General features: G+C 61.5%; 47 protein-coding genes, 2 long non-coding RNA genes, 2 other non-coding genes and 2 pseudogenes across 98 annotated transcripts; 28 read left to right on the forward strand and 25 right to left on the reverse strand.

The window, feature by feature from the left end:
• Positions 1-10,725: 10,725 nt before the first annotated feature.
• Positions 10,726-12,537, reverse strand: LCN9 (lipocalin 9). The gene is made up of 6 exons (XM_069472179.1): positions 12,433-12,537; positions 12,157-12,293; positions 11,799-11,872; positions 11,221-11,331; positions 10,891-10,992; positions 10,726-10,745 (listed from the first exon to the last, which is right to left on the reverse strand). Exons 1-6 carry the CDS (start codon positions 12,535-12,537, stop codon positions 10,726-10,728), a joined length of 549 nt encoding a protein of 182 aa, XP_069328280.1.
• Positions 12,538-15,756: 3,219 nt separating this feature from the next.
• Positions 15,757-25,374, forward strand: GLT6D1 (glycosyltransferase 6 domain containing 1). The gene is made up of 4 exons (XM_069472180.1): positions 15,757-15,830; positions 20,367-20,408; positions 24,121-24,258; positions 24,681-25,374. Exons 1-4 carry the CDS (start codon positions 15,757-15,759, stop codon positions 25,372-25,374), a joined length of 948 nt encoding a protein of 315 aa, XP_069328281.1.
• A 2,582-nt stretch (positions 25,375-27,956) lies between these two features.
• On the reverse strand, positions 27,957-30,600 carry LOC138386030 (lipocalin 1-like). The gene is made up of 5 exons (XM_069472181.1): positions 30,490-30,600; positions 29,809-29,945; positions 28,845-28,918; positions 28,570-28,677; positions 27,957-28,138 (listed from the first exon to the last, which is right to left on the reverse strand). Exons 1-5 carry the CDS (start codon positions 30,598-30,600, stop codon positions 27,957-27,959), a joined length of 612 nt encoding a protein of 203 aa, XP_069328282.1.
• A 1,894-nt stretch (positions 30,601-32,494) lies between these two features.
• On the reverse strand, positions 32,495-35,409 carry LCN10 (lipocalin 10). Its single transcript, XM_069472182.1, has 6 exons — positions 35,305-35,409; positions 34,713-34,852; positions 34,148-34,218; positions 33,809-33,916; positions 33,172-33,270; positions 32,495-32,523 (listed from the first exon to the last, which is right to left on the reverse strand). The coding sequence occupies exons 1-6, from the start codon at positions 35,407-35,409 to the stop codon at positions 32,495-32,497; spliced, it is 552 nt and encodes a 183-aa protein (XP_069328283.1).
• Positions 35,410-35,925: 516 nt separating this feature from the next.
• LCN6 (lipocalin 6) lies at positions 35,926-39,642 on the reverse strand. Its single transcript, XM_069472183.1, has 8 exons — positions 39,553-39,642; positions 39,192-39,331; positions 38,000-38,070; positions 37,369-37,479; positions 37,102-37,203; positions 36,820-36,845; positions 36,305-36,460; positions 35,926-36,087 (listed from the first exon to the last, which is right to left on the reverse strand). Exons 1-8 carry the CDS (start codon positions 39,640-39,642, stop codon positions 35,926-35,928), a joined length of 858 nt encoding a protein of 285 aa, XP_069328284.1.
• An 11,515-nt stretch (positions 39,643-51,157) lies between these two features.
• LCN15 (lipocalin 15) lies at positions 51,158-53,278 on the reverse strand. Its single transcript, XM_069474821.1, has 6 exons — positions 53,155-53,278; positions 52,650-52,789; positions 52,496-52,566; positions 52,196-52,306; positions 51,436-51,537; positions 51,158-51,226 (listed from the first exon to the last, which is right to left on the reverse strand). Exons 1-6 carry the CDS (start codon positions 53,248-53,250, stop codon positions 51,192-51,194), a joined length of 555 nt encoding a protein of 184 aa, XP_069330922.1. The 5' UTR covers positions 53,251-53,278; the 3' UTR covers positions 51,158-51,191.
• An 8,204-nt stretch (positions 53,279-61,482) lies between these two features.
• On the forward strand, positions 61,483-63,257 carry TMEM141 (transmembrane protein 141). 3 transcript variants are annotated; one of them, XM_069474822.1, is made up of 5 exons: positions 61,485-61,594; positions 61,848-61,914; positions 62,104-62,187; positions 62,391-62,498; positions 62,918-63,257. In XM_069474822.1, exons 1-5 carry the CDS (start codon positions 61,541-61,543, stop codon positions 62,929-62,931), a joined length of 327 nt encoding a protein of 108 aa, XP_069330923.1. In that variant the 5' UTR covers positions 61,485-61,540; the 3' UTR covers positions 62,932-63,257. The 3 variants fall into 3 exon arrangements, with proteins under 3 accessions (XP_069330924.1, XP_069330925.1, XP_069330923.1); XM_069474823.1 differs by lacking the exon at positions 61,848-61,914 and having other exon boundaries at positions 61,483-61,594; positions 62,104-62,200; positions 62,376-62,498; XM_069474824.1 differs by lacking the exon at positions 61,848-61,914 and having other exon boundaries at positions 61,483-61,594; positions 62,104-62,200.
• A 1,974-nt stretch (positions 63,258-65,231) lies between these two features.
• CCDC183 (coiled-coil domain containing 183) lies at positions 65,232-73,354 on the forward strand. Its single transcript, XM_069477117.1, has 14 exons — positions 65,232-65,339; positions 65,836-65,957; positions 66,310-66,387; positions 66,604-66,771; positions 67,230-67,334; positions 69,046-69,168; positions 70,322-70,447; positions 70,553-70,607; positions 71,100-71,200; positions 72,021-72,181; positions 72,398-72,566; positions 72,646-72,756; positions 72,834-72,930; positions 73,191-73,354. The coding sequence occupies exons 1-14, from the start codon at positions 65,258-65,260 to the stop codon at positions 73,307-73,309; spliced, it is 1,617 nt and encodes a 538-aa protein (XP_069333218.1). The 5' UTR covers positions 65,232-65,257; the 3' UTR covers positions 73,310-73,354.
• A 189-nt stretch (positions 73,355-73,543) lies between these two features.
• On the forward strand, positions 73,544-102,822 carry RABL6 (RAB, member RAS oncogene family like 6). 2 transcript variants are annotated; one of them, XM_069477115.1, is made up of 15 exons: positions 73,544-73,912; positions 86,231-86,365; positions 88,229-88,276; positions 91,481-91,533; positions 92,379-92,470; positions 95,373-95,513; positions 95,983-96,088; positions 97,127-97,230; positions 98,830-99,128; positions 99,378-99,531; positions 100,054-100,266; positions 100,340-100,619; positions 100,856-101,021; positions 101,874-101,938; positions 102,020-102,822. In XM_069477115.1, the coding sequence occupies exons 1-15, from the start codon at positions 73,783-73,785 to the stop codon at positions 102,206-102,208; spliced, it is 2,175 nt and encodes a 724-aa protein (XP_069333216.1). In that variant the 5' UTR covers positions 73,544-73,782; the 3' UTR covers positions 102,209-102,822. The 2 variants fall into 2 exon arrangements, with proteins under 2 accessions (XP_069333216.1, XP_069333217.1); XM_069477116.1 differs by lacking the exons at positions 73,544-73,912; positions 86,231-86,365 and adding an exon at positions 87,425-87,852.
• A 3,311-nt stretch (positions 102,823-106,133) lies between these two features.
• AJM1 (apical junction component 1 homolog) lies at positions 106,134-109,076 on the forward strand. The gene has a single exon (XM_069474825.1). The coding sequence runs from the start codon at positions 106,134-106,136 to the stop codon at positions 109,074-109,076; it is 2,943 nt and encodes a 980-aa protein (XP_069330926.1).
• A 2,336-nt stretch (positions 109,077-111,412) lies between these two features.
• On the forward strand, positions 111,413-113,177 carry PHPT1 (phosphohistidine phosphatase 1). Of its 2 annotated transcripts, none has more exons than XM_069474827.1 (3): positions 111,413-111,825; positions 112,312-112,436; positions 112,895-113,177. In XM_069474827.1, the coding sequence occupies exons 1-3, from the start codon at positions 111,657-111,659 to the stop codon at positions 112,985-112,987; spliced, it is 387 nt and encodes a 128-aa protein (XP_069330928.1). In that variant the 5' UTR covers positions 111,413-111,656; the 3' UTR covers positions 112,988-113,177. The 2 variants fall into 2 exon arrangements, with proteins under 2 accessions (XP_069330928.1, XP_069330927.1); XM_069474826.1 differs by having other exon boundaries at positions 111,418-111,819.
• A 155-nt stretch (positions 113,178-113,332) lies between these two features.
• On the forward strand, positions 113,333-122,095 carry MAMDC4 (MAM domain containing 4). Its single transcript, XM_069477118.1, has 28 exons — positions 113,333-113,772; positions 114,461-114,514; positions 115,177-115,284; positions 115,357-115,530; positions 115,616-115,741; positions 115,840-115,970; positions 116,054-116,138; positions 116,284-116,409; positions 116,563-116,700; positions 116,782-116,870; positions 116,952-117,125; positions 117,280-117,364; positions 117,443-117,631; positions 117,702-117,797; positions 117,943-118,074; positions 118,613-118,729; positions 118,818-118,952; positions 119,050-119,186; positions 119,258-119,477; positions 119,548-119,685; positions 119,845-119,963; positions 120,054-120,144; positions 120,244-120,390; positions 120,543-120,677; positions 120,827-120,954; positions 121,046-121,154; positions 121,616-121,788; positions 121,902-122,095. The coding sequence occupies exons 1-28, from the start codon at positions 113,628-113,630 to the stop codon at positions 121,953-121,955; spliced, it is 3,555 nt and encodes a 1,184-aa protein (XP_069333219.1). The 5' UTR covers positions 113,333-113,627; the 3' UTR covers positions 121,956-122,095.
• A 1,246-nt stretch (positions 122,096-123,341) lies between these two features.
• On the reverse strand, positions 123,342-127,124 carry EDF1 (endothelial differentiation related factor 1). Of its 3 annotated transcripts, none has more exons than XM_069474830.1 (5): positions 126,940-127,124; positions 125,206-125,257; positions 124,761-124,858; positions 124,241-124,334; positions 123,342-123,573 (listed from the first exon to the last, which is right to left on the reverse strand). In XM_069474830.1, the coding sequence occupies exons 1-5, from the start codon at positions 127,015-127,017 to the stop codon at positions 123,512-123,514; spliced, it is 384 nt and encodes a 127-aa protein (XP_069330931.1). In that variant the 5' UTR covers positions 127,018-127,124; the 3' UTR covers positions 123,342-123,511. The 3 variants fall into 3 exon arrangements, with proteins under 3 accessions (XP_069330931.1, XP_069330930.1, XP_069330929.1); XM_069474829.1 differs by having other exon boundaries at positions 124,752-124,858; XM_069474828.1 differs by having other exon boundaries at positions 124,698-124,858; positions 126,940-127,120.
• Positions 127,125-132,748: 5,624 nt separating this feature from the next.
• On the reverse strand, positions 132,749-132,852 carry LOC138388801 (U6 spliceosomal RNA). The gene has a single exon (XR_011234288.1). It is a non-coding gene; the product is annotated as a U6 spliceosomal RNA (small nuclear RNA).
• A 5,885-nt stretch (positions 132,853-138,737) lies between these two features.
• On the forward strand, positions 138,738-161,727 carry TRAF2 (TNF receptor associated factor 2). Of its 4 annotated transcripts, none has more exons than XM_069477123.1 (11): positions 138,738-138,767; positions 144,838-145,056; positions 145,772-145,850; positions 146,144-146,242; positions 152,077-152,238; positions 153,338-153,412; positions 154,854-154,928; positions 157,157-157,438; positions 157,923-158,100; positions 159,880-160,028; positions 160,861-161,727. In XM_069477123.1, exons 2-11 carry the CDS (start codon positions 144,869-144,871, stop codon positions 161,077-161,079), a joined length of 1,506 nt encoding a protein of 501 aa, XP_069333224.1. In that variant the 5' UTR covers positions 138,738-138,767; positions 144,838-144,868; the 3' UTR covers positions 161,080-161,727. The 4 variants fall into 4 exon arrangements, with proteins under 4 accessions (XP_069333224.1, XP_069333222.1, XP_069333223.1 ...); XM_069477121.1 differs by lacking the exon at positions 138,738-138,767 and adding an exon at positions 138,892-143,023; XM_069477122.1 differs by lacking the exon at positions 138,738-138,767 and adding an exon at positions 138,892-139,250.
• A 13,266-nt stretch (positions 161,728-174,993) lies between these two features.
• FBXW5 (F-box and WD repeat domain containing 5) lies at positions 174,994-179,303 on the reverse strand. Of its 5 annotated transcripts, none has more exons than XM_069477128.1 (9): positions 179,255-179,303; positions 178,495-178,710; positions 177,915-178,072; positions 177,390-177,564; positions 177,168-177,316; positions 176,641-177,064; positions 176,114-176,261; positions 175,829-176,041; positions 174,994-175,745 (listed from the first exon to the last, which is right to left on the reverse strand). In XM_069477128.1, the coding sequence occupies exons 2-9, from the start codon at positions 178,685-178,687 to the stop codon at positions 175,502-175,504; spliced, it is 1,704 nt and encodes a 567-aa protein (XP_069333229.1). In that variant the 5' UTR covers positions 178,688-178,710; positions 179,255-179,303; the 3' UTR covers positions 174,994-175,501. The 5 variants fall into 5 exon arrangements, with proteins under 5 accessions (XP_069333229.1, XP_069333228.1, XP_069333227.1 ...); XM_069477127.1 differs by lacking the exon at positions 179,255-179,303 and adding an exon at positions 178,974-179,248; XM_069477126.1 differs by lacking the exon at positions 179,255-179,303 and adding an exon at positions 178,970-179,248.
• A 326-nt stretch (positions 179,304-179,629) lies between these two features.
• On the forward strand, positions 179,630-181,557 carry C8G (complement C8 gamma chain). Of its 2 annotated transcripts, none has more exons than XM_069477130.1 (7): positions 179,630-180,059; positions 180,167-180,303; positions 180,438-180,508; positions 180,591-180,698; positions 181,000-181,101; positions 181,172-181,234; positions 181,310-181,557. In XM_069477130.1, exons 1-7 carry the CDS (start codon positions 179,697-179,699, stop codon positions 181,321-181,323), a joined length of 858 nt encoding a protein of 285 aa, XP_069333231.1. In that variant the 5' UTR covers positions 179,630-179,696; the 3' UTR covers positions 181,324-181,557. The 2 variants fall into 2 exon arrangements, with proteins under 2 accessions (XP_069333231.1, XP_069333232.1); XM_069477131.1 differs by having other exon boundaries at positions 181,196-181,234.
• A 3,211-nt stretch (positions 181,558-184,768) lies between these two features.
• LCN12 (lipocalin 12) lies at positions 184,769-189,510 on the forward strand. 5 transcript variants are annotated; one of them, XM_069474832.1, is made up of 5 exons: positions 184,769-185,502; positions 187,084-187,163; positions 187,232-187,348; positions 187,502-187,603; positions 188,749-188,831. In XM_069474832.1, exons 1-5 carry the CDS (start codon positions 184,889-184,891, stop codon positions 188,775-188,777), a joined length of 942 nt encoding a protein of 313 aa, XP_069330933.1. In that variant the 5' UTR covers positions 184,769-184,888; the 3' UTR covers positions 188,778-188,831. The 5 variants fall into 5 exon arrangements, with proteins under 5 accessions (XP_069330933.1, XP_069330935.1, XP_069330936.1 ...); XM_069474834.1 differs by lacking the exon at positions 188,749-188,831 and having other exon boundaries at positions 184,769-185,002; positions 185,366-185,502; positions 187,502-187,852; XM_069474835.1 differs by lacking the exon at positions 188,749-188,831 and having other exon boundaries at positions 184,769-185,002; positions 185,372-185,502; positions 187,502-187,852.
• Positions 189,511-192,123: 2,613 nt separating this feature from the next.
• Positions 192,124-203,333, forward strand: PTGDS (prostaglandin D2 synthase). Its single transcript, XM_069474836.1, has 8 exons — positions 192,124-192,367; positions 199,949-200,146; positions 200,873-201,012; positions 201,127-201,203; positions 201,861-201,977; positions 202,075-202,176; positions 202,616-202,641; positions 203,223-203,333. The coding sequence occupies exons 2-7, from the start codon at positions 200,033-200,035 to the stop codon at positions 202,639-202,641; spliced, it is 576 nt and encodes a 191-aa protein (XP_069330937.1). The 5' UTR covers positions 192,124-192,367; positions 199,949-200,032; the 3' UTR covers positions 203,223-203,333.
• Positions 203,334-212,776: 9,443 nt separating this feature from the next.
• PAXX (PAXX non-homologous end joining factor) lies at positions 212,777-214,379 on the forward strand. Of its 2 annotated transcripts, none has more exons than XM_069474837.1 (7): positions 212,777-212,953; positions 213,034-213,094; positions 213,343-213,392; positions 213,472-213,662; positions 213,749-213,817; positions 213,991-214,075; positions 214,162-214,379. In XM_069474837.1, the coding sequence occupies exons 1-7, from the start codon at positions 212,826-212,828 to the stop codon at positions 214,199-214,201; spliced, it is 624 nt and encodes a 207-aa protein (XP_069330938.1). In that variant the 5' UTR covers positions 212,777-212,825; the 3' UTR covers positions 214,202-214,379. The 2 variants fall into 2 exon arrangements, with proteins under 2 accessions (XP_069330938.1, XP_069330939.1); XM_069474838.1 differs by having other exon boundaries at positions 214,166-214,379.
• Positions 214,380-215,035: 656 nt separating this feature from the next.
• CLIC3 (chloride intracellular channel 3) lies at positions 215,036-217,002 on the reverse strand. The gene is made up of 6 exons (XM_069474839.1): positions 216,967-217,002; positions 216,146-216,255; positions 215,940-216,065; positions 215,661-215,767; positions 215,413-215,588; positions 215,036-215,336 (listed from the first exon to the last, which is right to left on the reverse strand). The coding sequence occupies exons 1-6, from the start codon at positions 217,000-217,002 to the stop codon at positions 215,154-215,156; spliced, it is 738 nt and encodes a 245-aa protein (XP_069330940.1). The 3' UTR covers positions 215,036-215,153.
• Positions 217,003-223,923: 6,921 nt separating this feature from the next.
• Positions 223,924-243,004, reverse strand: ABCA2 (ATP binding cassette subfamily A member 2). 2 transcript variants are annotated; one of them, XM_069477132.1, is made up of 49 exons: positions 242,890-243,004; positions 239,345-239,438; positions 239,004-239,006; positions 238,134-238,245; positions 237,891-238,054; positions 237,594-237,721; positions 237,300-237,410; positions 236,773-236,991; positions 236,158-236,525; positions 235,841-236,000; positions 235,028-235,156; positions 234,759-234,926; positions 234,590-234,686; positions 234,152-234,325; positions 233,798-233,900; positions 233,614-233,728; positions 233,321-233,511; positions 232,950-233,100; positions 232,664-232,868; positions 232,345-232,509; positions 232,060-232,240; positions 231,744-231,956; positions 231,467-231,663; positions 231,184-231,366; positions 230,830-231,014; positions 230,590-230,710; positions 230,130-230,366; positions 229,843-230,049; positions 229,612-229,714; positions 229,205-229,524; positions 228,914-229,127; positions 228,727-228,832; positions 228,511-228,622; positions 228,383-228,443; positions 228,115-228,289; positions 227,886-228,001; positions 227,651-227,798; positions 227,437-227,560; positions 227,201-227,333; positions 226,935-227,052; positions 226,644-226,822; positions 226,432-226,573; positions 226,215-226,349; positions 226,032-226,135; positions 225,871-225,963; positions 225,669-225,771; positions 225,461-225,598; positions 225,132-225,338; positions 223,924-224,690 (listed from the first exon to the last, which is right to left on the reverse strand). In XM_069477132.1, the coding sequence occupies exons 1-49, from the start codon at positions 242,953-242,955 to the stop codon at positions 224,655-224,657; spliced, it is 7,314 nt and encodes a 2,437-aa protein (XP_069333233.1). In that variant the 5' UTR covers positions 242,956-243,004; the 3' UTR covers positions 223,924-224,654. The 2 variants fall into 2 exon arrangements, with proteins under 2 accessions (XP_069333233.1, XP_069333234.1); XM_069477133.1 differs by lacking the exon at positions 239,004-239,006.
• A 2,199-nt stretch (positions 243,005-245,203) lies between these two features.
• FUT7 (fucosyltransferase 7) lies at positions 245,204-246,355 on the reverse strand. The gene is made up of 2 exons (XM_069474840.1): positions 246,343-246,355; positions 245,204-246,219 (listed from the first exon to the last, which is right to left on the reverse strand). Exons 1-2 carry the CDS (start codon positions 246,353-246,355, stop codon positions 245,204-245,206), a joined length of 1,029 nt encoding a protein of 342 aa, XP_069330941.1.
• Positions 246,356-250,979: 4,624 nt separating this feature from the next.
• On the reverse strand, positions 250,980-257,361 carry NPDC1 (neural proliferation, differentiation and control 1). 2 transcript variants are annotated; one of them, XM_069474842.1, is made up of 9 exons: positions 257,134-257,361; positions 254,160-254,306; positions 252,847-252,981; positions 252,601-252,771; positions 252,460-252,526; positions 251,856-251,946; positions 251,701-251,780; positions 251,468-251,561; positions 250,980-251,355 (listed from the first exon to the last, which is right to left on the reverse strand). In XM_069474842.1, the coding sequence occupies exons 1-9, from the start codon at positions 257,249-257,251 to the stop codon at positions 251,263-251,265; spliced, it is 996 nt and encodes a 331-aa protein (XP_069330943.1). In that variant the 5' UTR covers positions 257,252-257,361; the 3' UTR covers positions 250,980-251,262. The 2 variants fall into 2 exon arrangements, with proteins under 2 accessions (XP_069330943.1, XP_069330942.1); XM_069474841.1 differs by having other exon boundaries at positions 252,601-252,774.
• A 2,233-nt stretch (positions 257,362-259,594) lies between these two features.
• On the reverse strand, positions 259,595-264,694 carry ENTPD2 (ectonucleoside triphosphate diphosphohydrolase 2). 2 transcript variants are annotated; one of them, XM_069474844.1, is made up of 9 exons: positions 264,578-264,694; positions 263,033-263,150; positions 262,317-262,467; positions 261,972-262,131; positions 261,666-261,893; positions 261,022-261,276; positions 260,825-260,944; positions 259,881-259,946; positions 259,595-259,798 (listed from the first exon to the last, which is right to left on the reverse strand). In XM_069474844.1, the coding sequence occupies exons 1-9, from the start codon at positions 264,692-264,694 to the stop codon at positions 259,595-259,597; spliced, it is 1,419 nt and encodes a 472-aa protein (XP_069330945.1). The 2 variants fall into 2 exon arrangements, with proteins under 2 accessions (XP_069330945.1, XP_069330944.1); XM_069474843.1 differs by having other exon boundaries at positions 259,881-260,015.
• A 270-nt stretch (positions 264,695-264,964) lies between these two features.
• On the forward strand, positions 264,965-276,761 carry LOC138387696 (uncharacterized). Of its 2 annotated transcripts, XR_011233950.1 has the most exons (4): positions 264,965-265,210; positions 267,779-267,920; positions 275,960-276,146; positions 276,396-276,761. It is a non-coding gene; the product is annotated as an uncharacterized lncRNA (long non-coding RNA). The 2 variants fall into 2 exon arrangements; XR_011233949.1 differs by having other exon boundaries at positions 275,960-276,761.
• LOC138387694 (ATP synthase subunit d, mitochondrial-like) lies at positions 269,047-269,544 on the reverse strand (annotated as a pseudogene).
• A 1,162-nt stretch (positions 276,762-277,923) lies between the features above and the next one.
• On the reverse strand, positions 277,924-284,739 carry SAPCD2 (suppressor APC domain containing 2). The gene is made up of 6 exons (XM_069477135.1): positions 284,111-284,739; positions 281,891-282,003; positions 281,174-281,320; positions 280,795-280,902; positions 280,576-280,698; positions 277,924-280,508 (listed from the first exon to the last, which is right to left on the reverse strand). Exons 1-6 carry the CDS (start codon positions 284,679-284,681, stop codon positions 280,380-280,382), a joined length of 1,191 nt encoding a protein of 396 aa, XP_069333236.1. The 5' UTR covers positions 284,682-284,739; the 3' UTR covers positions 277,924-280,379.
• A 3,639-nt stretch (positions 284,740-288,378) lies between these two features.
• On the forward strand, positions 288,379-294,687 carry UAP1L1 (UDP-N-acetylglucosamine pyrophosphorylase 1 like 1). Its single transcript, XM_069477134.1, has 9 exons — positions 288,379-288,667; positions 288,850-289,054; positions 289,244-289,419; positions 289,687-289,859; positions 289,995-290,188; positions 290,703-290,843; positions 291,395-291,580; positions 292,154-292,220; positions 292,752-294,687. Exons 1-9 carry the CDS (start codon positions 288,379-288,381, stop codon positions 292,842-292,844), a joined length of 1,524 nt encoding a protein of 507 aa, XP_069333235.1. The 3' UTR covers positions 292,845-294,687.
• Positions 294,688-296,266: 1,579 nt separating this feature from the next.
• On the forward strand, positions 296,267-300,543 carry LOC138387697 (uncharacterized). Its single transcript, XR_011233951.1, has 3 exons — positions 296,267-296,328; positions 297,027-297,887; positions 298,092-300,543. It is a non-coding gene; the product is annotated as an uncharacterized lncRNA (long non-coding RNA).
• Positions 300,544-302,343: 1,800 nt separating this feature from the next.
• DPP7 (dipeptidyl peptidase 7) lies at positions 302,344-308,381 on the forward strand. The gene is made up of 14 exons (XM_069477138.1): positions 302,344-302,474; positions 302,779-304,793; positions 304,874-304,987; positions 305,068-305,207; positions 305,297-305,460; positions 305,895-306,030; positions 306,102-306,183; positions 306,261-306,427; positions 306,595-306,655; positions 307,084-307,202; positions 307,287-307,443; positions 307,532-307,596; positions 307,925-307,995; positions 308,088-308,381. The coding sequence occupies exons 2-14, from the start codon at positions 304,697-304,699 to the stop codon at positions 308,215-308,217; spliced, it is 1,503 nt and encodes a 500-aa protein (XP_069333239.1). The 5' UTR covers positions 302,344-302,474; positions 302,779-304,696; the 3' UTR covers positions 308,218-308,381.
• Positions 308,382-309,510: 1,129 nt separating this feature from the next.
• MAN1B1 (mannosidase alpha class 1B member 1) lies at positions 309,511-330,288 on the reverse strand. Its single transcript, XM_069477136.1, is given in 14 exon segments — positions 309,511-310,308; positions 310,981-311,112; positions 311,197-311,394; positions 311,896-312,016; positions 312,325-312,515; positions 318,365-318,553; positions 318,906-319,054; positions 319,725-319,910; positions 321,266-321,375; positions 322,626-322,777; positions 328,454-328,590; positions 329,205-329,313; positions 330,033-330,188; positions 330,191-330,288. Coding segments are annotated over 14 exon segments (2,082 nt in total). The 5' UTR covers positions 330,239-330,288; the 3' UTR covers positions 309,511-310,104.
• On the forward strand, positions 317,353-317,414 carry LOC138388913 (U7 small nuclear RNA). Its single transcript, XR_011234368.1, has one exon. It is a non-coding gene; the product is annotated as a U7 small nuclear RNA (small nuclear RNA).
• A 4,700-nt stretch (positions 330,289-334,988) lies between the features above and the next one.
• Positions 334,989-335,344, reverse strand: LOC138387698 (ATP synthase subunit ATP5MJ, mitochondrial pseudogene; annotated as a pseudogene).
• Positions 335,345-338,306: 2,962 nt separating this feature from the next.
• GRIN1 (glutamate ionotropic receptor NMDA type subunit 1) lies at positions 338,307-361,771 on the forward strand. 5 transcript variants are annotated; one of them, XM_069474847.1, is made up of 21 exons: positions 338,307-338,564; positions 340,805-340,939; positions 343,158-343,334; positions 345,160-345,222; positions 345,984-346,084; positions 350,138-350,259; positions 350,333-350,507; positions 352,931-353,075; positions 353,173-353,256; positions 355,162-355,303; positions 355,381-355,508; positions 356,069-356,233; positions 356,302-356,420; positions 356,524-356,636; positions 356,706-356,854; positions 356,958-357,115; positions 357,335-357,496; positions 357,703-357,812; positions 357,895-358,040; positions 359,317-359,427; positions 361,703-361,771. In XM_069474847.1, exons 1-21 carry the CDS (start codon positions 338,307-338,309, stop codon positions 361,769-361,771), a joined length of 2,832 nt encoding a protein of 943 aa, XP_069330948.1. The 5 variants fall into 5 exon arrangements, with proteins under 5 accessions (XP_069330948.1, XP_069330950.1, XP_069330947.1 ...); XM_069474849.1 differs by lacking the exon at positions 359,317-359,427; XM_069474846.1 differs by lacking the exons at positions 345,160-345,222; positions 361,703-361,771 and adding an exon at positions 361,355-361,471.
• A 918-nt stretch (positions 361,772-362,689) lies between these two features.
• LRRC26 (leucine rich repeat containing 26) lies at positions 362,690-363,796 on the reverse strand. The gene is made up of 2 exons (XM_069474851.1): positions 363,110-363,796; positions 362,690-363,024 (listed from the first exon to the last, which is right to left on the reverse strand). The coding sequence occupies exons 1-2, from the start codon at positions 363,786-363,788 to the stop codon at positions 362,690-362,692; spliced, it is 1,014 nt and encodes a 337-aa protein (XP_069330952.1). The 5' UTR covers positions 363,789-363,796.
• Positions 363,797-364,807: 1,011 nt separating this feature from the next.
• TMEM210 (transmembrane protein 210) lies at positions 364,808-365,767 on the reverse strand. Its single transcript, XM_069472184.1, has 4 exons — positions 365,680-365,767; positions 365,377-365,512; positions 365,146-365,175; positions 364,808-364,985 (listed from the first exon to the last, which is right to left on the reverse strand). Exons 1-4 carry the CDS (start codon positions 365,765-365,767, stop codon positions 364,808-364,810), a joined length of 432 nt encoding a protein of 143 aa, XP_069328285.1.
• A 3,153-nt stretch (positions 365,768-368,920) lies between these two features.
• On the reverse strand, positions 368,921-382,437 carry ANAPC2 (anaphase promoting complex subunit 2). 2 transcript variants are annotated; one of them, XM_069477140.1, is made up of 13 exons: positions 382,269-382,437; positions 381,011-381,633; positions 379,843-379,975; positions 378,541-378,715; positions 377,987-378,106; positions 377,395-377,512; positions 376,609-376,790; positions 375,856-375,997; positions 375,545-375,620; positions 375,061-375,264; positions 369,848-369,977; positions 369,382-369,617; positions 368,921-369,279 (listed from the first exon to the last, which is right to left on the reverse strand). In XM_069477140.1, exons 1-13 carry the CDS (start codon positions 382,383-382,385, stop codon positions 369,067-369,069), a joined length of 2,469 nt encoding a protein of 822 aa, XP_069333241.1. In that variant the 5' UTR covers positions 382,386-382,437; the 3' UTR covers positions 368,921-369,066. The 2 variants fall into 2 exon arrangements, with proteins under 2 accessions (XP_069333241.1, XP_069333240.1); XM_069477139.1 differs by having other exon boundaries at positions 375,545-375,635.
• Positions 382,438-382,570: 133 nt separating this feature from the next.
• On the forward strand, positions 382,571-384,106 carry SSNA1 (SS nuclear autoantigen 1). The gene is made up of 3 exons (XM_069474852.1): positions 382,571-382,647; positions 382,967-383,166; positions 383,635-384,106. Exons 1-3 carry the CDS (start codon positions 382,596-382,598, stop codon positions 383,740-383,742), a joined length of 360 nt encoding a protein of 119 aa, XP_069330953.1. The 5' UTR covers positions 382,571-382,595; the 3' UTR covers positions 383,743-384,106.
• Positions 384,107-385,404: 1,298 nt separating this feature from the next.
• Positions 385,405-393,788, reverse strand: TPRN (taperin). The gene is made up of 4 exons (XM_069474853.1): positions 392,010-393,788; positions 386,241-386,469; positions 386,048-386,154; positions 385,405-385,940 (listed from the first exon to the last, which is right to left on the reverse strand). Exons 1-4 carry the CDS (start codon positions 393,786-393,788, stop codon positions 385,878-385,880), a joined length of 2,178 nt encoding a protein of 725 aa, XP_069330954.1. The 3' UTR covers positions 385,405-385,877.
• A 2,829-nt stretch (positions 393,789-396,617) lies between these two features.
• TMEM203 (transmembrane protein 203) lies at positions 396,618-397,922 on the reverse strand. Its single transcript, XM_069477153.1, has one exon. The coding sequence runs from the start codon at positions 397,920-397,922 to the stop codon at positions 397,512-397,514; it is 411 nt and encodes a 136-aa protein (XP_069333254.1). The 3' UTR covers positions 396,618-397,511.
• Positions 397,923-398,139: 217 nt separating this feature from the next.
• NDOR1 (NADPH dependent diflavin oxidoreductase 1) lies at positions 398,140-407,962 on the forward strand. Of its 10 annotated transcripts, none has more exons than XM_069477148.1 (14): positions 398,140-398,422; positions 398,760-398,837; positions 403,580-403,677; positions 404,576-404,674; positions 404,761-404,862; positions 405,008-405,217; positions 405,523-405,644; positions 405,749-405,969; positions 406,046-406,153; positions 406,365-406,479; positions 406,584-406,730; positions 406,831-406,949; positions 406,998-407,116; positions 407,201-407,962. In XM_069477148.1, exons 1-14 carry the CDS (start codon positions 398,147-398,149, stop codon positions 407,343-407,345), a joined length of 1,959 nt encoding a protein of 652 aa, XP_069333249.1. In that variant the 5' UTR covers positions 398,140-398,146; the 3' UTR covers positions 407,346-407,962. The 10 variants fall into 10 exon arrangements, with proteins under 10 accessions (XP_069333249.1, XP_069333250.1, XP_069333251.1 ...); XM_069477149.1 differs by having other exon boundaries at positions 407,022-407,116; positions 407,201-407,961; XM_069477150.1 differs by having other exon boundaries at positions 406,386-406,479; positions 407,022-407,116; positions 407,201-407,961.
• Positions 407,963-408,469: 507 nt separating this feature from the next.
• LOC138388586 (ring finger protein-like) lies at positions 408,470-410,219 on the forward strand. The gene has a single exon (XM_069477152.1). It carries the CDS (start codon positions 408,850-408,852, stop codon positions 409,507-409,509), a length of 660 nt encoding a protein of 219 aa, XP_069333253.1. The 5' UTR covers positions 408,470-408,849; the 3' UTR covers positions 409,510-410,219.
• Positions 410,220-410,834: 615 nt separating this feature from the next.
• Positions 410,835-412,956, reverse strand: RNF208 (ring finger protein 208). Of its 2 annotated transcripts, none has more exons than XM_069474854.1 (2): positions 412,501-412,956; positions 410,835-412,318 (listed from the first exon to the last, which is right to left on the reverse strand). In XM_069474854.1, exon 2 carries the CDS (start codon positions 411,790-411,792, stop codon positions 410,998-411,000), a length of 795 nt encoding a protein of 264 aa, XP_069330955.1. In that variant the 5' UTR covers positions 411,793-412,318; positions 412,501-412,956; the 3' UTR covers positions 410,835-410,997. The 2 variants fall into 2 exon arrangements, with proteins under 2 accessions (XP_069330955.1, XP_069330956.1); XM_069474855.1 differs by having other exon boundaries at positions 412,572-412,827.
• Positions 412,957-415,501: 2,545 nt separating this feature from the next.
• CYSRT1 (cysteine rich tail 1) lies at positions 415,502-415,924 on the forward strand. Its single transcript, XM_069474856.1, has one exon. The coding sequence runs from the start codon at positions 415,502-415,504 to the stop codon at positions 415,922-415,924; it is 423 nt and encodes a 140-aa protein (XP_069330957.1).
• Positions 415,925-417,101: 1,177 nt separating this feature from the next.
• RNF224 (ring finger protein 224) lies at positions 417,102-418,738 on the forward strand. The gene is given in 5 exon segments (XM_069472185.1): positions 417,102-417,227; positions 417,349-417,432; positions 417,864-417,972; positions 418,169-418,325; positions 418,327-418,738. Coding segments are annotated over 5 exon segments (888 nt in total).
• Positions 418,739-420,036: 1,298 nt separating this feature from the next.
• On the forward strand, positions 420,037-426,384 carry SLC34A3 (solute carrier family 34 member 3). Its single transcript, XM_069477155.1, has 14 exons — positions 420,037-420,159; positions 420,294-420,383; positions 421,144-421,262; positions 421,548-421,637; positions 422,054-422,182; positions 422,266-422,409; positions 422,480-422,591; positions 422,686-422,881; positions 423,089-423,178; positions 423,325-423,406; positions 423,661-423,828; positions 423,910-424,026; positions 424,108-424,232; positions 425,817-426,384. The coding sequence occupies exons 3-14, from the start codon at positions 421,178-421,180 to the stop codon at positions 426,279-426,281; spliced, it is 1,803 nt and encodes a 600-aa protein (XP_069333256.1). The 5' UTR covers positions 420,037-420,159; positions 420,294-420,383; positions 421,144-421,177; the 3' UTR covers positions 426,282-426,384.
• Positions 426,385-431,398: 5,014 nt separating this feature from the next.
• Positions 431,399-433,806, forward strand: TUBB4B (tubulin beta 4B class IVb). 10 transcript variants are annotated; one of them, XM_069477157.1, is made up of 5 exons: positions 431,399-431,515; positions 431,827-431,935; positions 432,019-432,129; positions 432,588-432,741; positions 432,814-433,806. In XM_069477157.1, the coding sequence occupies exons 1-5, from the start codon at positions 431,459-431,461 to the stop codon at positions 433,646-433,648; spliced, it is 1,266 nt and encodes a 421-aa protein (XP_069333258.1). In that variant the 5' UTR covers positions 431,399-431,458; the 3' UTR covers positions 433,649-433,806. The 10 variants fall into 10 exon arrangements, with proteins under 10 accessions (XP_069333258.1, XP_069333263.1, XP_069333265.1 ...); XM_069477162.1 differs by having other exon boundaries at positions 432,588-432,711; positions 432,949-433,806; XM_069477164.1 differs by having other exon boundaries at positions 432,588-432,699; positions 433,042-433,806.
• On the reverse strand, positions 433,799-437,122 carry CIMIP2A (ciliary microtubule inner protein 2A). Its single transcript, XM_069477167.1, has 7 exons — positions 437,067-437,122; positions 435,770-435,984; positions 435,419-435,681; positions 435,207-435,333; positions 434,836-434,930; positions 434,354-434,471; positions 433,799-433,887 (listed from the first exon to the last, which is right to left on the reverse strand). Exons 1-7 carry the CDS (start codon positions 437,120-437,122, stop codon positions 433,799-433,801), a joined length of 963 nt encoding a protein of 320 aa, XP_069333268.1.
• A 1,939-nt stretch (positions 437,123-439,061) lies between these two features.
• On the forward strand, positions 439,062-440,765 carry STPG3 (sperm-tail PG-rich repeat containing 3). Its single transcript, XM_069474857.1, has 6 exons — positions 439,062-439,168; positions 439,260-439,414; positions 439,519-439,653; positions 439,799-439,887; positions 440,182-440,476; positions 440,632-440,765. The coding sequence occupies exons 1-6, from the start codon at positions 439,062-439,064 to the stop codon at positions 440,763-440,765; spliced, it is 915 nt and encodes a 304-aa protein (XP_069330958.1).
• Positions 440,766-443,099: 2,334 nt separating this feature from the next.
• On the forward strand, positions 443,100-456,397 carry NELFB (negative elongation factor complex member B). The gene is made up of 13 exons (XM_069477154.1): positions 443,100-443,404; positions 443,723-443,886; positions 443,985-444,084; positions 444,450-444,680; positions 448,005-448,190; positions 448,723-448,835; positions 449,344-449,446; positions 449,642-449,737; positions 450,138-450,280; positions 450,394-450,500; positions 454,893-455,034; positions 455,282-455,390; positions 455,566-456,397. The coding sequence occupies exons 1-13, from the start codon at positions 443,303-443,305 to the stop codon at positions 455,710-455,712; spliced, it is 1,743 nt and encodes a 580-aa protein (XP_069333255.1). The 5' UTR covers positions 443,100-443,302; the 3' UTR covers positions 455,713-456,397.
• A 3,790-nt stretch (positions 456,398-460,187) lies between these two features.
• Positions 460,188-462,501, forward strand: TOR4A (torsin family 4 member A). Its single transcript, XM_069474858.1, has one exon. It carries the CDS (start codon positions 460,188-460,190, stop codon positions 461,457-461,459), a length of 1,272 nt encoding a protein of 423 aa, XP_069330959.1. The 3' UTR covers positions 461,460-462,501.
• Positions 462,502-486,319: 23,818 nt separating this feature from the next.
• On the reverse strand, positions 486,320-486,664 carry NRARP (NOTCH regulated ankyrin repeat protein). The gene has a single exon (XM_069474859.1). The coding sequence runs from the start codon at positions 486,662-486,664 to the stop codon at positions 486,320-486,322; it is 345 nt and encodes a 114-aa protein (XP_069330960.1).
• Between the last annotated feature and the right edge of the window lie 39,608 nt (positions 486,665-526,272).

Here is a 526,272-nt window from a genome sequence, read left to right on the forward strand (position 1 = left end):
TCCCCCTCCAAGCCCCAAGTGACCCAGACCCGGCTCCTTGGCTCACTGTCCCTGGGGTTGGGATTGTGGGAGGGGTGCACAGGGAGGGGACAGGAGGGTGTGGGGCCCTCTTCCCACTCGGGGGGGCACGGGCTCCTCAGGGTGGCGAGGGGCCTGGAGTATGGGCCTCAGACCCCAGTGTGCATGGCGTGTGCCCGGTGTGTGCTGGCAGGAGCACAGCCCTGGGGTGCCACCCACCTGTTGCAGGTGCCGACGGCCCTAGGCTCGGAACTCCTGGCAGCGATCTGAGGGGCAGAGTGGCCATCAGCCTCGGGCCCGGCCCCCGCCCCGGCCTGCCCCGGACCCCCGGGCAGACACCAGAGCAGAGAGAAACTGAGCAAGGACGGGACAGCGGAGGACTGACCGGTGTCCTCCAGGAACACGATCTGCTCCTTGCGCAGTCCCAGGTCCTCACAGACGCTCTCAAACCTGTCCAGGAAGTCCTGCTCCGCCACGGGCTTCCGCACTGGGGGCAGAACACGGGGGCTTTGGGTCTCCCTGCTGCCACAGGACGGCCGTGGCAGGGCAGCGGGCCGGGTGGGGGGGGGGGCAGTTCTCTTCCCAGGACACACCTCAGACAGGGCCTCAGACAGAGGCTGGGGTGGTGGGGTACAGGGGTTGGGTGCTGGGGGATGGGGTGCTATGGGATGGGGTGCTGGGGTGGGGTATGGAGGTGTGGGGTGCCGGGGGGTGGGGGCTCTGTGCTCTCCGGGACCGGGAGGGGACCAGGACTGCCCACACCAGGCCCCACGGTGGGTGGCCGGCAGGGCCCTGCTTCCTCCTGGAGGGCTGTGGTCATGGGCTGGGGTCTGCACTCACCGAACAGACCGGCCACCAGGCTGGTCACATCCTCCTGCTCATTGATCATGTAGAGAACCAGGAATTTGTCAGCCACCGCATCCGCTATGTAGAGCTTGTTTTGTCCCCAGACTGTGGAGAACATCAGGGCTGACACGGGGCTTGGGGTCCCACGGGCCCCGGCCACGGCTGAGCCCCCGCTGTCCTCTGCACGAGCACAGAGCTGGGCCCCAGGGGACCACAGCAGGGGTGAGAAAAAACAGCTCTACCCTGAGAGTGGCTGCTAGCGCCCGGGGGGCCTGAGCCACTGATGGGGACTCGCAGGTGTGCGGTTGGCTCTACAGCCAAGACCCCGGGGGATGGCGCCGCGCTGGGGCCGCACGGGACAGCTCGCGCTGCCCATGTGAGCACTCACACTCCAAGGAGAACCACTGGGCATCGGTCTTGACTGCGAAGAGGGAGGTCCTGTAGCACTGGCTGTCTGACCTGGGGGCACAGGGGGGACACTCGTCCTCTGTCGTCCCGTTTTAAATCAGAGGCACCAGGCGCTCCCTCTGGAGCCTGGGTGGCGAATGTCGCAGTCCCTCAGCTTCCCGGGTTCCCCTTGCTCCGGCCTCCCCTGGTAGCCGGGCACCACGCTGCCAGCAGCAGCCGAGGGAGCGGCAGGGAGGTGGCAGGGACGCCCCTGCCCCCTGCACACGCAGAGCCCTTAGGCTCCCCACACAATGCCGGGGAGCCCTGGGGCAGGCGTGGCGGTGTGCGTGGACGTGTGCGTGCACAGGCGTGGTTGGGGAGGTCGGCAGTCGCACGGCAGGTGAGAAGGTTGGATCAGACTGGGCACAGCACAGCAGTGTCCCTGTCCTTGCCCCCGGGCCAGCCAAGCCCACCCAGTTCCTGCACCCACCCGAGCGTCCACCTTGCCCTGGACTCACGGCACCAGGATGTCCCCGATCAGGTTGCCGTCCTTCACATCCAGGGTGTTGATGAAAACCCTGAAGGGCCCGCCGGGTGCAACCAGGGCAGAGTTGTTGCAGGCCAAGGAGGAGGTGTACCAGTTCCCCGAGAGCTGCCGGCCATGAGACGGGCCAGGTGAGGGGGTCGGATCCCTGGTCCCCCCCAGCCCAGCAGCCTGCTCAGATCACACCCCGGAGAGCCCCGAGGTGCTGGCTGAGCTGGTAGGTTCCTGGGCTAAGGCACATGCTGTGCCCCGAGATCCCTTTCGGTCTGAACTGAGGGTGACTTCCACAGCAGGCCCCCAAGCCCCAGAGCTGCCCTTGGAATCCCCCGACGGCCCGTTCACAAGTTGTGTTAAGGTGACTCTGGTCTGATGGTGCCCGTGGCCTGGTGTGTGCGGTGGTGCTGTCGGCACCTGGCGGGGCTGACCAGGGGTCCGCAGGGACCGCCCGGGCCTGCCTCCTGAGCACCAACGTGTGCGGGTTCCCTGCCAGGGTTCCTGCTCCAGGGAGGCAGGAGGTGCAGTCTCACTGGGACTCGGCGATGCCTCCACTTGGGCTGGGGGCCTGGCCCACCCTCCGTCCACCACGAAGCTGCCTGGAGTCAGGTTCCTTCCAGTCCCATCCCTGGGGGCACCCAGGGCCCTGGTCCGGGCCCTTCCCCATCTCACCTCCGACAGGTCTGGCTGCTGCTCCTCTTGAGCGTGGAGCCTGTGGACAAGCACCACGGCCAGCAGTAGCAGGCGCATCCTCACGGCACGGTCTATCTGGGTTTGGTGACGGTGGGGACTATGGCTCCAGTGACACTGGCCCCATGGCGTTTATATAGCTTAGGCCACACGGAAGGGCTCTGCCATGTCCCTGGCAGAGTGTAGGGTGTAGGGCTCTTAATCCTCAGAGACGATCGCCAGCCCTGTCTATGCTTCTCTGGGCACTGGAACTGTTTCCACGGAGCCAATTTCCAAAGTCAATAGCCAGCGTGGGCCAGGCCAGCTTCCTGGGCTGTGCTGTGTCACAGTCACCTTGAGCTGCCCTCGCGTCCGCACGGTTCCCGGCACGTGGCTGGGCGGACACAGGCCGTACACACGGGACCGGGTGGGCCCAGGGTTCCTGACAGCCACGCCAAGCACACCCCACCCAGTTAGACGAGCTGCGGCCCCCAGCTGAGCAGTGGAACAACGACAGTGACTGGGGTCTCCTACGGGTTGAACTGTGTCCCCCAAAATGCACATGTTGAAGTTCTGGCCCTGGCACTTCAGAATGTGACTGTTTGAGAGCAGGGTCATTGTGGATGCAGTCGGTGCCAACTGTGCTTCAGTTTCTGCCCTTGTGGCCACTGGTGCCTGCAGGGGGTTGGTTACTACATTTTATTCAGACTTCCAGGCCATTATGGGGGGCGCGGTGGGCCCACCGGGATCTTCCCCACATGGCCGGAAGCGGAGCACTGACTTCCCACGGCCCAGGGACAGTGGCTTTGGGGCCACAGGAAGCAGAGACCACCTGAGGGAGGGGCAGAGTCTGATCCGTCCTGAGCAGAGTGGACTTGCCGCAGCGTTGGCGAGAGCCAGGAGGGCGTTCAGGCGGATCCCCGATTGCCAGCCGCATGGCCGGACACCGGGGCGGCCGCTGGCCAGACAGGAAGAAGGGGGAGGTGCAGCAAAGCTGGGTGGGGAGACGGGGGCTCTGCCTTCCACGTGCTGAGAGAAGATGCCGGGGCACACGTGCGGCATCGCGGGTGAAGTGCTGGCGAGTCCCTGCCCGGCTCTGTGTCTTTGAGCCCTGAGACATGGCGGTCCCCGCGGGCAGGTGCACAGAGGGGAGACGACATGGTAACCTTCGGTATTGCACACGGCGTCGATGAGGACGTTAACTTTCGAGTGGGGTGCTCAGAGGCACATGGTGCTTCCAGGAAGCCCGAGGGACGCACACAGCCCGCCTGGGTCCCGGCACCAGGTGGCACGAGGGAGAGCGAGGGGCCCGGAGATGCTGCCGCCTGGCCGGGAGGCCCTGGACCCCTGGAAAGAACCTGGACTGAAAATGTCCATGTCAGGGCCCTTGGGAGGAAGAGTGGGGTGGGGTGATGTGACAAGTCTTCGCTGCAAAGACTTAGCGGACCCGAGTTCCAGGGCACCTGGTGCTAGACCACACCGAGTCCCCAGGACCCCGGCCCCTGCCGCTCAGCCTCCCCGTGGACATGGGGCTCGGGGTCCTGCTCAGCCCCGGGCAGCTGAACCCGCCCCCCTCCCCCACCTGCCCCTCAGCACTTGTTGTGTTGACAGAAGGGTCCGAAGCCCCCAAGTTCGCTGCATTTGGGGATGGTCAGACTTGGCACTGCCCACCTCCGGGAAGGCTGTGCACCTGAGAACCAGCCGGGGGTCCCTGGGAGACCCTGAGGACAGCCCGGGGATCCCCCAGCCTCATTCCAGGCCAAGCTGGTCTGCACCGCGTGGCCAGGGACTGGCCGTGCTGTGCGTCCGAGGAGCCCTCTGTCCCTGCGTGGTCTCCTGACAGCAGCCGGGGGTGCTGACGGAGGGCAGCTGCACAGCGCTGACCTCGAAAGTGCCCAGGTGTGGGGACGCCCGGCTGCAGGATAGAGGGTGCCACCCAGCCCTGGGTGCAGGGAGGGCCGGGCGGCTGCCCTGGCCCGGGTGCCCGGCCGGCTCAGGGCGCTCGCGGGCGTTTATTCTGGCCGTTTACGGGACACTGAGCCCCACTTCCTCCTGGGAGGTCTCGGTTGCTTGAGCTAAATGAGGGGCTGTGGCTGCTCGCTGAGGAGGTCACTTGTTCACTGCGGCCCCCGGGGAGAGAGCAGGACAGGCCACAGGCATGGGCGGGAGGGGGGCACCGAGCCCCCGCCTCCCCTCCGCAGTGTGCCCGGGTGCAGTGCCAGGTGCGGTGGGGCGTCCAGCTGGCCCTGGGCTGCACACAGTGCGTAATTGTACAGGTGAGACAGGTGCAGATCTGCACTTATCTGCTGAGCTGGCGCTCCTGCCCATCTCTCCTCCTTGCCCAGGTGCCAGCCATGCCACGTCCCACCACACCGGCTGTCTGTCCCTGCCCTTCCCTCGACCTTCAGCCCCAGGGACCAGCTTCTCGGGTGACGTGGCTGGCAGGTGAAGGGGTGAGGCAGGCCCAAGACAATGCTTCCGCCACGCCGCCCGTCCCCAGTCACCTCTCCCTGCCCCCATGGGGTCACCCGCCAGGGCTGTCCCTGCTCTGGAGCCCTGGGAGCCTGGCTCCCTCCCCGCTCTCCTCCCCAGGGCTCCACTCCAGACTCCGCGCCCCCCGGGAACCTGAGCTCGGTGGGTGCAGCTCGAGCTCAGAGCTCCTGTCTTGGCACCGTGGGGTTCTCAGAGGCCACTTGCCCCGGGCAGGTCCCTCAGGCCTCCTGGGAGATGGTGTGCGCCCTGCACAGCTCTGCCCACGGAGGGGCCACTGAGTCTCATCCCGGCCAGGGCAGACCTCCCCAGAGTGGGTAGTGGGCTCCCATCCTCGGCCTCCCCCACTGCAGGGGGGACATTCGGGCCGGGCCGGGCCGGGCTTCCCAGCTCAGAGCTCCTCCTGGAGCTCCTCCTGGAGCCCACCCGCCGCCCAGCACCCGTCCCTCCCTCTCCTTGCAGGGCCCTGAGCTCCGCCTGACGTGTGTGTCCTTCCCCAGGGGCCAGGCCAAGGTCACCCTCCCTCCCACTGTTCACACACGGCCCTGTCAGGTACTTTCTGAGAAAAAAACCGCTGCAGGATGCCATGCCGGCTTCCAAATGTCAATCCCCAGAACAGAGCGTTCTGACGGGCAGCTCCTCGCACGCGGCCTGGACTCCAGCCGCATCCCGGAGCCGCAGCATCCGCCTGTCCCCCGAGCTCACTCCTGGCTGGGCTCCTGGCGGTTATTTAACAGAGAACGCTGTGTGCAGACTCTTCCTGGGCGCCAAGAACTTACCCAGGCGCACGGCCCCAGCCCCTGCCCTGGGACTGGCGGTCGGGACAGTGCCCAGTGCTCATTAGGTTCCAAGTACCTCACACGTCTTCGCTGACTGAACCCTCTTGACAGCAACCGTATGACGCAGACGCTGTCACCGCCCGGGCTCTGCAGGTGCGGGGCTGAGGCACAGAGAGGGGCAGGGGCTGGCCAGGGCGGCACAGCCAGTGGACGGCAGACTCTGGGTCCCGCCTGCGGACCTGGCCTGGTAATGCGCACCAGTGTGACGGCCACAGCCACAGTCACTTGCGAGTGACAGGCTGGGGTGGGGCAGAGGCGTCTGCCACTCAGTGAGCAGAAATGGGTTGATGTCCAACATAGAGAACCAAAGTTCAACAAGGACAAGGGAAAACTGGAAACGGGGCAAGGGGTCCGAACAGGCCACGCCCAGCGGAGGAACCGCACGGGAACAACGCACCCTCCGCCGCCGGGGGCCGCCGCTGCGACGCGGAGGCCGCAAAGGGAAACGAGGGCCGCGCACACCTGGCTGGCAGGAGACGGGCGGCAAGTCCGCGGGCTGGCGTGGGGCACAGCCGCCTGGGGGGCACCACACCCTCACCCCAGTGTCTGCCGCGGGGTGTTGCTGCCGGTGCAGGGTCAGGGACACCCCCGTGCTCACCACTGGCAGAACGGAGAACCGAAGGGGTGAGCGCAGCAAGGACGCCACGGAGCCGCGTGCGGGATGCACCAGGGCTGCGTGTGGCAGCGCGAGTCTGAGAAACCTCGGCCGCCAGGGGCTGGGAACAGAATGCTGGAGCATGCGCCGTGCCCGGCGACGCGGAAGTGTACGGGAGCACGCGCTGTGTGTGCCCGCAATGCTAGTCGGGAACCCTCGGCCGCCAGTGGTTGGGTGAACAATGCCGGAGCATGCGCTGTGCCCCAGCGACGCGGAAGCGTACGGGAGCACGCGCTGTGTGCCGCAATGCTAGTCGGGGGACCGCCAGTGGTTGGGTGAACAACGCCGGAGCATGCGCCGTGCCCCGGCGACGCGGAAGCGTACGGGAGCACGCGCTGTGTGCCGCAATGCTAGTCGGGGGACCGCCAGTGGTTGGGTGAACAACGCCGGAGCATGCGCCGTGCCCCGGCGACGCGGAAGTGTGCGGGAGCACGCGCTGTGTGTGCCGCAATGCTAGTCGGGAAACCTCGACCGCCAGTGGTTGGGTGAACAATGCCGGAGCATGCGCTGTGCCCCAGCGACGCGGAAGCGTAGCGGAGCACGCGCTGCCTGTGGATTTGCTCACGTCCCAGTCCTGGGCCGGGACACTCCCCAACTCCGGAAAGCCGGGAGGGAGGCGAGGAGCAAGAGGGCGTCCAGCCACTGTCGCGAGTGGGACGAGAACGCACGTACCAGGCTGGGTCTCAGGACCAAACAGAGAAAAGAAACGGGAAGGGACACCGGAGCCGCGGGCTCCCGGAGGGCTCAGCGTGGCCGGGGTCTTGGCAGCTGGCTGCACCCTCCGGCACCTGTGCTGTCTCTCGGGGTGTCCGTCCTGTTTTCCGTTTCAGGTTGTGTCCTGGCGGGCGCTACCAGGAGGAGCCCATGTACCGCGGGGCAGGTGACAAGGACCCTCTCCATGGCCAAACTCCACCAATTTCTAGCCGGGCCCCCTGTGCCGCCTTCTTGGCTTGGCCTCAACCTTGGCCATGGAGACTTGGACACCCACTAACTCGGCTTCTCCAGGTCGCACCCCAGGACACCCCCGCTCCCCCTGAAGCTGCCTGAGAAACCCAAGCCTGCGGTGGCCTGGCCCCCACCCCGGCAGGAACCTGGCTCCTGGAAGCACCCGTGCGACACCCTGGGGGCTCCCATGGACCAGCCCTTTCTGCTTTTGTAATTTTTCACTCTCCTGACTCCACGGAGCCCCAGGCCTCCTCCCCACTTCCTCCTTCTCCCAAACAACCGGTCACCTCTGTACGCAGGTGGAGTCCAGTCCCCCCACGGTGATGGTGGTTACTGATCACAGCCCTCCCTCTCTGCCTAGCGTCGGGCTTTACCTTAGACACGGTCCTCCGCCCTGTGCCTGTGCAGAGGGGCAGAGCATGGCGAGAGAGGGTCGGACCCTCGCTGCCACTGGGAGGGCAGGTCTCCTGCCCTGGACCCAGCCAGGCTGCTCCCCAAGGACTCAGGACACCCATGAAGGGCCCCGAGAGATGCCACAGACGGCAGCTCTGAGCCAAGGGCTGCACCCAGAGCCTCTGCCGGACAGGTTCACGTCCCTGTGTCTGGCCCCAAGGACCCCCTGCAGGTGGCCTGGCCTGGCGCCTGCTCAGCCCTCAGACCTGCCCAGGCCCCCTGCTCAGCGCCCGCTGCCCGGGGTCTGGCTGCTCCCGGGTCACCTCCCGGGAAGAGGGCGGCTGTCCTGCTCACCAAGGGAGGCAGTGGCCCCCGTTACGTCGGGAGTTGGTTATCGACATGCTTTTCCACTGAAAATAAAATCGATCTCAATCGCGGCAGGCAGGCGAGTGAGATGTGAGCAGCGCTCTCCTGTGCCGGCCCACGCTGGCATCGGGCGGTGGGGTGTGTCTCCCACTGACTCGGCTCTGACGGTGCCAGACTCACTTCTGACTTGTCTGAGCCGCTCTCTGGCTCTGCTTTGACTGAGGCTGCCGCAGCTGCCCACAGCGACGTCGTCTCTCGGTGGTTCTTTCGTCCCCACCCCTCGACCCTGGAGCTGCCCCCACCTGGAGGACCCTGGGTTTGGGCTGCTGTGCACCGGACGGGAGCGCTGGGGACACCCGGCTCTGGGCTCAGCTCCTCTCTGTGCCTCCTTCCAGGGGGCAGGCGGGGCTCTGCCCACATCCCCGGCCAGGGCATCTCCTGTGATGAGGGTCATCCCCCCCCAGCACCCCTCCGCTGTGCTCCCCAAATGCTGCCTTTCCGCACCGGCAGCCCCGCGCCAAGGGCAGCTTCCTGCGTGTTCCCTGCCTCGGCTCAGCAGGCTGCACCAGGAGCTGGACGGGGAACAGGAAGCCGTGGGCCATGGGGTGCCGGGTGCCTCCCGCCCCGCCTGTGCCAACGGAGCTGCCCCACTCAGCGCTGGGCACCCTTGGAAGGGGCACTGCGGCTCTGCCAGGCCTGCGTCCCCACAGCCTGGAGTGCCCGTGGGAGGGGCCGGCACCTGAGCTCTCACCCCCAGGCAGCTCAGCTCAGCTCCTCGGCGGGCAGGCCCTGGGGGGTGGATGACCCTGTCCAGACAGCACACAGAGCTGGGCTTGGGGCTGCCCCGCGACCCCAGCCAGGCCACCCAGTGTGCGTCCCCTTTGCAGAGATCCCGGGGCGGTCTCGGCTGCAGGAGGTGCCGCCTGAGCCGTGGGGGTGCTGAGGGACCGGGAGCCTCAGCCGCACTTGCAGGAAGCGTGGTCTCTGTCCCCAGGACACGGGAGGGCGGAGGTTCTCTGGGCTCCTGGGGAATCGCTCGGCCACGGGTGGCGGGATGGGCCCGGCTCAGTGGTGGCCTGGGAGCTGCGGGCGGCGACGGGGAAGGGGCAGCGACGGGGTGGCAACTGCCAGCATCTCATCGGGCCACAAGGAGGGACACAGTTTTTCTCCTAACTGTTTATTCTGAGAGATTTGTAGATTCATGTGCAGATGTGAGAAATGACAGTGACCCTGGCCCTGCCTCCCCCTGCCTTGGCACATCCCCCCGAGTGTGTAAGTGTGTCTGTGTGTTCAGCTCCTTGCGCTACCCGGCAGGGCTGTGTGTTCATCACCACAGTTGGGGTCCGGAACATTCCATCCCCACAAGGACCCGGCAGCTGTGCCCACTTCATTCCTGGCTTCCAGAAACCGCACTCTGTTCCCCGCCTCTGCAGCCCTGTCCCTGCGAGCTCGCTGAGAAACGTACCACGAAGGCGGACCCCGCAGGGACGGGGGTTCACCCACAGCAGCCCCCGAGACCCACCCGAGTCCTCTGCCGAGTCCCGCCTGTGTGTGGCGTTTGCGGTTGGGGGGCGCTGGGCCGTGTGGGGTCTGGTGGTCTCGAACAGGGCCGTCGTGCGCGCTTCTGGGGAGGTTTGCGGGTGGACGTTGACTTTCCCGTGTCTCTGATAAATGCCTAACAAGCACTTTTAACACACAAAATAACCACAGATCGGCGGCACGTCCCTTATGGTCACCAGACCCCGAGGGGGAGGGGTGAGTCCCGGCCGTGACACTGTTGCTTATCTCCCCGGGGGCAGGAGGAGGGGCCTCTGTGGATCTGGTGGCCGCCACGTCACCTCCTTTAAACCTCGGGGCCTCGTGCAGTGGGGGATTTGGGGGCCCTGCTTCTCAGACAGGAGGCTTAGTCTTGGGAGGGGAGGGGGCTCGAAGGGGACTGAACAGCGTCCCCAAAAAGACACGTTCACGTCCTAATGCCTGGGGCTGTGAGTGCGACCTTATCTGGAAGGGGTCTCTGCACGGGTGGTGAAGTTGCGGGTCTCAAGAGGAGGAGCTGTGGGGCCTGGGTGGCCCCCAATCCGATGGCAACTGTCCTTACAGGAGGAGACAGAGACAGGGAGGGAAGAAGGTGGCATGAGGCGGAAGTTGGGGTGATGCAGCCACGAGCCAAGGGACCTCTGGAGCCACCAGCAGCTGGCAGAGGCAGGAAGGAGCCTCCGGAGGGGGGCGGCCCTGCAGCCCCTGCTCTCAGGCTTGTGGGCTCCGGAGCTGTGGGACAGCTCACCTCGCTGTCCCCGGCCACCACCTCAGTAGTTTGTCATGGCGCCTGGAGGCTCAGGCCACCCCGTAGGGCCCCATTTCAACCCATCTCCCATGATATTTTGTGCATCATCTTTCACCAAACGCTTTGTGCTCTGTTCCCTCTGCAGGAAAACCCAGCAGACGGTGAGGGAGGGGTGCCAGCGTCCACCCTGGGCTGGGACCCGCGGCCTCTGGCACTGACCCCAAGCTGGCCCCGTCCAGCCCCCGCCCCGTCCCATGTGGACACTCACGCACTGGAGGCCCGGGCCGCTCCTCTGCTACTTGGAGAAGCAGTCGTCTGGAAGACAGAACGGGGCTCTCAGACGGGGCCTCCTGGGGGCCCCCTGAGCCCCCAGGCCCTCGGGCTTTGTGGACAGGGCAGGACCAGGCCGGAGCTTGTCCCTCTCACAGCTGCTGTCGTGGCCCAAGACCGCGGGACCCACCTTGGTTGGTCATGTCGATGATGTTTCCTGAACTAAGTCCATATTTTTTGCAGATTTTTTTGAATCTGTCCAGGAAGGAGGGGTCCAGCTGTGGGATCCGTCCTGCGAACAGGTTGGGGACCGGGTGCGGGAACAGCCTCAGGGAGGTGACTCAGGCAGGATGAGGACCCCCATCCTGACTGTCTGTGGGTGGAGCCAGCGGGTGGGGACACCTCCCCACATCCCAGGGCGTGGTGCGACTCTCCACCCAGGGTGGGGCCTGGCTCCGGAGGAGGAGGGTCCCCGAGGGGCCCGATACTCTCTCCCGGCGGATGGCGGCCGGGGCGGTACCATAGAGCGCCAGCACTTGGGTCTCCGTCCCGTTCCTGAGGTTCTGCAGGCGGAAGGTGACGTACAGCTGGTAGTCAGTCTCGGGGATGGTGACCTTGTTCTCCCCCTTGTCTGCATGGAGACGCGTCTCAGCGAGGCCCCACCCTGCCCACCCCCCGGGTTTGGTGACAGGTGCACCTCGTGCCTCAGGTGAGGACGTTGGGTCAGTAGCCTTTTGGGGGGAGGGGCGGTTGAGCCCGAGGTGCCCGCTCAGGCGTGGACTCCTGCGTGGCGCAGTCGGCAGCGGCATCTGGGCCCCTTGCGTGGTGAGCCTATAGACCCCACTGTCCCTGCCATGGTCGGCCTATAGACCCCACCGTCCCTTGGGGTGCGTGTCTCTGAGAGCCCAGCACGGCACCTGCCTCCCCATGGGCCTGGGCCAGGAGCCACCCTGGGACTGGTGCTAGGCCAGGTCCTCCATCCGGGGTCAAGCTGTCGGGGGTCCCATAAAATCCCCTAAGTTGGCGCCCACTAGAAAGTGGCCAAGGCCTGGAGAAAGGGAGCTGCTGGCTGTCGGGGAAGGTCTGTCTCCCACTCACAGGCAATGGAGTATTCCCCGTCCTTCTCTGTCTTCTTGCAGACCACGTCCACGGGCACACACTCCCCCTGCACCCTGCAGGCCAGCTCGGGGTGAGGCCCGGAGTGGAGCTGCCGCCCCAGGACGTCAGGCGGCACGAAGCGTCTGGGGCTTGGCTTCCCCATCCCGCACCCGGCCCCGCTCCACACCCACAGCCCCCCACCCCTGCCACCTACCCCGCAGTCCTCGGTCCCTTGTCTCCAGGGGGTCACGTGCTCGGCCCGGGCACTCACGGAGCCTGAGCAGTGAGTCCAGGGTGGGGGTGGCGGTGGGGGTGGGAGGGGGCCTCCCCCAGTTCTAGCCACGCGGGAGACACTTACTTGAAGAGGAAACTGAATCTCAGGCTGCCGTTTCTCAAGTGCTGGATGGTCTGTATGAAGACCCTCAGGTCCCCGTCCTCCTCAATCCGCTTCAGGTCGTCCGAGGCCATGGAGATGGAGTGCCAGACCCCCGAGACCTGAGGGCGACGGCGCCAGTGGGTGGGCCCGGGATGGCCCAGGGACGCGCGGTGCTCACGGCCCCCCTGGGCCCGGCCCCGCCCAGGAGGACAGGTGCCCCCGCCCGGCCCTGCCCCTCAGGGGCCCAGCGCAGCCCACCTTGGCCATGTTGTAGTCTCCCCGCACCACCACCCGGGGGTCGAACTCCAGGGCCGAGGCGAGGCTCGGCCACAGGCTCAGCAGGAGCAGCAGGGTCGTCCCCATCCTCCCTGGCAGACACTGGCCCGGCCGGGCCTTTATACCCCGCTGGGCTCTGCGGTCTCCGGCCCATCCACACACTTCCTGTGACCACAGGGAATGCAGCCAGAGGCCCCCGCTCACAACCGGTTCTAGAGCCAGCCGGAGGGTCAGAAAGCCAGACGGAAGTCGGGACAAGCAGGGGAGGACCCCCATCCCTCCCCCTAGAGTCTTCCGTGTCTGTGGGCACAGGGCACTCACTGCACCTCACGGGAGGCCACATCCTGTCCCAGCCTCCGGGCAGTGGCTCCCAGTGTCAAGGCAGCAGGGGGCCCACCTGGGACCCAGCATCCCAGAGGGGAGGCTGAAGCCTGGGTCACAGGAGGGGCCCAAAGGATGGACGTTCATGGCCCGGGCAGGGGTCTGTTCCACCGCTGCCCTGGGGCTGTTCCACACACAGTGCCCTGGGGGGGCTCCCACCAGGACCCCCACTGCCCCTGAGCTTAGAGAGAGACCGCGCCCTGCCCAGCTCAGGGTCAGATTCCGGAATCCTGCCAGGCGTGGCGCAGCAGCTCCCTCCACCAGCCCTGGCTCCGCGCTCTGAGGCTGGGGACAGGGGGGCGCTGGGGACAGGGAGGCGCTTGGGGCGGCTCAGAGCGTGGAGGGCAGGACAGCCTCCTCGTGACGGCGGGGGGAGGGTGCTCTGGGCAGTGACAGGGGGTCTCCCCTTCCGCGGGGCGCACCCGTGTCGCTGGGCTGTAGTGCCTGGCAGGAAGGACAGGCCTCAAACGTCCTAGTTTGGGGAAGGCATTTTGGGGTCCGACTGGCTGAAGCTCTCTGGGAAGATGTGGGAGCTTCCAGGAGGTGAGCCGGGGGGTCCTGTCCGGCCAGCGTCTCTAAAGTGCCGGGGGTGCAGCTGGCCACGCCCACGGGGTGTCCACGGCTGGAGGGAGCGAGACTCGCGGCCCCACCCATAGGGCGGAGCCCGCCCTACACCAGGAGGAGCCCCCAGAAGCCTTGCAGACGCCCGGGCCTGGGGGCTTGGGGCCCTGCCTGCCCCTCTGTCGTGGGGGAGGTAGAAGCCAAGGCCGAAAGTGCACGTGCGCCGCGCTGGCAGGCGCCCCTCGCCCAGTCACGACATGGGGTTTTCCGTCGCCCCAGGAAGGTCTTCCAGGCGGGCACAGTGCCATTTCTATCATCAGAAAACTTAGAGAAGTTGCCAGAACTTCGAGGCCCCAGGTGGCCTGTCTGAGGGTGCCCAGGTCTCCGTGGTCAGTGGAGAGACCACGTCATGGCCACGTGGAATCTACTCCCGTGGAGAGATTCGACCTGGGGAAACATTTCCGTGCAGCCCCTCACCTCAGCAGTGGAGACAGGGCGCTGCCGTGTTCCAGATTCCCGAGGGGCTGGGCAGGGCCGGTCTCTCTCTAAGCTCAGGGGCAGTGGGGGTCCTGGTGGGAGCCCCCAGGGCGCTGTGTGTGGAACAGCCCCAGGGCAGTGGTGGGACAAACCCCTGCCCGGCCGTGAACGTCCGTCCTTTGGGCCCCTGCTGTGACCCAAGCTTCATAATCATTTCTGAGAAACCAAAATCATTTTAACAATATTCAGCCACCCACAATTCTGTTCTCAGCTGGATAAAGGTGCCACTGAAGGCCGGCGGTGAGCCCCGGACGCAGGGGGGTCCCAGCAGCCCCTCCCAGGACTAGAGCGAAACAGGAGCTCGGCCATCAGGCCTCTTTATTGTGTCCAGGAGGTCCTGCCAAAGAGAGGAGAGAAAAGCAAGCGAGAGAGTCGTGATCCAGACAGTGAGCAGAACCTGCAGGGAGGTGTGTCATTATGACGCTTGCATCGTCCGCGGAGCCCGGTGATGTCACCACCAACAGAAGCCTCAAGCACCAGAGTCTTTGATCAAGACCCAAGGACACGATGCTTGGGGGGCACCTGTCCTCCTGGGCCGGCACTGGCTGTCCCCTGTCACCTCCCTAACCCCAGGTACAGGGACGTTTGCTGAGGGATGGAGCACAGCTCGGGGGCCGTGGCAAATCGGGTGGGATCGTCCCTGACCTTGACCTCAGAAAGCCTCTGGCAGGCGGGCGGTGCTCCGATGTGCCACCGAGAGGGACTGGCGGACGGGCCCGTCTTCACCCCTCGCGTGGCATTTCGGATGATCTTAAATTTAAAAGGTGGTCGATTTCCAATTGCGGGAGCACAAAAACTGTGCCCAGCTGCAGCTCGCCCAGGACGCCTCATGCAGAGAACTGCCCGGTAGGACTGTGACGTGGGCCACGTGTGTAATGTCCACCCTCCCAGTGGCCACGTTATAAAAGGTGAAGAGAAACCAGTGAACAGATTCTCATGGTTTATTTTTATTTAACACGGTTTATCCAGACTACACTACCCAGACTATTAGCATTTCAACATATAGTCAAGGTAAAATTATGAGCGAGCTAAATTCTTTTCTTTCACACTGTCTGTCCGCGGGACCCAGTGTGCTTTGCACACATGCAGCCCCAGTCCCGGGCTCGTGGGCCACGTGAGGCCGGTGGCTGCCATGCCAGCCAGCGCAGAGCTAGCGCCTCTTGCTTGTGACAGGAGCATTCAGACCTGAGCTACCAGAGAGCCCAGTTCCCATCACCTGTCACTGGGACGCGGCCCGCAGGCTTGTGCAGTCAACCACGTGAGCTCCCGCGCCATCAGGGCACTGGCTCGACCCAGAAAGTCCACTTTACAGCTTAAAGCTTTGGCCGAGACCTCACTCCCTGTGCCCAAGCACCTGTCTTTAGGGACACTCACACGCTTTAGACTAGCGCGATCTCGGAACAAACTGTCTGTCCTACTATCTCTGTGAAGAGAAAGGCATGAAAAGTCAACCTGTGGGCCAAAACGCAGTCTCTCCCCGTCCAGGACGGCGTCCTCATCAAGGCCCCGTGCTGTGGTCACAGCCCTACAGCAGAGACACCCCGTGCATCTCTTCCCCCGGCCAAGGGCGGCTTCGGGGGCACAGGGGGGTGACAGCGTGCGTGCCCGGCCTCCAGGAGCAGCCGGCCCCGTGGAGGGTCTGCAGGCACTTGAGGCAGAGCAGAGGCTCCCCTCGCACACGCTGGCCGTCTCCTGAAGGCTGAACGTTCTGGAAGCACACCTGTAGGCCGGTGTCCACACGTCTCTTCTTTAATCTGTCGGAAGGTCACAAAGATGTAGTTTTTACTGCTTAAAATCCACTGTTTTCTCCCTTTTCCCCAGGAGAGAATGAGTCCTAAAATAAGAATCCTGTTATTGATTTCCTCTGTTTTATCACTGATCTTGGTGGACCGTTATTTCAGGTAAGTATGAAATATTGATGAATCATGGCCCTTAGCAGTTGGCAGAGATGACCTAGACTGCCGAGTTTTGTCCAGAGATCCTAATAACAGTCTCTAAAGTCATCGGAAGTTACCTGCTCTTTGTGGGACAAAGCGTACGCATTTTAATTCTTTTGGTTTTAAACATTCGACAGTTATGAATCTTCTCCGTGCCAGTGTCTGAGCTGCGCGTGGGGTGTGGAGTGGCCGCAGCCCCTGCCCTCGGGAGCCCGCGTGCCAGCGGGCAGCTGAGAGCAAACAGTCGTGAACTGCAACGTCCGGGGTATCGAACTTTACAGAACAAACGCCATAGAAAACCAAGCAAGGGGAGAGTGCTGTTTTAGATAAATTATCAACTTTCTCGAAATTCCATCTCTGTGGCTAATGTAAACAAGACTGAAATCAGCCTGCCAGACACACACACGTGTTCTGGAGGGTAAATCTTGCCCCCACCTCACGGTCGCCTTCGTAAGCAATGCCGTGTGTCCGGCGCTATTTGAAAAGTAGTCGTGTTGTGAGGGATAATGTCTTTAAAATTTAAGCCTTTGCACAGCACGTATCTGATAGACGACTTACATTGGAAATACGCAGACAGCTCTTAAAACTCAACAATAAGGAAACAAACGACTCAATTACAAAAATGGGTGAAAGAACCGGACAGACATCTCAGCAGAGAAGACAGGCGAAAAATAAGATATAAAAAGATGCTCCGCATCATCCGTCATTGGGGAATTGCAAATTAAAACTACTGGATGACGCTACACCCTCCGTAGAATGGCTCACGTCTGGAAATCCAAAGTCTGAAGACCCATTGCTGGTGGGGACGCAGCCGGCACGGCCACCGCGGGAGACGGTGCCGTGGTGGCGTCCCTTCGACGTTCTCCTCCACACGACCCAGCGCTGCGCTCTGCGCTCCGGCGTCTGTCCAGCCGACTGGAAAACTGTCCACACAGAACCACGGACGAGGTGTTTATTGCAGCTTTGTTCTTAAGTGCCCCAACTGGCGGCTCAAAGCTGTCCCCCAGGAGTGACCGAAAGCAAACTGCGCGTGTCCGCACACGGAATACTCCTCAGCGGCAAAGAGAAATGCGCCGTCGAGCCCTTGGAGGACACGGAGGAGCCCTAAGCACATCTTGCTGAGCGAGAGAAGCCAGTCTGGAAGTCCCCGCCTGCGTGCTTCCGATCGTTGGTGTTCTGGAAAATCCGAAACTGCAGGGGTGGCTGCCGGAGGGAGGGGTGGGGTGGGGGAGGGGCCGGGGGTGAAACACACGGTTTCTTTCTGTGGTGAAACTATTCTGTCTGATGCTGCCACAGCGACACAGGACACTGCCTTCTTCAAAACCCACAGGACTTCACAGCAGAAAGTGTGAAACAGCATATGCAAATTAGGAAGATTACCCCAGGAAGGTATGCAGGTGGCGAGAAAATAACCCAAATAGACCACAAAGGTGTGGGCCGCGCTCACCGGGGACGGCTGCTGACCAGAGTCGCTTTGGGAGCAGAACTGCCCTTGGCCACAGCAGTGGGGGGGTGCGGCTTCCCCACGGCCCAGCCCCTCCCCCTCCCCTCCTCCTCCTCCTCCTCCTCCCCCTCCTCCTCCTCCTCCTCCTCCTCCTCCTCCTCCGCCTGCAGGTGGAACTGGACCATTAAGTGGGCGGGGCCGCAGGGGCACTGTTGGAGCAGGAGGCTACTGACAAGCGGAGGGTGGGGAATGCTTCCGGGGCCATGATGGACGTGTACACGGAGATGCCACGCACAGGTGTGTTTGTGGCCACACGTGCAGGTCGGCGCACCTTTCCCTGCTCTGTCTGCTGGGAGCGCCTGGGAGCGAGGACACCTGCGGTAGCGAGCAGCCCGGTGCCCAGACCGTGGTTTCTAGCACCCTCTCTCTCCACGAAGGGGACCGAGGCCCCTTGAGAGAAGGCTGATTCTGGCCGGGGAGGAGACGCACCAGACGAGCCTGGAGCAACTGTGCCAGGAAGTGTGGAAGGGATTTTTTTTTAAAATCCCGTATTGGAGGAGTACGTCAAAGGGATATGTGTCAAAGGGACACAGAAGCCAACCGAAAGAGCCCAAAGCCACAGCTGGAAAACATTGAGCAAGAAAATACACACAGCACCATCGAATTAAAACACAAAGCATGAGACAGATGTCCATGAGCCACGCTGGTGTACATGAAGGGCGGGGGAGGGAGGGCGGAGAAGAAATCTCTGCGAGCTCCGAGCACCTCACGCAGACGCTGGCTCTGCTGTGCCGGATCCCGGAAAAGGAGGGACATTGGGTGAAAACTGAGGGAATCCATCTAAAGCAAGGACTCTGGCGAGTAATAACGTATCGACATTGTAACCAGTGCGGCGCTAGTAGCTGGGAAGCTGGGTGCGGGCGCTCTGGATGCTGTCTTTAGAATCTTGTAAATCTGAATCTGCTCTAAAAATAACATTTCCTAAAACAGAAAAAGGGGAAATAAAGAAAAATAAGTAATACAAAAGGGCAAACGAGCCCCACTGCTTTGGCCCCATGTGTCACGTCTCTCCCGGGGACAGCAGCTAATGGAACGGCGTTGCCACCGGTTGCGAAGGTATCACGAGCTTCTATTCTGTTCGGTGGTAATTATGGGCTGTCTTCGGCAGGGTACAGTGAGCCACCCATGAATCCACGGCATGGATTCACCGTCTGCCCCGGAACGGTGGCATCACACCTGCCAAGTGGTCAGTTCTCAGTAACTATTTGGTGAAGAATCGAGTCAATAAATAGATCTTAATTCTAGAAATTTTGTTATTCAAATTGCAAAAGATCTTTATACAAATTCAAAACTTAAATGAATTTTTTCATTTATTTAAAGAATAAGGAATCATTTACTAGTAGGGTTGATAAGTTTAGGAAATAAATATACCAGGTGTCCAGTTACATTTGAATTTCCGATAAACAGTGAATTGTTTTTAGCAGAAGTATGTCCCGTGCAAGACCTGAGACATAGGCTAAAAAATTGTTCACTGCGTATCTTAAATCCAAACTGAATGGGCGCCCGTGTGCTGCCTGGCAAACCTCCCTGCAGAAAAGGCAGCTCTGCTGTCAGGAATCTCGTTGGATAAATATTCTACAAACTGGGGAGCAAAGCTGGGGGACAGGAAAGCAGAGTGGGGTCCCCCGTCTGTGTATGTGCAGGTTAGTGTGCAAGCAGTGTGCGTGTGCACTGCGTGCTCCCGTGCGTGTGTGGGCGGGAGGACTGGGGAGTGAGCTACGGAGAGGACAGGACGGGAGGCGGAGGGTTGGCACCGAGGGAGGCCGTCTGCAGACAGTGTGCACGGCCAGCCCCGCAGGGGAGCGGCAGGGGCCTGGGCAGGGTCGGGGAGAGAGGCTCGCCCGCCTAGGAGGGATCGCCCAGCAGCATGGGTGTCCCTGGGTCAGGGTGCCCACACGGTTAGGGGAATCGGGTGGGGTTTGGGTGGATATGACAGGTAGGATGAGCAGTAGGCGTGTCTGGCCGATATTTAAAGCAACAGGATGTGCAAGAATTTGGTGGGGTACCTGCCGGTGTGGGGTTCGTATCCCAGCCTGCTCCGCACCCTCCCCCGCTCCCACGGGACCTGCGTTTGCCTTCTCTGTCTCCTCGTGTCTCTCTCAAGGATGGTGTTTCTCTTTAGGTGACAATAATCCTCTTTGGCCGACATGTTCTCTGCACTGGTCACTCTGTAGGGCCCCAGAAATTCATGAGCCCAGAGCGCTAAATGAACGGTGACTTTCCAGTAAGTTCCTCGTTTGTCACGCCACGTTTGTGATGAAGTTTGGCCTGGGCAGTTTGGATTTGGACAGAGTCCAGCCCTGGGGAATCCAATAAGGAAGTATCCATGGCCAAGGACACTTCTGAGAATGTCAGAAAGGGACTCAGTCTTAAAGTCATTTGTTTTACTTGCAAAATATCCGGGAGTTATGAGAGAGAAATGCCTCATAACCTTGTTAATTGACTAACGGAGTATTTACATGCAAAGAGAATCAGAGATGAACATCTGGGCTTCTCCCAGCCTCTTCGACATGTAATCAATCCACTCATGTGTGATAAATAAAGTAATTAAATCTACATTTTTGTCTATATATATGTTCACTTATCTGATCTATTATTTTTTTTTTTTTAAATCTTCCTCCCAACAACCGTACTCTTTCCTGCGATTCTGCCTTGGTCCTGACCTCCGCACCCTATGGCTCTTTCCTGGACCAACTTGGACCTTCCAGATCTGGGTGAGATCCCTGTTCTCCTAGTGGCTTCCCGGACTCCAAATTTGGGGTGACATTCCTGTTCTAGGCTCTCCCGAGCTCGGCCGCCCCCTGCCGCACCTGCCACTGGGTCTGGGGTTTCCTGTTCGAGGCTCCTTCCCACCCTGAGCTTCCTGAGACAGCAGCCAGCTCTGTGTGTTTCTGGGTACAGAGCCAGCACCAGCCAGCACCTGCACCGCACACACTCAGTGCGTGTGTGGTGAGCAAAAGTGCCTTGTAATAACCTGATTTTCCCTTTGTACCCAGGGACCAACTAGAACCTCAGCTCTCAGACTGGTTTACACCTAGGTAAGAATAAAGATCCGTTGACATGCACACAAAAATGATATATCTCAGTTTGAAGTGATAAGTTCCCCCTGCTCACCAAGTTACAGCTGTCCTGGGAGGTTCCAGAATTGGAGTTTTTATTTTCAAGGCTCCTATATTCAAACCTAGGGTCTATTTATCAAGAATCGAGCAATTGCAATGGTTATCCAGCAGCCGACATACACCCTGCCTGGCTTACCTTTCCGGGTGTGTTCAGTGAAAGAGAAGCTCTTTGGAAATAGCCCGAAAATGCCACAGTCATGCTGTTCGAGACCAGCCTGAGCAAGAGCGAGACCCCGTCTCTACTAAAAAATAGAAAGAAATTAGCTGGACAACTAAAAATATATAGAAAAAATTAGCCAGGCATGGTGGCGCACGCCTGTAGTCCCAGCTACTTGGGAGGCTGAGGCAGGAGGATTGCTTGAGGCCAGGAGTTTGAGGTTCTGTGAGCTAGGCTGACGCCACGGCACTCACTCTAGCCAGGGCGACAGAGCAAAACTCTGTCTCCAAAAAAAAAAAAAAAAAAATTCCCCCAGGGCATTTGTTGAAAGCAAGTACAGGCAATTGTTTAACTTCATAATTACCTGAGGCAGGTGATAATGGAGCAAATTATTTAAACAAAAAGCTTAAGAGGAAAAGCTGGGAAATATTGATTGGGGTTTGAAGAGCTCTGACACACTTGGAATACCTGGGAATTTGTAGTGTTGTGCATCTGTTCAGAAAAGACCTGAGAAGGCTGCAAGCTCTTACCTCTGCCCAAGCTGGGGGCTCTGTGCACGCAGGAAGTGAGGCTGAGGTAGAGTGAGCTGGGTGGTGGGGGCTGGGACGGAGTGAGCTGGGTGGTAGAGGCTGGGGCGGAGTGAGCTGGGTGGCGGGGGCTGGGGCGGAGTGAGCTGCGTGGTGGGGGGGGGCTGGGGCGGACTGAGCTGGGTGGTGGGGACTGGGGTGGAGTGAGCTGGGTAGTGGGGGCTGGGGCGGACTGAGCTGGGTGCTGAAGACATGCCTCAACACACGCACACCGGCTGGGAAGACTGGGAGACTTACCAGTTCCAGGCATTTAAGGAAATCCGGGCAGAGACTTATGTTGGAAAAATTGCAAAAGTTTTTAACTCGTAATGCCATAAATCACAGAAAATGCAGACTTTACAAAATTAGTTCAGAAAAGTCATAAAACAAACAAGCATAACAACAAAAAGCTAAAACAACAAGCCCTGGGGAGGGAGGGAGAATCTGATTTTCAGAGTTATCACATATTATTTAAAATATCCAATTTTCAACAAAAAATTGTAGAATATGCAAAGAAACAAGAGAGGATGGCCTTTACACAGGAAAAGAAAAAACAATCAATAGAAACTATCCCTGAGGAAGACCAGATGTTGGACTTACTAGACAAAGAGTTTAAATCAGCTGTTGTAACTATGTGCAAAGCACTAAAGAAACCTATAGATAAAGAACTAAAGGAAAGTATGAGAACAATGTCTTACCAACTAGAGAATATCAATAAAGACATAGACATTATTTTTTTACAAAACAAATATAAATTCTGGAGTTTAAAAGTATAATAGAATTTTAAAATTTTAAATCTGCTGGGTTTCAACAGCAGATTTAAACAGTAATCTAAGAAGTGCAATGAACTTCAGATAGGATAAACTCAAAAGAGATCCACTAATAGATACATTGTAATCAAACTATCAAAAATCAAAGGGAAAGAATCTTAAAAGCAGCAAAACAGAGTGACTAATTATTCACAAGGGATCCTCAATAAGATTAATAGCTGATTTTTCATCAGACATAATAGAGGCTAGAAGTGAGAATGAAATATTCAAAGTACTGAAAAACAGGCCGGGCGCGGTGGCTCACGCCTGTAATCCTAGCACTCTGGGAGGCCGAGGCGGGTGGATCGCTCAAGGTCAGGAGTTCGAGACCAGCCTGAGCAAGAGTGAGACCCCGTCTCTACTAAAAATAGAAAGAAATTATCTGGCCAACTAAAATATATATAGAAAAAATTAGCCGGGCATGGTGGCGCATGCCTGTAGTCCCAGCTACTCGGGAGGCTGAGGCAGTAGGATCGCTTGAGCCCAGGAGTTTGAGGTTGCTGTGAGCTAGGCTGACGCCACGGCACTCACTCTAGCCCGGGCAACAAAGTGAGACTCTGTCTCAAAAAAAAAAAAAACAAAAAAAAAAACACAAAACAAAAAACAAAGTACTGAAAAACAAAACAAAACAAAACAAAAAAAAAAACCTATCAGCCAGGAATTTTATATCCAGCAAAACTATCCTTCCAAATATGAAGAAAATATACAGACATTCCCAGAGAAACAAACACTGACAAAAATCATCACCAGCAGACCCACTCTACAAGATACACTAAAGAGAGTTCTTTCAGGCTGAGATGAAAGGACAGTAGACAGTAACTCCAATCTACATAAAGAAACACAGCATACCAATAAAGGCAACTTCATACATAAATACAAAAGACAGATTAATTGTATTTTTGCTTGTAACTCTTTTCTTCTTCTATCTTATTTACTTATTTATTTATTTTTTGAGACAGGGTCTCACCCTGTCACCCAGGCTGGAGTGCAGCGGTGTGATCATAGCTCACTGCAGCCTCAAACTCCTGGGCTCAAGCAATCCTCCTGCCTCAGCCTCCCGAGTAGCTGGGACTACAGGTTAATACAAGAGGTGCTAGATCACCATTGTTTTTTGTGGCTGAGTAGAAGTCCATGGTATACATATACCGCATTTTATTAATTCACTCATGGATTGGTGGGCACTTGGGTTGTTTCCATATCTTTGCAATTGGGAATTGTGCTGTGGATTTTTCTTTTTTAGATCCTGTAGTATTTTCTATGTAGACAATCCAGTAATCTGCCAGTAGGGACAGTATTATTTTTTCCTTTCCAATCTGATGTCATTTATTTCATTTTCTTGCCTTATTGCAGTGGCTAGAGCTTGCATTGCTGTGTTAGAGTTTGTCATCTTCCTGATTGTAGGGAGAAACCTCTCGCTCTTGCACCATTTAGTATGTTGGTATTTTTGAAGATGTTCTTTACCAAGTTGAAGCGACTCCCCTCTACTCCTGTTTGTTCCAGAGAGATTTTACCATGAGTTGGGTGTTGGACTCCGTATAATGCTTTTTCTGCATCAGTGGCCGGGGACACGCGATTGTTCTCTAGCTTTTGATGTGGTGGTTTGCACAGATTGATTTTCACGTGTGGAACTGGTCTTACATAATTTGAATCCCGTTGTTGTTTTATTATTATTGAAAGTAACTGTCTCTCTTTTGGCCTCATCTTCTCATTTCTGCTGTGTTGCACTGATGAGCTTAAGGCGTGAGGGAGAAGGTGAAAGAGGCGCCCCTAGAAATGTCTAAGAAACGGGGAGAGAAAGAAAGAGGGAAAACAACGGTATCGTGAGGGAGGCGGCGTCTGCTCCCAGCCCTGGCTCTGGGCGACGCCCAGGGCACTGCTGACTCGGGCTGCCCAGTTCTGAGCCGCAGTTAAAGCTCAGAAGACGCAGCTCCTGGGGTCGAGTGGACGTGGCAAGGAAGGAGCCAGGGATCCACCCGCCCAGACACGGGGCCTGGCCCGCGGCAGCTGCTCTCCACGCGGTAGCAGTGGCCACTGGTGCCCCCGCTGTTGCTGCCTTAGCAACATCACACCCGTCTAACTGGTATCTTGCTTTTCCACAGAAATCGCCCTGATGTCATAACCACAACGGACTGGCTCGCTCCGGTCATGTGGGACGGGACTTTCGACAGACAGGCCCTGGAAAAGTATTACAGACGGCGGAACATCACCGTGGGCTTGGCTGTCTTTGCTACCGGCAGGTGGGTGCCGCTAACCTTTGCCCCTTTTAGGATAAACACCAGTGGCCCTTCTACCTCTGCGGACGTACCGTAACTAACGGCAACCACTGCCGCGCTCTCCCGTAGACAGAGTTTGCTGCGATTATTTTCTCCGCGGGCGGCCGGGTCCTGCCACCACTTGGGAACCTCTCGACTGGCATCCCATTGGCTGTCGCTCCCCTTCCTCACGTCAGCCGTCCCCAGCTGCCGTGGCCTCCCCCAGGCCTGCGGTCGCCAGGTTCTCACTCACTCGCCCACTCGGGTGAAGGCACGGGCGACTTCTCCCGCTTCCTGCCGGGACTCGCTCAGCCTCAGCAGGCCTGTGCCGGGCAGCACGTCCGGCGGCGTCTCTCCTCCCGGGAGAGCGCAGGGAAGTAAGCTCTTCCTCTGTGTGTGTTTCCCAGGTTCGCAGACGAGCACCTGAGGTCGTTCCTGCAGACGGCGAACAAGCACTTCATGGCCGGCCACAGAGTCATCTTCTACATCATCGCGGACGTCCTCTTCCACCTGCCGGACGTGGAGCTGGGCCCGCTGCGCACGCTCAAGGTGCTTCCGGTCGGCAGGGAGAGCCGGTGGCGCGACCCCAACCTCGTGCACATGAGGAGCCTGGGGGAGTACGTGGTCGGACGCATCCGGGCCGAGGTGGACTTCCTCTTCAGCATGACGGTCGACCAGGTGTTCCAGAACGAGTTTGGGGTGGAGGCGCTGGGCGCGTCCGTGGCTCAGCTCCACCCGTGGTGGTATTTCAGAAACACCAGGAACTTCCCCTACGAGAGGAGGCCGGACTCGGCAGCGTACATCCCCTTCGGACAGGGAGACTTCTACTACGTGGGCTCCATCGTCGGCGGCACGCCACACAACATCCTGAACTTCATCGAGAAATACCTGGGCGGTGTCATTCACGACCTCGAGAGGGGGCTCAACAGCACCTACGAAAGGCACCTCAACAAGTACTTCTTCCTCAATAAGCCCACCAAGCTGCTGTCGCCGGAATACAGCTGGGACGCTGCCTTCTACCCGCCGGGCGAGATCCGCTACGTGCGGGTCGTGCGTTACTCTGAAAGCAGATTTGACTCTCCCCTCGGGTTTGCCGACTGACGAACGACCCCCGGCGATTCCTCCTCAACACAGGACGCCTGACAGCCGCCCGTCTCAGAGGCATAAACATCCCCACCCTCCCCAGACAGACTTTTCGTGCGGTCGTGAGCCGTGCAGTCTGGCGAGAGCTGGGTGAAGCCGTGCTCGTGCATGGACGCCATTGTTTATACGTCGTAGGTAACATGGAAATACTTTTGGCATAGAAGGGATTTTTTTACATTCACAAAATGGAAAAGTAGTATATGCAAAGGGGAAAAATAAATCCTGGCTCCCTCTTCAAATGTGCAGCCTGCTTCTCAGTGTTGGGGGGCTTGCGGTCCCACCCCCGTGTTCCCGCACCGCCCGGTAAGTGAGTCCACGTGGACGAACCGGAGGGATCGACCCAACGCTCTTCTTATTCCTGTTGTTACAAAGACAGATAATCGGTTCCTGTCTTAAAGCCATAGGCATTTTATCTTATTTAAAGCAAAGATATTTACCATCCTCCGTGGTAAAGGCCCTCTACCAGCACTGCTTAGGGACAGAATGTCAAGAACGTGGCTGTGTCCTTAGCAGCCCGTGGGCCAGCAGGGGCTGAGACTGTGGCACTTTCCTTGCGTGTCTAAACGTGCTGACGCTGACAAGGAAGACGCCGGGCCTGGAGCTTGGTGGTGGTCAGGGGTCTCCCTCCGTGACAGGCATGGTGTGGTCGCGGAGGGAGAGTGTCTGGGACCCCTCGAGGTGCGTGGAGCAACTCAAACAGTACCAGCGTGAGTCATGGGCTGAGCCGCGCCGAGTCCCGCAGCCCAGAGCGGGACCGTGTTTGGAGACAGGCCTTACAGAGGTTACACGGGGGCCTTATCCAGTGTGACTGGCGTCCTCATCAGAAGGGCAGGTCAGGACACTGACGCCCACACAGGGACGCCCACGGGGGTGCCTGGGGAGCAGGAGCAGGAGGCCCCCCCCACGCCCTGATCGCAGCCGTCCAGCCTCCAGGACCGTCAGAAATTCCTGCTGTTCAAGCCACGCAGTGTGTGGCTGTTCATTCTGGCAGCCCCGGGGAACAAACGCAGAAGTATCCCAAAAATAAGGGCCCCCGAGACACCAGGTTGGTGGCATGGGCCACTGTTTCGTCCTCTACGTGGCCCCCTGAGCGCAGGCCAGACCTGCAGCCACATCCGTGTCCTCCCTGGCGTGTCGCCGGCCTCCCTCGCACACCCGGGTCATGGAGAGGACATGCGTGTCACAGGTGGCTCTCCCTGCCCTTCTCTGCACTCGTCTTCTTTGGCTAAAATAAGGTGACGTTTCAGAGTAGCTCGCAGTTCAAAAGAATCTGTGCATGTTTCAAAAGAGAAAAACTAGATATTGTATCAGCCACAAACCGAAATTGGCTTTTCCTGCCAATTTACAGACGAGGCTAGAAAACTTACCGAGAGGGTTTCTGAAATTTTACCATTAAAAGAACCACAGGCTCAATATTAAAACATTATAAAATCCTTGATGTCTTTGGGAGGACGGCAGGTCACCGTATCAATGCTCAGAGTTTCCGGGCCGACAGCGAGCCCAGGGGGGAGGCTCAGGAAACCGTGGCCGCCGGCCTTCCCGCCCCACTGCCCCCCGGCCCCCCGACACCGAGAGCGCCCTGCCCGCACAGCGGACGGAATTCACGCCTACACTTTAATCTGCCAATTTGATAAGCAAGAAAAGCATCTCTTTTTTATTACGTATGAAGCCAAACCTCCTTTTAAATTATATTTCCCGGCCTTTAGATCTGTGTATGCAAATGGCCTTTTTCTGTCTCCTGCTCATTTTCCTGAAGCTGCTTTTGTCCTTGGAGGAGTTCTGACGTGTGGGCTCTCGCCGTGACCAGGAGCCTCTGTCAGGTTTGCTGCAAAAATTACCTCCAGTCGCCGACTCCGTTTAATTTTGTCGGTGACGGGGCCAGGCGGGAGGGCCCAGGGGGCGGCCGGACCCAGGCCTGGGGAGGGGGCAGTGGCCTGTGGGGAGGAAGAGGACACCGTGGTGATTCTTCATTCATTCATTTTGGAATAAATCGATCATCAGTCACGCAGGACAGAGCAGACCGTGGCTCGGGCCACCTGGCCTCTGCTGCCCGGCCCCCCACGGGCTGCGTCCTGCCAGTCCTCACAGGGCCCCCAGGCCCCACCTGCCCTTGGACCTGGCCCCCACCCTCCCTCTGCTCCGGCCACCATTCCAGCCGCACAGTCCCGGCAGCCGTGGGCTTCCTCCCCCATCCTCTCCCGGGGACGTCCACCCTGGCCGCCTGGCACACACAGCCTGGCCACGCGTAATCACTATGGTCCCCGCAGTGCAACCGGCTCAAGGCTGCAGAAGCTGCCTGTCTTGTTCTAGCTGCATCCCACACTCCCAGAACAGGCCTGGCCTGCATGTGTGTTGATCGACTGAATGACGCACGGAGAGGTGGCACAGGGGACAGGCCGCAGGGCACTGGGCTCAGGAGGCAGGAGCTGTGGGCCACTGCCAGCTCCTCCTCCTCCTGGCTGTGTGACCTCGGCCTTGTTACCGAACGTCTCTGCGTCACATCCATGCAAGGGACACAGCATTGTGCCCACATTACTGGGTCACTCGGTGCTATGCGAGGTCCCAAGGGAAGCGCCTGGCGCGGGCCGGACGCACGGAGTGGAGCTTGGCTGCAGCTGGCGCTTACCATCTACGTTGGAGACCGGAGCTTCCTGCAGGTGGAATTTTTCCACGTACCCAAGGTACTTCCCCAGCCACTGGGGGTCCTCGAGCTTCCTTCTGGCTGAGAGCAGAGGGTGGTGGTGAGGGGCCGAGCCCAGAGCCTCTGTCTCTCCTGCCCCCGCCCCGCCACAGCGCCCCCAGCCCCAGTGGCTCCTGTTGCAACGGCCCCGCCCTGTCTCCCAAACAGGCTGCTCTGGGCACAGCAGGCAAAGTGCTCCTTGAAGGGGCGAGTGGGGCCAAGCCCGTCTCCGTGGAGACCCCAGAGGGTCTCCCCTGCAGCCTGGGGCCACCCCTTCGCCGCTGCTCTGGGCCCCCCGCCTGGGCTCTGGCCGACACCCCGTCACCTGACGCTGCCCGGACCCTTCGGTGTCTGTCTGGCGTTCAGGCCGCGGCAGCCCCCAGTGCCCACCCCTGCCGGCGAGCGTGGAGCCCCCTCCCCAGACAGCGAGTCCAGCGGCCCCTCCCTCCCGTCTGGGGAGAGCCGCCACCCACCCAGCAGCACCCACAGGCTGGTGACCTCCTCGTCCTCGAAGCGCACATGCAGGATGAGGTTGCTGTAGTCCGTGCTGACGAAGCGGACGTGCATGCTGCCCCCGCCAACTGTGGGGACCCCAGCTGGGTGACGTGGGACACCTCCCCTCCATCCCCCGGGCCCGGACCCCCACCCTGTGGCCAGCACCGAGAGGACGTGTGGGCTCCCCCGGGTGTCACGGCAAGGACAGGTGTCCGTGTGTCCCATCAGGGGGACGCCCATGCTGGGTACTCACAGGAGCCGCGGTACTGGCCTGGCAGCTGGGTGGGGTGGACAGTGACGTTTTCTCCTCCACACACCCCCGCTCCTCTGGGAGAAGGGAAAGGGACTCAGGCCCCCTGTTGTCCCTGTTGCCCTACCCAGGACGTGATGGCCGGCCCAGGGCCCTGCACCAGGGGACACGAGAGCTGCCCAGCAGGTGCCCTGGAGCCTCCCGAGGCTCTCGGCACCCCGGGCTCAGCTGGCCTCGCGCTGGCACAGGTGCCACGGTCGTGCAGCGCGAGGAGGGGTGGCCACAGGGTGCTGGGGACGCTTCTGCCATGAGGCCAGCCCTCCCTGCAGGGTTGGACCCAGTCTGTCCTTGGCTCTGAGCCTCGGGTCTCGGGGCGGGGCCTAGAGCTGGCTGTCCCCCGGCTGCAGCTCTGTGCACGGACAAGGCCCAGCCCCACGCCCCTTGCCCGCGTCCTCAGCCTCTCATCTGGGTCGGGGGGCCCTGTGCCCACGACCCCTGGGACCCCACGGGGCTGCCGTGAGGTGTCTGTGGCTGAGCGTCTGCCAGGATGTGGGTGGTCCGTGTCACAGCTCAGAGGAGTTTGTCCCCTCCATGTTTTCTGTTGCTGAAGACACTGCCCTCCGCGGGACCCTCGGGCGGAAAGGGGTTTGTGCCGAGCGGCTGGTGGGAGCCGTGGGCCACTCTGACAGCTGAGCCGGCACAGTGAAAACGCCAGACTGCGGCTCTCTCTGCGGCTGGAAGCTGTGGCCACACGGCCCGCGTCCGCAATGGGCACGTCCGCCGGAACTGGCAGCAGCCCCGTGGCCAGGCTGCGTGTCCTTCCTGTCGGCCCGGCCCTCGGAAGCCTCGGAGCTTCCAGCTCTCAGCCGGAGGGGGGGGCAGTGCCATGTGTCACTGTCTCTGACAGGTGCCACCAACCTCTGGGTCTGAGAACCAGCGCCCGGGGAGTGGCAGGGCCCACGCTTACCTCCAGAGCAGCAGGAACTCCACGTCCCCACCGGCCCCGGTGCGGATGGAGTGGAGAGAGAGCCTCAGGGGGTCCGCCGGGGACACCAGGTTTCCGCGGCTGGAGGCCAGCCGAAGGGTGAGCCAGCGTCCCTCCACCTGCAGGGGCCACAAGGCCAGCTAGTCCCCGCCATGGGGCACCCCGAGGCTCCGCCGGCCCCCACACTGTGCCTGCCCAGGGCTGCACGGGCAAACGTCCCCACCACACTGCCCAGCCCGTCCGCGGGGCCAGGTGGGAACCAGCTTGTTCCTTCCTTCCTGGGAGTATTTGCCTCCGCCCCGCCCTCAGGGCCCCCCCACTTCCCTCAGCTCCTCCCCTTCCCAGTCCTGGGGGGCCCAGGGGGCCGCCCTATCCTGGAGCTGAGTCCTGAGCGGGACCCCAGGGGAGGACAGGAGGGACCCTCCCTGCCCCCAGGGCTGGCCCCTTCGTGCTACCTGGGTGGACCCCTCTCCTTGCCAGCGTCCCTCAGGGACGGCTCTGGGCCACAGAAGAGCCGGAAGGGCCGGAGGTAACCAGCGGCCTGTGCCGCTGAGCAGGACAGAGCCGGGTCCCACCTGGGGTGGCCAAGGCCCAGGTGCGCTCCCTCTCCAGTCCCAGGGCCAGGCCGGGCCTGAGTCCCCTCTGCCCCCCCACCGGACTCACCTTCCGTGCCTCGAAGTCCGGCTGTACCGGCACTTCTTCTAGCGTCTTCTGGGCGCCGGCCAGGCCTAGGCCCAGCACCAGCAGCAGGAGAGGTGCTCTGGCCAGGGCCATGGCCAGGACGGGTGGCTCCCCGCCGGCTCCCTGTCCCCGTTCAACTCCAGCAGCCCCAAGCAGCTGCCAGCCCTGCTGTCCCACCCGGTCCCCCAAAATGCCACGCTCCTTCCCCAGGAATGAGGTCGCCTCCCTGCCACCCGCCCTGTCTGGATGCAAGGATGTCATTTGGAGCAGGGTGTGGGGTGGCTGTTGGGGCGGTTTAACCGCATCCCGAGTGTGTCCTGGGTGTCAGGGCGAGGCCCGCAGCTGGGGCGCGGGCAGAGGAGGCTGCGGAAGGCTTCAGAGGGCGCAGGCCCTTCGTGCCCGCCTGCCCGCCCCTTAGCCGCCCCTGCCAGGCTGCCAGGCCCACCCCCGGTCCTCTCGAGCCCCTAAGTGGGCAGGACTGCCTACCCCGCAGACCAGCCCTCGGCCACACGGACGGGGCCTCTCGTGTGTGACTTTCATTCGCTCTGTGTGATGCTTTGAGAACACACCTGCTGTGTCCGCGGTTATTTCCTCGCGGCCGCTCCCCGGTTGCCTCCGGGATTGGCGACAGTCAGCAGAGCTATGACGGACACTCACGTCTGCGTGAGGACACGCAGGAGCCGGGCCGCGGGTAGGGTGCTGAGAGTGGGAGTCGGGAAGAGAAGAAGCCGCCAGTGCGTCCAAAGTGGCCGCACCTCTCTGCATTTCGGGGCGCGGTCTGTGAGAGCTCCCCCTGCCCCACAGCCCGCCAGCGTTCGGCCTTGTGATCTTGTGACATTTGTAAACTGTTAACTGTGCTGATACCTGGATGTGTTCAGTGTTTTCAGCCGTCGTGGGTGCGCACCTCGCGGTGGGATCGCCGGGCCAGTCGCACGAGGTGAGCCATCCCGGCAACGCCCAGGTGGCTTCCACGGCGGCTGCACCGCTCACGCCCACCGGCGGCGCCAGGGCCCTCTCTCCACATCTCGGCAACACCTGCTGTTGTCCGTTCCTGTGACTGACGCCGTCCTCGTGGGTGTAAAATGCTGTCTCACTGCGGATTGGATTTCCGTTTCCCTGATGACTAATGATGTTGAGCAACGTAAGGGTCTCGCCACGCCCGGCCCTTTGATCAGCAAGCACAGATCAGGGCCCCAAAATTCTTATCCCCCCAGCTGCCTCCGCAATCTCCATCCGGGCGTCTTGGGGACGCAGCAAAGCCAAGCCCCCCGCCGGGCCCCCACTGGCGCCAGCTGGCACTGCCCCAGCAGCTGCCCCCACACCACCATCCTTGGCCTCTAATGTCTTCTCAAAGGTTATTTCCTTGTGGGAGTGCCGCCTGCTCCCCTAGCACCACCACCACCCCCGATCTTGACACAAATGCCGCTTCCTCCAAGAAGCCCACCTGAGCCCAAGAAGGAACAAGTCAGACCCGCTGTCTTGGGCCCCGCTGTCCCCAGACGCACTTCTCAGGGCTGAGACTTGTGTGGGGTGATCACTGCCATCTGGCTCCTCTGGCTAGAGCCGCGGTGGCCTGTCTGGCTCCCTGCCCTGCCCCCTAGCTAGCGCCACCGCCACACAGAACGGTGCGTGCGGACGCTCGGCTTCCTGCGAAAGTGTTGACATCAAGGACACGGAGGCAGAGGGAGGCACACAGCAAGGACCGTGTTGTGTGCTCTATTTCACAGCAGGTGAGGAACAGCAGCCTGCGGGGCAGGGGGCACTCGGGAGGGCACAGGGGGGGACCTGGCTTGGTGCACCCTCCCCCCCATCACTCTGTGACCCAAAGGATCCCCCCGGGGTCAGAGCCCCTCGAGTTTCACACCATCAGTGGCCTGGGGTCACCACTTCTCAACAGCCATTGAACTGAAGACTTGTCATCTGGAACAATGCTCCTGGGGTCTGAGAGGACCACAAGTCGAAAGGAAAGAGCAGGGGATGCTGGATCTCATGGCAGGATGGTGTGTGCACAGGACACTGTGGGGAGGAAAGGGGCTATGAGTGGGCTGGCTGCTCGGGGTCGGGGGGGCCACATTTGCCACAAGCATGTCCGTGGGCCACTGTCCGTGGGCCACAGGATCGCCTGGTCCAACAGCACTCGTGCCACCTTCCGCCGTCTGTGCGAGGCCCCAGCACAGGCCAGGAAGTGCCCTCAGGTGGCCGGCATGGCCGGCTCCAGGTCTTTAAAAATGCATCCGGGAGGCCGGATGGCTCAGGCCTGTAATCCTAGCACTCTGGGAGGCCGAGGCGGGAGGATCGTTTGAGCTCAGGAATTCGAGATCAGGCTGAGCAAGAGCGAGACCCATCTCTACTAAAAATAGGAAGAAATTAACTGGACAACAAAAAATATATAGAAGAAGTTAGCCGGGCATGGTGGCGCATGCCTGTAGTCCCAGCTACTCAGGAGGCTGAGGCAGGAGGATCACTTGGGCCCAGGAGTTTGAGGTTGCTGTGAGCTAGACTGATGCCACGGCACTCTAGGCTGAGCAACAGAGTGAGACTCTGTCTCAAAAAAAAAAAAAAAAAAAAATGCATGCGGGAAAGATGGACCCTTTGTCTCCCCTCCCCCTGTTAATCAGCTGCCTCTCGGGCCCAGGCAGGGCAAAGCCTGGAGTCAGAATTTACCGTCTTTTGGGAGAACCACAGCGGCCTCACTGAGCGCCAAGATGTCACACTTGTCCATGAATTCTTTCAGACTCTGGAAGCTCGATACATTCTGTCTGTCTGCAGTTGGGGGTCAAACCCATGCATCAGAGACTCCACCCGGCCATCGGGGGTCTCACGCTGACCCCCACCCTAGGAGAAGCAGCCGCCCAGCGAGGGAGGGGGCAGCTGGCCCGCCACGGCTAGCAGCAACCTGCCCCCTCGTTTCCAAGGCAGCCACTCAGGGAGCCCCTTCCTGCACAGTGCCCCAGCCAGCTGCGTCCTGAGCATGCCCACGCCTCGACTGAGACCCAGGACCCCCCTCCAGCCCCAACAGGCTGCTCCCACCCCCGCACCCCGAGTGCTTGATGCGGACGTGGGTCCCACCCAGCCACTTCCACTTGTCCCCGCCATCCGGGACAGGCCCTGCCCAGACCCCTCCCATACCCCCTCCTCCTCCCTGGCACGTCCAGCCCCCTACCCAGGACTTTGGAACCTGGACCCGCCACCAGCTGCCCCCTGTGCCCTCTCCGGCCCCCCAGACCCCTCCTCCTCCCCCTCCATCCTTCCTCCCCACCCACCCACCTCCATTTTCCTCTCCCCCACCACACCCACTCACGGAAGAGCAGCAGGGTCCTGTGGGTGCGGTCTGCCCGGCCCAGCTGGAGGTAGACCAGGCCGTAGCTGTAGTCGGTGGACAGCACGTGGAAGGCCTTCACCCCTCTCACTGGAAGAGACCCCCGTGGGTGGGAGGCCGTGCGGCCTGCAGCCCTGAGCCCTGGGGCGCCCGAGGCCTGGGATTCCGGCCAGGGCAGGTGTGGGGAGGAAACAGGTGCCACCCCCCCTCCCCTGCCTCACCTCCCAGGCGGGGCAGCCCAGAGCCAGCCTGACCTCCCGCCGGCCACTGCTCTGGGGCAAGGACCCCCACCCCCACCTTTCTCTCAGCCCCCATACGCACAGGTGTTCCTGAACACGGCCTTCTTCCTGTCCTTCCTCAGGGTCACCTCCTGGGACTGGCACCCCTGCGGCCTGGGGGGAGGCAGGGGCTGTAGCCTCCCACATGGGAACTCCTCCTCCTGCCCTCAGGCCACTGAGCCCCCCAGGGGGACGTCTGGGTCTCTCTCCTGCTCCCTGGGGACCTGGAGGAGGCAGGGGCCTGGGGGATCTTGGGGGGCTGGGGGCTGTCTGGGCCTAGTGGGGGTCTGGGGGTGGCTGGGGCCTGGGGGCGGCAGGGACCTGGGGGCTGGGGGGCCTGGGGCTGGGGGGGGGGCAAGCTCCCCAGTGTTTTCTCTGCCCCGCCGACGGCTGGCTCGAGGCTCTGGGTGGGGCCTTCTCCATGTGGCCGGGCCTGGGCACGGCTCAGGGACACAGCAAACACCACTCTCTGCACCCCATGCCCGCTCTGCAGCTCCTGCCAACATCTGTCCTGTGTGTTGTTGGGAGAGGAGTGGGGGACAGTCCTCCTGCCTCCGGGAAGGGAGGTGCCCCTTGCCTCGTGGGGAGGGCGTGCTGGGCCCACTCACCGGTTAAAGGCGACGACCACCTTGAGCTGGCCCCTCGTGTGCACCCGCAGCACAGCCGCCCCCAGCTTCCTTTTGTCTCTGGCCGGCAAGAAGCCCCGTGCGTCCGTGGCGACAGCCAGAATGTACCAGAAGCCTGAAAGCTGCCGCGGGGTGTCAGGGGGGCTGGTGTGGAGCTGCCACACACAGAGACCCCGGCCAAGAATCCAGCAGACGAGGGACTCGCCCTGCGCCCGGCCCCGCCACGGCACACTCACAGGCAAGCTGGCAAGGGCTGCCCCCGGGGTCCGCCCGGCATGGTGCCAGAAACTTCTACTGGCCAGCAGTCTCCCACCCCAGGACATGCCCCCCGTTCTGCATCCCGCTGCCCCTCGATGTCTCCTGGCTGCCTCAGGCCTCGGCTCTTGGGGCGTCTCCTCCCGGCCCCCACTTGGGGCACTGGCCCCTGTGCTCCTCACAGCGGCGTCTGCGGTGGGAGAGACTGGCGCCGGCTCGGTCCGGCTCGGTCCCGGCTGGCTGCCCGCAGGCCCTGCAGGGCGCGTGTCCCGGCTGCCCAGCCGCTGGTCCCAGCCTCGCAGCCTGGCGCCTGGCTCACCTTGTTCAAGTTGAGGGTGTGGGCCTCCTTGGGGGACCACTCCTGCAGGGGGGGGCCCGCAGCCAGCGCCAGCACCAGCAGCAGGACGGGCGGCCCCGGCCTCATCCTCACCCTCCCTCCTCGGCCAGCCAGGCTGGACGTCGCCTTTACATCTCCCTGTGCCCGCCCCGTGGTGGGCGTCTGGCCTGGGCTGGGCCGGGGCGGGGGAGGGTCTGGGCTCGGCAGGGGCTGCCACGTGCGCAGAGGCCACACCAAGGCTGCCAGACACTCACTCTTCACGGCCCTGACCCCGGGTCCCCACGTGTGCACCTGTTACAGCCCCAGGCCCTCTCACCTGGGCACCAGGGCGGCTCATCCTGGACCACCCAGGCAGAGGCAAAAGGCTGGGGCCTTTCCCGGGCAGGGTGCGCGTGCGGACTGCCCCCACCGCGACCCCGGCTCAGACCTGGCCACCTCTGCAAGGCCTCAGTGGCAGTGCCGGAGCAGGAGCTGGCAGGTGGGCTGGGGCTGGATGAGCGTGTGCGTTGTGTGTGCACATGGGTGGGTGCTCGAGGGTGCACATGTGCGCCTGCCCAGCCTGGAGGCCGAGGCACCTCGCGGGCACCTTGTGGGCACCTCGCCTCAGTGGGGGCAACTGGGAGCCTCCACCTTGCTTCCAGGCTCCAGGGCCTGCGCCTCTCCCAGGACTTCCAGCAGCGCGGCCTCCAGAACGCAGGGGGGCCTGGGGGTGCAGGCCCCCCGGGACCCCTGGCCCCCTGGCCCGGCAGCAGCCAAAGCCCCAGCCTGAGAGACAACAGAGCTTGGAGGATCCACACCTCCCCCAAGGCCCCCAGCAGGGGCCAGCACCTGCTGCAGCCCCCTTGCCCTCGGCGATCCGAGGACACCGTGGCACCCCAGCCAGGGGTCCTCGTGGACACCAGTGCCAGCTTCCTCGAGGGCCATGTTGGATCCAGGTGGGAGAAGTGGCTGTGGCCTCCCACGTCCCCAGACCAGTCCCCACCTCTGACCGGGGCCTGAGTGTGGTGCCCCAGACCCAGAGGAGCGCCGGTGAGGGGTCAGGTGCAGGCCTCTCATCCAGGATGGCTCCGGGTCCTGTGGTTGGGCCCTTGGTGACGTCCACTGGCCCCATGTCCCTCTCCCTGGGCGGGTCAGAGCCCTGAGAGGGCAGAGTCCCCCTGGGCCCCTTCCTGCCGGCAGGGCCCCGCCTGGCTCACACTCGAGACGTTGGCGGGTTTGGTTGCAGAATCACTTTATTCTGATCTGGAGCCGGGGCGGCCCCAACCGGCCTCCACCAGGACCTGGTGGGTGCTGTCCCCACGCGCCGCAGCCTTCACTGAAAACCAAGACAAGCGTGTGGGGACCCCGGCTCACCAGAGGGGCCCCCTAGGCCCTCAGCACCTTCAGGGCAGTGGAGCCACTGGCCCTGCGGGCTTGGGTGAGGGTCCTCCGCCCTCTGGGGTGTGGGCGGCCCCTCCTGCCTGCAGGGGCCGGGCCATGCTGGAGACGGTGACTCACCTGCAGGATCCTGTGCGCGCAGGTGACTAGAAGGGAGGCGAGATGGGCTGTGAGGTCCGGCCGTGCCACACCCAGGGCCCCGTCCCCGCCACAACCCTCACCTGCTATGGGGGCTGGCCCTGCAGCCCCAGCCCTGCCCAGCGCCCTGCGGCCTCCACGGTGGCCCGGCGGCCGAGACTGGCAGAGGCTGGGAACTAGCCCTAGGTCTGTGCCACCTGTCACACCCCCCGGGCACCAGCCCTGGCCCTGAGCCACCCCTGCGGCCACTCCAGGGACACTCACGGTCCTTGCGCAGCTGGGCCTGCTGCTGAGACAGGAAGCCCAGGCCCTCGCTCCACTTGGAGAAGAGCCCCAAGGCCTCCTGGCTGGCCGTCTCGCTGCGACCTGCGGGTGGTGGGGGCGGGGGGTGGTTGGCTCTGAGGGCCGGGGAGGGCAGGGGAGGGGGTTGGGGAGGGCCAGGGAGGGGGGTGGGGAGGGCAGGGAGGGGTCAGGGAGGGTTGGGGATGGGTCCAGGGTGAGGCCTGCGGAGAGGCCCCTGCGGCCACTCACTGTACAGCTCCACGGTGTTGAAGGCCTCGTCCCCAAACTCGAGCTGGGTGAAGATGATGGCGTAATCTCTGAAGTTAGTGCCCAGCACGCGGTACTCCAGCACGCCCAGGGCTAGAAGACAGCCGCCCCCGCCCCCCGCACGGTAGGGCAGCTGCCATGCCTGTCTGCGGCCCCGAGCCAGTTTGGCCACGGGGGAACCAGCACAGGGCGAGAGCCGTCAGACCCCAGGAGACCCCTCCCAGCGGCCCAGAACCCCCGGGTCCTGTCTCCCCCACACCCCACCCGGCGCCGGCGTGGAGCAGCTTGGTGACTGACGGACAGACGTACGGACAAGCCCTGGCCCAGCCCTGTCCCTGCAGGGGGGACAGCCGCCAGCCAGGTGCCCAGGCCCGGGCAGCCGTGTGGGGCGGGGACCGGGCTGGGCAGCGAGGCGAGGTCCGAGCTGTCTGCACAGGGGCCTCTCTCTGCCCGCAGCACCTGCCCGAGCCCCTGACAAAACCAGGTGTCTAGCTGCCTGGAGAAGAGCCACACGGAAATCTCCGGAGTGGAGCCGGGCCCTCCCCGCCAGCGCCAGCCCCGGAGGCACCCCAGGGAGACGCGACCCAGGGCAGGCACCTGTGGCCACACTTACCGGGGTTCTCAAACACCCATCCGGAGTTTCGTTTCAGCAACTCCACAACATTCTGGTTGCACCCCTCCAGCCTGCAAAAGAAAAGGCCCCCACCAGCTCAAGGTCAAGACCCTGCGACCCCAAGGGAGGAGACGGCAGCTTGGTGGAGGCCAGCAAGGCTGCTGGGGGAATCCTGTCTTCTTGACAGCCCCAGCTACCCGGAAACCTGCCCTGGGCCAGTCTGACCCATCTGGGGGGGCAGTGGGTGGGGGGGCAGCGGGGGCAGTGGACTCCTCGTTCACCTGCCGAGAGCCCTGTGGCTCCAGCTGTCCGCACAGAACACGGGACACAGAAGGAGCCCCGGACAGGCGGGAGGTGAGTGTGATTCCGGGGAGCGGGGCCGATGCCCAAGTGCATGTGGGAAACAGGAACCAGGGAAGGCCAGTGGGAGCTGCCACCTCGGCACAGACCCGTCCCTGCCTGTGCTGCGGCCAGTCTGCCTGGGTGGCCCCTCAGGCGCAGGAGGGAGGCCACCTCCGGGAGGAGGGAAGGGCCTCGTGCCTGGCGTGGTGGCTCAGGCCATGCTGTGGAACAGCCTGCCGGAGGTGATGCCGCCGCGCCACCCGCCAGGCCCTCTGCCCGGTGAAGGGAGGTGAGTGCGGACACCTGCCCCAGCGTGGCCCCCGCAGCCTGGCTTCCCCCAGGCCATGCACGTGGTCTGCTGTGGTGAACACGTGCCTTTGGCTCTGTGGGTCAAAGCCTGCTTGGCAAATGGCCTCAAGGCCCCGTCCTGTGGGGTTCATTCTGTGGAAGAATCAGGGGCTCTTGGGCCCCGGGGCGTGAGCCCACCTTGAGGACCATGTTCAGGAGGATTTGCACAAAGAGGAGGCTTCACCTGCTCTCCAGGAGCCCACAGGGCGACCAGGGACAAGGAGGCACCGGCTGTGACGCTGAGGGCATGCATCCTACCCGGATGCCAGCCAGGCCCAGAGTCCAGGGACACAGACGAGAGTGGCGGGGCAGAGGCCTGGCAGCTCACAGCAGAGCCAGGGCTGGAGGGAGGCTCAGGGCCACGGTGCCAGGGGCAGGTGTGCAGAGTCCACACGGCTCTTGCCTGAGCCCGCCGGGCCTGGCCTGTGGCACCTGTGGCCACAGGCACCTGCCGGGGAAGCCCGGGCAGGACCCGGCGCACAGCGGACCCCGCCTCACTCACCCGCGCCGGGAGGACAGCACCTTCAGGCTGTTTTCTGGAGTGAGCGTCACCACGACCCCTTCAATGTCCCTCACGTCCTTCTCCACAGCAAAGCCCCTTTCGCGGGAGGCCACAGCAAGGACATACCAGGGCCCGAGAAGCTGCATTGAGGGTGTTCGGTGAGAGAGCCGCCCGCAGAGGCCCCCGTGGCTGTCCGGGAGCCCCAGGGCCCCTCCCGCAGGCCCAGCCCACCCCTGCAGTCTGCCGATCGGGGCTGGCATCAGGGGACCCAGGAGCCGGGTGGCCTCAGAGGCGGGGCCTAGCCAGACCCACTGCGGGGCCCAGGCTGAGCAAACTGTGCTGTGCCCCCCACAGGTGCCACCTGCTTGGGGTCCAGCCTGCCCAGCCACACCGCCTGGGCCCTGGGCACGGAGGCCGAAGCCAGAAGAAGGGCCAGCAGCAGGCGCCCCATCCGCCCAGAGGCCCACACGCCCCAGCACACCACGGGGCCAGGACACACGGTCCCTCCAGGCCCTGGAAACCGTTTATATGGCCCTGAACGCCTCCATGTGGGCGGCAGTAACCACGGGGACACTGTCGCGGCCTCTCACAAAGTGGCAAAATTACCCACGGGGGGGATTATGCCGGGGTGGCCTCTGTCCCTGGCCAGACCCCCTGCAGAGCTGAGACAGGTGCCCGGAGTGATCCAGAAGGAGCACCCTAAACCCGGCGGCACGCCTCCCCCTCCCTGGGGATCCGACCCCCTCCCGGGCGGAGTCTGGGGAGACAGGAGACCCTGCCGTCCACCGCCAGGCCCGTGGGGAAGCCAATGCCACGTCCAGGGAGAGGTACAAGCTGGGCAAGGACAAGTGGTTCTTCCAAAAACTGCGGTTGTGGGATCTTTTGTTTCATGGTTAGAAGTACAAAAAGTTCCAAAAGTGTTTTTTAAAAGGCTCCCACCCCTTCCTGGCGTGCCCACCTCCTGCTCTGCGGGCCGGCCTCCCGCCCCCAGCCAGCACCCGCCAGGCCCAGCCGTCCTCCCGCCCCCGCAGCGCCATCCGGGCTGCCCGCTCTGCGGCCTGGGCTTCCGCCCCGGGCCTTCCTGGCAGCAGAGGACAGAGGTGCTCTGCAGGGTCTGTCTGAGCCCTCGAACCCCTGGGGGTGGCCAGGAGGGTCCGAGGATCCCTTAGCCCCGTGCCGAGGCCACAGCTGCGCCTTCTGGGATTCGCTCCTTCGCCGGCTCACCGCTCACAGCGCCCCCGCCCAACGCACTGAGGCTCCTGCGCAGCCGCGGGCTCGGACACCCAGGTCCTTCTCGGCGCAAGCGCAAGCCAGACCCAGCCCCTTAACGCCAGCCGGCTGCTGGCCCCGAGGGCTGTGGCCGCAAAACAGCCACTGCCAGCCTGGCAGGGTAGAAACCAAGACCCCCTGGGTGACAGAAGCAAAGGCTGTTTCCTCAGAGCCCCAGGTCGTGAGGCAGCGGCGGGACCCCCAGGCGGGCGGGCGCGGGAAGCTCCCCAGGGGTGCCGGGAGCCGCGTGCCAGAGCAGGCGTCGTGGGATCAGGCGGGGCCTTTGCACTTTCTGCGCATGATCCTAAGTCGGAATTGGGGACGAAACGTAGGGGAGCAGCCAGTGAAGGCTCACGTCCTGGCCCTTTGGGGCCGATGGCCGGGGACACTGGTGCCCGAGGAGTGGCGACGCCGCACGCAGGCTTGTGCCGCAGACGCTCCAGGACGCATGCGTGGGGCCTGCGTTTCCCAGACGCCTTTGCGCCTTTTGTGGCCCCAGGGTCCTGTCAGCAGCAGGACAGGCGGGATTTGGGGGGCGGGGGGAAGGGGAGGCCACCGTCCCTCCAGGGCTCCCGAAGGAAGGAACCCTCATAAGCCCCAGCCCTGCTTGGACGACCCGCCCAGCAGGGGAAGGTGGGCAGAAGCCCCCAGCCCTGCGCAAACGCCAGCTGCGCCCCCCGCACCGCGGGGCCAGAGCAACCCCACCGTGACCTGGGCTCAGGGGGGTCCCCGACCGCTACCCTCGAGCTGGCCGGCAGAGAGACAAATTTCCGCGGGAGACAATCTTCCCCAAATTCCCATCCTGCTCTTCACATTAATTCGGTCGATTGTTTCAAGTACGTTTCCCAGCGAGGAGACTCGGACCGCGTCCGTGAGCGGCAGCCTCGCGCGCACCTGCCGCCTCGGAGTTCCGGGACGCGGCGGGAAACGGCTGTGCCCGCTCCGCTCGCGGGCGGGAGCCGCCGGGGAAGACCTGCGGGGGACGAGCGAGCGCGGCCTGGACACGACCGCCGGTCGCCCGCGCCGGGGGCCGAGTGCCCAAACGGATCTCTGCACCATCTCCCAAAAAGTATGACGCTCTTGAAAAAAGAAAGTCATTTAAGAAATTAGAAATTTCACATTATCTAGAAGTAAAAAATAAAAGCAAATAGGCAGCAGAACTCTCCCTGCAGACGCTGTCTCGAGACTTCACGGAGAGCCGTGGCGGTTTCCAAAACTTGCACAGCAGCGAGAAGGTGGGACAAGACTAGGACTGACCAGACACTGCCGAGGAAAGAAACGCCGGTGGCCGCAAAGCGTCCGCGCAGAGCCGGGAGCCAGCACGGGAAATCCACAGCTCCTGTAAAATTTGCTGCAAACCACAGTTTGCAGTACTTTGACTACAGTGTCCCTGGCTGTGGCTTTGTGAGGCTTTTTTCTTTATTTTTATCTTGCTTAGGTTTCTCTGAACTTATGGGTCTCTAAGATGATGTTTTCCATCAAGTTTGGGGAATTTGGGCCACCATTTCTTCAAATAATTTTTCTGCCCAGTTCTCGTTCCCTTCTCTTTCTGGGACTGTGTTACGTGCTTGATTTTGCCCCCAGATCTTAAGGTGCTGTCGGTCACTCCCTTCTCTGTTCCTCCGATTGGGTAACTTACATTGCTTTGTGCTCAGATTCGTGGACACTTTCTTTTGCCATCTCCAATCTACTGTTAAATCCACCCAGTAAATTTTTTTCTTTCACTTATTTTACTTTCCACTTCTATGATTTTCTTTTTTGTTGTTGTTGTTTCATGTGTTTTGTTTGTTTTCTTCTGAGACGGGGTCCTGCTCTGTCATGCAGGCTGGAGTGCAGTATTGTAGTCACAGCTCACTGTAACCTCGAACTCCTGGGCTCAAGCGATCCTCCTGCCTCGGCCTCCCAGAGTGCTGGGATTACAGGCCCATTTTGTTCTTTTTTTATAGTTTCCATTTGTCTGCTGAATTTTCCTATCTGATTTCTCTATCTGTTCACTCATTTATAGTTTCTCCATTAATTGATTAATCTTTTAATTCTATCATGTCACTAATTGATTCTTAGGTTTTTTTCCTTTTACCTTTTCCTTGTAATGGCTGCTTTAGACCTTTGTCTTCGAAATCCAACTTTAGGTGTTCTCAGAATCCATTTTTAGTAACTTTTTTTTAAACCGTAGGTCGTATTTTTCTGTTTCTTTGGGTGCCCAGTAACTTTGCAGGACATTGTTGATGCTGCGTTGTGGAGACCTGCGTGCCGCTATCGCCCTGAGTCCCGTGGGCTTTTGTTAGAGACTGAACTGTGTCCTCCCAAAATTCACATGTCGAAGCCCCAACTCCCAGTGTCACCATTTTGGGAGACAGAGCCCCGAGGCGGTAACGAAGGTTAAGTGAGGTCAAAGGGTGTGGCCCTAATTCCTTGTAAGAAGAGGAAGCGACACCAGGGATGACTCTCTCAGCCTGTGAGGACACAACAGGAAGGCTGCTGCTCACAAGCCAGGCAGGGAGTTCAGAAACTGAATTTTCCAGCACCTTAATCTCGGACCCCTAATCTCCGGAAATGTGAGAAAATAAATTTCTGTCGTCTAAGCCACCCAGTCTGTGGCATTTCACTCAGGCAGCCCCAGCAGCCTAGGACATTCTAGCAGGAGATCCCGTCACAGGCCAAGCTCCTTGAACTGGCCGCAGCTTTGGCCGGGCAGGTCTGGGGACAGTCACGGTGGCCCCAAGCACCCCTCACCTGCTCTGAAATGTCTCCCCTGTGGGCCTTTGGGGGCTCAGTGCAGGATTCAGGGTGAGTCCAGGCTGTGGTCTTTGCCCTCGCAGGGACCTTGTGGTCCCAGCCAATGCCTGAAGGTCCTGCTCACTGTCCACGTCCTGCCGTGCGAGCACCACCCACCCTCCTGCCCTGACTGCTCAGCGCGGCCCTCCTGGCAGGGCCTCGTCCCCGCACCGGGAGCAGCAGCGCCCAGCCCAGCGGGCCCAAACACCTCATTACGTTCTGGGACTGGAGGGTCCAGGCTCCAGCGCGGTCCCAGCCATGAGCCATGCGGTGACGGACAGGGAAGGTGGGGGCAGGGCTGTCCTGCGTGTGAGCCCCAGCTTTGGAGAGTCGTCACGGAGATCCCACCGCTCGTTGCTGCAACGGGGCAGACGAGCCCCCACCTGTGAGCCCTCAGCTCCCCCCGGCAAAGACTCACGGGCCTCGGGTTCGGCAGTGGGTCAGGCCAGCACCCGCTCTGCTGGGACACCGTGCCTGGGGTGATGGGCACACCGACTCTGGTCACAGCCCTCGTGTGGGGGCTGCCACCAGCCAACTACTTCTTCTCGGGCCAGACACTGTCCCCCAAACCCGCCCTGTCCCAGGGACATCCCCACCGAGCCCCCACAGTGAAGTCCACCCACAAAATGCCCCACCCACTCTTGGGGCTCCCAGGGAGCCAGATGGGAAAGGCAGGGACACCCCCTGCCCAGGGGGGACACCCCAAACCTAACACTGAGAAGCCAGACCCAGGTGGGGCCCAGGGAAGCCCACCCACCTGCCTCCCACCAGAGCCCCTCGCTGGGCTTGGCTGGGCACCCGGCCGGGCTCCGACACAGGGTGCACACAGGGACACCCAGCAAGAGCGACCTCTCTCCTGTGACCAGGGAGGCTGTGCCAGGCCGTCGCCGCGGTCTTGGGTGGGCGCCCACATCCCTAAGCCTCACTTTTGTGAACAGCCCCCCACCTCCCTGCCACCCACCCATCCCCCAGGAAGGACACACGGGCATTGGCTTTGGCGGCACAGTTTATTCGGAGCAGGTGCAGGAGCCCCTCAGGCGGGGCCCGGGAGAGGCCAGGCGGCGGGGCTCGGGCACCGGCCCGTGGCAGAAGCTCCGCTAAATCAGCTCCTGTGACCGAGAGGGCAGGCTCAGGGCCCGCTCAGCCCCTGGAGGCCCTGTGGGGCGGTGGCGAGGCCGCGTGACGGGGCCGGTGTCCAGCCGCCTGGCTTGGGGCAGAGTGCCCAGCTCCCTGAGCCACGGCTCCTCTGTCTGCACAGCGGGGTGACAGCCCCAACCTCTGGGGCCAGCACAGCGCCGGACTCGGGCCCCGAGACAGCACCCACAGGGCCGGTGCCCCACCTGCCCTCAGGCAGACCCCGCGGGGGCAGAGCCAGCCGCCGCCCAGTGTGGCTCTGCTGGACAGAAAGTTGGGGACAAGGGGCCACCCCTTCCCCCGCCCACCACCCAGCATCCCCGCCTGCGACCACCACCATGGAGGCTCCTGCTCCATCTCTGGAGTCGCCCACCAGTGCCGTGGGGCGTCCTGTTCAGAGCAAGGGACAGACGGGCCCTCCCACCCCAGCCGGGGGCTCCTGCCAGGCCCCGGAACCCGGGTGTCAGTGCGGCCGAGGGGCGCAGTCTTACCTGCTTCAGGAGCCTGGCGCACTCCCCTGTGGGACAGGGCGGGTGAGGGGCTGGCGGGACCCACCCCCGAACCCCCGCCCAGCGCAGCATCCACCCCAGCGGCCCCTGGTCTCACCGTGCCGGGCTGCCAGGTAGAGCCCGGTGTCCGCTGTCAACTCTCGGAACCTCCAGAATCCCAGCGGGTCGTCGTCCTCCAGGCTCCGAGCTGTGGGGCACAGGGGCTGGGTGGGCGGTCCCCGGGAGGACAGCGGCAGGGCAGACCCCCGCGAGGAGCTTACTGAAGTACTTGAACACGTGGAAGTCCCTGCCCTGCCAGCGCAGGGACACCCTCAGGATCGCGTAGCCCGAGTAGTCCGTGTCCAGCACGTGGATCTCCCTGTGGCCTTCGGGAGCCAGCGCGGGGTTGGCGGGGAGACCTTCTGCAGATCCAGGCGCCCGAGGGGGTGGACCTCGGAGGCCAGGGTCTGCAGGGCCCAGCTCCATCCTGTCCCCACCCCGTGCCCAGGCCCTGCCACGGCGCCCTGGTAGGGGACACCAGAGCAGCCCTTGACGGATGACCCAGCATGTTGTAAAGAGAATAGGAGGGTGTGGGGCACAATGTACAGGGAACAGCACAGGGAACAGCATGGGGAACAGCAAAGGCAATAGCACTGGGAACACCAAGGGGAACAGCACAGGGAACAGCATGGGGAACAGCAAAGGCAATAGCATCAGGAATAGCATGGGGAACAGCAAGGGGAACAGAATGGGGAACAGTGCAGGGAACAGCAGGGGTAATGGCAAGGGAACAGCAAGGCCTAGTGAAGCTTTTGAGTGTGACTGGAGTTGGAACTGTAGCAACAGGGCAACAGTACTTACCAGGAAAAGCAAATTTCCCCGAAATGTCTATTTCTGAGCCCACTATTTTTTCTGTCTCACAGCTTCCTGAGCTGAAAGGCAGCAAAGTGCTCACTGGGAAAATGCCAGTCTGTGTCCCCTCTGTTGGGCACATTCCCAGAGCGGGGCGAGTCTTCAGGAAGGGCTCAGGTGGCCCCTGGAGCACCCCGGAGTCTGGAGCAGGACCAGGCGGGGAGAGTGCAGGGCCGGGGCTGCACCAGCCTCTCCCCCTCGGGCTCTGTCACCTCCAGCGAGCCACCTGCCTCGTGCCCATTTTCCTTCCTTATAAATTATGTTTGAAAATATAGATCTGGGAGCCTGGGGTTCTGGCTTTCCCTGGGGTCGAGGTCCCAGGCAGGTGGGCACGGGGAGGGCTGGTCCACCCAGGTGACACCTACAGCCCAGGTCCCACAGCGGCGTCTGGGCTGCAGCCGCACATGCCTTTGCCTCCCCGCGGGGCCTCTTACTTGTTATACGCGGCCTTCACGGTCAGGTCACTCCCGCTCACGGTGAGGAACAAGCCCTCCACCCTCTTCGGGCCCTTCAGTGCCAGGTTTTGGTCCGAGGCCAGACCGACTTCCCGCCAGAACCCAACAAGCTGGAGACAAAGCCAGAGCGTGCCCAGCTCTGAACGGCTGGAGTGAGCCCCCCAGGGGGCATTTCTCAGACCCCAGGAAGGGAGCTGGGGGCTCTGAGAGGTCAGCGGATGACAGCAGGACGCCTCTGAGCCCACTTGTCCCCGCAAGCCGTCCTTCTGAGGGTCCCCCTGCAGCTGCTGCCGGGCTCACAGGCCGGGGCAGACCCCAGCGGCCATGCTGGTTGGGGCCGGGAGGGGCCCGGAGAGCAGAGCAGAGTGAGCGGCTGTCAGAGCCTCAACCCCGTGGGAGTGGCACGTGCTGCACTCAGCAATCCTCCCGAGCCCAGAACTTCCTCTGAAATGTTTGGAAACTGGTTATTTTTACCAGAGAAAAGAATCTGCGTCTCCAGCATGGGTTATCCCTGGGCCTGCTCAGGTGTGCCCGGCCGGCAGCCTGCACGGACGCAGTGAGGAAGGAAACGCCAGCAGAAAGCATCAGATGGACCTCAGCGCCCCCGCCAAGCCCTCCGCACCGGGAGGGGCCTCTGGCTCCCAGAGGGTGCAGAGCCAGGGGTGCAGGAGGAGCCCCACACCCTGAAAAACCCCAGGACTGCCCGGCCTGGCTGGGTACAGCCCTGTCTGCAGAGGACCCCCAGAGACGCCCTCACACCCCGGGAGAGGAGGGACCAGGCCAGCCGAGCCGAGCGTGGAGCCCACGACCAGGACCCTCAGCTGCCTGGCTTCATGGGCGTCCAAGACAGGGCGGCAGGGGTGGGGACAGGTGGCCTGCAGCAGCTGGACACTCTCTGGGGCCCTCCCTGCCAGCCAGCCCCTCTCCAGCCCCGGCGTTTGCCTTCATGCTGAGAAGGAAAGGCCACCTTCTGCAGGTCTAGGTCCACCATGGCCGCCTCCACCTGTGCCCGGAACACCAGGAAGATGCCCAGGACGGCGCGCAGCAGCCGGGCCTCCATGGCAGGGTCTGGGCTCGTGGGCAGCTCTGCTCCCGCAGCACCTGGGCTTTTATTTGGAGAGCGAGTGCGAGCGTGTGAGCATGTGCAATTGCCAGGGACTGTCGTCAGGCAAACGTGGCTGCCTGCTGCTCCGAGACTCCCGGTGTCTCTGCATAAGTGCCATCCGGTTGGCGGCACCACACCCACGCCGACAGCAGCGGCCGCCGCCTTCCTGGCGTGTGGACGTGGGTGGACGCGGTGGCGGGGCTGTCGGGGGGCCTGGGAACAGGAGTAGCCCACCCACGCCAGGCGGGGTGGCCCTCCTGCTCTCGGGACACCTGTTGGTTCTGTGGGTTCTTTCTGGTCGTCTGGGCACAACAGCACGAACGCTCTGGGGCCTCCCAGGGCCTGGCGGCCGCGTCACACCCACAATCTGCAACCACTGAGCACAAAGTGGGATTTGAACCCAGGCCCCATCCCTTAGGCGCCTGGCCTGAGACCCCCATCTGTGCCTCAGACCCCCCACCAGCAACGTGTTCTGCGCCGCGCCAGGGACGGCTGTGCTGCGTGACTTGGGGGCCCCGCGGGAAACAGAAATCGGGGGGTGGGGGTGGCACCACCACAGGCTCAGCTCGTGCTCCTCTCCCCGGGGCCCTGAGCCTCTTCCTCCTCCCGACACACCGCATAGGGAACCCCGGCTTCCAGACCCACCCCCGCTCCTGCCTCCGGCCACGTGGCCCAAGACAGCGCTCCGCCTCAGTTTCCCCATCTGCAATGGCTGCCGCAGACATTGAACAAGCACGGGCCCTGCGTGACATCCCAGGCGCACGCCTGGCCCAGACCTCCCCCCTCGACCCCCTGCACCCCCAGGGCCGGCCCCTGCCGGCCTCGAGCCCTGTGTCCCGCTTCTCTCAGGCCACAGAGATGATTTTGAGTGACAATTTTTATTTTCAAAAACAACTTTATTTGTGACACATACTTAAAAAAAAAACAAAATCAAAAAAACTCCCAACCTCCATAAATGCGCTAAAAAATAAACAAAATCTACCCTCCACCTCCCGTTCCCACTCCCACCTTCCCAGCCCTCGAACAAAGGGGAGAGAGGCCAAGCGTGGTGGCAGAACTGCCTGTCCGGGACGCCCTCCTGCGGCGGGGCCGGGGGGACGTGGCAGGCTCTGGTGCTGGCGCCACCGGGGCCACGGTCACCGGGGGTCTGAGCTCCAGCTCCCAGCAGAGGGGCAGGTGCCACGTGGCCAAGGGGGTCGGAGGGTACCTGAGGCAGCTCCTCCCGGACCAGCATCCAGGCCCGGCGGGGCAGCCTTCCCACCTCCGGGGCTGGAAAAGCCCACCTGGAATGGCGTGAGGCCTGGCCAGCTGAAGGGTCGGTCCCAGTCACAGACCCCACTCCCCAGGCGGCCCGGGCAGCTTGGATCCCAGGCGGGCCATCAGGCAGTGTAGGGACAAGTCAGGGCAGAGCGGCCCAGAGCTGGCTGGCACTCCGGAGGCCCAGAGGGACACCAAAGGGCAGGAGCAGCGCAGGGACTGCGGGAGGCTGAGGAGCCGGCCCCAGGGTGGCTCCCGGCAACAGAGGGGGGCAGAGGCCACACATCCCCCCCCCCGCCCCCCCGCGACGGGGGCAGGGTAAGGGCAGACGGCCCCAGGGACAATTGCTTCCGCCCCTGCCCTGCGCGGGCCGCAGGCACTCATGAGCTTCGGACCAGAACCTCCAGCACCTTCCTGCCTCCACCCCCAGCCGCCCTGTGAAGCGTGTGCCAGACAGGCAGGGCCTCCGAGTTCCCATCAGGACCCCGTGGCACAGCGCCAGGGACGAGAAGGACAGCGGGGACAGGCCCCGGGTAGGGCCTCACCATGCCCCAGTCTCGGGGGCAGCGCAGAGCCCCGGCCCTGCAGCCCGAGCCGCAGCTCGCTGGCCACGTCAACTGGGGTGAGTCCCTCCCCGTGCCTCACTCTCCTGACCTCTGAGACAGTGAGCTCGGCGGGGGCGCTACGTGTGCCCAGCCTGTCTACTAGGGAGCCCCAGGCCGAGGCGCAGGGGCCAGGAGTCCACTTCTGGGGCGCGAATGAAGTGCCACGATCACACCAGTGGTGGGGGGCAAAGCCCACGCAAGCCGGACTCCAGGCCTCCTGCGGCCGGGCCTGTGCTGCCCAGCGGAGCCGCAGGGCCTGTCTCCACTGGGAACCTGTGGGGCCGGGCCAGGGTGCCAGGTTCTCCCTGGGGGTGCAGCCCCCACACTGCCTCAGTCTCCAGGAGCGCTGGGGTCAGCACGGGGCCCACTCGCCCTCCCCGAGGGCGTCTCCGAAGAAGCAAGAAGCCGTGAAGCTGCGGAATCTGTTTATTGAGAGGGAGGAGGAGGGGTCCGTGGGGGCGGGGCTGGCAGGTGGAGGCAGCGGCCACGGCGGTCCCCCTAGAGCGGTGGGTCTGGACTCCTGGGGCGGCGAGGCCTGCGGCCCGGGCTCACCTGCACAGGGAAGGCCTGGCTGCTCGGCCAGCTGCTCCCCGACAGATGCCCTGGCTGCCCCCCAAGGGCAGGGAGAGCTGATTCCGTCTGCTGACATGGACACACCCACCCGCCACTGCCCCCACCTGCCCTCGGGGGCCCTCACTCACTCCGTGGCAAGGAACGCCAGCCTCTGCCCTGGGTGAAGAGGGCAGTGTGGCAAGGAAGCCCCGGAATGGCCACTAAACCACGACGAAACCCACAGCCGCTATGAAATTGGCGGGGGGTGGGGGCAGGAAGATGGGGCTCACACCTTCTGCCAAGAGAACCTTCTGGGGGTGATTTGGCAGTGACCCCCCATGTGTCCCAAACCGCCAGGTGTGTGATGGGAAACTCAGCAGCCCCGATATCCCCGCGTGCCACAGCAAACCCCAGAGAGAAGAATGCCGGGCGCTGACCCAAAGCTCATGGAAAAGCGCACAGATGCAGGAAATGCAGGTGCCGGGACAGGAACGGGCTGCAAAACTGAGGAAACGCCCACCCCCAAGGGGACCCTGGAAACATCTCTCCTCGCAGGGTCCCTCTGGAGGCTGGAGGACCTTGCAGTCTCAGCTCTTATCCACGGTTTTACGTAGGTGCCCACGTTCCTGGCAATGGGCCCCGGTGAGCCTCCCAGCGTTTTCCTGGTGCCTGCTCTGGGGGACAGTCTCCCGAGGACCTGTGTCTGGGGCCCTGCGACGGGCACTGAACGAGGCTGTGGGTCTGCCTCACACGGCCCTCGGGGAGAGAACGAGGACCAGGCAACTCCAAAGTAGGGTCTGTGCCCTGGGAGGTGGGCCCAGGCTCTGGGGACACAGGTGTAGTGGATCAAATAGTGCCCCCAAAACTTCACATCCACCTGGAATCTCCAGATAGGACCGTATTTAACACACGGGTTTTGCAGATACCCTTAGCTAAATATCTAGAGATGGGATCATCTTGGGTCTACGGTGAGCCTAAATCCAAAGACTGGTGCCCTCACAACAGGAAGGAGACTTGGACACAGGCCACAGAGGGAAGGTGGCTGTGGGACGACAGCAGCAGAGATTGGGGTGATGCCTCTACATGCCGAGAAGCACCAGGACTGCGGCACCCCCAGAAACTGGAGGGGCCTGGGGCGGACTCTCCCGGAGAGCCTCCAGAGGACACCACCCTGTGGACACCTGGACTTCCGTCCTCCAGGGCGGAGAGGACAGTTCCTGTTCTAAGCCACCCAGTCTGCGGTACTCTGTTGTGGCAGCCCTAGGAAACTCGGGGGACTTCCCGGGAGAGGTGACGTCTCAGCTGAGGCAGAACTGGGGGCAGGGGGGTCTACACACGCAGAACTCGAGCTGCAGGGGAGGCAGAGAGGCGGGCAGCCCTGCAGGGCCCAGAGAACCCGGGGAGTCGCCCTGGCCCACCTGGGGAGGGTGAGGTGGTGTCCAGAGGTGTCAGGGTGCCTCCTTGTCCCTGGGGGAGCACGCGTCTGCGGGAAGGAGGACGTCAGGGAGGTGCCAGGCTGGCCGGGGCAGCCTTCCGTTCCCTCCGACCACCGTGCCGCCGAAACCTCTCCCTTAGTCTGTGTTGGGGGACTGTGGGGCTGGAGGGGCTGGAGGGGCAGCCAGCCCACCCCTAGAAGAGAGGACCACCTGCTGTCCCCTCACTCCGGGCTGGGGCAGGGCTTGACCGGTGTACCTGACTTGGGCAGCAGGACCATCATGTCGTCAGGGAGCCCCACGGTCGGGTAGAAGTCCCGCAAGGCCTTCACCGCCTGGGGACTTGCGTCCGGGGTCCGGCCTGGGGCAGAGCAGGGGTCACTGTGAACCCAGCAGCTCACAGGGACTGTGGCAGGGGCAAGAGGCAGGGGGAGGAGTCTCGGGCCTCACTCCACTTCCCTGAGGGCTGACAGCAAGGCCTCCAGGTGAGGGCAGGCAGTTGTCACTGCACGAAAATGCCTGCCTGGCTGAAGTCACACAACTAATTCACTCAAGGGCACCTGGAGGTTGGAGTGCCCTGGCAGCTCTGGGCCATGTTCTGCTGGGCCCCACACCCCCTTAGGCATCTTTCCCAGCCCCTGGCCTCACCTGGCCCTCGCCACCTTGGGGGGCCCCAGGAATTAAAGTAGAGCCTCAATCCCAGTTCAGGGACTCAGGCAGCGAGACCAAGCAGGGCAGGGTGGGTCACCACTCCCAGGAGGCCAGCATCTGGCCCTCAGGGACCCCTCCAGCCGACCCCCTTCCCGTCCAAAGCACGGTGAGGTCCAACCCCCACCCCTAGGCCCAGACTCTGGAGTGAAGAGGTGGGGGCAGGGGGGATGGGGCGTGCCCAGAAGGGGAGGGACGGGTCGGGAGAGAGTGGGGCCCGGGCAGAGTGCTGCCCAAACACCGGGCGGGGTCCAGAGGGTGGGGGTGGGGCCGAAGGGGCCTGGTGGGGGCGGGGCCAGTGGGGGCCTCACTGTAGAGCTGCACCATGGTGCTGAGGGCCCCCTCCAGCTCCTTGTAGATGTAGACGACCGCGAAGGAGCTGTAGTCCGTGTCCACCACGCGCACGTCCAGGTAGCCCAAGGCTGCAGAGGAGGTGGGGTCGTGGAGAACTGGACAGAGCCGGGCACCCACCCCACCCATGCCTGCCCCTGCGGGGCTGTGAGCCAGGCGGGGCAGAGGGAGGCGAGGGCCGGCGAGAGGCTGGAGACAGCAACGCTCACCCTTGGAGAAGTGGGTCCAGGGCCCCCGAAGGTGCGCAGGGCAGGACCTACCTGGGACTCTGAAGTGCCCCGCAGAGCCCACCTTCAGGTACTCAGCATCCACCTGCTTACAGCCGTCTGCCCTGGGGGTGCATGGCCCGTGTCACTCCCAAGCCCGGCTGCCCCGGTACGTCCCTAGCCCCGCCGGCCGGCCCAGGCCGCTCACCCGGGAAGCTCCATGTGGACGCTGAGGTCGCCCCCCGCGGTGGCCCTGATGGCCCTGGTGGACATCAGCAGGTGGTCCTTCTTGCCCAGGAAGACTTTGCAGTCGGACACCATGGAGACCACGTACCAGAGGCCTGAGAACTGCGGGCGACTCAGTGACCCACAGGAAGGGCAGCCAGGGCAAGAGCCCTCCTTCCCCTGAGGCCCAGAGAAACAGGGCCCTGCCTCAAGTCACACAGAGCAAGGTCTCAGGGTCCATCTCTGGTCCACGGTGGGCAGGATCTCGGCTCGGGCAGGTCACAGCCCTGCTGTGAGCCTCAGTTCCCCCAACTGTGAAATGGGCCCAGTCATTATCCCACATGCAGCGTTAAACAGAGAGCAGCTCTACAGCCTCTGCAGGGCAAGCACTCCAGGAAAGGGGCCGTTTCTATCATCACCTGTTGCTGTTGCTTGCGGCAAGAGCTCAGCCCCACCCAACCGCGGCACAGCGCAGAGGCCCCTGGTACCTTTCCGGCATCAAAGTCGGGCTGCACCAGGACCTCAGCCTGGGCTGTGCACACCCAGAGCAGGGCCAGGACCAGGCTCAGCAGGAGCGACTTCATGCCCACGCTGCCCTCCAGCCCCTGGTGCCCTGAGCCCCCAAGCCCCAGTGGGCCAGCTTTATAGCCCAGCCCGCCCCCAGGGCCCACCCGCAGAGCAGGCTGGGGAGCAGGAGGCGCTGTGGTCCTGGGAGCTCCAGCCCTTGTCCATTGTTTGGCACAATCGCTCGAGTGTCTCCACCAGCTCCAGAGGTCACTTCCTGGAGGGCTCCCGACAGCCAGGCTCTCGCCTGACGCACACAGGCTGAGGATTTGTCTCCCAGACCTGCCAGGCACGTGTCACCAGTCTCGGGGCCCACTCGACCAGCGCCCCGCCAAGGCTCGCCCAGATTCACACCCCAAGCACCTCTGTTCACCCTCCGGCCTGGCTGGGGCCTGGGGCCCAGGGTAGTTGGGGTCTGCTCTGGCCAGCGGGCCCCCACCTGGGATTCGGTCACCCAGCAGTCCTCCCTCCCTCTCATCCCCAACACAGGGGTGGGCTCACCATCGGCCAGACCTCTGGACAGAGCCTGTGCTAGCACAGCGGTGAGAAAGGCCTGGGCACCCCTCACTCCCAGCACCCCACTGTTCCCGACACAGCCACCAGCTGGGCCTCTAGCAAACACACCTGGGACAGCATGGGGCTGGGCTGGCACTCAGGGCGGATTATGGTATCAGACGCTGCCTTATCACCGGTTGTGTAAGTGCGCAGGTGGGAGTGACAGTGAAGCGGGAGGCGCCGTGGGCTGGCGGAAGCTGGAGCCTGGGAAGGTCTCTCCAGGTGACCTCTCTGTCCGCACAGAGCACACAGGGAGACTGGACAGGGCGCAGCACATGGCCTCAGGGCACACCGCCCGGGGAGGGGAGCACCGCCGGCCCTCCAGAGGGGAAGGAGGAACAGGGTCAGAGAGAGAACTGCAGCACCCAGCGGGGAGGGAGGGGAAGGAACTGAGGGCTTCCCCTGGCCACCCCCACTGGGCTTCAGGAGGTGCCAACTCTCAGGCAGGTCCCTGCCAAGGCCATAGAGAGTCACCAGGTGGAATGCAGTCCAAAATGCCTGCAGAAGTCTCGAGACTCAACAATAAGAAAATAAGCATGTCAATTTAAAAAACAAAAATGGGCCAAAGATTTGAAAAGACATTTCACCAAAGAAGACATCTGGATGGAGAATAAGCAGAAGAAAAGGTGCGCAGCATCATGAGTCATTAGGGAGATGTAAACCGGCCATTTCAGGACACGGCGACTGCACCTATCAGAACGTCGGTCCCAAGGGCCGATGGCTGAGACGCAGCCGGGCCTGCTCCGGGGAGAACGGGATGGTACTGCTCCCTGGAAGGCACGCTGGCAGATTCCCGTAAGGCGAAACATTCGGTGCTCCCGGGCGTTCCCCAAGAGAAATGAAACTATGTTTCCACCAAACCTGCCCCTGGCAGTGACTTCATTCACAATCACTAAAATCTGACGACAACCAGATGCCCTGGATGGGCGGGTGGATGAGCAGGCGGTGGCCCAGCGTGCCCTGGAACATCACTCGGAATAGAGGAACCAGCCACTGACCCACGCGGCGCACAGCTGCGCTCAGATGCGCGGTGCTGCGTGAAAGAAGCCAGTCTGAAAAGTCTACAACCTGTGACTCCTTTGGTATGACATTCAGGACTAGGCAAGACCACAGGGACAGAAACCTGCTCGGTGGTTACCAGGGGCTGGGGGTTTGGAAGTGATTAACGGCAAAGGGTAATGAGGAAGATTTGGGGTGATGGAGCTGTCCTGTGCTGTTCCTGCAGGGGTTCCGTGACTGTTTGCAACTGTCGAAACGTATAACACTGTACCTTGGGAGCTAAAAATAAATCCTAAGCCTCCCTGCTGACTGAAAAGACCCCTCGGCCAAGGGGACACCTGCTAAACCTCAGAACTGAGTTCCCAGCCATGATGGGAGGGGAGGTCGAGCGCCTCACTAACGGCCATCCAGACGTTATTCCCTAAGGACCAGACCAGCATTCCTTCCTGAAAAAAGACCACCAACCACAGAGTGGTTTTCACAGTCTATGGAACGTGTGCAGAGAGGGTGTTCGTGTCCTTGTTTCACCTTTTTGACATAGCGGGGGCCATTTTTAACACGGACCTCAAAAGGACAGAAAGCCCCATTGTGCAGGCCTATTGTTCTCCTTCCACAAATATTCATGACGCCACCTTGTTGACTATGAGTATTTAGCCACCCTGCTCAGTATAAAGTCCTATTCCCGTTGTCCCTGCCTTGAAGCACCCGTTCCTGGCTTGTGGCTGGGAGCCTTGTTTCCCAGCTTGCCGGAATGGCCACCGCGGGCTGATAACCTTTGTAAGAAACAAAGATCTCCTTTGCCAAATTATAAACCTCATTTTTTTCCCAGTTAACAACACCAAAAAGGATGAATTCTACTATATATAAATCATACCTCAATTTTTAAAACCAGGTATATAAGCGTGCTGTCTCTCTCTCTCTCTGTGTGTATGAAAAATCTTCCCCCAAAATGCCACTGCCTGGATTTAGGAGCAGGGAGGCCTGAAGGAGCATTAGCCCAAAGGTGCACCCCAAGGATGCACCTAGATGACAAGGTGCACCCCAAGGATGACCGTAGATGACTCAGGTGAGCTCGTGGAGCTGAGCTCAGGGCCAAGCCCAGGACCACGTCATGGGTCCTGCAGCCCCTGCAACGCCCAGAGACGCAGACCTGGGGGAGGGGGAGTGGGACAAAAGCCACGACCTACAATGACAGGACTATTAGACAGAGAACGAAGCTTCTGGAGAGAGAGCTCTGGGTCAGCAAGGACAGAGGGACGGACTGGCCCGAGGACCCCTCAGCATGTTCTGGCGATGAGAGGTGCAGGGCGGCTCCCGACCAGGGGAATCTGCACCCACCTCCTCGACCATCATCTCCTTGCTGGCCTCCCTGCTCCCCCCGGGGCACCAAAGGCCATTCTCCACTCAGTGGCCCAAGCAAATCTTATGAAGCATAAATCTGATGCATCCTGCTTAAAATCTTCCTGGGTCTGCCCCAGCCACAGCCCTGCCCTCTCCTGCCCACCAGCCCCGCCCCTCCTGGCCCCTTCCTGCTCTCCTGGCTCCTCCCCTCCCTCGGGACTCCTTGCTGGCACTGGGCACAATGCGTGTGGCCTCCTGTGTTTGGGCAGTGCCTGCTCCCCACACGCGCACACTGTAAACTGCCTGGAACAGCATCCTCGCGTGGCGTGTTCACTCTGGTATCCCCAGCGCCTACTGGGGCCCGGCGTGTAGGAAGAAGGTGCTCAGTGAACCTGTGACAGTGAGTGAGGCTGGGTTGGCCTGCAGGTCACTAAGGCCTGGGATCTGCAGCTCACGGCAGCATTCGCAGCCAGATGGCCCAGCAGGAGGCCGCCTCAGTCCCCACCCCCGCCCCAGGTCCAGCACAGGCTAGGCTGCCAGGGCCTGGCGTCCTGCCCGCCGCAGCTCCCTGTGCACGCTGGCACGCGCACAACCCCACCACACACTCGGGAGGCTCCGTGGGCAGCACCCAGGAGGTGCATGCGGGGCGGGGTGGACAAGGGTCCTTAGGGCGGGAGTCAGACCTGCCACCGTGGAGCCCCTGGACCTGCTAGAGGAACTGGCAGGTGCGGTGCCCGCCATGGCCACAGGGACGGGTCGGAGCAGAGGGCGCCGGCGGGCCCCGCAGGCGGGCAGGCGGCGTGCGGTCTAGCCTTGCGCTGGAAAGGGACGAGCCTGGTTCACGCAACGCGTGGGGGAACCCTAAAGACTTTATGCTCAGCGGAAGAAGCCAGACCCATATCTTATGATTCCCTTTTCAGGAAACGTCAGGAACAGGCAAATCCGGAGGCCCGAGTGGATCGCTGGTTACTGGGCTGGGAGAGGCACGGGCAGTGATTGTTAGTGGATAGGGGGTCTCTCTTTGGGGTCATGACAATGTCCTAGAGTTGACGATATGGTTGCAAAACTCTGCTGATGTACTAAAAACCACTGAGTTGTAATTGTGTGGTCCGCGAAAGAAATCTCAGTAAAGCTGTTAGAAATAAAATCTGCTGCCAACCACCGTCCACCTTTCAGAGGACAGAAGCTGAAGTACTCTGAGAATGGCAGAGACAATCTCAAGGGAAAAGGGGTGCCCCTGCGCCCCAGGGTGCCCTCGGAGCCCCTGGGTACCCCCTGCACCCTCAAAGCCCCTGCGCCTCCTAGTACCCCCTGCGCCCTCTGGTAACCCCTGGGCCCCCTGGCAACCCCTGCGCCTTTGATTCCCCCCCACTTCCCCCGCGCCCCCGGTTCCACCTGCGCCCTCTGGTAACCCCTGTACCCGGCGCTGCACCGGGCCCACGCCTGCCAGCTTCTTGCTCCAGCTCAGACCAGCTGAGCCTCCAGAGAGGGCTGGACACTCACCCTGCACTGATTGGCTGAGAAGAGCTGTCTGTGCTTTGCTCTAATTGGCTGGAAGCAGCTATGGTCCAAGACTCAAGCTGATTGGCTGAGAGAGCTAGGTAGGCTCATGCTGTGTGCTGATTGGCCTGGACAGTCTGGGTCCATATCTTGCGCTCAGCAGGTGTTGCGAGCCAGGTGTGACCTGATCTGTCCCCCCACGCGGGGGGACATTCTTCCGGGGACATTCTGGCTCCCAGGCTGAGCGGGACTCTTTCTGACCTTCAGAGACGCAGGACCCACCGCCAGTTGGTGGGCACCGGGCAGACGTCATTGCTGGGCAGCAGCTGACTTTGTTTCCCTCTCAGTTCCCTTGGGGACAAAGGAGCAGGTGGACCTCAGTCAGGGACAGCACCCTCCCTGCCCAGCCTCCACCCGGCTGCAGACACACCCTCCGAGCAGGGCGCCTCCGGCAGGGGCTGGGCCAGCCTCCTAAGGTGCTCCGCTTTGGGGCTGCCCCAGGAGCATGAGCTTTGGCTGGAGGCCCAGGCCCAGGTGAGCGAGGCCTCGTTGCCCTGCTGAGCCTGCGGGACCACGTGGTAACACTCCAGGTTGGCCAGGCTGGGATGTGGAAAAAGCAGGGAAGGGGGGTCTCTCCAAGACTGAGACCACACCCTGGACTTTCCTGCCCCTCCCGCACTCACTGGACACCTCCTGGGGACACAGATTCTCCATGGGGGGAGCTCCCACTCGGGGCGGAGGAAGAGGGACTCCGTATCAGGAAGTCCAGGGCGGCTGCAGAGGACCCTTTTCCCGTCTTAGAGAGAGGAAGACACCCGGGGCCTCAGAATATGATTGTATTAATATTTGGAGACAGGGCCTTTAAAGAAGTCGTTAAGGTAAAAGAGGGCCAGGCATGGTGGCTCACACCGTAATCCCAGCACTTTGGAAGGCTGATGGGGGAGGATCACTTGAGGCCAGGAATTCAAGACCAGCTTAGGCAACATAGCAAGACTCGATTTCTACAAAAAAATTTTTTTTTTTTTTTTTTTTGAGACAGAGTCTCACTTTGTTGCCCAGGCTAGAGTGAGTGCCGTGGCGTCTGCCTAGCTCACAGCAACCTCAAACTCCTGAGCTCAAGCGATCCTGTCTCAGCCTCCCGAGTAGTTGGGACTATAGGCATGCACCACCATGCCCGGCTAATTTTTTCTATATATATATTTTTAGCTGTCCATATCATTTCTTTCTATTTTTAGTAGAGATGGGGTCTCGCTCTTGCTCAGGCTGGTCTCGAACTCCTGAGCTCAAACGATCCGCCCACCTCAGCCTCCCAGAGTGCTAGGATTACAGGCGTGAGCCACCGCGCCCGGCCTCAAAAAATTTAAAAAACTAGTTGGACGTGGTAGCATGTGCCTGGAGTCCCAGCTACATGGGAGGCTGAGGCGGGAGGATCGCTTGAGCCCAGAAGTTCCAGGCTGCAGTGAGCTATGATTGCGCCACTGCATTCCAGCCTGGGCAACAGAGCAAGAACCCATCTCGGGGGGGGAAAAAAAAAAGAAAGTAAGATAAATTTTAGGGTGGGCTGTAATTCGATTTGACTGGTGTCCTTATAAGAAGAGATTAGGAGACAGGTGGTATAGAGTCAGACCCCAGTTCCCTCCAATTTCTTTCTTGTCCTGACCAAGAAACACAGTGCCTTGACCACTCTGTGACCCAGCTATCTGCAGGTTGTTCCCAGCAGGCTTGAACCCAAGCTGGGCTGTGAACATGCCCAGGCACTGATAAAGGTGTTCAGGTTGTTGCCCAAAACACTGACAACCAAACCTGATGCTAAACAGAGAAACTGGCTCCCACCCTGAGTCAAATTCCTTGAACCTCATAGAGACTCCATACCTGACGCCCTCGGGGTGGACATACCTGGATAAAACACTCCTTTTCTTTCTATATCCACCTGAGGATACCCTGCAACCCACTCTACGTAGGTTTCCCCAATAGATGCTGTGGACTGGTCACCCGGCATCCAGTGCTTCTTTCTTCATAATCCCAATCAGCCCCATCTTGGGACAGTTTGGGGCTCTCTCTTATGGGCACTGCTCTGCTGCTGCTTTTGGGGTGACTCCAGCTGCAGGTTTGGCTGGACAGAACAGATGGGCACAGAGAGGAGACCATGTGAGGACAGAGGGAGAAGACAGCGTCTGCAAGCCAAGGAAAGAGGCCTCAGGAAGAACCAGCCCTGCTGATACCTTGACCTTGGACTTCCAGCCTCCAGGACTGTCGTCTGAGCTGCCCAGTCTGTGGTGCTGTGTTCTGGCCCTACAGCGCTGGGCCCAGCTCTCCCTTCACCCTCTCGCTGGGCCCCTCGAGGCCTCGTCTGGTCTCCAAAGCCCTCCCAGGGGAGTTGTCTGCTCCTCCCACCCCATCCTGCTCAGGCCTGGTTTCTGCATGGCTGCTTCTGAATCCCACCCCCAACCCTGCAAAGACCTCAGTTTCTGAGCAGGCCACCATCAGACTAACCTAACCCTAACCCTAACCCTCTTGCTTTGGCACTGCCCTGTCCCTCCTGAGACTTCACCCCCAGCTCATGACTCCTCCCCACCACTGCTGCCTTGGCAATTTCAACATCCACGCTGACCATCCCGTCAAACCCCAGCCTGCTGAGCACTCCCACCTTCGCAGCCCCACAGGCTGTTCCTCTGCCGCCTCACCCACTCTCAAAGTCAGAGATCACCCCTACGTGCTGTGTCCACCTCAGAAGTGCCAGCATCAGGGCTCCCACCTGGCCCCCTTGCCATCTGTCCTCCTACTTACTTCTCTACCATTCCCACACCAACAACAATTCACCCCATGGGGCTCCAAGCTGCTGACCCTTGACCTCGGCATTGCCCCTCCTGTCTCCCCTCCCCTCCTTGGCTGGCTGCATCGCATCAGGGCCAGGCGTCTGCCCTCTCCCTCAAGCACACTCTCCTGGCAAACCCCAGCCCTGGTTAAACCTGCCCACCCGCTGTCTCTGAGCCTGGGCCTGTAGGTGAGCATTGCGGGAGAAAATCACCCAGCTGCCCTACCTGCCCTGCCTTCTAACTTAGGGAGAGATATCTCGGGGGGTTCATGGCAAGGCCAGAGAAACCTACATTTCCCCCAAAACTCACTTCTGTCTCCTCAATGCCCTCATCTTCTGGGACGTCTCTGCCTCATACTTCACTGGCAAAGGGATGTTAGACCCCACCCCAAATCTGTGCCCTTGCATTCTGCCCACCAGAAGAAACGTCCCTGCTCCCAGCCAAGGCCACCCCTCTGGCCTCCAAAAGTCCCTGCGGTTTCTCTCGCTCACACCGTCCGTTCTCCCGACTGCGGGTTCACACCGAGGGTTCTCTGCCCGGCCGCCCCTCTGAGAGGCCCTGGAGTGCCCCGCCCCGCCCCCCGTGGCTCTCCGCTCATGTCTGACCCGAGAGTGGGCTTAATTAGCATTTTGGGAATTACTTCGCTAAATGATAATTCTATACGCAACTACAGGTCGCTTTCGAGTAGTCCTTAAGCAAAGCCCCATCCCAACAAATGACAGTATCATCACTACGCCGCTGCGAGTGTGTACACGACCCCGACCCGGCTGCGCAAGCGCCCGCCTTTGGGCAGCGCAGTCGGCGTCTAAGGACCCGCAGCCCCGGCTCGGAGAAGGCGCGGCCGGCGCAGGGCGGACAGCGTAAGCCCCGCCCCTGCCTCAGGCCCCGCCCCTAGACCCCGCCTGCTCCTGCGCAGGGCTGCCTCAAGCCCCGCCCCAGTTCCCGCCCCGCCCCTGCCTCAGGCCCGCCCTCTGCGCAGGCCCCGCCCCTAGACCCCGCGGTCTCCGCCTGCTCCTGCGCAGGGCTGCCTCAGGCCCCGCCCCAGGCCCCAAGCTCTCCGCCTGCGGCTGCGCAGGCCCGTCCGCAAGCCGGGCCAGCCATGGTGAACTTGGGCCTGTCCCGAGTGGACGACGCTGTGGCCGCCAAGCACCCGGTGAGAAGGCCGGGCTGGGCCGTGGGCCCAAGACCCCAGAGCTACCCCTAGCGGGGCGGGGGACCGGCAAGGGCCGCGGGGCGCAGGGCGAGGGACGCTTGCTGTGGGGTTCTGGGCGTCCCGGGCGGCCTGGGGGCGGCGCGCTGTGCCCAGGCCGCGGTCTCCGCGCAGCCGGGCTGTGCCCAGAAGAGGGCCAGGAGGGGCGGCGAGGGAGGAGAAGTGGAGCGGAGCCTTCTTCCTCCGCCCCCTGCAGGGACTCGGGGAGTATGCCGCATGCCAGTCGAGCGCCTTCATGAAGGGCGTCTGCACCTTCGTCATAGGTAGGCTGTGTCCAGGTGACCCGGGCGTGGGGAGAGCTCGCCTCCTGTCTCACCCCGACTCCCCAGCAGGTGGCGCCAAGTCACCTGCCCTGGGTGCTGGGGCCTGGCAGGTGCCTCTCAGGCCGCGCCAGGTGGGCCCCGGCCAGCCCCGCGTACAGGCTGACTGATGGGGACCTTGGCTCCTGGCAGGCACCGGTGCGACCCTCAGCCTGCAGATGTTCCTCCAGAAGAGGTGTCCGTACCCTTTCCAGTGGAGCCTGCTGGTGGCCGTGGGTGCGTACTCAGGGTCAGTGTCCCAGGGTTGGTACCCGGGCTTATCGGCGTGGGTGGGCTTCCACGGATAGTGGAGGCTGTGGTGCTGCCGCCGCCTCTGGCGAGGAGCCCTGCCAAGCACACCCAGCACCTCCGCTGGGGGCCTGCGCCAGTCCCCTCACGCCCAGGCCCGGCCCGCTGCCCTGCAGCTTCCTCATCTTCAGTCACAGGCTCCCTGGCCAGCTACGGGGTGACAAGGGTGGAGTCGCAGAAATGCAGCGACCTCTGGCTCTTCCTGGAGACAGGGAAGCTCCCCAAAGACATGAGCACAGGTGAGACGGCCTGGGGGACAGCCCGAAGTGGAAACCGAGGCTCTGCTGCCCAGAGTTTCAGGCAGGCCAACCCAGGGCCCCAAGTGGTAGACCGGACAGGGCCCCTCTGCCCGGCCTGTGCGTCCTGGACGGCTGACCCTGCGGGCGGGCCCAGTGCACCCTGGGAGGGCTCCCTTCTCAGGAGGAGTGAAGTGCCCCTGAGAGGGAGGGGAGGGGTGTGGGTGGCCACAGCAGCCGCATGGGCCCCACAGGGAGTGGCTGGACTGAGAGACCCCTCGTGGAACACCACCCCAGTTGATCTCAGACCTGGCCTCCACTGCCTGCTGACCTCCTTACCGGACTCAGTGTTTGCCATGATCAAATGGGTGCTCCGAGCAGCAGCGGATGTGGTTTTAGCTGTCTCCCCTTGCCTCCTACAGATCAACGCAGCTAGAAGAGCTCCAGCCGTGCATGGGGGACTTGGGCAGGGGGCATCCTGGAACACAGCCCTCAGTGCCCCCCAACCCCACACCCTGGGGTGCCCCAGCCGTGTCCTCTGCACGTGTGCATGGCCAGGCCGGACAAACCTGTGCACACTGCCCCTGCCCCAGCCTGGGACCTGCCCTGGAGCAGGGATCAGAAGGACTCTCACGGGGTGGTATAACAGCGCTGCTCGCCCTCTCTGGTGCTCTAGCGTCCCCATCCTGGCCCTGCATACTCACAAGTCCAGGGTGACAGGTGGTGCTGGGGTAGGGGGGCCAATAAACGACTTGTCCCTTCTCCCACTTGAGCTCTAAACTGAGAAACAAAAGGGTGAGAAAGGAGATGAAATGTCGCCTTCATGGCCACATACTAACTACACACCGAAGGAGTTCCTAATGCTGTGCCCAGTATTGGACACTCCTCCTGGCCCTGCAGGCCGTGTGAGACCACCAAGGCCTCTGGCCAAGGGTGGGAGGTGGGGGCAGGGGTCTGAGTCTGTCCCAGTTGTGCAGGCGCAGAGCAGAAGGGGCGTGGGCAGGGCCGGCTGCCCATGGTTCTGCGCCCACGGGTCAGGTGGAGCCACCCCCAGGCGCTCCCCGCCAAGCTGGTGGTTGGGGTGCTGTCCACCGAGGCATGCTCCCCAGCGGGCACGCCACCCTCGGCACCCAGCCAGGCAGGAGGTGGAGAGGCTTAAAGCCTCGGCGAGTCCGTCTTGGGACGCTGGCCTCCCAGTGACACACAAGGCCGCGCAGTGCCGTGCGCTCCATCCCCGCTTAGCCTCATCTTGGCCTGACTCGTCGCTGGAAAGAATGTTATGGAGTACCTGGTACACCCTGCAAGTAGGCAGGAGGACAAAGTGACAGAAAGCCCAAGAACGGGGCTTAAGCAAGTTAGAGCTTTTATTTTTTGGTACATGTAAAAGTCCCAGTGGGTGGCCCAGGCTTGGCAGGGAGCCGGGCCCCCACCCCTGTCCCTTGAGTCTGTCCCTGCTGTGATGATCTCGTTTCCCAGATTGCCTCCCTTGCCCTCCTCGGGTCTCAGGTGGCTGCACCAGCCTCAGCCATCATGTCTTTATCCCATGTAGCAGGAAGGTGGTGGGGGGGACGAGGGTGCTCACCTGCCACTTCTGCTCACACACTTTGCCAGAACCAAGTCATGTGGTCCATCGAGTGCCAGGGCGCCCAGCAAGGTGACTGTCTCATTGAGACTTGGACTTCTTGATCTGAGGAAGAAGGGAGAACCCAAACTGGGGGACAGCGGGTGGGCTCTGCCTCAGCAGGACACCAAGCTGGGCCCCCTAGAACCAGGAGGAAGTGAGCAGACCACACCTTTGGGAGGTGCTGCCAGCCCCTGAGGGCAAGGCCTGGGCTGGGAGGGAGGGCAGGAGTGAACGTGGAGTTTTAGACTGAACTGGCCCTCTAAAAGCTGACCGTGACAGAGAAGACAGCCATCTGCAGACTGAGGTGGAGGAACCAGCCCTGCCCACACCCTGATCTCTGACTTCCAGCCTCCAGAACTGTGAGAAAATAAATATCTGTTGTTTTAAGAGTCCAATCCATGGTGCTTTGTTAAGGTGGCCCTAGCAAACCAATACAGCAAGGCTGGGGGAAAGTAGCCCAACTCGTGTGTATGCCACGGAGTCCCAGGCTGTTGGCTCCAGGCACACCACTCACTGGAAGGGAAGGTGCGGGGGTGCAGAGAATGACAGGGACCTCACCCCTCCTGGAGTGAATGACACCCGAACCAAGACCCAGGAATTCCCAGAGGGAAGTGGGGGTGGAGCAGGGTGGGCTCCAGGCAGGGCAGCAAAGGTAAGGAAGAGAAGTGGGAAGAAGTGAGGTGGTGAGGGATTCGGCTTGGGGTCTGGTGAGCCAGGTCACCCAGGGCATGGAGTTTGAACTTGGGGAACTGGTGGGGAGCAGAGACTCTGTAAAGCAGTAGCAGTTGTAGGAGGTGCAATCCAGCTTTGTGCAGGGCAGCCTGGGGGCACGGGAGGGGACTCGGAAGGCACGGGTGTGGCATGGGGTACTGTGCCAACCCATCACACATCACCTCCCCAAGGAGAGAGACACCTCAGCCCCAACACAGCTCCAGAGCCACGGGCAGCCTCCACAAGACTCATTTAAATGAGGACAAGAGTGGGGCAGGGAGGGCCTGTAATTCCAGGGTTACCTGGGCATCGAGAACCCTGGCCCCCATCACAATGGGCTGAGATTCTGGGGACAACCTGGACCTTGACTCTGTTGAGCAGGCCAAGGCCGAGGAGCGTGGGAGGTGCACAGGGCCCCTGGGGGACCATGAGGGCCACCATAAAGAGACACAGCGAGGCAGACGCGGAGGAGCAGACGCAGGAGCTGAAGACCATCACTCGACTCCAGGGTGGGCCAACACGGGCGTGACCAGCCGCCCTGGCCCACCTGTGGTTGGGGTTCTGGGTGCAAAACTTTCAGTTTTAACACCAGGACGTGGAGGGACAAGTGGACGCTCTATTGCCCACTCCCAACGAGACTTCGGGGAGGGATCAAAGGGACCTCCCATGGGGTGGGGATGGGGGGGCTTCAAGGATATTTGTGAGCATAAAAGCCAATGGGCCCCAAAGCCAGAAGAGACAGGAAGGGACCCGCCTGCTTCTGCGGGCAGCAGATCTGGAAGGACCACAGGACACCAACACCTCACCCCCATCCTTGGCCTCACCCTCCCCACTGCCAGCACCCTGTCCACTGAGAGCCTCTCAGATGACCACCGCTGCGCAGTGGAGCCGAGTCCCCGGGGCCAGGATGGGAGGAGAGAGCCCTGATGCGAGCCCCTCCTTGAGGGATTCTGGCCGGGCCCTAGCCCACATCCCGGCCACCCTGTCCCCTCCGCCCACCCGCAGAGCAATGTCGGGCGCTCCAGATCCAGGGGGTGAAAGAGAAGTCAGCCGAGAACAAGGCTACGCTGGCCCTCCTGCGCAGCAACATCCGCCGCGGGGCCCAGGACTGGGCTTTGGCCAAGAAGGTGCACGAGCCCCACCCCTCCCAGCTGCCTGGGGGTGAGAAGGCCCCTCCCAATCTTTCTGGAGCTGGGGGCATCCGGAAAGGGCTCCAGTCACCCCAGCAGACTGGCCGCAGGTTCCCCGCCACGCACTCCGTAAGGCGTGGCATCTCCGGGTCCACGTCCTGCAGCGGGGGCCCCTCTGGCTCTCTGGCCAGCTAGGGAGTCCCGGGCCCTCCTCACCTGCCCCACCACGTCCAAGCTGGGATGCCGGGAGGGCCCGCGGCAGGGGTATGGGGCCCTGAGGAGGACGCCTGCGGGGCCACGGCTGGGGGTTCGCGCAAGGGCGCCCCAGCTCAGCCGCCGACCTCCGCAGTGCGACCAGTGGACCGTGTCCAGGGCCTGCGGGAAGGACGCGCCCCTGAGGCTGGCGCACTGCCGCAGCACCGTGGAGGTAACCGGGCAGGGGCAGGGGCGGCCCTCGGAACGCCCCCCCCACCCAGCCAGCGCGCCCCGCTAAGCCGGCGAGGGCAAAGCAAGCGCCCAACCCCACCCCCGGTCCTGCGTCCCTGCGGGGTGTCCACGGACGCGTCCCTCCCCTGCCCGCTCCTGGCACGCTGTGGCGCCCCCCCCCCCCGCACCCACGCGCGGACGGTGCCCTCCCGAGCAGGTGGCGCGGGAGAAGCTGCGCAAGTACGTCTTTGACCGCGTGAACGTGCACAACGTGCTGATCCACCTGGTGCGGCGGCGCGGGCAGAAGCTGGAGAACATGCAGCTGGAGCTGGCCGGCCTGTGCCGCCAGCCCGACGCCAGCAAGGAGGAGCAGCGGCTGCTGCAGGTGGCCGGGATTCCGAGCCAGGGCCGGGGAGGGCGGGGCCTCTGGAGGGCGGGGCTAGCGAGAGGGGAGGGCAGGGCCCAGCGATGGGCGGAGTCTCCGGAGGGGCGGGGCGGGCAGCGGGGGCGGGGCTAGCGGGAGAGCATGGTTTCTTGGGGCGGGGCCTCTGGAGGGCGGGGCTAGCGAGAGGGGAGGGCAGGGCCCAGCGATGGGCGGAGTCTCCGGAGGGGCGGGGCGGGCAGCGGGGGCGGGGCTAGCGGGAGAGCATGGTTTCTGGGAGCGGGGCCTCTGGTGGGCGGGGCTAGCGGGAAAGGAGGGGAGGGAGGGCGGATCCAGCGGGTGCCGCGAGGCGAGCACGACCCTCTCGGAAAAAGCCGAGCCCGACGCCCTACGGGGCGGGCCCCTAGGCCCCGGGGGGCGGGTCCCCGCGCGCTCTCGACGTGCCCGCGGTCCGCCGCCAGGTCATCCGCCAGCTGGAGAACAACATCGAAAAGACAGTGGTTAAGATCACCACGAGCCAGCAAGTGCAGCTGCTGTACGTGGACCTGCTGGACTACCTGAAGCAAGTGAGCCCCCCACGTCCGGCGGCCGGGAGGGGCGGGGCCAGGGTTGGCACCTGCCGCTCCCCCAGGCTGGCAGGAAGACCGAGTCCTGCTTTGGGTACCAGCTAAACAGGACACTCCTTTACAAACTTGATCTTTTGCTAGTCCAGAAAAGCACGTCGTGGGCGCATCAGAACCCCTTGGACTTTGTTGTACGTTTTAAATGATTTAGGATCGTTTGTATTTTTTCATTGCCTGGGCCTCTGAGAGTCGGGCACAGAAGGTCCCCTAATACATTACAAGGCAGGCGCCTCCTACACGTTGAAGGGTCCACCCCCCACCCGAGCCAGCACCCTGCTCCCTGCGGAGCACAGTCCCACCGTCCTGCCCCTTGGCCTCCCACGAAGCAGAGCACAGGCCAGTGGACAGTAGATGAGGAGGAGGAAGACAAGAGGGGCTGGGGGACGGTGCTGAGAAGAGAGGCAGGGAGAGAGGGGGGCCGCAGGAGCCGAGAGCCTGGGAAGGGGTAGGGGAGTCCCCCAGACACCCTCACCCTAGAACTGGGAGCCTGGAGGGTGGTGTGTGGCACAGTGACATGGTGGAAATGCAATTTGGCGGGGGTGATGGATGGGTGGGGCACTGCAGCTGTTTCCTGCTGCCGTCCTGCCCCTCCAATCCTGCCCATGACCCCAGGCCATCCTATTGCCTGTCCCTCTTGCCTCAGCCCCTGGTCCTGGGGGCTCACCTGGAGGCCTTCCCCACCTTTCCTTCCTGGCCTATCCCTCCCGCACCCCTCCTACACCTGGGTGCTTTATGTCTCCCTGGTAGCACCTTCTTCTTACTTTTTTAGATTTATTTTTTAGAGATAGGGTCTCACTCTGTTACCCAGGCTGGAGTGCAATGGCGTCAATCATAGCCCACTGCAGCTCGGAACCCCTGGGGTCAAGTAATCTTCCTGCCTCTGCTTCCCCAGTAGCTGGACTACAGGCTACACCACCACCCCTGGCTAATTTCTTTTAGTTTTGTAGAGACAGGGTCTAGCTGTGTTGCTCAAATTGGTCTCAAACTCCTGCCTCATTCAAGCAATCCTCTTGCCTCAGCCTCCCAAAATGCTGGGATTACAGGGGTGAGCCACTGTGCCCAGCCTCCTCTTCTTTTTAGAATATACACACTTAAAAAAAAATTTCCCATAGTCATCCATGTTTTTTAAAAACTCACAAAAATTCTACATTTATAATCATTAAAAACAAAATACTAATAGCAAAGCTATCTTGGACATTTCTGCAGCAGGTCTGGGCTAAATACTTAATTTTACATTCTCAAGTGATCTTGACAGCAGCCTTCGGAAAGAGCCATTATCACCTTTTACAGATGGGGACACTCAGAGAGGTTAAGTAACTTTCTCAAGGTCACACAGCTTTCCAGTCTGAAGCAGCCTTGGCCTGACCCCCGACTCTGACCCTCGGCGTCACTTCAGACCAAAGCTGTTCCCAAGCAGAGGGTCTCCCTGGGTTTCAGTCAGCCTTTCCTGGGCAGCACATCTCACTACCTTTGTCACAGTGTCTCTGGGCTGCGGGAGAGTCCACCAGGCCGCACCGCCTGCCACTCCCGAAACCCTTCCTTTCACCTGCTCTGTGCCTGTCTGGGCGCTGGGGCCATAGACCAGAACTCAGCGTGGAGGGGAAGCACTCGAGCTGCCTGTGGCCCCTGTGCCCACCTGCCCTTGCCCTCACAGGTGCTGGTGGGGTACCCCACAGAGCTGGACAAGCTGCAGAATCTTGTGGCCAACTACTGCTCTGAGCTGTCGGATATGACGGTCATGTCCCAAGATGCCATGATGATCACAGATGAGGTCAAGGTGAGCTGGGGTCCCGGGGTTGAGGGCCTCCACGGCTGGCTCTCCTAGGCCCATCTGGCCCCCAGTCCATCAGGAGACCCCCCCACGCCCACACTGCCTACAACCCCTAGAGGGACCCAGCAGCCAGCCCCCAGCCTCTGCTCACCCACAGGACAGAGAAGGTCCCCCTGGGCACAGAAGCCGTGAGGTAGGTGGGAGGGGGAGAATCAGCCTGGCCAGGGCGGGGTCACCCATTCACCCCATCTGTGCGAGGCCCCCACAGGGCCCTGGGGATGCAGCCCCTCCTCCTGGAGCAGGCAGCACGAGGAGGCAGCTGCTTGTCCAACAGTACACGAGAAAATGTTGTGCAGCCGCCTGGCCAGCATGGCAGCAAGGTGTGGGGTACTGTGGGCGCCCATCCTGGGATGGCTTTCCAAGGAGGCAGGGCTTGAGCTGGGCTCTGAAGGAATGAAGGAGCAGGGACAGGGGTGGCCAGAACTTGGGAGGAGGAGAGACAACAAAGGCAGAGGTGTGGGGCTGGGAGGGGCATGATGAGCAGGTGATGTGCCTGGGGGCAGAGAAAGTCCCAGAGGTTCTGTTCCCGTGAGTCAGTGGAGACAGTGGGGCCAGCGGGGCCAAACTCCTCACCTGGAGCCCTGGGAGGAGATAGAAGGGACATGACCAGATTTGTGCTTCAAAAAGGGTGCGCTCTGGCTGCAAGGACTGGACAGTGCCAGGGCAGAAATGCTGGTCACTTGGGCAGGCCAGAGGTGGAGTGGGGTGGCCAGAAGTACACGGAGCGGAGAAGCCTCTAAGAGGTAACCCAGGGAGCTGTGACGACGGGAATGGTGAGGGAAGCAGTGCCCAGGACGTGGAGGAGGGGCAGACGGATGGTGGCTTTAGCTACCAAAGAAGGATGCATTGGGTGAGACCAGGTTTGGGGGGACAATTAGTGTTTAGGGCTGGAGAGGGAACACTGGGCACGTGTGAGCCAGGGGTCCCAGAAGATGCTGGGAAGCAGGTGGTGGTGGAGCCAGCGGCACTGTTTGGTTTGGGAAGAAGGCACAGCCCACAGCCCCGGGCGCTGTTCCAAAGTCTAGTAAGATGAGGGCTGACGCCCCCTGGCTTTAGTGCCATGGGGGGCCTTGGTGAGACAGCCCCACCTTGTCCCCAGAGGTACATGAGGCAAGGGGAGGCGTCCTTCATTGAGGAGCGCAGGGCGAGGGAGAATCGGCTCAACCAGCAGAAGAAGCTGATCGACAAGATCCGCACCAAGGAGACCAGTGAAAAGTACCGCAGGGTGAGCCCCAGGCCCTGCCCGGCCCCTCCACCACCCCTGCTGAGTGGACGCTCCGCTCCCTGCAGAGGACACGGCTCACCCTCCACCTCCTCCCTCTCCCATCAGGGCCAGACGGACTTGGGCTACCCTTCCAACCGGATGAGTATGGAAACCCTGAGAGGCAAGTGCTCGGCTCCCTGCCTGCCCTCAGCCAGGGTCTCTAGAGGCCAGCACTGGCTTGGGCCACCCAGTCAGGCCACCATGAGGCAGCTGTACTGTGCAGTCACTAGGGTGAGGGACACAGATGAGCCCCTGCCTGTCCCCAGCGACCCCTGCAGAGGCTGACAGCCTGTGGGCGATTGTGGCCACAGTGATGCTCTCCTGGCACCTCAGGACCCCATCACTCAGTGACTTCTCAAAGGGGACGAGTCCCCTGGACCCCAAGCTGCCTCTGAGGAGCATCACTGAGCCCCACAATGCTACACCCTCCTCATCCTCCTCTGCACTGCGGCTGCCTGGGGCATCCCCACCAGGGAGGGGGCAGGTAAAGGTGCAGGCTCCCAGCTGGAGGGCATCAGCTGCTTGGGTGGCCTTCTAGACACTGGGTGTCTGATGGCCTCGCACAGAGCCCCTGGTCGTCCTTGCACGCTGACAGCCCCTTCCTCTCTGCCAGTGAGGAGAAAAGAGGCCTCTGAGGCTGACATTGAATACCAGACGGATGTGACTGCTTTGGTGGAGAAAGTCAAGACTGCTGTGCGGTGCTCCCACCTCTGGGTAACATTCCCTGCGCTCCCAGGGCACAGCAGGAAGGGGCTGAGCTGGGCTGGGGTCCGCAGGCCCCCTGGAATGGACACAGAAAGCTGTAGCTCTCCCAGAGGACCCCAACCTGCAGGGCCAGCCCTGCTGCTCCCAGGCCTGGAAGGAGACTTGGGACCCGCAGAGCAGGTTCAGGGCAGAGGGCCCTCTCAGGACTAGGCTGCGTATCCCAGCCCTGCTCCAGGCGCAGCGGGGCACCTGGCAGAATTGGACGTGGCCTCTGCTTCCAACCCCCGGCCTCTTCCCAATCTGACAGTCACACCAAGCAGCTGCCTCCACCTCCCCCCTTTCATTTTAATTCCATCTGGGTTTATTATTAGGCCCTGACATAAGCTTGTTCACCGTCAGATAAGTGACTCAAAGTGACACAACGTACCTCAGCAGTGGTCTCCTAGTCTCTCACAGGGTTATCCACCCTCTCTCCCACACAAGTGCTTCACCCCTGCCGGGCACACCTGTAGTCCCAGCTACTCTGGCAGCTGAGGCAGGAGGATCACTTGAGTCCAGGAGTTTGAGGTTGCAGTGAGCTATGATGATGACGCCACTGGGCTCTAGCCCAGGTGACAGAGTGAGACTCTGTCCCTAAAATTTAAAAAAAGCGCATCACCCCCTGGCTGGCCCCTCACAAGCCCACAGTGCCAGCAGTGGTTCACATTATCACCGAGCCCTGAGTGCAGAGAATCCGTGCTGGCCACTGGGAGGGACCCAGAGGAAGCCAGTTCCGTGGAGCCCCCACCTGGCCACCCTCACCTGCCTCTCTCTCTTCTGGACCGGCCAGGACATCGCTGGCCGGTTCCTGGCCCAGAGGAACACGGAGGAGAACCTGGAACTGCAGATGGAGGACTGTGAGGAGAGGCGGAGGCAGCTGGAGGCCCTGGCCAAGAAACTGCAGCTGGAGGAGGCCGTGCTCAAGTTCCGCCAGACGCCCGGCTCCATCAGGTGGTGGTGGTGGGGGCTTCTGGGGCTGCTGGGCCACCCCGGGGGGCCTCACAAACAGCCCCTATGGGCTGGGGCTGGGAGCGTGCTCACCCCTGCAGATGAGCAGGGGACCCACAGCCAACATTTGAGCCCCTGACCCTGACCCGAGGACAGCACCCATGTCAGGACCTGGCCTCCTGAGGGGCCCTCATTGCCGTGCTCCCATCGACCCCACAGCTTTAAGTCCATTGAGAAGAAGATGAAGGACATGCTGAAAGAGGAAGAGGAGAGGCTCCAGATGGCCCACGCCAACCTGACCAAGAGCCAGAAACTGCTGCTGACCATCCAGATGGGCATCGACAACCTCTACATCCGGCTGGTCGGGGTGGTCCTGCCTCCTGCCCAGGTATGAGGTAGGGGAGCTGCCTGTACACAGGTCCCCGGTGGGGCCAGAGGGGAGATGAGACCCTCCTCCCGGCCTGCAGAGAGAACTGGTGGTCCCCGACACCCTCGATTTGTACGGCAAGCTGGCGTACTGCGAAGGGAGGCTCACGTGGCTGGCCGACCGAGTGCAGGCTATGGCCAGGACGGAGGAGGTAGGCTGGGCCCGGAGCAGCCCCCGTGGCCTGTCCCCTCAGGGTGGGCCGCAGCTGAACGGGGCTGTGCCCTGCAGGTCAACACGAAGGTGAGGGACGCCCTCGAGTCCTCCACGCTGAAGGAGAAGCACAACACCAGGATCAGCTTTGAGGACCTGGAGGAAGATATGATCGGTACAGGCCCAGGCGGCGGTGGCGGGGTGGTGCCGGCTCCCCTCCGCCCAGGAGGGCAGTGGGGGCTGCGGGGTGTGTTGTGCCCGCGGAACTTTCATGAAGGAGGGGCTTAGTGATGTGAGGGGCGCTGAAGCCATGGCAAGAACCCACTTAGTGTTCCCGAGAGGAGGGGCGCCAGTGCCTGGCGGGGCGGCGGGCTGGGGACAGCGCGAGGGGCACGCCGCGGCCACTCGGGACCCCGCCCGCCCGCCCGCCCGCAGAGACCTTCCAGTTCGCCGACGTGGACCACAGCTACGTGCCCTCGCGCGCCGAGATCAAGAGGCAGGCCCAGCGGCTGATCGAGGGAAAGCTCAAAGTGGCCAAGAAGAAGAAGAAGTAGCCCCGCCCGCCCCGCTTTGTTATACAAATAAACATTTTTCCAGGACTGCAGGGCTCGCTGGGCGGCAGGGGCTCGGAGGAAGCGGGCCGCGCGCAGGGAGGCCGGCGGGAGCGGGAGCGCGGGGAGAGCCAAAGCCGGCGGGGCTGGCGCAGGGCCTGGGTCTGCGCGTGCGTGCCCCCGCCGTGACCCTCGCGCCGCCCCGTAGCCGCGCGCCCCGCGCAGCCGGCGCCAAGATGGCGGCGCGGACCGGGGGCGAGCGGCTGCGCCGGGGGCCGCGGGGCCCGGAGCGGAGTTGCCGCGGCTGAAGTACCCCAGCTGCCGCTGGAGGCCGCGTCCCGCCGCCGGGACCCCGGCCTGTGGCCGCGCCGGCTCCGGCCGCGGGGAGGCCCGGGCCGCCGAGACATGGTGCGAGGCACGCCGCGCCGCCGCTGAGCTCGCCGGCCGCGCCGGGGCTCGGACGTCTGAGCAGGAAGATGTTTTCCGCCCTGAAGAAACTGGTGGGGTCGGAGCAGGCCCCGGGCCGGGACAAGAACATCCCCGCGGGGCTGCAGTCCATGAACCAGGCGCTGCAGAGGCGCTTCGCCAAGGGAGTGCAGTACAACAGTGAGTGCGGGCGGCCGCCCTCCGCGCCCGCGGGTCCCGGCGCGTTTGGCAGGGCGCCCGGCGCCGGAGAAAAGTGAGACGTGTCGTCGGGGAGGGGCGCGGCGCGGCGTGTGCCGGGGGCCCTGGCTGGCTTCGCGGTCGGGCGCGGGCCCGGTGGGCTGTCGTCGGTGCGCGAGCCCCGCAGGCACCGGGCACGGGGCAGGTGCTCCGGGGGCAGGTGCTCCGGGGGCAGGTCCGTAGGCACGGGAGGTGCTGCCGGGCGGGCCGGGCCCTAGCCGACCCGAGGGCGGGTTCCTCCGAGCGTGGTCGGTTCTGAGGAGCGCTTGCCTGGGGTAAATCCGTTTGCGCAGCCTCGTACGGTATACTGGTCCGAGCAGTTGCGGTGCGTCATGCGGGGCCCCGCCAGCCCAGGCGACCTGGCCCGGGAGGAATTGTTACATAACGCGAGGGAAGAGCCTTTGGGTCGGTGGCACTGCTCGAGGGCTGTCTCGCGACGGCGGGCGGGGGGCCTCTGGCAGGGAGCGCTGCGCCCACCTGGATGAGGGGCGCTGAGATCCAGCGGCTCCAGGAGTATGTGCCTTGGGATTTTTCTTTGTTGACTTCTACCGAGTTTGAAGACAGAATATCACCTACGCCACGCATTCTCGCCTTTTTTCTTTTTTAAAGAAGAGTTTGTAAGAGACATATTTAGAAAAGCTCCAGAAGGCACAGCCTCTTGTGATTGTAGGAGATATCCTTTTCCCTGTGGGAAGAAGGAGTTATTTACAGACACGGGAGCGCCTAGAACGGCTCCGTTCCCTTGTTATAAGTTATGTAAATTGTTCTCTTGACCTCTTTTGAGTTTTTCCATTTTGAGGGTTCTTTCTCAGCAGTATTTAAAGGCTTTTATGTTGTCCCCTGCTTTCCCCCACCCCCACCCCGAGACAGAGTCTTACTCTGTCACCGGGGCTAGAGTGCAGTGGTGTCATCACAGCTCACAGCAACCTCAAACTCCTGGGCTCAAGTGATCCTCCTGCCTCAGCCTCCTAAAGTGCTAGGATTACAGGCTTGAGCCACTGCACTGGGCCATGCCTTGACTTGTTTCCCTTTCAGCTGTATGCGTACATTGCTACCAGATTTTAGACACACACACGCCCCTTTGGTCACTTTAAGGGGAGCCTTACAGGCTCGTATTTTGATGATAATGTGAGATATTAGGAGCTATTGATTAGGAAGACTTTTCTGCAGGTTTTAAAGTGAGCTTGATTTTAGATATGTCATACTTGAAATTTTGTATGTATTTCTCTCACATTTGCAGAAGAGAACATTAAGTCAAAATACTCATTCATTCAAGTCTTTAGAATCTGCATTTGGATCCCTTATTTAATTTGATTGCTTACAGTACTATTTTAAACTTAATTCTAGTCCCTTGGAAATTAGGCCAGAAACTGGAAACTGTTCCCCTTCTGAAAAGGCTCCCTAGTCACCCACCCCTGGGTGTGACCAAAAAGACGTCCCTCCAGAGGAGGAAACCCAGTCTCCAGTAGTTGGAGACCAGGGTTTTTATCTCCTAGACCTAGTGAAAGGGGGTGAGATTGAGAGAAATTTGGATCAGTTCCTAAAATACATTTGAGAGGGATTTTGTCTCTCTAGTTGAATAATACGTGTTAGGTCCGTAGCTGGGAGGGAGGGAGAGAGAGCGCGTGCGTGTGTGTGTGTGTGTGTGTGTGTGTGTAGCAAAATGCTGTTTATTTTGGGCATCTGGGTGCAGATGGGTGAAGACCAAAGAGCATCCACACTGAGGGAGGGGAAAGCCTTGGGATTTATAGAGCGTTTCTCAGTGGGGAATGAGTACCTGGGCCAGAACAGCCACTGCAATAAAAAAAATTTTTTTTCTCAAACAACCAATTTCTGGGACCCCTGCCTGGGTCAGTCTCATCCTATAGAGATAAGGGAGGAGGGTGGGTCCATCCTTATCAGGGGGGATAGGAATGCCAGGCATCTGCAGCTGTCTATTTTACAACCTTCAGGGATCTCCAGACCCCTGCGGCTATTTCACAAACCTCCTTTTTCCACTCTGAAATAAACCTAACAATGTGCACTTAAGACACTTTGTGAGTTTCTGTATTAGCAGATAGAAAGTTTCTGGTATTTATTTTTCCAGGTATCTTACTTAGGGGAACAAACCAGGAATATGATAATTACAGATTCAGGATTTTTGTAACTGTTGCTGTTAATTATTGATGTTTTCCCGGTGTCTGAGTTATCTCTTACAGAAAGTTATTATCTTGGGCCAGATAAGTTGTTTTCTTTTAGATTTGCTAGGATAATGGGAAGTGACTCATGCCATATGTGCATAGAGTCCCAGGACACCCATCAAAACTTGAATGAGACATTGGACAATATTCCCAATTTGGAAGTCATTTGCATATAAACTCAAAGAAAAAACATTACCTGTGTTGGTCTCTTTCTACTGGGACTGGACACAGTGTGTTAGCTGTGTTTGGTGGACAAGTTTCAATATGGCGCAGCCTCCAGAATGAGGAAACCGTTATGGAACTCTTATGATTGGCCTCACTCGAGACATTGGGACAGCCAGAGTCCTTTCCAAATAGGTCTCAGAGAATTTAAAAATGGGAAACACCTCTTCACTAAGAAACTTTTTGGAAGATTGATTTCAGGGTAAAACAGCTTTTCCTTTGGGAAATAAATAGCTTTGTTTAGCAAATTATATGACCTGCCGATTTGCAAATTCCAAAACCTTTGCTGGCAGTGGTATGCCATGTATTTTTTATAGGTTTTTCTTGTCTAGCATTCATTCCTTTAGCAAATATTTATTAAGTGTACACCAGCGGGGGAAAAAACAGACAAAAATCTCTGCCTTTGTGAAGCTTACATTCTGGTGTGAGGTAGAAGATGGGACAGTAAGCACTAAGCATAATAAAGACGTAAATTTATAATCTGTTCCAGTATTAAGTGCTAGGAAAGCAAATAGATAGCGCCAGGTAAACTGGTCGGACGTGCCCCCAGGTAGGGATGGGCCTGCGACTTCAGAGGATCAGAGAGGAAGGTGAGGTACCTCTGGGCAGAGGGCGTCCTGCGGTGAAGACCTTCAGGTGAGGTGCTCGGTGGAAAGGGCTGGGTGGGAGGGGAGTGAAGCCTCCAGGCCATGGCATGGGCTTTGGCTTTTGCTTTTAAGGGATGGGAAGCTTGGAAGGCCTGGGAGTAGAAGAACAGGAGGACTTGACCAGCACTGACTGCCGGACGGGGATGCTAGCTCGTGTCTTGCAGGGTGCGGGCAGAGGGGGTGCTGGCAGAGGGGGTGCGGGCAGAGGGGGTGCTGGCAGAGGGGGAGCGGGCAGAGGGGGTGCTGGCAGAGGGGGTGCGGGCAGAGGGAGCGGGCATAGTCGGGATTTAAACATTGTGCGTCTGAGATGTTCATAAATCGTATGCTCTTTGGTATGAAAACACAAGAAAATAATTCCATATCTTGCAGGAAACGTGTGGGAATGGGAGTGAATTAAAAGTGAATCAGGGTAAGAGAAGTTCAGGGTCCTGTAATAGAGCCTTGTGTTTTCTGCGTCGTGTCTTCCAAAAGAAAAAGCTTGGAACAGTGACACTTCACAGCCTGCTCGGTGAAACAGCTGGTTTACTGCGTGCTTCTTAAGTGAAGGGTTACTTTTGTCCCTTCTTGGATGGATCTTAGAGGTTTTCCAGGTGAATCGCTCATTCAGCTTATTCCAGCCAACATCTAAGGTTCTGCAATTGATACGACTTTTTAACTCAAAAGCAGAGGCTAATTACTTTTAAAATGATGGAACCAGATTATTTTACTTATTTTATTTCTGACAATAGCTATTTTGTTTTAAGATACTTTATTTCTTCTAATTAACTCTTTAAAAGGAGGTAAATTTCAGTTCAAGGGAGAGAAAATAAGACTTTTCATCCCCAAAATCTGAAAGAAAATAGAAAACAAATGTATGTTAAAATTGATAAAGATGTAAAAGAAGGAAGCAGCCCTAAGACCTATATGTCAGGACTGTGCCCATAAGTATGTATAATTATTATGTCAGTTACAAATTAAAAACTAACACAAAAAAGACTATGAATGGACAAGTCATGTTTGAAAAGAACCCAAGAGAATTAAAATGTCTAGACTTGAAAAATACGGTCATTAAAATTGAAACAGTCCACAGACATGTGAAGCGGTGTAGTGACTCACTGAGGGGAGAGTTAGGGTCTGGAGGAGACTTGTGGCCCGAGATTAAGCCGATCCCAGCACGTCTGGTACAGCTTTCGAAGGAAGGGCAGCAAGAATGGCAAAGAGGCCGTATTTGAAGAAGTGAAGACTGAGGATTTTCCAGAATTCATGAAATACATGAAACTCCAAGAAGTCCAAGTCCAGAGTTAAAAAAAGTTCACCACTAGACCCATCGCTGGAAATTTTCAGAACATCACAAAGAAAAAAAATCTCAGATGCAACCGGAGCAGAAAGGCTGCCCTCAAAGAAACAAGCAGCAAACTGGCGGCAGAGCTTTCGGCAGCATCCGTGGCTGCGGGAAGCGGTCGCCAGCCTGGAAATCTCTGTCTCGCTGAGCAGTTATGCAAGAGCCAGCGTGATTAAACTTAATTTTTGTCTAGGATTGACGGTTCACTGTGCAAAGATTCTTGCAGAAATAAATGCAGAAGGATATACTTTAGACAGGTAGAAACTGAGTTCAAAAGATAAGAGTAGGATTCAAAAAGCAAAAGTAGGCAAAGAAACTGGTAAGTATGTGGTGAAATCTAAATAAGCATTGGTTATATGAATCACTGTTGATAAGTAGAGAGGGAATATAAAGGAAGAAACTAGAATGCTGGGAATAACACGCAACCCAGGCCGGAGCTGGCCGGAGCGAAGGCGTTCGGAATTCTGAGGTCACGGAGAGGAAGGTAAATGTATTAACCTTGGGCTTTACTGCAGCAAACGTGAATGTGAAAAACGGAAGGGTTACCATTCAAAGCCTAAAAATAGATTGCATCGCAGGACAGGTGCGTGTGGGGGGAAAAAGAAAGAGATTGCAAATCTTCCAAATTAATACCAAACGAAAAGAACAGTTTTAAAGAAAACCCTTGTTCAACTTCATAGAAGGCAGAAAAGGCTGGGGGTGGGGGGAAGAAACCAGGGTAGAAACTAAAAATTATAAAATGAAGTGGTATCCATAATTGTACTTGCATCAGCAATCACAGTAAATGTAAACAGGCAAAACTCACCAGCTCAAAGAATGTGAGATTTGATTTTTTTTTCTTTAATTTGGTTATTTGGTATATAAGAGACATATCACATACTGACATAGAAAGGTTGAAAGTAAAGGATTGGAAACAAGACACAGGTAAACACTGACATAAGAAAGCTGCTCCAGCTGTAGTCATAGCTGCTGTAGCTATGGTAACTCACCCAAAGTGCACTTTAAGATGAAAAAGAATGGGTAGGAACAAGAAGGGTTACTGCAGACTCAAAAGAAAGAAACAGGCCGGGCGCGGTGGCTCACGCCTGTAACCCTAGCTCTCTGGGAGGCCGAGACGGGTGGATCGTTTGAGCTCAGGAGTTCGAGGCCAGCCTGAGCAAGAGTGAGACCCCCGTCTCTACTAAAAATAGAAAGAAATTAGCTGGACAACCAAAAATATATATGAAAAATTAGCCGGGCATGGTGGCACATGCCTGTAGTCCCAGCTACTCGGGAGGCTGAGGCAGGAGGATCGCTTGAGCCCAGGAGTTTGAAGTTGCTGTGAGCGAGGCTGATGCCACGGCACTCACTCTAGCCCGGGCAACAGAGTGAGACTCTGTCTCAAAAAAAAAAAAAAAAAGGAAGAAAGAAAAAGAAAAAAAAGAAAGAAACCGTCTATACCTAACACCTCTCAAAGCAGGAAACATTCATAAAAATTGACAATCTCAGCAAACACCCAAGAATATATATCAAAAAGACCACAGTCTGTGACTGTAATGAATAAAATTGGATTTATTTTATTTTATTTTTTCTTTTTAAGAAACCTTGTTTTGTTACCCAGGCTGAAGTAGAGTGGCTTTTCACAGGGGTGATCATAGCTCACTGCAACCTTGATCTCCTGGCCTCAAGTGATCCTCCTGCCTCAGCCTCCCAAATAGCTGGGACTACAGGTGCACCTCCACATTTGCCTGATTTTTTTTTTTTTTTTTAAATGGGTCTCACTATGGTGCCCAGCCTGGTCTTCAACTCTTGGCTTCAAGCAATCCTCCTGCTTTGGCCTCCCAAAGTGCTGGGATTGCAGGCATGAGCCAGTGCCTCCAAGCAAAAGGAATTTCTTTTACCTGCCAAAGGGTATCTACCAAAACCCATATGGAATAATGACACATAAGCATTCCTTTTAAAACCTGGACCAAAACAAGGACTCCCCGCTTGTACCACGTTTTTCACTGGTATACTGAAGCTTGGCACAAGATAAGGAAAATAAACGTATGTGGGGACAGGAGAGGTTATCCCTTTTTCAGGAATAAAATTAACATAAAATCAGAAATATGAGTTTTCTCACGTGTAAGAAACTAGACTAAAAATAGCTTTTACATAGCACCCAGTTTGGTTTTGGCAGGGTAAAGTTGATAACCTGAACAGCCTTGCTCCTGAAAACAGCCCAAATGGTTTAAATAAAACATTCAGAAAAATATTAATACATCATATAGTTCTTGAATTTGGATGCAGGGTACCCAGCTGTCCAGTCGTCTATTCTCAGAAACAAGGTGGGAGTCGGATGCTGGGAGGGAATCGGAGCTGGAGCTGCCTCTTTCCCAAACCCCGAGGGCGCGTGCTTCTGTTCTGGTGGCCGTGGGCGGGAGGGAGAGGGGCACTCCAGAAGGGGCATCTGGTATGAGAGCCTGGCGTAAAACCCGGTGCTGAATGTAGGGGCAGTGTCTCCTAGTAGTTGTAAGCACACGTTGGCCTCCAAGTGGGTTTGCCCTCAAAGTCATCTGTGTGGTCCCAAAAATCCCAAATGGAAAATTAAGGTGTTCCCTTGTTGGTAATAATCTAGGCAGCCGGCAGCCATATCATAGATACTTTCTGATGAATTCAACTTCCACCCATATGTCAGAGAGGTCCCGTGGATAAAGTTCCGGGAAACGGGCTGCCCGTAGAAGATGAGAAAGTGCAGGGGGCAGGACACGGGGAGCGGGAGCCTGCAGGTGCAGCAAGTATCAGGCTCTGGCCTGTAAAAGACTTCAGATTTTGGAAAAGAACTCCCTCCCAAAGCTAAGAAACTACAACTATGAAATAGAATATGATTCTTAATTTTTTTTTTTTGAAACAGTCTCACTTGCTCTGTCACCCTGGCTAGAGTACAGTGGCATCATCGTAGCTCACTGCCTCACTGCAACCTCCAACTCCTGGGCTCGAGCAGTCCTCCTGCCTCAGCCTCCCACAGTGCTGGGATTACGGGCGTGCGCCACCACGCCTGGCCCAGACAATGGAGTATTAATTTGGTGCTGAGAAAAGAGCTGTCAAGCCATGAAAGGGCAAGAAGGAACCTTACGTGGATATTGCTATGTGAAAGACACCAGTCTGAAAAGGACCTCATGATTCCAACGTTATGACATTCTGGAAAAGGCAAACCTGTAGAGATGGGAGAAGGTTGAATAGATGGATCATGGGGATTTCAGGGCACTGAAGCTATTCTGTGTGGTACTGCAGTGGATACGAGTCCTTGTGCGTTTGCCCAAACCCCTGGGCTGTGTATGGAGAGGAGCCCCTAGTGCAGACTGTGGCCCCTGGGTGACTGTGACATGCCAGTGTAGGATCATCGGTTGTAACCGGCCACTCTGGGGTGGGGTGGGGTGGTAAAGTCTGTTAAATAATTTAACTCAGGAGCACAACTTGAGAACTGGAGCATGTGCGTTTTTAGGTTGCAGGCGCCCCTGCACAGTGGCCGGAGACGCTCCCACCAAGGGACGTCGTGGTGGTATTTCAGAGCATCACAGGAGGGCGTGAGAGACGGACGGGCACACTCAGGGCCAGGAGGGCGGCGGGGCAGTGCCCGCACAGTTCTGAAGGGACGTGATTTCCAGCCCGGAACCCACGTCCACCCAGGTTCTCACTCAGGTGTGAGCGTCACATAAAGACATTCTCAGGCATACAAGCTTTCAAAAATTTACCTCAGTTCTCTTTTCGGGAAGATACTGGCAGATTTGCTTAACTGAAGCTATGGGACAAAATTAAGAAAGAGAAACATGGTGTAGACCCAGCATTGGAGACAGGCACAGAGACACCGGGGCTGGGGGCTGGGGGCCGAGGGAGCTCCCAGGGTCACGGCAAGGACTGACCCCCCGGACGGTCCTGGGGCCCGAGAGCTGGGGAGAGACCGGTCCAGGGAGACGGACAGACAGGACACACACTTCTCACCTCAGGAGATCCAGACACTGGCACGGAGTGTGGTACACACAGAACTGAGTAAGGCAAAGCGTAAATGAAAAGCTACAGGAAATACGTGCGCTGGGGGAGCAGGGAGCAGGGAGGAGGGCACGTGTGGACGGGCGCTCGCCGCTCTTCCTCGTCAACGGGTAACGCCTGAAATGGAGAAGTGACGATAGAATTTTATTCAGAGACGTGGAAACAAGTACCAAAGGGATTAATAAAAGACATGACCAGCCTGAGTAACATAGCGAGACCCTGTCTCTACAAAAAAAAATTTTTTTTAATTAGCAAGGCATGTTGGTACACTCCATAGTCCCAGCTACTTGGGAGGCTGAGGCAGGAGGATCACTTGAGCCCAGAAGTTTGAGGCCACAGTGAGCTATGATCATGTCACTGCACTCCAGCCTCAGTGACAGAGCGAGACTCCATCTCTTAAAAAAAAAAAAAAAAAAAAATGAAATGACAGTATTGGTCTCTGGGAAGAGTAAGGGAGGGGTGGGAAGGAGTATTTTCCCAACAAACCTTGTAGATCCATTGGAGTAAAGTCATGTAGAGCTCTGAAAAACTGTTCGTCTAGAATCAGGGCTTTTGAGGGCAGGCATCAAATGCAAGAAGGAAGAGCGAGCAGATGTAGCGGTAAGTTAAACAGATGTGATGTAGACAGGTTAGGATAAAGTCCTAATTCGTGTGAATAAAAATAAAAGCAAAACAGAGCTAAAATGCTCACAGAATTGAAAACATTCTGAAGGGTTTGTATTATCTGGGAGGAAGATATTAAGCATGCCTGTTATCCTATCAGACAAATGTTAATAGTAGAAGGAAAAAACAGAGCAGACAAGAAGGGAGTATGGGCAGAAACAAGTGAGACAGACACAAAGCCAGGTGGCAGAAATGCGTGCAGTGGCACGTGTTGGGAATCACAGTAAACATAAACGGATTCACTACTTCATTTAAGACAGATTGTCAGGCTGTTTCCAAGAGACATACCTAAAACACAAGAAGGTAGAAAGGTTAAAAACAAAATAATTAACAAATATATGCCAGAAATGCTAACTGAAAGTTGATTTCATTATATTAAATGCAGATAAAATAGACTGTGAGGCAGAAAGCATTATGAGAAATTGAAGATCACCAAAAATGACTTTAAATGTTCAGCTTACTAGGCAGATAATTATAAACTTATTGCACCTAGTAATATATTCTGCTATATGCATAGGAAAAATAACAGGTCTGCAAAAAGAAACTGACTGTACCACTACAGCAAAAAATTTCAACTCGTTTCTTGCAGTAAGTGAAGGTAAAGCAGCCAGAGGATCGGTGTGGAAGAGAATCTGACTAGCACAATAACAACCTGATATAATCTATGAGAAAAGCTTGTATTAGTTCAAACACACACATTCTTTTCAACCCATGTGAAAAATTAAGAATGACCATAAAGCATGTTTCAATACATTTCAAAGAATTAGTATCCTACCAATTTCTCTAAAAGTCAATAACAAATGATAATCAAAACTTTAAATCTTGCATTTGGAAGTTTAATGACAGGCACAAAAGTACTTAGACGTGACTAACAGAAAAGCCGCCTAGCAGAGCTGGTGGGACATGGCCCGTGCAGTGCTGGGAAGAAAGTCACAGCGTTCCACATGCTGAGTGACAGAGAAGAGCTGGGAAGCAGTGAGACCACTTCAGACGTTTTTTTAAAAGAACAGTGGAACAGACCCAAAGAAAGCAGATAGGAGGATCGTGAAGACCAGAGCAGAAACAGCTCAAGTACACAGTGAGGGGGGCTGATAAAGTTCAGAGGTGATTTTTTGAAAAGACTAATAGATTTGTCATACCTGGCAGGAGAGATCAATAAAAGATAATATGTACAAATAAACTTAATTTGTTAATGGACATACGTGTGCATATGTCACCCCTCGGTGTGTTGGGGGACCGGTTCCAGGACGCCCTCCCCCGCCAACTTACACCGCGGTCCACACATGCTAAAGTCCCGCAGTCGGCCCTGCAGGACCCGGGTGTCCAAAGAGTCAGCCCTCCGTATACACCGATTTTGCAGCCCTCAAAAACTGTATTTTCAATCCATGTTTAGTTGAAAAAAATACGAAGGTAAGTGAACCCTCACGGGTGAACCGGTGTTGTTTAGGGGTCAACTGTAGTTGCTCCAGAAATCGAAAATAGGAGAGGAAGTTTAAACAGTGTCACGTCACTAAGTTTGGGAAAATTGGATGTAATTGATAAATTCTTGGAAGAATGAAACTTGCCAAAACTGGCTCAGGAAAACCTGAAGTCCTATAACTTTGAAGTAAACGGAATCAGTAGGTGAAAAAGCCCCGAGAAAACACCAGATGGCTTCTCTGGAGGTTCCAACAAACACTCAGGGAACAAAAAAGCCTCGACAAACTCTTATGGAAAATAAAAAAGCACAGAAGGAATACTCACCATCTCATCCATCTCACGTGTCTAGTGTCACCCTGACGCTCACCCACGCAGGGATAGTTGTAGAAAGGACAGCCACACACCAGCGTCACCCACAGGTCAGGAGGCAAAGCAACAAACCCGCAGACTGAACCCGCAGTGTCCCCGGCCCACCTCCCAGGAATGCGAGAGTGACTTAACTTAGACGATCTGTTCATGCAATTCACTTCAAGAGACTGAAGGGGGAATCATGATTTTTAATATCCATCTGAGAAAACAGCAGCAACAGACTTTTGGCTACTGAGGAGCAGGCAGGACTCCATGCAGTAAAAGACTGAGAGGACTGGAACGTTCACACCGTGGAGCGCACAGACGGGGACGTTCACACCGTGGAGGTTATGAGGGCGAGTGTTTGCCTTTAGTATGTGGAAGTTTCTACGTTAATTTTTGTCCTGCTCTACCTTGTTTAAATCCCTTACAAAGACGTGTTCTTTTTGCAAAATCAAAGTGAATTTTCCTTAAAAATACAAAGACCGGGAACAGATACGTCAGGATGTTAGTGGTTAATCCTGTGCCGGGGAGGGGGCGGGGGGGGGCGGGGGGGACAGACACCTGCTGTCACATCTTTTATCTGCAGCATTGTTAAAGCCCAGCCCCGAAAAGAAGAAATGGAAAGACTAGGTAATTGCACAGTATATAACAAAACAAAATAAAAATTATATGAAAGTCAGAGAAAATGGAAGAATCATGTGAGGGTGTCTTCCTTCGAGCCCCCGCCAAGGGCTGTCACCAGGGGCCAGGCCCTCGCCCTGCACCTGTTGCGGGCCCTTCCCATCCTTGCCAGGTCCTGCGCTTCCCCTAACTGCTCCCCAAGTCACCTGTCCGAAGTAAACCGAGTCACCATTCCGAGGTAAACCATGTGGTGCCTCTGACCCCAGCCCCGCCCAGTCGCGGGGTGTGCCCGTCCCTGCCCCCAGCGAGCTGACCCTGAGACAGACACAGGCAGCTCAGGCTGTTCACAGGGGCCTGCGGGGCGAGTGAGGGAGGACACAGGCCTTCTCTGGTAGCCCCGCCTATGTGGTCTTGCAAAGCCTGGTGTTCCAAAAAACTGCGCTGAAGACACCAGGGCCGCAGGAAGTCGGCCAAGAGCACTTGGTGGAAACGGCCCCGCGTCGGGAGAGCACCGCCCCCTCCCCCCAGCAGGCTGGCCCTGGCCCTGAGGGTCCAGGGGTCCCGGCCTCAGGCTCTGGGAAAGACTCATGTCCTCCAGGTAAAATCCTGACCCAGGTGTGGCCTCTGTCAGCCTCTGAGCGGGACACCACCTGCCAGGCATGCTCGTGCCCTGCGCGCTGTCCCCGCCTGTGCAGATCGTCCCCGCACGGCAGTCACCTGAGAAACAAAAATGCTGTTGCAGCAGAACAGACTCGATACGTATCTGAAGTTACTTTCAAAGTTATGGCTTTGGTTGGCTTGTCTTACGTGACTGTCTTTGTCCCCGCAGTGAAGATAGTGATCCGGGGGGACAGGAACACGGGCAAGACGGCTCTGTGGCAGCGGCTGCAGGGCAGGAGGTTCGTGGAGGAGTACATCCCCACGCAGGAGATCCAGGTCACCAGCATCCACTGGAACTACAAGAGTGAGTGCCCGCCCCCCCCGGGGTTTGGGCCTGGGTTTCCTTCCCTCTGCGCCGCGGTTCCTGGGAGACGCTGTCCTGGGTTTGGTGTCTGTCCGAGGCGCTGGCTGAGCGGACACTGCGTGTGGGAGCCCCTGTGTTTGGGGTCTCCTGCTGTCTGGACGCTGAGCTCTCACGCTGGAGACTCAGGCCGAGGGGCAGTAGCTGCACGTGAGCCGTTCCCAGCCCACGGGGAGGGGCTGAGGAAACTCCCCCGACACCACACAGCAGAAGGAGCCCCCCACTCCTCTGTGCCCGACTCCTCACGCCACGGCTCGCAGTGACGTGGAGCTTGTACCACTGAACGATTCGTGGCGCTGGCTGGCTGGGTGCGACGGGCCCCTCGTCCCTGGTCTCAGCTGAGGGGGGCTGGGCGCTGGGGCCACAGTGGCTGGGGGAGGCACGTGTGGGGAGCGCCAAGGACAGTGTGCACCTGGGCCCCTCGGGAAAAGGGGACGGCGGTGGACAGACCGCAGCTGCCACAGGATGCCGAGCAGCTGCTTGGCTTGTCCGGGAGTCCTGACAGCAAAGGCCTCTGAGCCATTTTAAACATTTCTTCTTTTTATTTTATTTTATTTTATTTTTTAATTTTTAAATTTTTTATTTTCTTTTTATGTTGTCTTGCTACAACAGAATACCTGAGACATTTCTTCTTTTTATTTTATTTTATTTTTTTTTTGAGACAGAGTCTCACTCTTGCTCAGGCTAGCGTGAGTGCTGTGGCGTCAGCCTAGCTCACAGCAACCTCAAACTCCTGGGCTCAAGCGATCCTCCTGCCTCAGCCTCCCGAGTAGCTGGGACTACAGGCATGCGCCACCATGCCCGGCTAATTTTTTCTATATATATATTTAGCTGTCTATATAATTTCTTTCTATTTTTAGTAGAGATGGAGTCTTGCTCTTGCTCAGGCTGGTCTCGAACTCCTGAGCTCAAACGATCCGCCCACCTTGGCCTCCCAGAGTGCTAGGATTACAGGCGTGAGCCACCGCGCCCGGCCCATTTCTTCTTTTTATTAGAAAAAAATCTAGTGGGTTAACAGTGGGTGGGACACGCGGGAGCCTTTCAGGAGATGAGTTCCAACCCCCGAGAAGTGACGGTTGACGTCCCGGACGGCCAAGGGTACTGCCTGGAGTCACCTTAGCTGCTGCCCAGGACCCAGAGCCCTCCCAGTTTGGGGTGAGGCTGGCATGAGTCCCCACCACGACCGTTGGCACCTGGCCGAGCATGCCCCAGAGTGTGAGGTCGCTGCTGGGCTGGGGCGCGTGGGAGCGCCGGAACAGGGGCTCCTGCCTCACGGGGTGCGAAGAGGGGAGGACCCGCAGCTCCCAGGAGGCCTGTGGAGTGGACCTGGCTGGACAGGGCCTGGGGACCGCGGAGCTCCAGCCTCCACACTGAGTGGTGGTCACTGCCCTCATACTGAGCTGGAGCCGGTCACCGGATGAAGAAACAGGGTGGGCAGGAGGTGACCCAGGACCTTCCGACCTGTCCTGCAGGACGGCACCTGCTGGGGGCCGGAGGAGTCTTGTGCAGGCCCCGGGTCTGAGGGGGAGAGGCCGGGCGCGGACCCTGCCTCGTGCCTCCTACAGGTGGGAAATAGCCCCGGGAGGCGGTCGCCGCCACAGGGCAGGGCTCTGCGTCCAGCTCGCGGCCGGCCCTCCCGAGAGGCAGCACTGGACGAAGGCCTAGGGGACACCGTGCTGACGTCGGCATCCGCCTCCATGCGGAAGCGCCAGTGGGAGCTGGTGCCCCACAGGGACAAGCGGCAGCCACCTCTGTGGAACTAGAAGTCCGTCCTGGGTTCTAATCTTGGATTTCTCCTCATTGCAGCCACAGATGACATCGTGAAAGTTGAAGTCTGGGACGTGGTTGACAAAGGTGAGGTGCATCTGCCCATCTCAGGTGTTCTTTGTTAGTGTTTTACTCTCTCTTCCCCTCCTGACACCTCCTGTCACGCATATGGCCTCGTGGCTGTTGCACTGACCGCGGCTGCTCATCGGGCCCTGGCCAGACGTGGCTGCTGCTCCACTCCGCTCTGACGCACACCCAGGGTGTGCCCCGGGGACGTGTCACCACTGTGTCCTGGGGTCGGAGATTTGGGTTTGTTGCCAACTGCTTTCGTTTAGGTCCGGGTCCTGGTCAGCTGCTGCCTGCATCTGGTGGCAGGGACAGACGCACGGCGGGTCTGTCAGAATGCTCTGCGCTTTGCCACCGTGAGCATGTGTTCAGTCGCTGAGCCCCGGAGCCCGCAGCGGTGCAGGGCAGGCACAGGCCGGGCGTCGCAGGAGCCCCCCTGCACGGCTGCTGCCAAAGCACCCAGGGGCCAGGCAGTGCCCGGGGCCGGGCACGGCTGTGCCCACAGCTGAGGACCCAGCTCCTTCGCTTATGAAGCCGCTGTCCCCCTAGGTGGATGTGTCCCACTGGCTGTCGCCTCACCAAGCTTGGTCCCCGTCAGGGTCCCAGCCCACGCACAGACCCCCAGCCAAACTTCTGGGAGTCCTGGGAGGGCTGTGGCAGGGCCCACGGCGCCCGCATGGCAGCCTCGGCCCCATGTTCCTATCTGGTCCTCTGAGTGGGAGCACATGTCCCTCCCTGGTGCCAGCCGTGTGTGTGTGTGTGTGTGTGTGTGTGTGAGAGAGAGCAAGAAAGAGAGAGAGCACGTGAGGGAGAGTGGGGGGGGGAGAGAGAGAGATGAGCAAGGCCTGAGCTCTCGCCCTGGGCCCTGGGCTCACGGTGTCTTTGCTGGAAAGGACGTGTCTTCCGCGGGCTACCCTGGCTCAGAGCAGCTCCTCTCTCCTTGGCCCGTGTCACTGGGGTGGGTTCGGGTTGAGGGGGACGATCCGGCTGGCAAAGGGTGGAGAGTGGCGCTCAGTGGCTCGCGCGGCAGCTGTGCTGACCTGGCGCTCCCAGACGCTGCCTCTGCAGTGTGTGTGTACTGGGACACCAGGTGGCCCAGGCGGAGTGGCCCTCAGCCCTCTCCATGCCTGGTTGGGTCCTGGGCCACTTGAGAAGGAGGACCCTTGTGCCTCCCGTGTTGGGATCGCAGGGATTTCCTGAGCCCCTGCTTCCACTGTGCCCCCAGGTCCGCGCTGGGTGGGGGGTGTGGGTTTCCTGTGGACAGGTTGCCAGAGTGGGGTCAGTCCTGGGGCGGGATGCCGTGGCAGCTGTGACGTGGTGTGGTCTCAGCCTTTCGGGACAGGCCCCTCCTGGCAGCCACTGTGCCCTCTGCTGGGGTGAAGGTCCTGTGGGTGCAGAGGCCCAGGGAGCCCCGGCATGCGCTTCTTCCTGCCTGTGTTAGGCCTGTGCATCCCACGCCCTGGCCAGTGATGGGCTGGGGGGCTTCCCAGGGGCTGGGATCGGGGCGTGCCCCTCACTCCCACCTGTTAGCTGCCACCCGGAGAGCCTCACTGGTCAAAAACGAGGCCAGCACCGGGAGAGAGAGATCCGGCTCCACTCGCATGCCCAGCGTCCTCATAGCCTCTTGTTCCCCTGTTTAAGGTCTTTTTGTGGGGGGGAGGAAAGGCACCTTCCGCTTCCCACCCTCACTGTTGCTCGGGACGATGCCTGAGCTCACAGGTGTGAGCCACTGTGGTCTCGTGGACCACGGAGGAGTTCTCAAGAGTGACAAGGCCAGGCCGGCAGGTCAGAGCTGTCCTACTGATTGTGAAGGCAGAGCTCATGACCTGTGTGTTGAGAAGCTTCTGGAAGGGAGGATGGCTTCGGAAGCAGCCTTAGGAGTTTCTGGCTTCCTCCCTGGTGTCCTGGAGCCAGGCCCTGCCCACCTACCTGGCGCTGGGCCTGCGACCTGGGCCGAGGCAGCCCGTCCAGAGGTTTAGCTGCGCAGCAGGCGTCCCTCCTGGGCTCCGGGCTGTGTAGCAGTGCCCCGGGGGGCCGTGTGGCCCCGTCTGCCGAGCCCCACGTGGGTTAGGCCAAGCTGGGCCGGCTCCTACTGAGCTGTGATCGTCCCCGGCACCTTTGAAGGAAGGCCCCTGCCCACGACGGGTCGCTCAGAGACGAGCCATGGGAAGAGGTGGGTGGATTCTAACTTCCTGGTTTGTGCTCAGTTCCGTTTGCGCCAGTCCGTTACGTAGACCGGGGAGGCCCAGCTGGCAGCAGTCTCTTTTTGGTGGAACATTCTGGAGGTGAAGGGAGGGGAGGTTAATGGTGCCGAGAGTCTTTTTTTTTTTTTTTTTTTTTTAAATTAAGATTTAGAGCCTTGTGCTTTTTTTGTTGTTGTTGAGACAGGGTCTCACTCTGTTGCCCTGGGTAGAGTGCAGTGGCATCATCACAGCTCACTGCAGCCTCCAACTCCTGGGCCCAGGTGATCCTCCTGCCTCAGCCTCCCGAGTAGCTGGGACTACAGGCACCACCACTACGCCTGGCTAATTTTTTTTCTTTTTGGTAGAGACGGGGTCTCGCTCTTGCTCAGGCTGGTTTCAAACTCCTAAGCTCAAGTGATCCTCCCACCTCAGCCTTTCAGAGTGCCGGGATCACAGGTGTGAGCACCGCGCCCGGCCAAGGTGAAATCTGAAGCTCTTTATTACTTAGGAGCCACCAGAGCCCTGCATAAGCTCCACGGTTGGGCCAGCAGCGTCACCCAGGGCTGCAGGTCCCGCGTGGCTGTGGCACTGCCCTCCCGGTGTTGGCTGTTCTAAGTAAAGGGATGTCAAAAAGCCATCTCAGAAGCTCTATCCAGGGGGAAGCCCCCTACCCTGGCCTCCGTGTGGGGGCTGGCAGGGCTGCCCCGACACCCCTGTCCAGTCGCCCGCTGACCCTGCGGGCCCCGCCTCGCACCTTCCAGTGCAGGCCCTGCCACCGGCTCCTCTGTGGGCCCGGCTGGCTGTCGGGCCGCTGGCCTCCGCCTTTCTTCCCTAGCTGAGGGAGCCGGCTGGGGCTGCCCAGGAAGCCTCCCTTGGGTCCGGGCTGCTCCAGTGGTGGCACTCCGGGGTCAGCCGGCCGAGCGGGGACAGGGAGTGGCCGCTGCCCGAGCTGGGCAGAGTGGGCACAGGGGAGGAGTCCTCACCCACGGCAGCCTTGAGCCCGGCGATTCCACCCCATGATTTTTTTTTGTCTTTTAACAAGGAAAATGCAAAAAGCGAGGCGACGGCTTGAAGATGGAGAATGACCCCCAGGAGGTGAGCCACAACCCCGTGCTGCCCACAGTTGCGTTTTGGGGTGGCCAGCTCACCCGAGCCACCTGCCACAAGTTAGTGCCACTGCCTTTGCTTCCCTCAGCAGACGTCACCTTGGACTGACCCCCAGTTTGAGTTTGAATGACCTGAGAGGCATTTAAGTGAACTGGCCAAATGTGATACCCACGTCACAGCGGCCTCAAGCCCTCAAAGCACAGGACGTGTCTCAGAGCGATGGCCCTGCTGCCTGTGGGCACGAGCGTCTCCCTCCTCAGAGCTGCTGACGCCCCTTCAGTCAGGAAAGGGCCCGCATGTCCCAGAGTGTCGGCTGTGTCTTCCCCTCCCGTGGGCAGGTGCCACTTCCTGTCCCTGTAGGACAGCGGGGCTAAGCAACTCCCTCCCGCCCCTCTGCCAGCGCAGGTCTCCTGACGCGGCTTGCAGCACGACAGCCACCCGGGTTCTGGCTCTGGGAAGTTCTGGAAGGCCCGTCTGACCGAGGGTGGCTGGCCGCCTGTGCCGCTTCTCTGTTTCTGAGTGATGGTTTGGCAGGTCGTGAGCCCTGGGGACGGTGCTGCCCGTGGTCAGTGGCTCCCAGGGCAGGCGGCTTGTCCAGGGCCAGCAGCAGGGTTGGTGTTTCCTGTCAGGCAAACTTCGACCCCTGTGCTCAGCAGTCTTGGGTTTATTTAGCAGTGATGTCTCCCCAGCATGTTTTTTCCCAAATGAAAACAGCTCTGTTACCTTTTTAGATTAGAACAGTCCTGTTGGGCTGTGTCCAGGTGACCGTGGTCCACATGGGTGGAACCTGGCCCAGAATAGCCTCACACCTGTTCCCTCCCTCCTGTCCCCAGGCAGAGTCCGAGCTGGCCCTGGATGCCGAGTTCCTGGACGTGTATAAGAACTGTAACGGGGTGGTCATGATGTTCGACATCACCAAGCAGTGGTAAGGCTGGGGGCTGGCTGCCAGCAGCTGCCCACGACGCTCGGCCCCACGTGACCTCTCGGCCACCCTCTTTGTCCACCAGTTAACAGACCAGCGTCACTCTGTTTGTGCCGAGTGCCTCTTGACACGTGCGAGTGCCACCTGGCCTAGGTGTCCCTGGGTGTTTGGCCTGTGGGGCGAGGGCGCGTTGTCACGTCTGTGTGAGGAGGGCGAGGTGGGCTGGACAGGCCCAGGCCAGTCGCAAAGGGCGGTCTGGGGTGGGGCACACACCTCTGCGGTCCTCCCTGAAACACAGCCCGGGACCTGGCCGCCCAGTGGCCACTTGTGCAGGTGGCTTCCCAGGAGCCCCCACCTTCAGGGACTCGCCAGGAGGAAGCACAGCTCAGGTTCACCACAGCAAAACAGCACAGGGAAGAGGTGCGCCAGAGGACGTCTGGGGAGACTGGGCATGAGCCCCCTGCGTCCTCGTCACGTGGAGTCACACATGAGACGTCGGCAGGAAACACCCGAGCCTCAGCACCAGCATGCTGCCGACACGCGTGAGCTCCGGGCTCCAGGAAGGAGGTCCCCAGGAGACCAGCAGTTGACACGCGTGAGCTCCGGGCTCCAGGAAGGAGGTCCCCATGGAGACCAGCAGTTGACACGCGTGAGCTCCGGGCTCCAGGAAGGAGGTCCCCAGGAGACCAGCAGTTGACACGCGTGAGCTCCGGGCTCCAGGAAGGAGGTCCCCAGGAGACCAGCATGCTGCCGACACGCGTGAGCTCCAGGCTCCAGGAAGGAGGTCCCCATGGAGACCAGCAGTTGACACGCGTGAGCTCCGGGCTCCAGGAAGGAGGTCCCCAGGAGACCAGCATGCTGCCGACACGCGTGAGCTCCGGGCTCCAGGAAGGAGGTCCCCATGGAGACCAGCAGTTGACACGCGTGAGCTCCGGGCTCCAGGAAGGAGGTCCCCAGGAGACCAGCAGTTGACACGCGTGAGCTCCGGGCTCCAGGAAGGAGGTCCCCAGGAGACCAGCAGTTGACACGCGTGAGCTCCGGGCTCCAGGAAGGAGGTCCCCAGGAGACCAGCAGTTGACACGCGTGAGCTCCGGGCTCCAGGAAGGAGGTCCCCAGGAGACCAGCAGTTGACACGCGTGAGCTCCGGACTCCAGGAAGGAGGTCCCCAGGAGACCAGCAGTTGACACGCTTGAGCTCCGGGCTCCAGGAAGGAGGTCCCCAGGAGACCAGCAGTTGACACGCGTGAGCTCCGGGCTCCAGGAAGGAGGTCCCCAGGAGACCAGCAGTGTGGGAGCAGGGCCCCTCCTAGCAGGGGTCCTGGGAACAGCGGGAGCAGCAAGTTCCCTGCTGTGCGGGCATCCATCTTTCGCAGCGTCGGGATCTTGCTACACAGGCCTACAATCCAGAGCACACCCACACCACGGTTAGGCACAGCAGCCTGCCATGAGTCCACGCACTATCGTGGGGCCAGAGCTCACACTTGGCACACGTCAGCCACTCGGGCCTGAGGGACGTAGGCCTCCCGCTCGCTGCTGGCCATGGCCCAGCCAGCACCCTGTCTGCCATCCTCTGCCCCCGTGCCTCGACCCCCCCTCCCGGCCTGCAATGCCAAGTCTGACCACTGGCACACGCGGAAGAGGCCTCCGGGTAGCTGTGAGCGTATGCGCCAGAGAACCGCGCGCAGGGCAGGCAGCTTCCCCTGGCCGTGAGCTCCAGCTCGGCAGGGCACCAGGAGCCACGTGCCAGGTGGGGGACGTGCTCCACCCCCTCTGGTGCAGGACCCGGAGGACATTTTCTCCCGTCCTGGTGGTGGTCCACTGCCCTGCTAAGTGGAAAGTGGCTTTTCCCACGTCTAGTCAAGTCTGGACATTGAGTGGCCACGTGGGCTCCACCCAAGCGTCCTGTATGTAGCCTTTGCCAGGCGAGCCCCGTGGTACCTCCCACAGCCACCAAGGGAGCAGAGCGCTGGGGGACAGCTACCGTGTGGGCACTTGAGACAGTTGGCTGTCACCTGGGCTGAGCCATGAGTAGTGGACAGGAAGGACAGGCGGACACGAGCCAGCCTGGGGAAGAAGTGGTGCAGACCCTCCTGCTGGGGCCGGGAGACCCCGTTGGCAGGGAGAGCTCAGCGAGCATGTGGCAGAGACTGCTGGGCCCCCGAAACCGCACGTTCAGTTCAGCTGGCGCCTGGGCCGATGTGCAGGGCGGAACACAGCCAGCCGGGACAGTGGCTCTCGGCGCCTTGTGGGTTGGCGCGTTGACTCCCCAGCTCGCCTCAAGGCACGTTCTCAGCCACCAGAGGCAGGACAAGCCCAAGGACAGGCTGCAGGTGGCCACGGGCCTGGCCTTTGTTAGTGGTTAGTTTAAGTTACTATGTGCAAAGTAAACTCAGGAACATTAGTACATGTATTTTCCACTCATTTGTATTGGTTTTTTCTCATGTTACATTTGTGTCATCGGTTATTCCTCTGCAAACCATTTGGAAAACGATTTGGGATAACTCACGAGGCCACACAACTGGCAACTCCACAAGTCCTAGAGAGGCCGCTGAGCCTTCCTGGCGGTGACCGCGGAAGAGCAAAGCCCTGAAGACGACTCGGCCTTCAGGAGCCACGTGCCACGAGCGGGGCCGAGTGCCGGATGAGGGCAGACACGGGCAGACCAGGGCTGGTTGTGGGGACGTGTCCGGGACGGGGCGGGCAGGGCCTGCAGGCCGGGAGAGGGCTCAGCACCCACTGCACTTTGTTCTGTCAACTCTGCACACATGTGACGCGGGCTCTGGCAAGCAGGATCTTGGAAATGACAGGCAGCCACGGTCCTCGGCCCAGGCGCACACCGGCTTCCCCGGGAGGGCCTGGTGTCCCCGGGCCGAAACTCAGGCGGGTCTCTTCCCCGCTCTCCAAAGGACCTTCAACTACATCCTCCGGGAGCTGCCAAAAGTGCCGACACACGTGCCGGTGTGCGTGCTGGGGAACTACCGGGACATGGGCGAGCACCGGGTCATCCTGCCGGACGACGTGCGCGACTTCATCGACAGTCTGGACAGGTGGGTGCTGGCGGCCCTGCGGCCCTCGGTGCACTCAGGCAGTGCCAGGGAGGGACAGGAGGCAGCCACGGTGCTCGCTCCCTCTCTGAGGCCAGTCCCGGCCTGGGGGGTGGGGCTGGGCCAGGATGGGGGTGGGGAGGGCTGAGGTGAGCAGGCCCCGGGCCATGGGGGACTCACTGGGCTTACAACAGTCACATCAAAGCAGGAGGCTGGTGCGTGGGAGGCATGAGCGAGGGCACTGTGGGGCCACTGCGTTCTGTCCGGTTCCTCAGACCTCTCTAGAAGGGTCCCCTGCAGGCGACTCGAGCTCAGCCACTCAGCAGGGCTCAGCAGGGTCCTGTGCCCTCAGGAGCCTCCTGGAGGTGGGAGGCCAGCGAGGACAGGGGGCCTCGGGCCCACGTATGTCTTGGGCACAGGAGGGGCCAAGCCACACCTCCCACCAAGGGTCCGTCTGCTTTTTTGAAAACAGACCTCCAGGTGCCTCCTATTTCCGCTATGCTGAGTCTTCCATGAAGAACAGCTTCGGCCTGAAGTACCTTCATAAGTTCTTCAATATTCCATTTTTGCAGCTTCAGGTAAGTCCTCGCCGCACAGGGCGGAGTGGGCAGCACTCCTGTCTCACCTGTTTCTGCAGGTGCCTCTTATGTGGGGACGTGGCCCCCATCCACGGCCCTGAGAAAGCCGGGTGTGGGCTTGGAGGCTGGGGCCAGCCAGAGCAGACGGACAGTTGGGAGGTGGCACCTTTTCCACTCATGGACCCTGAGCTCCAGGCGGCTGCTGGGATGCTGGCGGGTTGCCGGCCACCACCCTCACCTGCCCCGAGTGCACCTGTGTTCCTTGGCATCCCCAGTGTGGCCCCCCAGCGACTCACACAGCCTTTTGACTATTTATCACCATGCACCACAAACGTCCCGTCTCTCCTAGTCCATAGGCGCTCCTGCCTTCTTCCCGGGGTTCATTCGCCGTGTCCTGTGAAGTCCCCAGTGTGGGTGCAGGGCGGCAGCCCGTGGCTGCGTCCAGCCGGCAGAGCTGCTGTGGCGGCGGAAAGGCATAGCCCTGCTGTCCCATGAATGCCGCTCCTGCCACTGTGGCTGAGGGTCTGGCGTTGGTATCTCATTTGACCGGGGTCTGAGTGTGAGTGGCCACACGGCCCCGAGGCCCCATCAGATCAGTTCTCGTGTTCAGGCCGCGCGTTCCTGCCCGTGAGGGTGTCCTGGCGGCCAGTGTGAGGGCCAGCCCTGCCCAGGAGGCCTGCACTTGAGGGGCAAGGCAGGCCTTGTTCTGCGGAGGCGAATGTTGGGGCTACTGAGCCTGGGGGGGACAGATCGTGTGGATAAGAGGGGTGCTTCCTATCCTGGTCTGCTGCTGTGACTGGCACCTGTCCCCCACGCCACACTGGCAGCTGGGGCGTCGTACTGAACACCGGGATGAGATCGTACAGGCCTCCCAGGTCTGTCCGTAGTGCTGCATTTGGCAGCTGGCCCTGCTGCGCCCGAGTCCTGATGACCACACGTCACCACCACACTGAGCTGTGCGGGGCACTCAGAGGGCAGAGAGGAGGCACTTGTCATACGAGGGCACCTGCTCAGGGCCGGCTACTCCCCTTCCTGCAGAGGGAGACGCTGCTGCGGCAGCTGGAGACCAACCAGCTGGACATGGACGCCACGCTGGAGGAGCTGTCGGTGCAGCAGGAAACCGAGGACCAGAACTACGGCATGTACGTGGCCCTCAGGGCCAGAGTCCCGCCCCCCTTGCCTAACCAGAGGCTGCCTGCCGGGACCCCAGCCCAAGTGGAGGGTGGCGCCACACTGTGCTGCAGACGACCATGGTGTGCACTGGGGACCGGCCAAGGGAGCGCCACACGTCTGGGGTACATGGGGTGTCTCCAGAGGGTCGCGGCACGAACGTGGCAGTGCTTCGAGAAGGGAGGGCAGTCCCAGTCCCAGGGCCCGACTCTGCACCCTGTCAGCCCACAGCCTTTCCTATTCCTGTATTTTGGGGTTTTATCATAAATACGCAATAGTAAGCTATTCAGAGTAAAATAAGTATTATCTAGATCAAATATATTAAAGTTTTAATTGGAGCTAGGCCTACCTTGGGAGGCAGGACTCTGGCTGCCCCAGTGGCTGCTGGTTCCTGGGGACATGGAGGCAGACGCTACCTGGGGCTGGGCCGTCAGGGCCCAGCATGTGGGGTACTGCCCCACACCCCAGCACTTTGGGGTTCCTTGGTTGGCCTGGCAGGACTCCCCCGGTGCTCCAGCGCTGGCTGGCACGACAGCGTGGCCAGGCCACTGTTTGCATGGACTCTCTGACTCAACTTGCCTTGTGCAGAATGAGCCACGCCTGCTGGTCCCTAGGTGTGTGGCACACGGCACTGCTGACAGCGTGGCCAGACGGGCTGGCCCTGACGCATTCTGGCTGTGGCCACCGTCCCTGTTAGGGGGCTCAGTTTTGCAGATTGGTACCAGTGTGGAGTCAGGCTTTTGAGAGCTCCTTGACTCTCAGAGGGCCCTTGTGCTGAAGAGGCACCCAGGGCAGGACGTGGACCCTCCCTGTGGTCCGCAGCGGGCAGCTCAGCGTCTTCCTGAGTGTGCGCGGGCAGCCCTGGGGACTGTGGGCCGGGCGCCTGTCCTCTCGCCCTCCGGCTCCTCAGGGGCACTTGCTTTCCAGGGAAGCTGCAGCCCTGAACCGACTGGGGGCCTTGGGGAGGAGCCAGAGAGGCCGTGTGCCCATGAGCTGGGGCGGCACCTCCCCCGGGACCCAGACAGGACTGTCGTACCAGTGGCCCTCCCAACATCCCCAGCAGGCTTGTCCCCAGGGGACACAGGAGTGGCATCCAGGAAGGCAGCTAGGTGCTGAGGGCGGCGGTGGCCTTCGCCAAAGGGAGCCGGTGCCCAGGTGCTTCTCTGTGAACCAACCTGGCGTTTCCTCTGACAGCTGCGCAAGCAGCCCGCGCCAGGGCAGGGGCAGCAGCACGGTGACCTGGGCAGGTGTCCACCAAGCCCCACCCTCTCTCCTCCTCCAGAAGCCTCCCTTTGCTTGGGCAGCGAGGCCCACCCGTTACCATGCGGCAGCATTCTGCGTGGAGTCCCTGAGGGCTGTGCCTCAGGACAAGGCAACCTAGGAAATAAATCTGAAGCGACTGCAGGGAGCCAGATGCCCCTGTCTCTGTGACACTTGTTGTTTCCTGCCCTAAGGACCCTCGTTCAGTGTTGGCAACAGCCAGGAATTACTTTGTGTCCCACCAGGGTGTGCTGGGGAACGCCCGGGGAGAGGTGGGGGCCCCACTTCTCACTCCCTGCCTTCCCCTCCAGCTTCCTCGAGATGATGGAGGCTCGAAGCCGTGGCCACACATCCCCGCTGGCAGCCAACGGGCAGAGCCCGTCCTCAGGCTCCCAGTCACCGGTCGTGCCTCTGAGCGCCGTGTCCACAGGGAGCTCCAGCCCCAGCACACCCCAGCCCCCTCCACAGCTGCCCGCCAGTGCCCCCGCAGCCTGCCCCGCCCCACCAGCCCCTGCAGCCCCCTTGGAGGCCCCCGCCCCACCCCCGAGGCGCAGCATCATCTCCCGGCTGTTTGGGGCCTCGCCTGCTGCTCCGGCACCTTCCCCTCCAGGTAGGCCCCAGGGCAGCCCCTCAAGGTGGGTTTCTGCAGTGGCTCCCTGGCCATGGCTCCGCACCGTGGGCCCCTGTGCCCTCAGACTGCGGTGTGGCCCCCGAGTCTCTGGAAAGCTCCCCTCTCCCACCTCCTGGGGGGAGCCCATGCCCCCCAGGGTCCCAATCCTGCCGGCACAGCCCTAGGGTGGCCCTGGCCTAGGGTTGGGAGCACCCTGAGGGGTCAGGTGCCAGTGTCTGCTGTTCACAGAGCCAGCCCCTGTGGCAGAGGCCCCCACAGAAGTCCAGAATGTGGAGGACTTTGTTCCTGACGACCGCCTCGACCGCAGCTTCCTGGAGGACACAGCCCCCTTGGAGGATGAGAAGGGAGCTGGAGCCAAGGCCCCGCGGCAGGACAGTGACAGGTCCAGCATGGGGCTGGTGGACCTCCTAGCACAGGGCCTGGGCCCTTACAAGTACCCTGGGAGTGGCGTTGGGCCAACTCCACATGGGGGGTGTTGTCAGGGCTGCTCGGGCCCCCAGGAGGCCCAGGTGCAGAGCGCCAAGCCACGAGACACTGTCTCCCGGTGGGCCAGGCTGGGCTGCACGGAGGAAGAGTCCCCAGTCCTCGATTCCTGCCCCAGGTGCCAGGGCTGGGCCCTTCCCTTGGGCTGCCGACCCCTCCCAGCGCACTGTCCGCACGCCCTCCCTCCCCCGCCCCCCGTGGGCCAGCAGAGGCACCACTGTCTGTCCAGCCTCACATTGCCCCTGCCCTGCTCAGAAGCCCCGTGAGAGCAGAAGTAGGTCTCCCACCAGAACGCAGCCCCCAGGCAGAGCTGCCCCAAGGCCAGGGCGTGTTGGACACCACAGGTGCCCAGAGATGGGGTAGGGGCCCAGCCGCCAGCCCCCACCTCGTGACCTCTGACTGCCCTGCCCCGCCTTTGCAGTGACGGGGAGGCCATGGGAGGGAACCCCATGGTGGCAGGTTTCCAGGACGACGTGGACTTCGAAGACCAGCCACATGGCAGACCCGTGCTGGCCTCAGGCCCTGTCCCCAGTAAAAACGTCACTCTGTCCAGCGAGGAGGAAGCAGAGGCGCGAGACCTCCCCTGCGTTGCTGCCCCGGCCCCCCAGCAGTGCTCAGAGCCAGAGACGCAACGGTACGGGTGGGGTCCTCAAGGGTGTGGCCAGCAGACGGCCTCGGGCACCTCACCCTTCTGCTTCTTCCCCAAGGTCCTCTGCGAAGGCCTCGAGGCCACAGAAGGGGGCAGCACCCCCAAAGGCCGAGGCGCCCCCCTGGCCGGGAGGTCCCCCTGTGCGCACAGGTCCCGAGAAGCGCAGCAGCACCAGGCCCCCCGCTGAGGGCTGTTCCCGCAGGCCAGAGGAGGGCAAGGCCCAGCAGGCGTCCTCGTCAGAGAGTGACCCCGAGGGGCCCATCGCAGCACAGATGCTGTCCTTTGTCCTGGATGACCCCGACTTCGAGAGTGAAGAGTCGGACACACAGCGGAGGGGGGTGAGCAAGCCACTGACCAGGAGGGTGAGGGGCTCCAGGGCGGGGTCTGCGGGTAGGCTGGGGACAGCCCTGAGCCAGGCTGGGGGGTGGACAGGAAGCTGGTGGGAGCAGTGTCCCGTGTCACCACACCCAGGCCTCACTGGACGATGACTCTGGGTTGGGTTTGGGGGTCCCGCAGCCTCAGGGCCCCATAGGGGTTGGAGTGACAGTGGCCTGACCAGCCACTCCCTCTCCAGGATGAGTTCCCAGTGCGAGACGACCTCTCCGACACGACTGAGGATGAGGGCCCTGCCCAGCCACCGCCGCCCCCCAAGCCCCCTGCCCTCACCTTCAGGCTGAAGAACGAGGCGGATCTCTTCGGGCTGGCGCTGGAGGCCGTCCCCAAGGACAGCAGTGAAGAGGGTGGGTGGGACTTTGGCCCTTGGTCCTTGTCCTGTGGCAGCCCAGGGACCTGCCTTCAGAAAAGAAAGCCCATCCCATCTGCTGACCGTGGGCGTCTGGAGGCAGAGAGGCCGTGTGTGCTTCCTGGCTTTGCCCGGGGTCGAGGTGGCCCCATGTCTAGCTCTGCTTGATGTCTGCCGCGTGCTCAAGGCCCCTCCTGGAGGGCCAGGGCTGACTGGTCCGTGAGTTTCTGGACAAGTCCTATCACTATTTGGGGTCCCCTGTGCACCCAAGAGTTTGAGCTACCGAATCCCAGGTGCCTGTGTCAACTGTACAGCAGACCCCAGGCTGGGGGACAGGGCTGACCTAGTGTCCACACAGCAGGCGTCTCGTGGCCCGGGCAGTGCTCTGTGGCTGACCGGGAGCTCACTGTACTCTTAAGTCCAGCCCTCCTGTACGCGAGGCTGGCCTGGCCTGGCCTGCAGCCGCGCTCTGCAGTGGCTCCACACTCCAGCCAGCCTAGCTCTGCCCAGCAGCTTAACCAGAGACTCATCCTGGAAGTCTCCCGTCCTCAAACAGAGAGGCATGTCGAGGTGGAAGTGTGTTTGTACACAGTGCATCGTCACCAGCATTTGGGGTGCCTCAGCCACCTGTGCAGGGCAGAGCTGTGGCCAGGGCCAGCTGAGCCCACCCTGGCTCCTGCCCAACGCTAGGCAGGTGGGAGGGGACAGTGGCCTGGAGGTAGGGCCCCTGCCCTGAGACCGGGTGACATGCTAGCCAGCTTCACACCGCGTTCTGCCTCCCGTGCCGGGGGGCAGGCAGGCCCCGAGCTTCAGGCTGCCCAGGGCACTGAAGCACATGTCACCTGTGCAGGTAAGGAAGGCAGACCGCCCTCCAAGGAGAAGGAGAAGAAGAAGAAAAAGAAGAAAGGCAAGGAGGTATGTGTCCCCCTCAGGCTGGTGGGGCCTGGGTGAGGGCCCTGGTCCCCACCTCCAGGTGACACCCCTCTCCTGCCCCAGGAGGAAGAAAAGGCTGGGAGGAAGAAGAGCAGACACAAGAGGAGCAAGGACAAGGATGAGGACAAGGACAAGGAGGAACGGCGGCGGAGGCGGAAGCCCCCCCGCAGCAGGGAGAAGAAGGCTGAGGATGAGCTGGAGGCCTTCCTGGGCGGCCACCACCCTGGGGGTGGGGACTATGAGGCACTCTAGGCCTTCGGCCACCCTGTGCTCACTGCCGCCTACGGGAGGCCTGTGCCCTGTGGCCTTTGTGGTCAGCGGCCCCTGGACTGGGCGCTGCAGGTGCTGGGCCTCCAGGCCCAGCGTGAGCCTGCCCTGCAGGGAGGGAGGGGACAGCTGAGCTCAGCCGGGCTCAGAGGATGACTGGCCCTCTTGGGGCAGAGCCACAGCCAGTCCCCAGCATTTCTCAGGGAATTGACTGAGGCGGAGGAGGGACCCACCAGGGTCTGTTTACAGAGGCAGGGCCCAGGCCACTTGGCTTCTTGGACACCCACCACCTAGCGCCCGCTGCTGCTTGCCCTCCCGAGCTCACCCAGGCCTCAGCATGCCGGCAGCCCACTCCCAGCCACGAGGCTTGGCTGCGGACAGCCCCACGGCTGGCCCTGAGCACAGGTGTGCAGCCTTGCAGGAGGGTGAGGCGGGCAAGACAGTATCCCTGGAAGTCTCTCCTGGGGGGAGTGCCTCCAGGGACGGTCTTCCTGCCGTGGCCCCAGTGCGCCCTGTTCAGGTGAGCCCGCAGGCAGGAGCTGGGAGGCTGCTCAGACCCTCCACCCGGACCATAAAGCGCTCCTGTTTTACTGCTGTGTGTGTGTGTCCATCTCCCTGCGCCTGCTCCAGAGCCACTTGCAGGGCACGAGCCCACAGTCCCCTTTGCCCAGGTGCAGTGGTTTGGCAGGAAAGCCCTGAGCGCCCTCCCTTCAGGCCAAAGCCATTTTCCCCAAGGGACAGTTGCCTCTGCAACAGGAGGTGGCCCGGCGGCGCTGGCCCAGGTGGTGTGAGAAGGATGCTACCCCAGGTTCCTCAGCTCAGCCAACAGCCAGTCTGCTGCGCCCATGTCAGGTGCTGTCCAGGGTGGAGCAGCACGGCCACACCCTGGGGGCACCCGGGCCAGGGCCAGGCAGCTGCACCCAGAACACCTGGGGCCCCCAGCCCTTCCACGCACTGGTCTGCACCCTATGGGGCCTCCCAGCCTCCTGGGCAGCCGCTTGCAGCCCTGCACCTCTCAGGCCCCTCCCTGCCCCCTCCAGCTACCAGCAGCGCCCAGCTCCACCACCCCCACAGCCACTGTTGCCATGAGAATGGGGGGGGGCGGTGCTGCTGGGCCCTCCGCCCTGGGTGGTGGCCAAGGGTTGGACGCCCCTCCCACCTAGGTCTCCCCCTGGGTTCCTGTGTTGGGGGAGCTCCGTGCCCCTGGGCTGGCACAGCTCTGAGCAGGTGCTGGGGGCCAAACCCTTCAATCCACAGCCAGTGCACCCAGTGTCTTTTGGGGTCCCCTGATGTGGGGTGGGGCAACATTAAGTGAACTTGCCCAGGACCACACAGGGAGCAGCAGCGTTAGGGTCTCAATGGACCCTGCGCTGAACGGGATGCAGAACCGGGCAGGTCTCACCCTTCAGAGCAAGGGCATGTGTGACAGCCTGCCCCTCTGCCAAGCTTGGAGCCCTGGCGGATCCAAGGTGCCAAGGCTCAGCACTTTGGGGAGGGGGCTGGCAGGGTTGGAGCGAGGATGTCTCTGCGCAGGTTATGAGTGGGCCATGTGACAGCCCATGCTGGCTTCACCCAGGAGGGGCTGGTTTCCTGGGGACACAGGAGTCTGCAGGCCCCACTCAGGCCATCTGGCCCCAAGCACCTGACGCGATTTTGGCATCTCTGGCACTGAAGTGGACAGGGCCTGGGGAGAGGCCAGTGGGGCAGGGGGTAGCCCATCTGCTCCTGCCTGAGCCTAGCGGGAGAGGTGAATTCCGAGAGCTCCCCGCCCCCCCCCCCCCCCCAGGCCAGGGCCCGGGCTCCTTCAGGGCCCTGCTCTGAGGCCCTGCCAGGCTGCTCCTGGGGCACGAGTCCCCTGTTTCCACCCAGAGATCAGTGCCGGGGATGCCGCAGGGACCCCGCACTCTGCACAGCACCAAATCAGAGCCAGTGCGGACCACGATATCCCGGCCCCACTACAGCCCCCATAGGGCGCGGCCCCTTTAAATGTGGCTCCCCTGGCTGCCACTGGGGGCAGCACTGAGCGGCCAGGCCAGCGCAGCTGCCTCGAAGCTTCTGCCGGTGCCGGTGCCGGTGCCGGGGACGCAGCGGCGCCAGGGACACAAGAGCAGGCGTGGGGGTGGCACAGCCCACCCTGGCACAGTCGGCAGAGCAGCACCCAGGTAAGGGGTGGGGGGAGAGCTGCCCAGCGTGTCGCTCTCATGGGCGGGGGCTGCCTTAGGGTCGTCCGAGAGGATGGGGAGTCCCCGCCCCCAGGCGGCACGGCGGATCCCTGGAAGAGCCGCTCCGGGCCGGGCTGGGGGAGGGGGGGCGCCCCCCGGCCATCCACGTGGGTTCCGGAAGGCCTAGGACCCCGGAGGAGACCGACCTCACCCCCACCCCCAAGGGGAGGGGATGTCACTGACAGCAAGGCCGCTGTCACCTTCCTGGGGTGGAGCCTCACACCCTGCCATCCGGGCCGGCTCTGGCCTGGCCTTGAGCTTAGGATGGAAGGAGCAGAAGGGTGGATGGTCCTGCCATCAGGGTAGAGACTTGGGTGGGGCTGAGCCAGGGGTGGGGACAAGGACCAGGACTTAGTGGCCTGACCCAGAAAAGCAACCCTGCAGGAAGCCCGTTGTACACCTGGGACATAGAGGGTTGACCCATCCAGACCCGGAGGGGCCCATCCACTAGGGGTCCTGCCAGGTGAGGGGCCTGGCCAGCCCCTTTCTTGCCCCCAGCTCACCTTGGGGCAGACTCCCCCAGACCAGGTGCTGGGTGCAACAAGGCTGGGGCCCGTTGCCACCACCCACCTCCCCAACCAGCAGGACCCAGGCTCTGGGGACCACAGAGGTGCCAGTGGTCCACATCTGAACCCTGGCCCATCTTGCAGTGTGGGGGCTGCAGAACCATGGGTTTCCAAGGAGCCTTGCAGAGCCACAGCGGGGAGGGCCCTCGCTGTGAAGCAGAGGGGGGGAGCTGCTTCCTGGCCTGGTTGACGCCTCCGGGAAGAGAGGCCGCCATGAGCTCATGGCTCACAGAGCCTGGCTCCCAGGCTGCATGCACATCCAGAGGGTGTCCTGGGCACTTGTGCAAAGCTGGGGAAAAGTGTTCTCTGGGCCTTGTCTTAAGCACCCCAAGATAACTGGGGTAGGAGGAGGTATCTGGAAAGGAAAGGGAGCTTTAGGGCCCAGGTGTGCGTCTGGGGGCATTTCCCTGGCCTGGGCCACACTACGAGTTGACACTTGGGCTGAGTGCAGTGGACTCTCCAGAGTGCAAGGTCTGGGGGAGGGGCTCTGTGCTCAGCCTGGCCAGTAAGTGGGATAGTTGTGACAAACACTTTGTGCAGAGGGACTAGGGCCCAGGGACTCGCCCTCGGGCTATGCACTCAGCGTGGTCACCCTGCTGTGGGCACCGGGGCGGGGGGCCGCAGTCTGCGGCGACTGGTGGAGCCGGCCCGGCAGGCAGGTCTGTGGATGTGGCCCGAAAGCGCCCCGCCACTCCAGCCGCGGACGGCAGAGGGCGCGGTGCTAGGACCCTTCTCCCTCCCCAGAGCCGGCCCTGCCGTGACTAGTGGGGAAGGGAGACCCGGGACCTCCCCGCAGGGCTCAAGGGGACAGGAACGCGGGAACCCCCGTCGCCGCCGCCGCCACCCGGGAGAGGGCGGGGGAGGGGAAGGCCCGGCGGCTGCACAGCTGGGTTCCTCCCGCAGGTGCTCCCGACGCCGGCATGGAGCGAGCGCCCGAGGCCGTGGCCAAGGCTGGCAGCAGGAGCTGCTCCGCCCGCTGCGCCCCAGGTAAGGCGGGCCAGCGCGCGGGAGTAGCGGGGCCTGGGCTGCGGAGGGGGCCGCCCTGACCCACGTCTCCCTCCAGGGCAAAAGCCCCGCAAGGCCGAGTGAGCTGGAGCCGCCAGCCTGGGGACCTCTTTTAAGATGACCCGCACGGACCCGCCGGACCTGCTGGTGTCGACCGTGTACCAGGACATCAAGGTGGCGGCCCCGGGGCCCGCGTCCAGGCGCCCGCCATGTGAGCGGCCCGTGGCCCGGCCCGCCGCGCCCGCGCCTTTCAACAAGCGCCACTGCCGAAGCTTCGACTTCCTGGAGGCGCTGGACGGGCCGGCCATGGAGGCGCGCTCGGAGCCGCCGCCTGCGGAGCCCGCCGCGCCGCGTGCCCGGCCCCGCGACGGCGAGCCCCGGCGCCGCGCCCGCTCCAAGAGCGCGCCCCGCGCGCCCCCGTGCCTGGCGCCCGCGCCCGCCTCGCCACCGGTGCTGCCGCGCCGAGGCCGAGAAGCCCAGCGCGAGAAGCGGGCCGAGGCATCGCCGCGCCGGGAGCCCGCGTACCCCGCGCTGCGCGCGCTCGCCAACGAGCTGCACCCCATCAAGCTGCAGCCGCAGCGGGGCGGCACCGGCCGCATCGCGCCCCTGTGCGCCGCCACCGGCCGCTGCGCGCCGCCTGAACCACCACCCCCTGGGCCCGCCCCCCACGTCCGCTGCCGCCTGGACATCAAGCCGGACGACGCGGTGCTGCAGCACGCCGCTCGGGGCTCGCGGCCCTGCGGGCCCACCGAGGCGGTGCCCTGGGCCCGCGCTGCCCCGCAGCTACACGGCCTCACGGTGCCCGGGCCCCGCCACGTGGCGCTGTCCCGCACCCCCACCCCTAGCGACTCGTACTGTGTGGACCCCCGAGCGCTGTACTGCGACGGGCCTCTGCCAGGGCCTCGGGACTACTCGGAGCGCCGCCCTCTGCACTTCACCGCCCCGCCGGGCCCCACCCAATTCTTCTACACCGAGGATGCTGACGGCTACTCAGGCGGCTTTACAGCCAGTCCCGGCCCTCCCTTCGACGGCTACTGTCCCAGGCCCTACCGGTCCGAGGAGCCCCTGGGGCCCAGCCCAAGACGTGTGGGCGGCTATTATGCAGAAGAAGTTCGCACCTTCCCGATCCAGGAACCGCCCTCCCGCTCCTACTATGGGGAGGCACCCCAAGCCTATGGCCTGCCTTGCGGGCCCCGCTTTGTCCCCTTTGCCCACGAGAAGCCGCGGGCCCACCCCACCAACCGCCCCTTTTATACAGAGGACTTCGGGCGGTACCACGAGCGCGCCTCCCTGGCTCGGACTTACCCGTACCCGCGCAGCAGCCCGTCCTGGGCTGACTGGGGCCCACGGCCTTACCGCACCCTGCAGTTCGCCCCTCCCCACGACCCTGGCCCATTGCTCTCCTCCTGGCACGGCGGGACCGGTACCAGCCCTCCCCGACTGGCCAGCGACAGCCGCCACTACTCGCGCTCTTGGGACAACATTCTGGCCCCCGGGCCGCGCCGGGAAGACCCCCTGGGCCGCGGCCGCAGCTACGAGAACTTGCTGGGGCGCGAGGTGCGGGAGCCAAGGGGCGCGTCCCCCGAAGGCCGGCGCGCGCCCGTCATCGTGAACCTGTCCACCTCGCCCAGGCGTTACGCCGCGCTGTCCCTGTCCGAGACGTCGCTGTCAGAAAAGGGCCGCGGAGGCGAGGGCCTGAGCCGCAACTGGTACGTCACGCCCGAAATCACCATCACCGACAACGACCTGCGCGCCGCTGAGCGACCCACCACCAGGGGCTGGGAGCTGCCGGGGGGCCGCCCGCGGCCACATCCACCAGCGGCCCCCGCCGGCCCCACCTCTGGCCGCCAGCGTAGCCTGGAGCAGCTGGACGAACTCATCACAGACCTGGTCATCGACTCTCGGCCCCCGGCCGGCCAGGCCCCAGAGCCCGTGACCGACGGCCTGGGCCACCAGCTTCGCCGCCTGCTGGACTCGCGGCCCGCGGGGCCCGGGGCCCCCTCGCTGGCGCCGCCGCGCTCGCCCCCCGCCTCGGCTGGCAGCGCCGAGGAGCCCGCGGGCGCGGGGGAGACGGCCGACGCTTCTCCGGAGCCCAGCGCAGACGAGGACGACCTGATGACGTGCTCCAACGCGCGCTGCCGGCGCACCGAGACCATGTTCAACGCCTGCCTCTACTTCAAGTCGTGCCACAGCTGCTACACCTACTACTGCTCGCGCCTGTGCCGCCGCGAGGACTGGGACGCGCACAAGGCGCGCTGCGTGTACGGCCGCGTGGGCAGCGTGTGCCGCCATGTGCTGCAGTTCTGCCGCGACAGCGGCCCGGTGCACCGCGCCTTCTCGCGCATCGCGCGCGTCGGCTTCCTGTCGCGTGGCCGCGGGGTGCTCTTCCTGGGCTTCCCGAGCCCGGGCTCGGCCGACAACTTCCTGCGCTTCGGCCTCGAGGGGCTGCTGCTGTCGCCCACCTACCTGTCACTGCGTGAGCTGGCCACACACGCGGCGCCCCTGGGCAGCTACGCGCGCGAACTGGCGGCCGCTGGGCGCCTCTATGAGCCGGCCGAGTGCTTCCTGCTCAGCGTGTCGGTCGCCGTGGGTCCCAGCGCCGCGCCCCCAGGGGCCCCTGCCCGGCCTGCGCCCGCGCCGCGCAGCCCCGGGCCCACGGTGCGCAAGTTCGCCAAGGTGGCACTGGCGGCCGGCAGCCCGGCGCATCCGCCCCCGGCGCGGGGCCGTGAGCCAGACATGGAGACGCTGATCCTGACGCCACCGCCTGGCACGGCCGGCCTGGACCAGGAAGGCGAGGCGGGCCGGCGCGCTCGCGAGGTGGCTTTCATCCACATCCAGCGCGAGCTGCGGCTGCGCGGCGTCTTCCTGCGCCACGAGTTCCCGCGCGTCTACGAGCAGCTCTGCGAGTTCGTCGAGGCCAACAGGCGCTTCACGCCCACCACCATCTACCCCACGGACCGGCGCACCGGCCGCCCCTTCATGTGCATGATCATGGCTGCCTCCGAGCCGCGCGCGCTCGACTGGGTGGCCAGCGCCAACCTGCTAGACGACATCATGTGAGCCGCGGGTCCGACCAGGCTCAGTCCGGGCCCCGCCCAGCCCGCTCAGGGCCCCGCCCCGTTCCTCCTAAGCCCCGCCTCAAATTCCTCCAGCCGCCGCCCCCCCAAGCTCCGCCCGGTCCCCAACTTCAGCTCCGTCCAGGTCCCCTCCAGGCACTCGGTCCCTCTCTCGCACCCCAGGGTGTTCCCTACAGGCTCCTCCTCTGTCCTTCCCCACCTCCTCCTCCAGCTCCCCCTCGAGGACCCCCAGGCCGGTCCTTGCCCTCGGTGCTCCCCGCTGGGAGGCGGGGTGGGCCTGAGGACCGCCCAGCTCTGCCTTCGCGCGGAGGGGTCACTACTGCACAGACCCCACCCGCACAGATCGGGTCCCGCGAAGCTCTCGCTTGAGCCTCCTCAACCTGGTTCCGCTGCGTCCAGGAGCCAGTGTTAACCAAAGCCTAGTCTCGTCACTTTAAACACGCCCGCCCCCGCCTCCTGTCGTCTGGGGCGCCAGCTGCTCAGAGGCCTGTCCTCTCTGAGGGGCACCCTGGTCGGCCTCCGTGCATGTGTCCTGAGCGAGAAAGCCGCGGTGCGTCCCAGAGAGGCGGTGGGCAGGGCGGGCGGTGCGCGGTCCAGTCCGCACACTGACAGTGCCACCCGCCCTGCCGTCCCCTCCTCCAGCCTCCCTGGTTTGGGCCCTGCAGGGACAGTTGGGGAAAGCAGCCAGAGGATACTAGGAGGTCTTCAGGCCAAGGTGCAAGCCACCGAGCCAGAGGTGCGGGAGACCTGGGCAGACGAAGCAGAGCATATGAATGGGGGTGCTGGCTAGGCCTGGCTGCGCGACAAGTGGGGTGCCCGCCCACGCCCCACAGGATGGCCCTAGGCGGCTGCCAGGGCGGAGAGGGGATGCAAACAGCCCCGCAGGCTCTAACGTCACAGGGAGGCGGGAAACCCGTGCAGAGGGCGGGCCAGCTGGGAGGGGACCGCGGAGACCTTAGCGGAAGGGGCTCCTGCCCGCTGGAGTAGGAAGGGCCAAGGGATAGCCCCCAGCTGGGAGCCGGCGGGGAAAGCGTGCTGGCAGCAGGTGCGGGGCGAGCTAGTGCGTCAGCGCGAAAGCCCACCCGAGGGGGTCGGGATCTGTCCCAAGACTCAGATTCTTTAACTGCACCGAAGTTCCACACGCCGGCTCTGGCCGCGCCCTGGGGCCTAGAGGTGCGCCCCGGTCCGCGCCCGGGGCTCCCTGGAGGGGCGAGTGACGGGGGGAGGCCAGGCGATGCGAAAGGCCCTCCCGGGGTCCCCAGCCCTGCTCCAGAGCTGAGACGGGGCGCCAAGTCAGAGAAATTGTGAACCCCGCCTCCCCCCCCCCCTTTCGCCCCAGACACGCCTGCGCACCTGCCCAGGGCCGTGCGTCCGCACCGGCCCAGTATCCCGCTTGTCCCACCCGCCTTCGCGGCCCTCCGAGTCTGGCCGCCGCGCCCCCCCGCCCCGGGGCCTCCGCATTCGGTCCCACGCCTAAAGGCCAGCCTGGAAAGCCCCTGGACAGGAATATTTCCAGTGGGCGAGCGCTTCCGAACCAAGTAAAATAGAACTTGAATGTAGCTGCTGCCTTCTTGTGTTGGAGGAGCGGGGTGGGAAGGAGGGTTTCGGACTGCGGAGGAGAAGTGGGGAGGGGAGTAGTCTTCGGACGGCGGGGATAGGGGAGGGGTGGAGGGGGCCTTCGGACGGCGGGGATAGGGGAGGGGTGGGGGGGCCTTCGGACGGCGGGGATAGGGGAGGGGTGGGGTGGGCCTTCGGACGACGGGGATAGGGGAGGGGTGGGGTGGGGGGGCCTTCGGACGGCGGGGATAGGGGAGGGGTGGGGTGGGGGGGCCTTCGGACGGCGGGGATAGGGGAGGGGTGGGGTGGGGGGGCCTTCGGACGGCGGGGATAGGGGAGGGGAGCGGTGGGGTGGGGTGGGCCTTCGGACGGCGGGGATAGGGGAGGGGAGGGGTGGGCCTTCGGACGGCGGGGATAGGGGAGGGGTGGGGTGGGCCTTCGGACGGCGAGGATAGGGGAGGGGTGGGGTGGGCCTTCGGACGGCGGGGATAGGGGAGGGGTGGGGTGGGGGGGCCTTCGGACGGTGGGGGGCCGAGGGGAGGAGGACTTCGGACGGCGGGGATACGGGAGGGGTGGGGGGGGCCTTCGGACAGCAGCGGGGCCGAGGGGAGGGGACCTTCTGACTGAGCGTACGGGAGGAAGTTGGGGCCCGCGCGCGTCAATGGGCCTCCCGGGCCACCTAACTGCTCCGCTCCCAAGGCGCCTGCCACCCGACCCCACTGGAGAGGAACTTTTCCGTCGGCTGGATTTAATCATCGCCCATTCCCGGGTCCACCTTCCCTTTAAGCGAGGCCCGTGTGTCCAAGGCTGCAAGGAACCGGGTTGCGATTGGCCAGTCCGTGCCTCGGGCGGCGGCACGATTGGCTGGAGCTGCGGGCCTCGGGCAGCATGTCCCCGCGGGATTGGCCGCGGCTCTCCTGAGCCGCCTCTCGCACTGTCCCAGCAGCCCCGGTCGGGCGAGGGAAGGGGCTGCCGGGACCGCGGGGCCTGGCGCGCTCCAAGGAACATGGCGGCGGCGAGCCTCGCTCAGATTCCTGATGTAGACATCGACTCCGATGGTGTCTTCAAGTACGTGCTGATTCGGGTCCAGTCGGCCCCGCCCTCCGCCGGTACCCCGGCTGCGGAAAGCAAGGAGATCGTGCGCGGGTACAAGTGGGCCGAGTACCACGGTGAGGGCGGGGCCTGCCGGCCAGGGGGCGGGACCTGCCTGCCAGGGACAGGTGGGGACGCGGCCTGCCTGCCAGGGGGCGGGGCCTGCCGGCCAGGAGCGGGCGGGGACGGGGCCTGCCTGCCAGGGACGCTTGGGGACGCGGCCTGCCTGCCAGGGGCCGGGGTGGGGCGGGGAGCCTGCCTGCCAGGGGCGGGGCCACGGGCACAACGGCCGTGTCCTGTGCCTGAGCCCGAGCGCGCCCAGTGGTCCGGTCTGGCTCGCCTAGAGAAATCGAGGTCCTGGTGGGAGGCTCGTGCCCCCGCCCGACCGCTCTCTCCCAGTCCCTGCGCCGGCACAGCGTGTCGTTCTCTCCTTTATCCCTGCCCTAGCCTGGGAGCTTCGTCTCCACTGGGGAAGGGGCTGCCCAGACCTGGGCTGGCAGACGGATGGGAGTCCCTGGGCCTTCTAGGGGCGGCCAGGGCACGTCCTGAGGCCGCCCTCCCCACTCCAGCGGACATCTACGACAAAGTGTCGGGCGAGATGCAGAAGCAGGGCTATGACTGTGAGTGCCTGGGCGGCGGGCGCATCTCCCACCAGAGCCAGGACAAGAAGATCCACGTGTACGGATACTCCATGGTGAGCCTGCAGCCGCTGCCGGGCCTTGCCGAAGGTGCCAGTCCAGAGTCTGGGCAGCCGAACCTTCCCTCAAGGGCCTGATGGTATCCCACATACCACGTGCCACCAGGGGTCAGGGGGAGGCCCCCAGACCCTGCAGCCAAGTCTTCTGCCCACCCCAGAGACCTGGCCAGGCTCTCCTGTCCTCAGGGGGGTTCAGAGTCCCTGCTCTGTCTTCACAGAAGCCACCAGCAGATACACACTGGCCCTCACACAGCCCCCACCTTTGGTCTGCTCACCTGTGCGGGCCACCACTCCCCAGGAGAGCTCCCCCAGGGTGGTCAGGGCAGTGGGTTTGGGTCTGCCCTGGGGCACCCAGGCTCTGCCTGTCCCCTCCCACACCTCTCCTGGTGTCACTGCTGACCATTCATGCCCAGTGCCAGGGCCAGGCGATGCTAGAGACCATCTTCTCTCTCCAGGGCTACGGCCGTGCCCAGCACTCTGTCTCGACTGAGAAGATCAAAGCCAAGTACCCTGACTATGAGGTCACCTGGGCCGATGATGGCTACTGAGGCCCCCCAGCCCAAGGCCTGCCACCTCCAGCAGCCAAGTCGGAACTCTGCCCTTGCCAGGTCCTTCCTGAGGGGCTGGCCTTGCCCTTTCCTTCTTCACCCGCTGGTGATGTGCCATCCTGCCAGGCCTTTGAGACAGACCAGCCTGCCCCATGGGAATTAAAAACATTGCTGTGGCTGCCAGTCTTCAGACTCTGTGTCTTGGTGTCCCTGCCCCGGATCCCCAGCTGGGCAGGGCTGTCCTGCACCCTGACTGAAGCAGGGGGGTGGGAGAGCACAGAGCAGCAGGGCCCCCCCCCAGCTCCACCCCGGAGGCCCCCAGGAATGGCAGTGCACACTCAGCCCTTTGGGGTCTGATAAAGGGGTCACTGCCCCATTTATGGCCTGATGGCCCCTGAGCTTGGCTGCTGTTCCCAGGGACATCTGGGTGGAGGCCCAACAAGCCCTTGCGCAAGGAGTCAGTGCCTGGTCCCTTGGGCTGCCAAGGCCTGGGGCGTCCACGAGTGCCCCCTTCCTTGAGCCCATCCCAGGGTTCCCTGCAGAGTGGGGCATCAGTGACCTGTCCAGGCTGGGCTGTGGGTAGGGTGTGGGCTTGGCCCCTACCCTGGGGAGCTCCCCACACAGTGACACTTGGACGGTGATGGCAGGGTGGGGCACATTTGTCCCCATGGGTGCCCGTCACCGGCAGTTGTGCAGGCCTTTTTCAGCCCGCTGGGTCCTCCAGTTGGCCACTCCTGGCAGGTGCTGTTGTGACCACGTCTACAGACCAGGCAACTGGGGCTCAGGTGAGACAAGCTGCTCAGGGCAAGGGGCAAGTCACAAGCAGAGCCTGGCTCCAAATGCCACGCTCTTTGCAACCTTGAAGTGCCCAGCCCCAACTCTGGGTTGGTTTTGTGATGACTGGAAGTTTCTGGGTTCACAGGGACTCTGTGCCTGGCACCACTCAGCACCTGGCTGCTCAGGACAGGTGTGGGAGGGGATGATGTCCCCAGACTGTGTGACCGGCAGGGCAGGCTCGTGGCCCCCACTGGATGGCCGCTTGCTGCTGCTGGGATGCGTTGAGTCTCCATCTCCTGGGCCAGCATGGGGGTGGGGCCCGCGGCACAGTGAGAGAGGCCCTGGCGGCCCCTGCCACCCCTATGCCACCACACAGAGTCCTCTTAGGGTGCCTGGGCCCCTCCCTGTTCCAGTGGGAGCCTCCACCGGGCAGGGCATGGCAGGTGGGCGTGACGGCCGGGGTCTGCCCTTCGGTCTGCAGGAGCCGGGCAGGAGGGAGCTGAGCCTGGGCCAGGGGCCCCCTCCTGGGGTGCGTTCACAGCCAGGCACAGCACCGTCAGCACTGGGTGGGGCTGGCCGAGGGGCGAAACCCTCCAGTTAAAGCAGAGTCAGCCTGTGGGGCCCCCGCGGGCTGATAACTGGACAAAGTCCCCACCAGGCTGCCCAGCCTGGCAACCCCTGGCCTCACTCCCTCAGGCCTGACCATGAGTCTGCCCGGCCACCTCCTGCCCAGCCTGGTCCTGCTTGTGGGTGAGTTGTCTGGTCCCACTGCTGTGGCAGGATGGGGCTCTGGGTTCTGAGCGGGCTGTCTGGGTGGTGGTGACGGACACTGGGCTGATGCCTGAGCCCCCCAGGGAAGGAGGGGTGCAAGGTACTGCCCTGAGAGGCCTGTAAAGGGGGCATGGGGTACCCAGGACAAGCCATGTGGTCCTGGGGATGGCCTAGCTAGGGAGGGGGCCAGAATTCTCTCCCTGGCCCAAGACGAGGGCGCCCAGCTCCCCGGGGCCTGTCTGCCACCCTTGGACGGGGTGGAGTGGCAGAGGCCTGGGCCCCCCTTCGACGCATCCCTTTGGGGGCACTGTCCTGGCAGCCCCTCCGGCTCCTTGCTGGCACCGTGGGCTCCTGTTCCCTTCCCTGGGGTGCCCACACCCTTCCCCCGTCCTGACTCGCAGCCTCTGTGGGGTGGAGACCTGGGGGTGCACCTGCCCTGTCCTGACACGGAGCCTGGATGGTGGCTCTCTGTGTGTCCCCAGGCCCTCCCTGTCCCATCTCCTGGGCCTGAGTCCCAAAGTAGGGTGCCAAGTGTCCTGGATTGGACATGGAACTTCCAGGGCTAAAACTGGACAGTTCTGGGCCAAGGGGGATGGCTGGTCACCTGCCTGCAGGCCACCTGGCTGTCGCTCTGCCAGCAGCAGGGTTCCCGGGCTGGGCCTGGGTCCCCAACCTCTGCAGGAGCCCGAGCGAGGCCGTGTGCAACTTCGTGTGTGACTGCGGCGACTGCTCAGACGAGACCCAGTGCGGTGAGCTGGAGCCAGTCAGGGGCGGGCAGGGCCAGCGCTCAGGGCAGCACCCCTGACCACCCGCTCTCCCAGGCCACGACGGGGCCTTGCCCGCCCTAGGCACACCCTTCACCTGCGACTTTGAGCGCGACCCCTGCGGCTGGCTGGACATCAGCACCTCAGGCTACCGCTGGCTCCGAGACCGGGCAGGGGCTGCCTTGGAAGGTCCTGGGCCTCGCTCAGACCACACGCTGGGCACCGACCTGGGTGAGGCTGGGGCGAGTCTCCACGCGCACCCACTTCCTGCCACCCCCGCTTCCTGCCCCACCGCTGACCTCTCACCCCGGGCCAGGCTGGTATCTGGCTGTCGGGACACACCAAGGGAAGGAGGCGTCCACCGCGGTCCTGCGCTCGCCTGTCCTGCGCGAGGCAGCCCCCACCTGTGAGCTGCGGCTCTGGTACCACTCGGCCTCTGGAGGTGTGGCCGGCCCCGCGGGTGGGGTACCCGGGGGGAGGGAGCGGGCAGGCATGGCAGGGAGGGGCGGGGCTGCAGCTGCCCAGGGCCCCCCATGACAGATGTGGCTGAGCTGCGGCTGCAGCTGACTCACGGCGCTGAGACGCTGACCCTGTGGCGGAGCTCAGGGCCCTGGGGCCCCGGCTGGCAGGAGCTGGCAGTGGCCACCGGCCGCATCCGAGGCGACTTCCGAGTGAGCCGGGGGTCTTGGTGGGGTAGGGAGGGGAGTGGGGGCTGGGCCCTGACACAGGTCCTAGGGACCCCTGCTCTCTTCAGGTGACCTTCTCTGCCACCCGGAATGCCACCCACAGGGGTGCTGTGGGCTTGGACGACCTGGAGTTCTGCGGCTGTGGGCTGCCCAGTAAGGCCCCGGGCCACCGACCCACCCAGGAGGGCCACGGGCTCACGGGCCCCCCCTGCCCACCCTCGCCCAGACCCGCTTAGGCCTCTCCCCCAGTGCCAGAGGTCTTGGGCCAGGCTGAAAGGCTAACCCTCCCGCACCCTAGCCCCCCAAGCCAGCTGCCCCCCGGGGTACCACCACTGCCAGAATAAGGCCTGCATAGAGCCCCACCAGCTGTGCGACGGAGAAGACAACTGTGGGGACCTGTCTGACGAGGACCCACTCACCTGCGGTGAGACGGGGAGACCTGGCCTCTGGGCAAGGGCTCGTCCCATAGGGTGTACCGCACGTGGTCCTTCTGGGGTGTGGCAGCCATGTCCCCCTTGCTGGGCCATCAGCCATCAGCTGCGGAGGCCCTGCTGAACAGCCTTGCCTCCCACCCTAGGCCACCACACGGCCACTGACTTTGAGACAGGCCTGGGCCCGTGGCACCACTCGGAGGGCTGGGCCAGGAACCGCAGCGCCGGCAGTCCCGAGCACCCTGCCTGGCCGCGACGAGACCACAGCCGCAACAGTGCAAAGGGTGAGGCCAGGGAGGACCCGGCCCCGCCCATCCGTCTGGCCACCGCCTGGCGGCCCTGGCCCACGCCTGCCCTCTCCCCAGGCTCCTTTCTGGTCTCCCTGGCTGAGCCCGGCACCCCCGCTGTCCTCTCCAGCCCCAAGTTCCAGGCCTCCAGCCCCCACAACTGCTCGGTGAGACAGGTGGGGCACACCCGGCCTCCCATCCTGGCTGCCCGGCGCGTGGCCCCCTGACCAGCAACTGCCCCTCCCCAGCTGGTCTTCTACCGTTACCTGCACGGGTCTGAGGCCAGCTGCCTCCAGCTGTTCCTGCAGACGCTCCAGCCCGGCGCCCCCCCAGCCCCTGTCCTGCTGCGGAGACACTGCGGGGACCTGGGGGCTGCCTGGGTCCGAGACCGGGTTGACATCCAGAGCGCCCACCCCTTCCAGGTGAGGCTGACCGGGCGCACTGGGGACAGGAGGACGGTGGGGTCCAGGGAGCCCACAAAACACCAGCTGTGTGTGGACGGAAGAGGGTACGGGGCAGAGGCCCCGGGGGGACAGACGGGTGCTGGGGTACCCCCTGAGCCCCCTCTGCCCTCAGATCCTCCTGGCTGGGCAGACAGGCCCAGGAGGCGTCGTGGCCCTGGACGACCTCATCCTGTCTGACCGCTGCAACCCCGTCCCGGGTGAGCCTGCCTGAGCCCTGGCCCATTCTGCCCGGAGGGCTCAGTCGCCGCGCTCGCTGACCTGGTGCTGCCCTGCAGAGCCAGCCGCCCTGCAGACGCTGCCTCCTGCTCCCTGGGCCCCAGCCCCTGAGACCCCGCCATCCAGCCTGGGGCCCCAGAGTTTCTGCAATCCGGGGCATCTCTCCTGTGGAGACCTGTGCGTGCCCCCAGAGCAGCTGTGCGACTTCCAGCAGCAATGTGCAGGCGCCGAGGACGAGCAGGACTGTGGTAAGGGCCACTGCGGGCTGGGAGGGCGGGTGCTGGGGTCCTGGCCATTGAGCACCAGCTGCCGTTCCAGGAACTACAGACTTCGAGTCCCCCACGGCTGGGGGCTGGGAGGATGCCAGCGTGGGGCGGCTGCAGTGGCAGCTCTCTGCCCCAGAGGCTACTGTAGGTGAGGCTGAAGCCCTGGACAGGGCAGCCAGAGCCCACCCGCCGGGCACACCTGGAGGGAGGGATCTGGGCTCTGCTGCTCCACTAGGGAGGACAGAGGATCGCCCCGCAAGAATGGGGCTCTGAGCGGCCTGTGCTGCCCCTAGGGCGCTTCCTGTCTCTGCAGAGGGCCTGGGGGCAGCTGAGGCCTGAGGCTCGGGTCCTCAGTCCCGCCCTGGGCCCCTCTGGTCCCGGCTGTGAACTCCACCTGGCCTACTACTTGCAGAGCCAGCCCCGAGGTACGGCAGCCCCCGGTCCCCACCCGGCCCCCTGGGGCTCCCTGAGCGGGAGGGTCCAAGGCTGGCCGACCCACGGTGACCCCCTCGGCCAGGCTTCCTAGCGCTGGTCGTGGTGGATGGCAGCTCCCGGGAGCTTGTGTGGCAGGCCCCAGGCAGCAGCGCCGGGGGCTGGAAGGTGGCCAAGATCCTTCTCGGGGCACGCCGCCGGCCTTTCCGGGTAAGGAGGGCAGCCCGGGTGGGGGCTCTGCCGGAGCCAGCCCTGGCTTAACGGTCCTGTCCCTCATCCCCCTGCACAGCTGGCGTTGGTGGGTCTGGTGGACTTGGATGGCCCTGGCCAGGAGGAGGCTGGGGTGGACAACGTGACCTTGAGGAACTGCAGCCCCACGGCCACCACTGGGAGAGACAGAGGTCCCTCCTGCCCCACTAGGGGGGCTCCTGGACCACCTCGAGGGACCCCTTGAGCCCGCACCTTCTCAGGGCTCAGGAGGGTGGGCGGCGGGCAGCGGGGCTGGGCTTGCTGACACCCCTGCCCCCACAGAGGTCTCCTGCAACTTTGAGCGGGACACGTGCAGCTGGTACACGGGCCACCTCACGGACGCGCACTGGCAGCGGGTCCGGAGCCCTGGCCCTGGGTACGACCACACCACTGGCCAAGGTAGGGGGGGGCCCAGGCCAAGGGCCACTCAGACCCAGGAGTGCTCTTGGACCTGGGGCGTCTCTGCAGTCACCCCATGTTCCTACAGGCCACTTCATGCTCCTGGACCCCACAGACCCCCCAGCTCGGGGCCGTGGCGCCCACCTGCTCTCCAGGCCCCAGGTGCCAGCAGCCCCTGTGGAATGCCTCAGCTTCTGGTACCAACTCCACGGGCCCCAGATTGGTGAGTGGGGGGCCTGGGGCCCCCTGCCTGGTGCCCATCGAGGCCTGGGGAGGGTCAGGAGTTGGGGCTGGTCCCCTCAAACCCTGCCTCCCTTTAGGGACGCTGCGTCTGGCTGTGAGACGGGAAGGGGAGGAGGACACGCTCCTGTGGTCGCGGTCGGGCACCCACGGCAACCGCTGGCAGGAGGCCTGGGCCACCCTCTACCACCAGCCTAGCTCCCACACCCACTACCAAGTGAGGCCTGGAGCCCCGGGGCGGGGGCCGGGGGGCAGGGCCCCTTGCTAGCTGACACCTTCTGCCCCCAGCTGCTGTTCGAGGGCCTCCGGGATGGATACCACGGTTCCATGGGCCTGGACGACGTGGCCGTGCGGCCTGGCCCCTGCTGGGCCCCCAAGCGTTGCTCCTTCGAGGACTCGGCCTGTGGCTTCTCCGCCGGAGGCCAGGGCCCATGGAAGCGCCAGACCAACGCCTCGGGCCAGGTCGCCTGGGGCCCCCGGACAGACCACACCACGGAAACGGCCCAAGGTACTGGGGCCCAGCAGGGCCAGGGGGTGGGGGCCAGCCAGGGGTGGCAGGCTGACGCTGGCGTCTCCAGGACACTACATGGTGGTGGACTTGAGCCCGGACGCACTGCCCCAGGGCCGCGTGGCCTCGCTGACCTCAGAGGAGTACAGGCCCCTGGCCCAGCCCGCCTGCCTGACCTTCTGGTACCACCTGAGCCTGCGCAGCCCAGGTGAGGCTGTCTACAGTCCCGGGGCTCAGGGAGGCTCGGCCTGGTGTCCCCACAGGCCCCGTGCCCGGTGTCAGGCTGGGGAGCCGCGGGGACCGGGCTGAGGCCGTGGGGGCATTGCTGCCCCACTGCTGCTGACCTGGGCTGGCCCCGGCACGGCAGGCACCCTGCGGGTCCACGTGGAGGAGGGTGGGAGGCACCCAGTGCTCAGCATCAGTGCCCACGGAGGGACCGCCTGGCGCCTGGGCAGCGCGGATGTGCAGGCCAGGCGGGCCTGGAGGGTGAGTGCCTGGGCCCTGGGGCAGCCCTTCCTCCTCACCCGCTGAAGGTTGCCCAGCCCAGGCTGAGAATGCCCTGCCTTAACCCACCAGGTGGTGTTTGAGGCCGTGGCTGCAGGTGTGGAGGCCTCTTACGTGGCCCTGGATGACCTGTTTCTCCAGGACGGGCCCTGCCCCCAGCCAGGTGGGAGCCCTGCCGTGGCCTGAGGGCCGCAGCAGATCTCGCCCAGGGCAGGGGGGCCCAGGGCTTGGGCAGCACAAGTCACCGGCTGGTTCCTTGCAGGTTCCTGTGACTTTGAGTCTGGCCTGTGTGGCTGGAGCCACCTGGCCTGGCCCGGCCTAGGGGGGTACAGCTGGGACTGGAGCGGTGGTGCCACACCTTCCCGCTACCCCCACCCCGCCGTGGACCACACCCTGGGCACGGAGGCAGGTACGCACCTGCTGGACCCGGGGACTGAGCTGGGGAAGGTGGGCCCACTCTGCCTCCCACTGCCCACCCTGGGGCACCCCAACCTGGGTGGGCCCCCTCAGGGCAACTGGCCTCACCCCGCCCACTGGGCACTCACTGTCTCCTGTTCCCAGGCCACTTTGCCTTCTTTGAGACCGGTGTGCTGGGCCCAGGCGGCCAGGCGGCCTGGCTGCGCAGTGAGCCTCTGCCGGCCACCCAGGCTTCCTGCCTCCGCTTCTGGTACCACATGGGCTTCCCCGAGCACTTCTGTGAGTCCGGCTGGCCGGTGGGTGCCTGGGCAGTGGGCGGAGCCGGGGTCTGGGGCAGTGGGCGGGGGTAGCCCCCTCGTACCTGGTCAGGCATGCAGGTGCCTCCCAGGCACACAAGGCCTGACCCGTCCGTCCGGTCCTGCTCTCAGACAAGGGGGAACTGAGGGTGCTGCTGGCCGGCACACAGGGCCAGCTGGCCGTGTGGCGTCAGGGCGGGCACCGGCGGCACCAGTGGCTGGAGGCCCAGGTCGAGGTGGCCAGCGCAGAGGAGTTCCAGGTGAGGCCGGCTGCCCTGGCCAGGGGACCTCTGGGCCGGCAGGCGGGGCCTCCATCTCCCCTGGGCCCTCACGGCCGTTCCTCCCCTGCAGATTGTGTTTGAGGCCACTCTGAGTGGCCAGCCTGCCCTGGGGCCCATCGCCCTGGACGACATTGAGTACTGGGCTGGGCGGCATTGCCAGCAGCCTGCGCCCGGCCAGGGTGAGCACAGGGCTGCCACTGGGGTGCTCGGGAGGGCACAGGCCGGACAGGCCTGTGCCGGGTCGGCTGGGCTCATGGCCCTCGCAGCTGCCCAGGAAGCCAGGGGGGCCACCAAGACCAGGCCCTGGGCCTCCCCGCCCTGCCCCTCTGCCCCCGGGGCACCCCCTTCGGGCCTACCGTGCCTGGCTGCAGCCGGGGCTCTCCCTGTGCCCACACCCAGCGCAGTTGGTGGCTGCCGTCGCTGTGAGGAAAGGGGCGTCTTGTCTTGCCTGGGGCCGGGACCCCAGTCTGCTGACAGCCTGTCCTGCAGCCTGGTGCGGGCACAGCCCACGCGCTCCCTTTTAAAGGGCTGAACCCTGGGAACCAGCAGGCGCCGAGGGGACCAGGCAGCCCCAGCCCAGGATGGGGGGGCCGCTGTGGAGGGCTCAAGTCTCAGGGTTCATGTGTCCCACCACCCACAGGGCACATGCCCGTGTCCGTGCCGGCCGCAGTTGGCGGCGCCCTCCTTCTCCTCATGCTCTTGGTGCTGCTGGGACTCGGGGGCTGGCGCTGGCTCCGGAAGAGGGGAGGCTGCCCCTTCTGGAGCGACAGGGAGGCTGCGACACCCAGCTTTGACAACGTCCTCTTCAATGCAGTAGGAGCCCCTTGGGTGGGGACAGGTGGCAGGAGCCCACGGGGAGGAACCCAGCACTGCTGCGGCCCAGCCCCCACCTCCCACAGAGTCACAGCATGAGTTCTCTCTCCTAGGATTGTGTCACCCTCCCGGAGTCTGTCACCAGTGACCCACAGACCACCAGATGAGGCCCTGGCTCCTCACGAGCACCCACCCCTCAGTCAGACCCCGGCAGACCCCCTGCTGGCCAGGCTGCGGGCCTCAGGACACGCTGAGCCTCTGCACCCCGCCCTGTCCCTTGACCCTGCTGCCCCCTGAATAAACTCCGTGGCCCGAGAGGGCAGCCTGAGCGTTCAGGACAAGGTCAGTGCACCCACCCGTCGCGGGATGGTGGGCCGCCAAGGATTCCAGACCTGACACAGGCCCAGGAGACCTTGTGTGGGCACCTCCTTGCTTGAGGCAGCTCAGGAAGCAGCCAAGGGACACTCTGCCACAGGACAAGGCACAGGCTGGACGGGCCCCACCCTGCTGGGCCTGCACTGATGGGAACCACCACCATGGTGCAGGGACACGTGGGAGGCAAAACCTGAGTGTGGCAACACGGAGCCGGCCTGGGGGGAGGAGAAACGTCCTACTGCGTCCCCAGTAAAGGACCCCGTGTCCACCCTCCCCCATCCCTGGTAAGGACCCCACACCCATTGTCTACCCTCGTGGCGCTGCCCCCACTGCCCGCCGTCCCTGCGAAGGTCTTAGCAATCCTGCTGCAGGTCCCTGTGCTGAGGTCCCTTTGTGCCCACGGCCCCTGAGCGAGTCACAGCCATGCAGGCCGAGCCCTGGCCTCTCTGGCCTCCAGACCGGGGAGAGAAGGTGACTCTGAAGTGCGTGAACTCGCCTGGGGCCTGACGGAGGTACAGTGGGCCAGTGTCTCCGGCCCCAGGGCTAGTGCCTGAAGGTTCACCTGACAGGCCTTGCTTTGAGTGGCTGTCCTCAGGGAGGGTGGTGACACATCTGCACAGCCAGGTGCTCCCTTCCTGCCCACAGGAAGGCTCTGCCCAGCCTCACAGACACCCATCTGTCCCAAGGAGCCATTGCTGTCCTGGTGGGCACAGCACCCTCACCAGCCGCTGGGCTCTTGCCTGTCCCGGGGACCCAGCCTCAGGGGAGGGCGGCAGTCGGTGCGCCCGGCCGATGTCCCGCGTGTTCGGGAAACATGAGGCTGACTGATGTCCTGGCAGATGGGTGCAGAGGTGACGACCCTGCAGAAAAAGAACGACCCGCAGAGCCCCCGGGGGACCCTACAGAGCCCGTCACGAGACGCCCCCTCTTTCCCCACAGCTGTGGCCAGTGTGCCAGGCACAAACTTTACCAGCTTCTCTTTAAAAGCCACATTAGAGAAGCAGCTTCCAGTGACATCCTCAGTCCCATCCTGCGTGCGAGGTGGTCCCCACCCCCCACCCCCAGGCTTATGCCAATGGCTCCCAGGCAGACAGATGCCCTGGGAGAGGAAGGCCACGCTCTGCGCCTCCATCGGAGGGATGGGAAGCAAGGAGGAAAAAAAAGTCAGGAAAAGCAAGCACTTTGCAAGGTTTTCTTAGTTTGACAGCAGGTGTAGGTTGGGGAGGGGCCCGCAAGCCTGACCCCGCGTTCCGCTCAGCCACGGGAGGAGACGCACGTTGGTGCTGCTGGTCGAGGGGAACCAGCCAGACGAGATCAGCCGGAACACGCTGATTTCGAGGCTTTGTGCTCACTTCGCCCGGGGCCCCTTCTCGATGGGCTTTCCAATGTCCTTGCCCCGGAGCTTGAGGCCTGAAACGAGCCGTCGGCCCACTGACCACCGCTGCTCCCCGCTGCAGTGTCGAGGGACAGGGCAGCGCCAGGGTATCCCTGCCCAGCTGCCTCGAGGGGCAGAAGGAGCCCATCTACCCTGAGCACAAGCTCCCTCCGGGTGTCGAGCTGCCCCCACATCTGCCCAGGGAGGGAGTCGGGGGGGAGGGCACCACTGTCACCCCCCACCCCGGGCTTTCAGCACCCAACATGCCCAGTTTCACATCTAATTTTGAGAAGAGGGTGAGTCTGACAATCTCAGGTGGTAGGGAACGAACACCTCTTCCCAGGGGCACTAGTCCCCTGTGAGGACCCCCTTCCGCCCACGCTGACACCAGGGGCAGTGAGACAGCAGGATGTGGCATGTGGGCAGAGCAGTCAGTGGGGGCCACTGACGCGCGCTGTTCCCAGGCTAGGCTGGCCAGCAGCAGGGGGCGGAGGGAATCTGCACCCGGGAGGGACAGAGACACCACTCCGGAGTCCCCGCCATTGTCCCAACAGCCCGCACTGCCTGGAGCGGCACAGCTCTCGGGGAAAGTCCCAGTGGCTTCAGAGAACAGGGCGCCCCCGGGGTCACGTCAGCCCTCCTGAGCCCTGTTCTCACCGGCCCCACCCAGGAGAGGGGCGGCCACCCTGCCAAGACACTCACCAATGGCTCTCTCGATTTTGCCCAGAACCTGGTTATTAGGAATAGCCCGTCCACTCTCATAGTCTGCGATCACTTGTGGCTTTTCGTTGATTTTCTAAAGAGAAGATGTGCTTTATACACATCAGTTCAGTAAGGACACGTTGGAAAACTGAAGTGAGACACACACGGGGCAGCCACCTTCCAGGAGAGCAGGTCTGGGCCACTGTCCCCCCAGCCCGGACAGAGAGCAGCGCTCAGAGGCTGTGGGGCCTGCACCCGCGTGTGGCCGTCTCTCCTCTGAGGACGGTACAGCTGGTCTGACCTGGCTGCCCCAGGCTTTGGGGCCCCTGGGGGCAAGGGCAAACTGAAGCCCCCAAAGTCACAGGTGGTGGCGCCCACCCTCCAGGTGCTGGCTACACGCCAGCCACCGCCTGCCTATGCCACAGTCCCGGGAGAAGGGAGAGCTGTCGCGCCTCACCGTGGCCAGGTCCTTCTGTGTGAGCCCCTTGCTCTGCCGACCCTGTTGGATGACTTTGCCCACTTCGAGGGTCACCCTGTCATGGTGCAGCTCCTCTGTCTCCCGGTCCAGCTTGGCTGTGTTCTTGGTGATCGAGTGCTGTTTGTTCTGGCCGGCAGCCCCTGGAGTGAGGCGAGAGCAGAGGAGAGGGTCCAGAACTAACCCAAGCAAGAACGATTTCACAATGGAAACCAGACCCAGAGAGTGGGCTCCACTACCTGGCGACTTTGAGGCCTTCAGTTTGCCCTTGCCCCCAGGGACCCCAATTCTGCCCCAAATTCAGCCCTACAAACCTGGAATTCCAGAGTTTTCTCTCAGTTATGGGAAGTGGGCAGAAGGCAACAGTCCCTGCTGCCCTCACACCAACCAGAGCTGCTCTGAGAAAACCCCAGACACTTCCTAGCTGGCGCCAGCGGTACACAGTCCCTGAGTCCTGACACGTATCCCCGGTGGAAACATGGGTACCTACATTTCTTGGAAGTCTCCACATCTTCTCCTCGTCTCTGGGCCGCTAAGATGGCCTAGAAAATTGGAAAATGTTTTTTTGATCAAAAGTAGCTTTGCCAGTGTCTAGCACACACAAATTTAGGCTGCCGTTAGCCAATTAGCATGTTGCTAATGACCAGTGGTTTTGAAGGACTGAATACAATGCTGAGTTTAATAATCCAAGCTCATTCTACAAAACCCTCTAAATCGAATATCCTGGAAACTCACAATAAACTGCTGCTAAAAAAACAAAAACAGATCACTTCGTTTGCTGTTGAGAAAAACAATCTACTGGATTCTTCTTCTTCTTCTTTTTTTTTTTTTTTTTAGAGACAGGACCTCACTATGTTGGCCTGGCTGGTCTTTAACTCCTGGCCCCAAGCTATCTTCCCAAGTAACCCAGATTACTGGCAAGCTCTAACGGATTCTTTCTAGAAATCATATTTGAAACACATTGACTTCTCTGCTAGACTCTCCTGCAGAAGCAGAAAGGAACACCAAGTGTTGGCCTAGTGTGGCCTTCCTCCCCGAATCTGGCTCCTAATAAAACAGAGATGACACATCTCATGGAAACCTGCATTCCCGCTGGAAACACTGCCAATAACAATCATGCTGTTTGATCTATAGTCACTGATTATTAATCTAATGTATTTGTTGATGCTTCTAACAGCCCATGGGAGCGACTTGCAGGACATTCTAAGTGTGATATGTTCCAAGATGCTTTCTACAAAACTGTTCACGACTCCTAACTTGTGGCTACTAAATTTCCTTTAAAAGAAAAGGGCAAGTGAATTTGGTCTTGACCATGCAACTGGTAAGCCCAGAACAGGTCAATACATGTCCGACACCAGGACTGCCAGGACCCCAGCTTGTCCTGGCCTGACTGGCACTCGGTGCCATCCTGAGGGTACAAACCAGGCAGGGGCAGTGACTGAACAGCACTCCCCACATTACATCTGAGGCACAGCTGCCCTGAGGGTGGGTCAGCCACACTAGCAACTCCCTGCACCTGAACAGTGCTCAGAGCATGCCCTTCTACCCTTGCAACTGGGGGGAAGCAGGATCCATCCGCACGGAGTCTCTAGGCCACGCCAGACCAGGGACAGGCACTCCCTGTCCCCAACCCCCCTCTGGTCACCCAGCTCTGTGCCCTCCCCGTCTCCCACCCTGCCTCTTAACTGCTGTCCACCCACTGGCCCCTCCGGCCCAGTCCCGCCCCTGTCCCTGTCCCTGTCCCCGCCTCTGGGTCCCACCTCCTGCCCCATCCTGCCACCTGACTCCACCAACAATCCCCGCCCCGTCCCAGTCCCTTCCCTGACCCCATCTTCCCTGGTTCCAGCCCAGTCCCAGGTCCAGCCTCGCCCTGTCCCCTGCCCCATCACCCCTCCCATCCACTGGCCTTCGCCCTCACACTGGCCCCCAACCCCTAAGCCCGCCCCAGTCTCCTGACCCTTGTCGCTGTCCGTCACCCCGTCCCCCGACCCCGCCCGTTCCCTGCCCCCTCTTCCTCCTGAACTCCCGCCCCCGGCCCACTTCGGCCCCCCGCACCCTAACCCCAGTCCCCGGCCCTGTCTCTGTCCCCTGACGGGACTCCACCCCCGCTCCGAGCCGCAACCCCCTGCCCCGCCCCAGCCTTCGACCACCGTCCTCCCGCCAGCCCCCAGCCTTGCCCTGGCCCCGGCCCAGCGACCAGCCCGGCCGCCCCGCGGCGAGGCACCTGCTTGGATTTGGCCTGGGCAGCTGTGGGGCCCTTCTTGCGCAGCACCGTCACGGTGTCCCAGTCGCTCTCGGCCATGGCGCGGCGGGCGGGGGCGGCGGTCCGTCCGGCGGCTCCGCAGCAGCTGCTCGAGACCCGGCGCAGTGACGCGACGTCCCCTCGTCGCCTCCCCGCTTCCGGCGCTTGCGCCGCGGCCCCGCCTCCGGCTCCCATTGGCCAGCGACTCGGGGGGCGGGCACTTCCCGCAGCCCGGGACCAATCCGTGTCCGGCTCGTCTGAGGAAACGACGGGGCCGCGCGCGGGCGTCGTGCGGCGGGAGACGTTGGGGCCCGGGCCGCCGGGAGAGTCACCGCCGCTGGAGGGCGCATGTCGGGGGCAAAGCTGGCGGGGAGGGCCGCCCTGGTGGGAGGGCGGTCTGGGGTCCGCGGGGAAGGGAGCCCAGGCAGCGGGGGCGCACTGGGGGCCACGGGAGGAAAGTGGGCACGGGGAGCCTGGGTCCGGCGTCCCGGCCCCGCGGGCCCCTGTGGTCTCCGGGCGCGCCGAGGGGGCCGCAGCCGCACCTGACTCGCGGCTGCCCCACGCCTGCCTTTCCCGGGTGGCGGCCCGGCCACGTGGGCGAAGCGATCCGGAGCGGCAGCTGGAGGCCGCCTGTTCGGTTTCCCTGCGCTTCGACTTAGGTTCTGTTTCCTGCCCTTTTGCCGCCCTGCGTAAAATTTGAAAAGTTCTGTTTCTCAGGAGCTGTGCTCGTATGATGCAAGAATGTTGGGGACAGAGGCAAGTGCAGGTTTTGTGGGGCCTGAAACATAGACAATTCGGAGGGGGGCTCTCTTTAAGAAAAATGCTGCAAAATTATGAAAACAATTAGTTACAAAAATGAATGTTTTGCATAATATATTTTGTATAATGTATAAGACATATTATTTTACAATAATTCTGTAATGTAGTTTACAGTTATTTTACAATAATTTTTATAAAGGGAAAAGTAATCGATGTTATAATTTTTTATTTAAAACTTTTTTTTAGTTTTTTTTCCTCTGTTTTTTTTTTGAGACAGAGTCTCGCTTTGTTGCCCAGGCTAGAGTGAGTGCCGTGGCGTCAGCCTAGCTCACAGCAACCTCAAACATCTGAGCTTAAGCGATCCTACTGCCTCAGTCTCCCGAGTAGCTGGCACTACAGGCATGCGCCACCATGCCCGGCTAATTTTTTCTATATATATTTTAGTTAGCCAGATAATTTCTTTCTATTTTTAGTAGAGACGGGGTCTCGCTCTTGCTCAGGCTGGTCTCGAACTCCTGACCTTGAGCGATCCACCCGCCTCGGCCTCCCAGAGTGCTAGGATTACAGGTGTGAGCCACCGCGCCCAGCCTAGTTTTTTTTTCTCTTTAGAGACAGGGTCTCACTATGTTACTCAGGCTGGACTCCCTCCTGGGCTCAAGGGAGCCTCCCACCTCAGCCCCCGAGTAGCTGTAACTACGGGCGTGCGCCTGGCTTAGTTGCAAGTTTTTAAAAAACATAGTCTCTGGCAGACTTAGCATGAAACATAAACTAAAAAGAGAAAAAAAAATTAAACATCAATGCCACAAGCATCACAATATTCAGAAAAATAACAATTATATGAATTAACTGATGCAGCTGGTTAATGTTTTTGCTTACCATTTCTGGCTGCATTCTCTTTGATCGCCTCATCACAATTTTGCAGAATTGTTTTACAGAAAAAAGAGAAAGATGATTCAGACATTTCTCTGGTGTGCTTGAACAAATCTGTATCTAATGGTATTGACATTGGTTTGGGGAAAACAAGGTTTCCAGGCTTCAAATGGATGAGCTCGCTGTAGCGCTGCTGCAAGTCTGTGCAGTGTGTAGGTAAGTACTCGCAGCCTTGGAAGACATTCCTGTCCCCGGACAGCCGGCAGGCACATGACTGGAGTGCCTGAAGGTATCCCATGAACCCTGACTAAGTGCACCTCAACTTAAGTTCCCCTTAGTCACGTGCCAAAAATGCCTGCAGCCACTCCAGTGGCACTGGACGCCAGGGAGCGTGTGGGGAAGGCGGATCTGCCTGGAAAGGGGCAGCGGTCGTAGCAGATTGCAGGTGAAGTGTCCTACTTGGCCGCTGTAACAGCACCAACCTCGGGAACCCATTGGAGGCCCCTCCCAGAGCTGTGGCGGGAACACCCTGCACATGAAGCTGAGCCAGCTTCGCAGTGTAACTGCTCTAGTTGGCATCCACTGGGAGAAGGGACGTCTAGACCTAACTGTCCTCTGTAGGTGTCCACCACCGGGACAGCCATCATCCTGTCTGGCCTTCAGGAGTCCACGCCTGATGACACAAAGATGCCCGCTGCCCTGTCCTTCGCACTCCTTGCCGCCAAGGTGTGGATGGATACAAGTGTCTCTGTGAGGCTGCCTTCACCACCCGCTCATTCCCTCTCTAGTGTCATCTGTGCACACCCCTTCCTGGCTCTGGGATTCTTCCCATTTATCCAGGGCCCAGAGGAGAGCAGCCTTGGAGGTGAAGCCACAGCAGCTGGTGTAGACAACCGGCTTTGGAAGGAGCAGTGGGCAGTTCGTATCACTGGAGATGCCACACCACTGTTATAGTGAGGACTCCTCTATCTACATTGTTTAAGATAAGATGTCTTCCAGAGTTACTCATTTACCTTCATAGATGGAGAAAAGAAAATTCCAAAGCTGGCCAGGCGTGGTGGCTCACGCCTGTCATCCTAGCACTCTGGGAGGCTGAGGCGGGCAGATTGTTTGAGCTCAGGAGTTTGAGACCAGCCTGAGCAAGAGCGAGGCCCCGTCTCTACTAAAAAAATAGAAAGAAACTAGCTGGACAACTAAAAAAAAAAAAATATATATATATATATATATATATATAAAATTAGCCAGGCATAGTGCCACATGCCTGTAGTCCCAGCTACTCAGGAGGCTGAAGCAGTAGGATTGCTTGAGCCCAGGAGTTTGAGGTTGCTGTGAGGTAGGCTGATGCCATGGCACTCTAGCCTGGGCAACAGAGTGAGACTCTGTCTCAAAAAAAAAAAAAAAAAAGAAAATTCTAAAGCTTTCTGGAAAACAACAACAACAAAAATGTCTATTCACTTCCATCTGTAAATCTGAGTTCCTCTGGTGTCATTTCCTTTCAGCCTTAATTAACAATTTTCCTTAGTGTTTTATAGTACCGTCTGCTGTAAATAAATGGTTTCATCTTTCATTTAACTGCAAGTGTCTCTATTTTACCCTGCTCTTGAAGGACATAGTATTTATACATGTTGTCCAGTTGCCTTCTGACTTCCATCGTTCCCAGTGAGAAGTCAGCGAGTATCTCCCTGGTCCCCTGCAGGTGGTGTGACATGTCCCCTGGCTACTTCCAAGATTTCCCCATGATCTTCAGTGTTCCTGTTGTGTGCCCAAGTGTACTTTCCTCTGTGTCTGTCCTGCTTGGGTTCACTGATCTTAGATCTTGTACATCGGCAAAGTTTCACTGGTATTTAAATACTTTTATTTTTCTGTCCCCCTCTTTTTTTCCTTCTGGGACTCCAATTAATATACATAATTCCACTTGGTATGTCCCGTAGTTCTTTTTCTCAATCTTTATTCTCTTCATCTTCAGACTGTATACTTTCTGTGGTTCTTTCTTCAGGATTACTGATCTTTTTATCCACCATCTCCAATATGTTAAGCCCAAACAAAGAAGTTTTCATTTTAGATATTGTACTTTTTATACTTTTCAGTAATATGATTTCCATTTGATTCTTTTCAGTGGTTTCCACTTCTCTGTTGAGATTCCCCATTTGTTTGTAAGTTAAGCTATATTTTAAGGAACATATTTATAACCAGTGCGTTAAAGTCTTCATCTTCTAAATCCAACATCTGGGTTAGCACAGGGTCTTTTCTATTGATTGCTGTGCTCCTTGGTTACAGGACTTGGTTCCTGCTTCTCTGCATGTCCAGTAAATTTGTGCCGGACACCATGGAAGTCACGTTGTATGGAGTCTGGATTACAGTGTCTGTCTTTGTGGAGTTTTGCGTTTATTCTGGCAGGCAGTGCGTACACTGATGGCTCTCCTTGATCCTGCCGAGACTTGGTTTGAGCCTTGTTTGGGCAGCTCCAGAGTAGGTCTTAATCTAGGTCTTGGCCCTTGTTCTCAACTTTTCTGGAGACTCAGCTGAATACCTGGGTGTGAACGAGACTCTGATATGGGTAAGGAAGACTTCCAGCGTCTCAGTGCTGTCAGCCTCTGGTGTCTTCAGCCCCTCAGTTCTGCAGCAGCTGCTCTACGCCAGACTGCGCGGGGTCTTGCCCTCTTCTGCGCAGTCACTCACTCAGCTGAGGACCCGTAAGAGATTTCTGGACCCTGCTGTGCAGCTCCCTCCTCTCTGCTGTTCCATTCTGCCAATTCCAGCTGCTCATGCTGCCCTGAACTCTGACTTCCATCTGCTCACTCCAGCAGGACTGCCACGTTTGCCTGGTGTCCACCTCTCTGTGACGAGGTTAAGAAATTGTTCCCAAGCAGAAAGCCAGAGAGAATGTGGGTCAACCTCATGTGTTTCCCTTCTCTCGGATTCTCAGTCTTACGCTGCCTGTTTCCCACCGGCTGAAAACAGTCACTTCCTGTATTTTGTCCAATTTTATGGTTGTTTATGGTGAATGGTAACACCAATTTTATGGTTGTTTATGGTGAGTGGTACTTTGTCATGAGTAAAAGTGGATTTTCCAGAATTTCATCTTGTCAAATGTTTCTTGGTCTGCAACTTCATCTAAAATGCTTCTTACAGAGGACTTACTATTTAGAATTCTTTTCTTTTCTTTTCTTTTTTTTTTCTTTTTTTTTTTTTAGACAGAGTCTCACTGTGTTGCCTGGGCTACAGTGCCGTGGCGTCAGCCTAGCTCACAGCAACCTCAAACTCCTGGGCTCAAGCGATCCTCCTGCCTCAGCCTCCCGAGTAGCTGGGACTACAGGCATGCCCACCATGCCCGGCTAATTTTTTCTATATATGTTTTTAGCTGTCCATATAATTTCTTTCTATTTTTAGTAGAGACGGGGTCTCGCTCTTGCTCAGGCTGGTCTCGAACTCCAGAGCTCAAACGATCCACCCGCCTCAGCCTCCCAGAGTGCTAGGATTACAAGCGTGAGCCACCGCGCCCGGCCCCCACTAATTTTTTAATTTCTTACAGAGATGGGGTTTTGCTATTGCTCAGGCTGGTCTCGTGGTTCAAGGGATCCTCCCACTTTGCTAAGATTACAGGTGTGAGCCACCACACCCAGCCTGCTTAGATTAAAATTTTAGTGAACACCCTTACCCTGGTCTCTTTTGATTTGGTTTAACTCTTGTCTCTTGCCTTTTTTCTGAACATTTTCCAAGAGCAAAAATGAACATTCTAAATGGTGGGTACAGGATGGCCAATTAAAAGCCACTAGGGTAGGTTGGTCACCACCATCTTAAACAGTGGTTTAAACTGACATTCCCTGACAGGATTTATAGGATTTTCTTTGCTCTTGGAAGATCAATAAGGAACAGAATGGAATTCTCAAACGTTAAGGCATGCCAGGTTTTCTGGGATTCCAGCTGGCTAACGTGGCCCATTCTTATGTACATTTTTAAACTGATGAGCAAAATTTTATCAAGGAAAATTGACACACCCAATGGGCTCAGGTGGTCATTATTTGAGAAAGCTGCAGCTACAGAGTTAAGATGTAGAGTCTTCTAAGTTCTCTGTTCATATATTTTTTTCCTGCTTACTTTGTTTTTTAATTTTTTCAAATTTCAGCATATTACCGGGGTACAAATGTTTAGGTTATGTATATAAAATATGGAACGCTTCATGAATTTGCGTGTCATCCTTGCACAGGGGCCATGCTAATCTTTGTATCGTTCCAATTTTAGTATATGTGCTGCAGAAGCGAGCACCCTGCCTACTTTGAATCTTCTGACTTTCCTACTAGTGTTGAGACAGACCTCACTGCTTATGGCATTCCATCCAAGACTTTAAAAACAGAAGTCTTAGTCCATCGTGGTGGCTCATGTCTGTAATCCCAGCACTTTGGGAGGCCAAGACGGGAGGGTCACTTGAGGCCAGGAGTTAGAGACCAGCCTGGCCAATGCATAAAAACCCTGTCTCTACAAAAGATAAAAATTAGCCAGGCATGGTAGTGACAACTGTAGTCCAGCTACTTGGGCGACTGAAGCAGGATTGTTTGAGCCCAGGAGTTTGAGGCTGCAGTGAGCTATGATGACACCACTGCACTTTACCTGGGGTGACAGAGTGAGACTCTTGTGTCCAAAAAAAAAAAAAAACAATGGTGGTCTAGCACCTCTTGTATTATCCTGGATAGAGCTGGAGCCCATTCTACTAAGTGAAGTGTCACCAGAATGGAGAAACAAGCACCACATGTACTCACCATCACATTGGTTTAACTGACTGACACGTAGGTGCACGTGTAGTAGTGACGTTCACTGAGTGTGGGGCAGGTGGGAGAGGTAGGCGGGGATGGGTATATTCACACCTAATGGGTGTGGTGTGCACTGTCTGGGGGATGGACATGCTTGAAGCTCTGACTTGGGTGGGGCAAAGGCAACATATGTAACCTAAACATTTGTACCCCCATAATGTGCTGAAATAAAAAAAAATTTAAAAATATAAACAAATGAAAAAATAATACAAATAAAATGTATTTACTAATAAAAAAAGTTTAACCCTAAACTCATTTGAGACCAAAAAAAGTGGGGGCAGGGGAGACTTTTAATCAAAAAAATAACAAAGCACAAGGCCTGGGTGTGGTAGTTCACACCTGAAGTCCCAACGCTTTGGGAGGCTGAGGCAGGAGGATCACTTGAGGCCAGGAGTTTGAGCTGACCCTGAGCTGTGACTGCACAGCAGTCTGGGCAACAGAGTGAGACCCTATCTCTGGGAAAAAAAAAAAAAAAAAAAGAATACTCATAAGTCATTTCTGATTCTGGAGGAATCAGGAAGGGAGTAAAAGCAAATGCTTCCATCTCTGTTCACAAAGTATACTTCACCAAATTGTTGAAACTATAGATAGCTTATGAGAGAAATTTTTCTTAAATCTAGAACACAAAGCATTTAAGGGCCAATGTTTTAAATAAAAGTCATAAAACATTATCTTCATCATCAATTACTTAATTTCATGTAATTAATTTTGTCTGATTAGCAATTTCATGAAATTGAAGTTTATTAGATTTCTGGAAATTTTTAGTCCATTGATCTTAAAGTTATCAGGACTCTGTGCTCAAGAGTACTTGTAGGTTGGAAATGGTTTTCTCTTATAACTTCAAGGGCACATCCCATTGTGTTCTGGTTGCTATTATCACTGTGGATTGTCTCATGTCTTTGTGGTCGGCCATCCTTTATATGTGACCTTTGTGGGACCTTGTGGCCACCCCATCTGGACACTTTCAGGACCTTTTATTTATGGTCATCGTTCTTTAATTTCATGGCGAGAGACTGGTGTTGCTTAGTCCCGTCCACTGCTTAGCATTCTCAGCCCTCTAAATTTGGAAAATAATGCCATTTAGGGGATATTTCCTTGTGCTAGTTACTTCTTTCCCCTTTGCTATGGTTGGAAGGTGTCCTCCCAAAAGCGTGTGTGGGAAACTTAATCCCCAAAGCAGCAGTGCTGAGGTGGTGCCCGGTGAGAAGCAGTCAGGTCCTGAGGACAGAATGGATGGATGCCATTATCTCGGGAGTGGGCTGGTTGGCAGACAGGGAGTTTGGCCTCCTTTCTCTCCCTCCCTTCCCACCCCGCCCCGTCTTGGCTCTCCCGCCCTTCTGCCTGTGTGAGAATGACGCTCCTCCTCCAGAGGATGCCACATCTAAGGCGCCATATCGGAAACAAAGATCAGGCCCTCATCAGACTCCAAACCTGCTGGCACCTAATTGTCAAACGTCTCAGCCTACAGAACTGTGAGAAATAGAGCTCTGTTCTTTATTAATTACCCAGTCCCAGGTATTCTGTGGTAGCAGCACGAAACAAAGACACCCATTAGCATTTATTCCCACTTTCTAGAATTCCTCTTACTAAGATTTTAGGATTCCTGGATGAAACTCTAATGTTTTCTTTTCTTTTCTTCTTTTTTTTTTTTTTTTTGAGACAGGGTCTTGCTTTGTTGCCCTGGTACCATCATGGCTCACAGCAACCTCAAACTCCTGGGCTCAAGCGATCCTCCCGCCTCAGCCTCCCATTGTGCTGGCACTACAGGTGTGAGCCAACACGCCCGGCCTCTTTTCTATTTTTAAACTCCTTTTCTTTCTGTTCTAATTTTGGGAGTTTCCTCAATGTATAACCCTTTTATCTACGTTTTAATATCACATTTTTAATTTCTAAGTGCTCTCTCTTAGTTTACGTATTCCTTTTATAGTACTGAATTTTACAGCATTCTGTTTCACGAATGCTTTTTCCTCTGAGATGACTAATTTAGTTCTTTTCACATGTTCTTCTGGTCTCTGTGCCCGCCGCCCTCCTCCCTCAGTATGGGGCTCTGTCTTTTCTCCGAGTGTCTGAGGGTGCTTGGCTGTCTGTCCCTTGCAGCTGGCAGCCTTCTGGGCCTGGCAGGATTTTCCAATGTTAGTTCCCCAGTGGGGCGATTGGGTGGGACGGGGCTGTTTCTTCTGGTGTCCCAAAGAGCAACATGCGGGCTCCCCACCGTGTCCTGCTTAGCCTGGCTGCTGGCCTCATGGGAGCCACTGGGGAAGGACTAAGCCTGGTGTCCCTTAGGCCAGAGAGCCCCAAGGTTTGTCACCTCCGGCCTGCTGTAGGAGAATGGGAAAGTCACATTGCTGTGCTAGCTGGGGAGGGGCTCTGGGGGCCCAGCTGCTCCTCACACAGAGTCCTGGACAGTCCTGGACAGTCCTGGAGTGTTCAGCCCCTCTGGGCAGCCCAGCCGGCACAGGTGCCCAGGCCTCTCCACGTGCACAGCGCCAACGCAGCGCATCTCTCTCCAACCTCACCTCCTCCCGCAAATTGGAGGGAAAACCCAAAGAGCAGATGTTAAGTAACAAAATTCACTAAAAGTTCATTTGTTTTCTAACATTATTCCTGTGTGCCAGGAATCCTACATAATTTTGTTGGATTAAGTGCTACACAGTTGCTGCAGTGACTGCTGAGTTTTGACGTAGAGCTAAGCTCTGCATGACACAACTTCGTATTCTACATGGAAACCAGCTGCGTGCTGTGTTTCTAGAGGAAGTCCCTGGAATTTGGGTGCAGTGTGTACTTCCAGCCCTGGGGGGACTTTGTGCTCCTCCATTTCAACAGCAAAGTGCGACGTTAGCCACAGCTGAGTGATTTCCATCGTCAGTCCACATGGCCACGTGGAGTTTTCATTTGAATTTACAATTTTTTCGACTGCAGAGACCTCTGAAGGCCAGTAGGATCAGCTTCAAAGAAACAAAGACAGAATCAGTTTCTGGAATGTACCATGAAACAGGTTATAAGTCTCTGATGTTGCATCTTCTGTTGAAGGTTCCTCATAACTGTGTGTCTGTGGTTTTAAGTGAAAGAAAATTTTCAAAATTCAGGTTAATAAAAAGTGCTCTTTGAGCACTTTTTCTTCAACAATGAAGAAAAACAGATGAGCAAACATGGCTAGAGTTTCTATTAAAACAGTACAAGAAAAAGACCAACTTGACAAAGCTGTCAAATTGCAGACATGAAAACTCAAAACCAGAAACTGGACTATGATATTGTTATTCATTAATGTCAAAATCTGATATATTGGTATAAGTACCCCTCCCGTCTTGTTTTTGGAAAAGCACATTAATGTAATGGCAGTTTTATTTAATTTTTTTTTTCCAGATCTCGTTCTGTCACCGAGGCTGGAGTGCAGTGGCGTCATTATAGCTCAGTGCAGCCTCCAACTCCTGGGCTCAGGCAATCCTCTTGCCTCAGCCTCCCAGCCTCTCAGTATCTAGGATTACAGGCACATACCACCATGCCTGACTAGTTTTTTCTTATTTTTTATAGAGACAGAGTCTTGCTATATTGCCCAGGCTGGTCTCAAACTCCTGGCCTTGAGGGATCCTTCTGCCTCAGCTTCCCAATGTGCTGGGATTATAGGTGTAAGCCCCTGCACCTATCCTAATGTAATGTAATTTTAATCCATGAGTATTTCCCCTTTTTTGTAAAGTTTATTCAATGCCCTGCCCTGGCCAAGTGGGTGAGCCGCTGCTGCCCACAGCAGCACCTACTCTGATCCAGGCTCAGGCTGTACTGCCCCCCAGGGGCACCCACTCCCTCAGGTCAGGGCACCAAGGCTGCCTCTGTCCCCATCGCCAGGCTTGAACCGTGGTGCTCTTTGCTGTTCCTGAGACCCCAGCCCCCAGGGAGTGGGAAGATGCTGCAGCCCTTGCTGACTCTGCTCAGGGACATCCCCCCACCCACCTTGCCCTCGGTGAGGCGACTTTCGCTTTCTTTTTGGCAGGAAGAAACCCCTGTGGGAATCCCCGGAGCAGTCCAACGACCAGAGTGAGTCACCCCTTTCTGAGCCAGCAAGAGGCGAGTTTTCAGGACGTTAATGTCACCCGCTTCCAAGCTGGTGGGTGGGGTGGGCTGGCCACTTCCCCATCAGGGCATGCCTCTGAGCCCCTTTGCCCCGAAGGCTTGTCATCCGAATCTTTGTTTTAAAGTGTGTGTGTTGAGAAAGAAAGAGAGAAAATATTCTGAAAACAGTAAAGTGTAAATAAACAAAGGCATTTTCGTGGTAGAATCACTGAGGCAAGTATTGAGATTGACCCGCACGGTGCTGTCCATCCCCGGCCGTCCCTGCCATCAAAGGCGGCAGGTGTCTGACGCGCTCGGGAAATCCCGTGTGGACGGAGGGCGGGCTGCGGTGGCCTGAGGCCGGTGGAGCGAGGGCTCCTTCCCCCGAAGGAGGCAGGGCGCTCACTGCAGCCGGAGCCCCTCGCCACGCCGCGCGGCCTCCGCGGTGCAGCCGGGAGGGGCCGCTCCCTACACCCAGCGCTCTCGGTCAGCGCCTGGGCCTCAGTGACACGCCCTCGACCCTGCCGGGCTCGCGGCGACTCGGTCTCAAGGAAGGCCACGGAGCCCGGCGCCTCTGAGCTCCACCGGCCTGAGCTGCCCCCGCACGCGGGCCCAGGCAGGGCACGCCGACCCCAAGCCGAGTGTGACGCGAGCGGCGCGACGCCCGCGCTTCTGGGGACAGCGCACCCACGCCCGCGGAGCCCGCTACGCAGCCCCCGCCCGTCCCGCCACCGCCCCGGGGCCGCGGCTGCGCCGGGCAGCGACGCCCCCATGACACGAACTCACCGCGCCGCCGTCGGAAGCGCGCAACCCCGACGCACTTAGCCTACGCCCAGGGCATCCCACCTCCTGGGAAATGCGCTCCCCTTGGCCCCTACGGTGTGGGCCCCCCGCACGGAGGCCCTGCTCTGCACGGCTCGGGAGGCGTCCGAGGGACCCGGTCCCGGGCAGGGCTCCGCTGGCGATCGCGCAGGTAGGTCTGGCCGTCGCGCGGACCCCTCAGGGCACGCTCTGCTCGCGAGAGGCGGGAGGGCATTTTAGGCACACACGCCGCGGCAGCGCCGACCAATCGGCGCCCGCTGCGGCTCTTTGCGCGCTCCTGGTAGGCTTTCGCGTCAGGCCGTCAGGGGGCCGGGCCAGCAGCGGGGCAGACCTGGCCAATCGGCGCCCGCTGAGGTCCCCTGTGGGCTCGCCGGTAGGCTCCCGCGTCAGTCCGTCAGGCGTGCTCGGAGCGGGCTGGCGGCGGGCGGGTGGCGGCGGCGGCGGCGGCGGCGGCGGCGGCGGCGGCGGGGCGGGCACTCGGTTCCCGGCGTGAGCGACCGTTGGGTGAGGCAGGCGCGGGCTGTGCCCCGGGCCGGGGGCGGATTGCGGGGTCGGTGTCGGGCTCCGGCGGGGTCGGGGCCGGGGCTGGGGAGGGGTTTGGCCGGGGGCGGGGCCGGGCCGCGGCCAGACTGAGGGGATTTCTCGGAGCGGCCTGGCCGGAAACGAAGTCGGAGCGCGGCCGGCGCCGGAAAGTTCGTGAACGCGGGCGGCCTTCCACCGGGCGGCTCGCGCCTGGGCTGTCGCCCGGGGGTCTCGCCGTGGACCCCGCTCCCAGCATCCGCTCGGCCCGGGCAGCCTTTCTGATCGCTCTCCGCCCCTCGGGGGATCGCTGTCCCCACGCAGCGCTTCCGGTCCAGGGGTCAGGGTCGGGGGGCGCCGCCGACCCCAGGGGCCGCGGCTCCAGGACCCCTTTGGCATCTGGAAGCCCGCTCGGGGGGCTGGGGCGTCCCGTGCGTGCGTGTGTCTGAGCCCGGTTCTCAGCCGTAGGTAGGTGGTGAGGACTGGAAATGGGCCGAAACCCACGGCGACCCCCGGGGCTGCAGAGCTGGGGACCGGGAAAGGAGACAGCTGCCGGGGGAGCCTGGAGCCGGGGCCGCCGGGCACAGAGCTGGCGGCGTTGGCTGGACCGCGCGGCTCCCTGGCTGGACGTGTGGCCGGGCGGCAGAGGCCACACCTGGCCCTGCCACGTTGCTCCTGTCAGCCTCTGGCAGGGGCTGCGTCTCACCTGCGAGGAAGGTGGTGTTTAGTGACTCAAAGTTACTGTTTTTAGGTGGAGGCCCCAACCAACCCAAAATTGGTGTTTGAATTTTGCCCTTTAAAAATACCTTTATCGGAGTATAATTTGCATATCGCAAAATTCACTCTTGGTTCAATTTTAAACAAAAGCCTAAGGGTTGCTTTTCTGAAGGCCTTGTCTGAGCAGTAGAAAGACTGAGTGGCTTTCGGCAGTAGCATCCGGGAGGGACCGCAGGGGCCTAGCCCTCTTGGAGCTGTGCCTGGCCCTGGCCTAGACTCTGGCCCAGGGCCGGGACTCCCAGCCTGGGACAGGTGGGCTGTCCAGAGTAATGGAGCAGATCATGTAGCATGCTAGGTGGCAAGGAGTGCCGGGTGTGGGCTGGGGCTCAGGAAAGGCCTTGATGAGGAGAGCAGTGCCCCCGCCAACTGTGGGCAGGGGGAGATTGTGCCGGCTGCCGTGAGACTGGCAAGCTGGGAGGCCACTGGGGGCTCTGAGGGGAGGAGAGACCCGGTCTTAGTCCTGTGTTCAAGGCCCCTGTGGCTGCTGGAGGACAGTGGGGGACCGGGATGGCCAGGGTGGCAGCAGGGAGGCCAATGCAGTGACTTGGGCCACAGTGGATGGTGGCCTGGGCTTGGCAGCAGCAGTGTGGTCAGACTTTGGATGTTTGGAGAAGGTAGAGCCACCGGGATTTCCTAATGCATTGGAGGTGGGTGTGTGAGAGGAAGAGGAGTCGAAATGTCTGCAGGAATCTGGCCTGAGCTACTAAAGGGGGTGGCACTTCGTGGGCTGAGATGGGGGAGGCGCAGCTCCCGTGGAGCTCTCAGGGGCAGCTGGGGATGCAAGTCTGGGGTCAGGCGAACAGTCAGGTCTAAAGTCGTCCATTTGCAGTTGCCACGTTGAGGGGCTAAGGGATGTTGGGGAAGAGCACGGGGCCCACGGTTGGAGTAGTGGAGACGGGGCTGGTGGTGTGGTCATCTGGGTCCTGGGAGAGAAGGACTGGGAGCAGACCCTGCTGTGTGGCCACACGATCTTGAAAGGGACAGAATTACTGCATCATTATTTGTCAGTAGCCCTGGTTTTTAATAAAGGAAGGTAAATATATTGATTGTATGAATAATTATCAACCAACATTTGTAAGATCGGAGAGGTACTCTCCTGCAACATTTGCTTTTGATAATTTTGTATAAACATTTGTTAGGAGTTCAAGTTGTTACCAGGCTTCTATTTGGTATTATGCTGAGTCTGAAAAAGGTGGGGTTCCATATAAAATTATAATTTTGAAATGGATTTCCAATACTTGGAGGAGAGGTCTCATACTCATGGCTGTGCACAGATTGAAGCTACCGGACATTATCTCAGTGGGCTTGTTAAATAAGTGGGTAAGAACTGGGCGCAACCACGCGAACTCTTATGTGGGTCCCAGTCTTGTGTAAAACAGTGGTGGGCTGTTGTTGGAGACAGGAATTTGAGAAGTTTGGGGTATCCTGGAGTCTGTTTGCCTGTGGGAGAAGTGAGACCACAGGTTGCATCCGAGCATTTGCTGGTAGCAAGGCCACCCCGACAGCAGCCATGTCACACCCGTATCTGATTTGGTGTCATGGTTTGGGCAGTGTTTGACTTTCGTCACAGCTCGCCCTTTTGAGAGTTACTGATGCTACTGAACCGTGTTCACACTCCAGAGTCCGGACGTTGGATCTCAGTTGCCAAGTGACTCCACCTCAGTCAGAGTCTCCGTGATGTCTTTCAGGAACGTCCTCTTCTCCCCTTGGTCCTGCTCTTTCCCCAGGGCGGAGGCACCCAGGCTGGAGCTGGGCACAGGGGGGCATGCAGGCCGGTCCGTCCGCAGCAGAGGGTGCCGCGTGCCTCTCGCTCTCCTATGGAGGGTGTTGGGGTTCTTTTATATTAAAACCTCATGTTGAGCTTGCTCTTTGCCATTGTTATCATGAGACTGGATTATATTTGAGAAATGCGCATGGGTACACCATAATCAGGATTTCACTATATTTTTTAGCTCTTTTGGAATAGAAACTCCATTTTTTTGTTTTGTGTGCAAGTGCTTCGTGTACATACAGGTGTATTCTTGTCTGTGCGCCTGGTTTCTAGTCCCCAGAGTGCCCCATCGTGCCCTTGTAGGCAACACTGGTCTTGCCCAAAGGTAACTGCTCTTCTGACTTTTATTGTCATAGATGCATCTTGCCTGTCCTTGAACTCTGTATAACTGGAATTATTCCTAAATGCTGTTTTGTATCTGGTACAATTGCCCTTTTAACAAAATGTAGCTCTGTTGTATAAAGTTAGTGCATTTACATCTGGAACACATTTTTGGGATTGAATTAAGTATGAAATCAGGGATTATGTCTGTAGGAGGTAACTACTCACACACTCAGATAAGTCACCGCAACTAGATATTCTTTCTGTTTTTAACCACCTAAGCTGATACAGTCGGGATTTTAGAGTAAAACTGATATGGAAGCCTGAAAGGACCAGCGGTGCATTCTATTTCCAGGTTTAATTGCCAATAAAATCTGACCTCTCACACCTCTTACGTGTACGAAAGGCAGGAGCAGCCCAAGCCGCCTGGCCCATGCACCAGGTCTCAGTGTGCGTGTTTGGTGCAGGCAGCCATAGTGGCTAGCTGCGGGAGTCCCCCTGCCTCCACTGTGCCATGGGTAATTAGATGCATAGCCTTGTGCAGGCCACCGAGGGCTCCCAAGCCTAAGCCAGAGGAGGTTGGGATAGATGCCAGATACCGCAGAAGTTTTTTCCCCAAGTTTGAGCAAATTGGGGTACTATGTTAGAGGGTTTAATGAGTTGGTAGGTTTCAGTGTGCTAAAAGTTTTGGCATAGCACTCTTGCATCTTCACGATGGTTTTCATTACGGTTCTTAAAATGTATTTTTGGTTGAGATTGAAATCAAACATGTAAGGAATCCCTTAAGCGCCAAGAACCCCAGTGTGCAGCATGGGCATGGATGGGACCTGGAGGCCTGTGACCGCTGCCTGCTGTGGGGCTGGGGGCGTGATGCCTGGTAAACTTCTCAGACTCACGGGGTTCCTTCACGTTTAGAACAGGAGTAACGATCCCTGTCGATCCCTGTCGTCCCAGCTGCGTCAGGACAGTGCGGTGGCCAGGTGAGGCCACGCCTCCAAGGAGTGGCAGAGGTCAAGGCCCTGCTGGGTTGTGGCCTCTTCCCTCTTTTATCACTGGAGGGAAAAAATACCATTTTTGCAGTTCTTTTATGTCTGACTGGAGTGAAACATTAACGGATTAATAAAATGGACTTATTCTACCACAGAAGCTGTGGCCATTCGGGCCAAAAGTGTTTCTCCAGCAGCCCCCTGCGGTGTTTAGGAGGAATGTCGACGTGAAGGGAATAAAGCCTCGTCTGAGATTTCACAGGACGCTCCTCAGCGGCATTTTGAACAAAGAGAACGATCACCCTAAAGCCCCCACCTCACAGGGATCTTCATTTCTTATTTTACCTTCTTGCCCCGTCTGTATACAGACATGAGCAGTCGCAGAGGTCTGTATGTTTTATGTTCTTTTTGATCTAACATCTTGTACCACATATAAAATAGGGTTCAGACCTAAAGGATGTGGCTTTTTTTTACCAGTGATATTTAAAAGCAGAAAATCCCTCTGTCCAAAGTGGCTTAGAGCAGTGCTTTTAAACTATTAATGGTTCATGAAATCAATTTAGTAGCTTCTGACCAGAGAAAAGAAATACAATAGAAATCTCAGAATGCCTCTCATGAAGAATAGACACAGTTTTATGAACCTTTTATGTACGTGTATGTAGCAAATCACCACATAAGATGAACAACATGGGTGAGGCAGTGAGGAAAACAGAGCGCCGCTGTGTGGCTGTGACAGTGGCATGGGTCGCCTGGTCCTCACAGTTTTGCTTGAAGGGGACAGCAAGGCCCCTGTCTTGGGGCTGTTGCCCAGGCATAGAGCAGTCAGCAGCCGTGCATTCCCTGCGAGACCAATCTCTGCCTCGTGCCTGCTGGTCCCCATCTCCCTGGACTCCCTCCAGGGAATGTCACCAGACACCAGGCCCCTCTGCTTCCTGCTCTGTGTTCTCAGAGCATGCTCCACCCTACTGCCTGGAGCCCACCTGGCAGGAACAAGCCCCCCTTGGGGGTGGGTGGCATGGGGAGTCCCTCCTCTCTGGGACAAACCTGATTTCCTGCTAGATGGCTCCAATTCCTCCTACCTCTTTGCAGGCAGGACCCCTGACTGGGGACAGGGTGTGCCTCAAGCTAGCTGTGGCCTTCAGGCTGCTTTTGGAGGGGGGAGTATGACAGGTGAGCATCAGGTGACAAGTGCCACTTGCAGGCACAGCAAGAAAGCACTGGGTGTTCCAGGTGTGCAGGCCACCCCAGTACCAGGCATGGGGCTGCTGAGAAGCACAGGTCTGCTTGTCTAATTCAAGGCTTTCTCCTGCACCTTGGGGAAGCCTAGGCACCCCCCCCACCCCGCTCGCTCCTTTGTGGGTGACCGTCCAGCCGTGTTTTGGGTCATGTCTGTTCCCATGGGCGTCTGTGACATGGGACATTCCCTGTGCCTGAGTGGAGCTAGCACACATGGACTAACTTCAGCCAGAAGCTTTAAGAGCTTTGTACTCAAGCTTTACTCACACCACTCTTGGAGTTTGGGGTACCAGAGTGTCCCCATTGTGGGCAGCAGAGGACAGGGTGGGACCGGCATGTGGTGGGGAGCTCTGAAGGCCGTGTGCTCAGTCTGAAGCCGTGGGAAATGTGATAGCAAACGGGAGGGATCGCCGTCACCAGGTGGGCCACACTCCCGGTCTAGGGGCTGCTCTGATGTGTGGCCGTCTCCTGGGTGCCGTGTAAGGCCTGAGTGCTAGCGGACGGGCATTTCCTGCCCAGCGGGTTTGTTCAGGTAGGTTTTTGAAGCTATGCACTGTTCTCAAACATACTCATTGTAGGAGGCTCAGGGTAGAAGGGCACAGGGGATTGAGGACCACCGACCCTTAGTGTTAGCGGGAAGGTGGCCTGTTCCCCGAGCTGGGGGTGTGCGCAGCAGGAAGCCGTTGGGTCTGTGCCTCTTGAGAGTGGTGGACCGTGTGTGTGTGGGTGCCAGCCGTGTGACCACCTTGCTGAGCCTTAGCTTCGTGTTAGGAGCAGGAGGTTGGACCAGGTTGTCTCCAGGGCTCCCCAGAGCTCTAGAGTTCTGCTTCCCAGACCCTTGTCCGCAGGTCAGTGGATGGCCTCTCACCGTTGCCTGCTGCACTGCACATCCCCGTGGACTTTGTTTTCTCTTGAGAGGATTGTTCTGGAATCGAAGCATGATGTGCTCTGTGTTCTTCCTTAGGGCTCGGCAGTTCGCGGGGGTCACAGTTCTCATGGCTGCAGCTAGCGTGAGCCCCCCCAGCTCCCTGGACTTGCTGCAGCCTGGCTTCTCCAAGAGCCTCCTGGGGACCAAGCTAGAGGCCAAGTACCTGTGTTCTGCCTGCAGGAACGTCCTGCGGAGGCCCTTCCAGGCCCAGTGTGGCCACCGGTACTGCTCCTTCTGCCTGACCACCATCCTCAGGTGCGTGTGGCCGGCAGGCCCCAGGGGACAGGGGATAGGCGGGTGGTGCTGGCTTTAGAGCCGTGCTGCCTAGCATGGATTTCCCCAGCAGCCTTGGCCCAGGTTAGATGTGCTCGAGGTTAGATAACTCCCTGGGGTTCGGAGGCTTAGCACAAAGAACATGAATTTAATAAAGTAGAAATACTAATTTGAAATACTATTTTGGATATATGGTATTTTAAATACATCATTAAAGTTAATTTCACCTCGTTTTTGGGGTACTAGAAAGTTTAAAGTTAGGCTATAGCTTGCTTTCTGGCTCCTATAGATAGTTAAAGAGGAGCCTGCCCTGTGAGGTGACTGGCCGGTAAGTGTGGTCTGAGAGGCGGGAGGCTCTGTGCCCGTCAGCAGCGGGCTGGTCCCGTAGGGAGAGCGAGCAGTCCCCGTCACTGTGTTTCGGCAGCATTTGTCACTAGGTGGTGAACCCTTCAGAGCGCCTTGTTCATAGGTGGAAGGGGTGACTCGGCTTCAGAGATTCAAACCCTAGATACCCCCTTGCAGGATCCAAATCTTCTCATCTCCTGTATCAATAAATCTTTAAACAGTTGTACAATTAGTATTTGCCTGTTCTAGTTAAAGATGAGAAAGCTTACAGACATGGTGGTGTGGAGCTGTGTTTTTGGTTCTCCGTAGTGGGTTTCACAGTGAGATTTCTTCTTCCTTTTCCCCCCACTAGCTCTGGGCCTCAGAATTGTGCCGCCTGTGTTCACGAGGGCATCTATGAAGAAGGCATTTCTATTTTAGAGAGCAGTTCGGTAAGTGAAATGTCTTGAAGCTGAAAATGTTGAAATGAACAGAAAATGTTTTGTAATTTCCTTTACCAACACTGGTGGGAGAATGAACCTTTAGAAGCTAGAGCTTGCTCCTTAGCAAACTGGATGGTGCTCAGGGTTTGGAAAGGCTGGCACCAAGAGGTGAGTTAGGCCTCAGGGGCCACCTCCGCGTGTAGCGCAGGCGTTGGTTTGGACGAGTGTGCTGCGCCCGTCCCTCCGCTGGACAAGCAGGTGGCTGGGAGGAGGCTTAACCTGAGGGCTGCTCCTCTCCGCAGGCTTTCCCGGACAATGCTGCCCGCAGGGAGGTGGAGAGCCTGCCGGCCGTCTGTCCCAGCGATGGGTGCACCTGGAAGGGGACCCTGAAAGAATATGAGGTAAAGACGGTGTCCTTGCGCTGGCACAGTGGCTGCTTGGGGCCTGAGTGTGGCCTGGCGGCTGAAGCCCAGCAGTCGGGATCGCTCTCCCGCGGCAGGTCTGGCCGTGGCCTGCGCTCTGCTTTCCTGAGAGAGCCTGTCTGAAGGCAGAGATGCAGCCGCCCCTGACAGTCTGTCCATTCAGAAACTCAAGTTGTGCAGAGCACAGCCCCACACTGTGTGCCTCAGTTTCCTTGTCTGTCGGTGGGGTGCAGTCCTCTGCCATCCTGGGGTGGAGGTGAGGGTCGCAGGTGTCCGTGCTGGCGCTGAGAGCGCCGTAGCTGTCTAAGCAGCAGGTTTCCTGGAAACGACGGAACGGCGAGCCCTGCGCTGGAGACTGCCGCTTTCGAGCGTGGTGGGATTTTCTGTTGTGTCTCTTGTGTCCTTTAAGGGATTCTTTCTTCAAATTGTGTTCACATTAGAATTGCACAAATAGTGGGCACATTTGTTCTGTGGTCACAGAAAGGCTTCTGGCCAGTGACAAAGGTAGTGGCCTTTGCGTGACATCGCTGTGGTTTCACTTGGTGTGCCAGGCAGGGTGGGCTGGCATGCCTGCGTCGGCATATTGGGGATTTCATTGTGATCCTCATGTCACCTGTTGGGCATTTGGCAACTAAACCTGCAGTGTAGGGGCGGCCACAGCTGTGCAGGTCACGCAGTCCTTGTCGTCCTCACACGTGCTCTTTGTCCAGGAATGCTCACGGCAGCGTTATTCACAGTGGCCAGGAGGTGGAAACAGCTCGCGTGTCCATTGACGCAGGAGTGGGAAAATAAAATGTGGTCTGTCCACACAGTGGAGTCTTTTTCTGCCCTAAAAAGGAAGGACATTGTGACACATGCTGCAACAGAGATGAACCTTGAAGGCACCATGCTCAGTGAAATAGCCAGTCACAAAAGGGCAAACCCTGCAGGTGTGAGGTCCCTGGAGTCGTCAGATCCACAGCAACAGGAAGGAGAATGGTGGGTGCCAGGTGCTGGGGGAGCAGTTGTTCAGCGGTACAGAGTAATAGGCTGGAGTCTCCAAGTGGGGAGGTGCCTCGACGCCATCCAGTCCGGCATGAGGCCGGTGAGGCTGTGAAGGCTGTTTGCTGGGAACCCCAGCTTTCTTGCGCTTAGGGGAGCTCCCAGCCCAGGGCTGCTGGGGCCCGAAGCCCACAGAGAAGCCTTGTGCCGGGCAGTGGGTTGGGGTTCTGCTGAACTGGACCCTGGGCACTGCCTGTCAGGTTTGGAATTGGGATCCTGAATTACTGGTGGGTTTCTTCTTTCCTGCTCCCTGCCTGTGTGCCTGACCATGCCTCCCTCGTTCTTTTGACCAACTCTCCTTTGTGGTCTTTGGGCCCTAAGTTTTGTTTTGCCAGAAGAGCCGCTTTGGCCACATATGGGGTGAGCAAGGAGACCGCTTTCCTTCCTAGCATGGTAGCCTGGGGCTAGACATGGAGCCACAGCTCTGGGCACTTCCCCAAGTGAAAGGCTTCTGCCTCCTTGGGCAGAGGTGCCGAATGGCCCGAATATTCTAGGCTCCCGAGACACCCGTGGGGCACATGCAGCTTTGGTGGGTAACGTTGTACCCCCTGTGCCCTGCTTAGCCAAAGAGGCCTGCAGCTTGGTTGTTGCTTGGTGCTGTCTGAAAGGGACATGGCCCTCTGGGGAGGTCGCTGGGGTCAGGGTCTCTCCTGGGAGGGTGCCGGGAGCGGGCATGATGTGTGCTGTGCTGCCTTTTGAGGGGACCAGTGAAATAGCGGTCCCCAGCTCTGGGCTGGGCTTCCGGTCTCTGGGGTCTCAGCTGCCTCTAGGCCCGTAATATACAAGGCTGGCGGCTGTGTGGGCCTCTGGCTGAGGGCCAGGGGCTGCAGCCAGCCTGTGGGCTTGGGCACCGTGCGGCCCTACAGGCATGCAGGGTGGAAAGTCCCGGCTGCGCCCTTTGAGAGCCTGGAAAGTCCCTGAGAGGAGTCGGGTTTGGTCATGTGGGGGGCGGGCCCTGCTCTGGGGTAGCTCTGCGGTTGCCTTTGATTTTATTGATAAAACCTCTCACTGGTTGTAAATGTCACGAGCTGGGCCTGAGATCCAGTCCCCTGTGTATGATTGGGGTCCCCCCTCTGCAGAGTGGCCCTGCCTGTCATCTGCCAGGCAGGCACATGCTGGGGGTTTCCTGTGAAAACTGGTACCAATACCAAAGTGTTTTTTTCCTTGATAGTCTGAATTGTTGGAAAAAAGAGGGAAAATCCTGTTAAGCTTTTTCACGTTTTTCCTTTGCAAGGATGCCTGTCTAAGAACGGAATGATTTTAAAACTAAACAATGTTTATGGCGTGTCTGTTAAATGTTAACAGTAAAGCTGAATTTCACGGCCAGCCCTGGAGCTGCAGGTGCTTAGAGGAGGGGCCCTGGGTGGGGGGCGGGATTCGGGAAAACTTTCCGGAGAGGATAAAGTTCAGCCCACATGAGCAGGTAACAGCCAGGTCACGTATGCTCGTCCTCATTGCATGTTCTGCTGAAATTCAAGGTACAGTTGACTGTATTTGCTTAAAACATTTGGTTTGAATTCTGGTTGAACAAATACTGATGTCTTTGAAAGTGTGCGCTGGGTGGGGGAGAAGGCAGCTTTGTTCTGATCACGAGAGGAAGGTTCTGGTACAGAGGCATCTGCTGCTGGGCGGCCTGGGTTCAACCGGGGATTTCAAGCAGAGTGCCAGGAGAGAGGGTATTACTGAAACTCCAGACACGCAGCACGTTTCAGAGCAGAGGCCGCCCGCTGCCCTGGGGCCCTCGCGTACTGCCCCGCAGCACGGACCCACCGGCCTCTCCAGGCTTTCAGCCACACCCCTGGATTTTTCCTTTTCTGGATGAGTTTAAAGCGGATGGAAAATGTCATGTCATTTCATCTGTGAGCATTTCATTGTGCATTACAGAACGGTCTTTTAATTCAGTCTGAGTACCTCAGCTATTTGTGCTTTAGCTCATGTTTGATAGACCATGTTAGTGCTCAAGGCTTCTGTTTGGTTCAGTTTGATCATTGCTGTTACCTGCTCAGGTGGCTGAGGGTGGAGGGGGTCCCCGCTGTCGTCGGGTTCGGGGAGTTGGTTCCTTCAGCAGGTGATGGTCGGGCCTGTGCTGCTGGAGGTCTTGGGGGCTGGGTCCATGTGCCCAGTGGGGTGCCCTTGAGGATTGTCGTGCCTGTGTGAAGGTTCACAAGGACTGTCCCCAGGGAGCTTGCACTGAAGCTGGCCCAGGGGTCCCTGCTGTCGCATACAGTGTGAAGGGGCTTCATGCAGCTCCTGCGTGTCCTGGTCCTGCCCCTGGGGCTGGTCTGGGATGCTGCCCTCTGGGGCCAAGAACGTGTGAGACGCTCCTGTGGGGTCCTACCTGTTGGGAGCCCCGGCGTTGGACCTGATGGGCACTACCAATTCGGCCACTCAGCAGGGTTCTCTTTGGGCTCAGGCATGAGGTCAGGTGACAGGCTGGGCCTGCTCTGGGAGGCATGTGGTGTGGGGTGCTCTGAGGCGGTGTGGGCACTACCTGGACACCACCTCTCCATGCAGGTGCTCTCTGTCGTTCCCAGAACGGACAGGCCCTGGGAGTGTGGGTGTGCCTCTGCGGAGCCGTTAGGGCCCACAGAGACACAGCGCCTTGTGCTGGCTGGGGCTTGAGAAGCCCTGAAGGCCCAGCCCCTTTGACCTGAGGCGGCTTTGGCGGTCTGTCATGGACCCCATGCTGTCTCAGCTTGGGGCCCTCAATGCTCAGGCCACAGCAACGTGACAGGGCCTGACCGAGCCCTTCAAGGACTTGGAGGGAAGGTGGGAAAGCCAGGGAAGCTGCTGCGTAACAGCAGGAAGAGGAGGGGCAGGTCCAGGGGAGGGGAGAGAGGGCTGGGCCTGGACCTGCTTGCAGGGCACTGTCCTGGGAAAGTGGCCTCTCCTGGGAGCCCCACAGCTGCTGCCCCGCAGACAAGAAACCCACCCGCTTCCCAGATCCTGAAAGGGGGTTCCTCACCCCCCATAGCAACTTTTCCTGAGTCGTCTGGGGGACCCTGAGCTGCAGCCCTGTGGGAAGGGCCCTGCAGGCGGGTCCGCTCCTGCTTGGGTGCCCTCGCATCTCCCAGGACCCTTCCTCTCTTAGCTTGTCTTCCTCTTTCCTTGTCATCCTCTCCTGTCGCTGGGTTGTGCCCTCGGCACAGAAAACACGCGCTAGTGTCTCCTGTCTCAAACTTAACGCTGTGCGCAGCGAGATAAGCCAGGCTAATGGGATTCCACTCACAGGAGGGCCCCAGAGTCCTCAGACCCGTGGAGACAGCGGGAGGGGTGGAGAGCGTTTCCTGGGGACAGAGCGGCGGGTCGGGAAGGTGGAAAGTTCTGTGGGTGGAGGGGGTGACGGCTGCACAGCAGTGGGAAAGTGCTCAGTGCTGCTGAGCTGTGCACTTCGAAGTGGTGAAGATGGTAAATTTTATGTATATTTTATCACAAAAGAAACTTAGCCAACAAATCTTGTTCAGCGCCTTTCTTTGTCCCCTTCGCAGCTCGCTTGTCTTGAAAGACTTGTTGCAGTTCAGTGTCTGCCTCATTGGCCTCCCGCAGAGGCTAGTCAGGACCCAGGGGCTGACCTCATCCCTCCTGTGGCCTGGGCCGGAGGCCTGGGGGTCATCCTCGACTTCTCTCTGTTCTTGTCGGCAGCACGCTCCGTCAGCAGACCCACCTGGCTCCCCGAACACATCCGGGATCCAGCCCTCTCTCCCCCTCCCCTGGGCCTGCCCCTCGTTCTTCCTGCTGTTACTGCAGCGGCTTAACGACCTTCCCTTGAGGTCCTTGAAGGGTTCAGTCAGGCCTTGTCACCTTGCTGTGGAGACCCTGCGCCGTTGGGCATTGTCTTCAAGGTGGTCTACGAGGCCATGCCCGGGGTGGCAGCAGGCCTGAGCGGTGGCTGGCTTCCGCTGCTGGGTCCTGGGCTCCTGACCCAGCGGGATGAGCAGGCAACAGCGCGCCTTTCCCTCCACGTTTCCGCGCCGCCCTTGCTCTCCCTGGGGTCCTCCACGGGCCCCTCCTTGCCGCGCCAGGTTCCTGCTTCCCTAGACCGTGCCTGTGGCGCCTCCCCTGGCCCTGCCTCCCCCACCATCTCTCGTCTCACTGGCTGAGGCGTTCCTGCGTCAGTGGCCACCGGGTCTTCAGTTCAGGGGGGCGGTGGCTCTCAGCATTGGGGCGAGTGGGCTGCCGAGGGGCCTAGCCCTGCAGCCACCTCCTCATGGCATAGGGCCTTTCCGACGGACGGCCTGTGCCCAGGCCAGGGTGGGCGGCCAGGCCCACAGGCCTCCCTCGCTGTCTCCTTGTCTCCCATCTGCACCTCTGCCCCTTCACACCCGCCCCCGTAATGACAGCAGGCCCAGGGCTGGCAAGATCATGCCCCAGCACGGACCACGTTTTGCTTTTGGTCTAAAGAGGTGCCTTCTCAATGAGGAGCTGGTGTGAGTGGTGGGGACATGCCATCACCGGGCAGGGGTCATGTACTTGGCTTTTTCAGCGGTGGTGGGAGCTGGGCGACCCTGGGGGTGGTGAGCCACCCCCTGAGAGACCAGTTGCAACTGCTCATCTCCTTGGCTCAGTCTGGAGCACGGAGGGGGAGAGAACACACCACCTTCCCCTCCTGCCGTCTGGCCTGTGGGAGCCCTGGCAGCTGTCTGCACAGGGCAGCCCCGGGGGGCTGGCTTGCTACCCACAGGCACCGGCAGGCGGACCCTGAGCCACCTCGACACAGGTGGTGCCCGTATAGTTCCGCAAGCTCTGTTGATCCCTTCCCCTTTTGTTGCCAGAGCTGCCACGAAGGCCGCTGCCCGCTCATGCTGACCGAGTGCCCCGCGTGCAAAGGCCTGGTCCGCCTTGGTGACAAGGAGCGCCACTCAGAGCACGAGTGTCCAGAGAGGAGCCTGAGCTGCCGGCACTGCCGCGCACCCTGCCTTGGGGCAGACGCGAAGGTGTGTGGGGCGCGGAATGGCCTGTGCGGCTGTGGCTGCACCGGGACGGGCTGGCTTGGCTTCTTCGCGATTGTCTCTGCGGGCCTCGGCCCTCTCCCCTCTCCCCGAAGCCGAGAGAGGAACTAGGCATGGGTGTGAAGTCAACACCAAGTACTTTCCCAAGTGTGTTTGTTGTAGAAAAGCTGGAACACGCCCAGGTAGAGAGTGGCAGCAGGCACTGCGTCACCTCGCTCCGTGTGGGCCTCACAGCTGGAGAGGCCTGGGCACCGCAGCCCCGACTGCCATTCGACAAGCCCGCCCTTGTGGCGTTTCCTCCCAGATGGCTCAGAGCTCGTCTCTACGGCTCACAGAGCTGCGCTGCGCTGTTCCTGCTGTAACTGCTCTCTGTCACTCGCTCGCTCGCTGTGTCCACGGTCCCGTGTCTGTGTCTTTCCTGTTTATTGAGTCACGATCCAGACAAGGTCCCTCTCTGTGTTTTGTCGAAATGTCCCTGGGGTCTCTTCGTCTTTACTAGTTCTCCGTGGGCGTCTTTTCTTCCTGGGACGTTCGTCCTTCAGGGTTCCCGCCGCTGCGTTTTGCTGACGTGTCCCGGCGTCAGGGAGGTGCCCCTCTGCCCCTGCTTCCCGTGGGCTGTCAGCCGCACGGGCCTGGCCAGCGCTGTCTGGGGCGGGCGGGCAGCCCACAGCAGCATGCCAGGCCCCTCTTGGAGGTGCCCTGTGCTCGGCCAGCCCAGTCCGTCTGTCAGAAAGTGCCGCTAGCGTCGCACCTCTGGCCAGAGCAGCCATTCTCCATCCTCGTGCAGGCCCGTCATTTCAGTTGGGGTTGCAGAATGCTGATGCTCTCCTTTCAGACCATCTCTAGTGACTTTGTCTTCCTCCTGTTGCCCTGGAGGCCAGCAGGACACAGAAGAAAGTTTTAAAATCTCTTGACACTCCTGGGTGGTGCCTGCAGGATCCCGCACAGGGTGGAGGGTGACCCGAGCATTCCCGTGGCCACTTGGGCGCTGGCCACAGCCTGAGCGTTGTGCACATCCGCTCTCTGCCCCACTCACCACTCTGGCTGTCGCCCATACTGACGCTTCTGACCGCTTTTCTCTAAGGCTCACCAGGAAGTCTGCCCCAAGTTCCCCCTGACCTGTGACGGCTGCGGCAAGAAGAAGATCTCTCGGGAGAAGGTAAGTTGTTCCTCACGCCTTCTGAGGGCTACAAGGTCAGGGCCCGAGTGTTGGCAGTGAGGGTCCCTCACTGCATGGTGTGGGGGAGGATTAGGACCTGTGTGCAAAGGCTCAGGGTGCTGTGAAGTGTCAGGGTGGCAAACGCGCTCCCGTGTGACGGCCACTCTCCTGAGTGTGCCAGTGGCTAAGTCTAGAACCCCTTTCTTTATCCTCAAGTATATGTTGTTACTTACTTTTGGGCAAGCCACTTTCTAATTATTCTGCAAATAAAACATTAAAGTTGTCATTACCCTCCATGTGCTGTTTATGAGAAATGTTGGTATTGACCTCGAAGCTTGGTATTTGCAGCAGGTGCTTTGGGTGTGGAGGTGGGGACCTCAGGCATCACAATACAAGCGACCTGGCAACGCGGCCCAGCTTGTGAGGGCGTGTGCCGCACGGGTTACATGCAGACGCTGTGCCATTTCATGGGGGCCAGCGTCCCTTCCAGGAGGATTTTGGTACCTGCAGGAGGTCCTGGACCCAATCCCCAGCGATGCTGAGAGCAGTTGTGATTCGTGTCTCAGACTGTGGACTTGATTGAACACATTTGCTTCAGGTTCACCTGCATTCCTCTTGCAGGGAAGCCTCAGGCCATGACTCGCCCTGGTGGTGGCTTTGGGCTTTTGATGGTCTGGAGGGGCACTGTTCAAGGTTTTTCTGTTATTGTTTCTGGAAACAGATTGGTAGTTAAGCCCTTGTCCCCGTTCCCAGGTGTAGAGGAAATCATGGGCTTCATTCTGGTATTTGTAGGTTTGATTTTCTCACGTTTAAAGCTCTGATAGACTCGCCACGCCGCCTGGGAGAGGGAGGAGAGACTTGCGTTTAGTTCTGTCCCTCTGGCTGTTTCCTCGTCCTTACAGGGGCTGTTAAAATGTTAGTCTTTTTCCCCTTCACTGATCTGAGATGCTGCCTCCATCATGTACCAACACCTGTGTGCGGCCGGCCCGTCTGGATGTTGTGTTCTGATTCGCAGTCTGTGTCCCGCACCGCCACACGCTAAGCGAGTGGTGGGCGTTTGACTGTGGGGGAGGCCAGCCTCTCCTCGTGTGAGGTGACACCAAGGCCCTGGGGCCTCCACCCTGCACATCCTAGAGACGGTGGTAGAGACGGGTGCTGCTTTCGGGGACATTGCAGGCACCCGAGACACTCGCCCACCCCAGTTACAGGCAAGCGCGTGTGCACTCGTGTATTTGTGTGTGTGTGCGCGCGTGTGTGTGTGTGTGTGCGCGCGTGCGTGTGAGCATGCAGCTTTGGAAATGGGCTTCAGGTTTATTCAGCGTGATGATGAGGAGGCCAACAGCACGGGTCTAACAGCCCTCTGTGTAAAGTCTGGCTTGGTCAGTGCAGAGGTGGTGAGTGTGCCAGAACAAACGTGACTTGTGTCATTGTCCTCTTGCAGTTCCAGGACCACGTCAAGACCTGTGGCAAGTGTCGAGTCCCCTGCAGGTTCCACACCGTCGGCTGCCTGGAGATGGTGAGTTGAGGGCTGGCAGTGAGGTCTTGGAGCTGGCAGGCCACCCCTATCCCAAACATGGTCTCCACTCAGCATCCAGCCCAGCTCTGCGAGGTTTCCTTCCCAACATCCCTGGCAGCGCCTCCTCCTGCCCCGGGTGTCTGAATGTCCTAGGCACAGTCCCAGGCCACCACCCACTGCCACCCACTCCCATCCACTCCCATCCTTTCAGTGGTTTCATAGTGCCCCTGGCTTTGACCAGCACCGTCCCTGAGAAGGCCCAGACGTGAGTATCCACCTGTGGCCTTGAGCCTCCCCAGATGTCAGGTAGACATCTCAGACTTACCGCAGCCTTGACCACCCCACAGCTGCTGTCCCTGTGCCCCCCGCCTTGTCCTCCCAGCTCACCAAAAAGAGAGCCATCCAATTCTGATTTGCAGTCCGTATCCTGCACCACCACACGCTAAGCAAGTGGTGGGCATTTGACTCTGGGGGAGGCCAGCCTCTTCTTGTGCAAGGTGACACCAAGGCCCTGGGGCCTCCACCCTGCACATCCTAGAGACGGTGGTAGAGCCGGGGGCTGCTAACCCTTGGCTCTAGCCAAAGCCCCTGGCACTGGGCAGTCATCCGTTCCCTCCCCCTGTCTCACACACTTGTCCAGTCTGACCGGGAGCCTTGACCGTCTTCAAGTGGCACCTAGCCCGCCCCCGCATCACTGCCCTGCCCTGGACACAGGACTCCAGGGCTCACCTGCCTCCCTGTCAGCTCCTGCTTGCTCTGTTTTGTTTACACGTGGAGATCAGACCACAGCACTTCCTGCAGGAGAACCTTTTTGTGGCTTCTGCCTTCACACCTCACCAGTGATTTAAGAATCTCATCCCCGCCCCCTCCCCCTCCCCCTGCAGCCTCTGACCTCACCTCTGCCGCCTCCTCTCTGCCCTGGTCGTTGGCCTGGCCGTCTTTGAGCAGCCCTGCTGTTCTAGCCCAGGCACGTCGCACACCAGTCAGGTGTGCAGGCCTCTGTCCTTGTGGACCTCATCCCAGCCATGCAGACCACCCCACCCCAAGTCAGCACTCGGTGTCCTTGTTCCTTGTCCATCTTGCCCCCTGCAGCCAGTGCCCCTTGAGGTCAGGACCCTGCTGTGTCCCCTTGAGGGTCACTGGGCCTGGAGACAGCCCCAGCCCAAGTGGTGGACCCTCCCCTGGCCGGCCGAGGGGCTGGGCACAGGGCAGCCCGCCAGGCAGGCACCTCCCCTGCTGTGAAGACAGGGACCCTTTACTGCGTCTGTAGTGAGGAGGCTCTGGTGGTGGTCTTACTTGGTGACTTCATTATATATAACTTTAGCTATTTTATTTTTGTTTTTTTCCTAATAACGGTAAAGGGGACCGTACCTGCCTCCATTTCCCTCGTCTGTGTTGGGTGGTCTCCTGCTTTGTGTGCTGTGGGTCGTCTGTTCCCTGCTCAGACCTGGCATCTGCCACCTTAGGCAGCCTAGGTCCCCTGAGCAAGATGAAGTTTTAGAGACCACCGCCTGGGCCAGTGGTGCTCACTGCTGCCGCCCTGGTCCTTGTGTCTGGGCCTTCTTAGTGGTCAGAAAGAAGATAAAATGCACCAGGAGTCTGTGCTGATACTCCCGTTCAAGCTGAAGACATTTGTGTTGACTTTGCTGATCTCCCCCCGCTGGGCAGACCCGGTCCCAGGCTCAGCCACAGTTTGCTCATTCCACGTCACACGTCACAGTCCCAGCAGCGTCCCTGCTTGGAAAGGACATTAGTGTTCTCCTGTCCAGCTCTTGTCTTTGCATGCCCTCTGCTCTCTAACTGGGTACACATGTGTTAATAGATCTGTTTCTTTTAACTTTAATTTTTCTAGTGTCTTTAATATTTTTAAATTTTGTTGCAGAAGTTTGAAAATTATTTAGTAGCAAATTGAGCTCTGTAGAGTATGGTATATCTAAGGAAGCCTGGCTTCTACCCCGTGCCTGATTTTCACCTTACCCCTGTGAGCAACTTATGAAAAATGGTGTTTTTTCCTTTTTGTTTTAAATAAAAGCAAGTGAGTTATACATGAAGGTTAATATTTTTTAAACATACTTGACTTTCAGACAGTGACAAATGCTGTCATGTAAACAAGAAGGGAAAATCCCTAAGGCCAAGCCATGGGCAGGTCCTGGGCATTCCTGTGCTCTGACCTCTGTCCCAGGTCGGAGCTGACTGGTGCCAGCGGCGTCCCTGCCCTGTGTCCGCAGGTGGAGAGAGAAAAGCAGCAGGAGCACGAGGCACAGTGGCTGCAGGGGCACCTGGCCATGCTGCTGAGCTCCGTCCTGGAGGCAAAGCCCCTCTCGGGAGACCAGAGCCAGGTGGGGTCGGAGCTCCTGCAGAGGTGTGAGGTGCTGGAGAGGAAGACGGCCACCTTTGAGAACATCGTCTGTGTCCTGAACCGGGAGGTGGAGAGGGTGGCCATGACGGCCGAGGCCTGCAGCAGGCAGCACCGGCTGGACCAAGACAAGATCGAAGCCCTGAGTAATAAGGTCTGCACGTCGGGGGAGGGCAGCGTTGTCTGTGCCCCGGCAGGTTCTAGCAGGTCAGGAGCTCCAGCCTGGACAGTAGGACTCCGTTTGCAAGCCCCTGTCCAGGATGGTTTCTCCCAGAGGCTTTGGCCTCCTTGGTTTCTGAGCCCCATTCTCTGAGGGACCCAACTGCAGGGTCATGAAGGCCACAGGCTGCAGCCTCTTCTCTCCAGCCGGGAGGGCAGAGTTAACGATGGCACGTGCCTGGCGCGGTTTGGCTCCTGAGTGTGTTTCTGGCCAGGAGCCTTCTGTGTGGACTTGGAGCTCCCACCTCACATCAGGCGGGGGTAGGGTCCCATGGGGAGGGACAGCCTTGACAGGAGCCTCCCCGGGGTACCCCAGGAGCCCTGGGGATGCCGTCCTGCTGGAGACCGGTGGCTGTGGGAGGCAGGGCGCAGTGCCCGCTCCCTTCCTGTGATGGGAAGGTGGTCTTGCTGCCTGGCAGGTGCAGCAGCTAGAGAGGAGCATCGGCCTCAAGGACTTGGCAATGGCTGACCTGGAGCAGAAGGTCCTGGAGATGGAGGCGTCCACCTATGACGGGGTCTTCATCTGGAAGATCTCAGACTTCGCCAGGAAGCGCCAAGAAGCTGTGGCTGGGCGCACACCGGCCATATTCTCCCCAGGTGTGGTTTTAGAACTCCTGCCCCTGACCACTGCTACTTTCCTGGGTACCCCGGGTCCCCTCACCTCAGCAGCCACGTGGAATGGCTCCCAAGGGCAGGGCTGGGACGTCCTCAGCCGACCCAGGAGCATCTGCACCTCCCTGAGGGGCGAGTCAGGCAGCTGAGATGTGGGTCAGGCGGTGTGTCCCCTTGGTCGGGAGCTGGGGGTGTCAGGCTGGCTGTCCTCCCCACGTCCCTGCCCTCTGGTTTGCTCCTTGTCACCACACACATGCGGCAGGAGGCAGAGGATGGCGCTCGGGTGTCAGGGCTGAGTAGTCCGACTCTCCTCCGCTTCCCCCACCAGTTCAGCTTCCAGCTTTTGCTGCAGGCAGCCCTGTGGGCGTGTCTTTCATGCTCCCTTTTCTTCACTCCCAATTGTGGGGTCTCCTGAGGGGCCTTCCTGGGGTCTCCTCTGGAAGGCAGTGCTGGAGGGGGCAGGGCAGGGCTGCTGAGCTGCAGGCTTCTGCCAGGACCTCTCAGCACGGCAGAGGCAGCCCCTCGAGGTCCTCTGGGACCTCCTGATGGCCGAGCCACTGTCTGTGTCCCTGCTCAGGTGCTTCATAGACTTGCGCCACGGGGGTCAGAACACGCCTCGTGTGTACACTGTTTCCTTCACGTTCACCTGCTGCTGAGGTGTGGGCTGCTCTGCTGTGTGAATTTAACCTGGCTCTGCCAGGTAAGTCCCTGAGTGCCAGGGACTGCCTTGCTGTGCTGCGTCATTCCAGGCGAGGGAGACCCAGGCGGCATCTGGACAGGGCACCTCCTGTGCAGAGGCCACCATCCTCTGTGGGGCATGTCCTGACTGTCTTCAGCAGGGGCCTGATACGAACAAAAATCACACATTCTTACTCGTTCTTCTTTCTTTCGTGAGTTGAGATGGAAAACACAAAAGTTTGTTGTAGGGAAAACTTGAGAGCACACTTTTTCTGGTGGCGTCACTCCTGTGCAGATGGGCTGGTCCAGCAGAATTGTCCCTGCTGTGATTCGGGTTCCTGGGAGCTCTGAGAGAGAGCGAGGTTAAGGGTCAGTGGCCAGAGGCCCAGCCATGGTGACATTCTTCGCAGGAGCCGTGCTTGGGCGAGAGGCCTGTTTGCGTTCAGTGTCTGCTTTAGGTGACGCTGGTGAGCCAGGCTTGCACGTTGGATGAGGAGAGTGGCCGGGAGGCTCCCCTGCTGGGGGCACCGGGCAGGACGGAGCTATCAGGATCACCGTCTGTAGATTTTCTTTGCACATACTATATCCAGTGCCTTAAAACACAGCCTCAACCATGTTACGGCTGTTGCTCATTTTCTGTCCTCGCTGGGGATGAGGGGCGTCCGTTGACTCTGCTGTTCTGGGTTTCACCCCAGCTTGTGCCTTTTCCAAGGCAGACGTGGCTCCAACCCACAGCCCCAGGCCAGCCTGGGCTCCCTCCGCGGCTTTGCCCGGCCACCGTTGGGTGGTTCTCACCTTGTGCACCACCTGCCCCAAACTCAGTTGTTTCATGCATTGCCAGTTTGGGGGCTACATTTGGGGTTCTTAAAAATGCTATTTCTAATTACTGTGCTTTTTGAGAGAGAAATTTGTTTTCATTAGCAACTAACGCTACACAGTTTGAGAAAAAAATGCTATCTTTGTATCGCCAGAACCTGACTATTTCCGTGTGTTTCTGTTCCCCGGGGAGGGCAGCCAGGTGGAGAGAGCCACTCCCTGCCCTGCCTTTGAGGGGGGTGGCTCACTGGCGCCTCTCCTGCTCCCCAGCCTTCTATACCAGCAGGTACGGCTACAAGATGTGTCTGCGCATCTACCTGAATGGAGATGGCACCGGGCGAGGGACACACCTGTCTCTCTTCTTCGTGGTGATGAAAGGCCCGAACGACGCCCTCCTGCGGTGGCCCTTTAACCAGAAGGTGCGAGGGGCCTGTGGGCTTCCCTGAGGGCAGCAGTTGGGCGGCCCGGGGCCGTGCAACTTCTGTGTGGCGAGGGTGTCTGGGACAGGGTCGCTCAGGCCTGCTGGACCCTGGTGTCTGCAACAGGCGCGGCCTGTGGCACTGCCACCGCCAGGACCAGCAGTTTGGAAACACTGCCTTGGAGAATGTGTTTCAAAGAAAGGGGTACAACTCCTGAGCCCTCTTTATCTGAAGTATAATTCAGTATTTTGAAAACCAGAATCTATTTTTGGTGGAGGACTGGAAGATCCAGAGACTAGGTTGGAACGCGGTCCCTTCCCTTCCGCACCCTGGGTCTTGGCCCTGCCACGGCCCGTCCCTCCGTCCCTGTAGCCAGGGGAGGAGGCAGAGCAGAGTGGGTGGCGTGGGCGGTGGGACCCGCGTCTGTCCTGGGCTCGGGGTTCCCAGGCCTGACAGAGGCAGTCTCAGGTTCTCCCCGAAAAGGGATTTTCCTCTAGGGTAGGCATTCGGTGCTTCATGATCTCTGGCAAGAAAATGTTTCTGTCAGGTTATCAGATGAATATTATGAAAAAGCGCAAGATAACACAAATTCAGAAGTGCCAAGCCTCGGCTAAGAGTCCAGATGTCAGTGACCAGAAAATGCCAGCACGGCAGGTTCTGCAGGCGAGACGCTCGGCGCACCATGGCTGATGTGCCGGGCACTCCCTCCCCGCAGTCTCGGCCTCTGCTCTGGGCCTGGGGTGGGCACGTGTGTGGCTGTGTGTGTCCAGACCCCTGGGAGCAGGGCTCGGGCACTCACGGACCATGTCCCTTCCTGGGGCTGTCCCTCCAGGTGACCTTAATGCTGCTGGACCAGAACAACCGGGAGCACGTCATTGACGCCTTCAGGCCGGACGTGACCTCGTCCTCTTTTCAGAGGCCAGTCAACGACATGAACATCGCCAGCGGCTGCCCCCTCTTCTGCCCCATCTCCAAGATGGAGGCCAAGAACCCCTACGTGCGGGACGATGCCATCTTCATCAAGGCCATCGTGGACCTGACGGGGCTCTAGCCGCCACCCACCAAAGGCCGGGGCAGCCAGGCACAGCCGGCTCAGTGAGGGGCTGCCACGCTGGGCCAGGGCCTCACCGCACAAGGGTGGGTGGGGGCCAGGCTTGGGCACCTGGGAGGGTGTCACCCTAAGCCCAGGTCAGCGTCACACAAGGAAGGCGTCGCTAGCCAGTCCTCAGGTCTCTGACTGCGTGGAGGGACCCGGGAGATGGGCACAGCCCAAGGCCCTGGTGGGATCGGCGAGGATCCTGAAGCGCTCCTGGCGGAAACCACCCTTGCTGTCTGTCCTGTACAGGAGGGAGGGGCCCTGGGGGGCTGCTCCGAGGGGAGTGCGTTCTAGCAAGGGCTTCGGAGCAGGGCACGCGGAGCAGGAGTGTGGCGGGCCCCCTCGTGTTCAGGAGGTGGGGCTGCCCCAGTCTGTCCACAGGGCAAGGAGCGCCAGGCTGCTCGGCTCTGCCCTCTGGCCCCTGAGGGAAGGGAGCGTTGTTAGACCTCTGGGTCCTTGTCTGGACAGAGCTCTCGCCTGTGCTGGCTTGGCCGGGCCAGCGGGCAGGACAGGGTGCTGGTCCCGCGCAGTCCAGCCCCGCCGGGCGATGTGTGTTAGCTGCACCATCTGGCTGAGAAGTCGCCATTAAACTGTTGAGATCTCTGTGGGGAGTGGCGTCCATTTGGCTCTAGGTTGCCTGCAGCTTCCAGCCTTGGCAGTGGTGACTCCCTGGGGGCCCTGTGGCTCCCTCCCCTCAGGGGGCCTGGCCCTTGCCCACTTCTCCAGCCAGCCACAGGCCTCCCAGGGGCTGCTGTGAGAGGAAGGCCACATGCGTGCCACCCCACCCTGCCCAAACTCCCAGCGGACCAGTGGGGTGAGCACGGTCCCCAGGCACGTGGCCTGCCACGGTGTGTGCTCTCGGGACGGCAGGTGGGGGGCCTGCTGCGCTGCCGGGCCTGTCGGGGCATCCTTATTAGGGGGTCTGTGAAAAGCCTGACTTTCCCCTGACGTCCTTACTCTCTTCTGTAATTTGAGAAGTTAGCACAATGGAAAACCACCGAAAGCAACAGCCCAAGCACCAGGACCACCGTGCACACGTTTGCCCTGCGCACATGTGCGCTGTCATGGAAACGGGAGCGTGGCGGGTCGGCCCCTCTGTTCCCTCTGCAGCCCGGCACCTTAGCTCTCCGGGGCAGCTTGCCACAAGTCATGTGCCTGTTCTACCTGGGGTTTAAAATTCTGTTTCTGTACCTTTGTGTGTCCACAGATAAGAGCACTGCACTTTAAAAACACAGAAACCAGGTACTGAATTGTCCTCAGGTAGCTGTTTTCTACTCCACCCTCAGGTCGTGCTGCTGTGTGGGGTCCCAGGGAGAATGCGCCCCAGTTCCGTGCTCCTCTGGAGCTCTGTTTTTGGTTGCCGGGGGGGGGGGGGGGGGGGGGGGCGGACAGTGGCACAGAGCTGCTCTCCGGCTTTGGCTGGCCTGGAGGAAGAGCTGAAGGGTCGAGAGTCCCTGCCTTGCTTAGCGGTTGCCAGCTTGCTCTGCAGAGCACTAGGGGAGGTTCCCATGGCCTCCCGTCCCTCCCGGCGCTTCACATTGTTGGGCTTTGCCTACTGTGTGTGGGAGATAGCGTGTCATTGTGACTCGTGTATCTCTGGTGACTCGGTGGGGTTGGTCATCTTTATCAGTTTTATTGCTCATTCAGAATCTCTAACGTGAATTGCCCATTTGTCTCTCTCTTTTTTTTTTTTTTTTTGGAGACGGGATCTCACTCTTGCCCAGGCTGGAGTGCAGTGGCACCATCGTAGCTCACTGCAGCCTCCAACTCCCGGGCCCCAGCGATCCTTCCACTTTGGCTTCCCAAGTGCCGGGATCAGAGGTGTGAGACTCCGCACTCAGCCCTGTTTATGTCTTTATCCACTTTCTGCTGGGTTCCTGGTCTTGTTTTCTGCCAGTTGGTAAGAGTTCCTAAGACTCGTGGATACTAGTCCTTGGTTGTATCTTTGAACTGTGTTTGTTGTTGATGTGCAGAAATTTAATATTTAGATATGATTAGTTGAATAATCTTATCCGTTATGAATGGTGCTGTTTCTGACTTAAAAATCCTAACCTTCTTGTTTTCTTGTAATGGTTTTAGTTTTCTTTTCAACATAGTAGGTTTCTACGTTTGGGAATTTGTTTATATAAGATATTTTTTATTAGGTCAACGCAGGTTGAAGAGATAGATCATTGAGGTCATTTCCTTTCCCTTAAAACTGAATAGAACCATGAAGTGAGAAGAGTGGAAGGGACCTCCCAGAGGGACAAAGGGAAGCAGGCAGCAGCAGGTGAAGGATTTGGGCCCACTGTGGATGGTGGGGCGTAGGTTGAGGTGTGCGGCATCTGAGCAGAAGGGGGCTGAGGGTGTGGAGCTGCCCACCATCTGAGCCCGTGGGGTGGGGGAGAGTCAGAGCAAAGGGGGTCTGCTCAGAGACTGGGCAGAACAGCCGCCTGGCAGGTCCTTTGCTGTCCCTTGCCTCCCGCAGGGAAGGAGGTCTCTGCCCCTCCCCACCCTGGAGCAGAGAGCGGGGCTGGGCTGGAGAGAAGAGGCTGCGGAAGGGCAGAGGTGTGCACGGAGCTGCTTCCTGAGCGCTGGCCTCCAGGTGAGGACGCTCCCAGGGGCACCGAGGCCTCTGGGGAGACCGACGCTCCAGGCAGGCCGCGGGCAGGCCTGGTCCCGCTGCCTGGGTGCCTCTGCGTTCCATTGTGGGGCATTTGTTACCCCAGAAAGAAACCTTCCATCGGCAGTTACTCCATCCCCTTCCCCAGCCCCTGACAACCATAATCCATCTCTGGATTTGCCTATTCTGGACATTCTTGTAAATAGAATCCTGTAACGTGGCCTTTTGTGTCTGGCTTTTACATGGCATATTTTCAGGTTCATCCATGTTGCAGCATGTGTCAGAATTTCATTCCTTTTTTATGGCCGAATACTATTCCATTGTGTGGACAGACCCCTTTTATTTATCTGTTTATCTGTCAATGGACGATTGGGTGGTTTCTACTTTTTGGCTGTTACAGACATGCTGCTATGAATACATGCACAGTTTTTGTGTGGACACGGTTCCATTCTGAGTATCCCCAGGGGAAGAAACTCCGGGCGGTGTGTTCGGCTCTTTGAGGAGCTGCCAAACTGCTTCCCACAGTGGCTGCACCATTTTGCGTATCCACCAAGAAGCAGTTTTTAGTTCATGCTTTTATTTGGCCACCTCCTCTTGTATCTTTCATGTTATCTAGAACTTTAATTTTATCATATTTTTTCAACACACTAATTTTTAACAGTCCCACAGTGACTGCCAGCATTTTGTGTATCTGTTTGCCCACAGCTGTTCTGTGTCCTGCCCCCTTTGTTTTCCATGACTTGAGAAAGAGCATCTCGTAGCACTCCTGAGCAGTCTGGGGTGCTGGCCTTGCAGGCTCCGTGTGTCTGCACATGGCTTTGTCTTACCCTCTTTTTTTTTTTTTTTTGAGGCAGAGTCTCGCTCTGTTGCCCAGGCTAGAGTGCCGTGGCGTCAGCCTAGCTCACAGCAACCTCAAACTCCTGGGCTCCAGCAATCCTCCTGCCTCAGCCTCCCGAGTAGCTGGGACTACAGGCATGCACCACCATGCCCGGCTAATTTTTTCTATATATATTTTAGGTGTCCATATAATTTCTTTCTATTTTTTAGTAGAGACAGGGTCTCGCTCTTGCTCAGGCTGGTCTTGAACTCCTGACCTCGAGTGATCCACCCACCCACCTCGGCCTCCCAGAGTGCTAGGATTACAGGTGTGAGCTACCGCGCCCGGCCCTTACCCTCATTTTTAGTGTTGATTATCTGGGTTAGAATTCTGGATAGATGGTCATTTTTTCTCAGCACTTTTCTCAGTGACTCCACTGTCACTTGGATACATTGCCAATGTAATGTCTGCTGCTCGTTTGTCTCAAAAAAGAAAAGAATGACAGAGTCTCACTCTGTCACTCGAGCTGGAGTGCAGTGACATCATCTCCCGGCTTCTTTCTACAGGTAAACTGCATTTTCTCCCTGATAACTTTTAAATTTTTTGCATAGTAAAATTGATTTTTTCTTTTGGTATGCAGTTCTGCGAATTTCCTAACCTGTGCAGGTTTATGTACGTTCCGCCGTAGTCAGGGCACAGGAGAGCTCTGTCACTTCAGAGACACCTGCACTCCCTGTGTGGCCACCCTCCCCATCCCATACCCCCAGGCAGCCACTTCTCTGTCACTGTAGTTTTGTCACATAGATGGAGTCATGCAATGTGTCACTTTCTGAGACTGGCCTTCACTCAGCAGAATGCCTTTGAGATTCATCAATATGTGTGTCAAGATTTGTTTCTTTTTTTTTCTTGCTGAGTAGTATCCCATTATATGGATGGATCACAGTTCGTTCACCTGTTGAAGGGTATCTGAGTTGTTTCCAGGGTTTTGCAATCATGAACAGAGCTGCTATAAACATCTGTGTCCGGGTGGTTAAATGAGTTTTCATTTCCCTGGGGTAGTCAGGAGTGGGGTTGCTGGGTGGCACAGTGGTGTATTTCAAATTCCAAATTCGTAAGAAAGTGCCCGACCGCTTTCTGGAGCACCTGTGCCTCTGCGGAATGCCAGCGCAGGTCTCAGTCCCTGCCGCTCCACATCCTCTGAGCACTTTGCATCGTCCATGCTTTTTATCGTGACTGTTGTAATAGGGGTGTAGTGGTATTTTGTCATGGTTGTAACTTGCATTTCTCTTATATCTGATGAATGATGTTCTTCTTTGGTGAAGTGTCTGTGTCTTACCTGTTTTTAAATTGGGTTGTATGTTTTCTTGTTGAGTTTCAGGGTTATTTATATAATCTAGATACAAGTCCTGAGCCAGAGAGATAATTTGCAAATATTTTCTCCCGGTCTGTAGCTTATCTGTTCATCTTCTTAACAGTGTCTTTTTCAGAACAAGTAAGTTTTAAATTTTGATGAATCCTGTTTATCAACTTTTTCTTCCATGGATTGTGCCTTTGGTGTCATGTCTAATTCTTTGAGTAACACCAGATCATGATGGTTTTCTCCTATAATTTATTCTAGAGTTCTAATTGTTGTACATTTTACATTTAGACCTGTGATCTATTTTCAGTTAGTTTTTGCATAAGGTGTGAGGTTTAGGTTGAGGGTTTTTTTTTTTTTTTTTTTGCATGTAGATGGCCAGTTGTTCCAGCATCATTTCTTGAGATGACTAACTCGTGACTCCACATAGAATTACAGCCTCTCCTTTCTCCATTAACTTGCTTTTTCACTTGAAGAAAGATCCTTTCTCCGTTCGATTATTTTTTTTACTTTTATAAACGCTGATTTGTCTCATTTATGAGACCTGTTGTGTTCCTTTGATCTGTGTACCTGCGTCTTCCCCCACACTGATTGTTCTTAACTTGTTATGCTTTAATAGTAATTCCTCTAACTTTATTCTTGTTTTTCAAAATTGTTTTAGCTATTTTTGTTCCTTTGCTGGTACATAAAAATTTTAGAATCAGTTTATCTGTATCTACCAAAAATCCTGCTGGGATTTTGATTGGAATTTCATTAAATCTATAGATGAGTTTGGGGAGAATCGACATCTATGTGGAGTCCCTATTTGGATCTTCGGTTTCTTTCTCAGTATTTTATAGCATTCAGGGTACATACCTTGTGCGTGTTCTGATAGGCTTATGTCTCAGCGTTTCTTTTTGTTTTGAGCTGTTGTAAGAGGTGCTGTTTTTTAAATTTTGATCTGATTGTATGTTTCTGGTATTTGGAAACATGGTTGATTTTTGTGTCTTGCCCTTATATCCCGTAACCATGGTAAATTCAGTTACTGGTTCTAGGAGGTGGGGATTTTTTTGTTTTTGTAGATTTGGGGGGATTTGATGCATAAACAATCATGTCATCTATTCACAGGGACAGTTTATTTCTTCACTTGCAGTCTCCACGCCTTTCATTTCTTCTCACCTTGTTCTCCTGGCCGAGACTTCCAGCCTGAGGCGGAATGGTGGAGAGACCGTGTCCTCACCTGTGCCCCATCTTGGGGGAGGCCTTGTCACGTGTGGTGTCACCTGTAGGGTTTTTGGTTGATGTCCTTTCTCATGTTGAGCAGGTTTCCCTCTACTTCCAGTTTGCCGAGAGTTTTTGTCATGACATTTTATCAGAATGCTTTTTCTATACAAGTGATGTGTCCTCACAGTGTTCTCTGTGCAGTTAACGTGGCTTGAAGTGACCGCTCTCTAAACCCTGGCCAGCCTCGCACTCCTGGAGCAAACCCACTTGGGCACAGTGTGCTGTTCTTTTTATATATTGCTAGATTTGATTAATAATATTTTACAAGGACGAGGGGTTTATAGTTGTCTTTTTGTATTATTAATATAGTTCTTTGGTTTTGGTATCAAGGTACTACAGACAAAAAATTGGTACCAGAAGTGGGGTTGTCGTTACAACAAATGCCTGAAAATGTGGAAGCAGCTTTGGCACTGGGCAGTGGGCAAAGGCTGGAAGAGTTTGGAGGAACAGGCTGGAAAAAGCCTAGATTGCTGTCAATGGAGTATCGGGGCAAGACTGAGGAGGGCTCAGAAGAGAAGAACTGTAGGGAAAATCTGAAACTTCTTGGAAATGACTTAAGTGGTCATGATCAGAATCTTGGCAGAAATACTGTAAGGGCCATTCAGATCAGGCCTTAGAAGGCAGTGAGAGGCCCAGGCTGCCCTCAGGACCACGGGGCTTGCCACCCAGGGCCCTCACGTCCCCACTCCCTCCACTCCGGTGCAGCGCCCTGGGCAGCCGTGTCTCCAGTGGGCCTGGGGAGGGTGTAAGCCAGAAACCCTGGCGGAGCCCACGCAGGCGTGCAGAAGGCGAGAGCTGTGGGGTGTGGCTTTTTCCTCTCAGATTTCAAAGGAGGTTGCAGACCTGTCACAGGACAAGTCCCCACTAGGACAAAGCCCATGGAACCGTGGGGTCAGAGCCACTGCGGAGTCCCCACCAGGGCAGTGCTGTGTGGGGCCACCCCTGTGACCCCAGCACTAGAGACACCAGCAGTCAGCACCAGCCTGGAGAGCTGTGGGCTCGAGACCCCAGCCCGTACAGCTGCGCACGGTGGAGCCCAGCGAGCTTGAGGTGGGGCATCCCAGAGCCCTGGGGGCCCAGCGCCTGCCCCCGTGTGTCTAGAAGGCAGGATGCCTGGTCAGAGACTATTCTCAAGCCTTGGGATTTAGTATCGTTTGCCTTGTTGGGTTTTGGACTTGCTTGGGACCCGTTATTCCTTTCCTCTTTCCAATTTCTGTCTTTGGAATGGACATGTCGGTTCTATGCCTGCCTCACTATTGCATTTCGGATGCACCGAACTTGTTTAATTTCACAGGCTGACAGCTGGAGGGAAACTTGCCTCCCTGTGAGCCCGCGATGATCCTGCCTTGAGATTTAGCCGAGATTTGGGGCTTTGGGCTTTTGAGTTGATGCCGGAACAAGTTAAGACTTTGGGGATTATTGGGATGGAATGAATGTATTTTGTATGTGAGAAGAACATGGATTTGGGGGGTCAGGGCCAAAACACTAGGGTTTGAATGTTTGTCCCCTCCAAAACTCATGTTGATGTTTAACTGCCACTGTAACAGTATTAGGAGGTGATTAGGCCATGAGGGCTCCACCTCTTGGGTGGGATTGGCGCCTCTCTTGCCCTTCCACCTGCCACGATGATGTGGCAGGAAGGCCCTTCTCAGATGTCAGCACCTTGCTCTTGGACTTCCCAGCCTCCAGAACTGTGAGCCAATAAATTTCTGTTAACTACAAATTATCCAGTCTCAGATATTCTGTTATAGCAGCAAAAATAGACTATGACAAGGCTGAACATGTGTGTCTCCCCAGAATTCATATGTTGGGACATAATCCCCAATGTGACGGCATTTGGAGGTGGAGCCTTCGGGAGGTGATTGGGTCATGTGGGTGTGTCCCTCATGAGTGGGATTGTCCACGGAGAAGAACCGAACTCTGTGAAATAATGTGTAGGTTTATTCGGAGCCCAGTAGGTGCGACCATGGCCCAGAGCCACGCCCAGGAATCCTGGAGCAAGTGGGCCTGCCCTGGCTGGGTTACAGTGTGGTTTATACATTTCAGGGAGACAGGAATTACACGTAAAGTCATAAATCAATACATGGAAGGCGTACATTAATTTGGCCCCAAAAGGCAGGACATCTCAACGCAGGGGATTACAGGTTATGGGTGGGTTTAAAGATTCCTTGATTGGTAATTGGTTAAAGGAATGAAGTTTTGTCTAAAGGCTTTTTTTTTGAGACAGAGTCTTGCTCTGTTGCCCGGGCTAGAGTGCCGTGGCATCAGCCTATCTCACAGCAACCTCAAACTCCGGGGCTCAAGCGATCCTCCTGCCTCAGCCTCCCGAGTAGCTGGGACTACAGGCATGTGCCACCGTGCCCGGCTAATTTTTTTCTGTATATATTTTTAGTTGGCCAGATAATTTCTTTCTATTTTTAGTAGAGATGGGGTCTCGCTCTTGCTCAGGCTGGTCTCAAACTCCTGACCTCGAGTGATCCACCCACGCACCTTGGCCTCCCAGAGTGCTAGGATACCACCGGCTTGGAATGTTTTAAGTTAAGATAAGGAAGTCAGTTAATCAGACGAGCCACTGGCCATATAATCCAAGTGATTTGTTATGTAATTGAGGCCCTGCGGGTGTGGGTTTTTTTTTTTTTTTTTTTTTTTTTTTTGTTGAGACAGAGTCTCACTTTGTTGCCCAGGCTAGAGTGAGTGCCGTGGCGTCAGCTTAGCTCACAGCAACCTCAGACTCCTCGGCTTAAGCGATCCTACTGCCTCAGCCTCCCGAGTAGCTGGGACTACAGGCATGCGCCACTATGCCCGGCTAATTTTTTCTATATAGATTTTTAGTTGTCCATATAATGTCTTTCCATTTTTAGTAGAGACGGGGTCTCGCTCAGGCTGGTCTCGAACTCCTGACCTTGAGCGATCCACCCGCCTCGGCCTCCCAGAGTGCTAGGATTACAGGCGTGAGCCACCGCGCCCGGCCTTGCAGGTGTGGTTTAAGCTGTGTGTTGCGTGGCCTTGGGCCTGTTGATGAGTCACAAAGGACATCTCCAAGAAGGGAGGGGGGATGAGGAGGCTGTCTGACCTCCCTTCTCATGGCAGCAACTCAGCTGTAGAGTGTTTCTGGGGTCCCCTTGGCCAAGAGGGGAGGTCCATTCAGTCAGCTGGCGGGAAGGGGCTTAAGATTTCATTGTGGCTGACGGGATTAATGCTAGTGTAAGAGAGGCCCCGGAGTTCCCTTCCCCTTTCCAACCCGTGAGGTTACAGCAAAAAAAAAAAATGGCTACTTACGAACCCGGGTGGCCAGTGACACCAAATCTGCCGCACCTTGACAGTGGACCTCCCAGCTCCAGACTGTGAGAAGCACGTCTGCAGTTGACAAGCCACCGAGCCCTGGCATTCTGTTACAGCAGCCTGAGACGCAGAGTTACGTGGTCTCGCACAGGAGGAAACTGAAGGGGCGGAGGCTTGTTTCATGACTTGTGCCGTGCGCGGGCTGCCGTCACGGGACGGTCCACACACACCGAATTCTCAGTCAGGGTTGTTAGGGTTGAACTGTATCCCCCGAGAAAAGAGGTGTTGAAGTCTAACCTCCCTGTAACTCAGAATGTGGCCTTCTTGGAAATAGGGTCTTCACAAAGGTAATCAAGATAAAATGAGGTCATTAGGGTGGGCCCCAATCCAGGATCACTGCTGTTTTTATGAAAAGGGGACATTTGTACATGGCCATGCTGAGAGGGAAGGTGACGTGAGGGCCAGAGGAGACCACCAGGGTTGGGAAGGGGCCAGGGCCTGCCAGCACCTGGACCTGCGACTTCCGGCCTCCAGAGCTGTGGGACAACACGTTTCTGTTGCCACCTGGTTTGTGGTGCTTTGTGACAGCAGCTCAGGTGTCCAGTTCTCTGTCCTTGCTGACTCTGGTAGTTTTCTCTGTTACTGAGAGAGGAGCGCTGACGTCCGCCACGGCAGTCCCGGGCTTGTCTGTTTCCCCTCTGTCCGGTCACTTTTTGCTTCTTACATTTGGGGGCTCTGTTGTCAGGTGCGTACACACTTGGCGTTGTGACGTCTTCTTGATGAACTCGCCCTTTTGTCGTTGTGTAATGTCCCTTTACTGCTGCTGGGAATACTTTCTCTGAAGTGCACTTTGCTTTGTCTAGTGTTGACATAACCAACGCTGTTTCCTTTGATTGGTGCTTTGTGGTTTTCCATCCTTTTGCTTTTAACCTACACATATCACATTTGAAGTGAATTTCTTCCACATGGCATAGTTGTGTAATTTTTTTTAAGATTAATTTTGATATTATGTAGTTGTTGATAGATTTCAGTTTACCATTTGTTTCCTGTTCTGTTTTTATTCCTCGGTTTCTTTTTTCCTGCCCATAATGATACAGTTATTTGAAAATTTTTTAGTATTCTGTTTTAGTTTATTATTAGTGTTATTATTTGAGACAGGGTCTCGCTCTGTCACCCAGGCTGGAGTGCAGTGGTATGATCACAGCTCACTGCAGCCTCCAACTCCTGGGCCCAGGTGATCCTCCTGCCTCAGCCTCCCAGTTGCTGGGACCACAGGCGCCACCACCAAGCCCAGCTAATTTTTCTATTTTTTGTAGAGACGGGGTCTCACAAAGTTGCTCAGGCTGGTCTCAAACTCCTGGACTCAAGCGATCCTCCCCCGCCAGCTGCCCAAAGTGCTGGGATTACAGGCGTGAGCCACCAAGCCCAGCCCCGTCCCCCAACTTTAAAAATGTTCTACTTTCTGTGGCCTCTGTGGATTCGTCTGAGAAATGTGCGTTCATGCAAATCAGAGTTTCCCTGGAGGTAGTGTCAGTGTCCTTCCTACTTTCAAGAACTTTTTTTGTCCTTAGTTTTTAGCAGTTTTGTATGTCCTGGTGTAGATTTATTTCTCTGAGTTTATCCTGTTGTGAGTTTGCTTGGCTTCTTGAATCTGTAGGTTTATACTTTCACCATATTTGGGAAGTTTCTAGTCATTACTTTTGCAAATCACTCTGTCTCTTCTGAGCTTCCTGTGGCACAAATGTTGGACCGTTGGCTACTGTCCTGCAGGTCCTTTGAGGCTCTGGTTTGATTTTCTTTTTTCCCCGCGATTTTTCTCTTTCTGTTCAGGCTGGATCATCTCGGTGCATCCTTCCTCTCATCCGCTTCTGCTGCTGAGTCTGGATGGCTCCGCACAGTTTGGTTATTTTGCTTTTCACTTCAATATTTCCATTTGGTTCTTTTTATATCTGCTATTTTTTTTGCTGAGACTATTTTTACATCTGTTGCAAAATGTTTGTGATTGCTTGTTTTAAAGCATTTTTATAGTAGCTACTTTAAAGCCTTGGTCAGATCATTTCAGCATCTGTGTGTTCTCATCCTTGGCATCCGTCTTTTCTCTTGCAAGTTGAAGTTTTCAAGGTTCTTCATGTGTCAAGTAATTTTGGATTATGTTCTAAACATTTTGAATATCACTGTTTGAGACCTGGGTCTTGTTTCAGTCCTGTGGGAAGTGATGTCTTTGTTAGCGGGCACCCGGTCTCGTTGGGGCCGTCCCCACATGCCCACTGCCTGGTGTGGGCTCCAGTCTCCAAGGCCACTGCCCTTCAGGCTTGTCCCTCAGTCTGGGACATTCTCAAAGGCTTGGGTCTAACAACTGAATCCGATCCAGGTACCTGCCGTTGGAGTCGGGGGCTTTGCATTCACAAACTGCTTTATGGGGCAGCTTTCCCAAGCCCCCCCTCTGGTTTTGGTTGCTGGGCACCGCCCCCCCCCCCCCCCCCGTTGGTTATTCAGCCAGGCAATTTGGGCTCTGATCTCCCCGCTGTGACATGCCCTTCCTTGTCTGGGCCACATCAGGGTCCACGTGGCAGGAGGGCAGAGAGAAAAGTAACAGGGCTGCCCCACCCTCCTGGAAGCCCAGCAGCCCCGGTGTGGCTCTCGAGGTTCCTGGAACCACCACTTCCACTGACACCAGGGGCTGCCTGGGCACAAAAGAACAGGCAGGAGCGGAAACCCGGGGCACCCCACGCTCGGTCGAGCAGCAGGAGCTCCCGTCCCAGTCTTGGCTCCTGGGGTCTTTCTGCCTGGGCCCCGCACTCCCTTCCAGTGTCACGGCTGGGTTGAGTCCAGTCCACTGATACTGAGGGGACAGCAGACAGTCTGTGGGCCCCTGGGTCTCACTGCCGTGTGCTGTGCACTCAGGTCTTACAGCCACGGCCGTGGGCAGGGCCACCGGGCTCCATCTTCCCTGGAACCGGAGCCTCTCCCAGAGCTCCTGCGGTTCCTTCACCCTTGCCGAGCCCGGGCGCAGCTGCCTTGAGATGTGTGTGGTTATCTTTCTTGCTCAGACCTCAGCATGTCTTTTCTGCAGATTCTTGTGTTTTTGTAATTTTTTTCTTTAAACACTGAGTCTCTACCACAGCCCCTGCAACGGGGATGCGTCCACGCCACCTCCCGCCTCTCCACGGTGGGACTGGTCCTCTGTGGACGCTCCGTCTTCTGCCTCATCCTCATGCCCTGTCTGGCCCAGCAGTTTGTGTGTGTCAAAACCTGCAGTTTACGGTCGACTCCCCTTTCAGATTTCCTCACGTTCTTGATTTGTGTCCCTGCTTCTGCTTTGTAGCACTGTTTGGCTTTATTGTTACCACTGGTCTCCTTGACTTTAATCAGACACATATTAAGTCCTTTCCAGGAAGTTGCTCAGTGTTTTCCAACTTCTCAAAAGTGTATCTGCATTTGTTGAACCTGTCGGCCACTTTCTGTGGTAAGAGGTTTCCTTGTGGGCTTTGGATTTTTAGTTTCAGCTCATCTGCCGACGTGTGTTTGGGATTTCCTTGTTGCTGTGTTGTCATCGTTTCTTTTCCTTTCCTCATTCTCCCCGTCTGGTGGTTTTATGATTAACTCAACGGCCCTGGGGCTTCCCCGTTGAGAACGAGGAGTTAGAGGGACAGGGGCTCCTGTCCTTCTGGGTGGCGCAGCCCACACAGGTGGATGCTGGGCTGCCTGTGGCTCCTCCAGGCCCTCAGCCCTCTGGCGGCGTCTCCTCACAGGCCCCAGTTCCCTGCAGGCACAATGGCCCCAACCGCGTCTGCTGGGGGCCCTGCCCTAACCCTCCGCCTGCCCCGAGCCAGCCTGGCTCCGGCTGTGCAGGGACGTTTACCTTGTTACGCACTTAAGTCTCTCCTATGTCTGTTTTCTCAGTTGTGTTGATTGTTGCCATTGGTGGAGCCAGGACAGTTTGACACAAGCCCACTGCCCACATTGGTGTTGCCACTGGACAGCTGACACCCCACCCCAGAGCTCCAACCCCCGCATCTTGCTCATCACCACCACCACCCTGGGAACCCCTGAGCTGAAGCAGGTACCAGGCGAGCTCCCAGCACAGCCTGGGCAAAGCCTGTGAGGGCCCAGCCAGAGCCACCCCTCTGCTGCCGCTCTGGGCCCCGGGTCCTGTCCTCACCTGCCTGAGCCCCCCAGCGCCCTGCCCAGCCCCTGCCCCCACCCCCAGCAGCCAGGGAACTCCTGGAGGATGTGACTGACTGCTGAAAGCCCTCCAGAATCCCATGGCACCGGGAGCTGGGTGCAGCCCCACCCCTGGACTTCATCCTGGCAGAACCCAGACACTGCCACCCACTGCAGATGTGTCAGGCGTCTCCTCAAGGTTGCGGAGGGTGGACAGGGCAGTGTGACACAGTAGCTGGACATGTACACTTGTGCCAGCACCTCCATCTTGTTCTCCCCTCCTGGCACTTGTCAGGTGGTGGCCGTAAGGGCCACACCCCTGGGGCCATCACAGCCATCCGTGCTCTGGGCCCCCTCCCTGCAGACAGAGGCTAGACGACAGTATGCTGTGGCCAACTGTTTATTCGGGCCCCAGACAGGTGGCAAGGGGACATGCAGCACGCCCAGGCCCACGGCAGGCTGACCTGCACGCCCCGAGCACAGCAGGTGCACACACCAAGGTGCCAGAGACGGGAGTCCTCCGCCGGCCGGGGCCCTGCGGGACCGGCTGAGAGAGTGTCGCGCTGACTGTCCCAAGTGCCCTGGGCAGGGGCTGGCTCAGGGCTGAGTGAACCGACCTCCCGCCCAGGGGAGGGGCGGGTGACGAGGGGGCCTCCAGTGTCTGTGCACCGAGCAGACCGGGGGGCTGGTGAGAGGTCTTTGGCGCTGCCCACACCGGCCGCCCTAGTGCTAAGCATCACGGCTGCGTGGGTGGGTTCGCTTGCGAGAGCGTGTTGGGGTCCGGCCGTCCCCTTTCTAAGGCGTTACAGCTACAAGCTGAGCTTCTCTGCCCCCCACTCGAGACAGAACCACAGGGCCTTGCTGGTGTCCTCGGAGGGTCCCAGTGTGCCCCTCAGCGCCTCTGGCTGGCAAACCAGGAGAAGAAAGGGCGGGGGCGCGGGCGCGGGGCCTGGAGTATGCGCACAGTGCGCGGGGAGCGCCAGGCTTTGATGGTGGCGTCGTCGCTGGCCGTCAGCAGGAGCTCCTGCTCCTGGGGACTGAAGGCCACCGAGTTGACCACGTCCTCATGCCGCAGCTTGGCCAGGCAGATGTTGTAGTGGCGGTCCCAGATGTAGCCATGCCGGTCCTCAGCCCCGCTGCAGGACAGCGCCAAGTGAACCTGCTGCCCACCTGCCAGTGCCCACACCTGCCCTGAGCCCTGGCCCACTCAAGCCCGCACCTGGCCACAAAGTCCCTGCTGACGTCGAGGAAGATGAAGAAGCACTCATCGTTGGGCGTGTAGGCGCGGTGTGCTCGCAGGGCCCGCCTCACCTCCCGCATGGTCTTGAGGTCAAACACCAGCAGGTCAATCTCCTCTGCGATGGGGGGTGGCTGCATGGGGTCGGCTACCACCGCACCACTGGGCCAGGCGCGGCTATTCACGTACAGGTACCTGGGCAGAGGGCACACCGCTAGGTATAGGCCACCTGCCGGCACCCCACCCCGACACTGTCAGGAGGCCTACCTGTTGTCAGGCGACAGGCCCATGCCGATGATGTGGCCGTGCACGTCAATGACATGGTCCAGCGCATCAAAGAAGGCGTCAGAGCCCCGCCCCTCACCCAGCACAGGCCCAGCTGTGGTCATCTGGTGCGGCAGGATCTGCTTGATGCCTGGGCGGAAGGCCAGGGTGAGGGCCGCCACCCTGCCCTGGGGGGTATCACCGCTAGGACAGCCCCCACCCTGAGGGCATCTCAGCTCCTGAGCACCCCAGGCCCCCAGATCTGAAACAGGCCCACCCAATCATTCGCTTGCTGGGGCCCAGCCTGCGTCTGTCCTGCCATTCATCACTCGCCCCCACAGGACCAAGGCCAGGCCTGGGCCTGCACCCCCAGGAGCAGATGGAAGATCCAAACTGCCTGTGGACTCACGTGCTGTCTGGCCCCTGGGACCCCTGTCCAGCCTCCCCCCAAGCTCTTGGGCCTGAAGAGGGGTGTGGGAAGCACCCAGCAGTGGTCCCCCCAGGCCAGCCAGGTCTGCCCTGCCCGTTACCGATCTGATGTGGGGAGTAGGTGAGGCAGCCCGTGGTGAAGATGAGGTACTTGTTCTTGGTGCTGGCAGTGGTGCGCTCAGGGGGCTTGGTGTGGCCCTGGGCCAGCAGTCTAGCCACTCTGGTCTCCAGCACGCGCTCTGATAGCTGCGGCTGCGTGCGCCCGTCCAACATACGGTCCAGGAATCGCTGCAAGCCCGCCTTGGTGTGGGCAGGGGCCGGGCCAGCCACCTCGTCCTCACTGTCGCTGCCCAGGTCAAAGACACGGCAGCAGTGGGGAGCAGCAGGGTCCCCAGCGTCCAGCAGGAGGTCCGGGCTGTCGAACCTGCTGCAGTCGGCCACCATCACTGTGCGGATGGTGCTGGCGTTGAGGTTCTGGATCTTGAAGAGCCGCTTCACCACGTTGACGTTCTCCGACTCCACATCCTGCGGGCAGGCACAGCTGGGTGGGCGCCGGGCCTGGGGGAGGGCAGCCCTCTGCCTGGCGCAAGCCCTGCCTCGCCCCGCCCCAGCCCCACACTGCCCACACCTGGAAGGCATGGTTCAGCCACAGCACTGAGCAGGAGGTGATGTCCCCGATGCGGTGCAGGTTCCCGGAGATGAGGCTGGTTTCCGTGAGCCAGCAGCCAAACACGTCATAGGGCTTGTTGCGCACTCGGGACAGCAGCGCGAAGGAGTCTGGGGGGAGGCCATGGCTGGGCAAGCTGCCAGCAGGGAGCGGGAGGTGGCCCATCCCAGGGCCCCTGCTCACCTAGGCTGATGACGGCGATCTCACCAGATGAGGAGTTGTGCGGCCCCAGGAACACCCCAGAGGCCAGCAGCAGCGAGTCATCCTGGTTGAACTGGGAGAACTGGGTGTAGCTCCAGTTGTAGGGCCGCATGTCCGCGCTGTGTAGCAGCGAGATGGTCAGGTCATTGTTCCAGATCTGCACAGCAGGGGTAGCAGTGGGTGACATAGGTCAGGGACACCTTCCAGCCAGCTGTCACCTGCCCCAAGGCACATGGTTACAGAGAGCTGGGGGCCTGCCTCTGCCGCAGGAGTCTCCCTGGGGGCCCTCTCCTCTCAGCTGGCAGTTAGGGTCACCCTCTCCTGCTCCCAGTCCCGAGTGGTCCCGGCTGAGGCGGTTCTTCCAACCCGGTCCTTGCCACTGGACACAGGGAAATGGGCCCGTCTCTCACCTCTGGCCCGACCCTCCCTACCTGGTTGGGAGGCCTGGTCCCAGGCCCTCAGCACAGGGGCTGGGGAGGGGTGCACCGGACACCTGGGCATCCTCACCTTCACGGTGCAGTCCTTGGAGCAGGAAGCAAACTGGTATCCCGAGTGGGAGAAGCTAAGGTGCAGGACCTGGTCAGAATGCTCCCTCAGCGTCTGCACCTCCACACAGGGCACCATGTCATAGAGCCGCCGGAACTCCTCATACCAGGACGTGGCCGCTGCAGGAGGGGCAGTGTCACCCCCGGGCCTGAGCCTCCTTTCCTGCAGTCAGGGCCAAGTGCCCAGAGCGTGGCTGCAACACATCTGACAAGCTTGGTGGTGGCCTGGAGACCGGGGACTGCCATGTCCACTAGTTCTAGCTTAGTTCCTCAGCTGGAGGGCACACCTTGTAGCTCCCGGAGACCCCTGTGCTCCCCACCCCCAAGTGACCTGGTCTACCTGTTGGCTTTCACACCAGACCCTGTGCTCTGAGAGGTGACCTGTGCTGGGTCCAACAGTCCTGGGTCAGCCAGGTGGATGTTCAGGGCCATGCACAGCTGGGCACGGGCCTGGCACTGTGGCTACAGAACATACGGTGGGGCCGACCCCAGCCTCCCACCCAGCCCGCCCCCGGGGACTTTGGGGCCACGCAGTCACTGACCTGGGTGTCGGGGAACATCTCGGGCCACCTGGTAGTAGCGGTAGAACTGCTCTCTCCACAGGAACTCATCCCGGGACACAGCCTGCCATTGGCGGCACACCAGCCCGGCGGCCAGCAGGTCGGCGGGGCCCAAGTTCAGGAAGATCTGGTAGATGAGGCAGTCGGGGAGCAGGGGCGTGCCCCCCTCGTCCATCGTGACATTCTGCCCGGGCGGCCCTGCAAGCCAGGAATAGCTGCCCTTACCCGGCTGCCCTCGCGCGGAGCAGGGGCGCAGGGGCTGTTCCTCCAGCCCCACCAACTGCCCCTGCCGAGAACTCCACTGGCCTGAGCGTGTGGGGAGGGGCGCCGGCACTGCCCCGCAACGGGCAAGGGAGACACTGGGTGCCCCTCCGGCAGCGGAGAGCTGTGACCCCCCCCCCAGCTCTCCCGTCTCTGGCCCGGCCACCCCGAGGCTTCCCAGCTGTCAGCACCGCACAGACTTCCTTCCTAGGAGAGGCTCGGCGCGGCTGGCCCTTGGTCTCCGCTCTGTGGCCCTAGGCAAGTCCGGAAGGGCGGACAGCGAGTGTGGCCATTTCCCGGCGGGCTGGGGCGCGTCCATTCGCCCAGGGCGGGGGGCCGGACGAGCCCAGGTGATGGCCGGACAAGGCCAGACGGGGCCGGACCGGGTCGGGAACGACCGGACAAGGCCAGACAGGGCCAGACCGAGCCGGACAAGGCCGGACGGGGCCGGCGAGGCTCGGGAGAGCCCAGGCGCACTCACCACGGCCGCCCCCGCCCGCTGCGCGGCCCCCCGCTCCGGCCGCCGCGCCCGCGTCTCTACGGCGGAGCCCGCCAGGCCCGACGCCACGATCCCCGAAGCATCGATGGCCGCGGAAGGCCGAGTGCCCGGGCTGTCCGCGCCGGCCTCTCGTGCGCCTGCGCCTCGGGCCCTGAAGGCCCGCAGGCCCTTCTTGGTGCGCCTGCGCGGGCTCGGGCTCCCTGCGAGCAGCGCCCCTGGCGGCCAGGAGGAACGGTGGCCGCGCACTGGGTCGCGGCCGTGCGCGGGGGAGGTTGTGGGCCGGGGGTTCGAGACCCGCCTCTGGCGCTCGCGGCGGTTGGACCCTGAGGAAGAGGTTTCATGAACCCCGTGATGTTAACCGTGGGGATAAGACCAGCTGGTGGCGGTTTAAGGGAGATAGACGTGCGAAGGGGTGCCAGGGGACATGGACAAACAGCTGGAGGTCAACTCGGACTTTGCACACAGCACATGGTGCCAGGGACCTGCCGGGAAGAGCAGGGCAGGCTGGGCTTGTGCGGAGGCTGGGGACGCGGGGAAGGATGTGGACTTCCTGGGCTGGGCTCCTGGCGGCTCTGGACAGTGGACTCCGACCCAGGACCCAGCGCTCAGCCTCCCCCAGTCCTGTCACTGTTGCCACCACGCTGCCGCCATGCCGTCCTCGCGGACTGTGCTCCTCGTGGCTCTGCTCCTGGCGGCCGGCTCACTGGGCCAGGCGGCTCGGCGGCCACCCCGGCCCCCTTCCCTCGTCAGCACCATCCAGCCCCAGGCGGGTTTCGATGCTCGGCAGGTAGGAGCGCGGGGCGGTGGGGGTGGGGCGGAGCCTGCCCTGCTCCGCTCTGGGGGGCACCGGCCGCCTGCTCAGTGCCCTGCAGCCCCCGCCGTGGCGGTCGCCAGTTCGCAGGGACCTGGCTCCTGGTGGCCGTGGGCTCCGCCTGCCGCGTCCTGCAAGAGCAGGGCCACCGGGCTGAGGCCACCACACTGCACGTGGCTCCCCAGGGCACAGCCATGGCCGTGAGCACCTTCCGAAAGCTGTGAGTCCCCACACAGCCCCTGACCCCAGCCCCCGCTCACCCGGGCCCCCAACCCCACCCCAGCTGTGGCCTGGACCCTGTCCTGGGGTGGGGCCCCTGTGCCCGCCATGCCTCCTCCCTCCCCCGCCCTCCAGGGATGGGATCTGCTGGCAGGTGCGCCAGCTCTACAGAGACACAGGGGTCCCCGGCCGCTTCCTGCTCCAAGGTGAGGCGAGGGTGGCCGGGTGCGCGGGCGCAGGGCTGAAGGCGGCGGCAGGGGCTGACGTGGCTACTGTGGCTCTGCCCAGCCCGAGGCGCCCGCGGGGCCGTGCACGTGGTCGTCGCTGAGACCGACTACCAGGGTTTCGCCATCCTGTACCTGGAGCGGGCGGGGCGGCTGTCGGTGAAGCTGTACGGTGTGTGGCGCCCGGGGCTCTGCCATGGGGGCCGGCTGGGCGAGCCCAGATGGACACACGGACCCCCTGCCCCATCCCGACCCTCCTTCTGGGAGGCTCCCTGGAAGTCCTGGCCTGGCCGGGCCTGCCCACCTTGCCGCTGGCGCAGTCCAGACAAGGACATGGCCCAGTGTCGGGGCTGGACGGGGGAGGGGCAGGGGACAGCTGGGGGCTGAGTCCCAGACACCCCCCGCCCACAGACCTTGTCCCCGGGGCACCCCCTGCCTGTGCCGGGACCCCAGGAGCCCTGTCCTCCCCGCAGCCCGCTCCCTCCCTGTGAGCGACTCGGTCCTGAGTGGGTTTGAGCGGCGGGTCCAGGAGGCCAACCTGACCGAGGACCAGGTCTTATTCTTCCCCAAGTACGGTAAGTGTCTCCGGTGGGTTCAGGCGCCTGCTCAGCCTCCCGTCCCCCTCCGGGCCGAGGCCCCCATCAGCCCTGTCCCTGCCTGGGCCCCCAGGCTTCTGCGAGGCTGCGGACCAGTTCCACGTCCTGGACGGTGAGTGGGCAGCAGGGCCGGGCCGGCCGCCGCGCCAGGGCCGAGTGCTGTATGCTGAGTCCCTCTCTGCCGCAGAGGTGAGGAGGTGAGGCCGGTGCCCAAGAGAAGACCCTGCTGGAGGGGACCGCGCCGGAGGAGGGGCTGGCTGGAGGAGGCGCCTGCAGCCCCTCCTCACAGAGCCCCGGGCACCACCAAGAGGTCACGGCCACGGGTCAGGGCCTACCCCACCACGGGGTCTCCTGTCGCCTGTCCTGGGAGGCTGTCCCTGCACCCCAAGCTCACTGGTGTGGGGGCATGCGTTCTCATTAAACATCTCAGACGGGGCCCCTGACGCCTTCTGTCCACCCTGGACCTGCCCCGCACCGAAAGCTTTCTCCAGACCCTCCCTGCGCCCGCCCCGGGGCTCTGTTTGCTGGAGGTCACCATACCAGCTGCTCTGGTGGCCTGGGAGGGGTGATCCTCCCGGCACATGCCCACCCTGTGCCCTGATGGGGTCCTGGTGTCCAGCTTGTCTCCAGGGCTGTCCCTCCCTGGCCGCTGTCCTGCAAAGCCCAGGCTGCCTCCCCGAGGGGCCGGCCCTACCCACCGCTGTCCGTATCAGCCCCCTCCCAGCCAAGCTGTGGCTCCAGGTGGTCCACCAGGGTCAGGGGCTGGTGCTGCCCATCTGGGCCCTGCGGGCATTACCTTCAAGTCCTGTCCACCTTCACTGTCCCCTTGGGAACCTTTTGGGAGAACTGGGGGGAGGGTCTGTGCTGTCCTGAGGGCAAACTGTAGCCCTGGGCTGGGGCCGGGCGCCCGGGAGCTGGCTGTCGGCTCTCCACCCGGGCCAGGAACTGGCCTCGGGGTCGCTCCTGTCTCAGGCCCAGCCTGGCCCCGAGCATCCGTCCCATAAGCATTTCTGAAGCGCCTACGTGTACCAGGTCCTGGGGCCACAGGGAGGGCAGGTCCCTACCCTGGAGCTCAAAGTCCACCATGCAGCCACCCACGGACCAGGTGGGATGGAGGCATCTCAGGCCGCGGGAGGACCCAGGACACCCAGGCTGCAGCCACAGAGCAGGCAGGACCTCTGTCCCGTCCCCAGAGGTCCTGGCCCAGGCCTGCCCACCTTGCCGCTGGCCCAGTCCAGACAAGCACAGAGGGCATGCAGCTTGGGTGGGTGGTTGTGGGGGGAGCCCGCAGCTGCCTGAGGGGCACCGTGTCCTGTGGGGGGCTCGCCCTGCTGTGCCCACCCAGTGTCGCTCCGCAGCTGGGGTCCCGGGAGGGCAGGCAGACAGGGCTGGGGCAGGTGCGGGGCCGGCTGCCAGCACCTGGGAGGGAGAAGGCCCAGGAGGTCGTGTCCTCCTGAGGCTCCAGAGATCCCAAAACAGACGACGAGCCACCTGCGTCACATGGGCTTCCAGGCTCAGAGCTGGCAACTCCCAAAGACCCTCGGCCATGTGGCCAGAGCCCGGGGAGAGCCCCATGCCCTCCAGAGAGTGAGGGTCTCGTGCTGGGGCAGCTGGCCAGGTCTGTGGGCTCCTCCCTCTTCTCAGGGAAGGACGGAGCCACCCTCCCTCAGGGAGGGCCGAGTGTCCGCGGGGTGGCGCCAGAGACCCTTCCAGACAACCGTGGGTGCTGAGGTCGGCGGCAGCGTGGTCCGGGCCTAACCCTGCACATCTCGGTCTGGACGGGCCGCGTGAGCCCTGCAGCCACGGGGCTCTCCACACCCACGGAAGGGCGCCGAGAGCTGAGATGGCAGCATTTTATTTTCACACAATTACCTAATAAGCCCTAGTAAAATTTTCAAAAGTTAGCTGAAATTATGATAGCTCTATGTGAATCATTTTTATTTAAAATATCTTGGGTGGGCGCGGTGGCTCACGCCTGCAATCCTGGCACTTCTGGAGGCTGAGGCGGGAGGACCGTTTGTGCCCAGGAGCGGGGGCTGTGGTGACCCTGCTGCTGTCCACCCCGGAGACACGGCAAGACTCTGTCTCAAAGAAAATAAATAAACAGAAATAAAAAAAATTTAAAAGGTATTTCTTATAATTTGTATTTTGCCCTTTAATTCTAACAGGTGATTTTCAATACCTTAGACGAAAAATAGCTTTAAAAATCTATGGAAACTGACATTTAAATGTTAGCAATCTCGCCTGAGACCTGCAGGCATCAGGGGCCGGCGCGGCTGCCCCGCGGGGAAGGCAGGGAAGGCAGGGTGCTGCCGCAGCGGGGAGTTCCTGCAGGGCCTGGCAGGGCGAGCCCACATGCCCACCCCCACCATGGCATCTAACAGGAGCAGCTGCCAGCGTGGGGGAGGCACCCAACCCATTGTCCCGCCCAGGAGGCTCCGGAAGAGGGAGCGGGTGCAAAAAAGTTGACAGAGGCCGCCAGGGGCCACCCAGAGGCCCCCGACCCCTGGGCGGAAGGCGTGGGCCCGGGTGGGAGCCGGGGCCTGGCCCTGCACCAGGCCTAGGGACCTTCTATGTCAAGGACACAGCCCAGCAGCCCCTGCGGCTCAGACAGTGTGCAGCTCCAGCTGAGCTAGCCGGGAAGGCTGGGTCCCCTGCAGGGCCCTGCGTGGGTGGGGGTCCGTGAGGGGCGGTCCCCTACTCGGGACATGCTGTCGACTGTGATCCCAAATCTCCCCAGAGTGCCCTGCAGGTAGGACAGGTGCGGGTGGAGGAAGGTGAAGGCTCAGGAGAAGCTGGGGCGACTGTGTTACCTGCACCTTTCCTATTCCTGGGCCCGGCCCCGGAATAGCAGGGTGTGCTGGCCAGGGGGACACAGCAAACTGCCCCTCCGTAGGGACACTGAGGCCCAGGTGGGCCCACGTCCCCTGTGCGCAGGGCTGGGTGAGGGGAGGACATTGCCCAGGACGGGGACCTGGGGGTGGGGAGGAGGGGCCCACGCCAGCAACTCTCGGTGCACCATGAGCCCGAGGTGCCCGGCATGACCTTAGTGACCCCACAATACGGAGCCACCTCCAGGCCCAGCTAGCAGTGAGGAGGGGAGGGTCTGGGAGTGGCCGTTCCTCCCCAGCCTGTCGTCTATGGGGCTCAGGGTGACAAGACCCCCGGGTGGCCCTTGCTCTCCCCTCTGCACAGAGGGTCCTTGGAAGTGCCCTCAGTCATCCTCTTGGGGTGCCCGCATCTTCCTCAGGGCCCCACCTGTCCTTGTGCCCGTCTGACCGGCCTTCACCTCTGGGCGCATAGCTGCGGCCCGCCCTGTCCTTGTTCCCTGCATGGCTGGCCAGCCCACGCTGGGTCAGGGAGGCGGGAGCGCCCTGGGGCCGGCAGGCCAGGGCTCCGCATGGGGGCTCGCCCAGGCTTGGCCACTGGGGGCCCTGTCCTGTCAGGCTTTCCGCCTGGGAGGAGACGTTCTGTGGCTGGGGAGGCTGGGGGCAGGGAGCCAAGGGGGTGCAGAGCCGGGCACTCGGGGTCCACAGGTGAGGCCTGGGGCACACAGTGGGCCCTGCCCCTCCTGGTGGGGACCCAGGAGACCCCTGGGGACGCACAGATTCGGGGAGGCCCTGCCCTGCCCAGCCCCCTCTGCACCTGCCCCTCCTCCTGCCAGTGCTGGGGAGGGGCCCTTGCCAGGTGGCCCTAGGAGGTGAGTCTTGAGCCGCCTGCCAAAGGCCACTTCCTCCCCCGTTGCTCAGGCCAGGCAGTGGCCAGGATGGGGCCATGGTGCGCACCGTGGCTGCTGCTCACACTGCCGGACGTCCTGTGGGGCCAGACCCAGAGCTCCCAGCCAGCGCAGCCCGGGATGCAGAGCTTCCAAGGAGACCAGGTACGCGGCCTTCCAGGAAGGGAGGCAGCTGGCTGGGGTCGGAGTCTGGGGGGAGAGGAGGCCGTGCAAGCTGGGGTTGCTGCCCAGGGAGTGCAGCAGGTCAGCTCAGGCTGCCAGGGGCCCAGGCCCTGCTTGCAGGGCCCCGGGACGAGCGCCCAAGCCCGGACAGAAAGGGACCCTGGACGCACCTTCCTGGGTCTCCCGTTCCCTCCTGCACCTCTTGCACATGCGGCAGCTGAGGCTCAGGGAGGCCAGACCAGCGCCCCTGGCCCAGGCCCAGCCCCACTGCCGCGAGAGGGGTCCTGGCTCCGGCCGTGCAGGGCGGGAGGGAGGGGCTCCCGGCCCCACCAGCAGCCGCTGCAGTTCCAGGGGGAGTGGTTCGTCCTCGGGCTGGCCAGCAACACCTTCGGGAAGGAGCACAAGGCGCTGCTGGTCCCCTTCACCACGACTTTCGAGCTGACTGCCCAAGGCCACTTTACGGTGTCGAACGCCATGACCCGGTGAGTGGCTGTCCTTGCCGTTGCGAGCAGGTGAGGACCCCAGCCCTGTGTCCCAGGAGCCAACGGCTCCATGGCTCAGATGCCCCCTGGGCTGTGAGGCCACATCCTGAGGCCCCTCCTGATGCTCAGTCCAGCGTGGCGGCTTCATGCCTGGCTGCCAATGACCAGCCCCAGCTTGGAGGGTGCGTGCGAAGAAGGGAAGCATTTCCTGGGTCACAGGATGTTGCAGGCGGAGGGATTTCAGGGGGATTTCAGGAGGATCCAGGAGCTCCAGCACTGTGCTCAGGCCCCGCCCCCTCCTCAGCTCTGCCTGTCCCCGCCCGACCTCTGTGCACAGTGGCAGCGGCCCAAGCCGACAGCATCTCAGGGCTCCCATCCCAACAAAGCGGGGAGCATCCAGGCCAGCCTGGGAAGAGCCTCTGATTGGCTCTTCTCGAGTCATGTGCTCTTCCTGAGCCAATCATGGCACCCAGGGTGGCAGGTGCTCTGATTGGCCCGCCTGGATGCAGCACCCACACCCTGGCTGGGGAGAAGTAGGGCCTCAGTGGGCAGCCACCGTGGGGGACACGGATGCTGTTGCTGGCATCTTCACCCTCACCGCCACCCCCACAGGCCCAGCAACCTTCCTCAATCACCCGCCCAGCCTGCCAGGGGAGGGAAGGGCCAGGTGACCCCTTTGGTTGGAGCTTTTGGTTTCATGTAACATGAAGTGTCTGTGACACACTTAGGCAAGGAGCCTTGTCATACAGACCCGGGTAGCTCCTAGAAGCCAAGGGCAGGGGACAGTCCAGGCTCCAGGGGACTGGGAACTACACTCACCCGTGCAGACCCCCTCACCAAGGAGTCTCAGGTTCCTGGGGAATCTCTCTTGCTCGGCTTGGGGCCCGTGGCTGCTTAGCTGGGGGGCTCGGGGCGGGGAGGGAACCCAGCACAAATCCAGCTCCACCATGACGCCACCTGGGCAGCCTCCCCCTGCCCCCCCAGCCTCCCAGGCTGCACTGCACTTTGTCACTTCTCTGAAAAGCACGTTCACCGCGAGAGGCCCCTGTGACAGTGGAGGTTTTGCTGAGGACCGAGGGAGCTGCAGGGCCGAGTGACAGCCCAAGGCCCCAGACGGCCGCCCCCACCCTGCGCCCTCTCTTCTCCTGAGCTGTCGGCCTCGGCTCCTGCGCACTCAGCAAGTCCGGGGCTCGCCGCTGGGGCGCCAGGGCGATGCCTGCTGGACACACCGGCCCTCCCAGAGGGCTCTTTTCTTCCTCACTGCACATCCACGTGGATTCGGGGGCTGTTTCTGACTACAGAGGAGCCCCCAGCGTGAGGGTGGTCAGAGGCCGCTGAGAGGTCCGCTGTGCTCCTCGGAGGGAGAAATCACACCGTGCCCTCCAGGAGGGTCACAGGGACAAGACCCCCCAGGCTGGGGAGGAGAGACAGGTTCAGTCTTCTGTGTCCGCTGGGATGGGCAGGGCCCACTCACGGCTCCTGCCGCCGTCCCCTCCGAACGAACAGCTGAATTCTCCTCGGGTGGCACCTCTGGGTGAGCCTGGTCAGCTTCCGGAACCTTCTGCCTCTGCCCTCCCCCAGGGGCCCGCGCTGCGACACTTGGTCTTATGTGATGATACCGGAGGCCCAGCCGGGGCAGTTCGTCGTGGACCACAGCAGGGGTGAGACGGCCACAGGCGGGAGGGACGGGGGCTGGCCCGGGGGGACCTGACGTCTGTGTCCCCGCCAGGACCAGGGTCCGACAGAGAGGAGATCCGGGTGGTGGACAGCGACTACACCAGCTTCGCCCTGCTGCTCTCGCGCAGGCCCGCGGGCAGCCTGACGGTGGTCAGAGTCAGCCTGCTGGGTGAGCCGCCCGGCCCTGCACACACCCGGGGGGGCTGCTGCTTCCGGGACGTGGGGCCGGACCCTGCCTCCCCACCCGACCCGGAGTGGCTGGGCAGGTTGCGCACCCACTCCCCACGCTGAGAGCCACGCTGTGCTCACCCGCCCGCCACAGGCAGGAACTGGATGCTGCCGCCCGGGACCATCGACAAGTTCATCTGCCTGGGCCGGACCCAGGGCTTCTCGAAGAACAACGTCGTCTTCCCAGACCTGGCCGGTAACAGGGCCACCAGCCTGCATGGAGGGAAGCAGGGTGGAGCCTGGGGGACCTGACGCAGGACGGGGGTCCTGCCCTGGGCCTCGCAAGCCCCCGGGTCCCCGTGGGTTGGTGTGGGGTCTGGCTGGCCCCAAATGCCTGTTCTTAATGAGCCCAGCCTAGGCCAGGACTAAGGGTCTCATGGCTCCTTGGTCTCTGCCATCCTTGGCTCCGAGCCACCCCCTCCCCACGCCCCGGGTCCCTGTCTGGGGCCACCCCCTCCCCACACCCCGGGTCCCTGTCCGGGGCCACCCCCTCCCCACACCCCGGGTCCCTGTCCGGGGCCACCCCCTCCCCACACCCCGGGTCCCTGTCCGGGGCCACCCCCTCCCCACACCCCGGGTCCCTGTCCGGGGCCACCCCCTCCCCACACCCCGGGTCCCTGTCCGGGGCCACCCCCTCCCCCACACCCCAGGTCCCTGTCTGGGGCCACCCCCTCCCCACACCCCGGGTCCCTGTCCGGGGCCACCCCCTCCCCACACCCCGGGTCCCTGTCCGGGGCCACCCCCTCCCCACACCCCGGGTCCCTGTCTGGGGCCACCCCCTCCCCACACCCCGGGTCCCTGTCTGGGGCCACCCCCTCCCCACACCCCGGGTCCCTGTCCGGGGCCACCCCCTCCCCACACCCCAGGTCCCTGTCTGGGGCCCCTCCTTTCTGCACCCAGCCCTGCTCACAGGGAACCTGGGCTCACCCCAGGAGGTGGTGCCCTGGGCCTCGGGCAGCCTGTCCTGGGCGGCGGCCCCGGCCCCCAAGGCCTCGCTCTCATCCTGGAGCGTTTCCCATCGTGCCCCTGGTTCCTGGCTGTCATACCACAGGCACATTCAGGCGTGTGCACACAAACACGTACTGACACGCACATGCTTGCACACGCCCACTCACGTGCACACATACTGCACACTCATGCACAGGAGCACGTTCACGTTTGCACACACACCTTCGGGCTCGTTGCACGGGGTCTGCAGTGAGTCTGGGGCCCGTGGGGTGGGGATGAGGCAGGAGAGCGGCTGGCAGCGTCCTGGGGGCGCGTCCCCCAGCCCCGTCCCAGCCTCCCCTCCAGGTGCCGACCGGTCTCTCCCTCCCCCCGTCCCGTCTGTCTCCCCGCCAGGGTGGCTGCCCGAGGCGGGCACCTGTTGACGGGCAGAGCGGCCCTGCCCCGCCCGCTGGCCCCGCAGCCTGGAGCCCCACTGGCGGGCGAATAAACACTCGTCGCAGAGCCCACAGTGTGACCGGCCTGACCTTGGGGTGGGCGAGTCCCGGGAACAAGGACCACTGCCCCGCAGGGCTGTGGCGGCTGCCCCTGGGGACCCCCACGGGCCCGGCCCTCCGGTGGCATCTTGCGGGCTCTCTGTGGCCAGGTGTGTGTGTCAGGGAGACAGCGTGTGAGCACGCGTGTGTGTGTGTGTGTGTGTGTGTGTGCATGTGTGCGTCTTTGCACATCGTGTGGCCCCTCAGCTGTGTGAGTTCGAAGCCCCCTCCTGCGGCCAGCCGGAGCTCGGGCTGCAGGAGGGGCTGCAGCGGCCCCCGGCGGCCCCCGTGCAGGTGCCCCAGGCCTAGGGATGGGGTGTGGGAGAAGCAGCCCCAGGCCTGACCCCACTGGGTGTCAGGGGACGGTTCAGAAACAGCCACAGAGCCCCCGTCCCCGGCTGAGCACCCCCGCGAGCTGGCTGCCTGGCCAGCGGGGCAGCCGCTCCTGGGCCCCGCACACTCCGGGCAGGGGGGCAGCTTGCGGCCCAGGGCAGCCACGGAGCTGGCCTGGCAGTCTCTGGCCTCACTAGAGAGCAAAGACCCCTGCCCGAGAGGACGATGGAGGGGCTCACTGAAGCACAGTCCCTGGGGGAAGGGGCTGCGGCCGCGGCAGAGCGGTGGGGGCGTGGTCACTGCCCAGCGGCCAGGGGTCTGGATTGGGCCAAGAGACAGCGGGTCGGCACAGCAGGTGCCGGCCTGGTGTTGCCACAGCTGCCCGGCCTGCAGCGTTTCTCTGGACACCGGCCTGCGCACAGCCCTGCCCCTTGAAGACTGTGAGGCCACATGCCCTGAGCCACCAAGTCCCTTCCATCTGGCCAGCCACGCTGGCCCTGGGTCCCCCGCTCCCCACGCAGCCACACCTGAGCCTGCCAGGCACAAAGATGCCTGGAGACCCCTGCGAGGTGGCACCTGCTTGGGCCCCGACCGCACCAGAGCAGGCCCGGCCCCGTTTCCCTCAGCCAAGCCGTCCCTGCAGCTGGGGAGGGCGGCCGTCACGGAGCAGGCAAGGACAGACATGGGGGAGGGCCATGGGCTGGAGTCCAGGCATCTGAGAGCTGGCGCGGCCCCCGTCCTCATCCCAGGAAGGCATCCCGGGGGACACAGCTGCTGGGACCCCGAGGGCGCGGAGATGACAGGGCAGGACTGTGGAGCCACTGGGGACGCCCTCTGTGGCCCTGGGTGGACAGCTCAAGGCGAGCAGGGCCCCAGCCACAGGGTCTCGGACCCTCTGGGTCCCTGCATCTGTATCTGGGCCTGCCGGAGGCCAAGCACAGACAGCGGGCAGGAGCCGGGCAGCCGGGGCGGCAGCGCCAGCAGGGGCCAAAGCAGAGTCCTGGGCACCCACGGGGCTGCAGGCACAGGCGGCAGGGACAGGCACACGCCCGCGCCGGGCGCACCCGCAGCCTCCGTTCTGCAGGTGCACTTTTCTTTTTGACTTTGGAGTCTCTCTATTGTGCGTGTGTGGTCTGGGAGACTAGGACGTGTCCTCGGTGGCTTGTGGCCTCTGGGGGTCCCCAGCGTGGGAGGAAAAGTGGACACGCATTGCACACCGTGCTCACAGCAGCGTCAGCACGGCCGGAACATGGAGCCAGCACAAGTGTCGGTCAGCCGGGGGGGTGGTCGTCCTTCCGCCACAAGAGGAACATGCTGCCCACATGCTACAACGTCACTGCACGCAGAGAAGCCAGCCACCAGGGGCCACACACCGTGTGACCGCATCCACGCGGCGTCTCCTCCCAGAGACAGAAGCGGGTTCATGGTGGCCGGGGGCTGGGAGGCGGGTTGGAAGTGGCTGCGGATGGGGACGGGTTTCTTTCGGGGCTGAGGAAAATGTTCTTAGATGGATCGTGGCCATGGCCGCACACCCGTGTGGATCTACTAAAACCCAGTGACGTGTATGTTTTAAAATCATGACTTTTATAAAGTTTATCTCAATTAAATACAAGGTGGGGCAAGTCCCAGGAGTCCTGGTACGGCCGTGCCCCAAATGGGTGCCTCGTCCCCCTGGGCTGTGGGGACAGGGCATCTACCAGGGCTGCATTCCTGACCGGCTGAGCTGGGAACGCTGCCCTGGCCCGGGGCAAGCGGGAAGAGGGTGCCCACCCCCGAGAAAGGCTGAAGGAGTCACAGCAGGAAAATTCTCAGCCTTCACCAGGACCAGCAGGGCCCCCAGCACTGCCTGCGCCCCCAGACCCCAGCCCCCAACTGGGCCAAGCGGGGAGCCCCTCACCTTGTGGACGCCAGGGTGGCGACAACTGTTGGGAGAGGAGGTGGCCCAGGACGGGGGACCCGGGATGGGGACCAGGGTGGGCAGAGACAGTGGGTCTGTGAGGTCCAGTACTGGACCAGCAGGGGAACTGGGCCCCTCTGGGTGCTCAGGCCTGGAGCAGGGTCCTCTTGGGCCCAGAGCAGTTCCCAGGAGGATCCTGGGCCTTCACCCCAGAGCACCAGACCTGGAAACTGAGGCAGAGGCCAAAGGAAGACCCCCCACAGCCACCGAGCCGCCTGAGCCACTCGCGGACCAGGAAAACCCTTCTAGAGCTGAGGGTCCTTTCTGGACCCTGGGCGGCTCCGGTGCATCTGAGGCAGCAGCCTGGGCTGGGGACGCAGCTGTGCCTGGACCTCACAGCCGCGGACGCGGCCCGGCCCCACACAGGAAAACAGACACAGGCTGCGCTGTGGGATCCGCTGGCGGGCTCGGAGCGGGGAGAGGAGCCGAGGGCGGAGGTCGCTGACTGCTGGGGGTGGGGGGCCACCCGGGGGCCGCTGGGAGCCGGCAACTCGCCGTTTATTCCACCTCTCGTCACGTGCAACCCGCTAGAGCCCACGTTTTAGAAATGATGGAACCAGGACTGTCTCAGATAAATGAAACCTGAAGGAATTCGTGACCAACAGACTTGCCGCAAAAACTCCACTGAGGGATCTTCAGCCAGGAGGGGCGGCTGGGGGGGGTCCTGGAGTCCAGCTGGGGGGCGGCGTCACTGCTCTGCTGTGTGGGACGACGGCAGCAGGTCCCGTAGGAGGCGAAATGTGTTTAGAGTTAAAGACACGACAAAAATAGAATAGAAGGGGATATAAATGGAGCTCAAGTGTTATAAATAATTGCATTGCCCAGAAAATGACAAAAATGCTAGCGCATGTTGGACACTAGCGAGTCGGGGATGACACCCTCCAGGTCAGCTGCTGAGAGAACAGTGCAAAGGTTAACAAAGCTGGTCCCCAGGACACGTCTGCACACTGGTCACCACAGCGTCACCCACGCCCAGGACAGACGGAGGACAGACGACGGACACGCAGCGGGGTCTGTCCGCACAGTGGGGTCTTCCTCAGCCTGAAGAAGGAAGGACGTCCCGACCCGCTACCGTGCGGCTCAACGCCGAGGCCACCGTGCTCAGTGACATGCCCAGTCACAGCAGGACAAACCCCGAGGGAGCCTTGGTGTGAGGTCCCCAGAGTCCGCAGACCCACAGAGGCAGGAGGTGGGACCGGGCTGGGCTGGGGACGGGGAGTCGGTGTCTCCTGGGGACAGGGCAGCAGGCTGGGAGGGTGGAAAGTTCTGTGGGTGGCTTAGAAATGGTTAGAATGGTGAAAAAAGAAAAGCTAATTATTAACAGCAAGCTAAGAGGGAAAATGATTCAATAAAGAAATGACTTAATCCAAAAGGTAGAAAGCAGGGCGGGAGCAGCGAGAGCGGGACAGACGCCGGCTGTGCTGCCACCCCAGGGCGCCTCTGGCGAGCTCGGGATGAGCCGTGGGGGACGGGCCCGTGGCCACGGCCACGTCCGTGTTCTCGGAACACCCACACGTCTGCCACACAGGGCCCTCCTGCAGCCCCGTCTTCCGCTCCCCGCTGCAGGGGGGCCCCTGCTCCTGGGCCCCGAGCCCAGGGCCCGGCAGGGCGGCGGATCAGTGTCTTCTGCCTGCTCGTCCCTCCCGGTCACCATCTGGGCCTGCTGGGCCGGAACCAGCCGCCTGCGGGTTTGCAGAGCTGACTCTGCTGGTTTTCAGGAGGAGGAGGATGAGGAGGGACAGCTGGGCCTTGTCGTCGGGGTGGGGGACCGAGGGGCCGGCCTGGGAGCCTAACGATGGGTGCAGAGCCCACTGGAGACCCTTCTCAGACCCTGTCCCTGCCACCTGCCCCCAGGTCCTGAGGCCTCAAGGCCTGGGTCTGCCCCTCTCCGCCTCCGCCCCTGGGGCAGCTCTGTTCCCAGGAGCCCCCCAGGGGAAACCTGGGCCTGGTTCCCCGACTCCACCCCCAAACAGGAGGTCGTCCCATCCACTGGCAGGACCACGGTGCCCTGGGCCCTGATCCAGGTGTGACAAGTGGGGCAGGGAGTCCCTCTGTTCACCCTTGGGGCGGGGGAGGGACAGAAGGCCCCTCTTCCCAGGGCTCCCGGGGTCTGAGACCCCTCTGCTGGGGAAGCAGCTGCTGGAAGCTTCATCCCCAAGTTCATATGTTGACGGGAGGTGGGGCTTTCAGGGGGTGCTTAGGGCCAGAGGGGTCAGGGGACGGGGCCTTTGGCTTTGCAAGGAGGGAGCCCCGAGCGGCATGTGACGGTTCCCACGGCCCCTTGACCTTGGACATCCCGGCCTCCAGACTGTGAGGAATTCGTCTCTTTTCTTTACAAATCACCAGTCTCAGGTATTCTAAGGCAGGAGGGGGCTAAAGCTGTGGGGGCCCCACGGAGGAGCCCCCGGGAGGGGCCGTGGCACAGGCTGAGCCGGCCAGACCTGTGGGTACAGTGGCTGGTGAGGTGACCCCACCAGCTGCGACCTCTGGGACCCTCTGAGCAGGTGGGGCCTTCCCCATCCCCCGTCCCACTCAGCCCCCAGGCCCCTCACCACCTGCGGCTCCAGGGCAGGTGTGGCCACGGCTGGCACAAAGGCAAGGGTGTGGGCAGGGGCTCTCCCGAGGCGGGCATCCCGGGGACCCCCTCTCAGTGTCCTGAAAAACTGGAAATGGGGGTGGGCTGAGGCTGGGGGAGCTCAGAGCAGGAGGGTACGGAGCTCAGCCACGTGGGGGAGGGAGCTGCAGTTGCCAGGGCTTGGCTGAAGCGTTGTCTCCACGTCTGTGCGCGCGCACACACACACACAGACACACACACACGCACACACACACAGACACACACACAGACACACACACACAGACATGCGTGCACACACACACATGCACACACAGACACAGATATGCACGTGCACACACGCAGGGCCTTTGTTCCGTGATACGCTGTCTCTGTTGTTTCTTCTGAGAGCTCCCCTGAGTGCTGCATCCACAGGGAATGCAGCCGGAAAGCTATTTGTTTTGCAGGAAACTATCCCATGTCTTAGGTTTGTGCGGATTAACCAGGGTCGGGTGTTTCCAGCCCAGCAGCAACTGTGCACTGTGGTGATCGTGGCCCGGCTCTGTCCCCGGCTCTGTCCCCATCAGAGGGCTTTGCCCTGGGAGGTCTGCTGGCTGGTGTCTGCCGGGAGGGTGTCTAACGAGCGCCTGGGAGGCCCCCTCCTCTCAGAGCCTTCGGGAATAGCCTCGGGCCTCGGCCGGCGGGGTCTCTCCAGGCCACCTGTGCCTCCCTGAGAGCAGGACCCGGTCCCCGGACCAGCTCAGGCCTGAGGAGGGCTCGAGGATCCGAGGGGTGCTCACGGGGGACGCTGACGGCTCACTGGGGCAGCCACAGCCTGGTGCCACGTCTGAGCAGGAGGCTGGGGCTGAGGGCCAGGGCGGGTCTGGGTTGCTATGGGCTGAACGCTGGTGTCCCCCAGGCCCCCCCACCCCTCAGGGGGTGGCACTGGGAGGTGGGGCCTTGGGAGGTGGTCAGGGTTAGAGGTCACAGGGGTGGGCTGTGCCCTTAGAAGACAGACACCTGGGTCCCCCATGGGAGGCCACAGCGGGAAGGCGCCGCCTGCAAACAGGGCAGGGCTGTCACCACAACCCAAGACTGTGCCCGACCTTGGGCTTCTGCCCCCAGGACTGTGAGAAGCAAAAGTGTCTGCTGTCGAAGCCCCCGTCTGTGGAGCCCGGGGGGACAGCCCTCCCTCTGTCCCCAGGGCCGGTGCCCCATCCCTGGCAGGCTGCCCATTGCTGGGGAGGGGGCTCCGTGGAAGCAGGGAGCCCCTCCCAGTGGGGCAGGGCCACCACGTCCTTCAACAGGTCCCAGCCCGGGGCAGAGCCGAGCCCTGACTCCCCCAGCCGGGAGCCCAGCTGCAGCCCCCACACAGGCTGCCAAATCCTGAACCCGGAAACTTCCACGCACACCCAGACCCCTGAGAGCCGGGCTGCAGAGGGGCAGTGGTAAGGCCAAGGCCAAGGCCAAGGCCAAGGCCTCTCTGAGGAACGTCCCAGCCTGGGAGCAGCTCTCACAAAGGCTGGCCCCAGACCAGGCCAGGGGCCGGTGCCAGGGCCACCAACCATGCTGGGCACACGCTGGCCCCTCGAGCAGGTGCCTGGCGTCATCCCGCCCAGACCCAGGGCCGAGCCCTCAGTGTCCTCGGCCCTAGCCCAGCGTGGGTGCAGACAGCTCTGAAGGTGGACACGGTGGCAGGCAGAGCCGCGGCATGTGGGAGTCAGAGGCAAGACCACGGCCTGCCCAGGAGCTGGCGGTCTCCCGGGTGCCCGCCCCACCCCTGCATGCCCTGCGCAGGTGAGGGGAGGGCAGGCGGGAAGCCCACTCCCTGACCATGGCCGGGCCCCGCCCCCCATTCTGAGCCGGAGGCCAGGGAGGGCAGGGGGCTGGGGGAGGCCAGGCCCCATTAGGGACCCGGAAGCCGGCACGAGGATCCCGTCTCCGGAGACAGTGGAGCAGGTGGCGCACTGGGTGGGAAGGAACAAGCACGGACTCGGAATTGGCCGGGCCTTGGAGGGGCTGCTGCAGGACGGCCCCGCCCGGGGCCACATTCCAGCCGACCAGGATCTGGCGTGTGGGCGCCACAGGGCCCAGGCCAGGACACACCTGTGCCCAAAGGCCCCTTCCCAACCAACCGAGGGCCTCTGTGTCCCGGGCCACCTCCTCCCCACTCCCCTGGGGTCCCTGTCCTGGGCCACCTTCTCCCATCTGCAGCTACCGAACCAGCCCTGGGGGCAGGGCAGGGGCCTTGAGGGTCAGAGTTCGTGCAAACATGTCCTCGGGCCCTGGCCCCTCTGACCCGCTCTCTGTCCTCACCGAGGAGTGTGTCCTGGAGGCCTGAGTGAGCCGTGCGTGTGACTGCTGGACCCACTGAGGCAGGAGGCAGCTTCCCAGCCTCCCTCCATGCCCAGCACCCAGCTCCTCTCACCGCCCCCCTGCTGGGGTCTGCCTCTCCCCAGGCCTCTGGGTCTCCCCGCCTCTGGCTCCAGCCCCCCGTGGCTCTGCCCGGGCCTTCCTCCCCTCCCCTGTGTGCGGCGATGCCCGGCCTGGCCTCAGCACCCTCCCCACGGGGGTCTCAGCCACGGCTCTCCCCGCCCCCCATCGGAAACAAACCCTGGGTGCCAGGAGGAGCCGGGTCTGACCGTCCTTGACCACCGATGGCCTGTGGTGGGCAGGGGCTGCGGGCCAGGCTGGCGGTGGCTCCCACCCCAACACCATCCTAGGTCCTCCTTTAACCCTCTGGTGCCCTCCTCCCCGCCCAGGCAGGGTGCTCTCCCGGGCTGCCCCGGGCTCTCAAGGTGAGCTGAGCCGGACCTGTCCTCGAACACACCCGCTGCACAGCAGGTCCGGCAGAGCACGGCCCCGGGGCTGGGGCGCAGGAGCACGGGGTGACCAAGCACCCTGCCCAGCTACACGGGGCCGGGGCCCGCCTGCCCTCTTGGAGCTGTGGCTCCGTCTCCCCGGGGGTCACCTCGAGCCCCAGAGTGAGGCTGGAGGGCGCGCTGGGGACACGAACCAGGCCCCACGGGCTGCCCGGCTTCCCCAGGATCGGCCCGGCCTGAGGTGGGGTGTGGCGGCGGGAAAACTGCTTCCAGGATCGGGAGTCTCTGCCCACGGCCCCAAGATCAAGCCCCTCTCTTGAAACACAGCTCTGGCTTCGGGTCTCTGTGCGGGGGCCAAGGGGGGCGGTGCCCAACCTGCCCCTGCAGTGACCCAGCATGGCCCGTCCTTGGGCACCTCCTGGGACATTGTCCTGTAGGCCCCTCCCAGGCTTGGCCCCCGCCCAGCTCCCGCCAGCCCAGACCATCTGTGGCCGGCGGGACGCTTCCAGAAGCGAAGCCAAGCCTCAGAGGTCTGTGGCACTGTCCGCACCGTGACCTCAGCACCGAGCATCCCCAGGGCTGTGGCTGTGGGGTCAGGGTCAGGCCACCCTCTCCCTGCAGCCCTGCCGGCTTTGGGAAGCAGCACCCCCCACGCACCCCGTGCCCCCAGCCCCGAGCTCTGGTGCTGCGGCCGGGCTGTGACTGCTCTTAGACCCCCAGGGGTCTGGCTGGTGATGCGCAGACAGGGACAGGGACAGGCGGGCTGGGCACAGAGTGGCCACATGGCGGAGGCGGAAACTGCTTAGCTCCCTTCGTGTGGGGCCGGGGGAGGATGTCTTGCCCCTAAAGGAGCCCTGGGCTGGCTGCCACCCCCGCAACTACCCGCTCTCTCCTGCGGGTGCTCCAGGACCACTCTGCCCCCAGTGTGCAGAGTCTGGAATATTTCACCTGGCAGCTTCTCGATGACCCAGGGCCCTGTCCCTCCCACCTCCGGAGGGCGGAGGGCCACAAGGCAGGGCCTGAGAAGGTGGGTCCAGGGGGCGCCCCTGCCCACCCTCGACTCCCTCAAAGCCCCCCCAGGCCCGCCACTCAGAGCCCAGGCTGGGGAGGCCGGTTCCCAGGCAGCACGTGGGCTGGCGGAGTCCCTGTGAGTCCACCCTAGGCCAGCAGACATTCAGGATCAGGTCCCACCAGGCACTGGGACAGCCTTGGCCCCCGAGGGGCAGGGACCCACCACTGCTCCCTGAGGACACTGGCCGGGTGCCCGGGAGGAATCGGCTTCCCTCCAGGATAAGGCTGGGATCAGGTCTGGGCCGGGGGTGGGGGATGCTCCTTCGGCCCCCCTAGGACGAGGCCAAGTCTTTCCATTTCCTGTGCCCCAACACAGCTGTCGCCCAGAGCGGCTGCCTTCCCGCCCAGCCCTCCCAGGCGGATGTGCCGCACCCTCCGCTCCGGCTCCCCCGAGGGCCTGCCTGGCAGCTGAGCGGCCACACCTGTGGCTCACATGCCCACCTGGGGTCTCTCCCGCTGGACCCACGGAGGCCTGGGTGGGGCTGTGTGAGGGCTGCCTGGGGGGAGGGGCTGACCTAAGGCAGGGGGAGGATGGGGACCCAGGTTCCCGAGGGGAGTTCATGGGCTCCCCAGCTCTCAGGGCATCAGCAGAGGCCACACACCCACTGGGCGATGGCCCATCAGGGAGCAGGGGACCTGGGGACTGCTGTGCCTTCTGCTGCCCACCAGGGGAAGGGGGAGGGAGGGACTTGGGCCTGGCTCCAGGTACTGGGTCTGAGGGGTCCGCTGGGACCCTCCCTGGAGCCCCTTTGCCACAAGAGGACCTTGCCCCATAAGGCCCCGACTACCCCTCCCTGGCAGGTTAGCCCGGCCTGCCCTGACGAGGGCCATTCGGACCCAGAGCCACCCTCTCCCCATACCCCGGGTCCCCCGTCCTGGGCCACCTCCTCCCCATAGCCTGGGTCCCCGTCCTGGGCCACCTCCTCCCCATAGCCCGGGTCCCCGTCCTGGGCCACCTCCTCCCCATACCCGGGGTCCCGCGCCCTGGGCCGTCCCTTCCCCATCTCACCCTAGGGCCTGCTCCTCACAGGAGACAGATGCCCTTGTCGGGGGCAGCCTGGCCACTCAGAGTGCCACAGGCACCCCCAGAGCCAAAAATCTCCAGGACTCAGCTGGCAAACAGCCAGGGGCACCCAGGCCCACCTTCCTTTCCTGCCCAGCCCCCTCCTGAAGGGAAGCTCCAGGTCTGCTGCCAGCCCAGGCTGGGGCCCGGGGCAGCCCAGGGGCAGTGTAGGGGCCTGGGCCCCCCACCCCGCCTGTTCTGACAGACGCCCTCCCAGCCCCTGTTCTGGGCTGTGGCTGGCGGGAGGCCGGGGGTGGGGGTCTCAGGCCTGCCTCAGCCCCACCCTGCGCTGCTGCCCTCCTTGCCCACTGGCTGGCTCTCAGTGCCGCCTGACTCTCCAGACCCCACTCCCTCGCCCAGGAAGCCCACCACCCTGCTTTCCCCAACATTTCCGAGCTCCCAACCTAGGCCCACCCCGCCTTAGAGGACCCAGGCTGGACCACAGCTCCGCGCCTGCCTGGCCCCACAGCAGGGCCCAGCCAGGGCCAGGGAGCTGCAGGGCCCTGTGGGAGCCTGAGATGCAGGCTTGGCCTCAGCTCTCCAGGCAGCAGGACAGCCCCGACACCAGAGGCTGCCACCGCCGTCTCTGGGCCGGCCTCTGGATGGGGGGACCAGCTTGGAGCAGCCAGGGCCTCCAGCGAGGGATGGGGTTGTGCCCAAGCCCAGAGGGGCCCCAGGCTGAGACAGGCACCCAGGGGCCACCATCAGAGCCCCAACAGCTGGCCATGGGGAGCTGTGCCCAGCACACCTGGGCCTTGGGCCCTTTCGGGGCAGATCGAGTTCTTCACCTTGGCCCAGGTTTCTCATCCCTACCTGGCCTTTCCTTCCGGGACCAAACTCTCAGAGTGCAAATGGGGCTTGTGTCGCCTCCCAGGCTCAGGGGGTTTGGGAAGGGCATTAAAGCAGGGCTTGTGAGATGCGGTTCTGGACCAAGTGGGAAGTGACCAGAGGCCCGGGAGGCAGGGCACAGACACCCCTCCCCCATCCAGCTGGGTCGGTGGGCCTTGCCGGCCGGAGTGGTGTGACCCAGGGCTGGGCCAGCTCTGCTCTGCGACCGGCCTCCGCCTCACCCTCACTCAGCCTCGGGCAGCAGGGCCAGGCCTGTCTCAGTGGGAGCCTCTTGCATAAGCAGCCCGTGGGGCACGCGGCTGCAGCTGGGCCCGGCCCCCCACACCCCCCTGCCCAGCATCACGAGTTTCCAGTGGGCTGTCCCTGGGCCTGGGGTGGAGGCCAAGCCTGGCCCATAAATAGGGGTCTTCTCAGGGCCCTCCGCGCCTCCCGCTCGCCTCCGGTGCTCTGCTCGCACCACTGGCACCAGGCCCCGGACACCTGCTCCACTCCAGGAGAATGGCCACTCCACGCCTGCTGTGGATGGGGGTGGTCCTGTTGGGGATCCTGGGGGTCCTGCAGACCCAGGCCCAGGCCGCGGTCTCCGTGCAGCCTGACTTCCAACAGGACAAGGTGAGGGGCTTGCCCACCCCATCCGCAAGGCAGCATAGGGCCCTGCCAAGGGAGGGGGCCCTTTCGGGTGGGTCGTCTCCCTGGGAAGAGGGAGCCAAGTTCCGCAGCGCCAGGCACTGCCAGGCGGAGGCCTGAGCGGTCGGCCGGAAGGAGCGCACTGGCAGCTGCCCCAGGAGCTGACCGTGGGAGGCCCCCTGGCGCCGCGGCATTTCACCCACCCAGAGGGCAGAGCCCTGTCTGCACTGACAGGCACACGCAGACGCAGAGTGCGGGCCACATCCGCCAGCACCATCCAAACACGGTGGCTCCCTCCTGTGAGCACACGACGCCCAGAGGACACACACGCACACGTTCCACACCTGGGCCCCAGGACGGGGCTCTTGCTGAGCGCGCACGGAGAACGCGCACTGCAGCCAGCCAGCCAGCCACGCGCGCCCACGCCCGGGAGCTGCGCGCTCCCCTGCTTGCTGCCCCCGCCCCCAGCCGAGGAGACGCCGGCGGTTCAGCCCGGCCCGACCCCCGCGGGAAGGGGGCGCCCTGCGCCGCCGCTCCACCCACAGGCACCTCGCCAGGGGGCCGCGTCGGGGCGGGACGGCGGGGGCGGCGGGGCCCGGCCTGGGGAGGGGCGGGGCCGTGGGCGAGGGGCGGGGCGCCCTCGCGGGACGGCCCAGGAGGGTCGGAGGGTCCCGAGGGTCCTGGCCGACGCGGGCGGGGCGTTCGCCGCAGTTCCTGGGGCGCTGGTTCAGTGCGGGCCTCGCCTCCAACTCGAGCTGGTTCCGGGAGAAGAAGGCGGCGCTGTCCATGTGCAAGTCGGTGGTGGCCCCGACCGAGGACGGCGGCCTCAACCTCACCTCTACCTTCCTCAGGTGGGACAGCGGGCGGGGTGGGCTTCTGGCGCCGCCGGGAGGCCCCAGACCGTGGTCGCGGCCTGGGGGCACCCTGGGGCCTGACGCCTGACCTGGAGGGTGACCTGCCCACAGGAAAAACCAGTGTGAGACCCGGACTATGCTGCTGCAGCCCGCGGGGTCTCCCGGCTCCTACAGCTACCAGAGTCCCCGTGAGTGGGCCCGCCCCACCCCCTGGGTCCGGCCTGGGAGTGACATTTGCTGGCAGTGGCCCTGGGCGAGCCCCCTGCTGCCCTGGACACCGGGGTGGGGGGTGATGGCCCCTCCTCCAGGGACAGTGAGTCCAGGCCAGGCCTGGGCGTGACTCCACCTCACAAACAGATGTGGGGAACGGGGGACCCTTTCTCTAGGCGACTGGATCCCCCCAGTCACTGATGCCCTGCCAGGCCCCCTCCCTGCCCCATGGGATTTCCCCAGACCTGCTGCCCAGGTGGGGCCCACACAAGCAGCCCCCAAGTCCCTGGGCACACCTCCTTGCAGTTCTTGCCAGGACCGGGGGCTTCCTCACTCCCACCAGCGGGGATGGCGCCTCCCCTGGAGACCTTTTCCCGCTGGTCCCGGCCAAGAGTTCTGTGGCTGCGCCATGAACCCCTGATCTTGTTGGGCCTGTGTGTTTCTTGGCTCCCCAGGGCCTGGGGACGCGGAGCTCAGGGACTCTGCAGGCGGGAAGCAGGGAGCAGGCTGCTGGAAGTGGGGAGGGGACAAGGAGAGCAGCCGGTGGAGGGGGGGCATCCCGGCAGGTGGGTGCACCTCTTCCCTGAAGCAGGGGGGCCGAGTCCCTCAGGCAGGGCCATCTCTTGGGTTCCCAGACTGGGGCAGCACCTACTCCGTGTCGGTGGTGGAGACGGACTACGCAGAGTACGCCCTGCTGCACAGCGAGGGCAGCAAGGGCCCCGGCCAGGACTTCCGCATGGCCACGCTCTACAGTACGTGCCCAGCACAGGGCCGGACAGACGGGGGGGGGGCGGGGGGGGCAGAATGGGGACCTTCGCTACTAAGAACCCTCTCTCTCCACTGCCCCAGCCCGCACCCAGACCCCCAGGGCTGACTTAAAAGAGAAATTCACCACCTTTTGCAAGGCCCAGGGCTTCACAGAGGATACCATTGTCTTCTTGCCCCAAACCGGTGAGGGCCCTGATCCGATGGGTGGGGATTAGGCGAGATTAGAGTCCGACAGTCTCCTGATTGGGCTGGGGTGGGGTGCGGAGGGGAGGGGCTGTCCCCGAGCCAATGACCTCTGCCTGCAGCCCCCTCCACTAGGAAACCCCTCCCTGATGGATACCAAGTACCGCTTGGTGCCAGGCCCCAGGCCCCAGGCGGGTGGGGTGGGGGAAGGGTGCCCGTGGGGAACACAGGGCACCAGCCCGGCGGGGGGCTCGGGCTCCCTGCCTGCACAGTCTGCTCAGCTGAGGTGCAGAAAGGGGCAGGGTGGGAAGCAAGGGGCTCTGTGCAGCTTGGGGCTCACTCAGACCAGTTCTCCATTAGAGGAGGGACAGGAAGCCCAGATGGGGGAATTGGCCCCGCTGGGGTTCTGACCACAGCCCCTGGGCCTCTCTCTTGGCAGATAAATGCATGACGGAGCCAGAATAGGTGAGTCAGGTCGGGCTGTGGGCCAGCTTCACCCCAGCAGGAGCTGCCCACCCATGCCTTCCTGCGCGCGTTCATTCATTCCGCACACACCCACCACCCACCCTGGCATGGGTCGGGGTCCCCGGACAGCCTGGGCCTAAGACCGACCCCTCCCGGGGTTGGGCGGGAGACACAGGCACTCCCTGAGCCGAGCAGACATGCAGGTGTGCCGGTCAGAAAGGAGGCCTGGCCCCTGCTGCTGGGACAGGGCTGACTCTCAAAGGCTCAGGGGGGCCAAAGGCAGGCAAGGGTCCAGGGTCCAGGTCCCGGGCAGACAAGGGGGAGGGACTCCTCCTGCAGGGACCATCCTGCTGCAAGGGTCTCTGGCCCCTGAGGGCAGGAAGAAACCAGGGTGGGGCAGATGGGATGGGAGGGGGTGGGGGACGGAGAGCACAGGGATTGGACTCAGGGCACTGGACTCTGCCCCGGGGGCTTCACCCCTGCCCCTAGGAGGGAGCCCTGGGCTGGAAGTGCGGTCTGTGGTCTGGGGCAGGGAGAGGCAGAGAGGTGCCTGCACCGACGGGTCCTGCTCTCCCGGCCAGGTGACCCCAGCCCTCGGGACCGCTCTGCTGTGCCCTTTCCTCGGAGCCCGAGCCCTGGCTCTCCCCAAGTCGCCTCTGTTCCCCTGGCTCTGAGAAATAAACTCCTGCAGCAAGTCAGCAGCCTTGCTCCTGCCTGTCTGTCCCGTCCCCCCTGGCTCTGGCCACTGGACCTCCCCCCTGGCTCTGGCCACTGGACCACCCTCAGCAAGACGTCAGCAAAGGGGTGGGCTCTGCCCTCCACTAAGGGGGGAGCCCTCGCTGTCCCCAGCCACCCACACAGGGCTGTGACCTTGGCACAGCCTCACCCCCCAGCTGCCAGCATAGCCAGGCCTGTTTCGGGCTGGGGGGGGGGGCGGTGAGCCACTCAGCTCCTGATCCCTTAGGCAGGTGCCCCCTCTTGCGGGGGTGGGGAACTGTGGCCCTGGGGGCACGTGTGGCCTCTGGATCATTGAGTGCGGCCTTTTGACCGAATCCAAATTTTACAGGGGTTGGTTTTGTGCAGTTTGGATTTGGTTGAGGGCCACACTTGGGAATCTGGAGGGAGCTTTGGATCCGGTGGGTTTGTCAAGGTGCGGGATTATCTACTCAGAGTGGGCAGAGATAAGGGTTTCAGGGACTAAAAAAAAGATTTGTTTGGAAGATGCCAGAATGTCTATGCCCTGTGCCAGGACACACTGACACAGTGGGCTGGGGACAGGTCTCCCTAAGCACTCCAGCCCCCGGCCTCTGGCCCGGGCCTCCAGAGCACAGCCCTGCCCACTTGCTGAGCCCTGGCACCCAGGCCACAGGGGGAGAGCTTCTGGGTGGCCTTCTGGGGACCATGCCTGAGCTGAGGGCTGGGGGCCAGCATCCCAGACAGGCAGGGTGGGCAGGCTGTCAGAGGCCTGCCAGACTACGTGCCCCCAGCTGCTAGGCATCCCGCCCTGCCTGCAGGGGATGGGCGGGGATGGGTGCAGGCAGCTGGGCCAGGGTGCCGCAGGCTGCAACTCGATCGCAGCCTATCACAGTGGGCTCTGTCCCAGGCCAGCTGCCCCAGGGCGTCCCAGGGGCATAAATGCTGCATGAGGGGACCGCCTCAACACTGCCCTGCCCCAGCACCTGAGGAGTTGCCTTGCCTGCCGTCCTCCACGATGCTGCAGGCTCTGCTGACTGGCTCCTTCCTCATCCTGTTCGGACTGTCCCCAGGCCAGGCCCAGGTCCCCATCCAGGCCAACTTTGATGCCAGCCAGGTGCGCCCAGATCCATCCCCTCCTCCCAGGTCCCTGCCCACACCCCCTATGATCCAGGCTCAGAAAAGACCCCCGCCCACCTGCCCCATCGGGCTGGGACAGTCAGCAAGCCCCCAGCCCAGCCTTTAGATTGCACCCACCGCCACTCCCTGGGGCCTGAAATTGGGACGGGGAGCACTGAGACACCCCCCTCCCCCCCCCCGCCCCGTTCTGGGTCAGGGTTGTTGCGGGTGTGAGGTTGCTGGCACTGGCCCCAGCTGGGAAGCTGCTGTGGTGGACAGGCCGTGGCAGGCTCAGGCCAGGGTTCAGGCTGGGCCCAGGGGTGCCTCCCAGCCCTCCCTGCACCCACCCTGCAGTTCCAGGGCACCTGGTACGTGGTCGGGGTGGCATCAGATGACCAGGGCTTCCTGAACTCCAAAGACAACATGAAGATGCCTGTGGTTTTAGTGACCCCCTTGGCCAACGGTGACCTGGGCCTCAAGTTTGGGTACCCCACGTAAGTGACCCCACATACCCCACACCTCTGACCCAGCCTCAGACAAGGGCCAAGGTGAGCCCAGAGGACGGCCAGCAGAACCAGAGGTGTCCCTGACACGTCAGGGGGTCAGACCACGGGCTGCAGGGACCCAAACAGCAGCAGCAGCTGGCACGCTCCCCAGAGGGGCCCAGGCCATGGTGAAAGCCTCTGCCTGGGGCCTGGGTGTGGCACGTCTGTGTCTGTGTGTCGGTGTGTATATCGCTGTGTGTGCCGGTGTCTACGTGTGTGTCTGTGTCTCCAGAGGGGAGCCTGGAGACCCTGTACCGCCGGCTGTGTGCCCCAGAGCAAGTCCTTACCACCTGCCCCCACCCCAGCAGGAGTGTGCCCCCTGCAAGATGACCACACAGCACCTGTGTCCTCTGAGTTGTTGTCAGGGTGAATTAAGAGCCCTTACTCAGCGCTGTGGCTGCAGCGTCCGCAGGACCCCGGGCAGGGCTGGGCTGCAGAGAGAGCGACGCAGGCCTTGCCTGGGGGCTGGACAGCTGCTCAGAGGGCTGGGCTCCCGTCCCCAGGCCGGATGGCGGCTGCCAGAAGATGGACATGACCTTCACCAAGGGGGCCATGGAGGGGCAGTTCAGCAACCCAGGTGAAGCTGGAGGAGGCCTCGGCAGGACAGAGGGGGTGGGGGGTTTGGGGGCTCTGCAGGCTGTCTGTCCGCACCCTGCGCCAGGGCGTGTGGGGGAGGTACGCGTTCCCGGGCAGGGTGTCCAAGAGCAAGTGGGGGGGTCCTGGGCTGGGGGTCACCTGCTCTCTCTCCCTCAGCCATGGCCCAGACTGACATCCGCGTGGCCTTCACGGACTACGAGCACTTCGCCTTGTTATACTTCGAGACGCAGAAGGGGGGCGTGAGGAACGTCTGGCTGCAGCTCTACGGTGGGCGGGGCAGGGGGGTTCCTAGGTCCCCTCCCCAGGAGGTCTGGTCTGGAGTGTTGCCCATGTGCCCGTTCCAGCACGTTCTCAACGTGCAGGCGGACCCTGGGACCCGAGTTTGTGGCCCAGGGGTCCGGACTCCTCCTGCCCCTCCCCACCCACCCCGCCTCAGGCCTGCCCCTCCGGGCTCACTGGCCCTCTCTGCCCTCAGCCCGAGCCCCGGAGCTGTTTCCTGAAGGCGCCCAGAAGATGCAGCTTCTGGCCCCCCAAGTGGGCCTCAACCCCAGCCAGGGCGCCCTACTGCCCAAGTCCGGTGAGTGCAGTCCCCACCCCTGCTGGGAGGGCCAGGCCCCGAGGGTCACTCCACTGACCCCAGACATGGGACAGAAGTGCCAGGGGCAGCTCGGCCTGTCTGACCCAGGGGAGGATGAGACATTGCCCAGGCAGGTGCCCCCAGGAGGGGATCGCAGTTTGGGAGGCTCGGGGGCTCCGCCCCAGGGAAAGGGGGCACCGGGCGACTCCTCAGCCCGCTCTCTCCCGCAGACCAGTGCGCCAGCGCCCTCTCCCAGGTGAGTGGACCGGCGCCCTGGGACCAACGGAGGCCCCTCCCGGCGGGGGCGGGGCGCACTGCGGGGTCACCCGTCGTGGGGGCAGGGAGTGAGGCGGGGCAGGGGTGGCCGCAGCGTCAAGGCCAAGGAGCTGCAGGCTGCGGTGGGGTGGCGGGGCTGCGCGGGGGAGGGCGCAGGAGACGCCCCCACCCCCGGCCCTGTTTTGCAGTGAGGGATTCAGCCCGAGCGCCGCCGGGGCGAGTGGCCGCCGCGCAGCTCCGCGTACCGCGCCCTCCCCGCAGAGCCCCGTTTCTCTCCACGTCCCCGCCCAAGTCAATAAACGGTCTCTGAAAGCCGGTGCGCGGCTCACTACTGGGGAGGCGGGCGCCGCAGAGAGTGCGGGCGGGGGCGGCTGGGACCGCGCAGGGTGGTCCTTCCTCCGTCTGGCGCGGAGGCCGGATCCCCTCGCTGGGCGCGGCCTGGGCAGGCGTTGAGCCGGGACCGAGTGAGGCTCGGCTCTGCGGGAGGGAGGCTCATCCCGAGCGGCCCAGGGGGTCTAAGGACTTTCCTGGCTCCCCGCGGACCCCGGACGCCCAGACGAGGGGTGTGGCCCCAGCTCAGCCGCCGAGCGCGCCGTGCGTGCAGTGCACGGACCGACCCCACGCCACGTGCGCCCGGGGCTCGGGCGGACGGCACGGACGTGCCTGGCCTTCCCGAACCTCCCAAACGGCGGCCCCGAGCCTGTGTCTGGGCGGCTTCCATCCCGAGGCGCCCCTGCCCGGGGCCTAACTTCCCCGACTCCTGGCCCCAGGTGCCCACCCCCTTCCCGGCCCGCTACCTGCGCCGGCCTGACTGCTGCAGACGCCAAATGCCAGGCCGCCTCTGCCCTCCCTCCCCGCTCTCCCTGCCGAGGGTCGGGGAGAGGACGGGAGGAGCGTGTACGAAACTGTCCTGCCTTTGTGTTCACGCCGGACAACAGTGGTAAAAGACATCCTGAAGAATTCGAGGGTAAACGGCATACTGTCTGTAATGTACATGGTTTAGCAAAATAACTAATACTGGTTACCAATTTGTCAAAATGTTCATTGATTCATCGGGCGATGGCTCTGTGGAGCTATTATTTCTGCTTTTCAGTTGGTTAGAACGTTTTCATTAAAAACACAATCAGGCCGGCGCGGTGGCTCACGCTTGTAATCCCAGCACTCTGGGAGGCCGAGGTGGGAGGATCGCTTGAGGTCAGGAGTGTGAGACCTGCCTGAGCAAGAGCGAGACCGCATCTCTACTAAAAATAGAAAAATTAGCCAGCTGCAGTTGTGTGTGCCTGTAGTCTCAGCTACTCAGGAGGCTGAGGCAGGAGAATCCCTTGAGCCCAGGAGTTTGAGGTTGCTGTGAGCTATGATGTCACCACGGCACTCTAGCCTGGGTGAGAGTCTCAAAAAAATAAAATAAAATAAAATAAAAAATAAACACAACCCTATCTTGCCAGACTTGCTTTCTTTGCTTGGGGCCCCTAAGGCTAGGAGGTCAGAGATAAGGAGTCCCCCCAACCCAGGAACCCTAGACAGCCCCTCCACACCTGCACCAACACCTGGGTGCCCAGTGACCTTTGATGTCCTGGTACCTGCCGGCCCCTGGAAGATCTGTGAATAGTACAAAGCCAGGGTCCTGCCCAGGTCCTGCCCCTGCCCCCAGCCCGAAGGCCTGGGGAGGGGAGTGGTGTGGAAAGGCCCAGAGAGCCAACCACACCCCCACGTCTGTGGCCTGTGTAGCTCACCTTTGGGGCAGGCTACACAGGGCAACGCTTGGGCAGGGCACCAATACCCACCTTAGAGAGGCGCCTGCTGAGAGATACTGTCTGAGCTGCAACTATCACTAGATCGATCTGTTGGTCGTCATTCAGCTTCCGCATGGCCAAGAGAAGAAGAGGTGGGAGCTGCCGCCATGGCAGCAGCAGGGTTTAAGCAGAAAGGTGGGAGGCTCACCTTCCTGCAGACTGGTACAGGCGCCTCTGCATTCCCCTGGGAAGGGTCTGGAGTGAGGAGGTGTCCTCCATGGCCTCAGGGACACCCTTGCCTTCATTTTGGGGTGGGGCAGTCCCTGGGGACCTCTGTGGGTCCAATAGTGGTCACACCGCCACTCCCTGCAGTTCAGCCCTGGACTCTCCCGTCCTGCACCACCCTGCTGGGGCCACCCAGGCACAGCCCTCAGCCTGTTCTCCACCCAGAAGCCCAGGGGATGCATGTACGAGACACATCAGAGAAGGCCCTCACTGCTGCGAACTGCCCCCCGTGGGTCCCATCTCACTGAGAGTAAAGGCCAGAGTCCTTATGGTGGCACAGGCTCTCTGACCCCACCTTCTACTCCCTCCCCCAAGTCCTGCTGCCACCTTGTGTCTCTTGAATGTGCCAGCCCCATGCCTGCCCCAGGGCCTTTGCACAGGCTGCCCCTTCTTGGAGTGCCCTTCTCCAGCTATCCACTCAGCTCACTCACTCCCCCTTCTGATGTCTTTTGCTTGGTCCTTCCTTTGGCCTCTGGGACCCTGAGCCTTGGCTGTCCCCACCCCTCTGGAGCTCTTCTCTCTAACTTTCGCTCTGCACCCCGGGTGCTGGGCCAGCCCTTGCTCTTTCCTGCTCTCCCTTATGCGCTGCTTCAGGCCTGGGTGCCCGGGGCCTTCCTGAAGTGCCCCCTTCTCTGCTTTTGAGGCCCTACTCACCTTGCATCCATACACATCCACATGCCCCCGTACCCCACGTTACACAAAGTTGCTCACTAAGGAAGAGCTGAGTTGCTCTAGACTGGCTTGCAGGTTCCGTTTCTAGAAATTCATGTAATTATTTAAAGGAAGAGTTTGCAGTTTTCTTATCGTGTTTTGGAACTAATCTTTGTTTTGGGTCTTGTATAGTTTCCTATGGCTGCTGTAGCAAATTATCACAAACATGTAGCTTAAAACATTCATTTCTTCTCTTACAGCTTTTGAGGCTAGGTGTCCAAAATCAGTTTCACTGATCTGGGACCAGGCTGTGCTCCCCTGGGGGCTGCAGGGGAGAGTCCTCCCTGCCTCTGCTGGCTCCTGCTGGCAGCAGCAAGCCTTGGCTTGTGGCTGCATCACCCCGCCCTTCCATGTTGCCGTCTTCCTTCCTGCGTCAGAGCATCCCCTGCCTCTCTCTTATAAGGAAAACTGAGACTGGGTTTGGGGCCCACCCAGATAACCCAGGGTCATCTCCCCATCTCCAGATCCCATCTGCAGCCCGGGAGGCCGAGGAGGGAGGGTTGCTTGAGCCCAAGAATTTGAGGCGACAGTGAGCTATGATTGTGCCACTGCACTCCAGCAAAAAATGATTGCGTCTGTAAAGATCCCTATTCTGTGTTTCCATACAAGACAAAATTCACAGGCAGGTTCCAAGGATTAGGACATGATAACTTTGGGGTCCTTTGTTCAGCCTCCCACATTCTACCTGGAAACGTCTTCCTAGGCCCTGGCACTGCGTGGACGGACTAGGGTTTAAGGCAGCCCCGTGCCCTGGCAACTCCACATTCACGTCTCCAGCCCACACCTTCCCTAGACTAGAGCCTCATCCCTGTGGACGTCCAGCTGACATCTCAGAGCTCACATGACAAAGGAGGTGCCCCACATCCTCTCCAAACCTGTCCCACCCTGGTCATCTTGGGGACGACTCTCCCCATTTCCACCCTCCCCAGATACAGGGGTGTCCTTGCTCTGCCCCCAGCCCCTTACTCTCCACCTGCATCCTAACCCATGGCCCAGGCCCCCATCAGTTGTGCCCGGAGACCAGCAGCCCTCTGGTACCATCCCTGCCCCCCTACCCCACCCCTGCAGCCCCCTTCCGCTCCCCTCACAGCACAGAGCGTGGGCTTTACACACATAAATCAGACGTGCCACCCGCCATGCACCCTGCTGAAACCTCCACCAGCCCCCACCCCTTCATTCACCCGTTCATTCATTCACAACACCCACTGAGCACCTCTGTGTGCCAGGCACTGCTGAAGCACTGGAGACACAGACACGGTGGTGGTAAGACAGAAACTGCTGTCTCCACGGACCGTGAAGATGGACAATAAGCAGGATAAGTAACGTACCGGGCATCTACTGCTGAGGAACAAATTACCCCCAAATTTAGCAGCTTTAAACAAGTGTCTATTGTCTCCCAGTTTTTTTCCTTTTTCTTTTTTTTTAAGAGATGAGGTCTTGTTCTGTCACCCAGGCTAGAGTGCAGTGGTGTCAACATGCCGCCTGAAACTCCTGGGCTCAAGCGATCCTCCTGCCTCAGCCTCCCGAGTCACTGGGACCACAGGCATGCACCACACCTGGCTGATTTTTGAACTTTTTGTAGAGATGGGGTCTTGTTATTTTGCCCAGGCTGGTCTTGAACTCTTAGCTTCAAGTGACCCTCCTGCTTCGGTCTCCCAAAGTGCCAGGATTACACGCAAGCCACCACACCTGGCTTATCTCTGTTTCTGAGGGTCAGCAATGTTGTTCTCAGTTACAAGATCAAGCTGTTGGCTGGGGCTGTGGTCTCACAGGAAGGCTCGGTTGGGGGGGGTCTTCTTCCAAGCTCCCTCACTGGCTGTTGGCAGGCTTTGGTCCTTTGCCACACCGACATCTCCACAGGGCTGCCTCATGTCATGCTGGCCATTTCAGGAGGGAGGGACAAGTGACCACCCATCACTTCTGCCATACTCTAGCAGCCAGAAGAGAGTTATTAAGTCCGGTTCAAGGGGACGGGATTACACAAAGGTGTGATCTGCCAGGAGGCTAGAATAGTTGGGGCCATCTTACAGGCTACTACCACAATAAGTAAGCTAGAATGTCCTTTATATAGTGACAAGTATGAAAAACAAGTGAATGAAACAGGAGAGGGGGACATGAGAGCTGGGAAGGACGTTGAAATGTTATATACAGTGACCAGGGAAGGAGACTTTTGAGTAAAGACCTGAAAGAAAGTGTGTCAGGGAGAGGAAGTGTATGAGTCTGGGGAAAGGATGTGCTAGGCAGACACAGCAGCCTGTGCAAAGGCCCTGAGGCAGGAGCCTCGGCAGGACTGAAGGGGCGTGAACCAGAAAAAAGGAGCCCAGGCATGAAGGGCTGAGGGCAGCCTGGGATACCTAGCACAGCCTGCAAACTCACTGGGGCTCCCCACAGCCGCCCCACCGTCACCTCAGCCTTCTTGCAAAGCCTTGAGCGGAGCTGTTCTGCTCCCTCCCTGGGGCCTCTGCCTAGGACCCCCATTCTGGCACACTCCACCCTTATCTTACTCAAAGGCACAGTCAGACACCACCTGCTCCGTATCCAAGTTGCTCCTATCGGGCAGCACCAGCTGCAGGTCCTGCCTAGCACGGGCCCTGCCGGAGAGCTGCGCTTGTCTGTCACTTGTCTCCCCGCTCGCTCCTACAAGCCTCAGGGATCAGAGGCCATGACCCTTATCAAGATGTCCCCAAAACCTACAACAGCACGAGGCACGTAGGAGGCGCTGGAGTACGGGCAGGATGGACGGATGAGTGACGGACCTCCCGGGCCGGTCGCCATCCTTTACTCACTTTTGTCCTTGGACTTGTCACAGTGAGGCGTCAGCAAGCCCCGCGTGTGTATCTAAACACGACGTGACACATGCCGGGGGTGGGGAGCGAGCGCCTGGGCGGGGAGGGCTGGGGCTGGGCTGGCCCAGGAGGGAAGCTCCAGGACTCCGCGAGGTCCAAGGGGATCAGGAGGGGCGAGGTTGAGAGCCACCCGCCCAGGCAGGCTGGAGCTCAGGAGCACTGACAAAGCGCCCGGCCCCGCACTAAGCGCCGCTCCGCCCCGCACTATGCTCCGTCCCACCCTGGCCCGGCCGTCAGCTCTGCCCCGCCTTCCCACTAACGTCCTCTCCGCCCCGCACTAAGCTCCGCTCCGCTCCGCTCCGCCCTGGCCCCGCACTAAGCTCCTCCGCACCCGTACTATGCTCCGTCCCACCCCGGCCCGGCCGTCAGCTCTGCCCCGCCTTCCCACTAAGGTCCTCTCAGCCCCGGACTAAGCTCCGTCCTGGCCCCACAGTAAGCTCCGCTTCGTCTTTGCACTAAGCTCTGCCTCGACCCCCGCAATAAGCTCCGCTCCGCCCCGCCCTGGAACTAAGCCCCAGGGCAGGCCCACGGTCCCCCGAGCTAGGCCCGGGTCCTAAGCCCCGCCCCGCGCAGGCTCTGTAGTCCCCGCTCGGTCTTGCCCCGTCACGAAGCCCCGCCCCCAGCTCGAGAAGCCGCGCCCCCGGCCAGACTCCGGCGTGCGCAGGCTCCCTGGACGCCACGACCGGCCTGCGCCTGGCTCCGGAAGCCGTCATTCCGCGCAGGCGCACTAAGGCCGCCGTAGGCCCGCCCTTTCCGGTGTCCCAGGCTTGTTTCTGTCTGGGTCCCCTCGGGGGGAGCTGGTATGGTGCTGCCGCTGCCGCTGTCGACGCCGCTCTGCACGCTGCCGCCGGGCCCCGGGCCGCCTCGCTTCGTGTGCTACTGCGAGGGGGAGGGAAGCGGGGACGGGGATCTCGGCGCCTTCAACCTCTAGTGAGTGGGGTCCGCGGGAGGGAGGGGTTCAGGGAGCTCTGCGCGGCCCCTTTTGACAGCCGCTCCACCCTCCGCCCCAGTGTAACGGACGCGGTGGCGCTGTGGAGCACCTGCTTCACGCCGGACAGCCTGGCGGCCCTCGTGAGTAACGGGACACCTGGCCAAGTCATGGAGCCTGCAACCCCATAACTTGCAGGCCAGACCGCCTAGCGGGTAAAGGGGATCTGGGATTCCCCAGAACGGTCTGAGCACCCGCATTTCCCTGCCTGGTAGCTGTGGTCCTAAAATTTCCCTGGGATCCCAGGTGGCTCTGGGGCCTGGCACGTTTGGGTTGCCCCCAGTGGGTTTAGGGTCCCAAGCAGCTGGTGACAAGCTTCTGTGCCCTGTAGAAATCCCGTTTTGGTCTGAGTGCGGCTGAAGACATCACTTCCCGGTTCAGGTGAGACTCAAGCAGGGAAGAAGGGTGGGTGGGGAGCGGGTGGGTCTGGCCACAGCACTCAGCACCTCTCCTCTCCCAGGGCAGCCTGCGAGCAGCAAGCTGTGACTCTGACCCTGCTGGAGGACAAAGCATCCGTGACCCTTTCAGGGGGGCCCTTGGACCTGGCCTTTGACCTGTCCAAGGTGCCTGGCCCAGAGGCAGCCCCCAGGTTGCAGGCACTGACGCTGAGCCTGGCAAAGCGTGTGTGCAGCTTGGAGCGGCAGCTGACAGGTAAGGTGGGAGTGGGCATCCCATGCCCTTCACTAGGATCCCTTGCTCCTGGCACCAAGTGTGTGTCCACTGGCTTTCTTCCCCAGCTGCAGAAGAGACAGCTCCCAGCCCCAGGAAGAGCCGCCGGGCTGCAGGGCCTCAGCTCTTCTTACCAGGTAAAGTGTATCACTCTGACTTGGGTTGGGCTGTGCTCTTTCCTCTGGATCACCGTTTCTCTGGAACAAGCTTTAAGCTCCAGAGGGAGAATCTGTCTGTTCAGAGAGGGTTGTGGCCAGAGGTGCTGCCAGGTTCAGGAGCCCCTACATCCTAGCGTCCTATTTTCTCCCAGACCCAGATCCCCAGAGAAGTGGCCCTGGACCTGGGGTCAGGAGACGGTGTCCAGGAGAGTCCCTTATCAACCCTGGCTTTAAGAGGTACTTGCCCCTCCCTGTGCCCAGGGTCCATCCTGGACTCTGACCCTCCCTCCACACTCCATAGTGTCACCCCTCTTCTCTCCTAGTAAGAAACCAGCTGGCGGCGTAAACTTTGATGAAACCTGAAGGTACAGCAAAAAGTGTGGCCCTGCTGAGAGTCTGCCTGTGAGGGGAGGGTTGGCCCCCAAGGTCCCCCCACTGGAGACCTCCACCACCCGTTCCACTGGCCTGTCCTGCAGCCAGGCAGGAATAAGGCAGCTCCTCAAGTCCCTTCCCCACCAAATAAATACTCCCTCGGGGTGCAGGTGCTGGCCAGGCTCTGGCTTCCGGGCATTGGTCTGGGGAGGGGGTCAGGGAACCCCCTTGGGGTCTGTATTCTGGGCAGGGGGCCATAGGATGTAACAACTGCACCAGGCTCCCAGGTCTGGAGGAGGCTTTTCCTTGCTGGGTCTAGAGATGGCCAGGGAGCTCTCTCAGACCTGTCCAGCTATTCCTGTCTGGACAGCCCAGGCGCTGAGAGGGGCCCAACCAGGGCCAGGGCTCTCAGAGGCTTGGAACTTTGTTCTGACTCTTCCAGGCCCCACCCAGGCAGGGCATGGCCGCAAGTGCGCCACACCAGAGAAAGTCCTGTGCAGATCCATGTTTGGACGGCAGCCACCCTGAAGCCCCCTGGGGAGAGGAGGATGGCCTGCTGCCTGGGATGGGGTGCAGAATGTGGGCCAGCTCCCACCCACCTGGCCTGGAGCCCAGAGGTGGTGTTTTGTGGACTCCCCTCCCCACCCTCCTTGGCCATCCAGGGTGCCCTGCCCCACCCTGGCCTGACTGGTTTGGGAGCCCAATCCTGTCCCCAAGATCCCTGACGCCACCACTGCAGGAGGCCCCAGGTGGGTGGCCTGACTCAGTGTGGGGAGATGGACCACACCCTGACCATTGGGCCGTCCTACCCATGTCTTTCTGGGCTGTCATCTTAGGTTGAGCGTCCCACCCTGGAGGTTTGGGGATGAGAAGCACGTCCAGGTGGGGCAGTGCTGGTGGGCCCTCAGATGTCAGAACTCGTGCACTCAGGACAGAGAAACCTTTATGGGGCCGCAGATGCAGGGGCGGGGCGAGGGCGCACGGCGGGCCGGTAGGCCGCCAGGATCTCCGAGCTGTGCGGACACGTGTACTTGAACTCCTTCTCCAGCAGCGCGCAGTCCAGGTAGCGGCGGACGCCGCGCAGCTCCGCGGGGATGGGCGCCTGGCGAAAGTGCGCGCACACCGTCTGCGGTCGAGGGGCGTGGTCAGGACCCTCTCCCGGGTCCGCCCGTGCTCCCGCCTCCGCCCCGGCCCGCGCTCACGTCAACGATGTGCAGTTTGGGCAGCAGGCCACAGTCGGCCAGTGAGAGCTGGTCGCCATCCAGGAAGCGGCGGCGCGACTCGCGCAGCTGGGGCTCCCCCTCCAGTTCGTGCTCCAGGGGCGCGAGCAAGTAGCTGTCTAGCCTAGCGAGGGCGCGCAGCAGCTGCTGGTACAGGGCTGGGGGCGGGAGTGCGGTGAGCAGCGGGCCCAGAGCGCGCCCTCCCGCCCCGGCGCCCCACCTTGCCTCACCATGGTCCTGCGCGGGCACCGGGTTCTTGATGAACGCCGAGAACTTGTGGAAGATGTCGTTACCCGCTGTGTTGGACTCCCTATAACGGGGCGCCAGGCTGGGGAAGCTGCGGGGGTGGAGAGTGTGAGGCACCTGGGTCAGACCCTCCTGCTGCTGCCCTGCTCCCGCCCCACAGTACCCCAAAGCATCCTCTCAGAGCTCTGTCCCCGGGGGGGGGGGGGGGGGGACGTCCTCCCTGGGGCCCCATCTTTGTCCCTCCCACTGTCGCGGGCCCTCACTCGGGTGGCCCCAGGGTCTCCTCCAGAAACTCTTCGATCTGCAGCGTGTCTGTCTTGGCGTCACCATCACACAGCAAGATGGGCAGCTGTGAGCCAGGGGCAAAGTCCTTCAGCACGTCCGGGGACCTGTGGGCACCAGCAGGGAAGGAGGTGGCTGGCCCACCGGCATGCAGAGGCCAGGGAGGTGCCCCCGGGTGGGGTCTCACCTGCGCGTGTCCACCGTGGTGAGTGTGAAGGGCACGCCCTTGAGGAGCAGGACCATGAAGAGCCGCTGGCAGGAGGGGCAGTGCCCCACACTCTCCCCATCCTCGCTCGCCTGGAGTAGGTGGAGCAGAGTGTTGGGCTGGGAGCAGACCCAGGAACCTGCCACCAGGCTGGGTGGGACCCTGCCTCCTACTGCCAGTGAAACTGGAGCAGCGCCAGTTCTCTGGCTTGGTCAGCCCGGCCTCCAAGTGCCCAGTGAGGGCGCTTGACTCATTCCCCAGGAGATGGGGAGGGGCAGGACCCTGGCTGTGGGGCCCGGCGCCTGGCACTTTATCTTCAGAACCTGGGCAGAGGCCAGGCCCCTGGGCTTGGGCCCCAAAAGTGGTTGCAAGGGTGGGGTGAGCCCAGCAAGCTGTTTTCTGAGTAATCTACCTGCCAGACTGGGCACTGCCTGAACGCACAGGGCTCCCCCAAGCCCTGAGGGTGGGGAGGGGGCTGAGGCCTGGCAGGTCCCCCTCCCCATGGATCTCAGCACCAGCCTGAGAGATGATAGGACTGGATTGCCTGGCCCAGCCGCCCCCCCCTTCCTGGCACACTGATCGTTGCTCCAGGAGGGCTGGGAGTGGGACCAGGGCCACACTGACCCCCTTAAGGGGGTAACTCACTGGGTCCTTCTCCCCCAGGCTGTCCCCGCTTCACTCAGCCTCTGTAGGGCTGCCTGAGTCCCCTGAGCCCAGCACGGGGGAGGGGCTCACCTGGCCCCATAGAGCAGTCCCCAAAGCACCCTGCCCAAGCCCTTCCCTCCAGCCCCGCCTGCCCGCACCTTGACAAACAGCTGGAGCTTGGTGGTCTCGGCCATGGTGAGAGCTGAGGCGGTCGGTCAGGGCGCGGGCGGGAACCTGGGGCGCCCTTTAAGTCTCCCCATGTGCCCCGCCCTCCTGGCCTAGGGGCCCGCCCCGTGGAGCCACCTAAGCGGGTGGATGAAGCTGCCTGTGTAACTCGAGCCTAAACTGGGGAGTCTGAGCATGAGGTGTGAGCGGAGCAGGACAGCGTTGGGGGCTGCCCAGGGCGTGAGGCTGACTCACACCCAAAGACAGGCCCCGGTGCCGAGTGCGCGGCAGGGACCAGGAGGGTGCAGGACGGCAGTGTGGTGGGTGGAGACCAGTGGACCGGAAGGCAGGGAGCACCCATGGCCAGGGGCTGCAGGGGGTGTCAGCCTGGATCAGGAATACCCCACCATGAGCCCAGCTCAGGGCCTGCCCCAGGGCCCTCCCTGCAGGCCCCAGCCCAAAAAGCCAGGGGTGAGAGTGGGTAGGAGAAATGACCAGCCTGGCTTCAGTTTCCCCATCAGCAGTATCAGGGCATTACAGGGGTGATAAGGCCACCTGGAAGAGACGCCCCCTCCTGCCAGCTGAGCTCTGTCAGGCCGGGCCCCCCGGGGTGGGGCTCAGGTTCCAGACAGGACAGGCTGGGGGAACCAGTCTGGCTTTGGTGTTTGAACCCAGCTGTGCAGGATCTGACCCCATCTCCCATCCTTGCCACAGTGGTTTCAGAGCAGGTTTCCTGTCCCTCTCGGCCTTTAAAAAGCCGCACCGGGAGGGGGTTTAGAAGCCACAGCCTGCATGGTCCTCAGCTGGAAGGAGAAGGCCGGGGCAGCTGTGGTGGTCTGCGAGTGAGCCTGGGCGCCCTGCCCTTGCTGCCTGGCTGGACGTACCCACAGCTCAGTCTCCGCCTTTGAGGTCACCCGCTGTGCCTCCATCCTGCGTGGGTCCTGGTGTCTGGGGGTGGGCAGCCTGACAGCTCAGCTAACAGGAGGGGGCGTCTCTTTCTGGGGACCCAGGGCACCCACAGGATTGCCTGGCTGCCTTAGCCTCCCTGAAGCAGGGTGGTGCCGGTGCCTGACGGGCCTGGACAGGGCAGCCAAGGCGGCACTGCTCACTGAGGCCTCAAATGTGGCGGGGCCCCTGTGCTCCGAGCCAGGCCGCTTGACTGTCTCAGGTGGCCGCACCCCAGGGCCCTTCTTGCCGGCCCAGCCTGACCCCTTCCTGGAGCCTCCAGTCCGCGCTCCCGGTTCCGGGCCACCGTAGGAGCCTTGGCAACTTGCTGTGGGGCCCTGGCTTCCTCTGCAGTCCCGAGCTCTGGCTCCCAGCTCGAACCCGGTCCCCTCCGCCCTGCCGCGCCTCAGTTCCAAGCGCGCTCGTTGCGGCTGTTTCCTGCCAGTGTGGCCAGGGCGCCACCTGCCGGCGTCCTGCGTCCCCAGCAGACCAGCCGCCAGCCGCCCAGGAGCCCGGACCCCTCCGCACCTGCGCGTTTGAACCCGGGGATAAACGCGGCCTTACTCATCCACGAGAAAAACAGAACGGACAGAGGATATGAACTGGCGGCTCAGAGAAAAGGGAGCAGAAAACAACACAGTGTGTGGCAATGTTTCACCTCACGCTTAACCAAATGAAATATGGCTCATCTCTGCAACCGACAGGATGGGGTCACGCTGTCATTTGTCAACTGTGAGGTGTCCACTGGTCTGATGGCAGTGGTCGTCCGAACGCTGTCCCCCAGTGCCCTGCCCACCCGAGAGTTAGCCCGCTGTTCCTCTTAAAGCATGCCCGCTGCCCCACTTGGTGGCAAAACCCTGGGACGCAGCCGCCGTCCTGGTCTGCGGGGGAGTTCCACGGGTCCAGGGAAGAGGACAGAAGAGGTGGGCCCACACAGGCCTGCTGTGGGGAGAGTCTGAGATTAAGAGATATGATGGCCTGGGTCTTGTCCCCCAAAATTCACACGCTGGAGTCCTAACCGCAGTACCTCAGCAGGTCTGCACAGAAGTCATCGAGTTAAAATGAGGTCGTTAGAGCTGCTCCTAATTCAACGTGACTGGTGTCCATATAAAAGGGAGATTTGAGCGGGGTGTGGTGGCGGCGCACACCTGTGGTCCCAGCCACTCAGGAGGCTGAGGTGGGAGGATGCCGCTTGAGCCCAGGAGTGGAGGCTGCAGTGAGCTGTGATGGCGCCTGTGAATAGCCGCTGCACTCCAGCCTGGGCGACAGAGTAAGACCCCGTCTCCAAAATAAATAAATACATAAATATCTTTAAAAAGGTAGATTTAGACACACACGGAGGGAACTCCACGTGAAGTTGAAGACAGACAGCAGTGACGCGCCTACAAGCCGCAGAACGCCGAGCACCCTACACGCCAGGGGCTGTGGGGAGGCTGGGGCGGCTGCCCCACCCACACTCCATCTCAGACTCCCAGACAGGAAATACATGTCTGCTGTTTCAAGGCCCCCACTTTGTGGGACTTTGTATGGCAGCCCTTGAAAACCAATACAAGTGGGGAAAAACAGGAAATTGAGGAAAACCTTCATTAGTGTAGACCACCCTGGGCCTGTACGTGCACGTGTCAGGTTATGAAGTATGGAAGGCGCCGTTTCCTTAAGTACTAAGTGTGACAGTGGATATCGCTGACATTGCCCTTTGACACTTCTTGTTTTATGTTTATTGTGGAGGGACATCCTCAGTCTTTCAAACACATTTTGGCTTGTGATACACATTTTTTAGAGCAATTTTTGTGAAACCATAGATAAGTCAAGAACTTGTGTTATTTTTGAATATGAGTTCCATCGTGGAACCCGAGCACCACAGACAGCTTAAAATATCAATGAAGCGTTGGGAAGGATGTGGCTAACGAATGCACAGTACATCGATGGTTTGAGAAGTTCCATTCTGGTGATCTTTATCTTGAAAATGAGCCACGTGGGCGACGTGAGACCAGGGTGGATGATGAGCTGAAAACTGCAATGGAAGCGAATCCATATCAACCTACGCGTGAATTAGCAGCAAGGTTTTTTTGGTTGTGTTTTGGTTTTTATTTCAGAATATTATGGAGGTACAAACGTTTTGGTTACATAAATGGCTTTTGTACAGTTTGAGGCAAAGTTATAAGTGTGCCCATCACCCGGATAGTGCATTGTACCCATTAGGTGTGAATTTACCAATCCCGTCCTCCCCCCCACCTGCTCGATTGCCGATGAGTTTTATTTCCGTATATGCACATCAGTGCCGTTCAACTGGTTCCAATTTAATGGTGGGTACATGTGGTGTTTGTTTTTCCATTCTTGTGATACTTAGAAGAATGGTCTCCAGGTCCATCCAGGTTAATACAAGAGGTGTTCGTTCACCATTGTTTTTTTTAATGGCTGAGTAATACTCCATGGTGTACATACACCACATTTGATTAATCCACTCATGTATTCATGGGCACTTGGGTTGATTCCACATCTTTGCAATTGTGACGTATGCTAGCAACAAAGTTTGCGTTACTATTCCAACAGTACTGGACCATTTGAAACAAGTGGGCAAGGCAAAGAAGCTGGATAGATGGTTCCGCATGAAGGAAACGAGTGTCAGAAGAGAAATCGTCTCAAGGCTTGCCTTTCTCGGCTGTCACAACATAAAGGCTGAACTATTTCTACGCAGTATTGTTACGTGTGATGAAAAATGGATTCTTTTTGACAATCACAAGCCTTTGACACAATGATGGTTGGATAAAGATGAAGTCCAAAACCAAATATTTGTCAAAAAAGCTAACGGCGTGTGTTTGGTGGTCCAGGGCTGGTGCTATCCACTACGCTTCATGAAACCTGGTCAGTCCATTACAGCGATGTCTACTGCAACCCGCTGGGTGAAATGATGAGGATGCTTGTGATTAAGCAGCCAAGATAGGTCAACAGAGACAGGCCAATCCTCTTGCAAGACAACACTCAACCCCATGTCACCCAAACAATGCTGCTCAAACTACAGCAGCTGGACTTGGATGGAAACTCTCTGTCATCCACCGTTTTCACCAGACCTTGCACCAACTGACTACCACTTCTTCCAGGCTTTGGACCTCTTCTTGCAAAGAAAAGTATTCAATTCTCAACAAGCTGTGGAAATGCCTTTCGTGATTTCATCGCCACTCGCTCTCCAGGCTTCTTCACTGCTGGCATAAACAAGCTACTGTTAAGATGGCAAAACTGTCAACAGTGAGGGTGCATACTTTGATTGATTCTATTGCTTATTTGAGACATGATAAACTACAGTTTTGATTTGACATCAGACATTTCATATTTAGTGACCTAACATCTGGGAAAAGTCCCAGGAGCCACCTGCGGATGGGCTCTGATGAATACGCGGCCCCCACTTTTGCTTCCCAGTCTCTGTACTGTTTGAATTTTCTGCCATTTCTTCACAGCAAATGTTTTAGAGAAGTGAGAACAGACATTTATAGCCACCTGGACCCATACATATAGCAAACTGGGGTTGTCCCTAAAGTTCTGCCCCTGCAGGCAGTTCCTGGAGCAGCCCTGGGAGGAGTCCTGGGGCCTCAGGGGGTTCATCCTTCCTGCTGACCCCTGGCTGGGGTCCCAGGCACTGCTGGTCTGGGACATGCTGGTGTTGGTAGAAACTCTCTCTCTCCTGGGTGCCCCGTCCTGTAGGCTCCTTCCCAGGGGCGATTTTTCTTTTTTTTTTTTAGAGATGGGGTCTTGCTCTGTCGCCCAGGCTGGAATGCAGTAGCGCAGCGCAGTCACAGCTCACTGCAACCTCTACCTCCTGGGCTCAAGCATCCTCCTGCCTCAGCCTCCCGAGCTGGGACTACAGGTGTGCACCACTACACTCAGCTAATTTGTAAATTTTTTTCCTAGGGATGGAGGTCTCGATATATTGCTCAGGCTAGTCTCAAAATCCTGGCCTCACGTGAACCTGCCTCAGCCTCCCAGAGAGCTGGGATCACAGATACAAGCCACCGTGCCCAGCTACACCCCAGGGACATTTCAACAGCTCTGTTCCAAAGGGGGGTGCAAACGTGGGGGGAAGCCGGGGAACTAGGGGTGGCATTGGGGCACTGGCAGGACTTTTAGCTCTGTCCTCAGAGAGGCCTAGAATCGGCTACAGCCCAGGAGTGGTGAGCACGCCCAGCACCCAGACCCTGGTTTCCGAAGAGCCCTGGAAACTAGGCTGCAAGGAACCAGGGTTCTGCAATGGACCAATGTGTCCCCCAAAATTCAGGCTACAAGGAACCGGGGCTCTGCAATGGACCAGATTTGTCCTCCAAAATTCATGTGTTGAAATCCTAATCCCCAAGGTGATGTCATCAGGAGGTGGGGCCTACCCTGAGTGCCCACGGAAAAGAGACCCCGGAGGGCTGCCTCACTTTCTACCACCTGGGGGTACGAGAGCCAGTACCGAGAAGAGCCCTCTGCAGGGGCTGACCGCGCCGCACCCGGGTCTCAGACTCCCGGCCTCCAGGGCTGGGAGACACACCCACCAGGTGACTGCTTTCAGCAAGGACCAGACTGACACCACGAGCCTCCTGGCACGACAGCCATGGCATTGCCCGCCACCACTCTTGCCAAAAATGTCCAATCTGCGTCTGGCCAAGAGAAAATGATCAGACCTAAAGAGACCTGGACTTGTCAAACCTGTCCTTGTTGAAGACCCAGAGCGGAAGGGTGGGAGACAGCTCCAGAGGAGCCCCCCGCACGGGACAAGTAATCCCCCCCTGGATCCCAGATTTTTAAGAAAGCTACGAAGGACGTGCCTGGGACACTGGGAGCCTTGGATAACTGTTCCGTGTCCTTGTTAACTGCAGGGAGGTCCGTGTTCCTGGGAGAAGGAGACTGCAGGGCCGGGGCTGAAGGGTCGCAGCAGCGGCTCCTCGCTCTCCGATGTGTCAGCAAAAGAGGTCGGAGAAAGGCAAGATAGGGCAGGTGTGTCGAGACTGCAGCAGTGGGCAAGTCTGGGTGAACGGCATGCAGGTGTGCGTTGTGCTACTCTTGCATCTTTTCTGAAAGTTTAAAATGTTGTAAGGAAAATGGTGGCGGGGTCGGCATTTGTCTTCTACTGCTGCGTTACAGATCATCACAAATTCAGCAGCTTAAAATGACACACCCAGGAGTTGTCTCGGGGTCTCTGTGAACTGGAGTCTGGCACAGCCTACCTGGGTCCCGTGTTCAGGTCCCACCGGGCATCGGCCGGGCTGTGTTCCTATCTGGACCTCAGGGTCCTCTTCCTGGTAGGATTCAGCTCCTCACGGTTGCAGGACCGAGGCCCCAGCCCCTACAGGCCACTGCAGGGTCCTGCCACGTGCACCCCACCTCTCTCCTGTGGCCCCTCCAGTGGGCGGGGTTCCTCTCGGTCCCCACCAGGCTCCGCACCCTCCTGGGCTGCCCCAGGGCCTGGGAGACCTTACCCAGTGACCCCCAGCCTCTCGGGCAGCCAAGGCAAACAGCTCACAGGAACACAAACAGACGCATCGGCCCGACCCACCCCAAGCCTGTGGGCCACCCCCACCCTTCCTTCCCTCTGTCCCCTAGATGGCACCAGCCCTTACCTGTGTGCCTCCCCCACGCCGGGCCCTTGAGAGGGTCTGAGCTGGGAGTGTGGCTGTGGGGACCCTTCCTCCTGCTGCCCCGTCTCCTGCCCTGAGCACACCAGGCTCCCTCGCCGACGACCCTCCGGGGGCCTTGGCACAGGCTCTTCCCTAAGCACACCTGCCCGACGTCAGTCTCCCCTGGAGATCGTCTCCTCCTGGAAGCCCTCCCCACACCCTCCTGGGGTGGAGATGGCCGGGCACATGCCACACGCCGTGGCAGGCCGGGGTGGGTACCAGCCACCCGGCGCCCTCTCCCTACACCTGGGCAGGGCATTCTGGAAGTGCCTGGGGGCTGGCAACAGCGGTGGTGCCCTGCCGGTGGGCTCGTCTTCTACACCCGCCCCACACACGCAGGCTGCTGGGGCGTTTTTGTCTATTTATTTAAAACAAACATCTGTGCGCTTTATACAAGTCCAGCTCCCGGACGAGTGGGTGGGTGGGGCTGAGCTGGGGGGGAGAGAGAAGACAGCCGTGGGGGAGGTGTGGCCCCCACCTGGACAGCAGGGCCAGTGTCTCCCTTCCTGCCACCTGCCGGCCGGCCCGAGGCAGCCCCTCCCCAACCGAGCTGACGGCTTCCCACGGACACCTTCCCACACAGAAGCAGCAGGGTGAGGGAGCCTCTTCTCAAAGCAAAATAAATAGGAGGGACTAACCCAGACTGGGCGTGGGACAGACGCAGCCCGCCACCCCCACAGCCCCAGACCCTGGGGCAGGGCATCCGCATCGGGTGGGAGAAGAGCCGGCGGGGGGCGCCAGGCCGGCCAGGCTCAGGGGCTGCTGGGGGAGGGCCGGGCAGTGCCTGGTTCTGCCGCGTCACAGGGGGTGGGGCAGAGCTGGGCAGGGGCGGGGGCCAGGTGAGCCCCCAAGGCTTTAAGGCAAAGCAGGGTGAGGGTGTGCGCAGCCCAGGGCTGGGCCAGCCTTTGGCACGGTTGGGGGAGGGCGGCCGCAGTGACCGCAGGGCAGGGCCAAGGACAGTGGCGGGCTGCAGGAGGGCCGGAGCCCCTTGATCCTGAACCTCCCACACACCAGGGATGCAGTGAGGCCTTGGCCTCCGCCCGACGTGTGTCCCCACAGTCGAGTTCCTGACCCAGTCCTGGTGGTCAGCAGAGCGTGTCTGTGTTGAACGACAGCTGGGCCTGGCGGGCGGCAGACAGGCCAGGGTGAGGGGGGTCCCCTGGCACCCCCTGTTGCCAGCCGAGGGTGATCCTGCTGGACCCCACTGGGGCACCCCCCCCCCCCGCTGGACCAAGCTCTCCTGGTGTCTGGTGGCCACAGTGTCTGCATCACCCCTGTCCCCAGGCGCTGGTCCCTTCCGCCCCCATCTCTGCTCTGTAGCCCCTCAAAGGCCCCAGCAGGTCTGGGCTCTGTGGTTGGTCACTCCCGTGCCTGTCCCTGGTCCTCCCTGGTCCACTCTAGTCCTCAGCACCCAGCAGGTCCCTGTCCACCACGTGGCCTGTTCCTCCCCCCCCTCCAGGCCCTGGAGCCTGAGCCCCAGAGTGGCCGCGTCCAGTGGGCAGAGCCGCCCCTGCACTGGCCCTGTGGGGCCTCGAGTGGCCGTTACCCTGCAGCCTGCTCACCCGCTCCTCCTCGAAGCTGATGAGGCCCTCGTCTTCCGTGTCCAGGTCCTCGGGCTCATCTGCCACGAGTGCCCGGAGCTCCGTGGGGGTGGGCCGGGGCCGGAGCAGGCTGAGCAGGCGGCCGAGAGGGGACTGAAGCGCCGAAGGCGGCTCTGTCTCCTGCTGCTCCAGGTTGTCACTCTGCTTCTTGGCGAAGTTCACAAACACCTGGTGGGTGGAGGAGGTGAGTGGGCGTGGCAGGCCCGGGTGGGCGTGGCAGGCCCGGTGGGCGGGGCAGGGGAGTGGGCGGGGCAGGCCTGGTGGGCGCCGAGCCCTGGCCCGGTACTGACGTTGTCCAGCGTGGTCTGGCTGACCGAGTAGTCCTCGATGCCCAGCACACCTGCCACCTGCTCCATCTTGCTGAACACCTGGGCCAGTGAGATGTGCTCCGACTTGAGCTGGTACTGCACCTTCGTGTGGTGCCGCTCCTGGGGGGCGGGGAGGTCAGAGGCTGCTCGGGCAGTGCCGGCCACGCCCAGCCCCCCGGGTCACGCCCACCTTGAGCACGGCCTCGGGGAAGTTCCGGCTGAAGAACCGCACCACGTCCTTCACGCTCTGGCTGCTCTTGGTCCGCACCGTGATCATGTAGCCGTCTCCAAACCTGGCAGGACAGGCTGGTGGCCCGGAGCCCAGGGAGCCCGGGGCACCCCGCTGGAGCCCCGTCCCCGCCCACCGCAGACCCCAGACCCAGGCCGCTCACCGGTTCTTCAGGTGCTGGATGCTGCCCAGGCACCGCAGGCGCCCGTTCACCATGATGGCCAGCCGCGTGCACAGCGCCTCGCACTCCTCCATGCTGCGGGCAGAGCAGGGGCTGGCACCGGAGGGGTGGCGCCGGGAGGGGGCGGGGAGCACGTGTCCTACCTGTGCGACGTGAGCACCACCGAGCGCCCCGTCTTGATGAGGTCGAGGATGAGGTTCCAGAGGAAGCGCCGGGCCTTGGGGTCCATGCCTGTGGTGGGCTCGTCCTGGGGTGGATGGCAGGGTCAGCCGGCCGCACGCGCCCACCCACCCGGCCTGGCCGGCCCCCGCCCCGCCTGCGCTCACCAGGAAGATGAAGGCCGGGTACCCAATGAGGGCGATGGCCGTCGACAGCTTTCGCTTGTTGCCGCCGCTGTAGGTGCCAGCCGGCTTGTCCGCGTACTTGGTCAGCTCCAGCTTCTCCAGCGCCCACCGCACCACCTGGCCAGGGAGGGCAGAGGTCAGGGGCAGACGTCAGGCACCCCTCACACCGGCTCCCCCGCCCGTCCCCGCCAGCCCTCACCCGGGCTTCATCCTTCCAGGGGATGCCACGCAGACGCGTGTACAGCTGCAGATGCTCCCGGGCCGTGAGCTCATCGAACAGGGCGTCGAACTGCGGGCAGTAGCCGAGGCTCTGCTGCACCTGGAGCAGCTCCTTGAGCACGCTGGGGACGCAGCGGCCGTCAGCACCTGGGAGCGCAGCCCCCCACCCCGCCCGGGGCACGCCCGCAGCACCTGTGCCCGTTGACGAAGGCCTCGCCCCCCGTCGTGCTCTCATCCCCTGTCAGCATCTTGAAGGTGCTGGTCTTGCCCGCGCCATTCACGCCCAGGAGGCCAAAGCACTCGCCAGGACGAACACCCAGGCACAGGCGGTCCACGGCCAGAATGCGGCCGATTTTCCGGGACTTGTAGACCTGGCCGAGGGGAACTGCCCACTCAGTGGGGCGGCCAGGCGTGGGGGCGTCCCCCAATCTCCCTGCCCAGGCCCCAGCCCCACACCCTGAGCCCCGCCCCACCCAGGCCCACCTTGGTCAGATTCTCAATTTTGACCATGTCATTGTCAGCGTCCCCCCGGAGCACTCGCTGCCGCTCACTGGCCACGTCCACGTCATCCTCCACGGGCTTGGTAGACACAGGCATGCGCCTGGGAGGACACGGTGGGCAGTGCCTGGCCCGGCCACCCACCCCGTGTCCCTGCCAACACCCACCGGCCCCTCTCGCCATGGCCCCTGCAGGAAGGGTGGGCATCACCTGGCCCGGCCACCTGCCCCCGGCTGCCAGAGCCCACTCACTGTGGCTGTCGCAGGAAGTTGTACTGGCACATGAGGGTGAGGAGGAAGCCCACAAAGCCCTCGACTGTCATGGCCACCAGCCCGCGTGTGACAATGTCCCACTCGAACGGGGACTTCATTTTGTCAAACTGGCCTGTGGGGCAGCCGGCACAGGGCCTGAGCCTGGGGCCTCAGAGACTACCCACCTCTCCGGAGGTGCCGCTGCCCCCACCCCGCTAGCCCCAGGCACCCCTCACCGATCTTGGCGTAGTACTCGTTGATGTACTCGTTGTACGCCATCTCCATGAGCCCGTGGCCCAGGTTATAGTTGGGGAAGATGAGGAAGCAGCTCTTCAGGTAACTGTTGACAACCTTCAGGTCCTGAGGGCCACGGCACAGCCTGAGCACCACCGGCCTGCCGAGGCCCCGCTGCCCCATCCCCGCGGCCCCCGCCCCCACCCGCTGCTCCACCTTGTCGTGCTCGAAGAGCTGCAGCAGGAAGGTGGCCACGGTGGCCGTGATGCCAATGAAGAGGTTGATGACAATGAGGAACACGTAGGCCGAGCTGGGGACCTCAAACCAGAAGGAGGCCGGGTACATGATGGGGGTGATGGACCACCTGTGGGTGGGCAGGCAGGTGGCGGGTGGCAGTCACTGGGTGGGCCCCGACCCTGCCCGCGACCACTCCTGTACCCGTCCCCCTTACCCATAGAGCAGGAAGAGGGAGAGGACAGCGGGGAAGTTGGTGGGCGACGTGTAGGCCGGCAGGTCGAACACAAACAGGATGATGACGCAGCAGGTGGCCGGGACCAGGTAGTTGAGCTGCAGGACAGGGGTGGCTGGTGAGGAACCGGGGCAGAGTGGGGCGCGGCGGGCAGGGTAGGGTAGGGGAAGGGCCGGGGCTTCTGGGGCCCCTCTGGCCGTGTGGGGCGCACCATGTCCCACACGTAGTTGGCCAGCCAGTAGATGACCGGGTTGCAGCCGCTGACGAACTGCAGGTGCTTGGCCTTGGTGGATTTCTCGGCCACCAGGAAGACCACGAAGCTGGCTGGCACGAACGACATGGCCACGATGATGAAGATGGCGATGACCACGTCCGTGCCCTGCAGCCTGGAGGTGAGGCAGCCCTGAGCCCTGTGCAGCCGGGGGATACAGGGGGGCCCCCACCCAGCCCCCACCCCGCCCCCACCCCGCCCCACGTACAAGTAGTCCAGAGAGAGGCTGGCGCTGGTCTTGTTCATGGGGTGGTTGGTGACGGTGATGCCTGTGCACAGGGGGGCAGCTCAGACCCTGCTCCCCCCGCCCCTCCACCCCCACCCCACCCGACCTACCGTAGGCCGCCGGGTTGCCCTTGCTCTTGGGCAGGTTGGCGCGCAGGATGGCGTTGTTGAGGCTGTTCAGGTAGGTGGGCATGCTGTGGTAGCCCTTGTTGTTGTAGAAAACCTGGGGAAGGAGAGCAGGTCCAGAAAGGGCCCGGGAGCCCCCGTGGGTCCCTGCAGGCTGCAGGCGGCACCGGACCCTCAGAGCCTAGGGCCAGGCTCACCCACCTGGGCTGCCCTGCGCACGGCGATCTTCCGCACCATGGGCGGGGCCCTGGCGCCGAATGAGGCCGGGATGGACTTCTGGACGTTGCCAAAGGTGATGGCCCCATACCTGGGCACACAGGTGGGAGGCGCGGTGAGGCCGGCGGGCAGTGGCCAGCACCCCCACCCACAGCCCCTGCCCCCAGCTCACCGGTGCAGCCGGAAACGGTCCGAGGTGAAGAGCAGGTACTCGGAGACGTTGTGGCCGGTGACGTCGGTCAGGATGTCGCCCGTGACCACCCGCATCTGGGGCGGGTGCCCGCCCACACTGCTGGGGCAGGAGAAGCCGGTGCCCTGCGCGGAGCAGGTGCAGCGCACGGGCTCCCGCACCAGGCGCGGCAGGGCGGGTGCCGAGGGCCACGTCTCTGTGGGCACAGCGCAGCGCGGTGAGACACGTGCTCCGCCCCCCCGTGCCCCCCAGCAGGCCCCTGCGGGCCGCTACCTGGCCCCGTGGTGGGCGGCAGGGAGGAGTTCCAGGCCTGCGGCAGGTCCTCGTCTGGGGACATGGGGGAGTCGGACGGGGCGGGCGAGGGTGGGGGCGGCACGAAGTTGGACAGAGGCAGCCCCTGCGTGAAGGACTCCAGGCACATGCTGTCGAAGAACCGCGCGGCCAGCAGGCGGGACTCCCCACTGCTCAGGTTCAGCGTGGGCCCCAGCGAGCCGTTGGCAGGGGACTTGAGCACGCAGGTGGCGCCCACACCTGACGGCAGCCGGAACGTGCTCACGAGCTGCTGGGGGCTGGCATCAGGTGACAGCCACAGCCTGGGGGCACGACAGTGAGTCAGGGCCCAGCTCCCCTCCCTCACCAGCCCCCACCTGCTGCAGCCGCCCCAGCCCCAGCCGCCTCACCGGTCCTCCCGGCGCTCCTCGTTGGCGTAGGGGATGAAGTTGCCACGGGGCTGCGTGTAGTTGTGGTACTGGGAAGGCGACAGCACCAGCGGGGGCAGGTCACCTGGGGGCAAGCGGGGAACCCTGAGTGGGTCCCAGCGCCCAAAGGCCTGAGCCTGGTCCCAGGAGGCCCGAGGGCAGGGCGGGGCTGAGCCGGGCCGCTGGGGGCGTGTGGGGGCCCGGTGGCCGTACCAATCTCAGGGACAGACAGGGCCACAGTCATGGCCACGCAGACGAAGAAGGCCGGCAGCAGGATCTGGGAGAAGAGCGCTTTGGAGTTGCGGCGGGCGCAGTGGAAGCGCTTGACCAGCAGCCCGTGGAACTGTCGCGCCTTCAGCCACCAGCCCTCCAGCTTGCGGCTGCCCTGGCCGACCTGTGACAGGGCCTCCGCCTCGGCCTCTGCGCAGAGCGGGGAGCTGAGTGGGCGCCCCACGCCCCACCCCCACCCCCGCCACCCGGCCCCGCCCAGCGGCGCCCACCTTGCAAGCTGACGTTGTCTGGGTCCTGCGGGTTGTCAAAGAGGGGGCGGTAGTCGCCGTAGACGTCGGTGTAGCCGGCTCCCTCATCGCCGCGGGCAGAACCCACCGAGGACGCCGACTGCAGTGACGCCTGCGACTGAGCCAGCTCCGAGCACCGGGCCAGGTTGCCGGCCTGGGCCCCCCCAGGTGCCGGGCCCCCCACCCCAGGCAGCACGTCCTTCCTGGACTCCTTCACATCTGCCATGGGAGAGGCTGCTCACCCCGCAGGCCTGCCCAGGCCCAACTCCCAGGCCCATCCACTGTCCAAGACCTCCGGCCACCACGCCACCCCCCAAGGACCCCAGGCTGGCCCCTAGTCCCTGCCCCGACGGGTGCTCCCGAAGACCAGGGAGGGGCCCGTGCCAGGCCCCCGTCCAGGCCCTGGGGGTGGTGGGCGCTCGGCAGCACTGGGCCCTCTCACCGGCCTCGCTGTTCTCCAGCGACTGGTCCTCCTCGGACACCTTGAGGAACACCTCCTCCAGCGTCGTGTCCATCAGCCCGAAGCTGCTCAGGTGCAGGCTGTCCAGACTGCACTCCAGGTGCTGCGGAAGGGCTGGGTGAGGCAGCCTGTGCGGGCGTCCAGGGCCGGCCTCCTGCCTCCCCCACCCGCCTGCCCACCCCGGCCCTGCCCTGCCTGCACCCCTGCGCTAGGCCCTCGCACCTGGAAGAGGCGCTCAAAGGCCCCCTTTCTGGCGGCCTCGCTGGGCAGGATGTAGGAGAGCTCCGTGCTGGTGTCCGAGACCAGCAGGCAGGAGGCCACGTGCTTACGGATGAACTGTGACACCTGGGTCTCAGAGCAGCTGCTCAGCTGGGCCCGACCTGGGGGGCTGGAGGCCAGCCCGGGCTCTGGGGGGCAGGAGGATTCACTCAGGGGCTGGCAAGGGGAACCCTTGGCGAGACACCACCAGGCTAAGACAGGGCCATTGCCAGAGGGTGGGCCAGGCCCAGCCTCTCCAGCCTGGGGTCTCGGGTAGGGTGGCCCGGGGAAGCGCCCACTCAGGGGCCTGGCACAGACCTTGGGGGCCCCCGGGCCCAGCGGGCTGCTTGACCAGCGTGAGACGGTAGCCGTCACCGTAGGCGCCCTTCAGAAAGAGCGGGGAGCCGCAGCACTTGAGCTTCCCGTGGGAGATGATGGCGATGCGGTCGCCCAGCAGGTCGGCCTCATCCATGTGGTGGGTGGACAGGAGAATGGTGCGGCCTGGGCGAGGCCGGACCAGGGTCAGGGGCTGGCAGGGTCAGGGGCTGGCAGGGTCAGGCAGGGGCCGCCCGCGCCCACGCCGGCCTGGTGCCCCACTCACCGGGCTTATACTTCAGGATGAGGTCCCAGATGGCGCGGCGCGCATAGGGGTCCACGCCAGCAGTGGGCTCGTCTAGGATGATGGCGCGGGAGCCGCCCACAAAGGCGATAGCCACGGACAGCTTGCGCTTCATGCCGCCCGACAGGGTCTGCACCAGCGAGTGCCGCTTGTTGGAGAGCTCCAGGTCCTCGATCATCCTGGGCACGGGAAAGAGAGTGTGGGACGGGCACTACGAGACTCACCTGCGACGCGGCCCACCCCGCCCCACCCCGCGCACTTGTCCATCTCCTTGCGGATCTCCTCCTGGGCCATGCTCTTGAGCCGTGAGTAGAACCAGAGGTGCTCCTCCACCGTGAGCCGGTCGAAGAGCACATTGTGCTGGGGGCACATGCCCAGGTTCTTGCGGATCTCGTCCATCTCCGTGCGGATGTCGTGCCCGTAGATGGTGGCTGAACCCGATGTCGGAGGGAACAGGCCGGTCAGGATGGACCTGGGTAGGCAGGTGGGGTCACGACCCGACACCCCCTGCAGGGATCCCCCCACCCCGCTGGTTAAGGACTGCTGCTCTGGCCAGCAGCCACCGAGACACCCACATGGTGGTGGTCTTGCCGGCCCCATTGTGGCCCAGGAAGGAGACGACCTGGTTCTCGTAGAGGTTTAGGCTCAGCTTATTCAAGGCCAGCTTCTTGTCGTCCTTGTAGACCTTGGTGAGCTTGTCCACACAGACGACCAGGGGCAGGTGGGTGGGCTCCTCCTCCATGCCACGAGTCTCCTCTGCACCAGGGAGGGTGTTAGCGGGATGGGGGACAGCACTGACACTGCCCCAGGCCCCTCAAACCCGGCACCTGTCCCAGCCAACATTCTGGCGCCTGCCTCACCAAGGCGCCGGCTCTCCATGGCGCAGGCCTGGTCTTCCTCCATGACGCTGAGGCGGGGGGCCCGTGCCCACGGCCAGCTCCACTCCCACGCTTCCGTCCGCCCACTGCCCAGCCAGTAGGACTTCTGCAGTGGGAAGTACCAGGGCCGGGGCAGCCCGTACATGCCTGGGGGCCGGGGGGGGAGGGGAGGCTGACCTAGGGCCTGCGGGTGACCGTCCACCACATGGGCCACGTGCCCACCCAGGGAGCTGTCCGTGCTGGGTCCAGGAGGAAGCCCGGAGAGCCGGCCCTGCCCCCACCTCCCAGAGTTGGCCAGTACCTGGGTGCACAGCCTCGATGTACCACGTGAGCACACCGTAAACGACGGCGTCCACTATCAGCATAGTGACAGCGAGGAGGAGATTGAAGTCGTCCCCTTCCACGGGGGACTGGCTGAATGTGTGCCACTGGATGCCCACGCCTGCCACCTCGTACAGGGCGAAGTACTTGGAGCCCAGGCCAAAGGCTGTCGTGGACATCAGGGACTGGGGAGGCAGTGGTGTCAGCAGGTGGGCGGGAGCATAGACCCCCGCCCCGGCCTGGCCCCACCAGCCCAGGACCCTCACCGCGATGCACTTCTCGAAGGCAGTGATCTTATCGTGGGCCACCTCCTCGCGGATCGCCACGTACATGTAGGGCACGTAGCTCAGGAAGTAAATGATACCTCCGCAGGCCGAGGCCAGCTTGGCCTTGGAGTACAGCACGGACACCAGGAAGCTGGGCAGGGGCCAGGCGGGTCATCAGCCACCAGACCCCCGGCCCAGCACCAGGCCCTCCTCCGCAAGCCCCTGCTGGGGTCCAGGGGTGCTCCAAGGGGGTGTGCACACGTTTTGGAGTAAACGTAAGGGACCCCCTGCCACTGCCTTGAGACCGTGTGGTTAAGTGGGCTGACCCGGCCCGTGAGCGTGCCGGGCTCCCCCCACCAGCCAGTGCTCACCAGAACATGATGGTGGCCACGGCGTAGACAGCCAGGAAGAGCCAGATGATGAGCACGTGGCTATGCATGAGCACCTGGCCGTACTTGAGGATGGCGGTGAGCGCCGACACGGAGATGGAGAGCTGCACGAAGCCCGTGATGAACCAGGCCACCCAGTGCACCGCGTTGTTCAGGCCCATGGTCTTCATCACCTGCGGGCAGGGCGCACGCGGCCTTGGGCACGGCTGCAGCATGGGGCGCAGCCCACCCCGCCAGCCCCGCCCGGAGCGAGGGTGCCTGTCCCACCCGCCCACCTCCTTCAGCCGGTGCTCCTTCTCCGCCACGATGTGCTGGATGGTCATGGCCACGGAGTAGACCCAGGAGATCACCATGCAGAGCGGCATCATGTGCTCGATGACGAACAGGAAGCTGGGGTGGGGGCACAGGGTGAGGGAGGGCTGTGGCCTGAGCCCGCCCAGCCCGCAGGCCTGTACTCACTCGTCCCGCGTGTAGCAGGGGTAAGGGAACATCTGCACGTAGCTGCCTGGCTCCACCACGTCATGCCCCACGAAGGTGTTGATGATGGCACGCTCCATCATGTCTGCAGGGGTCCAGCGTCAGGGGCTGGCCTCCCCTCTCATCCCCTCCCCGCTTCGTACTCGTCCGACCCCTCCCCGTCCCCGTCCCCGTCCCCCTCCCTCTCCCTGTCCTGCCCCTCTCCCCTCCTCGCCCCCCACCCCCTTCATCCTCCCCCATCCCCTTCCCTGCCCCCCCATCCCATCCCCCCTCCCACCCCTCTTCCCCTTCCCACTCCCTCCCCACCCCCACCTCTGCCTCCAGCCCACCCCTTACCCTGAATCCAGACGAAGCCATAGAGGAAGTAGAAGCGGCCGCCAGTGTTGGGCCCCGGCCGCCAGTAGGCCCGGCGAATCTCGTTGGTCTTCTCAGTGAAGCTGGAGTTCTGTCGGATCTTGTAGTGCACGTGGGGCGGCAGGGAGCCGTCCTTCCGAGTCTGGAAGATCACACCTGGGGACCCAGGCAGGCCGGGTGGGGCGGGGCCAAGAGAACGGCGGGGAGGAGCCAAGGTGTAGAGGGTGGGGCCAAGAGGGGTGGGTGGGGCCAGGGCTCAGAGGGGCAGGGCCGAGAAAAGGGTGGGGTGGGGCTACAGGGGTGGGGCCAAGACAGAGGGGCGGGGCTCCAGGGCAGGGCGGGGCCGAAGAGTGGCGGGAATGGAAGGAGCTCCATGGGCCACACTGGAGCAGGGCGAGGCGGGAGTGACAGGTGGCTCACTGGCAAACACGGTGACGTTGTCCTGGTAGGCCTGATTGAGCGTGTAGTTGACAATGCTCTCCTCGTCGGGAAAGCCCTTGAAGATGTCCACGCTCACCTGGGGTGGGGGCATCGTTCGAGCCAGGCCTGGGCAGGTACAGGCGCCCCCTCCCAGGCCCACGCACCCCACCTTGGACATGAACTGGATCCAGCCACAGGCGGCGTTGTCAATGGTGTCCAGCTGCTGCAGGAGGGCGGAGCCGTTGGGCAGTGAGAAGTTGTCCTGGCGTAGGGCCGGTGGCAGCTCGTCCAGGGACAGGTTCAGTGCCTCCGGGTGCAGCCGCAGCTCTGCCACGTACTGGGGGTGGAGGACCGGCTCAGAGGGTGGCCTGTGCCTGTGCCCGGGCAGGGGGCTCCCGCACTGCCCTCGCTGCCTCCCACCCCAGGCGCCCACGGCACCTGCTGCAGCCAGTGCAGGTGCTGCTGCAGCCTGCCCTGCTCCAGGAAGCTGCGGATCTCTGCCGAGATGTTGAGCCAAACCTGGGCGTAGTGAGTCACGTTGCCCACGAAGGCAAAAGTCTCGTTGGCCTGCAGAGGGGGAGGGCGTTGGCTCCGGGAAGGACTCTGGCCAGCATGGGGCTCTCCTCCCTCAGCCCTCAGCTACTGGCCGTCCCCAACAACCACCAACTTTGCTCTGATCAAACGTTACCTGGAGGCTGCCAGCCCTCCCACTCCCCACCTCTGTCGGCACCCACGGGAAACCGGCTCTGCCCTCTGCTCCAGGGCAGCACGGCCTCCGGACCCCTAATCCACAGCTTCTTCCTGGGACCCCTCTCCACGCATCCTGTGAGTGCCCCGATACTCGGCCCTCATCTCCCTGACCCTTCTCCGAGGGACCCCTCTGCCCAGGACTGCGCTTCCTCCCCAGGCTCCGTCCCAGGCCGTGTCCCCCCTTGGCGTCTGCTGTTCCAGACCGAAGCCCACTGGATGCTGCTCTGGAAGGTCTCTGCACACAGCTCTCGTCCACCAGCACTGCCCTGGCCCTGGCCACACCCAGCTCGTGGGGGGCCTCCCCAGTGCATCCCACAGCAGCCCCGGGAGCTCCCCAGGGGAAAGCAGCCAAGTGCCCCGCACCTTGAACCCCGTAGGCTGCCCCACCGGCCTGCATCCCACCTGCGGCCGCACCGTCCCCACGCTAATTCTGCTGACCTCCCTCTGCCCGGGGCCCCTGGCCTGCAGAAGCCAGACACCTAGCGTGCCAGACCCGCGCACCTTGAGGATGACGCGGTCCGCCTCAGAGCCCGCCGGCGCGTACAGGATTTTGGGGTTGCTGGTCATGAGGTGCACGAGGAGGCCCAGGTTCCGCTGCTCCTTGCTCGTGAAGCCCAGGGAGCTCATGTTGCCCCGACGCAGCGCCTCGGGTTCTATGGTGCTGGGGTGCGGGAGGGGTCAGGAGGGTTAGAGTGCCAGGCTCGTGGGCAGTGGGGCAAGACTAGGGGCTAGGCATGGGGTGGGGCGCCGTGCATCAGGGCCAGGCTGTGCCACCAGCCTTCTCACCGTCCCCACCGGGCCCCCCGCCGCCCGCCTACCGGTTGTTGCCACACAGGATGGGCTGCAGGCCGGCCCAGAGCTGCACGAAGGCCGAGCACTGGCCCTGCAGCGTGTCGGGGGAGGTCGGGGCTGCGGCGGATGGTGCTCCCTCCTCGGTCGTGGCGTTCGAGCCCGTGCCTGCCCCGGCTCCGGTGCCATTGGCCACCCCACCCAGGCTGCTGGCTGGGGCCCCAGGGGCCCGGCCAGTGCAGGCACCCTGGGGCAGCAGCAGGGCCAGGGCCGACAGGACGTCCACGTCCTGCAAAACCTTCTGCGCATCCAGCAGGTCCTCCAGAAGCGCCTGCAGCCTCCGTGGGGGTGGCGCCTGCGGCTGGGCTTGCGAGCCGTTCGGGGCGTCCAGGCCCAGCTGAAGGGACACAGGCGTGTCATGGGGGTGACAGCAGGTGGGGGACTGAGGGAGGACCTGCAGCCAGAGGTGAGCAGGGCCCTGGCCAGGGCCTGGGAGAGACAGATGGGGCCGAGGAGTGGGCAGGGCCCAGGGGCAGGAGTCGGGGCACCCTCCCACGCACAGCCTGGGCCCAGGAGCCCCTGGGACACCAAGTAGCCGCAGCACCTCCTCCAGCGCAGGCAGCAGCCGGCGGGCAGGGCCTCACCTGCTGGGCAATCTTGGCCGTGTCCAGCTGGTTCTGGAGCTCAGCAGCCAGCCCAGAGAAGCGCCGGGCGCGAGCTGCAGCCTGTCCACTGCACACGGCGTCCCGGTAGCCCTGCAGGGCCGTCTCCTGACCCTCAGGTACTGTGAGGATCTGGCCCAGCTCCCTGGAGCCCGGTGCACAGGTGAGCTGCTCCAGGAGGGCAGGGGCCAGCAGCAGCTCCTGGGGTAGGACACAGGGGTCAGCTGGGGCCACACAGCCAAGGGTGACTGAGGGCCTGGCCCTAGACAGCCTCAGGCCTCACTCTGCCAACCCACTGTGCCAGTGCTGGGGCTGTCTGGGCTCTACAACGGGGGCATTCACACTGTCGCCCTGCCTGCGCCCTCCCCACACCAGTGACAAACTCCCCGGGACCCTCCCTTGCTCCCCGGAGCAGTTCTGTATTATCAAGGGGGCCCTTTCCTCACACACTGGGCAGAAGCCCCCCCAGAAGCAGGCAGCACACCTCCCACCCACCGACAGGCCCTCACCTCCATCCGGAATAGGGGATGGCCACCCGGGCGGCCCCAGGGCTCCCGGCCCCTGGGGAGGCCGCCCTCAGAATCCAGGGTTTGAGAAGGGCCAAAGAGCAGGCTGTAGACCTGGGGGTGTGAGGGACGGGGCTCAGGCGGGGGCCTGAGAGCCCTGAGGACACCTCAGCTGCCCCAAACACCCTCCTGCAACCAGGGGGTGTGGGGAGGGCAGGGAGGGAGGGGGCGGGGCAGCCAGGGTGGGGGGCCCCACCTACGAGCAGACGCACTGTCTGGGACACAGCCCTGCCTCACCTCGGGTGGGTCCACACGGGCAGCCAGGAGGGCCTGGGCGGTGCTGTTGGGCAGTGACAGGTTCTGCATCAAGAAGCGCCGGAGCTCCTGCGGGTCCCTGGCCACCGAGTCCAGGGAGAAGGAGGACACTGGATGGGCAGGAGAGCGAGGATGAGGGGCCGGCTCCACCCGGGCCACGGCACCCGGCAGGCTCAGCGCCGAGCCCCAGCACCACCGTGCGGGACTCACACCGGTGCAGGGGGAGGGGACCAGGCCAGGGTGGGCAGAGGCAGCCCGGCCCTCCCCGCCAGGGCGCACCTGCAGGTCTGTCCGAGTGGCTCCCCCAGGTGTGCGGGCCTGTGCTGAGAGCCTCCAGGTGCTGGCGCAGGGCCTCGAGCTCCGAGCCCAGGCTGGGCCGCCCTGGGTCGAACAGGTTGCCCTCCTCCACCACGCGGTCCAGGCGCTCCAGCAGCTGAGTGACCCTGCACCACACCGGATGTCACCGCTGGGATGGGCGGGACCGGGGTGGCGGCTCCAAGGGACGGGCGGGTGGGCACTCACGTGGAGTTGGCATACTGGAGGAAGCCGAACTCATCCCGCTGGCCATCCGGGCACAGGGACTGCATGACGGGCAGGATGCCGGCGGACGTCAAGGGCGCTGCCGTGTAGAAGGCTGGGGGGACGGGCGGGTGAGAGGGCGGGGTGGGGGATACAAGGGGGCGAGGAATTGAGAAGGAGGAGGGGGCAGAGGCCGAGACGAGAGGAGACACTTAGAGAAGGCCAGGAAGGAGGAGCAACGTTACGGAGAGGACTGGGACAGAGCCTCGGCCCTCAGCTGTGCTGCAGGCCAAGGGTCTGGTGCAAATGACTCCAGCAGGTCAGAGGTCAAAGGGCCACTTGCCACCCCTTCCCCCATAACTCCCTCTCCCCTCAGCCACTGCGGTGCCAAAATGCCAGGGCATCCCCCCCAGAAAATTCAGGCGTGACACTGCCCACAGAGCCCGGCAGGACTCGGAGGGGCCCCACTGGGCAGTGACCTCTGACCTCTCTGGCCAGCTGGTTAGCAGAGTGAGTGCAGGAGCCCACAGGAGCATGAAGGGAGAGTAGCTAGGCTGACGCCGACCCAGCCCCAGCCCGGCCAGCCCAGCCACCCCACCCCCAGAAGGCACAGCCAGGCCGGGAGATGACTCAGCCACTTGACCTGGCCACCAACTGTGGCCCAGGTGGCCCGGCCCTGCACTACCTACCGCCACCCACTGCACTGCCCAACCCCAGTTGTGGGCCAGCTGTTCCTGACAGCGGCAGGGTCTGCAGGACTGAGGGCTGGGGGGTGTTCAATGCAAGCGGGGAGGGCGCTAAGCTGAGCCGGGAGGACCCTTGGGCCGTCCCGTGGCTGCGCCCGGGCCAGCAAGGAGGTGGCCGCTCACTTACAGACTGCATGCGGGCCGCGGCCGAGGACAAGAGACCATGCAGGATAGGGGACAGGTCAAAACAGAACAGAGGAGACCAGTGAGTGCCTGAGTCCCCTGGAACCGGCACTATTGTCACTCGCGGCCACATGGCCAACCACAACCTCCACAGCCCGGCCAGCAGACGCGGCCCAGGACTGTTCCTCCGGGAGTTGTGGGAACAGGGGCGTACGCATGCAGACGGGGACACACGCTTGCAGATGGGGACATGCGTGCAGACGCACACACAGAGCAGACATGCGTGATGCCGTGAGGGCTGCCGACCCCTCCCCGGCCCCCACCTGGGCCGCGCCTGCCCCTCACCTTCCTTCACAGAGATGGTCGGCTTCTTCTGCCGCAGCCCCAGCAGGATGAAGAAGAGCACCAGGGGGATGAAGATCTCGAAGGCCAAGACCCACTGGAAACGGCAGCACATGAGGCATAGGCCAACGGGGCAGACGTGCCAGCCGAGCCCTCCCCAGCCCCACCGCAGGGGAGCCCAGGCCAGCCGGGGTTGGCATGGGCCCGTTAGGGTTAGCAAAGGTTTCCGCCCCTTCCAGGGCACCAAGAGGGTGGGTGCTGTCTGCCCAAGCAAATCAGGTGTCCCAGCCCCAGCCGAGGCTCTGCTGGCCACACTGGGGGCTACCTGCTCTCTGAGGAGCCTCAGGGTCAACGGAGACAAATCAGCCAGCTTGTGGTCCACTCTGACCCATGTATCTCCCAGCTTATCTTCTCCCTCCCTACCTCCAGGGCTGCCTGGGCAGGATCTTGGAGGCCATCTGAGCCACTGCCTCTGCCTGCAACTCCTACACTCCCCCGGGGTCACCCTCATTCCCGCTGCTGCAGCACCCTTGCACCCCCATGCCAGGGCCTGAGGAGATGAGGCCTGGCGTCAGGGAGGCCCAAACTTAGCCCATGGCCCTGAGTCTCTGGGAAGACGTGATCAGGGAACTAACAGCCCCCAGTCCCCAAGGTGAAAGCACCTCTTTCTGTCCTGTTCCCTCCCCCTGACCCCAGGCAGCCCAGCCTGTCCTGGGCCTCGGGGCTTGGTTTTCCCGGGACAGCTTCTGCTACCCAGGGTAGGCACCAAGGCAGCCCTGCTGGGACCTGCTCAGAATGGGAGAGAAATGCCAGAGGCCTCTGGGGCCCAGGCGTTCCTCTCACTGTCACCTGGAAAACGAAGGACCTCACCAGTTCCCGCTCCACACACCCCGGCTCAGGGAGGAGGGACAGCGGCTTGGGCCAGCTGCTCTCTGGTAGACCCCCTGCAGCCCAGCCCTCTCCCCCAGGGCGGCCCCCTCGCCCAGCTCAGACCACGTGGATCTTCTTGGGGGCACCAGGTCTCCTTCATCCTCACCCCCCACCCCAAAACAGACCTCAGAGCCCTCACCCCAGCGTGCTCTGGGTGGCCCAGGGCCTGCGCCCCCGTGGGGGGTGGCTGCTTCTGTGTTTACTGTGTTCTGACAATAGCGCTCTGTGGTCTGGAACACGATGCTGTGTGTCCGCACCCCACGCCCGCCCAGCCCGTGCCAGCCTCCACCCCCTCCCCAAGCTGGGACGGAGCCCAGGGCTAGCTGAGGAGGCACGTAGGCACCTACAGGGCGGCAGGACAGGCGCGTGCCATGTGCTGACAGGGTGGGGGGGGTGGCTGCACACCAGAGCAGCAGTGCTGGAGGCAGGGTCGCCCTCCAGGCCCCAGCCCTGCCCACACCCACCCGCCACCAAGCACCTCTGCCACTGCCTCTGCAGCAACAGGCCACGGCTGCCTCCCCCATTGCTATAGCAACGGCCTTGCTCGAGCTGCTGGGAGGAGGAGGAGAGTCCTGGCTGGCGGGCGGGCAGCAGGAGGCTACGGGGGCATCTGGTGACAGGCAGCAGCACAAGTCCAGCACCAGCAGGGTGCCCCGCATGGGTGCCCGCAGGTGGCCATACCTTTGTCCCTCAAGACCAGCACACAGCCTTCATGTTGTCCCAGGACCTGGATGACCACTGTGGGCTAGACACCCCCACCCCCTCCCCGCCTGCTGTGTCAAGGAGGAGAACACGTGAGACCAAAGGGTGGCACTGCCACCTCCCACCCCAGTGGCTCAGTGACAATGATCCTGACCCTCCACCAAGAGCAGCCTGTGGCCCAGGGTAGACCCACCTCCAGCTAACTAAGAGGGGACAGGCCACGATCCCTGACAAGGAAACAGGTGAGGAATTTCTGAGCAGGAAACAAGCAGGGCAAAGTCCGTGGCTCCTACGCCCCAACCCCGAGCTGGGCGCAGCTGCACCCTGCCCCAGCAAGGCACCCAGCAGGCAGGGTGAAACCTCCACACATCCAAGCCTGGCCACACAAGTCCAGTTCTGAAGCCCACAGCCCTCCCCGGGAAAGTGGGGTCCACAGGAGTGTGCCCAGCATCTAACCAGCCCCTGCCCCAGCCTCAGGTTACGAGCCTGGCAAGGACTCGGCCTCCCTAGAGGGAGAATTTTCTACTGCTGGGGCCGCAGGCTAAGGACCTCCACTGTGGCCCAACCAGCCGACTGAGCCCTGTTGGGTGGGGCCGCTCCTCCAGGTGGGACAGTGGGCACCTCCCACTTGCTTGCCAGGTGTTCTTGCAAGCCCCTGCTCCCTTCTCTGAGCCTTGGTGTCCCCCCTGGCCGTAGGATCCACCATTCCAGCCTCTGCTCCCAGGCCCTGGGGCCAATACTAACACATGCCCACATTCCAACCCTGCCCTGCCCTTGCCCTGCTCTGTTGTCCCCAGTGAGCCAACACCCAGGGCTGCAGGGCTGCAGGCCCGATCCACAGGACCCCACACCAGCCAGCCCCAGGCGCCCTGGGCCAGGAGCGTACCTAACCCTGGCTCCCTGCCAGGGCCAGGTGCCCAGGGGAACCCTGCCAGGCTGTGATGGTGATGGCTACCCCACCCTGCCTGCAAGCCCACTTCCCTGTGGTGCATTTGAAGCCCTCCACAAGAGGAGCACGGGCAGTGGCCAGTGTGGCCCATTGGGGTCCCAGGGCCCACGCTGAGCAGGAGGATACCCCATCTCAGGCCCTCACCCACTCCGGGCCCTGTCCTGGATAATCCCGACAGCCCTTTCAAAAACCCAAGCTGGCCCAGGCCGCTGCCTGTGCACTCCCCTTCCCTTGTGGGGCCAGCACGCCCCCTCCCCACCAGGACTCCTGTGTCTGACAGCTGCTGTGTCCTGCACCCTCAGCCCTCCTGGCTGCCCAGGCAGTGCTGGGGAACCTGGTGGTCACAGCTCCAAACAGTGGGACCCAGCCCCCAGAGGAGGCTGGGGACCAGGAAGGAATCAGAGGGTGGGTCAGCCTCCAGAACTGGCCCCAAAGGACAAAGGGATGCTGAGACGCAGGCTGGCTGAGCCTAGCACAACAAGGACGTTCCCGGTGCTGAGAAAGCTGGAGCAAGGGCCGGTGCACCCGCCAGGAGGGACGGGGGAGGTGCCTGGGACCAACCTCCTCACCGGGCGGCTGCCCAAGGGCAGGGACAGGTGGAGGGAGCGGAGGGGCAGGGTCCCCAAGGGGCCCCGGCGGAGCTGGGCCCAGGAACACGGAGTCCCCGGCCGGACGGCGTCCCCCAGGCCTGCCCTTGGTCCCGGGAGCGGGCCTGCGCCAGCCAGAGGCCTGGGCCTCCTGCCCGCGCCCCGCAGAGGCCCGAGCGCTGCGGAGGGCGCCCGCCGTGACTCAGCCGAGTGCCGCGGCCGCCGGCCGTGGGCACGCGCGCCCTGCCCAGAGGCCGAGGCCGGGCTGGCAGGGGGCTTCGGCCCGGCCGACCCCGCGCCCGCCCGGGTCCGCGCGCGCCCGGCCGCCCCCCGTGCACGCAGGAGCGCGCCGCCGGCCCCGTGCGCGCGGCTGGGCTCACCGGGCTCCGGCGCTTGAGCGTCACGTTCTTCCAGAGCAGCAGCTGCAGCTGGTGCAGGAAGCCCATGGCGGGCCGCGCTCCGGCCGCTCAGCGCCGCGGCCCGCTGCTCTGCGCCCCGCCGGGCCAGCTCGGCATCGCCGCGGGGGCGGGTCTCGGCGTCCGGGACCGGCCGCGCTGGCTCCGCCCCGGCGGCCGGCGACAGCCACTCGGCCCCGCCACGCCCCCGCTTAAAGGCGCCGCGCGCGCGCCCTGCGCCCGCCAGGAGGCGCCCGCTCCCGCTCCCCGTCCCGCTCCCCGCCCCCTTGCTCCTCATCCCGCGCCCGTCCAGCCCCCGGTCCCGCTCCCCACCACGTTTCCTGTCCCGCTCCCCATCCCGCTCCTCGCCCCGCTCCCCACCCCACCCCCCGTTCTCCCCCTCCCGGTCCCGCTCCCCACCCCGTTCCCCGTCCTGCTCCGCCCCCTCCCCGTCCCGCGCCCCATCCCGCTGCCCGTCCCGCACGGGGCGCCACTCCTTCCCCCAGGGCCGCAGGGCTGGAAGACTCCCGCAGGGCTCTGGTGGGCTCGGTCCCGGGACGCCCTGAGGGCAAGCTGGGAAGACGCGGCCCCCACCAGGTCTCCCCGCCCTGCCGACACTCCCAAGTGGCCGAAATCTCCTTTGGATGTGAGAGCTGGTCCCCGCTCCAGTGGCACTGTCCTGCCCAGAGAGCCCTGTGCAGGGCGGGCACTACCCCCAGACCCCAAGAGTCAGCTTCCCGAGCCCCTTAGCGGGGACTGGAGCCAGCTGTGCGAAGGCCGGCCCGCCCCCTGAGAGTGTTCTGAGCCACTGGAGACCGAGTGACATCCACTGTGGGCGGGCAGGATGGCCAGGCTGGCTCCACTGGACTGGCTCCGAGTGCCAGGGCAAGGAAGGGACCGGGGCCTCGGGGGCTGCTTCCTGCTGGGCAGGCAGGCTGCTTGGGAGCCTGAGGCCACCCTTCTGCCTGTGGTTCGCTCTCCTCCCCTGTGGGAGAGCCGGGCCTCTGCACAGGGAGTGCGGGGTCCAGTGGATCCCAGATGTGGCCTGGCCTGCGGGGTGGGAGGCCCCTGGATGTCTCTAATGGCTCCTCCCCAACCTCAGTTACCCCACCTGGAAACAGGAGGGGGTGGGGCTGTGGGCTGGGGGTGTCCAGTGTATGGGACACACATAGGACACCCTAACATGAATGTAAGACCTTGAGGGCCGCAGCTCCCCTCCCCCAACCCTCCCAGCTCCCTTTGTGCCACAGGGGACCACCCAGGCAGGAGGGTGAGGGCACGAGCCCCTCCCCAACCTGCAGCCTCAGGACACTTCCTCCTCCCCAGCCAGCCCAAGGGACTAGGTCAGGGCAGGAAGCCACCAGCAGGGCTTTCCCACAAGCCTCTGCCATGGGGGAGGAGGCCCCTGTCCCTGTCCCAGGGCTGGCCGGTCAGGGCCTTGGCCAGCTCCCCCAGTGGGCTCCCCACCTGCCTCCCTCCCCCAGCCCCCTGGCTGCAGCAGCCTCAATGTCCCCCTCGCAGCCCAGCACCCTCACCCGTGTAGCCACCAGAAGTCACTAGTCAGACCCTGTCACAGCCCGGACGACCCCGGCCTGAGGGCTCACGAATGGGGCCCCTAATTCCGGGCTCCCGACCCGCCTTGGCCTTTGGGGTTCACGGAGGGCTCTCTGTCTGACGAGGGTGCCACTTAGCTGAGGCTGTACTGAGTGGGGGGAGCTGGCGGGGGTGGGCAGGGGGAGGACAGGGGCCCTGGGCTGGGCAGGCAGGGGTGAGGTCAGGAACGGGAGGGCCGACAGGGCCGCTGTTGCCTGGCACAGACGGGACTGTGAGATCCTGGTTGGGTTCTTTATTGTGCGCCCTCCTGCCCGGAGCAGCCGGTCCCTCCACCAGGGTCTCCCCGCCCAGCGCGCTGCTCACGGGGCTCCACCCCTGCGGGAGCAGCAGGGCCCTGTGCCTGCATCGCAGAGACCAGGGCGCCTCAGTTACAGAGGAGGCTCAGGGGCCCACATTTGGGCCCCACACACTGCAGCCTGGGGCATCTTGACCCACCCAAGACTTGCCCAAGATGAGGAGGTTCCCCAGCAGCCTGTCCTCTTTGGTGCACCCAGACACCCCATCAGAGCCCACCAGCCTCCTCCTCCAGGCAGCCTCCCCGGCTCAGCCTGCCCCTCCCTCGCCCTTACTTCCTGGCCTCTGACCCCAGCCTCCTGATGGCTGCTGCTGAGGGCCGGATGCTCCGTGGTTTGATTGCGACACTCAGCCCTTCCACCCACACCCACCTCCCCTGGCCAGCGGGAGCTCAGGCCTGGAACCAGCCCTCCAGGTCCTCATAGACCTGGCCTCGGGGCAGGTGGGGGTAGTGGGCACAGATGGCACAGAAGCGTTCCTGCCAGTCGGCCAGCTGCCGTACGCGGAGCCTGTCACGCCAGGCGAAGAAGTGTCGATAGCGGCTCTCGTTCATGCCAGTGAGGAAAGCGGCCAGCTCTCGGGCCGAACCAAAGTCGTCTACGTGCACGAAGGCGTCAGGAGGCACGAAGGCCTCGTAGGTGGCCCTCGGCGGCCCCAGCACCACAGGCACGGCGCCGGCCGCCAGCGCATTGCGCCAGAACTTCTCGGTGATGTAGTCGCGGTGCTGCGAGTTCTCGAAGGACAGGTAGAAGCGGTACCGGGCCACAGTGGGCAGCAGGCAGTTGGCGCACAGTGGCCGCCCACTGGCACGGCCGAACACGTCCACCCGAAGGTGGGGCGCCAGCTGCCGGTACAGCCGCGCTCGCTGCTGCCGCTCCTGGAAATTGCTGATCACCCAGGCGGCCACCCCACTCTTAGCGGGCAGCGGCGGCGAGGGCCCCGAGTGGGCCTCCAGGCGGCCATAGGGCACGAAGATGTCCGAGTCGCGCCGGTAGCTCAGCACCCAGTTGAAGACGCCACGGAGGCGGCTGAGGCCATGCGTGTGGCTGGGGGACTCCATGGAGGCCCACACCCACGGCTGCCCACGTGGCCGCTGGGCCAGGGGCAGGCGGGACCGCCGCGTCTCCAGCTCACGATGGTGGAAGACCACGGCATCCGCGCTGGCCAGCAGGCTCCGGTTGGTGCTCAGACGGCAGTGGGTCATGCCATAGTGGGCGCAGGTGTCGCCAGGCAGCTCTGGGGGCCTGTCAGTGAAGGGCCAGTGCCAGACAAGGATGGTGATTGTGGGCTGGGGGGCTGGGGCACCCCTGGGGGCCGACCCCAGCAGCCACAGGAGCCAGAAGACTGCAAGCAGGGCCCCCCCGGCCAGGCACCCCCAGCTCCGTAGCCTCCGGGTGGGGCTGCACCCTGTAGCAGAACAAACGAGCAAAGAGAGGCTCTGTCACCTGGGGCTCAGGGACACCCACAGGCCCCCTCCCCTCGCCCGGCCTGTGCCTCCCCAGGCTGGGCCTCCCCAGGGCGGCCACTCACCAGCATTGCTCATTCAGGGGCTCCCAGCGTCAGTCACCCGAGATGTCTGAGGCTTTCAAATCACAGCAGCCACCAAACGGAGGTGCCCTGAAATCACGGCTGCACCCGACTCAGCCCCGCCTGGAACTACACCCCTTTCATCTGCCCAAGGTGAGGGAAGCAAGGGGACCTTCCCGCCACCGCCCCGCCCCTGCCCCCACGACCTTTGGCATCAACCACCATCCCCACCCCCGCCTCCCTCTAGTCCTTGGGCTGCGGGGAGCGGGGTGGCTACAAGAGGGGCGACAAACCGGGGCCCAGTATGACGTCTCCACCTGGCCCACACCCACTGTCTCTGGAGAGGCCTGGAGATGACCAGCTGGGCACGCAGAGGAGGACAGGGGTCTAGGAAGGGCCAAGTAGGGGCGCCCTAGGCAGAGGTGCCCCCCAGGCAAGTGCGCTTCCCCCAGAGGCGGCACAGCCCCTCCCAGCCTGGCATCACCCACTTCCCCCAGCTCACCGCCAGCTGGGGCCTGTTCCCCGGGGAGACCCTGGTGCATCACAGATGTGTGTGCTCAGCTCTTTGCAGGAGACCGAGGTTTCTGACTGGACCACCCCACCCGTCCCGCCTCCTGCAACCCAGATGCCCAGAGAGGGGGTCTGTCCTGGGGTGCTAGGCGTGTCTGTCCACAGGGGGCCTCAGCGGATGCCACAGGGTGCGGGCGCCAGGCTGGTCTGGCCCCAGGACAAACTGTGGGGGCTGCGGCGGCGTAGTCTTCCTGTCCAAGGACATGCCTGAGGAAACCCCAGGCTGAGCCCAGGGTCCTGGATGCTGGACGGGCTGCAGCTCACTCCCCCAGGGCTGCGGCAGGAGGGGGCTTTCCAGGCTGGAAAGGGAAGCCGTCCTCATGTCCCTGACGCAAGCAAGCGGGCAGGGGGCTGGCGCCTGCTCCAGGAAGGAGGCTGGACCCAGCCTGAAGTCCAGGCTCCCCCACCCGCTCCAGCCAGGGCCTGGAGCCTGGAGGTCGAGTTCCGAGTTCCTTTTCCTTTCACTCTGGCTCTTCTCAGTTGGGGAGGCGCCATGCCAATGTGGGCAGACTGGGCTGGCCCTGCAGGGTCCCCCCAAACTCCAGCCTACACCCCACTCTTAGTTTCTTTTACCCCAACCAGATGGCACACTCTGCTGTGCAGGGCCCGCGGGCCCAGACATGGCCTGGCAAGGCCTGGCTCTCATGCCCCGTGTCCCAGCAGTCTCAGGCCTGCTCAGGTTCTTTCAGGCCCCAGACGGGGTGTCCTGGGAGGAACAGCTGGCCAGGTCTGCTGGCCCAGCACCATACCCGGGGTCCGCCTCCCACCACCCCTCTCCTCCTTGTCCTGCCCCCCAAGCCCAGACCCCACAGTGAGGACACAGCTGCCACTGGGAGGAGAACCTGGCAGCTGGCAGCAGCCCCACGGTGGCAACAGAGGCAGGCCCAGGAGAGGATGGCAGTTTGGCCCCTCGGAGGCTTCCCACCCCTTGCCCACAGGGCAACCTCTCAGCTGCAGCAGGAACTTGTGCAACGTCCCAAGAGGGAAGGGAGGGCCGCGGGAGCCAACGGAAACCCTCCAGCCACCCGAGGGCTGTGCGCAGGGGCTGGCACCAGAGCGGCAGCAGTGCCACGGCCTGCACTTCCAGTCACCTTGTGTTTAGGTGATGACCCTGGGGGCCTTTGACCCCGGCCCAGCATCTCCTGCCTAGTAGGGGGACGCCAGGCAGCCACACCAGGCCTCGCTTCACCCCCCCTTCCCCCTGTGGCGGGCACCTAGCGGGTGCTGGGTGTGCAGGAAGGAGGCGACCTGGCTGCCAGCTGCCGGGGCTGCTGTCCTTCCTGTTTGCGCGGCAGGCTGGCAGGGGCCTGCCACGGGCCTCACCCACACCACAGCCGCTCCCCTGCCCGCGGATCTTCGGGAGCCTCCCCCAGCCTCCACCCCGGGCTGCTCCCGCTCCTGTTGGCTGCGGGGGGCCCAGTTGTGGGAACCTGCAATCTGGCAGGTGGGGCTCAGAGGTTTGCCCAGAAATGGGTCAGAACGAAAGGCTCTCAGAGGAAAGAAAGGGGCTGAGTCAAAAGGAAAGTCGGGGTGGCGTCATCCTGCCCCTCACCCCACCCACCCGCGACTCGCTGGGTCTGCTGGGACACAGGCGGGCACCAGCCCCGCTCGGCCGCCTGTGAGCACCGCGGATCAGGAACTGCGCGCTTTCCCTGCGACCCTTCCTGGTGGGCCGACCTCTCGGTGGGTGCCATGGGAAGAGGCCTCCCTCCATGGGTGGCAAAAGAGGGGCACCCAGCCCCAGCCCAAGGGGTGCCTCGGGGAGCGGGCTGAGCCTGGCTGCCCTCCTGACCACCCGCCTGCCCGAGGGTTGGCCTGAGCGGGTGGTCTGGACACGTGCCTTGAGGGCCCCCTGGTGGTGAACCCCAAACCCACCTGGCTCCTGAAGGAAGGAGCCTGCCCGCTTTATTCTCAATGATGGGGTGGGGGGGAACCCCTCTGCGCTCACCTCTGGAAAGGTGGGTGCACAGAGGGAGGGGGGCCTTGGGGGCTGGCATGTGGCCAAGCAGGCCCGCAGGCGGGGGCCTGGCAGAGGGGCTGCACACGGGCAGTGCCAGGGCCAGTGGCTGCAGGCACAGGTTACTGCAGCTGTCCCCGCCCTCCCCTCCCAGTCTGTGCCCGCCAAGCTGAGGGTGAGGTGGCGCGTCCAGATCCTTGTCCTTGTCCAGGTGGACCTCCTGGGCCAGCTGCAGGGGCTGCAGGGTGCTGGTCCTCCAGGGACCGCACCGCACCCCCCGGTGCTGCACATCCTCTCTGCTCTGCGCCAAGACCTGCTCCTCCGAGCTGCCGGCGGTGCTGAGGGCTGCAGCCAGGGGGCTGGGGATCCAGGGTCCAGCCGCCCAGCCCCAGCCTGGCAGGGGGTGGGTCTCCCAGGGCCCAAAACTGGGGAGGCTCCCACTTCCTAGGGTCGTGGCTAGGGGATTACACACCCCACATTCTGTGCCAAGTGTGGCCTTGCCCAGAGTCTCCACGTGGATGTGTCACACTAGGGTCTTTGCTGGGGTGTGGGACTGGCACCCCCAGGCTCCTGTGCTGGGAAGGTTGCTAAGGCTGGAAGTACTGTGCTGAGCTTCCTTTCCTGAGAACCAGTGAGGTGGGCTGAGCTGCCGAGGCCACTCCTGTAGACGGCTCAGGGGCTCAGGGTCAGGTCTGGCCAGAGGGCCAAGGCGAGACCTGCCCGCGCTGCTGCCAGGGAAGGTGCCCCTCAGCAGAAGCCCCGGGGCAGGCACAGGAAAGTGGAGGGGAAGAGGGTGGTGGGCCTGTGGGCAAGGCAGGGCAGGCCCCAGGGCAGCCCACCCATCCTGGGGCTGATGGGAGCAAGGGTGGCTCGTGAGGGCTGGGGGCAGGAGTTTGGACAAACCACAGGGCTGTCTTTGAACTGGAAGGTGAGGGCTCTGTGCCAGGTACATGGGCTGAGGGCATCCCCTGCCCAGAGGACCTCAGCCCAGGCCCACCGCTCCCATCTCATTGCAGCTGCCGCAGGGAGGGGGACCCTCCTGCCAGACCTCAGAGTGGGCAGCATAGACCCTGGGGATAGATTGGGGACCCTCAAAAGGCCAAGAAGATGGGACACACCCAGTGGCTGCTTTCACCCCTGGGTCGGGCCAGCAGGGGTAGGACAGGCGGATGCCATGCAGGGCCCAGCAGAGAAACAGTGCCAGGGTGCTCTCGCCCTCAAGTGAAGCTTCGGTCTCTCTGCACCTGCTCTGAGGCTGTCTCCCCTAATGGCTCCGACTGGGTCAGTGAGCACGGAGGTGCCAGGCTGGGTGCCCAGCATCCACCCGGCCCACCTGCACGGGCCCCCCCTCACACCAGAGCCCACGGGAAACAGGCTCCTAGCCACGGGCCGGCCCAAGGTCACAGATGGGGCGGGGGGGAAGGGAGTTTCCTGTCCTGGGTGGGCTCTGACCCCCACCACATGCCGCTGTGGACAAACCAGCAGCTCCAAGCACAGGTGACCCGATTTCCAGCAGCCTCTCTGGCCCACTCTTTCCTCAGGGACCTGGCTGTCCCACACCAGCCTTACCTTTCCCATATCGGGACTGGCGAGGAACCTGGACTTCTGGCCCCATCCTCCCCACTCCCTGGCCTCAGGGGGACACACAGCCCGATCTGCGCCCGGCCTGGGGCCTTTGACCACACAGTCCTCTCCCTGACTCTGGCCTCCTGCCTCCTCAGTTTGCGGGAGTGGCGGCCAATCCAGCCCCAGGCATGCGAGGGCCCTGGCATCTTACTCCCGCACCGGGCCCACCTGGGTCTGCCCGCCTGGCGTGCCCCCTTCCCGCATGTGCTGCAGGGGCCCAGGGGTCTGTGTCGTCCCTGTATGAAACCCACAGTCCCTGCCTGCGGTCCTGCTCCTCCCACCTTCTGCTCAGCTGAGCAGGGGGATAGGGACCATCCTCTCTCTGCCTCTCTCCCAGCCTCCACGGCAGGGTCTTCCTAAGTAGGGGACAGAGAGCCCCCTCTCTCTGGGAGTGTAGAAGGCCCCAGACCTCCCCCTCAAAGGTCCATCCACCAGGGCTGAGGATTATTAACCCATGACTCCAACACACCCAGAAGGCACAGGTTTGAAATGTACTTTAATTGGCTTTTGTCTCCCAAATTCCCCGTCCATGCCTGGGCTCTAGGGTTATCCCTTCCCCCTCCAGTTTGGGGTCCAAACCAAACAGCAGAGACACAAGGGGAACAGAAGTCTCCCGGCACGAAGGAGGGGTCTCCCTGCCAAGGGGTTCTAGGCCCAGCACCCCATGGCCCAGCCACAAGCGGGCAACATCAGAACATGTTCTTCTCAGAGGGAAATGCCGCCTGCCCCTTCCCCCGTGGTGGGAGCACGTGGGCACCACCGGCCTCCAGTCACTGCGGTGCGGACGGTGAGCCTGGGCCCGGCGGGGGCACGGACAGAGAGGCGTGGTCGAACAGGGGGTTGCGGACCTCCATCTCCCCGGTCTGCGAAGGCGGGCATTAGGCGGGCAGCACCGTGGGAGTGGGGGACACCCTGCTGGGGAGGGACCCGCCCCCACCCATGAGCTGGCACACCCCTCCCCCATGCCACACTCACCGGGGCCAGGCCCGGGCACTCGTACACCGTGAAGTCGCCGTCTTCATTCTCCTCCTCCGAGGAGACCGAGTCCAGCTCCTTGGGTTCTTTATGCCTGAGTGGGAGGCGAGATGGCTGGGTCCTCGCTACACCCTCCAGGTGCCAGTGGCCCAAATGGGAAGTGGGGACTGGGACGGGGGCAGGGGGACTGGCAAGGGGGCGGCCGGGTGCAGGGCTGGGGTGGGGGCGCTCACCGCTCCAGGCACAGCATCTGCTGCCTCTGGTGCTGGTAGTGGTACATCTCGGCGCTGTGCGCCAGCCGCTGGTCCCCAGGCTGTGGGGCAGAGGGCAAGGGTCAGGCCACAGCAGGAGGGGGCGGGAGCCGTGGGGCTGGGGGGCGGCCACGCACCGAAATGGAAATGCGGGGCTCCGCGGGCGAGCCGGGGGCCTTGGCGGCCGCGTAGTCTGCCTTCTGGGTCAGGCGGATCTCGTGCTGCAGCCTGCGGGGAGGGGGCCTGAGACCTCGCACGCGCGCGCGGCGCCCCGCCCCCGCGCCCGCCGCCGCGCCCCGCCCCCCCGCCGCCCCGCCGCCCCGCCGCCCCGCCGCCCCGCCCCGCCCGCCGCGCCGCCCCGCCCCGCCCGCCGCGCCGCCGCGCCCCGCCCGCCCGCCGCCGCGCCCCGCGCCGCCGCCCCGCCGCCCCGCGCCGCCCCGCCCCGCCCGCCGCCCCGCGCCGCCCCGCCCCGCCCGCCGCCCCGCGCCGCCCCGCCCCGCCGCCCCGCCGCCGCGCCCCGCCCCGCCCCGCCCGCCGCCGCGCCCCGCCCCGCCCCGCCCGCCGCCGCGCCCCGCCCCGCCCCGCCCGCCGCCGCGCCCCGCCCCGCCCCGCCCGCCGCCGCGCCCCGCCCCGCCCCGCCCGCCGCCGCGCCGCGCCCCGCCCCGCCCCGCCCGCCGCCGCGCCCCGCCCCGCCCCGCCCCGCCCCGCCCCGCCCGCCGCCCCGCCCGCCGCTGCGCTCACCTGCACCAGCAGACGGCGGCCAGGGCGAGGGCGGCCGCGCCGGCCACGCAGAACGCCACGATCAGCACTGCGGGAGGGGCGCGGTGAGGGCGGCCTTCTCAGTGGGGCCCCCCCCCCACGCCCGCCTTGGCCGTGACCTACCGAGGGCGAGGCCGTCACCGCGCCCGCCCCGGGGCTTCAAGGGGGACATGTGCACTGGCCCAGAGGACACAGGGGAGCCCCAGGAGGTGCGGGGCGTGGGTGCCGGGGCTCCCGGCGCTGAGGGGAGGCCGGGCTTGGGTCCTTGACCCCGCTCTGAGAATCCCACAGTGGCTGCTGAGAGAGAGGGCTGGTTAGAACAGGGGCAGGCCGAGGTCAAGGGTGTGGGCGCAGGGAGGGGGCTCTCACCAGCCTCTGGGAGCTGCTGCCCCGCCTGGGGCAGGGGCGGGGCCGTGAGACTTGAGTGCCCAGCCTCCTTCCGGGCTAGTTCCTGGGCCAGGAAGTCGATCTCATCTTCCAGTCTGGGCTGGGGTCGGTCCTCCCCTGGGGAGAGTGAGGGGCCATCAGGTGGAGAGGCCCCCAGCCCTTCATGACAGCACAGCCGCAGGTGGCCTCCCAGGACCAAGAGGCCCATCCAGGAGCCAGACCCTCCCTTCTCCCTCCATGCTCCACCCAGGCACTGGTGGCCTGAGGACAGGGTACCAGCCTGTAGGCACCCCCTCTCCATCCTGGGTTGCCATGGTGACAAGGGAGGGCCTTCACATGAGCAGCGGCTCAGGACAGTGGGGGTGGGCCAGGGGAGAAGGTGCTAGGGAAATTCACGAAGACCAGGCAGGAGAAGGGCACGGGGTCTGTAACCCCAGAGTTGTCCATAAAGGGATCGGCAGGGCACTGGGCAGCAACCCCCTCCCCACCTCCAAGCACCTTCTCCGGCTGAGAGGGGGCCGTGATTCCCCAAGGAGTTGGGAAGAGGCCAAAGTAAGCCCCTGCATCCAGCCCCTCCCCAGTCACCAGGAGACAGGAAGGGCAGTTGTCACAGGTGGGGCTGTTGGCTGGGCCCCCACTGGCCCCCACAATCCAGACAGAAGCTCCCAGGTAGCCCACACACACCACCAAAAAAGGACAACCCTTCTACAGGGCACCCTGCTCACCGCTTCACAGTGCCCTCTTCCACACCCCTCCCAGGAAGCCCCCACTGGCCACACAACCAGCACGTCTCAGCCATCCCAACACTCCGGGCTCCAGCGGGCGGGTGCCCCAGCGCTCACACGGGGCCAGCGCTCTCAAACCTTTGTCACCCCATGGATAGATGGGTAAGCGATGCACAGGTGCCCAGGGAGTGGGGACGTAGATGCCTGGAAGTGTTTTGGGCAGACCCTGTGGGGCCCAGGCCTGGGGAACTCTGACCCCTCCTCTCCCTCGAGGCCACCCCAGCATTTCTCCCCAACATCCCTTGCCCTGGGGGCGCTAACTGCCCCAGGCCTCAGTCCAGCTCCAGGCTCTGTGCCGGCACCGTCTGGAAAGGACTGGGAGGCTACTTGGAGAGTGACAGCTTTCGACCCAAGCGCCCACTGAGTGCAGGGACCTGGTGACCACTGTCACAGAGCTGGGAGCTGGGGCCAGGGACTTCTTAGGGATAGATGCAAACGTGTCAGGGTGGGGAAGGGAGGGAGGAAGGACATCTCGCCCATCGACTTCCCTGCATCTGTGCTCTCCCGTACCCAGCGGCCGTCGCACCCTGGGCACGCAGAGCCCTTGCAGGTCCTCCTGGAAGGGCTGCAGGCAGGGCCCACAGGCGTGTGCTCCTGGGGGACACCTCGCCCGCCTCTTCAGGGCACAGTCCAGGCTCCCAGGACAAGCAGCCACATCTGGGAAGGAAGCAGTGCAGGGCGGGATCAGGGCCTGCACTGCCACCCCTGCCCCTCCCCCCAGCGCTGGCCAGGCCTGGCTGTGGCCATTGTTCTGGGCAGGACCTTCCTCCCTCCTGCCAGGGCTCAGAACCAGGAAGGAAACAGGCCCAAAGCTTTTCAGAACTGTTCTGCCCCACCCACTCCCCAGGGTCCACCTTCCAGGCCTGATCCAGCCCTCGGTAGGAAAACTGACCCTCGCCGTCCCAGCAGCACTGAGCTCCCCTGGGCAGGGCTGCACAGCCCTCCAAGTCCAGCCTCTGGCCTCAGCGTGTCCCAAGTGATCCTGGACCCTCTGTCCAGATTGGGAGCCCCAGAGGGTGGGGCCCAGGTCTCTCAGGAGCAGCAAAGGGCTGGCCAGCCACCTCTCCCACATGTCAGGGCTGTCCCCAAAGGCCCATCACAGAACAAGTACCCAGCTCAAAAGATGGTCCCAGTCCCTGTCTAGCCTCTGGCTTGTCCCCAGGGCACAGAGAAGACCTAGGATAGCATCTGCTGCCCTCACTTGCTTCAGACAAAGAACCCAGGCTGGGTCACTCCTACAGCCAGGGTCCACAGTCAGGGGGCCAAGTGGCACCCCAGGTCCTCAGGAGGCCTGAGCTGAGCAGTGCTGCGGACTCCAGGCCAGGCCCTAGTTCCCTATGTCCTAACCACACTTTCATCTCCCTGCTTAAGAGCCCAGACCATGGTCCCCTGCTTACACACATGGCAAACTGTTCCCATTCTGATGCTGGCAGATGGGGGGCAGTGGCCCTCACTGCCTCAGTTTCCCTTCTGGGATGCAGAAGTTGAGTTGCCTTCAAGCTAAGGAATGTCCCAAGGTCTGGGACCCTGGCCCTAGTCCCAGTGAGCCAGCAGAGCCAGGGAGATACCCACAGGACCTCCAACCCTGCTTGGGGGGCCTGGGGTGGGGGTGTCTCTGGCCAACCAGGATCTTTGCTCTCTGCCCAGCCCCCTGTCCCACACTGCAGGCAGGGTCACTGGGGCCCAGGCGGACATGGGGGACCTTAGCCGGCCTGGCTTGGTTTCCTTGGTAACCTGACACTCAGAGCCTCCAGGCTGTAGGCATCCCTTCGAGGAAGTCCCAGCAACCCCAGCGGCAGGTGGGCACAGGCTCCAATGCCAGGCATCCCCCACCCCCAGAGCCTGGATCAGCAGCCTCCAGTATCTGTGGGCTGGGCCTGGGGCTTGGGCTGGTTAAACATTAAGCCTGGGCCAGCAGGTCCGCCTGGACCCACCCACCAGCTGGGCACCTGGGGAGTCAGATGGTCCCTCCCCCATGCTGATAACCCAGAGTCCACCAGGCCACAGGGTACAAAGCAGCTCCAGGGGCCTCCTGAGCCCCCCAACCCCCAGTCCAGGAGAATGTGGGTGCTGTCCGTTTTGTCTTGGAGAGGAAGCCTCCCCTCCAACCTTAGGTTGGGGAGGAGGTCCCAGGAACAATGGCAGCTGGAGAGTGGCTGGCACATTTGGGCTGCCTGAGGGCCCTCCCGGGCACTGGGCACTGGGGGGGGGGGTGCCTCGGGAGGGGCCCTGCCAGGTCTCCCAATCAGATGACTTAAAGCTGTAGAGGGCACGGCTGAGGGACAGACAGCACCTGGCTACCCCGGGCTCAGCACAACCGCGCACTAACTACCATTTTCTGAAGAGGCAGCTCTGCCACGCTGGCCAGGCATGCTCCCGTCCCAGGCCTCCTCAGAAGCCTCTCCTGGTCATGCCAATGTCCCGTCTGGGGGCACTGTGCCCAGGAGGAAGGCTGCCTTGCTCTGGCCTCTTAAGGTGGCACACACAGAACCAGACTGCCCAGGTTAGCATCCCAGTTGTGCCACATACCAGTCACTTCTCTGTGCCTCAGTTTTCTCATCTGTAACACGGGCTAACAGCACCTCTCCTACAGGGCCGCCAAGAGAATTGAGTGACTGTACCGGCACAAAGTCTCCCAGTTCAGCCCCCTCAGGAAAAGGTGAGCTTTGGATCTTGGGTTCCTGCAAACCTGCACTGCCTGGACCTCCGTGCTCGTCTGTGAAGCAGGGGGGCCCCCAGGACCCTGGGCTGGTCACTTTCCTCCAGAGTCTACCTGCAGCGCTTAGTCCAGAAGACAGAATGGCCAGTGCCCTCGAGGGCAGGGGGTGGAGGAGGAAGCTCTGAGGCCAGAATAGCCTCCCCCTGTTGAAGCTAGAATGAGACCCTGAGCCTGGGACAGATTGTCCGGTGTCCAGGAACCTTCAGACCGCTCCACCGCAGGCAAAGCAAGGCGTGTGCCCGACATCACCGAGGCTTGAGGACGAGCTGCAACTCCCACTCCAGGTCAGACGCGGCCTGGGCCGGCAGGCACCCACGCTCGGCCCTGCACCCGCAGGGGCCGCAGCGACACATGGAAACACACACGCGAAGACGCTCACTGGACAGACCCCGCGGCCGGCCCCAAAGCCAGATCGCCAGCCAGCGGCAAGGAGAAAAACCTGAGACACAGACAGGGTCACGGACCCAGAGACAAAAACAAGCAGCGCAGGAACTAGAAGCGCATGAACTTCAGGTTCGCCTCCAGGAACGCGGAGAGGCCCCATCCCCGGAGCCCCCGGCGGTCCTGGTGCCGCGCCCTCCCGGCCGCGCCTATGTATCCCATCCCGGCAAGGCGGCGCCGGCGCGCACCGGGCCTGCGGGGCCTGCGCCCTGAGCGAGCGAGGGCGGCCGCGGCGAGGGTGACGGAGGCACTGGTCAGTCCGGCTCCCGCCTGGCGATCCCGGCACCAGGCGCCCCGCGGCCTGCGCCGAGCGCTCTCGCTCACCCGGGCGGCTGGCGGCGGCGGCGGCCCCGCGCAGGGCCGAGCCGAGGACAAGGCCCGAGAGCAGCAGCCTCAGCAGCCGCAGATGCCGCGGCACGGGCGGAGGGACGGGCGTCGCCATCCTTCAGCGCCACCGCCGGGGCAGCATGGCACCGTACGGTCCGTGGCTCGGCGCGGCCTCCCAGCGGCGCTTCGGGAGAAGCGGAGGAGAGGGAGGAGGCGGAGGAGGAAGAGGAGGCGGAGGCCGAAGAGGAGAAGGAAGAGGAAAAGAAGGCGGCGGCGCTGACGCTGCGGCAAAGGATCCGGGATGGTGGCGCGGAGTGAGGCTCGCGCGGGGAGTGCGCCTGCGCGCCCCACCTGCGGGGGCGGGACGGCGCCTCCAGGCTGCGTCCCCTCCTCCTCCCCTCCCTCCGGCTCTGGTCTCCTTTTTCCCAGCTTCTCCGGGCTTCGGGGTGCCTCGGCACCTGCGGGCTCTGCGCCGGGTTCTTCCTCGTTCCCCAGAAATCCGGCTGGCATTGGCCGGGGGCTTTCCCGGGACGCGGTCCCCCCTTGCCTCTTCCCTGTCTGCCAGCCCGCACCCCCACCCTTATGGAGCGGAGGATTTGCCCCAGCCTCGAGGCGGGAGCACACAGGAACGCAGGAACACCAGGCGCAGACACACAGGTGCGCCGGGATGCACAGGTGTGCCGAAACACACGCGTAAAACACACACCCAGGCGCGGGGCCAGCCGGGTCCTGACTGCCGCTCTCATTGAGGCCACCAGGGGGCAAAGTGACCTGGGGCTGCTGCTGACAGCCGGCTGGGAGCTGTCCAAGGTGTTCACGGTCCCCAGGTGACCGCCTTTAACGCCTTGGGGCCCCGCACAATGAGCAGCCGGGATGCGCTCCGTACTCCTCACCCGTGGCCTCCGGAGAGCAACCCCCCCCCACCAGGAAACCTCCCTCTTGCTCAGTCATTGAGAGAACAGGATGAGCCTCCGCAACCGGGTGCCGCCTCTTCTCGGCGTCTCAGAACTCGTCAGCTTCGTAAAATAGCTCAAGAAATGGCAGCAGAGTGTGGGGCGGGGTGCGCAGAATAAGAACCACCGCGCCCCCCCCTCACGGGCACCGGTCAGACAGAAATAGTGTCTGAGCTCACTTCCCAGAAAGGTGGGTGGTGGGAAAAGTAGCCAAGTCGCCAAGACCGCGCTTTCCCATCCTGGAGAAAACGGCGCTTGGGGGCGGGGCTGCGGGAGCCCCGGATGCCTTGCGGGCGCAGAAAACTCAGTACCCAGGTGAGAGGCGCAAGGTGTCGCAGTGCCACCGCGTGGCTTGGCTCCAGACCCAGGCTCTTTGTGAGGCTCATGCCTCCCTAGGATGGGGCCCTGACCTCATCTCCCGCCCCACACCACCTCCTGCAGGGCTTGCCCTGCCTCCACAGTCCCCGCCGGTGCTGACTGCACCCTAGGCAGCTGCCTCGGCACTGCCTCCCCCTCCACCGCCTCCCTGGCCGCTACCCCAACCTCCCGTTTTCCCCTACTCTAGGTCAGGGCCCAGCCTCCAGTCCCACCTAGGTCACAGTTGCGGTTGGGGGCTTGTGGGGCTCTGCCAGCCGGAAAAGTCTCAGGGACGCTCGTTTAAGCTAGTCAGCCTGCAGCTACTGTGGGACACCACGACAGGGCAGGGGAGCAGCCAGGGCCCCGGGTCTGCGCCCAGAAAGGAAGTGGGAGGAGCTGATGTCCACCCTGGGGACAGGGGCAGGCCTGCGTGGCCAGCACAGCTGGAAGGAGGGGGACAGGCAACAAGAAAGATGCACTCTCCTTTCACTGCTCAGGGAAAAACTTTTTATTACAAAATTTTTACAAATAGGCGCTGGGCGGGCTCCCAGCCTGTGGGCTCTGACCCTCCCTCCAATACAGACCCAGACTCCCCAGAGGGGGGCGCCCAGGAGCCTGATTATCAGAATAGAGGCCCCGTTCCCTAGAGACCCAGCCCTGAGTCACAGGCCCAGGGATTCCCCACCCCCCAGGAAGAGGAGAGAAGCACAAAGCCTGAGGCAAAGCCCAGGCTGGAGGAGGCTCCTTTCCCCATCCGGCCCCCTGTGGGTGTGGGCGCCAGAGTCTCAGTCTTGGTTCCCCTGGCTGCCTTAGGGGCAGAGACGCTGAGGGTGGGGTGGAGGGTCGTGGGGACACAGGGGGTGGGGGACCCAGGGGGGTGGAGAGGAGGGGTGGGAAGACACAGGGGGTGGGGTGGAGGGCTGGGGAAAGGGTGGGAGATGCAGGGTTGGGGTGGAGGGGTGGGGGATGCAAGGGTGGGGTGGAGGAGGGCTGGGAGAGGGGACGCAGGGGTGGGGGAGGGGGCGTAGGGGCGGATGGAGGGGTAGGGGACGCAGGGGTGGGATGGGGGAGAGCTGGGGGAGGGGGACGCGGGGTGGGGCGGGGCGGGGGAGGGGGCGCAGCGGCGGGGCAGCGGCAGGCGCCCGCCCCTAGATGCGGCCCGGCGATTTGGCGGCGCGCACCTGGCGCAGCAGCAGACAGAGCGGGGTCAGGAGCACTGCGGCGAAGAGCAGCAGCAGGACGACCCAGGAGCTGAAGTCCGTGCCCTTGCGCAGCGCCGGCGGGTCGGCGGGGATCAGGTTGGTCAGGTTGAGCATGTAGCCGAGCGCCCAGCCGACAGCCGTGTCCGCGGCCTGCGGGCGAGGGGCGTGGCCTCAGCTCCGGGGCGTGGCCTCCGCCCCGGGGCCGCCCCCCGCCGCGCCCCGCCGGCCCCACCTTCTTCTGGAAGGCCACGCCGCCGAAGGTGCGCGCGTCGAAGCCGTAGCCCCGGCTCAGCAGCTGCTGCACGAACGTGGCCACCGCGCAGTAGTCGGCCAGGCGAGCCCGCTGCCCTGGCGCCCGAGCCTGCAGCTGGGACGCGAGTGGGAGGCCGTCGGTCAGCGACCACCGAGAGGTCTGGGCCCCCAGGGAGAGGTGGCTGGCGGCGTGCTGCGCCCTCCCCACGCACACGGCCCCAGAAACGGCGCAGGAAGACCGAGTCCAAGGGGGCACCCCCCGCAGCGGCCCCTCTCCCATCCCTCCCCAGCCAGCACCTGCGCCTGGAAGGTCAGCGCGGGACTTGGCTCTTACCCCCTACCCCCCCGCCCCCAGTCTGCTTGAGACGAGGCACAGAGAGGACAGGAAGGGACCTCTGTCACCACCCAAGTCCCGCAGATGCTCCCACGTTTCTCCCAGAGCGTCCTGTGGTCACCTCACACTCCATTTGCCCAAACTTCTCCATCTTTCCTTGCAAAGCACCAGCGTCTGACCAGTGGCAGAAGCCAGAAACCTGGGTGTTGTCTTCAATTCCTCACTCCCTGACCCCATCCCTGCCAGTTCTACCTGCTGAGTCTCTCCTGAATCAACCAACCAACTTCTCCATGGTTGGCCACTCCCGACCGCCTCCCGTCCAGCCACACTCCTCTCCACTCTGTCTGCTCCAAGCTTCCTGCTGCCGCAATCCCTTGACCCCAGCTTTCCCCTCCACCCTCCAGGTCTTGGATGTAGGGTCAGGTGTGAGGGAGACCTGAAACCCTGGCTCTCCTGACTCCCAACTCCTGGCTGCAGCCTGGCCACTGCTGCCGTCTGTAGCACCTGCCACCGACCCTCCACGCTGACTGGGGAGGCGGCCGGCTGAGCCCTGCTGTGCAGCCCTGGAGGAGGAGAGGAGCAGGCTTCACCTCAGCCCAGGTCTGGTTGCACACGGTCACTGTGGCCGCCTCCAGCTGCTGCAGGGTGACCACCGGCAGCCCCATCACAGTCCTCAGGAAGTCCACGGTGTAGAAGAAGGCAGAGAAGGCCTGTGGGCACAGTCACACTGTGGCCAGGCCCCCAGTGCTCAGGGCACCTGCCAAGACCCCTGTCTGCCCAGACTCACGATAAAGTTCCCAGCCACGGGGGGCTGGAAGACCCCATTGAAGGAACATCGGGAGAAGCGGCAGGAGGAGAAGCTGAAGAGCCTGGAGACAAGGTCACGGCAGAGGGCGGGGTCACTGCTGCCCGCTAGGCTGACCCTGGCGCTGCTGTTGAAGGCCTGGGGCTGCTGGGCCACGGTGCATGGTGACTGGTACACATCCTGGAGCAGCACTTGGGTAGAGTAGCCCCTCGGCCAGCAGGGGTGGAAGCCATGGGTCTGGGGGGACCATCAGGGTGACTGGGTGCACCACACCCACCCCAGAGGACCTGCCTGATCAATCTCCCACAACTATGGCAACATCACTTCTGTGCTCAGGAGCAATCCATGGCTCCCCATTGCCTGCTGGACAAAAACCAAATCCCTTGGCCAGGCGTTCAAGGCCCTCTGAGAGCTGTGCCTGGCGCTCCTTTCTCCAGGCCCTTCCCCAGCTATTGGCTCTTGCACACGCCAGGGCCCGCCCCACCTGTTCCTCTAGCCAATCAAATCCCAGCCTGGAGAAGCACTCCTCAGTATGGCCATTGTCCAGCCTCTGTTCTACACACCCACCTCTGCTCAACCCACCAGGAGGGGACAGCACAGTGTGGGAGAGCAGGGTGGAGGGGCACCTGGAGGGCACTGGCCAGCAGTCTCCGGAGGATCTGGTCGCGGCCATAGCAGAGAAAGCTGTGGGTGTACACGCGGTAATGCTGGCCATAGAGCCGCAGCTGGACCTCACTGGCTGGGTCCTCAGCTGGACTGGCTGTCTCGAAGGTGATCTGTGTGGAGGCACCCCCCAGGTCCATGGCCCCCAGCGTCCCCTTCCTTGGCCGGAACCACCGGCCCACCCAGCCGTACTGTGGAGAGTGGAGTTTGGGTCAGCAGGTGGGTGGGCGTCCACGCCCCCGGCTCACTTGGCTGGCTGCTGGGCCCACCTTGATGAAGTTCTCCAGCAGGTAGTTGGCAGTCACCCAGCCAAACACCCCCTCGTCCTGGCCTGAGAGGATGCGTGCACCGCGGAAGTCAAAGGGGTACTGGGTCAGTGTCCGAGTCACCGCTGCCAGCACGTTGGCTGAGGCCTCTGGACTGGTCAGGCTGTGAAACAGGGCGGACTTTGAGCGGCCTGCTCCCCGGTGGCCATGATCCTGCTGCAGGGGTGCTTGGGGTGTGCCCAGCCAGAGGGCCTGGCCCAGGGCTGCTGCTGAGGGTGTGTTGGGCCTGCCCTGTGCTGGGGCTGTTGTGGGGACCCAGGCGCAAAGTCACAGGACAGGCACACTCACTTGAGCAGGCGCATGCCCGCTGTGGCTCCCAGGTAGAGGGGCGTGCCTGCGTGTCTCTCTTTGGGCACATCGCGAAGCGCCTGTTCAAGGCATTCAACGAGACTCTGGCCAGCCCCAGACGGGTTGTCTGCATAGCTGGAGATGCCGCCACCTAGAGGGAAGGTTCGAGATGGGCCCCTGCCTGGTGGGCCATAGGCCAGCCGGGTGAGGGTCTAGGGCTCCAAGACCAGGTGGCACACCTTACCCGTTTGAGCCCCCAACGACACTCAGTTTGGAGACAAAGGAACCCAGGTGCCACCCAGAGTCTCTGAGGCTGCCGCCTGCTGGGTGGGTGTGGGCACAGGTGCTAGGACAAAGCACTGGGTGTAGTCCACACGGCCTAGCCTCATGGGGGCCTGCCTGGGTGTGCCCACCAGGTCCTCTGAGGCCCTCCTGCTCCATCTAGGGTGTAGAGGCCAGTCGTGGGCTGGGTGAGGCCCAAACCCTCCACCTGCCACCTGGGCTTCCTGTCCAGAATGCACGATGCCCTCAGCCCCTCCCAGGCTCAGAGGGCCCAGCCTCCTTCTGGGGCTTCTGCCTGGAGTGAGCCCCACCCAGCACCAAGCAGAGGGGCCTAACTGTGAGGACCTGCATCAGCTAAGGCTGGAGAGGGCCCCTGAGGCCCTACAGTGAATGGATGTCCAGGCTGGGGAGTGTTCGGGGCTGAGGGGCCTCACCTCGAACATCACAGGAGCTGTGTTGGCCCACTATGCCTGTGTCATTCTCCTTGTCCGCCGGCCACTTGTAGACAAACATGGATGTGTGTGAAGAGCCAGCATCCAGCACGATGCCGTACTGGGGGGGGGGGGCAGTAGGGAGTCAGCCTGGGGGTCCAGGGACCCTGGAAGCCACACCCTTTGGCTCCCCCACCCCCACCCTGTCAGTAGCAAGCTTCCTGCTGAAGCTCAGAGAAAGGCAAGGGCACCCACAGCGATGCAGCTCGACTGGACGGAGAATGGCGAGGACATGGCCAGGAGCCCCAGTGGAGATCTCGTCTCCTCTGCCTGCCTGAAGCCAGCACACCAGGACTGGCCAGCCCGGCTGTGGGGCTGTGCCTGGGACTGAGGGTCCCGGCACCACATTTGGAACTTTTCCCTGGGAACATGAGGTGCCCAAGCTCAGGAAGGGAAGCCTAGCTGCGGCAGGACTCTGGGCTGCTCTTCCCTTCCCTCTACCTCCCTCTGCTCTGACCTCACCCCACCTGAGGGTGCTGAAATAGCGGCCCCCAGGGAGGAAGTCTGAGCTGAGGCTGGACGTGGGTCTCAGATCCATGCTGGCCCTGCCTGAAGACACCCCCTCCCTTGAAGACGCTGCAGGGCGTCGCTGAATAGGCCTCAGCAGTAGGGACAGCTCTGCACCCCATTTGTAAGGGCTCGGATCCAACTGGGAAAGCCCGGCTGGAGACCACGCCTCCGAGGTCCTGGATGCCAACGCCAGCCTGTGAGAGGGCTGTGCCAGTGCCCCCCACCAAGGAACTCCCCCAGAGCCCAGGGAGCACCAACGTGCCAGCCAGTCCATCTCCGCCAGCGCCACCCGGTGGTCCTGCACCCAAGCTCCACCCTTCGGACCCCCCTCCTGGGCGCAGCGGGCTCAGCTCTCCGCCCCACCCCCCACAAGCCTAGCAAAGGGTTAAAGGAACCGCCCCAGGCAGTCGGGGGTGGGGGAGATCCAGGCTAGCCGGCTCTAACCCCTTTAGGACCTGCAGGGGCTGTCCCAGCCAAACCCTCTTCACAGGCAGCTCCCACACTGTCGGGGCCACCGGCGTGGCGGCGAGGGGGCCCTGGGCCCTGTTGCTCCCCATCTGGGCCAAACTCTGAGCCGCTGCGCGTCTAACGGCGCACTCCGGGCGATGGTGCAGGGCAGAGGCGGCACAGGGTGCCCCTGGGGGCCGCGCTGGGCTGGGGAGCTCGAGTCTGGCCGAAGCCGGGGGCGCCCCGGGGCGCGATCGGGGAGACAGACTGCCGGCCGCGCTGACAGGCTCCGCGGCGGGCGCGGGATTCCCAAGACCTCTGCCTCCAGCACCGACCGCGTAGCCCCGGAAGCGCCGCCGCCGCCCCCGAACCCGGGACCCCACCCAGCCCGGGTGGGAACAGAGCGCGGTGGGGGGCTTGGGCGGACGCACGAGAGCAGCCTGGGCCTGCTTGGGCTCCGAGCCGCCCGCGCCCTGCTCCCGGGCCCGAGCCCACGGCGCCCGGGACTGTGCCGGCGGCCCGGGCGCGCACCTTGAGGGCGGGCGGCTCCCGGACGTCGCGCGTGGGGACACACAGCAGCAGGAGGCCGGCGAAGCCCGCGGCGGCCAGCAGCAGCGGCGGCAGCAGTGACAGCATCTTCCCGGCCATGGGCGGGCGCGCGGGAGGTCCAGGCGTGGACGCAGAGACGGCGGGAAGCCGGCGGGCAGAGGCGGCCGGATCGGCGGGACTGAAGAGTAGGGGCCCTGGGCGGGGCGCGGGGCGGGCTGGACACGCCCACTTTGGCCCCGCCCCCGGGCGCTACCGGCCCCGCCCACCGCCCTCCGTGCCCGGCCGTGAGCGCAGGTGAGAAACGCCTGCGCGGCTGAGTCATCAGCGCCGGCACCTGGGTCCAGCCCGGTGCCCCGCGGCTGTTGCTCAGCTCTCCTTCCTGCCCCCGCCGCACAAGGATCCCGCCCTGTCCGGGGAGTCGAGGAGGCTGGGACCTGGCCTAGGGGAGCGGGGCTGGCTCGCAGCAGTCTTGCTCCGAGAATGCTGCGGCCGGAGAGCTCCACACTTCCCTGGCTGGCTCCAGGAGCCACGTAGGTTCCAGGCCGCGGGCTCAGGAGGGAAGAAGGGTCTGCGTCTGCTTGTGGAGTGAAGCCTGCAGCGCCGACCCCAGAGCTGGTGAGGACCAGGCTGGCCTGCGGGATTCCCTCCCTGCCAGAAGGGACCAGCCAGCCTGCGGCGCTGGGCCAGGCCTGGGCTGCGTGGCTGGGGGCGGTACCGGTCAGCTCCAAGGTCACGGAGCTGACCCAGCTTGGGCTTTCCCTTGTCCTAGGCGCTCAAAGCCAAGCAGAATGAAGGGCTAGGTCATATGTAGCTCGCACAGCCCTGGATTTAGGTAACAGGTGAGGACACAGAGGTAGAGAAGGGCAGGGGTGGCCACCGTCACACCAAGCCCATAAACAGGAAAGAAACTGAGCTCAGATGGGGCCTAGTGCCAGCCCCCTGGCTCAGGGCCTTGGCCATCCCTGCTGCCCCCTTTGCCTGGGGGACACAGAGGCCTAGACTGGGGAGGCCAGAGGAGACTTTCCCAGGAGGGGAGCAGGTAGAAGGGGGAAGAGGCCCCCAGGCCAGGCTTGGGGTGCTGGTCAGCAACTGATTCCTGGACGCTGGCCAGGGAGGGCAAGCGCTCAGCTGGCCTCAGACCCATGCCCTGCCCCTCCACCACGCAGTGTCTGGCCTCTCTGCTGTGACCCTCACACACCCTGCATGCCAGCCCGGCTGGGGGCCACTCTCCTCCATGCCCTTGGCAGAATGGGAATTCCAGTACTAAGAATGCCAGCCGTACAGTGCAGGGAGCCGTGTGGCGAGCCCACCCAGGGTGCACGGCCAAAGGGTGGCCTTCGATGGGGCCAGGGTCTGGGCAACACCCTGGCCATCTGGAATGGGCAGGGACAATTGGGCTGGGATTGTGCCTGGCTGGAGGGTCTGGTGTCAGAGGCCCAGCAAAGGCGTCTTTCTTCTAGCTCAGGACCCCAAGGGAGGGGTGGGAGCTCCAGAGGTCACTCAGCCTTCTCAAAGCCCAGCCTGGAGCCAGGCCTGGCAGGGGCCCCAGAAGAGAGTCTCTGGGTGTGGTCAGTGCTGGGCTCCGGGCCCCAGTTTCCCACCAGCATCTCCCCATGCCCCAAGCCCTTCCTTCCAGAAAGGAAGGCCCTGGAAGCCCAGAGGCAGCACAGTCATGCACACTGCACACCACTCCTGAAAAGGAAGGCGCACAGGCAGCCCAGAGGGAGCCCAGCACCTGCCCCAACCCTGCCGGTCCTCCAGTGCCCCCCTTGTCCTCCTGCCAGGCCCAGCAGGGCTTCCTGGTGTTCTGGACTGTCCTTGCCGGACAACAAACCCAAGCCTGAGAGGACGGCCCTGCTCCTGGCCCGGTGCCCAGAGCAGCCTGTGAGGGGAGGGAGGCAGGAGCAGGAACAGTCCACAAAGGCTGAGAGGCGAGTTCTGTCTGAGACCACGAGGGCAGGCAACGCCCCTCCTGGCATGGATTTGGGGCCCCTGGAAGGCGGATTGGAGGGCGTGTCAGAGCGAAGCTGGCTGGAGCTGAAGGGGTGGAGGGGCTCTGGGTGGGAACCTCAGTGGGGCAGGCGTGGGGGCTCCAGATGTGCTGCACGTGCTTGGCCTGGCTGAGCGGAGCAATGAGGATGCAAGAGGTGCAGGGAGGGGCCCTGGGAGAGGGGCCTCGGAGCCTCCCTGCCTCCCCCCACAGGATCTGGACCTCCTGGGGAGGGGACTTCCATGGGGCTTGGCTGCCCTACCTCAGTCTCCTGTGGCTGAAATGGGAAAGGCCCTTCACTCGCTGCTCTCTTTCTTCATGTACTCAATCAGTCATTCAACAAACACTCGCTGAGCACATCCTGCAGGCCAGAAGCATGCCGGGCTCCGTGCATATGTAGTGAGCAAGGGACACCCGTGAACTCGAGGGGCAGGCTCAGGGGAGGGCACCCACCTGTCCTGGACAGGCTCCCGGGAAGGGGCGAAGCCCGTGCTGCTGCAGGGGACGTGGGAGACGCACAGCAGAGTGGGTGGAGCACATGCAGGAGTCAGAGTCACACCACTGGGAACAAGCACGTCAGCACCGTATGTCAGAGACCCCTTGGTGGCCCCACCCAGGGCCCCTCCTCCCACCAGAGTCATCCAGTCCCCTGAATTTGGTGTTTGTCACTTGCTTGCTTTTCTTTACAGTCTTAGCACCTACCAACACGTCTCCAAATTACATTACGTTGTTCCTCCTGGTTTGCAACTGTATATACTGGACACACTATCCTGCAACTCGCTTCTTTGACTCACCTTATATTTTTTTTTCTTTTTTTTTTTTTGAGACAGAGTCTCGCTCTGTTGGCTGGGCTAGAGTGAGTGCTGTGGCGACAGCCTCGCTCACAGCAACCTCAAACTCCTGGGCTCAAGCAATCCTCCTGCCTCAGCCTCCCGAGTAGCTGGGACCACAGCCATGCACCACCATGCCCAGCTAATTTTTTCTATGTATATTTTTAGCTGTCCATATAATTTCTTTCTATTTTTAGTAGAGATGGGGTCTCGCTCTTGCTCAGGCTGGTCTCGAACTCCTGAGCTCAAACGATCCGCCCACCTCGGCCTCCCAGAGTGCTAGGATTACAGGCGTGAGCCACCGTGTCTGGCCTACCCCACTGACATTTGAAGGTGTGGTTCTTTCATTCTCCTTGCCCTAAGGACACCAGGACGGACAAGTCCCTCTGCACAGATGAGCGTGTCAGCATCTGCCTTTCGGCTTCTCAGATTGCTGCTCTGCACGTCCGCCCACTTACCAGCATTTCTCCGGGGATGTCCCAGGAGCAAAATTGCTGGGCATTGGGTAAGTGTGTTTCCAGCTTCACTAACAAATGCCAAATTGTTTTCCCAAACCATGGTTCCAGCTGGCACGCATGAGCGTTCGTGACAGTCTGGGGCTCCACGCCTTCCCCCGAATTGGTGTTGTGCAACTTGTAGATGTGGGAGATTTCTGCTGGGGGTGGGGCAAGATGGTGTCTCTCTGAGACTTTCATTTGTGTTTCCTGTTAGTAAAGAGATGGGGCTTCTCTTCATATCCTCTGTGAAGCACCTATTTGAAGCACCTTTCAGGTTTTTCTTCCATTTTCTAGGGATTGTTTATCTTGTTCTTATTGACTTGCAAACGCTCTTTACGTATGTTTGGATGTTGGTCCTTCTGCAGGTATATCTTGTAAGTTCTTCATTGGTCCAGATGTACCGTCCCCCACTCTGTCTTTGCTCTTTTGGGTCATGTACGAGTAATCTACGATGAGGTCATAAAGATATTCTCCTCTGGAGTTTTGTAAAGGCTTTATGATTTTGCTGATTGCCAGCCTTTGACCCACCTGGAACTGGTTTTTGTGTGTAGGATTCAAGGACAGGGTTCCAGTTCACATTTTACCATGTGAAGGACTGGTTGTCCCAGTACCATTTATCACGTGCCCCCGACCCTGTCTTGTGCCATCTCCAGATGCAGGGCTGTCTGGGGGTCTCTGTTCAGCAGCCTGGCACTCCCTGCCCCAGCACCGCCCCCCCGCCAGCCTTAGGGCACGTCCCGACCTCTAGGGAGAGACACGCTATCCTAAGTTCCTTTCCTCCTCTGGGCTAGTCTATGCCCTTTGCGATGCCACAGAAATTTTTAGACCAGCTTACCAAATTCCTGGAAAACCCTGACTGAGATTCCATTTAGAACTATACACCAGTCTGGATCTACACACTAATTGCAGAAAATTAACGTCTTTAAAATATTAAATCTTTTCCAGAAACATTATTTATCCATTTACTTAAGCTTTCTTTTAGATCTTTCAACAGATTTTTAAAATAATTTTCTCCTTAAAAGTCCTGCATATTTTTCTTTTTTTTTTTTTTAACTACATAATTATTTTTATTTCTAATGTCCAGAGTGTGTAATATAAGGGCCAGAACTTCCTCCCAGACTCAATTTTGTAAATTCATAAATTCTCGATTGGCTGCTGGGGCCAGCAGGGATACTTCTTGTCTAATTTGGTTTCCGGGAAGGCTTCATTCAGGTCCTCAATGGTCATCTGATCAAATGGATTATGTTCCTCATCTTCTCCAGCTGTTTCTCATATTCCTCAATCCTGGCCTCTGACAGAGACACAAACTCAGCACAAGTTTTCACACCCTCCTTTTCTTCAGCGTCCACTTGGGCAGTGTATTTATCCTCTGGTACAGGAACCTTTAGGGCATTAAACTTCTTCTCAAGGTCATTCACCAAGCCTGCCTCGGCCACATTGGCCTTGTAGGAAGCCCACTCAATAGTTGGTGGATTCTCAGGTAGAACAGCCAACCTGGAGGTGAGGGTCTCATTCCAAGGTTTCAGGGAAATACCAATAGCCTTTTGGTTTCGAGGTACGATCTCCCCAAAGGCCGCCCAGTCAATGGCTTTTAGAGCAAGTTTTCCCCCAGGCATCTTGGGATCCTTCACTGATCCCCCATGTTTTTCTTAATTTTAGTATTTGGTATATTATATATATATATTTTTTTGTTGTTGAGACAGAGTCTCACTTTGTTGCCCAGGCTAGAGTGAGTGCCGTGGGGTCAGCTTAGCTCACAGCAACCTCAGACTCCTCGGCTTAAGCGATCCTACTGCCTCAGCCTCCCGAGTAGCTGGGACTACAAGCATGCGCCACCATGCCCGGCTAATTTTTTCTATATAGATTTTTAGTTGTCCATATAATGTCTTTCTATTTTTAGTAGAGACGGGGTCTCGCTCAGGCTGGTCTCGAACTCCTGACCTTGAGCGATCCTCCCGCCTCGGCCTCCCAGAGTGCTAGGATTACAGGCGTGAGCCACCGCGCCCGGCCTATATTTTGTTGTTTTAAATTGAATTTTCCAAGGATTGTTTTGCTGTTTTATAGAAATTCAATGGATGTTTTAATAGTAATTTTGTGATCACCACCTTGTTAGACTCTTTGCAATTCTAATACTTCATCAGTAAGTTTTTGAATAGAATTTACCATAACAGCATTACTTTTTTATTCCTGATCATAAAAGAGAATGCTTTCAGCATTGCACCATTAATCGTGTTTGTTGAAAGCTTAATTTTTTGTAAATTCTCAGTTTCCAAAAATTCTTTTTTTTTTTTCCGCCCAGGCTGGAGTGCAGTGGTATAATCACAGCTGACTGCAGCCTCAAACTCCTGGGCTCAAGTCATCCTCCCCCTCAGCCTCCCAAACTGCTGGGATTACAGGTGTGAGCCACCACGCCTGGCAGTTTCCAAAAATTCTTTTAAAAACCTGCATGAATTGACTTTCAGGGTATTTTTAAAAATATTTTTTTAGAGCAGTTTTAGATTCACAGCAAAATTAACAAGGTACAGAGATTTCCACAGCAACAACAAAAATAAATAAATGAGACCTGATCAAATTTAAAAACTTCTGCACAGCCAAGCAAATTATCACTAGCGTGAACAGACAACCTGCAGAATGGGAGAAAATATTCACATGTTACACATCCGATAAAGGGCTGATAACTAGAATCTGCATAGAACTCGGGAAAATTAACAAGAAAAAATCAACCCCATTAAAATGTGGGCAAAGGACATGAACAGAAACTTTTCAAAAGGAGACAGACTAATGGCCAACAAACATATGAAAAATTGCTCAGCATCTATAATCATCAGCAAAATGCAAATCAAAGCCACAATGAGATATCACTTAACTCCAGTGAGAATGGCTTTTATTAAAAAGTTCCAAAACAACAAATGTTGGTGTGGATGCAGAGAGATAGGAACACTCATACACTGCTGGTGGGACTGCAAACTAGTGCAACCTCTGTGGAAAGCAGTATGGAGATACCTCAAAGAGGTACAGGTAGAACTACCATTTGATCCAGCAATCCCATTACTGGGTATTTACCCAAAGGAACAAAAGACATTCTATAAAAAAGACATCTGAGGCCAGGCACGGTGGCTCACACCTGTAATCCTAGCACTCTGGGAGGCCGAGGTGGGCGGATCGCTTGAGCTCAGGAATTCGAGACCAGCCTGAGCAAAAGCAAAACCCCGTCTCTACTAAAAAAAAAAAAATAGAAAAAAATTATCTGGCCAACTAAAAATATATAGAAAAAATTAGCCGGACATAGTGGTGCATGCCTATAGTCCCAGCTCCTCAGGAGGCTGAGGCAGGAGGATCGCTTGAGCCCAGGAGTTTGAGGTTACTGTGAGCTAGGCTGACGCCATGGGACTCTAGTCTGGGCAACAGAGCGAGACTCTGTCTCAAAAAAAATAAATAAAATACAATAAAAGATATGTGCACTAGAATGTTTATAGCAGCACAATTCACAGTTGCAAAGATGTGGAATCAACCCAAGTGCCCATCAACACCTGAGTGGATTAATAAAATGTGGTGTATGTATACCATGGAGTGCTACTCAGCCACAAAAACAATGGTGATCTAGCACCTCTTGTACTATCCTGGATAGAGCTGGAGCCCATTCTACTAAGCAAAGTGTGACAACAATGGAAAAACAAGCACTTTTCACGCTGGCTTCTTTCATTTAGTGATATGCATGTACTCACCATTAAATTGGTACTAATCGATCAACACTTACGTGCATGTATGGTAGTAACATCTGTCGGGTGTCGGGCAGGTCGGGGGGAGGAGATAGGTAAATTCACACCTAGTGGGTGCAGTGCGTGCTCTCTGGGGTTGGGCACACTTGTAGCTCTGATTTGGGTGATGCAAAGGCAATTTATGTAACCAAAGTATTTGTACCCCCGTAATATTCTGAAATCATAAAAAGAAGGTACAGAGGTTCCCCGTGTACTCCCTGCCCCCACGCAGGTACAGCGGCCCCCGTTATCAGCACCCCCCTTGGAGTGGTCCATGTGTTACAGCTGAGGAACCTAGACCGACACATCACAGTTGCCCAGCCTGCAGTACACGCAGGGCCCACTCTCCATGTTGTGGATTCATGGGTCTGAACAAGTGTCACGACATGAATCTACCCTGCATGTCACACACCGTAGCTTTACTCCCTGAGAATCTGTGCTCTGCCTGTTCATCCCTCCCTCGTGCCCACCCTTGGAAACCACGGATCCTTTTGCTATCTCCATGGTCTTGCCTTTTCCAGAGTATCATGTCGCGGGAATCATCAGTACACGGCTCTTCACACTGGCTTCTTTCATTTAGTGATATGCATTTAAGGTTCCCCCGTGCCCTCATTTCTACTTAGCACCGAGTAATATTACAGACATTGAGTTTTATTGAATGTTTTTTTCTGCATTTCTTGAGGTAGGCATGTGATTTTTCTCCTTTAATCTGTTAATGTAATGAATTAGTGCATTTAAAAATATTAAACTAACCTTGCATTCCTTGAGATTAATCCAAAGTGAGCATACTGTATTGTCTTATAGCTGCAGAATGGGATTAGGTTGTATTTTTCCTTTCTTGTAATGTCCCTCTTTGGTTTTGTTTTTTAGTTTTTTATTTTTTTAAAGAGACAGGGATCTTGCTATATTGACCAGGCTGGCCTTGAGCTCCTGGGCTCCAAGGGTGTTCCCATCCTAGCCTCACGAGTAGCTGGGACAGCAGGAGTGCCACCACACACAGCTTTGTCCCTGTCTGGTTTTGATATCAAGATTATGCTAGTCTTGTAAAATTTTTCTCCAGAAAAATTTGCACAGTATTTGGATTATCTGTTCCTTGGAATTTATGGTAGAACTTGCCTGTGAAAATACCTAAGCTTGGTTTCTCTGTGGTAAGTTTTTTTTTTTTTTGAGTTGGGATCTGGCGATGCTGCCCAGGCTGGAGTGCAGTGGCGCAGTGACAGCTCCCTGCAGCCTCCCACTCCTGGGCTCAGGGATTCTCCTGCCTCAGACCCCGGGTAGCTGGGACCACAGATGGGCCACTGAGCTCCGCGAGCAAAAGTGTTTGTCCCTGTTCTGTCTGGTTGCTTCCCTGTATTAAGAAACGTGTCCAGTATATACTCAAAAATATATCTTAATATAATTTAAGAGAATTTCTTCCTTCCCTATTCTTTGTATTAATTCTTCTATTTGTTTTTCCAAATTCTGAAGTTTAATGCTTAATTCATTACTTTCGAGCTCTTCTCCTTCCCATTGTGAGCCCGCAAGTGTCCGCATAGCTCCCGCCAGTCCCTGTGTGTGAGGCACGCTCCTCTCGTTTGTGTTTACGTGGTTTTTTCATTCCCATGATGATTTCTTCTTTGACACACAGGTTGTTTAGAGGTGAGTATTTTCATATGCAAAAGTCGGGCTTTTTAAAATTCTCTTTTTCATGTTGCTGTCTGGCTCACCGGCCCTGTGGTTCGCTCGAGGAGTCTGTGGGAGTGCAGTTGTTCCACAACAAATGTTCCACATGCGCTGGGAAAAAAGGTCTAGTCTCCAATTAATGAATGCATTCCTCGGTCTATATCTGTCCATTAGATCAACGTAATTAATAACGTTCAGATACGGTATCCTATCAATTATTAAGATATCTATATTAAAATTTCCCGCTGTAATGGTGGATTTGTCAATTTCTCCTTGTAGTGCTGACACGTCTTGGTATAAATAAATAAATATATTTGTTTTTTAAAATACTTATGTTTTATCTCACCTTTTTATTGTAAAATGATTATAGATCACAGGAGTCTGCAAAGCAATGTACGCAGACGCTCCCCGCACCCCCCCAGCCTCCCCCAATGGGAACGTCTTCCCCAGCCCGGCAGTAGCAGACGGAGAAACTGAGGCCGACGCAGTCCGCAGGGCTCGTCTCAGTTCCCACGTGTGCGGCTGCGTAGCTCCGTGTGACTCTGTCCCCTGTGCAGCCTGTGTAGCCACCACAGCCAAGAGCTCAGCCTTCCTGCCAGCCACGCCTGCTCCCCCCCAGTCCTCAGCCGCAGCCACCGAGAGTCTGCTCCCCTGCCCTGTGCTGTGGCAGGGCTGAGTGTGAGTGAACCCCGGGAATACAGCCTTTCCAGACTGGCTTTTATCACTCAGCGTCATCTAGAGGTTCTTCCAAGTTGCTGCGCGTGTCACTGGCTGGTTCCTTTTCGTGGCTGAATAGTATTCCGTGGTGGCGGTGTGCCATGGTTTGCTTAACCTCTCACCCACGGAGAAACATCTGGGTAGTTTCCAGTTTTAGGCTGTAAAACAGATCAAACTGCTATGAACATTCACGTACGTGTTCCTGCATGAAAGTGAGTTCGTGTGTCTGGGACAGATGCCCGAGAGTGCGATTATATGTGGATTAGTCAGAGTTCTCCAGAGAAATAGAACCGGGGGCGGCGGGTGAGGGGGGGGTGGACAGATGGTTATTTTAAAGAACTGGCTTGCACAGCCGTGGGGGCGGACAAGTCTGAAGTCCGCAGAGCCGGCCGGCAGGTTGGAGACCCGGGCAAGAGTCGATGTTGCCGTCTGGAGACCACACTCCTTCCCCTTTGGGGGGCTGCACTCTTCTCTTAAAGCCTTCAGCTGGTTGGATGAGGCCCACCCACACTATGGAAGGGACTCTGCTTTACTCAGAATCTACTGATTTAAATATTAATCACATCTAAAAAATACCTTCACGGCAACATCTACACTAGCATTTGCTCAAGCGCCAAGGCACGCGCAGGCTCACACACACAGTTAACCACCGCGCGCTGCAAGTTGATTTTACTTTTGAACGCAATCGCCAAATTGTTTTCCCACGTCTGTGTCATTTTACAGCCCCCAGCACATGTGAACACTCTGATTTCTCCACATCTTTGCCGACGTGGGTGTTGCCACTGTATTTCATTTTGGCCATTCTGGTTGGGGTGCAATCTCTCGTGGTAGTCTTAATTTGCATCATTTTTCTTTCTTTCTTTTTTTTTTTTTTTGAGACAGAGTCTCACTCTGTTGCCCGGGCTAGAGTGCCGTGGTGTCAGCCTTGCTCACAGCAACCTCAAACTGCTGGGCTCAAGCGATCCTCCTGCCTGAGCCTCCCGAGTAGCTGGGACTACAGGCATGCGCCACCATGCCTGGCTAATTTTTTCTATATATTTTTAGTTGTTTTGGCTAATTTCTTTCTATTTTTAGTAGAGATGGGTCTCACTCTTGCTCAGGCTGGTCTCAAACTCCTGTGCTCAAATGATCCTTCCGCCTTGGCCTTCCAGAGTATTAGGATTACAGGCGTGAGCCACCACGCCCGGCCTTAATTTGCATTTTTCTAATGGCTAATGATGTTGAACATCTTTGCATGTGCTTATTTGCCGTTATAGATCATCTTTGGTGAAATATTTGCATATCTTTTGTGAATTATATATTTTGAGGTTATGTTATTGGGTGATTACAAGTTTAAGATTGTTATATCTTCCTGGGGAATTGAGGTTTTTATTATTAGGCAGTGCGTCTCTCTCTTTATGATTAGTAAAATCTCTTGCCTTGGAATCTATTTTGTTTTATATTTATAAAACTACTCAAACTTTTCTTGTTTTTTGGTGTTTTTATATTTTAGGTGTGTCTCTTAAAACAGCTTAATCTGACTTTCTAAAAATCCAATCTGACAACTTTGTCTTTTAACTAGTGAGTTTAATTCATTTATGTGAATTGTGATTACTAATCTATTTCTACCATTTTGTTATGTGTTTTCTGAATTTTTTTTTACTTCCTCAGGTTGAATTTCTTTTTCTTTTTCTCATCCCATCCCCCTCCCCCTGTTTAGAAGGTATAATAGTACAGCTGTTATTTTACCCAGTTCTCCTAGTTCTTGTGACATACATACTTAATGAAATCTAAAGTTAATCAATACATTTTTCCTCCTTCTGAACATTAAAGTGCCTCAGAACACCTTAGCTCCCATCACTTCTCCTTATGTATATGCCATATGGACATTATTTTATGTATTTATGTATTTGTTTGTTTATTTGTTTTAGAGACAGAGTCTCACTCTGTCACCCAGGCTGAAGTGCCGTGGCGTCATTACAGCTCACAGCAGCCTTGAACCCCTGGGCTCAAGTGATCCTCCTGCCTCAGCCTCCCGAGTAGCTGGGACCACAGGTGCCACCACCACACTCAGCTACATGGACATCATTTTAGTTCTATCTTGTTTTCCCCCACAAAGTAGGTACTATTATTATCAGATACAATATTTGCTTAGATTTTCCTACATGTTTAATTTGTGTGTCGGTTTTAAAATATGTTCTGGGGATTATCTGACACCCTTCCCTTGAAAAGGTGGAGCCTAATGCCCCTGCCCACCTTGAGTAAGGGCTGGGCCTAGTGACTCGCTTCTAATGAACAATACTTCACAAGTGACTTCTGAGACTAGGCCATACAAGGCAGGTGGCTTCTTTCTGGCTGTTCCTCTAGGGAAGCCAGCTGCTATGCTGTGGGAACGTCCAAGCAGCCCCCTGGAGACAAGAAACCGAGGCGTCCTGCCAACAGCTGTGCGTGTGAGCATCCTGGACGTGGGGCTGCGGTCCCGGCCGAGCCTTCCGATCACAGCAGCCCTGCCAGTGTCGTCACCGCAGCCTCCTGAGACCTCACGTCAGAACCACCCAGCGCAGCTGCTCCCAAAGTCCTCACCCACAGCAACGGCAAGAAAATAATTGTTGCTTTAGGCCAGGAAGTTTTAGGATCATTTGTTACATAGGAAAAATAACTAACTTGTCTTTATTAATGATTCTTTCTTGAACTTTACCTTCTCCTGAAGCACTTCCTGTGGAATTTCCTTTAGTAAAGTTCTGTTCACGCTAAGCTCCCAATTTTTGTTTGAAAATGTTTCATTTTGCCCTCATCCTTAAGAGACAGTTTCTCTAAGTATGGACTTGCAGATTAGTCAGCATATTGTCCTCGCCATCGAAGACATCACCTCACTATGGCCCCGATGCTGTCCTGGCACTTCCTTTGTAGGTGGGTTATTTTCCATCTCTTGACTGGGCAGGGTGGCACACTGGTAGTCCCAGAACTCTGGGAGGCTGAGGTGGGAGGATCGCTCGAGCCCAGGGGTTGGAGGCTGCAGTGAGCTGTGATTGCACCACTGCTCTCCAGCCTGGGCAAGAACAAGACCCTGTCTCTAAAAAAATGAAAATAGGCTGAGCTCAGTGGCTCATGCCTGTAGCCCCAGCACTCGGGGAGGCCGGGAGTCTGAGACCAGCCAGAGCAAGAGTGAGACCCTGTCTCATAAAAAATAGAAAAATTAGCTGGGCATGGTAGTCCCAGCTACTCAGGAGGCTGAGGCTGCAGGATCTCTTGAGCCCAGGAGTTGGAGGCTGAAGTGAGCTGTGATGACGCCACTGCACTCTACCCAGGACGACCCTGTCTCAAAGGAAAAAAAAAATCCTTTTTCTTACAACAGAAGGGTCCGTTTGCTGTCTATGGCAAATCTATCTTGCCCTTCCTTAAAAAAACTTCGTTTCATACTTGCCTTTAAAAATATATATATATATATATATATATATATATCTCTAGATTCTTTTATGATCTCATAAGACAAGGTCTACATTTCTTCTTATTCATCCTAACTGGCATTTATTGGGATTCCTGTCAATTCTGGAAAATTCTAAGCCAGTTTCTCACCATAAACGGCTCCTCCTTCCCTATCCTGTCCTCCAGGAAACCCAACCAGACCAAGACCACCCATCACCCAGGACCCTCACCTCTACCAGGTTTCCTCTCCCTGGATAATTTTCTGAACTTTCAGTTCACTGTATCTTTCAGCTGTGCTGAAAATTTTTATCAATATTTAGTCAGTTTAATTGAATTTTTCGTTTCAATTAGATGAGTATTTTTTATTTCTAGAAGTTCTATTTGATTCTTTTTCATACATGGTTGGTCTTTTTGTGAAAGATTATACTTTGTAAGGAATGAGACTATAAAGACTATTCCAAGATTCTTTTATTTCTTTAGATACAGAAAACATCATTTGTATTCTCTCTGATAATCCCGGCATCTGAGTGTCCACAGATTCTACCTGCTGTTCCTGCTGGCTCTCACGGTACATCATTTCCTTGTGTTTGCAAGTGTTTTTTTAACTGATGCTCATTTTCTCTGGGACTCATTTATCAACAGGAAACGCTCAGGCCTGGTGAAACTGTTCCTTCAGAGCAGATTCTCAGCCAGGGGTGATTTTTGCCCCCTCGGGGACACATAGCAACATCTGGCGACATTTCTGAGGGTCACGACTGAGTGTGTTTGTGTGCTGGTGCGCACCCTACTGGCATCTCGTGGACAGAGGCCAGGGATGCCGCCCCCCTGCCGAAACGACCGACAGCCGCCTCCATGGAGACCTTCCGGTCCCGGACTTCACCAGGGCTGGGCTCCAGAGAGGACCTGCATTGGCTTCTGCAGGTGGCCTGGGCCTGGCCAGTCTGGGACCACTTTAAATTCTGCCCTCAAGGTCTCCGGGGCCACACATGCAGTCTGATTCCAGGCTGCAAACTCAGGAGATCTACTGTTTTCACCCCGCATGGACACCAAAGCCAGGAGCCGCACTGGATTGTTTCCCGTTCACCCTTCCGCTGCAGGGCCCAGCTTCCTGGGGGCGGGGGGGGGGGTGTCTGGTGGACATCACCCTGGGGCAGACGCTGTGCTCTGTCCCCGGCCTGCGGTTCTGTGAAGATGTCGGGGTGCAGAATCCCCAGGGCACGGCTGACACCCTCGGGGGCAGACTCCGTGGACTGGAGGGACATGGGCAAGGAGGGTTTCTCCCTGGCCGGTGCTGGCCTAACCACTGCCCCACAAGCCCACCCTTTCCTGCCTGGGAGGTCTAGGCCTGGGCTAGCTTAGGAACCCACTCCTATCCTCAGAGGAAGGTGGCTGCCCCTGGGCTGACCTGGGTCCCCCCCCCCCCCCGGGACACAGCAGCAGGACCAGCACAGCAGGGAAGTGACGCTGCAGGCTGCTACCTGCAGGACAGTCCACCGCTGCAGAGGGAGCTGCCGCTGCACCTGCCGGGCCCTCCTGTGAGACGGGCTGCCTGGGGCTGCACGCCCAACTGCTCGGGGCACTCGGGGTCTCTGCACTCACATACACCGACGCCCTGCGCTGGGGACCCTGGGCCGCAGACCCGCCTGTGATGCTGCTGTGCCCTTGGCTCTTGGCACGGCCCGCTAGGCCAAGCTGAGCAGGGCCCCCCCAGAGGGAAGGGCCGGGGCAGGGAGTGACAGAGGCCCCCCAGCCTCTTCTGTGCCCTGCGGTCCTGCTTTTCTGTGGCTGGAGGGAACCTGGCGCCCAAACCTGGGGCCAAGCTGGGTGTGGCGGGATGGAGGTGTGAGGTCCCCAGACCCTGGTAACTTTGAATGCTTTGGGGTGGGCCCCAGGGGGCAAGCTCTCCCCACAATATCCCTCAGGGCCCATCTGTGGGCCCAGGCTGACACCCCTTCTGGGGACAGGATCCTCCCTGGCAGGGGCACACCCCAGCCACCCTGGTGACGGCCAAGCTGCCCAGCAGGTCCAAGGCCCAGAGCCTGGGTCACAGTTTGCTCTGTGGGGCTCGGCTGGGCAGAGTCCTGCCCGGGAGGGATGAAGACGGTCACTTTAGGATCTGGGGTCTGCGGGGAAGGTGAAAGCAGGCTAAGCTCCGGGCCCCACTCCAGGAGCATGCCTGGCCTGTTCTGGCTGCAGCCACACAGGAACCCTGACTGGCAGCCCTGTGGCTCCCCCCACCCAGCGGGCACAGGCAGAGCCCCCCTCTGAGAGGCAACGCCAACCTGTCTTGGTGCCCTTGGTTGAGGGAAGGAAGCTGCTCTTGGGCCCCTTGACTGCCTGGGTGCCCCAGGTCCCCCGACCACGCCCAGGGCCCGCGGCCGCACCCACCCCATGCCTGGGGGGTACCCGGGGGGGCAGGTGGACTGCGCCCGCCTGATGCCCTCTGCTGGCCGCTGTCGGAAGTGCAGCCTGGTGTGGCCAGTACCTTTTACTAGAGACCAGGCCCTGCAGCGACAGGACAGGACAGGACAGGACAGGACTTGAAGGCTGTACACGTGGGCGCAGGGCTACCACAGCTCTGCCCTGCCCAGGGCTGCCTGAGATCTGGTAAACACCAGGAGGGGTCGCCCACTGTCCACTGACAGTGGTAATAGCAGCTTCAGGCTGTGCCAGGACAACAGAGCACCGCCCAGCTCAGAGCCCGAGGCCAGAACCAAGTCAGTCTGGGCACGCAGGCCAGTCTGGGGGCTCCGCCTGGGACAGGCCTCAGGTAGCCCAGATGGCAAGGGCGGAGGGAGGACGCCCATTCAAGGGCTGTGTCCAGGCTGGCAGGGTGGTCTTCAGCTAGAGAGGCTGGAGCCAAGGGGGTGCCCGCCGGGCTCAGGCCACGCCGGGCCCCAAGGGGCCGGGGTCTGCTCACGGTGGCTAGATGAAGGTGGAGTCCAGAGGCCCAGCGCCCTGCTGGCTCAGGGCACGCGCCTCAAACAGCTGCTTGATGAGGGCAGACTTCTCCTGCTCCAGCTGGGTGATGCGCTCACTCTTGTCGGTCACCTCCTGGGCAGACGGGCAGTCAGTCGGGCCCGCCGGGCCTCGGCCCCCCCCACCCCTCCCCGCACCTCACCTGGGTGAGGAGCCGGTTCTGCTCCTTCAGCATGAGGATGGTCTGCTGCTGCCAGCCGGGGGCCGGGGGCGAGGCGGGGGCCAGGGCAGGGCACGGGAGCCCCAAGGACGACGTGGGCAGAGCCTGCGGGAAGGCACGGTCAGGCAGGCCTGGACGAGGGCGAGGGGCCCTGAGCTGGGCCTGGGCTCCAGTGTGGGGCTGGGGGCGGGGGGCACTCACCCGGCCGGCACAGGCCGCAGCCAGCAGCTCCCCCAGGCACTGGGCCACCTCCTGTACCTTGGGCAGCAGCTGTCCCAGTGGGCGAGGGCTCCCCACAGCTCCAAAGTCCTGGGAGGAAAGCAGAGGACGGGTGGTCAGAGAGAAGGGCTGGGGCCCGCACAGCGGTCCCCACAAGTTGCACTCCTGTCCCCTCAAGTTGCTGCTCAGAGCCTCGAGGGCACAGGGGCTGCTGCTGGTGGGGGAGGTCTACCGAGGGTGCCTGAGGTCCTCGGAGTGGGGCAGCCACTGCGGGAGGAGGGGTGTACCTGTGCCCTGGGGGAAGGGACGGCCACCCTGCCTGGGGACAGGGAGCCCAGAGCCCCAGGGCAGCAGTACTCACGGTGCTGGCTCTGCTCTGGCCCAGGCGGCGCTGGCGCTCCTGCACTCGCTGCAGCTGCTGCTGGTACCAGTCGCGGCCCCGAGCCATCATCTCCAGGCCCTGCAGGAGCACCTCCCTCTCCTGCTCCAGCTCCTTCAGCTGCTTCAGCTGTGACACGCGCACGAACGTGGGAATGCCACATGCCTGTGAGCCCGCATACATCTGTGCGTGCCTGCACGCGCCCACGTGTGCACCCAGAGCCACAGGTGTGCAAGCTGAGGTGCACACACAGGCACAGGTACCTCGGCACGTGTGTAGGTTTGCAAACACACGCACCAGTGCACGGCAGCCCGCTCCTGAGACACTGCACACGCATGACCCCGCGTGCCTGCGCACTGCGAGCAGAGTTCCTCCTCCTGGGCCCTGGCTCTCTCGGCCCCTCTACTCAGGCTTCCCCAGGGGGGTGACTGACCCTGAGCTTAGCAGCACTCTAGGGGTTCGCCTGTGGTGAGCGCACAGCTGCTGAGCTGGGCTGGCCTGCAAGGGTGACCCCGTGAAGCAGCTGGGCAGGGCCCATGCCACTGTCACCACACGTGCCTAAAGAACCTCTTGACCTTTCTCTGCCTGACATGGGCGGACCATGCCTCTGGTGGATTCAAGCCCAGGGAGGGAGAGGTTTAGAACCAACCAATGCTCCCCCCACAGGCTCCCCCTCCCCAGCCTCTGGCCCACACTCACCAGGCCACAGTCCACGCCGTTGGTGATGGTGTGCCTCCGACGCTCCCCTCGGGGGCGGGGCGCCCGCCGCACATCCCCCAAGCCTACCTCCGCCGCGCTGCAGGCCACTGCACCTGTCGCAGAGAGGCACAGGCCTGGCTCACCTCTGGGCCTCCTGGTTCCACTACAGGTGCAGTGGCCCCGTCAACTTAATCCATCCTCCGAGGTCCCAGGCACTGGCCTGGCCTGGCTGGGGTATGGTCCCCACTCGACTGCCTCGGCTCCCCTCACACCAAACTCCCCATCTACAGAAGTGGGGTGCAGGTGTGGAGGAGGGTACCCTCCCTTGGTCCTCAGCCTGTCCCCAGCACCAGGCTCATCCTTGGAGGCCATGCCCCTGGTGCCCAGGCCACAGGAGTGGTGGGAGGTGCAAGAATCAGCCCAGGTGTGTCTGGTAAGGAGCAGAGTTCAAGTTGCAGCCTGCTGTGCGGCTCCAGGCAGGGCAGCAGGAGGGTGCACAGCCATGCTCCTGCCTCCAGGAGGCCCGGGCACGGGGGTACAGACAGGATGCCTGGGCCTGCTCTCACAGCCGAGTCCGAGTCCGAGTCCATAGGGCAGCTCCCAACCCTAAGATGACGCAGGCAGAGTGTCCAGCTGGTCGACCAGCAGATGGAGGCCGGCCTGCCCCAGCCAGGGCCCTGAGCCAGCCTGGGGCACACACTCAGCCCTACATGAGGACAAGGAAGGAGGCCCTGAACCTCTGGGCTGGGGACTTAGGAGGCTGTGTATGTTGGGGGGCTTTACTGGGGAGGTGGGCTGAACTTGGAGCTCCAGGTTTGGTACCCAAAAGCCAGTTCTGTCAGTCAGCATGCCATGCCCCTTGCCTGGGCCTTGGTTTCCCCATCGGAGGGTGATATTTGGAACCCTGCCCTGTGGCCAGGGTGGTGACCAGTGTGAGCACTGCCTTGCAGTGCACACTGGCCGTGTGGCCTTCAGAGGGGTGAGGTCACTGCCCTAGTGCCACATGGGGTGTCAGGGTGGAGGAGGGCCGGACCATGGGCCTGTGGCCTCCAAATCCCAAACCTGTCCATTGCGCGAAATCCACGGCTGATTTCAAACCACACAACCACATGATGACACTGACCCTGCGTTTGGAGCCAGCTACACCCAGGAGCCTCCCACACAACAGGGACAGGGAGGCTGAGTGGTGAGGCACTGGGGAGCCCCTAGCCTGGCTTGGGGCGGCTGGATCAGCTCAGCAGAGACACCAGGGGCCACTGCAGCTCCAAGCACCAGCTACAGGGCTGGACAATGTGGCGGGGATGGGGGAGAGGTCCTGCAAGGCTGGCAGAGCTGTGGGCAGCACAACAGGGGCCGGCAGCTGCCGCCGGCAGCTGCCACCGGCAGACAGGCCTGCACCTGGCGGACACGTGCACAGGCTCAATGGGCTGGGGCCTGGAGGAGCCTTGGGCTCCTCTGGGAGCCTGCCCCCTCCCCCCACCCCAGCCATAATGCAGGTCCTGTTCCCAAGGCAGGTGCTGGGGGGGGGGGGCAGACAGGGGGCCATTCAGCAGCCTCCTGTTGCTGCCAACTGGACCGGAAGCCAGGAGAGCAGCCTGCCAGCCTTCCCCAGAGACCATGGTCTGTGTCCCTCTGGCATCCACCATAGAGCAGCCCCCGGGCTGTGCAGGAGACCCACACACCCCTTTGCTCTTCCTGGCAACAGGGCCAGGTCCTCAGGGCCACCTGCAGCAGGTGCTGCCCGCCCTGGCCTCGGTGGACAGCATTGGGCCCAGCCCTCTCCGCGGAGCTGTCATACTGAGAAGGACCCTGCGGCCACTTGGCCACAGCCTGGGGGACCCACTCTTCTGGAGGGAAGCACCTCTGCCTAAGCACCCACAGACAGGAGGCTGAGGGCCCAGGCGTCCCCTGGCAGGGGGCAGGTACTGGAGGTGGAGAGCCCAAGCTCAGGATTGGTACACACTGGAGTCCCAGCAGTTTTTCCAAGTCGCCCAACAGCCTCTGGCCCTGGTGGCCTCATGCAGTGGCAGGCAATGGGCTGGCCTACCCGCTTGGGCCCATAAGCACACCGGGACAGGCACGAAGCCCCTTTATCCCCAGAACCTAGGAGGCGCGCTCCAGGCTGGGGTGTCCACTATCCCCGGCCCCCGTGGGAGGGGCACAGGCCGGAGAGGTGGGGAGGGGAATACGAGTCGGGGCTGGGGGCTGCCTCGAACTCACCAGCGTCGGCGCTCGGGCTCCGCTCCAGTGCCGCACTGTGCGGCCGCTCGGGCTCCGCGGGGCAGGGCGCCGCCTCGGCCGGGCCGCACAGCTTCTCCGGGCTCCGGGCCGCGCCGCCGGGGCCGGTCGGCGGGGGGCGCGCGCCCAGGGGCAGGGGCTTCCTCTCCAGCACAGTCCGTGGCTCGTCTGCCGGCGCGAACACCAGGCGCTGCGGTGGCGGCGGCGGGTCCCCGGGCCGGGCCGGGGCGTGCGCGGGGCCCCGCGGGCCGCCGTCGGGGCTCGGCAGCGAGGTGCGCAGGCCGGCCACGAAGCGCTCGAAGGTCAGGTAGCCGCTGGCCGGGGCCGCCCGGCGCAGGCCCTCGAGCACGCCGCGGGGCAGCTCGCGCGCGTCGGCGCCGTGCCAGCGGGACTCGATCTCGCGCAGGTGCACGCAGCCGCGCCGCCGGTCGTCCAGGATGTCGAAGAGGGTTCGCAGGCTCTGCAGGAAGGCGCGCGGCAGCCCCTCCGTGCCGGGTGCGGGTGGCGCGGGTGGCGGTGCGCGGCCCCGCTCGGCCATCGCGGCCCCGGCCATGGCGCTGGGTTCCGTCCCGCGTCCGTCCCCGTGTCCGCCCCGCGCGGCCCCACAGGGCCGGCCGGCGCGCTGCCCGCCGCGACAATGGCGGCGACTTTTGAACGGGGCCCGCCCGCGGCGGCGGCGCTCATTAACATTTGTGGCGCCCATTGGTCGAGCGAGGCCCGGCCGCTCCCCGATTGGCTGAGAGGCCGCCAGCCCGGGTTTGATTTTTCCTGCCCGGGCCGACGCCGCGCCAGTGAGGGCCCGCCAGGCGCGCGGATGCGCCGGGCGGGCGGGGACCGGCTCCCCCAGCTCCGCCGACCTTCCCTCGGCCTCGCCGCCTGCCCTCACCGGCCCTCCCGCCCCGGCTCGGCGCGCTCTCTGCTCCGGCTGCGCCCGCCAACACCTTATAAAAAAACTGTCCCCAGGTAACCGTGGGGTAAGGATGGGGGCGAACCCCCTCCGGGGATCCCACCCTCCCCCTCTAGCTCTCTGGGTTCTCTTCCCCTAGGGTCTCCAGGCCACAGCCACCCACGGGCCAACGCTGGGGCCTTCTCTTCTGCCAGGAGCCACAGGAGGGCCATAGTCTCCAGACAGCCGGACACCTTCCTGCACAGAGGCCTCTCTGTTCCCGCCGCTGCTAGCTCCTCCTCTGGGCCCTGGGGACAGCCTGGCCTGGCCTGCCCGCTGCAAGACAAAGCCACTTTCTCCTGTGTCCCAGATCCCCACCTGGTGACCAGCTCCCCTTGGCTCTGGTCGTCCTCTGCCCCAGCCCCTTCCCCTGGCTGGACACCTCCAGCTGCTCTCCTGGCTCGAATAACCCTGTTCTTCGTCCCCATTCCCCTGCCCCAGGGCCTCTGCTGTGTTTCCGGCTGGGATGGGGTCACTCTGTCTCCATCTGGTCAGTCCAGATGGGGGCAGACTGTGTTCTCCCTCTGGGAGCCCATCCCAGGGCCGACCAGTAGGACCCTCTAGAAGCCAGGGCGCTGCTCAGGATGCCTGGACCCCGCCTCCACCTTTGCCCTTCCTCCAGGCCCTGCTCCAGGCCCCTCACCCCACCATCTTCCCAGACTCACTAATGCCACGGGCACCTGGTCAATGATACAGGGGCCTGCCTTGGTCCCCTGGCCGGCCTTCCTTGAGCCCTTCTTGGGGAGGCCTCCGCTGACCTGCCTATCTGGGCCTCTGTGTCCTTGGACCTGAGGCACTGGTGTCTGTGTCTCAGGCTGTAGGGGCAGCTTCCCTGGCCAGGGAATGTCCTGGGTCCACTTCTCCTCTGGGGTCATCCACCTGAAGTTGGGGCTCATTCATAGTAAGGAATTTTGGTGGGGGCCCTGTGTCTTTCCTGTGCTGAGGTCTGATCACGTCCTCTTTCCACTCTGCTTTCCAGCCTGGCCTGACACTTTCTCAACCCTGTAGCTTTCAGCGAGCTACTCTGCTCCTGGGGAGCTTCTGGAGCCTGGACCAGGTCTCTGGGCCCATACAGCCTCTGTACTTTCCGAGGCACCATCCCAGTTGTAATTATGTGCTCGCTGTGCCAGCCTGGAGCTCCTGGGCAGGGTGGCTGGAAGACTCTTTCTGCCCACGCACCCCCAGCACTGGGCACGGAGTGAGGGACCGGCACTGCTGCCTGGCCCCTGAGCCTTTCCCAGGGCTCTGGTCCTCGCTGTTGGCCTCTGGACCTTAGGGCTTTGCTCACCTGCACCCCTTGACAAGGACATAAGGCAAAGAGATGGTGACTCTTTGGCCACAATCCTGCCTCTGGCAAGGGGTCCAGGAGGTTTTTGCCCAGCTCAGCCTTGCTGGCACCTCACCTGTCTGCACTCTCGTCTGCCCAGGTAGGTTTGCTCCTCTCCTGGCCCTGCAAGTGTCTCTAGCTGCACAAATATTGATTTTACAAACCCTCTGATCATAGCCCAACCCACACCTTGAGGTGGGATTTGGAGTCACCCTGACCTAGAGGGCCCAGAGTTCATGTCCTGACACCTGCCTTGCAGGGACATGTGCCATCTCTGCTGCCCAGCCCTGCAGCACGCTAAGTATTCCTGCGGACTCTGGCCTGGGCATGCAGTCTCCTGTGCTCACCTGAATCTCTACCTCCTGTCCCTACTCTCCACCTCCAGCCATTGCCCAAACTGTCCTTCAATCACCACAAACTGTTGCAGCAGAGACCATTCATTCAGCACACACCCCTGGAACATTTGTTGTCACCCAGTCACGGCGCTAGGCTTTCTATCCATCACTCTTTGTTCAATCAGCAGACATTCACTGAGTGTCGGCTGTGTGCTGGGCATTGGTCTAAGGCGATGGGCGCAGAGCAGTGCAGCAAACAGCATCCTGCCTTTGTGGCGTTCACATCTCATGGGGCAACAGGACTCAGAAATTAGGGCGGGCGTGGGGATGGTCGGGTGCCTCTGAGCTCACGTGGCCTGGGAGTGTTTCCCCAGGAGCCGACCTCACTAGGTGGGGGAGTGAGTCACACTTCTTTCTGGGGAAGAGCATTGCAGGCAGGGGGAACAGCAAGTGTACAGGCCCTGCGGCAGGCTAAAGACCATTCTTGGAGAAACAACTTTCAGGTCCAGGAGAACTGATTGTGGGCCTCGGCCTGTGAGGCTCCCCTTTCTGACTCAGTAAGAGTGTGGGGGGTCTGTGTGCAGAACCTGCCTGCAGGAGACACAGCTGCCTTGACAGCAGTCAGCCTGGGGCAGACCCGAGGGAGATGTTAATTTTCATTTTTGGTCCTAGAGCATCATTTGCATTTTTAAAAAACACGTGCATGTATTACTTTTAGACTTAATAAAATTAGTTTCTAAAAGAAAGTTTTGTCTCAAAGTGGCAGAAGCTACCCTTTCAGATTTTTCACAAGCAAGATATTTTAAAACTTGATAGTTAAAATAAGAATGTAGGTGAGGGGCAATGGGAAGGTGGGGGGTGTGAAGGAGGGAGCCCCACGGGTGCGCCGCTCCTGCTCAGGCACCGGTCCCGCCGGCAGCTCTCCCCGCACCCCCAGCCCCGGTCTGGCCTCCTCACTGCGCCCTGGGCAAGTGCAAACACGGCTGCATGGACAGAACCCGGCCTCCCTTCGGGCGCCCCCGCTGCCCAGGGCTGCGGGCAGGCAGAAGGGTGGGTTAGGACTGAAGTCAACTAGGTCGATCGGAGAACCCCTGCGGGGAGCCCCGGGTGGCCTTTCCTCCCCTAGCGCAACGGTCGGGCTCCCCTGTCCTCTCCGGAGGTCGTGACTCCCTCCGGGCGGGACACGGAGTGGACCCGGGACGGGGGCGGACAGGCGGGGATGGGACTCGGCCAGGGCTGGGCTCCGGGACTGGACAGGGCTTTCGGGCCTGGGGCGGAGACGGGGCCCAGAGCAGGGCAGGAATGAGGACGCGAGCCAGAGGGACCCGGCCAGGGGCAGAGGCTCGGAGTGGGCTCGGCGGACGCAGAGGGGCAGGCACAGGCCGAGAGAGGGGGCGGGGTCAGGGCCCAGCTCTGGGACAGGACCGAGCCTGCAGGGTGGCGGGGATGGGGCGGGGCGACAGAGCACCGGGGCGGAGTCGGGGTCCCGCAGCAAGGGTATGGGCAAGGCCCGGGGCACGGTGGAGGCGGGATGTCCTGGGCCCGCCCCTCCGGGGTCAGCACCGCCCGCCGGTCCCGTGACACTGGTCGGAGCGTGCGAGTCACGAGTGCCAGCTCGGCGGCCCGCGGCGGTAGCGGCGGCATGGCCTCGGAGCGGCAAGTGCGCGCCGGGCTGCGGCGCGCCGGCCAGGAGCACCTCCTGCGCTTCTGGGCCGAGCTGGCGCCCGGGGCGCGCGCCGCGCTGCTGGCCGAGCTGGCGCAGCTGGAGCCCGAGGGGCTGCGCGAGCACTGCCGGCAAGCGGCGGCGGCCTGCGCGCTCCCCGCCGGGCGGCCGTCCGACCTGGCGGCGCGCCTGCGGCCTCTGCCCCCGGAGCGCATGGGTAGCGTGAGCCGCAGCGACCCAGAGACGCGGCGGCGCTGGGAGGAGGAAGGTAGGCGCGGCGGGGAGCCGGGCGCTCGGAGGAACTAGTTTGCCTGGCCACTTTGAGAAGTCTTCTGCCGCCTTACGCGTGCGAAGTCTCAGAGCCCAGGCCCAGGTCTGGCTGGCCCCAGAGTGAAAGGGTGGCTGTATGGCAGGTCCCAGGCGTCCCCTCACGGCGCCCCTCACCCCCAGGCTTCCGCCAGATTGCCCTGAACAAGGTGGCCGTCCTGCTGCTGGCCGGCGGGCAGGGTACTCGCCTGGGTGTGGCCTACCCCAAGGGCATGTATCGTGTGGGGCTGCCCAGCGGGAAGACGCTGTACCAGCTGCAGGCGGAACGGATTCGGCGGGTGGAGCGGCTGGCTGGTGAGCGCCGCGGGACCCGCTGCACCGTGCCCTGGTGTGTCCTCCCCGTCCTGCCTCGGCCCCAGAGTGGCCCCCTCCCATAGCCCCAGCCCTATCTCCCCAACCCCAGCACAGTCCTGGACCTTCCAGCCTGAGGCCTGACCCCGCCCCCATCCCCAGTCGTAGCCCCTCTGCCGGGAGGGCCGGGCCAGCCTGGAGGCGGCTCACCCTGCCTCCTCTGCAGGTACATCATGACCAGTGAATTTACGCTGGGGCCCACTGCTGAGTTCTTCAAGGAGCACGACTTCTTCCACCTGGACCCTGCCAACGTGGTCATGTTTGAGCAGCGAATGCTGCCTGCCGTGACCTTTGATGGCAAGGCCATCCTGGAGCGGAAAGACAAAGTTGCCATGGCCCCAGGTATGGCCCACCCCTGCGAGGGGAGGGACAGCCCAACCTACAGCTGGAGTGCAGCTGGGGGTCCAGATGTCTGGGTTCCAGGCTGCCAGGAGGCTGTGTGGTCCTAGGCCAGTTGCCACCTCTCTCTGGGCCCTGATTCCCATGTGTGGCGTGGTACACCCGCAGGACTATTTGGATATTGACCCAGAGCCCGCCTCCATCGTGGCTTGGACTAGCTGGGGAGGCCTGGGTGGAGCCCTCGGCAGGGCCGGTTCTTTTCCCCCGTAGACGGCAATGGCGGCTTGTACTGCGCGCTGGCGGACCACCAGATCCTGGAGGACATGGAGCGCCGGGGCGTGGAGTTCGTGCACGTGTACTGCGTGGACAACATACTGGTGCGGCTGGCGGACCCGGCCTTCATAGGCTTCTGTGTGCTACGCGGGGCGGACTGTGGCGCCAAGGTGAGCGCGCAGCCCCGCCGGCCTCGGCCCCGCCCCTCCACCCAGCGTGGCCCCGCCCCCGCCGGACTTGGCCCCGCCCCTCCCCCAGCCTGGTCACGCCCAGCTCCCCGAGCCCATCCCTGGTCGCTGCCGCAGGTGGTGGAAAAGGCATACCCCGAGGAACCTGTGGGCGTGGTGTGCCAGGTGGACGGCGTCCCCCAGGTGGTAGAGTACAGCGAGATCAGCCCTGAGACCGCGCGGCTGCGAGCCCCCGACGGGGGCCTGCTCTACAACGCAGGCAACATCTGCAACCACTTCTTCACCCGAGGCTTCCTCCAGATGGTCACCAGGTGTGGGGCAGCAAGTGGCCTGCGCCAGCCAGAGACCCGCAGGGCCAGAGTGGGCTGAGGGCCCTGGGCCACTACAGCAACCGGAGTCTGGCCTGAGCTGGCTGGGCCGTGGTCAGGAGCAGCGGACGGGTTGGGACGCGGAACGGTTCTTGCATTTAAACAAACAGAGGCTCTGGAGATCCGACATGAGCGGTGCTCTCCCGGCAGCTGCTGTGAGGCCCTGTGGTCAAGTCTCCCTTCTCCTCCTGTGCAGCTGTCCCGTTGCCCCATGGCTTGCCAGCTTCTGTCCGCCTGGGCAGGACGTGGCTGATGGTGCCTGGCCCTCGGCATTGGGGTGCAGGGAGAGACCTGTGCCCTCCCTGGAGGTCCCGCTCGGCTTCCGCTGCTTCTGTTCCCTGTGTGTCCGTCTGCCGGCCTGTCGCCCCAGACAGGTGTGCCCAGAGATGGGGACAAGGCTCCCAGAGATGTGCTGTCTGAAGGGTACCTCTCCTTCCCTGTGCCCTCCTGCCCCCAGGGAGTGTGAGCCCTTGCTGAAGCCACACGTGGCTGTGAAGAAGGTCCCGTACGTGGATGAGGAGGGAAATCTGGTGAAGCCGCTAAAACCGAATGGGATAAAGATGGAGAAATTTGTGTTCGATGTGTTCCAGTTTGCTAAGTGAGTGTCGGACACCTTTTACTTTTTCCTCTCCTCCTCCTGTGTTGGTGGTGGGTTCCGAGGCCCAGCCAGGCAGGGCAGTGGAGGCTGAGAGAGGAGTCTGGGCACAGCAGGCAGGTCTTGCAGAAGGCCAGGGTGCTCTTGCCCCTGAGGGGAAGCGGCCCCAGGGGTGGGAGCACAAGGAGCATCAGGGGCAGTGGACGTCCTTGTGGGGGGACACTGGCCCCACCTCCTGGGCCCTCCATTGCCCCTCACCCAGGGTGAGGGGGTGTTTCCAGGCTGGGTTGCTGGGGCGGCTCCTGGGGCATGTGGTTCTGATTCTGGGGCCCCAGGGTCTGGGCATTTGGCTGCTAGGAATGGAAGACTAGACTTGGGCCATCTCCACAGTCTCAGGCACAAAGAGCCACTCGGTGCCTGTGGGGCTCCTCCCTGGGCCTGCTGCTCATGGGAACAGACCCTCACTTAGTCACTGTAAACCCACCCAGCCCTCACCTGCCCAGATCAGGGCCTCTGAGCTGGGACACGCGGTGACCAGCCCTTTTCCCTGCCAGAAACTTCGTTGCCTTTGAAGTGCTACGGGAAGAGGAGTTTTCCCCGCTGAAGAACGCTGACCCTGCTGACAGGGATAGCCCCTGCACCGCCCGGCGGGCCCTGCTCGCCCAGCACTACCGGTGGGCTCTGCAGGCGGGGGCCCGCTTCCTGGACGCACATGGGACGCGGCTCCCCGAGCTGCCCAGGTGAGTGTGGGCCCGGAGGTGCAGCCACAGGGAAGGGCTGCGAGTTGTCAGGGGCCCAATCCTCAGCCCCAGGGCCCTCCTGGCTCTGCTGCTGTACAAGCTGAGGAGGGGCTTCTGTCCTGGCACTACACCAGGTCCAAGTGGCCATGTGCCCAGCCAGCTCCAGGTTGCATGGTGACCCCTCAAGTTCTGCTCAGGGATCCAGGGGTAGCCACGGGGCTGAGCCGTCCCTAACTTATTTATGAGCTTTGGAACCAAGCCCCAGGCATGGCTTTCAGAAGACAGCAGGGCACATTGGCTCTCAGGGCTGGGAAAGAAAAGGATGTTTGGTTTCCTTCTCCCTGAGTGTCTGCCACTGCTGCCACCAACACCTGCCTGGGCTCTGTGTGGGGTGCCGGGGGAGGGGTACCTTCTAGTCCACATCAGGGCCTGTCACAGGAGGATGTTTGCGGTGAACAGAGACAGAGCAGCTCTCTGAGAAGGGGCTACTGAGCCCCCTTCTGTTTGGGGTGGTGCTGGGGAGGACCGGGGCGGGCGCCTGGGAGGTGGATGCTGACACCGGACTCCCCTCAGCCCGCCCCTGCAGGGAGACCCTCCGGCCGTCTGTGAGATATCACCCTTAGTGTCTTACTCTGGAGAGGTGAGAGTCCCCCATCCCCATCTGGGGCTTTCTGGAGTCGGGCTTGTGTGAATCCGAGGAGTACTGTCTGGGGAGAGGTTGGTGCTTGAGTGGAGAAGGCACAGCTCTGCCTCAGTTTGTCCACAGGGCAGATGGGTCCTTAAGTTTCAGAGAACGTTGCAGGTATGGGGTGGAGTGGGGTGTCCTGAGGCCTTTGCAGGTCCTGGGAGGGGCGGATGTGGGACAACCCAGGCCTGAGCCCAGTGGTGGGCCAGTCAGGCTTTTGTGGGAGCCTTGCTGAGAGAGAGACGTAGCCCTTTGCTGCCATCTGACTGGGGGTGGCCCTGTCCCCTGCTCCCCCTGGTTAGGTCAGGCCTGCAGGCCTGAGCTTATCAGAAGGGTCTCATGCTGGCCTGGGGTCTTGGTGGGGTCTTAGGTGGCCCTGGAGTGGCATCTGGTCCTGGCCTCTGGAAACCTCCCTGACTCCTGGCAGACCTGGGATCCTGCCTGGGGGATGTGGCCACTTGGTTGTTGTGATCTGCCTGTCTCTAGGGTTTGGAAGTGTACCTGCAAGGCCAGGAGTTCCAGTCCCCGCTCGTCCTGGATGAGGACCAGGCCAGGGTGCTTCAGCCACCAGAGTCCTGACACACTCCCACACGGCCAGCCCCGGCCTGGGGCTCCAGGCACGAAAGCAGGCTGCTTTGCACTTCCAGCCTGCAGGACACAGAAACATGCTGGTTTACTCCCCAAGGGTGGGGCCTGTCCTGTCACCCCTGGACATTAGTGACTGCAGCCTGCTGTGGAGTCCAGCCAACAAGCAGAGGGACTCGGGACCTTGGAGAATGGGGTGAAAGGAGGCTTCTGGTGGGGCCCAATGGAGGTGGGGTATCAGCTGGGGAGAGCAGGCAGGATGTCCCTTGGGAAGCCAGCCCTGGCCACCATATTCTTGGCCAAGGGAGAGAAGGTGCTAGCCACGGCCAAGATGCCCTTCTGCTCGCTACAGAGGAGAAAGTGGAACGAGGTGGACAGGTTCCATTCCCTCACAGGGCATGTTCCAAGGGGCTACCCTTTCCCTGGCAGCTGAACCAGTAACTGGGGCGAGGCTGGGATGTCACAGCCTGGTGCCCCCATAGAAGGGGCCCAACTGTCCACGATAGAAGTGGCTCTGGGAGAAACTTGGCCGGGACACTGAAACGAAGCCAGCACCCCATGCCTCCTGTTTCTTCCCCAAGCCTCAGCCTCTCAGCCACACCCACGTGGGCTTCAGGCTGTAGACTTATACCTGCTTCTCCCAAGGCCAGTGGGACCTATACCGGTGGCCTCCTGTGATGGCTGCTGCCTAATCTGGGACTTATCAGGAGCACCACCCCTCACCCTGCCTGCCTAAGTGTCTTACAGATCTTGGTGCTCAGGCCCCTCCCAAGTTCCTGGGATGGGGAGGCAGCCTCCGTATTTGGTGCCCTGGCCCCTTTCTCGCAGCCCTGCACTGCGGATGAGGCTGGGGGAAACCAGCTGGCCTGGGTCTCTTCCCACGGTGCCGCTGCTCCAGGGTGCAGTGCCTTCGTTGATTTGCACCTGCGTTCTCATCCGGGAAAGGACAGCAGCACCTACGTCTCCCCGCTCATGTGAAGAGAGCTATGAAAACGGGCCTGCTGCTGAATTCTCACCTGTCCCAACCCCTGCAGCCCACAGCCGCAAATGGGGACCCTACACTCATCCCTGTTGTTTCCCCGGAGGAGGGGTGTTATCTGGCAGGGTGGGTTCAGGTGCAGCTGATTTGTCCAGTGGCATAGAGTGGACAAGGGCTGCGTCTCACTTCATCCTCACAGCAGGGGCAGGTCCACGCCTTGCTATTCTTAGAACCAAAACTCACAGGACTTCTGCCTCCACCCAGGCACTGCCAGTCACATTGTTGCAAAGCTCAGAAGCAAACCACTTACCTTAGGACTCTTGCTAGCTGCTACCCAGACAAGCAGAAGTCCTGGGGCAGAAGCGGGTCAGCCGTGGGTGAGACAGGGCACAGCTGCCCTTCATGGCCAGGGCTGCAAGACTTATGCAGCCTCCTTTCTACATAAGTACAGTTAGTAGGGAAATTCTTGACACAACTTATTTTAAAACAACATTTTCAAATAATTATGCCATCATGTAGAGTTGCAAAAAAGCTCACAGAGGTCCCAACTACACTTCTTTCGCTTTCCCCCAGAGGATGCACCTTCATTGCATGATTATAGGGCGATATGAACCCCAGGAATGTGACACTGGCACATTCCAAGTTGTCACACGTGTAGATTAGCCCACCCACCACGACAACCCAGATGCACAACCATTCGGTCACCACAAAGACCTCCCTCATGATACCCCTTCCTAAGTCCACGCCCCAGCCCACCATCCCTAACCCCAGGCTACCGCTAATGAGACAACTGAGTTTGGAAAGATGGCTGATATCTTGATGTCCTGTGGATGGGACATTTCCAATAAACAAGGTGCTTACGGGAAATGCACGTGCAGTTTTTGATCAGCACATGGGTGGTGGGAACAGGGACCAGGTGTTCACAGCTGTGTCCCAGGCCTGGAGCTCCCTGGGGGCTCCTCTGGGAACAGGAGATCACACGAGGGCTGACACTACTCTGGGGTGCCCAGGAATCCTCTGTGCTCCCGTCCAGCTTACACCACGGTCTCAGAAGGGCCTCAGAAGAAGCAGGGGGTCCGAAAACTTGGGGCGCTCTGCAGGGGTGGGCTCCTGCACTCCCAGCCCTGGCAGCCTGGTGACTCACCCTCCTGCACTTGCATCCTGGGCAGGGACGCAAGCTGAGGGCACTGCTGGCACTGACGGCAGAGCTGCGTGTGGAGTCAACCTGGGAAGAAACTCAGAGACAGGCTCTCGGTGATAAATGATTTTATTCGGGAAGAACTGGGAACTGCAATTCAGGGTATGCAAACCACGGCAGGCCACGGGCATTGTGGGGCGAGGTGGTGGGGAAAAGGGAATCTTAGGGCAAGAAGTCCACGTCAGCTGTTTTGAAACCAAAGGTTACAAAGACCAAAGGTCACAGGGTTTTGTTACAGGAGTTGGCATTAGCTCATTGGCTGAGACATCCTTCGCTTGGCGAGTGTCCCCGTGCAAGCGGTGAATCTGGGACACTGACATCTTGAGGAAGTTCTTGTGATAAGTGCCGCTACTAGTCTACACGTAGGCATGTCCCGTGACAAGTCTTTTTACAGGCATGTACTCGTGAGGGCTTCTTCGTGCCCCTCTCCGACTTCCTTTTGGTACCGGCAACCCCCACTGCGGGAAGAGACCCGCGGAGACCCCAGAGACGACCCGTAGGAGGGAGAGGGCCGGGGCGGGGGGCCCTTCTGGAGCAGGTTCACACAGGCCGAGTGCTGGGCGGGAGGGGCGCTGACCGGGGGGCCCTCCGACGCCCACCAATGCCACGGCCGGCACCGCGGGAAGCCGTGGGCGGTCCGGCCTGGAGAGAACCCGGGAGGGCCGGGCTTGAGGTTCCACGGGAGCTCCCGGCAAACATGGCGGCGCCTCCCGGCCGCGTCCCCGGACCGAGCTCGCGGGGTGTGCGCGTCGCCCCGCGAGGGCGAGGGCAAAGCGGGTCCCACGCGACGACAGGAGACCGGAGGAGTCGCGTCCAGAGCCGGGGAGGGCGAAGGTTCGCGGAGCCCTAAGCAGAGACCACGCGCCCGACCGGAAACCGGGGCCGCGCTGTTGCTATGGCTACGGCTACGGTCTGAAGAGATGTGCGCAGGCGCGTTGGACGTGAGGTCAGGGCGCAGGCGCCATAAAATACAATCCGGCAAGCTGGAACACGCGGGGACGCGCGCTGGCGCAGTGGCGGAGGCGGAGGTGGAGACGGAAAGAACAGGAAGGACTCCGCGCACGCGCAGTGGCACAGCAGCGCGATCGGCGGGGTGTTGACGGCGCCGCAATGACTGACCGCGAGGGTCTGCGAGACGACGCGCTGGGCTCCTCTCAGAGTCGGACTTCCTGACGTCGCCAGTGGGCTGGGTCCCCTGGGCCGTCGCGGCCGCCGCCGCATGGGGACTTTTCATCTCGGTGACGCTGAGCCTGGGCGAGAGCTACAACAGCAAGAGCTGGCGGCCGCGCTCGTGCTGGAGGGTGAGGGTCCGGACGGCCGACCGAGGCCCGGGGCAGCCGCGCACACCGCCCTCCGGGCCTGCCCCTCCCCACCCGGTCCCGCAGGAAGGAGCAGGTGTCACTCGGGGCCTGGGAAGCTGCGAGGCGGCTTGCTGCAGCCCTCTAAAGAGGCCGAGTTCTGCGGGATGGGGTCGGGGCAGGGGGCCCGAAGCCCCAGTTGTCTGGGCTTCGTCCCTGGTTCTGCGAGGTGCTGCCCCAGGCAGGTGCGTCTCCGAGCGGAAACCAAGGCCCCCCTTGGACAACCCTCGGTACAACGAGTAAGGGGCCGTGCTTGGCTAAGTACCGGTGTGTTCGTGCCGTTCTCGGGCCGAAGGGCATTGACACCGACCACATCCGGGCAGATGCAGGGGCTGCACCGGGGTCCGAGCCAAACACGGGGAATCTCGGGAGTCTTCCCCCCTGCTGACGAGATAGGACGGGAATGTTTCTGCATTTGTTCTCATTCTCGTCCCACCTGAGCCCGTGTCTCATGACATCTGTAGATTGTCCCAGCAGGGTCATCCCTGCCGAGAAGGAACTTCTGTCCGTTCAAAACAAGTGGGTCTGAACGCTGGATCTTTCTGAATTACTCATTGTCCTCACCGAATGTGTGACAGTTGGAGAGACTTCCAGTTGTGGATATTTCCCGTAAGAAATGTCATTCTCTGTCCCTCCCTTAGAAATGGAAGCAACTGTCGAGATTACAGCGGAATGTGATTCTCTTCCTCTTGGCCTTTCTCATTCTCTGTGGACTCCTGTCCTCCAGCAGCTTGGCTGACCGGTGGAAAGGTATCAGAAAGACGTGTGCCTGAAGATGATGCTTGTGTTGAGGTTGAGTGGGCGGAAGCGACTTGCATTCTACCCTAAACAGTTCCGGGAGGCGCATATGGCAGCGAATTGGCAAGAAATGAAGGTAAAGAAAGAGGCAGAGCTGTATTTAACCACCTGGCTAGAACACAGATGTTAATTTGATGCTGTCCGACTGCTTTCTAGGTATCTAGTGTGAGTACTGGTATCTGCAGCTGCCTCTTCCACAGAGTAAATCAGGTCGTGAGCTCGAACGCTCAGGCTAAAACTTACCTGAGTAACTACACACATTTCCTAGTGCTCGCTACCGTGTTCTGGTGAGGACGTGGAGACTCTTCTGAATTTTTCTAAGATTGCGTTTGGGGGGAAAGCTAACGAGCTGCTGCAGTTGCTCAGATAAGTTGGCTGTGTGCCGCCGAGCTGACCTTCTGGAATGGAAAGTGCTCAGGTGAAGCACTGGGTGTGTGCGGTAGGTGAGGACACAGACTGCCAAGTGCTTTGAAACGGATTTCATTCCCTGGGCCTTTGTTGAATTCATTCAGTGACTTGTCTGTTGCGTTGTGACATGTTTGAGATAAAGTAGATTCTCTTGTTCAGCTCTGAGCGTCCGGCCGGCAGAAGAGCAGAAGGGGAGGCCAGAAATGCCCGGGCTGAAGCCAGCAAAGCCACCCATCTTACCGGCTCCCCAGAAGGCAGCTGCCGACCCAGAACACTTCGCAGAGATTTTACCTCAGGTACTTTTAGTAAACCACCCGTGGAATTATACCAGGGCCCGTTCCAGAAGCTTCTCAAACTAGTAAACGAGGTTCCAAACAGACTGAGAGTTGTTTTCCCTGCCATTTGTGCCACGCTTCCCCCTCTCGCTCACTCATTCTGGGCTGGCTGGACGACACCTGGGGAAAGAAAGGCACATTCTTCCCTTCGTTCTCTCTGAACAGCGACCGTGGGCCGGTTCCTGTGTTAGGTGCTGGCTTCACAGTGATGGATAAAACAGACCTGTCCCTTCTGCACAGTGGCCACAAGCTGGTGGGAGAGGCTGGTGAGAAGCCAGCACCAAACAGGAGGAGGCAGGTAGCACGTGGCGTGTGCCCTGTGTGGAGACAACAGGACTAGGGGACGAATGGGGGGGCGGAGGCAGGGGGTGTCCTGAGGGCCCGGGGCAGCCTCTCTGGGCAGGTGGCACCGAGGTCCAGATCGGAACTGAAGGCCGAGATGCCGCTGGCCCTGGGCAGGGTGGGGAGAGCCGGGCTTGAGCCTGAGGCAGGGAGGACCCGGGCATGTTCCAGGGAAATGAAATTCCCCGGGGGCTGGGGAGGGGGCTTGGGTCAGACCAGCTGGTCCCTCGGGTCCTCGAGGGGCGTGGGCAGCCCTGGAGGTGTCAGTGGACGGGACGTCTGAGGTGTTCCCTGTGGAAACTGCTCTGGCCGCTGGGTGGAGACGTGGAGGGCAGGAGGCGGGAAGATCAGAGCGGCCTGGCTGTTGGGGGGGCCGTGTGGTTGGAGGAGGGCTGCACAGGACTGGGCAGTGCGTGTGCGTGTGCGTGTGTGCGTGTGCGCGCGCGCATGTGGTCGGGGGCAGGGTCCCCCGGGAGGAGTGTCCAGTGACGGCCGAGCGGGAACCAGTCTGGGGACACTGAGGCACTCTGTTTTAGAGCTGCCCAGTTTGAAGTGCCTGGGAGGCGGTGTGGAGCCGTCAGTGGGCCGATGGTGTCGGGACCAGACCCTTGGGCGGGCAGACAGGTCTTGGGAGTCCCCGGGTCCCCAGGGGCGTGTTGTCTGGAAAGGTGGAAGAAGGGGCCAGGCCTGGTCCTGCGGGGGCAGAGGCCGGGGGCAGTGGAGACTGGAGCCGGGTGTGGAGGCAGCGGGAGGACCCAGGAAGCACCTGTCAGAGCTGGCTCTGGAAGCAGAGGGTCGGTGACCCGGGTGCCGCTGAGAACTAGATGCAGAGTGATTGAATTAAAAGGATGGAAAAAGATGCTCCATGCAAATAGTATCCAAAAGAGAGTTGCGGTGGCTATACCAATATTAGGCAAAATATACTTTAAGTCAAAAACTGTTACAAGAGATAAGGGTACTATGTATTATTTAAAGAGTTACTTCATGAAGAAGATTTAAGAATTATACATGCACAAACAACAGAGCCCCAAAAATATACGAAGCAAACATTGGCAGAATTAAAGAGAGAACTAGAAGGTTCTATAATAATATATGGAGATCTCAGTCAACCGATTTCAATAATGGATAGGATATGTAGACAGAGGATTAGTAAGGAAATGGGGGCTTGAACACTGTAATTAGCTGGACCTCACAGGTGTGCATAGAACATTCCACCCAACAGCAGACCACATGTTCTTGTCAAGTGCACATGGAACATTCTCTATGATAGAGATATGTTAGGTCACATGTTGGTTAGAAAACACAGTTTAATGTATTTTCAGAGCCTGAAATAATACAAAGTATATTTTAGCCACAATGCAGTGAAGCTAGAGTTCGGTAACACGGAGAACTAGAACATTTACAAATATGTGGAAATTAAACAATATACTCTTAAACAATGGGTCAAAGAAGAAATCACAGGGGAAATTAGAAAAGACTTGGAGAAGAATGGAAATGAAAAGAGAACATACCAGAACCTACGGGAGCCAGCACAGGCAGTGCTCAGGTGGAAATGGGTCGCCGTAAACAGGGTCAGCCCCGGTTCCCCTTGCCTTTTCTCTTGTGCTGACCAAGAAACAGGTGCCTTGACCACTCTGTGACCGGGCCAGCTGCACGTTTTTTCCCTGGGACCTTGAACATTCCAGGCCCTGATAAAGGTGTTCAGTTTGTTGTCCAAACACTGAAAGAAACCAGCCCTGGCCCTGGGCCAAATTCCTTACCCCTCACAGAAACCCGTGCTCTCTGAGCCCCCTCAAGGCTGCACCTGGGCAGAACACCCCTTTCTCTGCTCTTCACCGGGAGGGTGCGCTGCAGCCTGTGTGTGGGTCCCCCGTGTGCACTGGGCACCCTGGCATCTAGTGCTGCTTTCTTTGCAATCCCAGGTGGCCGAGTTGGGATGGTTTGGGGTGGGCCCTTGTGGGAAGTCCTCGGCCACTCCTTTCTGGAGCAGCTCCAGCGGCAGGTTTGACGGGGGTGAAAAAAACACCTACATTGAAAAAGATAAAAGATCTCAAATCAATGACCTAACTTTACATACTGAGGAACTAGACAAAGAAGAGCAGACTAAACCCAAAGCAGAAGGAAGGACACAGCGGAGAGTGGAGTGGAGAAGAGTGAAACAGAAGAGAAAGACAGTTACCATCGGCCGGGCGCGGTGGTTCATGCCTGTGATCCCAGCACTCTGGGAGGCGGAGGCAGAAGGATCGCTTGATGCCAGGAATTTGAGACCTGCCTCAGCAAGAGTGAGACCCTGTCTCTACTAAAAATGGAAAGAAATTAGCCAGACAACTAAAAATAGAAAAGTTAGCTGGGTGTGGTGGTGGCACCTGCAGTCCCAGCTACTTGGGAGGCTGAGGCAGGAGGATCGCTTGAGCCCAGGAGTTGGAGGTTGCAGTGAGCTAGGCTGACGCCACGGCACTCTAGCCCAGGCAGTGACAGGGCGAGACTGTCTCAAAAAAAAAAAAAAAAGACAATAGCATTTTAGAACAAAAAGCTGATTCTTTGAAAGGATTAACAAAATAGACAAACCCTTGGGTAAACTGACAAAAAAGAAAAGACACAAGTAACTAAAATCAGAGGTGAAAGTGGGCATTACTGCTGACCTTACAGAGCTAAAAAGGGTGGCAATAGGATAGTACGAACGAGTGTGAGCTAACAGATTGGGTAATCCAGATGCAATGTACAAAGTCCCAGAAACACGTGAATTACCTGAACTAACTCAAGAAGATACAAAAATCTCAACAGACCTGTAAGAAGAAGTTGACGAAATAATAATTTTTTTTTATTTTTTATTTATTTATTTATTTTTTACCTTTTTTTCAAGGGAAGTGTGATTTTGACAATTAATAATTTTTTTAAAAACCCTCCAACAAAGTAAAGGCCAGTTCCAGATGGCTTCACTGGTGATTTCTACCAAACATTAAGGAAGAATTAACACCAAGGCCTCCCAAACTCTGCCAAAACATTACAGGGGAAAGCTTCGTAATTCATTCTGAGGCCAGCACCAGCCAGCGTAGTAAATCACAGAAATTGAATAAAAGGGGGAAGAACACATGAGCATCTCAACTGACAAAAGGTGTTTTACAAAACCCAACATCCCGTCATGGTAGGAACAGCCACGAAATTAGGGATGGGAGGGAACTTCCTGTACATGAAAAAGGGCCTTGAGGAGAAACCCAGCCTCACGCTCGGTGGTAACGGCCCAGAGCCTTTTCTCTGAGAGGGGAGCGTGGCGAGGAGGTCCGCCTCCACCATGCCGGCCGGGTTGTCCAGGAAGGCCTCGCCAGAGCACTGAGACAACAAAATGAAAGAAAGGAGTGAAATGACCTCCACTCACAGATAACACAATCCTCTGTATAGAACATCACGAAGAGCCACGAGAAAGCTGCCAGAGTCAGTAACTCAGCGAGGTGGCGGGGCGAGGCTTCCACAGGACCAGCTGTGCTTCTGTGCCCCTGCCAGTACGGCAGGCATTTCTGGGGTGTACACGGAAGAACCGAACGCGGAGACTCAAACAGGTACAGCACCCCTGTGTGTCTGCCGACGGGCGGGCGGGTGAGCAATGTGTCTGCAGGCTCCACGGAGCAGCCGTGACGGCGAGTCACATCCTGACACGCCACAACATGGATGAACCCAAGCCGGAGACAAGAGCACAGATGCTGTACAATTCTGCTCACATGACACACCTGGCGTAGGCCAATTCGTAGAGACACAAAGCGGAACGGAGAGGCCAGGGCTGGGGAAGAGCAGCTAGGGGGTTATTGTTTACTGGCTACGGAGTTTCTCTTGGGGGTGATGAAATAGTTTGGAAAATAGACAGTGGTGAGAGTGCACAATATTGTGATTGCACTTTTCTTTTTTTTAAGAGATAGGGTCTAGCTCTGTCACCCAGGGTGAAGTGTGTCATCACAGCTCACTGCAACCTCAAATTCCTGGGCTCAAGCAACCCTCCTGCCTCAGCCTCCTAGGTAGATGGGACTACAGGTGTACCACCACACCTGGCTAATTTTTCTATTTTTTTTAGAGACAGGGTCTCACTATGTTGCCCAGGCTGGTCTCAAACTCCCAGCCTCAAGTGATCCTCCTGCCTCGGCCTCCCAAAGTGCTAGGATTACAGGCGTGAGCCACTTAAGTCCACTGTATTCAACATTTCAAAGTGGTTCCATGGTAAATTTTATGTTATGTATTACTATTTAACGCACCACACAGACCAGCGAGCCCTAACTGCAGACACTGCAGGGGTTGGACCTGCTTGGGAACAGCGTCTGCAGGGCAGTGGCTCACACCTGCCCCGGGTCTGTGGAGGGAGAGTAGATGGTAGTGAGGGACCAAGCGTGGCCCCCAAGTCTGAGCTGTGGAGGGTGGGGGAGGGCTCTGGACCCACAGAGGTACCACGGCTCAGGGCCACCAGGTGTGGCTAGGTGGTCTGCAAGGGAGGGATTTGGGCTCAGGTGCTCCTCACCTCCTGCAGTCCAGACCCCCGGGATTGCCCTCGCTGGGACCACAGGTGTGCTGCAGGTGTGCCGTCTGCCCTGCGCTCAAGTTCTGCCTGCGGAGTGGGCGGAGAGGCCCCCGAAGAGCTCCATGTCAGCCGAGGTGTGGGACTGGCCTCTGCCACCAGGCACAGGTGATGGTGGGCAGCGGTCGGGGAGACCTGGACCCTGCAGACACGGCACCCCTCCGTGTGTCTGCTGGTCATGGAAGGGTCTGCCTGCCTCCCTGGCGCCAGCCACCTGCCAGCTCCTTCCCCGTGCCGTCCAGGGTCAGGGGCCACCTTGCCAAAGGTGCCTGGCCTGGCTCTGTGTGGTTGGGTGGAGTGACAAGCTCCAGCCCCCCTTGAGGGATGTGGACATTGTGGCCACAGCCACCCTCAGCCCCCAGGCAGCTCCTGGCCCGACAGCCCCAGTGGGCTCGTGCAGGGCACCTTCCCAGGCCCAGGAACCCCTGGCTGCTGTCTGGCAGGGCCATGGTGGCCTGGCCACAGGCAAGAGAGGAAGCCGCTGCCCTGCAGGCCCCACTGCCTCGGAACCCACCTCTTGCTCAGGCCTCTCCTGTGGGCACAGCCAGGCGTGCATGGCCCGGTGGGGCTTTCACCGCGGCGTCTGGAAGCCTGGTGTGCTGGGAGCCGGCCGGCGGGCCTGGCTGAGGCGCCCTGAAGTGGGGGCAGGTCCTTGAGTACAGCCCCTCTGCGGGACACTGGCCAGGCTGGAGCCTGCAGCCCAGCCCTGCGGTGGGGGCCGTGGTGTGGCCCTGGGTGACCACAAGGTGACTACTGTGCTACTGCGACATGGGCACATCACTGTCACTATGCCAGGAGCCACAGGCAGTCTTGGGCAGCGGAAGGGTCGACCGTGTGGCCAGTCCTCCGTGCTCAGCCCCACACGGGATGGCTGGGCCAGGGGTCAGGGGTCACACTGGCCAGAGACAGTCTTGGGAGTGGGGACGGGGTGACTCCCTCTCCTTCCACAGGCCGAGGCTGGGCCGCCCACCCCCACCCGTTCTGGGCCTGGCCCGCGGCCCCAGCAGGTCTGGCCAAACTGGACGATGTAGCTGCACACGTAGCCGAGTTGGCCCCTCACCAGGCACCTTCCACCCTCCGGGTGCTCCCTGGAGAGCAGAGCCCCGCGGTCCCCCATCCCTTCATCCTGAAGGCCACGTGGGCACAGTAGGCCCCGTCAGCAGAGTGGGTGAGGCCTCCCTGGCTCTTGGGAGTCGACGGCCACACCCCACCACCCCGCCCAAACCTGCAGGGGCCCCCCACACTCCTGCCTGCTCCGAGGCCCTCGGTCATCCACCTGCCCAGCCCCTGCTGTCGCTGGACAAGCCCAGCATCCTTTCTCTGAGTGCTGTCACTCCACATGGGACCCCTGCCACCCGATCTCCCTACCCCCGACCCTGCCTGGGAGCCTGGGGCCTTGTCCTCGTGGGGCTGGCAGTGCGGTGGGCCACGGACCGGGGCTGGGAGGGGCTGGGCAGTAGGGCAGGTGACGCGCCCTGGCCCAGCGCCAGCCCCACGGGGGCTGCAGCCGCCGGATGGAGGACAAGCTGGTGCTGAGGCCGTGGAGCCCACTCGGGATCCGCAGCCCCAGGGGACCTCACCCCCTCGCGGACACCCCTCCAGGGACCCTGCTGCCTCTCTGGAGGACAGGTGCCCCCCAGCGCCGGGCCTCAGCCCTCAGCCTGCTCATGCGTCCCCACGGCGACCGTCTCCGCGGGACACAGTGGGTGCCCAGGAACCTTTGTCTGCCCTGCCTGGGACTCCAGCCACTGTCTTGCCCAGCGGACAGCCCCGCCCAGGCTGCCATGTGAGGCAGCCCCCAACCGTCATGTGACCCCTCGATCACGTGACCGCCTGTGCCCGCCCGCCCGCCCGCCCGGTAAACCCAGGCATGAGCCCGTCGCACCGGGCACCCGAGGCCCGGCTGGCCCCTTCCTGGGCCCCGGTCCTGCTGCTGGCGCTCGGGCTGCACAGCCTCCAGGCTGGCGGTGAGTGTGTGTGCGGCGGCCCCTCCTCCCTGAACCCTCCGAGGCCCCGTGGCACCGTCACCCTCACCCTGCTCTCCCAGCCCGCAGAGCCACAGACCCCAACTTCCAGGAGAGGTATTTTGAGCAGCTTCTGGACCATTTCAACTTCGAGAGATTCGGCAACAAGACCTTCCCCCAGCGGTTCCTGGTGTCAGGTGAGGTCACTTCTGCCCTGCCGGCAGCCCCGACTGGCCCAGCCCCGGCCTCACCAGCCCCCACCTGCTTCCGCCCACAGACGAGTTCTGGGACAGGACCAAGGGGCCCATCTTCTTCTACACCGGGAACGAGGGGGACGTGTGGTCTTTCGCCAACAACTCGGGCTTCATCTCGGAGCTGGCGGCCCAGCAGGGGGCCCTGCTGGTCTTTGCAGAGCACGTGGGTAGCGGTTCCTGGACGGTCACCCTGGGCAGGCGGGCGGGTGGCTGGGGGCGGCGGGTCAGTGGTCCCTGCCTGTCCGCCCACAGCGGTACTATGGGAAGTCGCTCCCGTTCGGTGCGTGGTCCACAAGTCGCGGGTACACGGAGCTGCTGACGGTGGAGCAGGCCCTGGCCGACTTTGCGGTGCTGCTCCAGGCGCTGCGCCGGGACCTCGGGGCCCAGGACACCCCTGCCATCGCCTTCGGGGGGAGGTGGGTCCTTGGCTGCAGGGCCTGTGCTATCCTCCAGGCCAGGGGTTTTTAGGCCGAGCCAGCTCCCCCCTTCCCCATGGCCCAGCGCCCCTCCACCCCACTGGCTCCGGTGCCCTTTGACCCCCACCTCCCTGCCTTTTCCTGACGCTTCTTCCCATGGGAAGCCCACCCTGCCCTCCCTCAGAGCCGACCCCACTGGCTGGGAAGTGCTGGCCTCACTAGTGGGGAGACCCTGCCCACCTCGGCCTCGGCTGTTGTCCCCAGGGCAGGGGGCCCACCAGGTGCCCCTCCCAGTGACGGCTGCACCTGCAGGGCCCAGGGTAGAATCCGGGGCTCGTAGAAGTTTCGGGTCCTTCTCACACCTGTGGGCCTCTGAGGAGGGAGAGAGGAAGTAGGTATGGGGGCCCATCCCTAAGCCTGTGCCCTGCGCCCAGCTATGGAGGGATGCTCAGCGCCTACATGAGGATGAAGTACCCCCACCTGGTGGCCGGGGCGCTGGCGGCCAGCGCACCTGTTGTAGCTGTTGCGGGTCTCGGAGACTCCGGCCAATTCTTCCGGGACGTCACAGCGGTGAGTGAGGGTCTGGGTTCTCCCCGGCCGACCCGGGGGCAGCAGCTGCACGAGCACAGTCTCTTCTCCAGGACTTCGCCAGCCAGAGTCCCAAATGTGCCCAGGGTGTGCGGGACGCCTTCCGGCAGATCAAGGACTTATTCCTATGGGGAGGTGAGCACCCCCAGCCAAGCCGCCCCTGCCCCACACGCCCGCAGCCTCTGGAGCCTCGTCTCTGCCCTTCCCTGCAGCCTACGACACGGTCAGCCGGGAGTTTGGCACCTGCCAGCCACTCTCGGGCCCCGAGGACCAGACCCAGCTCTTCGTGTTTGCCCGGAATGCCTTCACCGTGCTGGCCATGATGGACTACCCGTACCCCACCGACTTCATGGGGCCTCTTCCTGCCAACCCTGTCGGGGTGCGGCACCTCCTCTCGGGCAGGGGGAAAGGCTGGCTGAAACCCGGGTGGGGCAGTGTCCGTCCCGAGGGCAGGGAAGGGCCCAGCTCTGGCCCCAGGATGAGGGTCCCAGGAAGGTGGAGCCAGGCGAGGGGGCCCTACTGAAGCGCCTGTGCCCCTCCACGCAGGTGGGCTGTGACCGGCTGCTGAGTGAGGCCCAGAGGATTTCCGGGCTGCGGGCTCTGGCGGGTACGTGTTCCCCTCAGCCCCAGACTGGGCGAGCATGGAGACCCCAGCGCTGGCGGAGGGCCTGGTGGGGCCACGTCTGCAGCCCTGGCCTGGGGGCTCTGCCTCCTGTCCTAGCGGGGCTGTGGGCCGTGCGGGCTGGGAGCGTGACCACCCAGTAGCCCAGGGGAGGCAGCGGCGATGCTGAGGACCCCTCCCAGCCTTGCCTGGGGCCGGCCCCGCGGGGGTGTGCTGCTCAGCGGGGCCTCTGGTGCGGACGGGCCCAGCCCTGCCCGCCCTCGGGGCTGCCCTCACCCCAGACCCCCAGCAGGTGGCCCAGGGGGCTTTCTTCACTGAGACCCACGGGACCCAGAGCCCCTGCCCACCTGCAAGACCCTTCCGGGGGACAGGCTGGTGGCCCAAGCATGCGGTGCCTGTGTCTGGCTTCCCAGGACTGGTCTACAACGCCTCGGGCACGGAGCGCTGTTTCGACATCTATCAGCTGTACCACAGCTGTGCCGACCCCACGGGCTGCGGCACAGGCCCCAACGCCAAGGCTTGGGACTACCAGGTGTGGGGTGTGGGCGGCGGGGACCTCGGGTGGGGTGTGGGCACGTGGGCTTGCTTGACAGCGGCTGGGGCATCGCATCCACAGGCCTGCACCGAGATCAGCCTGACCTTTGCCAGCAACAACGTGACCGACATGTTCCCCGCCCTCCCGTTCACCGAGGAACTCCGCCAGCAGTACTGCCTGGACACTTGGGGCGTGTGGCCACGCCGGGACTGGCTGCGGACCAGCTTCTGGGGCGGCGGTGAGGCCGGCGTGGGGTGGGGGCAGCGCCCTGCCCTCGCGGCCCCGGCCCCGGCCCCGGCCCACCGCCCCCGTTGTGTCCCTTGCAGACCTCAGAGCTGCCAGCAATATCATCTTTTCCAACGGTGACCTGGACCCCTGGGCAGGGGGCGGGGTGAGTCTTGGTCTGGTGGCCTCTGACCCCACGGGGGTCCTGGCGCTGTGGGCCCAGCCCCCTGCTGTGTCTGCAGCTGTGGCCCCTTAGTCCTTCCACGTGACCCTGCGCAGGGGTCTCCTGACCCGGAGACGCACGCGCGTCTGTCCTGCCCGGCTTTGCTCGGGCCTCGTTACTCCCGGCGCTTCCGCTTTGGGTTCTTTCGCGACTGTTCGGTGTGGACCCGCACCTGGCTCACCCCGCGTCGCGTCTCCTTTCCGGGGGGCCATTCGAGGCAGTGCGCTCGCCCCACTACGCGCCTGACCGGAGGTCCCTCCGCTGACCCCAGATTCGCCGGAACGTGAGCGCCTCGGTCGTCGCCGTGAGCATCCGCGGGGGGGCGCATCACCTGGACCTCAGGTGCGTGCGGCGGCGGGGCGGGGCGGGGCGGGGCGGGGCGGGCTCCCGGGGGCGGGGCCACCTGCCGGCTGACGCCCCCGCCTGCCCCTCAGGGCGTCCCATCCGGAAGACCCGCCCTCCGTGCTGGAGGCGCGACAGCTGGAGGCCGCCCTCATCGGCCAGTGGGTGAGGGCTGCGCGGCGTGAGCAGCGGTCGGTCCCGCGCGCGGGGCCCAGAGGCTGAGACCGGAGGACCCGGGAGCGCCGCGAGTTCCCTGTGGAGCGAGGCGCCCTCCGGGCCCATGGTGGCCGCCCCGCGCGGGGACTTTGCTTGCGGGAGGGGCTGGCGCAAAGGGAAGGGGCCGAATAAAGTCCGCTGGCCGGTTCCGCGTGTCCTGTCCAGTCCGCGTGTGGGGCCGCAGGCCGAGGCAAGGGCACGCGCTGCCCTAGGACGAGCCCCACGTTCAGCAGCTCGGGGTCGGCCAGGGCGGCGGGAGGGAAGCCGGCTCTTCCCAAGGACCAGCCTCCTCTCCCAGGAAGCCCTCTCACTGCTGGCAGCGCCCTGGTGCGCCAGGCTGTGGCCACACAGCCCGTGGTGGCTTCTCAGCTGCCGTTTTCAGAGTTGCGGCCTCTGCCCAGCGTCCCCTCCGGGGGAGGCCCCAAGCGGGGCACATTGGGGCCCAGGCGTGAGCCGAGAAACCAGCCTGCACGGCCGTTGGGGCCCCTGGAGCCGCAGGAGGGCAGCGCTGAGCCAGGGCACGGGGCTGGCGGGAGCGAGCCCAGCCCTTCGTCTGGGGCAGGTGGTCGGCGCCCCCTCCCACGCACAGGCTTGGGGTGGTACCTCAGGAGGGGAAGTCCCCCAGGGCGCCTGCTGTCCCCAGCGGGGCACAGGGTGGCTGCCGTGGGGTGTTCTGAGTGTGGGAGGGGCAGGGAACAAACCCAGGAGCCGAGGCCCCACCCACACTCGGGGGCTGGGGCCTCCGCAGGGGTGGGGGGGGTGGCAGAGGCAGCAGCCCTGGGCCCCGGCGTGTAGGTGGCCCTGCCCCGTGTGCCACCAGCTCTGGCTTCACAGGGAAGGGGAATATTCCAGAAACGGATTCTTCATGCTTAACACAGAAGGCTAAGAGATCACCTGGTTGGGGGGTACGAGAGGGCACCCCAGACAAGGCCGCGGGGCAGCCCCATGACAGGGACGCTGCAGCTGACACCAATGGGGAAAGATGGCGAGGACGGCTCTGCTGTCCAGGTCCAGGGCTCAGGCACCTCCCACCAAGGAGAGTGGGCACCAACCCTGCCAGGCCACCAGGACACTGCCACGACGGGACTCGACTCGCAGGCCCACTGTGTCGCCCGCTGGGGCTGAGGACACTGGCTCCACCCCCAGAGCCTCTCTCTGGCCACCAGCAGGGGACGCGACGCAGCAGTTCTGACCTCGGGGAGCTGAGTTTTGAGGTGTGACCCAAAGAACTGCTTCTCCCAATGTCCCCCCCGACTTTGCAGTCAGAGCCCCTCACACACAGAGACGTTGCGGTTAGCGCAAATCGACTTTATCTTCACTGAAAAGACCCCTTCTGTCCAAGTGGGCTGGGGGCAGGAGGAACTTGGCCCCTCGCCCCTCCGAGCCCCCTGCCCCGCGCCTGGGGGATCCCTGAGTCCAACGTGTAAACATGAGAGCCAGGCCCAGCACCGGGGCCCCTGGAGACCCATGCGTGGGACATTCAAGGCTCCATGAACCCAAGCAGAGCAGATCCCGGCTGTACACTGGGCTCCTCTCTCTGAACACGACTCAAGCTCGGGGGTCTTGAGCAGCCCCCGCAGGGGACCAGAAGCCCCAGGACCACTGTGAAGTTGGTCGGTAGAAAGACGTTCAGGTTCCAGGAATCGTGAGCCATGATTGTAGTTTTCTCAAAGAAGGCGGCAGAAGGCTCCTGGTGGACTGGCCCACCGAGTCACACGCCCACTGTTCCTCTTACATGTCCTGATTAGAAGCAGAGTCAAGGAGCCCAGAGCCAGGGCGCGAGCACGTGACGTTCAGCAGCTGCCCGATACCACGTGGGCCCTTTGAAGACGTCTCGGACGCAAGAAGGCACCTCTGCCCACCCAGCAGTCCCCACACCGGGAGCCAGCCCCACTAGGCGGGGGTCCAGATGGGCAGGGGATGGGCCTCCGTGTTGAACACGTACGTGTCCAGACTGAGGAGGTCTGGGTCATCGGAGAAGAGCAGGTACAGGTACTTGAGTGTCTCCCCCAGGAAGAAGCTCTCCATCTTGTCTCTGGGCTCCGGCTTTTGGGGATCCCGAACATTGTTGATGGAGGAATAGCCGCCCGAGCGCACCTGCCGAGGCCACAGCCGCGTCACACGGGCCAGGTGCCCCTGCTCCCACACCCAGCATCGGCCCTTGGGAAGAGCCGACAGCAGAGGTGCCAACCCCAGAATCCTTGCCCACACCACAACGCACGTGGCCCCCAGGGAGGCTCAGGGCAGAGGGCGCACGAGGTCAGCTGTGGTTCCACGAGGGACCCCCTGGGAATGCCAACAACCCTCGAGCACCCAGGACAGAAACTGCCTTCTCAGAACCTTGGCGGTGGGGACCCCAGGCCCAGTGCCGCCCAGCACAGGACACAAGGCAGACGCAGATGACAGGAGGCTGAGGCAGCAGAGGTCTCAGCCACGGCGACCGCAACACACAGGGAGGCTGGCTCCCGCAGAGGGCCTGGGAGGGCGCAACTCTGGAGACAGCGGCGGGCAGCACCCCCGCCACAGGTGCCCTTGCCCTGTAAACGGGGCAGGGCCCTCCCCAGGGAGGCCAGCTGCTCTGAGCACTCTGGGTCCCACACGCCACAGGAGGTGTTGGCCAGGCCCCTTGAGCTGGAGTGTGGCCACCCTGAGGCCACAGCAAGCCCGCCCCTGCCCCACCTGCGCGACAGCCAGCCAGAGCCTCGCAGCAGGCTGGCCCTGCCCCACCCGGTGGCCGGTGACCACGGGAACGCGGACCCCGGCGCTCACCCGAGTGAACCTGTTGAAGCTCTGCAGGATCTCCCAGCCCCAGTCCTGGTACTTGCGGTCCCCCGTGAGGCGGTACAGGTAGAACAGGCTCTCCACCGTCTCGGGCCGCAGCAGGTTGTGCCTGTCGGCCGGCTGGGGGCACAGGAGAGCTCAGGGCCAGGCCAGGCCGGCTGGTGCCCTCCCCACGGCCTGCCCTCAGCCCGGTCCCAGGCCCACCTTGACCTCAATGTCCCGATGGCCCGGCTGGTGGTACAGGTTGAAGTGCACGATCTCGGGACTCAGCCCCGTCTCCATCTGATGGTTCATCTGGTAACACGTCTCCATGAGCTCCTGTGCCAGCTGCATGTGGTCGGCGGGGAGGCCGTGGTGGACGCCCAGGGCCAGCGTCCCTGGCAGGAAGCACACCAGGTGGTCCTGGAATCAGAGGGTCCCCTCAGCCCGATCCCAGGCCCGCACCCTCGGCCTGCAGCCACACAGGTGGCCAGTGCTGGGGCCAGTGCCATTGTGGCCTCCCAGTGTCCCTAGGAGGGACGCCTGCCTGGGTGACACCATTGCGGCCACAGCAGCAGGAGCACGAGAGGCAGCTCGACTACAGCCAAGCACTTCCTGCTCCTCGGGCGGCAGGGGAGAGGCTGGGGGAGCAGGCTTCTCCGCGGAAGCCACGCTGCACACTCCGGAGCACCTGCTGCACGCCAGGCACCGCGGGACGGCTGCGCAGGGAGCTGCCACCCCAGGCCTCAACTGGCGGAGCCGTCACGGGGCCGGGCCAGGCAGCCAAGGTCACCTGTGGTCTCAGCTCACACGCCTCGGCCAGCATCTCACTGCTCCTTCCAACGTCCAGACTCGGGAACCTTAGGAGCCACGGAAAAAGGGGCGGCCTCCCGAGGGCCCCGTGGAGCCCACGCACACACTCACCATCTTGGTGCTAAAGCGGCCGTGGGCAAGTTCCCCCACGAAGATGAGCTTACTGGGTTCAGAGCGCTGCAGCAGGTGTGTTTTTATCCCCTCGATGGCCTCCATGTAGTCTTCCAGCAACCTGTGAAAACCGGCAGGTCAGCTTGCCCCGGCCCCGGCAGGAACAGGCGTGTTCTGCGCTGGGATCTGCACGCGATCACAGCAGGCCTGGACCCTTCGCACGGAAGATGCCACCACACAGCCCGGCAACGACAACTCAGGCCTTCGGCGGGGCACTGGCCCTAGACCTCCACGGAGGCCCCGAGAAGTAAATCCGTCCGGCAGGCAAAGCCCGGACCACGCCTGGCACGGCTGCCGTTTCCCAACAAAGACCTGGGCCAGGCAGAGCTTCGGGAAGGCCACACCAAAGGCAGCAGAAACGGGCCTCACTGTGTCTCCTTCTTCCCGCCCTGGATCCACTGCTTCAGCAGGTACTCGTAGTAGCTGTCGGCCCTGGCGCCCAAGGTGAACACCCCCAGGTGGGTGAAGAGGCCGCTGTGGGTGTTGATGAACATGGGCACCAGCCCGTCCTTCTTCCCAGACAGCGAGTGGATGTGCCTCGTCACCTTCTCCACAGCCTCCTGCAGCAGAAAGGGGAGAAGCGTTGCTGTGGCCTGCAGAGGGGTCTGTGGGCGCGGCCTCCCCCTCCCCGTCACTGTCAGTTCCCGGCAGAGGACAGGACTCGGTTCCCAGCCCGAACCGCACCCAGCAGCCCCCGCTGTGCAGCCACCAGACACCAGGACATCGCTGGCCATGGCTGGCTGGCTGTCCCAACAGGCCCTGACAACAGAGCTGAGCTGTCTCTGTCATTTGATGGGGATGGCATCTGATGACCACAGCCATTGTCTCCATGGCAATCTGCCAGCCTGGCCATCCGCTACCGCTCCTGGGGGGACAGCAGGCACCTCTGCCTTCGGAGCCCCACGCTGCTCCTGACCCTGCACCCTCCTGGAGAACTGCTAAGCACCCTGCAAGTCACAACCTCAGCTCCCCGAGCCCACCTGTCGGGCTGGGCCGCCTGTGTCCCGGGCGCCCATGGCTCCAACACGGTACCAGATGGGCTGCTCAGGACCCCGTGTGGCCAGGGCTTTCCCGGTCTCTGCCCACACGCCCAAACCAACGGCAAGTCCCTCTTTGTATGTGCAGCAACCAGAGGCCCTGGGACCTGTGGACGTTGTACGCGCATACGGTGGGAACGCCCTCGAAACGTGTGTGGGCCTCACGTGGACTGGGTGGGCGTCACTTCTCCCCACAGGGGCCCCCGTCTCTCTGGAGGGGCCCGTCCAGTTCACAGCGAGAACGGAGACTGTAACACGAGACCAAGGGTGACGACAGACAGACCGGTTTTACTTCAGGAAAACGACAGCATTCTCTGCATCACAATACACTATTAACAAAGTAAAAAGACAACCCAGAATGGGAGAAAATATTCGCAAGTCACACATCTGATAAACAGTTAATACACAGAATACGGAACTCCCACAGCTCAACAAGAAGACAAACAACTCAATTAAAAAGCAAGCAAAGGCTGGCGCGGTGGCGCACGCCTGTAATCCCAGCACTCTGGGAGGCCGAGGCCGGGGGATGGCTTCAGCCCAGGAGTTGGAGGCTGCAGTGAGTTGTGATGATGCCACTGCACTCCAGGCTGGGTGACAGAGCAAGGCCCTGTCTCCCTGTCTCAAAAACAAAACAAAACAAGAAGAAGGCAGAGAACCTGCTTAGACCTTTCTCCCAAGATACACAAACGGCGACCAGTAAGCACGTGAAACATGAGCACCACGAACCGCTAGGAAACGCAAATCAAAACCACGGTGGGATGTCACCATGTATCTCGCCGGCTACCGTCCAAAGGACAGAGAAGAACAAGCGTGGTGAGGTGAGAAACTGCAGCCCCGCGCACCGCCGGGGGCAGGTGCAATGGCGCAGCCCCTGCGGACGCGGCGTGGAGCCTTCTCACCCTCACACGCACGTGGCCCAGCGGGCCTGCTCTGGCGCAGACACGAGGGAAGCGAAAGCAGAGTCTCGCGTCCACGGCTGCACGCTGTGCTCGCGCAGCACCACTCACAGCAGCCAGCTGTCCCCGGACGGAGGAGGGGTCTGGCCGTGCGGGGCGTGTCAGCCTCAGGAAGGAAGTCCTGACACACACGAAGCTCGAGGACGCTGTGCCCCGTGAGATAGGCCAAAGGACAATGATTCCATTTACGTGAGGTACTTGGCAAGTGGAATCAGAGAAAGCAGAATGGCGTCTGCCAGGGGCTGGAGGAAGGGGAGATGGGGAGTTACCATTTAAGGGGGGCGGCGTCAATTTCAGATGAGAAGAGTTCTGGAGAGGGACGGTGGTGATGGGCGTGTAACAACGTCAATGTGCCAAATGCCGCTGAACTGTGCACTTCAAGTTTTTTTCTTTCTTTTTTAGAGACAGGGTCTTGCCCTGGCACCCAGGCTAGAGTGCAGTGTTTCAGCCTAGCTCACAGCAACCTCAACTCCTGGGCTCAAGTGACCCCCCTGCCTCAGCCTCCCAAGTAGGTGGGACTACAGGCATGTGCCACCATGCCCGGCTAATTTTTTTTATTTTTTGTAGAGACAGAGTCTCACTATGTTGCCCAGGCTGGTCTCAAACTCCTGGCCTCAAGCAATCTTTGGCCTCCCCAAGTGCTGGGACGACAGGCGTGAGCCAGTGTGTCCAGTTAACACAGGCTCATGCCTGTAATCCCAGCGCTTTGAGAGGCTGAGGCAGGAGGATCGCTTGAGGCCAGGACTTGGAGGCCGCAGTGAGCTGTGATGATGCCATTATACTTTGGCCCAGGCAACAGAGCAAGACCCTGTCTCAAAAAAAAAAAAGTTTCTAAAACAATGATTGGTGGGGGACTTTCAGATTTGACCATTCCCTTCATGTTCATTTGATTAAGAAATACTGATACTGAAAAGAAAACAAAATAAAAACAAACAAACGGGAACTCTGGGGCAGGCTGGCTGAGTTTGTGTTCCCGAACTGCCTCTCAAATCTTTGATCCTGAGTCACAAATCCTCTTGGTGCCTCAGTTTCCCCAAGTGTCAAATAGGAATAGCAGAAGTGTTGTTGCTGGGATGAAATGAGCGCTGGTCGGGGCAGCAGGCTGGGCTGCCGATTCCTGCTCAGGGCAGTGTCCTCGTCACACACTAGGTGAGTTGGGAGGCGGTCAGGGTCCCAGGTACGTCTGTAGGGTGGAATCTGGGCGCCCAAGTGGCCTTTCCTGAGAGGAAGCTCCCTTGCCGAGGCTCTGCAGGATGGCAGGCAGCAGCTCTCGGGCACTCTGACACACGCCTAGGCAGTTAGAGCCCGTGTGCCACCTCGGGTTTGAATGTCGGGGCTCGTGGAAGGTGCTCAGGGAGACTGGGGCAGGGCCCATGCCCAGCACGCGTGCACGGCACCTGTGTGCACAGCGCTGTTCCCCCCAACTCATATGGGACAGACGCCCTCAGGAAAGGATGTTGGGGCAGCAGCAAATGACACAGTGTGGACGGCGGAGATTTCACTGGCACAGAGGGGCCCACGCCAACCCTAGCGCCTCAACACATCCGTCACCGAGCAGAGCGCTACGGAGCAAGCCTGCCAGGCACTGACATGAGGGGCTCTGGCACAGCTGCTAAGCGGACGCCGAGTGAGCTGCACCCGCCGCTGACGGCTCCCGTGGGGGGCGGGGAGGACACCCGAGCCACAGGCAGACGCACGGGGGGGGGGGGGGGGGGGGGGGGGGGGGGGCTAGTTCTCCAGCCAGTGCCTTTCTGCCCGAGGCACCGCTCGTCAAGGACACAAGATTCTCTAGGAAAAGCAAGAAAGCAAAACAGACAGGGGCCTTAGAGCACATGACCAAGTCCAAACAGAACTGCACTTACTGTAATTACTAAAATCGGAAACAAAAGTGAGGACGTTACCATGAATATTAATTCTACACACACGAATAGGATTGGGAGGGACTCCTTCGAACAACCCTGTGCCAACAAATTGGCTCATCTAGATAAAACAGACAAAGTCACAAACCCTACCAACATTAAATCATGAAGAAATACAAAAAATAATAACAATCCTTCCCAAACTTTAAAAAAAAAAAATTGAAGAGAAGAAAACGCCTCCCAACTCATTCTAAGAGGCTGGCATTACCCTGGTCCGAAGGCCAGACAAAGATACCACAAGAGTGAAAACTACAGACCAATATGCTTTACGGACACCGATGCAAAAGTGTTCAACAAAACACTGGCAAACAGAATTCAGCAGCGTTGACAGGACATGCACGCAGACCAAGTGGGCCTGTTCTCAGAATGCGAGGGTGCTCAGCACGTGAAAGTCAATCACTGTGTGCGCCACGCTAACGGAATGAAGGAAAACACACACGATCGTCTCAACTGATAAATCAAATCTGCCGGAAATCAACTCCCTTTCATGATAAAAGCACTCAAAAAGCTAGGCATGAAAGGGAACTACCTCAACATAATAAAAGCCATATATGAACAAAACAGCAAATATCATAAAGAATAAAATACTTAGGAATTAACCAAAGTGTGTAATTTGTACCGTGAACACTACAAAATGTTGCTTAAAGAAATTAAAGACGTAACTAAATGGAAACACACCTCATTTCACAGAATGGAGGACTTCATGTTGTTGAGCTGTCTGCAGGGTCAGTGCAGCCACTGCCACAATCCCGGTGACATGTTTTGCAGAGTAGGAAGGCCCACCCTAAAATCCCTATGGAATGTCAGGGAGCACCCACCAGCCAAGACAATCTGGACAAGGATGAGCAAAGCTGGAGGACTCATGCTTCCCGATTTCAAAACTTACTATAAAGCTACAGTAATTACCACAGTGTGACCCTGGCATAAAAATAGAGATACAGACCAACAGAACAGATAGCCCAGAAAGAAGCCCTTGTACATATAGTCAAATATTTTTGACAAAAGTGCCAAAACATTCAAAAGGGTAAAGAAAATCTTTTCAACAAATGCTGCTGGGAAAACTGAATATTCCCCTGCGGAAGAACGAAGCTGGACCCTGACCTCACACCATACACACAAATTAGCTCAAAAGGCCTAAATGTGAGACCTAAAACAATACAACTCTTAGAAGAAACTGTAGAGCAAAAGCTTCACAACACTGAATTTGGCAATGATTTCTTCAATGTGACACCAAATTCATAGGCCACAAAAGAAAAAATAGACAAAATAGCTTGCATGAAAAATTTTAAATGTTAAACAACAAAAGACCCTACCAACGGTGTAAAAAGGCAACCCACGGAATGAGAGAAGTATTTGCAAGTCATATATCTGATAAAGGGTTAATATCCAGAATAAATGTGAAAATCCTAAAACTCAACAAAAAACACCAACCAATTCAAAAATGGGCCAAGGACTTGAACAGACATTTCTCCAAAGAAGACAGACAAGTGTTACAGCTCTTTTAGAATTTGTCTAGCAGGTTTTCCGGTCTTTACCGGAAAACCAAAAAGAAAGAAAGAAAAAAAGAAAAAGAAAGAAGACAGACAAACGGCCAACAAGCACATTTGTTTCACTCTGATATCACTAACATTAGGAAAATGCACATCAAAGCCACAGTGAGCGTCACCTCACGACCATGAGGATGGCTACTGTCAAAAAACCAGAAAGTAACGAGAGTTGGTGAGAACGCGGAGAAACTGGACGCCCTGTACACCGCTGGTGGGACTGTGAAGTGACGAAGCTGCTAGGGAAGACAGTGTGGTGGTCCCTCAAACAAGTAACCGCAACTACCACGTGACCCAGCAATTTCACTTCTGTGCACACACCCTGCAGTGAGAGCAGGATGTAAACAGCTGTCTGAACCCAAGTTCACAGCGACATCACTGACGACAGCTCACACACGGAAGCAACCCAAGCATCCGTCGACCCACCGACTTAGGAACGGACGAGCGAAGTTTGGTATCTGCGTACTAGGGAATAGTACTGAGCTTTAAAAAGGAAGGAGATTTTGCAATATGCCACGACGTGGATGAAACTCCAGGACATTTTGCCAACTGAAATACGCCAATCGCTAAAGGACAAACACTATATGACTCTACTTACCCGAGGTACCTGGCACAGACAAACGCAGAGACAGACAGTGGAACGGTGGGTGCAGGCGCCAGGGACAGGGGCAGGGAGAGTTGTGGGTTGATGTGCACAGAGTCCCAGCCCTGCACGATGGAGAGTTACGGAGGGACACGATGGTAATGGCTGCCCAATGTTATGAGTGGACGTGACATCACTGAAATGTACGCTTGTGGTTAGGATGGTACATTCTGTGTTTTATCACAAGAAAAATGGAAACATAAGAGATTCACACACACACACACACACACACACACTGCACTTGCTGTGTGTGATGAGCAAAGGTTGGCTCCAGTGGAAAACTCTGCCCAGCCAGAAACCCAGCCCCTACCTGAAACTTCTTAATGCCCGTGAGACGCGAGAGCTCTCGGAACTCCAGCTGAATGCTCGTCACCTCGGCCACCGTGCTGTCTGAGGTCCACCGTGGCGGGTGGGCAACCCCAGTGCCAATGTTCACATCGGAGTAAGGAACCTGGGACGGCGTTCTGAAGGCAGGCATGAGCCGATTTCCAAAGTCTTCCTGGTGTACGAGCACAGCACAGAATCAGCGTTTCGGGTCCCGCAGGGGCCTCATCTACATTTCTTGACTCCGTCACCATTTTCGTCAGTTAAGCGGAGAGGCAGGTTTGGCAGCTCCCCAGTGCCCGCACACAGCCGTACAAGGCAACGGACGCAGCCAGCACTGGGCAATCCCTTCTGCAGGCTGCCGCGAGCCGTGGGGACACCCCCGTGCCGCGCAGCTCACGCGCAGTGGGCGCAACGAGACGCCAATGTGTCGGAGAGGAAAGGGGGCACAGTCGACTCCCATGACGCCCCCAGTGAAAGCCTGAGTGCCTGTCGCACGTCCTCCCAGGGCACGCAGGGACACTCACGGCTTTCCGCAGGAAGAGGCTGTCCCCAGACAGGTGGTAGGCACTCAGAAGGCCCCCCAGGACCCGGATCGTGCTCTCAAAGAGGTTGACGTCGACGTTCTTTTCAAAGTGTAACTTCTTTGACACCCACTTCCTGGCTTCTTCAAATTCTATAAAACAGTAAAGGATACGGGAATAAATTAATAGTTCTGTCATTCTCCTGTGGTCTAGCAATCTTCAAACTGTGTTCTGAGTGTGTCACTCCCCTATAGGCTTTCAGTGCCACCTCCCATCTCAAGGGGGCAAATCCTGAATTCTTCAACATATGCAGATCAAACAGCCAGCAGCACGGCCGTTGTGACACAGATGGTTCACAACCGAGGGCCACGATACAAAAGACTACACGAGTAATTACTGGGGGTCTTCAGCCTATTCAAAAACTTAGGCAAACACTTAAAATATCACTTAAGAGACGACGACACATCCTCCCAACTCACAGGGGGCCTGAAGAGGACATTACGGACGTTCCAGGCCAGGACGGGCCCACGCCAGACCACGAGTCACTCGTCACCCCCTGGCCCCAGTGATCCCTGGACGTCCGCCCAGAGTCCACTCTCAGCTCCCGCGGAGGACCAGGGACAGCTGTCCTGAGCGTGCCCTGGGTGGCTGGATGCCAGAAGGGCAGGAGCCGACTGCGCCAAGCACGTGCACTCCTGTGCCCAGGAGAGGGGACGCGTGGCTGGATGGAAATGGCAGCGTTCACACCCTGCACGTGACCCGCACACACTCCGGCTCGCCGCACACACAGCACTCGGCCCCTCTCCGGAAAGGACTCGATACCTTTTCTCAGACCCAAAATCCACATGGTGTCCAGGGCGTCGATCAGAGTGAGGCCGAGGCCAAACCACTCGCTGAAGGACCTGGACACGGGCTTCAGCTCGTCGCGGCCCCAGGCGAACCTGCGGTATCCTTTCCATGCGTGCAGGAAGACGTCGACCACCCCCTTCTGGCGGTCGTTTGGGTGCGCTGGGAGGGAGAGAGTGCGGGCTGTGGAGGACATCGTCCTGGGGTCGGGGCAGAGCACCTCCGTGATCCCCAAGGCGGCGAAGGTGATGGTGGGTGGGGGCCCTGGCGGGAAGCACGCGTGGAACGAGAGGGGCAGGAAGGGCAGCAGAGCGGGGACGGAGGCTCCTCAGGGAGGACACGGCCTGCCGGGGGCGAGGCTCCGGAGGCTGCACCCCCGGCTCCCAACCGCCTGCCCGGGGCCCGTCCACCTCTCCGAGGGCCTGGGCAGGGGAAGCCCCTCCTGGGGCTCGGTGGCGTCTGACCGAAGGGCACGGGGGCTGCACCCCCACGGTCTGCGAGGACAACACGGAGGGCAAAGGCCTCTGAGGGCCGCGGTGGCTGCTGCTGCTGTACGTGGTGGGGACCGGGAAATGTCAAATACTGGCGGGCGCAGAGACTGCGCCAAGAACACCCTAAACTTACAGATGGTCACGTTCTGCCATATCGGCTTTATGCCTTTAACAAGGACACGGTGCGGTACAGACACACTGGCGTCCCCTTTGCAGCCCTTCCCAGAGCCGACCTCCTCTCACATTTGGGGCGTTTTCCTGCCCTGTGCTGGGCAGGGCCACACGGAGCACACGGACCTGTGTGCGGGCGGGAAGTGTGGAGCAGCATCGCACGCACATCCTCAGACCAGGTCTGAGGGCTCCTCGTGCCACCACGGCTTTGCCCGTCCGCTCCTAACGCCACAGGGAGTCCTACGTGTCACTCACAGCCGGGAGGCACCGGTAGCATCAGAGCAGGGCCACGTGCTGGGCTCTGGACCCAGCGACCTGGCGTGGCCCCCACGAGATACAAACGACCCTGGTGGAGACAGACCTAAGCCTTGGTTCTCCCAGGTAAAAGTGGGAATGTGAAGGCGGTTACCGCCTCGAGGGGCCGCAGGAGGCCAGGGGTGCGCAGAGCTCAGACTAAGGCCTGCACCCGGGGCGCCCTCAACAAATGGTGCCCGGAGCAGAGCGGCCCCCAGAGCTGCCTGAGGGTCTGTCAGGCCCAGAGACCGGGGGACACGTGGAGGACAGTCACACACTGGTGGCCAGCTGGCCCAGGCAGAGCGGCACCAGCAGATCCCCAAACACATGCACCTCCACCCACAGCTCAGCACTCAGACACAGACAACAGGCTGTCACGAAGCCACATGTTGTCACCGAGGTTGTGAGGACCTGGGATAGCACGTGGACAGGGAAGCACAAGGGCACATGGGAGGTCACACGGGAGGGCCACGTGCCACGCCCGGATGCGGCTCAGTGTGTGTGTCAACCGCCAGCCCCGCAGAGCGCCCCGGCGCGGAGAGGAGGGCAGGCGGGCCCCACCTGGTCTGTTCTGCAGCACCGCCGGCGGCACGGGAGGCTTGGTCGGCGCTTCTGCCTTCCGTGAAGCGGGTTGGGTGTCCTGCTCGGGCTCGATCACGGCTCCCCGCCAGCTCCAGGAGAGAAGGAAGAGCTCTGAGCCACACCAGCGACACGCTAAGGGCTCCCGCCCCCGCCCTGCATGCGACAGCTGCGGCAAGGCAGGGCCCCGTCTCCCCACCGCCCGAGGCCGCTGCACGGGAGGGAAGCCACACGGTGCAGCGTGGACACACCCAGGCTGCACGTCAGGGTCACGCTCCGCTCCGGGGCGGGGCGGCGGGGAGAGCAGGCCAGGGCGCGCCGGGATGTGGAGCGCAGCGCACGGCTGGCCTGGGGGGGAGCTGCCGGAGGTCAGAGACCCAAGCGTGTGGAATCGTGAGAACTCACACTGCAGGGGGAAGCGGTGGCGGGAGGCTGAGGCCATAATTTATCACCCAAACCAGGGCGTGGGTGACGTGGTAAAGGGACATGGAGCTAGGTGCTGGGATGGCCACACAATCTGGGACTGTCTCTACACTCGGGACACAGGGCCACTCCAAATCCCCTGTCTAGGGCTCCATCCCACGGTCTGCAGATCAGGAAAGGGTTCCACACACAACCTCCTGGACCCAGGCTTAGCGAAATGCCTCCGAGATCTGTTCACATCTTGCAAGTACGAATGCGGTGCATTTGCGAGCTCAGGTCCAAATGCTCTTTCACTCTTTCACTCCGTTTCCCCGGAGCCCCTCGCTCCAGGCCGAGAGTGCGCGGCTCAGGCCACCCCTGCAGGGCAGCGCCTCTCCTGGGCTCTGCCTGGGTCCACCGTTCGCTCGGAGCAGAGCTCAGGCCTGGCCCTGCAGTCCCCAAGGCAGACTCGCTGTGAGGAGGGGAGGGGAGCGCCCGCTGTCTTGAAGGCGCAATATCAAACAGGAGCCGAGGTTGAAACCCCTCAAGCTTCCAGGGGACAGCACCCCAGGGCCTGGGCACAGGGTCGCGCCCTCTCACTCTGCTCTCTGCCTGACGTGAAGCAGCGCGGGAAAGGGGGTCCCAGCCGGCCGCTGTGCACCCCACCCTGCCTGCTCCCCACCTGAGGCCCAGCCCCAGCTGCACCCCACCACACGCTTGCCCCTCACACGCTAAGAAGGGCCTTGTTCTAAAACATTACTGCACATCATGAGAGGGTCAACCTAAGTTAGCTCTGGCCTCCGGTTTTTAAGGTTTGGTTTTATAATCAAAGCTTAAGGAAAGCAGACACAGAGCACGTGTTGTCCGCATGATGCTGCTTCTCGGTACCTGTTTCTCGGAACTCAAGAGCCCCGCAGGCCAGGCCCCTCCGACACCCTACCTGATGGCCGTCCTCTGCGGGTCCTCCTGGTGAGCAGCCTTGGGGGTTCCTGCCCTTTCCTCGGTGCCATCCTGCGTCCCAGCCTTCGAGTCCTTGTTGAGGGCTCTAATCTGCAGGTGGGGTGGTCCCCGTCGGAAATCCTTGCGAGGCTTCTACACAAAAACCAGAGTTGCATGCAGACATCACCCAGCGTCTACGAGCTGCTCTTCCCTCCACACCCCGGACTCTCGCAGACGAGCCTCGCCGTGCGGAGCGGTGCAGGCTGGCGGCGCAGGGCCCCAGCGCGGATGAACTGCTTTCGCCACGCGGGACGACATGCAGGTCTGGAGAGGGGCTCCTCAGGAGCTGTGCAGACACTGCCAACCAACGGCCAGCACAGCCCTGGACAGGGGGTTAAAACCCCAGGCGGATTATTTCAAAACTGCCCCAGATCCTGGGGGTCAACAAGGAAGGATTGGAACAAAGACGCCATGGATGTGAGCCAGAAAAAGTGGCAGTCCAGGCCCACTGCCCAGGCCTGTCCCCTCTGCATCCTCACAGACGTGTGGAGTGGAAGGTGCCCACGTCCTCGTCACAGTGTCAAGATTCAGATGCCACGGCACTGGCTTCCGCTCGCAAGGGCCCACACCTGGGGGAGGCCCTGTCGACACCTGACATGTGGTTCCAGTCCCGTCTGCGTGTTCCCACACGTGCAGGCCCAGAAGCCCACCCTCAGCTTCCTCCCCGGGTAACTGGGCCCACAGGGAAAGCACAGCTCTGCGGAGGACCTCTTCACTAGCAAGGCTTCTGAGATCCTCCCCCACTCGAGGCTAACTCATCCTGTAGCGCGGCTGCGGTTCTCCAGTATTACCAAACCTTAATTCTGTACCACTTCTTCACTAATGGATAGAGTTTTCCCAATTTTTAATTTTTTTCTTTTTTTTTAGTGATAGGGTCTTGCTATGCTGCCCAGACTGGCCTTGAACTCCTGGCCTCCAGTGATCCTCCCACCTCAGCCTCCCAGAGTGCTGGGATTACAGGTGTGAGCCACCACACCCAGCTCCAATGTCTTTTTTAAAGGAAAGAATACTAAAAATTATTCAGCTATTCTTAAAAAATCTGATTCATACCTAGTGACCTAAAAGGCTGTTCACAGGAGTCGCAAGAGAATAAAGCAAACGGCGGGGTATCGGGGCGCCAGCGCCCTATTTCTACCGCTCTCCAGACAGCGTGGACGGGCTCACCACGGGCTGGTACCAGAACCGCCTCACGTTCTGTGTTCTGACGGGGCGGGGACCCGGCCTTCCTCACTGGACAGCCTCGTACTATGTCACTGGAGCATGTACATATTTTGTAATTACCAAAAACTCCCCAATAAAACTAGAAAGACAAAACAATAAAGCAACGATAACCATTCACATACCTTTTATGCTTTTTTACGAGTAATTCTTTATGAAAGATACCAAGAAGGAGAAAAGGCCCTGTTGAAATGCACGTTTGTTTAAAACTTTAATAGGGCTAAAGTCCTTTCAAACATGGACTCCAATTGTTCTCCCAGCAACACACTATGAGAAAGCCAATTCATCAGCATCCTAATCCACATGTAATTTTTTTTCTTTGGAGAGAATCTTGCTCTCTCACCCCAGGTAGAGTGCAGTGGTGTCATCGTAGCTCACTGCAGCCTCAAGCTCCCGGGCTCACGTGATCCTCCTGCCTCAGCCTCCCGCGTGGCTGGGACTACAGGCGCCACCACCATGACTGGCTCTTTTTTCTATTTTTTGTAGAGACAGACGGGGTCTCACTCTTGCTCAGGCTGGTGTCGAACTCCTGAGCTCAAGCGATCTCCTGCCTCAGCCTCCCAAAGCGCTGGGATTACAGGTGTGAGCCACCTCACCCAGCCTTTATATCCTTATTCTAGAGGCTTTGTTCTGTTTTTTAAAAAAAAATTTTGTTTTAACTTTTTAAACTTCTTTGTTAAAAACTAAGACACACACACACTAGCCCGGGCCAACACAGGGTCAGGACATCAGTGTCACTGATGTCCCACTGGAAGGGCTCCTGTGACAGCAATGCCTTCTGGATTCCTCCTGAATCCTGCCTGGGGCTCTTTCTCTTAATATGTAGGAGAACATTCTAAAATAATAAAAAGTATAGTACAGGACCAGGCGTGGGGCTCACGCCTGTAATCCCGGCAAATTGGGAGGCCAAGGTGGGAGGATCGCTAGAAGCCAGGAGTACGAGACCAGCCTGAGAAACACAGTGAGACGCCATCTCTACAAAATATTTTAAAAAATTAGCCAGTATGGCAGTGTGCGCCTGGAGTCCCAGCCATTCAGGATTTATTTTTGTTCTCGCTGGATGCTACAGATTTGCCTTATTTTTTTTTTCCAAATATAAGGCCAGCTATCCAAACACCACTTACTGAAGACTCTGTCCTTTGCCCATAACTAGAAACGTCACACACTGAGCGGCCTCACACATTCCCCATCTCTTTCTGGACTCTGTTCAGTTCCACAACGTCCTTGTCTCGTCTGAACCGTCACCACACGCCTACTGGTCACAGTGTGCTGTTTTGTGACCCAGTGGGGAAGTTCAGCTGAGTTTTCTTTTACCCCTCAATTTTCTTTTCCATGTGAGTTTTAGACTCATCTTCTCAAATTTGATTTTAAGATAGAAATTAGAATTTTGATGAGGATTTAATGGAGTTATAGAATAATTTAGGGAGAATTTAAATCTGTATAGGAGAAGAATACAGTATGTCTTTCTGACCACTTAGGTCTTTTTTAATAGTTTTGAGTTTTGTAGGTTTATTCATACTGCTCTTACACAATTTAATATCAAGATTGTTCCCACGAACGTGGTATTCTTTTTTTATTATTGTGATAGAGATCTCTTTCCAGTAATATTTTCCAATTGGCTATTACTGGTATGTAGCAAAGTTCTCTAGAACTCTAATTTCTAACCCCGATGGAGTCTACCCAGCATACTTGGAAACGGATGAGTTGTCCTGACTCACACACACTCATACAAATAACAAAGAAAAGCATTAAAGGCCAGGCGCAGTGGCTCACGCCTGTAATCCCAGCACTCTAGGAGACCAAGGCCGGAGGATCACCTGAGGTCAGAAATTCGAGACCAGCCTGAGCAAGAGTGAGATCCTATCTCTACTAAAAATAGAAAGAATTATCCAGGTGTGGTGGTTCCCAACTGGAGTCCCAGCTACTCAGGAGGCTGAGGCAGGAGGATCGATTGAGCTCAGGAGTTTGAGGTTGCTGTGAGCTACAATGACGCCACAGCACTCTAAGCAGAGTGACAGAGCAAGACTCTGTCTCAGAAAAACAAAAGCATTAAATTCCCAAGAATAACTGATCAAAGGACACAGATACTATACAAGAGGGGAAAGTACATACGGCTTATTCATCACCTTGAAAATAGCCAACTTCTAGGCCGGGCGAGGTGGCTCACGCCTATAATCCTAGCACTCTGGGAGGCAAAGGTGGGAGGATCACTCGAGGTCAGGAGTTCGAGACCAGCCTGAGCAAGAGCAAGACCCTGTCTCTACTAAAAATAGAAAGAAATTAGCTGGAAAACTAATAATAAATAGAAAAAATTAGCCGGGCCTGGTGGTGCATGCCTGTAGTCCCAGCTACTCGGGAGGCTGAGGCAGGAGGACCGCTTGAGCCCAGGAGTTTGAGGTTGCTGTGAGCTAGGCTGATGCCACAGCACTCCAGCCTGGGCAACAGAGCGAGACTCTGTCTCAAAAAAAAGAAAATAGCCAACTTCTAGGGGAGAAATATAAATGTCCATGAAAAGCAGACATCATCCTCTGTCACATCAGAAACAGTTCCAACGTGAGAACACCCAGCGCTGCCAGGAGGCCAAACGACTGCTACTCCCAGACACTGCAGGAGGGGAGCAAATTCTCAAACAATTCAAGTGGCAATTCAGATTATATGACTTCAAAATATTCACAAATTTTAACTGAATAATGGTTTACATACACAGGACCTAATTGGAGCACTATTTATAAATGAAGAAAGACTCCTCAATAGATAAAGGATTTAGCAAATTAAGATATATCCATGCAACAGAAAGCAAAGCTATAAAAATCTGTATGTAAAGGAATATTCTCACAATGTACATGAAAAAAACGGGACACAAATCCAGACACTAACTCTCAATTATGTACACATATGTATACCCAAATAAAATTATCATTTTTCTTTACAGACAGGGTCTCACTGTTGCTCAGGCTGGTCTCGAACTCCTGACCTCGAGCGATCCTCCCGCCTGGGCCTCCCAGAGTGCTAGGATTACAGGCGTGAGCCACCCCGCCCAGCCCAAAGAAGCAAACTGTTAACAAACAAGGCTCTGGCCAAAGCAAAGCCTCATCCCTGATTAGGTCTTCTAGACAAGTGCCAGCATCTGAACAGAAGGCAGTGTGTCCCCAGAGAGCCCCACAGGGAAGTGAAACCTGCACCTGCCCCAGCACTCTGACCCCAGGGGAAGTTCCCGAGGTGCCGCGACATCTCCTAGATGCAGTCTCTGTCACCTCAGCAACAGTAACTAAAACCCACAGGACCCTCCCAGGGTTCTGCACAGCGATACCACAGTTGGCAATCCCCTGGGGTTCTCAGCGGCACCCGGGTCACCGACCCTCTGCTTCCAGAGCCAGCTCTGACAGGTGCTTCCTGGGTCCTCCCGCTGCCTCCACACCCGGCTCCAGTCTCCACTGCCCCCGGCCTCTGCCCCCGCAGGACCAGGCCTGGCCCCTTCTTCCACTTTTCCAGACAACACGCCCCTGGGCACCCGGGGACTCCCAAGACCTGTCTGCCCGGCCAAGGGTCTGGTCCTGACACCATCGGCCCACTGACGTCTCCACACCGCCTCCCAGGCACTTCAAACTGGGCAGCTCTAAAACAGAGTGCCTCAGTGTCCCCAGACTGGTTCCCGCTCGGCCGTCACTGGACACTCCTCCCGGGGGACCCTGCCCCCGACCACCGCACACACACACACCGACACACACACGCACACACACACACACGCACACGCACACGCACTGCCCAGTCCTGTGCAGCCCTCCTCCAACCACACGGCTCCCCCAACAGCCAGGCCGCTCTGATCTTCCCGCCTCCTGCCCTCCACGTCTCCACCCAGCGGCCAGAGCAGTTTCCACAGGGAACACCTCAGACGTCCCGTCCACTGACACCTCCAGGGCTGCCCACGCCCCTCGAGGACCCGAGGGACCAGCTGGTCTGACCCAAGCCCCCTCCCCAGCCCCCGGGGAATTTCATTTCCCTGGAACATGCCCGGGTCCTCCCTGCCTCAGGCTCAAGCCCGGCTCTCCCCACCCTGCCCAGGGCCAGCGGCATCTCGGCCTTCAGTTCCGATCTGGACCTCGGTGCCACCTGCCCAGAGAGGCTGCCCCGGGCCCTCAGGACACCCCCTGCCTCCGCCCCCCCATTCGTCCCCTAGTCCTGTTGTCTCCACACAGGGCACACGCCACGTGCTACCTGCCTCCTCCTGTTTGGTGCTGGCTTCTCACCAGCCTCTCCCACCAGCTTGTGGCCACTGTGCAGAAGGGACAGGTCTGTTTTATCCATCACTGTGAAGCCAGCACCTAACACAGGACCGGCCCACGGTCGCTGTTCAGAGAGAACGAAGGGAAGAATGTGCCTTTCTTTCCCCAGGTGTCGTCCAGCCAGCCCAGAATGAGTGAGCGAGAGGGGGAAGCGTGGCACAAATGGCAGGGAAAACAACTCTCAGTCTGTTTGGAACCTCGTTTACTAGTTTGAGAAGCTTCTGGAACGGGCCCTGGTATAATTCCACGGTTGGTTTACTAAAAGTACCTGAGGTAAAATCTCTGCGAAGTGTTCTGGGTCGGCAGCTGCCTTCTGGGGAGCCGGTAAGACGGGTGGCTTTGCTGGCTTCAGCCCGGGCATTTCTGGCCTCCCCTTCTGCTCTTCTGCCGGCCGGACGCTCAGAGCTGAACAAGAGAATCTACTTTATCTCAAACATGTCACAACGCAACAGACAAGTCACTGAATGAATTCAACAAAGGCCCAGGGAATGAAATCTCTTTCAAAGCACTTGGCAGCCTGTGTCCTCACCTACCGCACACACCCAGTGCTTCACCTGAGCACTTTCCGTTCCAGAAGGTCAGCTCGGCGGCACACAGCCAACTTATCTGAGCAACTGCAGCAGCTCGTTAGCTTTCCCCCCAAACGCAATCTTAGAGAAATTCAGAAGAGTCTCCACGTCCTCACCAGAACACGGTAGCGAGCACTAGGAAATGTGTGTAGTTACTCAGGTAAGTTTTAGCCTGAGCGTTCGAGCTCACGACCTGATTTACTCTGTGGAAGAGGCAGCTGCAGATACCAGTACTCACACTAGATACCTAGAAAGCAGTCGGACAGCATCAAATTAACATCTGTGTTCTAGCCAGGTGGTTAAATACAGCTCTGCCTCTTTCTTTACCTTCATTTCTTGCCAATTCGCTGCCATATGCGCCTCCTGGAACTGTTTAGGGTAAATGCAAGTCGCTTCCGCCCACTCAACCTCAACACAAGCATCATCTTCAGGCACACGTCTTTCTGATACCTTTCCACCGGTCAGCCAAGCTGCTGGAGGACAGGAGTCCACAGAGAATGAGAAAGGCCAAGAGGAAGAGAATCACATTCCGCTGTAATCTCGACAGTTGCTTCCATTTCTAAGGGAGGGACAGAGAATGACATTTCTTACGGGAAATATCCACAACTGGAAGTCTCTCCAACTGTCACACATTCGGTAAGGACAATGAGGAATTCAGAAAGATCCAGCGTTCAGACCCACTTGTTTTGAACGGACAGAAGTTCCTTCTCGGCAGGGATGACCCTGCTGGGACAATCTACAGATGTCATGAGACACGGGCTCAGGTGGGACGAGAATGAGAACAAATGCAGAAACATTCCCGTCCTATCTCGTCAGCAGGGGGGAAGACTCCCGAGATTCCCCGTGTTTGGCTCGAGATTCCCCGTGTTTGGCTCGGACCCCGGTGCAGCCCCTGCATCTGCCCGGATGTGGTCGGGGTCAATACCCTTCGGCCGAGACCAGCACGAACACACCGGTACTTAGCCAAGCACGGCCCCTTACTCGTTGTACAGAGGGGAGCCCAAGGGGGGACCTTGGTTTCCGCTCGGAGACGCACCTGCCTGGGGCAGCACCTCGCAGAACCAGGGACGAAGCCCAGACAACTGGGGCTTCGGGCCCCCTGCCCCGACCCCATCCCGCAGAACTCGGCCTCTTTAGAGGGCTGCAGCAAGCCGCCTCGCAGCTTCCCAGGCCCCGAGTGACACCTGCTCCTTCCTGCGGGACCGGGTGGGGAGGGGCAGGCCCGGAGGGCGGTGTGCGCGGCTGCCCCGGGCCTCGGTCGGCCGTCCGGACCCTCACCCTCCAGCACGAGCGCGGCCGCCAGCTCTTGCTGTTGTAGCTCTCGCCCAGGCTCAGCGTCACCGAGATGAAGTCCCGATGTGGTGGCGGCGGCGGGTACATGACGACGGCAATGGCCCGGGGGACCCCGCCCACTGGCGGCGTCAGGAAGTCCGACTCTGAGAGGAGCCCAGCGCTTTGCCTCTCCGACCCTCGCGGTCAGTCATTGCAGCGCTGTCAATACCCCGCCCGATCGCGCTGCTGCGCCACTGCGCGTGTGCAGCGTCCTTCCGGTTCCTTCCGTTCCCCGCCCCCGCCACTGCGCCTGCGCGCGTCCCCGCGTGTTCCAGCTTGCCGGGTTGTATATTATGGCGCCTGCGCCAAACGCCTGTGCGCCTGCGCCCTGACCTCTCGTCTACCGCGCCTGCGCACATCTTTTCGGACCGTAGCCGTAGCCATAGCAACAACTGGGCCCTGGTTTCCGGTCGAGCGCGTGGTCTCTGCCTAGGGCTCTGTGAACCTTCGCCCTCCCCGGCTCTGGACGCGACTCCTCTGGTCTCCTGTCGTCGCGTGGGACCCGCTTTGCCCTCGCCCTCGCGGGGCGACGCGCACACCCCGCGAGCTCGGCCCGGGGACGCGGCCGGGAGGCGCCGCCATGTTTGCCGGGAGCTCCCGTCGAACCTCAAGCCCGGCCCTCCCGGGTTCTCTCCAGGCCGGACCGCCCACGGCTTCCCGCGGTGCCGGCCGTGGCATTGGTGGGCGTCGGAGGGCCCCCCGGTCAGCGCCCCTCCCGCCCAGCACTCGGCCTGTGTGAACCTGCTCCAGAAGGCCCCCCGCCCCGGCCCTCTCCCTCCTAGGGGTCCTCTCTGGGGTCTCCGCGGGTCTCTTCCCGCAGTGGGGGTTGCCGGTACCAAAAGGAAGTCGGAGGAGGGCACGAAGAAGCCCTCACGAGTACATGCCTGTAAAAAGACTTGTCACGGGACATGCCTACGGGTAGACTAGTAGCGGCACTTATCACAAGAACTTCCTCAAGATGTCAGTGTCCCAGATTCACCGCTTGCACGGGGACACTCGCCAAGCGAAGGATGTCTCAGCCAATGAGCTAATGCCAACTCCTGTAACAAAACCCTGTGACCTTTGGTCTTTGTAACCTTTGGTTTCAAAACAGCTGACGTGGACTTCTTGCCCTAAGATTCCCTTTTCCCCACCACCTCGCCCCACAATGCCCGTGGCCTGCCATGGTTTGCATACCCTGAATTGCAGTTCCCAGTTCTTCCCGAATAAAATCATTTATCACCGAGAGCCTGTCTCTGAGTTTCTTCCCAGGTTGACTCCACACGCAGCTCTGCCGTCAGTGCCAGCAGTGCCCTCAGCTTGCGTCCCTGCCCAGGATGCAAGTGCAGGAGGGTGAGTCACCAGGCTGCCAGGGCTGGGAGTGCAGGAGCCCACCCCTGCAGAGCGCCCCAAGTTTTCGGACCCCCTGCGTCTTCTGAGACCGTGGTGTAGAGCTGGACGGGAGCACAGGGGATTCCTGGGCACCCCAGAGTGGTGTCAGCCCTCGTGTGATCTCCTGTTCCCAGAGGGGCCCCCAGGGAGCTCCAGGCCTGGGACACAGCTGTGAACACCTGGTCCCTGTTCCCACCACCCATGTGCTGATCAAAAACTGCACTTGCATTTCCCATAAGCACCTTGTTTATTGGAAATGTCCCATCCATAGGACATCAAGATATCAGCCATCTTTCCAAACTCAGTTGTCTCATTAGTGGTAGCCTGAGGTTAGGGATGGTGGGCGGGGGCGTGGACTTAGGAAGGGGTATCATGAGGGAGGTCTTTGTGGTGACCGAATGGTTGTGCATCTGGGTTGTGGTGGGTGGGCTAATCCACACATGTGACGACTTTGAGCGCTGTGCCAATGTCACATTCTTGAGGTTCATATTGCCCTGTGCATCCGCTGGGGGAAAGTGGTGAAGGGTGGTTGGACTTCCTGGCATGAGGAGGCTCCCACCTGCTTTTTGAGTCCCATAGCCCTTACATTGAGGGGAGGAGAGATTGGTGGGCCACACAGTACAGAAACTGCACAGTAGTCAAGAGCCACTCCAACCCCCCTTTTCTGAACTAGTAGGAGACCACCAAGGCTGATCAGGGTGAAGGAAACCAGCAGGTGGAACAGAAAGATTCAGAGATGCAAAGAGAGCAGCCACCTGCCCAGATAATCCAGGATCAGTGGGACTAAAATCCTCTGAGAGAATCAAGGAGATCGGGCATCTATTAGACAAGAGTAGGTTGCTGTTATAATAGAAAGAGAACAGGAGACTCTTGGAAATGAAAATATTATTGCTGACAAAAAATAATTAATTTGGTAGACAAAATAGAGGAAATCTGCTTGATTTCCACAAATCAGAAAGAGGAAGGCAGAAAGGTGACCTGAAAGGAAAGATTAGGAGTCTATTTCAGTGCTTCTTACTCCTCCCTGTGCGGGGAAACCACCTGTTGATCTTGTTAACGGCAGATTCTCTTTGGGGTGGGGGCTGGGGGAGGCCTGAGGCTCTGCATTTCCTGCCCCTCCCAGCACTGCTGTGCTCCTGATCCACCAGACTGCAACTGGGAACCAGCGGGATATAGCAGGAGATTTCATGGTCAAAGACTGAGACCCTGAGAAAGAGAGAAAAGAGAAGATGGATAGAATTGTCAGAGCCTAATGGAAGAAATTTCTTTTGGCTCAAATTCTTCCAATTCCAAGCCAGGTGGGATAGATGAACAAAACTCACCACTAGACACTTCCTTGTGAAGGCTCAGAGTTCCATGGTCAAGGAAGGTGTTGAAAGAATTCGGGGAGGAGAAATAAGTCGGCCACAAGGAGCAGTGATGAGATGGCATCAGGCTTCTCACTGGTCACCCTGATGCCAGAAAGCAAAGCAACACCTTCAAAACTGAGTGGGAATGACTGGAACTTTGTTCCTGGTAACATCTGTCTTAAAGTCTATTTCATCTGGTATTAGGTGGTATAGCTACTCCAGCTCTCTTACGGTTGCTGTTTGCATGGTATATCTTTTTCCAAAAAACAATTAAAACATATACACACCCAACAAGAGAGCTGTAATATACATGAAGCAAAGACTTATAAGATTGGAGAGAGGAACAGACAACTCAAAAACAATATGTAACATCACGCTCTCAATGATGGGTAGGACAGTGGAGCAAGCAGAACAGCAACAAGGACCAGACCTGAACAATGCTGGCAGCCACTGTGACTCCACTGACGTCTACACAACACGCTCCCAACAGCAGCAGGTCACACCTTCTTCCCACTTGCAGATGGAATATTATCCAGTGTAGACCACCCACTAGGCCATAAAACAGATCTAAGTTAATTTTAAAGGATTGAAATCATACAATGTATTTTTAATCACAATGAAATTAAAGTAAAAATAAAAAGAAGAAAGATTTGAGAAATTAATAAATATTTGGGAAATTAAAACAACACACTTCTAAATAAACCAGGAGTCAAAGAAGAAATCACAAAAAAATTAGAAAATATGTTGAGCTGAATGAAAAGGAAAATATGTACATCAACATTTATAGAATGAAGCTAACACAGTATTTTCAGGGAAATTTTAACTACAAACATTTATATTGGAAGAAATGAAATGCCAAGCATGGGGGCTCGTGCCTGTCATCCCAGCGATTTGGGAGGGGCCACAGGAAGCAGAAGGAAGGAAAAAATAAAGATTAGTCGTGAAACAGATGGAGAAAAACAACAGAGAAAAATCAATGAAACAGAAATTTGTTCTCTTGAAAATATCAACAAAATTGGCAAATGTTTAGCTAGACTAGCCAAGAAAAAATAAAATTAATACTCCTCTACAAAGGTCACAGAAAAGAAAAGGAAATTAGGAATAAAAGGGCACATCACGGCCAGGCACAGTGGCTCACGTCTGTAATCCTAGCACTCTGGGAGGCCGAGGCAGGTGAATCGTTTGAGCTTAGGAGTTTGAGACCAGCCTGAGCAAGAGTAAGACCCTGTCTCTACTAAAAATAGAAAGAAATTATATGGACAACTAAAAATATACACAGAAAAAATTAGTCGGGCACGGTGGCACATGCCTGTAGTCCCAGCTACTCGGGAGGCCGAGGCAGGAGGATCGCTTGAGCCCAGGAGCCCTGCAGTGAGCTGGGATTGCACCCCTGCACCCCAGCCTGTGTGACAGAGCTTGTCTAAAAAAAGAGCCTACTCAACCACACAGCGTTTCCATTCTGAGTAAGTAGTACCTCTGTTCTCTCAGTGGTGCAGGCCACAAACTTTGGGGTTACACTTCGCTCCTCACCCTCCGTGCACCATGCCTTGTCACCTCCACGCCTCCCCCTGCTCCTCTCGCCTGGCATGTGGATTAGCCCAGTAGCTTCCTGGTTGCTCACTCCACTTCCCCTTGCTCCTTTGAACTCTTACCACACAGCAGCGGGTGATCCTGTCTAAATACTAAACTGAACCATATCACTCTCCTGGTCTACACCCTCCATTGGCCTCCCATCCCACTTGGAATAAAGCTGAAGCCCTCATTGTAGCCTACAGGTCCCCCAGGGCCTGGCCCATGGCCACTGTGCTCTCCCTGTCTTCCTCTCACCCTTTCTGCTACAGGCCACACTCTCTTGCCCTCCCCAGGGCCTTTGCACTTCCCCTTCTCTCTCTTTGTATGGTTTTCTCACTCATTTCTTTCTTTTTTTTTTTTTTTTCATCATGCTTAACAAATATTTATTGAGCAGCAGGACGTGAGTTACTAGATCCTGATCACCAACTCTGGTGACAATTGAGATATTTACCCTTAAGTTCCTCGGGCTTCTAACCATGAACGGCTCAGTAAGATTCTGATTTCATCTGGAATTCACCTGCATTACAAATGATCTCAAGTAAGCCTGGCGCACAGGAGGGAGCTGAGCGGGGACACACTGCAAGCAGTCCCGCATGTCGTACATCTCACAGACACATTTATTCATGCCGAAGTAGACGGCACGTACACAAGTGCACAGGGATGTTCCGTGTTCCCGCCTAACACAGCTCCCTGAGATCTACAGGCAGACGGACGTTCCCTCTCTTGTGCACCCGAGTGAGGCTGGTTAGTGATGACCACGAGCAGGTGCGGGAGCTTTCAAAGCTTTACTTCTTTTATCTGCGCTCCCGATTTTATAAACAATGAAGCCCATCGAGCCCATTCCGATCCAGATCTCCTGGTACACTTGGGTACAGCAGGGTTTCATGGGGACCCACACATTTTTAATAAGGCTTTGAAGCATCTCGGCCCCAGACCAACGGCTCGGGCCGCAGCACAGACCCACGGCCAACGTCCGGAAAGGTCAGAGCGTGCATCCTCGCTCATTTCATTCAGGTATTTTCTCACATCTTTTCGGGGAGGCATTCCCTAAAGCAGCACCCTGCATTCGAGTTAGTTTTCCATTGCTGCATAACAACCTACCCCAAAACTCAGTGCTTAAAACACTAATAAACCCCTGTTGTCTCTCAGTGCAGCGTGGCAGGGTGGTTCCGCCCTAGGTCTCTCCGAGGACACAGTGAAGACATCAGCCAGGGCTGCCACCTCTGAAGGCTGCCCGAGGATGGAGGCTTGGAGGCTTCCCACATGGGTCCCTCTGTGGCTGGCGTCCCTGGCACCTGGGCCTTTCCCAGGGCTGCCTGAGTGTCCTCTCGACAGGGAGGCTCCTGAGTGACCTGAAAAGGAGAGTAGCAGTTGGAATGTTCTTTCTGGACCTCGGAAGTCACATTCTGCTACATACCATTCTCAAAAAGGAGGCTTTGAGCCCCGTCCAGGTCCGAGGGGGGAAACTGGGCTCCGCCTTTGGGAGGGCTGGCGTGTCGGAGAAGCGGCGGACACTTGCTGAACCGCTGCCCATCCTGTCACCCCCTGGTCCCTCGTTCTGCTGCACGTTTCTTCAGAGCGTGCCCCTCTGCGGAGGGGCCTCAGATGCTCATGCGTCTGCCATGCGCCTTGGCTCCAGGAAGGCGGGGAGTCGGGCCTCCCCACCCTGCGTCCCAACGGCATCAAGCACGCCGGGTAAGTGCTGCGTGAACTAAGTGTGGACACGCAGTCTTTCCCACAGGAGCGTCTGTGGGCACCTTGTGGTGTTGGGAAGGTCAGCCTTCCGGGACACGTGGGGCTGGGGGAGTCAGCGGGGATAAGGCCGGAGCAAGGAGGGACTGTGGAGGGACATGGGACAAAGGGAGGGGGTGGGGCCGGCATCAGGCTGGCAAGAGGCCTCGCTGCTCCTGGGGCTCCATCCCTGCAGGGTACTTGGGCTCCAGCGCAGCTCTCCACCCGAGGCCAGCCCTGCGGTGGCCAGCCCCATGTCCCCAGCCGCGGTGTGGAGGGAGGCCTTCCAGCAGCAGGAGGAAGGTCTGTCCTCTGCCACTGGTGGCCACGAGCCAGGATTTCTGGACGTGGCTTCTGCCTATCTCATCTCCCCCACCTGTCAGCTTCTTCCTCTCGAACTAGCTTCCTCTTGATAAAAAATGTGTCCACAGGGGCTCCTGAGGACCTGTGGTCTGGGGGAGGCAGTGGCATGCTGGCAAACTCTCTCTCTCTGAATAGGAAAAAAAAAAAAATCCCTGATTTGTAGGGTTTGATGATTTCCATGGTATAAACGATCCCATCGTGGCCCATTTCGGACTCCCAGCTGTGGAGCAGCCACAGATTGCTCAATACGTAGGTCTGCAGGGCCAGGAGGAGCCAGGCCCAGCACCCCACGGGGCGCAGTGGCTGCGCCCCTGCTGAATCCCTTTCTTCCCATGCTGCCCTGGAGCTGTCTGGGCCAGGTCTGTCCACCTGCCGGCTCCGACCTGCCGGAGGCCACGGAAGTTTGGAGGCGGCAGTTTAGCCCGAGCAACTACTCCCCACACAGAGGGCAGGGGCAGAGGGGGGCTTGGCAAACACACAGCCCCCGCCCCTCCTCTCAGCTCAGGGGGTCCAGGGAGTTTGGCTGGTGGAGAGGACAGCGGAAGGGAGCAGGGAGTGTGACCCTGAGGGGGACGCATGGCTCCCCCACTGCACTGCTCAAGGCAGCACCTGGGTGTGGGGACCCTCCTGCCTCCCCCACTGGGGGCTTTGGCTGTTAGGGCTGTGAACCCCGAGCTGCTATTGGAAATGGTGATGTCACTGGTGGGGGGTGGAGCTTCAGCCTTCTTTCGGGTTAGGAGGGGGAAGCACAGCACACTCCAGGGATGGAGGGGAACAAAGAATTAGGATCGTGAGGACCAGAGGGACAAGGAAGGCTCTGGAAAGGGGCAGGAGGGCCGGGGGTCTGGGAGCGCACTGCGAGAGGGGCTGGAGAAGGGGAGACATGCGGGACAGAGGACATGTGGTGCAAACCGCACCCACGCTGGATGGAGCACACTGTGCTTCCTGGTGTCTAACCTCAGTCCCAGCCGGTTCGGGTCCAGACTCCCAGTCTCTCCTGGAAGATCCAGTCCACACACGGGGACAGCCACTGTCGCCCTTGCTCTTCTTCACCCTGGGGAGGGGGTTCCGAGTCACACAGCCGAGCAGACGAGCCTCTCCCGCACTCTGAGCCCGAGCGGAGAGGAGTCCCAGCGTCGCGCCGCCACGCACGGCTCAGAGCCTCCCCACGCCTCGGGGTGTACATCCCGCAAGCGCCGGCCCCGAAATACCTGCGCTGCGGGTGAGGACTCGTGCGCGCGCACGGAAGCCACGCGTTCGGTCATATAAAGACATGCAAGGGCACAGGCTGCACGCGGTGCCAGGACCCCTCTGACGTTCCCAAGCTCCGCCGCCTGCAGCGCGGGTCACCGTCCTAGGCCCCCCGCACGCGCACACACGCACGCGCGCACACGCACCGGCGCTGCCCGGCTCACGCGCGCTCCGACAGACGCTCCCGCGAACGCAGGCGCGCGCCGGAGCGGGAGGCGCCCCTCGGCTCGTGCTGGGAAGCGGGGGCGGCGGGAGGGTGGGAGACGCTGGCCCCGCTCGCAGCTCCGCAGCTGCCGCAGTCGCCGCGGCGTCGGGACCAGGAGCAGCGCAGCCGCGGAGCCGCCGTGTCCCCTCCGCGCAGGGCGCTCGGTCAGCGCCGGGACCCGCGTCAGCACCGCGGACAGCGCCCCCGCACGCTCGAGCGCCCTTGCCCGGACCCGCGCCGGCACCTCGGCCCCCGGCGAGACGCGGCGTCCTCAGCCCCCGGGCGGGCGGCCGCAGGACAGCCGGGGCGCCCGCGGGGGACGCGCCGAGGGCGCCGCGTTCGCGCTGCCCCGAGCCAGGCCCGCGGCGGCCGGAGCCCATGAGCACCATGCGCCTGCTGACACTCGCCCTGCTCTTCTCCTGCTCGGTCGCCCGCGCGGCGTGCGACCCCAAGATCGTCAACATCGGCGCGGTGCTGAGCACTCGGAAGCACGAGCAGATGTTCCGCGAGGCCGTGAACCAGGCCAACAAGCGGCACGGCTCCTGGAAGATCCAACTCAATGCCACCTCCGTCACCCACAAGCCCAACGCCATCCAGATGGCCCTGTCGGTGTGCGAGGACCTCATCTCCAGCCAGGTGCCCGCCCGTCCCCTCCCCCACGACCTCCCCGCCTCCTCCCCCCACTCTCCCAGTCCCAGTTCACTCCATTCTTTGCAGCGCCCTCCCTCCCCTTAGGAGACCACCCTGGAGTCAACTGGCTCCTCTGGAGAGGTGAGGTCTCTCCAGGGACCAACACCGGGGGCTGCTGGTTCCCCCATCTCAGCCCCAGGCTGGTCACCTGCCACCCTGCCTGGTCCTCAGAAGGCCTCTGGGCTCCAGGCCCTTGGCTGGTGTGTCGGCATGGGGGGGTGGGCATTCTGGGCACAGGGGCAGAAGTGCCCATCCCAGCCACAGGCCTGCGCTGCAGAGCTTTAAACAGAACGGGGCCTGGGGCCTTCTTTGTTTCTGCTTCCAGATTCTCCTACCCTTCCTCCGGCCCTCCCCCTGTCCATGGGTCGGCCTGAGACGGGAAGGGGCCCAGGTGTGGAGCAGGCTGCTTTGTGGGATGGGAGTGGGGCTGTCAGGGCACAGCATGGGAGCTGTGGGCGCCGGCTGTGCTGCGGGGGCGGACCGACTCCTGAGATTTTGCTGTCAGGGCTGTCCGCCCTGGGCTGAGCTGCCTGCTGAATTCCAATGAAGCTGTGAGCAGCACCGCAATGCAGCCTTTTATGTAAGAGGCAGGACAGACACCAGGCAAGTGCTGCTCACACATGCTCACCTGATGGACACAGCACACGCATGGACAGGCGTGCTCACGCGCACACACATGTGCATTCACTAGTGCATGTTTGTGCACCTCAGGGTTGCACAGGCAATGGCACAGGTACATCCATGGAAACGTGCTCATGTGCCACACACCAGTCATGCACACACAAGTATATCAACATAGATATGTTTGGCATACAATACATACATACCCCAGCACGAGTTCACGAACACCCTCATGCTCACATGCATACACTTGCACACACACGCCCATACGAACACTGGCCATGGCCCTTTACTGGGCACCCATGCGTGGAGACTGGAGGGGACAGCCAGGGCGGGAGAGCCAGTCCAAGTAGCCGCAACCACAGGGTCCATGCCAGTGTTGCTCAGAAATCCCCTCCCCACCTCACAAGCCATCCCATGCCCCACCCACAGAGGGCACCAAGGGACAGGACTGGGTGACGTGTCTGTGGCCAGGGGCTTCAGTCACGTGTTCCATCTGAGGAGGGACACGGAGGCGTGGCGTCCAGGAATGCAGGCAGGGCCCTTATCGGGGAATGCCTTCTCCAACGTACAGCCTTGCTGTCTGTGGGCATTGCCCCCAGAGCAAGGGCAATAACAGCTGTCACTCGTAGAACGCACCTTCTGGTCCAGGCACTGTCCTGACATGTGGGGCTGTGCACTGCACCCCTTACCACCATTTGCAGAAGCAAGTGGGACCTGTGGCTCTAAAAGGCACAAGCAGAGTTGGGGACAGACACTGGTGTTTCCAATATGAGGGTGGTGAGGACTCTCAGCCGTCTTCCTCCCTCCCTGCCTTGGGAGGAGCTGCAAGAGGAAGGGAGGCGTCCACTCCAGGGAGTGGAGCCACTGGCCTCGGGTGCACCCAGCGTGGGCCTTGGTCATGGCAGGAGGCTGCACTGCCTGCCTTCCTGGAGGAGGAGGCCAGCACCCAGGTCAGGGCTGGGTCTTATTCAGATAGAGCCCATCTCGGGCCCAGCCCCGGGGGCACTAGCAAGAAGGACGGGGGGGGGGTCCCTTGTGGAGCTCCCCTCAACCTGAGGCAGGCCATGGGAGCTGCTGCCCTGTCCGGGGTGCTGGCCTCCACCCACCTGACCCAGGACAGGGCACAGCCTGAGTGTCAACCTCCTGGTTCAGGACCAGCTGTGCTCCCCAGCCCACCCTGGGGTGCATCCATGCTCAGGTGGGGGGCGCAGGCCCCAGGGGACATATGATATGTCACCCTGCCCTTCAGAGGCCTCACAGTCTGGCCTAGGGCTGCCTCTCCAAGGCTCCCGGCCAGCAGTTTAAAGAGTGAAGGGGACCAGGCAGGGCCTGTCCTCCTCTGTGTGTGGCATCTGCTCCACCTCTGCAACCAGTTTACAGATGGTCATGGGGTCTGCTCCCCTGCATGTGGGGGTGTGTCCAGAGCTGTGAGCCCACCAGTGGTGCCACCCAGACCCTCCTGTGGCCTGCTGGGCTCAGCTCCTGCTGCTTCCGGATCCTGGACTCTGGTGCAGTGCCCGGCCCACCCCCACTGGAGCTGACCCTGTGTCCTGTGTCCACAGGTCTACGCCATCCTAGTTAGCCACCCGCCTACCCCCAACGACCACTTCACTCCCACCCCCGTCTCCTACACAGCCGGCTTCTACCGCATCCCCGTCCTGGGGCTGACCACCCGCATGTCCATCTACTCAGACAAGGTGAGCCCAGGGCCATGCGTCGTGCCGGGCAGGTCTCCGCCCTTGGGAGACACTCACACGTGACTCACACACACCACACACTCGTGGTCTCACGCACACTCGCACACACTCACGCACACTCACGCACTCCCACTGTCCAACTCACACGCTGTCGCTCACCCATTCACGCCCACACGCATACTCACACGTTCGCGTTCGTAGGCAGACACCCTCACACTCACACTGGCACAGGCAGGTGGCCGGCAGGTGACAGGTACCAATTACATCCCTCCAGAGGGGAGGTCCCCGAGGGCTGGGGGAAGGGAAAACAGGGAGGCTTCCTAGACAGGTGGACTTGGAAGGGGGAGTTTGGAGAGCTGGGGAGCAGGGCCCCAGGAGGAGGAAAAGCTTCGGAGGAATGGGGGTGCACACGCCGCCGTGAGGGCCGTGGTTACCGGCCTCTCCCACGGCCGGGCAGGGGTGGAAAGTGACACCCCGTTTGCACAGAGTGGGTGGAGGAGGCAGCTCACGCAGAAGTGGCCTCGGAGCTCCGTGCCCCACGAGCTGCCAGCACCCCAGCCCAGCCTCCTGTAGAGCCCTTGTGGCCCATGGGCTGGGGCAGGCGGTCTCCATCCAATCCTGGAACCGCAGCTAGAAGAGCGGAGAGGCGCCCAGTCAGCTTTGCAGGGAACTCTAGCCCGGAGAGGACGGGACCTGCCTTAGCGCACACATCCCTCCGGGAGGACCCACTAGCTGAGGATGCAGACTGGGCTCTGGGAAGCTGGAAGGGCCACCACAGCCTGCTCCCAGCCACCCTGCAGGCCTAGGGCCACCTGCAGACACACCTGGAGGGGCCACATGGCAGGGGCTATCAGTCTTGATGCCAGGCCTTCTGAGTCCCCCATCTTCTCCAGACTGCTCCTGCCTGGGGCCGCAGTCCCAGAGGGAGCTGCCTTAGGGACAGAGATGGTCCCAGCCACGCCCAAGCACATGGGGGGATGGGATGGGTTTGCCCTCAGGTGAGAACAGACCCTCGTCCAGCTCTGAAAGCCCTGGCATGCCCTGAGGTGCCCAGACTGCTCCTCCCAGGTGACTTCACCTTTGGCCCTGAGGAGTGGGGGTCTCATTCCTGTGCCCTCTGGCCACAGCCTCCTTCACCCCCTGGGCACTAGTTTGCTCATCTGTAAAGGGGGAAAATGGCCTACTAGGAAACAGTCAGGGCGGAGGAGAGGCGGAGAGCGGCACCTCAGGCAGGGCCAGCCCACGGGCGGCCAGGGCAGGGCCAAAGCCTGCAGCTCCGCCCGGCCCACTCACGGCCCAAACCAACCACCCTTGAGCCCAATACATGATCAAAAAGGCCAGCCCAGGAGGCTGGCAGCCCCATGGCCAGGCAATGCAGACAGGGTCAGGGGACATTCTTCACATCGAGGCACTGCCCCCAGCCTTGAAGAGGGCACAGGTGGCCTCAGAAGACCACAAGATCAGTGTGGTGCCACAGGGCCGCTGCAGGGACCATGCTCACCCGCACAGACATGGAGACCCAGGCCGAGCAGGCAGGGCTGCTCCTGGCCGTGCTGGCGTGCGGGAAGCAGGGCAGGGCTGGTGAGCAAGGACTGGGACTCGGGAAGAGGGGACACATGGCCCAAGAGTGAGGACTTCCTAATAAGTAGTTACTGCACTTGGGAAGGACTCCAGGTGCAGCCCCGTGGGGTCCTTGAGAGGCTGCCTGTCAGTGAGAGTCTTCTGAGCTCAAGTTGTCCAAGGAAGAGGTGGGCTGCCGGGGACGGGTGAGCTCACCCAAGGAGCAACTCCACAGGGACGGTGTCCCTGTCAGGGTGCTGCTGTGGCAGTGCCCAGACTCACATTAGGCGGGGGAGGAAAGGCCAAACAGGGTGGCGCCTGGCAGGAGGAAGTGGGGTTCCCAAGGCCCAGCAAGTGTCCCCAGCAGGGAGGAAGTGGGGTTCCCAAGGCCCAGCAAGTGTCCCCAGCAGGGAGGAAGTGGGGTTCCCAAGGTCCAGCAAGTGTCCCCAGCAGGGAGGAAGTGGGGTCTCCAGGGCCCAGCAAGTGTCCCCAGCAGGGAAGAAGTGGGGTCTCCAGGGGCCAGCAAGTGTCCCCAGCAGGGAGGAAGTGGAGTCTCCAGGGCCCAGCAGGTGTCCCCAGCAGGGTGGGGCCGGGCAAGAGGATGTGGGGTCCCCAGGCCGGTGGTGTCTGCCCTGCCTCAGCGCCCCTGTGCCCACAGAGCATCCACCTGAGCTTCCTGCGCACCGTGCCGCCCTACTCCCACCAGTCCAGCGTCTGGTTCGAGATGATGCGCGTCTACAGCTGGAACCACGTCATCCTGCTGGTCAGCGATGACCACGAGGGCCGGGCGGCGCAGAAGCGCCTGGAGACGCTGCTGGAGGAGCGCGAGTCCAAGGTGAGGGCCGGGCCGCGGCGGGCCTCGCGGAGCAGGAGGAGAGGAGCGGGCGCCCGCTGTGTCTGTGGCTCCGTGTGTGAACACCTTTCTCTCCATCGTGCATGGTCAGCAGCACCACGTCTGGCAGCGCCCGCCCCAGCCTGTCCTCCGCTCATTTCACTTGCTTTTGCCATTAGTCGAAATCTCCTTCGTGTCAGTCCCTGCCGGGCGAGGGCTGGACCACCTGGAGCTCCGCAAACACCCCACCCCAGCCCGTCATTGGCTGCCGCCTGCGGCGCCAGCCAGCCTGTGACCGTGACCGGGGCGCTGCCTCCGCCAGCCCACCCCTCCCTGGGGCGCTGCTCTCCACCGCGATGGCGGCCGCGAGCCCCCCCCCTGAAGGCCCCAGCCCCTGCCTGCTGGGACACCTTCCGTGTCCTCCCCCAAGCCTGCAGCCCACAGCTCACCAAGCCCAGACACAGACACCCACCATCCCACCCGGCCTGGCCCCCCAGGCTCCCCCGCCTCCCACCACAGGACTCAGCTCTGGGCCCTTGCCAGGGCCCCCAGCCCAGCCCAGCCTGAGTCCACTCTGTGCGGCTGCGGAGGGATCAGAGCCAGGGTTTCTGGGGGTCCAAATGACCCCTGCCCCCTTCCTTGCCCTGTCCTTTCCTGAGGAGGAGCTGGCGCTCAGCAGAAGAGACCCAGGAGCCCCAGGGCCCTGGGCGCTCGGCACCCCGGCCATGGCTCCCGGGCCAGGCGGAGAGTGAGGGAGGCCTAGGCTGAGAGGGGCCCGGAGGCCAGACCCAGGGAGCGGTGGGGAAGCATGTTCTGTCCGTGAAGTCAGCGCTGGCTTCATCAAACTTAGCGCCAACCTGGCCCCCCCAATGTGCCACGGGCCCCTGGAGGGAGCAGAAGGCCCGGGTTGGGGGGTTGAAGCCAGAGGGCAGACCAGAGGGTCTGGGGGGTCCTGCCATGGGGTGTCTGCTGAATCTGGGTGGGGGGCTGCCTGCGAGCTCCGAGGGCCCCCCAAGACCGTGCCCCCTCAGGTGCAGCACCCAGGAGGCACCTCAGCTCCCGGTGTGTGCACCCATGGCCACACTCACACCCTTGCACACCCAGCCACCTGCCCCCTCACAGGCGCACCCTGGCCGTCATCCCAGACACCTCCTCACAGGCCGCACCGCCCACCCCGGACTCAGACCCCGCCACCGCCCACCTCCACAGCCGGACACACGGGTGCCCTCCCCACCTGAGTGCTCACCCTCACTGCACCCCCAGCCCCCACGGCACTCGGACCACGCTGGCCCTGCCCTGCCCTGTAGCTCCCGTGGACTAGCTGCCCACGCAGATGCCACGGACACGTGCCGGCAGGCCCACATGTGCACACACATCCTCTCGGGCCTACACATGGGCGCGGGCGCGGGCACACCAGTCAGTGAGAACACCTCGGCTTCTAGAGGGGCAGGAGGGAGGACAGGGGGGAGGCCTGAGGTGGGAGGGGGAGGGCACTGCTGGGGCCACACGTAGGTGCATGGCAGGGTGGGGGTGGCAGGGGGACCCGAAGGGTGGGTGCGGACAGGGCCTCCCTTTCTCCCAGGAGCAACCAGCCCCAAGAGCGTAGCTTCGCGGCAGGGAGCCTCCGTGGCCCCGCCCCCGCGCCCCCTGCCCCCAGCTCCGCCCCAGCCCCCAGCCCCGCCCGGGCCTCGGTGTTTGCGAGCTCCAGGTACGTGCCCGTCTGCAGACGTGCCGAGGAGGTGGTGTGATTGCTTTAGCGCCGTCATTTTCAACCGTTTATAATCTTCTTCTGTGTCTGCATATTTTCTCTGTGCACATTATTCATCAGAGTAAAAAAAGGAACTATGAAAACCTCGACCAACTGTCCTATGACAACAAGCGCGGACCCAAGGTATATATGCATGGACGTGCACGCCACCCACCGACTAGGGAGCCCTGGCCTCCTGCGCCTCGGCCACTAGGGCCGCTGTCAGGCCCAGCCGCCGAGCCGCAGGCCCGAGCAGTGAGGAGAGGCAGCAGGCAGCAGGCAGGAGAGGGCAGGCAGGCGAGGGCAGGCGTGGGCAGCGTGGGTGCTGAGGCCCACCGCTGTGACCCCGGCCTGCACCCTCGAGGCAGGCACGGCTGCAGGAGGAGCTGCTCTCCGGGAAGTGCATGCGAATCTCCGGGACCCCCAGGGTTTCCTCGTGGAACCCAGGAGGGCGCCCGCCACTGGGCCACCCGCTCACCGGGCCAGGCCGCCTCTGCGGGCCGTGGAATCAGACCTGAGAGGATCTCCTGTGGTTTTGGAAAAGTCGGCCCTGTCTCTGCTCCCGGTTCCAAAACTTTGGTTTCCTGTCCGCTGCACGCCTGGTTCTGAGTCTGGGTCCATTCAGCTTGCATGCTCAGAGCAGAGTGAGGACAGATGAGGTGCGAGACCAGAGAGAGCAGAGGCAGCGCGCAGGAGCGCCAGCAGGCTGAAGACAGAACACGAGCTTCGAAGCCAGGCCAGGCGAGGAGCGAGGAGGCAGGTGGCAGGCGCAGGTGGCAGGCACAGGCCTCGGCAGCCCTAGCTAAGCTGCCTCGGGGTTCCTAGCGGCTGCGGCCGGACTCTCGCCCCTGAGGCACTATGTCCCCTGCCCCCGCTGCTGGCTAACACCCCTGCTCACACCACAGGCAGAGAAGGTGCTGCAGTTCGACCCGGGGACCAAGAACGTGACGGCGCTGCTGATGGAGGCTCGAGAGCTGGAAGCCCGCGTCATCATCCTCTCTGCCAGGTGAGGCCGGGCTGCGCCCTCCCCCTTCCCCAGGCTGTGCCTGGGCCAGGCGCCCACCGTCTGGGCCAGAGCTGGGGCACCGTGGGGCAAACGAGCTTCAGATTCCAAAACACCCTCACCAAGGAGAGCCCCACTCCACCCCCCACACACCCCCTCACACCCGTTGACCTGGCCCATGTGACACCCTCCATCTGTCCCTCACTCCCTGGGCCGTCCCTCCTTGCAGTGACTTGCTAGCACTTGCCCTGAGCTGGGCTTTTGGGGTGGGAGATGGATAAGGCCCGCCCTTGGGGAGCCCAGGACTTAAGGAGGCTCCTCTGCAAACACGGCCTGGGGGAGAAACAGGCAGGTGTGCTGGAGGGCCAGGTGCAAGGCCCGCGCAGGGAGGGGGCAGCCCTACCGAGACCGGAGGACAGGAGCAGCTGGACACGGGAAACCGGGCCGGGGCCTAAGAAAACCAGGCTGCCCTGGGCAGGCCCTGACCCCACACCACGACCTTGGGGAACAGCCTGCGGTAAAAATCTCCCTATTGGCCAGTGGCCAGGTTCTCCTGGGAAGGGAGAGGCTAGGCCACGGGGGAGGGCGGGGTGGGGAGCCCTTCCCGTGGGACATGCTGGCCTCTGTCTGCCCTGACCTAGAAGCTCTGCTCTGGAGGAGAGCTGCAGGGCCACCTTGCCCAGAGGATCTCACCCCAGCCCTGCTGCCCTCAGGAAAGAGCCGGCAACTCTGTCAGGGCGGGGGCCATTTGCACAGCCAGTCAACAAACCCTTGGGCACAGAGCCAGGTGCACCTCCTGCCCCCTGGGGCGCAGTTCAGGGTGGGGCCGGCCCCTCAGGCTGGAAGGCAGGCGTCTCCACGGCTGGATGGGGCTGGGGCCACGCCAGCAGATCCTCCCCGCCACACCCTCCCCCACTGGACAGTGGCGAGCCCCACTGCAGAGTCACGGGTCACCGGTCCACTCGCCCACCCAACCGCGGGCTCTGCGGGAGGGGCCTAAGGCTTTGAGAGAAAGGATTAAAGATGTGCTCAGGCAAGGTCGAGACTGCACAAGCCCCACCCAGGGTCTTATTTTTCTTTTTTTAAGTAATTAATTTATTTATTTTTAAATTTTTTTGTGAAGATGGAGTCTCACTGTATTGCCCGGGTTGGTCTTGAGCTCCTGGTCTCAAGCAATCCTCCAGCCTCAGCCTCCCAAAGTGCTGGGATCATGCTCTTGTTTTCTGATGCGTTTACACTTCCCTCACTCATCAGACTGGGGGTGGATCCAGAGGCTGTGGTGGGATAAAAGGATGGATGGGTGGGTGGACACACTTTCGCCATGGACAAGGTCTCACCAACCCAGACCTGCCAGACCCGTACATTATTATCAGAGTGACCAACAGGACACAGGCTAGAAAACCACATGTAGAACCAACCCACGGGACCTCACCATGCCCAGGTCCCGGCAGAGAGGCGAGCGGCCCCTTCCCCGCTGTTTTCTCTCTGACCAATGAGCCCTTAGGCCACACTCTGCAGCCTCAGAGACTCCCCTGGGCCGGCTGAGGGGCCACCCTGTATTGCCAGCCCTCAGTGTCAAGGACAAGTTTGCCAGACACGGCTCTAAGTAAAATGTCAACCCAGGGAAGGGGACGTGGTCACAGCAGGCAGATGCACGAACATGCACATGCACCAGGTGCAACACCATACACCACGCACACGAGCACATACCACATGATACCACATGTGCACACACATGCACACACCACACGTGCACAAATGTGTGCACACACCGTATGCACACCACTCACACACCCATACGCATGTACGTGTACCATGTACACACCACACACATGCACACAACACATGCACATATATACACACACACTGCACAGACACACATACCACACACACACATGCACACTATCATATACACCACACACACACTAATACACAGGCACCCACCTACATGCACGTACATAGATATACCACACATGCACGTACATCAACACATGCACATATACATGTACTTGTGTACACACCACGTGCTATGTACATGTCACATGCCATGCATATCCATACACTGCATACAGCATACATATCAACCACGTACTCACCAACACCCCGCTTCAGGACACATGTCAGGGCTGGAAAGAACCCCATCTTCTCAAACGCTGAGCCCCCGGGAGCAGAGGGCAGGCAGCCCCCGGCATGCCCACCCCCGGGAGCAGAGGGCAGGCAGCCCCCAGCGTGCCCACCCCCGGGAGCAGAGAGCAGGCAGCCCCCAGCGTGCCCAGCCCCGGGAGCAGAGGGCAGGCAGCCCCCAGCATGCCCACCCCCGGGAGCAGAGGGCAGGCAGCCCCCAGCATGCCCACCCCCGGGAGCAGAGGGCAGGCAGCCCCCAGCGTGCCCAGCCCCGGGAGCAGAGGGCAGGCAGCCCCCAGTGTGCCCACCCCTGGCAGCAGAGGGTGCAGCAGCAGACACAGGCCTCCAACCCCAGAGCTTCCACCTGTCACATGGGCTCCTCCTCAGTGAAGGCTATTGAAGGTGTTTTGCAGAGAGACTTCATTAAGCCAATCTTAATTTTTAGCCAATTTTCTATAGAGTGCGAAGAATTTGTTTCTAAAACTTTCATTTTTATTTTCCTGAAATTGTCTTTGTTGGTATCAGCCATTTCCATAGAACAATCTGATGAGTTTTGATGGATGGATCAGGCTTTTGTTTACAACCATTTTGCTGATCATAATCATTCCACCACGTTGATATCACAGACCCCAACTGTGTCAAGAAGATGGGCTTCTCTGTCAGGTCTTGGAGGGCACAGCCGACAGCAGGTGCTCTGTGCCTGGACATGCACGGCCTGGGTCTCACCGGGCTAGCGTTGCCGTGTTCCGTGTGCAGAGCCTCTGCCAGAGGCTCTCACTTGGGTGGCTGGGCTGGTGCTGCCTGGCGCACCTCTATTTTGTGTTGCTTACGTCCACCAATAGCATTGCCATGAAGAGCAAACACTGAAGGTTTGCATTTCTTCTTGGGCTAACCCTTGAGAACACTGGGAGCGGACCCCTTGGGAAGCTGAGGGCCACCTTGGTTTCCAGCGTCAATCCAACCCTCGGGCAATCCGTCCAACCCACGGCGCCTGCTGCCCATCATGCACTGCAGAGGCAAAGCGCCAGTGGTGGTCCAGGCCCACCCAGAGCCAGGTCAGGCCCTGAGGGGGAGGGGGAGGATCCCCAGTGGCGCCAGAGCCCCACCGGCCCCCAGGCCCTTGTCATGACCAGAGAAGCTCCGGCCCCAGGGGCTCCCGTCCCCTGCTTCATTGTCCACAGGCTCACCCACGAGGACACCCTAAGACCTCAAGGTGCCTACAAGGTGAGGCTTGCCTGAGTTCTGTCCTCCTGGTGGCCCTGGCCCGGTGGCACAGGGGAGCAGCTGCAGTGCAGACTCCAGGAGGCAGAGCAGCCCTGGTCTCTGCGGCAGCTCCTGGGGCACTGGGTCCCTCCACAGCATCTCACCAACCCAGACACATCTGGACACGGAGGACCAGAGGAGTGCAGTTTGCCAAGGAGGTTGCAGGAGCTTGGGTGCTGGGGTGGACTGTCTAGGCACAGAACTGACACTGTCACTTACCAACACTTGCAAGCTCATGTGCCTCAGTTTCCCCTCCTGACACAGAGGTAGTACTGCTTCCGGCCCCCTAGGGATGCTGTGAGGTTTGGATCAGATAATCCACATAAAGCACTTAGAACACTGCCTGGTATCTGGCAAGTGATGAGGAAGTGATGACCCACCGCCAGGGGTCTTCCTGAGGAGAAGGAGGGGCCCCGGGAGCACAAGCAGAGGGGACAGGCAGGAAGTCAGTCCCCTGAACCAGGTATCAACCTGCCTCCAAAGGCAGGGGGCCAGCCACAGAGGTCTGGGAGGCTCCTGGGGTCTCCTGGCCCAGGTGCAGGCGGGGCGCAGGGTGGGCCAGACCGCTCTGCGGGGTCTGCAGGCCTCGCTCCGGGAGGGTCCGGGGGCGGACTGCGCTCGGAGGCGGAGGACTGGGGTTCGGGCCCTTCAGCCCCGTCTGCCCCACAGCGAGGACGACGCTGCCACCGTGTACCGCGCAGCCGCGATGCTGAACATGACGGGCTCGGGGTACGTGTGGCTGGTTGGGGAGCGCGAGATCTCGGGGAACGCCCTGCGCTACGCCCCGGACGGTGAGTGCGGGGCCGCCGCGGGCGGGGGGAGGGTCCCGCGCGCTCTGAGCCGCCCCCTCCCCCTTTCTCGCAGGCATCATTGGGCTGCAGCTCATCAACGGGAAGAACGAGTCGGCGCACATCAGCGACGCCGTGGGCGTGGTGGCGCAGGCGGTGCACGAGCTCCTGGAGAAGGAGAACATCACCGACCCCCCGCGCGGCTGCGTGGGCAACACCAACATCTGGAAGACCGGGCCGCTCTTCAAGAGGTGGGGCCGCCTGCGAGGGGTGGGGGGCGGCCTGCAAGGAGTTGGGGGGACTGCTCTGCCAGAGGTGGGGCCGCCTGGGAGGGGTGGGGGCGGCCTGCAAGGAGTTAGGGGGACCGCTCTGCCAGAGGTGGGGCCGCCTGGGAGGGGTGGGGGCGGCCTGCAAGGAGTTGGGGGGACCGCTCTGCCAGAGGTGGGGCCGCCTGGGAGGGGTGGGGGCGGCCTGCAAGGAGTTAGGGGGACCGCTCTGCCAGAGGTGGGGCCGCCTGGGAGGGGTGGGGGCGGCCTGCAAGGAGTTGGGGGGACCGCTCTGCCAGAGGTGGGGCCGCCTGGGAGGGGTGGGGGCGGCCTGCAAGGAGTTAGGGGGACCGCTCTGCCAGAGGTGGGGCCGCCTGGGAGGGGTGGGGGCGGCCTGCAAGGAGTTAGGGGGACCGCTCTGCCAGAGGTGGGGCCGCCTGGGAGGGGTGGGGGCGGCCTGCAAGGAGTTGGGGGGACCGCTCTGCCAGAGGTGGGGCCGCCTGGGAGGGGTGGGGGCGGCCTGCAAGGAGTTAGGGGGACCGCTCTGCCAGAGGTGGGGCCGCCTGGGAGGGGTGGGGGCGGCCTGCAAGGAGTTAGGGGGACCGCTCTGCCAGAGGTGGGGCCGCCTGGGAGGGGTGGGGGCGGCCTGCAAGGAGTTAGGGGGACCGCTCTGCCAGAGGTGGGGCCGCCTGGGAGGGGTGGGGGCGGCCTGCAAGGAGTTGGGGGGACCGCTCTGCCAGAGGTGGGGCCGCCTGGGAGGGGTGGGGGCGGCCTGCAAGGAGTTAGGGGGACCGCTCTGCCAGAGGTGGGGCCGCCTGGGAGGGGTGGGGGCGGCCTGCAAGGAGTTAGGGGGACCGCTCTGCCAGAGGTGGGGCCGCCTGGGAGGGGTGGGGGCGGCCTGCAAGGAGTTGGGGGGACCGCTCTGCCAGAGGTGGGGCCGCCTGCGAGGGGTGGGGGCGGCCTGCAAGGAGTTAGGGGGACCGCTCTGCCAGAGGTGGGGGCCACCTGCGAGGGGTGGGAGGCGGCCTGCAAGGAGTTGGGGGGACCGCTCTGCCAGAGGTGGGGGCCACCTGCGAGGGGTGGGGGCGGCCTGCAAGGAGTTGGGGGGACCGCTCTGCCAGAGGTGGGGCCGCCTGGGAGGGGTGGGGGCGGCCTGCAAGGAGTTAGGGGGACCGCTCTGCCAGAGGTGGGGCCGCCTGGGAGGGGTGGGGGCGGCCTGCAAGGAGTTGGGGGGACCGCTCTGCCAGAGGTGGGGCCACCTGCGAGGGGTGGGGGCCGGCCTGCAAGGAGTTGGGGGGACCGCTCTGCCAGAGGTGGGGCCGCCTGCGAGGTGAGCACAGTGCAGTGGGGCCTGCTGCCCACATCCTATGGACACTGTCCCCACTTCTCTCCTCTCCCCGCACCTCCTCAGGGCCACCACCTCTATTTGCATTGAGAGGGTGGGTCATCCACCCCTTTTCCAACACTGACACCCCTACGTCCACTCTCAGTAAAGTTGAAACTGCCTCCAGGGCTCCGGCCTGACCTTTCCACACCGCAGCCCATCCTGAGACAGCACCTGCCCCCATGGCGGCTGGCAGCCTTGGGAGGAGGCTCCTGGTGCAGGTGGGGTCTGGGAGCTTCCAAGGACCCAGGAGGCCAGACAGCCTGAGAACGGCAGCCACACCTGCAGAGAGCCAGGGCTGGCTGAGCCCCGCAGACCCAGGCGAACAGCTGCAGCGTTGCAGGAGCTGTTCTCAGAACCCCGAGGCAGCGTGCCACCCGGGGGGCGGGGAGGCCCCAGCCACTGAGTAGCCCGTGCAGAACCACTGTCCACAGCACCCAAAACAGGGGCACACATGTGAGTGCAGGTGTAGGCAGCACACGGGCACACATATGTACACACAGAGAGAGGCACGGAGCACACACCTGCCACAAGTACTGCGTGGGAGTGCACCCCACGCAGGGGTCACGTGTGCACCCCGGTTCACTGATAGCAGCCAGTGGGCACAGCACTCAGTTGCACACACAGCCAGACGCCAGGCTCAGCCTGCCTCCCTCCCTCACCGGCATGGGGGTCAGGCATCTCCTGGGCTTTGCTTCCTTCTCTGTAAAGCTAGGATGGTGGCCGTGAGGACCAAACACCCTTGCCCATGGAGATCCCTCAAAACAACGTCTGGCACCCAGAAGCCACTCAGCCATCACTAGCTGTGCTGCCCACCTGGTGCGGGCACACACTCGCTCCAGCTGTCGCTGGCTGTGCTGTGCCCACCTGGTGCGGGCACACACTGGCGCCATCCCTCAGACTCACAGCGAGAGTCTGCTGATCTTTCCATTCTTGGGGCCGGGGAGAAAGGAAGCTCGGGTTGCTCGGGAGGCCAGGGAGAGCGAGCACCCTGACACGTCTACACCATGGTGCTCCCCCACAGAGTGCTGATGTCTTCCAAGTATGCGGACGGGGTGACCGGCCGTGTGGAGTTCAATGAGGATGGGGACCGGAAGTTTGCCAACTACAGCATCATGAACCTGCAGAACCGAAAGCTGGTGCAAGTGGGCATCTACAACGGCACCCACGTAGGTGGGGGTCATGAGGGGGTGGGGGCTGGGGCCTTAGGGTCCTGGGGCCAAGACCCCTGCGTGGCCACCCTCCATCTCATACTCCCACCCCCAGGTCATCCCTAATGACAGGAAGATCATCTGGCCAGGTGGTGAGACGGAGAAGCCTCGGGGATACCAGATGTCCACTAGACTCAAGGTGGGAGCCCGACCAGCACCATCCCCAGCCCAGTCTCCCACCCAGCCTGCCAGGCCTGAGGGTGGGGGCAGTGAGGTCAAGGAAAGCAACTGGAGAAACCTGGGACAGGGTCTGCTGCTCCTGCCCTGGCACAGGCAGCAGGGAGGAGCCGCTACCTCCACCCTGCCTGCTCTCTCTCGCCCCCTGCTGACCCAACCCTACTTAAGTCTGGGGAAGTCATCTGGGACAGGACTCCCTTGGGGAAGAACTGATGGGGGACAGTGGGGCAAAGGGATGGTCATTCTGTGTCCTGGTGCAGACCTCAGCTTCGCACTTGCTGTTCTGAGTCCTGGCCTCCCACAGCCTGCGTCCCTCCTACGGGTGGCCAGCCCCACGGCCTCCTGGTGTGACTAGGTCAAAGTGTCCTCTCCCACCCTGGCCTCCCTGCAGCTCTCCCCTGCAGTGGCACATCCCCTTCTTGGCTCTCCCTGGGCCTCTGGGAGCCTGTCCCCTGCTGGCTTCCTCCTCACAATGTCTTTTCCTCAGCCTGACACGTGCGTTCCTTTGCGCTCATCCAGGGGCCCCTCTCTGCTTCCAGGGTGCTCTCCCAGGGACCCCCCTGCTGAACCACTCCACACCCCCACCACACCCACACCAGCCCGGCCAGTACCACAGACCACCAAAGGCAAGGACGTCACATGCAGTGTGCCAGGCAGCCCCCTCCTGGTCCTCACATGTCTCTCAGCCCTGTCTGCTTTCTCTGCACCCTACAGCAGGGCACCCCGTACCCTCCCACCAGACCACTTTGTCCACGCTTGCCCTTCTCTGCAGACAGGGTGGGGTTTGCCAGCACCAGTGTGGCATCTCCCTGCAGCTCAGACACCTCCCATGGAAAAGTCTGAAAGTGACAGTCAAAACACTAATGGCCAGAAGGCCCCGAGTTGTAGATGGCTTTTAACAACTTTGTTTCTGGCCTCACTGATTTTTTAAAAAGTACCAACAGAAATAATAGAAAACATAGGGAGCGTTTTAAAAAGAAAATAAGCTTCTTTAAGGACTCCCAGTCCTGCCAGGCACAGTGGCTCACGCCTGTAATCCTAGCACTCTGGGAGGCGGAGGCAGGAGGATAGCTCAAGGTCAGGAGTTCAAGATCAGCCTGAGCAAGAGCGAGACCACCTCTCTACTAAAAACAGAAAGAAATTAGCTGGACAACTAAAAATATATAGAAAAAATTAGCTGGGCCTGGTGGCACATGCCTGTAGTCCCAGCTACTCGGGAGGCTGAGGCAGGAGGATCGCTTGAGCCCAGGAGTTTGAGGTTGCTGTGAGCTAGGCTGACACCACAGCACTCTAGCCCGGGCAACAGAGCGAGACTCTGTCTCCAAAAAAAAAAAAAAAAAAAGGACTCCCGATCGCCCCAAGGATAAAAGCCAAAATGCTGCCCTGTCCCCAAGAGCCCACCGCCCACCACCCTCCTGCCTGGCTGAATGACGCTCGGCTCCTGCCACTCCATCAGGCAGCTCCCCCGGACCCCTCCTCAGCATGCCCTCACCCTGTATCTGTCCCCTGCCCGGGCTGCGGTCCCCTGAAAGACAGGAGGTGGGCTGAGGGACAGGCTGCCGTGGGGAGGAGGGGGACAGCTTGGCTCGGGGAAAGAACAGGACCACAGACAAGACTGCGGCTGCGGGGCAGCGGGCCAGGAGAGGCCGGTCCGTGGGCTTCAGCGGACATGTCCTTGTCCTCGCCGCACAGTGGGGGCAGGGACGGGGGCTCCTCGCCCCGAGAGGGCAGAGAGGTGCCGCTCACGCCCCGCGGAGAAAGTCACGTGCAAGCCACGCCGGGAGAGTGGCCCAGAGGGTTCCGCAGTCAGTCGGCCCTGGGCGGCCGAGGGTCCCGGGTCCAGGCCGGTCTCCCCTCCGCCCCGCAGATTGTGACGATCCACCAGGAGCCCTTCGTGTACGTCAAGCCCACGCTGAGCGACGGGACGTGCAGGGAGGAGTTCACGGTCAACGGCGACCCGGTCAAGAAAGTGATCTGCACCGGGCCCAACGACACGTCGCCGGGCAGCCGTGAGTGCCGGGCGCGGGCGGGGCGGGGCCGCGGGGCGGGGCGCCCGGGAGCCCAGCTGTCACCGCCCCCTCCCCAGCGCGCCACACGGTGCCGCAGTGCTGCTACGGCTTCTGCATCGACCTGCTCATCAAGCTGGCGCGCACCATGAACTTCACCTACGAGGTGCACCTGGTGGCCGATGGCAAGTTCGGCACGCAGGAGCGGGTGCGTGGTGAACACCTGCGGGCTGGGTGGGCGGGGGGGTCTGGGGCGGGGCCTGGGGGTGGGGCGGGGCCCGAGGTGGGCGGGGTCTGTGGGAGGGGCCTGCGGGCTGGACCTGGCCCGGGTGGGTGGGGCCCAGGGTGGGAGGAGTTTGTGGGCGGGGCCTGTGGGGGCCTTGGGCTGTGGCGGGGCCCTGAGTGGGCGGGAGTCTGCGGGCTGGGCCTGGCCCGGGGTGGGTGAGGCCCAGGGTGGGAGGGGTCTGCGGGCGGGGCCTGCGGCTGGGGCGGGGTCTTGGGCTGGGGCGGGGCCCGGAGTGGGCGGGGTCTGTGGGCTGAGGCGGGGTTTGTGGCCTGGGGCGGGCCCATGGTGGGCGGGGGCTGTGCGCTGGGGCGGGGTCGTGGTGGGCGGGGGTTGTGGGCTGGGGCGGGGCCCGGGCGGGCGGGGCCCGGGCGGGCGGGGCCCGCGGCAGAAGACCCCTGTGATGAGCTAGTTTTGCTTGGCTGGGACCTGTTGCAGGAGGGGCGGACGCTCTCCGCATGCGCACCGGCTCTGTCGCTCCGCAGGTGAACAACAGCAACAAGAAGGAGTGGAACGGGATGATGGGCGAGCTGCTCAGCGGGCAGGCGGACATGATCGTGGCGCCGCTGACCATTAACAACGAGCGGGCACAGTACATCGAGTTCTCCAAGCCCTTCAAGTACCAGGGCCTGACCATTCTGGTCAAGAAGGTGTGTAGGGCCCGGAGTGGGGTGGAGTCCTGGAGGCCCAGGCGGCCCTGACCGCCTGTCCCCTGCAGGAGATCCCCCGGAGCACGCTGGACTCGTTCATGCAGCCCTTCCAGAGCACCCTGTGGCTGCTGGTGGGACTGTCAGTGCACGTGGTGGCCGTGATGCTGTACCTGCTGGACCGCTTCAGGTGAGCGCGACCTGGGGTCCAGACACCTCATCTGCCGGGTGGGCGGGGCCAGGCAGGGTCCCCTCTCCTGCCCTCTCTCCCACCTGCCCTCTGCGCCCCGCAGCCCCTTTGGTCGGTTCAAGGTGAACAGCGAGGAGGAGGAGGAGGACGCGCTCACCCTGTCTTCGGCCATGTGGTTCTCCTGGGGCGTCCTGCTCAACTCTGGCATTGGGGAAGGTAAGGCCACACCCGGTCCCGTCCTGTTCCGCCCTGCTGTAGGGGAGCTGACTGAGCCTCTGCCCACAGGTGCCCCCCGAAGCTTCTCAGCACGCATCCTGGGCATGGTGTGGGCTGGCTTCGCCATGATCATCGTGGCCTCCTACACTGCCAACCTGGCAGCCTTCCTGGTGCTGGACCGTCCAGAGGAGCGCATTACGGGCATCAACGACCCGAGGGTGAGGCCTGGCCGGGCTGGAGGAGGGGGTCGTGAGGTTTGCTGGCATGTGCCTTGGGTAGGGTCTGGAAGAGCTGCTGTGAGCCCGCCCTCTGCCCCTGCAGCTGAGGAACCCCTCGGACAAATTCATCTACGCAACCGTGAAGCAGAGCTCTGTGGACATCTACTTCCGGCGGCAGGTGGAGCTGAGCACCATGTACCGGCACATGGAGAAACACAACTACGAGAGCGCAGCGGAGGCCATCCAGGCCGTGAGGGACAAGTGAGGGGCATGCGGGAGGCCATCTCGCAGGGCAGGATGATTGAGGGGGTAGGGAAAAGTGTAGCCTCCACCACACAGGGAAAAGTAGGCATGGGGAGCACCCAGGCTGGGGGCCACGGGCAGGCAATAGACTGGCAGGACAGAGGACAGCGTGTGGGCTGGGAGAGCGAGGGTAGCCCCCGACTGTGCAGGCTTCCCGACCCCCGCCTCTGTCGGCAGCAAGCTGCACGCCTTCATCTGGGACTCGGCGGTGCTGGAGTTCGAGGCCTCGCAGAAGTGTGACCTGGTGACTACAGGCGAGCTGTTCTTTCGCTCCGGCTTCGGCATAGGCATGCGCAAGGACAGCCCCTGGAAGCAGAACGTCTCCCTGTCCATCCTCAAGTGAGCGTGCCCGTGCCCCTGCGTCCTCACCTGCCTTGGCCACCCATCTCCAAGAGCCTCTCCGCTGGAGGTGGACACCCTCCCCTGTGCCTGACCCCACCAAGGCAGCACAGGGATGCCCCAGCCCAGGCCAGGCACTGCCCACTCTACAGCCACCCCCTGCAGGCCCCGCCCCACCTCAGTCTCCCACGCTCCTGCACCCACAGGTCCCATGAGAATGGCTTCATGGAAGACCTGGACAAGACGTGGGTTCGGTACCAGGAATGTGACTCACGCAGCAACGCCCCTGCGACCCTCACTTTCGAGAACATGGCAGGTGCGGCCCACTGACATGGGAGGTTATCAGTGGGCTGCAGCCCCTCTGGCCAGCAGCTGAGGCTCTGGGTCCTGGCACACAGGGGTCTTCATGCTGGTGGCTGGGGGCATCGTGGCTGGGATCTTCCTGATTTTCATTGAGATTGCCTACAAGCGGCACAAGGACGCCCGCCGGAAGCAGATGCAGCTGGCCTTCGCCGCGGTGAACGTGTGGAGGAAGAACCTGCAGGTAGGGCAGGCCACCTCCGAGGCCTGGTGCCCAGGGCCCGGCCTGGCCACAGCCCTCCTCCATCCCTGAAGGCCGTGGCACTGGCTCTGGCTCCCATGGGCAGGACTGGAGCTAGGAGCCAGGGCCGGGGCAGTGGTGAGTGCTCCCAGGGCACAGGGGCAGCGTTGGCGGGGGGCTGCCTGCAGGTGGCCACCCACTGCAAAGCCGGGCCGAGGGAGGCCACGCACCCTGCTCCAAGCCTCCCCCGGCCCCTCTGTCTCCAGAGTCGCCCAGTGGTACCCATTCCATAGGAAGGCAAGCAGGCAGGGTGAGACAGGCCACTTGTGTGTAGCACGTGAGTCCAAGATGCCTTTTGCCCTCCGCCGCCCCAAGCCCCCTGGACACCCTGTGGAGACCCTCTTTCCTGCTACGTCCTTGTGCTCCGTGATTCCAATCTGAATCGGGCCAGGCCCGGCCCTACCTGGTGCCCCAGGCTGTGTCCATGGGAATTTGTCGCCGGCAGGGGCAGCCTCAGCCCACCTGGGACAGGGTGGGTCGTGGGGCCTGCACAGGCCTGAGGGCTTGTGGCCCACGGTTGAGCTCCGGTTCACTCCATCTCTTCTCTTTCTCTGGGTGCGCTCCTGGAGCCTGTGTCCTGAGAGGAAGCTGGCACTGCAGCGAGGTTGGGGGCTGGGTTGCTGGAGCCCACACACCTCTCATCTGCCCATTCTTGCTCTTGGCCCCACAGGTCCCCTGGGGACCTGGCTGCTGCTGCCACTGGTGGGCCCAGGCTGTCCTGGCCAGCAGACCTGAGGCCAGAGTCCTGGGAGCTGCCTGTCTGTCACTCCAACTCCATCTCGACACCTGCCTTCCTTCGGCCCCTCGGCCCCTTCCTGAATCTTGGTGTGTGCCCCCTTGGGGGACAGTGGCCTCCTTGAAGAATGGCTGGTGTGGCCTGAGGGGAAACTCCTCCAGTCCTCGGAGGGCTCCTCCTCCTCGGACGTCTGTAATCCAGGGCCACCCCGGAGCCAGGGAGCCAGGCGGACCTCCCAGGAAGAGAGCCGGCTGGGACCCCCATACCCAGCCCCAGCACAAGCACAGTCAGGCCCAAGGCCCTGGGCAGAAGAGGCCACCCTCGAATGTCCAGCTGTCGGCCCATCTGTCCAGCACAGGGAGGCAGGCAGGAGCGAGGGCCTAAGTGGCCGGCCAGGCCGGGCAGCGGCCCACCGAGGAGCAGGCGAGGGCAGGTGTGGCCGCCACCCTTAGCCGTCTAATCACTTATACATATTCATTTTAGGATAGAAAGAGTGGTAGAGCAGAGCCCGACCCTAAAAAGAAAGCCACATTTAGGGCTATCACCTCCACCTTGGCTTCCAGCTTCAAGAGACGTAGGTCCTCCAAAGACACGGTAAGGGGGAGAGCACCCCAGTCCCACGTCTCCGACTCCTCCCTCGCTCCCCCGCCCTCCGTGTCTGTCTCCCACTCCCCCCATCCCACCCTCACCCACCTCGGACTCCCGAGGCCCCACCCTGCATCTCCACCCAGGCAGCTGCTGCCACACCGACTCTCCAGCCTCCCCGACCCCCGCTGGGTCCTCAGCTTTCCCGTGTGTCTCCGTTAGTCTGCCCTCCCCCGCCTCCCCCTGCCATGACCCACACGCCATCTTGAAGCCTGTCATGTCGTTGGTCAGTCAGTCAGCCTCACTGCCTCTCTGGGCCACATCTGAGGCCCTGGGAGCCCAGAGCGGCCCTGTCCCAGCTCCTCACCTGCTGGGAGGCCACACCACCTCTCTGTTACGTCCCTGTTTCTCTTGCCTCTCCCAGAGGGGCCCGCCGCCCTCACTCCCTCCCTGCGACGGCCCTGGAGGGGGTGGCTGTGATGTCCCATCCCGTCCGTCTGTCTGGCCGCCGGCCCCGCCCCCCAGACACCTGTCTCACCTGTCTCACCAGAGCCATGCGTGTTGCATCTTCCATGTGGTCTCTGTGTGGGCCGGGGGCTGGGGGCTGGGCCTGGGTCCATCTGGGTGGATGGCTGGGGCCTGGAGTTGGAACTGACCCCTGGCCACAGGGGGCTGTCAGCCAGGGAATAGGGTGGGACCAGAGGGGTGGCTCCCACTCCAGGCTGAGCAGGGGCCCTGCAGGAGGTCTGGTGGCAGCTCCCCGAGGGTCTGAGGACAGGCAGGGGCAGCCCTGCCAACCCAGGCCTGCAGAGCCCAGGCAAATCTGAGGTTCCCAGACAGAGGCCCAGGAAGGGGAGGCCTCCGAGGAGAAGACCACACCTCAGTTCCTGACCCACCCCCCAGGGGGTATCAGAGCCAGGCCGGCTGCCCTTTTGAGCCTAGAATCCCTCCCCACCCTGCCTCCTGCCTCAGGCAGCTTGTCATGGCACCAGATGTGCACATTTGGACCAAAGGCCCCCAGAATGGACCCCGCCCTGCTAGAGGCGCTGTGGTCCCAGCTAGCATGGTGGGGAGGGGCTGCCCAGAGAACCAGCACAGGCCTCAGCCAGTAGCTGCCCTGCAGCCCACAGGGGCTCCTGCCCAGGAAGGAAGGGATTTGTAGTCCTGCCCCCCCATGCTTGGGAAGAGGGGCAGAACTCCAGGGCACAGACAGGACTTGGCACAGAGCCACCCAAGCCCAAAGTGAAGCCCCAGGGTACCCCAAGAGGGCCCTGTGAAGTCTGGCTGCTCCGCTTCCTGGGGAGGGACGTGGCACGGGAAGGCGGTGGAGAGTGAGGGTCTGTGGGGCTGGGAGCAACTGGAGGCTCAAGGAGCAGGCGGAAGCACAGTCCCCAGGGCCCCTCAGGCCCAAGAAAGAGGGAGGGAGGATAGCTCGGCCCCAGAGGACTGTGGGATGGGCAGGCGGGGAAGAGGCTGGTCCCCCGCAGACAGGAGAGAGCCTCTGGGGAGCAGGCAGCCCAATGTGTGCAGGTGATAGGCCACTTTCAGAGGCTGCAGCTGGTGCGGGTGCAGCTCAGACACCTCGCAGCACCCTTCCGGGGACGCATTCCCAGCAGAATCTCCGCCTGAGCTTCCCTGGGCACCGCTCGGCATCTGGGGCCGCCCGTCCTGTAGGGCCGACTGCAGGGCACTGGCAGCTGGGGACTGGACGGGGAAGGGCAGCCCAGCTCCCACCCTGTCTCAGGGGCTGGGCGCCTGCTCGGAGGGAGGCCTGGGTGGGGGGCTCCTTCGGGCAGGGTGGGGTCGGTCTGGCTGCTGAGATCCTCTGCCCCTGTCCTGTGGCCCTTCTGGGCCAGGGCCACACTGGGCGCTGAGGGCTGGGGTCCCTGGCGGCCGGCGGGGCCGGCGGGTATTGATTGTTGGTTCTTATTTATAGAGCACCGGGGGTGGACGCGGCGCTTTGCAAAACCAAAAAGACACAGTGCTGCCGCGACGCGCTATTGAGAGGGAGGAGGGCCAGCTGCAGCTGTGTTCCCGTCATAGGGAGAGCTGAGACGCCCCGCCCGCCCTCTGCCCCTCCCCCGCAGACAGACAGACAGACGGACGGGACAGCGGCCCGGCCCACGCAGAGCCCCGGAGCACCACGGGGTCGGGGGAGGAGCACCCCCAGCCTCCCCCAGGCCGCGCCCGCCCACCCGCCGCCGGCCGGCCCACCCCGTCCCGCCCGCGCGAGCCCCCGGCGCGGGGCTGACGGGCGCCTTGTCTGTGTATTTCTATTTTGCAGCAGTACCATCCCTCTGATATCTCGGGCCCGCTCAACCTCTCAGATCCCTCGGTCAGCACCGTGGTGTGAGGCCCCCGGAGGCGCCCACCTGCCCAGTTAGCCCGGCCAAGGACACTGATGGGTCCTGCTGCTCGGGAAGGCCTGAGGGAAGCCCACCCGCCCCAGAGACTGCCCACCATGGGCCTCCGGGCTGTCCGCCCACCCGCCCTACTGCCTGGCGGGCAGCTCCTGCCGGACCGAGGTGCGGACCGGAGCGGCTGAGGACGGGTCAGAGCTGAGCCGGCTGGGCAGGGCCGCAGGGCGCTCCGGCAGAGGCAGGGCCCTGGGGTCTCTGAGCAGTGGGGAGAGGGCTTGACCGGCCCAGCGGAGGGGCTTGGAGCAGAGACGGCAGCCCCGCCCTGCGCCACGGCGGGGGCCACAGCCCCAGCTGGCCGGGCCGCCCTCTTCCAGCACCTGCGCTGCTCGGCAGCCTGAGCTCCACCCTCTCCTCTTCCTGCTGCACCCCACCCACGCCCCACCTCCCCTGGACCCCGCGCCGGGGCTGGCCCTGCCCTTCTCCCATGGCCGTCCCTGACTCCCCAGCAGGCAGCGCTGCCCAGAGGCGCGCTCGGGCTCCCAGCTGCCTCGGGCCTCCTCCCCCAGACTCGAGAGGGCTAAGCCCTTCTCTTCTCCTCCGTCCGGCCTGCAGCCCAGGACGGGCTTCCCCAGACGCTGGCTCGGGACTGTCTTCAACCCTGCCTTGCACCTTGGGCACGGGAGAGCGCCACCGCCCGCCGTCCCCCACCTTGTACAGGACCAGCCTTCCCCCGTGCCGCCCGTGCGCAGCCGCGCTCCGCCCCCGCCCCCAACCCGGTGTGTGCAGTGGTGATGCCTAAAGGAATGTCACAAGATTTTCGGTCTGTGTAGCTTGTTGACGCTGGCAGGGAGTTTGAAGGGAAGACCGAGGGATGGGGGAAGTTTCGGGCGCCGCGGGCAGCCGCAACCTGCTCAGGCTTGGGCAGCGGCGGCGGCGGGACTCGCGGCGTCCGCGGGAGAGGCAGAACCGTCGGGGTCGGGGTCGGGGTCGGGGTCCGGCGGTCTCCTTGGCGGCCGTCGGGCAGCGGTGCGGCGGCGGCGGCGCGCACGGCAGGCGGTGATGACCGAACCCAGCACGAGGCAGGCGGCCAGGCTGGCGAGGAAAGACGCAGGCCCGAGCACGTAGACCACGGCCAGGTCCCGCGGGGCGAGCGGCTGCGCGCAGTGGCTGAAGGCGGCGTCGGAGAAGGCAGTCAGGCGGCTGAGCCTCAGGCGCCTCGGCGACGTGCAGAGCAGCGTCTCGGCCTCTGTGGGACACGGGCACGGCGTCAGGCGGCGGCGGCGACGACAGCCCCGCCCGGCAGGCCCCGGCCCGCGTCCCCGACCGCTCACCTGCCGCTGGCGGCGGGTGCCGGCGCAGCCAGGTGCACAGCGGGCGCAGCGCGCAGCTGCAGGCCCAGGGGTTGCCGCGCAGGCGCAGCGAGTCGAGGGCGGGCAGGCCGGCCAGCAGGCCAGGCGTGAGCGCCCTCAGCGCGTTGTCCTGCAGGTTGAGCGCGCGCAGCAGCGGGAGCGCGCTCAGCGCCGCGGGCTCTAGGCGCGCCAGCCGATTGCCAGCCAGTGAAAGGGTGCGCAGCGCGCGGAGCGGCGCGAAGGTGCCGGGCGCCAGCACTTCCAGCTGGTTGGCGCTCAGGTCAAGCTGCTGCAACGCGCCCAGGCCCCAGAAGGCCCGCATGTGCACGGAGCGCAGCCCGTTCTCGCGCAGGTCCAGGCGCAGTAGCGCGCCCGCGCCCGCGAAGGCACCGGGCGGCAGCGCGCTCAAACAGTTGTGGTCCAGCAGCAGCGCGCTCACGCGCCGGCTCAGGCCGGCGGGCACAGCGGGCAGCGCGAGGGCTGAGCAGTTGGCCTGGCCGCCCGGCGCGCACGCGCATGCCTCGGGGCAGTCCGGGTCGCCCCGGGGCCCCGAGGGGAAGGTTGTGGCTGGTGCTTGGGCCCAGACTGGCCAAGGCGACAGCAACACCAGCAGCACCAGCAGCAGTAACGGCGGAGGCCGCGAGGAAGAGGGGCTCCGCATAGGGGCAGCTCTGGAACTCGCGGCGGGAGGCCTGCTGCCGTGCGTCCGCGGAGCCCGTGAGTCCTCGAGCCCGTTCCTGCGGCGCCTGCATAAATATTAACTCTGGCCCGAGCGCAGGCAGTTCCTGTCCCACAGCTGGTCCCGCGCCTGGGGCGGGGGCCGGGCACACAGCCAACGCCCGGCACTGCCTTCCACCTGTCCCGGAGCTCTGGGCTCCTGTCCAGCCGCGGGACTATCAAGACCACCCCACCCCCGGCCCGCCTCGTTCACAATCCGGCGCCGCTGAGGTCTGAGCAGCAGGGCCATACCCGCCCGCACCCACCGAACTCACGGATGCAACACACACACACACACCCCCACACCCCGCACCCTGTGCGCCCTGCTCCTCACCCAGCCGTGGCAACTCGGGCTCAGCAAAGTGACCCTGGCACACACATACGGAGTGGCGCCTGTGCAGGGACGGTCCCATTCCAACGGTGGATGACTGGTGGGGGCCCGAGCTCGAGAGAGCGGCCTTGGGGTGGAGGAGACACTGCACACACGGGCAGGGCAGGGAAGGTACTGCCTGCCCTCCCCTCCCCCCAAAGGATTTCCTGAAACCTCAAAGGGAGGGTGTGAGTGAGTGGGGGCCAGGCAGCAGCCCCAGTCCTCCTGTCAAATGCCACTGCCTTTGGAGTTGCCAATTTCAGGTCCTGTCCTGGGGTTTTCCCAAGGTGAGGGTGGGTGGGCCCAGGATCACTCACAGCTTCATGGGACAAAACAGCAGGAAAGTGCCGGGAGAGGCTGGGCTGAGTGGCTGTGGCAGGAGGCAGGGGAAACACCAGCGGGGTGTTCTCCTGCCCTGGGGCTAGGGGACAGCAGGGGCCTGGTGTAGGGCCTGGGCTCCCCTCCCTCCACCGATGATCAAGGCCCTATGCGCCACGCACCTCCCATGATGCAGCCTCAGGTAGACTGTGGGAAGCCAGCAAGGGACACAGCCACAGCCACCAAATACTGTTTAATCCCCTCCCCAGCCACCCTCATCCCTCCTCAGGTGGCAGTGGGGGCGGTGGCTCCTCTAGAGAAGCCCCCATGGGGATGTGGTCCTCCAGGGGCGCCATCGTGGAGGCCTCCAGGTCGGAGTCCACCAGGTGGGACTCCACGTGCACCTCATGCAGGTCCATGTGATCTTCCTGGACCCCGAAATGCCCCACCAACCTGCACGACATGGGCCAGGTCAGCACCGGCTGGTGGGGCCTTGACCACCAGGGCAGGCCAGCCCTTGGGGACAGGACTCTCCACTCCACTGTGAATTGCACTTGCAGCGAGGGGGGCAGCGGGGACCCGGCTCGCCCTTGGGGCCCTCTGCCACACTCACCTGCCGTCCATGTTTCCGGGGCATGTTTCACTGAAGGGACAGAGGCAGGCATGAGTCCTGGGACAATGCTGGGGTCCCCATGTACCTCTCCCCAACACCACCTGGGAACTGCCCTTCCCAGGCCCCGTGACAACCCACCTAAGGGGCAGAGTCCCCTCATGGCAGGACCAGGGGCCCAGAGCAGGCAGCATGGTCTCACTCCCACCACGCCTGGCCCTGTGGCTCACGCACCCTTTGGCTCGCAAGATGCCGATTGCCACGATGACCAGGGCACAGAAGCAGCTGGCACTGACCCCTGCCAGCACCACGAGCAGGGCGATGAGGGCCTCACGGCTGAGGCCGAGGCTGCACTCGCAGTAGGTTCCAGCTGCAGAGACAAGGCCCGTGTGGCCCCGGGGGTATCACCTGCCTGTGGAGGACCCCGGGTCCACCTTTGCCCTGTTGGCCACCAGAAGGACATGGACACCCCCCACCTGGCCTAGGAAAGGGAGGGCCCCTGGCTGGGGACAGGGCTGTGGGGGTAGGAGGAGGCACCTGCAGCAGGGGTGAGCACAAGGGACAAAAATATGAGGCCCAGGGGGCTGCCAAGCAGGCAGGGGGCAGGCTGGGGACAGGGGGCCATGTCCAGCCCCTGGCCTCACCACACGCCTCTGACGGAGCTGTCGGAAGGCACTGACCTCACAGTGGGCTGTTAGGTGGGAGGGTGGGGGCAGGGCTGCAGAGGGCCTGAGGCCAGCGTGAGCTTCGCCCACCCTCGGGCGCTGGGACTCGAGGAGCCCTGGGTATGGGGCAGGTAGGCGGGCAGGTGCCTGGCCATATCTGAGTTGGGGGCAGTGGTGGGGCTGGCCCAGCTGTAGGGGGATGGTCCTGTGTTGTGAAGGGTGGGGCCTCGTTCCAGCCCCTCGTGTGGGGGAGACTGGCCTGGTGTTCCCTCTCTCAGCTAAGAGTGCAGCAGCTCAGGGTGGGGTCCGTGCTCCAGCTGACTGTGTGTCACTGCCCCATCCAGGGCTGGGGCAGGAAGGGACCAAGGAGGACCAAGGGGTTGGCTTGTGCCCAGTTGCCCTCACTGAGTGCTTTGAGGAGGGTCTGGCTCACACTCCCAGCAAGCCTCAGGTCGGGAGGGCTGCTGGCACCCAACTGGCACCCCAAGGGATCCCGGACCACCCAGGGACGGTCAGGGGGTACTGGCCACCTGCCTGAGCAGGACCACAGGCCACGGCTTCCTGGGGCAGCCCCCTCAGGGAGCAGGTGGCTGAGAAATACCTGCAGGCACCATCCAAAACTGCAGCCCAAACATGTCATTAAAGTCAGAACCTGCTTCCCCCAGTGTCTACTCCCTCTGGAGACCAGGCAAGCACTGCCCACGGAGGTCGGCCCCAGGCTGGCATGGTGAGGGTTAACCTCAGCCTCCTCCCTGAACCTGCTGTTCCAGCCTGGGCCCTGCAATGTCCTCGCCTCCAAGGGTAGCAGGAGGAAACGCCCACTCCATAGCTGACCGGCGCCAGGCCTCCTGCCAGCTTGGGCCCCACCAGCCCTGGTCACCAGGGACCCCCTGTCAACACTGGTACCCTCCTGCTGGGGTCCTCTGGGACCAACCAACAGCCCTGGGCACAGCCTTTCTACTTACTGAGTGATGCTGTGATCCAAGACGCACCCTAGGCTTTAGGACATGTCCGGAGATGGAACCCGAAGGAACACAGAACAAAGGGTGTGCCCAGGGCCAAGGCTGGCACCACTACCCTGACGGGCCAGCCCAGCAGGTTTACATCCTGGTTAGGACAATGTGCACACAGCCAGGACCAGGCGGTGGCTACGGACAGTGAGATCCAGACAAAGCCACTGCCTGGAGGGCCTGGCGGGCGCCAGAGCAGTCAGAGCCCTGGCCAGGGCTAACACAGAGCTCAGAGGAGAGGGAGGTCCCTCTTTCGGTGACAACAGCACAAAGACAGCCCTGGAGTGAAGAGGAGCTGGTGGGGAGAGTGACCTGGGTGCGCGAGACAAACCCTCCTTGCCTGGTCAGAAACCACAGATAGGCCGGGCGCGGCTCACGCCCGTCATCCCAGCACTCTGGGTGGAGGCGGGAAGATAGCTCGAGGTCAGGAGTTCGAGACCAGCCTGAGCAAGAGCGAGACCCCACCTCTACTAAAAATAGAAACAAATTATATGGACAACTAAAAATATATATAGAAAAAACTAGCCGGGCATGGTGGTGCATGCCTGTAGTCCCAGCTACTCGGGAGGCTGAGGCAGTAGGATCGCTTGAGCCCAGGAGTCTGAGGTTGCTGTGAGCTAGGATGACGCCACGACACTGTAGCCCGGACAAAAGAGCGACACTCTGTCTCCCAAAAAAAAAAAAAAAAAAAGAGAAACCACAGAGAATTCTGAAGGTACACGCCTGACACCTGCTAATACCTGCCACTTCCTCCTTCAAACCCTGAGGCAAACAACCTTCTAGAGCAAGAAGGGGGTGAAGTCCTTGCCACAGGACCACCCCTCAAACAGGCCAAAGCTGGAGCAGGACGGGACCTGGGCGGTGGCCCCAGGGACCAGGGCAGCACAGTGGACACCAGGAAGGGCATCTGGGGACGGTAGGGGCACTGAGGCTGGGCGTGGCTCACGGCTGGGAAGGCACCCCGGGCAGGAGCAGGACACTGGAGGCCTCTGTCCCCAGTGAGGACAGTGCAGTCAGGCTGGATCAAGTTCTGCCTGGAAATGGCACCTTTGGGACAGAGGCCCAGGGCTCAGCAACTACGAGCCCAGAGCCCAACCTGGGAGCACCTGGTTCTTCTTTTTCTGTCAGACAGTCTCACTCTGGCACCCAGGCTGGAGGGCAGTGGCATCATCACAGCTCACTGCAGCCTCCAACTCCTGAGCTCAAGCAACCTCCTGCCTCAGCCTCCCAGAGCACTAGGAGTACAGGCATGCGCCAGGCGCCCGGCCCCGGTTCAACTTTGAGGTGTCACAGGATGGTGCCACCTTGTGGCGAGAGCAGTGCTGGGGCCTCCCAGATTCTGGCCCTTGAACAGGACCTGCCCCCCAAGGGTTGCAGGACCCTGGTGGCCTGGACAGGGCGGGCTCCGTGGGCTGTGCTGGGGAAAGGGGAAGGCTGGTCCCTGAGCTCCTCCTCTGAGCCCGGCCCCTGGCAGGCACTGCTGCCCACACGCGTGGGGCACGTGGGGGTGATCCGCCTTCCTGGGTGCGCACCCGTGAGGCCCGAGCACTGCGGCCACCCTGCAAGAGCAGGGAACAGGTGGACAAATGCCTGGGCCTCTGGCACCAGAGCATGTCATCAGCCAGCCCCCTGCTGCTGGAGACATGCGAAGTTGGCTCAGGAGGTCACCTGTGTGCCTCAGACGTTCTGATGGAGTCCCTACGCCATCCCAGCTGCAGCCCAGCTCTCCCGGGCCAGCACAGGGCGGAGGACACAGGCTGTGCAGGGGAGGGTGCCCCCAGGGCTCCTTTTAGAGGCCAGAGAAGCAAGGATAGAGCTAGAGGTCCAGCGGGTGGCAGCCAACCCCTGGGACGCCCCTGCCCGAGCTGCGGGCCCAGACATAGGCCTTCACAGGCTGGTCCCCGAACACCCAGGGCCAGGGGATGGCCCAGGACACCTTTAGCAGGTTAGAGCCCAAACACAAATGTGTAGGCCTGGGGTGGCCCCCCTGCCTGCTGCTGGGACCCGAGCCCTGCGGCCGAGGTGGGGAGGCCAGTCTGGAGGGAGAACCTGAACACGTCTGCGGGGGCCCCAAGAAGCCACCAGGACAGGAAAGGATAGACTGACCTGCTTTATTCTGCAACTCGGGGGGCCGGGCAGGGTCTCGGAGAGGGAAGGGGTGACCTTGGGCTGTCTACTCAGGGGACACACAGGTGAGGTCTGCAGGGGGGAATCTGGGCGCCCGCAGGCAGGGCCTGGCGGCAGGAGCATCAGCTGCAGTTCTTGGGCAGGCGGTAGACGCCGGCCGAGTAGATGAGCTGCTGGTCGCGCACCTTCTTCTGCAGGTAGCCCTGGAGCTCGTGCAGGTCGATCTCGGCCAGCGCAGGGCCCGTCATGACAAACATGCGGAGCATGCTGTAGATGCGCTCGAGCGACAGGCTCTCCAGGTTGGTCAGCATGGCCTGGATGTACGTCCAGAAGAGCTGGGGACAGCAGTCAGGCCACCATCTGTCAGGCCACTGCTGGAACCGCTGCCGCACCCGAGCTGGCTGCCCCCCGCCCCCCACGGGCCCTGCACCACACACCAGCAGCTCCTCCTCCTTCTGGTCGGCCTGGGAGGCCATGCCTGAGTCGCTCTCCTCGTCACTGTCGACGAGCACCATGTTGTCTCGGTCCTGAGGCCGCTCCTCCTCGATGACAGAGAAGGTGCCGGGAGGCTCCTCGCGCAGCACGCCCTGCTGCAGCCACACGGACATGCGCCGCCGCAGCAGTGCCACAGGCATCTTCACTACCTTGCTCAGCTCCTCCAGGGTCCAGCTGGCTGCGAGCAGAGCGGCCGGGACGCTGGGCAGACCGGCAAGCAGCTGCCCCTCCCCTGCCTCCTGTCAGCCCAGAGCCCAGGGGGACCTGGGCTGTCTGCCGCGCCCTGTGGGACGGGCAGGGGCACTGCCTGCAGGCCTGGGGCTGCCCCACATGGTGCCCACGCTGGGAACAGCGCCTCCCACAGGTGGCCAGAGTGGTGCCTGGCACTGCCCCAGGGTGTGGGCTCACCTTGGTCCTGAAAGTACAGCAAGACCACCGCCTGCACAGGGGTCACGGCCACAGACAGGGTGCGGTCAGCCAGCTCCACATCCATGGTCACCAGGCCCAGGGTGTGCTTCCAGCTGAGGGTCCGCATGGCCTGCAGAGGTCTGGGGTCAGCACTAGCAGCCTGGCAGGTCCTGACCAGGCCACAGGCTCTCCGGACCTGTCCCTGGCCTGCTTCCCTGCCTCCCCTGCCGGCAGGCGAGAGCCCAGACAGGGTTCTGGCCCCCACCTCCTCAGCTGCGGGATACAGCAAAGGGCCATTGCCACAAGTTGTGTCCCTGAGGGCCATCTACATAGGAACCCCCAGGACCCTGGAATGCGCCCCCGCTGAGACACAGGGTCAGTGCGGGTGGGAGCAGTCAAGATGAGGTCACACTGCGGTAGGGTGGGCCTAACCCAACACGACTGGGCCCTCGTGAGAAGGAAAGATGCCCAGACAGGCAGGCAGGGAGCAGGCCACTGTGGGGACAGCAGCAGAGATGGGAGTGAGTGGCCACAAGCCAAGAAACAGCAGGATTGCGGGCAAACGCCAGAAGCTGGGGGAAGAGGGAGGACTGTCCAAGAGTGTGGCCCCATGAACACCTTGATCTTGGGTTTTCAGCCTCCAGAACTGAAACATATTTCTGCTATTCTACGACACTTTGTTACAGCAGCCACAAGAAGTGAGCAGATCTGGTGCCAGGACGGGGAGCTGCGGTGACGCAGAAGCAGCTCTGGAACCGGGCAACGGGCAGACGCTTGAAGAATTTCGAGATCATGACGATGAAAAGCAAGACTGCGGCGGGGAGGGTGCTGGTGGACACACGGATGGCGGGGGTGCTCCTGGGGAGGGCTCGGGTCACACGGCATCGTGGACGGAGCATCAGAAACACGGACATCACGGGCGAGTCTCAGACAGAAACGAGGAAGGAGCTGCTGCGAACTGGAGGGAGGCGGCAGGAAACTCCGCCGCCGACGGCGTTCACGTCGGGTGGACCTGAACTGCGAGTGATGCCCCTGGACGCGCAGCTGAGACGTTCAAGCCAAGACTGGAGGGGCAGCCTGGCCTCTCCCGGCTCACACAGGACGCAAGAGAAAGCAGCTGCGGAGCAAGGAGGAACCAATGCTTCATCTGGAAAACGCTCAGCCTGTCCAGGTGGCTCTGCAGACGTGGCCAAGGGTGTGGCTAGAGGTGTGTGACCGGGTCTGACCACCTCAGAAGCCAGGAACAGGCGGGTCTGCAGGGAAGGTCTGTGGAGGACCCTCTCACCTGACCTGGACGCCCGTGAGCTGCATCGGAAGCCAACAAGGTTTTTGAGAACTTTATACCAGCAGAAACGCCAAGAGCCTGGCCTGAGAGGGACGGGGACGAGACGAAAGGAAGGGAGGGTGACTCTGAGCAAAGCCACCGACGCAGAGGCCTGAGCCGACGGGGCGGCTGCCCTGCAGGGACAGAGCACAGAGAGGGTGCTGGAGCCTGTCATCGGGCCTCGAATCTAACAGAAGCTCCCTCGCTGAGTGGGGACCTGCCTGGGACTCGTGACCTTTTCTTTCTTGCAGTCTCTCCCTGCTGGAGCGGAAATGTCTGTCCCACGCTTGTCTCACTGTTGCATTTTTCCCACCATTGCATTTTTGAAACATAATTCGTTGTCTGATTTCACAGGTTCACAGCTGGAGAGGAATTTCACCCCAAGTCCCATCCACACCTGATTTAGATGCTACTGAGATGCTGAGATTTGGGGCCTTGTGTTGACGATATTTAGATGAGATTTTGCATTTAGAGTTGATGCTGAAACGGTTAAAACTTTGGGGGATGCTGGGACAGGGTGAAAGGATTAATATTTTACATGTGAGAGGGATACGAATTTGGGGGCTGCAGGGCAGACTGTTATGGGTTGAATTGTACCCCCTCCAAAAGATACGCTACATTCCTGCCACCCAGTACCTCTGACTGTGACCTTAATTTGAAAGCCCATAATTAAAGGCATAATTGGAAGATGAGGCCACACTAACAGCGTGAGCCGTTAATCCAATGACTGGTGTCCTCAAAAGAGGAAGATTTGAACACAAAGAGACACGGGAGAACGCCGGTGCCACGTGAGGCCGGAGACAGACGCCGCAGCGACGCACACGCGAGCCCAGGATCTCCTGGAGCCACAAGAGGCAAGGAAGGGTCCACCGCTAACACCCTGGGGTTTCCTGACACTTTGATTTGCACTTCTGACCTCTGCGTGACAACGGATTTCTGTTCTCCCAAGCCCCTGGCCTGTGGTCCTCCGTTGCGGCAGCCCCAGGACACAACGCAGCTGCTCTGTGGGCCACGTGCCCGAGTCCTTCTGAGCTCTTCAGGGAGAGTGAAGGCAGTGGCTTGCCTTGGTCCCCGCTCGGGCTCCACGGCCGTGACTCTGCCTGACAGTGGCTTGCGTTGGTCCCCGCTCGGGCTCCACGGCCGTGACTCTGCCTGACAGTGGCTTGCCTTGGTCCCCGCTCGGGCTCCACGGCCGTGACTCCGTCTGACAGTGGCTTGTCTTGGTCCCCGCTCGGGCTCCACGGCCGTGACTCTGCTTGACAGTGGCTTGCCTTGGTCCCCGCTCGGGCTCCACGGCCGTGACTCTGCCTGACAGTGGCTTGTCTTGGTCCCCGCTCGGGCTCCACGGCCGTGACTCTGCCTGACAGTGGCTTGTCTTGGTCCCCGCTCGGGGTCCCCGCTCGGGCTCCCCGCTCGGGATCCACGACCGTGACTCCGCCTGACAGTGGCTTGCCTTGGTCCCCGCTCGGGCTCCACGGCCGTGACTCTGCCTGACAGTGGCTTGTCTTGGTCCCCGCTCGGGCTCCACGGCCGTGACTCCGTCTGACAGTGGCTTGTCTTGGTCCCCGCTCGGGCTCCACGGCCGTGACTCTGCTTGACAGTGGCTTGCCTTGGTCCCCGCTCGGGCTCCACGGCCGTGACTCTGCCTGACAGTGGCTTGCCTTGGTCCCCGCTCGGGCTCCACGGCCGTGACTCTGCCTGACAGAAGCTTGTCTTGGTCCCCGCTCAGGCTCCACGGCTGTGACTCTGCCTGACAGTGGCTTGCCTTGGTCCCCGCTCGGGCTCCACGGCCGTGACTCTGTCTGACAGTGGCTTGCCTTGGTCCCCGCTCGGGCTCCACGGCCGTGACTCTGCCTGACAGTGGCTTGCCTTGGTCCCCGCTCGGGCTCCACGGCCATGACTCTGCCTGACAGTAGCTTGTCTTGGTCCCCGCTCGGGCTCCACGGCCGTGACTCTGCCTGACAGTGGCTTGTCTTGGTCCCCGCTCGGGCTCCACGGCCGTGACTCTGTCTGACAGTGGCTTGTCTTGGTCCCTGCTCAGGCTCCACGGCCGTGACTTTGCCTGACAGTAGCTTGTCTTGGTCCCTGCTCTGCCTGACAGCCCGCAGCAGGGCGGATGTGCGGTGAGCACAGGAACAAACGGACACTCTGGGCTGCGCGGCCGGCGGCGAGTGTCCGGCACAGGCCTCAGGCGGAGCTCTGCCGGTGGGAGGCAGAGGCACAGCCCCGGGACCCTCCTGGGCCACCCCCCATCCAGCTAGGGTCAAGACAAAGGGCACTGGAGTGTGGCTATCCCAGCACCTCAGGCCTGAGCCATGAGACGTGGCTGAGCCACGCCTGGCACCCAAGGCGGGACCCTGGAAGAAGCGCCAGGGGGCCCTCACCCGGCAGGGACCGGAGAAGAGGCGGCCTCATACCAACAAGGCAGCCGGAAGGGACAGGGGAGGGCACCGAGCATGTGGACTGACCACACAGATGACATCACCCAGGAGGGGTGGGCATGGGGCTTGCAGGCTCCAGCAAGACACCAGGCCACAGCGCAGGCCGGAGCAGGGTGCGCCGGGGATGGCCAGCAGCCCACCTTCCCACCAAGAACCACGCAGACCCTCGGCAGGCTGCACAGGACACCTGGCCCTTCCAGAACCGACCTGAGGCTCCGAGGGAGGCAGCAGCCCTCCCAGCCACGGTCCCAGCACAGCCCCAATGCCAGCCCTGCTCAGCCTCCCCATCCTGCCCCGTCCCCTGCCTGGGCCCCTCCGCACGTCCCTCTCTGGGAGAACGTGTCCCCCTTGCTCTCTAAGTGGACTCGCTCTCCTGTACTGTCCAGCCCCCCAGGAACAGGTTTCTCGGCCTGTACACAGACCCTTCCCTTTGCTAGCGAGGAAGAGAAAACACGTCCAGACCTGGCGCCGCCTCCACAGCCAACCTGGAGAAGCCGCTGACCCTCCAGCCGCCTGCCCGCCTCCCGGCTGCCCCGTCCCGGGGCTGCTCCTAGGCCCTGGCCACTGGCCCATCCACCTCCTGGGGCTTTGCCAGGTGCTCCTGGGCTGAGGTCTGCAGCCCGGAGGCCTGCTGTGTCCCAGGACCCTCCTCACACGCCTTCTGCTCCCTCCACCGGGTGCCCGGTTCCCCCAGGGTCTGCGTGCTCGCGGGCCACACCCGAGGCCTCACCAGCCCCTCAAGTCAGGAGCCTGCTTCTCCACCTGCCCAGAACCCGGGACAGCACCCTGACTCCTTCCTCTCTCCACACGTCTCCAGCTGCCCGTGACCTCAGAAGGACTTCTGAACTTGGCCCCCAGCCCCCACTCCCTCAAAGTGGCCACCACATCATGGCCCTGGTCTCCTGCCCCTGGGAGTGCCAGGGCACACGTGCTAACTGCGGCCGACCCCGTCACCCCAGCACACTGTCCCGCCCCCCGCGCCCTCCAGACCAGGGCTGGCTCTGTCCCGCACGCCTGCTCCCCGCACAGACACAGTCCTGGTCCCCGAGCGCAGCTGGTGCCTGGGAAAGCAGCTTTCAGGGACATAAACCTGGGGGTGGGGCTGGAGCTGCAGAGTGATGCCGGGGGCAGCGAGGCGGCCGGTGGCCCTGACAGGCTCCCCGGCTCTCACGTGAGTGACGCAGGCACCCAGAGCCCGGTCTGAGAGGCCAGAGGCCAGTGGCGGAAGAGGAAGAGCAGCTCAGAGGCAGGGGCTTTCTCTGCCACAGGGTCCCAGTGAAGTGGCCGAAGACGACGTGGCCAAGCACAGCCCCTCGAGCGTGTGGGCTCGCAGGCCCCCGCTCCCACGCACACGGGATGCTGGGAAGGGCCGGGAGAGGGGCCCACCACAGACACGGGGGCCAGACGGGGCCGCCGGGAGCCCGCTGGCCGCGAGGGTGCAGTGGTACCTTCAGTTTCTCGTACTTCTTGCAGTAAGTATCCAGGGCGGCCCTGATGTCCTCGGGGACTTCCAGCTTCTCGTCCTTGAAGGGGGGCCAGAACTCACTGGACAGGATGACGGCGTAGACCCCGAAGGGCGGCTGCTCCTCCGCAGGCCGCTTCTCGTCCTCCTCGCGAATGTTGGCATTGATGCGGCGGGAGTCTGCCATGTCCTGAGGGGGATGCAGGCTCTCACCCTGGGCACGGGGGGCCTGAGAAGGGGGCACCCCTGGGTGCCCAGGGGAAGGGGCCCTGGGGTGGGTGGTGCCCTGGGAGGGGAGGACAGGGCACCCCTGGGAGGGAGGGGTTTGCCCTGGGGAGGGGACCCCAAGGTGGGTGGTGCTCTGGGGAGGTGGGAGGCCCGGAGGGACTGGGGACCAGGCACCCTGGGGAGGGGCCCTGCGTGAGGGGAGCCCTGGGAAGCGGGACGGGGCAGGCACCCAGGGTGCCCACCTTCAGCATGACCTCGCAGAAGTGCATGGGGGCCTCCCCGAAGCGCAGCTTCAGCAGCTCCACATTGCGGATCTCCCTGGAAGACAAGTGTCTGGGGAGGGGGTCGCGGTGCCCCCCAGCCCTGACTAGCACCCGCAACGCAGCACCAGGGCTCTCCCTGGGCCGAGCGCCGGCACAGGTACCCGCGGTGCTAGGACAGCCCGGGCCGGGAAGGGAGGCCAGCGGAGCTCGGCTGAGCCGAGGCAGCGCCTTCCTCCGACGTGGTGTGGACGGCAGGGCCCCTGCGCCCCTGGAGCAGCCAGAGGCCTCACCGCTCGGGGCTGAAGCTGAACTGGTGCAGGAGCCGGTCGGCCAGCAGGGAGCGGTACTCGTTGATGAAGAGGTCCTTGCTGCCGTAGATGCTGACCAGCAGGCTGATGATGTCCGAGGAGCGCCGCTTAGAGCTCGACTTCCCTGCGCGGCACCGGGGCGGGGGCTCGACTGGCACCTTGGCAGAGACAGGGACGCCAGCAGCGCCCGCCCAGCGCAGCTTCTCCTCCGCACCCTCGGGAGGGGAGCGACCCAGCGCCTTTGGCAGACCTGGGGCAACAGCTCTTATCCCCGGCCTCACCCATCTGACGGGGGATCTCCCTGGACCCCCACCCGGGCTTGGGGGACAAAGCACAGGTCCTTTGGTTGCCCCCTCAGAGACTCAAGATGCACCGTCTGTGCCGGGGCTGGGCCTGGACAGGTGCCCCACAGCCTCAGGGGCCCCCAGAGTGGGGTCAATCGCAGTTGGGGTGGGGGCGCACAGGGCCCCCATGACTCTGCATCTCCACCAGCTACAGCATCAGGCAGGGCACACCCCACTGCTCACACGAGGGCGGGGCAGGCAGGGCACCCTCCTAGGCTAGAGTGACCAGACGGCCACAGGGGTACAAAGCCAACCGAAAACCCATCTGAGCCACCTGGGTGCTGAGCAGAGCCCTGACCTCCGACCCCTCAAAGCCCTGATGCAGCGGCACAGGTGGCACCATGCCGGAGACCAGAGCCCCAGTGGACCCATGCCCGGGGAGCGAGCGGACCTGGGTCGGCATCCACAGGGTCGGGCACCCAGTCCTCGGGCTCGCCCGTGTCGTCCTCGCTGTCCTGGCCAGTCTCCAGGCTTGCCGGGTCCGTCTTGGACAGCTCGACAGCCAGGTCCCCCGTCCCATCCGAGTCCCCCGTCAGCCCAGCCACAATCTGCCGCACCGTGTCCTCCCGCGTCCTGCGGTGAGAGCGCCGCTGCGGCCCAGCGTGCACGGCCCTCGAGGCTCCTCCCGCGGCTCACCCTAGCCCTGGCCGGGCCACGCCAGCACGACTGACCCCACTTCCACGGCCAGTGACGACCAGCCACATCACCAAGACCAGGCCAGTCACGGCCAGGAAGCAGCAAATGAGTCCTGGGCAGGTGCCAGATGGCCCCTGGCTCTTCCTGCTCAGGTCCCGGGACCACTGTGCCCTCCCGCTGCCCAAGGGGTTTGTGGCAGCTGTGCCCAGGCATCGTTCAAAGACATTCTCCACCGAACATCCCAAGGAAGTCTCCGTTCCTTGAGACAACACAGAGCTCTTGTCCCCTGGTCTGCCCAGGGGGCCAAGCAAAAGAGCCTCTCGCTGTGCTAGACAGATGCAGGAGGGAGGGGAACCAAGGACGGGTGCCCCTGCCAGTGGGACACAGCGATGCTGTGACAAGGACAGGAGACCAGCACTGGCAAGACGAAAAAAGCCCCTCCCCTGAGCCCGTCCACTTGGCCCAGCCACCAGAACCGGAGATCGGCAGGATGAGAAAGCCCCGAGTCCCAGTGGCTTCCCAGGCCAGCCACAGCCCTCACCTCAGGTAGCGGCGGATGGGCTCACAGGCCACCTCCAGAATGACCATGGAGGGGTCTAGCACACGCAGGGCCTTGATGGCAGAGATGTAGAGGGTGATGATGTCACATGTGTTGACGCCTACAGGCAGGGGGAGAAGCTGGTGGTCATGCAGCGCCCTGGACAGCAACTTCCCTGGTGCCAGTACCCAGTGGGCAGGCAGGCCCGCGCTCAGGGGCTCTACGGAGCACCCCTGCGGCCTCATTCCCCAGGGAGCCACTCCCCTGTCCCCTCCCCACCTCCACCCACTCACAGGTGCTTTCTCCAGAACCTTCCAAGAATCAGGCCGGCCCCTGTCAGGCAGTCTGTTCTCACAGGACCACATACCAGCCCCCAGGCCCAATCAGTTGGGGCCTCACTCCCTCCCAAGAAAAAAAAGGCGATGGTCACCCCAGCTCCCCCAAGACCTCAAAAAATGGCTTCTTAACCCATGTTTTAAACCTATAAACCCAGGGCTGGGAAACCAGGCGCCAGGATCCCTGCATGTGGGCACCCTGGTGAGCAGCCGAGCCCTGAGGGTCGAAGGGCCAGTTGCCAGCAGCCCACACATGGCACCTGGGTGGAGGAGCCGAGTCTCCAGGGCAGACTTGAGGGACACGAGCAGCTGCTGCCTCTGGTCAGTCCTCTCCAGACAGTACTTGAGGTCCTCGATGGCTGGCCGAGAGTCCGGGAAGTCTGTGAGCAGAGGGACATCCTTCAGGGACACGCCTGTGTGTGCACACGTGCAGCCTGGTGCAGAGCGTACTCATGTGTGAGAGGACACACAGGCCCACGGGCCCTGTGACAACCATCAGACCACTGGTAGGCGCTGTCACCCTTGATGCTTTCATATGCTGATGCAGGTGACAACTTCACAGGCCAGACAGACAGAGGGACACCCAGGGGCCAGCCCCAAGCAGGAGCCAACGCCGAGGGAGCAGAGGGGGGGACGCCCAGAAGCACCAGTCCAGCACCGGCCACTGCTGCCCTGTTCCAGACGCCGGGCCGGGGCCCACCGTGGGGAGGGGCTGCTCGGCTCCCCACCTCACCAGAGCCAAAGGCAAAGCCCCTGGGAAGGTCCCTGATAGGCAGGAAGGCCCTAAGGGGGGAGGGGCAGGTGTGTGTCTGACCTCGGATGATGCTGAAGAGCTCCTCGATGCGCAGGCTGGCGTAGATGCGGTAGAAGAACCTCTGCACGTGGCAGCGCCAACGGCGCAGGGTGTTGCCAGCCTCAGGGGACGCAGGCCTGGCAGGGCCGTCCTGCAGGAACACCTTGCCGAGCCAGCCAACCACCCTCTCGATCCACTGTCGGGAGAGCACTGGTGTGGGGAGCTACCGGGGGGCGAGCCCCCCCCCCACAGGATGGGAAGAGCTACACAGCCACCCACCCTGTTGGCCAGGCCCCAGAGAAGCCCCAAAGGCCACTTGTGTCTGGAGGCTAGGAGCACATCAGGATCTGCAGGACGGTGGCCACAAAGGGGCACCCGGGTCCTCCATCAGCCCCCACACCCTCTCGTACACATCAGTCATCACGTGTCTGTGGAAACAGTGACCCCAGCCTGAGACACTGACGGACACGCACGGCCTGTGTGCTGTGCCTAGTGGCACACTTGCCCCCACTTAAGTGGATAAACCCGTCTCTGGCACTAGCGTCGTGAGTAGCCAGCCTCCGCCCTGTGCAGACAGCGCAGCACACAATGAAAATGTCCGAGCGTGTGCAAATCCACAGGAGCCGTGTGGACTGCCACACGTCCCCACAGACCAGCTGACCCACCTCGAGACCACCCGGACAGTTCACCTTTTCCACTCTGCTTCTGAGGCACAGTGCAGCTACCCCAGCTGAGCCTCCAGGACGTGTGCCCACTCTAGACCACCCCTGGGGGACACCTGCTTTGGACACACTCCTTCACAGCTAATCTGTATCCAGGATCAGATGGGTGAGAAGTGGGAGCCAGGCAGACAGCCCCACATGGCCGGGCCCGGCTCTCCCACAACTCTGGGAGCCAGAGCCGAGCCCCAGACCACACCCTAGCAGCGCAGGACACGCAGGACATCGCAGCCCACGCTGTGGTGTGGTCGTGGTTCAGTCCACAGGGAAACGGCCAAGTAAGCCCAGCCCACACTCAGGTGGGGCAGCAAAGAGCAAAAGAGGGTGCAGGCCCAGCCTCGCCAAGCCTGCTTGGGGAAGCCCCCTTGGGATCCCAGCCCTTGCACTGCTCCAGCCATGGGATTCTGCGCAGACTTGATGAGCACGTCCCAGAAGTGTCCTCGGTGGCACCAGGGCCCAGAAACACTGGCCTCTGCCCAGTACTAAGACAGCTCCAGCCACCACTTGGACCTCCATGCTCTGGATGATTCTATAACCAAGGTGTCAGATTTTCCAGAACGCTATTGCCCAGTCCCAGGGGGCACAGCCCAAGAGGGGTCCTTACCTTGTGGAACTCGCGCAAAAAAGAACGCTCGTACTCGCCCCGGCAGCGGTCCTCCATCCTCTCCCGGGTCACCTGGTGCAGAGTGGTGGTCACAGCCTCGGCACTGACCCGTTCCAGCAGACTGAGCCTGTGTCTAGAGGAGAGTCCTGCCGATGGAGCACTCAGCACACACCAGCCCCCTCACCCGGTGGCCCCACACCCAGGTCAGCCCTGACTACAGAGCACACGCAGTACACACACCTCCCCACGTGCTCAGGGGCAAGAGAACAGCTGTACAAGGGCTTAGCAGACAGAGCACTGCAAGGTTCTGCCCCCCTGCCCAGGCAGGGACACTGGCCTCCCCATGTGATCAGCGGGAGCAGGGGCCCAGGCCTCATCTCATACGAATGGCTCTGAAACAACAACTAAATCGGTTGCTACCCCGGCTGCACAGTTTGTGCCTTTCAGTGCAGACTCTGGCCTATGGCAGCAAAGGGATCAAGAAGAGACGAGAAAGAAGGTTTCCGGGTAACTTTCACCCAGATGAACCCAGCAGAAGCCCTTCAGGGCCTGGCCAAGCCCTGCCAGCAACAGGCCCATTCCCTCCACCCACCAGAGATACTCTCTCCCAGACAGCTGCATTGCTGCCACTTTGTTCAAGGGGACAAAATCACCACAAATGGCCCCACACGGCGTGACAGTCACTAAAGGGCTACAACAGGACCTGGCTCTAACAAAAACCCTTTCCTCTGCGAAGGGCTGAGAGGGAAATCTGCTTGTCTGAGTGCTGGCCTAATCTCCCTGCCACATTCTGGAGAAAATCCCCGTCACTATTCACAACTACAGGGTACGGAATCCACTCTTCCCCGAGAAAGTCTACAAAAGGCACAAGAGAATCCTGCAGAGCCCAGCAAGTTCAGAATCAACAAGAAATCTGCTACTGCAGACACGGGCCACGTGAGGCCTTTGCATAGGCAAAACATGGAAACCCTGGGATAGGGGCAAATGACAGGAGACACCTGTGTCCAAGACATACTGCACAGGGACCCCTGAGACGCTCCCTCTGTCATGTCCCTGGCTATCAGGACAAGCAGCAGAAATCCCCCAGCCAGCTCATCAGCTCTATTCACAGGCCACCTAGACGCAGGGGAGGGTGGGAAACCAGACGGAGCAGGGACACAATACTCACAGGACCTGGCTGAGCTGGTGGAACTGCTCCAGTGCCTGGCGACACCAGCACTGCTGCTTGTCACTGCCGCATCCTGCACATAGCGGGCTCTGCAGGAGCCGGTAGTACCGGCGGCGGGCATACCGGCTGTCCAATTCCCCCTCCAGTTCCGGGTCTGTGCCCCCCTCGCCCTTCCTCTTACTCTGCATGTAAACTCTCAAGAAACGCCCATAGAGGCGCTGGATCATCTCTTGGAAGGTTCTGTGAGTAGAAAAGAACAGGACTCCCCGCAACATGGTGTGGACCTTTTCCCGAAGCCCCTGAGCACCAGTGCCCATCAACAGGCCCAGGCGAGTCCATTTCTCCAGAAGCTCCAGGCTACGCAGGTAGGGATCCAGGCGGCTCTCCAGCAGGCCAAAAGCGTCGAGAAGCAGCAGAAGGCATTGGGGCTCTTCGGCAGCGTTCTCGCGTTGGGAGATGGCATTCCAGAACTCCGGGGAGATGTTGGCCTGCAGGTCGTTCTGCAGCACCTCGACAAACCACTCCTCCAAGACTGAGTGCAGACCGTGGCACCTCAGAACCTCCACCGCTGCCCGGAGCTCCTCCTCCTTTGGCGGGACCGCACCGCTGGTCCGGGAAGACGCCTGGAGTGCAGAAAACCGTGAGGATGGCCGGGCGCGGTGGCTCACGCCTGTAATCCTAGCACTCTGGGAGGCCGAGGCGGGTGGATCGCTCGAGGTCAGGAGTTCGAGACCAGCCTGAGCAAGAGTGAGACCCCCCCCCCCCGTCTCTACTAAAAAAATAGAAAGAAATTATCTGGCCAACTAAAATATATACATATATATAAAAAAAAATTAGGTGGGCATGGTGGCACATGCCTGCAGCCCCAGCTACTCGGGAGGCTGAGGCAGTAGGATCGCTTAAGCCCAGGAGTTTGAGGTTGCTGTGAGCTAGGCTGACGCCACAGCATTCACTCTAGCCAGGGCAACAAAGCGATACTCTGTCTCAAAAAAAAAAAAAAGAAAGAAAGAAAAAGAGAACCGTGAGGAAAGGGGAACGTGGCGTAGAGGTGGGTGGAGGCTGCGGAAACCCCGCCGCCCATCGTCCGCGGCGCACGGATGTTGGGCTGAAGCTAGGAAAGGGCTGCCAGGGGAGCCGAACGAAGCGAAACGGTGGACGAAGGAGGCAGGGCAGAAGGGGATGACGGACGGGGCCCGTATGACCTGAGGATGGATGCCCTAAAGCGTGTAGGGTCCAGGGAACCCCGCGCGGGCCTCACCAGCCCCAGCGCAGCCGGCGGAACCAAGCCGGTGCTCACGGTATTCCAGGCCACCAGCAGCTCCTGTCCAGGCCCGGGGTGGCCGTCCCCCTCCGCCGCCATCGCCGCCTCGGCCATCTGCGCCCACCCGCTCCCAGATCCGCCCGACGCCGTGCGCGGCGATGTCGCAGGGCTGGGCGCAGCGATGACGCAGGACTGGGCGCGGCGATGACGCCCGCGAGGCGCGCGGCGGTGACGCTCCAGGCCCGCGCCGCCGGGAGGCTGTGCGCAGGCGCGGCGGCGCTGGTTCCGGCGGTTGGCGCTGCGGGCGTGCGGGCGGCGGCGACCATGACCCAGCAGGGCGCGGCGCTGCAGAACTACAACAACGAGCTGGTCAAGTGTGAGCGGCGCAGCCGGGGCGGGGGGCCGGGGGCCGGGGCCTTGTTCTTTTCTTTTTTTTTGGCACAAACGTAGTGGGGTTTTGTTAGGATGTGGCCGGGTGCTGGTTCTGTCCGCGCGGGTCTCCGGCCGCCGCACCTGCCGCTCTCGGGCGTCGTGCGGTTGAGCCCGGCAGGGGCGGCCGCCCGCGCACACCGCGCCCAGCCCTCACCAGCTCCCAGGCCCCGCGCCGCGCGTGCTCGCGAGCTGGCTCGGGTGGAAGGACAGAGCGGGGCCTCCTGCGCGCCCTGGGCCCACGCAGCCGCCGCCTCCGCCCCCAGGCATCGAGGAGCTGTGCCAGAAGCGGGAAGAGCTGTGCCGGCAGATCCAGCAGGAAGAGGACGAGAAGCAGCGGCTGCAGAATGAGGTGAGGCAGCTGACAGAGAAGCTGGCCCGCGTCAACGAGAACCTGGCACGCAAGATCGCCTCTCGCAACGAGTTTGACCGGACCATCGCGGAGACGGAGGCAGCCTACCTCAAGGTGGGGCTCTGGATGGCCCTTTCCCCGACCCCGCCGTCCAGGCCAGCGCGGGGCGGGGGCGGCATCCACGGCAGGGCGTGGGGCTCCCGGCTGTGGGCAGTCTGTGCCTCGCTGCCTTCTCAGGTGGGGCAGCGTGGCCAGGCCCAGGGAGGAACGAGGACCGTGGTCTCTGTGGTGCCGGGTGTATCCTGGATCCTCTTCGTCTGTACACCTCAACCGTGTGGTTCTTTCTGCTCAGAGCCTGAAGAGTTGGGCAGGGCCAGCCCACCCTGGCTTTGCAGGGTGGGGAGGGAAGGGGCTTTGGGTCAGACTGGGGAGGGGAAAAAGGGCTCTGCTGCCTGTCTGCCAGTGCCCTCAGATTTTCTCTTGCCAGGCAGGGCCTGTTGGCTACAGCACCCACAACCAGGTCCTGGCACGCAAGTGTGAGGGGTCGGATGCAGCTGTGGGACCTCGTTTCTGTGCTCCTAGATTCTGGAGAGCTCACAGACGCTGCTTAGCGTCCTGAAGAGGGAAGCCGGGAACCTGACTAAAGCTACGGCTTCAGACCAGAAGAGCAGCGGAGGCAAGGAGAGTTGACCAGGCCATGGGTGGGGCCTGCCTCAGCTGTGCCCACCTTGACTCAGCCCCCAGCAAGTCTGTCCTTAAAGAGTTTGTGTTCTTCATGGTAGCCCAGCTGCCATCTCGCACTGTTTCACGTGCCAAGAGGGGCAGCTGCCAACCTCTGCTGGCATCGGGTAACAAGAAAAGCCCTGGGCACAGCCCACGGGGGTGGTCCTAGCTTCTTGTGCACCCAGGCTGTGGGGACAGTAGGTTCCAGGTCAGCTCTGCAAGGGGCTCTAAGGCGCCCACACACCCCTGGGCTGCCAGGGAGTCCCCTCACCTTGTCCCTCAGCCAGCAGGGGCCCAGGCCAAGCAAAGGGGGCAAAAGGTGGGGGTGGGGGTGAGGGTGGGGGTGGGGGTGGGGATGGGAGCCCTCCCTCGTCCCAGAACCCACCTCAGGGCTCACCCCTGTGAGCGTGTCAATAAAGATTGTCTTTGTAAAGACCTGTGCTGGCCTGCTGCCTCTGTCTACCCTGTGTTGGGTGTGGGGCTGCTGGACACTCCCGGAGCACAAACCCCTGCACAGCTGCCGTGGCTCCTCCTCTCGGGGAGGGGAGAGGGGAGTCTGAAGTGGCTTCCCCGTGGCTGCCGCACTGGCTTCGGGGACGCAGAGCTGAGGGTGCCCACCTGCCCAGGTCAGCCCCAGCCCTTGGCTGTCCCTTGCAGGGCTGCTGGTCTCCCCCAGCCCGTCCTTCTGAGTGGCTGTGCTCACAGGTCCTGCTCCCTCCCACAGCCTGGCGTCCAGTAAAGAACCTGGCCCAGGGAGACGGCTGGTGGCTGCCGAGTGTGTACACCAGCTGCTCTGGGCTCAGGTCCCTCGGCAAGGACTGGGTGGCTGCGGTCACCCCTGCATCCATCCTCAATTCCATGTTCTGCTCGGCCTGATGGCTCCACTGCTGCTGCCAGAGCCTGGCGTTCCTTCCTTGGGCACATGCCAGACATTGCCCACATCACACACCCTGGGGCCCTGCCTCCGTCTTGTCCCCGCAGCTGTAGCCACCAAGGCCCAGCTGCCTGGGATCTGGCCTGGAATGGGAAGGATGTGTTGCTCTATGAGTCCAGAGAAAGCTGGGCCCCCTCCCAGGGAAACACCAAAAACTCTCCTTCCTCCCTAGTCTGGCCAGCCAGAATCTCTGCTCGGGTCTGACTTTCCAGGAGGGACACAGACGCTTGCGACGCCTGAGTCTGTTTTGCCTGTGGGTCGTCACAGCCTTGCTGCCGGCTCCTGGGAGTGGGGGGCTTTCTGAGCCAGAAAGACAGGAGCCCTGCGGGGTGCTCTGCCCACTCTGGACTCCCGTGCTGCCCTCCTGCTTCCCCATTTCTTGGCTCCTCGGGGAAGCCAGGGCAGGCCGGACGGCTGCAACACTCCCCCTCCCACCTGGGCTCTAGGCCCCAGATGGACAGCACACCTACCGTCCCACCTCCCCCTGTGCCAGCTCTGGGAGGCTGGGGGGCTGGGTAACGAGCTATTGAAAACAGGTCAGAGCCTGGACCATCAGGACCACAAGGGGCCGAATCCCTACCACGTGACCACATACTGAGTGGCCCCCTCCCTGCATTCCTGCCCTGGTCCCCTCACCCCACTTTGGGCTGAGGACCACACGGAGAGGCAGAAGCGGCCTTGTCAGTGCTGTTTATTGAGTCCGTTGTCAGAGGCACAAAGGGCAGCTGAGCTCCACCATGAAGGGAATGTGGCTGGGGACAAGGGCCTTGGGGTCCCGCCGGGAGCAGGCAGCCAGGACAGGCCTTCACCCCAGACATGCCCCACAGCCCATGGGAGGCAGGCTTGGCGGGCAGGACGGAGAACAGCCTGGTGCAGAATCTGCTCAGGCCCCCACCTGGGCACAGACAGGTCACCACCCTGCAGGACCCTGGCCCTCCCCCACCTCTGCTCTTCCTTGGAGCCCCCAAACCAGGGTCAGGGGTGAGACCTGGCCCCAGTGGTAAGAGAAGCCCTGGCTGTTTCCAGGGCCAGCACGGCTGTGAGGACCCATGAGGTCAGGGTGGGGCAGGGCCAGGCAGGGCGGCAGGGGTCGGAGTGTAAAGTGGGGGGCTCCCAGGCATGCCCTGGCTCCCAGGGCCCCCACTGGCCTCAGTCTTGGTCATCCTGGTCAGAAATGGAGGGCAGGCTCACTGCGGAAGTCCGCGAGGTCGTTCTGACTGGCAGGTGTGAGCTGAGGGAAGGCAGAAGGTAGCCACGCGGGCTCACTGGTGTCAGATGCCCCCCACCAGCCACCAGCCACCAGCCACGGGCGCCCACCCTCGCCCTCGCCTGGCTCACCGTGAGCTCCTTGGGTGGGGACTCCGCCTCGCTCGGGGCCTGCTCCGGGGTCTGCTCCTGCCACTTGCCAAAGACCACAGAGTGCTTTGGGGTGTAGCTGGACAGGCCTGCAGGCGGGGCAGATACATGGACACAAGGACATGCGGCCCAGGCTCCACCCACCCAGGCTGCTCATCCACAGGTGGGCACTCACCTGCATTGCCCTCTGGCAGCCGAGGGCTCTCGGGCCCCACGCCACTCACAAATGTGGCTCGGGGCAGGAAGAGTGCAAAGGGCTTCTCTGAGCTGGATTCGCCCTCCTCCTCCTCCTCCTCCTCCTCCTCCCCTTCCTCCTCTTCCTCCTCTTCCTCCTGCACCAGGGAGCTCTCGGAAGGATACTCAAATGTGGTCTGCAGGCTCTTGTCGTTGAAGGAGATCTTCATCTGGAAGTAAGACACACATCATAAGGCCCCGCTGCCCCACTGGGCACAGTGCTGTCGCGGGCCCCGTGGGTAACAATGCACCGGCTCTTTAGTGGCTCCAGGAGGTAGGAGTAGAAGACCCCCCTGCCTGAACCCTGCAGGGCCCACCCATCCCCACAACCCGTGGGACCAACAAATCCTCCCCACCCCAGGCCTGGGGTGAAGTCCCCCTCTGAATGACCCACCCCCCTAGTGACCAGACTCCAGTCAGCACCAGGACCCCAACATCTCTGTCGCCAGCAGCCTCTAACCTGCTCCCAGGGCCAGAGGGCTGCCATCTCGAGACCCTCCCACTCTGCTCTTTGGGCAGAGCACCAGCTGGGGGGCAGGGCACCCTCTCCCACACAGCACCCCACAGCAGGAACAGGGTGGAAGTGAGGCTGCACCCGCAAGCCCCGAACCCTGGGCTTGCAGCAGCTCCTATGTCGGCTGAGGCCACTCTCTAAAGCCAAGTTCACAGCTTCGTGGCTCCCTGGGCACCTGCACCACCCTGGATGGTCTTGCTGAGCAGGAGCCACCACTGCTGGCCAGGGCCCGAGTGAGTGGCGGTGCTGGGCGGTGGCCCCATGCCGCCCCAGGATGGTGGCACCAGGCACCATTGCCCACTTTGCAGACGGAGGCTGGACAGAGTGGGGGTCCCTTCCAGAGCCTAGGGTGCCAGTGGCCCCACTGGTGACCCCGTCCTCCCATCTGGTCCTTGCCCACCCTGCTACTCTGTAGGCTGAAGAATTTCACATGCGAGCAAATTCTCTCCTCCTGGTGGCCTCAGAGCCCAGATGGGGCTGCTGGTTCCAAGGGACAACAGGGCAGGTGAGAGCAGAAGGGCCGCAGGCACCTGCCGTCAGGATCCCCCACTTTCCCTGACCCGGGCTTGCTGGGAGGCAGCCCTAGGCGAGGCTGCACTGGGCAGGGGGCTGAGCTCCCACCAGGCCACTCAGCTGCGCTGGGCTGCGGCCCAGCAGGTCCGTAATGAACATGAGCAGCACACAGGAGCAGCCCTGCCGGAGCTCGAAATATTAAACTCTTCCTGGGCACAGGACACCAGCAGCCAGCTCAAGTTCCTCCTCCTCCCCTGGAAGAAGCCAGAGGCAGGAGCCGGGCCCCCAGGCAGGGAGCCGCAGTAGCCCAGGGACAGGACAGGAACAGGGCCGGGCAGGCAGGCCAGGCCCACCCTGAGGCAGCTGAGGAGGCTCAGGGCAGCACAGGGCCCCACACTCGACTGCCTTGGAAGCCCCTGCCCAGGAAGGAGGGCACACACTCCTGCCATGCTGCCCCTCCTCCCAACGGCCACACCTGCCCACACAGCCAAGGGTGCCCTGGGCCCCTTCCACCATGAACACCCCCCCTCCAGAGCCAAGAGAGGGGCTGCCCTCCCGCCCGAACTCCCGGCTTCCCCATTGCAGCACGGCTGACCCGTCAGGGGGACGAGCAGACTGGGGAGGGAGACCCCTGAGTCAAGAGGACAAGGACTAAGAAGTCTGCTCCTACCCAACAACTCACCCTGCCCCATGGCCAGGCCCACCTGGGCCTCCAGCTGTCGTGCCACAAGAGGCCAGGCAGGGCAGGGGCCAGGACAGTAGGGTGGCCACCGGAGCCCACAGGTGCCCACCCACTGCCAGCCCTCCCAGACCAATCCTCTGGGACAGATATACCCCAGCAAGGGCCCAAGGCAGGCTGGAGAGGCAGGCCAGGGGCCTCCCCCTGCCCCGGCCCCACTGAATGGGGCTCCAGTGCCCTGGATACATGGCGCCATCCCTGATGACCCAGAGTCCTCCAGGCCCAGCCCCCACCACTGAGAACACTGGAAGGGCCGGCTGCCAGGGCCTGGCCGGATTAGCTCGCCCTCATTAGTGCACATGACCAGCTCCTAGCAGGGAGGCCGAGGGGGCTGGACACACAGACACCGAGCCTGGCACAGCCTGACCAGGCGGAAGGGGTAGACAGGCAGCCCCTGTCTGTCCCCAGCTGGGGCCCAGAGCTCTGGTCACATCCTGCCTCCTGTCTCCCCAGCTGGGCTGGTGCTGTGTGGGACTCATGGCCCTCTCCCCCCTGGGCCTGGCTCTACCAGCCCCCTCCCCCGTGGGTGCAGGTCAGTGAGCCACAGGACACCCCGTGACTCATGCTGCAGGGTGGGGCGGGGCGGGGGGGGGCAGCCTCCAGAGCCCAGGCACACAGCATGGGCCGGAGGGCGTGGCCAGGGGCTGGCCTTGCATATACCTGGTCACCGGCCTCTCAGGGACTTTGTCCGCTGCACAAAGCACAGCAGGCAGATGGGGCCTGGCTCAGCCGAGCCTCCCGGCAGAACCTCCCAGCGTTCACAGGGCCCTTTTGTTCTCCCTCAACCCACCCTGCCCGTGCACACCCAGCTTCAGTTACCAAAGGGCGTCCACGCCGGACTCAGAGCCGGGAATCGGGCCCAGCCTGCCCAGATGCAGGTGTGAGCTCAGCCAGCCCCACCCCTCACCGCCCTGGCACATACCTGCCCGGCACACACCTGCCCGCCTCGGCCGGGGCCCACACAAACTCGGCTCAGGGACAACAGGACCACCCCACACGGCCCCAGCCAAAGTTCCTGCGCTGCCAGGACCCCAGACCAGGGCTGCAGGTGGGGTTCGAAGCTGCTCCTGAGATGCTGGGTGCTCCCCAGCCCAGGGTGGAGCCTCTCTGGCAGTGGGGAAGATGAGTGGAGCAGGGTCCAGGCCTGCTCCAGGGGTCCCTGGCTCCAGAAAGACCACTTAGGCCACTGCAGGAAGAGCTGGTGGAGGGACCAGAAGAGGAAAACTGACTCGAGAAGACTCCGCCGCTGACACCCATAGGCATGACAGCTCCTGGCCACTTGCTAATCCACCCACACCAGGGGAGAGAGGCAGGGAGAGTGCCAGCCGGGCTCGGGGCTTGACTCTGGCACGGAGATGGTGTTGCTATGGAGAGCAGATGGCGGGGCGGCACCCTCGGGGCTGAAGGTCAGAGCAAGACTGTGGGCCGGGCCAGGTCGTGGAGGCTGGGGCGGAGGGCGCTGCAGGTGATGGTGGATGGCCGTGGGTGTGAGGAAGGAGCCCCGGGGACACAGACATGCTGGGGCTGGGCGGAGGACCAGGAAAGGAGGACAGCAAAGGGGAGGGGAAGGGGCAGCCAGACAGGCAGGAGCCAAGCCTGGCAACTGAAGAGGGAGGCAGCTGTGTGGAGGGGTGAAGGGACACCCCTACCCACCAGGAAAACCTGGGGGCCCAGCTACAGCACCACACAGCAGTCAGCCCGGAGCCTGGCCCTGGAGGGAGGGAGACAGGGCATCTACACATCCTGGCAGCGGATAACGAAATTGTGGACCTGTCCCGCCAGGCAGGCCCCTGCACACAGGCGGCAGGGCGGCAGCTCCCACCACCCAGAGGCAGGGCTGCAGTCCTCCGACACTAGGCAGGGGCTCCATACCCTGAGTGGCCCGCCCAGAGGCAGGCTCCCCCCACCGCCACCCACCGCCCAGACAGTCCCACTGAAGAGCTGCCCCACTGCCCCCCCGCTGCACCCCAGGAGAGGTCCTGGCACCTCCCACCACTGCCCTGGGGGAACCCAGCCATGGGTGCAGGGAGAAGCAGGCAGCCAGTACAAGGTCCTGCTGGCCTCCCTGCACTCCAGCCACCCCCCATGCCTTGGGGGAAGCAGGAAAGTGACCCAAACCAAAGGCTGGCTGCAGGGTCAAGGCGGGGCCCAGGCCGGGAGCTGCAGGAGGGACTGGAGGAGCAGCGTGCATCCCCCACCTGTGGGTGCTCACAGGGTATAGGCGGAGCGCATGGGGTGGGCTCCACTCCACAGCCCAAGGCTAGCGGGCAACTCCGAAAGGCTGGGCAGCCCCATGCCTCGGTCCCCTCCCAACAGGCCGTGGGTCTCTCCCTGGGCAGGGCAGCTGGTGCGTGCCCAGGCAGGAAGTCACAGCCAGCAGGTTGTGCTGCTCTGGCAGAGCCGTAGCCCGGGCCACCTGGCCACGCCAGGCATCATCCATCTGGACCCCCAACCCCTCAGGCTGGCACTGAGACCAGGGCTGGCTGGCCTGAGCCCCTCTCCAGGGCCGGCTTCCCAGGCTGGGCCCGCCCTCCCCTCCCCTCCCCTCCCCTCCTCAACCCAGCCACAAGTGACCCCAAGGTTCTGCCCCTAGCCGGGGCAGGATGGCTCCAAGCAGAAGTCCTGGGCCTTGAAGTCCACCCAGGAAGAAACCAGACTCACGGTGGATGAACCACACAAGATAAGGGCAGGGGTTCTAGAAACGGGAGCCTGAACTCAATCCCTGCCCAACAAGCCCCATGATCCCACTGCTATCACTTCTACTTCCCAGGGCAAGTGTGGGAAGGGACCACATCACGGAGCAGACACAGTCAATGATCTGGAAGCAGGAGAGAGGCAGACTAGAGGGGAGGCAGGGGTGGGGCAGAGGCTGCTGTCATTGGATAGACCTCATCTCCAAGGGCTCAGATAGCCCTAGAGGTATAGGGGGGTGGGCAGCACGCTGGGCCCAGCCCCGAGTCCCCCACCGGAAGCACCCCCTGACCCAGCAGGAGCATGAAGCCCTGGCCCGAAGGGAGGATGGCACAGGCAGCAGGGCCAGAGAGAGCCTCAGGGCACAACCACCAGCCACCACCGAGGAAACAGGCTGGGGAGACATGACCTCAGGGTGGGCTCTGCGGTGTCCCCCAGGTGCTGTCTCGTACCCAAGGAAGGCGCGTCTGCTCTGCACCAGCAGATGGGGGCCGTGTGGGGCTGGCCTCGGAATTTGCCCGGCAGGTAAACAGGCGCCAGAATGACCAGGAAGAATCTGAGGAACGTTTTCTTGAGCTCAGAGGGTTCCAGGCCACCGGCCTCCGCTGGCCAGGGAGTGAGGCTCACCTGGCTGGCCAGCTCTGTGCCTCCAACGGGGCTGCACTTTGGCCTGCCTGCCTGAGGCCCCTCTGCCCAACGGGCTTCCCAGCACCACACCCCAAGCCCAGAGCGGGCACACCCTCGGTGCTCACTCAACCTTCCTGCCGTGCTCCCGGCCGGCTGGCCTTCTGGGAAGCCGAAAGCCCCCCTCTGAGTGGCTGGCAGGCTGCACCCCCAGGCTGACTGCAAGATAGGGATCCAGCCACCCCGTATTACCAATCTCCTGCCTCTTCCCACTGACATCCGGACACCTGCTGCCCGCACAGCCCAGGGCTTCAGGAAACCACGCCAGGCGTTCCCCCTAGAGCTTGCTTCTCCTAGCTGGGCTCACAACGGGACAGGCCCATCCAGCCAATTCCAGACGGAGCCACAAGCAGCACAGCACCACCTGGACCGGCCCTCCCCACCACCACCCCTGCACGAGAGATACATAGCAGGCTAGCTGTCTCCACTGAGGTCCTGGACCTGGCATGGCCCCCAGTTCTCTGCTCCACGTGCAAGTCCCCCTGCCCAGGCCAGGCATCCTGGGATGGGGTACACACCGTACCCACCCGGCCCCCTCCCGGCCAGTGCCCTGCCCCCCCCCCACCAACCTTCTTTCTTGAGGAGCCAGCCTTGGTAAGACAGGACTTCTGCAGGGCCAGGTAGCCACCGATCACCTCAATCTCGTGCACAGTAGGATAGCGCTTCTTCAGTGTGGACCCCAGGGCAGCATGGGGCCCCGAGCGGCAACCAGCCTCCGCTTCCTCAGCCTCCTGTGGCGGGGGCTCCCCGCCGGCCTGTCCAAGGTGCTGCCCCGGCAGGGCCCCTGGCTTCCTCTTGGGCACCACCGTAAAGGTGTTGCTTCCTCGGTGCTGGAGTTCTGACGTGTGCCCAGGCCTGGCAGGGTGCGGGCGGTACTGGGGAGGCGCACCACCCCCAGAGCAGGGCAGTTTGGCTTCTTGGGGCGCTTCCTCCTCCGAGTCCACCTCGTCAATGAGAGTCACAGGCAGCCCTGGCCTGCCATGCTCCCGGCCATTCTTGGCCAAGCCGGGAACCCTGAAGCCCTCGGCAGGCTCCGCTTCATCGGCGGCCGGCAGGAACGGGGGTGGCGAGGATGACCTCTGTCGCCTAACGGCTGGGTCAGTGAGGGCAATGGCTGGCCTGGGACAACCCTGCTCCTCAACCCCCAAGGGGCTCTTCCCGAGAGCAGGTGCACCATCCGCTCCAGGCACCAGCTGGGCTCCCAGCCTCTGGCTCTGGGAGGCCCAGCCCACCTCTCCCTTTCGCAGCTCCCCGGACTGCCTCCCCTCGGGAGAAGGGGCCCCACAAGCCTTGCGCTTGGGGATGAACACAAAGGAGTTTCGAGAGTTCGCTCGGAGGCTGGCCAGGGCCTGGGCCTGCAGGTCCCCCGAGGAGACGGTCTCCATGTCTGGCTTGGGAGCTGGCCGTATCTCGAAGGAGTCGTTGGCGCTGGTGGCCGCCGAGACCCACTGGCGCTGGCTGGGAGTGGCACTGGCAGGACAGGGCTCGGGGAAGGCAGGGAGAGCGGTTGGAGTGACACTCGGGGTCCCGGGGCTGGGGGGCGCGTGGAGGGAGGGCTCCTCCGACTCCGCCTTTGGCTTCCACTCGCCCGGCCCAGACGGGGAGCCCGCGAGGCCGTTGGCAGGGCCGGCCCGGGGACCCGGCGCCGCGGGCCCGTTGGGGAGCGCGCGGGGCGCCCCGCGGTGCAGGCCCCGGGGGTGGACGGTGAAGGAGTTGCTGCCGGTCTTCTGTAGGAAGTCGCCGCGCCGGGCCTCAGGGCCGACGCCGCCGCCGCGGCGCCCCGGCTCGAAGCGGGCAGCGCGCTCGCCCACGCGCGGGCCGGCGGGTGCGGGCGGGCCGGCTGGCGGCTGCGGCGGCGGCGGCGGCGGGGTGCGCGCGCGCTCGGGGCTCCCGCGGCGGCGCGGCGCGGCCGGCGGGTCGAACTTCTCCAGCAGGCGGCTGACGCGGCCGGGCGGCGGCGGCGCCTCGTACACCAGCACCTCGGCTGCGCGGATGCGGGCGGCCCCGGCGGGCGGCGCGGGGGGCGGGCAGCCGGGCGCCGCTTCGATGATGAGAATGTTGTCGGCGCGGATGGTGCGCACGCCCGGCACGCGGCGGCACCGCTCGAGCAGCGGCCGCGCCCCCGCCGCGCCGCGCCGCCGCTCCGACTCCAGCCGCATGAACGGGTTCTCGCGCAGCGGGCCCAGGCTCTCGGCCAACACGCACGGCTCGTCCGCGCCCGCGCCCGCGCGCTCCGCCGCCCCGCCGCCCAGCGCGGCCAGCTTGGCCCGCTTCCGCTCTAGGACCTCGCGCTTCCAGGCGGGCAGCGCGGCGCGCGGCCCCGGGCCCGGCCGCCCCAGGCCGGCCATGCTGCGACGCGCCGCAGACGGCGGACTGCGCGGGCGGCCGCGAGCCAGCGGCGCGGGGACTGAGGCTCGCCGCCCGCCGCCGGCCTTCGCGCGCGGCCCCGCCCCGCAGGCCAGCCCCGCGCCGGCCGCCCCGCCAATGGCAGGGAAGGGGGCGGGCCCGCACCCGACCCCGCGGACTGGAGAGCGCCCGCTTGGACCCGCCTTCCAGGGGCGCACCGCGCAACGCCTGGCCCGGAGCCGGCCCCCATTGGGCGCGGCCCCTCGGACACGCCCCGGGCCTGGCGCCGCGCTTAGGTGGCCCCTACTTCCGCCTCTGCGCTCGCGGCTCGCTGCGCCCCGGGGCGGAGCCGGAGGGCAGGGCAGGTCCTGGCCCGCAGCCCGAGCCCTGCCCCTGGGCCCCACGCCCCGGCTGACCTTGGCCGGGCTTGGGACTTCCTCTTCGAGCCAGCACACAGCCCACCTGTTCCCTCTGGTGAGAGCGCGTCCGTGGAGGGGCTACTCCAGCTCGGGAAGGCTGTCCCTGCTCCCGTGGACGGCGCACAAGCTACAGTCCGGCCTCCCGGCCCCGACCCTACTCCCATGTGGGGTCCGCCGACCTAGGGCTACGGAAATGCCAATTCTGAAGCCCCGCCCAGCCGTAACGAATCAGTTTTTCAGGAACCCCTAGTTTTTATAGGCTCCCAGACCTGATTTTGTTGCTCAAACAAGTGTGAGAACCTTACCTTACATCCTACCATCCCGTGGCCCCACCAAGCATCTACAGGAAGGAGTAGGATAAAGCTGTGAGGAGGCACAGAAGGGGCCTTCCTCCCCACACAAGCAAGCTCACTATGGCCATGCATACTTGGACAGCTCTCCAATGAAGAAAGAGCCACAAAGGCCAGGGTGTGAGTGGGTCCCAGATGGCCAGGGCATGTGCTCCATCTTCCGCCCTGTTGCAACGTACGGTCAGTCCTCTTTCATCTGTTGAACTTCCTGCACCCCATCTCAAGACTGGGTGGGGAATGCCCCTGACCCCAAGGGTACAGCCTCCCGGTTGGCAGGTCTTGAGGAAGACCAAGATTTCCTCCTTGGGGAGGGCTGCAGTGTCCCCCACAGTAGGGAGAATGCCTGGAGCTGTGATGATAAGAGGAACTGACACAGACATCACCTACTCTGCAGTCAGCAGCCTGCTCAGTAGTGGCACTGCTGCCTCCCACACCCCTTGCCTTTCAGGGACACAGCTCTAAGGGCACTCGGGTCTCTGCAAAGCAGGTTTTGGCCTGAGGGGGCGTGTCCTTCGCAGCTCCGGGGTACCATGGCAGTCTGCAGCAGCCACTACCTCAACCCTGCCTTACTCTTTTCACCATTCTATTAAGCTGGAGAAAAGAAAGATAGGATTTCAGACTCGGAAGTCAAGTACCTGCTGTCCCTAGGGTCATCCTCAAATCACCTTTCCAAAGGATACTCACCATCAGTACACCAGTGGGATTGCCCTAATTCCAAACTACCAAATAAAACAAGGGAACACACAAAACATGAAATCTAAAAATAACATTACAAGGAAACTCACTCCCAACATTCAGCTTGTATCTGGCTCTGACAAAAGTTATGCCAGTCCTGGGTAGGAGACGTTTTTATAGCTGTGGGACAAACCAGACAAGTCATCTCCAACTCAAGTGTCTCAATAGTTTACACAACTAAGCATCACCCCAGCAGAGGGGGTCACAAAGCTCACACCGCTGGCCCAGCTGTGCAGTAGAGCTCAGCAAACCTGTTCTGTAAAGGGCTGGACAGTAAATACTTCAGCCCACTGGTTCTCACCAGGACGATTTTGTGCCCCAAGGGACCTGAAAACATCTGGATAAACTTCTGGTTGTCACAAGTGAAGGGTGCAACTGGCACCTAGTGAGTAGAGGCTGGGGGCGCTGCTGAACATCCTGTCCCCTCAAGACAGTTCTCCCTCCCACCGTGCCCACAATAAAGAATGATCTAGCCCAAAAGACCAAGAGTGCGGAATTGAGAGACCCTGTACTCTGCAAGTCACAGTCACTCTGTCACCATTTTTTATTTTAACCCCTTAAAAATGTAAAAACCATCCTCAGCTTATGGGCCATACACAAACAGGCCACAGAGCATTTGCTGATGCCTGCTGCAGAGTACCAGCAAGGCCCTCAAAGCCCACACAATGGCAAGAAGCCAAGGGCTCTGGTGTGACACTAACTATTCTGCAGGTCCTCAACATGGGCCCAGACTGTTGTCTTCAAACGGGGGGGGGGTGGGGGGAGTGAGCTACCTGCCTCCTAAAGCAGGAAGCAGGGATTTTCCAGAAGTGGTCCCCCACCACTACCACCCACTAAGCTCTGGCCACACCTTCCAGTCCACCTACAACCTCTATTCTGCAACCAGTTACACCATACCATACAGTAAAGAACATCTATGTAGGCTGGGCGCGGTGGCTCACGCCTGTAATCCTAGCACTCTGGGAGGCCGAGGCGGGTGGATCGCTCGAGGTCAGGAGTTCGAGACCAGCCTGAGCAAGAGTGAGACCCCGTCTCTACTAAAAATAGAAAGAAATTATATGGACAACTAAAATATATACATACAAAAAATTAGCTGGGCATGGTGGTGCATGCCTGTAGTCCCAGCTACTCGGAGGCTGAGGCAGAAGGATCGCTTGAGCCCAGGAGTTGGAGGTTGCTGTGAGCTAGGCTGAAGCCACGGCACTCACTCTAGCCCGGGCAACAGAGTGAGACTCTGTCTCAAAAAAAAAAAAAAAAAAAAAAGAACATCTATGTACTCATACTATTTAACTTTAAAGAGGTACAGATGACCACTGTTCATTTCAGGAAAACATTCTCTTATTTTATTTTCATCTCAGCAAATGTTCTCATTTGGCACCTGACTGGCATCAAACCACAGACCTCAGGCCAACAAAACTGGGCCACTCATAAACTTCCTATTTGTAGATGTCAATGCCATGGGCATCAGAGCACCTTAGGGAGACCTAAATCTGTCTCAGGTGTGCTATAGTGCCAGCCACAAGGTGGTGAAAAAGTCTGTGAAATTGCAGTCTTTGCTCTTCCTATCTGGAAGCCAAGCCGCATCTGGCCAGCAGAGCTCTTTCCTCAGGTGACAGATAACCAGATAGGGCCCTAGTGGTGCCCTGATTCAACATTCTTCTGTCTCTACCTGGGTTGAAATGAAGCAAGGGCCATTCTCTCCCCTAGCGCAGGGAAGGAGATACAAAGTCATTTACACTTTTTAGATCTAACAAAGACAGCTAACAAAGTCTGGTCTGGATGGATGGAGCAGTGAATTCTTAGGTTAGCCCTGTAGGCTGGAGGAATTCCTCGAAAGCCCAGATTTGCAGCCTTTCTACAGGAGTACTTTCCCAGGACCCATCGAAAATACTCAAAGCCCATCGGGACATTTTACTCATATTCAGTTTCCAAATGTCAGAGGAGTTCAGAAATGTCTGGCCGGGAAACCTTCTCAGGATCTCAATTCAGGATTGCCTACTGAAAGCATGAAATAACAGGAAATACGTTTTGAGGATTAAGGCTGTTTTTTTAGCCATGCTGAGGAAACAATTTCAGACATGATTGGTATAGAGAAAACTGGGCACTCAGCTGGGCACAAGCAGGCGTTGCCTTCAGATCAAGACCTCTTTGCTGGTGCAGTGCAAGTAGGATCTCAGCTAGAGGTCCAGCACTCTAGCTGTCCAACTTTCCCTCGGAGAGGCTAGTTGACGCGACAGGCCCGGATCATGAGCAGCTGCAGGAGAATGAAGACTGGAGACGTGATCAGGCCGAACCAGAGCTCCCGAGTCTGCTCCACCAGTTTCTGGCACAACAGCATCTCGAAGACAAACTTAAGGCTAAGGACCGTGAGGACCCAGAAGAGGCGGAGCACCGCCAGCCTCTTCTCTCCATCCTGGAAGAGGCGCACGGACACGATCGTGGTGAAGTAGGTGCTGAGCCCGTCAGCTGCGAAGAAGGGCACGAACACGTTCCACCAGGAGAGGCCCGGGGCCAGGCCGTCCACACGCAGTGCAAGCAGCACGGAGAACACCAACAGGGCCAGCAAGTGTACGAATATTTCGAAGGTAGCAAAGCCCAGCCACTGCACCAGCTCCCGGAGTGAGAAGAGCATCGCGCCGGTTGAGCGCGGGCCAGGGCCCAACAGATCGCGCCTCCCGCGGGGCTGAGCCTCCTCTCCCCGCGGGCCTCGCCGGGGCCTGCCGCCGCTGCTGCGCGCGAGAGGCGGCGAGCGGCCCCACCCGCCCCGGCCCTCGGCCCAGGTGCGCCGCCGATCCCCCGGCCCAGGCCCGAGACCCAACACAGGCCGCCGGCGTCTGCCTACCGCGCACGGACGCCATGCCCCACTGGGCGCGTCCCAAGGGCGTCACTTCCGGCCGACGGCGGAAGTCGGAAGTCGGAGCGGTCCCTGCCGTCTGGCTCGCGGGGCTGTCTTGCCGGTTCTCAGTCTCGGTGCAGGGATTCCCAGGGCGCACCCCGATGCCGAGCCCGCAGCTTCTGGTGCTCTTCGGCAGCCAGACAGGCACTGCTCAGGATGTGTCGGAGAGGCTGGGTCGCGAGGCCCGCCGCCGGCGCCTCTGCTGCCGGGTGCAGGCCCTGGACTCCTACCCGGTGGTGAGGGCTCCCTAGGGCCTAGGCGGGGAGACGCCCTCAGACCTGGCATTCCCGCCCCTCGGGGCCGTCAACTCAAAAGGCCTCGTGTTCTGTCTGATAGCGGGCCCTTCCCCTATGGAGGATTTAGGGGAAGGGGGACCTTGGGAAGGGGCGTTCTTCCAGTTTAGCACCTGGAGAAAGTTGAAGCCTGAAAGAGAAAAGGCAGGCTGGTCGCTAGGGTTGCTCACGTAAGGCCCTTTTCCCTGTTAGCCTGAGCGAAAGAGAGGGGACGAGGTTTCAGGGAGGGTGCCTGGTCATTTACAGCCCAAGGTCTTAACATGTGTGTCTTTTTGTTGAGGTGAATCTGATTAACGAGCCCCTGGTGATATTTGTTTGTGCAACTACAGGCCAAGGAGACCCCCCTGACAACATGAAGGTAAGGCTGGCCTGATGTGGCTTCTCAGATCCCTGTTCTCAACCCTCACTCCATTTTCATTGTACGAAGAGTCCAAGAAGCACAAGAAATAGTTGCCCTCCTATATCTGATGCACGTTAGAGGTGGATTTAAGAGGATATCTTTGGATGGAGCTGAGGGCTCTGGTTGTCCTCTCTAATAAACTCTTTGTAGTCACCAAATAGCCTTTTTCTCCATTTTAACCTTTCATGTTTTTCCAGGGCTATATCTGAATCTGCTTTGGGTCTTGTGTGTATCTGTAGATTGTGTGATTTTCAGAGAACATTCTTTTTTTTGAGACAGAGTCTCACTCTGTTGCCCAGGCTAGAGTGAGTGCCGTGGCGTCAGCCTAGCTCACAGCAACCTCAAACTCCTGGGCTCAAGCGATCCTCCTGTCTCAGCCTCCCAAGTAGCTGGGACTACAGGCATGCACCACCATGCCCGGCTAATTTTTTTTCTATATATATATTTTTAGCTGTCCATATAATTTCTTTCTATTTTTAGTAGAGATGGGGTCTCGCTCTTGCTCAGGCTGGTCTCGAACTCCTGAGCTCAAACGATCCGCCCACCTCGGCCTCCCAGAGTGCTAGGATTACAGGCGTGAGCCACCGCGCCCGGCCAGAGAACATTCTTTAATTCTCTGAACATCTTTTGAGTTCGTGTATTCCTGGCATGATCTGCTGGGAATCCAACTGTGAACCCAACAGCCACATGTGTGCCCTCACAGATCTCACACTATAGCAGAAACAACAGGTTTAGTGGGCAGTTACAACGTCGGGAAATAGCTGCTGCTGGGGAAGGTGCCAGATGTTATGGGAGCATTGGTAAGGGGCATCTATCCTTATCTAGCTCAGCCTTGGGACTCAGGCAGAGCTTTTTGGAAGAAGACAGCATAGGTTGAGTCCTGAAGGATGAGGGGGGCTACTCAGGCACCAGGGAAGAAGGAACAGCCTGTGCAGAGGAGCAAGTAGTCCAGGATGGCTGAGCCAAGGAGTGCACTGGGGGCAAGAGGGGAAGGGAAGAGAGGCAGGAAGCCAGGCCCAGTCAAAAGAGCCTGGGCAGCCACAGTAAGGCAGATGGGCTTGAAATGAAAGGCTATGGACATGGGGGTGGCGGCTGACACAGTCACGTTCATATTCTAGCAAGACCAGTACTTGTCTACAGGAGCACAGGTTGCAGGAGAGCAAGAATAACACCAAGAGATACAGAACACAGGCAAGAGACCCTGGTGGTCTGAGATAGGCTGGTGGCAGAAGACGGAAGTGGACACATTCCAGAGATGTCAGGAAGGTAGAACCAGCAGGATGTGTAATTGAGTGGATCTGATAGATGAGAAAGAAGGCAGAATCAAGACAGGGATTTGGGCTCTGGAACCAGGAGGGATGGTAGTTCCGTGCACAGAAAGAGAGAACACAGGGGGAGGGAGCGTGGGGGGCAGGGTGGCTGGAGACATCCTGGTGTTGATGTGCAGTAGGTCGGGAGCTCCAGGTAGGATCCTGGGGCGGAGATATTCAGCGGTCCCCAATCTTTTTGGCCCCAGGGACTGGTTTCTTTCTTTTTTTTTTTTACCATTTAACATATCATAAGCAAGGACTGGTTTCATGGAAGACAGTTTTTTGACGGACCAAGGAGGGGCAGACGGAGCTCAGGCAGTGATGCTCAGCCCAGATCCTAACAGGCATGGACCAGGACGGGGCCACGGCCCGGGGGTTGGGGACCGAAGTAGATGGTGAAGTGGCCAGAATACAGAGGTGTGAGAAAAGGAAGCTCTTCCCTCCGCTGATGACAGGCTGCCCTGAATATCAGGGCAGGGAGGGGCAGGAATGTGGACAGGCAGCTGAAAGACGGAGTGCGCCATCCCAAGGTAGAGGGCAGGGAGGTGGGTGTTCCAAGAAGGACTGCAGTGTTCAAAGCGGTGCACAGGTCAAATAAGATGAGGCCTGAGAGGCCTCCGTGGGATTTACTGGCAAAAGGATTATTGGTGACATCAGGCAGAGCAGATTCGGTGGCTCTTGAGGAGAGAAGCCAGATTACAATAAATCTTCAAATAAGCGAGCGAGTAGAGAGAATATTTTAGCAGTGAGCATTTGAAACAAAAATTCTGCTGTAAAAGGGCCAAGGAGTTAAAAAGAAGGTGTAAATGAGATGGGAGAGACTTGGCATGTTTAAGTGCTGGTGGGGGAGAGACTGGGCAGGAGGCTGAGGACCGAATGGGGACAGAGCTGGGATGACCTTAGCACAGGTGGGGATCTTCTCAACAGGGACCGTGGCAGAGGGCGCAAAGGCAGGAGGCGAGTGGCGGGATGTGGAGGATGCGGGCGTGGGAGAGGAGGGGGACTGCACTCCCTCGGGTCCGAGCTGGGCTGGGCAGTCAGGCCGCCGACAGCACGAAGGTGAGGAGGATCTGCCGGGACTTGGGTCGACAGAGGGAGTCTCGGGGGTGAGTGCCCCACAGAGAACACGAGAGTGGGGAGCCAACGGGGGCTGCCCTCTGCCCCCACAGTAGGGATGGGGGGCTCCTGCAAGAGGCTGCAGACCCCGGGCCCAGGGACATGCAGGCTGGGGCAAGGCTCCTCAGTGGCCATCCGTGTTCTGAACAGGAAGACCCTGGCCTCATTCCTGGGGTCCTTGCTGAGAAGGCTGCAGGTGAGGCGTGCGCCCCAGGCAGTCGACAGGAGGGGTCCTCTCTGGAGAAACCGAAGTCCACAGTAAAAGGCCAAGGACAAGGTCCCTGCCCCATCTCCTGGTGGAAAAACCCGCTGGGTGCCGGGCTCGTCCACAAGATTTTCTTTTAGCTTCCTAAGTACGAATAGGCCACAAAGAACCACCACATGCTGAAGGACCCAGTGAAAGGCAGAGACCAAGAGAAACTCAAACAGAACTCGGAGGAGCAGGGACAAGCAGAGGCCAGAGCAGCTGCGATCCTCTCTGCAGAGGACACAGCCCCCACGTGACAACGTGACAAGGCCAGCACCACAAGAACAGGACAAAGCTGGAGGCTCAGGAACGGTTCTTTAAGAGGACATCCAAAAAACTTTAAAAGACTGGAAGATAAAGTTGAGAAGTCCTCACAGAAAGTATAATAAAAAGTTACACAGAAAATGGAAGAAAGACATAAAAATTTGAAGATCATTCCAGTAGTTCAGAAAGAGAAAATCGTGTTGGGGAGGAAATTACCAAGGAAAATAAAATGTGCCCGAACTGAAGTCTTCAGCCCGAGAGCTAGCCGCGTGCCTGGGAAGGGCCCCCACCAGGAGCGCCGCTGTGGGTTTAGCGGTTGGGGTAGAGGGGGTGCCCTACGCACTCGAAGGGGCAGCGCCAGGCTGGAAGAGCCCAGAGCAAAGCAGCTTCTGCAAGAGGAGGGTTTTCCATCTACAACGTGCCCAGCCGAACTGCCGATCCAGGGTGGGGGGAAAGTCAAGCCTTCTGCAAGCAGGAAAGGCCGTGGAAATTACCTTTCCTGAACCCCTTCTCAGGAGGAGGTTCTCTACCAAGAGCGGCAGGAAGCGGGCCTCTCCCCAGGAGAGCTAGCGAGGGCCCAGGGAGCCCAGAGGCAGAGCGCGTTTGCTCTCGCGGGTGGTCCGAGGCCCGTGGACGGAGCTACACGCCTGGCGGGGCCAGAGTTCCTTCATCCACAGAGTGGTCCGGAGGTCTCCACTGTCACCTCCATATTTGTCCGCAGAAAGGGCGGTGGGGGGGCGGTGAAGACTGAGTGCACAGAGGATGTGCCGGGGGCTTGAGGTCACCCTGGCTGAAGAGGAGGAGGAGACGGGCCTCGGCGCAGCAGGGAGACCACCGCAGAGGCTGGTGTGGAGGGAGGCATTGGTCATCCGAGCCCGTCTGGGAGGAAGAGGAGCATGTCCCGGCACACAGACCTCTGGGGTCTGGGCAGAAGACCTGGGACAGACCCACTAGAGCAGAGGGAGGCCCACACCCCAGCTGGGGAATGACAGACAGGTGGGCGTCCCCATGGGGAAGGGGCAGCTGGGGAGCGAGTACGGAGCATGGGGGGAGATGGAGTCCGGGCAGAGCCTCCTCACGGTGGCCTGAGGCCCACTGGGGCGGGGAGAGGGAGAGACAGCAGACAGCTCAGCCCTTCCTGTGTCCCTGGGGCACAGGATGGTCGTGGGTGGAGAGCTCACGGCATCCTGTCCGCCCACAGCCCCCGGGACACGGGAATCTCAGGTGAGGGAAGAGAAGGTGGCCGGGGGGAGGCTGATGGGGAGCAGACGCCCGCCAGTCCTGGAGGCCGGAGGCCGGAGGCCGAGGTTGTCCTGGATGTGCACCCTTCACCAGCCTCCGGCCCGTCAGCCGTGCCCCGCTCAAGGAGTCACCTCCCGGCGCCTGTGCGGTGGTGGCTCTGGGATAGCTTTCTTCTTCTTTATAACTTCATGCGTTTTCTCAAATTTCTTGCCATTGTAATGGAATAAAAAAAAGGTTTTGCTGTTTTAATAACATTAAACTCTGAAGGAGGAGGAGGGCATGGCGCCCTGGGAAGGGGCCCTGCTCAGGCCTGGAGCTCAGGGCTGCCCAGCCTCCCACAGGCAGGGGGGCCCCGGCCCTGCCGAGCCCCGGGCCAGCCTCGTCCCGCAGGCGCTGCCTGGTGGGCAGGCATTTTCTGCTCTGCCCCCATCCCTGTGGATTCCACCAAGACCGACCCTCCCTCCCAGCTATGGGGCAGCCCAGAGTCGGGAACTCTAACTCGGGGTCTCCTCTGGCTGTAGAACTTCTGGAGGTTTATATTCCGGAAGAACCTGCCCTCCACCTCCCTCTGTCGGATGGACTTTGTCGTCCTGGGCCTCGGGGACTCCTCATATGCCAAGTGAGTAGCAGAGGGTGGACGCGCTGGCCCAGCGCTCTGGCCGGTAAGAGGTGCTGGGGAGGGCCAGGGCCCAGCCCCAGGTCGACCGCTGCAGGCCACATGGCCCCCGAGTGGCACTGACTTCGAGTCCTCACCCACAGCTGCTCCCCAGCGGGCCGCCTGGCACATGACGTTGGGGCGCAGAGGGGAAGCGGGCAGGGCAGCAGAGTGCCACCGCTGGACCTGGGCGTCACATCACAGCCCATGACAAAAGTCAGCAAAGACCGACCTGGCACTGTCCCCCACTTTTACAGGAGCATGTAGTGAGAGACATCTGTGCCGCAGGGCACCCATGGAGAAGGACGCTGCTCCCCGGGCAGCAGGGCCACCTCCAGACTCTCTTTCAGCTTTTTCACAGCACACACCTGCAGCCCCGAGCAGGGAGTGACATTGTTTTTCATGATTTCCTCAGGAAATAAAGAGGGATTTATGTTCAAGGGTGCAGGTGGCATCTTAAGACACCAAACCTTTGAAAACCGCGTGACTGTCCACGCAGGGACCAGGGGCTGCTGAGCACTGCGTGGCAGAAGCTGTGTGCGTGGCAGGGTCCTCAGTCACTTCAGATGAACAGGATAGAAAACGGGAAAGGGTGGCAATGTCACGCATTTCTGCTGGGAGGTTTTGTTCTCTGTGTGGCGTGACGTCTGTGTTGGTGGCATGCACAGGCCCGGGGGTGGGGGGGGGACGGAGGGAGTCCAGCTGCTGACAGTGTTCCCTGGAGAAGGTGCGGTACAAGGATCAAGTCGCGCTTTTATAAGCCAAAGTGAGGAGCAACCGGCCCCCAGGAAGATGTCCCTGATCCACTGAGGAGCGACCCGAGCCCTGGCTGGGTCCAGAGCCGGCCTTGCTGTCTCCACAGGTACAACTTCGTGGCCAAGAAGCTGCACCGGCGGCTGCTGCAGCTTGGGGGCAGCGCCCTCCTGCCCATGTGCCTGGGCGACGACCAGCATGAGCTGGGGTGAGCCTGTGGGAGGTGGCGCCCGCCTCCGTGGCTCTGGCCCACCGGGAGCAGGTCTGCTCAGCCGGGGCCCCACTCTCTCCTAGGCCTGATGCTGCCATCGACCCCTGGTTGCGAGACTTGTGGGAGAAAGTGCTGGAGCTGTGCCCAGTGCCGCGGGACCTCCCCGTGATCCCCCCTGGAGTCCCGTGAGTGTGGGCCTTGGGGCAGCCCCCGAAGGAGCAGCAGACCCAGCCTGGCCTTGGGGACCTCGCCCTGGGTCCCTCTGAGGTGTGGGTCGGTGGCGCCTGGGGAGGGAAGTCCCTGCCCTGACTCGTGACGCCCTCCCTGCAGCCTGCCCTCCAGGTTCGCCCTGCACTTCCTCCGAGAGGATCCCGGCACACGCTCTGAGGAGCAGAGGGCAGCCAGCCCAGGCTCTCAGGGGCCCCCGTCAGAGTTGCAGCCCTTCCTGGCACCCGTGGTCGCCAACCAGAGGGTCACCGGCCCCTCGCACTTCCAAGACGTTCGGCTGATCGATTTCGACATCACGGGCTCCGGCATCAGGTGAGGGATCCGAGCACAGCCTGGGACACCAGCGGGCAGGGAGTTTCCTGGCCCGACAGAGTGCGGAGGCGCCCCAGGGAGCCGAGGCGGGCAGCGGGGGGAAGGGCTGTGGCCCCGGGGTGCAGAGGGTCTGCCAGAGCGGGGGAGGAGGCAGCTTGCAGGGAGGCTGGGGCCAGGCCGCAGAGCCGATGGCTTCCGTCTGAGGACCCCCAGCCCTCCTGGGACGTTCACGTCCTCCCTCTGCAGTCTCCCCAGCCCCCGCATTGCTCCCACACAGTCCCCACAGCCCTGTGACATTCCCACAGCTTTGCTGCTGGCGACGTGGTGCTAATTCAGCCCTCGAACTCGGCCGCCCACGTCCAGCAGTTCTGCCAGGTGCTGGGCCTGAACCCCGACCAGCGCTTCACGCTGCAGCCACGGGAGCCAGGTGCGCCCTGGCCACGGCCAGCCTTGCCATCTGCCATCCCCCACGCCCTCCGCCCCCACCCGAGGGCCTGGCCCAAGCCCACGGGGGTCTTCTCACCGCTGCAGGTGTCCCCTGTCCCCCAAGGCTGCCCCAGCCCTGCTCCGTGCGGCACCTCGTGTCCCGGTACCTGGACATCGCCAGTGTCCCTCGCCGCTCCTTCTTTGAGCTCCTGGCCTGTCTGTCCGCCCATGAGCTGGAGCGGGAGAAGCTCCTGGAGTTCAGCTCTGCCCAGGGCCAGGAGGAGCTGCACGAGTACTGCAGCCGCCCCCGCAGGACCATCCTGGAGGTGAGGCCGGCAACTGGGCTGGCGCCGGGTCCTGAGCCCCGGCCACGCCTTGGCCATGCTGAGACTCTTTCCCCAGGTGCTGTGTGACTTCCCACACACGGCTGGCGCCATCCCACCAGACTACCTGTTGGACCTTATCCCCGCGATCCGGCCCCGAGCCTTCTCCATCGCCTCCTCTCTGCTGGTGAGGGCCAGGTGGTGGAACCGGGACTGGCCTTCGGAAAACTGGGCCTGGGGTGGGGTTTGCACCCCGATTGCCCTCTGGCCAGGAGGCCTCCCCTGCCCAGGACCGCCCCCAGGGGGCGCCTGTGGCCCAGGCAGCAGGGGTGGAGGGGTGGGGGGGTGGTCTCCCCGGGCAGGACGCCCACGAGTCCTGCCCCCCTGCCCTCCCCCAGGTGCACCCCTCACGGCTGCAGATCCTCGTGGCTGTGGTGCAGTACCAGACCCGCCTCAGGGAGCCCCGCCGCGGCCTCTGCTCCTCCTGGCTGGCGTCCCTGGACCCTGGACAAGGTGACCCTGCTCCCAGGGAGCGTGTGGCCCAGGGTTCCTTTTCCCCTGTGCCCACACAACGCTGGATCTTTCAAGCTTCTTCATGCCACCTCCTCCTGCCGTAGGAGCCGCTCGGGTGCCCCTGTGGGTGCGGCCGGGGGGCCTGGCCTTCCCGGAAACACCGGACACACCTGTGATCATGGTGGGGCCTGGCACAGGGGTGGCCCCCTTCCGAGCAGCCATCCAGGAGCGTGTGGCCCAGGGCCGGACTGGTGAGCGCACAGGGGTCCCAGGGCAGGGCCACAGCCAGGCTGGTCTGACTGAAGCTGGAGGGCCGTGTCCAGACTGGAGACTACCCTGCATTTCCCCCAGGAAACATCTTGGTTTTTGGCTGCCGCCTGCGGGACCAGGACTTCTACTGGGAGGCGGAGTGGCGGGACCTGGAGAGGAAGGGCTGCCTGACCCTGGTCACGGCCTTCTCCCGGGAGCAGGTGGGTGTGCCTGGGAACCGGGGGTTGGGGGGCGGCCTTCAGGCTCAGCCCCGCCCATCTCCCACCCTGCAGGAGCAGAAGGTGTACGTGCAGCACCGGCTCCGGGAGCTGGGGCCGCTCGTGTGGGAGCTGCTGGACCGCCAGGGCGCCTGCTTCTACCTGGCAGGGTGAGCCGGGCCTGGGATGTGGCAGGAGTGGGCCCAGCCCCCCGGGTCTCCGCCTCACTGAGCCCTGTGCGCATGGCCCTCCAGCAACGCCAAGTACATGCCGGCCGACGTCTCGGAAGCCCTGATGTCCATCTTCCGGGAGGAGGGCGGGCTCTCTGGCCCCGATGCGGCCGCCTACCTGGCCAGGCTCCAGCGGACGCTGCGCTTCCAGACTGAGACGTGGGCCTGAGGAACCGTCCTGGCGGCCCACCCGGTCTGATGGTCGTCCTCTGGGCCCAGGGAGGGGAGGCCAGAGGGAAGCTCCTGGCAGAGGGGCCATGGTCACCTCCAGGCCTGGTCTGGGTCCAGAGTCCTCTCAGACCAGGCCTGGGGCTTGCACGTCCCACTGGTCAGACGCCAGCTCCCTGCACACAGCCACACCCCCTCACCCCGAGTCCCCACCTCTCAGCCCTGGCTCCACTGCAGCCTCCGCCGGCCCCTCCCCTCCCTCGCCCTGACACGCGGCTCTGTGTCCATGTCTCCCCCGACCTGGTCAAGGTGGTCCCCTGGGCAGCACCACCCACACAGGGACAGTGACCTGGGAAGGCACAGGCAGCCTGCTGAGCCCTCTGAGGTGGTGCAGGGTCCCTGCGAGGCCACACTGGTCCCTCTGCCCTGGGGACTCCCCAGCCATTCCCACTGCAGCCTGCTGTCGTCCCAGTCACCCCTGACGCCTGCAGGACTCAGACAGAGGCAGCCCGGCTTCCTGAGGCACAGTGGGAGGGCCCAGGCCAGCGCAGCCCCTTCCTCTCCTGGTTCTAGGAAAGCCTGGGCAGTAAATGACGCCTCCGGTGGCTGCTTGTGACGTGTGCTTTCTTCCTTCCCCCGGCTCTTCCTGGGTGGTGGCTGCTGGGTGGCTGGGTGGGCCCACAGTTCAGAGGACCACCCGGCGTGGCGGTGCCCCTGCATGTGCGTGTGTCACTCCTCAGCCACCTTGCCTGGGTTGCTGCTGCAACTTTGGTGTCTGATTCTAACGTGGTGAGCGCCTACTGTTTCCACTGTGAACTCAAGGTTTGGAGGCACCTACGGTTTCCATTGTGAACTTAAAGCTTGGAGGCAGGTCAGCCAAGCTCTGCTGGGCTCTGGTGGCCAAGCAAGGGTGACCGGCAGAAGGGCCCTGGTGAGGTGCGGGAAGGCCCCAGCCAGGCTGGTGTGCGCCATCCCTGCCCGGCCCGGGCCACACCCGGAGCAAGGGGCACGGCCGGGAGGGGCGCAGCGGGCACTGTCCCGCCTCTGGGAGGGGCCTTTGGTGCTGGGAGGGAAAATCCGGTTGGATGAGCCTGGCGGGTCGGCCCACATCACCCCGTAGAGCCTGTTTGTCAGTCGCTGGCACAGGGTAAGGCTGAGGCCAGGCTCGGGCCAGATCTGGCTGGGGACGGTGTTGTGTGGGCCTGGGAGCCACCGGAGCTGGCCCGCCTGCTGGGCCAAGCGAAGTTTGCTTCCAGCCTGGAGGAGGTCAGTGCTGCAGCCCAGACTGCCCACCCCTGAGCGCCACGCTGACCTCCCTCCTTACCACTCCTGCCGCCGCCCTGGGGTCCCCACCCTCCTATCCTGGCTCCTGCAGCCTGGCTGACTGCAGCTCTGAGCCCGCCAGTCCTCCTTGGGCCCCTCTGGGCCCTGAGTGCCTGGCTCCACCGTGCCAGGTGCAGGCGAGTGAAGGGGATGGCCTCGCGGTCCCGCAGGGCACCAGAAGTATGTGCAGTGAGCCCCTGCTGGGGGCCATGGCCACGGCCGGTGCCTGGGCCCTGCGAGCCAGGGAGGAGGGGGCGGAGCGGGCGGAGCGGGAGGCAGCGGGGCGGGGGCAGGAGGAGGAGTGCCCCGTCTGCACTGAGCCCTACGGGCCGGGAGAGCACCGCCTGGCCCTGCTGAACTGCCGCCACGGCCTGTGTGCCGGCTGCCTCCACCGGCTGCTGGGTACGGCCCCCAGTGCCGACCTGGGCCGTGTGCGCTGCCCACTGTGCCGCCAGAAGACGCCCATGCTGGAGTGGGAGATCTACCGGCTGCAGGAGGAGCTGCTGCAGGCTGACGGGCCTGCACGCCCACCGCCCGGCGACACCCCCGTGCCCCGCCACCGTGGCCCTTGGCCCTGGGGCTCCCTGGAGCACCGCTACCAGCTGCGCTTCCTGGCAGGGCCCGGGGGCAGCCGGGGCTGCCTGCCCTTCCTGCCCTGCCCACCCCGCCTGAGTGCCTGGCTCTGGGCGCTGCGGGAGCGCGGGCCCTGTGCCCGCCGCCTGGCACTGCTGAGCCTGCTAGCCCTCGAGCTGCTGGGGCTGGGGCTCATCGCCACGCCACTCGTGCTGCTGGGGTTGCTCCTCATGCTCCTGAACCGCTCCAGCCACTCAGCAGCACCCTGACCACCCGCACGCCCACGTCCCCACACCTGGGTGCTGTGAGGCCTGATGCCCAGGCCGAAAACCCACGGTTGGACCCAGGGCACTGGCCTTCAGTCAAGGCCTTCTGTCACTGGACCTGGCCCAGGCCCACCTGGGGGGCCAGCCCCTGCCAGAGAGTGTATGACTGCCCTGCTGCCCAGACACCAGCTGAGCCCAAGGATACCGGTGACCAAGGACAGCTGCTGGAGGAGGCCAGCCGGCAGGAAGGTGCGCAAGCAGGGCCCCATGCACCTGGCAGGGGGTGGGTCACTGTACTGGCCATGACTGCCGCTGGGCCACATCTCCACCTCTGAAGGCCCAAGCACAATGGACACAAAAGTGGACAGAGATCCAGCAGTGAGTTCCTGGGAGGGGGCAGGGGCTGCATGGCCCTGCCCACCCTGGGTCCCCCCCAGGCAAGGGCCGATGTGTGTCTCTGAAGGCCAGAGCAGCCAGGGAGCTGGTGCTGGCCTGTGCTGCAAGGGACAAGGGCCCACCCAGGCCTGGGGACCTGAGAGTGCCAGGCCCAAGCTGCGGCTCTTCCCCGACTGCCTGCACAGCCTCACACTGCCAAGCCCGAGATCCTCATCTGAAGGATGGAGCCGTCCGAAGCCCACCTCACGGGTTTGGTCGGCGACATGGTGCGAGATGGAGTGTAGCGGGCTGAGTGCTGTGCCTAGCACAAGAGCGACTCTCAGTAAACAGTGGCTACTGTCAGTACCGTTGTCGTGACTGCCCGTCTTCACCGTCCAGGCAGGCTCTTCTCAGGCCACCCTGCAAAGGTCCCTCCAAAGCCAGGTGGTCTGCGTGTCAGACAGGAAGACCCCAGTCCTCATTCCTCTCTGCCACGATCTTCAGCCAGCCTTTGTCCAAGGTTGCCCCAACAGTCTTGGAAGACCCAGGGGTGCTGAGGGCCAGGAGGGCACCAGGAGGGAAATTGACCTGCACCCCCATGCAGGCGCCCCCACACACACCCACCGGTGTTGGCTGGTACAGAGGACACATCCTCTGTTTGCCCAGCTGGGCTGGTTCTGCAAACCCGCCCAGAGCCCTCCCTGGCGCACACAGGTAGCTCTGCATGTGTGGGTATTTGCACGCATGCTCACAGCCAGGCCCAGCCCTGGAGCTGCGTGCTCAGCCAAGCCTGGCCTCCAGTGAGCAGAGCAGGCCAGCCCTGAATGCGCTGGGCCTCCCTGTGGTGGCTCCAGGCAGGACCCTGCCTGGACTGTAGCCCTGGGCACCCACCCTAGGCCCACCCTAGGCACAGCCCACAGGAGCAAGCTTCAGTCCAGGGAACAGGTGCAAACTTTGGCAGAGTTTTAATGGCAAAGTTGGCTGCAGCGACAATGCCACGCAGGGTGTGGCCAGAAGCCACGGTGGGCGAGGAAGGGTCAGCGGGTGGCGGGGCAGGGCCAGGTCCCTGGAGGAGTGGCGAGCAAGGACCAGCGGGCAGCGGTGGGCGGGCGGGCGCTACATGATGGAGCAGGCGGACAGCGGGTTCCGCACGTGGCAGGTGCACGCAGCCCCACAGTACTGCCGGAAGGTCTGATAGCAGCTGCCCTCGGGCTCGCCCCCCCACTGGCCGCCGCTTGGGGCTGTCAGAGCCTCGGGCGGCAGGCGGCTCAAGATGGACGTGTTGACGGCCAGTGCGGCCAGGCCGTAGTCAGTGAAGAGCACAGTCTCACGGCGGCAGGTGGGACAAGAGATGAACTTGTACTTGGGGCAAGACTCATAGAGAATCTGCAGGCACTGCTCACACACAGAGTGCAGGCAAGAGAGCACGCGGGGACGCCGCTGAGTGACGTTGTACGTGTGCCCACAGGTGGGGCATTCCAGGGGCTCACCACCTGCTGCCGCCACTGAAGGAGCCGTGGAGGCAGTGGGGCCAGGCCGAATGACGTACTGATTCACAATGACCTCGTCCGCTGGCGCCACTCGGGGAAAGCCCAGCTCCGCGCTGCCCTTTCGGGGCCTCCGTGGCAGGGGTGGGGTGTGGGGTGCCCCTTCCAAGGCAGGCATGTCTCCCCCACATGCCTGGTTGACAATGATCTCTGTGTCTGAGGGCCAGGCACGCTTGGGTGCCAGAGTGGGGGTGGGCCGGGGGGCAGATGGGAAGCAGGGGGCAGCCGCTGGTAGTTCGGGGAACTTTTCAGGGTGGACGATCTTCATGGCCTCCATCTTGAGGATGACATGGGGGCCCTTCAGGCAGGACATGAGGAGGCCTGGCCAGCCACTGCCCGCCTCCGGCCCAGGTTCAGCTGGCATCCGGCTTTCTCCAGTCAGACTGGATGTTTGGGTGGGTGGGGGCGTTGGGTGGGGCTGGGGGGGAGGAGAGGGGGCAGCATCCTGGTCCTGCCAGGCCTGGTGGGGACCCCGGCCGCCCCGTGGACTCCTGGGGGTGGCCGGCAAGAGCTGGGGGGGCAGGCCCCCCCCCAGTGGCCACAGTGGCTTTTCTGGTCCAGTCCTGGGAGGAGGAGGAAGGGGTGCAGGAGGGGGAGGCAGGCAGGGGCAGGGGGGTGTGGGAGGCTGCCCTGGGCTGCAAGTCTGGCCCAGGGGCTCACCCAGGGTCTCTAGCTGCTGAGGCTGACGAGGGGGTGTGGGGGGGGCTCCCCCAGCAGCCGAGGTCAGCAGTCCCCGGGCCGGGACATCGGGGCAGGCAGGGACTAGGTGGGCCCCATGGCTCCAAGGCAGGGCGCCCAGGGAAGGCAGCTAGCCTGAGCCCCGGCTGCAGGAGGACCCGGGCGGCAGGCTCCGCGGCAGGAGCAGAGGAGAGGCCTGGGCCAGGCCCGAGCTGCAGGTGAGAGACAGCGTGAGGGCAGCGCCCGAGCCCACCCCCACCCCCACTCCCACCCTCACCCTGCACAAAGGACCGGGCGCCGACCTCTGACCCTGACCTCAGCCATGAGATCCCAACCTCCGCGGGACTCAGAACCCAACCCCCTCCCCGGTCCCAGCCTCCAAGGCCAGACGCACCTTCCCGAGGACTGACCCCTGCCAGGGTGGGGAAGGGCGACGAGTCCAACCCCCGCCCCGCCCCCGCTCACCTGCCCCAGCCTGGCGTCCCCGGGCCACGCGCCGCCGCCGCAGAGGTTGTCTCAAAGGCAGGCCTGGATGCGGTGCCCGCGCCTGGGCCCGGCAGCTCCAGGGGCTCCAGCGGCTCGCGCGGCGGCCGCGGCGACTTCGGGCGGTGGCGGGGCTGCGGGCGGCACCCAGGGGCGCGGGGTACTGGGCTCGGCGCAGCGCGGCGGCGGCGGCGGCGGCGGCGGCGGCGGCAGGTGCGTGCGGAGCGTGGCGCGCTCTGCGGCGGAGGCGCGGGGACCGCAGTGCGCGCGGCGCCCGCCCGCGCCCGCAGCGCCACCCCCCCAGTCTGGGGACCCGCGCGGGGTCCGCGGGGCGGGGCCAGTCTCCTGGCCGCCCCTCTGTCCGCTCGGGCCCCCGCGTCGCCCCAGTCCTCCTCTCCTCTCCTGGCTGCCCCTGTCCTGGTCAGCACCCCTCCACCAGTTCTGGAAGGGAGTCCTGCTCTCCTTCCTCGTGCCAGTCCCCACGATGCTGGAGGGGGAGGGGAGGAGACCCGCAGGTGGGTCCTAGGAAAACTGGCTCCCAGGGCCCCATTTTGAACCACCCTAACCCTAACCCTAACTGCCCCTGCCTGTCCTTCCTGCCAGCCCCAGTGGGCACGCCCCAGGGTTCAGCGCCCAGCCTGCCCAGCCCCGGCGGCTCGGAGAAGGCAAGGTGCCCTCGGAGGGATGAGTGGAGGTGGGCGAGCAGACGTCAGAGGGTGGACAGGGCGGGTCGGGCGTCAGGAGAAGGCTCGGGGGACAGTGGGCACACGGGGGATGGGATTCTGCAGAAGACCAAGCAGACCTCTGGGCAGGTGGGCAGGCCGCAGCCCGGCGGAGGACGGCCCTTGGGGGACACACACCCTCGGAGGACACAGCCTCGGGGGACATACACTCTGGGGGGACACACCGTCGGCATGCCCCCAGCTCAGGCCGTGCACAGGCCGCATCCTTTCCTGCTTCCTCTCCTGGCCGCCCACAGCCACGTGCTGTGCTGCCACTTCTGTGACCAGCGCTGGGCCCTGCACTTGACCCTGGACATTCCTGGTCCCTTCGGGCCACAGCGCTCTCTGCGCAGGCAGCCTGCGCCCGGTTCTCAGCAGGGCCCAAGGCGGGAGGGGTCGACCGGGCAGAAGCGCACGTGGGCGGACAGGCTGCAGGCGCGCTGGGGCCTGCTTTGTCCGCTCTTGGGGACCCGCGCCCGGGGCCTGGGCGCACCCAGCGAGAGCAGTGACAGGAGCACCGCCCAGGGCAGCGGGGGCCCTACGCGGCCCTGGCGTGACTGGGGGGCAACTAAGGCAGGCTAGACCAGCGGCGGGTTCGAAACCCACTCTCCGCCCGCGGACTCTGCTCTCGGACCCACCGAGCAGGCCCCGCCCCCGCCCCGAGGCCCCGCCCACCCACGCGGGTAAGGCCCCGCCCAAGCCCAGGCCTCCCCGCCGCGCCTTTCGGAGCTGGGGCCGCCCAAGCCGAGGATGAGGTCCTCCGAACCGGGTCTTTCGGGAAACCCTGAAGCGCGGTGACTTCTGGGAAATAAAATTTCTTCGGTCTGCCTTCGGCCTGGTTTGCGCATGCGCCATTTCCGCCACGCAAAGGGCGGAGTCAGAGCGCGGGGGCGGGGCTTCTGGCGCCTGCGCTCTGGGGTTCTGTCGTCCGTCTCCCGAGTCTCGGGTCTCCAGACCTGTGTCGCCTGCCGCCGGCGCCCGGTTTCGGGGACTCGTGTCCGGGCCAGTCTGACTTGGTCCTGGTCCCACTGCCCCGGGCTCACCTCCCCACCTCCCAGGGTCATCAGGCTCATCCCTTTGCCCGCGGGGCTTAACCCTGCTCCCGGCTCACCCCACCAGCCTCCTGCCCAAGGCGGCCCTGTGCACCTCCCGGCAGATGGAGCAGCCCAGGCTGCCAGGGCGGGAGGGGTCAGGGCCCCCCGTGGGACACTGGGGAGGCGGCGTGTCGTCCCCCACCCGCCTCTAGAGAGGTACTGCGTTCCAGAAACGAGCTCAAGATGTTGGTAGTGTTTGAAGCTCGTGACACTAACTGTAATATAAGAGAAATGTGTGACAAACGTGTGTGAATCAAACATTTTTTACCAGTTAAAACAGTGGAAAACTCTCCAAGTAGTTTGTGCTCTCAAACACCGTAGTCTCTGCTGGGTAGAGGCTGGGCTCACGTGGAGAACTTTGCCCCAGAAGGGGCTTCCAGGTGTGTGAGTACCTGCCAGACCCACTTCCTTCCTGGGGCCATAACCTCAGCCTCACCTCCTGCCCTCCTTCCTGGCCCTAGGGCATGCCCCGAATGTGTCCAGGTTGAGTCACCCCAAGTTGACCGTGCACCTTGAGCCCAGGCCTGGGCTGCCGCCTACCTAAGAATGAGGGGTGATCCAGCTGAGTTGCTGCGGCCTCTCAGGATCTTGGGAACCCCATCTTTGGGCCCCGCCCCACGGCCCCACCCTCCCAAGGAGGGAAAAGGCAGCTGCCAATGTCTCAACTCAGGCACTGGGACCTGGAGCTTGGAGGGCCAAGAGGACTGGCTGCCGCCACTGCAACACAACCACTGCAGGTGAGTCCTTGCCTGTGGGGGCTTCACTGAACTCAGGGGTACCCTAGGGCAAGTCCCTTGCTCTTCCTGTCACCCAGCCTTCCCTACCCCATTCCCAGTGGCAGTGCCACTGGGGGAGGGGACACGTGGGGGCTGGCAGCTGGGAGTCACTGGCCCTCACTCCTTGCTCACACTCGGCTCGGCCTACAACAGAGGTCTGTGTAGACACTAGGAGGGCACTGTGACCACAAACACTGACACCGTGACAAGGCTGGCTTTTCCTGGGGTGGGGGCTTTCTCGGGCTGCAGCTCTTGGGCAGCCGTGCCTGTCCACCGAGTCATTACCTGTGTCATCTCTGCCCACTCCTGCAGGCTGGGCCATGGACCCCCACGAGATGGTTGTCAAGAACCCCTATGCCCACATCAGCATCCCCCGGGCTCACCTGCGGCCTGAGCTGGGGCAGCAGTTAGAGGTGGCTCCCTCCTCCTCCTCGTCCTCGGAGACACAGCCTCTGCCTATGAGGCCCTGTGCCCCTGAGCCAACCTGCCTCCTGCAGCCTACTGAGGTCCCAGTGCCCAAGGGTGCCAAGGGAGCTGCCCCTGCCCAGAGCCAGCAGGCCTGGCAGCAGCCCTGCAACCCCTCCAGCAGTGGGCAGTGCCCCCCGGGACTGACCTATGCTGGCCTGCCGCCTGTGGCGCGCGGTGATGACATCGCTCACCACTGCTGCTGCTGCCCCTGCTGCCGCTGCTGCCACTGCCCCCGCTTCTGCCGCTGCCACAGCCGCTGCTGCGTTGTCTCCTAGCCCTGCCAGGACCAGGACCCAGCCTCTGCTCCAGCCCGGGCACTGCCCAGATGTGCAGGTGGCCACGGCCAGGGGCATGAGCCACTTCCAGCCTGGGACCAGGAAGGCTGCGGCTCAGACCGGGCCCTTGAGAGGGAGTCCCAGGCACTGGCCGTGATGGGACACCTTTGACCACCTTGGAGCCAATAAAGCAGGGTGAGCTTTGTCCTGGTGACTCTTGTCTTTTGCTGCAGGCCCCTTCCAGAAGGAGTCCCAGGCTGCATGACAGCATCTGCTCCCACTGCGTGCACGCCACACACGCACACACGCACCCTCTGCAGCCTCACGTCATCTGCACTTTAACCTCACCTGCAGGCAGGTCTCAGGCCTGTCTAGAGGCTGTGTGGGGGTGGGAGTGTGTCCCCTGCCCCGGCCAGGTCAGGCCTGGGTTCAAGCTGCCCTGCACTCCCCAGGCTGAAGTCCTGAGACTGTGAGATGGGCCGGGTGCGGGTCAGATGCGTGGAACTGGGCAGGAGCCCCAAGGACGGTCTCCAGGAGGAGGGTGAGGGTGGAACTGGTGCTGGCAGGTTTCGGGGAGTGGGAGCTCAGGACGGGAGGGCCTAGCCAGCCAGGATGGAGCCCTGCCCACCGTGAGTCACCTCCCAGCCTCTCTGGGATGTGGTTCTGGTTTCCCAGGAAACATCTCATTCCTGCGTGTCTGCTGTCCTGCCTCAAGGCCTGGGGTTCCTGGAGGAGGTGGCCTGTACCAGGCATTGAAGGCGAAGCAGGGAAGGGGCTGGGAGGGGGCCGGGGCCGTGGGTGCTGGGCCTGTGTCGTCTGTCAGAGCAGCACAGGGTGCCTGCCTCGGGTTGGGTGTGAGAGCCAAGCTGCCAAGTACGACGTTGCCTCACCGCTGGGGAGGCCAGCATGCCAGGGCAGGGAGTGAGTGATGAGGCCGGCACTGGGCACCCTGGCATTCCAGGCAGGGCAGAGACAAGGCACAGAGGTGGAAGCTGAGCTGGCCGTGCAGGACAGACGGGTCCCCAAGTCATGCTGGCCCTCCCCTGACGCATGGTGACCAGGCACACAGCAGGTCAGGGTGGGTGCGTGGCATGCTGAGGTCTCTCTGGGTGTGGGATGATAGGTCATTGCCCTGACTGGACAGGGACTTGTGTGCCAGGCCCCTTGTTCCTGCTTCATGGCCGGCCCCACGGAGGATGACCCCACCCGGGTCAGCCACAGGAACCTGTCTGGCCAGTCCTGGAGGCCAGCTGCCAAGGCAGGCAGGAGTAAGGAGGGGCGCTCTCTGCCTCCTGGTGGGGCTGTGAGTGGTCCTGGGGCCCTGCCCACCTGCCTCAGTACCTCTCAGTCCCTCGCTTTGCTCCACCTGTGGTCCTGGTCACTGGACACACTGACCACACCTCCTGGAGCTTGTGCCTCCCTAGGCTGGCCTGGAGGCCGCAGATGGGCACGTGCCAGCTGGGAGGTGGAACCTGAGCTTCAGCGGGGTGGGGCCGGGGTCCCTGTTTGTGAGCAAGGATCTCCACATGTGGTGCTTGAGTGCCACCTCGAGGCCAGGCAGGCTGGCTGCTGCCCCGTGTTGGGACAAGAACAGGGCAGAACAAGCCAAGGCAAGGACTGAGCGGATGGGGAGAAGTCACACAAATCAACAAGGACCTGCACGTAGTGATGAAGCCTGCAGAGGACCCCAGGAGAGGGTGTGAGGGTGGGCTGGGGGAGGGCGTGGAGCGGGGGAGGGGGGCAGGTGTTGGGGGCAGGATGAACTGCAAGGCCAGGCCCCGGTGGGGGGTTAGTGGAGGAGTGGCTCTGGGCAGTGGGGGGGGCACCTTATCTCCTATGAGCGGGTGGTGCTGTTAGATCCAGTTTCAAGCGCTTTGTGGCTGAAAGGGGAGCCCACACGGGCTGGCCGGCCACCTGCCTCTCTGCTGACTCCCGCTAGGCCAGTAATGCGAGCCAGGCAGGGAGCCGCAGGGCGCCCTGGGTCCCCACCCCCTTCTCCAGGCACCCTGTGGCTGTGCACAGCCTGGCGCTCAGTGGTGTGGATGCAGGTAAGAGAGGCCTGGGGCTCGGGTAGGCTGGGTGGTGGGGGCCCAGGGCTGAGCTGGGGGGTCGTGAAAAGGACCTGAACAGCTGGACAGGAGGCTGCCCAGCCGGCGGCCACAGGAACCAGGGTGTGCCCCAACTCTAGTGTCCACTCGTCCCACTGGCCACCCCCTCCCTCCCGGATCTGCACACACCTGCCAGCCCCACAGACCCAGCTCCTGACCACCCATGCTGGACAGTCACAGAGGTGGGCTGGGCAGGCTGCAGGCCGTGCCACTGCCCACTGCCAGCTCCCTGCGCACCTCCCCCAGGATGCTGCAGCCCGAGGGCCCCCGGGCCTCAGAAGAGGGTGGGACCCGGCGGAGCGACTGCATCATCTGCTATTCGGCCTATGACCTCTCTGGGCACCTGCCCCGCCGCCTCTACTGCGGACACACCTTCTGCCAGGCATGCGTGCGGCGGCTGGACACGCCAGTGCACGAGCAGCGCTGGATCCCCTGCCCGCAGTGCCGCCAGAGCACACCCACACCTCGAGGAGGGGTGGCCATGCTGGACCTGGACCTGGCCGCCTTCCTGGCCATTAAGGCTGAACGAGAGCCAGCAAGAGTGGAGCCCTGGCCCCCCACGCCCCTCAAAGATGGCACCACTGTCACTCAGCAGCCGCCCGGGCTCTGCCCCACCTTGGGCCCCCAGCCCCACTTTCCCCCGCCCAGATGCTGCTGGGACTGTGGCAGCCTCTGCTGTCTGTCCCTGGGCGGCCGCAGGGTCTGAGCTCTGCTCTTCCCACCCCTGCAGGGGAACCTGCTGCCTGAGGCAGGCCTGCCTCGGAACCTCTGACCGTGCGCAGTCTTCCCAGAACAACCTGGTGGCAGAGTGTCCTGGATGCAGCCCACTTGCTCAGTGGTGCCACCAGAGCCATGGGCATGCCCAGGCCACACTCGAAGTTCTGGGCTGTGGCCATAGTGCCATGAGACTCCACTGGAGGCCGGTGACCTCCTATCCTGGCCAGGATAGTCTGACAGTGTGTGCCCAGCGGGGACACTGCAAGCCCAGCTCAGGTCTGGACTCAGCCCAGAGGGTGTCTTAGGAGACTCCGGTGGCCAGTCCTGGGCGCCTAGGCTGAAGGCCAAAAGGGCAGGGCCAAGTCAAGGCTGGTCCTCAGTGGGTCATGCCAGAGCAGGTCTCCTCTCCTCCAAAAGGTCTCAGAGGCAGGAGCCAGGAGAGAGGCCAGCTCCCTCACCGCTGCCCGGCTGTCAGCCCTGTGAGGTTCATCCACTCAACAAAGTTCATTGAGTTCCCACCGTGTGTCAGGCGCTGTTCCCGGAGCGTCCTGTGCGGGCACAAGGCCATGCAGGCATCGGAGGGGAGGGCCGTGGGCAGGGCTGGCTCTGAGGCCTGCCTGATCTCACAGCCCAGCTTAGCTGACCCCGAGCTGGGCTCCTTGCCAGCAGCCATGACACAGACCCTCGGGGAGCCGCGCAGGTGCCAGGGCTGTGGACGCAGCGCTGCACACCCTGTGCCCACAGGAAGGATCTGCTGCTCAGGAGCCCTGAGCAGGGGCACAGAGTGGGAAGGGGAAAGAGAATTTGCTGAGCAGACACTCAGAAACTGCCTCCTTCTCTGGGGCAAAGTCCCCCACTCACACGGGGCCGGCGGGGCCGGCAGCAGGGCAGGGAGCTGGGGCCAGCCCACCTGCGCAGACGACCTCTTCCTCCTGGCATCCCAGGGGCGGGAAGGGAGCTGGTCCCAACAAGGGGCACCTCACAACTGACAGGGTGGGGCAGGCGGCAGGCTGGGCAGCGTGGCCTGGGGGCGGCTCTGCCCGTACCCCTCTGCTGGCCGCCACCTGCCCTGAAGCCGGATCTGAACTGGCCAAGCCCAGGGCTGGGTGCCTTCCCTGGCTACGTGAGACAGCCCCTCCTGCCCGCCCACCTGGTGCAAAGGGGCAGAGACAACCACAATAAGGTCTGTAAAGCGCTGGGGAACGTGGAAGGCAGTGGGCAGACTTTGTTCGGGGCCCCCGGGCGGCCCCAGCCAGCGCAGCAGCATCCTGCCCTGCACAGGTGTGGAGTGTCCCGCAGCTCACACGGACGCCTCCTCCTGGATGTCCAGGACGAGGGCCGGGGCCCGGCCCTGCAGCACCCCTGGCCTGACTCGGAGCCCGTCCCTGGGAGAAACCCCACTCCAAGCAGGTTGGGCTGAGGGCTTGGAGCTCCTACCCACAGGGTGGCCCAGGGCTGAACAAGGCCCAGGGGCCTCAGGGCCAGGGGCTATCCCCTCGGGGGCCTCAGCTCCTGGGTAAACATTAATGGGGCTCGATACACAGCAGGTCATGTGCACACTCAGGGGATCTTTGACCTGCAGCTGCTCCTGCCCGTGTCTCCTCCCTGCAGGTGCTCCCTCACCACCCACACAGGTAGGAGCTCCCAGAACCAGGCTGGGCCCAGGGACCCTGAGGTGACACTGAGGCCAGGGCCAGGTGACCTCCAGGCCCGGGCTCAGGCCCCATCTTGAGCCTCCAGGGCCCAAGGGCAAGAGAGACCAGTCTGGGAGCAGGCAGAAGGGAGGGGAGGCACTGCGGACCCCTGGACCCGCGCCCAGGGTGCTGGGAGGGAGTCTAGGCAGACGGCTCAGATGGGACGGGGGTCCTGACCCAGTGGGCTGCGGAGGCAGACGCTGCCGGGAAAGGAGCTTCAATGTGGGGGCCCAGCCCCCCACCCTGCTCCTCATTGGAGAGGCTTGGGGCCCTTATCAGGCCAAGATGTCACCCTTTGGTATCAAACGCCAAAGTATAAGCTGGGACCATCCACAGCGTCCCTGATGACACCTGATAGGAGGGGTCCCTGGGTTCCCCAGCTCACAGCCGTTTCCAGCCGCCCCCCAGCACCCGGTGCCCTCAGCCACTCACCAGGCCTTCTTCCAGCCAGGACCAGCGAGGGAGCTGGGGAGCCAGGGTCCCCTCCAGTCTGTCGTCTGAAACTGGACTGGGCTTGCCTGACAAACCTGAGGTCATTGTAGCCATCCTCCTGTGGATGGAGGAAGCAGGGAGGTCACCAAGGCCCGCAGGGGGTGTGGCAAAGGTCTCAGAGGGCCCCAGGACCTAGAACTGAATTCAGTCTGCTTGCCAGGGTCGGGGCAGGAGATGTCTCTGACTTGTGCGTGTCCCCGGCAAACAGGGCTCGGGCCGAGGTCTGTCTCTGCCTGAAATCCATGCCGAATTCCCTCACTGGTGGCCAGGCCCCCCACTCCACTCTGGACACAGTTGACCTGGTGGACCGGAGTCTGAGAAATGCAGGTACCAGGAGCCTCAGTGCCCCAAACCTGGGCTCGCCTGCCCACCCCCCACTCCCCTGACAGCGCATACTGGGCAAGGAGGGGAGAGGCCCCAACTGGTCTCCTGGAGCACCAGGGGCTCAGCACAGCCCTGTTCTGGGCCAGATGAGCAGCGGCCCCCTTGGACTCCCCCTTCCTGTCCTAGTGTCTCACCCCAAGCCCTTATGCCTCAGGCCCTCCCTGACCTGCCCCTTCCACCCCCAACTGGGGCTGGGTCCCAGATACAGTCCTACTTGACCCCTTGCAGGGAACACCCATCCTGCCCCAGTCTTGGAGGAAGGGGACACTGACCCCTGGGCCCTCCCTCAGCTGAAGGACACTGGCCAGTCCTGGAAAAGTAGGTCTGGGGGCTCAGGGGGACACAGGCCTGACTCCCAGGGCCATGGGGTGAGACAGCAGGGTGGGGCTGGCCAAAACAGGCCGCAGGGAAACCCACCATGCAGGCCAGCACATGGCCACCCACATCCCTACCTCGGGGTGCACCCTGCCCTATGATGGACAGCCACGCTACCTGATCTGCCCCCTCCTGGCTGGCTTATGGCTCCAGGAGGGCCCAGGGGCTGTTGGCTCGGCCATTCAGAGGAAGACCCAGGCCCTGCTCTGGAGAGCAAGGAGGGCTCGGCTCTGCCTTGGGAGTTACAGGGGCGGAGGGAATGGGCCCCTGCCCTGTTGAGGACAGAGGAGGAAGGGGACTCGGAGGGTGCTGGGCAGGGTGGAGGGCTGGCTGAGGACAGACCTGCCCTGTGTCCTCAGAGCTCAGTGTGGCCAGCAGGCTGCGCCGGGTGGTCATCAGCCTCCTCCAGGCCTGTGGGCTCCTTGGCAGCCTGTACTTCTTCATCTGCTCCCTGGACACCCTCAGCTCTGCCTTCCAGCTGCTGGGCAGTGAGTGACCAGGCGGGCAGCCAGAGCGGGGCTGGGGGACAGCCACCTTCTGCAGCCTCAACGGCCCTCTTTCCTGGGCATAGGCAAAGTGGCTGGAGACATTTTCAAGGACAATGTGGTGCTGTCCAACCCTGTGGCTGGACTGGTCATCGGTGTGCTGGTCACAGTCCTGGTTCAGAGCTCCAGCACGTCCTCCTCCATCGTGGTCAGCATGGTGGCCTCCCAGTGTGCGTGCACCCTGCCCTCCCGGGGGGTGGGGGGTGCGGTGGGCCAGAGGCTGACCCGGCCACCCCTCAGTGCTGACTGTCCAGGCGTCCGTGCCTGTCATCATGGGCGTCAACGTGGGCACATCCATCACCAGCACCTTGGTCTCAATGGCCCAGTCAGGGGAACCAAATGAGTTTCGGAGGTGAGTCTGGGACAGGAGGGTGGGGGCCAGAGCTGCAGTGGCAGCCGCAGCCACCACCAAGGCCACCACACCCACCAGCCCTGTGTCACCGCAGGGCCTTCAGTGGCTCCGCGGTGCACGGCATCTTCAACTGGCTCACGGTGCTGATCTTGCTGCCGCTGGAGAGCGTGGCAGCCGTGCTGGAGCAGCTCAGCGAGCTGGCCCTGGGCACCGCCCGCCTGCAGCCCCGGGTGCAGGCACCCGACATCCTCAAGGTGCTGACCCAGCCACTCACACACCTCATCGTGCAGGTGAGGATGCCTGAGCTCTGGAGGGGGGAAGTGGAGGCCCAGGCCCTGCCCTGGATGGAGGGGACAGAGGAGGGGATAGGACTGCATTGGGATAGGAGAGTAGTAGGCAGAAGTGGGTGGGACGGGGCTGGACCCTATGGGCATCTGAGCCCCAGGTGAGTCCTGAGGGAGGGTCCAGCACACGGTCACAATACCTTTGTCCCTCAGCTGGACACCGGCGTGATCGTGGGCAGTGCCACTGGCAAGGCCACCAACAGCAGCCTCATTAAGCGATGGTGCAGCGCCGGAGGGCAGGCGGTGAGGGGCCCCCGCCCCAACCCCACATTTGACACCTGACCTTGCCTGCTAAACTGCTCCACCCCGCCCACTTTGACTCTTGAGCCCTCCGACTTACGTCTACCCACTGACCCCCCGAGCTCGTCCTGAGTCCTCCCTGTCCCCAGACCCAGGGGAACAGCAGCGGATGTGGAGCCTTCGGCCCCTGCGCTGAGAGGAACAGCTCAGCCGCCGCGGACACGCAGCGCTGTGAGCCCGGCCCGGCCCTGCCCCGGCTAGGCCCCGCCCCGGCTAGGCCCCGCCCCCGGCTAGGCCCCGCTCCGCCCCGGCCCCGCCCCGGATAGGCCCCGCCCCCGGCTAGGCCCCGCCCCCGGCTAGGCCCCGGCCCTGGCTCGGCCCCGCCCCGCCCCGCCCGCAGCCCCCCCCCGGCTTGGCCCCGCCCCTGGCTCGGCTAGGCCCCGCCCCGCCCCACCCCCGGCCCCGCCTCACGCTGCTCCCCGCAGGCCGCCACCTGTTTGCGGGCATGGCGCTCACGGACGCGGCCGTGGGCTGCATCCTGCTGGCCGGCTCCCTGCTGGTGCTCTGCACCTGCCTGGTGCTCGTCGTCAAGCTGCTCAACTCCGTGCTGCGGGGCCGCGTCGCCCAGGCGGTGCGGACGGTCGTCAACGCCGGTGAGGGGGCGGGGTGGGGCGGGCCCTGGGGCGGGGTCTGGGGGCGTGGCGGGGAGGGGTGACCCAGCCGCCCCCCGCCAGACTTCCCCTTCCCCTTCGGCTGGCTCAGTGGCTACCTGGCCATCCTTGTGGGCGCCGGCCTGACCTTCGTGCTGCAGAGCAGCAGCGTCTTTACAGCAGCCATCGTGCCCCTCATGGGTGAGTGCAGTGGGCAGTGGAGTGGGCCTCTGGAGTTGGGGGCTGGGGCTGGGGCCCTGTGGTCACCCCCAGTTCCCCCAGGGGTCGGGGTGATCAGCCTGGACCGGGCGTACCCCCTCTTCCTGGGCTCCAACATTGGCACCACCACCACGGCCCTGCTGGCCGCCCTGGCCAGCCCAGCAGATATGATGCTCAGCGCCGTCCAGGTACTGTCCTCATCCCCCGCCCACCCCCGCCCCCCAGGACCCTCCCCACTCCCAGCTTGGGCCTGGGGATTTCTCTCAGGTCCAGTACCCTTGTGTCCAGCCAGCCCTGGGGCCCCAGGCTGCCTGTGGCCCAAGCTCTCCCTGGACCTCCTTCTCTGGCTCCAGCCACAGACCTGCAGCCCCACCTCCTCAGACCCCAGGGACCCTACAGGCATCTCTCAGCCCCTGCCCTGCACTTCCTCCCCGGAGACCTAGTCATTTTCAGGTTTTCTCATCGTGTGGCCCTGGGCCACCCCCATGCCCTGTGCCTCTTTCTCTTCAGCAGCCCTTGTCTCCCCTGAGGGACCCCTGCTCCTCCACCCTCCACCCTATGCTCCTCACTGTGTCCCCTGGAGGCCTGCCCCAGCCCTGGGGGCTCCGAGCCCCTCTATTGCACCACCTCCAGGATGCCTCTACCGCCATCGCCTGCTCCCTTGTGTACCAACCACCTAAACCCAAATCCCCACTTGGACAGTGCCCAGCTTCCCAACTCCTGTCCTGAAAAGGCCCCCCCCAACCTGTGCCAGGGGCTTGACAATGACCTGGCTGTGATTCTTTCTCTTTCCCCATCCCAGACCCCCCAGCTCTGTGCCCCACACCCAGTCCCATTCAGTCATGCCTGTTCTTTAAAACTTCAGTCCCTAATCCCCTGGGCCATGGACCGGTACTGGTCTGTGGCCTGTTAGGACAGGCACAGCAGGAGGTGGGCGGCAGGTGAGCAAATGAAGCTTCATCTGTATTTACAGCCGCTCCCCATCACTCCCATCACCCCCTGAGCTCCATTCCCACCCCACACCGGTCCGTGGAGAAATTGTCTTCCATGAAACCAGTCCCTGGTTCCAAAAAGGTTGGAGACCACTGCTCTAAAACACCCCCTCTGTGGTCTGCTGCCTGGGTGCTCGGGCAGGTTCAGCTCCTGAAACCCTAGATCACACTAGGCTGCTGCTCACAAGAAAAGATGAACCTGGCTCTCCCAGGCTCCCACCTGCAACCCTGTCTCTGCCCCGTCTCTCTCCACTCAGATCCTCCCGGTGTAGGGTCCTGCTCCACCCTCTCCTGGAAGCCCTCCACACTTCACCTGTGCACAGACCCCTCCAAGTCTGGCAGCCCCTGGAGGCGCTGTGTGTTCCCGCCACATACAGTCTTGTGCCTCCTCCCCGCCAGAGCCCTGGCTGGGATGGCAAAGCTCACCCAGGAGAGGAGAGTGCACAAGGCTTAGGCAAAGCTAAGTCAGTCCAGGGGAGGGCGTGATCTCGCCGTGGATCCACGACCCACAACCCATGATCCATGACTGGTCATTGCTTGGTGGCAGCAGTGATGCAGTTACCTGCTGGGGTGCTGGGCTGCGCTCCTGCCCACCTCCAAAGTGTAAGAGTGGGGGGCTGTGAGAGGAGCGTGTCCGTACCTGGCCAGAATCTGCCCTCCCAGACAGCACATCTCAGTAGGGTGCCAGACAAGCTTTGGACATGGGGCCATTTCTGCAGGGTGGGGGGAGGGCAGAGGTCCTGGACGTGAGGTGACCCCTTCCGCCCTGCCCTCCGACAGGTTGCCCTCATCCACTTCTTCTTCAACCTGGCCGGTATACTGCTGTGGTACCTGGTGCCCGCCATGCGGCTGCCCATCCCACTGGCCAAGCACTTTGGGGACCTGACTGCCCGCTACCGCTGGGTTGCCATTGCCTACCTGCTGCTCAGCTTCCTGCTGCTGCCCCTGGCGGCCTTTGGGCTCTCCCTGGCAGGGGGCACAGTGCTGGCCTTAGTTGGGGGTTCCCTGGTGGGGCTAGTGCTCCTTGTCGTACTTATCAACGTCCTGCAGCGGCACCGGCAGGCCTGGCTGCCCCACCGCCTGCGGTCCTGGGCCTGGCTGCCCCTCTGGCTCCACTCTCTGGAGCCCTGGGACCGCTTGGTGATGCACTGCTGCCCCTGCGGGGCCTGCAGCCCCGCAGAGGCCACTGACAAAGATGCCCATTGCTATGAGAACCCTGAGGTCCTGGCTTCCCAGCAGCTGTGAGAGGTGGGCTCCACAGCGGACCACCCTATCCCTCACGGGCCAGCCTGCCCAGGTGCCCCTGGGGGGTGGTTCCTAGCAGCAGCGGACGTTTGCGTCACCTGCTTTCCTTTCTGTGCAAATAAATCCGGCTGTTACCCCGTGTGGCGGTGTCCACTGCCCGGCAGAGGATGCAGGGAGGGCCCAGCGCCTGCCTGGCCGCTGCGCCCTGGGGACGCTTGGGGCGGCCGGGGCAGAGTGGCGAAAGTGGCCTGGAGCGCCGGCGGGAGGCGGCGCGTTTCCGGCCCCTTGGCGCGGAGGGCTGGAAGGAACCGCGGCTCTGTGGGCGGACGCTTCCCGCGGCCAGAGCGGAGTCCAGTCCCCGAGGCGCAGGCGCCCGAGCGAGCAGGGAGCTTCTGCCCGCCGGCGCCGAGTCCCGCCAGGTGCGCGGGGGCGCGAGGAGGGACCAGGACAGCGGGAAGGGCCGGCTGTCCCGAGGCGCCCTTCCCAGTTGGCCCCTGCGTGTCTCCCGGCCCGGGACGGGGTGCGGGAGCCGGGGCCAGGGTCCCCAGGGACGCGGGCCTGCCCCTCCCGGGCTCGGCGGGGCCCGTGCTCAGCTCGCGGAGCCCGCGGGGAGCCAGGCCTGCCGCAGAGGCCGCGGAGGCCTGCAGGGGCGCCCCTGGGGAGCGGCTGGCGCCTGCGCCGAGGCCCTGGGCCTGCGGGGTGCCCCCCGCGATGCGGTCGGGTTTCCGCACAGGAAGGCTCGACTGCCGGCGGCGGGTAACTGGACACCCGGGAAACTGCACCCTGGCCACCCCCAGCCCAGGGCTGCCGGCACCCCAACCCCACCCTACGCACCACCAAAGAAAGAAAGCCCTGGGTCGTCCCGGGACCCAGCACTCGGCCAGGCACACACAGACGGATGGACAGAGGGGCTGACCGCTGCAGGGACGCTTCTGGTTTTCTCAGAGAGTCCGAGCTGTGTCCACTGGCGATGTCCCATCCAGAACCGCTGTCCTGATGGGGGCACTTTTCTTCCCAGTCCCTGCCAGGTTTGCCTGGTCAAACCCCACGGAGCAGGGATGCGGCTGGTCAGGAAGATGAGGCCTGGGAGAGCCCAGGGCCATCTCTGCCCTGGCCCTGTCTGTTGACTCACTCTCAGGTTGCCTCACCCCCACAACCCCCAGGCCCTCCCTGCCCCCTTGGCCCCCACTCCACACCCCAGGCCCTTAGGCCTCCTGGGCCTGAGTCTCATCCTGCCCCCGGAGGGAGGTGACTGCCTGCTGTAGGAGCCAAGGGGGCCTTGGGGCTGGGCTCCAGCAAGAATAGGGCCCCCCACGGCTAGCTCATATATCCCAGCTTTGGTTCCCCCAACCCTGTGATTCCCAGTTGCTCCTGTGCACCTGACATCAGCCTCATGGTACCTTGATGTCATTCCAGGGGACAGGCCTGGCTAGTCCCCAGGGAGATTGAGGCATGGGGGAAGCTGCCCTGCCCTTTGGGGGGAGGCAGTGGGGCCCTTGTGGCGGGGGAAAGTACCCCATACACCTCTCCTTTCAGGGCAGTTGAGGCCTCCCACAAAGGCTGACCACTGGGTCCTTTAAGGCCGCCAATTACTGTCTGCCTGCTGCTCCTGCCTGGCGGTAATACACCCTCCCGCTGGGACCATGGCCACCAGTAAACAGAACCTTCCTTGTGGATTTGTCCAGCAGCTACAGGCTGGGGAAGGAGGGCAGGCACCCAGCACTCCACAGCTCCTCCTGCCCCATGTCCCTGCTCTCTGGCTCTCTCGGGGCTGCATTCTGCCTGGCCATGGACCCCAGGGCCCAGGGGTTGATCTTCCCACCCCTTACTGTCCTGCCTCTTCACACTGGAGTGGGGGCACCCTTGGTTCAGGGTGGGGCTGCAGGGCCTTCTCCCACCAGCTTTGTGCAGCAGTAGCAGCTGCTGTCCTTGTGGGGCTTAGGCCCAAGCACTGCAGGGAGTCTCCTGCTGTCTTGTTCTGGCCAGTGTCCACCTCACCAGGGGACCATGAGTGGCAAGGCAGATGGCTGGTACCGTGGTGAGCTCTGGGGCTCACACCTGGGCAAGGAACAAAACCTGGATTTTGTTGCCTGTAGATGGGGGGCCATGCTGATCTCCCAGCCCTGGAAGCCCTGGTTAGAGGAAGCAGGAGCCTTTCCAGTAGAGGGAACTCAGGCCACACAGCCTGGGGTGGAGTGGGGAGACTTTGACAATGTCTGAGAATGCCAGGGACCCAAACATCTCAAGGAGCAACCTGGACAGGGCCTTGCACAGATAGTTGGGGAAAAAAAGTCTTGAGTTTGTCCCTCCTTCACCTGCTATGAGGCTTAAATGGCTTCCTTGTCCACTGCTTGGGCAACTAAGCTACTCCACAGGGTGCTGAGCCAACTCAGGGAGTGCTCTGGACACTGAGAGGACCCTAGGATGCCTGGCAGTGACCCTGTGCACCCCATATGCCAATGCAAGACTCCAGCCCTTTTGAGGGATGAGGTCTGCTTGAGAGTAGTCAACAGAAGCCAGGCTCAGGCTCGGTGGCACATGCCTGTAATCCTAGCACTTTGGGAGACCAAGGCAAGAGGATTGCTTGGGGCCAGGAGTTCAAGACCAGCCTGGGCAACTTAGTGAGACCCCCTTCTCTACAAAAAAATAAGAAAATTTAGCCAAGCATGGTGGTGCGCCTGTAGTCCCAGCTACTCAGGAGGCTGAGGCAGGAAGATCGCTTGACTCCAGAAGTTGGAAGCTACACTGAGCTGTGATGATGCCACTGCATGCTAGACTGGGCAACAGAGCAAGACCCTTTTGTTAGGGTAGGAACTTGCAGCATGGGATGAGAAAGAATTCTTGACACAAAGATTAGGACAGGCTTAGAGAAAAGTTTATTTTACTTTCTAAGGGAGGAAAGGGCATGGCACAAAAGAAGGAAAGAAAGAAGTGCTGGCCTCGAGGGTAAGGTGTTTGGGGTTTTTATTGGGATAAAGGGGAAAAAATAATGACTGCTGCAAAATGGTAACAGGAGGCATCTGTGAAGCCAGCTGTGTTTGTCTTTCCCTTTTCCCCCCTCTTCTCTGTGACACTAGCTTTGTCAGTCCCTTGGAACGTGACCCGGTGGATGCGGAAGTGAGCTCGCACCCCTGCTGTCTGCTTGGGAACTCTTCAAGTGCTGCCAAAACAAATTCTTAAAGACAAGGAGTTAAGCCCCAGCTGGTTAATCAAACAGAAGCAGTTGTGTGCTGTGATCTTTCTTTTCTTTTCTTTTAGATAGTTTATTAGCAATGCCATCCTTTCATCTGTCTCCAATTAAAAAAGAAGCCAGGTTTATTTTCCTGGACCCATCTGTGGGTGAGGTCACTCTCCTGGTCAGGGTGGCAAACGTGGCAACAGACCCCTGTCCCCGGATGAAAAAGCCAATTTCCATGCATGCCCAGGGTGCAGCTGGTCCTGGCAGATTTCCCAAAGACTAACAGTTTTGGTCAGTGTGTAGCACAATACTGCGGTATCATGCATTATGTAGTGAAGGGGTGCCTCCCCTCTAGGAAGAAATAAGCAGGCACTGCCCCCAACACCTTCTGGTTGAGAGGCAGAGGGGTAAAAAATTCCCAGAAAGCCAGAATCTAGAGAGGCCCAGTGGCCACAGCAAAGGAGACTGTTCAGGACAGAACTGATGGTGTAATTTATTCCTTTAAAAATGTTACCAAAATACACTTTGGAAGGGTGAGGGGGAGGGTCACTTGAGGCAGGAGTTTGAGACCAGCCTGGGCAACAGAGACCCCATCTCTACAAGAAATAGAAAAATTAGGGAGGTGTAGTGGTGCGTGCCTATAGTCCCAGCCACTCCGGAGCCCAAGCAGGGAATATTGCTTGAGCCCAGGAGTTCTAGGCTGCAGTGAGCTCTGTTTGACCTATTACACTACAGCCTGGGAGACAGAGCAGGACCTCCTCTCTAAAAAAATAAAAATTAAAAATAAAAATGCTACCAAAACATAATGTGTAAATGTATTGTTTTTAAAGCGATTGATAAAAGGTGCAACCACATGTAATTTAACAGTTTTTCTCTTATAAATTTTTTTCTCCCCAATGTAAATCATGTTGTAAATTAATAGAAATAAAAGTATTTATCAGCCCAGGTCCCCAGAGGTCGGGGCCCATCCGTCGAGGGAGGTCTGGACGCCGTCCCGTCTCCATGCAGCTCTGCGCACTCCTGGGGCCCAGGCACCAAGGCGACCGGCAAACGGCCAGCGCCGTCTCCACAACACGCCGCGCCCCTCCTCGCCCCTCCCTGCACCCGACCCGCCCGGGGCGCAGCGGAAGCCACGCGCTCCCCCCGCCAGACCGCGAGAGCAGCGGGCGCGGGGACCCGGGAGCAGGAGCCCGCAGACTCCGCCCGCCACGCTCCGCAGCTCTGGGGGCAGCGTCCCCTACCCCGCGGACATCCCGGTCGCGGCGCCGCCCCCACCCCGGCACCTGAGCCCCGGTTCCTCCCTCGGAGCCCCCCGGGCTCGCCCAGCGCCAGGGCCGGGCCGGGCCGGCACCCTGTGACCCCGCGCGGCCTTCAGGGTGGGGGCGGGGCGCTCCTTCGCTCCGCGCGGGGAGGTCGGGTCGCGTTGCTCCGCGACAGCCGCCTGGAGAAGGCGCACGGCGGGGACCCAGGGTCGCCTCTGTACTCTCGAACCGTCCTCCCGGGCTCCGGGCCAGGACCGCGCCCGCCCTCTATCGCCAGGCCTACCCTCCCCAGCCGGAAGCCCGGCCCCGCCCGCGCGCGTCTCCCGCTGCACTGCGGCGGTTACCAGGACGCTGACCCCGCGCAGCCAATAGCGCCAACAAGACGGCGTGCTCCCGGAAGCCAGCCAATGAGAGGGCAAATCAATCATTTGAAACACCCAATGGACAGAGCACCGCAGCGCGAGGGGGGGGATTGTGATAGGGAGATCGGAGACCGAGGCTAACCAATAAGGAGCTGACGGCATTAGGAAGGCGGGCCGTAGGCGGCTTGATTGACGGGGACAAAGCCAATCAAACGAGGCTTCTTTTGCCAGCCTCGTTCTGGCACCCCAATCCGAGGCTGACGGAGGCGGGCGCGGCGGGTATATAAGCATTGGCTGAGCGTCGGTTGTAGCACTCTGCGCGCCTGCTCTTCTTCCTGTGTCTCTTCCTGCTGCCGCGTCCCCGCCGCCGCCGCCATGAGGGAGATCGTGCACCTGCAGGCCGGGCAGTGCGGCAACCAGATCGGCGCCAAGGTGGGCGGCCGAGGGCGCCGAGGCCCGGCGCGGACTTGCCGGGCGGGGCGGGCGGCTGGGAAAGATGGCGGCAGCGGCCAGCCGGGCGGGCTGCGCCCCCGCATTGCGGCTCCGGGCGCCCTGCGCGGGGCTAGGGCCCGGCGGGCGGCCGGCGGGGCGGGCAGGGCCGAGACCCCCAGGGCCCTGGCGGCTGGGGAAGCGCGGGCGGGGGAGGGGAGCGGAGGGCTGGGCCGCCGCGCCCGTCCGGGGCGGGGCCGCCCCAGCACACCGGCGGCCGTGACTCAGCCCCTGCCCGCCCGCGTCCCTTGCAGTTCTGGGAGGTGATCAGCGACGAGCATGGCATCGACCCCACCGGCACTTACCACGGGGACAGCGATTTGCAGCTGGAGCGCATCAACGTGTACTACAACGAGGCCACCGGTAAGACCCCGGCCCTTTCCGTCCGCCCTTCTGCGACCCCATGTCCCCTCTCCTCGCTGATTCCTCCCCTGTGCCGTCCCCAGGTGGCAAGTACGTGCCCCGCGCTGTGCTCGTGGATCTGGAGCCTGGCACCATGGACTCGGTGCGCTCGGGTCCCTTCGGGCAGATCTTCAGGCCGGACAACTTCGTCTTTGGTGAGCCGCAGGTGGGGGCTGGGCGGCGGCATGTCAGCCAGGGCGACTCAAAGGTCGAGGGGCGGCCTCAAGGTCACCGCCGTGAGAACCGTGGGGCGGGACACACCTGGACACCCTCCTCCCCTCTGAGTCACTCAATCCCCCTTCTAAAGCGGCTTTGAGAGGAAAGCCCAGCTGTCTGCCCACTGCCAGGAGCCGTCGATGTAATCTCCCGCAGGGAACGCCGAGCTGGAGGCAGTGACTACTGCTCCGTCCTTGGGAGTTGGTCGGGCTGTCTGGGCAGGGTTTTGTTGTTGAGCTGTCTCAAGTTTGGCTAACAGAGCAGGCTGCTGTCTGTCACTTTGGGGTATTGGCTCTACCCAGAGTGAATTCTCACACCGTATCACTTGGCCCTTTTTTGCATGGGTCGTGGAGACTACATACCTGGCTAGGAAGTGACCAGCTGTCCTCTCTCACAGGTCAGAGTGGTGCTGGGAACAACTGGGCCAAGGGGCACTACACAGAAGGCGCGGAGCTGGTGGACTCGGTGCTGGATGTTGTGAGGAAGGAGGCTGAGAGCTGCGACTGCCTGCAGGGCTTCCAGCTGACCCACTCTCTGGGTGGGGGGACTGGGTCTGGGATGGGTACCCTCCTCATCAGCAAGATCCGGGAGGAGTACCCAGACAGGATCATGAACACGTTCAGCGTGGTGCCCTCGCCCAAGGTGTCGGACACGGTGGTTGAGCCTTACAACGCCACCCTCTCAGTCCACCAGCTTGTAGAAAACACAGATGAAACCTATTGCATTGATAATGAAGCTCTCTATGACATCTGCTTCAGAACCCTAAAGCTAACCACGCCCACATACGGTGACCTGAACCACCTGGTGTCTGCCACCATGAGTGGGGTCACCACCTGCCTGCGCTTCCCTGGCCAGCTCAATGCTGACCTGCGGAAGCTGGCTGTTAACATGGTCCCCTTCCCCCGCCTGCACTTCTTCATGCCTGGCTTTGCCCCACTGACCAGCCGGGGCAGCCAGCAGTACCGGGCCCTGACGGTGCCTGAGCTCACCCAGCAGATGTTTGACGCCAAGAACATGATGGCTGCCTGCGACCCCCGCCACGGCCGCTACCTAACGGTGGCTGCCGTGTTCAGGGGCCGCATGTCCATGAAGGAGGTGGATGAACAAATGCTTAATGTCCAAAACAAGAACAGCAGCTATTTTGTTGAGTGGATCCCCAACAATGTGAAAACAGCTGTCTGTGACATCCCACCCCGGGGGTTAAAAATGTCCGCCACCTTCATCGGCAACAGCACGGCCATCCAGGAGCTGTTCAAGCGCATCTCGGAGCAGTTCACAGCCATGTTCCGGCGCAAGGCCTTTCTGCACTGGTACACAGGTGAGGGCATGGACGAGATGGAGTTCACTGAGGCTGAGAGCAACATGAACGACCTGGTGTCCGAGTACCAGCAGTACCAGGACGCCACGGCCGAGGAGGAGGGAGAGTTTGAGGAGGAGGCCGAGGAGGAGGTGGCATAGAGCCGTCTGTCACTGGGTAAAGCGCGGAAGCGGTGTGAGCTCTTTATTCACTCACAACTTGTTCTGATAGCCACGTCTCACTGTGTGTGCACTTGCTGTTCTTCCTGTCTTGACATCACATGCTGTACAGACACCACCATTAAAGCATTTTCATAGTGTGTGGTTTCGCCTCTCCAGTTCCTTCTGATAGGCCTTCCGTGTGCTGTTGCCGAACGTCATTGCGTAGCTGTTCTGCATGGCTGCGAGGGAGCAAGGCTGCAGCTGAGCCAAGCTTACCACACACCCAGGGACAAGCATGCGATTGGCTCCTGCAGGAGTCAGCATGGGCTGTGAACACGGCAGGCTTCCAGGGAACATGTCCTGGGCCTTGGGGACATCTGCTTGTTAGGGAACCTGCTCCCTGGAGGAAGGCCTATCCCATCCCAGAGGCCAGCTGGTTGTGTCTGGGGTTTTAACAGGAGGGACCAATGAGCTCTTTCCAAATGGGGGAAGGGGTAAAAATGGGCAATCCTACCCTAAGATGGGACCCTGGGGACTGGTATGACAGCTGGCCCTGGACCAGCAATGAGGGATGAGTAAGGGGGTCCCAGCCGCCCTGTCCCCATGGTGGATTGGGTGTGTCAGCATGACCCTTGTCCTAACAAGTTGGCTGTAGGGGCATGTGGCGGGGCTGGTAGGTAGGCCGCAGGCCTACTGTGCACTCACATGGTACAAACCCCATGTAGAAAGGTATCAGGCCCTGGCTTCTGTAGATGGTGTTGCTGGGCCAGTATGTCTTAGGCAGCCTCTCACCCAGGGCACAGACGGGATTTCTGAACAGGAACTGGGGAAACAGGCAGGTGCTGACAAGCACTGCCTCCCCTGGCTGGTAACCAGTGAGCAAAATACCCAAGTTGGGGCCTCACCGGGGCCTCCCAGCCGAGGGCTGGGGTGCTGGCGCTCTCACTGGGGAAGTGGCCGATGCTCTTGGGTTTGCTGTCTGCCCTATCCCCGCTCAGTCCCAAGCACTGCAGAGCAGGGTGCTGAGACCTTTAGGGGACAGGCCCTTGAGCCAGGCAGAGCCCCCCTCCCCAGGCCTCTGACGAAGCCTGGCCTTCATAGCCCCTCCAGGGAAACGCCAAGTGGGTGGAGGCCGCTGTGCTGGGAGCCAGGCACTTGGGAGCAGGCCCAGCATGGGGCTGTCCTACCTGGTTCTTGTCGAACTGGTCCATAGCTTGTGTGACCCCATCACGGTAATTCACCCCCATCACCCAGGTGAACTGGGGGACGAAGCCAGCATAGCCTGGGAGTGGGCAGATGTCAGGGTCCTACCCCGGGTCCCCTTGGCCTTCCCCTGGGCCTGCCCACCTCCCAGATGTGTCAGGAAAGCTGGTCAAGGCTCCTTTCCTTCCCTCCATGTTAGCAACTGCCTCTTGGGGCCAAGCAAATGAGCGAGCAGGAGTCAGGAAAAGTGGGCTCCAGGAAGCAGCTGGGAGGTGCGACAGGAAGGGGCCCTACTCTCCATGAGCTTTGGGGAGGAGTGTCCCTGTCCAAACCAACCCAGTCCCCAGGCACCCACCTGAGATGGCTTTCCGTTGGATCAGGTTAGGGTGGTCCAGCTGGGGCAGCCGCTGGAACCTGCCTACATCTAGTGTCTGCTGCTGGTGGGCCTGGGGTGGGTACTCACTTCTCCTGCAGTGGTACAGCTGGATTGGGGAAGGGGCAAGTCACCGCAGCTCCCACCTGGGTCTGGGTAGGGGTGAGGCTCAGTGCAGGATGTCTCCCAGTTACCTGGTGCTGCCTGGGGGCCTCATGGACAGGGGTGGTGCTCTTCCAGGCCTCTTCCCCGTACGCCAGCTGCAGGCCCGGGTGTCCCAAGTCCCTGGAGTCCCCCTTCCTGCCTGGCGGGCACGGTGGGTAGGGGGGGTAGGGCATGAAGCCTGCAGGCAGCCCAACTTGTCTGGTTATGTTCCCTACCCCTGGTGGCTCCTGGGTGTCCACTTCCTGGGGTGGGAGCTGGCCCAGAATCTCAAAGTTCTTGTAGGGCTTCAGACCTGTACACACAGGGCAGCCCGTGAGCAAGGGGAGCAGAAGGGTGGGCCGGGGTGGGGGTGGGGTGCAGGGCCGGGGCTGGCAGCTCACCGGTGTAGTGAGGGATGTAGGGCTCACTCAGGTCCCGGCAGGGAATCCAGGGAGGCTTGGATGTGCTGAAGTCCTCAATGAACTTGGGCTTGGACATGGGGGACAGCACGGAGCAGGGGCTCTTCTGCACGCTGGGATCTGTGAGCAGCTGTGCCGTGGTGCGCCCATAGGTGTTCCCCACCTGGTAGCGCAGCTGTGGGTAGAAGCCTGCATAGCTGTGGAGGGAAGAAGAAGAGGAGGCAGGATGGGTTGGTGAGGGCAGCCATTAGCTAGGTAAGATCCAGCCCACCTGCCACTTACCAGCTGCTTGGCCTGTGGCAGGTCACCCGACCTTCGCTTACCTGTGAATGGGCTTCTGTGGCTCTTGCAGCTTGAATGGCCAGGGAGGTGAGCTTCCCTGTCACACCACCATCAGACCGCCCCCTCCAACCCCTCTCCTGTCCCTCGTTCCAACAGCAGGGGTGGGAGCCTGCTCTGTGGGAGCAAGTGCCGGGACAGGTGTGGAGTGGCCACACCGCGCAGCGGGGGCAGCCCTTACACACCAGCTGGTCCCACCAGGAAGGTGCTGGGTGGGGTTTGGGGGCCAGGATTTGGGAGGGCAGGTGGGAGGGCTGAGCGTCAAAGGGGAGCAGTCATTTAGCCACATGTGGACGTGGTGTGGGTGTCACATCGTGGGTTCCACAGACCGTGGTTGTCAGTGGCTCGGTGCTGCTGGGGGCCTGTGTGATCACCTAAGGAGTATGAATTTTCTTTTAAAAAATCACCAAAGTTAACGCAGACTCATAAGTTTACAAGGTGAGCATCCACCTTCCCCAGAAGTCACCATTGTCTCAAGGTAGGCTTGGTTCCCTGCCAGCCTTTCCTTGTTTGTACATGTACCTGTGTGCGTATATTTAGGTGTGCACGCGCGCGCACACACACACACACACTCACTGCGGAGGGGGTTCCTGGTGAAGCAGCCTAGTGTATGCTTATCTCATCTGTAAGACGTGGAGTCCTCTATGGAGTGAGCGTCCCCCATTTACCCAGCCGGCCTCTGCCAGCCTGTTTTGCTGCCCCAGCTTCTGCTCCTGACAGACATGCTGGCCACCTGGTCTGGCACTCGGCAGCCGTGCACCAGCAGGGAGGGGTGAGGCCTGGGCCCTTGGCAGCCCCCACCCCAGAGCCTGCCATGTCCCAGGGCTCCCCAGCCCACAGGGCCTCCGTCCAGCTCCCTGGTGCTCCTGCTCTGCAGGCCCTCCGCCCCAGCCCTGGTCCCTGACCCTGACCCCAGCCTCCCTGCAGAGACCACCCTTACCCAGGGATGTAGTGAGGTTCTGGTGTGAACAGGTTGTGTTTCTGAGTAGCTGTCATTTTGCCTCTAGCGGCCCTTGCTGGCTCCAGCCCCTTATCCTGGGTCTGGCCCCTTCCCTGTGAGGGGTCCTGTTGCCTGGCAACCATTGTGAAGGAGCCCGGCACTGTTGGGCACCAGCAGGGCCAGGGTGCCCCCCAAACCCTGTGAGCGATCCCACTTTACAGCTGGCACACTAAGTCCACACAGGCGCCAGGCTGGGCAGGTGTCACGGTGAGGCAGCTGGCCTGGGAGGAAGTCCCGGGAACCTCCGAGCTCAGAAGACAGGGCCTGTCCCTCTGGGAGGGGCCTGGGCTCTTGCCCTCCGCCCCCCCCCCCCCCCCCGGGAGGCCAGTGGCCAGCAGAAAAGCAAGCCCTGCCCAGGCTGAGGCTTGAGTCTGGGCTTTCCCAGCTGGAGAGCTGTGCGGATTCTCTCCAGTAGGCTCTTTCACCTGGAACAGAGCATTACTTTACATTTTAAACAAATCCTGATTTTTTTTATATATATAGGAAGGACTTTCTAACCATAAACATGAAGATATAATAAAGGAAAAGGTTAATGGATTCATCTACATGTTAAATACTAAAAAGCAAACTAAAAACTGGAAAAAAAAAAGTTTGCAACAAGTGTTAGGAACAAAAATATCCACATAAAAAGTTCTTACAAAACAAAAATATGAAAAGTTGAAACCCCAGTAGAAAATGCATACACAATGTGAACAGTATTTTAAAAAGACCATAGTCAATAAACATGGATATTAACTTGAACCTTAAATAAATGCTGATAATTGCAGTTTCTAAGGCTCGTTGCTGGCAGGGTCATAGAAGAGCCTCTAATTTGGGAGATGCCTCTGGAAAGCAATTTGGTAACAGATCAAGTCGACACAAGACTCTGCACACTTTGCCCATTGCTTCTGCTCTTAGGAACCGGTCCTAAGGAAATGACCTGGTGTTTAGCTGATGATACATGTGCAGCGCTATTCATCATGGCAGTGTTTATCACAGAGAGGAACTGGAGTTAACCTCAGTGTCCAATGACAAAGCTTTCGTTAGCAAAGTGTAACACAGTTATGTTCACAGCCACTGCCACTGTCCCCAAAGAACACTGCACAGCTTGGGAGGGGGCCTTGGAGCACAGTTTGTGGACCCCTCACCCAAATAAAACGTGTTTCCTCAAGCACGTGTCCATCCAGGGCCAGGCGGGTCAGTGGGGAGGACTGCAGGGACAGGCTTGGTCAGGGCAGAGGAAGGCCCAGAGTACGCTCCGTGGACCAGACATTCTTGACCAGGCCCTGCCTCAGATTTGGGCCAAGGTCAGCTCCAGACAGGCTCGTGCTCGCTCAGGCTCATTACTCCTTTGCAGCTTGGCTGGATAGCCTGCTCCGTCTGTGACACCTTCTGGCCTCCTCCTGGCCTCTGTGCCCCCAGGCAGAAGACAGCTTCTCTGACCCAGCCCTGCTTGGGCTAGCCTGCCCCTGGCATCCTCTTGGCCCTCTCAGACTCATCCAATGATGTTGCTTCGCTTTTCCCACCAGTAGGTTTCTGGGTGGGGCGGCTGCTCCTTCTCCTCCTCCAGGGAGCATTCATGGACTCCTCCCTCCATCCTAGCCTTTCTGGCTGGCCCCACACATCTGGGCATCTGGTAGGACTTGGCAAATGCAAGTTCTGCTCCCTTCTCCACCCTCTGCAGGGGCCTCAGTTCTCCCAGAAGCCCCACTGGAGTGTACCTTCCCCTCCCAGGAGACCCTGGAGTGCAGGAGAGGGGAAGGTGTTGGGACAGAAAGTGGGGAAGGGAGTGGAGGAGACTTTGGCCAGGAGCAGGTAGGGGAGGGGCCCTTGGGGCTGGGGACCCCACTGAACAATGCTTCTTCCCAGGGAGCCCCTGGCAACAGAGAGGCCCACTAGTGAGGTCACAGAACCCCCCAGAAGTGCCCTTGGGAAGGGAGCCCTGAGTCTCTGAAAATGAATTTTGACCAGAAGGCGGTGAAATTCCTGGCAAATTTTTACATCAATGGAGGCAAACACTGGACCCATGGACCCCTAAGGGAGAAGCCACTAGAGCCCACCCAGTAACTTCAGAGGGCGGTGGGCAGGCTGGGGGGCAGCATGGTGGGGGTGGCCGGTGGGCTGGGTGGACAATGGCTGCCCGTCTCCCTGCAGGCCCAATGCTGCGGCGGTGTTGCCAGGCCCAGAGCCCGGGCCGGCCTGGGATGAGATGTGGTCCTCAAAGACGAAGGTCCCAGCAGTCCTCCGGTTACATAGGGGCACCACCCAGGAGTTCTCACCTACCTACACCCAGACCCTGAGGGAGCTGTGTGAGTGAGGGTCCTGGCTACCCGCCCCCCACCCCGAGCCCGTCTTGGGTGGGGGAGGGGCCTGCTGGGAGGAACCGGGCCCAGAGCTTGCTTCCCTTGGCCAGCGCTGGAGCGGCGCCCCCCCATCGTGACCGACCTGGATGTGCCCGGCCCCACCAAGTACCAGGTGCCCAGTGCGTCCGTGCGCGAATCCTCCCCGCATCCCCGCTATAGCATGGGCCGCAAGCACCAGGGCCGAGGTGCGTGTCCCCTCCCTGAGTCCCCACCCCACCAGGGGAATGGGGGCTTCTGCCTCTGCCCTGAAACCCCCTCTCGTCGCCCCCCACCCCTGCCTGAGGACCCCTGCGCCCGGCCTTCCCCCACCCGACGCTCCGCCCACTGCAGAGGGCGGCGGCCGCCGGGCGTGGCAGACCCCCTGGCTCCAAAGCGAAAGCCCCTTCACACAGAAGGCCGACTTCAACCGGGAGCAAAAGGTGGCGGCGCTGGCCCCGAGCGGGTTCTCCGGGGGTGGGGGGGAAGGGGAGGGGAGAGAGAGGGGAGGGACAGGGGGAAAAGGAGGGGCAAGGAGAGGGGAGGAGGTGGGGAGGGGGAGGGGCAAGGAGGGGGAGGAGGTGGGGAGGGGGGCAAGGAGGGGGAGGAGGTGGGGAGGGGGAGGGGCAAGGAGGGGGAGGAGGTGGGGAGGGGGAGGGGCCGCACGAGAGTGGGCGGGGTGAGGACTCCGGGGCGGGGGTGAGGACTCCGCGGCTCTGTCTCTTTCCGCCTCGCAGTGGCCGTCGCCGGCCGACTACTCGCCGCTCAGCCGGCCGGCCTTCCCCGCTTTCAGCTTCGGGGGCCGCAGGCCCGCCTCCCAGACGGAGGGCCAGGCGCGCCCCAGGCTGCTCCCGGCCGGGGAGCCGCGCCTCCGAGTCCCGCCCCTGCTCCGGGCTTCCCTGCGGGCGCCCGGCGAGAGGCGCCCCGGCCCCAACACCTACAACATCCTTCCAGGGTGCAGTCTGCAGGGCCCCCGCTCACCCGCCTTCTCCATGAGCCGCTCCCCTGCGTTCGCCTCCTGGGTCAGCTCCTGTAAGGAGGCCTCGGAGAGGGCAGGGCCAGGCCCGGGCCGGAGGGTGGGATCAAGGGTCAGGATCAGGGTCCAGGGGCCCGGGGTAAGAGCTGGGAGCTGTGGACAGGGGCGGGCGCTGCCGTGGGGTGGGGCTCCCAGCCTGCTCTCTCTGTAGCCCCGACCCCGGGCCCCACCGCCTACCACGTGGAGGACTGCTACAACTCACGCTTCCCGTCCGCGCCAGGAGTGGTCATCCAGGGCGTGCGCAGACCCAAGCGGCACGACACGGGCCCCTTCTGCACGCTCTAGAGCCCATTGGGCACAGCCTGCTCTGCCGGTTATCAAGCGGCCTCCCTTGGGGCTTCCCCGGGCCTGCCTCTGCAACTCGGCAACCCTGGCCTGGCCCTCTGACCCTCTGGGCACCCCTGAACCACCCTCCTGGCCGGCAGATGCTTCTATGGGCTGTGGACAAGGAGAACTCAGCCCAGAGCCCCCACCTGCCCGTCCCCCCGCTATACAGAGATTTGTTGGTTCTTCTGAACTCTGTGGTGTGCCCATCCCTCACCCAGCCGGCAGTCCTGAGGATGTGGCTTGCTGACGGTCTCTCATTTTGGGCTTTCCTGTGGGGGGATCTCCATTCAGCTGTCCCTCATGGGTGCGCTCTTCTGGGGGGGTTGGGGTGGCTGACCCTGAGCTCCCTGGCCTCATACAGGGTGAGAAGGGGGCCCTGTGGGCAGTGCAGGACACCCCCACCCAGCCATGCCACCCAGGGCACTGGTCCAGCTGCCGGTCTACCTGAGGGTCAGTCTTCTGGCTGAGGCAAAGAACTGACTGCTGGGATGGAGGTGGGGGCCAGATTCCCTCAGCTGCCCACCCAGCTTCCAGGGAGGGCTGAGAGGACCAGCTCATCAGGCCCTGGCCCCACTTCCCCCAGGCCTTGACCTGAAGACCCAGTGGCTTAGTCACTGGTGCTCTGAGAACTCTGGCCCAGGGCTCTGCAGGCCAAGTCAAAGGAAGTGGACTCCCTTGGCCTTGGCCAATTAGGCCTGCAGGAGCAGCAGCAGCAGCAATAACAGTAGCAGCAGGACTGCTGGTCCCCTCATCACCTTTGGCCTGCTCTCCTATCTGGGCTGGGGACCCAAGACTGCTACCTCCAGGAGCCTAACCTGCAGCTAGTGGTCGCTCCTGTGGCTGCACCAGTTCCTCCACGTGCCCTCCCTGCAGCCTGGGTGTTCTCACCTTCCCCCAATCCAAGCCCTGGGCCAGGCCCAGAGTTGAATGTCTTCAAAAATTTTCTGCAGCAGCTGCTGCCATGGTGTCAGCATCACCCTCTGTTGCAGAGGAAGCCAAGGCTCAGGGAATCAGCTGGATGTTGAATCAGGGCAGTAGGACCTTCATGCAGGGTCCTGGGCTGACCAGCTTGGCCAGCATCAACACCAGTAGAGCTGTGGCAGCCCTGGTCTTGGAAACTGAGTCCCAGGTGGCAGGAACAGGAGCCCTGCTCACCAGGGTGCACCACCAGGCACCCCTGGCATCCAAAGCTGGGAGTGGGAGTAGCAGGAAGGAGGGAGCAAGCTCCTCCATCTGGGTTGAGGAGGGAGGACATCCTGGAGGAGGTGGTGGAGGAAGGATCCTTCAAGGATGAGCAAGAGTTTCCTGGCTAGCAGGAAAGAAGTTTTTAGCAGAGCAAACCTCAGCAGCAAAGGCATACGAAAAGGGAGAGGGTGTTTGGTGTGGCAGAGGCTGGTAGAGGACGCAGGGCTGGTGTGGAGGGAGGCCAGCTGAAGAGGAGGCTGCAGGGCTGAATGCTGGCTCCAGGAGCTTGCACAGGTAGCAACAAGAGCCCACCTGCCGGGAATGAGCTTTTTGCACCTTAAGGGAAAGGGACTTTAATTCACAGCTCGATAGACTCAGCCTGAGAGTCCACCACCTGGGGTGGCCCTGGCTGTCAGATCCTCACGTGCCACCGAGGACAGCAGTGGCTTGTGTTCCCACCGAGCCAGGCATCCGCCAGGTCCCGCCGGCCCCACTGGATGTCAGTCTTTTTGCAACAACCCTACGCGGAGGAAGCCAAGCTCCAGGGAGAGTGCGCGTCGTGCACCTGGCGGGACCTGAGCGCAGGGGGCTTCCAGGGCGGCAGTGCTTCATTTTCTCACGCAAAATAGTAACAGGAGCTGCTGTGAGATAGCAACAGCGTTTTCCGTGATCATAAAAATAAAATTTACTTGGCCAAAATGTCAGTTCTTAAATTTATAAAGCAGGCCGACCCCGACGGGCGCCCGGGCACACGTCCAGCGCTGTCTTCCCGCCCGGGGGCATGGACAGCCTGCGGCCCCACCTGTCCCTAGCCTCCCGCCCCGGCCCGGAGCGACCGGCCCTCTCTGCTACGCACAAGCAGGTCGGCGCCGCACAGCCGGCTGGGCGGAGCCAACGGCGGGGGAGGGGCACTGGCGGGCGGTGTGGGCGGGGCCACGCCTGGGGGTGGGGCTGCGTGGCGGCCCGTGCGTCGTCCGGGCACCGCCCCTTGCGCAGTGATGTAGCTCAGCCTCCCGCCAGGGGAGGGCGCCGCTACTAGGAACTCGCGCGCGACCGCGGCGGCGTTTCCCGGGCCCGGTTTGGCGGGAGCACCCGGACTGTGCGGGGCGGAAGTGGGCGGCTGCGGCACCTGTGCGGAGCGGCGCTGCGGGCGGGACCTGGCCGAGCTGGAGGGCGCGGGGGAGCGGGGCCCCGGCGGCCCGCGAGGCCCAGGGGAGCGGGCTTCTGGGGCGCCTGCGGCGTCCGCTGCGGCGCCGGGGGAGCGAGGCGGGGATGGGGCGCCGAATCGGGCGGCGGCCGGGGCCTCTGCCATGTTCGCGGGGCTGCAGGACCTGGGCGTGGCCAACGGCGAGGACCTGAAGGAGACCCTGACCAACTGCACCGAGCCGCTCAAGGCCATCGAGCAGTTCCAGGTGAGGCGGGGCCGCGGGCGCCGGGAGTCCGGCCAGGGGGCGAGGCGCTTGGGAAGTTGGGAGTTTTCTGGCTTCCTTCTGGTAGCAGCGTTGCGTTCCACCGGGTGGAGTACCGAATGTCCTGAGCTGGGACCCCGTTGCCGGAGGACGGGTTGGTTTCCCGTTTTTGCGGTTGCCTCCAGCGCCGCTGCGAGCCTCCGTGGACACGTCTCCTTGTGGACTCGGGGCGTCTGGGGTGCATGGGCAGACTTGACTGCGGTTGCAGCTTCTGTTGTCGCCCCAGTCAGCCAGGTGTATCCGCACTCACTTCTTCCTCAGACAGAGAATGGCGTGCTGCTGCCCTCCCTGCAGTCGGCCCTGCCCTTCTTGGACCTACACGGGACGCCGCGGCTGGAGTTCCACCAGTCGGTGTTTGATGAGCTGCGGGACAAACTGTTGGAGCGAGTGTCAGCCATTGCTTCGGAGGGGAAGGCTGAGGAAAGGTAGGTCTCCGCTTGTCAAGGGTGGGCAGATGAGATGTGCAGCCCACTTTGCAGCCTCGTTACTGATTCAGTGGCGTTTGTCATCTCCTTGGTACAAGGTACAAGAAGCTGGAAGACCTTCTGGAGAAGAGCTTTTCTCTGGTCAAGATGCCATCTTTGCAGCCAGTGGTGATGTGTGTCATGAAGCACCTGCCCAAGGTAAAAGTCGAGGGTGGGTCTCCTGCATACCCTTGGTTGGTGCAGGTAGTATTGTGCACGTGGTCCAGGCAGCCGCTTAGCTCCAAGGAGGTTTGATATGCTGCTGTCCCAGGAAAGCTCTGTCCCGGCTTCTGCCAGTTAAGCCACGTGGAGACTGAAGCTTGGCACTTGAGTCGGAGTTGGGGCCCTTTCTGAGAAAGAGCTGTTGGTATTCAGCATGTCTGCCTGCACCTACTAGGGCCTGGGGTGCCAGTCATAGATGTCCCTGTCCAGTGGGGCTGGGCTCCAGGCAATCTCTGTGGCCTGTCTCGACGGAGACGCAGGAGCACAGGCACCACTCACAGGAGGCCTGTGGTGTCGTGCAGGTTCCTGAGAAGAAGCTGAAGCTAGTGATGGCTGACAAGGAGCTGTACCGAGCCTGCGCCGTGGAGGTGAAGCGGCAGATTTGGCAGGACAACCAGGCACTCTTTGGGGACGAGGTCTCTCCGCTGCTGAAGCAGTACATCCTGGAGAAGGAGAGTGCGCTCTTCAGCACGGAGCTCTCTGTCCTGCACAACTTCTTCAGTCCTTCCCCCAAGACTAGGCGCCAGGGCGAGGTGAGGGAGGGGCGCCGACCTGTGGCAGCCCCTTCAGCTGCCTGTGGAGCAACTCCCTGCTGTCCTTGCATGTTTGGGCCCTTCTGCTCCTGAAGGAGTGGGCTGGTATGCGTGGCTGGCAAGAAGCTTGGCGGTTTTTGTTGGTGTATATTTTGCTTTTGAAAAAGTGATACATGAAGAATATTACAATCTACAAAAAGGCTTTTAATGAAAAGTGACAATTGTGCCTCCACTTCTAAATAGCAGGTTGCTTGATTCTTAAACTTTCAAATGTTTACATAACTTGTTAATGTGGTTGGAGTTCTTTTTCATTCTTTAGAAGACAGAACGTTGAAGGTTCTACCCATCAGTAACATTGGCATTATCCTAAGCTCCACTTTGCAACTATTGGCTTTTTTTATGTTGAGATTTCCTAGTTAGCTAATTTCAGACTAGCACTGTTCAGTGTAAAGTCTCCGTGGGGAGCTGAGGCCTCTTGGCCTGTCCGAGGGAGACGCAGGGACAGAGACACCACTCACAGGAGGCCTGTGGTGTCGTGCAGGTTCCTGAGAAGAAGCTGAAGCAGCTATAGAAGTTATTTAAAATTTCCTAGTATCCACGTTAAGAAGGAAAAAAGGAATAGATGAAATCAGTTTTCTTTCTTTCTTTCTTTTTTTTTTTTTTAGAGAGAGGGTCTCACTCTGTTGCCCAGGCTGGAGTGCAGTGGCACGGGCACAGCTCACTGCAGCCTCCACCTCCTGGGCTCCAGCATCCTCCTGCCTCGGCCCCCCAAAGGGCTGGGGCTCCAGGTGGGAGCCATTGCTGTGGTTTCTAATATGTTTTCTTTAGCCTAGTGTGTCCAGAGTATTAGCTTTCAGCATATAATCTACATGAAAGCTTATAATTGAGTCATGATGCTTTTTCATTGGTGGTCACTAAGTTTTTGAAATCAGGTGCATCTTTCACACTTATAGCACATCTCAGTTGTCAGATTTCAAATGCTGAAGAGTCAGGTGTGGCTTGTGGCTCCATTTGGGCAGGAAGGGTCCTGGCCATGCACAGGTGGCCGGTGTGTGTATGGGGGTGGCTGTCTCTACCCTCCTGCTTGTTCCCAGCTCAGACCCTTCATAGGCCCCTTTCTTGTTCCGTTGCCATCAGAGCCCTCAGTCTCCGCGAGCTGTAAGGTCCCCACGTGTCCCCAGGCTTTTTCCCACCTCCTGTCCCTGTCCCTCCTGTCCCAGTGGCTTAGTGCCCCTGTGATCTGCCCTGTCCTAGGTTGATTGTCTCTCACAGTGATGTTGTACACACACAAGAAATGCAAATCGTGGAGCATCCAGGACAGCAGACAGGTTTTCAGGGAGAAGCTTCCTCCCCAGCCCCCACTCTGCCCTTGCAGTGGGCACCGCCCTGGCCCCAGTGCAACACTGCCCTGCACGTTGCTGGTCGCTGGCCCTGTCTGCGGCCCCCACTGTGGGGCTCGTGTCTCCAGGTCATGTCACCACGCTGATGCTCCTGGAGGGAGGTGTCTGTGTCGTCTGATGCCACGTAGCCCCACCCCGGCCTCTCTCAGACTGGACGTGGCGCTGTGGTGTTCCCCCCTGCTGCTCATGTGCAGGGCGGTGGTCCCTGGGTTGTCTTCCCTGAGGTTTCCGATGGTCCTTTGGTATCTTCCCCGTCCCAGCTTTCAGCTCTTCCCTCTGTCCTGGACCTCACGTTCTTCCTGGACTTTCTGCTCTCACGTGATGGGCTGTTTTTGGGTCTGCTCCCTAGCCAGCGGCCTGCACTGTGGGTTTTGTGTTTTGTTTTTTTGAGTGATGTCCTGCTGTATGGCCCAGGCTGGTCACCAATTCCTGGGCTCCAGTGATCCTCCCGCCGTGGCCTCGCAGGCGGCCGGGACCGCAGGCTGTGCCCCTGCGCCCAGCAGCCACCTGCTTCACTCATCGCACGATTGTTTATGTTCCTCAGCTTTGTTTTTTTGGTTTCATCCTCGTTTTGTTGGGGTACATCCTCAAAAAAAAACCTTGATAAAAGTGTTCCGAGTCCTAACACACCTGAAATTTATTTTGTTTAGACTTCATAGTCAATTGGCTAAATTTAGAATTGCAGTTTCAAAATTTCGAAGGCCTTTCTCACTGTTTCCAGGCATCTGCTTTTGCAGATGAGTCTGAAGCTGCTCAGATTCTCATTGCTTGGTGGGTGGCCTGTCTTCTTTCTGGAAACCTTTCGGTCATTATTCTTGGTGCGCTGTGATTTTCCAGTGCTGTGACGGCCGGGCAGCGCACTGCCCTGCGGCCCTCTGTGTGGGTCAGTTTGGGTTGTGGGTTCTGTACCCAGCTGGCCTACGAGTGGGTTGCTCACGTGTGAGGTGAGTGTGGGCCCCTGACACAGGCACCTGCAGCCCAGAGTGGTGGGGGCTGTGCGGGTCCAGCCCATCGGGTCCCTGCGACCTGCGGGCAAGAGTCCCTGGCAGGGGCCCTGGAGGGTGAACTGCTGGGCCGGTCGCTGGCTCCTGCCCCCCCTTGCCGCCCTCGCCACTTGCTATGTCCAGCCTGGTGCCAGTTGGGCTTTTGGTGTATCCACCATCTTGGGCTTGCCCGGAGTGTCTTCGCACCATGGGCCGAAGGCTGTTGGCCAAGGCCAGCTGGCAGCTGAGTGGAGCTTCCTTGGTCGGCCGAGGCAGCAGGACGGGAAATCTCCTGAGAGTCCCGTGTCAGAGGAAGGGCGAGGCGGGTGACCCCTGCCAAGGGTTGGGCACTGTGTCCCTGCACAGCCCTTCAGTGGTGGGGGGACTTGCACGTTGGTGTTTGTGCTCCGGACTCTGGGGGACTTGCCTCTGCTCTGTGGCCCTGGGTGCCGGTCGTGGGGCGAGAGGTGGCCACACAGCCTCGAGCTCAGGGAGCCGGCCTGGGCCGGGGCGGGCAGCCTTGAGGGATGGGCAGTGAGGCTGCACAGGCCCTGGCCCAGGCCCCCAGGCCGTGGCATCATGGCTGTGTGTCCTTATCTGGGCCAGAGTCTGCCGCTCGCTGGCAACTGCCAACTGCCTTTCACGGCAGCCCCTGGGCCTGGCTCTACCTGACCTCACGGGCAAGGGGCTGAGGTGCCGGCAGGGGTCACAGCTGGTCACAGACCAGGGGCTTTCCAGAGAGTCGTGGGGATGCTGTGGAGTCAGCACTTTAAAGATAGCAGACCTGCCGCGGTCGGACTGGGTGCCAGCGGCTCACCGGAGAGCAGGAAACACTTTTCACCAAAACATGCAGAAAGGACAGTTGTCCTTGCGCTCTGTGTGACGGCTGTGTGCCCTCCCCGGGACGGGGCCTGGGGGCCGACGGCTGGTCTCGCTGCCAGGTGGTGCGGAGGCTGACGCAGATGGTGGGGAAGAGCGTGAAGCTGTACGACATGGTGCTGCAGTTTCTGCGCACGCTCTTCCTGCGCACGAGGAATGTGCACTACTGCACGCTGCGGGCCGAGCTGCTCATGTCCCTGCACGACCTGGACGTGGGCGACATCTGCACCGTGGACCCCTGCCACAAGGTAGCGCCACGCTCGCCCTCCTCCTGCTCCTGGCTTCTCTCCTCCCCTTGGGTGCAGGTGGTCCGGGGCCACCCGGCCCCACCCGCCCATCAGCTGTGTGCCGGCCCCTCGGCACCTCCGCAGACCCCGACTGGGCATTGTTTGTGGCGTCTGAGCCAGAGACCAGGCTGTCCCTGTGACGCTCTCTTGCCCCTTCCAGCCCTTTCTCTGTCTCAGCGGGGCGCGGAGCTGTGGCCACACCTGGACCCCCACCCTGGCCCTCCCCTGCCCCAGAGCTCCTGGGGACTCTGGTGTCACCTGCTCAGGCTTTCGTTGCTGGGAGGGCTGCAGTGGCTGCCCCACGCTGGGGTGCCCTGAGGAGCCCCTCTTCAGAGAAAACAAGTGTCACCTCCTCGCCGTGTGCCCTGACCCTTGCTGCTTTTGCCCCGAGGCATGGGGAGGGCTCTCTGTGGTCGGCTGGACGGCGGCCTGCGCCTGAGCGAGAGGCGAGGTTGCCTGGGGCCCGGCCACGTCCCGACTGTGCTTCCTGCAGTTCACCTGGTGCCTGGACGCCTGCATCCGGGAGCGGTTCGTGGACAGCAAGCGAGCGCGGGAGCTGCAGGGCTTCCTGGACGGAGTGAAGAAGGGCCAGGAGCAGGTCCTCGGGTGAGGCTCGCTTCCACAGCCCTGGCTCCCGGGCCGCCCAGGGCGTCCGGCCGAGCACCTGGCTTCCCCCGTGGGTCGCTGGGGTATTCCGGCCTTAGGAGTGCTGCCGGGCACTGGGATACGGTTGCTTGGGACGAGTCTGGGCAGCAGAGCGCCCCCTGCACACACCGCGGGGCCCAGGGTGGGGCCTGCATACCGAGGGTGGGCGCGCGAGTGCTGTCTGGTCCCTCCTCTGTCACTTTCCCTGTTGGACTTGTCTCTGGAGGACCCTGGCTGAACTTTAGAGAGTCCCAGTCAGGTTTTCAGGACCAAAATGTGACCTTAATTTTTTTTTTGACTTCTTAACCCTTTAGTGTGAAAGATCTTTGAGTAAGTTAAATTATGAACCTTAAGCTTTTCTTTGAAAGAAATCCAGAATGGAATCGGCCTGCTCCGTGTGGAGAGGTCCCCGAGGTCCCTGGGGGCGGCCGGGCCTCCTGAGTTCATGCTAAGGGCTGGTTCTTCTCAGGGACTTGTCCATGATCCTGTGTGACCCATTCGCCATCAACACGCTGGCGCTGAGCACCATCAGACACCTGCAGGAGCTGGTCGGCCAGGAGACGCTGCCCAGGGTTAGTGCAGGCTCCTCAGCGGCCGTTGGGTGGGCGTGTGGGCGCGGGCTGTAGTGGCCACACTGCGTGAAGGCCACGCCTCCCACATGTGAGATCGGTGTGTTGTGACCTTGGGCACCAGAGACCCTGCTGGGTAACAAGTGGGGTCAGAGCCCAGGCTGTCGGCAGTGGGTGCTGAGGCTGCTGCTCCTGCAGGACAGCCCTGACCTCCTCCTGCTGCTCCGGCTGCTGGCGCTGGGCCAGGGCGCCTGGGACATGATTGACAGCCAGGTCTTCAAGGAGCCCAAGATGGTAACGTGATTCCAGTGGGCCCGACCACTTTCCCACGAGAGGCCGTGGGCCGTACTTGGGGAGTGGAGGGCAGGCTAGGTGTTTCTGAGGCCCTTTTCGTCCCAAAGCTTCCTTCCTGGAGGCCCCAACCTTCCTTTTGGGAAAATGCCTGCTGGGGTGTCCTGGGGCATCCCCAGGGACTGGCCGGCCACGGTGTGGTCGCTACTCCAGGTGGACCCAGCCCAGGAGGGGCTTCATGTGGGCAGCCAAGCTCACGGTCAGGCTGGGGGTTCGAGGAGACAGCACTGGGTGGGGGTCTCAGGAGGTAGGAAGGAGGGACCCGGGGACCAGGAAAGTGGGGCATGGGGCTGGGGGCCGGGGCTGGGGGTGGGCCCACAGCCCACGGGCTCCCTGCCCCCAGGAGGTGGAGCTCATCACCAGGTTCCTGCCGATGCTCATGTCCTTCGTGGTGGACGACCACACCTTCAACGTGGATCAGAAGCTTCCGGCGGAGGAGAAAGCCCCAGTCACGTACCCAAACACGCTTCCTGAGAGTTTCACTAAGTACGGCTCGACAGGGGCTTGAGGGGGGCAGGCGGGAAGGGGTGTCCGGGTGGGGCTGCCGCCGGGCGGGCCGGGGTCTGGGCAGGTCTGACTGCCCCCCACCCCTCGGGCAGGTTTCTGCAGGAGCAGCGCATGGCCTGCGAGGTGGGGCTGTACTACGTCCTGCATGTCACCAAGCAGAGGAACAAGAATGCGCTCCTCCGCCTATTGCCTGGGCTTGGTGAGTCTGCACCGGGGATGCCTGGCTCCTGCACCTGATGACCCGCCTGCCAGGGGCCCTGGGGCCCCAGAGGAGTCGCAGATGGCTCCTCTTCCCATCTCCGCCTGCGACTTTGCTAGCTTGGTTTTCACCTTCAAGTTTTTGTCTACAGGCCGGGCGCGGTGGCTCACGCCTGTAATCCTAGCACTCTGGGAGGCCGAGGTGGGTGGATCGTTTGAGCTCAGGAGTTCGAGACCAGCCTGAGCAAGAGCGAGACCCCATCTCTACTAAAAATACAAAGAAATTATATGGGCAGCTAAAAAATATATATAGAAAAAATTAGCCGGGCATGGTGGTGCATGCCTGTAGTCCCAGCTACTCGGGAGGCTGAGATAGGAGGATCGCTTGAGCTCAGGAGTTTGAGGTTGCTGTGAGCTAGGCTGATGCCACGGCACTCACTCTAGCCTGGGCAACAGAGTGAGACTCTGTCTCAAAAAAAAAAAAAAAAAAAGTTTTTGTCTACAGTTTAGTAGGGAAGTGAGGGGGGCTCAGCTCTGTGTTTTCAGATTCCTCCCTGGGTCTTACCGTTCTTTGCCACAGAAGTGATGCAGGAACCACCTTTATTTTGTCCCGACTGGCAGCAAAGTTCAAACGCTAGAGAAAGCTTCTGTACCAGCCCCTCAAGGCAGTGGCAAGCCCACTTTCCCTGGGAGCCTCTAGCTGGGAGGGATGGTTGCAAGTCAGGAAAAAGAGGGAAGGGTCCAAGTGGACCCCTTCAAGAGTAACGCAGGTCGTGTTGGGGAGATGGGGCCTCTGTAGCATTCTGTGTCCTCACCATGACACCGGCCCTGGGGTCTTGCTGACTCGGGGTTGGTGGTTTCTTCGGAAAGATCTTGCAGGTTTTTTGCTGGCTTGGTCCATTTTGTGCTACTGTAACAGAATAGCCGAGACAGGGTTGTCTGTAAAGACAGAGATTTCTTGCAGCTCTGCAGGCCGGGAAGTCCAAGGTCAAGTGGCTGCATCTGGTGAAGCACTGTGTTACGTCATCCTATGGTGGAAGGGGGCAGGGCAAGTTAGGGTGCACAGGGTGGTGGGGCAGAGAGAGACAGAGACAGAGATAGGGATGGAAGGAGACAGAGATAGAGACAGAGACATTGAGAGACAGATATACAGAGACAGAAACGTTAAGAGAAACATTAAATGACAGAGACAGATACACAGACAGAGAGGCCTTAAGAGCTAGGCAGAGACAGATGGAGAAAGGGGCCAAACTTATGCCTTTATCGGGAACCTGCTCCCCAGATGGTGGCATTAATCTGCTCCTGAGGGCAGAGCCCTCATGACCTTGTCACCTCTTAAAGGTCCCCCTCTCTGCACGGTTGGCCGGGGGTCAGGTTTCCAGTGCGCAAACTTGGGGAACGCGGTAGGACCACGGCACTTGCCAGGCGTGTCTCCGGGTCGCCGGTGTGTTTGAGGATGGCGCGTGCGTCTGTTTCCCAGTCTGCGTGAGGAAGCGTCTGGGGCGCTGACCCGTGCCCAGCCCCCGTCGAGCTGAGCACTGTTAGCGGGGCGTGGGCTCCCTGGGGCTGGAACCAATTACCACAACCCTAGTTGCATAGAACAACACAAACATCGTCCTGCGGTTCCAGAGGTCAGAGGTCTGAAGTGAGGCTCAGGGGGCCAAAAGCGGTGTGTGGGCTGGTTCCTTCCGAGGCTCCAGGGAGAGGCTGTCCCAGCTGGGCACAGGGGCACAGCTTGTTTGTTTTTTGAGCCTTGTAAGAACACAGTCACAAGTCACTTCGAATCGCCTTGTTCTTTTGTTCGTCTTGGTGCCGTCATGTGCCCGTGCTGTTCGGCCCGTGGCGGATCCGTGCCGGTCCGTGGGATCGTCCGTGATTTCACACAGCGGCGGGAACACCCAGCCGTGCGCCGCCTGCCCACGGTGTTCATTGCGGAACGCGCTGCGCAGGCGCGTAGCCAGGAGCCTGGCGTGCAGTGGGCTGTGCCTTCGGGTCTGTGCGTTCCGTGCGTGTCACTCGCACGGGGACAGAATCGCCTAATCATGCGTTTCTCAGCGTCCCCATTGTTAGTCTGTGCGCGACTGTCCTTTTGTTTCTTTCTCCTGTCTAGTTGTGGTGGCTAGAAACCAGCCGTGTGGCTTGTCCTGCCTTTGGCAGGGGCATCCGTGTCCCCAGGATGGCTTTGCTGCCCCACAGGCCGGGACGTGTCTTTTTAATCACCTTTGGGAAGAGCTCACTTATTCTTATGTTTTTATTTTATTTTTTTTTATTTTTTGTTTTTGTTTTTTGGTTTTTTTTTTTTTTGGAGACAGTCTCGCTCTGTTCCCTGTGCTAAATGCCGTGGTGTCAGCCTAGCTCAGAGCAACATCCAACTCCTGGGCTCCAGCAATCCTCCTGCCTCAGCCTCCCGAGTAGCTGGGACTACAGGCATGCGCCACCATGCCCAGCTACTTTTTTCTATATATGTTTTTAGTTGTCCAGATAATTTCTTTCTATATTTTAGTAGAGATGGGGTCTCGCTCTTGCTCAGGCTGGTCTCGAACTCCTGACCTCGAGCGATCCTCCCGCCTGGGCCTCCCAGAGTGCTCGGATTACAGGCGTGAGCCACCGTGCCCAGCCTTTTCTTATGTTTGTAGTGGGTTCTAGTAAGAATGGATGTCGATTTTTAGAATTCTTTCCTGTTTATTTTTTTACTTCTATGGTGGGAATTTCTGAACAAATGAAAAATAGGAGTACAGAATGGTGAAGACCCAGGGTGATTGCCACCCCCACGGGTCGGTGCTTGGCCGCCTGTGGCTCAGGGTGATGTCTGGCTATAAATCTGAGATGTCCCAAGGTGCCGGCTCCAAACACATAGGGGCGTCTCTACAAAAGGAGGCTTTTAAAACCTGGCCACAGGCCACACGCACAGCTGAGGCGGGTTCACCAGTTTCTTTGTGCCAAATGCCCCGCAGTGGCCACATTTCCCTGATGATGACCTCATGACATTTTTGTGCTAGTGGTTCAAATTGGGATTGGAGAGCGGGCGGGGTGCACCTGAGTCCCAGCTACGGGGGCAGAGGCGGAGGCTGGCTGGAGCCCACCTGAGTCCCAGCTACGGGGGCAGAGGCGGAGGCTGGCTGGAGCCCACCTGAGTCCCAGCTACGGGGGGCAGAGGCGGAGGCTGGCTGGAGCCCACCTGAGTCCCAGCTACGGGGGGCAGAGGCGGAGGCTGGCTGGAGCCCACCTGAGTCCCAGCTACGGGGGGCAGAGGTGGAGGCTGGCTGGAGCCCGGGGGTTCGAGGCTGCTGTGAGCTGATGGCGCCACGGCACTCCAGCCCGGGCGGCCAGGTGAGACCTTCGTCTCCAAGAGGAAAAAGAACAAATCGGGGTTGGAGAGGGGCCACCTCTGCTGCTGGCGTTGACTTTCGTGCCTCTCCTAACCCGGGGACTTGCTGGAGGAGTCGGGCCCTGGCAGGATGGGATCTTGCTGGTCAGGACCACGTGCCTGCCCGAACACCTTGTGCCCACACTGGCCCTCAGGCCGCTCAGCCCGGTCAGCCGTGTTGCAGGGGTGCATCTTGGGGGCCCGGCCTCCCTGACACGTTCTGGGCATTGTACGGGCGCAAGTGGCATCAGCCAGATCTGTCCTCACGAAGTCCCCTGTCCAGGCCTGCCGCCCCCGGGTGTTGAGAAGTGTCTCCTGTGCATGTGTCCCCCCACCCATGTGGCCGGGGTCCTTCTGGCATCAGTCCATGGGGGGGCTGGCCTCCCTCCCTGCAGGTGACCCTGTGTGCCTCGAGGCTCCCGGTGGCTTTGGCTTTTGTGCCATTGGTCGGGAGAGAGACTCATCTTTGGGTACTTTTGCCACCTCTGTTGTGTTTGGTGTCTGGCTTCACAGAAAGAATTTGGACATTTTTCTTAGTCGTCTTTCCCGTGGGATAGTTGAGATGGTAGTTTGCTAGAGCGCGTTCGAGACGGGCGCTTGGGCGCTTTGCTGCGTTGCTTCTCTAGTTAGCGGTCTGTTCGGGTTTTCTCTCTTCTGACTCAGTTCAGTCCAGAGTCCCGCGGCACGGCCTTGACGGAGGGGGACAGTCCTCCTCCAGCTCCCCTGTCCGCTCCCCTGCCCCTCAGGGCTTAGCCCCGCTTCCTCCACCCCTGCCAGTGAACTCACCCGTCTGTCTAGAGAACTCTCCTCCCCACCTGCCGAGACCCTGTTCTCACCTCAGGTCACCTGAGAACTGCATCTGAGCACCCCGAGGAGTGCTGGTCTCCCTAGATGCAGGTCCCCGAGGGCTGGGGTCTCTCCCTAGATGCAGGTCCCCGAGGGCTGGGGTCTCTCCCTAGATGCAGGTCCCCGAGGGCTGGGGTCGCCTGCTCTGGGGGGGCGGGCTGACGCCTGCTCTGGTTGCAGTGGAGACCTTTGGTGACCTGGCCTTCAGTGACATCTTCCTTCACCTGCTCACGGGGAACCTTGCGCTGCTGGCGGACGAATTTGCCCTGGAGGATTTCTGCAGCTGCCTGTTCGATGGCTTCCTCCTCGCAGCCTCACCAAGGTAGGTGCAGGGCTGGGGCCAGCTGGGCACAGTGGGGACCGTCTGTGCTTTCTGTTCTTGTCCACGGCAGCCTGGGAGGTGGCTGGCGTCCCATCCTGCAGACGAGGGGCCGCAGGTGTGTCTGCTGGCCCTACAGGGTGCCCGGGCATGGCTGGGCGGGCCCTGCCTGCAGAGGCTGTGCCCGCCTGCGGGTGGGCAGGGCCTGGGAAGGAAGCAAGCTCTGCCGCCTCGCCTGCCCCTTTCCCAGGAAGGAGAATGTGCACCGGCACGTGCTGCGGCTCCTCATCCACCTGCACCCCAGGGTGGCCCCGTCCAAGCTGGAGGCCTTGCAGAAGGCCCTGGAGCCCACAGGCCAGGTGGGTGCCCCACCTGGGGCTTTCCGAGCGAACATGCCTGCTCAGCACCAGCCTCTGGTGCTCACCGCGGCCACCGGCCCTGGCTTGCGGAGGTGTCTGGGGGGCGCGCTCTTCCGCGTGACCGTGGGGCCCGCCCTGCGTGCGTTGCTGCCCCCTAACCGTGGGTTCCCCGCAGAGTGGAGAGGCCGTGAAGGAACTTTACTCCCAGCTCGGCGAGAAGCTGGAGCAGCTGGACCACCGCAAGCCCAGCCCGGCCCAGGCTGCGGAAACGCCTGCCCTGGAGCTGCCCCTCCCGAGCGCGCCCGCCCCGGCCGGGCTCTGAGGCTCCTCTGGGGGCTGCTCGGGAGTGGGGGCCCCTCCTGGGGCGTGTGCTGGACAGCCAGAAGAGGCCACCCTTGGACCCCACACAGTATCGGCAGTGGCTGCTCCCGGGGCGGCGGGGCTGCCGTCCACGCGTGGGGCCCGTGTGCCCACCCCAGAGCCCTGGCTTGCGGGCAGCACAGCGCGGAAAGCTCGTCGTGCCTGCCTGCACCCTGGGTCTGTGTGGCCGCAGCAGGCACGGAGGGCAGTGGGGGGGTTAGGAAAAGCCTCCTGCTTTCCGGGGCGAGGGCGGGGCCTGGGCTGATGGGGGGTGGAGCCTCCCGGGGAGGCTGCAAGGGGAGGCTGGTGCCGCCGTGTTGGCAGCCTGGCAGAAGCCCAGGTTCTGGCCGCGGGGCCTGCAGAGACGGCGCTGCTGCTCCTGCGGAGTGCGGGCGCGGCCTCCAGCCTGGCCTGTGCCGCAGCGGACGGTCCCGCCGACCGAAGGCCCCGCAGGCCGCCTCCCTTGCCCGCAGCGCCCATGTAGCAGAGGTGTAGCAGGCATGGCAGAGAAAGCCCAGGCCCCCACATGCTGCCTCAGTTTACCTTTGGAGCCGAGTGCTCTTCCTTGTTCAGCTGCACCTTCTCAGCCTACCACATGGGGGCAGCTGGTGCACACGTGAAATTTTCATTTATGTAAATAAAAGGCATTTTGGTAAATCCTGCAGATGAGATGTTTCTGTGCTGGCCGTGGACACAGCGTCCTTATGGGGCCTGCAGCTTTGTGAGCCACCGTCTCTGGGCTGCTCGGCAGGTGACAGCTCCTAGGTGGGCTGTAGGAAGCCCCCGCAGCGCCTTGCAGACAGCCGCTTTGTTTCCACACTGAGTCCAGCTGAGCAGCTCCTCCCGCCCTGCACAGATGAGGGGCCATGAGCCCCCGGGAGGGCCAAGGATGAGCCCAAAGTCATGGGCAGAGCTGGCGCTGCTCCGAGCAGAGACCCCTCAGCTGGGCAGCGGTTCGTGCCGTCATTCCCTGGGTGGCTCAGGGGAAGACAGCCCCGCGCCGCACTCTGATGTCTCCTCAGGGACACCTGCCAAGGCTGAGTAAGTCCGGAGCCGTTGCACACGATGTAGGCCCACCCCACAGTGCTGGGTCAGCAGGGGCGGGTGAGTTCGGGACCCTCTGGGCTCTGCTGCATGGGAAGCCCTGCACGGGGCTTGCGGTCTGCACTGCCAGGTCGTGCCTCGGTTTGCCCTATAGTGTCTTCTCTGAGAGCTCCAGGGTGGGCAGGGAAGTCCCAGGCTGAGGGCTCTGGTGGGAGCAGGGGACGAGCAGGGAACAGAGACAGTGTGGGGCTACACAGAATGGAGAGGCTGGCCTGGCCCAGCTGTGGGGAGGCCGGCACATGGGTTCTGCGCGTGGTTAGCAGGGAGGGCCTTGGGGTTTCCAGACGGACGGGAACTTACCTGGTGGGCTGTCAGGACAATCGGGGCTTGTGAGCGGGACAGGCATTGCCATGGGGTTCTGAGCTCAGGAGACGGCTGGGGTGTGGGTCTGACGTCATCGGCCTGGTGCTCGAGGTATGAGACCCGGTGGGTGAGGCTCTGGGCTGCCCACCAGGCAGGGCGGGGGGTGGGCAGCCGATGGGGTGTCTCAGCAGCCCAGGGAGGGTCAGGCTGTGTGGGGGCCAGCCGTGGGGGGCGAGGGGAGGAGAAGCCTGGGGACTGCGTGAGAAGCAAGCGGGTGGGGTGTGGGCGCTCGGGCCGGGAGTGCGTGTTTTGGTTTTTTAAGGTGGAGGAAACACCTGTTTCTAGACAGGTGGGAAGGAGCTGGCAAGGTAAAAAGTGGACAGTGTAGTGGGGGCTAGACCAGAGTGAGCCAGAGGGGCTGTCATCGGGGAGGGAGACGGCTCGGGCCAGGCGCTCCTCTGTCCCCTTGCAGCAGCTTCCACTTCCTCAGTCTGGGCTGGGGGGCCGGGCAGGGTGGAGGTGTGGAGGGGCGTGGACGGGGAGCAAAGTGGAGGTGTGAGGAGCAGCCCTGAGTGGACCTGGACACCCGGTGTGGCCCCTGCGCTGTGCGAAGGGCCCTGAGGCTCACGCTCAAGGGGGACAGACTGGTCCATGCGGGTGGGCTCCTCTGGCCTCGTTCAGGGGCAGGCCCTGCGGGCGGGGAGTGGCTGTCCGGGCCCTGTGGCCCCAGCATGGAGGTGGGGTCCCGCAGGGGCCCTGGGAGAGCTGTGGAGGGGCGCAGGCCTGGCTCCAGGTGGGCCAAGGGCTGCCTCTGCCAGAGGCCGACCCGGACCCTCGTGTCCACAGCCCAGCACCGTCACCAGGGTGAGGCGGGGGCGGAGGAGCCCATGCCGAGGGCCTGCCCTTGCGGGTCAAGGTGGATCTGAGCCCTGGGGACCCAGCACCCCCACTCTGGGCAGGCTCCCTCCCACCTGCCCACCCAACCGCAGCTCTGCGGCTCCCCCAGGACTCACAGCCCATCCTCCACACACACAACTGTGTCCTTAGCCTCTCCCAGGCCTTGCCTGTGGGACTGTTCCCCTCAAGACCCCCAGCCCCCTGGTCCTGGCCCCAGGGAGCCTGGGCGTGGCCTGAGAGCCAGGCGTTGAAGTCCTCAGCACCCAGCCAGCCCTGCACAGGGTGGGGCACGGGCCCTGGGCTCCAGACCTGCCTCCTGGAGGGAGCCTGTGGGTCCCTCGCCCCAGGGAGCTGGGGTTGTGGGGAGCAGGGACAGACAAGCCTGCGGACCCCACACCCTGGAGAGAGCGGACACCCCTGGCCCACAGTCGACTTTCCCTGCGGGGTGGGTGCAGGGAGGTGAGCAGAGCCTGGAGGGAAGTCCAGGATGGCCAGGTGTGGCAGTAGGAGGGGCCCAGGCTCCGCAGCTGGGAGGGTGGGGCAGGCAGGGGCAGGACAGGGGGCCTTGGAGGAGCGGGGACCACCTGTGCAGAGACAGAGGTGCGGATGGGGCCGCCTGCAAGTGGGGGCGGGAAGGGTCCTACTCGTGGCCCAGGTTCTTTCTAAATCTGCTCCCCAACGCCCACAGGGACCCTGAACCACATGTGAGGGTCTAGTCCCAGTTCTAGAACATCGTCCCAGCGTGTGCTGTCTGTCTTGGGCAGGGGGCTCCAGGCTGAGGGACAGAGGAAGGGGGAGGAAAAGGAAATGAGCCCTAGTCTGAGGCCCCAGATCCGGGTCAGAGGAGGGGAAGAGAAAAGGGGGAGAGGATAAGGGAGGCAGCTGGGGGGCTCTCAGCCGAGCACGACCCTGCCTGCCCCTCCACTCCTGCTCTGTGGGGGTGGGTCAGGCGGCTGCAGGAGATGTCCTGGGGGAGTGGGGGCCCCTGGAGGACACCCTGAAGTGCAAGGAGCCCAGGTATGGGGGAGGGCACGCCGGAGGAGCCCGGAGTGGGCGTGGAGAACACAGAGGGGAGGTGACTTTCTGGCCAGGGCAGCTGGGCAAGCCAGCCAGGCCTCCCCCTCTGGCGCCTCCGTCCAGCCCAAGCCCCGCCCGGCCGCACCCCCTGACTCACTTCCTTTGCACAGAAGCGGAAACCTACCCGGAGCTTCCTCTGCTCCGATGCTCCCTGGGGACCCACAGGTGCTGCTGCCCCCTCCAGGCCTGAGCTGGCCCAGGAGGCCGGTGACACCCTCCCAGGGAGCTTGGCATTTCCTGCTTCCTGAGCCTCAGTCTGGTGCAGGCAGGGGTCAGTGGAGCTGGGGGAGCAGCTGCTGCAGGTATTGGGGCGGGTTGGGGGCGGGGCCCAGGCCAGCCCCTGCCATTGGGGTCCCTTCCCTGCCTCCCTGGGCTCTTTGTCCACCTTCCCCAATGCCCCCAGCCACTGCCCTGTTAGGATTGGGAGGACCCCAGTTTTGGCGTGGGGGTATGGGGGGGCTGGGGGTGCTGGGAGGCCTGGGCCGAACCAAGGGAGAGGCCTGGGGCCCATTTTCACAATCCTAATTTCCGGCCAGATACCCCCTCAAGTGTTCTTGAGTGTGTAGGGCCGCCTTTGAACTCGGGGGTGGGGGGGTTGGGCGGGTGGGGGTGGCGGGGACTTGAGCCTCTAATCCCAGTGGGCCTTCCTGGGGACCCGGTCCAGTCTGAGCTGCGGGTGGGGGCTGGGTCCGCCTTGACCTATCTTCACCCTACTTGGCACATGGTTGGCCACTGAACTCCGCCTCCAGGAAGCGGATCAGCCGCTGATAAGCTGCACCCCCACCCCAGGCCACCCCAGCCACTTCCTCAGGGCCCTCGGTCCTTTATCGGAGGACCTGAGAAGTTTGCATTGGGGCCCGCGGGGAGGAACCGCTTCCCGGTCAGCAGGCGAGGCGGGGGCAGCCCAGGCCGCACCCCCTGGGGCTCCCAGGGTAAGATCACTCGGCAGCGGCGGCGGTGGCGGCCGCGGGGTGAGGCCGTGGCGGGAGTCCAGAGACCCTCCTCGTCTTCCTGTTGCAGGGAGGGCGACCTGCATGCCGAGCGCGCTCCTGCGCCATGGACCGCGGCCAGCCCAGCCTGGAACCCGCGGCCGCGGCCCCCGGAGCCTCGGGGCCGAGTGTGATCGCGCCGGTGCGCGCCGTGCTCCGCCTGCGCCGCCGGGTGTGCGTCCTGCGCCAGCGGCGCCTCCTGCTGCCCGGCACAGGGCCCGACGCCGGGACCCGGGCGCCCAGGCTGGGAGGCAGCTCTGGGGCGTCGCGGGGGAACCTGGACCAGCCACAGTTCTTCACCTTCGATGGCCCAGCCGAGCTGCCCTCGAGGACGCCGCGCAAGAGGCGCCGGCGCAGCCGCGTGGTGCTTTACCCGGAGACCTCACGCAAATGCCGGCCGCGCGTGGAGCGCAGGAGCCGCGCCCAGCGCTGCCTGCTGCTGCTCGTGGCCATCGTGGGCTTCCAGGTACTCAACGCCATCGAGAACCTGGACGATAACGCACAGCGCTACGACCTCGATGGGCTGGAGAAGACACTGCAGCGCACGGTGTTTGGCCAGCCAGCTGCCGTGGGGCGCATCGTGGCGCTGATGCGAGACTACCTGGCCACGCACGTGCACAGCCGTCCGCTCCTCCTGGCGCTGCACGGGCCCAGCGGCGTGGGCAAGAGCCACGTGGGCCGCCTGCTGGCACGCCACTTCCGTGCTGTGCTCGAGGACGGCGCGCTCGTGCTACAGTACCACGCGCGGCACCACTGCCCCGAGCCCCGCGCCCCGCAGGACTGCCGCGAGGAGCTGGCGCGGCGCGTGGCCGACGTGGTGGCGCAGGCCGAGGCGGAGGAGAAGACCCCACTCTTGGTGCTGGACGAGGTGGAGCTCATGCCACCGCTGCTGCTGGACGAGCTTCACAGCTTCCTGCAACCGCAGCGCTCCCACCACTTCCACAACGCCATCTACGTGCTCCTCAGTGGCGCTGGTGGCGCCGAGATCACGCGCTTCGTGCTCCAGAACGCCTCCCGCGCGCTGTCGCTGCGGCCCGAGGGGGCCGGTGGGGCCGGGGCTGCAGCGGCACAGGCCGAAGAGGACCTGCGCACCAGCCTGCGAGCGCTCTTGGCACGCGAGCACCCGCTGTGGCAGGCCGCGGCCATCGTGCCCTTCCTGCTGCTGGACAAGCGGGACGTGGTCAGCTGCTTCCGCGACGAGATGGCCGGCGAGGGCTTCTTTCCGGAGCAGGCCCGCGCCGAGCGCCTGGCCATGCAGCTCAGCTACTACCGGGTTGCTGACCGTGAGTTTGCGGTCACTGGCTGCAAGCAGGTGGTGGCCAAGGTGAACCTCTTGTAGCGTTGGCACAGGCATTGCGGACCAGCCCGCGTGAGCGGACGTTCGGGTGGGTGGTGGCAATAGGAGGGTGGTCGAGAACCCTGTGGACTTGTCCCAGGCCCCCGGGGCCCCTAATAAATTCACAGTGGGAGCTAAGGAGGCTGGTGGGGGTGGGCCAGCCCTGCGCTCTCCGGTTCCACTCCCACACCCCCTCAGAGCCCTGGGTCTGTCCCTGGGTTGGTCAGGAGAGCTGCCACTTTCCTGTCCTTGACTTGGCCACGGTCCTCAGCGGCGGGTCCCAGGCATGGTCTGGCTGTTGTCGGGCAGCCCGGGGAGGTGGGCAGTCTGTTCCCATGGTACGAGGAAGGTCTGGGGTACAGGCAGCTCCCAGCATCACACATTGGGGATTGCGTCAGCCTCCCGCCCACACGCACTCAGTGCCGGGGTGGGGACTTCACCCCTGCTACCCTACCCTTTCCTGGCCACTGGCTCTGGAGATGACACCCAGTGGAGTCGCAGCCAACGATGGCGACAGTGACAGTGCTCTGGGGTCCTCACCCTTGGCTCCGCCCACCCCGTGCTCTGAGGCTCGCATTGCTTGACTGGAAGCAGAGAGGAGGCCACGCAGCCTCTCCCCTCCCCCCAGACACCCACCCTGAGCCTGGCCCCTCCAGGTTGGGCTCTCACCAGATGATCGTGTGTGCCTGGGGCCAGGCGGGAGGAGCGCAGGCCTGTGTGCACCCTCCGCCTGACAGTGTGAGCGGTCTGGTCACCCGGTTGCGTGGCTCTCCAACCCCGCGCCTCCATAGCCTGTTGTGTCCCAAGTTCTGCCCCCGCCGCGCCCTCTGCACAGAGCGTCCTCCCCGAGCCTGTGCGCCTGGGCGCCCTAGACCTCCCGGGCTCGGAGCACACGCTCCGCCTCCGGGAAGCCCTCCCGGACTCCTCTGGCAGCTGGGCTCACCGCGCCAACGGAAGCTTTAGTGAAAGGAGCTTTGGGCGCTTTTTGCGCGGTGGTTTCCCGGGGGCGGCGGTCGCCTGGGCAGGGTCCTCACCTCCACCCGAAGCCCGGGCGGCCTCAATGCTGCCGCCTCGTGGCCGAGCCCGGCTAAGCCCCGGGAGCTGCCGAGGTGGTGGCCTCTGCGGTCGCGCGGGGCCGGGGCGCTGCGGGCCGGGCCGCCCGCGTCCTCTCTCCCCGCCACCCCCGCCGCCTGCCCGCCGACGGTCCCCGCCGAGGCCCGCCCGGGAGGAGCGCACCGTCCAGCGGGCGTGAAACAGGCGCAACATCCTAAAAGTGGGGCCGGCGCGGAGCGGCTTCGCGCCGGCGGCGGGTGGAGGAGTGGGGCGGAAGGAGGTGGCGCCCGGACCCGGGAGCGCACACGCGTGTGAGCTGCGCGCACGCGTCCCCCGCGCCATCGCTGAACTCAGTCGGACCCCTGCCCTTGGAGACCTGCTCTGCGACCGCGGTCGCCAGCACTGGTGTCCCTGGAAGGGCTCTCCCCGCGTACCCGTTCTCGCCCTGGTGCTGGTCTGCGCACCTGGGCGAGGTCTGTGTGATGGAGCCCGCGATCCGGGTCGCTGGACAGTTGGGATCTGCCTGGGCAGATGCACCGCAGAGATCCTGGACCTGGCTTGGAACCGTGCGGGTGAGGGTTGTCGCATCCTGCCCAGATAGGCCTGAGGAATCTGGGGGCTCTCTGGGGTCTTGGGGGGGGGTCTGGGTCCCGGGTGGTACCAAGAAACTTTGCCCCCTTGGGGTTGGGCAGGGTGGATGGCCAGCTCTTGGGGGCGAGAGCTGCGTTTCAGCCCAGCTCTGTCCACTGTAACCCCACCTGCTGGGTGCCTGGGGAAGGAGCCCCGCTTCCCTCCCTAATATCTGTCGGCTGAGCCTGCGCTGGGGGTGTCCTGCTCTGCTGCCCCTGGGCTTTGTGTGGATGCTTCACGGCTGTGTGTAACAGACTGAGAGCTGCTGAGTGGGAGGTGAGTTTGCCAGCCCAGCATGGGTGATGTTGGGGTGCTCCTCACTCCCCACAGAGGGCCCCAGGGACTATCACCTCCCCCTCCCACAGAGCACTGCCTTGAGGTGTGTCCTGCCCAGCCCAGCACGGGACATTCATTCCCCCATTCCGCCAGCATCACTCACCTGGCGTCTACTTGTATCTGAAGTCTAAACCTATGGGGAATTTTATCTTTCTATTTATTTCTAAAATACTACATTGAGGCCAATTTTGTGCTCAGGAAGAATGTGTGCTGAGTGCTGGGGGGCTGGTTGCGTATGAGGCCAATAAGTCGCCCTTGTTAATAAATCGTGCTGTTCAAATCTGACAGCCTCCTGTTTGTTTTGGGTTTTGTCTGCTTAACCTGTTAATAATTGGGACAGGCACGTTGAAATCTTGCCATCTAATGGTGGACCTGTCAATGTCTCTCCAAGCCTCTATTTAACAGGCCATGCTAATTAAAAAAAATTGATAAACTTGTGAAGAGGGAAGTGGAGCAGGCTGGTAGCTGGTGGGAGGGCTATGGGGTCTCGTGAGTTCTGCAGCTCAGACAGGAAGGCTTTCCAGGAAATCCATAAATAACTAAAAAGGTATTTTCTTTAACTGCCCCAGGCAGGTGCTGAGGGTAGACTGCCCAGGCTGGGCATGTGGGAAGCTGCCAGCTCATCGGATGACCCCAAAATGTAATGGCTGTTTTCCCTCACAGGTGTGAGCAGATCGTCTGTGTGTGGCTGTCTCTGAGTCATTCTCTGACATCCTCCACGTGTCATTATGTAGTGACCGTTATGATCTCTAGTAGTGGCTTTTTCTTAAAGTCTCTTTTGTCTGATACTAATATAGCCACTCCAGCTTCTATACCTGAAGCTTCTTTTCAGTTAATATTTGTTTGGGATATATTTTCTAAGTCTTTTTTATTTTCTAACTATATCTCTTTTAAACAGCAAGTTGTTGGACTTTTGACAAATCCAATTTGACAGTCCTGGTCTTTGAGCTGTGCGGTTTCTAGTCCATTTACATTTATTGGGACTATGGATATTGATAAATTTCTTTCCATTACTTTATTTTATGCCTCTTGGTTGTCCTACTTTTTGTATGCTTTTTCTTCTTCTTTTTTTCTTTCTTTCTTTCTTTTCTTTTCTTTTTTTTTTTTTTTTCTTTTGTAGTGGTTGCTTCTCCCCCTTAATCCCAAGTATTCCATTTTTTTCTCTTAACTGGTTTGGAGGTTATACCATGAATACCTAACTTAACTAGTTTTACACCCTCACCTGGACAGTACAAGAACTTTAGACCACCTGAGTGCTAATTCAGCCCTCTCTCAACTTAAGTGCCATTCTTTTTTTTTTTTTTTTTTTTTTTTGAGACAGAGTCTCACTCTGTTGCCCGGGCTAGAGTGCCCTGGTGTCAGCCCAGCTCACAGCAACCTCACACTCCTGGGCTCAAGTGATCCCCCTGCCTCAGCCTCCCGAGTAACTGGGACTACAGGTGCATGCCATGCCCGGCTAATTTTTCTATTTTTTGTAGAGATGCAGTCTTGCTCTTGCTCAGGCTGATCATGAACAATAGTTTTTTATGATAAAGAATTGGAAGGCCGGGCGCGGTGGCTCACGCCTGTAATCCTAGCACTCTGGGAGGCCGAGGCGGGTGGATCGCTCAAGGTCAGGAGTTCGAGACCAGCCTGAGGAAGAGTGAGACCCCGTCTCTACTAAAAATAGAAAGAAATTATATGGACAACTAAAATATATATATACAAAAAATTAGCCGGTCATGGTGGCGCATGCCTGTAATCCCAGCTACTCGGGAGGCTGAGGCAGGAGGATCGCTTGAGCCCAGGAGTTTGAGGTTGCTGTGAGCTAGACTGATGCCACGGCACTCACTCTAGCCCGGGCAACAAAGCGAGACTCTGTCTCAAAAAAAAAAAAAAAAAGAATTGGAAGATCAAATAAAAAAAAAAATGGAAAGTTTGGAGTTAAAAAGTGCAATAACCGAAATGAGGACTAGACTAGAGAGGCCTGACAGGAGGTTTGAAAAGTCGGAGGAAAGAATCAGTGAACTCGCACCTGTGGTCCCAGCAACACAGGAGCCCGGGGCGGGAGGATGCCTGAGGGCAGGAGTTGGAGGCTGCAGTGAGCTGTGATCACGCCACTGCACTCTGGCCTGGGTGACAGAGCGAGACTCCATGTCTGAAAGAAAGAAGCAATAAACCTGAAGATAGATCAGTAGAAACCACCCAATCTGAAGAAAGGACAGAAAGATTAAAGAAAAATAAACAGACTGGGCACAGTGGCTCACACCTGTAATCCTAGCACTTTGGGAGGCTGAGGCAGGAGGGTCACTTGAGCCCAGGGGTCTGAGGTTGCAGTGAGCCGTGATCAAGCCACTGCACTCCAGTCTGGATGACAGAGCAAGATTCTGTCTTAAAAAAAAAAAAGCGTGTGACCCTTGAGATGGGGAGATCACCCTGCACTGTCCGGGTGCCACCGGTCTAGTCACGTGAGTCCTTAAGGGCAGAAACCTCTTCTCGGCTCCCCATGGCCTTCAAGAAGAAACGCAGCCCTGCCGATCCTCAGTGTCGGCCTACTCTGGCCCAGTTGGGGCTTCTGAGCTACAGAACTGCAGGTGATAGATTCGTGCTGTCTTAGGCCACTAAGTTTGTGTAATTTGTCATCGCCCCAGTAGAAAACTGACACAGTTGTGCCGATGCTAAAGCTGGGCAAAGACTTCACCAGAAGACGGAAGTCCATCCTTCATAAACACGGATGCAAAAGCCCTCAACAAAACATTAGAACCTGAAACAAACAACACAGAAAAAGGATTCTAGACCATGACCAAGTGAGATTTATCCCTGAAGTGCAAGGCTGTTTTAACACCTGAAAATAAATGGATGTCATACACCTATCAATAAAAGAGAGGACAAAGCCCACATGGTCTCCTCAATAGACACGGTAAAAACATCTGACAAAATCCAACACTTATTCCTGATAAAAACTCTCAACACACAGAGAGAGTTTTTCTCAAGCTAGTTAAGAGCCACCAGAAAGCCCACGGCTGACACCCCCACTTAATAATAAAGGACTCAGCGCTCCGCCCTGGGGTCGCGAGCACCACTTCTGCTCAGCCTGGTGCCGGGGTCCAGCCGGCAGAACCAGGCAGGAGAAAGAAACAGAAAGCGTAAATATTGGAAAGGAAGAAGGGAAGCCATCTTTATTCACAGAAACATGATCCTGTAGATAGGAAATCCTAAGAAATTCACACAAAAATGACTAGGACTGATAAGCAAGTTCAGCGAGGTCACAGGACGCAAGATAAATATACAAATTCAATTTTATTTCTACATGCCAGCCATGAGCAACCTGAAAATGAAATTAACAAAACAGTTCCATTTGCGCTGGAATAGAATACTTGGGAATGCGTTTAACAAAAGAAGTGCAACGCTTTGCACTGAGAAATCCGCGTCTGTGGATTTGAAAACCTCCACGGTGTTGAGCGGCAGCTCTCCCCAAATTGATCTCTAGAGCCCATGAAATTTCTATCAAAACCTGGAAGTCTTTTTTCCCCCAGAAATTGACAAGCTGATCTTAAAATTAATATAGAAAGTCAAGGACCCAGAATAGCCAAAACAATCTTGTAAAGTAAGAACAAAGTTGGAGGACTCACACTTCTCAGTTGCCAAAACTGACCACAGAACTACAGTAATCAAAAGAGTGTGGTTCTGGCCTAAGGAGAGACACAGATTGGTGGAACAGAACCGAGAGTCCAGAAATAAACCTCACGTTGATTGTCCGTTGGTCTTTGACAAAGGTGTTCCAACGGACAGTTTTCTGGGTCAACCTGGTCAATAACAAGATCCAGTCATTCAAGCAAAGCCTAGTCTAGGCAATGCTGTGAGGCATTTTTCAGATGAAATTAAAGTCCATAATCATTTGCGTTTAAATAAAGGAAGCTGTCACAGGACCTGGGTGGGCTTGGTTCAAGATGTTGAAAGCTGTAAGAGCACAGTAAGGCTTCCATGAAGAAGGAGTTCTGTGGACAGGTCATGCCAGAGAGTGCCCGCCTGCCCTTTCTAACGGCTGCCCGCAGGTGTCTGGACTTGCCTAGCCAGCCGCTACAATCACCTACACCGATTCCTTGCAGTAAACTCCTTCCTATGCATCCCCTACTAATTCTGTCTGTCTGGTTGGCCCTAACTGATGTGGGTGTCAAGGAAACTCAGTGGGGTGAAGATAGTCTTTCAAAAAATGGTGCCAGGACAATGGAATATCCACAAGCAAAAAGATTAACTTAGACCCTTACCTCACATCCCAACAGAAATTAGCTCAGAATGGCTCACAGACTGAGTGTAAGAACTAAAACTATAAAATCACTTAGAATAAAGCATCAAGGGAAATCTCTATGACCTTGGATTAGGCAAAGAGTTCTTAAACACAACGTTAAAGGCATGATCCAGGCTGAGTAAGAGCAAGAGCTAGATCCTGCTGCTACAAAGCACAGAAAAATCAGCCGGCGTGCTGGAGAGAGCCTGTAGTCTCCGCTACTCGGGAGGCTGAGGCAGGATCGCTGGAGCCCAGGAGTTGGAGGCTGCAGTGAGCTGTGATGATGTCACTGCCCTCTACCTGGGGCGACCGAATGAGACTCTGTCTCAAAACAAAACAAAACAAAACACCCCTCCAAACAGAAAACCCTATTGTTTTCTATCTTGAAAGTTTGAGAAAGTTTTAGAGCCAGAGCATCTTCTCTGTCTGGAGAGTGAAACATTTTTTTTTTTTTTTTTTTTTGAGACAGAGTCTCACTCTGTTGCCCGGGCTAGAGTGAGTGCCGTGGCGTCAGCCTAGCTCACAGCAACCTCAAACTCCTGGGCTCAAGCGATCCTCCTGTCTCAGCCTCCCGAGTAGCTGGGACTACAGGCATGCACCACCATGCCCGGCTAATTTTTTCTATATATATTTTTAGCTGTCCATATAATTCTTTCTATTTTTAGTAGAGATGGGGTCTCGCTCTTGCTCAGGCTGGTCTCGAACTCCTGAGCTCAAACGATCCGCCCACCTCGGCCTCCCAGAGAGCTAGGATTACAGGTGTGAGCCACCGCACCCGGCCGAGAGTGAAACATTTTGCGGACAGCATGGACAGTGGTGGAGGACCACACGGATGTCTTGAAGATCCGAAAGGAAAAGCATCAGGTTTGTGTCTGGAACCGTCAGGGGCTGAGGTGAAGGAACACAGCAAAGTTTTCCTCGAACATCAGACTTGGGACCAGTCCTTGTTGCACCAACAAAATGAGCACATATTAGACGACAAGAGGATCAACTAAGGTCAGAATTACTGAAGTTGAACTGGAAACCCTAACATACCTTGGTTCTTCCCAGAGTGAAGTACTTAAAACAAAATCTGACTCCCAGAAAATGTCACAGGACCAGGACAGGCCTTTGTGTGGAGTTGATGACCCTGAGCTGCCAGGTCGGGCGAGGCAGCTCGGGCCTCCATGGTTGGCGGAGCTCAGCGCCTCGGGAAGGCGTCAGCGCCGCTCAGGAAAGGCGGAGGCCTCGGCAGCCAGCGCAGAAACTGCTCAGGCTTCGGCTGCAGAGCTCGCCCGCCGCGCTCTGGGCCTCTCAGGGCCCTGGCGCAGCCTCTGCCGCAGGCGCCGTGACGGGGCGGGAGAGGAGTGGAAAGTGCCGGCAGAGAGGCCTGGGCTGAGCTGGTGATTTCGGCCCTTCTGCCTGTGAGGGTGACTCTAGAGCACCTTGACTTTTTTCTAAAAGGGATAGAATATATGCATCCAAAAGAACGCTATACAGACACTTTTCCCAGGAATGTGCAAAATTCTAGAAGCTTCTTTTTTAGAACAACCTTCTGAACCAGCGGCCCATTCTTTTAAATACCCTTCATTGTCAGAAGTTTTCATCCTGTTTGAAATAATCCAAAGTCATTCGGGACCGAGGACACGTTGTGCAGCTGAGCTGGGTTCTGGTCGTAGAAGGGACAGGGTGACTTCCCAGCGTGGCTCCACAGGCAATTTCGGGTGGAAGAGTGTCAGCGTTGTTTGTCTGCCTCGCTGGGACCTGTGTAGCCACAAGGTGCACAAATCGAAGGAAATGTACTAATTCTCTACGTCCCGAAGTTCATTGTGTGCTTTAGCCTTAACTATTAGCACGTTGACATCCTAAATCCTAGACTCATGTCGGGAAGGGGCCAAGTACCCTTTTCAACGTTCTCTGTATTTGTTAATAATTTGCGTTACAAAGTTGAACAGCAATAAAAAAACTATTTAAAACAATCTTTTGTAAGTTGAGATGTAATTCACACGCCACACAGTTCACTGATTTGAAGTATACACTTGAGTGGTTTTTAGTATATTCATAGATTTGAGCCACGCTCGCCACGGTCTTACTGTAGAATCCTTCTGCTACGCCAGAAGGAAGCCCTGTTCGCGGTGGCTCTCCGGGCCTGCGCCGCCCGGCAGCCCGTGCGCCTGGACTCACATGGTCCTTGTCCTTTCCCGCCAGCGTCTTCCACTCAGCAAATGTCTTCAGGGTCGATCCATGCCTGGCACGTGTGAGAATTTGATGGCTTTTAAGGCTGGATAACATCCCATTTATGCCAGACCTCCCTTGCTGGTCCTTTCATCGGGGTGGACATTTGGGTTGTTGCTACGTTTTGGCTGTTATGAGTAACGTTGCTCTGAACTTTTGCGTAACATTTTTTGTGTGAACATATGTTTTGATTTCTCTTGGGTACATGCGTGGGCTTGAAATTGCTGGGTTACATGGAAACTCTATTTTTAACATTTTAAGGAACTGTCATCCTGTTTTTTAAAGCATTCCTAATTTCTTTAAAAAAAATTCTGTCTATTGATATTCTCTACTTGATGTGTCATTTTCATCATACTTTCCTTCAATTCTTTTTCCATAGTTTCCTTTGAGTCTTTGAAAATATTTATAATTGCTTTGAAGTCTTCCTCTGTTAACTCCAACATCTGGGCCCCCTGAAACAATTTTTATTGACAGGCCCCCCCGTCCCCCGCCGTGTATGAGTTACACTCTCCTGCTTGTTTGCATGTCTGATAAATTTTTGTTGAAAACTGGATATTTTAGATAATGTATTGTAGCAACTCTGGCTGATCCTGGGGCCTTTCCAGGTCGCTCCAGAGAAAGGCAGCCCCCTGCAGCAGAGCTGCCAGTGCTCGTGGTTTGGCCTGTCCTGGGGGAGCCCTGCGCACTAGGAACAGCCCCGCAAAAACGCTGCCGATTCCCTCTGCTCCTCTCTGGGAGTCGGCAGTCTGCCTGTCTGTCTTCCTTTCCTTTTTACAAAGAGTGAACCACACTTCAATGTTTTGGCATTGTCCATCTGTCAACAAGACAGGTATTGATTTTTCCATGAAGTGAGATCGTTTCCAATCCACTATAACATATCTTACACGTTTGCCTTGAAAATGCAGCATTTCAAGCTTGAATCAGGGTGGATCCTTTTTTTCACTTTTACTATTCCTTTCCTTTCCTTTCTTTCTTTTTTTAGGGACTGGGTCTTTTGTTCTGTCACCCAGGCTGGAGTGCAGGGGTGTGATCCCAGCTCACTGCAGCCTCCAACTCCTGGGCTCAAGCAATCCTCCTGCCTCGGCCTCCCAATTACAGGCCTCTGTCGCAGTCTCTATGCTGCTTCCCGGAGCCTTCTCGGCATCTGCTTTGAATTCTGTCTTTAGTGCACCTCGTGTCGCTTTTGCACAGATCTGAGAGTATCGAATGTCGCTGGGTTCAGCCTGTCCCCAGCACGCTGCCACAAGGGGTTTTCTGAGCGCTTCACTCTGCCGTCCTGGAAGTCACACCGCTGCTGCTTTAGTTTTTATGCCATTCCTGCATTTCACATTGACGGGCCCCTCCGGTACGCCTTGGCCTTGTCTGGCTTCTTCCATCAACAGTGCGTTTGAGAGGTTCATCCCGGCGGTAGCGTGTGGGTTACACAGCCGCGGTTTCCGGTTTCCTTACTGCACACGCTTCCTTTTGGGAATCCGTCACATTCTGTCTGTCCATTCTGTTGATGGATCTTTGGTTTGTTCTCATTATTTTTGCCATAGTGATGTCACTGCCCTAAATACCTTTGCATACATCTCTTTTTTTTTTTTTTTTTTTTTTTTTTTTGAGACAGAGTCTCACTCTGTTGCCCAGGCTAGAGTGAGTGCCGTGGCGTCAGCCTCGCTCACAGCAACCTCAGACTCCTGAGCTCAAGCGATCCTCCTGTCTCAGCCTCCCGAGTAGCTGGGACTACAGGCATGCGCCACCATGCCCGGCTAGTTTTTTCTATATATATTTTTAGCTGTCCATATAATTTCTTTCTATTTTTAGTAGAGATGGGGTCTCACTCTTGCTCAGGCTGGTCTCGAACTCCTGAGCTCAAACGATCCTCCCGCCTCGGCCTCCCAGAGCGCTAGGATTACAGGCGTGAGCCACCGCGCCCGGCCAGCATACGTCTCTTTTTAAAAACTTTTTTCAATGATTAGTTTTGTGTGTCTGTGCACACGCCTCTTTGTGCACAGGTGCACACAGAACCATTCGAGTGTCACTGTGGGCTGAACTGTGTCCCCTCAGATTCCTATGTCGAAGGCCTCTCGGTACCTCAGAGTGTGACATTATTCGGAGGACAGAACCTTACGGGAAAATCATGCCAACGTGAGGCCCCGGGATTAGGACCCGGCATGACGGGCGTCCTCACAAGAAGAGAAAATCTGGATCAGAGACACACAGTGATGCGCCACGGAACTCCGGACTGCACACGTGACCGTGGTTCCGTAAGTGGCACCACGTTCGCGCCGTCCGTTCCCGTTCCCTGCGTGTGAGCGCCTGCGGACGCGGCAGTGGCGGGCTGCGCAGGTCCGGGCCGCCGCGACAGCAGACGGGTCACGCGTGCGCTGCGACGCGCTCCGCGGCGCCTGCGCAGTGACGGCGTCGCGCCGAGTCGCGCTGCTCGGAGCGCGCCGGTGGCTAAGGGGCGCCGGGCCGGCCGCGCGCGGGGCAGCGTGAGCAAGTGAGTTTCCGTCGTTTAAGCCCCGCTCTGGGGCGCTTTGTCACCGCCGCCCCGGGACTGGCACGTGAGTGCACCTGGCGCGGAAGTCTGGGTCCAGCTGCCCCCCAGGGGCGCCCATTTCCCAAAGTGGCTGCCCCGGAGGCCCTTGCTCCACAAACTCGCCACATTGGTTCCCGTCGGCAGGGCCGGAATTTGCATTTCCTGGATTAATTTTTGCGGCGTGCCGGTCGCGTCTCTTGCCCGCTCTGAAGTGGGTTTTCTTCTCGGGGTCTGTGGCCGCGCTGCACGACTCCCCGGTCCGGGTCCCCGGCCGGTCACGGGAGCTGCGAACGCGCTCTGCACCTGCCCTGCTTCCTCGGGCCTGATGGTGTCTTGCGATGAACACAAACTCGCGATTTCGGTGCTTTCACCTGTGTTTGTCTTTTCCTTTATGTTTCTTGCTTTTCTTCCCGCCACGGCATAGAGATATGATCCATGTTGTGTTCTGCAAAGCTAATTGTTTGGCACGTTCATCGTCAAATTTTATTTTCTATGTGTGTGTCCAGGTATCCCCTGAGCCAGGGCTGCGTTTCCCATCAGTCCGAGTCCACAGCACGTGAGTCTCTGTCCAGACCGCGGTGGAGCTCGCTGGTCTGTGTCTGCCCTGTGCCACCTGCCTGGTGTCCTGCACAGCAAGAGCCACCACTGCACTCTTTGTGCCTGTTCTTGGCTGTTTACCTTTTTTCTTCTCTTTTCTTCCTTCTTTCTTTTCTTTCTTTCTTTCTTTCTGGGCAGTTCTTCTGGAGATCTTGCCCTGTTGCCCAGGCTGGAGGGCAGTGGTGTGAACATAGCTCACTGCCACCTCTGACTCCAGGCCACCACGCCCAGCTAATTTTTAAAATTTTTTGTAGAGATGGGATCTTGCTATGTTGCCCAGGCTGGTCTTGAACTCCTGACCTCAAGCAATGCTCCTGCCTTGGCTTCCCAGAGTGCTGGGATTACAGTGTGAGCCACCACACCTGGCTCCCTTTGCATTTTCAAAGCAATTTTAGAGTCAGCTTGACAAATTCCTCCCCAAACTGTGCAGGTTTTGATTAGGATTACCTTGAATTTTTTTTTTTTTTTTTTTTTTTTGAGACAGAGTCTCGCTCTGTTGCCCAGGCTAGAGTGCTGTGGCGTCAGCCCAGCTCACAGCAACTTCAAACTCCTGGGCTCAAGCGATCCTCCTGCCTCAGCCTCCCAAGTAGCTGGGACTACAGGCATGCACCACCATGCCCGGCTAATTTTTTCTATATATATATATATATGTTAGCTGTCCAAATCATTTCTTTCTATTTTTTAGTAGATACGGGGTCTCGCTTTTGCTCAGGCTGGTCTTGAACTTCTGACCTCGAGCGATCTTCCCGCCTCGGCCTCCCAGAGTGCTAGGATTATGGGCGTGAGCCACCGCGCCTGGCCTACATTGAATTTATAAGTCAATTGGGGAGCATTGATATCATTTAAATATTAAGACTTCCAATGTATGAGCAAGGTTTATCTCTACATGTTTAGGTCTTTAAAAATATCTCTCAGGCCGGGCGCGGTGGCTCACTCCTGTAATGCTAGCACTCTGGCTGAGGCGGGAGGATCGCTTGAGCTCAGGATTTCAAGACCAGCCTGAGCAAGAGGGAGACCCTGTCTCTACAAACAATAGAAAAATTAGCCGGGCATGGTGGTGCACCCATGGCCCAAGCTACTCAGGACGCTGAGCTGGGAAGATGGTTCAAGCCCAGGAGTGTGAGGTTGCAGGCAGCTGTGATAACGCTACTGCACTCTAGCTGGGGCAACAAAGTGAGATGCTATCTCAAAAAAAAAAAAACAAACTACAACAAAAAAACCAACTCTCAGCAATGGTTTATAGTTTTATATGTGGAGATCTTAAACATTTTCTTAGGTTTATTTCTAAATTATTTATATAATGTGATGTTTTGGTAGTCTTTTTAAAAAATGGTGTATATTTTCCAGTTTAAGAACAAACAGACTTATATTGTTGACCTTCGAACAATTTGGGATTGGGGTACAGACCCCTTGTGCCCTTGAAAATACGCATATAAATTTGAATCCCCAAAAACTTTACTAATAGCCTACTGTTGACCAGAAGTCTTACTGATAACATAAACGGTGATTAACACATATTTTATATGCTGTATGTATCATACGTATTCTTTTATTCAGAAAAGTTTTTCAGAGACGGGGTCTTGCTCTGTCGCTCAGGCTGGAGCAGGGGCAGGATCGTAGTTCACGGCAGCCTTGACTCCTGGGCCCGCGCGATCCTCCTGCCCCAGCCTCCCAGAGCCGCTGTGCCTGACCTGTTATGTGTGTTCTACACCGTATTCTTGCAATAAAGCAAGCTGGAGAAAAAAAAAATGCCAGTAAGAAAATTATAAGGAAGAGAAAGTATATTTACTACTCATTAAGTGGAAGTGGCTCCCCGTAGAGGTCTTCATCCCCATCATCTTCACGTTGGGTAGGCTGAGGAGGAAGAGGAAGAGGAGGGTTTGTCTTGCTGTCTCAGGGTCCGCAGAAGCGGAAGAAAATCCATGTGTGAGTGGACCCACACGGTTCCATCGCGTAGCTCAGCGGTCAGCTGTACTCATGAATATGTATGATGATCTGCTACTGGTACTTAAACTTCTGATGACCACTATTTTCTCATATGTTTAATTATTTTTCAGAAATTTTTAAAGCCAAGGAAATTCATTGTTAAAAAAACACCAGACAATACTGTGGACTGTAGTGGCAACACTCTACTGTGTGATGCGCCGTCCCTTGTTGCTGCTTTTTAAACCGGGGTTAATTAACATATCGTGAAACACCAGATTTTTTTTTTTTTGAGACAGAGTCTCACTCTGTTGCCCAGGCTAGAGTGAGTGCCGTGGCGTCAGCCTAGCTCACAGCAACCTCAAACTCCTGGGCTCAAGCGATCCTCCTGTCTCAGCCTCCCGAGTAGCTGGGACTACAGGCATGCACCACCATGCCCGGCTAATTTTTTCTATATATATTTTAGTTGGCCAGATAATTTCTTTCTATTTTTAGTGGAGACGGGGTCTCGCTCTTGCTCAGGCTGGTCTCGAACTCCTGACCTTGAGCGATCCTCCCGCCTCGGCCTCCCAGAGTGCTGGGATGACAGGCGTGAGCCACCGCGCCCGGCCCAGATCTTAAGTTTACTTGCGGTTCTGTGAGTTGCGCCAAAGTTGTGCCTCTGGGGGTCTGCATCCCTGTGAAGTCAGAGGAACCTCTCGTCTCCTCGGAAGATCCGCAGGCTCCTCCGCCGCCCGCGCCAGGGAGCCGCCTGCCGGAGCCAGTCCCGCCTGCTGCGGAGCCGCGTGCGCGGCCTGTGTGGCAGGTGCGTGTTCTGCCCCCTTGCGGCCTGTGCTGGCTCTGCGGTGCGTCCCACTGTTGCGAGTATCGACGGCTTGTTCTTTTTCCGTGGTTCTCTAAATATCTTACAATTTTTAAAATTATGAGTTGATGGATATTTGGATTTCCAGGTTTGGATTATAGAGAATATAGCTTCTACGGATGTTTGTATTCTGGATGCGCATGTTGTTACGTCTTTTGGGCAAATACCTAGGAGTAGAATTCCTGGGTCAAAGGGAGGTGAGTGCGTAAAGCCCACCCCTCGCCCCCACCCCGCCGCCGACGGGTAGAGACCTGGCTCCCGCGCTGTTGACAACACTGAATATTATCTGTCCTCTTAATTCTAGCCAAGCTAGTGGCATGTAGCAGCACTTCCCTCATGACTGGTGATGTTGAACGCCTTCTCATGGGCTTGTTGGATATTTGTATTATGTGTGTGTGCGTGTGTGCGTGCACGTGTGTGTGTGTGAAGTATCTATTCAAGTTTTGGCCATTTAAAAAATTTTGGGTTTGTCTTTTTGTTCTGAAGTAGCAGGAGTTCTTTACAGAGTCTGGCTACAAACCCTTTCTTGTATACACGCGCGGCAGATGCATTTCCCAGTGTGTTGGCTACATGTATGACGTGTCCTGTGTCCTCGCTAAGAAATGTGCCTACCCTGAGAGCACGAAGCTATTCTCTTGGGTTTTCTTGTAGCAATTTTATCGCTGTAACATCTTCTTCTAGGCCTGTAGTCCATCTTCGATTGGTTTGTATGTGGTGTGAGGCGAGGCTCAGGTCCACAAGCATAAACGTTCAGGTACCATTTGTCGAAGAGATTTCCGCTACTTCCTAGAATGCCACTGTCACGCGTGCTGGCAGTGACTTAGCAGCGTGTGGCCGCTGTCCGATTCTCCCCGGCCCGAGCTGTGGCCTCTCTAGCTCCCCAGCCCCACAGCGCCCCGATCACTGCAGCAGCCTTGCAGTGGGAGGGTGAACCCTCCGACTTTGTCCTTTATTTTCAAGATTATTTTGTCTATTTTTTGTCATTTGTCTTTCCAAATGAATTTTTAAAATCATTTTGCCAATTTCCACAAAAAGGCCTGCTGGGATTTTGACTGCGATTGCTCTGCCCTGCAGACAAACTTGGGAGCACGGACGTCTCAACCCGAGTCTTCCAGACAACAGACAACGAACGTGAAATGTCCCTCCTTTCGCGTAGATCTTTTCAGATTTCTCCTAGCAACGTGCTGCAGTTTTCACTGGAGAGGTCTTACACATCTTTCATTACATTTATTATTAAGTATTTTATGTTTTGCCATGCTATTGTAATGGTATTTTTTTAAAGACTTTATTTTTATTTTATTTTATTTTTTTTGAGACAGAGTCTCACTCTGTTGCCCAGGCTAGAGTGCCGTGGTGTCAGCCTAGCTCACAGCAACCTCAAACTCCTGAGCTCAAGCGATCCTCCTGCCTCAGCCTCCCAAGTAGCTGGGACTACAGGCATGCACCACCATGCCCAGCTAATTTTTCTATATATATATTTATAGCTGTCCATATAATTTCTTTCTATTTTTAATAGAGATGGGGTCTCACTCTTGCTCAGGCTGGTCTCGAACTCCTGAGCTCACAGGATCCTCCTGCCTTGGCCTCCCAGAGTGCTGGGATTACAGGCGTGAGCCACCACGCCCAGCCTATAATGGTATTTTATTTTGATTTTTAATTTAATTATTTTATTTTATTTTATTTTAGAGACAGAGTTTCGCTTTGTTGCCCAGGCTAGAGTGAGTGCCATGGCGTCAGCCTAGCTCACAGCAACCTCAAACTCCTGGGCTTAAGTGATCCTCCTGCCTCAGCCTCCCGGGTAGCTGGGACTACAGGCATATGCCACCATGCCCGGCTAATTTTTTCTACATATATTTTAGTTGGCCAGATAATTTCTTTCTATTTTTAGTAGAGACGGGGTCTCGCTCTTGCTCAGGCTGGTTTTGAACTCCTGACCTTGAGCGATCCACCTGCCTCGGCCTCCCAGAGTGCTAGGATTACAGGCGTGAGCCACCACGCCCAGCCTAATTTAATTATTTTATTTTATTTTTTTGTTTGTTTTTTTTCGAGACAGAGTCTGGCTCTGTTGCCCAGGCTAGAGTGCTGTGGTGTCATCATAGCTCACAGCAGCCTCAAACGCCTGGGCTCAAGCGATCCTCCTGCCTTAGCCTCCTTAGTAGCTGGGACTACAGGCATGCGCCACCACACCTGGCTAATTTTTCTATTTTTAGTTGCCCCCCCTAATTTCTTTCTATTTTTAGTAGGGATGGGGTCTCGCTCTTGCTGAGGCTGGTCTCGAACTCCTGACCTCAAGTGATCCTCCTGCCTCGGCCTCCCAGAGTGCTGGGATTACAGGCATGAGCCACCACGCCTGGCCAAAAACTGATCACATTCTAGATGGCTGCATTTTACTGTGTGTAAATTAAACCACAGTAAGGTTGATTTTCAGGAATATGAATGATAAACCTAATGATTTTCTTTCAGTCTTGATTAAAATGGAAACAACCCTTAGGAGAAATGGCGAGAGGCTTGAGAAAGTCCTCTACTGACAACACAGCCTTGAGAATTCAAAGCACTGGGCTACTTTCCCCCAAGACAAGGGAGAGGGAGGTTCAGGTGGCGGGACATCGCGGTGCCCTTGGAGAGCCAGGAACAGGGACCCCCACGGGCAATGGGGGATTGGATCTGTGGACACGTGTGCTCTCGCCAGGTTACAAGGAGCAAGACGCTTCCTGGGCTGGTCAGAAATGTGTTTAATTTCCTGACACCACATAGACTTGTGGGACATTGTGTTGTCCAGCTAATCTATAACAGAATGTTTATTTGTGACTGAACTGTGTGCATTTTTGTCTGTCAGAAAGTGCCAGAACCTTGCGTCTCACTTTTCTCTCCGGAGGCTGTGCAGGTACTAAGTGCCAGCTGCAGGGACGCCCGAGCAGGGGGCTTGCTCCCCCCGGTGCTTAGCGTGCTCCCACCTCCTGTCGTGTGCGGCCCCTTGCTGGACAGTTTTAACTCTTGGAAAGCTCTTCCGTGCAGGTCCACACCCAGAGAGCTGAGTGTGTTCCCAGCAGCGAAGGGCAGGTCAGAGCACAGATCGCAGACCGTGCTCTGCAGGGCCTGGGAATTTTGGCAGCATCTGCGTAGGGGAGGCACAGCCCCCCACCCCGTCCGTTACCCTCCCCCAAATCCACGGCCCTTCTTCCTCAGTGGCCCCATTTTAAGCTGGGGACATAAAGACTCTGTGTCCCAGCCTCCCCTGCAGCGAGCTTCATCATATGACTAGATTCCAGCCAAGGGGATACAAGCAAATGTGGCAAGAACAACTTCCAGGAAGTGTCCTGGAAGCACAGGGCCCGCGCCTGCTTTCCCCGGCTGCACACAGACTTGCTGGCTGGATTGGGATCTGGGCTGCCCATCCACAAAGCCCTACCCCAATTTCTCTGGGAGTGAGAAATACACTTCTGTCTTATTGATACCACTACTGTTTTGAATTTTGTCATATCTCTTTGGACAGTTTATGGGACATCTTGGGCTTGGTTCCTCTGGGGGTTCTTGTCCACAGATGGCACTGGGCACCGAGAGGCGCTCACGGCCTGCAGAGATGAGTTTTGTCCACGGGGGAGACACATGCTGAGCGTAGACCGGGTCTGCAGGCTCCACTTCTGAGCAGGCAGGAGTTTGAACAAAGAGCTCTCCTCTTGCACCCGCCTGGCCACTTCCGTAGGAGTGGAGCGGGGTGGGGAGATTTAGGAAGTCTGTCATTCCAGCGCCAGCCTCCAGGGACCACTGGTGCCCTCTCTGCGATGCTGCAGCTCCATGGGGTGGTCTGTGTCCTGCTTGCCTGAAGTGTGACATGTGGGATCCATGTCCACGGGGCCGCGACGGACACTGTGTCCTGCTGACTGTCCACTCTCTGAGGTCCCGGGTCCCTGGAATGGCCTTCCCCTCCCCTTCCATCAAGTGGAGAGCGGCACACCATTGCCAATTGTTAATTGTTGAGGACCATGACGAGGTCACTTCTCCAGGCCCTGGTTTGGGTGTCCTGGGGACCGTAGAAGCCAGGAGCAGCTAAGGTGTGTACACACCTGCTCCTGGCACATGCGGAGGGTGGGGCTGGTTCTGTCCTCCAGCACTCCCTGCTGGGCAGCAGGAGGTGGCTGTCACTGGCCACCTGGCCGCACAGCCTGCCCCACGTGGGCCTCTCCGCCAGCCCTTCCGCCCAGTGCGCCCGACCTTCCAGCCCATTTGCCCACCCCGCACAAAAGGGCAGGGTTCCAACTTCAGCGACACGGCCGGGCTTTCCTCCCCAGTTACCCTCCTTGGACCTGGGCAGACTCTGAGCTATTCTCCTCCTTTCCGATTTCTCCCTCCTGGGAACTTCTTTTCCCCCTGGTCACCAGACCACCAGGGACGCATCTTCCTCCTTCCCCCTGTCCTTTAGTCACAATCAAGCCAGCTCCCATCGCAGCAGCCCCGCCGCCCCAGGGCAGGCCTGGCCTCCCCGGCCACTCCCGTGTGACTTGACTTTCTGTCCCTTCCCCCGCCCCGTGGTGCCTCCAGGCCCCGCGCAGGCTCCTCACGGCTGGGCCCGCCCCCGCCCCCCTCGCTTGCTCGTGAAAACCCCTCCCCGCTGCAAGGTGCACCTCCAAATGCCCACTTGCCCGCCCGCCTCCCACGGAAGGAGGGCTGGGGTCCAGGGTGGCTGGGACCCCGCGAGGGTGGTGCGTAACGCTGGCCGGAGGACTCCAGTCCGCGGGTGTTCCCAGCAGGGCCGGGTGGGGGCGGGGGCTCCTCGCGCGCGACCCGCCGGCCCACGCACGGGAGAGCGCACCGGACCCGAGGGCGCAGTGCGGCCTGCGGCCACAGGACGGCAGCACAGCCGCACCCCCGGGTCCGCGCCCCCGGGGCAGCCCAGACCACGCACGGCGAGCCAGCCAGCCCGGCCCCTGCCAACAGCCCGCCCGCCCAGCGGTCGGGGACGCGCTCCTGCACCTGGGGGAGGATTCCCGGCCACGGGCGGCGGACGATGTCGCCAGAGTCTGGTCAGGGCCCGGGACTCGGGAACGGGGCGTCTGGGACCCAGAAGGGCGCGCCCCAGCCCCCACCCCTCCGGCCAGGACCCAGCGTGGCGGGAGCCAGGGGGCGGTGGGGAGCCCCGGGCGTGCCCCTCCTCTGTCCCCTCTGCTTCCCGCTCGCCCCGCCTCCTCCCCGTCTCGCGGGGGCCCAGAGTCCTAGGCGCCGCCTGGAAGGTGGGCTCCTGTCCGTGGCTCTCTACGCGACCAGCCACGCAGGCCGGGGGCGGGCGGGGGTGACTGGCGTCCGTCTCCACCCGCGTGGGGCGCGCTCGAGCCCCACGCGCAGCGGCGTCTGGGCGACGGGGCGGGGTCCTCCGGAACGAGCCGCCGGTCCCAGGCCGCGACCCCAGAACAGACGACAGCTGGTCGCCGCCCCTCACACCGCGCCGGGAGTGGGTGCGCGGCCTCCGAGCGGAGGGCGGGGGCAGCCTCGCCCCTCGCGGCCTCGGGCGCCTTCCCGGTGCGCGGGCGGCCCCCTCCCGGCCCGCCAGGCGTGGTCGGCCCCCATGGCCCTGGCTGGTTTGAATGCAAAGATCGGGCTTTGTGGGCACCGGGCCCCCAACCCTGGCGTGCCCCCCACTGCCCAGCTCCCTCCCCCCACACTCCCCCGCCGTCCCCCGCCCTCATTAGCATAGCAGCTGCTAGCCGAGCGGTACGGCGCGGAGGAAAGGGCAGAGGCCTCGGGAATGAATGGGGCCACGGCTTTGGAGGGGCGGGAGAAGAAAGACCGACAGACGGACCGGGGAGGGATGGTCGGAAGGACAGCCAAGCAGAAGAAAGCGCTGGATGTGGCGGAGGGGGGGCGGGGTGTAGCGGGCAGGGCTGGTGGAGGCGGAGTGTGCGGGGGATGGGTGGGCGGCCTCCAGGGGACCCCCAAGCCCCAGGAGGGTCTTCGCTGGCCTGGCGGGGGAAGGAGCAGTGGCGATGTTAGGCCTGCGCCCTCACATTCCGCCTCAGGCTTTGCTCCCCAGCTGTCTGGGCCTCCTTTCCTGGCCTTCAAGGCCCAGGTGGATGTGGCCCCCTCCCGGCAACCTCTGCTGGGCGTCAGGAGCCAGCTGGCCTCCCTGACGTCGGAGGGCAGTCTGTGTGCCGCGTCCTTGTGTGCAGGCGCTTCCGTCCTTCCCGGTGCTGAGCTAAGGCCTCTGGGGGACAGACCCCAGCAGGCAGCACCTTCTCTCTCTTCCCTCACTGCACCTGGTCTCCTGGCTTCTAAATCCTGTGCTCCCTCCTCTGGCCAGCTGCGTCCTGGCTCTTTCTAGCTGACCATCCTCCTGCATTTCCTGGTCTCTCTATGGCGTGCACGTCCGTCCGTTCCAGCAGTAAATGCTTCCTGCGTCCAGCCGAGGTCGGATCAGAGAGACAGACAGTTGGATGGGAGCCCAGCACCCTCCTGGCAAGGAAGTGGGGCAGGCCCTGACCTTGCCTGGTCTGTCTCCTTTCTCTCAGGGGTTCCCAGTGGCCGAGTCCCCTGCCTGTGGCCGCCTCCACCCTGGGTCTCTTCCGTGCTTCCTGGTTGGCACCCTCGCCTGGCTTCCAGCACACACCTGCAGATGGGGGAGGCAGGGCAGAGGGTGAAGGCTGGGTCACCTATGCCTTCTTTCTTGCCCTGGCCACAAAGGGGCCTGCCTGGGGAGGGGTGGCAGGGACCCCTCCAGCAACCCCATTGGCCACTATCTGCCAATACTTGCTACCACCACCACAGTGAGCAATTTGGTGCACACAGAGCTCTTGCAGGAAGAGCCTGCACGGCCCACTGGGCTTGAGAGACGTGGGCTGTGCAGTGCACAGTAGCTCCGACCTGGACACATCCAGAGAGCAGGGCTTCCTCCTCTGCCCTTGCACAAAGCCACGCGTGTGGCCATTCTCAGCCCACACTGATCAGCTGGCCTCCTGTTCCGCGGAGCTGCATGTTCCAGGAATGTGCTGCTCAGGGTCTCTCCCGAGGACAAGGCTGTGGACGGTGCCCGGCATCCCCAGCCTGTCCTCCTCTCCTCTGACCCCTGGGCCCTCCCAGCTGGGATTTCCTTTATAGCTCCGACCCCATGAGCTGGCAGGGCGGTTGTGGTTTCAGAGTGTGTGTCTGCCTGCCTCCTAGGGCTCTGCCCGGTGAAGAAGGGAGGCTGTGTGTCCTTGGCCACACCCCGGTCCTTCACCAGACCTGTCAGTGCACACAACACCTGGGGAGAAAGCAGCTCCCAGCAGCGAGGCCACCTGGCTCGGCCTCCTTTTGTTCACACTGGAGAAAAAACTGTCTCCCCAGAGAGCAGCACCAGGCCTTTCTCCATCAAATGTGCCCCTCAGAAGGGAGAACCTAAGGGAGCTGTAAATCATCCCCTGGGGTGGCAGCCACGTGCCCGAGAAGCCGATAGTGCCAGGCCATGCCTCTCCACAGTGGGAGAATGTCAGGGATACTGCAGGGGCAGCCACCAGCTGGGGCCTCGCCCGCCTGCAGGCTAAGAACAAATGCACCTTTGGCTTTTCAGACGGCTTCCACATAGCGGTGCCGGGGAAATGGGGGCATGGCCAGCACACCCAGGTGCCAGATAATGCCTTGGCCTAATTCTCCAGATGCCCCAATAACCCCCAAGTTCCTGAAACCACTTTTCCCGGCTGGGCCTTCCGGAGCTGGCCCAGGGCAGGACCTCCCTAGGCCTGCTGCAGGGGGTTGGGCACAGTCTTCCAAGTCTCCTAGCCAGTTCTATGGGACAGGAAATGCCTGTTTAACCCACTGAAGGTGTGCCTGGAAAACCATCCAGGGTAGGAGAGGGAGGAGATGCAAAGTAGGAGCATGAAGAGCTCGGCTGGCCGGGGGCAGCTTCTGCTGGGACAGTTTATGCCCTGGGTGCCAGCATGGGAAGTCCTTACCTTGTAACTCAGTCTGCCTTTCTCCCAGTTCTCTTTGCAGGCTGCTCCTGCTGGGGGCAGAAGTCCTCCCCTGCACCTCCCAGGCAGGGCCCCGAGGGCGTTTCAGGAGTGGGCCACAGGTCTCTGCTCCTTTTACTCCGCTCTCCTGGCGAGTGGGAACACCCAGGTCTAGCTCAGGGCCTGGGCTGGCCTCCAGGGCTCCCACACACCTCCAGGGGCCTTTTGCTCCTCAGGCGTGAGCAACTGTGTTTCCCCCAAATGTGAAAGATACCCCTTCTGTGCAGCAGGCGCACATCTCCATCCAGCATGGACCCACAGCAGCATGGGGGACATGGGAGAGGGACCTGGTCCCTCAGAGGACTTCAGTGTCTCGGGCTGGGTGCACGGTGGGAAGAGCTTCAAGCAGGACTTTCCGCACGGAGGTCTGGGCTATGACACCAGCTCTGGGAGTGCTCGAGGTGGCCGGGCTCCCAGGTGGCTGGACCGGGGCAGCCCTGGGTCCTCACGAGTCCCATACACAGCCGAGTTGGATCTGGCAGTTGCACGGGCTGGAGCCAGTTTACCCGGCCCTGTCTCCAGGTGAGCACAAGCCCAGCACTGTGTAGACATCACCCACAAACAGCATGTTGCAGCCTCATCCCCAAAGGGTGTTCTATAACTCGTGCCAAGACCAAGAAGGACCAAAAAACTTTCTTAATATAAAAAGATCAATGAAAAATTTATTTATAAATTTTTCATGCTGGGCTACAAGTCTATATCGTACACTCAGGAATGTGCTGCAGACTTATCCAGTTAGAAGTGATCATACCGTGACCCATACACAGCTTTGATATAAGCCTAGAAAGTCTTAACATTAATTAACATAATTAAAAAGGTATTTGCATCTAGAAAAAATATACAGAAGAACTCCTTTTGGAGTAATCTGTGCCTCAGTTTCAATGTCTGCTTGTTTCACTGACATTATCAATATATTCTTCTCACACACAGTTTTACAAAAAGCCACAGATGACTGCGAGTGTGACCAGCCACGCACAAAGGGCCTCCACCCACCTGTGTCCTCAAGTGCTCCCCATTTTTGCACGAAGGGTCAGCAGCACTTCTACGAAGGGGAAACCTCATTTAAATTTGAATAATTCAGCCTCCCTTTTATTTGTCAGGATCAAAACAACGAGGGGTGTGGGATTGCATAGAAAATTGGAACCACAGAAACCAGGAAGGGCGCCTTTCAGGACAGAAAGTGACGCAGGAGCACCTCCCCCGGCCCAGGTCCCGGTGCAGCCCCTCCCCCACAGCAGGACTTTCGGATTCCAATCGAGTCCCCCAAGCTCGGGGAGGCTGAAGAGGGTCAAACGGTCCTTCAGTTCACTCAGCAATTAGCACAAGAGATTCACAGTCTTATAGGTATTTTATAAAAATATAAATATGGGTACACTCTGTTGCCTTCACAACGCTGGATACGACGCCCTTTAAAATTGGGTTTATAACCAAGATTCAAAAAATACACCTAAAACTTGGCTTAAAATATGTTAATATTTCATATTCTGTCATAAATGTTATGACATTTAATCGTGGCAAATCCATTTACTTTTTAAAAAAGTGTGCAACCGACGATAGAACCAACTAGCAAAGGCAGCGTCCCCTCATCCCCCCACGACGCCAGCGGCCTCCCGGCTCCCGCGGAAACCGCAGAACCAGCCGGTTTGGGGCACGGTGGCCTCTCGCAGGGCGGGGGCGGGGGGGGGGGGGGAGGCCCTGGGGCTTCCAAAACTCCAGAGGAACAGGGGGAGGGGAGGGGAGGGGAGGAGAGGGGGAGGAGACCTGGGCGAGGCGAAGAGCGGAGAGACCCCGAGCAGGGTGGGTGGGGGACAGGGACCACGGGAGAACCTTCAGGCTGGGCGGTGTTTTCAGTGCAACCAAGAAATGGTAGACTCAAGTTTTTAGTTTTAAGACTAGAAAAAAAAATGCATCTTTCCCCCATAACCACATTGACCACGCACAATATTTTCCGAACAAAAAAGACAGGCGCACAAACTTCACCCACAAATAAACACACACAAGATAAATAGTGAGAACACCAAGAGCAGTAGCGCGTCTCCGCGCGCGCAGGGCGGCTGCTTCCGCGGCGGCGGGTCCCCGAGTCCGCCGTCCCCGCCGCCGCGTTCGCCTTCGGGAGGAAACATTTGGAGTGGAGGATCCGGTATCTCGGGATTCCGACCTTGCTAGTGGCGAGACTCAAATTTCAAACGGGCTGGAGCCTGCGCCCCGCCCCCACTCCCGGGGTGGCGGGGCGGGGGCCGTGGGAAGGCGTCCGGCGTGGCCGGGCTGCCCCGGCGGCCGCGGGGAGGCGCTCGGCCGGCAAAGCTGCCGGGCCTGGGGCCGCGGACGCGCGCCGTCCTCGCCGCGGCTGCGGGCGGGCGCCAAGGGCCCGGCGCGGGGCTCCTGGCGGGGCCGGCGACCCTGGCGCACACCGAGGTAGTTGGCGGGAAGTACAGCAGAGACGACGCGGGCACGGGCCGCAGTCCAGGGACCCGGCGGGCATCACCGGCCGCTGGCCGCGTACTTGGCCTTGGTGATGAGATAGAGCACGATGTCCTGGTGGCCGCCGAACGCGGCGATGTGCAGCGCACTCCAGCCGTCGCGGTTGGCCAGGCGGATGTCGGCGCCGAACTTGACCAGCAGCTTCACGAGCTCCAGGTTGCCGTCGATGACCGACTGGTGCAGCGCCGTCTGGCCCTCGGGCCCGAACGAGTTCACGTTGAATTCGCAGTTGGTCATGTTCTGCAACAGCGACTGCAACTCCTGCGTGTTGCCCTTGCGCACGGCCTCCTGGAAGATGCGCTGCGTCTGGGGCGCCGAGCAGGTGGACAGCTCGGCCTGGCTCATGCTGCCACCCGGCGCGGGCCGCGGACCGGGCCGGGGCTCAGCGCGGGCGGCGGCTGCGGCGACGGCCCCCGGCTGTCTCGGGGCGCGCCTCGGCGCATGGAGGGCGCGGCGCCCCCAGGCCCCGCACGCCGCCCCTGGGCGCTCCGGGCGCTCGGGGCCGGGGGCCACCGCTGCGGGGCCCCCGCTGCATCCAGCCGCGCCCAGGTGGGCGACGGGGGAGGACGCTGCGCTCTCAGGGGCCGGGCCCGGCCGGGGGCTGCGGTCCCGCGCGGTCGCGGTCCCTGCTCGGTTCGGCTGCAGCTTCCACGCGCCCCCCCACGCGCCGCTGCACTAGCTCACCCGCGGTGCCCGGGCTCCTTTTACCTTCCTTATATTTGCATAACAATAGGGCGCCCGTGACGCGCGCGCCGGCTGCCGGGCCATTGGGTTGCACCCACGTGGGGGCGGGGAGTGGGCGGTGCCGGGGCGGGGCGTGTCGGGGGCGTGCTCCAGCGGCAGGCGCGTTTCGCGGCAGGGGGCGCTGGTCGCTGGCCGCGCCAGGAGGGGGTGGCCAGGTGGCCACCGGGGGTCCTAGCACGGCCGCCATCCCCCGCGCCCAGCGCACCAGGGCCCTCTGCATCTCTCCGCCGCCGTCGTACCGCCCACTCCCCCTCCGACCAGCCGGGGAATTCCAAGCTCCCAGTGCAGCCAGCAGACCTAGGCTGGCTCTGGCCCTAAGCGCGTCCGCGAGGTGGGCCCGAGGGCAGCCTCTCCTGGGTGGGGGTTTGCGGGCATCTCAGACCCAAGGGCCAAGGCAGAGATCTCTCTGAGGCGAGAGGCGCGCGGGGCGAGACCGGTCCAGCCCGTTCCCGGGGGCTCACCGTCCACGCAGGTGACAACTCCACCAACAGCTCGGGGGTGGGTCTTTCCCGCGCGAGGGTGGCTTCCCTGGCAGCCTGGCTCAGCCTTGTTTGGTCCCCACCGTACTGACATGGGGAGCCCCCAAGCCTGCCCCGAGGTCCTGCTCCTCTCCAGGTGAAGCCCAGGGCTGGGGGGTACACAGTGGGTCCGTCTGTTGGTGGTGGACCTCGGGCCCTGCCTCCTCTACAGCCCGCCCCCTTCAGCGTGGACGGGCACATACCCAGCCAGGTGCGTGGTCCCAGATAAGGCACCAAGGACTGCCTTGCAAGAGACTCTGAAATGACTCATTGCCAAACTGTAAAACCCATTTTTTTATTGATCACACTAACAATTGGCCGCAAGGCATTAGCAGTGGGAGGCAGGGCCACACTTCCTCCTCAGGATTTTACAGTTTGCAGCTCGGCTGTGGTCGCTGGAAATTAAGGCGGAATCATTCTCAGACCCAGCAGAGCAGGAGGCCGGGCACGCCGGGGCTTGAATTCCTTCTGAAGCCAGAATTCCTTCAGAAACCAGGCCGGAATTCCGAGCAGGCAGCCCCCCGGCGGTGGGGGAGCGGTGGGGGAGACCACCCTGCCAGCCCTTGCCTGAGGATGCTCCCCGTGGCTGCAGGGCTCCTGTGGGTGTCTGCTCCGGGCCCTACTGTGCGGCTGCCCACGTGGGTGTACCCCACCCTGCTCTGTGCTCTGGGAGGGGTCACAGCCAAACTGGCAGGAAAAACCGGGACTGGCCCTGGCTGGCCTGAGCAGGGCCTCGCTCCCCTGGCTCCTCCTGAAGGCCCGGGAGCCTGTGTCCCCTAAGTGGGCAGCTCGGACCTTGCTCTGGGCTTCCTGAGGCCTGAGGTCCGGCTGGTTCTGCCCAGGCCTGCTCCTCTGGGTCTCACGGGCTCTCCCAGGAGCTCTTGAGGGGGGCCTGAGTGTTCTCCCCAACATGCAGGTGGGAATGGACGCTTGTGTCACAGAGTAGCCCCCAACAGAGCAGAGCTGGGGCCCAGGCAGGGCCAGCACCACCGGTCCTGTGCGGTAGGGGAGGCAGGGCCCCCCTGCTGCTCCCTGGCACTGGCCGCCTCGACAGACGCCGTCCTGCAACAGGGCTGGTGTCAGGGACGGTGCCCTCAAACACAGGAGGCAGGAGCCCCATCCTGGTCAGTTGAGTTTCTGTGCATCTGTCCAGGGCCCGGCCTCGCTGGACTGGCCGGGGTGGGTGCAGCCCTCGCTCTCAGCAGGCACAGGGGTGTCCTCTGCAAGGTGGCCCCAGCCCGGGTGGGCTCAAGCCTGGCCTGGAGACACTGCGGGCCAGGAGCAGAGCCTGGGAGAGTCCCGCCAGTGCCGCAGACATCCGTGGCGGGCAGCAGACAAAGGGGCCCTGTGTGAACTCACTGTGGGAACGCGAGGCCCTGCCACGGGGCCGTGAAATCGGCAGCGGCTCCCAGCGAGGGCCGGCGGCGCGGGCGCCCCTGGCAGGGACAGCTAGAGTGGCGCTGCCCTGGCGGGAGCCTACCCAGGGTCACCAGCCTGCCCTGCCCTGGCCCACAGTGGGGTCAGACGGATGTGGCCGGGCCTGCCACTGCTGCCTGGCTGTGACCTGAGCCCTGTGCCTGGGCTCACCCGAGGGCCACACTGTCCGTGGGTAGCGTGCTCGGTGACGCCTGGGCTCGGGCTCTTCCCCTGTGGCTGTGAAGGGCAGTTAGCTCAGAGCTACTCTGGGCCACAGCTGTATCCCCGGGGCACTGGCTCCAAGTCGGCAATTCCTGAATGTTCGCTGCGGGACACATCCAAAAGGTGGACATTGGTTCCCGGTGCTGTAGGAGGGCAGGAGGGGCGGGACCCATCGTGAGCCAGGCCCCTCTGGAGGGTTCGGTGGCATCTCTTGGGGTTGTCACCTCCTGCCGTCTGTGAGCCCCTGACCTGGGACCTGAGCACGAGGCTAGGCCCCGGCCTTCCTCCCTGGCCTGGCCCTAGCCCAGGGGGCCCTGCCTGCCATGGCCCCCTCCCCCTCCAGGCATGCCATCCTTTCCTGCCCTGGAGGCTCGAGCAGGGGCAGGGTGGGGAGGGGAGGCCTGGGGGGGTGGCAGACGGGCGTCCTGGGAGGGTCTGGGCAGCACAGCACAGAAGGGGCAGCTGGCCAGAGCCGGCCGGGGCCTGCGGCCACCTTAAAGGAACCAAGCAGGGGCGGGCAGGCTGTGGGCAGTGGGGGCGGGGCTTCCAGCTAATTCATTAAAATGTGTCGGGGAGCGTGGGAAAGAGGAGAGTGTTTCTTCCCAGCAGCCCAGACACCTGGTAGAAGGACCGAGAGAGGATAGAGATCAAATAACAAACACTCAGCCTCGGCCCGCGGTTGGCCCGAGTGGAGGAAGGACGCCCCGGGCAGGAACTGCTGCAGACAATCGATTGCAGGGACTGGCGGCTCCGGGCTGGTCGCTGGGGGCACGGCCTGGCACCAGGGACCGCAGCTATCCCTGCCATCCCGGGGTCTGTCCCCTCCCCGGGAAGAGCCCTGGTGCTGGCTGACCTGCCCCGGGGCTAGGAAGGCACTTTGGGGTCAGACCCCGAGTCCCAGGCTTGCTGCCAGCACCTGGGCCTGCGGTGGGCCCCGCAGGGAGCCTCACCCCCCTCCACTTCCCGGGCCTTGGACGGGGGCACCTCAGAGCCCCGGAGAGCCCCGCGAGGTGGCAGGGGGGACGTGAGAAAGCAGGGATCACACCCTGGGCCTGGACGTGGCGGGCGCAGAGCCAGCCAAACCTAACCAGGCCCCGCCGCAGCCTCTGTGGCTCTGCCTCCGTGTGTCCAGGGCCGCGGCCGTGTCCCCTCCGGCGGGAGCACAGTCTCCAGTCCGCAGCCGCCTGCTCTTAGTCCTAGCAGGTGGGAAGAGTGTGGTCACAGGCTGCCTCCCTGAGACGGACATGGGGCTGGGGTCCCCCTCCCAGAAGGAGTCGCCTGGCCCCGAGGGTCCTGACCCTCTTGTGGGGTCCTGCTGGCTCTTCTCGCCCTGAGGCCCCTGCCTGACCCGCAGGCTCAGGCCCCGCAGGAGTGCAGAGCCGGCTGACCTGGGAAATGGCCTGCGCATGCGGTCTGCGCACCTGGGGCCTGCAGGTGCTTCTCACCCTGGGCTGAGGCAGCCGCTCCTCCCTGGCTCCCAGAGCCCTGCTGCCCAAGGCTTCCGCCTGGGCTACTCCGCCAAATCGGAGCTGGTTTCCGCTCCAGGCAGGAAGGAGAGGAAAGGGATGTGAGTGAGGGAGGGGCGCATTCCTGGGGGGTGAGCAAGGAGGGGGCAGGCGACCGCAAGTAGAAGTCCAGGGCCAGGCCGGCCGCTTGCAGGAGCCCCGGTGCCCTCCCTCTGCCGCCCCTGGGCCCCCACCTGGCACAGCAGCCTTGGACCCTCTGAGGCAGTGGCCACCTGGGCCTGAGCTTCCTCCCACGCAGGGGCTGCAGCAGCTACCTCCAGGTAGATGCGAGCATGGAGACGCCGGCACCCACCGGTGCGGAGGCTGGCGGTGCCTGGTGCCTGGGGTTCCAGTTGCTGCGCCCTCTCCCACGGGGGCCACCCAGCCCTGACGGGGGGTGATGGAGGCCCACACGGGCCAGCCCTGCAAGGTCCAAGCATCCTGACCGCCTGGAAGCTCCGCCCTCCCCCACAGCGGCCTCCCTGGTGGCTTGCGGGCTCGGGGAGGGGCTGAGGACTGGCACCAAGCAGACGAAGGAGTCCACGGCCACTGGCATCTTGCACTTTGCTGCTGGCTGGACCGGAGGCTCGGCTGGGCTCACAGGGGCTGGGGGTGCCCTCCAGGACCTTCCGGAAGTGGGTGGTGATGTGGCCAGGTGGGAGCCCTCCCAGAAGACGTTGCCACAGCAGGTGCAGCAGCAGAAATGGGGCAGCACGCCTGCCGGGCCCCCCCAGCTACGGCTGGGTCCCCTGTCCGGTGTGGCCAGCGTCCTGGCGAGGTCTGCCGCCTCCAGCCAGCTGGAGCCCTAGGTAGAAGTGGCCACCCTGAGCCCTCAGCTTGTGGGCATGTGGCCCCCACCCTGCCCCAGGGCACCATCCGGCAGCTCCCTCCTGCTTCCCCGAGCTCTAACCAAGCATTCTCATGTCTAGGGGGCCCTGTTGCCCCAGGACCCTGGCTTCTAGCACTCTCTTCTCAGTCCTCTCCAGCCACTACCCCTTGCCTCATGGTCCCCAGGGCACACAGAACCCCGCAGACCCCCCATCTTGGGGTAGCTGTGTCCTTGGTGGGTGGTCCCAGGGTCCCCTGAGCTCCCTCACACCCTGATGACTCTGGTGGCCTCATCACCTGTCAATCGAGGATGACAACAGGTCCTGGGACTGTCCCAGGACCAGGGCTTGGTGGCCACCAGTGCCTGCATATAGCCGTGAGCACCCTCACTGTTGCCTCCAGATGCCCATCCTCTCCTCCTCCCATGGAGAGGGCAGAGGGCAGGGGCCAAGAGGCTTTGGTCCCTCCCCAGGGAACTCACACCTTGGACTGTTCTTGGGGCTCAAAGGTCCCTGGGAAACATATTCTGGGCTCGAGATCTGCTGATTAGGGCTCTGGGGGCCTGAGAACGGAGGCCCAGGGCGGGGGGTGGCCCATTTGGGCGATGAGCAGATAAGCCCACTGCCAACAAACAGTTTTGAAATCCGCCAGCACCCGGGTGGGCGGGGCCCAGGGGGCCTCGGGGGCCCAGGGCGCCCAGGAGCCGTGGGAGGGGGTTCTTCCTGGCCCTGCTAGAGGCCCCCACGGACAGCACAGCGCAGACAGGCCTGTGTCTGCGGCCGCCACCGAGGTCACTGCAGGGCTGAGGGCGGACGGCCGCCAGAGCGCTGGCCAGCAGGTGGGAGAAGCTCCTCCCCATCCCTGTTGACCCTCGTAATTTGCTCGGCAAACATTTCTCTGCAGATGGCTCCAGATTAACTGCAGCTGGGTGTGAATGGCCGAGGCCCCCAGCCCAGACCCCTGCCCCTCCCTGGAGCCCAGGAGGCCGTGACCTCCGTCTGGCCTCCCTGCCTCCCCCAGCCCGTCTGGCCCCAGATCTTGCTCTGCAGCCCTGTGACACCAACGTCTGTCTGCTGCCCTGCGCGCGGGGGGAGGGGAAGCCCCCAGGTGGGGCCGCGGAGGCTGGGGCTCTGAGCCCAGTGGCCCCAGGGAGGGCATGGCGCACGGCCCGCTCCTCGCCCAGCCAGTGCGCAGGGCTGAGAGCTGCTGGGGAGGGACAGCGGCTGTCACATGCCCTGCTACTGTGTGGGTGGCCTGTGCTCTGCCTCAAACTTCAAAGGGGCAACAGGGGCTGCTTGGGGGGGGCAGGACTGGAGCACCCGTGGGGCCTGGGGTCCTGCAGAGGCCAGCGTGTGCTGTCGTGGCCTGGGGCTCTGGCCTGGGCCGGGCTTGCGTGTGCAGCTGTAGGTGGGGGCCTGGGGTCGGGCACCATCTCCAGCCTCACTCTCCCCCCATTGTGTGCTCTACCAGCAACTCTGGGTGACAGACTCCTCCTGTCCTCCCTCTGGCTGACCCCACAGTGGGTCCCAAGAAGCCCTCTGTCCACTTCTGTCCCCTTAACTCTCATCCCTGTCCTCCACAGGATGAGAACAGCCAGGCGTCTGGGAGCCGCCCGCCCCCCGCCAGCCCCTCTCTCCAGAGAGCAGGTGCCCGCAGCACCCACGGTGAGCACGGTCCTGCCCAGAGCAGCTTCCCTGTCTCTGGGTGCCCTGCACCCTCCACCAGGGGTTGGGGGCGGGGAGAAGACACCCTCTGTCTAGTGTTACAAACAGGGACCCGAGGCTGAGACCTTCCCCGGGCAGGTGGACGTCTGGTGTCAGCTAGTGCTCACCACATGCTACGTGGCCGGGCAGTGCAGCCAGCAGCCGTGTGTGCGGGGCCCACCAGAGGGAGGGTGGTGGCACCCCAGGGGGGCACCGAGGGCCCAAGCATCCTGGCCTCGGGGCGAGGGTCTGCCATGCACACAGGCCCCGGCCGCGAGCGCTTTCTGCCTGCCATCCACCACCCTCCCCAGGGAGGCCCATCTCGGGCCGAGGCCCCCACGCCTGATCCCCTGGATGCACTCACCTGTGCCACCGGGGCCTCCTGGTGGCCACTGAGCTGCAGGCACGGCTTCCCCAGGTCCTTGGAGACCTTTGGGTGCTGGTCACAGTCTCAGGCCTGGGGGAGGCCGAGGCCTGGGTGGGGCTTCTTCCCTGTAGCCCCCAGCCCTGTGCTCCCTCCTCTCCTCATCCTCTGGGTCTGGCCAGGGCTTTCACACAGACAATGGACCCCTTCCCATGGGCCTGCGGGACTCAGGCTGCACCGCCTCCCAGGAGCCCTCCCTGACTGCAGGAGCTTCCCATGGGCCCCGTGCAGCTCTTCCGTCTCCCAGGATGCTGTGGGATGCTCAGCCCAGCTGCCCTCCCTACCTCAGAGCTCTGGGGCAGAGCCAGGCCTGGGTACCCTTGGCCAGCTCAGCGTGGGTGCAAGACAGGGGGCCCTGCCTTAAACGGCCAGCCTGCCCATCTCAGTACCTGCGTTCCTCAATGACACCTGGTGCCTGCCACTGCCGTGGAGCAGGTGCGGCCCTGCAGCCTGTGTGGGTCAGGAGTGCAGCCTCTTTGGCTTCATGTGGGGACCTTGTCTGGGACAAGCAATGGGCACCAATGCCCTCTGGGTGGTTTTGAGCGTGACTGTCCTGTGCGGGGCCTAGCTCAGCCCCGCCAACCTCACCATGGCCCTGGGGGTGGGGAGAGGGAGGCCAGGACCAGCCAGGACCAGCCTGTGCGCGTGTCCCGACCCTGAGGGGGCCGCACACGGCCCTGCAGCTGTCACTGCCGGACAAGGGGATGGGTCTGAACCCCAGGATTCCCAGGGCAAGGGGGCTGGGTGTCCACTGAGGCCCGGGGCCAGGACAGGCACCCTGGGTCCAGGGGAGGCATCAGAGCACTCAGGGGAGGAAGGGGTGATCCCAGGCCAGCCGTGCGCGGGACGGGGAAAAGGAAGCCGAGATCTCTGGTCACCTGGTCATGCTGGGCTCCTTCCTGACCTGGGGCCCGGGGCAAGTGCGGCACGTGTCCAGGATGGCAAGGTTGTCACAGGCGGGTGGCCACAGGCCCGGAGCCCGCAGGCGTGCCCACGTCAGGCAGCACCAGCCCTGCCCCACACGCCCTTTTCCCACGGGCCTTTCAACACCGCGTGTTGCGGGACCTGCCTCCGGTGCAGCAGCCCCCCCCCCCCGCAGGGCAGGGGCCGGGGCTGGGTGCCGTGGACGGTGGGGGCTGCACTGCTAGGAGGCCCAGGCAGGGCTGGGGGGCAGGACCCTCCCTCTCTCTGGCCCTAGCTCCGGTCTCTCCGGCTGCTGCCCGAGGGCTGGCCACCACCGGCGCCGTCCAGGCTGCGTGAGGGCACAGAGCCAGCAGGTGTGGGAGGGATGGCACAGCAGCAGGAGAGAGAGGGGCCACGTGCCCCCAGTCCCCTGTATGGGGTCCACTGGCCTTCCCAGGACCTGGGCCTGGTGCGCACACCTGGGCGAGGCCGGCCAGCTCATGCTGAGTCACCACCACGCAGACTGACGCCCGGTGCCCTCCGCGAGGACCTGGCCCCACCCTCGGGAACCACCGGTGCTGGTTTTCCCACGCTGCCGCCGAGGGCCTTGCTGCCACCCCATGGGGCCCTGGGAGGCCCTGCCCCCGCCAGGGCTGGAAAAGCCGGTTCTGGAAAACCCGCTGGCTGCACCCGCCCTCTGCCCTGGGCTCCCAGTCCATGGAGGGCCTGGCATGGAGGCCTGCCTGTCCCCTCCTGTCCACTCTGGAGTCCTGGAACCCTCACCTGACCACCTGCCCTGGGCGGGCAGCAGCCGCAGGGAGAGGGAGGCGGCTGGCCCTGCCCTCAGGGGTGGGGCTTCTGGCCAAGTACATGGCTGGCCAAGCGCATGGGACAGTGACGTCCAGCTGGGGCCTGCTGCCTGCCACCCAGTGACCCCCTCCCCTGGCACTCGGGGGCCAGGAGCCTCTGCACTCCCATTTTGGAGAAAGGGGCTGAGGTGCTCACAGGCACGTGGCTGGCCAGGGCCCACAGCTGGGTCCTCAGGCTGCCCTCCCCACACTGGCGTGGGACAAGCAGATGCCAGCCTCGAAGTCCCATCGGGTCTGGGCAGAGACTAGTGGGGGCCCGAGGGGACCCAGGTCTTGAGCCCAGACAGCACAGCCAGGTGCTGGGCAGCAAGGTCCCACGGTCCAGCCTGGTTTCCGCACCCCAGTCTGGAAGCCCGAGGGCAGGGCCGGCCTCCGCCCCCAGAGCCTGGTGGGGAGGGAGGAGAGCCCAGAGGGCGTGGGAGGCCCAGGTGAGTCGGGGGCAGGCAGGGCTGGGAAGGCTCTCGGCTGCCGGGTCCCAGGGGTCCACCTGTGAGCCTGGTTCCCACGCTCCTGGCTGCTAGGTGCCAACACCCGCCACAGCGGCCCTGACTCAGGGCACTTCCGCCTGGGACTGCCGTGAGCAAGGCACGAGCCCATGGGTGAGGCTGCCTCCCGGCGACCGACCGGGCTGCCAGCAAGGGGCTGTCCTGGGGCCGTTGGGGCCTGTGGACCTTCAGCCAGGCAGGGTCTGACGCAGGGGCCCACCCTCCGCAGGGCCTCCTCCCTGCAGGCCCAAAGAGTGAGGGAAAGAGCTGTTCCGGCCACTGCCCCAAGGCCGGCGACTCCGGATGCAGATGCCCGCCTGGGGGCCGAGGGGCGCGGGGCCTCCCTGTAGCTCAACTGGGGACACCTGCTCATTCCTCTGACCACAGGCTTGGATTCGGTGGGGTGGGATGGGCAGCTGCGAGGCCTTGAGGGGTCTGTTCCCAGTGTGCTAGGGGGCTCTGGGCATTGATTCTGGGGGCCACCACCCATGAGTGGGCCTGTTCCCAGGTGAGCGTGGCCACAGCTGGAGGAGCCAGAGCTGGGCAGCAGGTGAGCTCACAGCACCCGTCCTGAGCCATGTGTCTCCAGGAATGTCTGTGTGCCCACCTGTCCTGGTACCCACCTGTTTTGGGGCCCACCTGCCCTAGTGCCCACTTGGGTGCATGGGTCATACCCACTGCCCAGGTCTGCCGGCCTGCAGTTGTGCCAGCCTGTGCACCCCACACGGTGGCTGGCTGGTGCACAGGTGCAGCGAGTGGGCAGAGGGCTCTCGTGGCCGGCGCCGCCGAGGGCCACAGCGTGGTGGCTGGAAGGCAGCCGTGGTGGGGCCCTTGCACACAACACCTCTGGCCCCAGAACTGCCCTGAGGCCCCAGCCTCACCAAGTGGGGGCTTGAGGGAGACGGGAGGGTGGGACACGAGCCCTGGGACCTGCCCGGGCCAGAGCAGGTGAGGGGACCTGTGCCCTGGGGTGCAGGGCGGGAAGCAGTGGCCGGCTAGGCTGGGAGCCTGGGAAGGAACCCACTCCCAATGGGGGCTGGGCCAGGTGACCCGCAGCCGCTGAGCTCCCTGCCCAGCGGGCACTTGGCACAGCCAGCACTGAGGTCCCATCTCCCAGCTAGGAAGGGGCCCGGGTCCCTTGAGCAGCCTGGCCTGAGGGGTTTCTGCTCTGTGCCTGAACCCAGCCAGCACTGAGCCCCCAGCGGCGGTGGGGTGAGGGTGGCAGAGGTCTGCGGGCCCCTCTGGGACCTCCTGCTTCTGAGCAAAGGGCAGGCTTGTTGAAACCGCAGCTCAGGCCTGTTTCTGGAGCCTTCCTGCCTGCTGGGAAGTGCTCTGGGCCCTGAGCAGGGCCCTGCCCTCCCCCCACCCCCGCTGGGACCCAGGCCCCTTGGTGGGGTGGGGCCCTGGCCTGGGTGGAACCCCCGCTGGGAGACCCCAACCTGGGACTTCTGACCGGCAGGCAAGCCCAGGCCAGGCACTTGGCCTGAAGGTCTGCAAGCCCTGGGGGAAGGGGGGGTGTCGGGGGTGGGGTGGGGGAGGATGGGGTTGGGGGTGGGGTCAGTGCTGGTAACTGAGGAGTTGTAAGCAGGCTCCAGACTAATGGGCCATTTCTGCTCATTTTGAGCAAACTGGGAAAATGGCAGAACATAAAAGGGCAGAAAGAAGGTCAGCATCACCCCACCCCACCACCTGTCACACCAAAGGCGTCCAGCGCCTCCCTGGACACGCCTGCACACCGGCAAGGGCCCGGCTGTGTGCTCAGAAGCCCTCCTGCTGGGGGTGGGGGCACCGGGCAAGGTCGCCAATGCACTGTCCCAGGTGCTGGCTGCACATTTGGTCCCTGCCCAGACCCGGGCAGGTCAGGCCCCCAGGCTGGCTGTGCACACCCCCCTCCCCCAGAGCTGCCCCAACAAATGGTGTGGGCCGGGGTGTTGGCCTGACACCTCGCTGGGCGGGGCCTGGGCCAGCCCCGCACCTCACTCTCCCACGCTGTCCCGGGACTGCCTTGCAGGGCCCTGGGCTGTCTGCCCCAAAGGTGACCGAGAGTGTCACCTGCCCCTGGGGGCTGTGAGCCTCCTCTAAGGGAAGCACATTGCCTGGATGTGCCTACAGGGTCTGTTAGCTTGGCACTGGCGCTGCACCTGGACAGCTGGGGCCCACTTTCTGCTGGTGACAGAGCTGTGGCTGGGGGCAGAAGGGCCAGAGCCCCAGGCCCCTGAGGAGCTGTGTGGCTGTGGACAGAAGCCTGCCTGCATGGGAAGGTTCTCAGGTCCAGTCTGTCCCTGTGGAGTGAGCTGGTGGCCCCCAGCCCAGTGGCCTCTGGCCCCAGTGCCCCCAGCGAGTCTGGAGCCTGTGGCTGCGGCTGGCAGCCCTGGCAGGGGCCTCAGCCCCTTGCCCCCTGCCCCACCGCCCAGGAAGGACAGTTCCCACGGCCCTCCCCTCCCCCACCCAGCCACTGCCCGATCCCCTTTGTGCGGCCAGGACAATGTCTCCACAGACAGAGTGGGGGATGGGCCTCAGGCAGTGTCGGCCTCGAGAGGGTCCCCTGAGGGCTGAGGACAGCCAGACCCACAGCCTGCACCCCAGATGCCCCAGGAAGACATGGCCACCGGGGCAGGAGAGGAGGTGGGGGCCCATGGTGAGTCCCCGTGGGGGCCGGGCCTGGGCACACGTGTGGCAGCCTGCGCCCTGTGAGTGCCTCCCTGAGTGTCTCAGCACCAGGTACAGGTGCACCAGTGCCCACCACACGTGCCCGAGCACGTCTGCACGTGGGTGTGGCAGGGGTGTGAACACGGTGTGAACACAGCGCACATGTGACTGCAGGTGTCGGGGGCTTCCACTGCCTGCAGCAGCAGGACGTCGGGGGCTCAGATCTCGCCGACTGGAGCACAGGCCTGGCACGTGGAGTCGCCCCACGCTGGCCTAGCACGGGGTCCCCGTCCAGTGCCCAGCCCTCCCTGCCCGTGCACAGCGGCCTGCACAGACCCCCAGGCCAGTGGCCCACGGTGGTCCCGGCCCTCCCTCCAGGCCGTCCAGGCTTTCAGGCTGAGCCTGGAAAAGTAGCCTCTCAGCAGGACGGGCAGGCGAGGCCCACTCTGTGCCCAGCCCTGCCTCCGCACCCAGGGCCTGGCCTGGCCTCACGCCCTGCACCCCGCAGCTCTGCTTAGGAGGGGCTGTTCAGACCTCCCTGTGGGGCCACCGACGGGTTCCGGGCTCCGGGCTCCGGGCTCCGAAAGCTGTGGCCCTGGTAGTCTGACACCCCTCAGGATGTGACTCCGCATTCCAGCTCAGGTCCCCACCACCCCCCAGACGTCTGTCTGTGGAGGCCGTGGGTGGCTGGGGTGGCCCCGGCAAGTGTGAACCACAGGTGGTCGCACCCCCATCCCAGCCCCAGCAGCCAATGGAACACAAAGTTCCAAAAGTGAAAGTCAGATCAAGTGCAGGATACGTTTCTACATGAAAAAAGTGACTGTTTTCTGCAGTTCACCCCTACCGGGAGTCTGCATTTGCGTCTGCTGAGCCTGCCCCCAGCCTCCCCTGGCCCTCGCGAAGAGCAAAGACGTGGGGGAGGGGAGGGCAAGGGGACCCCAGGCAGGGTGGCTGCGTCCAGGCCCTGCAGGAGGACCAGGGCCCTAGGCCGGCTCCCACCTGCCCTGGGCTAAACCGGACCGAACCCAGGCCAACAGGCTCCCACAGAGGCCCTGGGCCTGGCTCTGGGGGTTCCCTGGGGATCCCCAACACCCCCTCCCGCCTTCCTGTGGCCTGAGTGCCCCTAGGCCGACCCCTGCGGTCCCAGAGGCTCCCCTTCCTCTGCCCACGCCCCGCTTCCCCTGCCCCCTCCGGGCGCCCCTCCCCCGCCCCAGCGCGGCGGCGCAGGCCGTTCCCAGACGGGGGAGGGGCGGCGGCCGTGAGAACCCGCCGGGCAGGGCCGCGTGGGAAAGTGGGAGGAGGGGCGGGCGCGGGGGGCGGGGCGCGCCTGGGAACGGCCCCCGCCCGCCGCCGCCTTTGAAAGGGCCACTCAGGGCGCCCGGCGGAGATTCAAAAGCCAACGGCCGCCTCCCGCCCGCCTTCCGCGCGGCCCGCCCGGGGTCGCGGGGTGGGGGGTGCCAGGACGCCGCCCGCCGGGGACGCCGCCCACCCAGGGCCACAGGGCAGGCGCCCCGACCCGTGCGCGAGTGGGCCGAGGCCCGACGACAGGTGGCAGGCCCGAACCCCTTGACCCTCTGGCTGACGCCCACCCGGTCCAGTGAGACCCGTGGGCGGAGCCAGGGAGGGCCCCAAAGAGCGGTGGGGGTCCTGCAGTTGGCTGGGGGACTTCCTGGAGGAAGCGACATCTAAGCTGGGCCTGGCGTGCCAGGTGGGGAGGGTGGCTGCTCAGGCGCTGCGGGGTCGGGGGGCGGGACCGCTAGATGGGCGAGCGGAGCCGCAGCCTCTGGCGTTGTCCCGAGGGCGCCATCGCGCCAGGGTCAGCCGGGCTGAGTGGGAGCAGCGGGGCTGGCAGGGCCTGGTGTGTGACCTGGCCAGCCGGACGGCGTGGGGGTGTGGCAGGGGCAGGCGGAGCCCGGCCCAGCCCCCCCTGCCCCTGGGTCCCCTCCAAGGCGGAGGAGCCGCGGGGGAGGGGCACGCGGCGGACGTCTTCGCGGAGTGGAGGGCGAGGCTCGGGCAGGGACCCCTGTCCTGCACCGCCTTGGCAAACCGTTTCCCTGAGCTGCGGGCAGGGGCACCTCTGCTTGGCCGAATCCGGTCTGGCTGGGGAGGAGCCGGGGAGGCCAGGGTCTCAGAGCTGACCCCATACTCGGGAGACACAGACCCCTTGTCCCTCTATAGCTGGGGAGGGGAGGTGGCCGCCAGCATACCCACGCAGGGCACCTGCCCACACACACACACACACACACACACACACACGGGTCTGCCCTGTGTCCCCTTAACTGCCTCAGCGCGCACACCCTCCACGGGGGCTGCAGAGGCAGCGGGCACCCCAGGGGGTGTGGGCCCGGCTGCTGCGCGGCTCTGCAGCCCCTCCGGGCTTCCCCTCAGTGAGTTGTGGGTGTCCTGGCCCTGCCCAGCTCCGGGGAGAGGCCTGTGCCCACCCCTCTAGGCCCAGCTGCCACTCAGGCCATTGCCCCCACCCCTCGCCCTGGGGTGACAGGTCCTCCTGGGCTCAGGTGCCCCAGTCCAGGTCCTCAGGGCCCTGCCTGCAGGATGTGAGCCTTGGAGAGAGGGAGCAGGAGGCGGAGGGCGCCTCGCTTGACTGTGTGTTTGGTGCCGATGGGCCTGCTGCTTGCTGTCCCCAGCGTCTAACTGACCCACGCCTGAGGGTGTGTGGTCCCGCCTCCTACACGCATGTCCAACCACCAGCTGAGCTGGAAAGGTGCTGCCCGGGCCCAGGTGGCAGCCATGCTTGCGCAGAAGCCTCCCGGCCCCTCCACAGGCTCTTCGGGGCTCGCCCGGCCACCCCTCACCTGCTCCACAGGCAGGCCCCAGGCCCAGCCGTCCTGCTTGGGGCCAGAGTCGTCCTGTGATTGTGTCTGTCCAGGGCGCCGACTGTGCACCTACGGCCCGTGCAGCCCAGGGCAGGTGGTCCATCCCAAGGCCCAAGGTGCAGGGCAGCCCTCCGTCACCCACACCATCCATGGGGGACCCTAGGAAGGGACAAGGGCGGGCTGGGAGGGAGGGCTCCGTGTGGCCTCACTGCTCATCTGGGACAACTGGTGGGCTGCTAGTGGCACTGGGAGACGGTCAGAAAGCAGGGGGCAGGGGAAGCCGCACGGGGCAGGGGAAGCCGCACGGGGCAGGGGAAGCCGCCCAGGGTGTGCAGGCAGCCATGGCTGCAGCTTCCCCACGGGCGGGTGTTCAGCGGCAGCTGTGCTTCCTGGGGAGGGTGTGGGTGCAGCTGTGTCTTGGGCCCAGGAATGCCAGCATTCTTCCCAAAGGGGTCCAGAGGGCCAGTGGGGTCCAGGTCCTCAGTCCCCCAAGAGGCCACCTAATGGGAACCCAGGCTGGACTGGGCTGAGATGCAGGGCTTTTCTGGAAGGCTGCTGGGAAAGGGAGGGACAAGGGAGGAGTGGGGCCTTCCAGAGGGTCCCCAGCCCCCCGGCTGTGGGGAGGGCATTTGGGCAGCCTCATGGGGTGGCCAGCCTGAGTTCCCAACTGACCACCGTGCTCTCACCCCAGGGGGTGCACTGAGCTCCCTGGTGGGGCCATCACCCCATCTTCATGCAGAGCCTGGGGGGCATGCTGGGCCTGAACCCCTGCTGAAACCCACCTTGTGGCCCCCACGGCCCTGGCCAGAGGTCCTGTCCTCCTCCGGGGCCCCTGGAACCGGGCCCCTTCTGCAGCCTCAGGAGCAGGCGGGCTGGGGTCTCCCTGCGCCTTTGTGCCGTGTGCGTGGGGGTGCTGAGTGTGCCAGAGGGGTCTGGGCTGCAGAGGACAGAGGTGGGAGAGGGGTGGGGTCCGCAGCCACGGTGTCCCATCCTGTCTGTCCCTCTGCCGTCAGCCATCAGGATAGGGCAGGATACAACCTGGGGGTCTCCAGGCCCATGCAAGGGAGCGGGCAGAGCCGGGGGCACCCTGGTGGGGTCCTGGCCTGGGCTCTGCCCCTCAGTGCAGGGCAGCTGCGCTGGAGCCCTCAGTGCCCTCCTTGGACCCCTCCCCCTTTGCCAGAGACCGGCCCTGGGCCAGTGTCCACTGCCCTCCCCGGGGTCCCCAGGCGCCAGGCCCTGGCCGCCCCCTTCCCTAACTGCAGGCCCCTCATGCCTGCCTCCTGGGACCCCCCTTGGTGGCTCTGCCCGAGAGCTCGGAGTCAGGGTCACCAGCCTCCCGGGATGCCCACTTCCGAGGAGTTGACGTCACTGCTTCAGGGTGAGTCCCCGAGGGGAACACAGCCCAGTCAGTCCCCAACCATGGTGGGGACGGAGATAGTAAAAATAGGCCTCGCGCCTGGCCATGTCAGGGGTTCACGGTTAGGCTTTTTTTTAAACTCAGACCTCTTTGATAAAATATTTTCCCATGGTGGACAGCGCTGGGAATGTCCTGTTCGTGGACGTTCCTGACGGACAGTCCAATCCCCCACCGCCTCCCGGGGCACAGCCCTGCCCTCTCAGGACCCAGAGCCCCTGTGGCCCCCGAGGGTGGGCAGGGGGGCCACCCTGCCCGAGGTGAGCCCTCCCCACCCGACAGAGGCCTCTACCCCTGGCTCCAGGTCCCTCATGGGGGTTCTCTGTCCCCTGGTGCACACATCCCCAGAGGCCACCCCGGCCACCCCAGCGTCCAGGGCTCTGGGCAGGTGGGGCCGGGCGGTGGCCGCATGTGCACCTTGCTTGCTGCTTGCTGTGCACGCAGCCCCGGCCTCGCTCTGGGAACACTGCATGTCGCGTGGGTGTTCCCTCGGGGAACGGCACCAAAATAGCAGAAGGAAGGAAAAGAAAATGGAAACTCAGTCCGGCGGCAGGAGCTCTCTGGGGAGGTGGCCAGCCCTGGCCTGAGCCTCAGGTCCTCTGGGCCGCGCACAGAGCCGGGCCCCTCAGGCAGGTCCGGGGAGGAGGGGGCTGACATCTTTCCTGGGGCCAGGCGGGGGGCACTAACCTCCCCTGCACCGGCCAAGCCTGGCCCCCACAGCCCCTGCTGAGTCAGTCTGAGCGTGCCAGGCTCTGCTGGTGAGGGGTCTTGAGCCCACCCAGCCCTGCGCTGTGACTGTGGCCCCTCCAGCCAGTCGGCCTCCCCTGGGGGTGGGCAGCCGGCTGGGCTCCTGGGGTCTGGCTGGGAACGCTGAGCCAAGGGCCCTGGGGTGCGTGGTGGGAGTGTGGCCCGAGGCCTGCTGGGCCCAGGAAGAACATCCTTGTGCGCACGGCACAGCCATGTGGCCCTCCCGGGACCCCGGAGCCATGGGGCACAGCGGCACCCGGAGGGCCCCTCCCACCGGGCTCCCACTGGTGCGGCATGTGGCCCCTACCGAACTCCTGCCAGCCCTGCGTGGCCTTAGGTCTGGCGTGGCCGCCACTGCCAGGTCTGTTCCTGGCCTGGCCTGGCGTGGTCCCCTCCGCACCAGCGTTGTGCGATGCACGTCTGCTGGGACAGACGCATGTTCACACGTTCGCAGACGGGGAGGGCTCTGGGCAGGTCCTGGCCGAGGCAGCCTGTGACCCCTTCCTCACGTCCCGTCTCCACTCAGAGGAACTGGGGCGGTGGGCGCCAGTGCCCAGCACCCTGCAAACCAGGCTCCCGGAGAGCCCAGACCCCGTGCTGGGGCACAGCACCTGAACCCAGACCCTCCCTCTTGTGACGGGGCCCCTCTGTCCTGGGACGGCCGAGCTGCCCTCTCTGGCCCGTGCACTTGCTGGTTCCTGCTCTGGGAGCCACTCTGCACCTCAGGGCCCTGGCAGGCCAGCTCCGTCACAGAACTTGTGTCCTTGGGCCGCCCCCCGCTTGGCAGAACAGGTGGCAAGAGCAAGAGCCGTGCGTCCCCTTGCTGGGCGCACCCCTCCACCCCTCCCGCTCCACACCCCTCCACCCCTGCCGCCTCACACCCCAGGCTCTCCCCCTCCTGCCCCACACCCCTCCACCCCTGCCGGCCCCACACCCCTCCACCCCTGCCGGCCCCACACCCCTCCACCCCTGCCGGCCCCACACCCCAGGCTCTCCCCCTCCTGCCCCACACCCCTCCACCCCTGCCGCCTCACACCCCAGGCTCTCCCCCTCCTGCCCCACACCCCTCCACCCCTGCCGGCCCCACACCCCAGGCTCTCCCCCAGGGGTCTGCGGAGCGGGAGGCAGAGCGAGCTGCGCTCTGGCCCAGGGCGCAAGTAGGGGTTTCCTCCCAGCCACCCAACTTCCTGTTTTCTCAAGAAAATACAGCAGCCGAGGTTCTGAAAAGCTCATTAAAATGCCTCCCCAGGCGTCCCGGACATCCTGGGGTCTTTGCAACACTTGCCGGTCTCAGTACAGACAAAGAGAGGCAGCGGATGGACCGGTTCCTGTCACCCCCAGCCCAAGGCTGAAGGAAAGGCCCCCGAAGCCACTTCCTCACGCTGCCCGCGGGGAGGCCGCTGTCCTGGCCGGCAGCGGGGCCTGAGGGTCAGACTGCCCCGGGCCAGGGGGCAGCGGGTGGGGGGAGGCCCAGCGACCCGTGCCAGGGTGTGGAAGGCGCCTGGGGCTTCCCTGCTTCCCCCTCACCAAGCAGGGCTGGGCCCGAGCCTGGGGGTGCAGAAACCACTAACCCTAACCCTGCCCTGCTCCGCCGGCGGCCCCGCCCGGATCCTGGGCTGGAGCCGAGCTCAAGTCCCTCCTGGCCCTGGCGGTGGCCTTCATGGGGGCTCCTCGTTTTTGCAAAGCCCATCCCAGTGGGTCCCAAAACTTCCACCAAAAATCTGGGCTTGGAGGAGCTACCCCGTCCCCGCCGCTCCCAAAAGAGCATGGATGTGGCCCCAACTCCAGAGCATTCTGGGAACAGCCCATGCTCCGCACCAGGAGCCCACGGTGCCCCTGTGCCCCAGGTGCCGGGGAGAGCCCAGCGCCCGCAGCCTCGCCGGGCTGACGGGGAGGGGCACAAAGGCGGCTGGCCAGGCCCAGGTGCCCAGTGGGCTCGGCCGGACGGTGTGGGGCGCGGCGCATTGGGACAGTGCACCCCTGAGCAGGTGGCCTCAGCCCAGCGCCCTCCTCGGGTCTCAGTAGAGGTGCAGCAGCCCCCACTCAGCGAATCCGCTGCCAAGACCTTTCTAGGTGCCACCAGGGGCCATCTGTGGCTCTGGGCAGCGCCCGCGGAACGTGGACCCACACGGCCTGGCTGGACTCCGGCACGTTCCTGCGACTCGGACCGGACGGCCCACGGGCTGGACGAAACTCTCCAAATCCAAACCAAGGCCGCGGCCTGGGCGGGACCCTCAGCCGCAGGGACCGCCAGGCCTGTGGCTATGGGCCGGGGCAAATCGCTGGGCGCCCACCACGGCCCAGGGCGCAGCCGCCTGGAGAGGCTCCCAGTGCACGTCCTGGAGCCTGAGCTTCCCTCCACCTGCCGCCCGCCAGAGCCCTGCTCGGGGCAGGGGCCTGCTCGCGGCCCACCACTGGGGGGCAGCGCTCGGGGCAGCCCCGCTCCCGTCACGCGGGCAGACTCTGAGGTGGGGTGGGCGGGGGGCTGAGCCCCTTGGGAAGGTGGGCTCAGTTGGCAGCCCGACCTCAGGATGACCCTTCCCTCCTGCCCAGCGACCTGTGCGGCAGGCAAGACCAGTGGGCAGCGGGCGGCAGCTCCTGGGCAGCCCCGTTCGGCATCCAGGCCCTGCCCAGCCCCTCTCTGCCCCCAGGGCTGCCTCTGCCTGGAGTCTGTGCCTCAGGGTCCCGCAGCTGAGCCTGCGCATTGCCTTATTTTATAGATTTGATCTCGGAACAATGCAAACATTTTACATAAATATAAACAAAATTAAATTTAAAAAGCAATCCTTCAAAATGAAAATAAAATAAAACACACACACAGGAAGTATCTCAAGAGACACAAAAACACAGTAAATTAACCATGTATCTCTTAGAAACTATACTATACATCAAAAGTGAAAAATACTCTCCAACAATCCTATTGCTGGTGACAGTATTGATACTGTTTTTTTCTTTCTTTCTTTGTTGAGACAAACTCTCGCTCTGTCACCCAGGCTGGAGTGCAGTGGTGTCATCACAGCTCACTGCAGCCTCCAACTCCTGGGCTCAAACGATCCTCCTGCCTCAGCCTCCTGGGTGGCTGGGACTACAGGTGCCACCAGGCCCTGATAGTTTTTCTTCGTGTAGAGCCAGGGTCTCGCTGTGTTGCTCGGGCTTGATAGTGTACGTGCCACTTACTGCACGACAGACCCTCCTTCAAGAAAAAAACAAACTCTTCTTGCTGAAGTTTCCTTGGCTATGTCCTTTAATTGGGGCCATTTTTCCCTGGGAAAAAACGCTCTCTTTTCTCTCTGTTGAAATGTATTTCATCACTCTGCCCACCAAAGGCCTGGCAACAAACACCAACCCCATCCCTGCAAGCACCCTATGCCCAGACTAGTTTCTAAATACATTTTACACTAAAAGGAACCAGAGCTTTTTGGAAAAATGGCTGATTCCAGGTCTGAGGCAGAAACGCAGACGACTAGGCCGGAACATCTCATCGTATCGGAAAGCAAAGATGTTACCGAAGACCACAGTGTCGTGTCCAAAGGACGTGGGAGCCAATGACGGCTCCAACATGTCACAGGGTGGCAAAGTGCACAGTGAGGTGACCGGTGCCATGGATGAAGATGTCAGACACTTTTATAGCTATATGTTCAGATTGGTTCCTTGCAACCATTACATATGTTTGGGGAATATAAGACCAAATGAAAAACGTAAGAGCCAGAACTATAAAGCCCTTAGAACATAGGGGAGAGCTTCATGACATTGCATTTGGCAATGATTTCTTCACTATGCCACCAAAGCAAAGGCGACAAAAGAAAAACATAGATAAATTGAACTTCATTAAAATTAAAAATTTTTGTGCATCATAGGACACTATTAGTGAAAACCCCACAGAATGGAGAAAATGATATTTGCAAATCACATATCTGATCAGCGATTAAAATCCAGGATATATAAGGAACTCCTATAACTCAACAACAAAAAAGCAAATAATCCAACTTAAAAATTGACAAAGGACTTCAACAGACATTTCTCCGAAGACATACAAGTGGCTATAAGCACATGAAAAGATGCTCAAGACCATTAGTCACTGGGGAAATGCAAATCAAAACCACAGTGGGATACCACTGCACTCCCATTAGGATGGCTTTTTTTTGGGGGGGGGGAATGGCTTTTATGGGAAAAACATGAAAAGGAAAATAAGTGTTGGCAAAGATACGGAGAAACGGGACAGCTCACACATTGCCGGTGGGCGTGTGGGGGGCGCAGCCACTGTGCAGACCCGCGGCAGCTCCTCCCGCAGTCAAACGTAGAGTCACCACTTGCAGGTGAGGATGCGAAAGAACTGGCAACAGGGACGCAGACACACACCCTGCTGGTGGCCGCGTCTTCCACGGAAGCAAGAGGGAGACGGGCCGTGTGCGTCAGCAGGGCAGTGGATAAACAAGCGCGGCGCACACACGCAGCAGAGTACCATTCAGCCTGAAAAGGAAGGAAACTGTGACACGTGCTGCCATGTGGAGGACACAAAAGGACAAACACTGCGCGATTCCATTACGTGAGGTGCCTGGAACAGGTGGCTTCGCAGGGACAGGAGGCAGAGCAGGGGGTACCAGGGGCCGGGAGTGGGGACAGAGCACGACAGAGCGCGACTGTTCAATGGGTTCGCAGTTTTCATCTGGGAATAGATGGTGGTGACGGGTACACAACACTGAGTGCACTTAATGCCACTGAATTATGCAGTTAAAGATGGTGAAAATGATAATTTTTATGCTATGTATGTATATTTTACCACAACAAAAGTAAGGGTGAAAAAAGGGAAAAAAGCAAGTAGTTACTTTTTGGTGATAACAAATGCACACCTATATGGTGAATAAAAAGCATAAATACAAACAAACAAAAACAACCGGCAAATGAAGTAAATACAGGGCAAGAACCAAACAGACGGCAGTCAGGGAACAGCAGGCCCGCTACGCAGGCGGGGCGGGGGACCACGGCTAGGCAGGCGAGGCAGGGACCCACGGCGGACTGCTCAGGGGTGACCATGGAAGCCCAGGACAGGGGCCAGTGTCCAAGCGCTGTTAGGCTACAGATACAAACCCAGCAATGCCCTCTTTCAACAGAGAGAAAACAGAGAGTTTTTTTTCCAGGGAAAAATGGCCCCAATTAAAGGACATGGTAAAGGAAACTCTTTTCTTTTTTTTTTTTTTGAGACAGAGTCTCACTCTGTTGCCCAGGCTAGAGTGAGTGCCGTGGTATCAGCCTAGCTCACAGCAACCTCAAACTCCTGGGCTCAAGCGATCCTCCTGCCTCAGCCTCCCGAGTACCTGGGACTACAGGCATGCGCCATCATGCCCGGCTAATTTTTTCTATATATATTTTTAGATGTCCATATAATTTCTTTCTATTTTTAGTAGAGACGGGGGTCTTGCTGTTGCTCAGGCTGGTCTCGAACTCCTGAGCTCAAAACAATCCACCCGCCTCGGCCTCCCAGAGTGCTGGGATTACAGGCGTGAGCCACCACGCCCAGCCAGCAAAGGAAACTCTTTAGCAAGAAAGAGTTTGTTTTTTTTCTTGAAGGAAGGTCTGTCATGCAGTAAGTGGCACATACCCTATCAATTCTAAAAGACTTGCCTATGATTATGTTTAATTTATAGAATTAAGAAAAACAACATTGTGTTAAAATGCTGGAAAATAATAGCAGGTAAGGGAACAAAGCTAGATTGATCTAAGCTCCCTTTAACTTTAACTTCAGATACTATTAACTCAAATATAAATGTTAAAACTTCGAGGGTGACCCATAATAGAAATAGAATTTATAAGTTTCTAACTAATTGAGGGAAAAAGAGAATCAAGTTTCAAAGGCTAAAAGCATATAAGAAAGAAGAAAAAGAAAAACAGAAAAAGTTGGACGAATAGAAAGCACAAATTAAGATAGTCCAACTACACCCACATTATATCAGAAATTACAATAAATTTAACTGGACTAAGCTAATAACTTAAAAAGCAAAGATTGTCAGACAATTTTTTTAAAAATCTGGCTAGAAGCAGTTTACTAGAAATACACCTCATGTATGAGTAAAAGAAGATTGCAAGTAAAAGGATGAAAAAATGATGTACAAATACCAACCAGAGAATGTTGGGGAAAAGGTATTAATATGAGTTAAAATAAACTTTATGGCAAAGAGCATTACTAGAGCCAAAGAGGTTCACCTCATAATTATAAAAGATTTCGCTCAACAGGAAGATATAAGAACTGTAATAATTGCATGCATATGCACCTAATAACAGGGCTTTAAAACACATAAAGCAAATACCGACACAACTGCAAGAATTTAGTGAATCCACCATCCTAGGAGACGTCAGCACAGCTCTCTTAGTCTTTGATAGACTCAAACAGAAAAGTAATTAAATAGGCTGAAGATGATTTGGGCAGCGCGCTGCCCTGCTGTGTGTGTGAGAGGGAGGGGCAGGACTGCCAGGGAGACCATGTATCATTTCACAGGCCTCGTGCAACACTTACACAAGGATCGTCTACGTGGCCGCAAAGCAAACCTTAACAAACTCCCCAAATTGGAATATACAGACCCTATTCCTTAACTGTATTTCAGTTAAGTTAGAAATCATTTTTAAAAATATAACTAAAAATCCCCAAATCTCCATGCTTTCTGAGATTGAAAAACAGCCTTCTAAAGAACTCTTAAGTCAAATAAGTGATCATAACGGACATTACAAAATTATCACAACTAAAAAACAATGAAAATACTACTTATCAAAACTGACAGAATGCAGTGAAAACAGTACTTTGAGAAAAAATTTATGGCCTTAGATGTTTATGCCATAAAATAAAAGAGGCTGAAATTAAAGAGCTGAGCACTCCGCCTGGAAACAGCCCCAAGAAAGCAGAAGGAAGGAAATTATAAAGATAAGAATAGAATTAATAAGATAGAAACCAAAAATGCCACGGAAAGGATCAACAGGGCCAAACACTGGTTATTCCAAAAGGCACTAAGTGGACACGTCTCCGCAGATCACAGGGAACAGGGCGCAGGCGCGAGGACGCCTCGGCGGGAACGGGGCTCACCGAGGGCTCCCGGGCACCGGCAACAGCCCCACACCTGGGAACTGCGGGTGAGGCGGCCACATTCCGGGAAGTTATAAATCACCAAAGGCGACCAAGAGCCTGCAGACAGCTAAGTGGCTCCACAAGTATTAACGAAAACCAGCACAATCCTTTCCAAAGAAGACACAGAGCCCGGAGGCTCACGTAGGAAGTTGGCCAACATGTGAGGAGCAGAAAATTTAAATATTGCCCAGAGTTCAGAAAAGAGGGAAAACTGCCCAACTTGTTTACGAGGCTAGAAAAGCGAGGAAAGGAAAATCACGCATCAGACACACTCACGCGGACAGACACACATTTCCTGGACAAGCAGCACGGGCCAAAGGCACCACGGATACAGAGGGCAAGGCCACGCTGGATTTAACCCAGAGATGCAAGTTTAGTTGCAAATTCAAAATGTTAATAATGTCATCCATCACATTCACAGATTAAAGGAAAAAGCCTATGATCGCCTCAATAGCTGCAGAGAAAGCGTAAGGCAGAATTCGACATTCATTCACAGTAAAATCTTACAGCAGACCGGGGGCCTCTAGCCACGTCACACTTCATGTTGAAAACCCCCTTTTAAATCGGAAATCAGACAAGGATGGCCACCATCACCACTTCCACACAACACTGCCCTGGACGTCTCGACTAATGTAACAAGGAAAGAAATAAAAGACACAGGGTGGGAAAGGCAGAAATAGAGTGAAACGACCGTTGCTTGTAGGTGGCGCCTGCAGAGAGAACCCCAGAGAGCCGAGAGGTGACGCGGTGAGGTTCGGGAGCATTTAGCAAGGTTACGGGACGGGAGCTTGGTTCACCAAGGGCAGCTGCAGCCCCGTCCATCAGCAGAGAATAAAAACAGCAACACAAATATAAAGTTCCTGGGACGAAATCTAACAAACGACATGTAAGATCTTTATGGAGGTTGTTAAATGTGTGTCAGAGAGAGGTCAGATAAATGTTCATGGATAGAAGACAATGTTTTAAAACTGTTGCTTCTCTGTACATTGATTCACAGAGTCAACGCAGCTCCTTGCAAAACCCCATTGCTGAGCCGTTTCTGAGCCTGCGCAGAGGGCAGAAGGCAGAGGGCAGAGGGCAGAGGGCAGAGGGAGGGCAAGGTTGGGCCCACCAGGCGTGCAGACGAGTGACAGAGCTGGACAGCATGGCGTCACGTAGACTCGGACGTGTGTCGAGGGTCCCCGAGGCCGTGTCGTGCTCGGTGACTCGGGACTCACAGGCTCACAGCAGGGACTCAACATAGCCAAAGGGTCCCAGGCCGTGTCTGCACAGGGCACAGGTGCAGGTGTGTTTAATTTCTCCAAGGATGAGTTGCAACAACACGTGTGAACATCTCGCTACATCTGTTTCAGCTGCACTTACCTAGACCCTGTTTGTGTTTCTTAACCCTCGCGGCTTTTAACGCTCATGTGTCTCCTGAGGGCCACGCGGGCTTTTCCAGCGTGATGCTCCAAACTCTCCCGTCTCCACCCGCTGCTGGACTCCACAGTCCCAGTTGTTTGTCACAGCGGCACCCCGCTCCTGGTACCAACGTCTGCGTTGTTTCTCTGATGCTGCCATGACAACTCGCTGCGAGCTTGGCAACTTACAACACCGCTCCGTGAGGGCCGGCAGTAAGATGGACTCAGCTGGGGTCTCCGTGGCCGACACCAGTGTTGCGACTGGGCTCCCATCCGGGCGCTCTGGGGCAGACCCGGCTTCCAGGCTCAGTGAGGGGCCGGCAGCAGCCAGTCGTTCGCGGCTGTGGGACTGAGGTCCCTGTCTCCTTGGCAGGCGGCCCCCGATCTCCAAGCCAACGATGGACTCCACCTTGTGCTTTGAATCTGCCTTCCTCCACCTTCCGCCCTGCGGTTAAGGGCTCCTGCGGTTACGCCGGGCCCACCCAGATAGGGTGATCTGTCCCTTTTAAGGTCAGCTGATCAGTAGTCTTGTTACACCTGCAAATCCTTTGGCAGGACTGCGAGGGTGGGGACGGGGCCATCCCAGCCACTTGGCCCCAGCCACTCCATCCCCGCCACCCTGGCCACTCCGTCCCCAGCCACTGCATCCTGGCCACACTGTCCTGTGCCCTGCCCGGCACAGCTGAGAGCCGCAGGTGGGCCCGAGGGAAGAGGGCAGCGCTGGGGATGGCTGCACCTTGGGAGGACCCCAATCCCTCCCCACGTGCTCCCCTCAGCCACCCCGAGGTGGTCCTTGTCATTGCCCAGCAAGAGTGTGCCCACAGCCAGGGAGTGGGACTCTGCCAGCCCTGGGGCATGGAGTCGCAGACCCCGGGGCTGGCACCCTCACCCTCAGCCACGGGCATCTGTGTCAGGCCCCTGGTCACAGCCGGCTCTGCGGCGTGGGGAGCGGGCGCCCCGAGGCTGGGGGCTGCTCTCCCTTCCACTCTAGAAAGAGTCTCACAAGCACCAAGCACTCTGTGCAGAAAACAGCAGAAATGCAGACGGGTGCATGAGTTCACCCACGGGGGCTCTAGCGCTCAGGCTGGTGGGGCCGCCACTCGTGTGTCTGGGGGGTCGTGTGTGCACCAGAGCGGGGCGGGGGGCTCCGGGGATGTGGCCAGATGCTGCCCTGGACCATGGGGGAGGCACGCCAGGGCCCGTGTCGGGAGGGGCCTCCTGGGCACTGGCCCCCCCGGCAAGGGCACCCAGGAAGTTCACCTCTGCTTCCGCCCACGGCTTTGCTCCCCTCTCACCCCAGGCAGCTGAGACTCCTTCACAACTGGGCTTATGGACAGTGACCCAGCTCCCCAGTGACGGAGGGACCACAGGAGCCTTCGACCACCTGCCTGGGTGTGGCTGAGGCCTCCTGCAGGCTGGGTGGCCCCTGGCTCTCAGCCAGGTCCCCTGAGGAGCTGGGCAGGCTCCGGGCACAGGGCTTGGGACACCTCCGGGAGGCAGTGGTCGCCGGCAGCTGGGCAGGCAGGGTCAGCCTCAGCCTCCAGTGGGCAGAGAGCAAGAGGGCCGGGGTGACGAGGGCTCACTCCTGGTCTGGCCCTGCCACCCACACACCTGCGGAGACAAGCTGCCCCCCACGCAGCGGCCCTTGTCCAAGTCGCTGTGTCTTGTCCAGGGACTTGCCTAGCACCCGCCACACCGGGGGGCTCAGGCCCCTCAGCCCCCAGCCCTGTCCACACCGAGGGCCGACACCTCCACCACTCCCAGCTGCCGAGAAAACAGCCTGCAGGGGATGCCTGGGGAGGTGGCCCTCCACACCCTCCCGCACCTGTGCCCCCCAGGTGGGGCTCTGGGAAGGGCCCTGCTCCCTGCACCAGCGGCCAGTGCAGGGAGGGGAGTGCAGGGCACACAGCAAGCACAGGCTGTGGGGTCCCAGGGCTGCGGGTCCCGCCCACCTCGGCCAGCTCCGGGGTTAACACCTCAGCCCCCACGGGCAGCTGCACAGAGTTGCTCTGGTCTGGGGAAAAGGCCACCGTGCCAGGCGCCGGCTGCCTGCACTGGGGACACCTGCACCTGGCGAGGCGGCTCCCTCCCGGGCCCACCTTTGAGCCAGCCCGGCCAGGCCCTGCTGTGGGGCCTGGAGACTGCGGCTCACCCGACCGGAGCCTGGCCGGGGTGGCCAGGAAGCAAGTCCTGGACCCGCAGACCCCTGCCAGCCCGTGTGGGAGTCCCCAGTCAGGCACTGTGGTGTGAGGGGTCCCCAGGATCACAGAGGGGTCCTCGCCCGCCCCTGGCTGCACCAACCTGCCTGTGCTCTGGCCGCGAGTCCATGCCACCCGAATCTGCTCCCTGGGGCCCAGGAGGGTCAGGGCGCACGCAGGCCCCAGGTCCTCTGCCGTCCCGTGCCATGCGGGCACCTGCAGGCTGGGATGGGCACTGGCTCTCCAGCCCCAGGTGCGCCGAGCGCCCTCCCTGCCACCCAGCTTGGTGATGGAGCAGTTGGAGAGGGCCCGGCCATCAGCAGAAAGAAGGCCTGTGCCACCTGCCGCAGTGGGGACGGTCTCCACGCCAGCCACCTGGCTGGGCTGCGGCAGAGGGGCGGTGTGAGCAGCAGGCGACTCAGACCTGCAGGGGCCATTGGGGAGGTGCGTCCTCCGCACGCTGGGGGGGCTGGGGCTGCGGTGCTGAGCCCAGCGCCCGGGCCGCCCCTGGCTGTGTGTGGCCGGGCCGGAGGGCCGGGAGGGAGGCCTGGCTAGCCACGGGCCCAGAGCCTGGTCTTCGTGCCAGCGCTGAGTGCCTGTGGGCAGGTCTGGGGCCCGTGTGTAAAGGTCCTGCGGTGCCTGCGGCAGGCTCGCGGGAGGACGGTAAAAGCCAGCACCCAGGCAGTGCCCAGGGTGTCATCGGAGCTCAGCGTGCCCCAGCCCTGCTCTGGGGAACGGGGTGGAGCAGGGCCCAGAGGCCTTGCCGGCTCTGTCTCCCCGACACGCACGCGCCCCTGGGAGCCTGCCCCGGGCGGCCGCGGCGTGCACCTGCAGGAGCTGGTCTGCACGCCCGGCCAGGCCCGGCTGCAAGGCCGGGAAGTGGATGTCCTCCCCGCCGAGGGGCAGCTGGCGGTGACCGTCCCTCACGTTCTTGTGCAGCTCCGTGAGCCCCGAGTCAGCCTTGGCCGCCTGGGAGGAGCACGGCTGGTGGCGCCCCGAGGGGCAGGGAGCATTGGGGCTGCTTGGGGGTGGGGTCTCTGGGGTCTGCCCTCCTGGGCTCCTCCCCTCACACCTGCTCAGTCCAGCTCCGCCCGGCGAGGCCCATGCACTTGCCGCCCCTCCTGCCGGGTGGTGCTGGCCACCGTCTGCCCCAAGACCACAGGACGCTCTGGCGGCAGGAGGGGGCCGGCCTGCCGGGCTCACAGGCTCTGTGCAGGGCCGTGCCGCTTTGTTGTCTTGTGTGCTAATTCTCAAGCCCCTGGCGAGTGTGACCAGTGCCGTCGCGGCCAGACCACCCTCCTGGAGCTGCGCTCGCAGCGGGACCAGCGGCTCCTTGGGCAGCAAGAGGTCCAGGGCACAACGGCGGCTGTGGCCAGGTCACAGGGAGAGGCCAGCTGCCCCCGCAGCCACGGGCTCTCCCTGACCAGCCCCGCGTGGGGTGTCAGCTGAGGACCGGACAGCGATATGCTCTGTGTCCCTGCTTCGCCCCAGGGGCCCCACAGACCGTGGCCCAGCTGGCTCTGAGCCCCTGGGGAGGGGCCGTCCTGCCTGAGGCTCAGGGCTGGCAGAAGCCTCCGAGTGACCAGCTGGCTTAGACGGAGTCACGGAGAAGGGCTGCCCGTCCCCTCTTAGCCTGCCCGGCCCCCAGCACTGCTGTTCTCGGGGGTCCACCAGCAGCCCCTCCTCTGCCTCACTGCCTCCGCACCTGAGACCAGGTGTCTTCTAGAACCTCTGTCTGGGCTGCTCCTAGGCCCCTCTGCCCCTGGCCCCGTGGAGCCCACTCCAAACCTCTCCCCTCCTGTCCTCTCTGCCCCACGGCGGCCCCGGGGTTCAGAGAGCAGAGGGCAGGGAGCCCTCGGGGCGGCTGTGACCCAGGAGGCCCGGAGAAGCCTTGTCCTCACGCGGCTGAGTTCTCTGCCATCCAGCGGTGGCCCCACGCCGGTGCCCCAGCGGGAGCAGAGGTGGCCACGATCTGGCAGGGCCCCTCAGTCCCGCCACATGGGCACCAGGGTCCTGTCGGAGGGTCTCACTCCCCGTGGCGTCTTCAGGTCCCCGAGGTCACAAGTTGGCATGAGTGGGGGACCCTGCCTTCCCCAGGGCTCTGAGCTCCCCCGGCCGCCCTCCAGCCCCAGGAGGTGCTGGCCAGGCCACCTCCCAGAGGGCTGCAGCTTCCCCGGGCCGCGGGTTCCCACGTGGACGACAATATGCGGAAACTCGTCCGCATTCTTCAGGATGTCCGCTGCCCTTCCGGCAGGCTCGGCGTTGGCACCCAAGGGAACTGGCCTTCCGGGCCTCGCCCAGGGGTCCTGCGTTCCTCTCTGGTGACTCAGTCCCCCGCCCCGGCACCCCCGGCAGCTCAGCGTTGCCCCGGCCAGATGCCACTTGGGCTGGTTCGGCCGACGGCCAACGCGGCCCCATCTGCTGGGAGCCAGGGCCCGGCGGGTCCACCACCAGCCCTCGGCCCCTGAGCCCAGCCTGGGCCTGGGGGACCCCCGTCCGCCCCGCCCACACGCACTGCCCTCGGCTTCCCCTGCTGTGGCCCCTGTGCCTCGGAGCTCCGCGCTGGGTCCCACGAGCAGCCTCTGCCAGCCCTGGGCCCTCGGGAGCCAGCCGGGGGCCGTGTGGCCCGTGCCCAGCACCGTGCCCAGCCCGTGCCCAGCCCAAGGCCTGTGGGCTCCTCTCAGCCGCACAGCGCACAGGCTTTCCCGGGTCTCGCGGCCGGCCCTGGGCAAGGCAGCCACGCAGGTCCCGGGCTGCGGCAGGGCTCAGGGCACCCAGATGCAGCTCTGGTCTCCCGGTGCATCCAGACCAGAGCCAGGGTGGGGGGCTGGCAGTCGGCAGAGCTCGGCGGGGGTGGCGGTCTGCGACCAGAGGGTCAGGCTTGGCCCGGCTCCTCTGCGTCCCCCGGCGGGTGCTCAGTCAGTATCTGAGGCCAAGGCCCCCTCCTACGCAGGAGCCTCCACAAACCGCTGGGGGCACCGGGCCCAGGGCCGTGGGGCGCGGCTGGTGATGGCCTTGGGGATGCAGCGCAGGAAGAGAGGGCAGGACTCGTGGCCTCCTGCCCTGGCTCTGCTCCTGGGGATGGGCCGGGGGGGAAGCGGCTGTGTGTGGCTTCGAGCCCCGTCTTCCACCTGCACCCTGAACCCACCCCTGCCCACTGGCCTTGGCCTCTGCTCTGGGCGATTCCACTCGGCCCCAGGTGGCACCTGCCGTTCCAGCGAGCCCTGGCCCTCCCTGACACCCGTGCTGTGCAGCCTGGGCCTCTGCACAGGTGTCCCTGGGGGCAGCGGCTCCCTCCAGGGCCTTCCTGCCTTTTCTCCAGGGCGGGGCCCTTCCTGACATGGTGGGGTTTCGAGCCACGTGTGCTTCCTCCCTGGCTGTGCCACCTGCCTGGCCACCGAGGCAGGAAAGGGGCCTCTGCTGCCTCCTCCGCAGGACACCAAAGGGCCATCACCCCTTTCAGCCGCTCGGGAACCTCTGGGTAGGGCATAAGCGGGGACAGGAGGGAGGACGGAGGACCCAGCGCACAGGCCGGCCGCCCGGGTGTGGCTGCAAAAGCGACTTACTCTCAGACCTGCAGGGAGCGGCTTTCCTGACATTTCCAGGATTCACCCATCGGATGCTCTGTCCAAAGCCTTCTGGACACAGTACTGCATTGACGGAGAGACCTGGGCAGCAACCTTGGCGTGGAAACACCGCAGAACCCAAACAAAACCCGAAGTGTCAGCCAGATGACACACAGAGGGGCACAGACGGGGTCTGGCCCCCACCGGTGTTAACGGACGGGCCCCCAAACACAGGCAGGTGTGAGAACCATCCCGTCCACAGCGGCCTGGGAGGCAGCGGGGGCTGCGAGCCCTTCGGACCCCAGACGGGCCCACGACCCCCCCTCGAGCCCCTCGCCTGCCGGGCGGGCGCGTCTGTCCCTCTAACCTAAAATGTCTGTGACCCGTGTGAGTGTCATGATGCTGCTGAGCACTGAATTCTGTAGTGGTGATGTGGCGTGCCACCCGGCACTCCTGCCTGTGCTCTGGGCTGGTGCTCCTGGGCGCGCACGCTTGCACACGTGTTTGCACACGGGCCCATACTCCCTGGTCTTGTCCCAGTGGGCTCTGGTCACACCCATCTCCGTGACGAAGGCCTGGAGGCCCCAAGAGCAATGGGGTCCCTGGGGAAGCTCAGTTGTCATGACAGTGGGGAGGCGGGATGGACACACCCCCTGGCAGGGCAGGCCCATGAGGCTCCTGGCGCACCAGCGTGGAGCCTGTCCTGGGCACACAGGGCGCATATGCTGCCCAGGCCTTCCAGGGGGCCCTGAGGGAGTCCCTGGCTGTGACACTGGGCCTTGGGACACACTGGCCATTCTCTCAGCAAGAACCAGGACTCAACAAAGCCCCCTCCCATGGGCCTTTGTGGAAGACCCCTCCTCACCTCCCTTGCCCGCTCCCTGCTCAGCCACACAGCTGCCTGGAGCTCAGACTGGACGGGGCCCATCCCCCAGGGCAGGACCCTAAGAGGACAGTCCTCAGGCAGAGCTCCCAAGCCCAAGAGTCCCCTTCCACCGCCCTGCTTCACTCGCCGTGGAGAGCCCTGGGCCCCAGGCGCACGTTGGTGGAGACCAGGATGTTCCGCTATGTGGTCCTCACCTCCCCTTCACCAGCAGGCTCCACCCATGTCCCCGCCCAGGGAAGGAGCCCAAGCTGGGCGCAGAGCTTGGCCTGCAGACACAGTGGCCTTGAGCACTGTCACGTACCTGAGATTTCCAGGTAGACAGGCCGGCTGTCTGTCCCCACCCACTGACGTGTGTGGCAGAAGACAAGAGGGAGGTCACAGAAGCTTGAGGACGAGTGTCCAGTGAGGCGCCTGGTGCCCACTCCAGGACAGAAGTGTCCACGGCTCCCACGTGGCAGCCCCCCGCCCAGCCCAGCTGCAAGTTCCAGGGCTTCAGGGACACATACCAGGTGCCGGGTGGCCCTAAATGCCCCACTACGGAGGGAGACGGCCCGGTGGGCTCTACACGTTATGCTCAGGGGCAGCCCTGGCCCCTAGGAGGCCTCCTCTCAGGCCCTGCGCCCCTCCCACCGCCAAACAGCTTCTGGAGACCTGGGCTTTACCCAAGTTTGAACCCAAACAATTTCCTGACCTCCGCACGCACTGCAGGTCTGTACTGCTATTAATAGTGTCTGAGCCGGTGCGGTGGCTCACGCCTGTAATCCTAGCACTCTGGGAGGCCGAGGCGGGTGGATCGTTTGAGCTCAGGAGTTCGAGACCAGCCCGAGCAAGAGTTAGACCCTGTCTCTATTAAAAATAGAAAGAAATTAGCTGGACAACTAAAAACATATAGAGAAAAAACTCAGCAGGGCATGGTGGCACATGGCTGTAGTCCCAGCTACTTGGGAGACTGAGGCAGGAGGATCGCTTGAACCCAGGAGTGTGAGGTTGCTGTGAGCTATGATGACGCCACTGCACTCCAGGCTGGGCAACACAGTGAGATTTTGTCTCAAACACAATATTTAGGCCAGGCGTGGTGACTCATGTTTGTAGTCCCAGCTACTTGGCAGGGTGAGGCAGGAGGATCGCTTAAGCCCGGGAGTCTGAGGTTGCTGTGAGCTAGGCTGACGCCACGGCACTCACTCTAGCCTGGGCAACAGAGTGAGACTCTGTCTCAAAAAAAAAAAAAAAAAAAAAAAAGTGGGAGTATACTGAGAAAGAGCTTACCTCTCAACACTAAGTTCTGGCTGCCCGGCACAGTGCCTGGGAAACACAAGGAGGCAGATTGCACAGTGCCTGGGAAACACAAGCAGGCGGATTCCACCGTGCCTGGGTGGAGGTGCCCGGCCCACAGGTGGCCCACCTTTCTGCACTGAGCCCGGCCTTCCCACGTTCAGCTGCATGGCCCAGCTGAGGGGCCTGGAGTCCAGGAGTCCCCGAGAGGTGGGCCTGGCAGACAGGCCCTGTGCTGGGCCAGGGCTTCCTGGGGGTGGGACAGGTGGGAGGTGACCCCTGCCTCCCAGGCTGGAGGGGGCCTGGATGGGGCAGCAGGGACTTGTGGCGGGTGCTGTCCCACGCAGCCTGGGTCCCCAGGGTCCTGGTCAGGGCTTGCTGATGCGTGACCGGTGGGGCCAAGGGGTGTGGGCGGGGCCAAAAGGTGAAGCCACGACCTCCTGGCAAGCGGGGACACACCTGCCCCATCCCTCCCGGAGCTCCTGCCAGCCGTGTGCCCGCAGCACCTTGAGGGGCAAGAAGGAGCACTTTCCCCAAGGCGACACGCTGGCACCCGTCTGTGGCCACACGGCCGAGGTGGACGCCGCTGGCGGGGGGTGCGTGGTGCGGTCAGCACCGGGGGTCAGGTGCGGGCAGGGCCGCCGGCTCTCGGGGAACCTGGAGACGCCCACCCACCTGCCTCCCGGGACTCAGCCGCACCTGACTGCCCGCACGTGCCGGCCGCGCTGTCCCTAATTTCCACGTAGCACTCCCACCACGGACAAAAATAACCCGCAAGGGCGGCCCGAGGGGCAGCTCGGCGCCCTGGCTCCGGGGAGCTCGGAGGAAAGACCAAAATAGCGGCCTGGGAAAGGCTGGGCGCGCGGGTGGGGGCTCAGGGCCAGAGCCTTTCCCTGCGGCGCTGACCCCACGCCTCCGCATCCTGGCCCCGCGCCAGGCGGCTGGGCCTCCACGGCCCCCCAGTGCAGGGGCTGGGGCGGGGCCTCCACGGCCCCCCAGTGCAGGGGCTGGGGGGCGGCCTCCGCGGGTCCCCCAGTGCAGGGGCTGGGGCGGGGCCTCCACGGCCCCCCAGTGCAGGGGCTGGGGCGGGGCCTCCGCGGGTCCCCCAGTGCAGGGGCTGGAGGCGGGGCCTCCGTGGGCCCGTTCAGGGGCTGTGGGCGGGGCCTCAGGGCCATGGGGCGGGGCCTCAAGGCCATCCCATGCAGAACCGTGGGGTAGTGGAACCCACCGTGTGAGCCCCTTCCTGGCTTCCCTGGGGCGACACCCCGACCTAGACCTGGGCTTTGCTGCAGGCAGGTGGAACCGAGGATGCGCTGCTCCCCTCACACACTTGGGACTAGGCCCTGGGCCATTGCCGGGGAGTGGGGAGGCCAGGTGGCAGGTGGCCCTCCCCTCCCCACCCTTTGTGCTCCCGGCCTCCCCAGCCGTCCTCACTGGTCAGGGTCCTCTGAGAACCAAGGCCTCAGCCCTCAGTGGGCCACCCGTCCAAGAACCTGCTGAGCCCAGAAGGAAGCCTTGGTTGACGAGGGTAGCCTGGGTGGCGTCCTGGGGTGCAGGCTGTGCTCCCCAGGTGTGTGGCTTAGGCCTCACCTGTCCGGTGGGCTGAGACTCTGGCCCCCCAGCGACACTGTCAGGGGGTTCAAGGTGCCCAGCTCAGCCGTTCTCTCCTTGGGTCATCCCAGGTTTCGGGCCGGTTTGTCTGGGCCCAGCAGGAGCTCTCTGCACACAGGGTGCCCTCTTGAGGCCAGGAGGGCTTTGAGGACACCAGGGGGGTCTTGTGGCCTGGTGGCTGGCGGGGACAGGACAGGAGGGAGCCTGCTCAGTCCAGCCCTGCCACAGCGGGTGCCATGGCTCCACTGAGACAGCCTTGGTTGGGGTCTGTAGCTAGTAGCAGACCCTCCCCTTCCAGGAAGCCCCCGCCTGGCCTCTGTCTCAGGGCGTGGGGGCTCTGCATGGTCCTTTTGCTGGCATCACGCCTGTCATTTCTGTCTGAGCCTCTCAGAGATGACTGCAGACCAGGCTGCCCACGGCCCATGCCCGGCCACTCAGGAGGCAGCAGGCCTGGGTTGGGCAGAGAGGTCACCTGCCAGCCCAGGGACTCGCCACTGGCCCCACACGCAGGCCCAGGGAGCGGACATGGCAGAAGGTGGGAGAGGCCGGGACCCCACAGGAGGAAAGAGCCCAGGACTGGGCTGTGAGGACTGGGCCCACCCTGCACCTGGCGGCCTTCCTCACCTCTGCCGCCTGGAGGACAGGAGAGGCGTCTACTGAGAAGAGACACGGGGCCCTCTGGCTGCTGGGTCAGGGTGGGGCTGCAGGCATCTCTGGCCAGGCAGCCCAGGAGCTGATGCTTTTGGGAAAACAACCAAGAAAGCCCAGAGGGGCCGGGCAGTGACCCTCAGGAACGGTGCTACACGGCTCCCTGGGGCCCCCCACCCTGAAGGGCAGGAGGGCTGGGCAGGTGCCCAGGCTCCACCGCGGACGGCAGCGGCCCTGCCTCCCACTGCTGCGCAGGCCTGGAGCCAAGGGGGCCCTTTTTTTTTTTTTTTTAAAGCAAAGCTATCTTTTTACCTTGATAAGCTGTTTAAAAAATGTAAATAAAATAACTCAGCGGACAAAAGCAGGCATTCATCCCGCCCAGAGCCAGCCGCTGCCCTCGACATGAAATATCGCAGCACATTGAGTCGTGAGTCCCTGCTAATCCGAGCGGACAGGCCTGAATGCGGCCCCTCTCGGCGGCGCGGCGGTGGGCAGTGGAGCATGCACCTCCTGCCGGGCGGCCCCGCTTGGGGACAATGGCTTTTCTTCGCAGAAGGGGCCTGTGCAGGACAAGAGCCCCCTTTGTGTTGGGATTCCTGCCTCGGAGGGCGAGGGAGGCACATTCAGCCGGCCCCAGACACTCTTTGAAAGGCGCGAGTGTAACCAGAAGACGGCGGAAACACTAGCCTGCCTTCTGCCTCCCCGCGCTCTCCGCCGCCACAGCCGCCCATTCAGTGGCGAGAATGGCCTCGCGCCACGTGAGCGCGCAGCCCCGTCCCGCGTCCCGCGTGGCCCGGCGGGCGGCCATCTTGGTTCTCAGCGCGGATCACCGGCCGCCAGACGGCGCGGGGCGTGGCGGGCGACGGTGCTGGCGCAGGGCGCACCCGCGAGGGCCGCGCAGCCCCAGTGCTCAACGCCTGGACCCCGCTGAGTCTCCTCGCGGTGACAGTCCTGCAGGGGGGGCGCAGGGTGCCGGCGGGGCGGCCTCCGCGGCAGCAGGGCCTGGCCTTGGCACAGGGGCAGCGCCGGCAGCAGCACCGTCCGGGAGGTAAGTTCACCTCTGGGCCCTGGCGCGGCAGTCAGGTGGAGCTGATGCCCAGAATGCCGCCCCGTCTGGCGGGACAAGTGCCTCCCGACAGCGCCAGGATCTGGACTGGAGCCCTGCCCTCTTGGGGCGCTGAGAAGCCATGGGGGTGCCCCGTGGGAACAGTCACAGCCGGTCCACACAAGGCAGCCTCCTGCCGGCTCCCTGCTGCCCCACGAAAGCCCAGGCCGCAGCTGGGTGCTCCTGGCACTAGGGCCCAGTCTTCCTCTCGGAACCTCCGGGCTCAGGCTCCGCACACCCACTGTGATTCCAAAACCGCGCAAGGTCCTATCTAGAGACCTTTAGCTAGGAAACCCCACGTTTGCACAGACGCTGGCTCCGAGCCAGCCTCCCCCCCCCCCCAGGGAGACAGCCTCAGCCCCTGAACTGGCACAAGGGCTGGGCGCACCCCACGCTCCGTCGACTGAGGCCGCCGACAGCCTGCCCCAGGCTCGGCCGTGTCCCCCAAAGTGCCGACACTGCGGCGCACTGACCTTCTGCAAAGGGATCCTGAGCTCTTGCGGAGGGGCAGCCTGGGCGGCCACAGGGCGTCACCAACTCCCCCCACCCTTGTGCTCACCCTCCCACCAGACGGGGCTGTGCTGGAAGGACCCGGACCTGGCCTCACTGGGGGAAGTGCCCTGTGGCCAGTCAGCACCTGCATCGCACCATGGGTGGACTTCGGGGCACCCTGGAGTGCTAGGCACAGGGGAGGGGATGCAGTCCAGTCTCAGCATGTGGCTGGCGGGGGCCGAGGGTCAGGCCCACAGGCCAAGTCCTGGCCCCCAACCCGGGGCAAGCACAGCTGGCCACAGAGGCCTGGTCTGGGAGGTGTGGGGCCCGTGCTGAGGGTCGGGGGCAGGAAGGGACATGACTTTGGTGCTGAGCCCGAGCGCTCACCTGGACCAGCCCTGGGTGCTGCTGCCAGAGGGAGACGCAGCCCTCCAGGGAGGGGCCTCTCCCCACTGGCCCCAGCTGCCCTTCGGCACGTCCAGTCCAGAGACTGGTCGTCCAGGGCAGCAAACCCACACCAGGCTTCGTCTTGGAGCTGTGGAGACACAAAACCCCATTGTCACTTTGCCTTGGGCTCAAAGCCTCCTGGCAGGCCCTCCCCGTCCACACAGAGGTTTTTAAAATTTCATCTATTCAGAAGGTAACTGTCACCATTCAGCCACCGTCCACACAGTGACTTTTCATGCCTCTGAGATTCTGTTCTGGTCCGCTGCACCCCAAGCCCCCAGGGGCGGCGGTCATTGTCCGCACTAATTATCCCACAAAGACAGAGGGCTTGTTCTCCAGGCCAGACAAAGGGCCACACTCGCCGGCGACAGCCACAGTGACAGGTTCGCGGGTCACTCTACCTGCACCCGACACACCTGCAGCTCCCACGGGACTCGCCGGCCGGCCCCCTCCATCCCAGCGAGCACCAGGAAGCAGAAAAGGGGAGAGCCAGACCCCAAACTGAAGGGTGTCTGCTGTTGACAGTACTGTCTCCTGCCCTTGGGAAGATTCGGGGAACGTGAAAGCGCTGACAGAAGAAAAGCAAAGTGTGCGTTTGGGTCTCCAACTTATACATCTTTTATGTGAATGTAAAACCCAGGGAGATTTTAAAGCAGGTTGGTGCCCGTGGCCAACTCGGCAGTCACCTGCCGGCGCAGACGCCTGCAGCCGAACACTTGCTTCGAGCCATCGTGACTTCTTGTGGATCATTCCTGAGGTGGAACTGCAAGATCTGAAGGTGTGGGCCTGTCCACCGCGTAGGGCTCAGGACACAGCGCAGCAGGCAAAACCCCACCCCGAACCCAGGGCCACTCCAGAGGGCAGAGGGCAGAGGGCAAGTTCCCAGCTGCCTTCGCTGGCCGAAGATCCGCCCCCCAGAGTGCTGGGCAGGCTGCAGACTCAGATCATGGGCCACCCTCTGTGCTTGGGGACAGTGGCCCTTGGTGCCCAAGGGTGGACAATGCTTCCACCAGAGGCTTCCACACAGCAGGAAGACGGCTGTGCTTTGGCAGTTTGGGGAGCTCACTGCAAACCAGTGCAGACTTCTGCCCCGAGCATTTGACGAGGCCCACCGCAAACACTAGAAGTAGCTGCACCCACGGGAGAAATTAAATCTGTGAGCAACAAGGCCGGTGAGCCTGTGAGGAGACCCCAGGGCCGCCCTGGAGGGTGCTGACACCCTCGGGGCAGGCGACACCCCCAAGAGTCCCTCTGGGGGCAGGTGGGCAGAGAGAGGGCGCCTGGGAGCTTGTCTGCCTGTCTGGACTCCAGGAAGAAACGGGAAGCCAGTGAGCACGGGTGTGCACATCACATGGATTTGGAATTTTATTTAGTAATTTACACACGTGGTCCAGGAAGTTAGCTCCAGTTCTAGCTGCCTGGCAGGAACAAAGCACGAGTAGCCTATGACCACACTGCAGGGACACTCAGGCCCTCGGGCACCGGAGGGAAAAAAGCTCTGCTAAAATGAGCTCACAAGGAAAAATTACAAAACACACCAGGAAGCAGCCGTCAGCACTGATCGCGCGGAGCCTGATCAAAGCTCTAAGAACAGGGGTAACAGGACACCAGCTTGGGAATGAACACGGAAGCAGATATGTAAAACTAAGAATGAAACAGAAACATCGAAACTAAGAAAAGAACAAGACGCAGGGAAAGGTTGATTTGACAAGAACCAAAGAGAACCTTAAAAATTTAAAAATAGTCATTAAAATAAAATAAAAAAGAACCAGTTTGGTAGGTCTTCAGAAAGATAAACAGAGTTCACATGATCCAGCAGTTCTCATAGGCAGACTCCTCAAATTTGTAAAACCAGGGGCTCAGACACTGTGCGAATGTTCCGAGAAGTCCCGGTCACAGCAGCCCAGAGGTGTGGGCGGCCGGTGCCTCCCAGCAGACGGACGGATGACCGCG

Source organism: Eulemur rufifrons, chromosome 7, assembly GCF_041146395.1.
Source record: "Eulemur rufifrons isolate Redbay chromosome 7, OSU_ERuf_1, whole genome shotgun sequence".
Classification (NCBI taxonomy): Eukaryota; Metazoa; Chordata; class Mammalia; order Primates; family Lemuridae; genus Eulemur; species Eulemur rufifrons.

Coding starts and splice junctions, on each gene's coding strand:
- TPRN (XM_069474853.1), bottom strand. CDS start 393,788: ATGGCCGGCCTGGGGCGGCCGGGCCCGGGGCCGCGCGCCGCGCTGCCC. Junction 386,155..386,240: donor GCTGCCAGAGGGCAATGCAG/GTGAGTGCCCAC, acceptor CCCCGCCTGCAG/GCCTGTCCAGCTACACCCCA. Junction 385,941..386,047: donor CCCCACCCAAGGAGCTCACG/GTGAGCCAGGCG, acceptor GCCTTCCCTCAG/CTCACACCTGCCAGTCAGAA.
- ABCA2 (XM_069477132.1), bottom strand. CDS start 242,955: ATGGGCTTCCTGCACCAGCTGCAGCTGCTGCTCTGGAAGAACGTGACG. Junction 231,957..232,059: donor GCCGGCAAGACCACCACCAT/GTGGGTGTCTCG, acceptor CTGCCTACCCAG/GTCCATCCTGACCGGCCTGT. Junction 229,715..229,842: donor CCTGTCTGTCCCTGAGATTG/GTACGGCCACCG, acceptor GCTTGCCCCCAG/GTGACCTGCCCCCGCTGGTG.
- ENTPD2 (XM_069474843.1), bottom strand. CDS start 264,694: ATGGCCGGGAAGATGCTGTCACTGCTGCCGCCGCTGCTGCTGGCCGCC. Junction 262,468..263,032: donor CAGCTCCTGTGATGTTCGAG/GTGAGGCCCCTC, acceptor CCTTCCCTCTAG/GTGGCGGCATCTCCAGCTAT. Junction 261,894..261,971: donor TGCTGGAGAACTTCATCAAG/GTGGGCCCAGCA, acceptor CACTCTCCACAG/TACGGCTGGGTGGGCCGGTG.
- STPG3 (XM_069474857.1), top strand. CDS start 439,062: ATGAATTTTGACCAGAAGGCGGTGAAATTCCTGGCAAATTTTTACATC. Junction 439,415..439,518: donor CCAGACCCTGAGGGAGCTGT/GTGAGTGAGGGT, acceptor TCCCTTGGCCAG/CGCTGGAGCGGCGCCCCCCC. Junction 439,654..439,798: donor CCGCAAGCACCAGGGCCGAG/GTGCGTGTCCCC, acceptor CGCCCACTGCAG/AGGGCGGCGGCCGCCGGGCG.
- PAXX (XM_069474837.1), top strand. CDS start 212,826: ATGGTGCTGCCGCTGCCGCTGTCGACGCCGCTCTGCACGCTGCCGCCG. Junction 213,393..213,471: donor GACATCACTTCCCGGTTCAG/GTGAGACTCAAG, acceptor CTCCTCTCCCAG/GGCAGCCTGCGAGCAGCAAG. Junction 214,076..214,161: donor ATCAACCCTGGCTTTAAGAG/GTACTTGCCCCT, acceptor CTTCTCTCCTAG/TAAGAAACCAGCTGGCGGCG.
- NELFB (XM_069477154.1), top strand. CDS start 443,303: ATGTTCGCGGGGCTGCAGGACCTGGGCGTGGCCAACGGCGAGGACCTG. Junction 444,681..448,004: donor AGACTAGGCGCCAGGGCGAG/GTGAGGGAGGGG, acceptor TCTCGCTGCCAG/GTGGTGCGGAGGCTGACGCA. Junction 455,391..455,565: donor CCCTGGAGCCCACAGGCCAG/GTGGGTGCCCCA, acceptor GGTTCCCCGCAG/AGTGGAGAGGCCGTGAAGGA.
- UAP1L1 (XM_069477134.1), top strand. CDS start 288,379: ATGGCCTCGGAGCGGCAAGTGCGCGCCGGGCTGCGGCGCGCCGGCCAG. Junction 288,668..288,849: donor GCGGCGCTGGGAGGAGGAAG/GTAGGCGCGGCG, acceptor CCTCACCCCCAG/GCTTCCGCCAGATTGCCCTG. Junction 290,844..291,394: donor GATGTGTTCCAGTTTGCTAA/GTGAGTGTCGGA, acceptor TTTCCCTGCCAG/AAACTTCGTTGCCTTTGAAG.
- CLIC3 (XM_069474839.1), bottom strand. CDS start 217,002: ATGGCCGAGACCACCAAGCTCCAGCTGTTTGTCAAG. Junction 215,768..215,939: donor GAGACCCTGGGGCCACCCGA/GTGAGGGCCCGC, acceptor CCACCCCCGCAG/CTTCCCCAGCCTGGCGCCCC. Junction 215,589..215,660: donor GGTGCCCGCGCAGGACCATG/GTGAGGCAAGGT, acceptor TCCCGCCCCCAG/CCCTGTACCAGCAGCTGCTG.
- TMEM203 (XM_069477153.1), bottom strand. CDS start 397,922: ATGCTCTTCTCACTCCGGGAGCTGGTGCAGTGGCTGGGCTTTGCTACC.
- NRARP (XM_069474859.1), bottom strand. CDS start 486,664: ATGAGCCAGGCCGAGCTGTCCACCTGCTCGGCGCCCCAGACGCAGCGC.
- NPDC1 (XM_069474841.1), bottom strand. CDS start 257,251: ATGGCGACGCCCGTCCCTCCGCCCGTGCCGCGGCATCTGCGGCTGCTG. Junction 252,527..252,600: donor CGGTGACGGCCTCGCCCTCG/GTAGGTCACGGC, acceptor CCCCTCCCGCAG/TGCTGATCGTGGCGTTCTGC. Junction 251,947..252,459: donor GCCGCCGTCTGCTGGTGCAG/GTGAGCGCAGCG, acceptor CCCTCCCCGCAG/GCTGCAGCACGAGATCCGCC.
- CYSRT1 (XM_069474856.1), top strand. CDS start 415,502: ATGGACCCCCACGAGATGGTTGTCAAGAACCCCTATGCCCACATCAGC.
- NDOR1 (XM_069477141.1), top strand. CDS start 398,147: ATGCCCCACTGGGCGCGTCCCAAGGGCGTCACTTCCGGCCGACGGCGG. Junction 404,675..404,760: donor GACGACCAGCATGAGCTGGG/GTGAGCCTGTGG, acceptor ACTCTCTCCTAG/GCCTGATGCTGCCATCGACC. Junction 406,731..406,830: donor TGTGGCCCAGGGCCGGACTG/GTGAGCGCACAG, acceptor CATTTCCCCCAG/GAAACATCTTGGTTTTTGGC.
- SLC34A3 (XM_069477155.1), top strand. CDS start 421,178: ATGCCGAATTCCCTCACTGGTGGCCAGGCCCCCCACTCCACTCTGGAC. Junction 421,638..422,053: donor CACTGGCCAGTCCTGGAAAA/GTAGGTCTGGGG, acceptor CTGTGTCCTCAG/AGCTCAGTGTGGCCAGCAGG. Junction 423,829..423,909: donor GCGGACGGTCGTCAACGCCG/GTGAGGGGGCGG, acceptor GCCCCCCGCCAG/ACTTCCCCTTCCCCTTCGGC.
- DPP7 (XM_069477138.1), top strand. CDS start 304,697: ATGAGCCCGTCGCACCGGGCACCCGAGGCCCGGCTGGCCCCTTCCTGG. Junction 304,794..304,873: donor GCACAGCCTCCAGGCTGGCG/GTGAGTGTGTGT, acceptor CTGCTCTCCCAG/CCCGCAGAGCCACAGACCCC. Junction 306,031..306,101: donor TCTTCCGGGACGTCACAGCG/GTGAGTGAGGGT, acceptor TCTCTTCTCCAG/GACTTCGCCAGCCAGAGTCC.
- LCN10 (XM_069472182.1), bottom strand. CDS start 35,409: ATGAGGCCGGGGCCGCCCGTCCTGCTGCTGGTGCTGGCGCTGGCTGCG. Junction 34,219..34,712: donor GTGGTCGTCGCCTTTAACCG/GTGAGTGGGCCC, acceptor GCCTCCCCCCAG/GCCGCAGGGGTGCCAGTCCC. Junction 33,271..33,808: donor CAGGACCCTGCTGCTCTTCC/GTGAGTGGGTGT, acceptor CCCCAACTGCAG/ACAGACAGAATGTATCGAGC.
- ANAPC2 (XM_069477139.1), bottom strand. CDS start 382,385: ATGGCCGAGGCGGCGATGGCGGCGGAGGGGGACGGCCACCCCGGGCCT. Junction 378,716..379,842: donor TTTTGCGCGAGTTCCACAAG/GTAAGGACCCCT, acceptor CTCTCCCGACAG/TGGATCGAGAGGGTGGTTGG. Junction 375,998..376,608: donor CCCTGTGGATGCCGACCCAG/GTCCGCTCGCTC, acceptor GGTGCCGCGCAG/GGAAGTCGAGCTCTAAGCGG.
- SSNA1 (XM_069474852.1), top strand. CDS start 382,596: ATGACCCAGCAGGGCGCGGCGCTGCAGAACTACAACAACGAGCTGGTC. Junction 382,648..382,966: donor CAACAACGAGCTGGTCAAGT/GTGAGCGGCGCA, acceptor CTCCGCCCCCAG/GCATCGAGGAGCTGTGCCAG. Junction 383,167..383,634: donor CGGAGGCAGCCTACCTCAAG/GTGGGGCTCTGG, acceptor CTGTGCTCCTAG/ATTCTGGAGAGCTCACAGAC.
- TOR4A (XM_069474858.1), top strand. CDS start 460,188: ATGGACCGCGGCCAGCCCAGCCTGGAACCCGCGGCCGCGGCCCCCGGA.
- FBXW5 (XM_069477128.1), bottom strand. CDS start 178,687: ATGGACGAGGGGGGCACGCCCCTGCTCCCCGACTGCCTCATCTACCAG. Junction 177,565..177,914: donor CCAAGGACTGCACCGTGAAG/GTGAGGATGCCC, acceptor CCTGCTGTGCAG/ATCTGGAACAATGACCTGAC. Junction 176,262..176,640: donor CTACTCCCCACATCAGATCG/GTAACGGGCAGG, acceptor CCTTCCGCCCAG/GCATCAAGCAGATCCTGCCG.
- TRAF2 (XM_069477120.1), top strand. CDS start 144,812: ATGATGTGCTCTGTGTTCTTCCTTAGGGCTCGGCAGTTCGCGGGGGTC. Junction 152,239..153,337: donor GCCTTGGGGCAGACGCGAAG/GTGTGTGGGGCG, acceptor CTTTTCTCTAAG/GCTCACCAGGAAGTCTGCCC. Junction 154,929..157,156: donor CCGTCGGCTGCCTGGAGATG/GTGAGTTGAGGG, acceptor CTGTGTCCGCAG/GTGGAGAGAGAAAAGCAGCA.
- LCN6 (XM_069472183.1), bottom strand. CDS start 39,642: ATGGGGCGCCTGCTGCTGGCCCTTCTTCTGGCTTCGGCCTCCGTGCCC. Junction 37,480..37,999: donor ATGGGTGTTTGAGAACCCCG/GTAAGTGTGGCC, acceptor GCTGTCTTCTAG/CCCTGGGCGTGCTGGAGTAC. Junction 36,088..36,304: donor CACTCAGGCCCCGGTCAGAG/GTGGGGACTGGT, acceptor GTTGTCTCTCAG/GCTGGGGCTTTGGCTGCTGC.
- CCDC183 (XM_069477117.1), top strand. CDS start 65,258: ATGAGGGCCACCATAAAGAGACACAGCGAGGCAGACGCGGAGGAGCAG. Junction 65,958..66,309: donor ACTGGGCTTTGGCCAAGAAG/GTGCACGAGCCC, acceptor CGACCTCCGCAG/TGCGACCAGTGGACCGTGTC. Junction 72,182..72,397: donor CAGACGCCCGGCTCCATCAG/GTGGTGGTGGTG, acceptor TCGACCCCACAG/CTTTAAGTCCATTGAGAAGA.
- LCN15 (XM_069474821.1), bottom strand. CDS start 53,250: ATGAAGTCGCTCCTGCTGAGCCTGGTCCTGGCCCTGCTCTGGGTGTGC. Junction 52,567..52,649: donor GTCCACATGGAGCTTCCCGG/GTGAGCGGCCTG, acceptor ATGCACCCCCAG/GGCAGACGGCTGTAAGCAGG. Junction 52,307..52,495: donor GGGGCACTTCAGAGTCCCAG/GTAGGTCCTGCC, acceptor CCTCCTCTGCAG/CCTTGGGCTACCTGGACGTG.
- CIMIP2A (XM_069477167.1), bottom strand. CDS start 437,122: ATGACAGCTACTCAGAAACACAACCTGTTCACACCAGAACCTCACTAC. Junction 434,472..434,835: donor ACCAGTTCGACAAGAACCAG/GTAGGACAGCCC, acceptor CTGTTTCCCCAG/TTCCTGTTCAGAAATCCCGT. Junction 433,888..434,353: donor CTACATGGGGTTTGTACCAT/GTGAGTGCACAG, acceptor GCTCCCTCGCAG/CCATGCAGAACAGCTACGCA.
- PTGDS (XM_069474836.1), top strand. CDS start 200,033: ATGGCCACTCCACGCCTGCTGTGGATGGGGGTGGTCCTGTTGGGGATC. Junction 201,978..202,074: donor CCGCATGGCCACGCTCTACA/GTACGTGCCCAG, acceptor CCACTGCCCCAG/CCCGCACCCAGACCCCCAGG. Junction 202,177..202,615: donor TGTCTTCTTGCCCCAAACCG/GTGAGGGCCCTG, acceptor CTCTCTTGGCAG/ATAAATGCATGACGGAGCCA.
- LCN9 (XM_069472179.1), bottom strand. CDS start 12,537: ATGGGGACGACCCTGCTGCTCCTGCTGAGCCTGTGGCCGAGCCTCGCC. Junction 12,294..12,432: donor GAGACTACAACATGGCCAAG/GTGGGCTGCGCT, acceptor CGTCGCCCTCAG/GTCTCGGGGGTCTGGCACTC. Junction 11,873..12,156: donor AGATTCAGTTTCCTCTTCAA/GTAAGTGTCTCC, acceptor GCTGGCCTGCAG/GGTGCAGGGGGAGTGTGTGC.
- AJM1 (XM_069474825.1), top strand. CDS start 106,134: ATGACCCGCACGGACCCGCCGGACCTGCTGGTGTCGACCGTGTACCAG.
- GRIN1 (XM_069474847.1), top strand. CDS start 338,307: ATGAGCACCATGCGCCTGCTGACACTCGCCCTGCTCTTCTCCTGCTCG. Junction 343,335..345,159: donor TGGAGGAGCGCGAGTCCAAG/GTGAGGGCCGGG, acceptor ATTATTCATCAG/AGTAAAAAAAGGAACTATGA. Junction 359,428..361,702: donor GTAGGTCCTCCAAAGACACG/GTAAGGGGGAGA, acceptor TCTATTTTGCAG/CAGTACCATCCCTCTGATAT.
- SAPCD2 (XM_069477135.1), bottom strand. CDS start 284,681: ATGGCCGGGGCCGCGATGGCCGAGCGGGGCCGCGCACCGCCACCCGCG. Junction 280,699..280,794: donor CTGCGGCCTGTGCCGGCCGG/GTGAGTGCCCCC, acceptor GCCTTCCCGCAG/GCTCTGCCCACGTCGTCCTT. Junction 280,509..280,575: donor AGAACCGGCTCCTCACCCAG/GTGAGGTGCGGG, acceptor CCGTCTGCCCAG/GAGGTGACCGACAAGAGTGA.
- RNF208 (XM_069474854.1), bottom strand. CDS start 411,792: ATGCCAGCTGAACCTGGGCCGGAGGCGGGCAGTGGCTGGCCAGGCCTC.
- RABL6 (XM_069477115.1), top strand. CDS start 73,783: ATGTTTTCCGCCCTGAAGAAACTGGTGGGGTCGGAGCAGGCCCCGGGC. Junction 73,913..86,230: donor CAAGGGAGTGCAGTACAACA/GTGAGTGCGGGC, acceptor TTGTCCCCGCAG/TGAAGATAGTGATCCGGGGG. Junction 99,129..99,377: donor TCCGGCACCTTCCCCTCCAG/GTAGGCCCCAGG, acceptor TGCTGTTCACAG/AGCCAGCCCCTGTGGCAGAG.
- EDF1 (XM_069474828.1), bottom strand. CDS start 127,017: ATGGCCGAGAGCGACTGGGACACCGTGACGGTGCTGCGCAAGAAGGGC. Junction 124,859..125,205: donor TGTGGAGACTTCCAAGAAAT/GTAGGTACCCAT, acceptor GCCTCACTCCAG/GGGCTGCCGGCCAGAACAAA. Junction 123,574..124,240: donor CAAAATCGAGAGAGCCATTG/GTGAGTGTCTTG, acceptor GGCTCGTTTCAG/GCCTCAAGCTCCGGGGCAAG.
- TUBB4B (XM_069477165.1), top strand. CDS start 431,459: ATGAGGGAGATCGTGCACCTGCAGGCCGGGCAGTGCGGCAACCAGATC. Junction 431,516..431,826: donor GCAACCAGATCGGCGCCAAG/GTGGGCGGCCGA, acceptor CGTCCCTTGCAG/TTCTGGGAGGTGATCAGCGA. Junction 431,936..432,018: donor GTACTACAACGAGGCCACCG/GTAAGACCCCGG, acceptor TGCCGTCCCCAG/GTGGCAAGTACGTGCCCCGC.
- LRRC26 (XM_069474851.1), bottom strand. CDS start 363,788: ATGCGGAGCCCCTCTTCCTCGCGGCCTCCGCCGTTACTGCTGCTGGTG. Junction 363,025..363,109: donor GCACCCGCCGCCAGCGGCAG/GTGAGCGGTCGG, acceptor CGTGTCCCACAG/AGGCCGAGACGCTGCTCTGC.
- LOC138388586 (XM_069477152.1), top strand. CDS start 408,850: ATGTGCAGTGAGCCCCTGCTGGGGGCCATGGCCACGGCCGGTGCCTGG.
- C8G (XM_069477130.1), top strand. CDS start 179,697: ATGGACAAACAGCTGGAGGTCAACTCGGACTTTGCACACAGCACATGG. Junction 180,304..180,437: donor GTGAGCACCTTCCGAAAGCT/GTGAGTCCCCAC, acceptor CCCGCCCTCCAG/GGATGGGATCTGCTGGCAGG. Junction 181,102..181,171: donor CTTATTCTTCCCCAAGTACG/GTAAGTGTCTCC, acceptor GGCCCCCATCAG/CCCTGTCCCTGCCTGGGCCC.
- PHPT1 (XM_069474827.1), top strand. CDS start 111,657: ATGGCGGCGGCGAGCCTCGCTCAGATTCCTGATGTAGACATCGACTCC. Junction 111,826..112,311: donor GGCCGAGTACCACGGTGAGG/GCGGGGCCTGCC, acceptor TCCCCACTCCAG/CGGACATCTACGACAAAGTG. Junction 112,437..112,894: donor ACGTGTACGGATACTCCATG/GTGAGCCTGCAG, acceptor TTCTCTCTCCAG/GGCTACGGCCGTGCCCAGCA.
- MAMDC4 (XM_069477118.1), top strand. CDS start 113,628: ATGGCAGGGTGGGGCACATTTGTCCCCATGGGTGCCCGTCACCGGCAG. Junction 115,531..115,615: donor CACGCTGGGCACCGACCTGG/GTGAGGCTGGGG, acceptor ACCCCGGGCCAG/GCTGGTATCTGGCTGTCGGG. Junction 120,678..120,826: donor GGGCTTCCCCGAGCACTTCT/GTGAGTCCGGCT, acceptor TCCTGCTCTCAG/ACAAGGGGGAACTGAGGGTG.
- LOC138386030 (XM_069472181.1), bottom strand. CDS start 30,600: ATGGCCCTGGCCAGAGCACCTCTCCTGCTGCTGGTGCTGGGCCTAGGC. Junction 28,919..29,808: donor GAGTTCCTGCTGCTCTGGAG/GTAAGCGTGGGC, acceptor CCCTTCTCCCAG/AGGAGCGGGGGTGTGTGGAG. Junction 28,139..28,569: donor CAGCCTGTGGGTGCTGCTGG/GTGGGTGGCGGC, acceptor CTCTGCTCTCAG/CCAGAAGGAAGCTCGAGGAC.
- TMEM210 (XM_069472184.1), bottom strand. CDS start 365,767: ATGGCCCCCTGTCCCCAGCCTGCCCCCTGCCTGCTTGGCAGCCCCCTG. Junction 365,176..365,376: donor GGCATCTTGCGAGCCAAAGG/GTGCGTGAGCCA, acceptor CTGTCCCTTCAG/TGAAACATGCCCCGGAAACA. Junction 364,986..365,145: donor CCCGGAAACATGGACGGCAG/GTGAGTGTGGCA, acceptor CATGTCGTGCAG/GTTGGTGGGGCATTTCGGGG.
- GLT6D1 (XM_069472180.1), top strand. CDS start 15,757: ATGAGTCCTAAAATAAGAATCCTGTTATTGATTTCCTCTGTTTTATCA. Junction 15,831..20,366: donor TTGGTGGACCGTTATTTCAG/GTAAGTATGAAA, acceptor CTTTGTACCCAG/GGACCAACTAGAACCTCAGC. Junction 24,259..24,680: donor GCTGTCTTTGCTACCGGCAG/GTGGGTGCCGCT, acceptor TGTGTTTCCCAG/GTTCGCAGACGAGCACCTGA.
- TMEM141 (XM_069474822.1), top strand. CDS start 61,541: ATGGTGAACTTGGGCCTGTCCCGAGTGGACGACGCTGTGGCCGCCAAG. Junction 61,595..61,847: donor CTGTGGCCGCCAAGCACCCG/GTGAGAAGGCCG, acceptor CGCCCCCTGCAG/GGACTCGGGGAGTATGCCGC. Junction 62,188..62,390: donor GAGCCTGCTGGTGGCCGTGG/GTGCGTACTCAG, acceptor CCTCATCTTCAG/TCACAGGCTCCCTGGCCAGC.
- LCN12 (XM_069474831.1), top strand. CDS start 184,889: ATGGGGCCATGGTGCGCACCGTGGCTGCTGCTCACACTGCCGGACGTC. Junction 185,503..187,083: donor GTGTCGAACGCCATGACCCG/GTGAGTGGCTGT, acceptor GCCCTCCCCCAG/GGGCCCGCGCTGCGACACTT. Junction 187,164..187,231: donor CGTCGTGGACCACAGCAGGG/GTGAGACGGCCA, acceptor TGTCCCCGCCAG/GACCAGGGTCCGACAGAGAG.